Source organism: Patagioenas fasciata, chromosome 1, assembly GCF_037038585.1.
Source record: "Patagioenas fasciata isolate bPatFas1 chromosome 1, bPatFas1.hap1, whole genome shotgun sequence".
Taxonomy (NCBI): Eukaryota; Metazoa; Chordata; class Aves; order Columbiformes; family Columbidae; genus Patagioenas; species Patagioenas fasciata.
Genome location: NC_092520.1, coordinates 128,409,418 through 128,966,298, shown reverse-complemented (window position 1 = coordinate 128,966,298; position 556,881 = coordinate 128,409,418). Strand labels below are relative to the sequence as shown.

The window sequence follows — 556,881 nt, the reverse complement described above, 5'->3', positions numbered from 1 at the left end:
ATAGTGTCAATAGGAGGATCTGTGAATGTGTGGAATAAAGAGAGAACAAACTCCATATATAGCTTTTGATAAAGGGCAAGTCTCTGGGTAACCCAGTGAAAGAGGAGATTGGATGTGGGGCCTGTATGAGGTGTTCTTTGATATAGGAGAAAGGTCTTCTTGTGGCCTCAATAGCTTAGCCTTCTGTACTTTGTGCTTTGGTGGAGAACATTTTTCAGCAGCACATACCATCTTATTGGGCAGAGTTACATTCAGGGGCTGGACTACATACAGCAGAAATGCTAAAGCTGGAAATAAGCAGTGGTGAGGTCCTTTGAGTTCTCCTTTTCACTAGTATACTTTCACACAAAAGGAGGCATACTGTAATAATGTTGCTAACATTCAAACTTAGAAATATTAGCCAGAATGAAAATGTCTAGATGAAGAGCTGGTTAAGTGATCTGCCAGTACAACACACAAACCTGTGACTGATCAGTTCTGAATGGGAAAGTACAAGTGCATTTTATACGACAGCAAAGAAACAGGATAAATGCCTATGTTTTTATATATGTTCTTATAAATGTTTTTATAATGTACATTTTTATAAATGTTATACGTTTTTGTAAAGCAACAGGCTTAGCCTTGTTGACAAGGAACTCAGGAGTGTGGTGTTAGTGCCTTACAGCTAGCAGAAGACAAAAAGAGATCCATCTGCCATATGAATATACAATCTGATGGAGAAGTAAGTTTTTCCCAAATGAGATACCAGTGGTGGTTGTTTACCTGGTGGAAGAGTGCGAAATTCCTGCTCTGGGGAGTAGGGCCCAGGCCCAAGGGGTGTGATGGATCTCACACGAAGCAGGTAGGCTGTGTCTGGCTGCAGGTCTCTCAGAGTGACATTGGGCTCAAGAAGGTGCTTCACTGTGTAACGTGCCTCCTCTCCCTGCAGAAATCAAACAGGGTCAAGTAACAAATACACATTGAACAGAGGACACTTCTACCCCTTTGGCTGAAAGGGGAAAGAACAAATAAGGCAGTCCTCACCTTCTCAAAGAACATGACCTCATACTCCACTGAGGTTCGGCTGCGCTGCCGTGGGGCAAGCCAAGAAACAGAAAGACTACTGTCATCTCTTTGTGTCAGGACAAACTGGGATACTGTCACTGGAGCTTCAGGGCAGAGAACAGAGAACATCAGGAATAAATACAAACATAATGCAAACCAGGCACTCTCTGCATTAGAGGCTTTCCTTCTCTGGTCACACCATGCAACTGGAGCTGACTCTCATTGCCACTGCTGCTCTCTCATAATTCTCTTCTGTGGTAAAAGGGAAATGAGGTCTTTGGTTGTAATTAATTGTTCTCTATGAATGGTATACTTCTATCCCAACAATGGGTAACTTTCTTTGACACTCAAAATAGAATCAGTGTTCCAAGAAATTACATAAAATCCAGCATTGTACAGGAAGTTTTCCAATTTGAAAAGAAAATGTTGGGATTTTACGGTCTTACCACAGCAGTAACACAACTATCCTATGTGATTTATGAATGTAGCTCCATTTCATAAGGGTATAGTGCAATTCAGTGCTCAGAAGCTCTCAGCTGACCAAAAATGCATGCTGTTCATGAAAAAAAAAGGTAATTCTCAACAGCCTGCAAGGACTGAAGCCTCCAGACTAGTTCTCTCCTTGTCCTTCATCATCACCAGGAAGCGATGAGGTGAGCCAAAAGTAGCTCTGCTTTTCTAGCTCAGAATTGTGCTGCTCTCACATAGCATTAGGAAGAAAAGTCATGTTTTGTCACTAAATCAGAACTTGGGGAAAACACCAAGGGCTGTTGAGCACTGTGATGTCACATGCATAACCACGTTTCACAGCACTCTGGAAAGTATTCACAGGACAGCCAAACTAGCCAGCTTGAAACTAAACTACAGGAATGTGTCAGGAACTGCTTTGTTTCTAGCATCCTCATTTATCCACGCTTTCAAAGCTTGCTTTTTTTTTCAGTTACAGCAGGGTTTCTGTTGTGTTGGGTCAGATTTTTGCAACATCTAAGTCATGGGAAACATTTCATGCCACAGTCCCTGTTCTTCCTTGTCACACAGGTAACAATACCTAGGCTTAATTACACTACTGTATGACAGGGAGGGCTTTATCCTCCTCACCTTTGTAAAGTCCTTAATGGATTCATAGCTCTTGGTGGGTAATGGTTACTGCTGCTCTGACTTGCAGGGAATATGACTGATGGACTTTACATGCCAGAGGCAGAAGTACCTTAGAGTCCTTATCATACCATACCAGCAAATGTGGACAGAAGGAGAAGATGGAGAAAGCTTAAACATTCACAGAGATTCCTCTTCCTTTTCCTGATGAGCAGGAAAAACTTCTCTCTGCTTCTGCTAACCTGCATGTCCAACTGCGACCCAGACAGCCGGAGCAGTTCTCTGTGGAGCAGGTCCCATTTCTGAGACACCATTATGGGCTTCCACAGCAAATGTGTAGTTGGTGTAAGCTTCTAAGCCGTCCACGTCCACAGCAGGTTTAGTGAGACCAGAGGCACTGGGGGAGAACACCACACCAGCCTCACACGGCTCACATGACAGGAAATGGCAGCGCTGACAGAAGACTCTGTAAGTCAGATCCTTTCGCCCACCGTGGTCACTGGGTGGCTGCCACCACAGACTCAGCTGCGTGCCAGTAAGGGAGAAGCTGACATTGCGGGGAGCAGAGGGGGGGCCTACAAGAAGCATGAAAGAAAGTGTTAGATCCAGCTGCTAATACTCAAAGTACTGTGGCAGTTTCCCATCTGCTGATGCATTTTGAATGGAACCCTCTGCAACCCCCAGCCTCTACCTCTCTGATCTCTCATCCCCATTTCCTAACATTATTTTTCCCTCCCATCTCCTTGTTCATAGAATCACACAATGGTTTGGGTTGGAAGGATCCTTTAAAGATGATCTAGTCCACCTCCCCTGCCATTGGCAGGAACATCTTTCAATAATTTGGTCAAAGCCCTGCCCAGCCTGACCTTGAACACTTCCAAACACAGGGCATCCAAAGCTTCTCTGAGCAACCTGCTCCAGTATCTCACCACCCCCATTGTAAAAAATTCCTTCCGTATGTCCCATCTGAATCTACCTTCTTTCAGTTTGAAAGAGGACAAACCCTTGTCCTGTCACTATAGGCCCTGGTAAAAAGTCTTCCTCCATCTTTCTTACATTCCCCCTTTAAATATTGAAAGGCTGCAATATGATCTCCCCGAAGCCTGCTCTGGGTTGAGCAACCCCAACTCTTTTAGCCTTTCTTCATTAGGAGAGGTGTTCCAGCCCTCTGATCATTTTTGTGGCCCTCTTCTGGACTCATTTTAACAGGTTCATGTCTCTTTCGTACTGTGGACCCCAGAGCTGAACACAGTACCCCAAGTGAGGTCTCACCAGAGCAGAGTAGAGGGAGAAAATAATCTCCCTTGACCTGCTGGCCACGCTGCTTTTTATGCAGCCCAGGTTACTATTTGCCTTCTGAGCTGCAAGCACACATGGCCAGCTCATGTCTAATTTTTAGCTGACCAGTATCCGTAAGCTGTTCTCTGTAGGGCTGATCTCAGTAAGTTCATCCTTCAGTCTCTATAGATATTGATCTTTCTATCTGCAACTCACGGGTGCAAGCAATGTTCTGGCCCTCCGAAGGTGCTCGGTAGAAACCTGCATTGCAGGAACAAGACGTAGCCCCTGACTCATTGGACAAGCTGTTGGGGGGGCATTTCAGGCAGTGTTTAGTCTCCAGCGAGTGACGGTAGAATCCTCGCTGGCAGGCTGTGAAGAGACAAACAAGTCAACATAAGATCAACAAGAAACCACTTGCCAGTTTTGTTCCTCTTCTTTATCTGCTTGCTTTTCTTCCATTTTCTTAGATCCCAGAAATATTTAGGTTGGAATAGACCCCTGGAGGTCACCTAGACCAATCAATCATTTTCTCAGAGCAGATAGAGATGAGACGCAAACTCAAGGTAAGATCAGTGTTATGATCTGAAGAAAGGGGAACTCATTCGCTGGTCAGTCTCAGAGACTTCTTTCAACATAAACTCAGACTGGTCCCCACCTTGCCCTTCAAGCTTTCCACACCATTAGTAAGAGCTCTAAACAATAGCTCCAAGTCCTTGTAGTCCTCAGACCCCTCTGCTTGCTGACTTCATATGGGATAGCCACTGGGCTTTTCTGATTTCAAGTGTTGTACTAGAGCATCACCTAGCAGGGCCCTGGGGAATATCTAGATAACTATCAGTTTGCCTAGCAGCAATGAGTGTAACTGTCTATGGAGCCAAGACAGATTGCAAGAGAATAGGTACCATGTGCTTTCTATTTCCAGTGCTACAAAAATAAGCAGCCACATCTTTCTCTAAGTATAACATCTGACACTCTGTTTTTGCTGCATTACTTGATCTGCAGAAGCACTGGTCTGTCTAACATCTATCTCAAGGTCAATGCTTCACTGCTATAGGGGTGTAGCAAGGAGAAAATTAGTGAGGGAGGTTGAAGTAACAAGTGAATTCAACGGTTTACTTGCCTGTGCTAAATGAATCTATGAAATGTTCTTAAACTAAATAAACAAACAACCTACCACTAATCAGATGGTTGAGGAATGCATACACTGATTTTCTGCCACAGCTACCACCTTGCATTTAACTTGAGCATCGAGGGAATGGCTCTTTTCATACTGCACTGTAAAAGCAACAATCTCCCCTGTACTCCCTCAAGAGATCCCAAAGGAGAGAGCCATCTGCTCAGGATCCTGAAACAAATGTCTTACTGTGGTAGAGCATAGCATAGGAAATGATCCTTTATCAAGAAGACAAAAAAAAAAATCTAGCCATTCCTACCATGCAACACAGAGGGACAACTGAGGGGACCTAAAAAATTTCCCACTAACAAAGGCCAAGCAAGACTCCTCACCATCAGTCTCAGGAAGAGTCATTATCATAAGTGTACATTGAGATCTCTCTCTAGATTGTCACCACAGAAGTGGTTTCATCTCATTCCTACTGGTCCCCCTTCTTGCCCTGGGATGGCCGGCAGGCTGTTCCATTAATACTGCATAATGGCAACTGGCCCACCAGATGCATAGTAATACCATCACACAACCATTTTGGGACATTGCGACAGTACACGGGCCGAAAGGAGTTGCAGCAGTGAAGCCTAAAGAGCACAGAAAGGAAAAATAATCACAAGAAGTAGGAGCAACCAGCACCTTCTGATTTGGGTAAATAACAGAACTACTCAGGGAAGTCTGTCATTCTGAGCTACAATCACAAAACTATGTGGACAAGGAGAGCAAAGGCTGTTGAAAGAATTAAGGCTCAAGCATTGATTGTCACCAGCCCAAAGAGATTCCATTTATATTAGAGATCAAATCCTCCTTGAGAAATAAGCAAGAAGAAAAGATACTTTGATCTCTAGGCTGCTAACAACTGAGAACACTTCTACATGCTGGAGTGAAGACAAAAGCTTTGGCCTTCTGCCACTTTGCTCCAGAATAACATTTCAAAATTCTTGATGCTGGATCGGTTTTGGTCAGGAGAGTTTTGCCAGCAGCATGAAAAGCAGACAAAGTGCAGGGCCAGAGACTTCTGTAACACAGAGGTTCTGATGTTCCCTAGATGATACTACCTGCCATAAATATGGGGTGACATACACACCCTCTTATTATCAGGCTAAGACAGTCAGCAGGTAAGTTAGGGAAATGTGGGTTTGGTGACCTTTGCAAGAAAAGTTAGCTCTGACCCCAAGAGAGCCTCTGTTAGAATCAAAGAATCATTTAGGTTGGAAAAGACCCTCATGATCATCAAGTACAACAGTTAACCTAACACTGGCACTAAACCGTATCCCTAAGAACCTCACCTATACATCTCTTAAACACCTCTAGGGATGGTGACTCAACCACTTTCCTGGGCAGTCGACAACACTTTCCATGAAGAATTTTTTCCTAATATCCAATCTAAACCTCCCCTGGCACAACTTGAGGCCATTTCCTTGCATCCTTTCACTTGCTACTTGGGAGAAGAGACCAACACCCTCCATGCTACAACCTCCTTTCAGGTAGTTGTAGACAGCGATAAGGTCTCCCCTCAGCCTCCTTTCTCCAGGCTAATCAGCCACAGTTCCCTCAGCCGCTCTTCATAACACTCGTGCTCCAGGTCCCTCACTAGCTTCCTTACCCTGCTGTTGTTAGGCCTGTTCCTCCAGGCCAAAGCTCTGTTGCTGCTCTAGCTGCAGTCTACACCTGCTTTAGCCACCAGCGGTGCTGAGACCCTGCAAGCAGGTGAGCTGCCTCACAGGGCGGCAGCTCACCTGACAGGGAGAGGGAGTGCAGGGAGGGAAATGCATGGGGGACATCAGGGCAAAGGGACAAACCCCAGTAACCAGGCAGGCACGAGCTGGCCAGAGTAGGCCATGTCACCGGCGGTAATGTCTAGATCAGTAAACCAAAAAGGGGCAGGAGGCGCGGGCAGGAGGCGCGGGCAGGAGGCGCGGGCAGGAGGCGCGGGCAGGAGGCGCGGGCAGGAGGCGCGGGCAGGAGGCGCGGGCAGGAGGCGCGGGCAGGAGGCGCGGGCAGGAGGCAGGGGCAGGAGCAGAGGCACTCAGCTGCCCGCGTGACCCAGACAGCAGCACGGCCCGTGTCCCTGGGCTGGGCTCGCTGGAAGGGATGTGGCACAAGGCGGGAGCAGCTGCCGCGGGCAGCGGGCATGAGGCCATCCCGTCTAGGGCCGGCGGGCCGCACAAGCCCAGGCCAGCCCCGACCGGCGCCCTAGGAGCGGCGGGCACAGCACAGCCCCGCAGCCAGGGAGAGCGCCCGAGGCCCGCGAGGGAGCGGCCCCGGCTCCTGACGGGGGAGATCCTGGCCGCAGCCTGACCGCAAGAAGCGTTGCGGTGGCGGCGCCCGGCGCCTTGGACTCCCCGCCGCAGCAACCAGGGCCCACGCAGCCGCCGTGCCGGCAGATGGCTGCACAGCACCGTCGAGGCGCCCCGCAGCTGCGGGGCCCGCCGCGTGGGGAGGTGGCAGCGCCCGCCGCTGCCGCGGTGCAACGGCCCCGGCGCGGAGGCGGACGAAGCCTCCCTCAGAGCGCCCGGCGGCTCTGGGAGCAGGGCCAGCAGACGACTGTGGGCTGAGGCCCGGGCCTGCCGCAGGAGGGGTGAGGAGGGGCTGCCCGGCAGGGAACCTGACTCCCATCGCTGCCTGCCTCCCTTCCCCGGAGGCCTTGGCCTCGCGGGGCAGAAGCAGAGAAGCAGCTGTCCTCGACTCCCCCAGGAGCACAGCCGGCGGGGGAGGTGCACGGCCAGCAGTCTCAGCTCCCACCCAGCCCCTCTGGCCCATGGCACCTGGTTTCCCTGGGCCTTGGGCACTCGGCTCCGGGCGATATGATGGGAAAAACAGGCCTGGGAAAGGGCCAGCTCAGGACTGCTTGCCAGGCACCAAAGGGCAGAGATGATGGCTGGGGCCCTCCCTTCATGACTTTTTCCTGTAAGTGCTCATGGGGAGTCTGCCAGCAAGCAGTGGGTAGCCTGCAGATGCCAGATGTGAGCTGACAGCTCGGCTCACCTGCCACCCTGCAGGGCCCATCAGGGTATCATAGAATCATTTTGGTTACAAGGGATCAAGATCAGATTCCAGCCATTAACCTAAGCCTGGCACTAAACCATGTTCCTAAGAACCTCATCTGCACATCTTTTTAACACTTCCAGGGATGGTGATTCCACCACTTTTCCTGGGGAACTTGTTCCAATGCCTGACAATCCTTCCTGTGAAGAAGTTTTTCTAATACCCAATCTAAACCTCCCCTGGTGCAACTTGAGGCCATTTCCTCTTGTCCTATCACTTGTTACTTGAGAGAAGAGACTGACGCCCTCCATGCTACAACCTCCTTTCAGATAGTTATAGAGAGTGATAAGGTCTCCTCTCAGCCTCCAAAAAGGCTAAACAACTCCAGTTGCCTCAGCCAAACCAGAACACAGAGCAGGGGCACAGCCAGCCTTTGTGTTCACAATAAACTACATGCTTGAGGAAGTTAATCATGGAGTTCTGGGTTTATCAGCAGCAAAGTCTGCAATGCTATGAGAGGCTGTAATGCTTTCAGCAGGCACATTTTTTCTGGGATCATGGGATGGCTGAGCCATTTTTTACCCAGCGAGCTTTATATGGCTGTGAATTCACTGAGAGGTTGAGTGAACTATTTAGGAACCTTGACCTCTGGAATTCTGTTGCCTCCTGTTCTGTAACAGAGGTCTGTTTCTCCTCACTGCTATGAAGAAAGGGTTCCGCTTTCCTTTTTTCGGTTCCTACTTTAGGCAAAGCTCAGAACTAGAAAACACTGACAGGTGGTCTTCCTCCACCCTGTGCCCCTTTGCATGTTTGGAGAAGTCATTCCATCTTCTGAGGACAAAGTAGGAGCTGTGACTTAAGTCTTTATCCTTACCTGGATTGTTCCTAGTCCTTTGCACAATGCCTGGTTTTTTCCATTGAGGGAAAGGACCCCACGGTATCTCCCAGCAGGCAACCTGCATTCACCTTCCTCCTCTGATCCTCCAATAAGACACTGCTCTGGACATGAAGTACCTCTCCCTACCCCTGGTAGTTTCTTCCCCTTCCTCTCCTGGGAGACCTCCCCAGTCCCTACTGATCCTACAAAAGATACTTCTGGCTGCAGCTGTACTTGGGTGGAGTGGGATAAAAGCATAGATGTTGAATGAACCTGTGCTGTGATAGCAGTCAGGACTTGTTGAGACATGACAGCTTCCCTGCCCCTTCCCAGGGGAGTGCTTTCAGGAGGGTGGAGAGAGCTCTGTAGCACCTAAGTGGAAAAACTGGCTGGGCTGTGTAAGGAGAGCAGATTGCTGGAGGAGGACAAGGATCATGTGCTTCAGCCTTCACCAGCTCCCCAAGAAAAATGAGCAGCAAGCAGCGGCGATTCATAGAGGCACCAGATCCTTGTAGTGGAGCAAAGGCAGGGAAAAGCAGAGATAGGCCACCCACTGATCCAGAGAACAGTGCATGGATTCCTTTTTCTATATGCCTTGGTGTGCTGGTTTGACTGAAAATGAGTTTCTTTTCTTCATGCAGTTAGAAAACTTTATTTTCCATAGCTAGCCTGTCGTTGTTTTGATTTAGTCTGAGAACAAGAAGATCACACCTCAGGACAGAATTACTGTTTTTAAGTTGTTCCTGAGAAATAAGGCAGGCACTGACAGTACTGTGCAGTGTGGTTTACATTATTTTCCTTAGCAGAAGAGCCTTCCCAGTCCAAGTAGAAGGGGACACTGCGGAGAACCTTGTACGCCTCCAGCCTCTCAGCTTTCTACTCATGGGACAAATACACTGTTCCACACATCTGACCTGTCTGCCTTGAGAGAACAAGACTGCCATTTATGGGTTGGGAACCAGTTGTTGAGTGAGTCAGTGTCAATCACACAGTTACAGCTCACAGGAGCTAGCTTCAGAGCTGAAGGTTCCTGGGTGAAGCCCAAGAGGGAGTGGAGAGGTGTGTGCAGGTCTTACACTTGACACATGAGGAGAAAAATCACAGTTGAAAAAGCGAAGCTAAGGAGCGGAGCAAAGATACAATACACCTGATGGGCACAGAGGGCAGGCAAGAGAGAGGCAGACCACAATAACTCCCCTGATCCCACCTTATGCTTACGGATGCTTTGATCTCCAGCTCCCTGGAAACTCTCCCATGGCCTACAGCCAGTGTCTGCATACTCACCTACGCAGCTCCCATCGACTTCCTCAAATCCCACAGCACAAAGGCATCGGCCCATCGGTACCAGCCACTCCCCATCAGTGCTGCAGTGCATCCTGGGAGGAGAGCCCACTTCTTCAGCTGCATACTCCACACAGACCCCAGGCACTTCTGTCAGCCCCTCTGAACCTGCTAGCGTCTCTGGAAAATGGGCCAGGCCTCGCACTGCCTCTGGGCAAGTTTTGTAATACACTCGGACAGACACCATTGCTACACAAGCTCCAGAGTTCTGGAAAGCCAAGTAGAATCCCCGGCGGGACAGCTTTCCAATGGGGCACACTTCTGTGTTCAGCTGCATGGCACCTGATTCGATGTCTCTGCTTGTGAAACTTCGATCTGCTGCCACAGTGTTGAGCTAAGTGAAAGAGAAAAAGACAACAGCTTTAACATCTGAGCAGGCAGCATCAGCTGAGATACCCATACCTCTCAAACTTCTTTTACACTAAGGCCTTTTAGAGGCTGTATGGTTAAGTGCTTCTAATGTCAGTGCATTTTCTTTGCACTTGGAAGAGATGTTGAGAATGAGGTCCACATCTTTTCTTGTGTCCATTCTTTCCACCATCTCCTTTCAACTGCTTTTCAGTCATTTACTGGTCTTAGACAGTACCCTATGTTCTGGGTCCCTGATCTCAGAGGTCTTCAGGAACTGCCCCCAAAGGAGCAAATCTCTCTTCTGTGATATTTTTTGTTCTTTGCAAATTGTGTGCAGTTACATCACAACACTGCTTAGTTATGCTTTTAAACTGACCAGTGAATTACAGCCACCTGTTTCTAGGCTGTACTTGATGCAGATCAGATCATCTACTGCAAGGTGCTTTTCATGCAGCGCTCAACATATTTCAGCACTGGAGATACTTGGGTGAAAGGTGCTCCAACGCTCTCATATTCCCACTACCTCAGCAAACAAAGGATGAGAGTAAGTGAGAGATGCTTTTAATGCTTGGGCAAACAAGGAAAGGCCTCCATGATATCATGTGACAGGGAGAGACACCTGGACTGCAGGTGGGGTGGTCTTTCTTCTCAGAGGGATATCCTGATAATTGATCTTCTCCACTGCAGTCCCCTTTTTATTGCATGAAATCACCTGCCGCATGTAGTTGGGTGGCTAATGAAAAGTATCTGCACAGCAGCAGCATCTGGCAGTGGGATCATAACACAGGTTTAGAAGTTGTGGAGGTATCACACATTCATGTGGTAGGCTGCAGGGGAGGCTGAGGAACACTGGGGAGAGAGGGGGAGCAGTTACCAAAGTCCTGCTTTGCCTGTGGTGGCCTTTACTGTTGTTTGTTTTCATTACATGCCATTTAAATTGCAGAGGAAGGGGCAGTAAAATAATTTAGGTCTGTGGCTTTTTTTAAGACAGAACTGGGTTATAGAATTTCCTCTACAAAAATGCTGAGGTTCCCTGTTCTGCAATTCAAATGTTTCCATGGCAAGAGGGCACTACGCTGGGGGAAATGGCAGTTAAAATATAACAGTGATAAATGCTTTCACACAAAGGAGGATTTCATTATAGCAAGCCATCACCTCAGGTTTTAGAAAATAAGAACCTATATCTCATAACAATCAGCATAAATGATCAGGAGCAGAGAGACCTGAACTGGATTGTGTTCTTCACTTGATCTAATCTTGCTCTATTACCTAAGGAAAATAAAATTTCTTTAGTCTCTGCTTTACTGTTCCTAAAAATTAGTGTAACCATCGAGCACTGTTACAACCCTTTAGAATCCTTACCTACGTGATGTCCAATTTAATTAGTGGTTATGCAGAATGAAAGTCCCATCTAATTTAAAAACTCCTGTGCCTCCTGTGGCAGACTACTCTGAGCATCACAGAGGGCACTGGGGGCAAAGTTTATTCTAAGGACAACACTTACTATCCATGCCCCTCCCCAGACGCTGGTTCTCCTGGCCTCCCCCAGCCAGCAAGCCACACCTAATTTAAGCTGAAAGATATGACTAGTTTAAGCTGAAAGATATGACTCACTCTTCACCTCCAGCACTACGGACCTTGGTGAACAGCGGCCGGCGGAACTGGATCCCGACATCTTGTTCAGATTCCATGTAATAGAGATTGAAGGTCTCTTTGCAGGTCACCACTTCACCTTTGAAGCTCTTGCAGTCCCTCACAGTAAACTTCAGCTCCACATAGATGCGAGAGGCTGCCTCACCCCGATAAATCCAGTTGGTGCGAAGCCAGTGATCGGTGTCACCTTCAGAAAGCACACTGCAGTCCTGGTACATATAGACTGGGGTACCATTTATCATCTGCTGCACTTCACTCCACTGCTCCCAGGGTAGAAGTAAACACACATCATTAGACAGACATGAGAAACAAGTTTTGCTTCCCATATAGTGTTCAGGGCTCGAAGCTTGGCTAGCTGGAAGATCTCTTACACTGAGCAAAAGCTGCATCTGGTCTAGACCTCTGTGTCAGCCCAAACTCTTTACATTAGGAGCAAAGAGATACTGTAATTAGGACCTGATGTATGCCAAATTGAATGGAACCACTGTGGATGGACACTTGCATATTCCCTTCATTCTACCTTGGTTCAAATGCATTTCTTTCATACATCGCCTTATCTTAGATTGAGAAAACGATCCATTACTCCCATTTATTGGCCACTTCTCTCTGCCACCGTTTGCATTTAAAGTGTACAGTATGACATACCAGATCAGGACTATTATCTGCCCCTGAAAATAATGCACAACACTTTGGGGTGAGAGAAAAGGTGGTCTGACACAATGGGAAGGTCAATGTCAGAAGGACTGCGTTAGATCAAGCACTCATTAATTTGGAGTTCACGCTTCTTTAAGTGTGATATTTTGCAAATCCTAATTTAACACTAAAACTCGGTTGATTTTCCTGACTTCATACTAGGTTCTGCTTCTTCCCCAGGCAACTAGTGGCTGAGAGAAGCACATAAGTCCAGCTTGTTATATGACCTCAGTGATACTATCTGTATTATTATTTGGTATGTATTTTAGCATATGCTTTTGCTGAATTTTATGTGGTTCTACTTTTGCTTCCCCACCACAGATATAATGCAAAATGCAAAGAATATCCACTTTTGAATAAGTCGCACATGAGGACTGAAAACTTGGAAAGCAAGGTTTTGTTTAATCAAATTAATTAAATTGAAACAAGTGCCCACATAGGTATTGGAACAAGTTTAAGTGTCTTGATTTTAAATCACACCTCAGATTAAGATGCAATTTAAACAAGGCATCAGTCTCTAGGCTTGTCAAGTCTCAGGGGCTGAGCATGAGATTCACACCGTTCTTCAGCACAACCACCTCCTGTACTCTCAGCACAACCCTGCAGCCTATCTCCCAGCTTCTGATCCACAAACCAGGTCATTCTGCTAGTGGAATGCAAGAAATGGACCCACAGTGTGCCAAAGGAGGCTCTGCTTTTATGCCATGACTTAGAGCATACCTTCTATGCAGCCCCACTCTGAAAGCTTCCAGTGCTTTCTCTAAGCTAGTGCGCTCCACTGATGGCACAAGCTTGTATCTGGCTGATTTCAGCCATTTACCTAAGTGCATACTAGCAGTCTCCTCTCAGGAAGTTCTGCAGATGGTATCTATGTGTCCTGTCTTGTTTCCTTTTCTCCATGTAATTAATCTCCAGTGTTACCCCACCCTCTTAATCTGATCTCTCTGGCACGTATCTGCACCACACAGGATTTACACCTATTTCACTTTATGGAGGTCAAAGGATTTAGGCTTGCAAGAGAGAGAAGCACACTGGTCAATCCCAATCAGATGGGGCAATCACTTAACCACCTCTTGCACTGTTTCATTGAAAATCCTCTTGAAAATCCTCCAGAACTGAATTTACAACACATCCTGAAGTATATTGAAATAGAAAAAAATAAGTTAGAAAGGAGAATAAGAGCAAAGTAGCTTTCATAATAAACTGCCAATTTCAGGACTGGCTTTTAGAAGCATTTTTCTGCTGGTGTCTGCCTCCACCAAGCTGATGGGAAAGGCATAATCGCGTTTGAAGGCAAAGAGTTTGACACGTTTCCATTAGCAGTTTCTCTTAGTGCAGTACCACAGACAAGTGTCATCAGAAAGTGATTTTTGCATATCTCACCAAAAGACATGAGCTGTTGTGCTGCATGTCTTGAATGTACCATTTTCAAAACTTAAGTGATACAGGATCAGAGTTTCATTTTCAATAGTGACAACTCTAGCAGAAAAATTTCCTTTAAATTCTACTGCTGGAAAAAATCCAACTGCTAAATCTTGTATTTCTCAGCTCAGCTCAGCCAAGCTTCTTCCAGACAGACCTCTTCAGGGCAAAGATGCTTAGCACTGAGTATTGCATGGTTTCATATGCAGTGAGGTGCAAAGAAATAACAAGGGAGTCAGACTTGTTTTTTCTAAACTCTACTGCTGATGGGTAAAGGAAGTAAAATGAGGATATTATTTATGCTAACAACACAGAACTATTGTTAAATATGCTTGTGACTTCTTTTCATTATTCAGTGAAGCTTTTAAATTCAAAGTAGTAAAGGAAAACTGTTACATACGACACTTAATGAAAGGGTGATGAGTCCAGAAGTTGCTAGGCAACTGTCTCACATCCTCAAAGAATCTGCTGCAAAGTCAAAATGTATGCTTCTGATTTTTAATGTAATGTTCTTAATAAACATGTGGTAAAGTGTGGCTCAATCAATATTCATTACTTGGCTCTCCAGTTTGTCTGCCTATGATATTGAACCAACATCCTTTGATAATATAACTTTCTACCCATTTTGTTCCAGACACTGTTTCCTTACTCCAGTCATCAGTTTGGCCATAGGATGGGAAACATTCTCCTAGAAATGGTGCACAGTATGAGTCAGACTTCCTCATTTTAGCAATGAGTGAACTAGTTTTATGATGCTACAGAAAACTTTCTCATGAGATTCAGAATCATACCAAGCCTTAGGTTGGAAAGGACCCTTGGAAATCATGTAGTCCAATTCCCTGCTCCAAGCAAGTTAAAGAGTTCTCAAACTCTTTATATTCTTTAAAACTCCTTTTAAACCCCTTTACATTTAAATTCTTTTTAAGGTTTAAGTTTAAACTGTCTTTAAACTAGCCTTTAAAGTTATAAAACCTTTTAGAATTATTAAAAAGCTGCTAAGAAAACAAAAATCAATGCATTCAGACAGAGTCATAAATTAGTAGCCTGACTTTCTGAAGAGTCTAAGCATGTAGCCATTGGATTTGAGAACAAAATCATGTTCTGTACTTCTCAGAAACCTATATATTAGCACAGGCAGTTAGCTCCAGAGATCTGGTTTTGAAAGTATTGCTCTGGTGTTATAATACAGAATAAAATAATTCCATCACAGCAATTAGTATTAAGTGAACAGCAACCTTGAAGCAAAAGTGCTATCTCAATAACCTCAGAACATTGGAGGTTTAGGGAAAAGGAAGACAGCTTTCCTCTCATTGCTAAGTTGGATTCGATATAAGGAAAGCAGTGATGGAGATGAGCTGTCTTTATAAATGCAGTTCAGAATAACCTGAATGACAATCTAGAATGGCACCAGTAGATATTTGTAGTAAACAGTATTGGTTTGGTCTACCATGTGAGTAAAAATCCAAAGATAATATAAGGTACATGCCTTTTAATATCTGCCTTGATCAACTCTAGATTGATTACACAGATTGAAGCTCTGAAGCCTGAGGAAGGCTTACTCTGCTTTTTCTGTAAATGGGCCTTCTCTAGTTTAGGTCTGTGTCAAGGAGCCTATCTCTGACAACTTGTGATTTCTCCATCAATGAGCTACTCTTCCTAGGATCTGCCATAAGGTATAAGATGGAAACATACTGAAACAGTTTGGATATCTTCATGGAACTATTGTAAATGGAAGTGACTTTTTTTTCCAAGGCAAAGGGCTTCATATGGTGTAAGATATGGTTTTGTATGGTGTGAGCTATGGTTTTGTATTATGTGTCAAGCATACTTCCAGTATTTAGAGAGAACCTGGGAAATGAGTCTGATGGCAATGGGCAATACTTGCTCTGTTTGTATAGCTTTTTTTAAAAGATGGATCAGGTGGAGTCCCACACAGGGACAGGGTAATTGTGCCTTTTCTTTGAGATGATCAAACCTGCCTGGAGAAAAGAATATCCAGGAGATGACAGCATGAAAGGCACAGTGGCAGGCTCCAGGTCAAGCACATAGAAGCCAGGAACTAGGCCTTCAAAGCAATGGAAGTAACATTCCAAGAAATCAGAAGGAATGAGCATATTTTTCTGCAACTCTGCCTCTGAGATGGTGAGAATCTCCCTTCTAAGCATAGGTCCATCTAACAAGGAGACAACAGGGAACAAAAGGTATAAAGTCTTTCCTTTCTAACCTGGCTGTCTGCAAACTCACCAGTATTTTGTTTGGTATTATAATAAAAGTTGGTTTGTTTCATATTTCAAATAGCCTGTTAGTCTTCTTGAAGGACCATGCTATAGGCGCACTCATCTCAAAGCTCCAACTGACTTGTGGTGCTTTTGTGCTGAAGTGAGGAAGTTCAGTGAACCTTTTCCACTCTCATTCAACAGCTATAAAAGTGTGAATCAGCCCCTGAAGTTGCTAGGCAACAGTGCTGTCATCACTGTGATGCCTGAGCAGCCATGATGATAAATGTCATGGTTGTACAGCACCTTTGCTTTGGCTCAGAACATGGGTCTTTTCTGCCCTTCAGGTCACAACACTGAGTACACTAGCAGAGATTGCTACTTGAGGCTGTGGCAGTGACTTCATGCTAGGCTACCTGGTTGGTGGCTCATGCAAGCTGGTCTACAGTACAGCTATTAATTTACACTTTACTTCCTCTGTCTCACTTTTTTTACTCTCCTTCCTACCCCTCTGGGTAAAATATATCTTGATTATGTATAACATTTTTTTTTTCCTTCTATCCCAAATCCACAAAGTAACTAATTTTCACCTAAGAGAATATCATAAAGTATCTCCACCAGTCTACATATCAACAGCAGCAAGGCATGTCAGGGTATGACCCCAAAGCCAGAGCTGTTCCCATTTCCAGTTAGTTGTTGACTTTACTAAGCATTTGTCCCTCATTTCTATGCAGATCCTGTTCACTTGGAAGATCTAACTGCCTATGACTGATACTTAAGCTGAGAGAAGCTTGAGGTATATACTGCTGCTCTATTCCAGGTTCAGAAGTGATGACATCTGTTTTGAGTTAGATCTTATTAAGGACATGGATTGTCAACAGCTGTGGAAAGAGACGCACATAATAATATTTCTGATGGTTATTTTTCACGCCATCTTCAGATGCTACAAAAAGCTGACTGGCTGTGACTCATCCCAGCTTAAGACTATCTGAGTAAGATATCAACAAGTCTGATTAGGTGAACTGCCCAGGTTTAATGAAATAGGAGTGCTGTGCTGGAATCACTTGCAATTTGAGGGTTGTGTGGCCCACAACACTATTCCTTTAATGACCAAGCCTATCTGTCTGAGCAGAAGTGATGGAAATGGAAACCAGACATCAGCTGTTATTAACATGTAGGACCTCTTAGTCTGGTGGAACAAAACCTCACCTTGCTAGAACCTGAAGGCACGTACACTATACCATGTGGTCAGTGATATAAAAGTTGTTGACAGGTCACAGGTACTTGATCTAGTCTATTACCTAAACAAAATAACTGAGCAGTGTAGAATTTGTCATTTGTCTGGGATTTGATAGGAAGATAACAGCATTAAAAAAAAAAAAATCTGAGCACTGTTTTACTCAAATTGCATTCACAAAGCTTTGGCAGATACTATGTTCATAATCAGACCTCCTGTGAAACATGGGGTGCAGAACTGTGCAAGAATTGTATAGTTTCCAAAGTTTTTCAAGTGTTTTTTGAGCCACAATAGTTGCAGTTCGTGGCTATTTATGAATAACCTCTGGAATACATTAGGTCACTGAAATTAAATGTACATCCTTAGTCCTGTATGAAGGTAGACTTCAGAAAAGCTGAGCAAACCAGGTGCCATGCACCCTGGGAGTCCTGGTAGAAAGTTTGAAACTGATAGCAACACTTTGAAGTATATGTGGAAGCAAGCACAAATATGTAATAGGCAGAAAAAAATAATTATGTCCATGCATAAGAGAATGAGAACAATGGTGGCCTAGAAAGGAGACTAAAAAAATAATCTGGAAGCTTTAATACTACTATGATCCATATGGGAATATAATTGAGGAAAGACAAGCTCCATAAGCCAGCTTACCAGTTCAGAACTGAGCATTGCTGAACCTTTAATTTCTAATAAATACAACACATTTTGGCAATTAGTGGCAGCAGCAGAGCTTATGTCATTTCTGAAATAATAGATATCCAATTTAAAAACAAAACTACTATTAAAAAGCGCTCTTTTACAGGCAAAGACAGATGTAGAACTGGTGAAAGCATGCCTCCCAAGAAAAAATATTGGCTAAAAAATAATAAAGTGTATTTAATTTACAATCTATTCAACTGCATTGAGACAAAAAGTCATTTTGAGAGGCCCAGTATGCAGTATCCTACAACACAAATGGCTAGGAACTTAAGTAGTCATATACAGTCATGAAAGCATGACTGGATTATGTAAATACTATTCACATACACATAAAAAGGAATTTGGAAATAGTGGACCAAAGGAAAATTTCAAGATAAGCCCACAAGCTGGGGATGAAATGATCATAACAATTAAAGACAAACATTGTGTTGCCCAATACGTACAAAAACTGATACAGAAAATCAATAGGAATAGATATTACAGAGTTCAAAACATTAAATAGGGTAAAACTGGAAGGATCTTTTGTGCCTGGGCTGCGAATTCAAGCTCAGAATGCTAGTGAACGAAGAATGCAAAACTATCATGTGAACACAGAAATATTTAAGTGGGAAGGGACCTTTGGGTCTTTACTCCAATCCCCTGCTCACAGTAAAGCTAACTTCAAAGCCCAGTTGGGTTGCTTAGGGCCTTGTCTATTAAAAGTAAAATGCAAGAGGATAACATGACTCCTTATCACCATCTGTTCAAAGATGATGCAATTATACCTAAAAGCAAAATAGAGATAAATAACTTTTTATTATGTTATTTTACAAGCTACCAAGAAGCAATGCTATTATGCCCAGTAACTGAATTTGTTCAAGGTAGGATTTAGGAAGTTCTTTTAGGACAGTTTCAGTGATTTTTGAAATCAGTAGCCAGGCTGTTTGTGCAGCAAGAGGAGCCTTAAAGAAATGTCAAAGCAAGTAAGTTTTGGACTCCTGACACCTTCTAAGTGGTCATCACTAGCTCCCTGATATATTTTAAAAGATGGGAATCTACCACTACTACTGTGATACGCCTTCCCATGCCCAATTGGTATTGCTGTCTCAAAATTTGAAATCTGTTAGATGATGGGTGGGTGGGGGCAGTAAGGTAGATAAGAAAGTGATTATATAATAGGATCTACAGTTTGCCTTTTTAAGGACCTAGTTTCCAATAGCAGCCTTAAAAGAAAGAAACCCTTTCTAAACAGCTACTAAAAGCAAAAGCTAGCACATACCTTGTAGCAAGCAAACTTCTACAGACACTTTACATGAAGTACAGACACTTTCACTTAAAGATGACCTTTAAGCTTATGCAAGATTTCACTGCCAGTTAATGTACTCTAGAAGTACAGAAAAAATTACCCATGCTGTCCAAAACCGACTAGTATCAGTTCGGTGTTCTTAGGCTGAGCATGTCTTAACAGAATCATTGCCTCTACTGGATACAGACCAAGTCTGACCATGGAACAATCACACATGGCAAGCCATTTCATCCAGTGTCACTGGCTAAAAGTAAGGAGAAAACAAAGGTGTAATTCCGCCTCCACAGAATTATCCAACCTCCTCTGGCTATGCCTTGGAGACCTTGTCCATATAAAGCATGAAATTCCTCATAGCAAATTCCTCCTCTGTGTGATAAGCATATTGACACAAATCCAGTTCATAGATGGGAGATCTCTGGCATCTGAGGTTAGGTACAAGAAGCAGTGTTACATGAAATATATCCTTCAACTCTGTATGGAATACTGCTCAGATGTTTCCAGCCTGTTACTAATCAAGCTAGTCAGACTATTCAGTATTAATCTTAGCTCTTGTGTCTCAAAAGGTGTTCTGAATTAATCTCAGTTCTCTTTCAAACATATTTAAGTCTTCATTTTGGAAGAATTGTTTCAGAAACAGTTGTTCAAACTTCTGATTCGAAGAGAATTGCCCATTGTTCCCTTTTTGCTCATGGCAATTTGTCAGCCTTCCACCTAACAGTTATTGGGAAATGACATCATTAGACAAATCCCTGCAAAAGAGTTGCTCATCAGAAGTCAATTAATCTATTTTTCATCCTCTGATATTTGATCAGTCATTAGTATCCTGACCTACTCTCAGGCCATGTTTTCCAGCATTTTCAACAACTCCCAGTTACAACTACATTTTAAATATACATATTTTAAAAGAAGATGTAGCTCAAGCAGAAGGGTATGCCAACATGTAGCACTGCAGTTAACCTACTGTGCAAAAATCAGATGTTCTGTAGCAAAAGTTTTTTGTCTTCTGTCAGATTATTTTTAGAATGCACTTTTCAGGTTTTTTTTCCAATCTCTTTAAGAGGCAGACTTCATCTTGAATATGCCTAGTGCCTAGTATGGAGTTAAAATTACCACACAGAAAACAAAGGGAACAATGAAAAAAAAAACCATGATCTACATATATGTCTCACTAGGGCACCTTTTTTGAGTAGGGAATAATAATAATAACAACAACAACAACAACAAAAACATCTGTACTAATGACACAAAGGCAGTTATGCCAGCACAGGAGAACCTCACTGTCTGGTTCTGGTTCACCAAGAAAGACTATCAGAAGGAGGAGGATGAGACTGGCGTGGATTTAAACCAGCCACACCACATTACAGAGGAAAGTTAAGAAAATTAATTAGGAACAGGCTGAGCCCAGGTCTACTTCATAAGCAGCAAGGGTAAAGCCACTTTCTCCATAGGAAAGCTTGGGGCTTGCTAGAAAGATAAGAGCATGGATGAGGAACTGGAACTATGTATTAACATATGTCCTTTCAACTACTGTAGCATAGTCCCTGAATTCCCTTTTCTTTGTGCCTTCCTTCCACCACTTCCCAGTTTTGCTGTTACAAAGGAAATCATCTTTGTGACACTAGAGGGCCTGCTCAACTGTACTTCATACAAATTGCTCTACTTGTACAAAAATAGCCAAGAGCTCAGCTGTCTTTTTGGGTCCAATTTTGCAGTGGTTTCAGGAGTAGATTTTGAAGTACTTCCATCAACTCAATTTTACAGTCATGAAAGAAAGAAATGCCTCTCTCATTTTCAGCTGTGTGGGCCAAAAACAGCACTAGGGCTGGGTGTAAAGTCTTAGAACCTTACAGCCCACTCAGCAGGCCAGACTGCCACCCCCTGAGTTAACAGTTATTTCTTCAGTTAGCTGCTGAGTTTAAAAATGTGTATCTGAATCATTCAGCTTAGTACTCAAGAGGAAAATAGAACAACCTTAAATAAAGATTCTAAATTCTTGAGAGACTTGGAGACAGAAATACTTCTGTCATGGCTGCTTGTTTGGAAAAGGAGACATAAGATGTGTTTACAACATGTTAGAATGAAAAACTGTGTGAGGATTTGGTTCTTTTCCTCCATTAAGCTTTATTACTTCACGGAAACAATGTATTTCAATGACACAATTAATCACTAAGAGCTACTGTAAGTCTATGGGCATCAGAAGAGCTACTGGATGTCAATGAGGCATCAGTCCTCAAACAGCTGGCTAGGGGGTGAGGCTGCAGAGGTGAAGGAGCTGCAAGGCAGAGCAATTTACAAAGCATACAATGTCCAGCAGAAGGTGGAGCTGCAGAAGCCTGAGTTTGGGAAGCAAGGTGGAATTTCAACTTGGATTATGCTTTCCCATAATTTAGTACTCCCAGTGGCTCCACTTCCTTGAATGTGTGTACTCACCCCTACTTCTGGAGGGTCTGGAAGCCAGCCCAGTTCACCCTGTGCAGTGCTTGTGTCGAGCAGATCCACTGGAAAACAGAAGAAGGGGAAAAAAAAAAAAGTCAGTGACCTAACTCATATGGCCTGTGAAATGACTTCATCCTCATTTTGTCACAGGAGAGAAAGCCTGCACTTCTCCTCTCAACCCTACATCCTTTGTGACCTTTTACTTTAAAAAAACACATCTAGAGGAAGGATGGGAAGATACAAGACAGTGCAGCTAGTCGGGAGTTAAAAGGTTTTCCTGATATATTAAACTCCTCTCCAGTAATACCCATACACATCCAAAACATGCAACCCCGATGAATTTTTCTGCTTCCTAAAATGGGAGGAGGAAGCTGTAGCCTGTTGAAATGGGAACTCAGCATTAGCAGCTGCATGTATCTTTCCTTGGAATAGAAAGACAGCAGACAAAATGGATGAAGAGGTAGGCAATCTAGTAAGTTACCAACACAAAAGATCAATCAGTGTCCCCTAGAGGTACTATTTAGTGCTTGAAGTGCAGTAGGAAAGTACAGAGGCAGCATTGAGTTGTAGAAGGAACTTTCCACTGTGAGAGTACCCAAAAGCCATGAGATGCATCAGTTGATCGAGCTGCTGAGCGGTCTACCTCTGACCCAGGCTGCCCACCATCTGATGGTGGCCTAAAAATCATTTTACTCTCTCCCTCCCATGACTGTTTTAGCCATGGCAGCAAGAGAAGAATTGCAGAATTGCCTTGCATGGCTGTGTCAAGCCTTGGCTCCTAGAATTATGTGACAAAGGAGAAATTCAGTGGTATGTTAATTTTTAGTCCTCAAATAAATTTGAAAATGTGACCAGAGTTTGTCCTCAAGTCTTGATCTGATGAGAAGTTAAAATGTATCACTTTGTAGGCAAATAGGGAGAAGAGAGAGGAGTTGGAGTAAGTGGTATTGCTGGATGTGCAGCTTTGTGCCTGCCTTTGGCTCTGCCAGTGCAGCCAGAACAGGCTACTGATGCATCTATGACAGACCCAGCTTGGAACATAGGGTAAAGGAAAAATTCCTTGGATTGCCTTTTAAATTCCTGTGCATGTATTCAAAGGGGTTGTTTATGGCATCTCAGAAAAGAATTTGGGGGTGAAAGGTAGGAGGGGGGAAATATTTAAACGCCATTTAAATAACCAGATTTCCTCCCCCTCATCTGACTGCTTTACAAATACTGTCTGCCAACTATAAGTAATAGAGTGCAGATCAGCAACAGCCCTGTGGAATGAGGAAGCAGGCTGTGGGCCCAGAATCAGAGATAAGAGGGATTGTACTGCTGTTCTCACCTCTGAAACACCCTTTCAGGATTGGGAGAAGGGAAAAGCAGGAATCCAGGTTTTGCAACTTTGCAGTGTCCACATTGCATGATCATATGGCAAAACCTTCCTAGCCACAGACTCTCTGTCCAGACAAGGTTCCTCACTCCCTTCCCTTCTGCTCTCAGTCACTCTATTTGAGATACTATTCTTGTGTTGTTTGCTCCAAAAACTCACAGGGTGAGGTAGCCTGTCCTTCCAGAATTGTCACCCAGATAATATCTATCCCACACACTTCAGGCCTGAAGCGGTGATGTCAAAGCGAGAGGAGCTGCATGGCAGGTTCTAGCAGAGCAAGGGAAAGGGAAATTAGAAGCAGCTGGGCCAGGAACCTTGCAGAGCCCCTGTGCCATGCTGCAGTACCACCAGCAGCGGCTCATTTAGCTGCCAAGTGCCCACTGGAGGGGGTGAAGTCCATTCTCAAGAAAGTACCTCTCAAAGAGAAACCTGCAACAGGGATTCTCCAAGGAAAGGAAGAATGAGTCAGCACCACTACAAGAGCATAGAGCGTATGAGTACTCGGGGGTACTAGCACTTTCATCCACAGCCTCACTGCTAGGAATCTCATGTGGCTGTCCAGCCACATGGGAAGAGGTCTCCCCCAAAAGAAGAAAGACTTCAGATAAGAAGGGATGCCAGGGAAATGAGCTATTCCCAGACAGACAGGTTAAAGAAGAGTGGATCACAGACATAGCCCAAATGAGATGGTTGAGATAGGGGAGAAGCTGGCAGAGAAGTCCCTGAGTCTTACTGCCAACTACTGGTCACACACTTACGGAAACAGAACCTGCATGCTGCTACCTTATTTTACTTCTCACTTAGGCTAGCCTTCTCCACAATGGTTGCTAGCTGCATCCATGTAGCTTCATACAAACGTGCTGGTCAAGAACCCTTTTAAAAGAGCACTCAGCACTCACAGAGTCTGAGATGAGCCAGTAGCTGAACTGCCAGTTATGACTAAGTCCTCTCAATCAAGAGCATGGGACAGCAAAGAAGAGGGCTTCTCTTGGGATGGAAATGCCACAACACCTCTCACTGTGCAAACCAGAGACTAGAAGTCTCTGGCAGGAATTAACAGCAGGAGGAGGTGGGGAACAGAACAGATATTTACTCTTCCTCGCCTCTCTATTAAAAATTCCCATTCCCCAGATGTTTCATAAGCACCGTGCAATGGCCAAGATGGAAGAAAAAAGATCACTACACGTAATAAAAGGGACTAAGTGGAACAGAGAAGGGAAGCAAGGGAGACTTAAGAGGTGGAAGAGGAAACTGTAAAACCCAGGTCTGCTTTCCAGCACAGTCTCTCTCACCTTCCAAGCCTCTGAAAAAAATCACTGTCCTCTTGCTCACAGGGGTTAACTCCCAAGAGGGCTTCCTGAGGAAAATGCAGGAATGTTGGCGGGGGCAGGGGGAGAAACTTTCTGAGTTTGTGTTTAAATTTGCTATCGGCAACTCTTGTGTTTAAAGCAAAGAGGGGCAGAATTCTCTTCGATTACTGGATATGCTGAGGCATTTGTTCTTCAGCTGGGAGGGGGTGGAGAGACAGGAGAAAAAGATACCTGGGCTCAATTCACTAAGCCACCAAGACTCTGGATGGGATTTGCTCCTGGCCTTCATTCCCCCAGACCCACCTGCGCTCCCCAGACACCCCCGGTCACTCTCCAGCTCCCTGTGGGCAGCCTGTGGTGACCCTGAGGCATATGTGCCAGGCCTTCTTTCCTGCCCCCTAGAGAGGAACCTCTCTGCCTGACTGCCCAAGTCCAACCCTCCAGGCAGAGGGACCAGTGGTCCCACGCTTACCTTCTTTCCCAGGCACCTTGGGAGGAAAGAGAGTCCAGAAGAGAAGGAGCCTGAGGGAGAGCTCAATCCTGCTGCTCCAGGTCCTCAGCTCCATGGTGGTTGGAGAGGGGGGCTGGCTCCCAGCCCCTGCCTGCTTTCCTGGCTCAGGCCTCCGAGCCTTGGCTCCTGCTGGCAGTGCATGAACCTCTCCCGCAGCCTCCTGACTGGAGCGCACACATTGCACAACCTCCCTGCCTGGCCCACAGTTATGATGAAAGATCAAGGCGAGTGGGTGGAGAAGCCTTACTGCCTTTACCTGTTTTAAAGGGGCTGGTCACAGACTTCCCATCTGGCAGGCAAATAAATCCACCTTAAAGGCAGCCACCTTTTTCCTGGGAGCCTCCCTCCACCTTTGCTCCAGTCTCGTAAGAGGCTCCCGATTGCCACCTCCTGGGCAGCCCTCGCCACCGTCCCCGCTCTTGCTCCGGCGTCCCCGGGCGTCTTTCCGGGAGCGCTCAGCTGGATCCCTGGCTAGGGCTGGCCGCTGCCCCTGCCCCCTGCCCATCCCACCGAGGCGCACTTGTAACTCTGAGAGATGAAAACAGCCCAGATACTGAGTTAGAGACTGCTCGATCCACTACTCTCTGTGAGAATGCGGCTAAAACCCCTGAGCCGTCCTCACAGTAGATATTTAGGAAATCCATCTGTATGCAGTAGCAGCAGCCCGTTTTGTTCCCCAGACTGTGATAGCATATCCCCATATTTGAATGACTTCCACCGCCACACCAGTATAAGGTTTCCTTGTCTACATCCCATACCTTGACTTAGCAGTACTGGAATGTATCCATTTCAGTCCTCATTTATACAGTACTGTGCCTTCTTCAGTCATTGATGTAGCAGTGGGGCAGATGGCTAACTTCTCCTTTGTGATGGGACAGTATAGGCAAGGCCTGCATAGACATGAAATGGGAAAGAACCATTTGCAACTGGAGAATAAAGCTCTAGGCCACCTCAGGAGCTCATATCTTTTCTAAGGAAAAAAAAACAACAAACCACAATGTTACAGCTTTACATTCAATTTCTCAGGGCTACTTGAGTTTGCATATGTTCCATCAGAGAAGTACCAAAGCTCTGGGGTGAAGAAGCTGGGGATGCTCTGTCTCTGTTTCATTAGTAGGCAGATACTCAGGACATTTGATCTAAGCTATTTGGAATAGGCGGGAACAGGTCTACTAAGGCTTGTTGGAAGAGAAGGTCTGAAAAATATTTTCTCCCAACTTGTTAGTGTTGGCTGATGTGAGTTAGAAATTTGGGTATTCCAGATGATGGTGGTCAGAAATTGTGTGTAACTCCTTGTTATTTTGTAGATTGGAGTTCACCTACTGTAGCTCCCAGTCAGAATGTGTACAGTGGTAGTCAAACAAAATATGATCTAGTGTTACAGCAAGATCAAGATCTGCAGCAAATCCATAAACAAGTGGAAACATAAAAATGTAGAAGCCCAAATGCCTGGAACTTTTCTAGTATCTGTAAAAGCCCTGTTGCAGTGCTTTGCCATGTGTTCTCTGCACGGAAGTGGAGATCCAAAAGGAGAAATTTACACAGAGGCTGCACCCAGTACAATGGAGTACTACATGTGAATTATTCATACAACTCTGCTGAGTTTTATGAATAGGATTGACAGGATCCTTATGCTTGTGCATCACAAGGCTGGATTTTGTCTTTTTAAACTGTTGGACAAAATTAATTCCCTAGGTGTCTAATGTAAAAAAAAAAAAAAAAAAAAAAACAAACTTAAAAATCTGAAATAACTTGATTTCAAAAAATATTTCTCTTTACAATTATATTCTGTGATTCTATGCTTTACATCTCCATAACCTGTTCACTGTCATGGCTTCCCAGTGAGTGTCCGATCTCTGGCATGCTTTTTGGTGGTAAGAAGGTAACTGCATCTTTTAAACTCACTCTCAACATGTCTTTGGGTTGAATCTCATCCTGTGTTTCTAGTCCCTCTGGGTATTTCTGAATCACAGGGCATGTTTTCCTTCCATTTCCTAGTATTCTGTTTCATGTATCGCTGAGATTAGGCATCTGGCTAGAAAATATCACTACACAACACACCTGGGCTTTCCTCCTACAGATATGTGGGCTTGTGGTGAGGGAGAAGAGGAGGAATGGTATGCACCAGGTCTTGTGTTGATGTACAGTTGGGACAGTCAAAGGACACTCCCAAGACTGAGGTGGGATGTGTTTCTTTTGAACTGCAGTTCAGACAGAACTCTTTCATATGTTTCTTATAAATTGTTTACTGTGTGTGTTCCTCTTCACATTTTAGAAAGAGTGGTGAGTTTCACCATTGTGCTGTTAAATGTCCTTCTAGATGATGAATGAAACTGAACCTAGAAGAAATCTCTAGAGTTCCTCACTTACTTCCCAAACTATTGAAGCATCCTTTGGTATTGATAACTTGCATCTGTGCATCTTCAACTGGCTTTCACTAAGGTGTTATTGTAGCATAGATGTATAGGGCTCCCAGGGGCCCCAGTGACATTCTACAACAAACTCCACTTCCATGACCATGTTTTAATATTCTAGTGTTTTCTTTTTCCTGTTGGAAAGTTTTCTGACTCTACTCGACCAGCAATTATCTTAGAATATTTCAAACAACTGACTCCAGACAGTCTTCCTGCAGAAAATATACTCCTACCATCTAGTGGCTTAGAGTTGTTAAATTAGTTCTGTACACAGACTTTTTTCACTCAGAAACTTAGACTTTAATTTAAACAGATATTTTAAACTCCTACAAAGGAACACAAGTGACTCCTCTTAATCACAAAGTGGTCACCCCTAGCTTAGGGACCTGACTGCACAAGTAGTCAAGCTTTTTATCTTTCTTCCCTGAGAATAATAACAAGGGCAAGGAAACGAATGAAGCTGATAGAGATAGGGTATAGATCTGGGTTTTCATTCCCAGTAGAAGCAGAGGAAACTCCCTCACTCTTCTGCACATATCCAGAGAGTAACGCCCTTGGAGATGGAGAGTTTGCCTGTACAGGGCCCTGAGCAACCTGACACAGCTTTGGTGTTAACCCTGCTGTGAGCAGGTATTTGGGCTAAAGACCTCCAGTAGTCCCTTTCCACCTTAATCTTTTTCTGATCCTGTTAATCACCAGTAGATGAACAATCGTGTCTTCTTGGCACCAGGAATGTAGACAACTCCTTCCTTGGACTCTAGTCAAAATGGGAGCGCAGATTCCCGTATATATTCTCCACTTAACAGAGTTGGAGGGACATAGATATGGACTATAATTCCAGTATACCTGCATAAAATTCCACTTACTTGTTCTTCAGCAATGTACTCTGATATATCTCTACCCTGGCTGGAGACCTAATTAGGGACAAAAGTGTATTTCCACTGTTGGCTGAGCTGCAGGCTTTCTGCCTTTTGTCTCTAGATAAGCTGTCCTGCACGTGGTCTGCCATGCTCTCGTTGGGCTTGCAAAACAGGACTAAATTAAATTATTGTACCATCCTGAAAATGAGGAAGAGGACCTTTATTTTGCCCAGAAATTACCTGAGAAAATTCTCTTGCCTTTCACATCCCAGTTCTGCTCCTCTGGGTGGTCCAGTGGATGTGGAACCCAAGAGGTCCTGGCTGCCTCACGGTGCTGTGGCAGGAGCAGAGAGCGGCCCATCCCACCCATCAGGACCATGCGTAGTTTAAGGGTGATACAATCAGCTTTGTCTGGTGATGGCTAGGCTTTTGTTTCTTTCCAAGTTAGCACTTTTGGTCAACAGTGAATCCATGTGAGACTGAGGGATCTATTGCAAAAACAAATCTAAGCCAAACAGGGTTTCACTTATGTTAAGATGCAACATTCTGGATAGACAAGTGGAAAGCAGTGCAAACCCAGCCATAATATAATCTGATTCATATTCACATTCTTAAAACTGCTCCAAGTTGTACAAGTCTCAATCACAAGAGTTAATTATTTTTTAATAGATATTATAACACATTTTACAGTTACAAATCCAAAAAGTGCAGTTCTACACTTACGCTCCTCTTCAAGAGCGCATTCTTCCTGAGCACATTTAAAAATATTTATTTATATTGATAGCATTAATTTTTCCCTTTTTTATTAATTTTCTTACTGACCTCAGGAAGAAACAAGGGGAAAAATAAAAGGCAAGGTTCAATTTCTCCTTGAACATTACTAACACAAGCAGCGTATGTACAATAAACAGAAAATTTGACCCAGGGAAATTTGATTTCTAGTACAGATGCTCGTGACTTCTTCAACTAGGTTGTAGAAAAATAAGATTATAATAATTTTAGTAATTTAATCTCAGCTCAAAATATAACAATAGTCGTCTCTGTATGACAAATACATAACCGTAATTTGTAATTAGTTCATGATTCCTAGTTGTTCTTTCCGATTTTGGATTCATTATCCTTAAGTGTGAAAACACCTCACCAACATTGAAAAAGATATCTTTAGCATTAATAACATGCAACAAGCATCTGTATCGCTAGTCACTTTGATAGTGTGATTTTACTTTTTTCCTACACTGACAGCTGAATGTGTGAGCTAATCAATCTTTTAATTTGTTGCTTCTTTGTGTGTGTGTGTGTTTGGTTGATTGGTTGTTGGTTTGTTGTTATTTGTTTCAATTAGCAGAAATTTTAGAGCTTTTTTATCTGTTTCAAGTCTGCAGTTACTTTTATGATACTCTTCTTGATGAATTACGGTTGCCTCCACAAAATAAACACAATAAGCTTGTCCTTTTTTCTTACTCTTGTAGCTTAATCTTGGTGTTGTAGTGTTGCTATCCTGTGCCGAAATGAAATAGTTGCTACTGGTCGCTGCATTAACAATCTATGTTCATCCTGAGTGTGTTCAATGTTGACATCAAGACAAGATATTTGAAACAGATGCCTTGCTGTCTTGCAGGTGAAAAGAGGGCACTGATAGTGGTAACATCTTACCAACTTGCTGTCAACTCTATTGTCAGATCAGCTTCCCACTTGATTTTTGAAACTTGATCTATTAAGTAAATCAAAACGTGGAAACTAAAGTGAATGCTGAGAGCAACTGTAGACCAACAACACAATAAAACGCAACACAGACTTTATGAGACCTGATTTTCAACAGCAACTAAGGACCATATTCTACTGAGCCATCTGGTCTTTCCTCATCTTTACACATTCATCTGTAGAACCAGATGGTCTTAGATCTTTACATGCCGATTTGTAAAACCAGACTGTCTCATATGTTTGCACTTAAACAGGTAGAGCCAAGGGTATACACTGGGCGGATATTAAGCTTCCCATTCTCACATTTTCATGGACTTGTCTAGAAGATAACTGAGCATGGCAGGATCTTTAGAGCCAAGAGCTTTAGGTTATGGATACAGTGCTGGTATTATTACTAGCACCTTCAGTCAGCTTTTTGATGTGGAGATGATTGCAGGGCAAAGTGAAACTGCCACTGAAACCAAGCAGCTGACATGGAGCTTCACCTCATTCCTCAGCTCCACTTTGGTCTCCTGTTTATTTCTTGTCCTACCTTCCTGGCTGCTTCCCCAGGCGGGCCATTAAAGGGACTTAAGGCCTGCACAACAATCTTGTTAGAAAATAAAAATCTTTTAGTATCTAGAAATTTTTTTATTGGGAGAGAAGGGCAGAATATTTAAGCATATTTGTTTCCCATTAGCCTGTTTATAGGTGTGTAGTCTTTATTTGTTTTATCATATAGGATCCTATCAGATTTTATATGCTGGATAAGTAGTTTCATATAATGGCACAAAACAATCTCAGGAAGGACTCATCTCTCCTCTTCTGTAAATCTTCTACCTAGAAATATCTGCAAGCAAAACTCCTATAGCAATATAGTTTTTATCACAGTAAAATCAATATGGCTATTGCCATTGGCATGTTGAATGATAAACATAAGGCAAACAGGAGCCTTTTCTCAATAAAGCAAATCACCATCTTTGACAGCTTTTCACCCTCACGATATCGAAGTCTGCTTCCTAAGTTTAATCTTATATTCCCATACTTTTTCATTGACTACAACTCCATTATTGTAAATAGTTGTATTAATTTCATCTTGTTGCTTTCCTGCTGCTTCAGATTAAAGAACAAAAGAAGCTATATGGTTAAACAGAGGATTATCTGCAGGTTTTCTAAGCATTTAAAGAGTCCAAAAGAATGGAGGCTGGTGGATGCACTTGCCATGGAAGCCAAAATGGATTAGGCTGTGATAACATGGCTTTGACAAGGGGAGGTGAATACATTGAAACGTCTTCCATGCTCTTAAAATTGGACTTCCAGAAGAATTTCAACTTGCCTAACCAATAACAGAAACACATCCTCTTAGTAAACTTTGTATTTTGACTACCATAAAAGTACAGAAATATTTTTAATGTGAGTGCATTTAATTATTTTAGGATACTGATTATTTCTAGGAACAATATTTAGGAATTGTCTTACCTTGATTGCTGACAAAACATGGCAGTGTGGGGGAAAAAAAAAAAAACCAAACCAAACCAAACAAACAAACAAACAAACAAAAACAAACAAAAAACCAAACAAACAAAAAAAACATAAAACCAAAAAAACTTTCAGAAGTTTCTCTACACTGAAAAGGAGATTTCACTAGTACCCTACCAGTATCAATGGTACTGGTAGATAGCACTGAGGATATCACTTTGAACTACCTCCTTGAGTGAAGGTACCTCTTTGAATAGCATGTACCATTCAAGATACTGGACCTTGAGTACCCGGAATGTCTCTGCCATCATCTACCAAATTCTCTTCATTTTTGAGCACATGCACAGCACTGATGTGATCTACAGGCCTTACAGGTTGAGCTCTGGTGCTCAACCACTGATGAGATCTGTGTTCTCATCTAGTGCCTTGCTCAGGGCAGCCTTTACAAAATTAATTGCAAGGATGAATATTTTGGATTTTTTATGTCTGTGTAAATCATGAAGGGATTCTTAGAGATGTCTTAGCTGGTTTTGTTGGAAAACTTCAGGACACCTGTGTTTGCCAGATCTCAGGCCTCTGCAAATTTGGGGATGATGGCATTCTTCTCCTAAGGACGGACAGGACCGTTTGTGGAATGTAGGTGCCCAACTGTACTCATACACTGGGGGATATTGAGACCCTACCCAAACCAAACAGTTATGATGCCCAGGGGAAGATCTTTGGTTGAACGTGGAATATGCTCTTGTCTAACTCTGCATTGCCTGACTGGATTCTGCTGATTTAGAAATTACTTTTTTTTTTTTTTTCTCTGTGTTCATGCCCCACATCAGGGATATTGCTGTCTTACTCCACTTGAGCACTCTCCAGCTCTCAGCATACAGCATACTGGGTCAACAAGTCTGAAACAGTCACTTGTAAAGGTGGGTGGGGATGGCTGGAAAAGGGACCTCAGACAGGTCCTGGCAACTGAAAGATAACATTTAAAAAGAAGATGGTTCTGAGGTGTCTTACACATTGTTGCTGCTCTTGTCTCAGAAGCTTCTTTCTTCCTACTCTCATCCCTGAGTTCTCTCTACAGGTCTATACAGCAAAACCCTGCACTCAAAACAGCCGGGCATAGGAGAGGGCCTGAGGATGGAATGGCTGTGGGAATACTGGTGGGAATAGGATGGGGGATAGTCTTGGGCTCTGGGATATCTCCTCACTCCATTCATCTGCAAGGACACTGGGTGGAGACAGTGTCTTTGCAGAAAACCTGCACTGCTCATTGTGCTTCCCACATGTATCTCAGAACTAAAGAGCTGGGAGTCTAGCATGGCTCATAGACTGCTGCTTCAGCCATGTACTGCTTCCCAAAGGCATCATCCATGTACTTACAGTGAAGAGGGGTCTGCCAAGGTACCTCTGATTGTGAGGAACATCTCTAGTTCTGGACACAGCCCTGCTATCTTCTCACAGCAGGTAATAGTTACCTCTCTGCTATCCTATGCCCACGACTGCCAGAAATACGTGAGGGCCTCTGCCAAGGTTTTGATTGGTATTATAAACCTCAGTTTCTTTCTGTCCCTTAGTTTCATTGCCAAGTATTTGAGCATATCAATACCTCCTAGAAGACAGGTTAGAAGCCTCTGCTGTAGAATCCTACTGATCTTAGAAGGGACCTCTGAGGGTCTCTAGTCCAGCCCAGTGCTTGCAGCAGGATGAACTTTGAAACTTGATTTGACTTGACAGGATTTGGAATTGATGCTTCAGCTTTGTCCTAGGCTCATTACAGTTATTTACTGTCTTTAAATCCTTTAATACTATTCGACTCAAAGTACTTCTCTTATGTATTTCTAAAGTACTTCTCTATTAGTAAGTAATGTGCTTTTATTAAGACCTTCCCCTTCTCGTTTTTGGAAGATCTGGCAGGCAATTAAAATATTCACTACAACTTTGATAATTTTAAATAATGCAGCTGAGCCTTTGCTCACAGCAGCAACTAGGTTTTCATTGACATGAGAGCCAATATTCTGTGTTAATATTTTAGTCTGGCTAGCCTGTCAACTTGAAGACAGCTTTTAATGTGAGTTTTAAATTCTACATTTCTTTTTTGTCAGATGGCTCCAACTTAACTTCCTTAGTTACAGTGCCAATTCTTTACAGCAGTCAAATCCACTTACCATAATTTTTAATGATTGTAGCCCAGAGAAAGTAAATGTCATTCTACTCTCTCAATCTGCCAAGGGAGAGCACCGAGAGAGGTTGGAGTGCTGAAATTCCTTTGGATTAGACAGAGAAATAGAAGCCAGCCTTTTAGATTTTTCTCAGCAATTTGATGTGTAAGAAGTGGGTTCTGAATCACAGGGTCTGATTGGGACTTTGAAGAGCTATGACGGAGGGAAGTATTAACTAAAATAATGGAGTTACTCCTTTCCCTACTTTTTCTGTCCAAAACTCATCTTCCCTAATTTGTCTGAATTATCCTGTTCTGCCTACATGTGGGAAACACACAAAATAACACTGCTGTGCACCTTCCAGTCTCATGTCTGCTGCAGTCCAGCATGTGCTGTAACTCTCACTGGTTTTGCTAAAATAACTGTAGCAGTGGTATTATTAATCCTATGATGATAGATTTCAACACTCCTCAGGCATCCTTATTTATATGATACAGTCTTTCCAGATAAAAGTCACATGATAAAGACTAGTATTTTCACCTTTATGTTGCCATAGGAACAATCCAAACCTAAAGCATCTCCCTATGCAAGGAAAGATTACTTCCTGCAAAACAGGAAGGAAAGTCATACTCTTGTCAAATCAGTGGCACCTGCATTTTCATTATCTGCAATAACTCAAAGTAAGACAAGTTTACACTAATGATATAGGAAATCATGTTGCAGTACTGTAGAACCAGCTCATTATGTGGGAAGGAAGGTGATTTCATTTAAAAGCAAAACTGGTCTCACTCAGTCACATTCAGCACACTTTCAGACTTTTATTCTCACAACCACCAAGGTTCTTGTCCCCAGATGATCTGCCATGACATTGATTACAAGGAATATCAGCTGTCGGGTCTTCATCACTTCTTCTGAGTTATTCTTAGGTTGGTGACAATGTGCAGGTTTTGAACATGCATTAGGTACCCTTTAGGAGTTGACACTGATTAGTCACTCCATCCTGTCCTGCTTGTGAGAGTCATCATTGAACTCTCCCTCCTGATGCGAGTGTCCTAGGAAGATGCAGATTGATGTGTTTGGATCTTGATGACCATCAACACATAGGTCTTGCAGACATTCTGCTACTTCTCCTTCTGGTGCTCCTACTCACAGGCAGACCCATTCGTTCTATATTCACACCCATACTGAAGTTCTCTACATCTGTGCCAGAGATGTACAAGGACAATCAGACAGTGAGTTGGAGCTTTTGCTCTACAGTCTGATTCAAGTTAATGGGAATATAAGGTGTTTACTGACTGGCTTCTCCCTTCCCCACAATGAATCTGCCCCAAAGTTCATATAGAAACAGGATTTCAAATGGAAGGAGTCAGTGATTAGACATGAAGATTGTGAAATTAGATCTGACCTTTTGGCTGCTTACAACTTTATGCTTGGCTCAGCCCTGTGGCATCACAGTTAAAGTAAGCTATCATCCAGACTCAAAACCGAAAATGTCTGTTGCAATATACTCTGTATAACATTTTTTAAAGAAAATACATAGCCAATATTTTTCACTTAGAGAGAATGGGATCTTGCTAGTCACAGGAAGAACGGAAAGTTCCTAGGAATGTGGAGTGATGCAAAGCTGTTTAAGTTGTAAAGATATAGAAAAGTTAAGGACATAGAGAGCTGAATAACAATAAATTACATATACTGGTCACAGGTGAAAATTCCTCATTGCATGTGTTCATCATGTAATACAATATTTACTACAAGGAATAATTCCAACTCTTTCTACACTTTAAACCAAGAATAAAAGCAGAGATTCCTTGAAGACTTCTGCTCACATCAAAAACCCAGCAATATTTAAGTATGAAAGAAGTTGGAAAATTACATTACATATTCCAATGACATCAAGAGCAAATAGAAGGAAGTTGATGGGAAAAAAAAAAAGTTACTAGTGGAGATCGGTATTTTTTTCTGGAAAGAAGACTTCTCAAAAAAGGTCCAGAAACAAGTAATTAATAAAGTCGAGGAAGTGAATCTGATAAGCCTACATGTCTTTACCTTTATTTTTGCCACTGCAATCACTGGAACTGCCCAAAGGTTTTATTGTGATCCCGTATCTCAGCAGGATTCAAAACATCTAGGGACTCAGGTGAATAACGAAAACATTCACAATTATATTAACTCAGGTGCAAGACTAGGAATTATATCTCTACTTCAGAGCATAAGTCAGCAGTCTGACTAAGTTAGGAAGAAACTTTACGGTAAGCTCTAAGACAAGAGAAATGGGCAGTCAGTGAAGACCAAGAAGGAACTCTTTAGAGAGTGCAGAGAGAGCAGTGATCCTCCAAAAGCAGGTAACTCAACAAGGACCACGGCTAGAGACAGTTCCCAGTAGTTATAAAGCCATGGCTAACTCCTACACCCACATTTTGCTGCTGCAGGACCTCCCTGACAGCTGGCTATAAACAGCCTGGCTATAAAGCTTCCTCAACAGTGTACACGAGTAGTAGGTCTTAATAGAAAACAGGAGCAATGGGTCAATGCATGATCTCAAGACTGTGGACTCAATCACTAAGGACCAACTGAGACCCACCTCACTTCAAGTACTGAGACTTTAGGAGGATTCTACTAAACACAACAAAGCTAAAGAGTGATGAAGAAACAGGGGTTTCCCTTCCTTTCATTTGGAGCTGATCAGTTCAGTGACAACGCACTGTTTCTGGGTTAGAAGACAAGGAAATAGAGACTTGTTCCTCTTGATAATATGTGCAGTTCAGTCTGGGCTGAGATTCTGTTTCTTGCCCAGTCTGGGGTCCCTCTGGCTGTGAGTGTCCTTAGAGCTAATGTTTTCTTTCAGCATTTTGTAATCATTCTCTTCTCTCCTCTACAGGACCCAGTTCCTTATATACAATATGACACAGACATCTTTCCTCTTTCCTCACTTGCCTCTGCCTTACCTGCATGAACAACAGGTAGTTCCTTTCCTCTTAAGAAAAGGGGGTTTGGAGCTTTTCTGTGAATCAAGCAACAGGATGTAATTGCACCTTCAGAGGAAGGCAGTGTTGTTACACCCTCACTGAAGCAGTTTAAAGGAGCTGATTATTCATTGAGCTGTTTGACAGAATGCATTGCTGCTCTTCTTAAATAAAAATAAATCTGTGTGTCTTAGTTTAAACCAAACTCACACTTACAGGTAAAGCAAAACAGATACAAAAACTTTAAAGACATTTGTAGAACTGTGTGGAGTTTCAACTAGTTCAGATAATCCATTATTTCGTACTGACTCAGATTAAATCACTATTCAGCAGTGGATAGGACTGAGGCCTGATTTATTTTTATTACCATTGTTACAGTCATTCCTGGTCACTTAAAATTAAATCATTAAAGAGATCTGTAGGCTTATGTAAGTCAGAAAGAGAAGCAAAGTCAAGATTTTTGACAGCTAAAATGGAACTGCTTTCCATTGACTCAGCTTGGCAGAAACATACAGGAAGTCTACCTTTCAAAATATTCTTCTATAATAATATTTTATCTATATGGCATAGTCATTTCGGGACAAAACTACTCCATGCATCAGTACAGTCTAGGGACTAATTGTTTTGGGAGCAGCTCTGCAGAAAAGAACCTGGGCTTCCATTGGACAGCAAGATGAACATAAGCCAGGAAGAGGCAATTAAGGCCAACCACATACCGGGCTGCAATAGCAAGATTATGGCCAGCAGGTGAAGGGAAGTGATTATTCCCCATTATCTGTCACATGTGAGGCCACATCTGGAACACTGTGCTCACTGTTGCAGTCCCCCATATGAGAGATGAGATCAAGCTCAAGAGGAGTGCGCAATGTCCAAGGAGAAGCTGAGGGAGTTAGGTTTGTTCAGTCTGGCAAAGAGGATTCCAAAGGAGGATCTAACTGCCGACTTTAGCTAGCTGTTGGGAGGCTAGAGATACACCAGACTCGGAGTCCTCTCAGAGCAGCACAATGAAACAGTCACAACATTTGCACAAAGAAAATACTGGCTGGCCATAGAGAAAAAAACACTTCTTCTCGCAAGGATGGTTCAGCACTGGAACAGGTGTCCTGAGAGGCTGTGAGGTCTTCCTCCTTGGAAATTTCACATGTTGCCTGGATAAGGCCATGAGCATCCTGATCTAGTTCTGGACCTAGCTGTGCTGGGAGCAGTGTGGTGGACTACAGACCTCCATAGGAACCCTCCCATCTATAGCTTTCTTTGAGTCTATGATTCTGTTCAGCCTTGATCAGATGTCCAGTATGGATAGGAGCAGAACTGTGTGTATCTGAGGAGCTTTGCTGTCACAAACTGAAATACTTGTGGAGTTTTGGCTCCTCTGAGGCCACTAACTGGAATTCTGTAGTGTCACAATTCTGAAATTAGGCAGAACTTAAGTGTCAAAGTTGTATTTAAGTGGTTTTACTCTTTTTTTAAACCTGTCATGTAACTTCTAGGACTTATTATAAAGCTATGACAGTGGTCAGTAGTCTCTCAATTTACTTCTTTAACCTTCAATTTTTGAAACTTTTTTTTATTTCAACTTTTTTCCCTACACTTTTTTTGTTTAAGATGCTGCAAACAATTCAGGACACAGATTGTCCTTGAAGCATTTACAAAACTGAATTCTGAATCTGCATGGAATTTCTAGATACTGCTGTATAGTAATGAATAAAACAACCCTGAATTCTCTCTCTGTGGCATGTTGTCTCTGCAGCTGTAACAGGAGTAAAATCAAGGAACTGATTGTTTTATAATTCTACCTAGCAAATTGGGTGGATTGTAAGTGTAAGTAAGTGTAAGTGTGATTGCTCCCTCTAGCAAATTCTGTTATAATTTTAGAACACCAGCTGATTAACTCATGTATAGTTTCTCTTTGTGTTAAAAAATAAAATTCAGGGGCTTAAGTGCCATTTCTTACTTTAGTTTTATTTATCCTCTTCTGTAACCCAAACTGCAGGAGAAAATCTGCTACCTCAGTAACAATGCAAAAACATTTACAAGGAACTAATTTGAGAAGTCTGTTCCAACTTTCTCGTCTTCAGACAGTACTTTTCTCCTGCTGGACTGGAGGTGAACCTAAGTGAGTCAGCATATACCCAGTAACCAATACCACACAGTCAGCAGTAACATGCACTATTTTTTTTTTTAGCAATAAGACCCAGCCTTACACTGAAATAAGTAAGGCAAATTGTTGTTTCAGTTTGTGTATATGTGTAGATAAGATGTCGTTTATTAACATGCAGCTTACCCCTCCCTGCAGCATTTCAACATACGCCCACACATTACCTTCAAAACATGGCTCATCAAACAGGGGAGCGTTAGCTGGAGTGAATTATGCATCCCAGTGCCAGAACACACAGCAACAAGACAAACAACGAGCAGGAGAGGATGAGAATATACATGTCAAAGCAACTCTATACTTCCTCCTCTAGCCCACACCTTTCAGGTTCCCAGCATTTTCAATGCATCAGCTTACAGCCAAATTCATAAAACATTAAAGAAAGCTGCACATTAGCATTACTGTTTGCATGTCTTGAGTCTATAGCATGGAAGAGAGATGTATCCTCTGTTGTAGAGTTCAGCCCTACTCTCCTCCCCTGCATTCTCTGTGATATCTGTTTTCAGTACACACCTGCAAGGTTTTGGTACTGACCTGCCTTAGCCTCTTGTATAAAGAATTTCTTGGAATCCAGCTATGGTTGATGAATCACATCATATCAGTTTCTATCAGCAGTTGCAACATACTTCAGAGGATGTTCCCCTTTGTTGTCAGAAAAACGATCAACGCTGGGCGTGCCTATTCACACCCATGAATGGCTTGCCTGCTCCAAAGTAGGCAAGGGAAACAATGAGGTTTCCTGGGAAGCACTTCTGGGAAGCTCAGCTTAATCAATAGCAATCTGAGAAAAATGGAAACAGGTGAGACACATACCAGGAAGCCTGGAGGAGAGGGATGGCCAGTACCAGCAACAGCCAAGGAAAGGCCAGTCACAGTCCAGACAGCCCTGTGGCTCTGATAGGATGGAGAGAGGCAAAACTTCTCAGCAGGCTGAAAATAGTGCTTGAGCAGCAGCAAGTAACTGGCCAGTGGTAAAAGAGAATAAACAGGATAAGAAAGACTGTAGATCATCTTTGCATGGAAAAATACACTGATATTGATCATCTGCAGGTATCATACTGTTGTAGAAAGCAAAGATTTTGGCTTTAGCAGCTTCATTGATGTTCTGCTGCAGGTATGTTCACAAGCAGAAGCTATTTTGTAGTTCAGAAATGTTATGGTGACTTATCTGGTTAGAGATATTAAGGCAGCTTTAAGGTAGATTGCTTGAATTGGTTTTGGTGGTTGATGAACATAAGATTCAATCTAATGAAACTATAACAGTAGCAATGTGAAAATAAATGTTAATATCATTTGAGAAAGTGTATCTGTCACTCCAGTAAGGCTGATTATAATCAGGATGTATAATAGCTGGGCCAGGGGTTGGAAATCAAAGTGTCTTGACAGAGACTTTTTAACAGGTACTGGATTCCCATTCTGTAGTCAACAGGAGTCAAGAAATTATGTCTCCCATAGGGGCAAGACACTGAAACAATTGTGCATAGCCTTTGGGAGAAGGAGTGTTTCTTTATTCCTGTAATGCTCAGAGCTTTCTGGGAACCAGGAACTGAAACTGGATGAGGTAGCAAGAGCAGGATGACTGACATCAGTTTGCATTGGTGAGAAAAAGCTCTCATTTTCTGCGTTTTGGCTTGATAAACACTGGCTGAGGACTCACCCTGGGAAAGATACTGAACCGTAAACCAACCAAAACAGAGTTTTGTAAAAAATAGATAGGCAGCCCGGCAGCTGATTTCTTGTGATTTGTTGAAGGTGGGGTGTTTCTTTCACCTCATTGCACTTACTCATGCTCTAACCCCACCAAAGGCATTATCTTGCATCTTTGCTAAGAAAATAGTTGCATATACCAGTTAATAATATCATAAACATACAAGATTTTTCCTATTCAGAAAAAAGAAAATGAAGTTACTGAAAGAAAACTGGTGTAGAACTAGAGAGAGAAAGGTCAAATCTAAAAAGGGAAGTCATGAAAGACAGGATGAAAAGATTTAAACTGAAAACAGCAAGTGAAAATGAAAAAGACAGACAAACTGAAAAATAAGCTACAGGCCCTGGGAAATATTAACTTGAACTTCTGTAGTTAAGGCAAGAAGGAAGGTGAAGGTAGTAAGGAAGGCTGACGTTCTGAAGAGAGATTTAGGTTTTCTTACCTGATTGAGACCTTGCTTCATGATTATTCTGGGATCTCAGATGGTTGTTTCTGTGAAGTAATCAGCACAGATGTCTTCAGCACTATCATAGACTTAGGGGTATCACTCTTCATCAATTCTGAAAAGAGGTGCCTGTCAGTTGCCCTTTTCAACTCTTCCTCTCACCATGTGACAGCCAGTCACGTTAGGTCTCATATTGTAACCACTCCACCTTATCTAGAACATCAGTCAAATTCTCAAGAAGGTAATACCATGAGCCTAAAACGGCAGGACTGAATGACACAAAATGACATGGCCTCATTTTACTGGGGGGTAAGAGAAAAAGCATTACATAGTCACATATCAGTAACTAAAAACATACAAGAGTGAAAAAATGCCAGTGCAGTAATAAGAACATTAGAAATATTGGGATGGGGAAGAGGAAGGTGAAGCTAGATCACTGTGACACCAAGGAGTGAGAAAGTCCACACCAGTCATGTGAAAGAGTACATACACGACATCAGATGACATTAATGGAGGCTTGTGCTGGTTTGACTGAGAATGATATCGTTTTCTTCATGCAGTTAGAAACCTATCTTTTCCATAGCTAGCAGAGTCAATATTTGGACTTAGTTTGAGAACAAGAAGATAACACCCCAGCACAGAGATAATGTTTTTAATTGCTCTGATCTGAGAGGCAAGGACATTCTGAGCGCTCTGCCCATAGGTGTGAGGTAGTGAGGAAAGGGGGCAGTTATGGGTTAGGGTTAGTGTTAGAGTTAGGGCTAGGGTTAGGGTTAGGGTTTAGAGTTAGAGTTAGGGTGAGGGTTAGATTTAGGGGCATTAGGGTTAGGGTTAGGGATAGGGTTAGTGTTTAGGGTTAGGGTTACGGTTAGGGTTAGAGTTTAGGGTTAGCGTTAGGGTTAGTGTAAAGACCATTAGGGTTAGGGTGAGGGTTTGGATTAGGGTTAGGGTTTAGGGTTAGGGTTAGGGTTAGGGTTAGGGTTTAGGGTTAGGGTTAGGGTTAGGGATAAGGCTGTTAGGGTTAGGGTCAGGGTTAGGGTGAGGGTTAGGGTTAGGGCCATTATGGTTAGGGTTAGGGCCTTTAGGGTTAGCGTTAGGGTTAGGGTTAGGGTTAGAGTTACGGTTAGGGTTAGGGTTAGGGTTAGGGTTAGGGTTCGGGTTCAGGTTCAGGTTTGGGTTAGGGCCATTAGGGTCAGGGTCAGGGTTAGGGTTAGGGTTAGGATTAGGGTTAGGGTTAGGGTTAGGTTAGAGTTAGGGTTAGGGTTAGGGGTAGGGTTCAGCTTAGGGTTAGGGTTCAGCTTAGGGTTAGGGTTAGGATTAGGTTTAGGGTTTGGGTTATGGTTAGGGACATTACGGTAAGGGGTAGGATTAGGCTTAGAGTCATTAGGGATAGATTAAGGGTTAGGGTGAGGTTTAGGTTTAGGGCCGTTAGGGTTAGGTTAGCATTAGGGCCATTAGGGTTAGGGTTAGGGTTAGGGTTAGGGTTAGGGATGTGAGCGTTAGGGGTAGGGATAGGGTTAGGGTTAGGGTTAGGATTAGGGCCATTAGGGTTAGGGTTAGGGCCATTAGGGTTAGGGTTAGCATTAGGGTTAGGGTTTAGGGTTAGGGTTAGGGGTAGGGGTAGGGGTAGGGTTTAGGGCCATTAGGGTTAGGGTTAGCGTAAGGGTTAGGGTTAGGGTTACGATTAGGGTTAGGGTTACGTAAGGGATAGGGTTAGAGTTAGGGTTAGGATTAGGGTTAGGGTTAGGGTAAGGGTTAGGGTTAGTGCCATTTTTTTAGGGTTAGCCTTAGGATTAGTTTGGGGGCATTAGGATTAGGGGTAGGCGTATGGTTAGGGTAAGGGCTATTAGGGTTAGGGTTAAGGTTAGTGTTAGGGTTAGGGTTAGGGTTATGCTTAGGGACATTAGGGTTAGGCTTAGGGTTAGGGCTATTAGGGTTAAGGTTATTGATAGGGTTATTGATTGGGGTTAGGGTTATGGTTAGACTTAGGGTTTAGCGTTAATGTTAGGGTTAGGGTTAGGGTTTAGGTTAGTGCCATTTTGTTAGGGTTAGCGTTAGGATTACGGTGGGGCATTAGGTTGGGGGTTAGGGTTATAGCCAATAGAGTTAGAGTTAGCGTTAGGGGTGTTAGGGTGTCGGGATGAGGACATTAGGGTTATCTTTAGGGTTACATCCATTACGGTTAGGGTAAGAGTTAGGGTTAGGGTTAGTGTTAAGGGTAGGGTTAGGGTCATTAGGGCCATTAGGGTTAGGGTTAGAGTTAGGGTTATGGCCATTAGGGTTAGGGTTAGGGCCATTAGGGATATGGTTATGGTTAGGGTTAGGCTTTACGGTTAGGGTTAGGGAAGTTAGGGTTAGGATTATGAATAGGGCTATTAGGGTTAGATTTAGGGTTAGGGTTAGGGTTAGGATTAGAGTTAGGGTTAGGGATCGGGCCATTAGGGTTACGGTTAGGGTTAGGTTCAGCGTTTAGGGTTAGGGTTAGGGATATTAGGGTTAGGATTAGAGATAGGAACATCAGGGTTAGGGTTAGGGTTAGGGTTAGGGTTAGGGTTAGGGTTAGGGTTAGGGTTAGGGTTAGGGTTAGGGTTTAGAGTTAGGGTTAGGGTTAGGGTTTAGGGTTAGGGTTTAGAGTTAGGGTTAGGGTTAGGGCCATTAGGGTTAGTGTTAGGGTTACGGTTAGGATTAGGGTTACGTTTAGGACCATTAGGGTTAGGGTTAAGGTTTAGGTTTTAGGGTCAGGGTTAGGGTTAGGGTTAGGGTTAGGGTTAGGGTTAGGGTTAGGGTTAGGGTTAGGGTTAGGGTTAGGGACGTTTGGGTTAGAGTTAAGGTTAGGGTTAGGCTTAGGGCCATTAGGGTTAGGATTAGGGTTAGGGTTAGGGTTAGGGTTAGGGTTAGGGTTAGGGTTAGCGTTAGGGTTAGGGTTTAGAGTTAGGGTTAGGGCCATTAGGGTTAGTGTTAGGGTTAGTGTTAGGGTTAGGGTTAGGGTTAGGGTTAGAGTTGAGGTTAGGGTTAGGGTTAGAGTTGAGGTTAGGGTTAGGGACGTTTGGGTTAGAGTTAAGGTTAGGGTTATGCTTAGGGCCATTAGGGTTAGGATTAGGGTTACGTTTAGGGCCATTAGGGTTAGGATTAGGGTTAGGCTTAGGGTTAGAGTTCAGGTTTTAGGGTTAGGGTTAGGGTCAGGGTTCGGGTTGGGGTTAGGTTTAGGGTTAGGGTTAGGGTTAGGGTTAGGGTTAGCGATAGGGTTAGTGATTACGGTTAGGGTTAGGTTAAGATTAGGGTTTAACATTAGCGTTACCGTTTGGGTTAGGGTTTGAGTTCGGGTTACAGTTAGGGCCACTACAGTTACCAGTAGGGTTAGGGTTAGAGATTAGGTTTAGGGTGTCGGGTTAGGGTTAGTGTTAGGGTTAGGGCCGTTAGGGTTAGGATTAGGGTTGGAGTTATTAGGGTTAGGGTTAGGGTTAGGTTTAGGGCTGTTAGGGTTAGGTTTGGGGTTAGGGTTAGGGTTAGGGCCAGTAGTGTTAGGGTTAGGGTTAGGTTTGGGGTCATTAGGGTTAGGGATAGGGTTAGGGACTTTAGGGTTAGGATGAGGGTTAGGGTTAGGGCAATTAGGGTTAGGTCTAGGGTTAGGGTTAGGACCATTAAGGTTAGGGTTAGGGTTAGGGCCATTAGAGTTAGGGTTAGGTTTAGGGTTAGGGGTGTTAGGGCTCGGGATAAGGACATTAGGGTTATATTTAGTGTTACGGCCATTATGGTTAGGGTAAGTGTTAGGGTTAGGGTTAGTGTTAGGGGTAGGGTTAGGGCCATTAGGGTTAGGGTTAGGGCCATTAGGGTAAGGGTTAGTGCCATTAGGGTTAGGGTTAGGATTAGGGTTAGGGTTAGGGTTAGGATTAGGGTTAGGGTTTAGGGTTAGGGATGTTAGGGTTAGGGTTATGAATTTGGCCATTAGGGTTAGATTTAGGATTAGGGTTAAGGTTAGGGTTAGGGATGTTAGGGTTAGGGTTATGAATAGGACCGTTAGGGTAGATTTAGGGTTAAGGTTGGAGTTAGGGTTAAGGTTAGGGTTAGGGATAAGACCATTAGGATTAGGGCTAGGGCCATTAGGGTTACTGTTAGGGTTAGGAGTAGGGTTAGGGTTAGCGTTTAGGGTTAGGGTTAGGGATGTTAGGGTTACTGTTAGGGTTAGGGTTAGGATTAGGGTTAGGTTTAGGGCCATTAGGGTTAGAGTTAGGGTTAGTGTTAGGTGTTAGGGTTAGGGTTTAGAATTTCAGATTAGTGTAAGGGTTAGGGTTAGGGTTTAGAGTTAGGGTTAGGGCCATTAGGGTTAGTGTTAGGGTTAGGGTTCAGATTAGGGTTACATTTAGGGCCATTAGGGTTAGTGTTAGGGTTAGGGTTCAGATTAGGGTTACATTTAGGGCCATTAGGGTTAGGGTTAGGGTTAGGGTTTAGACTTAGGGTTAGGGTTAGGGACGTTTGGATTAGAGTTAGGGTTAGGGTTAGTCTTAGGGCCATTAGGGTTAGGGTTAGGGTTAGGGTTAGGGTTTAGAGTTAGGGTTAGGGTTAGGGTTAGGGTTTAGAGTTAGGGTTAGGGTTGGGGTTAGGGTTAGGGATGTTTGGATTAGAGTTAGGGTTAGGGTTAGGCTTAGGGCCGTTAGGGTTAGGGTTAGGGTTAGCGATAGAGTTAGTGATTAGGGTTAGGGTTAGGTTAAGATTAAGGTTACCGTTTGGGTTAGGGTTTGAGTTTGGGTTACAGTTAGGGCCATTACAGTTAGCGGTAGGGTTAGGGTTAGGGTTAGGGTTAGGGTTAGGGTTAGGGTTAGGGTTAGGGTTAGGGTTAGGGTTAGGGTTAGGGTTAGGGTTCGTGTTGGGGCCATTAGAGTTAGGGTTAGGGTTAGTGTGAGGGTTGGGTTCATTAGGGTTAGTGCCATTAGGGTTAGGGTTAGGGTTAGGGCTTAGGGTTAGTGTTAGGGTTAGAGTTAGGGTTTAGAGTTAGGGTTTAGAGTTAGGGTTAGGATTGGAGTTATGGTTAGGGACGTTAGGGTTAGGGTTAGTGTTAGGGTTACGGTTAGGGTTGGGATTAGGATTAGGGATGTTAGAGTTAGGGTTAGGGTTAGGGCCATTAGCGTTAGTGTTAGGGTTATGGTTATGGTTTAGGGTTAGGGTTAGGGACATTAGGGTTAGGGTTAGGGATAGGGATGTTAGGGTTAGGGTTAATGTTAGGACCATTAGCGCTGAAGTTAGGATTAGGGTTAGGTCCATTATGGTTAGGGTTAGGGCCATTAGGGTTAGAGTTAGGGTTAAGCTTAGGGTTAGAGTCAGTAGTGTTAGGGTTAGGGTTAGGTTTGGAGTTATTAGGGTTAGGGATAGGGCTCGGGACGTTAGGGTTAGGGTGAGGGTTAGGGTTAGGGCCATTAGGGTTAGGGCTAGGGTTAGGGTTAGGACCATTAAGGTTAGGGTTAGGGCCAGTAGTGTTAGGATTAGGGTTAGGTTTGGGGTTATTAGGTTTAGGGATAGGCTTAGGGACGTTAGAGTTAGGGTGAGGGTTAGGGCCATTAGGGTTAGGATTAGGGTTAGTGTTAGGGTTAGGGTTAGGGTTAGGGTTTAGAGTTAGGGTCAGGTTTAGGGTTTATAATTAGGGTTAGGGTTAGGGTTTAGAGTTAGGGTCAGGTTTAGGGTTTATAATTAGGGTTAGGGTTGGGGTTAGCGTTAGGGACGTTTGGGTTAGAGTTAAGGTTAGGGTTAGGCTTAGGGCCACTAGGGTTAGTGTTAGGGTTAGGGTTAGGGTTAGTGATAGGGTTAGTGATTAGGGTTAGGGTTAGGTTAGGATTAGGGTTCAACGTTAGCGTTACCATTAGGGTTTGAGTTCGGGTTACGGTTAGGGCCACTACAGTTAGCGGTAGGGTTAGGGTTAGAGATTAGGTTTAGGGTTTAGGGTTAGGGTTAGGGTTAGGGTTAGGGTTAGGGTTAGGGTTAGGGTTAGGGTTAATTTTGGGACCATTAGGGTTAGGGTTAGGGCTTGGGGTTAGGGTTAGGGTTAGGGATAGGGTTAGGGTTAGCGATAGGGTTAGGGTTAATGTTGGGGCCATTAGGGTTAGGGTTAGGGCTTAGGTTTAGGGTTAGGGTTCGGGTTAGGGTTAGGGTTGGCGATAGGGTTAGTGATTAGGGCTAGGGTTAGGTTAGGATTAGGGTTTAACGTTAGCATTACCGTTAGGGTTTGAGTTTGGGTTACAGTTAGGGCCACTACAGTTAGCGGTAGGGTTAGGGTTAGAGATTAGGTTTAGGGTTTAGGGTTAGGGTTAGGGTTAGGGTTAATGTTGGGGCCATTAGGGTTATGGTTAGGGCTTAGGGTTAGGGTTAGGGTTAGGGTTATGGTTAGGGTTAGGGTTAGAGTTAGTGTTGGGGCTATTAGAGTTAGGGTTAGGGTTAGAGTGAGGGTTGGGTTAATTAAGGTTAGGGCCATTAGGGTTAAGGTTGGGGCTTAGGGTTAGTGTTAGGGTTAGGGTTACGGTTAGGGTTAGAGTTAGGGTTTAGAGTTACGGTTTAGAGTTAAGGTTAGGGTTGGAGTTATGGTTAGGGACGTTAGGGTTAGGGCTAGTGTTAGGATTACAGTTAGGATTGGGATTAGGGTTAGGGACATTAGGGTTAGTGTTAGGGCCATTAGTATTAAGGTTAGGGTTATGGTTATGGTTTAGAGTTAAGGTTAGGGTTGGAGTTATGGTTAGGGACGTTAGGGTTAGGGCTAGTGTTAGGATTACAGTTAGGATTGGGATTAGGGTTAGGGACATTAGGGTTAGTGTTAGGGCCATTAGTATTAAGGTTAGGGTTATGGTTATGGTTTAGGGTTAGGGTTAGGGATAGGGATGTTAGGGTTAGGGTTAGTGTTAGGTCCATTAGGGTTAATGTTAGGAACATTAGCGCTAAAGTTAAGATTATGGTTAGGTCCATTAGGGTTAGGGTTAGGGTTAGGGTTAGGGTTAGGGTTAGGGTTAGGGTGAGGGTGAGCATTAGGTTTAGGGTTAGGGTTGTGATTATGGTTAGCGTTAGGGTTAGGGTTAGGGTTAGGGTTAGGTTTAGGACCATTAGGGTTTGGGTTACGGTTAGAGTTAGGGTTAGGGCCATTACGTTTAGGGTTTAGGTTAGGGTTAGGGTTAGTGCCATTTTATTAGAATTAGCATTAGGATTAGGGTGGGGACATTAGTGCTAGGGTTAGGGTTAGGGTTAGGGTTAGGGGTGTTAGGGTTCAGGATAAGGACATTAGGGTTATTTTTAGGGTTAGGGCCATTAGGGTTAGGGTAAGAGTTAGGGTTAGGGTTAGTGTTAGGGGTAGGGTTAGGGTTAGGGCTATTAGGGTTACGGTTAGAGTTAGGGTTAGGGCCATTAGGGTTAGGGTTACGGCCATTGGGGCTGTGGTTAGAGTTAGGGCCATTAGGGTTAGATTTACGGTTAGGGTTAGGCTTAGGGCCATTAGGGTTAGGGCTACAGTTAGGGTCAGGGCCATTAAGGTTAGGGTTAGGGCCATTAGAGTTAGGGTTATGGTTAGGGTTAGGGACAGCACAGCGAAAGAAGTCTTTGAGATGGTGAGAGAATATTTCAGATACTTTTGAATGCTGTTTTTGCCATAAAACATAGCAAGGTCAACGGACATGCGTGAGAGATCCAGTTTTTAGGAATAAAATGGCAAGATGGGCATTGTGATCAACAAAATTGCAGCTATATCTCCACCTACTAATAAAAAGGAGACACAGATTTTCTTGCGTGTTGTAGGTTTTTGGAGAATGCATATTCTGGACTACAGTCAAATTGTGAGTCCTGTGTATTGAGTGGCTTGGAAAAATAACCATTTTGATGGGACCCTGAAACCCTTTGAACAAAGTAAGTGTGAGATAACTCATGCGATAGCCCTTGGGCCAGTCTGGACTGGACTAGATGTTAAAAATGTTCTCTACACCACAGCCAGAGAGAATGGTCCTACCTGGAGCTTATGGCAGATCAAGGTCAACCCTTAGGCTTCTGGAGTCGAGTATACACAATACTTTAGTGACAGAAGGATTTATATCAGTTGGGCTCAATTGGTGCAGTCTAGTGACAAAAAGATTTACATAAAAGAGTTTTGCAGCACATGTGGGACTTCAAAACCTTATGTTAGCATCGTGGTTATTAAAAGCAAATCAATAGAAATATAGGGAAGGAAGGAAAAAATAAAGAAAAAAGAAAGATTTAACCACTTTCATGACTTTGCAATGTGTATGATGGGATTTGTAGTCCGGATCCAGCAAAGCACAGCATCCTCTGGTGTCTGGTGTGGCTCCCACAATGAGAGTGGTGGGCAGAGTAGTCCTTGTGATGGTGTGTGCTGCCAGTACTTGTAGAGGTGGGCTTGTTACAGACCTCAGGATTGCCTGCTTGTGTAATCTCTGGTCTTTTGGACAGGCACCACTGGGGAGTGACTGCAAAAGATGGAAGAGTCCCAAAGGGTCTCGGGCAACCTTGAAGGGTCTCAAATGGTCTCGAGCAGTCTGTGGTCTTCTCCCTTAGTGCCATGCCGGGACTATCAGAACACAGAGGTGTGTGTCCTGATTGAAATACTGTGAATTCAAAATCATATCTCGTATCACAATAACAAAGGTTTAAAAAAATCAGACAGGTTTTCCTTTTCCAATCAATCAATTCCAAATTATCAAAGCTTTCTGGTTTATTACATAATTTAGGGCAGTAGAAGACTATATCATTAGTATGATCAATGTCTTGAGATACTATCAGTCTTGTGATAATTAAGTAAAGTCTTCAGGTGAGAGTTTGGACAGGATCACAGCAATACTTGGCATGCTTACTAAGACTTTAAGTCTGGTTGAGTCAAGCCTGAGCCCAATGTTACTGGCAAGGGAGAATGGAAGAAAATAAAATCTCTTAGGAGAGATTCATGAAAAATGTTCACAAGAGACTTTGTGAATTGTTCTCTGAATACACAGAGATATGTCATAAAGAAAAGGCAATATTTATTGATATTAAACCACAAACAATACATAAAATAGACTCATTGTTCCTTTCAATAGCTTCTTTAATGGCAACAACACAAAGTGGAATACAAAAAATGACAGAGGCCATGGTAAAGCAAGAGCATTGTAAAACAAATTACAAAGTAAGTGATGCTGGTTATATACTCCCATTTTGATTATGTACCTAGCAACAGAAGCAACATGCCATGTTTTTACATTACATAGTGCAGGACATCTGATTGTCAGCTGCAGGTTTAATAGGTTACACACTCCTTGCGTCTCTTGTATCTTTGAGTCTCCTTCATTTGACTAAATATGATAGTTCTTGCGTCCATGGGGATTATGGGGATGGAGAACAGTGCAAGGCAGGATTGAGAAATACAGATCTGCAGTGCAGCATGAAAGAGAGCTCTCTCATTCAGTGCTCCTGTGACACAGGGGGAAAAAAGCAATACAAGCACAGAGAGAGATCTAGGTCTCAAATTTCTTGCTGGGGCTGCATTTTCCCTCAGCATTGCAGGATTTGCAGTCTAACAGCGACAGCCAGGGAGAAGGGGACGCAGAAATGAAAGCTTGTCATTGAAACCAATTGCACTGTAATGTGGAAGGTGTTCGTGTTCTCGCGCAATGTAACGAAAGCCACTTCCATCGCTGTGTTCACACAACAGCCAGGCACCTCTCTGGACTTTGTGAGAAGATGTGGTGTCATTGTCATATCCCCTAGCCAGATTGGTTGCTTCTCTTATCACTCTGCTCTTCCCTTGATAGTTGGAATGTTCATAGAGAGTGATCTGGGGATTGTGCAGATTTTCAGTGATCAACTGCAGAGATGTGATTTTATCATTCATCTCTGGACCAACAAAGCTATGTTCACCGTCTTCAAACACAAGTAACCGGCCTGTATAGTTGTGGTGCTCATAAGCCACCCAAGGCTGACCTATTACTTTCACTGAGGAGATACAATCATTCCAATCTACATCTTTTAGATTGGCAATGTCACTGGTGAATTCTTTGGAGTATCCCTGGAAGTTGGCATGCTCATAAATGATGATTTTTCCCATCACAGGAGGACTTCTGTAGTTCGGATTTCTTGCAGTAGGAGCTGGATGACAGCCTACAGAAGAGGAAAAGAGAAAATAAAGAAAATAAGCAATGCCAGTAAGAAGGCTTATTTCACCATACACTAAATACTGGAGAGGAGGGAAAAAAGGGCAAGTAAGATATTTTTAGCAGAGGATAAATATAGAAGCAGCTGGAAAAGAGTGAGGGCGTGACACAGAAACTTGAATTTGGAAGAAAATTGTAAAATGAGATATGTACACCAAAATTGTCCAGTTTTATTCAGTTGTGCGTGTTGGTTTGTGTATATGTGCAAGGGATATCTGAGCATTTAGTTTAACATCTTATTGGTACATCCTAGTAATAATGAAATATAATATATAACTAGTGATAAATCACTTTCTAATTGACACTGCATTCAAGAATTACTTTAGAAACTGGAATTTATTGTTAGGACTAGTTTCCATGATCCACATTATACTACAAGTAAGGAAGTAGAGACATTCAATCAATTTCTAAATGAACGTGCATTTTGTACTGTAAATAGGAAGAAAAAAGCTATTCTGCTAAGGCAGAACTGAACTTTTAGACTCACTGAAATAACTTATTTAATGGCAAATATGTCTGAAGAAAAAAACCAGTTACTCTAGTTCATTCTGGCAAGGGATGGGAGAAGATCAGATCTGCCTAAGTAACATTAAATGTCGGACTAAAATTGACAGATGTAAGCAACACAGTCAAACAAACAAACAAAAACAAACAATATATACAAACAAACACTGCAGACACACACACAAAACAGCAGCACCACAAAAAAACACACCTCACTTAAGTCTCACTTAAAAAAGACATATCTCTACGTGATTGTGCTGGTTAACCCCAGCTAACAACAGCCACTCCCTCTCTGCTTCCCACCTCCTGAGTGGCATAGGGAAGAGAACTGAAAGGAAGGGAAAAACTCATGGGTTGAGATAAGAACAGTTTAATAAGACAACAAAATACTAACATATGCAAAAAAGCAAAGGGCAAAAAAGGTCAAAACCTCAAAGGGTCAAAGGTTGTGACTAACCAAATGTTACTGATTAAGTGCCAGAAAAGTGTCCTTCTGTCTATAGAAAAAGTCATCATAATAATAAACCAGTTGATTTTACTGACTCAACCTTAAGATCCTACATCCATATTTGTAAAATATGCTCACTTTCACCCCTTTTGTAGCAGTGGCTCTCTCCACCCTCTCCCTTTGTAAAGTGTGATTATTCTGCAGTTGTCTTCTCATCACCTCGAAGGTTCATTAAGTTTCTGCAAATGCATCAGATCCTCACATACATTTTATAGCTCTAATCCCAACACTTCAACCTCTTTCTCTTCAACGGCATTTCACAGTAGCTGCCCAAGAAGCCACTGAAAGTTTTCATGTGAAAAGTGTGCATCTCACCTTGATGTCAGCGTCTCAGACGGGGATTGCTGGTGGTGCTTCTCCCGCCCTGTGCTGCTGTTCTGAGATGCAGTTCATGTGCCTGTATTTATACCTTGCACAGAGGTCTTGTGAAACTTCCCCATTCAACAGAACTGAGGAGTGGTTGATATTACACTTGTCTTTATTGTTTAGAAGCCAGTTGAACTACAGTAATGAAAACAGATCAATGTATTTTGTGATGAGTTTCCCAGAATATTTTTTCTTGCTTACGTTTGTAGTTTTTCTTACTTGGGAAGCACATCTGAGACATAATGTTAGTTTTCCAAAAGGTTTCTGTGTGAGATATCCAGGTGGCAGAGGTGGCATAGTTTGTTGGTTTTTGATTCACTTTCCCCCTTCTTACCTCTGCAGCCATTTGAGCAGCCACATTGAGGCTGAGCTGGTAAAGCAGGGCAAGTTGGCTAGCAACCATCAAGCTGGACTAGCCAATGAGTAACAGACATATCTCTCGGTCAGAGAGCCAAGAACCAGGCATGGTATTGGACAGACTGGGAGTTCATAGTAATATCTGAAAGACCTGTGATTGTGCTGGTGGATCTAGAGAGTGAGGATGTGCATTTTTTCACTAGTGGACAGGAGGAAGGGGACTTGGCTGTCTACACTTACATTTTATGAGTCCTGATAGCTCCTGTGGAGCTGTTGAAGGCAGCATCTTGTCTGTGGCAGCCTGTGCAGTCGGCTAAGTCAGTGTCCCCTAATTATACTTACACACTAATCTTGAAAAGTGAGTTCACAAAAGGGAATCTCTGGAACTGGTGTTTTTCCACAGACAAACACCCTTTTTTTCATTACTGCTCATGAACTGCTTACAGGAACTACCATAGGCTTTCTTGGAAGAGCATCTTGCATGTTGAAACCCTACACATCAGCAATTACTATGTGAGTTCCCTTTTTCTTGCAGTTGTTGTAGAATCTTCTACTTCTGCTGTGTCAAAAGCAATAAAACAGCATCCTGAAAAAAAAAGTTTCACCAAAAAAAAAAAAAAAGAGAAATAGCAACAAAAATCCCAAAAGACCAAACTGAGGGGAGACAAATTGCAGGGACAAACTGATTGCTGAGTGCTAGGACAAAGCAAAGAAACTCATTAGACCCACTCAAGTCAATGTCAGTATACATAAATCCAGATAAGGAAAGCAGTAGTCTGACATGGCTGAATAGGAGGGATGGACAAGGGACACGGATCGTCTTTATTTACAGCAAGATTGCTGAGGAATAGTATGGGACAAGAAATATTAGGGTTTGCCACTCTTGGGTCTTAAGTCATGAGGCTGAATGATCCTGCTAGCCAGGAGGACCATGGGTTCACAAGATAATTCAGGTTGGAAATGACTTCTAGATGCCATCAAGTCCAAACCACTGCTCAGAACAGGAACAACTATGAGGTCAGATACGGTTGCTCAGGGCTTTTCCAGTCAGGTCTTGAAAATTCCCCAAGTATGGAGACTACTCAACTTCTCTGTGTAACATGATCTAAACTGTTACTTCTCTCATTAAAAAAAAAAAAAAAAAACACAAAAAACGTTTCTCATTTTATCTGTTGGAAATTCTTGTTTCGGTTTATGCCTGTCACTTTTTCATCCTCCCACCATGTACCACTCACTCCAAAAAGCCTGGGTCCATCTTCTCCATAACCTCCTTGTAGGTGTTGGAAAACTGCTATTAGGTTCCACCAAATCCTTTGCTCCAGGCTGAACAAGACCAGTTCCCCAGCTTCTCCTCACAAGGAAAGTGCTATAGTGCCCTGACTTTGTCCGTGGCCCTCTATTCAACTCACCTCACTTTATCAACATCTTTTTGTATGCAGTGACCCAAAAATAGATGCAGTGCTCTAGACAATGTCTAAGAAGCACTTAGTAGAGGTGAATAATAATTTCCTTCAATCCACTGGCTAGGGCCTTGTTAATACAGCCCAGGATGCTGTTGGCCTTCTTTGCTGCCAGGGCAGGCTTGTTTCATGTTCAGGTTGGTGCCTGCAAAGATCACCAGGTCTTTTTCAACAGAGCTGCTCCCCAAACTGTCAGTCCCCAGCACGTGAGGGTTTCTTCTTTCCCAGATATAGGGCTTTGTATTTGTTCATGTCAAATTTCATAAGGATCCTGTCAGCCCATGCCACCAGCCTGTCCAGATCCCTTTGGATGGCAACCCTGTTTTCAAGTGGTGTCATAGGCAAACCTGTTTAACAAGCACTCCAGGCTATGTTTTTCAGTCATAAATATGTGGTGGCTGCAAGTCTCTATCTGAGGGGCATGAGGAGAATCACAGAATGTCCTAAGTTGGGAGAGGTCCACAAGGATCATCAAGTCCAACCCCTGTCCCTGCATAGGATAACCCCAGAATTCACACCATATGTCTGAGGGTGTTACCCAAAAGCTTCTTGAATATTGTCAGGGTTGGAGCCATGACTACCTCCCTGGGGAGCCTGTTCCAGTGCTCCACCACCCTCTGGGTGAAGAACCCTTTCCTAATGTCCAACCCTGGCACATCTTCCTGCCATTCCCTCGGGTCCTGTCATTGGTCACCAGAGAGAAGAGACCAGTGCCTGCCCCTCCTCCTCCCCTTGTAAGGAAACTGTAGACCACTATGAGGTCTCAGTGTCATCTTCTCCAGGCTGAACAAACCAAGTGACTTTAGCTGCTCTTCATACGGCTTCCTCTCTAAACCCTTCACCAGCTTTGTAGCCCTCTCCTGGACACTCTCCAGTAGCTTGATATCTTTTTTTATCCTGTGGCACCCAGAACTGTACACAGTGCTCCAGGTGAGGCTGCACCAGTGCAGAGCAGAGCGGGACAATCACCTCCCTCACCTGGCTGCCATGCACAGATGTCTTGTGAAACTTTCTCATTCAACAGAACTGAGGAGTAGCTGATATTACCCTCAGAGATAAAGAAATCGTTATTTTATTTAGGTTGTGACCTTCCTACAACCACCTACTTTATTGCTCTATTGTAGTCGTGTTCACAGCTACAGAGCAGATGCACCCCTTGGTTGCTCTAGGCTGTCATGAAATGTGACATCAAGGGGCAGCATTTGACCAGCAGGGCTTCTTTCAAGGTCACAGTTATAACATGCCCCACTGTGGGATGCTTCAGGGACCCCTGCTCTGTCAGGTAGGATGTTACAGGAGAAGATAAGGAGCTGGGAAGGGAAAGAGTACACCCTTGCCAAAACAGGCAGCCTGTACACTAGCTCCAGCCAAATCCTCCTGCTCCATCTCTTTCTTGCAGTGGTCTTTGTTTGAGCCCATGGTGTGTCAGATCACAGAACCAAGCTAGCATAAAAACATGGTTCATTCTTTTGCTGCTCTGCAGAGGCAATTGGAATTTGCATTCTGAAGTCTGAAGGGGAGAAGCAGGACCTCACTTTCTAGCAGCATCTAGATGTGAAATCAGCTTTGCTATACTGCCACATCACACCTTTGTGGCATGGTTTCACGTGCTGCAGTGAGCTCACCCTACACTTTAGTGCTGTTGCAAGGGTCAAGGCCCCATTCCACTCCTGAACCATGGTGTCCACCAACTGGTAAGAGAAAGAAGAATGAACACACCAAAGGGAGGAAAGTTTGGAAGAACAGGGACTTAAACAGCATAAAATAGAATGGATTCATGCTACCATTGAACAACGTTCATTCTTCTTAGATTGCTAGTATGTTTTACTCATGAAATTATTTAGTTGTGTTGAGTCTGAGTGTGTTTCCACTGCGCTACGGAGTGACGGGGGCAACAGCAAACTTCTACATGCCCCGCTCCTCTCCACAGCGCACCAAAGCTCACAGTAAGGCTTTTCATGGCACTAGAGAAAATCAAAAGGTGATAGAGGTGGGATGTGTTGACACAAAAGCTTGGGAAAGGATTTTTGTTTAAACACTCCTAAGTTCACCGAAAGAAGTGAGCTCCTGGTTCTCAAGACCATCTTTTGTGGTATTATCGGAATTGAAAACTAAATTAATTTCAGTTGCAGCGATTAGAAACGATGCACACCAGGACGCAGACAAAGATGCAGGTACAGACAGAGATCCTGTTCAGGAAGGGGCACAGAGCTGGGCAGAGCAAAGAGCTGAGCCAGGCTGTAGCCCTCTTTATTGGTCATTGACTGTTTATAGGATTTACAGATACAGGCCTGGACTAAGATGTTATATAAGATGTTTTTCCAATAATTCTTATTAAAAACACACCACACTCATGTTACGTTTGTTTCACTTGTGTTGCCACTCATTCACAGAACAGGCCAAAGGACATTCACACATCATATATATGGGAGCGCTTTTCTGACCCAAGATATCATCCTCACTGGCCTGGGCTATCACTTCTTACACTCATAAAAAAACATACTTCTGTATAATCTGCCCAAAGTCCTTTCGCTGGAACTGCACATCCTGTTATTCCCACATTCAGTGTCTCACATCTCATTTATATAGTGCTTTAGGAACAAGGAAGCAGGCCACTGAACACAGCACAATACCACAGGGTGAGAGTAGGAGTTTGAGATTGGAAATATTTATGATTTAGGGGTTTTTTCTTAGTTAGTTTTTCTTATGGCATATTACTTTAGCCAAATTTCCCCACACCCCCCTGCTGCAGATATAGCAGCATCTCAAAATTCAGGAAAGGAAATGTGTGACAAAAGCAAAAACAAAAAGAAGAAAACTCAAAAAGGGAAAACCCTTCTTCTTTTGCTCTCAGCAGACAAAAAGCAGAAGAATCAACAAGACAAACAAAGAACACCCGGAATCTTTGAAAATGTGCAGAACTACATTATGGGGAAAAAAAAAAAAATTTTGAACAGATGAAGCTTTTTTGTGATTTGGAGCAAAAATTACAAAGATTTTTTTTCATAGAATTAGGTAGTTTTTGTTTGGTTGGGTTTTTCTTATGAGGCTTAATAGTGAGCTTTTTTTTTTTTGTTCTCCCACAGAAAAAATTCCAAATACATCAAGGCTCTTCTGTATTTATTTACTTTTCTTTCCTCTGTGGTTAGCTTCTTCTTCATGGTACTGCTGGATTCTATTTTCCACTAGATTGCAGGATGTTAAAACAATTTCACTTAAGGCTGTGGATATCATGTATGCATCCACCACACAGTTCTGGAAAAGGTAAAATGGCAGAAAATTCAAATTAACAAACAAACTCCTTCCCTCTCCAGATCCTCTTGTGTTCCCACACTTCACCACAGTGAATACACCAGTTTGTAACTCAATAATCACACGTCTCTTTTGCCTTATTTTAAAATAATGGGGTAAAAAAGTAACAACACACATGAACTGCATCTCTCCAGTTCCCAATTGCTATTTTGTCTGGTAGTTGTGGACTCAAGGGAGCAGTACACTGGTTTGTATTGGAGAGGGTTATGTGGTTGGGGAAGGTGGCTTTTCAAGTCTTATTATCCTGGCAGTTGTTAGGGCTGGTCAAGTAATTCTCCATCACAAAGAGGAAATATCTTTCTCACTTTTGGTTCTGAGACGTCTGTTTCTCAAACAAAACAGCCCCCAAAACTACAACACGGGAACATGCAACTGGACCACAGAACCCCAAACTGCAAACAGCCTACCCACTAATAAATATATTCACTGCCAGACCCTTGAAGGAAAAAAGAGACTTCCTTTTTTGCCTGATATCTCACACAAACTCCCATTTTTTTTGTTTCTCTCTGTTTGCTGCTGTGTTTTACTGCACTCTCCAATTGCCAGTGCTCAGTAAAGTGGACAACGCTGCTTTTTCAGCAAAGACTAAAAGAGGGACAATAGTGCCCAATTGGATGAGTGCTGCACATCCACTCACAGCACTGGGAGTGAGCTCCACAATAGATGTGATGAAAGAGAGGCAGAGCAAACACTGAGTGACAAAAGCCTTTTAAGTCCCACTTGACAAGAAACAGAACCCAGAAATAAAAGAGAAGAGCTTTCCTAACTATTCTTTCCCAAAGTCTCCCCTTCCCAGACAAAGGGAAAGGTAACAAACTCTGAATAATTGTTTTACCTCAAAATGGCAGAAATCCAACTGGGTTGCTTTCCGCCCCTCTGTTTAACAAATGTGCAAATGGATTTCCATGGCATGGTTACTAAGCTGGAATCTGCAAACTCAAAGGTTCAGACTAATTAGATTCTTAGTACCAGGGCCAAAAAAAAAAAAAGCAAAGTTCTAAAAGATGCTGGTTTCAGAGCACCACATTTGGCTGGGAAAGCCCCTCCAGCTCACAAGAGCCACACGTTCAGAAAACGCATCCAGCATTTTATTTCTCTCGTGATTATTTAGGAGGTTGTGCTCCTATACCCTTCAGCGACCTGGTGTTCAACTCAACACTAGATGTCATTTCTGCTTAAGAAATGCAAGAGAAAAACTGAAAAGTTTCAAGAAAACCTACCCATCCGGCATCAGATTTTCAGGGGATATCTGTACCTACAACTCTTCCTAAAGTCATGGACAGTTACAGAGTTTTAAGGTTTTAAATTTCAAATCAAGCAATACCAGAAAATGCTTTGCCATACTAAGCAGAACGGTGAATGGTGAAAGGTTTCCCCTTGCCTTTTGTGGGAGCAAGGAAACACGTGCTGAGGTGAAAAAGAGACCACCTTTTGGAGAGGCAGAGTCTCTGAAGCAGCAAAGTCTTGACAGCAGTCCTGCGTAGCACAAAGCGAAAACAGAGTGAGCGATGCGAGAGCAGCAGCAGCACCCTCTGGCCACACGGCCCCTCCTGCCCTGCCTGAGTGGTTGCCAGCGGCTGCCCAGAGAAGGGGTCCCGCTGGGTACCCGCAGGGCTGGGGACCACGGTCGGGCCAGGAAGGAGCACTGCTCCTGCTGAGGCTGGGAACAGATCACTGTTTGCCTGCTTTTCTCGGGAAAACCTGCAGTTTCAAGGGTTGGGAAAAACAGACCTACCGCAGCACTGGACTGCCTGTTGAAAATAAATGTATTTATTTCAGCAAGCAATGGAAAGTGTGTTATGTGTGATTTGGCTAGTATACCACAGGTACTGTGCAAATTCACGAGATAAGTAACTTTCAGAGTAGAATAACGGTGAACATAACCTTGTACTAGCTGTAGCTGCTTGTTTTTAAAGTTGTCTCTTTCATGATGAGCTACTTCCAGAGCAAAATGAAAATACTATGTGTATAAATAAATGTCCATAGCAACATATGCAATCATACATGCCTATATGTATAGTCATAGATGTAGATGATACTATTGTAGATGATAATCAGAAGCACCAAAATTAAAAACAGAAGGGAAGGTCACAGTGTAGAACCCAGAAATAGGGTGTAAACAGACAACTATTAGTATGGCCTAAAAATGGATTGAAAGTAAAAATTTTCAAGTAGAAACATGGGAAAACAAACATACATCTTTGCTGATATTTTAATTTGTGGTAATCCCCAAGTATTGTAAATGGTGCTTTATACTGTCTGTTTTGAAATTAAATAATTGAATTTGGTTAGAGATGGTGTTTCACACAATAATATTACTGTGCTAAACATTACTCCAAACATTTTCCCCATTCATTCTGAAGTAAATACTTGGTGTAATATTTCTTTTTAACATTTTTCGTGTGTCAACTGTTTCCATTTCTGCTCACAGAACATGAAAGCAGAGATTATTTTTCCCCGGCATATTTTTCTGTCTTTTTAAAGACAGATCCTGTTTCTCCTCATTTCGTCATCCTTCTTTATTTTCTTCTTTACATGGGTATACATTTTCTCCTGCATCAAGTGATTGGTTCTCCCAAATACCAGACTTTGCTCTTAACAAAAAGAGCTGCTAGCAGTGCACTGAAGGATCTTTTTGGAAGATCTCATGATCATAGGATTCAAATTGATACTGACACAGATGTCTTGGAATGAAGTGTTTCTTCTGTGATCACCTAAATGGCAGTACCTTAGGTGTGCTTTTGAGAGCTCAGTCTGTGTGTGATCGCTGTGATCTGTGACTGTGAAACAAGCACACTTCGCTGTGAACACTGCCTTCAATGGTGCTTCTCCAGAAAAGTGCTGGGCATGGGGAACAATGTACAGTTAACACTGAGGGAAAACAGTTTAATGAGGTGTGATGAATGTCATTACTCGATCACACGGTTTGAGTCATACTGGACCTCTTCTTTGCAGAAAATGGCATCCCATAAACTCCTCTGGAGTTTCTTCTGTGATATGGGTGCTCAGAGCTCAGCCCATCCTCTGTTTGATCACCATCTTTCAGGGGGATTTCAGGCTTCACTCATTCTGCTCTTGTGTACCTGACCAAATACCAAGCACTAGAAAGATCGTCTAATGAATAGCTGCATTGAATTTATCATGCACTGCAGAATTATCTATGCAAACATTGGTTTTCCTCATAAATATTATCTGTCTTTTATCTTTTGTTTCTGGGCAACTTTTTTACAGGACCACACAACTAGAAGAAGATGTTCTTTCCTGCTAGTTTTGAAATGAACAAATAGGCATTCTAAACATATAACACGATCATCACTAGAACAATTCCCAGGGTCAGTTTCCAGCCTTTGTTGCTTTATCAGGTGTTTCTGATTTATGTTTTCACCAAATATTTTATGTGATCACATAAAACTTTCTTGAAAATCCGCATTAGTATAAAATGAAATTTCAGCACAAAAGCAACAAGAAATGGTGGTGGTTTTTAGTATTTCTGCTTGCCTGTTTTGTTGAAAAAATGTGAGACACTACTGGTGTCCACTCGGAGGAAACTGTCTGCACTAGGCCACCGCCATCAGACATTTAAGGCAGGGAAAAGTTAGAGAGACCTTTGAGACCTATGTCACTAAGCAGTCATAATGGGTCGAAGACTGTCTTCATCAAACCTTGAATACTGTGTGGGATAGTGAAGTGTGTGGTGCTTTGCCAGGGAAGCCAGGGCTGGCCTTGCATTAAAATCTCTGATATTACAGTGGTGGTGACGTGTGATAGATGATGCTGACTTGTAGCTGATACAGGGCATGGTGTCTGCTAAACCATATTCTAGAGGCGTGAATCCTGCACAGGTCTAAATCTAGTTGAATTATTCTGTTGAACCTTGTTGTCTATTATCCTTCAGTCACCAACTCTACAAGTGTCTCCTTCTCTCCTGCTAAGATCCCTCTTGTTCTTTATGTCTCTAGGCTTGCAGCACTTCTGAATTTTAAAGTATGGCAAGTGTCGAGGGTTAGGATTGCGGGGTGACAATCAAACCCTGGCAGATGTACTGTCAACCTCCTCTCCCCCCGCTCCACTTCCCCCTTTTGCCCCTCCCTCTCCCCCCTTCCCACTCAGGACAGGCGATCGGGAGGGAAAGAAGGACAGAGAGAAGAGAGTTGGAAAAGTTAAAGATGTTTTACTGATGCTACTAATAAGAATAGAGAAAATAATACAAAACATACAAAACCAATCTTGAAAGTCTCAGCAACTGCAGAGCCAGCACCCAGAGTCCTGGATTAGACTCTGTAGCCAACCGGAGCTGGATTCAGTCTCTCACTAGGCCTCAGTTAGCAGGGACAACTAGCAAGGTCCTCTCCTAATGTCGGCCATAAGCAGAAGGGAAAAGGAAAAGCGAATAAAGGGGAACGAGATCCTCGTGATCTCCCACTTTTATATGAAGTATTCACGTGAATGGAATGTTATACACAGTTGGTTAGTTTCTTGGTCACCGGTTTCTCATGGTCCTTCTCGCGAGATGTCCATCCGTGCTTATCAGTAAGTTTGCATTCCATTGCTAGGTTTACCAAAACATGTGCCTGGTTCTCCAGGAAAGTGCAGCTAATATGAAGGCTTTAGCTGACAGGCAAAATTCACTAAAAGAGAAACTTGTATTTTAACAAAACCAGGACATTCCACCCCTTAAAATATGCCATTCACTGAATCCTTAAACCTTATCAATACAATCTATCAATACAATCTAATTAATCACTACTACTATATATATATATATACGTATGTACATATATACACAGGAGTAATTAATCTTAATCAGTGGACCATCCTTTGAACAAGTTCATTAAGTTCATTTTGTCACAACAGTCTCCCAGGGCAGGAAAAATGGTACAAGTGCATCTCATGACCACTGTTGGTGGGTTAAAGACACCAACTTTGAAGAAGTTGTCAGGCGCCGCTTAAAGAAGCTAGCTCTAGTTTCATCACCATTGTCTTGATCTGAAAGACGCTTGTTAAACACTGTTAGTGCAGCAATTCACATAATGCAGTTCAGTATTGAGTATTTTCACCTAAAATATAATCACCTTGAGGTACACACCGAACTTCTCCATCCTTAAGCATCACCCACCAGGTGCTGCCAGGTCCCTGGGCAAGAGCAATCCCACGAATAGGTTTGCCTTTGCCTGAGGCAGGAGTAACCCAGACTGCCTTTCCTAAGATATTTTTCATGTGTACTACAGGGACTTTATCTCCTTCTATAGTCTGTAGAATTTCTGAATGGGCAGGCCCGGCTCGATTGGTTGATCCCCTAGTGTTGACCAACCAAGTGGCTTTCGCTAAATGTGAATCCCAGTTTTTAAAGGTTCCACCACCAAGTGCCTTTAGTGTATTTTTTAACAAACCATTGTACCTTCCAATTTTCTCAGAGGCTGGTGCATGATATGGAATATGATATACCCACTCAATACCATGTTCTTTGGCCCAATTGTCTATAAGACTGTTTTTGAAATGAGTGCCATTGTCTGATTCAATTCTTTCTGGCGTACCGTGTCGCCAAAGGACTTGCTTTTCGAGGTCCAAGATAGTATTTCGGGCTGTACCATGAGGTACGGCATATGTTTCCAACCATCCAGCGGTTGCTTCCACCATTGTAAGTACATAACGCTTACCTTGTCATGTTTGTGGAGGTGTAATATAATAAATCTGCCAAGCTTCTCCATACTTATACTTTAACCATCGCCCCCCATACCGTACAGGTTTTAACCGTTTTACTTGTTTGATTTCGGTGCAAGTTTCACATTCATGAATAACCTGTGAAATAGCGTCCATAGTTTAATCCACCCCTCAATCGCGAGCCCATTTGTATGTTGCATCTCTGCCTTAATGCCCTGAAGCATCATGGGCCCACTGACCTAGGAAAAGTTCACCTTTATGTTGCCGGTCCAAGTCCACCTCAGCTACTTTAATCTTAGTAGCTTGATCTGCTTGTTGGTTGTTTAGATGTTCCTCAGTGGCTCGACTTTCAAGCACGTGAGCATCTACATGACGAACTTTCACAGGCAGGCTCTCTAGCCGAGCAGCAATGTCTTGCCACAGTGTGGCAGCCCAAATGGGTTTACCTCTGCGCTGCCAGTTGGTTTTCTTCCATTGCTGTAGCCACCCCCACAAGGCATTTGCTACCATCCATGAGTCAGTATAGAGATAAAGTATTGGCCACTTTTCTCGTTCAGCAATGTCCAAAGCCAGCTGGATGGCTTTCACTTCTGCAAACTGACTGGATTCACCTTGTCCTTCAGTGGCTTCTGTAACTTGTCGTGTGGGACTCCACACAGCAGCTTTCCACCTTCGATGTTTTCCTACAAGACGACAGGATCCATCTGTGAACAGTGCATACTGCTTATCAGTCTCTGGAAGCGTATTATATGGTGGTGCTTCTTCAGCACGTTTTACTTCCTCCTCATCTGGAGACATCCCAAAATCTTTGCTTTCTGGCCAGTCTGTAATCACTTCTAAGATCCCTGGGCAATTGGGATTTTCAATTCGAGCTCATTGTGTGATCAATGCAATACGTTTACTCCACATAACCTCGGTTGCATGATGTGGAGAGGGAACTGTTCCTTTGAACATCCAGCTCAGCACCGGCAGTCGAGGTGCCAGGAGGAGCTGTGCTTCAGTGCCGATCACTTCTGAAGCAGCTCGAACTCCTTCATATGCTGCTAGTATCTCTTTTTCAGTTGGAGTATAGTTGGCCTCAGATCCTCTGTATCCTCTACTCCAAGCAAGTCATACTTATAAGGGTGTGAGGAATATGAGAGCATCTGCTTCATTAATGTAATAAGAACAAGACAGTTTTGGTTCAAAATGAGTCATAATGGTGTAATTTGCTAACAAACTTGCAGCTGGACTAGCCAGCAAGTAGGAGGCCCAGATTTGAGGCAGGGGTATTAGATGTGCAGAAGACTTGTGCTGATATTCAAGGTATCATGAGTGCGAGGATGCCTGTGAGACAAGCGTGTGGATGTGTAAGATTTCACTAGTGGATTTCAGTCTTAATCATCTGGACAGGAGGAAGGGGACTTGGCTGTCTACACTTACATTTTATGAGTCCTGATACCTCCTGTGGAGCTGTTGAAGGCACCTTGTCTGTGGCAGCCTGTGCAGTTGGCTAAGTCAGTGTCCTTTGTGTGGACGTGCATGTGAGTTACATGTCCAGCCTCACTATTGGCAGAACCAGTAAGATTGCTGAGGAATAGTATAGGACTAGAAATATTAGGGTTTGCCACTCTTGGGTCTTAAGTCATGAGGCTGAATGATCCTGCTAGCCAGGAGGACCATGGGTTCACAAGATAATTCAGGTTGGAAGTGACTTCTGGATGCCATCAAGTCCAAACCGCTGCTCAGAACAGGAACAACTATGAGGTCAGATACGGTTGCTCAGGGCTTTTCCAGTCAGGTCTTGAAAATTCCCCAAGTATGGAGACTACTTAACCTCTCTGTGTAATATGATCTAAACTGTTACTTATCTCATAAGTAAGACTGGCCCAGATGCTCCGTGCATCCTTGGTATAGACTACCTCAGGAGAGGGTATTTTGAGGACCCAAAAGGGTATCAGTGGGCATTTGGCATAGCAGTGGTGGACAGTGAGAATATTGAACAGCTGTTTACTTTGACTGATCTCTCAGAGGACCGTTCTGTAGTAGGATTGCTGATGGTTGACGACAAGCAGGTGCCAAGTGCTACCTTGACGGTGCATTGCTGGCAATATTGCACCAATCGAGACTTGGATTCCTATCCAGAAGTTGATTTGTCAACTGGAGAGCCAGGGTGTGATCAGTAGGACTCACTCACCTTTTAACAGCCCAGTTTGGCCAGTGCATAAGTCTAGTGACAAGTGGAGATTAACAGTAGACTATCGTGGCCTGAATGAAGTTACGCCACCACTGAGTGTTACTGTGTCTGACATGTTAGAACTGCAATTTGAACTGGAGTCATAGGCAGCTCAGTGGTATGCCAGAACTGACATTGTTAACACATTTTTCTCTATGCCTTTAGCAGCAGAGGGCAGACCGCAGTTTGTTTTAACTTGGAAGGGCATCCAGTACACTTAGAATCGCTTGTCCCAGGTGTGGAAACACAGCGCTACAATCTGCCACGGGCTGATCGAAACCACGCTGGAACAAGATAAAGCTCCAGAACACTTGAAATATAATGATGACATCATTGTATGGGACAACACAGCAAAAGAAGTCTTTGAGAAAGGTGAGAGAATAATTCAGATTCTTTTGAATGCCGGTTTTGCCATAAAACAAAGCAAGGTCAAGGGACCTGCGTGAGAGATCCAGTTTTTAGGAATAAAATGGCAAGATGGGCGTTGTCACATACCAATGGATGTGATCAACAAAATTGCAGCTATATGTCCACCTACTAATAAAAAGGAGACACAGAATTTCTTGCGTGTTGTAGGTTTTTGGAGAATGCATATTCCGGACTACAGTCAAATTGTGAGTCCTGTGTATTGAGTGGCTTGGAAAAATAACCATTTTGAATGGGACCCTGATCACTGACAAGCCTTTGAACAAATTAAGTGTGAGATAACTCATGCGGTAGCCCTTGGGCCAGTCTGGACTGGACTAGATGTTAAAAATGTTTTCTACACCACAGCCAGAGAGAATGGTCCTACCTGGAGCTTATGGCAGACCAAGGTCAACCCTTAGGCTTGTAGTCCGGATCCAGCAAAGCACAGCATCCTCTGGTGTCTGGTGTGGCTCCCACAATGAGTGTGGTGGGCAGAGTAGTCCTTGTGATGGTGTGTGCTGCCAGTACTTGTAGAGGTGGGCCTGTTACAGACCTCAGGATTGCCTGCTTGTGTAATCTCTGGTCTTTTGGGCAGGCACCACTGGGGAGTGATTGCAAAAGATGGAAGAGTCCCAAAGGGTCTCGGGTAACCTTGAAGGGTCTCAAATGGTCTCGAGCAGTCTGTGGTCTTCTCCCTTAGTGCCATGCCGGGTCTATCAGAACACGAGGTGTGTGTCCATCGACATGCACCTGCCACACCCCCATAAGTTTGGCCATCAGTAGAACATACCACATGGTGACTCTCGAGACTGTTACAAAGGGAAAACACCATTATGATGTAGAATTACAATGGAGGTAACTTTAGAAGAAGTGGATTTTCCTTTCTGATTGAAACACTGTGAATTCAAAATCATATCTCGTATCACAATAACAAAGGTTTAAAAAAATCAGACAGGTTTTCCTTTTCCAATCAATCAATTCCAAGTTATCAAAGCTTTCTGGTTTATTACATAATTTAGGGCAGTAGAAGACTATATCATTAGTATGATCAATGTCTTGAGATACTATCAGTCTTGTGATAATTAAGTAAAGTCTTCAGGTGAGAGTTTGGACAGGATCACAGCAATACTTGGCATGCTTACTAAGACTTTAAGTCTGGTTGAGTCAAGCCTGAGCCCAATGTTACTGGCAAGGGAGAATGGAAGAAAATAAAATCTCTCAGGAGAGATTCATGAAAAATGTTCACAAGAGACTTTGTGAATTGTTCTCTGAATACACAGAGATATGTCATAAAGAAAAGGCAATATTTATTGATATTAAACCACAAACAATACATAAAATAGACTCATTGTTCCTTTCAATAGCTTCTTTAATGGCAACAACACAAAGTGGAATACAAAAAATGACAGAGGCCATGGTAAAGCAAGAGCATTGTAAAACAAATTACAAAGTAAGTGATGCTGGTTATATACTCCCATTTTGATTATGTACCTAGCAACAGAAGCAACATGCCATGTTTTTACATTACATAGTGCAGGACATCTGATTGTCAGCTGCAGGTTTAATAGGTTACACACTCCTTGCGTCTCTTTTATCTTTGAGTCTCCTTCATTTGACTAAATATGATAGTTCTTGCGTCCATGGGGATTATGGGGATGGAGAACAGTGCAAGGCAGGATTGAGAAATACAGATCTGCAGTGCAGCATGAAAGAGAGCTCTCTCATTCAGTGCTCCTGTGACACAGGGGGAAAAAACCAATACAAGCACAGAGAGAGATCTAAGTCTCAAATTTCTTGCTGGGGCTGCATTTTCCCTCAGCATTGCAGGATTTGCAGTCTAACAGCGACAGCCAGGGAGAAGGGGACGCAGAAATGAAAGCTTGTCATTGAAACCAATTGCACTGTAATGTGGAAGGTGTTCGTGTTCTCGCGCAATGTAACGAAAGCCACTTCCATCGCTGTGTTCACACAACAGCCAGGCACCTCTCTGGACTTTGTGAGAAGATGTGGTGTCATTGTCATATCCCCTAGCCAGATTGGTTGCTTCTCTTATCACTCTGCTCTTCCCTTGATAGTTGGAATGTTCATAGAGAGTGATCTGGGGATTGTGCAGATTTTCAGTGATCAACTGCAGAGATGTGATTTTATCATTCATCTCTGGACCAACAAAGCTATGTTCACCGTCTTCAAACACAAGTAACCGGCCTGTATAGTTGTGGTGCTCATAAGCCACCCAAGGCTGACCTATTACTTTCACTGAGGAGATACAATCATTCCAATCTACATCTTTTAGATTGGCAATGTCACTGGTGAATTCTTTGGAATATCCCTGGAAGTTGGCATGCTCATAAATGATGATTTTTCCCATCACAGGAGGACTTCTGTAGTTCGGATTTCTTGCAGTAGGAGCTGGATGACAGCCTACAGAAGAGGAAAAGAGAAAATAAAGAAAATAAGCAATGCCAGTAAGAAGGCTTATTTCACCATACACTAAATACTGGAGAGGAGGGAAAAAAGGGCAAGTAAGATATTTTTAGCAGAGGATAAATATAGAAGCAGCTGGAAAGGAGTGAGGGCGTGACACGGAAACTTGAATTTGGAAGAAAATTGTAAAATGAGATATGTACACCAAAATTGTCCAGTTTTATTCAGTTGTGCGTGTTGGTTTGTGTATATGTGCAAGGGATATCTGAGCATTTAGTTTAACATCTTATTGGTACATCCTAGTAATAATGAAATATAATATATAACTAGTGATAAATCACTTTCTAATTGACACTGCATTCAAGAATTACTTTAGAAACTGGAATTTATTGTTAGGACTAGTTTCCATGATCCACATTATACTACAAGTAAGGAAGTAGAGACATTCAATCAATTTCTAAATGAAAGTGCATTTTGTACTGTAAATAGGAAGAAAAAAGCTATTCTGCTAAGGCAGAACTGAACTTTTAGACTCACTGAAATAACTTATTTCATGGCAAATATGTCTGAGGAAAAAAACCAGTTACTCTAGTTCATTCTGGCAAGGGATGGGAGAAGATCAGATCTGCCTAAGTAACATTAAATGTCGGACTAAAATTGACAGATGTAAGCAACACAGTCAAACAAACAAACAAAACCAAACAATATATACAAACAAACACTGCAGACACACACACAAAACAGCAGCACCACAAAAAAACACACCTCACTTAAGTCTCACTTAAAAAAGACATATCTCTACGTGATTGTGCTGGTTAACCCCAGCTAACAACAGCCACTCCCTCTCTGCTTCCCACCTCCTGAGTGGCATAGGGAAGAGAACTGAAAGGAAGGGAAAAACTCATGGGTTGAGATAAGAACAGTTTAATAAGACAACAAAATACTAACATATGCAAAAAAGCAAAGGGCAAAAAAGGTCAAAACCTCAAAGGGTCAAAGGTTGTGACTAACCAAATGTTACTGATTAAGTGCCAGAAAAGTGTCCTTCTGTCTATAGAAAAAGTCATCATAATAATAAACCAGTTGATTTTACTGACTCAACCTTAAGATCCTACATCCATATTTGTAAAATATGCTCACTTTCACCCCTTTTGTAGCAGTGGCTCTCTCCACCCTCTCCCTTTGTAAAGTGTGATTATTCTGCAGTTGTCTTCTCATCACCTCGAAGGTTCATTAAGTTTCTGCAAATACATCAGATCCTCACATACATTTTATAGCTCTAATCCCAACACTTCAACCTCTTTCTCTTCAACGGCATTTCATAGTAGCTGCCCAAGAAGCCACTGAAAGTTTTCATGTGAAAAGTGTGCATCTCACCTTGATGTCAGCGTCTCAGACGGGGATTGCTGGTGGTGCTTCTCCCGCCCTGTGCTGCTGTTCTGAGATGCAGTTCATGTGCCTGTATTTATACCTTGCACAGAGGTCTTGTGAAACTTCCCCATTCAACAGAACTGAGGAGTGGTTGATATTACACTTGTCTTTATTGTTTAGAAGCCAGTTGAACTACAGTAATGAAAACAGATCAATGTATTTTGTGATGAGTTTCCCAGAATATTTTTTCTTGCTTACGTTTGTAGTTTTTCTTACTTGGGAAGCACATCTGAGACATAATGTTAGTTTTCCAAAAGGTTTCTGCGTGAGATATCCAGGTGGCAGAGGTGGCATAGTTTGTTGGTTTTTGATTCACTTTCCCCCTTCTTACCTCTGCAGCCATTTGAGCAGCCACATTGAGGCTGAGCTGGTAAAGCAGGGCAAGTTGGCTAGCAACCATCAAGCTGGACTAGCCAATGAGTAACAGACATATCTCTCGGTCAGAGAGCCAAGAACCAGGCATGATATTGGACAGACTGGGAGTTCATAGTGATATCTGAAAGACCTGTGATTGTGCTGGTGGATCTAGAGAGTGAGGATGTGCATTTTTTCACTAGTGGACGGGAGGAAGGGGACTTGGCTGTCTACACTTACATTTTATGAGTCCTGATAGCTCCTGTGGAGCTGTTGAAGGCAGCATCTTGTCTGTGGCAGCCTGTGCAGTTGGCTAAGTCAGTGTCCCCTAATTATACTTACACACTAATCTTGAAAAGTGAGTTCACAAGAGGGAATCTCTGGAACTGGTGTTTTTCCACAGACAAACACCCTTTTTTTCATTACTGCTCATGAACTGCTTACAGGAACTACCATAGGCTTTCTTGGAAGAGCATCTTGCATGTTGAAACCCTACACATCAGCAATTACTATGTGAGTTCCCTTTTTCTTGCAGTTGTTGTAGAATCTTCTACTTCTGCTGTGTCAAAAGCAATAAAACAGCATCCTGAAAAAAAAAGTTTCATCAAAAAAAAAAAAAAGAGAAATAGCAACAAAAATCCCAAAAGACCAAACTGAGGGGAGACAAATTGCAGGGACAAACTGATTGCTGAGTGCTAGGACAAAGCAAAGAAACTCATTAGACCCACTCAAGTCAATGTCAGTATACATAAATCCAGATAAGGAAAGCAGTAGTCTGACATGGCTGAATAGGAGGGATGGACAAGGGACATGGATCATCTTAATTTACAGCAAGATTGCTGGGGAATAGTATGGGACAAGAAATATTAGGGTTTGCCACTCTTGGGTCTTAAGTCATGAGGCTGAATGATCCTGCTAGCCAGGAGGACCATGGGTTCACAAGATAATTCAGGTTGGAAGTGACTTCTGGATGCCATCAAGTCCAAACCGCTGCTCAGAACAGGAACAACTATGAGGTCAGATATGGTTGCTCAGGGCTTTTCCAGTCAGGTCTTGAAAATTCCCCAAGTATGGAGACTACTTAACTTCTCTGTGTAACATGATCTAAACTGTTACTTCTCTCATTAAAAAAAAAAAAAACCACAAAAACGTTTCTCATTTTATTTGTTGGAAATTCTTGTTTCGGTTTATGCCTGTCACTTTTTCATCCTCCCACCATGTACCACTCACTCTAAAAAGCCTGGGTCCATCTTCTCCATAACCTCCTTGTAGGTGTTGGAAAACTGCTATTAGGTCCCACCAAATCCTTTGCTCCAGGCTGAACAAGACCAGTTCCCCAGCTTCTCCTCACAAGGAAAGTGCTATAGTGCCCTGACTTTGTCCGTGGCCCTCTATTCAACTCACCTCACTTTATCAACATCTTTTTGTATGCAGTGACCCAAAAATAGATGCAGTGCTCTAGACAATGTCTAAGAAGCACTTAGTAGAGGTGAATAATAATTTCCTTCAATCCACTGGCTAGGGCCTTGTTAATACAGCCCAGGATGCTGTTGGCCTTCTTTGCTGCCAGGGCAGGCTTGTTTCATGTTCAGGTTGGTGCCTGCAAAGATCACCAGGTCTTTTTCAACAGAGCTGCTCCCCAAACTGTCAGTCCCCAGCACGTGAGGGTTTCTTCTTTCCCAGATATAGGGCTTTGTATTTGTTCATGTCAAATTTCATAAGGATCCTGTCAGCCCATGCCACCAGCCTGTCCAGATCCCTTTGGATGGCAACCCTGTTTTCAAGTGGTGTCATAGGCAAACCTGTTTAACAAGCACTCCAGGCTATGTTTTTCAGTCATAAATATGTGGTGGCTGCAAGTCTCTATCTGAGGGGCATGAGGAGAATCACAGAATGTCCTAAGTTGGGAGAGGTCCACAAGGATCATCAAGTCCAACCCCTGTCCCTGCATAGGATAACCCCAGAATTCACACCATATGTCTGAGGGTGTTACCCAAAAGCTTCTTGAATATTGTCAGGGTTGGAGCCATGACTACCTCCCTGGGGAGCCTGTTCCAGTGCTCCACCACCCTCTGGGTGAAGAACCCTTTCCTAATGTCCAACCCTGGCACATCTTCCTGCCATTCCCTCGGGTCCTGTCATTGGTCACCAGAGAGAAGAGACCAGTGCCTGCCCCTCCTCCTCCCCTTGTAAGGAAACTGTAGACCACTATGAGGTCTCCTCTTAGTGTCATCTTCTCCAGGCTGAACAAACCAAGTGACTTTAGCTGCTCTTCATACGGCTTCCTCTCTAAACCCTTCACCAGCTTTGTAGCCCTCTCCTGGACACTCTCCAGTAGCTTGATATCTTTTTTTATCCTGTGGCACCCAGAACTGCACACAGTGCTCCAGGTGAGGCTGCACCAGTGCAGAGCAGAGCGGGACAATCACCTCCCTCACCTGGCTGCCATGCACAGATGTCTTGTGAAACTTTCTCATTCAACAGAACTGAGGAGTAGCTGATATTACCCTCAGAGATAAAGAAATCGTTATTTTATTTAGGTTGTGACCTTCCTACAACCACCTACTTTATTGCTCTATTGTAGTCGTGTTCACAGCTACAGAGCAGATGCACCCCTTGGTTGCTCTAGGCTGTCATGAAATGTGACATCAAGGGGCAGCATTTGACCAGCAGGGCTTCTTTCAAGGTCACAGTTATAACATGCCCCACTGTGGGATGCTTCAGGGACCCCTGCTCTGTCAGGTAGGATGTTACAGGAGAAGATTAGGAGCTGGGAAGGGAAAGAGTACACCCTTGCCAAAACAGGCAGCCTGTACACTAGCTCCAGCCAAATCCTCCTGCTCCATCTCTTTCTTGCAGTGGTCTTTGTTTGAGCCCATGGTGTGTCAGATCACAGAACCAAGCTAGCACAAAAACATGGTTCATTCTTTTGCTGCTCTGCAGAGGCAATTGGAATTTGCATTCTGAAGTCTGAAGGGGAGAAGCAGGACCTCACTTTCTAGCAGCATCTAGATGTGAAATCAGCTTTGCTATACTGCCACATCACACCTTTGTGGCATGGTTTCACGTGCTGCAGTGAGCTCACCCTACACTTTAGTGCTGTTGCAAGGGTCAAGGCCCCATTCCACTCCTGAACCATGGTGTCCACCAACTGGTAAGAGAAAGAAGAATGAACACACCAAAGGGAGGAAAGTTTGGAAAAACAGGGACTTAAACAGCATAAAATAGAATGGATTCATGCTACCATTGAACAACGTTCATTCTTCTTAGATTGCTAGTATGTTTTACTCATGAAATTATTTAGTTGTGTTGAGTCTGAGTGTGTTTCCACTGCGCTACGGAGTGACGGGGGCAACAGCAAACTTCTACATGCCCCGCTCCTCTCCACAGCGCACCAAAGCTCACAGTAAGGCTTTTCATGGCACTAAAGAAAATCAAAAGGTGATAGAGGTGGGATGTGTTGACACAAAAGCTTGGGAAAGGATTTTTGTTTAAACACTCCTAAGTTCACCGAAAGAAGTGAGCTCCTGGTTCTCAAGACCATCTTTTGTGGTATTATCGGAATTGAAAACTAAATTAATTTCAGTTGCAGCGATTAGAAACGATGCACACCAGGACGCAGACAAAGATGCAGGTACAGACAGAGATCCTGTTCAGGAAGGGGCACAGAGCTGGGCAGAGCAAAGAGCTGAGCCAGGCTGTAGCCCTCTTTATTGGCCATTGACTGTTTATAGGATTTACAGATACAGGCCTGGACTAAGATGTTATATAAGACGTTTTTCCAATAATTCTTATTAAAAACACACCACACTCATGTTATGTTTGTTTCACTTGTGTTGCCACTCATTCACAGAACAGGCCAAAGGACATTCACACATCATATATATGGGAGTGCTTTTCTGACCCAAGATATCATTCTCACTGGCCTGGGCTATCACTTCTTACACTCATAAAAAAACATACTTCTGTATAATCTGCCCAAAGTCCTTTCGCTGGAACTGCACATCCTGTTATTCCCACATTCAGTGTCTCACATCTCATTTATATAGTACTTTAGGAACAAGGAAGCAGGCCACTGAACACAGCAGAATACCACAGGGTGAGAGTAGGAGTTTGAGATTGGAAATATTTATGATTTAGGGGTTTTTTCTTAGTTAGTTTTTCTTATGGCATATTACTTTAGCCAAATTTCCCCACACCCCCCTGCTGCAGATATAGCAGCATCTAGAAATTCAGGCAAGGAAATGTGTGACAAAAGCAAAAACAAAAAGAAGAAAACTCAAAAAGGGAAAACCCTTCTTCTTTTGCTCTCAGCAGACAAAAAGCAGAAGAATCAACAAGACAAACAAAGAACATCCGGAATCTTTGAAAACGTGCAGAACTACACTATGGGGAAAAGAAAAAATAAAACACGTTTGAACAAATGAAACCTTTTTGTGATTTGGAGCAAAAATGACTAAAAGATTTTTTTTTTCATAAAATGAGGTAGGTTTTGTTTGGTTGGGTTTTTCTTATGAGGCTTAATAGTGAACTTTTTTTTTTTGTTCTCCCATAGAAAAAATTCCAAATACATCAAGGCTCTTCTGTATTTATTTACTTTTCTTTCCTCTGTGGTTAGCTTCTTCTTCATGGTACTGCTGGATTCTATTTTCCACTAGATTGCAGGATGTTAAAACAATTTCACTTAAGGCTGTGGATATCATGTATGCATCCACCACACAGTTCTGGAAAAGGTAAAATGGCAGAAAATTCAAATTAACAAACAAACTCCTTCCCTCTCCAGATCCTCTTGTGTTCCCACACTTCACCACAGTGAATACACCAGTTTGTAACTCAATAATCACACGTCTCTTTTGCCTTATTTTAAAATAATGGGGTAAAAAAGTAACAACACACATGAACTGCATCTCTCCAGTTCCCAATTGCTATTTTGTCTGGTAGTTGTGGACTCAAGGGAGCAGTACACTGGTTTGTATTGGAGAGGGTTATGTGGTTGGGGAAGGTGGCTTTTCAAGTCTTATTATCCTGGCAGTTGTTAGGGCTGGTCAAGTAATTCTCCATCACAAAGAGGAAATATCTTTCTCACTTTTGGTTCTGAGACGTCTGTTTCTCAAACAAAACAGCCCCCAAAACTACAACACGGGAACATGCAACTGGACCACAGAACCCCAAACTGCAAACAGCCTACCCACTAATAAATATATTCACTGCCAGACCCTCGAAGGAAAAAAGAGACTTCCTTTTTTGCCTGATATCTCACACAAATTCCCTTTTTTTTTGTTTCTCTCTGTTTGCTGCTGTGTTTTACTGCACTCTCCAATTGCCAGTGCTCAGTAAAGTGGACAACGCTGCTTTTTCAGCAAAGACTAAAAGAGGGACAATAGTGCCCAATTGGATGAGTGCTGCACATCCACTCACAGCACTGGGAGTGAGCTCCACAATAGATGTGATGAAAGAGAGGCAGAGCAAACACTGAGTGACAAAAGCCTTTTAAGTCCCACTTGACAAGAAACAGAAGCCAGAAATAAAAGAGAAGAGCTTTCCTAACTATTCTTTCCCAAAGTCTCCCCTTCCCAGACAAAGGGAAAGGTAACAAACTCTGAATAATTGTTTTACCTCAAAATGGCAGAAATCCAACTGGGTTGCTTTCCGCCCCTCTGTTTAACAAATGTGCAAATGGATTTCCATGGCATGGTTACTAAGCTGGAATCTGCAAACTCAAAGGCTCAGACTAATTAGATTCTTAGTACCAGGGCCAAAAAAAAAAAAGCAAAGTTCTAAAAGATGCTGGTTTCAGAGCACCACATTTGGCTGGGAAAGCCCCTCCAACTCACAAGAGCCACACGTTCAGAAAACGCATCCAGCATTTTATTTCTCTCGTGATTATTTAGGAGGTTGTGCTCCTATACCCTTCAGCGACCTGGTGTTCAACTCAACACTAGATGTCATTTCTGCTTAAGAAATGCAAGAGAAAAACTGAAAAGTTTCAAGAAAACCTACCCATCCGGCATCAGATTTTCAGGGGATCTCTGTACCTACAGCTCTTCCTAAAGTCATGGACAGTTACAGAGTTTTAAGGTTTTAAATTTCAAATCAAGCAATACCAGAAAATGCTTTGCCATACTAAGCAGAACGGTGAATGGTGAAAGGTTTCCCCTTGCCTTTTGTGGGAGCAAGGAAACACGTGCTGAGGTGAAAAAGAGACCACCTTTTGGAGAGGCAGAGTCTCTGAAGCAGCAAAGTCTTGACAGCAGTCCTGCGTAGCACAAAGCGAAAACAGAGTGAGCGATGCGAGAGCAGCAGCAGCACCCTCTGGCCACACGGCCCCTCCTGCCCTGCCTGAGTGGTTGCCAGCGGCTGCCCAGAGAAGGGGTCCCGCTGGGTACCCGCAGGGCTGGGGACCACGGTCGGGCCAGGAAGGAGCACTGCTCCTGCTGAGGCTGGGAACAGATCACTGTTTGCCTGCTTTTCTCGGGAAAACCTGCAGTTTCAAGGGTTGGGAAAAACAGACCTACCGCAGCACTGGACTGCCTGTTGAAAATAAATGTATTTATTTCAGCAAGCAATGGAAAGTGTGTTATGTGTGATTTGGCTAGTATACCACAGGTACTGTGCAAATTCACGAGATAAGTAACTTTCAGAGTAGAATAACGGTGAACATAACCTTGTACTAGCTGTAGTTGCTTGTTTTTAAAGTTGTCTCTTTCATGATGAGCTACTTCCAGAGCAAAATGAAAATACTATGTGTATAAATAAATGTCCATAGCAACATATGCAATCATACATGCCTATATGTATAGTCATAGATGTAGATGATACTATGGTAGATGATAATCAGAAGCACCAAAATTAAAAACAGAAGGGAAGGTCACAGTGTAGAACCCAGAAATAGGGTGTAAACAGACAACTATTAGTATGGCCTAAAAATGGATTGAAAGTAAAAATTTTCAAGTAGAAACATGGGAAAACAAACATACATCTTTGCTGATATTTTAATTTGTGGTAATCCCCAAGTATTGTAAATGGTGCTTTATACTGTCTGTTTTGAAATTAAATAATTGAATTTGGTTAGAGATGGTGTTTCACACAGTAATATTACTGTGCTAAACATTACTCCAAACATTTTCCCCATTCATTCTGAAGTAAATACTTGGTGTAATATTTCTTTTTAACATTTTTCGTGTGTCAACTGTTTCCATTTCTGCTCACAGAACATGAAAGCAGAGATTATTTTTCCCCGGCATATTTTTCTGTCTTTTTAAAGACAGATCCTGTTTCTCCTCATTTCGTCATCCTTCTTTATTTTCTTCTTTACATGGGTATACATTTTCTCCTGCATCAAGTGATTGGTTCTCCCAAATACCAGACTTTGCTCTTAACAAAAAGAGCTGCTAGCAGTGCACTGAAGGATCTTTTTGGAAGATCTCATGATCATAGGATTCAAATTGATACTGACACAGATGTCTTGGAATGAAGTGTTTCTTCTGTGATCACCTAAATGGCAGTACCTTAGGTATGCTTTTGAGAGCTCAGTCTGTGTGTGATCGCTGTGATCTGTGACTGTGAAAGAAGCACACTTCACTGTGAACACTGCCTTCAATGGTGCTTCTCCAGAAAAGTGCTGGACATGGGGAACAATGTACAGTTAACACTGAGGGAAAACAGTTTAATGAGGTGTGATGAATGTCATTACTTGATCACACGGTTTGAGTCATACTGGACCTCTTCTTTGCAGAAAATGGCATCCCATAAACTCCTCTGGAGTTTCTTCTGTGATATGGGTGCTCAGAGCTCAGCCCATCCTCTGTTTGATCACCATCTTTCAGGGGGATTTCAGGCTTCACTCATTCTGCTCTTGTGTACCTGACCAAATACCAAGCACTAGAAAGATCGTCTAATGAATAGCTGCATTGAATTTATCATGCACTGCAGAATTATCTATGCAAACATTGGTTTTCCTCATAAATATTATCTGTCTTTTATCTTTTGTTTCTGGGCAACTTTTTTACAGGACCACACAACTAGAAGAAGATGTTCTTTCCTGCTAGTTTTGAAATGAACAAGTAGGCATTCTAAACATATAACACGATCATCACTAGAACAATTCCCAGGGTCAGTTTCCAGCCTTTGTTGCTTTATCAGGTGTTTCTGATTTATGTTTTCACCAAATATTTTATGTGATCACATAAAACTTTCTTGAAAATCCGCATTAGTATAAAATGAAATTTCAGCACAAAAGCAACAAGAAATGGTGGTGGTTTTTAGTATTTCTGCTTGCCTTTTTTGTTGAAAAATGTGAGACACTACTGGTGTCCACTCGGAGGAAACTGTCTGCACTAGGCCACCGCCATCAGACATTTAAGGCAGGGAAAAGTTAGAGAGACCTTTGAGACCTATGTCACTAAGCAGTCATAATGGGTCGAAGACTGTCTTCATCAAACCTTGAATACTGTGTGGGATAGTGAAGTGTGTGGTGCTTTGCCAGGGAAGCCAGGGCTGGCCTTGCATTAAAATCTCTGATATTACAGTGGTGGTGACGTGTGATAGATGATGCTGACTTGTAGCTGATACAGGGCATGGTGTCTGCTAAACCATATTCTAGAGGCATGAATCCTGCACAGGTCTAAATCTAGTTGAATTATTCTGTTGAACCTTGTTGTCTATTATCCTTCAGTCACCAACTCTACAAGTGTCTCCTTCTCTCCTGCTAAGATCCCTCTTGTTCTTTATGTCTCTAGGCTTGCAGCACTTCTGAATTTTAAAGTATGGCAAGTGTCGAGGGTTAGGATTGTGGGGTGACAATCAAACCCTGGCAGATGTACTGTCAACCTCCTCTCCCCCCGCTCCACTTCCCCCTTTTGCCCCTCCCTCTCCCCCCTTCCCACTCAGGACAGGCGATCGGGAGGGAAAGAAGGACAGAGAGAAGAGAGTTGGAAAAGTTAAAGATGTTTTACTAATGCTACTAATAAGAATAGAGAAAATAATACAAAACATACAAAACCAATCTTGAAAGTCTCAGCAACTGCAGAGCCAGCACCCAAAGTCCTGGATTAGACTCTGTAGCCAACCGGAGCTGGATTCAGTCTCTCACTAGGCCTCAGTTAGCAGGGACAACTAGCAAGGTCCTCTCCTAATGTCGGCCATAAGCAGAAGGGAAAAGGAAAAGCGAATAAAGGGGAACGAGATCCTCGTGATCTCCCACTTTTATATGAAGTATTCACGTGAATGGAATGTTATACACAGTTGGTTAGTTTCTTGGTCACCGGTTTCTCATGGTCCTTCTCACGAGATGTCCATCTGTGCTTATCAGTAAGTTTGCATTCCATTGCTAGGTTTACCAAAACATGTGCCTGGTTCTCCAGGAAAATGCAGCTAATATGAAGGCTTTAGCTGACAGGCAAAATTCACTAAAAGAGAAACATGTATTTTAACAAAACCAGGACATTCCACCCCTTAAAATATACCATTCACTGAATACTTAAACCTTATCAATACAATCTATCAATACAATCTAATTAATCACTACTACTATATATATATATATACACGTATGTACATATATACACAGGAGTAATTAATCTTAATCAGTGGACCATCCTTTGAACAAGTTCATTAAGTTCATTTTGTCACAACAGTCTCCCAGGGCAGGAAAAATGGTACAAGTGCATCTCATGACCACTGTTTGTGGGTTAAAGACACCAACTTTGAAGAAGTTGTCAGGCGCCGCTTAAAGAAGCTAGCTCTAGTTTCATCACCATTGTCTTGATCTGAAAGACACTTGTTAAACACTGTTAGTGCAGCAATTCACATAATGCAGTTCAGTATTGAGTATTTTCACCTAAAATATAATCACCTTGAGGTACACACCGAACTTCTCCATCCTTAAGCATCACCCACCAGGTGCTGCCAGGTCCCTGGGCAAGAGCAATCCCACGAATAGGTTTGCCTTTGCCTGAGGCAGGAGTAACCCAGACTGCCTTTCCTAAGATATTTTTCATGTGTACTACAGGGACTTTATCTCCTTCTATAGTCTGTAGAATTTCTGAATGGGCAGGCCCGGCTCGATTGGTTGATCCCCTAGTGTTGACCAACCAAGTGGCTTTCGCTAAATGTGAATCCCAGTTTTTAAAGGTTCCACCACCAAGTGCCTTTAGTGTATTTTTTAACAAACCATTGTACCTTCCAATTTTCTCAGAGGCTGGTGCATGATATGGAATATGATATACCCACTCAATACCATGTTCTTTGGCCCAATTGTCTATAAGACTGTTTTCGAAATGAGTGCCATTGTCTGATTCAATTCTTTCTGGCGTACCGTGTCGCCAAAGGACTTGCTTTTCGAGGTCCAAGATAGTATTTCGGGCTGTACCATGAGGTACGGCATATATTTCCAACCATCCAGCGGTTGCTTCCACCATTGTAAGTACATAACGCTTACCTTGTCATGTTTGTGGAGGTGTAATATAATAAATCTGCCAAGCTTCTCCATACTTATACTTTAACCATCGCCCCTCATACCATACAGGTTTTAACCGTTTTACTTGTTTGATTTCGGTGCAAGTTTCACATTCATGAATAACCTGTGAAATAGCGTCCATAGTTAAATCCACCCCTCAATCGCGAGCCCATTTGTATGTTGCATCTCTGCCTTGATGCCCTGAAGCATCATGGGCCCACTGACCTAGGAAAAGTTCACCTTTATGTTGCCAGTCCAAGTCCACCTCAGCTACTTTAATCTTAGTAGCTTGATCTGCTTGTTGGTTGTTTAGATGTTCCTCAGTGGCTCGACTTTCAAGCACGTGAGCATCTACATGACGAACTTTCACAGGCAGGCTCTCTAGCCGAGCAGCAATGTCTTGCCACAGTGTGGCAGCCCAAATGGGTTTACCTCTGCGCTGCCAGTTGCTTTTCTTCCATTGCTGTAGCCACCCCCACAAGGCATTTGCTACCATCCATGAGTCAGTATAGAGATAAAGTATTGGCCACTTTTCTCGTTCAGCAATGTCCAAAGCCAGCTGGATGGCTTTCACTTCTGCAAACTGACTGGATTCACCTTGTCCTTCAGTGGCTTCTGTAACTTGTCGTGTGGGACTCCACACAGCAGCTTTCCACCTTCGATGTTTTCCTACAAGACAACAGGATCCATCTGTGAACAGTGCATACTGCTTATCAGTCTCTGGAAGCGTATTATATGGTGGTGCTTCTTCAGCACGTTTTACTTCCTCCTCATCTGGAGACATCCCAAAATCTTTGCTTTCTGGCCAGTCTGTAATCACTTCTAAGATCCCTGGGCAATTGGGATTTTCAATTCGAGCTCATTGCGTGATCAATGCAATACGTTTACTCCACATAACCTCGGTTGCATGATGTGGAGAGGGAACTGTTCCTTTGAACATCCAGCTCAGCACCGGCAGTCGAGGTGCCAGGAGGAGCTGTGCTTCAGTGCCGATCACTTCTGAAGCAGCTCGAACTCCTTCATATGCTGCTAGTATCTCTTTTTCAGTTGGAGTATAGTTGGCCTCAGATCCTCTGTATCCTCTACTCCAAGCAAGTCATACTTATAAGGGTGTGAGGAATATGAGAGCATCTGCTTCATTAATGTAATAAGAACAAGACAGTTTTGGTTCAAAATGAGTCATAATGGTGTAATTTGCTAACAAACTTGCAGCTGGACTAGCCAGCAAGTAGGAGACCCAGATTTGAGGTAGGGGTATTAGATGTGCAGAAGACTTGTGCTGATATTCAAGGTATCATGAGTGCGAGGATGCCTGTGAGACAAGCGTGTGGATGTGTAAGATTTCACTAGTGGATTTCAGTCTTAATCATCTGGACAGGAGGAAGGAGACTTGGCTGTCTACACTTACATTTTATGAGTCCTGATACCTCCTGTGGAGCTGTTGAAGGCACCTTGTCTGTGGCAGCCTGTGCAGTTGGCTAAGTCAGTGTCCTTTGTGTGGACGTGCATGTGAGTTACATGTCCAGCCTCACTATCGGCAGAACCAGTAAGATTGCTGAGGAATAGTATAGGACAAGAAATATTAGGGTTTGCCACTCTTGGGTCTTAAGTCATGAGGCTGAATGATCCTGCTAGCCAGGAGGACCATGGGTTCACAAGATAATTCAGGTTGGAAGTGACTTCTGGATGCCATCAAGTCCAAACCGCTGCTCAGAACAGGAACAACTATGAGGTCAGATACGGTTGCTCAGGGCTTTTCCAGTCAGGTCTTGAAAATTCCCCAAGTATGGAGACTACTTAACTTCTCTGTGTAACATGATCTAAACTGTTACTTATCTCATAAGTAAGACTGGCCCAGATGATCCGTGCATCCTTGGTATAGACTACCTCAGGAGAGGGTATTTTGAGGACCCAAAAGGGTATCAGTGGGCATTTGGCATAGCAGTTGTGGACGCTGAGAATATTGAACAGCTGTTTACTTTGACTGATCTCTCAGAGGACCATTCTGTAGTAGGATTGCTGATGGTTGACGACAAGCAGGTGCCAAGTGCTACCTTGACTGTGCATTGCTGGCAATATTGCACCAATCGAGACTTGGATTCCTATCCAGAAGTTGATTTGTCAACTGGAGAGCCAGGGTGTGATCAGTAGGACTCACTCACCTTTTAACAGCCCAGTTTGGCCAGTGCATAAGTCTAGTGACAAGTGGAGATTAACAGTAGACTATCGTGGCCTGAATGAAGTTATGCCACCACTGAGTGTTACTGTGTCTGACATGTTAGAACTGCAATTTGAACTGGAGTCATAGGCAGCTCAGTGGTATGCCAGAACTGACATTGTTAACACATTTTTCTCTATGCCTTTAGCAGCAGAGGGCAGACCGCAGTTTGTTTTAACTTGGAAGGGCATCCAGTACACTTAGAATCGCTTGTCCCAGGTGTGGAAACACAGCGCTACAATCTGCCACGGGCTGATCGAAACCACGCTGGAACAAGATAAAGCTCCAGAACACTTGAAATATAATGATGACATCATTGTATGGGACAACACAGCAAAAGAAGTCTTTGAGAAAGGTGAGAGAATAATTCAGATTCTTTTGAATGCCGGTTTTGCCATAAAACAAAGCAAGGTCAAGGGACCTGCGTGAGAGATCCAGTTTTTAGGAATAAAATGGCAAGATGGGCGTTGTCACATACCAATGGATGTGATCAACAAAATTGCAGCTATATGTCCACCTACTAATAAAAAGGAGACACAGAATTTCTTGCGTGTTGTAGGTTTTTGGAGAATGCATATTCCGGACTACAGTCAAATTGTGAGTCCTGTGTATTGAGTGGCTTGGAAAAATAACCATTTTGAATGGGACCCTGATCACTGACAAGCCTTTGAACAAATTAAGTGTGAGATAACTCATGCGGTAGCCCTTGGGCCAGTCTGGACTGGACTAGATGTTAAAAATGTTTTCTACACCACAGCCAGAGAGAATGGTCCTACCTGGAGCTTATGGCAGATCAAGGTCAACCCTTAGGCTTGTAGTCCGGATCCAGCAAAGCACAGCATCCTCTGGTGTCTGGTGTGGCTCCCACAATGAGAGTGGTGGGCAGAGTAGTTCTTGTGATGGTGTCTGCTGCCAGTACTTGTAGAGGTGGGCTTGTTACAGACCTCAGGATTGCCTGCTTGTGTAATCTCTGGTCTTTTGGGCAGGCACCACTGGGGAGTGATTGCAAAAGATGGAAGAGTCCCAAAGGGTCTCGGGTAACCTTGAAGGGTCTCAAATGGTCTCGAGCAGTCTGTGGTCTTCTCCCTTAGTGCCATGCCGGGTCTATCAGAACACGGAGGTGTGTGTCCTTCGACATGCGCCTGCCACACCCCCATAAGTTTGGCCATCAGTAGAACATACCACATGGTGACTCTCGAGACTGTTACAAAGGGAAAACACCATTATGATGTAGAATTACAATGGAGGTAACTTTAGAAGAAGTGGATTTTCCTTTCTGATTGAAACACTGTGAATTCAAAATCATATCTCGTATCACAATAACAAAGGTTTAAAAAAATCAGACAGGTTTTCCTTTTCCAATCAATCAATTCCAAGTTATCAAAGCTTTCTGGTTTATTACATAATTTAGGGCAGTAGAAGACTATATCATTAGTATGATCAATGTCTTGAGATACTATCAGTCTTGTGATAATTAAGTAAAGTCTTCAGGCAAGAGTTTGGACAGGATCACAGCAATACTTGGCATGCTTACTAAGACTTTAAGTCTGGTTGAGTCAAGCCTGAGCCCAATGTTACTGGCAAGGGAGAATGGAAGAAAATAAAATCTCTTAGGAGAGATTCATGAAAAATGTTCACAAGTGACTTTGTGAATTGTTCTCTGAATACACAGAGATATGTCATAAAGAAAAGGCAATATTTATTGATATTAAACCACAAACAATACATAAAATAGACTCATTGTTCCTTTCAATAGCTTCTTTAATGGCAACAACACAAAGCGGAATACAAAAAATGACAGAGGCCATGGTAAAGCAAGAGCATTGTAAAACAAATTACAAAGTAAGTGATGCTGGTTATATACTCCCATTTTGATTATGTACCTAGCAACAGAAGCAACATGCCATGTTTTTACATTACATAGTGCAGGACATCTGATTGTCAGCTGCAGGTTTAATAGGTTACACACTCCTTGCGTCTCTTTTATCTTTGAGTCTCCTTCATTTGACTAAATATGATAGTTCTTGCGTCCATGGGGATTATGGGGATGGAGAACAGTGCAAGGCAGGATTGAGAAATACAGATCTGCAGTGCAGCATGAAAGAGAGCTCTCCCATTCAGTGCTCCTGTGACACAGGGGGAAAAAAGCAATACAAGCACAGAGAGAGATCTAGGTCTCAAATTTCTTGCTGGGGCTGCATTTTCCCTCAGCATTGCAGGATTTGCAGTCTAACAGCGACAGCCAGGGAGAAGGGGACGCAGAAATGAAAGCTTGTCATTGAAACCAATTGCACTGTAATGTGGAAGGTGTTCGTGTTCTCGCGCAATGTAACGAAAGCCACTTCCATCGCTGTGTTCACACAACAGCCAGGCACCTCTCTGGACTTTGTGAGAAGATGTGGTGTCATTGTCATATCCCCTAGCCAGATTGGTTGCTTCTCTTATCACTCTGCTCTTCCCTTGATAGTTGGAATGTTCATAGAGAGTGATCTGGGGATTGTGCAGACTTTCAGTGATCAACTGCAGAGATGTGATTTTATCATTCATCTCTGGACCAACAAAGCTATGTTCACCGTCTTCAAATACAAGTAACCGGCCTGTATAGTTGTGGTGCTCATAAGCCACCCAAGGCTGACCTATTACTTTCACTGAGGAGATACAATCATTCCAATCTACATCTTTTAGATTGGCAATGTCACTGGTGAATTCTTTGGAGTATCCCTGGAAGTTGGCATGCTCATAAATGATGATTTTTCCCATCACAGGAGGACTTCTGTAGTTCGGATTTCTTGCAGTAGGAGCTGGATGACAGCCTACAGAAGAGGAAAAGAGAAAATAAAGAAAATAAGCAATGCCAGTAAGAAGGCTTATTTCACCATACACTAAATACTGGAGAGGAGGGAAAAAAGGGCAAGTAAGATATTTTTAGCAGAGGATAAATATAGAAGCAGCTGGAAAAGAGTGGGGGCGTGACACAGAAACTTGAATTTGGAAGAAAATTGTAAAATGAGATATGTACACCAAAATTGTCCAGTTTTATTCAGTTGTGTGTGTTGGTTTGTGTATATGTGCAAGGGATATCTGAGCATTTAGTTTAACATCTTATTGGTACATCCTAGTAATAATGAAATATAATATATAACTAGTGATAAATCACTTTATAATTGACACTGCATTCAAGAATTACTTTAGAAACTGGAATTTATTGTTAGGACTAGTTTCCATGATCCACATTATACTACAAGTAAGGAAGTAGAGACATTCAATCAATTTCTAAATGAACGTGCATTTTGTACTGTAAATAGGAAGAAAAAAGCTATTCTGCTAAGGCAGAACTGAACTTTTAGACTCACTGAAATAACTTATTTAATGGCAAATATGTCTGAGGAAAAAAACCAGTTACTCTAGTTCATTCTGGCAAGGGATGGGAGAAGATCAGATCTGCCTAAGTAACATTAAATGTCAGACTAAAATTGACAGATGTAAGCAACACAGTCAAACAAACAAACAAAAACAAACAATATATACAAACAAACACTGCAGACACACACACAAAACAGCAGCACCACAAAAAAAACACACCTCACTTAAGTCTCACTTAAAAAAGACATATCTCTACGTGATTGTGCTGGTTAACCCCAGCTAACAACAGCCACTCCCTCTCTGCTTCCCACCACCTGAGTGGCATAGGGAAGAGAACTGAAAGGAAGGGAAAAACTCATGGGTTGAGATAAGAACAGTTTAATAAGACAACAAAATACTAATATATGCAAAAAAGCAAAGGGCAAAAAAGGTCAAAACCTCAAAGGGTCAAAGGTTGTGACTAACCAAATGTTACTGATTAAGTGCCAGAAAAGTGTCCTTCTGTCTATAGAAAAAGTCATCACAATAATAAACCAGTTGATTTTACTGACTCAACCTTAAGATCCTACATCCATATTTGTAAAATATGCTCACTTTCACCCCTTTTGTAGCAGTGGCTCTCTCCACCCTCTCCCTTTGTAAAGTGTGATTATTCTGCAGTTGTCTTCTCATCACCTCGAAGGTTCATTAAGTTTCTGCAAATACATCAGATCCTCACATACATTTTATAGCTCTAATCCCAACACTTCAACCTCTTTCTCTTCAACGGCATTTCACAGTAGCTGCCCAAGAAGCCACTGAAAGTTTTCATGTGAAAAGTGTGCATCTCACCTTGATGTCAGCGTCTCAGACGGGGATTGCTGGTGGTGCTTCTCCCGCCCTGTGCTGCTGTTCTGAGATGCAGTTCATGTGCCTGTATTTATACCTTGCACAGATGTCTTGTGAAACTTCCCCATTCAACAGAACTGAGGAGTGGTTGATATTACACTTGTCTTTATTGTTTAGAAGCCAGTTGAATTACAGTAATGAAAACAGATCAATGTATTTTGTGATGAGTTTCCCAGAATATTTTTTCTTGCTTACGTTTGTAGTTTTTCTTACTTGGGAAGCACATCTGAGACATAACGTTAGTTTTCCAAAAGGTTTCTGTGTGAGATATCCAGGTGGCAGAGGTGGCATAGTTTGTTGGTTTTTGATTCACTTTCCCCCTTCTTACCTACGCAGCCATTTGAGCAGCCACATTGAGGCTGAGCTGGTAAAGCAGGGCAAGTTGGCTAGCAACCATCAAGCTGGACTAGCCAATGAGTAACAGACATATCTCTCGGTCAGAGAGCCAAGAACCAGGCATGGTATTGGACAGACTGGGAGTTCATAGTGATATCTGAAAGACCTGTGATTGTGCTGGTGGATCTAGAGAGTGAGGATGTGCATTTTTTCACTAGTGGACAGGAGGAAGAGGACTTGGCTGTCTACACTTACATTTTATGAGTCCTGATAGCTCCTGTGGAGCTGTTGAAGGCAGCATCTTGTCTGTGGCAGCCTGTGCAGTCGGCTAAGTCAGTGTCCCCTAATTATACTTACACACTAATCTTGAAAAGTGAGTTCACAAAAGGGAGTCTCTGGAACTGGTGTTTTTCCACAGACAAACACCCTTTTTTTCATTACTGCTCATGAACTGCTTACAGGAACTACCATAGGCTTTCTTGGAAGAGCATCTTGCATGTTGAAACCCTACACATCAGCAATTACTATGTGAGTTCCCTTTTTCTTGCAGTTGTTGTAGAATCTTCTGCTTCTGCTGTGTCAAAAGCAATAAAACAGCATCCTGAAAAAAAAGTTTCACCAAAAAAAAAAAAAAAAGAGAAATAGCAACAAAAATCCCAAAAGACCAAACTGAGGGGAGACAAATTGCAGGGACAAACTGATTGCTGAGTGCTAGGACAAAGCAAAGAAACTCATTAGACCCACTCAAGTCAATGTCAGTATACATAAATCCAGATAAGGAAAGCAGTAGTCTGACATGGCTGAATAGGAGGGATGGACAAGGGACACGGATCGTCTTTATTTACAGCAAGATTGCTGGGTAATAGTATGGGACAAGAAATATTAGGGTTTGCCACTCTTGGGTCTTAAGTCATGAGGCTGAATGATCCTGCTAGCCAGGAGGACCATGGGTTCACAAGATAATTCAGGTTGGAAGTGACTTCTGGATGCCATCAAGTCCAAACCGCTGCTCAGAACAGGAACAACTATGAGGTCAGATACGGTTGCTCAGGGCTTTTCCAGTCAGGTCTTGAAAATTCCCCAAGTATGGAGACTACTTAACTTCTCTGTGTAACATGATCTAAACTGTTACTTCTCTCATTTAAAAAAAAAAAAAAACCACAAAAAACGTTTCTCATTTTATCTGTTGGAAATTCTTGTTTCGGTTTATGCCTGTCACTTTTTCATCCTCCCACCACGTACCACTCACTCCAAAAAGCCTGGGTCCATCTTCTCCATAACCTCCTTGTAGGTGTTGGAAAACTGCTATTAGGTCCCACCAAATCCTTTGCTCCAGGCTGAACAAGACCAGTTCCCCAGCTTCTCCTCACAAGGAAAGTGCTATAGTGCCCTGACTTTGTCCGTGGCCCTCTATTCAACTCACCTCACTTTATCAACATCTTTTTGTATGCAGTGACCCAAAAATAGATGCAGTGCTCTAGACAATGTCTAAGAAGCACTTAGTAGAGGTGAATAATAATTTCCTTCAATCCACTGGCTAGGGCCTTGTTAATACAGCCTAGGATGCTGTTGGCCTTCTTTGCTGCCAGGGCAGGCTTGTTTCATGTTCAGGTTGGTGCCTGCAAAGATCACCAGGTCTTTTTCAACAGAGCTGCTCCCCAAACTGTCAGTCCCCAGCACGTGAGGGTTTCTTCTTTCCCAGATATAGGGCTTTGTATTTGTTCATGTCAAATTTCATAAGGATCCTGTCAGCCCATTCCACCAGCCTGTCCAGATCCCTTTGGATGGCAACTCTGTTTTCAAGTGGTGTCATAGGCAAACCTGTTTAACAAGCACTCCAGGCTATGTTTTTCAGTCATAAATATGTGGTGGCTGCAAGTCTCTATCTGAGGGGCATGAGGAGAATCACAGAATGTCCTAAGTTGGGAGAGGTCCACAAGGATCATCAAGTCCAACCCCTGTCCCTGCATAGGATAACCCCAGAATTCACACCATATGTCTGAGGGTGTTACCCAAAAGCTTCTTGAATATTGTCAGGGTTGGAGCCATGACTACCTCTCTGGGGAGCCTGTTCCAGTGCTCCACCACCCTCTGGGTGAAGAACCCTTTCCTAATGTCCAACCCTGGCACATCTTCCTGCCATTCCCTCGGGTCCTGTCATTGGTCACCAGAGAGAAGAGACCAGTGCCTGCCCCTCCTCCTCCCCTTGTAAGGAAACTGTAGACCACTATGAGGTCTCCTCTTAGTGTCATCTTCTCCAGGCTGAACAAACCAAGTGACTTTAGCTGCTCTTCATACGGCTTCCTCTCTAAACCCTTCACCAACTTTGTAGCCCTCTCCTGGACACTCTCCAGTAGCTTGATATCTTTTTTTATCCTGTGGCACCCAGAACTGTACACAGTGCTCCAGGTGAGGCTGCACCAGTGCAGAGCAGAGCGGGACAATCACCTCCCTCACCTGGCTGCCATGCACAGATGTCTTGTGAAACTTTCTCATTCAACAGAACTGAGGAGTAGCTGATATTACCCTCAGAGATGAAGAAATCGTTGTTTTATTTAGGTTGTGACCTTCCTACAACCACCTACTTTATTGCTCTATTGTAGTCGTGTTCACAGCTACAGAGCAGATGCACCCCTTGGTTGCTCTAGGCTGTCATGAAATGTGACATCAAGGGGCAGCATTTGACCAGCAGGGCTTCTTTCAAGGTCACAGTTATAACATGCCCCACTGTGGGATGCTTCAGGGACCCCTGCTCTGTCAGGTAGGATGTTACAGGAGAAGATTAGGAGCTGGGAAGGGAAAGAGTACACCCTTGCCAAAACAGGCAGCCTGTACACTAGCTCCAGCCAAATCCTCCTGCTCCATCTCTTTCTTGCAGTGGTCTTTGTTTGAGCCCATGGTGTGTCAGATCACAGAACCAAGCTAGCACAAAAGTACGGTTCATTCTTTTGCTGCTCTGCAGAGGCAATTGGAATTTGCATTCTGAAGTCTGAAGGGGAGAAGCAGGACCTCACTTTCTAGCAGCATCTAGATGTGAAATCAGCTTTGCTATACTGCCACATCACACCTTTGTGGCATGGTTTCACGTGCTGCAGTGAGCTCACCCTACACTTTAGTGCTGTTGCAAGGGTCAAGGCCCCATTCCACTCCTGAACCATGGTGTCCACCAACTGGTAAGAGAAAGAAGAATGAACACACCAAAGGGAGGAAAGTTTGGAAAAACAGGGACTTAAACAGCATAAAATAGAATGGATTCATGCTACCATTGAACAACGTTCATTCTTCTTAGATTGCTAGTATGTTTTACTCATGAAATTATTTAGTTGTGTTTCTGGAAAAAAAAAAAAACAAAAACAAAAACAAAAACTAACATATATAGACGTAATTCAGGACAAACTAAACATTCTCATCTTTCTTGGCACCGGCATACTCAGGAAAGGCCTTTAGACAAATGCACGAGCCATGAAGGCAACACAAAGGGTGAGTCTGAGTGTGTTTCCACTGCGCTACGGAGTGACGGGGGCAACAGCAAACTTCTACATGCCCCGCTCCTCTCCACAGCGCACCAAAGCTCACAGTAAGGCTTTTCATGGCACTAGAGAAAATCAAAAGGTGATAGAGGTGGGATGTGTTGACACAAAAGCTTGGCAAAGGATTTTTGTTTAAACACTCCTAAGTTCACCGAAAGAAGTGAGCTCCTGGTTCTCAAGACCATCTTTTGTGGTATTATCGGAATTGAAAACTAAATTAATTTCAGTTGCAGCGATTAGAAACGATGCACACCAGGACGCAGACAAAGATGCAGGTACAGACAGAGATCCTGTTCAGGAAGGGGCACAGAGCTGGGCAGAGCAAAGAGCTGAGCCAGGCTGTAGCCCTCTTTATTGGCCATTGACTGTTTATAGGATTTACAGATACAGGCCTGGACTAAGATGTTATATAAGATGTTTTTCCAATAATTCTTATTAAAAACACACCACACTCATGTTATGTTTGTTTCACTTGTGTTGCCACTCATTCACAGAACAGGCCAAAGGACATTCACACATCATATATATGGGAGCGCTTTTCTGACCCAAGATATCATTCTCACTGGCCTGGGCTATCACTTCTTACACTCATAAAAAAACATACTTCTGTATAATCTGCCCAAAGTCCTTTCGCTGGAACTGCACATCCTGTTATTCCCACATTCAGTGTCTCACATCTCATTTATATAGTACTTTAGGAACAAGGAAGCAGGCCACTGAACACAGCAGAATACCACAGGGTGAGAGTAGGAGTTTGAGATTGGAAATATTTATGATTTAGGGGTTTTTTCTTAGTTAGTTTTTCTTATGGCATATTACTTTAGCCAAATTTCCCCACACCCCCCTGCTGCAGATATAGCAGCATCTCAAAATTCAGGAAAGGAAATGTGTGACAAAAGCAAAAACAAAAAGAAGAAAACTCAAAAAGGGAAAACCTTTCTTCTTTTGCTCTCAGCAGACAAAAAGCAGAAGAATCAACAAGACAAACAAAGAACACCCGGAATCTTTGAAAATGTGCAGAACTACATTATGGGGAAAAAAAAAAAAAATTTTGAACAGATGAAGCTTTTTTGTGATTTGGAGCAAAAATTACAAAGATTTTTTTTCATAGAATTAGGTAGTTTTTGTTTGGTTGGGTTTTTCTTATGAGGCTTAATAGTGAACTTTTTTTTTTGTTCTCCCACAGAAAAAATTCCAAATACATCAAGGCTCTTCTGTATTTATTTACTTTTCTTTCCTCTGTGGTTAGCTTCTTCTTCATGGTACTGCTGGATTCTATTTTCCACTAGACTGCAGGATGTTAAAACAATTTCACTTAAGGCTGTGGATATCATGTATGCATCCACCACACAGTTCTGGAAAAGGTAAAATGGCAGAAAATTCAAATTAACAAACAAACTCCTTCCCTCTCCAGATCCTCTTGTGTTCCCACACTTCACCACAGTGAATACACCAGTTTGTAACTCAATAATCACACGTCTCTTTTGCCTTATTTTAAAATAATGGGGTAAAAAAGTAACAACACACATGAACTGCATCTCTCCAGTTCCCAATTGCTATTTTGTCTGGTAGTTGTGGACTCAAGGGAGCAGCACACTGGTTTGTATTGGAGAGGGTTATGTGGTTGGGGAAGGTGGCTTTTCAAGTCTTATTATCCTGGTAGTTGTTAGGGCTGGTCAAGTAATTCTCCATCACAAAGAGGAAATATCTTTCTCACTTTTGGTTCTGAGACGTCTGTTTCTCAAACAAAACAGCCCCCAAAACTACAACACGGGAACATGCAACTGGACCACAGAACCCCAAACTGCAAACAGCCTACCCACTAATAAATATATTCACTGCCAGACCCTTGAAGGAAAAAAGAGACTTCCTTTTTTGCCTGGTATCTCACACAAACTCCCATTTTTTTTGTTTCTCTCTGTTTGCTGCTGTGTTTTACTGCACTCTCCAATTGCCAGTGCTCAGTAAAGTGAACAACGCTGCTTTTTCAGCAAAGACTAAAAGAGGGACAATAGTGCCCAATTGGATGAGTGCTGCACATCCACTCACAGCACTGGGAGTGAGCTCCACAATAGATGTGATGAAAGAGAGGCAGAGCAAACATGGAGTGACAAAAGCCTTTTAAGTCCCATTTGACAAGAAACAGAAGCCAGAAATAAAAGAGAAGAGCTTTCCTAACTATTCTTTCCCAAAGTCTCCCCTTCCCAGACAAAGGGACAGGTAACAAACTCTGAATAATTGTTTTACCTCAAAATGGCAGAAATCCAACTGGGCTGCTTTCTGCCCCTTGGTTTAACAAATGTGCAAATGGGTTTCCATGGCATGGTTGCTAAGCTGGAATCTGCAAAGCTCCTCCAGCTCACAAGAGCCACACATTCAGAAAACGCATCCAGCATTTCCTTTCTCTCATGATTATTTAGGAGGTTGTGCTCCTATACCCTTCAGTGACCTGGTCCTCAACTCAACACTAGGTTTCATTTCTGCTTCAGAAATGCAAGAGAAAAACTGAAAAGTTTCAAGAAAACCTACCCATCCGGCATCAGATTTTCAGGGGATCTCTGTACCTACAACTCTTCCTAAAGTCACGGACAGTTACAGAGTTTTAAGGTTTCAAATCAGGCAGTACCCGACAATGCTTTGCCATACTAAGCAGAACAGTGAATGGTGAAAGGTTTCTCCTTGTCTTTTGTGGAAGCAAGGAAGCACGCACTTAGGTGAACAAGAGACCACCATATGGTGAGCCAGAGTTTGCTCTGACAAAGTGGCCTGTCCTTGCTGCTGCTGCTAGTGAGAGATCTGCTGTGCCGTTTTCAGCCCTTCCTCAGGAGCAGAGATTCCTGGCAAAAGGTTTCTGAGCATCAGGGACTGATTCAGAGGAAGAAAGAGGCATGGTGTTTGTGGTCAGGGCCCCAAGGCAGGCTAAGGTACGAGGGAAATATTTGCAGTGCAGTAAAAGTAGAAAAGATACAGGAGAATGTGGTACAGTGGTAGGGAAAGGGGTCCCCCTGGGAAGAAGTGGACTGTACTAAACCATCTTATTTACAAAGGAGACACTGAAGAAGGGAGCACGAGAGATTAATAGAAGTATACGAGGGTGACCTCCAAAATCAATTATTTGCTATGCCTTACAGTACCAGAAGTAGGAGACCACAAAGGAAGAGGTAGCAGGCTTAAAACTAAAGAAAACACTTGGATATCTAAATACAGTTCTCTTGTCAGACATTGTAGACATCAAAAGCACCCACTGGTTTTAAAGTCAACAGGACACAGGCAGAGAATAAACTCAAAGGCCATTAAACAAATATACTGATGCAACCCAGACTCCTGGAGAATCTGGGAAAGCATTTGCTATGTGCTTGCCATGAATAACCACTCTTTCCATGAATACCCACTTCATGTCGCCACCCCCAAGCATTCCTCTGAAGAAGGATTGGTCTGAGTCCCTTCTGAACTGGAAAGACTTCAACACACACAGGCAAAAGAGGTAGGAGCATGGGACCAAAAAAAAAAAAAAAAAAGGAAATCTGGGGATTTTAACTCAAGAAAACCCAGAACCATGAGGCTCAGCAGCTCAAGATAAGGAAACTGCAGCGGTAAAGCAGAGTATACAACCACCTTCTTGACAAGTATGGAAGCTAATGACGAGCACTGCAGCTAGAGGTATAAGGATCTCAAAGCATAAATTTTCATTTGCTGGTATGTCCCAGTTGAGTGTTGGGTAAGTTCAACACCAAAAGAGACAAGAGATTCTGAGACTTCTTGGGGCCTTAAGCAGTAAATAAATAAATCACTGAAAGAAGTAATACAGCAGAAATACAGCAACAAATGTGGGTGGAAGAACATGTACCCTTGCCTTTGACCACATGTCCAGCACCCTATGAAAGATCTAGTTTGTGTCCTGTGATGCCCATGGATTTGGTGAAGAATGAAGAAGGGCTAGGGTCCCTCAAATACTTTCAGTGGTGATAGGCCCTGCCATTGTTTTATACATTGTCGAAAGTACAAGAAGGGAACGTACAAAAACTGCAGAGCACAATCATTTATAAGGCCCTCAGCTATTTGATCCAGCATTCAAGTCAGGCCTGTTCTGACCATGGGGTTGGATTAAGGACCTCCAAACGTTCCTGCCTGCCTTATCTTTCTGCGAATCTAAAATGCCCAGTACCTGCTACCCACCCCTGCTGTCCATCAGGGCTTCACAATAGATGTGGCTGGAAATGCACACTAGACCCTGCTACTTCCCTCACTTCAAGAGGAGGATCAGGATACTTAATGACCTTCAGTGCAAGCCTGATTCAGAGATGACCAGAGATAAAGTGGCAGAGGGCAGGCAAAAGGTATGAACTGGCACTAGAATACAGATATGATGGGCCAGCAGCTGTTCCCTGCAACACCGCTTCATTCCTAAAGACAATCCTTAACAGGACGAAGTTAGATATGGTGTGGACAGAGGCAGCCCAATTTTCACTCAGCTCTGCGAGACTAAATAGGGACTCCTGTCTAGGTCAAGATCTGGCCTTAGCAAAGGTAGCACAGATGCTATGAGATGGAGGGAGGGAAGGAAGCGAGAACAATTTACAGGGAGAGAGGACGAACAATGACCGCCATTCTAGCTACAGGGACAGGAAGGGATGTGTTATAAGGAAGGACAGGAAGCACAAAGTCAGGAGACTAAGTAAATGGCAAGGCAAACGGAGACAACTAGGACACCAAGGAGAGGAAAGGCATTAATGGCACTTGGGGATGACAAAAAGTGAAGGCCAAGCAGTGGTAATAGGAGCAAGAACACAGAGCAATGTGATGCAGCAAAGAGGCAAGGGAAATTGGTGGTGAGAGGGACAGCATAGAACTGGAGAAGGGAAAACATCTGGACCGCAGGTGAGGAACAGCATAGGCACTAACGTTTTCTTCTGTTGAGCAGAGAAGAATCTGACAGAAGGATTGAGATCAGTAAAAAACAAAAGTCACATGTCTGACCGGGGGCAACATGTGTGACCAGGACACAGAAGCAGTGCTTTCCTTCCTTTTAGATAGCAGAAGCAGCTAATTGTTCTGCATGCATTAAAGCAATTGCAGAACAGTGAATGCGGGTTTCAGTGCCACAGTGCTGGATGGGAGACACAGGGGAAGCTAGAGCTCAGAAAACAAACAGCAAGAACTATTCTCTGCACATACTTTCTGCTCTTGATTGTTGCAGTAGTGAGAGATAAACAAGCCTCTGAGATAGAGGTATGAAGAAACAGGTGCCTGGGACAAGAGGATGGATTAAGTGCTCCCTGTCTAAGCCCCTGGTCTTGACTATTGAAACAGTCAGGTTCCTCAAAGAGGTGACAAAATGTAACAGAACAACCGTCACTGCAGGTGGCAAGAAAATGAAAAAGAATGCTTCACTGACACTTAAACCTAAGCAAGGAGGAAAAAAACCAACCCAAAACAAACACACACAAACAGAACCAAAACCACACACACACAAAACAAACAAACAGACACACACAAAACAAAGAGAGCTTTTGGTACAGGGAAGTTCTTCTACTGGTTCACAGAACTGAAGCCTGAGGTTACACCAAAATGAGGTCCTTTAACCTTTATTTGCATATGGGCTACCAACGAAACAAAACCTGGCTCAAAAGGGATGACAAAAACTGAGAGAGACTCTGACCTATCTTTTGAAAACCCCAGAGATGAGCATTACTCAATGCATGCAGCTCCAGAGGCACAGAGGAAGAGGTCATTTTGGCAATTTTAATTCTCCCCTTTTATTATACAAAATACTTTACAATTAAAAAACATTTTCCCCAATAGAATCATATACAGATATTTATAATTAACAAGATCCAGTTGCAGACAAGATGGAAACTTCTGCACAAAGGAAAAACAATAAGAGATTATCAAGCGAAAATTAAGACTTCACCCCTTCCCCACCATATTCCGGGAGGGGAGGTTACACTTTAGACTTTTATTCCTATCACATTCCCTCAGGAATGAATTCTGGGATATCCTCCTATTCTGACAAGCTAAGGGCCTCCACCTGTGTTCCTAGCATAATACTCCACTCTCTGAAGGTTCATTAAGAGACACTGAGAAACTAGCATCTGGCTGTACCGTGAAGTTACTAGTACCCCGAAAAAGGGACTGCTGACCCCAGTTTTCCCTGGCAACCCACATATACACACATGCAAGCACATACATGGGGGAAGCATGCTCAAAACCCAGAATTTTTCACCCTTGCACCAAATGGCAATCCCACCCCACCAAAGCAACCTTCACTCAAGAGGCTTCCAGCAGGTAATCCCTGCAGAATGATCTCATAGCCAAGCTGGGCATTACTGCAAATGCAGCCTGGCAGAAGGGCTGGATGGTGCTGTCTTCCCCACTTTGATCATCTGCCTACCAGCAGAGTGTCTGTCGGTCAGCCATGGAAGTAACATGAACCGCTCAGAGACACTCAGGCCACAACAGACAGGTAGGGGAAGTTGCACACTTAGTGGAGGTCCTTGAAAAAACAGTTTCCAATGATCATCCCTACCACAGCAGAGACATGCGTGAACCCTAGTGAACACTTTCTCCCTAAGGAAGTTCACTGCTGGGCTGAGCCAACTCTGCACTCGCAGGGAAGCCCATCCCAGAATCACTGCTGGAGGCCAAATGCCTGAAGCAGTGTGGGAAGATCATGGGCATCAGCTGCCCCATACAAGTCACTCTGCCCCAGCATAGAGAGGGCCATGCGGAGGGTGCTCCAGATGTTATCGGACATAGCGCCTTGCTGCCCCCGTGGACCTCTGCTCTTCTGCTGCATGTGCAAAGCCTCTAAGAAGTGCTCCACAGCCTCACTGTCAATAAGAGAACAGACACAGGTTTACTGGATAATGTGGTACATCTCATACTCCCTCCCCCATTTGCTTCTGAAGTACTTCCACTCCAAAACAGTTTCCTCCTCTTCACAAGGTCCTGACTTACTCCAGAACCATTAACAATCTCCTTTCTACCCTCTTAACAGGAACTGAAGTCCAGATGGCCTCCACTCCAAGTGCATCTGCTTGATATTTTTTTCTCAGAGCAGAGTCTCCACATTCACTCTGCTCTCCTATGCCAAGGGAAGGCTACGGGCAAAGCACGGCACTGCCCCAGTCACCTATCAGTTTCCCCCATAAACACAGGTACGCTCATGAGTCTCAGCAGATCTGCCCATCCTATGCTCACCGGTGAGCACCTAAGTTGATGCAACTGATGCCCAAGTTGTAGCGAGAGCGGATATATCCTGGCTGGAGCTCCAGTGCCCGTCGATACGCAGCCACAGCTTCCTCACTCCGATTCCCATTGGCCAGGGTGGCACCAAGCTTGTTCCATAGAAGATGGTCCTGGAAGAGCAAGCCGAGAGAAAGGGCTGAAATAAACTGGATCTTTTAAAGCTTCAAGTCAACCCTCCCTTCACCATGTGTCTGTCTTATTCTTCCACTTCAATAAAAGTAGCACCTCCACCCAAACCTTCACATCTCCAGGTATCTCCAGCAACCAGTCTGCCCTTTCTTACATTGGGGCGCACACTGAGCGCAGCACTGAAGCAATCCACAGCCTTCTCGTACTCGCCACTAAGGTTGAAAAGGACACCCAGGCCACACTGAACATCAGGATCCACGGTCGAGGGGTTGCTGCGCACAGCTGCTAAGAAAAGCTCTTTTACCTCCATGAACAGCGAGCTGGAAAAGCACAGAAAAAGGATACCAGTGTACTGTCAAGAGAGCTGGCCTTGGGTTGCTACCTCCGCTCCTGCCTGAACCAGTCACAACCCTCCAAGAAGTCTTTCAGCTGAAGGCCCTGATTTGTCACCCTAACTCACTCAGACAGCAGGGAACCTAGGACACGCTTGGAAGGCCCCAGGTTTGCTCCCGAGACACTCTCCTCCGGTTCCTTCTCCAGCAGGTGGGCATAGTCTGGTTTATGGCGTAACCAGTCTCGCAGGGTCTCACACGCCTGCTTCTGCAAGGACTCATTAGTGAAGCTGACCGCTAAAGCCATAAGTGCTGTCAAGTTCCCAGGCTGCAGTTCCAAGCACCTGAAGGTCAAAGAAAAGTAAACACAGTTCCCAGACACAGGAGGTAACATAATCAAGGTAGAGTACACCGTGCAAGCCATATGATCCTTGTGGCACTATGCACTAAACAAAGAGCCATGCTCAGAAGCTCTTCTGCAACACTCACCGTCTAAGGGCACTGATTGCCAAAAGCTCCTGTTCATTCTCTGCTTGGGTGGTTCCCAAATATTGCCAGGCCTGGAGAAGACAGAGATACAGAAAGACATACTTCTTCATATCCAGAGAAAAAGATCAGCTGATAAACCACAGACACCGATTAAATTCACCATATTATCCCACACATTTTTAGAGCAAGACCAAATATAGGTAAGTATACCCATTAGCCACAGATATAAGTTTCTTTCAGAAGACATATATACACTTTATGGCACATAGGTCCTAAAGGACAATAAAACTGGTGTTGTTACAGTGAAACAAAGTGAATGTCTACATGGAGATCTACCATAAGGCCACTGTTGGCAGTTTTATACTCTTAAGTCACAGAATCTCCACTTCTGTGGTCAAAATGCAAAGGAAGGAGGGAAAAGCAGATCTCATTTCCCTAGAACAAAATGGCAAAGTGGCAGTGCTAATAATGAGACCCCCCCCAAGGCAGGTAGCTGTATATACTTGTGCAGTGGTCCAGTAGCAAGTGATAATCTTGGGGAGTTGACCGACAGATGTGAAAGTACAAGTGCTGTTATTTTACCCAGTTTTCAATCATCCTCACACCAGTATATGAAAACCACTTCCATCTCCAGGCTGCTGACACAGGAAATACTTAAAGCACTAAACCGAAGTACCTGTTCACTTTATGTCAATAACCACGTCCCTTGCTCAAAAACAGGCTAGATAGTTGGCAGGACTGTCAGCATGGAAGACCAGCATTTTGAGCGTAAGTCACAAAATGTAGGATCAACTGCTTCAAGAAAATTGTTTCATTAGCAAAGATCCAGACACACTGCACAAGCCACCATAAGCAAGAGGCAATCCAGTGTCTCAAATCTCTAACGCCTCACCATATAGCTAGCTGCAACTCAAGAAGAGCTGACCCGTGATAACTACCATAGTGTTCTCCAGTTAGAAGTCTGTATTCCCAGAATCCAAGGACCTCTGTTCCAAGAGGTCACTCTCATCTACACCTCAGGAATAACAAATTAGGTATTTCCAATAATATACAATTAGCAGGGCTTGAATCAGACACATTTAGAATTCAGCATGCCCCACCCCTTAAGATTCTTCTTCCCCAGGCTGAACAAACCCAGTTCCCTCAGCCTTCCCTCTTACACCATGTATTCCAGTCCCTGAATACCTCACTTATTTCCACTGGACTTGTTCTGTTCATGGGTACTTAAGGCAAGCACTTCAGAAATGGACGACATGAGTGTATTTGCATTCTCCCTCCTGCAAATATCCACATCCTCTAACTCTGGAGAAAGGCATACAGACTATTCAATTTCACAATCCATCCCACAGAAGCTGAAGTGCTTTATGGAAATAAGTATTCAATGAAGTAGAAGCTGGAAACCTGTCTTCAGTATAAAAATAATTCTCTAACCCACAGCTTCAAACAAAAACTGTGAAGACACCCAAGCCATCTCTCTCAACCACTTGAGTTCCGTATTCTCCTGGCATCTAGACAGAAGACCTAACCAGGACCCTCCATCTAACAAGCTGCTCAGAATTAGTCCTTAATACAGAAACAGAAAGCAGTTATCATCCGCCATAAGCATCTCCAAACTTGCAATGCCAATAGACTTCTACAGAAGCAACTTAAGAGATAAGAATTCCTTGTCTTGGCTTCATGCATAGTCTCGCATGCTCCAAAGATTTTGCACAGCTTTGGTCCAGAGCCTCTACACTTTTTGTAACTGACCTTAGTCATAAACCTTCTTGCTCACAGTCCTCCTGGGGATTTACATACATCAGCTACCTACTCAGAGCCACAGAAAAACTACACGTTTTCATACACTCTGCACAGTTAACACTGAAGTGAGTTTTCTAAACACAGCTTAACATTTCACAAATGAAGGATCCAAGTAGCAAGACACCTAGCCAAGGCCTGTTATCTCTGCTCTTCACTCACCTCCATATGATCTGGCTTCTGTTGCACTGCAGCTTCAAAGAGCAAGACAGCATTGGGGAGGTCACCTTCCTGCAAGCACTTCCGCCCCTCTTCAAATGCATCTGGGTGATCTCTCATGGGATTATCTTCCTCAAACTGGTAACCCTACCAGGGAAGGCAGACAGGGGTTCATGCTAGGAGACAGGCTTAGGGAGAAAAGCACTCTCTACAGTTCAGTACAGTCTAGTCTTGCTCAAACTGCAGACCAGCCAGCACCTTGTCCCTCTGCTAGTTTGTAGCAGATCAGAGAACAAAGGCACTTCTTCCTGCCTGCTCATTGCTGAAAAATTCCCCCAAACTAGACAGGGAATAAGTTGCAACAGAGACTAAACATATGGGGTGGGTCCTCCCAGCTTGGGGTGGGATGAAAACACTTGCACTCATTCCAAGGAATACCAGCATCAACTGGTATTTGGTCTTCCACAAGAACATCTGCAGAGAAGCACAAGTGAAAACATATTTGTTTAACCCCCAGCTGATCTGGGATGAAGATGCAAGTGACAGTAAAAGATCCATGCAAAAAGGAATCCTAGCAGCATTTCAGGCCTGTGGAGCTCACCTGCAAGGCAGATATACTGCCAGTTTCCTCAAGGCAGCCCATCACAGTGCTAGGACTGAAAGATCCTGTTCTCTATTACCTTGTCATATGATGAGGAGCTGAGGTCTTCATAATCAGAGAGCCAAGGGTGAGCCTCTGCATCCCTCTTGGCCATCTCCTCCCATTCTGCCTGGAGTTTGTCCCAGAAATCCACATCTGACTGAAGGGAGAAGAGAATGTGAATAGTGTAACCCAACCATAAACTGAGTCCAATACACACCCCAGAGAACAACCTCTTAAATGTTTCTAGCCCTCCTCACAGCATGCAAAGGAGACAGGTAACCCTCAGCTGGTACCCCAGCCCAATTCCTCCATCAGCTTTACCTCCACAGCAGTCTTTGCCTGCTCAAATTCCGTATCAAGAGTTGACATGTTCCCAGATCGTGCAAACTGATCCACCCAGGCATCGGATGCCCCCTGGGAGTTTGGAAAGAGAAGTACACCTTTCTTTTTAGAATTTGGCAATGTCAGGGCACATTCCAAACCAGCAGGAGGGTCTGTGATGACCCCTCCTCCCCATCAGCAAGAACTGACGGCCTGTAGAGTGGAAGAGAGTTCATTTGGATATTCCTTTTCCCCCAGGTGCTATGGAAGAAACCTTACACCGCATAAATAGCTTCCCAACTTCTGACTAGATTCTGCTAAGAAGAGCCCAGCAGTCCCTCCCTTGCCTCCCCCAGCCTAGTCATTAGTAGAGCACTGCTGAAAGTTGAACTTGCCATTCTCTATCAGTCCCAGACCGCACACTGTTGAAAAAAGCTCTCCTCCTTCAGAGCACATACGGCTGGGGCTCCTACCTGCTGCTGTATAAACTCAGCTGCCCATTGCTCTGCCTGATCTTGGTCTCTGTGGGTCACCTGATTAGCTTCGATCGATACCCTCCCATCTCCGATCTGGCAGACAAACTTTAGGAACTGTGGCAGAGAAATGAAACAAGGGTGGAGCTGGGCAGATGTTTTGCCAACAAGCCCTCCACCCATGCCCCTCTCCTTCGCTAAGAGGACTTCTCTCTGCAAAGTGAGCACAAAAGGCCCAAAAAGGTGGAGGTCAAGACTTCACCAATCATGTGGCAGACATGGATAATATCTAGAGTGAATGGTAGGGGTTCAGCTTCCAATAACCAGGGAAGAAACGGAATGCAGGACAACAAGAGGCTTTATTTCTTTACTGTCTTCCCCCTTCCCAATTCCCCACACCCTTTACTCATGCTAGATATCTGCCAACACCAGTCAGGGAATTTCTCACCTCAGAATTCTTGAGTTTTGGATCATCCACTTTAGAGAGGAAATCACTAACAGTTTTCTTAAGATCATCCTCAGGTTGATATTCCTCATACCTGTGTTCAGAGGCAGTAAAAGGGATTATCTTACAACAGGCAACCATGGATTCTTTCACTTACAACAGTCTACACAATGGGCCAGACAACAGTATGGAGGGATACAACCCTCCCCACACCCTGCAAAGTCTCTGGGGTTCTCTTAAGTGACTCAGTACTTTTATCCATCCATCTACAAAAAATTAAAAGTGCTACTAAGTTAACTGACTGACAAAAACAGTAGCAAAATTAAACAATTACAGTGACAGCACAGTTCTGAAGAACAGTCTGGACTCCTTGGCAAGGATTCTATCAGACACTGCAAGTTTCAGCACTACCAAAACCAAGTTCACATATCTAGGAACAAAGAAAGTAGGTCATGCTCATGGAAGGGGAACAACATCTTGGAAATGTATCAGCTCCACAGAGGATTGAGGGCTTATAGCAAGCACACAACTCAATGTGTTGTCTAGCTTACAGCAGGATAAGAGTAGTCCCAGGTGTTATCACTATACTCAGTCTTGGTGAAGTCTTTGGAACTGGTGGCAATAACATACATATTTGCAGAAAGGTCTCAGAAAAGGCAAGAGCCATGAGGAAGGAAAACACAAATATGCAAAATCTCTTTGAGGGAAAAAAATCTAAGCAGCACAAACTGCTTGCTTCTTTAATTGAAAAGCTTGACTGTAGTCAGCAAGTACCTATACAGAGAAGATCCATAGCAGTAGACTGGTTCCTCAGTCTACAACACAAAAGCACATTAAAATAATGTCTGGAAGGCTGAATCTAGAAATACACACAGGAAAGGCCGAATGTGGTTTGTGGGATAAGGAGAATAAAGTGGTGAAAGTTTACAACTAGTAGAGTCTAGTCCTTAAGATCTCTAACTCTAAAAAAGCATCTGTTGTGGAAAAACGTTCTGCTCCTGAAATAATTTTAAGGAGCTTCACATTAGGCATGAGATTAAGTTAGCCTACATGATCACAATATCTTCCTGGAACTAGAAAATAGAAAAGCTAAGATCTCTTAAAAACTTCAGTCTGCAAGCATTGTTTCCCCCTTTCTCTGAAACCAAAGGCCTGAGAACATCAATCTAGGTTAAATGACTGAAAAGCATTCAGACCATAGCAGATTTTCTATCACACATCCAAACTTCACCCACCCAAGCAGCAATAACTAGCCTTGAGAAGACAGACTCACCATTTATCTGCCAAAGACTGGTCTTCTAAGTCCCCAAGCCACAGTTTCTCCTCTGACTGCTCTAGGTATTCTTCTGCCCACTTGGCAGGAGACACAGACAGCGGATCTGCATAGGACATTAGGAAGAATGGGGAAAACAGTAAAACAGGCAGATCATCATTCAGATTAGCTTCACATTTTGCTCTCTCCACTTTACACAGTTAGCTAACATACAGAGAAGACCTCTTCAAAGAAATATTCTTTACACCTGTTTCTTCTAACTTTCTTTATTCTGATAAAAAAAAAAAAAAATCAAGCCTTAGGTTCAGACTGTGTATTAATACAGATGTCACTATGGCATCCATAACCTTATGACTTTCTCCTTTAATTCCACAATATTTTCATCTGCTCCATGTAGGGTACAATGTAGGTCAAGAAAATCAGCAATGCATTACAAGTCTCTGTCAAAAGCACAGCCAACAAAGCACTAGGTTTTCTCAGAACTTTCACGAAAACCTTTGTAAATGCTGCTTTATATCCCCAGAAGCTTAAAGAGTGAAGGTCAAAGGATGAGACTATCTGGTTCTCTACAGTGGCCACTCCTGGAGAAGGGAATAGCATCTACTTAAATCTTACTCATAACTTCCAGATTGGGTCATGGATGACAACAGGACTCCATTCCAGCCCCAGCTCTATACACAATGCAGGATGGCTTTTCAGAGAAACTACTGGCTTGTTTGAAATGAAGAGCTTAACCTTTGTGCCAGAAACATTGACTTTGCACATTTCCAACATGCAACATCCCTCTACCTCCATGAAATGGACAAAAAGTATTTCACCAAAGCACACTAAGTAATATTCACATTTGTACCAAAGGCAAATATAGCCTTAAGAGAGGGAATTACAGAATATGTACGCAAGAAGCAGTACTAGGCCATCTCCAGAATTTGAATTATTTGAATCAAAATAACTCGTATAAAAACAGTTTGAATAGCCTGCTTCTCCTAAGTTCTCCAAGTAACCTAAGCTAAAAACAAAAGACCCTTACACCTGAATAAAAGCTACCACACCACATTGTTCAAAATTTGGCGAAGCCATCACAAAGCAGCATCACCTACCACCTCCTCGTTAAAGCTGCTACAGTAAATACTGACTACTCAGTCAAAAGCATTACTCCAATTTCACATTCAGTAACATTCCACATTACACAGGCATGTGACTGAGCAACATCTTGACCATAATTCCAAAAGGGACCCTTTACCTGTCACTTCAGCAATGAACTCCTGTGACCAGTCAGCCTCATTGTAATCTGAAGAGACATCACCAGCACTATCTGCTGCAGCCAAGAATTCCTGGGTCCAGTTTTCAGACAGTGCCAGGGCTGCAACACCTGGAGCTACAAGAAGAAAAAACAGAAGTGAGTATTGGAGCACTCAAAGGCATCATTTAAGTGTTCCAGGCCAGTCTTCATCCTGTCTGGTCTTTCTCCTTGTTAGAATAAAAGCACAGAAAGATTCCACTTGGAAGGAATCTCTGGAGGTTGCTACTGTTCTCACAGCAGGTCAACACTAAAGCTAGAGATCAGTTTGCTCAGGGAATTCATTAGGTAACTTCTGAACTTGTCCAAGGCTAGCAATTATCCAGTCTCCCCAGGCACCTGCTCCAGTACTGAACCACCCTCAAAGGGAAGAAATGTTTCCTTACTTCTAGTCAGTTCCCCTTTCTGCAAGTTGTGTCCATTGCACCCCATCCTCTTCCTATGTATCATTGTGAAGATCCTGGCTGTGACTGCTGAAGAAAGCAACACTCCATCCCCCCCACCTTCCCCTTAAGATTCCTCTTCACCAGGCTGAACAAACCCAGTTCCCTCAGCCTTTCCTCTTACACCATGTATTCCTGTCCCTGACAACTTACTGATTTCCACTGGACTTGTTCCAGTATGGCAGTGTACTGGAAGGCCCAAATCTGGTAAACAATACTCCAGATACAATCTCACAAGTGGTGAATAGATTGGAACCACACTGCTAGGAGCTCCATCATAACTCCAAGATATTTTCCAGCTCTCCAGCTCCTCTAGTTTCCCTCACCTCGCTGAGGGGCCTGTCGGAAGCTTGACTGTTCAATCTCTTGCATCTCAGCCAACAGGTCATCCATCTTAAATGTCTGGGGTGCACGCGACAGTAAAGGTGCATTCTGCTCTTGCAGGAACTCTCCAACCAGCTGACATAGAAGGATTACAAACATAGCAAAGAAGATGGAATAGGCAAAGCCACGGAGCATGGGAAAAACAAATGGGCTTGTCAGAAGGAAATATTAATATCAGATAAGGGGAAAAACAGCAAACAGTGTTGATGAGAAAAGTAGTCAGGAGATCCATCAATCTAGTCTTACCTCATCTTCAGTGGCTACTCCCAGTGGTTTGGATACCTACAAGAAATAGTGGGCAATTACCCCAACAGCTTTGATTCCATATCCCTCTCCACACACACCCTGTGACCCGCTCAGTTTACACCTTTCTTTTCCTTGAGTGTAGGCTGTCAGCATTTTCTTGCAGTAGCTGCCTGCTTATGTAGAAACTAAAGGAGCAGTAATAAGTTAAGTGATACTGTCCAACCCCCCATGCCACCACTTTCTGGGTTAGGGTCTGTGACGGTAAAGAATACAGCTTACCACAGCCATCAACATATTCTGAGTGCCCATAAATGCAGCTTCCACAAACAGGCCCTCACCTCACAATGCCGCAGGACAAATCGAGTAACCCTGTGATCCCTTTCCCCATAAAAAAAAGGCAACACTGCACTTATCTGTACCCACAGACCCCTCATACTGCTCACCCCACACCCCCCTTCAGCCAGTGCACCCCTATCCCATGCTGACCTACCCAGACACGGGCAGGCCCCACATCCAGCCCCAGCTCAGTAAGCAGAGCAACCAATGACACTCACGGCTGCAGGTCCGGGAGCCCCAGGGGGCCAGGCCAGTGGGCCCTGAAGTCCTTCCTGCCGCAAGGCTTTGTCCTGGGTGAAGTGGCCGGCCAGTTTCATGAGTGGGTTGGAGCCCCCACATTCTGGTTCCACCAGCTCCCTCATGGCCATGGCGCCAGTCAGGGAGGGAGCCAAAGCCCGCCGGGCTGCACCTGGCCCCGGGGCGGTACATACAGCGGGTGAACGCGACACGGAGTGACCAACTACCGGGAACGCGCGGTGCCGGGCCCCGACTCAACTGTCACCCACCAGCCCCCCCTCCCCTGCGGGCCTGGGAGCCTGCCGCGGGACACCAGACAACTCCAGTCATGCCGCCAGAACGCCAGCTCGCCCGCCGACTCCCAGAGCAGCCGAGCGTAGGCCGGGCAGGCACAATTAGCGTAGCCAGGAAAAGCCTCCGCCTCCCGCCGCCCCGGGGAGCGGGACCCCATGGGCCAGGAGCAGGATCTCCCTGAGCTCGCTCTGCCCTGCCCCAGCCCTCCCGCCGCCGGCCCGGCCCGAGGGATCTCCCTGAGCTCTCTCTGCCCTGCCCCAGCCCTCCCGCCGCCGGCCCGGCCCGGGAGAGGACACCCGTTCTCCAGGACGCAAGGCCGCGGCCTCCCCAATGAGTCCCGCGCCCCCGCTGCCCCTCCCGCCAGCCGCCCGGACAGCAGGACCCCTGCCCTGCCCCGGCACTCCCCACTCCAGGCACGCAGAAGCGGGGGCCGAGAGGGGCTCAACAACAATTCCCCCACACCGTACCTGGCACTACCGGAGCTCACAAGGCTCACGGTGCGGGGGGGCGGGGCCGGCTCTTAAAGGGAGAGCCGCACCAGAGCGCCTTAAAGGGCCAGACTCCCTTAGGCTGCCAGCGTCTGAAGACCTGTCCCTGTCCGGCTTCGGCCCCAGCCCGGCCTCTCGAGTCCCTCCCGCGGCCCGTGGGGCAGAAACACGAGACATATTGATGCAGCTGGAGCTGCGCCCGGGCGGCTTCAGCTCTTCAGGGTGCAGCTATGGGGGCGGTACTGGCGCTTCTCCCTGGCACCGCCCGCCGCCCGGCCCTGTGCTTCTGATCGCTGCAGGGCCGCCGGTCTCTCTCCGCCCTTCTCCCGCAGCTCCTGGGCTGGTTCCTGAGCCGTGTGGTCCCGCGCTGGCCTAGCACCGCTGGCGGAGAGGACAGGCACGGCAGCACTGGAGCAAAGCGGCGTGTATATTGTGTGTGCATATACTGCATCAATATGCATAATGAAAACGAGTTTTGAACTAACAGTAGCTGCAGCCTGCCCTACAGCAGGTTATGGGTTTCTGGCCCGAGGAGACAGTCATTGTAAAGGCACGTGGAGAATGAGAGATTCTTGTAGTAGTTGTGAATGGCCCACATGCACCTGGCTGGTGGACGGCTACTTAAGTATTTGCTTTGGCATCACTAAAATGTTGCAGCTGGTGGTAATGGGTTAAAAGTGCCTGTGTCTAACTGAAAAGTATGTGATAGCTCCAGATAAGCCATAGAAATGTCAACTCCTTTACAGTTTTCATCCTTCTACACGTGTGATTCCAAAGGAAGAGCAAGCCACCTGGAAAATCAGAGTTCATTTCTATATAGCTTGTAAGAGAATGGCAAAAGCAAAAAGAGGGGTTTGCATGAGGTGAACTGCCTCCTGTGACATTAGGGTGCTAGAAATACACTGGTTTTAGAATCAAATCCCATCTTCTCCTTTTCAAAAGGAATATGTTCCTATGCAGGGTCCTTTCCAGACTTACCAGATACAGGTTATCTACCCAAAGGTGATGTCTAGTGCTGTTTAGACACTATTCTTTGGCAGTATGTCTTCTTTACTACTCTCTTTATGGCTTTGAAACGAATATGACATCTACAGCACATTCTGTGCTAGCAAGTAGTATGGCTCAATAGGAGAAAATCATTAGGAGTCACAGAGTCAGGGCTGGAAATCCAGCATACACTCCAAACATGTTTGGGGAACATTACTTTGGATTATGTCTTCCCTGGTCCCATGGACTGCCCACCAATTAGTAGTGGATGTGCATGAGGTATGCTCATCTGTATAGCACACCTACTAGCTCAGTGCCACCTGAAAGATGTCTAGTTTGCACACCAAGACTGTTCTGCAGTAAAAACCAAAGCCCAGCAAGCAGGGATCACTGGAAGATTCACTTTGAAACCTTCAGATATCCATTCAGGTACTGAAGTAGAAGCACCCTACATCTGGCAGGCAGCTGCATTAAGATGGCAACACTGGAAAATACATTTACAGAACCATTCTTACACATGGAGACTAAGGCTACACATGCTTCGTAACACTGGCACAATACATTCCACTCTTCAAGATGTCTGCCTTATGATACTGCTCCCTACTTGCCTGTAAATTGTAGTCATCCTGGGACTAGGAGTGCACTAACCCAACCCTTCCAGAATGAAGCCCCTGGAATGACAAACAAGATTAACCCACTATTACCAGATGCAATCCTGTATATACTCAGTGTGATAAGGGTTAGCAAGAGCACCTGAAGACAGAGAGAAAGGGAAGAAGCTTTTGACAGAATCCTGAATTATGTTCAAGCAGAACAGATGAACAGTGTGTTGTCCCAAAAAACAGGGTTCTTTACTCAGTGTGCATAGAAATGAGCCCAATTTACCACACAGAGATGAGATATTGTATTTATTACAGAGTTGCGCAAGTCTGGATGCTGGAATAAAGACAGCATTCCAGCAAGAAAAGTAAAAGGCATTATATACAAAATCTAATCACTATGTTCACACCCTAAAGAACCAATTGGTTAGACATTTGCATATTGCATTACATAATTCTTTTAGCGTGTAATAAGCAACATTCAGCTGAAGGACACTTTATCCAACAGTCCTGAGATTTGTGTTAAATCAAGATTCAACTAATTGAGCAGGCTTCAAAAGGTCTAAAGCTGTAAGGTCAGTAGTGTCTGTAGTTTGTGATTAGGTTTTGCAAGACACTCTTTGTTATATGAGCACATTGACCTAAAACTGAAAGGATTTCTATATCTTTAGGTTGGCAATTGCAGACAGGATTCATCCTTTTAAGTGATGACAACAAATGCTGCTCCTAGGAAAAACAATAGTCTGCACAGATACATGGAGAAGTGGAGTGTAGGCATTGAGATAAGGCATGGACAGAAATCCAAAAGCCATCAGAGACTGAGCAGTGAAGAGGTCAAGATGAAGCAGTTTTGATGTATAAACATTTGTATCAGGGTCTTGGCTTATGCTCATGACACCAATCTATGATACCAGTCCAGCCAGCCCTACTGGTTCAGGACAGGGACTCTGAAAGCCAGCTGGGTAAGAAAGTCCCCACAGTCTCCCTTCTTCAGTCTGAGCAGCAAGAATAGGCACCATGGGGAACACACCCAGGGTCATCACTGCTGCCTTCAGGGACAAGACACACTAAAGAAAAAAGGCATTATCTCTTCTCTTCCCCTCTTCTCCTGAGAAGACAGATTCTTTTCCCTGGCTCTTGACTGCCTTCAGGCTCACCATGACTCTTGCAAAACAGCAGTCATAACTGAAACAGTTCCAACACTAGGCAATCCTTTGATCTACTGAAAATGTCATAGTATCATTTGCACCAGTCTGAAAGACAGCCTGTACAAAGCTTTCAGAAAGCATCTTCCATGGCTCAGTCACAGTTTGCCATTGCCTAGGAATACCATGGGTACTGTATCACCTGAAGGTACAGAAGGGGACCTCACAGAGTGAGACTTTCTAGGTCTTTGACCCAGAGCAAAGGAGACAGAAGGAAAAGCTGGATGGCCCCCTTTATCCTTTACAGTCCCAAAAGACTCTGATTCAACTAAAGGAATCAGAAGTGGCAGTGGTGGCAGAGCATCCAGGACAGCCACAGCAATAGCTATCAGTAGATAAGTATTCTTCTGAAGTCACAGATATTTCTGTTTGCAGGTAGAAAGCAAAGGGTCTTATCTAAAGTCAGCAGGAAAAGGAGCAAAGTCAATGGACCCTTGCATGCAAAGTGTAAATATTTTGGCAGTAAGAAGTGAAACATAAGGGGGCCTCAATAACTCTTGGAGGGGTAAGAAAAGCAAAATGTAAAAGGCTATTCTAGGCTCTGCATCCACTCTGAGTTTCATGGTAGCCAAGTACTCTGCTGAAGGTCTTGGGCCTGATGGGGATCAGCGACAAAATGGAGGTCTCTGCCAAGCTATTCCCCACCCTAACTTCGTAAAATTCATTATTTCTTTCCAAGTGCAGAAGTGCACGCATGCTTTTATTAAATGGTGTTCTGCCCTTTCAGGCCATTTCTCTCATTGATCAAGACCATTTCAATACTAACTTTGTCTTCCAAACACATTGCAACCCCTCTCAGGTTAGTGTTATCTACAAATTTAATAGGCGCACTTTCTAGTCCACTGTATAAATCACTGAAGAAACTATTAATACCACACTGAGAACAGATCTCTGCAGGTCTCCTTCTTGATGATTTTCTCCAGATAGACAGTGTACCATGGAATACCTATCTTAGAATTTTCTGATCAGCATCAGACTCTGCTCACAGTGATTTCAGTAGATTCAGTTTCCCATGCTTCCTAGGTTGTTTGTAAGACTGTCAGATGAAATAGAATAAAAATCCTTACCAAAGTCAAAATATATAATATCTATTGATACATCCTTATCCACAAGGCCTGTTAGTCTACTGTGAAATATTGGTTTGACTTGTTTTTTTTTTTTTTTTTTTTGGCAAATTAAAAGTTAGAGTTGTCTACTTAATGTTCATTTGTTCCAGTTATCACACGAGGAGGCAATAAAGTAACACTGGCTAGCCAGTAATTCCTGATATAATCTTTTTAAACAGTCAATATATTTGGCCTTTTCTAGCCTTCTGAACCTCTTCATTCTCTAGAGATCTCTAAGATAACAGCTGGTTGGTCTGACATTTCTTCAGCCAGTTCTCCAGCCATCACAGGATTGATTTAGTCAAGCCTAACTGGTCTGAAAGCATTGACTCTGCCTAAGTGCTTAGAAATGTAGAATGACTTTTTGCCCACATGTCATTTGTGCTATTTAAGATATTCACCTAGCCAAAATTACAGTGAAGACAAGTGAAAAATACTTGCAACTTCTTGGTATCTTTGATCTATTTTTCCATTTCACAGACCAGAAGGCCAATCTTTTTACTAGTGTTCCCATCACTGCCCATGTAGTGACATGAACTATTGATAGTTCTTTTCTTCTCCACCATAGATAATTATTAATCTCCTCTTTGAAGTATCTTTCTAGGTGCCTGAAGTCATTTGCCATGTTTCCCTCAATTCCTACACAATGCAATTTTTTCAGTCCCCCTGCTTGGATGACCCAGGTGGGTTGTTCCCTTCTGTGGGTTCACTTTCCCACATTTGCCTATTTTGTAGAAGCATTACAAGTTTTTATTAAACCAGTCTGTTTAAGTCCAGCATAAGGAGGCTTGATGACTGCTCAGTTTTTTTGTTACATGCACTTTTTTATTTGCCAGTTGTTGCAGCTTTGCTCACTGGACACTCAAGTCTTGTGTCACTCAGTTCTGTGAGTACAGAAGTCACAGGAATAGAGTTGATCTGACAGCTTATTTCATCTGACCTACAGACTATCCTTCTACCCATACAAACTGGTACAATGTGTGCCTTTTTGGCAATAGCATGATGTTGATGTATATTCTGCTTTTTTCCAAGGAAGATGATATTCTGTGAACTGCGACACCATCTGAAACTTTTCATTTGCAAAAGCAACAAAGGATCCTTTGGGCCTGAATATTCCCCATCCTTGACATACTGATCCTTCGAACTTCAAAATCATGGGTTTATTTTGTTCAGAGATTTTTGTGGTTTTTGGTTTTTGTTTTTTGTGGTTTTTTTTTGGGGGGTGTGGGTGTGGTGTCTTTTGGTTAGTTGGTTTTGTTGTTTTGTTTTTTGTCTGAAATATTTGGTCTGTTTTAATATAAAACCAAACATCTGAGGAAGCATCTGTGGTCCCAACAGAGCATGGATAAAACTCAGGAATGACTAGGCTCTGCTCTTGGACCCATCAACTTCTCCACAAGCTGATCTCAAAGACACTATTTTGCCATTTCGGCCTTGGTCTCCCCACTTGCAAAACAAAGATAAGGTTTCTTTCGGGTCTTTTTAATGAAAGAGCCTTGAGTGGCTGGGCCAAAAGGAGCTGTATTAGCAGGCTAAAATCTGCAAGGAGAGAAACGAGAGCACAAAAAGCACGGAGCAGGGAGTGCATCTCAGCAGGAGCGAAGCCTGGGTTCAGCCCAGAGAACACACGGCAGGGAGGCACCGTCCATCAGGCGGAACACGCCGGGATGTCAGGAGCTGCGGCCCCGCAGCACGTCCCCAACCCAGCTTACGCAACTGCCGGGCCCGGTCCAGCGGCCTCCCGGGCTCCTCCTCCGGCCGACCGGGAGCCAATGCGCGGGGCGGCCGGATGGCGGCCCAGGGGTGGTGGGGTTCGGGAGGCGGTGCAGAGCGCCGAGATATGCCGCAGCACAGCACGTTGCTCCACTTGCTCGCCGGAGGGTGAGTATTCCCGCGCGGGGCGGCCGGGGTACGCCGGCCTCTGCCCCGGGACACGTAGCCGGGGGAGACCCGAGGCTGCCCTGGGCGCGGGGCCTCGCCGGACCCGCGGGCCGTCTTCCTCTCCCGGGTCGGCGTGGCCCCCACGGCTACAGCGCCTTCTCCCCGGGGAGCTCCGAACCCGTCCTGTGCTCCCGCCTGCTGCCGGGCCGGGGTGTCCCCTCCGGCTGCCGCCCTGGCTTGCGGGCGGCCTGCCCGCCCCTGAGGAGCGAGGCCTACAGCGACGGCTTGCCCCGGTGCTCGCTGCGGCCGGGCCTCAGGTCGCGGCCGCATTTTGTGCCGGGAACTGTGGGGCACACATCCTTTAGCAGCTGCCAGAGAGCTGGCGAAGAGGACACTCTGCCTTGCCCCACGGCCAGACGCTGCCTGTGCCCCATAATCCTCACCCGCGCTGGCTTTGCTGTGCCAGTTGTAAATGCGGGCGCGTTGGCCGCCACGGTGAACCTGTAGCTGTGCAGTTCGGGAAGAAGGGAAGGGGAGCCTCCCTGTGAGACGTGGGAGCCTTCACCTGGTATATTATCCAGGCTGAGTTTACCGGAGATGGCGGGCAAGGGAAGCAAGGTGCCGAACGAGGGAATGAGAGGCACCACAGGGCCTCTTCAGTGGAGGAAATGGTGGAGCATCCTTGTCTTTAGCAGAAGAGCCAGCCTTCCACCATCGCATGGCTGAGATTCCTGCATGTCTTCTCTGGCTTTAAATAGTGTGGCTGACTCTGGTGGGCCGGGTGTTTAGAGCTCCGTCAGGGCAGTGCCTGTGAATTCGCAGTGTGCCCTCGAGCAAGTCCATTCTTGCACTGCGTTTCACCCTTCCTGTCTTTAAGAAACATGTGTAATTTAAGTCTCAAAACAGTGAGTTTTAAGTTTATGATGTCCTAAACCGGAAGATATTGTGATCCTCTGGGCTTTTCTGAGTAACTGCAGAACCCCCTTGTCCAGAGAGCCACCTAATCCCTTTCCAAATTCCACAAGCCTGTTGAAGTCCATCTGATGGTGAGGTCTGCGTTATATCATGTGCAATAAAACACATAATTTAGTTGCCCTTAATTAGCAGATTTCCAGTTTTCTGCAGCTAGTGCAGTTGTTGTGCTATGTTGATCTTTGTATATGTACTTACCCTCTCTGTTGCCACTGTCATTTTATCTGTATTGTTCTCTTTTATTAATTTATTCTTTGAACTATATAGTCACTGCATCTTAGCCTTTTAAAATATATTTATTCATATTTCTTAACTTTTTTCTTAAGCTTTTTGTCACCTTCATTTTCCACTATGGCTCCTGAAAAACAGAGAGTTTGGCTAGTGACAGGAGTGTTGCTAGTGGGAGCTTTGGCAGTCTGTATCGTGTCCTCACCCATTAAGCAGTAATCCTTGAATTACAATTAATTAAAACCTGGGAGATAAGATGAACAAGAGATTAATAAGAAGTTCAAATGATTTCTGCAGTATATAGTTAATATTATTGTTTCACCTAATTAAACAGATCTCATTGATGAAAGAACAGTTGTTTGCTTGATATGTTCTAGTACAAGAACTGAGGATCATCAGATGAAACTTGTGAGAGGTTTGTTCCAAACTAATGCAAGAACATAGCTTTTAATACAGTGTGCAGTTAAACTGTGGAACTCCTGGCCATAGGATATTAAAAAATACAAGTTTTTTTATGAGTCCAGAAAGCATTTTTAAAAGATTAATGAAAAATAAAGTGTTGAAAGCTACTAAATACAATGTAACATTTTTGGCTGACAAAGTTCCTGAGCTGAAATTTGCAGGAAGCTGGGAGAGTGTTGTGGACACTAGTATTTCTCCTGCTTTTCTGTAGGTGATCTTTATTTACCTGTGTCCTAGGCAGAATCCTGGTTTAACTGAAGATTTGTCTGACCTAGCTTTGCTATTCTTAAATGATGATTTTCAAGCCATCTCAATTTTTGGCTAGCCTGAGTAAGGGCTAAAATGTGAATTACCAGAAAATCTTGTCACCTCTGTGCATGTTCTCACACCCTTTTCAGATCATTAAAAAATGTTAATAGTGTTTTTTGTGTTTCTCTCAACTAATCCTCTTTTTCTGCCATCTCAAACTTTCCAGTTTTTCTTTTGAAATATGAAAGTAAGATCTTTTTGCCACTACTTTGCTCTGGGAGTACATGTTGTACTGATTGTCAGCTGTTGTTCTTCATCATATTTTGCAGGAATTGCTTTTGTTCCTGCTTCCGGAGTAATGACTTCAGGGCTTTTGTTTTCTTAAACCAGTCTGCTTAAGCCCAGCATAAGGACCCTTGGTGACTGCTTAGGTCCATGTGTTTTTCATTGTTTGCCAGTCACTGCAGCTTTGCTCAGTACTGTGACAATCTTTGTCACCAATGGAATTTATCAAAAGTAAAATGTTACCTCCTGCCTGTTGGTGGAAAGATGGGAGATTGTTGCATCTAGTCTATAAGTGATTTTCCTAGACTCTTACTGGAGCACTGCTGTTTGATTCTTTACTGACAACTGGTTTCAGGGCAGGGAAAGAGTGGGGGGTTACTTTTTTTTCCCTTCTTTTTGAGATTTTGTGGTCTGATTTTGATCCATTTAGCATCTATACTGTAGACAGAGTGCTAAGGTTCTAAGTGTGTTCTTGTGAGATATCAAGCTCACTTTTTGCAGAACTGAAGTATGTTACAACTTTGTAGAATCCGGCATTTATTTTCATTTTGTTTAAAAAAATATTATATATAGCCCTCCCCTGCATTGATTACTACAAAGTGTTTTTTAAGTTTATAGTGATCTGATTCCATAATTCTATTCTGGCATGAATCTCAGGCCATATAACTTATCAGCATAAATTACTACAAATAGAGTGTTTTTTTAAAATCCTGTTAGATATTAGGACTTTTCCACAGGCCCCTAACATTTCTTAAGCATTTAAATCTGAAGGTATGAAGTCTCTTCAATCAGCTATTTTTAATATCCATGGCCATGGGTTTTTTGTGCCTGCTGATTTTAAAATGTTAGTTCCGACTAGATTTTGTTTAATTTTGCCTTCATTAGTATTGGAATGAAAAACATTTCATGTCTTTGTGATGAGAGTGTGTGATTTTCCATTTCTCCTCATACAGAAGAATTTTTGAGACCTACCTTTCATATATTGTGAGCAGCTATATCATCATGTACTATGTGATAAGACATCATAGTTGAGATTTCTTCTAGTTTTGAACTGGTACACTTTATTTCCTTAGCTTTGTTTAGTCACTGTTCTCTGCTCTCTGAAAAATCTTCCTTAGTCTTGCCATTGAACCATGGTGGCTTAGAGGTCCTCCCTCACCTCAGACTCTCTTACTTTGATTAAATGACCACCACGCTAAGGAGTAACAATTTCTTTAACTCTTACTGTTGCTTTTAAAATTATTTTCTATTATCTATACATATCAGTATCTTGAGAAACTTTAACTCAGGAAATTTGTATATCTACTGGAGGTGTGGGTTCCATTTCATATCCTGGCCATGCTCAGGTGGGGACTTCTTGGAGGAATGAGATATTATGAACACATTACATAAAGTTGTGTCCAGGCAATTGCTTCTCTAAATGTTGTCCTGTTGTAGTTTTTCCTCAGCTTTTAGATAAGAAGTTGACACTGCTCTATTCAGATTTCTTAGACATCTTGATCTGTCACCACTGTACTCAATTTTCTCCTGAACTGGAAACTACACTTCTGGTCAAGAAAACAACAGGCCTGTGAGTATGGAGCCTGTATCAGGCAAATTAGTAGAAACCATGGTCAAGAACAGGAACGTTAGACCCCTGAATTAATGTGTTCTACGTGGGAAGAATCAACATGGCTTTTATAAAAGAAGGTCCTGCTTCATGTGACTCCTGGATTGCTGTGTAGACTGTTTTGGTGTCTGTGTTTGAGGAGCTTGTTCGTGCAGAGAACCTGAGCTGAGACGTTTACTGCTTTGCTTTTTGTTGTCTTCTGAGCCTGAGCTGAGTTCTTTGGTTGTGTTTTACCTAATCCCAGACTCCCACTACTCATCGTATCTCCCGAGGGAAATTGCTGCTAATCAGCTGCTCTGCAAGTCATCACCAATGCATATATCTGCATAGGGCTTGACAAAGCAGCATGAGTGTAATGGAGTAGCATAACTAGTTGCTACTTGCTGGTATCAGTAGCTGCATCACCTTCTAGCTGCCGGATCTTAAGCTCTTGGGCTTCGTTGCAATAGGCATCCAGGCGTCCTTTTATTTTATTTTGTTTTAATCCTAACCAACAGGCAACAGTAAATGAAGCCCTAGGAGCAAAGGCTGTGAGAGCAATATATGTGTGCACTGAGCTATATAGACTTTTTCAAAATAATTCTTCAGAAATCTGGCCTTTTGGTGTCCTATGCTATCATATGTAATTCTGTTGATACACTGGATTGTCCTCTGGTATCTTGTAGTGCTTTGGTTGGCTTTTCTGTCTTTGGAGCAGAGCGAGTTTTTTTTAAGACTCCATCTGTTGTGAAATGAAGTGAGTTTGGCTGTACCAGATATGAGCAACTGTCCATTCATCAAAGCCTCTTGCATGGTTGTTCCATGCAAATTCATCTCAAAACAGTCTTTCAGGTACTGAGCATCCTCTAGAATAACAGACTTGTGAGTCCAAGGATCTGAAGGGCTGAGAACCAAACGTATTGGTTCTGACTTGTCCCTGGGTGGCAGAAAGGGAGAACGGAGATACAGGTCCTTTCAGCATTACTGGGATGTGACTAGGCTGATTGGTTCATGAGTTCCAAAAATAGCTTCTGTCTGCTGAAGGTCAGGGTCTGCTTTTAGTAAGCAATTCAAGCTGGGGGTGAGCCTGACTGTTGGTAGAAAATACAGATCTTGCTTACAGAGCCTTGCAAATGTAGGTTATGGATTGAAGATACAAGCAGGCCGAGGGGTGGGAGAATTTTGTGCTGCCCCTCTCTGAGCCAGTGCTACTGTGGGGAGGTGTGAGGGACAGTGCCTGGTGATCTCAGCAGAAGGCATTGCAGCAAGGTTGGGCAGCAGAAATGTTTGCTCTGGGAAATTCTGAATTCAAAGATCAGCAGCTTTGAGCTGAGGGACTGATGAGTCCCCATGGACTTGGGACTGTTTGTCTCAAATATTGAGTGAGATTTCAGAGTGAGGCTGCCAGAAAAAGTCACAAGCTAAGCCATTATTACATTAATCAGTGTCAGAGCAGGAGGCCATGTGTGACGCAGGCTGGGGGACCTAACCTTCTGTCCTAGAGGGGAGAGGTTGTGGACGAGCAAGATCAGAATTACTGCCCTGTTCCTGCACAGGGCTCATTCTTATATATTCTGTTATGCCCTAGATGTGGTGGCACAGCTGGAGCCATCCTGACATGTCCCCTGGAAGTGGTGAAGACACGTCTGCAGTCATCCCAACTGACACTGCGCCCTCTATGCCTCTCAGAGATACACCTGCCAGGGATGAGTGTGAGGCTGATGAACCCCACTCCACCGTCTCCTGGAATGCTCAAGTTGATGAGGTGAGTAGGATAGGGCAGTGTGCATGTTAGGACCACCGAGGTGAAGGTTTGGACATCAGGTAGAGAGAGAGAGAGGGAAGTAACATTTGAGATGAGGATCTGGAAACCACAAGTGCAGTAGGAAGTTCTATCAGAGCACAGGTACGTCTGCTTCTTGCAGTTGATCTGTGCTTTGAACTCTTAAGTCTGCAAGGCAGCTTTTGGGACTGTGAGAAATTTCTCAGCTAGTGGTTTGATCAGGCCCAGAGTGCTGGTGTCAGCAAGATAAGGAGGAAATGAGTGAAGGACAGAGTAGGGCAGGAAAAGGATAACACGGGAGGTGAGGAGATGATGATACAAGAAGTATTGAAGAACAGCAGAGCCCCCAGCTTAGTTATTCTACTGATTTCTCTGTTTATGTCCTTCTGTAGGGCCATCCTTGAGAAGGAAGGCATACGATCCCTGTTCCGAGGTCTGGGTCCAAACCTTGTTGGGGTTGCACCCTCCCGGTGAGTACTGCTCCCTGAGGATAGCTCATCCTATACACTTTTTAAAGGACCTTCATGGCAGCTATTGCTCCACGTTTTGAAAGCAGTCTGAGCCATGTGCTCATTGTGCCACAGGACTGCCTCACACAGACATTTTCTGGACTTCCTGATCATAGTTGTAAGATAAGGTGATTGCTGTTGGTCTAGTATAGATGGTGTCTGATGTCACATTGGACAAACCTGTGCTGGGAGTAAGAAAAGTTGGGGTGAGACTCCCATGGCAGTGCCATCTCTGATCCTCATAGATGAGTTGTAACCTCTTCTGTATTTCTTTCTAACCAGGGCTATATATTTTGCTGCCTATTCTGGTGTTAAGGAGAGGCTTAATGCTGTCCTTGTACCAGAGTCCAAGAAAGTACACATGCTATCAGCAGCCTGTGCAGGTGAGTCTCTTCTGTCTCAAATCAGAGCCAAGGGGTCTTTCTGTCTGTAAGTGTAAATGGATTTAATTCCTTCCCCATTGCTGCTTCCATCAGTCCTGCTCTCTCTTCTGCAGTTTTCTCCCTCCACACCTGGAACAGTGAGTTCCTTGGATAACCAAACCACTTTCTCACTCTTCATTCTTGTTAGGCTCATCTCTTCAAGTAATGGATCTAGTCTTTAGCCCTTCAGCTGCTATCAGGAAAAGAGTTCCATTCAGCTGTGAAAGGGAGAAGGCAGTGTGTAATTTAGACCATTCACAGAATGATTTCTCTTGATATATCCCAGTTCTCTAACAAAGTCTTCCACTCTTGCAAGTTTAGCCCGTTGTTTCCTGCCTCTTTGTAACACCAGAGCCTGTAGTAGGGTTGGAGGCAGAGGAGCTAATTACCCCCAGACAAAGGCTGGAATCGGGGAGGAGGAGAATTAAATAGTCTGCCTTAAATGTCTCTTCTCCCATGGGACCTCAAGGTCATTCTCAAATTGCAAATGCCTGCTGCTTGCCAAGCAGAAGTGGGAGAGCTGATAGATCAGCACCTCCTCACAAACTGTCAGTGTGATCCTGGTGCTTATGGCTGTCTTCCTGTTCTGTTCTCCAGGCATTACCTCTTCAACACTCACCAACCCTATCTGGTTAGTGAAAACCAGGATGCAGCTGGAAGCCAGGTAAGGCAGGCTAGCAGTGCAGAGCCACTCTATGTCAGATCAGGACTAGTTTGGGCATGGGGTTGGGTAGGGGTGTGTAACTTGCCATCAGAACATAGTCTTCAAGGCATGCTGGGGAAGACTCATACATAGTGTTCACAAAAGCATTTTAGGTCAGTGGAGCAGTATGCCATTTTAACCGTCCTTGCTTTTTCCAGGATGAAGGGGGAGATGACCAGCAATGCACTCCAGTGTGCCATGCATGTGTACCGTACTGAAGGCCTTCGTGGATTTTACCGTGGTATCACTGCCTCCTATGCTGGAGTGTCGGAGACCATCATACACTTCGTCATCTATGAAGCACTCAAACAGCAGCTGAGAAACAGCCATCATTCCCTTTCCCCACCACTCACACTTTCACCAAACAGCCATGATTTCTTCGGACTAATGGGAGCTGCTGCTGTCTCCAAAGCATGTGCTTCATGCATTGCATATCCACATGGTGAGTGGGTCCGCTCTATTTGCTTCTTTTCCCCTCAATGGGAGATGCCATGCCTATAGCATCCATCTGCTAATGTCACTTCCCTTTTTGTCTCTCCAGAGGTCATTCGGACACGGTTGCGAGAAGAAGGGTCACGATACCGTTCCTTTATACAGACTCTACAGCTTGTGGTCCATGAAGAGGGACCCTTGGCTTTATACCGAGGGCTCCTGGCTCACTTGATCCGCCAGATCCCAAACACAGCTATCATGATGGCTACCTATGAACTCATCATACATTTGGCCTCTTCCACCTTGTGAGCATGCTGTAGCACCTGGCTGAGGCTGGTTTAGAGATACAGGGACTTCATGGTCCTGAGACTCAGTTTTTTTCATTGCTCTGAGAGGTGCTGCTTTTCATAGCACATCAGAACTGGGTCAGGCATAGCATGCTTGGGACATAAGACTATTTTGTGCAAAGTTTCTTGCTCCAATGTGCAAAATGTTGCCTTTCTTCTTTCTGGAGACTTGAATTATTCTGGTGTTTCAAGGTGTCAGGGCACTGGTTTGACAGTGCCTGCTCTAAGTTCTTTGTATTAAACAAGGGCATGGAATTTACTGGCAAGGAGACAAAGGAGAAAGCGTAAGAGTATCTTAGACGGTCTTAGCATGTTCACTTCTTTTGCACCCAGTCACAACCGTATGTGGGTACAGTTGGACGTGAAGACAGGCTGGAGCGGAGAGAACTGTAGCAAGCAGAGATCTCATGCTGAGACCTTTAATTCCCTCAGAGGGGCTTTTACACTCTCACCTGCTGTGCTGCCTTCTTGCCTGAAAGGAGAGTTCCTCAGCCTTGGCTACCAGTCAATGTCCTATGGCAGAATCTTCCTTTGGGTCCATAACATGTTGCAGCCTTTGCCCCAAGATGTGTCAGGCAGTTGACAGCCTCTTTTTGTCTTGCAGGGTCTGACTAATCAGACCAAGTACATCAAGGGAAGAAGCACAACCTGCTATGAAGCACTACATGAACAACTACTACTGGGCTCACAGACATGCTTTGCCAATATCTGTTGTTTTTCCATCCCTTCCATTTCCAACAGAAAGAGGAGGACACTGCCTTCCCTCAGAAGTACTGAGGCTGTTCTGCTATTATACAAGCTAGACACCCTAGTGTGAAAGTACTGTTCTATACTGGTAAAGAAGGCAGATCATGTGAAAAGATGGGTGAATCTGAGGATTTGGCCTGTTTCTGTTGATGATACACTAAGTGTATGGAAAGAGCCTTATTTTTTTCTGTAATCAAGAATTCAGTTTGCTGCATTACACTTGCCTGTGACAGGCTGATAGGCCTTCTGTTCCTCTGTGGGTTCGTAGCCCTGTGTTCTGGGGCTACATGGTGTTTACGAAGAGTATTTTGACTCTTAAAAAGGTGGGGGGTAGGGTTATGGGTGTTGTGTTTTTTCTTGTTCCAACACATATACTAAGAAGCCCTTGAGATAAGGCAGTGATTTCAGTAAATACATGCTCTAGACAATCTCCAGTCTCACATTACAGGCTATACTGGCTGTTTCTCTGCTTGTAGTGAAAAACTACAGAAGCCCTGAACATTTTATTTGAAATCCATTTATTTTAAAATCCACTTTGTTTCCTCATTCTTCTTACCTTCATTCATTTAGTTTAGGCGTATCGACAATTTTACAAAGCGACACAAGCTGCAGTGGTTTTTTTTCATGAAACGAGAATAAACCTCAAACAACAACATTGAAAAAATATACAATATATATATATATAGTACCTGGGGAGGGGTTGTGAGAGACCCCACTCTGAGCCCTATGGCTGGCTCCTCCTTCCAAATTTCAGTTCTTTCCAAGTCCCTCCTTCCTCATCGTAGTTTGAACTGTGCCACTGTCATGTGCAATTGCCCTAACACATGTTTCTAGAGAGCCACATGGCGGGGGGGTCAATAATGTGGGGAATGTCCACAATGAGAATGACAGAAGATGAAAGAACATGGGAGGCAGAGATGACAAATAAGGGAGGAGCGCGTGTGTACACAGTTGGGGAAGGAAGAAGTTCAAAGTAAGACAACTCCTCCTTCCACCCATATGTTTTGGGGGGGATCCATTGGACTGGTGTTTTAAAGCTCCTAGCAGGGGTGAGAGCCATCACTTTTGCCAATGATGTGTCAGACATCCACATCGTTGTTGTCCAGGGAGTCGGGTGTCTCTGAGTCGGTGCTGTCATCTTCATCCTCCATGCCCTCACTAGCTCTGCCCTTGGTGCTTTCTGTTGCCCTCTCCTGGCAGCTCTGGTAGGACTGGGGAGGTGAGACATAGGTTAAGAAGGATCTGGCAACCCAGCTGCCCAGCCTCAGCCAATCCTCACCTCCATGGGGTTGACAATGATGGTGAGGGCCGAGTCATCCCAGAACATGTCACCCTCTTTGCCTCCAGTGCTTGTGTGCCCCCCTTCAGCAGCTCTAGGGACCTCTTGCTCCATGCCCCGCTGGTGCAAGGAGTGGATGCGCAGGATGCCAAGGATCACCATAAGCGCCAGGAAGCCCACACACACCACAATGATGACAGTGGCAGCACTGGGAACCACTTTGGAGAAAGAAAATGAGAAGGTGTGGTTAGTATCTGTCACAGAAACATGCATCTCCAACCTGACCTGCAGGAACTGGGGTTTCTGGGCAGAGCTTGGGTTTTTCGTTTAGGCAGGAACTTGTCCTGACTTTTCTGCTCCCTTGGGCACAGGCAGTTCCCACCTTCAGCTGCTGTATCTGCATGGGGCCTGCATGGTTTTCCAGGAAGCCTAGGCCCTGGTGTCCTCTGATGTCAGCCTGGCCTGCACATCTTTATCTACAGAAGTCACCAGAAAATGTTGCACAGCAGCAATTTGTATCCCCCTCTTGGAAAGGAGAAATGTGTGCTGGAGAGAGCCTCTAAGGGCACAAGGATTTTTAGAGGGTGTAATTTCCGTGCAAGCAGTAAAGATAGAAGGAAGCCAAAAGGAGTCTGCTTCGCATGTGGGACAGAGGTGAGGGCTATGATGGCCTTCTAATTAGTGCCATGGTCAAAGCCTGGCTTCTCCGTAGAAGAAAACTTTAAATTCACCTAAGACTCTGAGCCAAACTTCCACTGCTTTGTTCTAGCCCTGCAGGCTGAGCTTTGAGGCCCCAGATAACCCCCTCCTCTGCAAAACCTGGGCTCTCCACGGATTTGTTCTAGGTAGTTCTGTACAGCAGGGACAACGTTTCTGCTGCAGTCGGCAAGAGCTCGGGAAGGGAGTGGCAAAGGCTGGATTTTGGTGCTCTCCCAGAATATACATGGGCTGTCCCTGCAGTGGCTCAGTGCCAGCTGCAGAACTGGACCAGCCTGGGATCAGCTGCTGCAGGAAGCTGCAGCAAAAACAAGCACCAGAGGTACTTTCCATGTTCCCTACATCAGGGGGCCAAAAGCAACACAGGGACCTCTGTAACAGTCCTAGAGCTTTCACAGCTTAGGAGGAGCCAGCTGGACTGTGGTCATGCTTGTAGCACAGTGGCTGCCAGCACAAACCAATAAATCTAGTCTAGCTTTCAGGCTTCTCTCCTGTTTTGGGGGCAAGAAGCATCTTGTCTGCGTGGTGCCATCTCCTGTATTTTTCTGCCTTGTGGACCACCACCTGGTTCCATCATCTTTTGTTTTGTTTTCAGAGCAGTGGCAGTCTTGATACTCATTTCCCTCCTGCTGCTGAAGCTTCTTTCTGAAATTACATTACCCAAGCGCACATAGCACCTTTGCAAGGTGTGCAAATGAAATTGTAACAGCTTACAGTTGTTCTTTTTAGGCCTTCTTAGGTGTAGATTTCAGACTGCTTCTACATCAAGAATACAACACACCAAAAGAGAAAGATTGTTGCACCAAGCTCTAAAACACAACTTGACAGAGACTGCAGTCCATTTGATAATGATAAGTAGGAAAGGACAGTATAATGGGAACTCAATAAAATGGGTATAGGGAGCCTGAAAGGAATCCTCTGCCTGTTCTACCAGGATATCAGAAAAACAGCAAAGGAATAAACCCAAAAGATAGTGTTACATACTTGGGTTGCTGTGGGTGCTTGCCAAACTGTGCCCAGATAGCTCTGGGGGTAAATGATGGCCTCGGTGCACGAACTGCTGGGAATTCAGAATGTGGTTAGGATGAGCAGCATGGTTCATGTTGTGGAGGACATTCATCTGCAGAAAGACCAGAGCGAGAGAGACTCAATCATGTGTTCATGGTACATTCTACATTGTGTGTATTCCCATCTACCATGGAGGCACAAGCACCTATATGTGCAGATATTGATCCTGTACCTCAACAGTGAACTCATTGCTGGAGTAGCGTCCATTCATCTCAGTGCAGGACAGATGAAACTTTCTTTCATAAAGAGCAGCGCCATGGTTGATGTGGTATGAGACCTGGCGTAGTATTTCCTCGTAAACTGCAATGCTCTCCACACCTGAGACAAGAAGAGAGAACTGGTGTGGGGTGAGGAGGCTCCTGCTTCAAAGTCATCTGGAATCGTAACCCTGTAGCAACTAGCAGCTACAGAGGAATCCAAGGCAATGCTGGGTTCATTAGTTTTAGGACATGAGCAGAGATGGAGCTGGCTGCAAAGGACCTGATGAAATCGCTGCTTGCTAAAACAAGTAGAAGGGAAAGAAGGATGAAGAGCAACAGCCCTGTTAAGTTCTGGAGAGTACAATAGTGTTGTACCAGTTGAACCTGTGGAATACGCTGTCCTCCAGTCATGTAATGCAAAATAGTGCTGGCACGTGGGAACATGTGACCCCAAGGAGTAAGTCAAGGAAGAGTGATATAAGCCTGGGTGAGGGCTCAGACACCATGCCCTAGTACTGTGCACCAGAGGAGCCACCTCCCCAAGGAAGTGGCCTGGGGCTTCCAAAAGCCAGGAGTTCAACAAATGGTTACACCTCAGAGTCTCACGGAGTACACCCACACATCTTTAACATTGGGTTAAGTGCTACTCCCAGCAATGCCTAACAGGCAGTGAAAGAAGCGTAATTAGACAGCCAAGGAGAGGACATACCTGTGATAGTCAGGTAGGCAGAGGTGTTAACAAGCTCCAGACCCCGCTGCTGCAGCAGTGCCCCATCCAGGAGCAGATATTCCCTCTCTGGGTCCAAGTCATCTCCTACCAATGAGATCTCGCAGCCATCAAGGTTGTGCACAATCTCATCTGACATTCGTGTGTCTGTCACTGAGGTGCAAGCAGAAAGAAGACAGGGCCAGAAAGTCAGACAGCCATCAATGAAAGCAGGGGTACCAACTTACTTAAAAGTGCTCACATCATATGGAATAACTTCTTTCTCTGGCTAGCACTGTCCTTGAGTAAAATCACTGACAGTGTAATTACTTGTTGAAGGAGTCCCCCTGATTCTAATGACATTACTTATGCACATAATAAAGTCACTTTATTTTGGAACAACATAATATTGTCAGAGTGGATCACGCTAACGCATCTTGGCTGTAAGGACTCTGTTGACAGTGTGCAAATTAGGAACAGCTCTATCACACGTTCCCAGACCCTGAGTGTTTTTGAAAGCTTTGCCCTGTCTCAAGACTGCTGGTTAGAATTGTCGAGATCTTCTTTAAAAGATTCAAGGACTAACTGCTTTCAGCAGGGCTAAGACCAACCTGTTCTGAGTCAAGAAACCCATCATTGTATGAGGAAAGCCAAAATTGCTAAATTAAAAACTATGAGCAAAAAATACCATTAACAGAAGAGATACAAAGAAGTGAAAGTACATGTTGAATGTAGAGTGCAGAGAAATAATCTGAGCCTGATGGAGAGAAATTAAGGGACAAGATATTACAGGGTGTGAGGAAACTGACTGGGGAATTCACAGGAATAAGTGATGCAGGAAGAGATTGGAGGAGCTGAGAAATACGGAAAGCAGGAGAGAAGGAAGCATGAGACTGAGTAAGTGCAGGAGTAGAGAGGGTAACAGGCAGGACATCCGTCCAGTGCTGGATTCAATAAAGGGAAATGTAGGTAAAATGTAAAAGGGATTAGGAATGAGCAGCCTGGGAAAGGAGAAGAGAGTGAAGCAAAGGCACTGTGTGGATAGAAAAAGTACAGGGAGGAGCAGAAAAGGATAAGAACCGATTAGCCTACATATTGACAGACAATGTGCCTTGCTTCTATATTTGTAAATTCTCTCCTATTTTGAGTGTAATGAGGGGCTCTACTTCCTCTGCAGGACAGCAACTCTTGTACGTCTTTCCAGTTTGTCTCTTATACCTCACTCTGTATTCCACTCACCGGTACCATGCCAGTTCTCATCCTTCTTGGCCTCTACCTGGTGAGAAATAGAACAGGAGATCTGGAGGTTGGGGAAGAGGGGGACCCCATCAGGAGCCTCAAAGTCTAATGCAGGATGAACAAAGTGGGCATTGCCACTCAAGAGGATCTGGGGGGCATCAGGCTGTAGCACCACAACATAACCTTCCACATCAGGAATGGAGACACAGGACTCTTCACTGAAACACCTGAAGGAGAGCAGTAGAAAGCATCAGTTGGCCCAAGCTTCCACCAGCAATATCGTAAAAGAACACCTGCTGCCCATTTCTGCCAGTGAAAGGAATATCCTTTTTCTGGTAGTCTTCTTCAAGCTTCCCTACAGTCTGCTGTGCAAGACAGAGAGGTGTGGTAGGAATGACATCACTGGGTTTCAGGTGACTTGGTCATACCCACACACACCACAGAGAAAATGAAAACCAGCCCACATACCTGCTGCCTGCACAGATCCTGGGACCCAGGATTACAGTAACTGTTTGGATACTGGATACTCTAATATTTATTTTCAGGAAGACTTTTACCCATTTGGAGACCATCAATTAGAATTAAAATACATGGTGAAGGAGTGTTATTTTAGTCAAAAGAGAGGTAACCCTCTTGCTGAACTTATCCGGAGGTGCTGCTTTGTCCACTCACTTGACCGTAGTCATGAGTCTGAGTGGCCGGACTCCAGGGGTAGCAAAGCGCAGTGAATTCATGTAAGCCACATGCTGGATTGCATGGTTGAAGGTTTCCACATCATCACCCTCCAAGGTAAGCAGGGACTGAGAGGGGTTCACATGAACCTGCAGGTGGAAGAGAAGAAAATACTCAAGGTTCCTTGGCAAACACAAAGAGTCCACGCTAAGGGAAACACAAAGGAGAAAAGTGGAGAGTTGCTTGAGGTGGGGAAGCAGGCAAAGTCCTGGGATGCAAGGCTGGGGAGGAACGTGGAGGAGACCCATGCAAGCTCGGCAGATGGGCATACCTTCATCCCTTTGCCAAGACTGTCGAAGTCACTGTAATCAAGCCCCTCACGGCAGGCATACAGGCATTCAATAACCTCCCGGCTCTCCAAGCTACCAGGGCGCACAGTGAAGCCAGCCAAGTAACCATGGAAGTAGTGGTGTATCAACAGAGGATCTCCTGAGAGAAACATGGGAGGTGGACGGTGTGAGAGACATGGTGAGGAAGAGGGCAAAAACAACAAAAGCAACAGTGTGAGGGACATACAGATGCTAAGGGAGGTAGAGAGAGACAGAGGGGTGCATGGGGCATGGAAAAGCCAAGGCAACAAAAGCAACACTGAGGCAACAGTGAGGTTAGGAGAGGTAGTGAGAGACAGAGGTGTGCATAGGACATGGAAAAACAAAGACAACAAGAAGATGGGGGATCCTGATGTAAGGAGATGACAATTTTTTGAATTTCAGATGGAGGAAAGTGAGAAAAACAGGCCAACAGAAAGACTAGGGAAGTGAATGGTGGGTAGCGTAGAGAAGTTTCTGCCCAACTGCTGAATGCCAGATGGAAACAATTTCTTGTCCCCTTCTCACTTTGCTTCTTGTGAGGGCTTTTAAAATAAGCTATATGTTACACATGTATTTAGGGATGAGGTGACATCTCCTGATGTCTCTAATGGCTATTGTGTTCTTCAGAGACCAACTTTAATGATCAGGCATGAGGACTCTTTCTCCACATGGAAAGCATACTCTGTCTCTCAAAGCAGGCTGTAGTACTCCTGTCAGCCTTTTCATGCTCCACAGATGCCAAGGTATCAAGGACCAAACTGCCAAATAAGGGTTTTCTTTCCCAAGATGGCAGAAGGTAGCAGGACAGGGTTGGGGGAACTGTATGAGGAAGGCACCATGCAAGAAGTGATAGTCATACATGGTGAAGAGGGGAAGAGAACTATACACTTTCTTTTCCCTACCTTGTACGGTATCAGTGGAGTTCTCATTTCCTTTGACTTTCTCTTTGTTTTTCTCCTCTGCAAAAGAACATTCAGACAAGCAATAAGACATGGGAAGAGGGTAGTTACAGGGTCAGGCAAGGATCTACACAAGTGTTTGTATTGGTCAGTCCAAAAGAACAGCTCTGGAGTCATATGCCAAGCAATGCACCCTTCAACCCTAGAGACAGTACATCACAGATGAAAGAAGGCAGAGCTCCCCTCATGAAGAGATGGTGAGATTGTACTGAGTAACTGATAAAAGGGAGAAAGCATAGGGGATTTTTCATCCTTTTCCAATCACTTGGGAATTAATTCTTATTTATGGAACATGGTCGTAACCATGTTTGCAACAAGCCATGTTCTCAACATCCCTTTGAAACTCAGATGGTTCCAGGAGGGTGTCCCAAGCTGATTAATATTTGTTGCTTGCAAAAAGTTGATAGAGGGACACAGAGCTGTGGGAAGATCCCTGACCTGGGAGAAGCAGTACTAAATATTTGATCTTGCTAGAAACTTCTGCTGGACTGAAGGCAAGCAGCAGGCAAATTCCTTTAGTTCTGTCCTGCTTCAGTCTTGCAGGGGAACTGAGAGACCTGGGAAATGCAGTCTTGCATCTCCATAAAATGGGCTTTGATCTGGTAGTGGCTTAACTATGTTCCTGACCTTATCTTTGCCCTCCAACCCAGTTCCTCTACAGAATGACTTGTGACTTCTTCATAGAGAGCCTCAGGACACAGATATCCCCATCAATACAACCAGCAATACAAATAGTACTGCCTACTCTAGTGAAAACTTTTGATAGAAACACCAATGCCTGAATGAGGTACAGTTTCAACTTTCCTCTTGCCTAAAAGCCTATTATCCATCACATATTCTACTGCTGTTGTTCATGAAGCTGCCAATGACTCTTGCCCCTGAGCTATTATTACTGTGGCCTGCTGGTTTGGGCCATAAGGAGGGAAAAAGCCACATTGGCTTTGGTGCCAAGGAAGCAAGATGGCTGCAACGTGTTTTGCATCATTTCTTATTGGGCAGTGTTTCAACCTCTTCTGGATCTCCCTCCACTCTCTTGTTTCCCATGTGGGTTGAGCTTGGTTCAGGGAGTGGGCACTCACCGGTCCAGCAGGCTCCAATCATGAGAGAGGGTTCCTGCCGTGGGGGGTGAATGAGGCCATTGTCATGGATGAGGGCAGGGTCATAAGAGACACCATCCACGTAGAGTGTGACAGTGGGGAACTCCAGGTTAAGGGCATAATGGTGCCATTCATCATCGCAGACCTACATCAGACAGCAGAGGAAGAGATCAGCAAAAGGCAGAAGGAGAAGGGACATGGGGAAGACGCAAATGCTTCCTCACCTGCTCAAGCTTCCAGAGAAATTTCACAGGCCTTGCACTTTCCAGCAATGGCCAGTAGAGGAAAGCAATCCGGCAGCCATGCACAGCCAGAGAGTAATGTGAGTAGCCATCCTCTGCCAGGGACAAGTACAGTGAGTTATGTATCATGCCTTAGAGCAGTCTCACTAGCCAGAGCCCAGAAGCACACACTAGCCTGCACAACTGGCACTCTACACTGACTGCTCATAGTGGGCTTGGCTGCTCCCAGAAAAAGTGACACCTGAAGAAGCTGTGTTCCCCTGCCCAGATCCCCCTCAGGAACACAAGAGATTTCCCCCTACTGGGATAATCCCTTCTAACAAGTTAGAAGCACTGGGCAGAAGTGTCCCCACCCCAGGAAAAGTGTCTCACCATTCTGCACTGTGCTGCAGATCACTGTCTCCTCTTCCCGCCTGCCTTTGCCAGGGACCACAGCATGCTTCATCCATACAGACAGGGTGAAGTGGTCACTCAGCCCCTCATGGGCATTGAGCCCATTCACCACAGGCACCTGGGCAGCCTGGCTGCCATTGAACCAGTAGATGAGGCTGCTGTCCTGGCTGTAGTGCACCGAGAGCCGCGCGGTCCAGTTCACCGTGGGGCTAGGCACTGGCAGCAGGTCAATCTCTCCTGAAGCAGCACCTACGGAGAAGGGAAGGAGTCAGGGATGTCAGCATGGGAGAATAAGGAGCCTGAGAACTGGGGAACAGATGAGAGGGTGCTAGAGCACAGGCAGAGGAGGAGTTGCCTATAGGCCTTGTCCTGCCTGGAGAAGGCTGGTGACTCTTCCATCTGTGCTGAGGCAAGTCCCACAGGTTTTGCATACTGTGTCAGTGAACAGAAACCTCTGGCTTCCCAGCAAGGAAAGCATGGGGAGACCCTTATAAATATGGGCAGGGTGCTCGTTGCCCCTCAATGCAGCATGCAAGCTACATGTCCTCCCAGCCCCACCAATCACACCAGATGCGAGGAATGTTTTCCCCCAGCATCTCTGCTGTGTGAGGCACAGAGCTACCACTGTGAACCCCTCTAGGAGAAGGGGCAGGGTGCTGTGGCACAGCTGCCCTTGGCCCAGGAAAGAATCAGTTCACCACAGAGTTTGCGTAGTGACTTCTCGGAGTAGTTATCCCGGTCACAGCCCTTGGCCACATGGTTTGTTTGCAGCTCCACAGTGGCTTGGATGTTCCACAGAGGCTCATCGCAGGTCTCCAGGTGAATGCTGGGGAAGAGTGCAAGGCTGCCTGCACCTGGGATGTACTCAATCCTTTTGTTCCAGCCTAATGAAGAAGAGTGAAAGATAGGGGTTAAGTCCAGCCAAGGACCCAAGGCCAGAACATCTGGCACACATACAAGCGGCATCTATTTACTAGCCCAGAACCAGAGATTTTTGGTCCTTTCCATCTTGAAAAAACTTTATGCAGCTGGCATCAGTGCACGGGAAGACTTCCTAGATGCAGAGAGTCCAAATTCTCAACTTCCACAGCTAGTACTCCTTGGATTGTCAGTTTCTCTTATCAGGCAGAACAGATATTTAGCTGTGTTGATTTTCCCTTATTTCTATTGACTAAGGTGAACCCATAGGCATATAGCACCTCTGAAAAGCCAAATATCCCCAAGATAAACAGCTCCAAAAACAATGTACATTGAATACAGTCTCAAGTACATAGCAGTTCACAGTAATCCAAGGAAGGATTTTCCAATGTTAGAATTGTCTTTCAGTGGCTTTGCAACTGACTTATCCCCTTAGATGGGACTGATGGGTTGGTGCCAGAACTGAACCATATATTTGGGCTTACAGATTTATATGTGTATATACAAACGCAATGAGTAGAACTGAGTTCAGCAAAAGCAAAGGGAAGACATAACTGTATTTGGAAGTTTCATACCCTGCCAGCTGGGCTTGCAGGTGGGTTTCACCTGGATCTCCACTTGAGCATCATCAGAAGCCCGCTTCTTTCCACAGTCATAGGCTGTCACTGTGAATTTGTAGAGATGATCTCCACTGTACTGCAGCTTCTCCGTGTTCTCGATGTTACCTGGTTAGCAAAACAAAGAGCTGAAGGGAGAGGAAAGACAGTCTCCTCAAAGATGTTCCTTCTAGAAATCGCTCTTATTTTTGATCAACTACAAAAACAACCAAAAAGGGGTGGAGTTCCACCAGTACTGCCACTCTATAACAAGCTACAGCATCCCACAAAATGGCTGCTGGACCTCTGCACCAGGAGAGAAAGATCAGCAGTGCTAGAAAATTCATATAGCACAGCTCTGCCAGCAAATGGGACTGGCAGAGAGGGAGCAAAGCAGGAAAAGGGGAGTGACGTGCTCATGGCAGGTGCCGATTCTTACCATCATTGTCAATCAGAAAGGGAATATTGGGAGTCAGGATCTCGTAGTAGCAAATTTGGCTGTACTGTGGTGAGCAGTCTCCATCAATAGCCTCCACACGTAAGATGCGGTCATACAGCTTTCCCTCAGTCACTGCCACACGATACAACTTTTCCACAAAGACAGGAGCGAACTCATTCACATCGTTTACTCGGACATGCACTGTGGCCCTGATGCAGAGAGACATCAATAAGAACTGATTGGCTGATTAGGAGCCATGCACCACCTAAATTTCAATGTAAGTCACACCCCTGAAGTGCACCAGTCTGATTTCCAGCCATCAAAAGCAGGCATAAGGAAAGAGACCTTGGTTTCAATGCAGCAATGTTGGCACACAGGAGCTTAGACAATGGTTTCCCACTCCAGAGAAAGAACAAGAGGAATGATCATGTAATCTGGACCTCCTGCCTATATGCAGCAACATAAAACACCACCCTCAGACACAACTGTCAAGCAGCCCTCATTTCTAGTGTATTCAGTCATGTGACTCAGTCTTTAGGTCTTACTGACATGTTGAGTTATAGTATCAAGGCTGGAGAAAAATACTTCTGCCTAAAGGAAGCATTCCCACAGCAATTTTCATTTGCGTTTCTGTGACAGATCATATTTGGTAACATGCAGCAATGACTACATGGACTTACTTGTGTGATTTCTTGGTATTGGCTCCATCAGGTCCCTCTCCACAGTCATAAGCCTGGATGGTGAATGTGTGCTCCTTATGTGCTTCACAATCCACCGGCTCCTTGGCCCGGATCAGCCCCTCACCTGTAGCTTTGTCCAGGATCACAGCTTCAAAAGGTACCCCTGCCCCATGGATCCTGAAGCCACAGATTTCACCTAATACCCACAAAGGCAGAGAGGAAGGGGAAAAGAAAAGCAATGAGGAGAGCGCATTATGCCCCCTTGCTTCCCTTTGTCACATTTTCTTCTTTTCTAATTTACAATCATCTTTCTTCCTCATTATCACCTCTCATTTTGAGCAATTTTTGGTTCCCTAGGAGTTCCTCTTTCTGTGTCTTACAGCCATTAATGGTGCAGCTTGCCCTCTACTGGAGACCACTCCCATGGCAAGGAAACTTGACCAGCATCAAGAAAGATAAGATGTTACAAGGCTCAAGCTAGATTTATTAGAGCTACACAGCCATAGGACTGCGGAAGCACCTTATTTCTCATTGGCATCTCTCAACACCTTATATTGTAGATAGACAGCCAAAGCATGAAGAACCATGATGTCTCATCCACCCATGCATGCAGGATACGCACAGTACCACAGGGCACTGCCAATAGGGTCACCTAAATCCTAAAGTTCAGCTCACAGTGACAACTTTTCCTCTCCCAAAGCTGAGGGAGGATGTGTGAGGAAGCTCCAGGCACTGTGTAAGCAAGCACCAAGAATACAACCCTCATAAAGCCTCTTCTGTAGTTTCAGGGATTTGTGCTTACTGTTAAGGGATGTAGCACTGCCAACCAAGTGTGCCCTTCCAGCTTCCTCCAGTGCTCATAGACACAGAGCTGTGCATGTGATCTTTAGAAATAGCAGAACTGCGTCAAAAAGTAGATTGCTCCACCCTCAGTTTCTCTCCCTAAGGGAAACAGCTCACAGCATCCTAAATCAAGCTGTGCCCAAATTACCTGCAGACTTCACTAGGGATCTCCTCCAGAACAAGGAATCCAGCACAGGGATGAATGTCATCCTGTCTCTGCTTCTTCATAAGACTCCCCCTGCCTCCCACCCTTCCCACAGCTGTTGCCTACCTACCTGCATAGCGCAATGGAGCATCTTTGTCCAGTGCAAATAGCGGTGGGTTGAGCAGGACTGTGTTGTCATTCTCCATTATGATGCCCTGATACTCAGCTTCAATCCAGGGTTTGTGCTTGTTTGCTGAGGTGGGTTTGGGGCAAGAGATGGAGCACAGGTATGTGTTAACAGCCAACAACAGATTCAGTAGGAAAAGAGCAGAATATCATCCCGTGGCAGGTAACAACCATCCCTCCCCACCTTCTTCTCTGGAAATAATGAAGTCTGAAATAGGTTGGGAGAAAGAAGTTATCTTTCTTCAGTGCTACTCTACATGGATCTTGGGAGACCTCATCAGAAACAATGTGTTCCTTCTGGTCTCCTCATTACTTTTGTATTGGAAACGTGAGGAGAGGCATCTGGGTGCCCAGGAAAGCTGAAGCGGTTAAAAAAAAAAAAATGACATCGAGAGGCAGGAGTAGCCTGATTCTGGAGACAGATTCCAAAAGCTAAATCCTTTAGCTCATTGAAGCCATAATTAAAGGATGCAGGACACATTTTCCCTTGGGGTGTCCTCAGGTGACAAGTCTTGCATGTAGCCATTATCACTTATGCCTAGCATCCTCTGGACTAAGGCCCAGCATCTACGCACATGTACCCAGGCACACCTTCAGCCAGTCATCCTACATGTGTAATAACCTACTCTGAGAGTCCTTTGCTCCTTCCTTCCCCACTCCATGGTGAGCACCATATTCCCTTGGCCCCTCCTTGCTAATCCTGATGGCTGGAGCCCAGCCAGGCTTGGCATGGAGGCAGCAGCCAGCAGGAGGCTCTGAAAAATGTCACAGGCCCAGAAATAGCAAATTAATCTTCATCACACAGGCTCCGGGGCAGGGAAAGGGAGAAATAAAGGGGTGGGGGGGAGGGAGAGGGAGGGGAGAGAGAAGAAAAATCATTACAAATTAAAAACCCCTCCCCCATGCCCACTCCCTGCCAAATGGGCCTCAGAGATTATATTACATAGCCTAGTTACAACCACCATTCCCAGATAATCCCCCACTCTCTCACCCCCTCGAGACAAATATTTATTACAACCAAGCAACATTTTGAGCACAGCATGGCTCAGAGCTGGTGGGAAGTAGGATACAAAGCCTTTCCCCTCAAGGGCACTGCTTCCAATATGTGAATTCATCCTCTGCAGCACAGTATCCTCTAAAACCATAACAGTATGGCATGATGTGTTGACTCGAAAGGAACAGTATCCCTTACAACAAAGCACTTCACCAAACTGGGGCCAGGGGATGCTGCTGGAGCCAGGTGGTGGGCCAGCAGACAGGACGACAGGTCAGAGAAGGGATGCACCAGCAGGGCAGAACAGGCAGACCCAGCCAGGTATAGCCACGAAGAGCGTGGGCTGGCATTTCTCCTTCACTGTATTGATTAAGATCATAAAGCATTGCATAGGAAATCCAGAGAAACATCCATCCTGCTCAGTATGCAGGTGGAATCCTTCCTGTGTGCAAGTGCCCATGTTCCACCCCTCCATTGCCCCCACCAGATTCCACTCTGTGACGGCTCTAGCCTGTGCACCACAGCACCAAGGTGGGAATACGTAGCTACAAATGCCAAATGTGCCCTGTTGCTGGGGTAACAAGCTGGTGGTAGAGAGATAAATCCTTTGCTGCATCCACCTGCAACTTGGAAATCAACAATCTGATTTCTCAGGAAATTAGTTCCTGGAGATGCAAAAAACATTTTGGGAATATTTTTAGGATAAAGAGTCTTACCAGCTCCAAGAAAGCTCCTGTAAATATAAAATAATTTGCCAAAGGTGGGTAAATGTTTCAGAGTGTAAATTTGCAAGGGAGAGAGAAAATCCAGAGCATAAGGAACCTTGCCTCACCACTGGGCCCCTTAGCACCAGAGCAGAACAAATAAATGCCCCTGCCAATGTCAGCATACACACAGCACTGCGTTGCACCCACCCTGTAGCCTGACCTCATCCAAAGCACAGAAGGCACCCTTAAGTGTCACATTCCCTGATGACCCCTGAGTCCCTTGCATGTTTGCAGATTCTCCCACACTGTCAGATTATTGACACACTGACTCCCCTCAGATGAATTTCTCATGCCTGTCTCTACAGACACAGACCTAGAAATCCACATCTTTCTCCATTGCTCTACATGTTCAAAGAACATCTGCATTCAGAACGTTACAGCTGTGGCATTAGGGTTGGGGGTTTTTTTTACATATTTAGCACATAAAATGCTGTTTTATACAAGCAACCAGCATAGTTAACATAAAACTGCACAATAATTCCTACTGACAGATTGTAGATGGATGAACTAGAATTGGAAGATGGAGATAGAGGACGTGTTTTGGAGACCACAGGGGTCTCAGTATGCTAAACGAAAGAACCCTAAATCCACATAGCGATAACTGAAACAAAAGCAAGACAAGTGGGTGGAAAGGGGAAAACGCGAGGGGAATGCTAGCAGGAGAGGAAAGAACAAAAAAAGAGCAGTGGCAGGAGACAGATGGAGAAAGTAAAGAGAGGGAATGGGATGAGGGCGCCCGAGGGGGCAAAGAAAGCCGGGGCCGCCGGGGACTGCGGAGACCCCCCGACAAAAACGTGTCAGCCGAAGGCGACGGGCAGCGCGGAGCCGCACCGCCACCGCGGGGGCGGATGGATGAGCCAACGTGCCCCTCATCCCCGTCGCAGGGGGCAGCTGGAGGGTCGCAGAGGGGCGCCCCGTCGCCGCCGCTGCCCGGGACAGTGCCCGCGGCGCTCCGCCGCTCACCTTTGTTGGAGGCGCTGCCGGGCAGCGCGGCGCAGAGGCAGAGGAGAGGGAGGAGGACGGCGGCGCGGGGCCGAGGGTCGCCCATCGCGGCGACGGGTCCCAGCCCGCCCGGGACTACCGGACAGCGGCGGGCGCGGCCCTGCCCGGCCCACGCCCTCCCTCCCGCGGCGGCGGCGGCGCGCAGGGACGCCGCGGTACCTCCGCGAGCCCCGCTCCGCTCCGCTCCACGCCCGGCCCCGCCCCGCCACTGCAGCATGACGTCACGGGCGCGGCGGGGGCCGGGGGTCGGCAGCCAATGGGAGGGGCCGCCGTGCCAGGTGCTACGGAGGGGTGCGGTGCGGCTCGGTGCGGGGGAGTTGCTATTTTCTTTCTCACTGCAAATCTGGGCTGTGCACGGAGAGGGGCGAGGGCTGGGGACACCTGGGTCTGGTGGGCGCTTCAGAACTGGCAGCCGGTGCTTCGCCCCGGGAAGCATCCTCGCACCTGCTGAGGGATGCGGGAGGAGCAGGCTGGGGAGGGGAAGATCGTAAAGCATTGCGTAGGAAATCCAGAGAAACATCCGTCCTGCTCGATCCTGAAGATCGAGAGGGTGCCGAGGCGAGGGTCTGCAGACTGTATCCGGACCCCGCCGCCCATGCGACCCGGGCTCGGCGGGGCGGAGCTGCCAGCCTGCCGTCTCCTCGACGGGTTGGCCGGGGCGGGAGCGGCGTGGGCCGCGGCACTGCTCTGAGGACGCCCGTAGCTACCGGCTTCACGGCGTGAAAAACGGCTGGCGGGAGGGGGGCGGGCTTGCCGCTGATTGGCAGCCGAGAGTTAAGCAGACCCCCGAGGAGGTAACCTGTCGCTCTCACGTCGCCTCCAGCTGAGGCGGAGATGCTGGAGGCGGGGGCAGTCTCAGCCTTTTCCGCGCCCCCCGGCGCGGGGACTCTTACTGCAGCGGGACTCCGGGAGCCGGGCTGCCCCGCAGACCTCGCCGCACCGCGGGAGAGGGACCGGCACGCCCGCTGAACGAGCTCGGTCCCAGCTCCGTGCGTGTTCCGCTGCTTTCTCCTTCTCGCCATCGGCCCGGTTCCTCTGCCCTGGGATGCCTCCCAACCTCACCGGTTATTACCGCTTCGTCTCCCAGGAGAACATGGACAATTACCTGCGTGCTTTAGGTAACTCCACCTTCTTCATTCCGCTCCTTTCTCCCTCTTGCTTCCGTCTGTCTTCAAAAATGTCAGCAGTTTGGGAGGGGAGGAGGGGTTTTGGGAACCCTCTGGTCGTTCTGTCTGCGACCATCACTTTTGTGCTGTGGTGTGAGAGAGGAGAAGACATGGTTGGAGCTTCCTGACTACGAGTGGAGGATCTGTGGGGATGCAGTTAGAGAAGGGGTGCAAGTCATCCACAGATCTCCCCTCTCTCTCATCCTCCAGATATCAATGTGGTCCTGCGAAAACTGGTTTGCCTCTTGAAGCCCGATAAAGAGATCATCCACACAGGAGATCACATGGTCATCCGCACGATCACCTCCCTGCGGGACTATGTTATGGATTTTGACCTGGGAGTCCAGTTTGAGGAAGATCTGGGACCCGTGGATGGACGGAAATGCCAGGTGAGAAGCCCAAACAGTGCAGTTTGACAGTGCACTGGAGGGCACTAGAAGTTCAGGGAATTGCTTCAGCTTTTGTTTCACAAACCAGATGAGAGCCCAACCCAAAGCTGGCTTGTCCCCACAGGTCCAGGAATAAGTGGTTCTCTGAGTAAATCACTCACAGTAAAGGAGAAGAGCACTGTACAGCCAGAAGCTCAGTACTTTGGGATCCAGAGGGTACTATCCTCTAGAGCAAAGCTCTGAAAAGACAGAGTATCAGGCCACTTGGCAGTACTCTGTTGCACTTCGAAGCCAGAGGGTCATTCACCCTCCCATAGAGAGCATCAATCCCAAGGAACCACCAAAGACACATCAGGGACTGCATTTGAACATGTGTCTGACAGGAACAGTCAGTGTCATTGCTGGAAACTTGTATTGCCAGGATCCGCTTGCCTTGGAATCACGTCTTCTCTCCTCCTTTTTTTTCAGACCACTGTCTCCTGGGAGGGTGATCAGCTGGTGTGTGAGCAGCTGGGAGAGAAGAGGAACCGTGGCTGGAGGCACTGGCTGGAAGGGGATCAGCTGCATCTGGTGAGGAGGGGTCCAGGGCAGCTTGCTAAATCCCAATTGCAGTGGGTGGGGGGCGACACACAGTGTGGGTGCTGCAGGTCCTGAGCCAGCTGTGTAGCTTCCAGCTCCTCTCAGACTTCAGCCCCAGCTCCACAGGGGCAGCCACCCTTTCACACAAATATCTGCCTCCAGGGTTTAAAAGTTAACACAGCTCAGTAAAGACGATGTCCCTGCTCTGCCCTGCTGCCTGATCCACTGGGGCTTTGCGGGGGTAGGAAGGGTGTGCAGCAGCATGTGGCCTGCAAGAGCAGCATCAGGAGGGCAAACAGGGCTGTGGTAACGGCAGCTAGCATCCAAGGAGTGGAGGATCCAACCTAAACTCATCTTTCACCCCCCCTTTCCCCAGCGCATGACTGCTGAAGACGAGGTCTGTGTCCAGGTGTTCCAGAAAGTGAAGTGATGCCCGGCTGGATGCCCAGCCGGGACCCTCGCTCCTGAGTGAAAACTGCTCCGGGATTGAAAACGAAACAAGACCCGAGAGAGCCGAGCCTCCTCGTAGCAGCGCGTTTTCTTGTGCTTTGCCTCTCGCCCTGCGGCGGCGGAACGGGCCGGGGCGGGTCGGGACCTCCCGCGGCCGGGGGGTCACGGCGGGGCCGGGCCTGCGGAGAGCGGAAGGCGGGGAGAAGAGGTCGCCAGGGTGGGCCGAGGCGGGGAGGGCGATGGGCCGTCGGCCGCACGGGGGCTTATTTCAGAATAAGAGTCAGTCAGGGAGGAGCGGGCCGGGGGTTACTCCACGGCCGGCCCGCACCGCCACAGCTCCCACGCTCCTCCTGCTGCCTCCGCCGAAGCCAAACCCCGCGCTGCCCCCACTGGGGCGCAGGAGGTGCTGCCTGAATGGGCAAGATTGACTGAGGCTGTGCGTTCTTCCTCAATCACCAACACCTGCCACCTCCTCTTGTGCCCTGCGGATGCTGCGTTCTTCTCAGGATCCCGGAATAACTTGTCCTTCAAAGTCAAGGATTTTCATGTAATCGTGTGAAGTCCAAAGGTTGGGGCAAGAGAACTAACCCCATGTTCACTGCGCTCCTGGAAAGGTCCCAAGGATGAGGAAGGTTCAGGCTTTCCTCCTGGTGTGAGAAAACATGGCCAATGCCTCTAGCCCCTACACTCCCGACATTCCTGACAGTGTCTCCACATGGCCATCATACCTCTGTTGGGTTCACAACTCCTCTCTATAATCAGAGACCAAGGGGCAGAAACAAAGGAGGTGATGTCCCCTGAAAAGTCAGACCAGTGCCAAAGACAGAGACTGCTAAAGACACCCGATGGGAAGTGCACAAACCCACAGCCACAGGGAGTTACTTCTGAAAGAAACTTGCAGTTGCCACCCAACAGAAAGTTGAAGGGGAGTGTGCTCAGAAATGCATAGCTACTGACATCACAGAGAACCATGAGGTGGCGAATTTTGAAAACACAGGCCCTTTCCAAGCAGAGAAAATACCTTCTTTTTTTTTTTTTTTCTTTTTTTGTTTTTTTTTTTTTTTTAATTCTAGCAGCTCATCTAAAACAGTAATATTTTCCAAAGAGCTTCTTTTCAGGGACCAACTCAAAAGGTGAGTACCATAAGAAAAGCATTCTTTCAGAATATGTGATAAGCAAGGGATCAGGGGAGCTGCAGCTGTACCTATAATATCAACCTCTGGCTCTTCGGGGTTGTCTCTGATGACATCCCAGGCTGCAGCACCTTGTCAATAGCCACAGTGCAAAAGTATCACTGGGTGGTACACATTCAAACCCAATGAGGAATCTCATTGATGCCATCTGGCATGTCATTTAACTGCTCCATGCAGACCTCCACAACCCACCATTCCTTCTGCCACAAGGAGCCTCTACATTACTTTTGTTGTATCATGAGGTTGCAAGAGGCTGAGCTTTGACTGATGCCAGCTGAAGTTGGTCCAACTGTTTCCCTCTTCCTACTCCTCCATACAATGAGAGTCCTCTGAGCTGCTTTTGATCCCCAACACCAAGCTCACTTCACCATGTCCAGGCTGATATCTTCCAGTCTGTTTGACCAACAACTAATTAACTAATTTCAGTCCCTGCTCCAAAAGCTCGTACAAATTTTCCTTTTCTGAGCCTACATTCTGGTTTGGTGATAGATAGCTATTGTCTTCAGGTTGTTAGCCAGACTCTTTCAGGAGCATGCCAACCACCTCCATAATTGTCACGTAAGCCTATGATGTGATATACTGAGTGCATTGCATCTGATTGGTTGCCAGCCATCATATATCTATAACAGTCTCTTATATTCAGAAACCAGCCAGTTTTGCCAGCATCATAGGCAGGAATCACCCACCTCATGTGGTCCACAGTCATAATAAACACAAGGCATAGTACTCCAATCTATTCTAGGGTTTCAGTTAGTAACTATCAGCACTATTTCACTGTTTTTTCATTTGTAACCATGCTGCAGGTGCAATGCCTAAGCCAGATGGTGACTTTGCACGACAGTACCGTATCGCTGACACATGAGCCTGTGAGAGATGAGGATGCTAGCGTGAGGCAGGGAATAAGGTGTGATATTGGGAGGACACTGACTTTGTTCTTGCCTCTTGCTGAACGGCTGGTGCTGCAGAACTACCTCCCTTCTGGGGTATTGCACTTGGCTTTGCCCCTTAATTCAGAAGACACAGAAACAGACGGTCAAGATCCTGCTGCTGCTCACTATCTCATACCAGGGGAAAGACCCACGGTTAGAGTCCTGAACCTTCTTTTGGTGTAAGTCATTGTGTGAGTCCAATGCAAGCAGGTCACAAGTACAACCAGAGGCCACGAATGCAATTGCAAAGAGCAAATTTATTTTTGTTACCTCGCTACATGGGGATTTCTGAAACAGCACCCGAGTTCCTGGGCAGAGGTGACAAAAGCAGAGATGCAGGCACTGCAGAATTCAGCCGTGGTCAAAGATGAACAAGCCTGCTCATTTTGGTCTGTATATAGGGATTCACACAGGCTCAATTTACCACACTGCTTTGATCTTTGCCTGCAGGAATCTCAAGGATATATGATAAGCTGCCTTTATGAACCTTTTCACAGCCCTGTTATCTAAACACAGAGGTTCTACTTGTGATTTATGTGTTTTCCTACACCCTAGCTGCAATCGCTTGAGCGTATTTACAGTTCTCCTCGCCATTCTTCCACTATTCCCATCTTCTCTGTATCAGCCAGAGCTGCAGGAGTGGCATGATTTGTTTGAAAGAGTGGTAAGCCACTGGGTAGCACAGGTCTGGCTGTGTGAAGTTCAAGCCTTATGGTGTTCCCAAAAGGCTGCAATGGGTAGTCAAACGGAAGAGTTGAAGGTGGAATGCTCTGGGAAGACAGCTCAGTGTTTACAGGTGAGCCTGGGCTTGTGGCCCTGGTGTACTGTAGGGCAGGTGGTATAGCTGTAGAATGCTCAACAGAGGTATTTCTCTGTCTTCCTTGCTTCAGCTCTGAGGATAAAGCATCCAACTCATCTTCTCCTTCTCCTTCTCAGTGGATGACAGGGTCTGCATGTCAGAGGATGATCTCAGAGGCTTTAGAGCAGGTTTGTTTCCAATGACCTGCTGCAACACACTGTATTCAAAGTAGGAGTCTCTCTCCATGAGAGGATGTTGGCATCTTTGACCATGCTGAAGATGTACAGTTTTTCTACTTTGCTCTGATAGTGTCTGGATTTATTGTACAGTCCTCTTGTAACCCAGTAGGCAGCAAACAGGTGCTAGTTTTGGCATTCTGTGGTCCTACATGTATTTTGCCCTTAAGCAAAGAAAGGCACAGACATCCTTCTGAGGAAAAAATGGCTCCTGCCTAACATAAAGAAAAGATTAGCACAGAACATCTGAAGGGCAATGCTACCAGTTGGAGCACTGGAGGAGGACTGAGGGCATAGCTGTATGGTTCAACTCAGGTGGGTCTATGGGACGTGTTATAGAGATGGGCTGCTCCAGTTAGGCATATCACCAACTAACCACTCTTGCTTTACCAGCTGAAGCACTCTCCTAGTACCCAAGATGGTGTTATCGGGGCAGGGGGAGGAAATGAAGACATGGGAGATTTGCCTTGAAAGTGCCACAGGGAACTCCCAGTAGTGCTCCCTGGGTATAAAATTCCTTGTCAAGAACACACTGAAATTATCATCTTATAAATTATTCTCGGTCACATCTGTCTATCTGTGCCTTGCCAGGGAACACTTCCCACCAATGACTTCTTCGTAACAGATCTCTCAGTGAGTATTAGTTTCCGGTGCTTGCCAGCTACTTTCCAGATGTGGTTTCTGAGTAAAAGCTTCTCTTTTGGGGGGACAGTAAGCCAGCAGAACCTGCTCCGGCATGGCACAGCACAGCAGTGTTACTGCCCAAGTATGTTCGCCACACAGAGGAGATGTTTGGGCAATATGAAGTACTGGGGTAATGTCCCCCACTTAATTTTAATTCCAATGCCTTGGACCATATGGTGTTACTATAGAGGCACTAATTAGATGTTCATGTGATGTTTTGCAGATAAAAATTCAAAGGTGTTTGATGAGCAGGTTATCTAGTCTTCAATGCACTTCCATAAACTTACCAAAGAAGCTTTCTTCACTCATTTTAACACTGTTTTCATCTTTATTCAACATGTTTTTGTAGCTGTGAATTATTTCCTATTATTTAGATGCAAGGAACTTGCCAGTTTCTCTGAAATGACAGATGATTCTAAGAGAAAATGCTAAAATTATGTTTTACCTCTTACACTAAAGTCTTAAAGTCAAGGAATTTTAAACTGTATAAAGTTGGTGGCACACCATACGTGTCTTGAGCACTGTGTTGACAAAGGCCTGAAAAGTGTTTCTGAGTTGCTATCTTTTCTCATTTCCACACTAAATACTGACAGCCTTATGTATCTATCTTGTTTCTCCTAAACATGCTTGCAGAACAGCAAGAAGGGTTCTTGAAAAGGGACTTCTTCGCAGAATGCTTTGATTTCTAATTAATTTTAATTAATTAGTTCATTTTTATTAATATCTATTTAACTCAAATGTCTGAGGTTTCTTGCATTGCCTGAAGAAGCTCCTAGTTCCCGTCTCATAAAACCCGAAGTACTCTTCAGCAAACCAGAACAGACAAAACCTGACTCCTATGACAGTTTGAGGGTTTTTTTTAAGTATAATTAAACTTAATTTAAGCTTAATTTAAATAAATTAATTTAATTTGTTAAGACTAAAATTTATTATCTTCTTCCTACACCAGTAAGCTGCCCAGAAGGAGTCAGGGAGACTTCCTAGGAGGACAATTTTGAGGGGAACAAACTGAGAGCAGCTGCTGGATTGCAGATCAGACCCTAGGAAGTGTCTCAAGCAGTCGTTCATCCTGCCTTCTCGCCCACAAGGAGGAGCTGGGCTCTGCCTGGCCGGGCTGTGACGGCCCCTAAAAGCGCTCCCGGCGGCCCGCGTTCGCATGCTGGGGGGGAACCAGCAGCTCGGCAGCAGCTGGGCAGCAGAGGGCAGCAAGCGCCGAGCCGCGGGAGCCTGGTCCCCTGCCAGGGCCGGGCTTCTCTTCCTTTCCCCCGCCTCTCCCCACCTACCTGATCGGCCCCCGGGCTCGCTCGCTGGCCGCCGCTCCGGAGCTCCGGCCGGGGCAGCGGGGAGGACGGGCCGGGGGGCGAGCGCATGGAAATGTGAGTGGGGGCGGCTGGGGAGGGGATGCGCAGCCACATCTTTGCGGGGAGGGAAAGGGGAGGGTTAAGCGATTCCAACAAAGGAGAAGAGGGCAAAGGGGCTACACTCATGGTTACTGTCCCTCTGTTAAAGCTTTGCTAACATGTAGGGTTGAGGAAGAAGGATCATCCTGGCTGATATTTTCATGAGATGTCCGCAGTGAGCTTCTTTTGGAGGAACACTGACAGTCTCGTTCCCCAGAGGGGAAGAGGGGTGACCTACAGAATGAGAAAAAAAACATGAGGGGCAACTTTTGGAGGAGAGGGATCAAGGCATGACTGGGTAGAGGGCTGCCCAGGAGGCGCTACAGGATTGCTGCTCAGCAAACTGAGCTTGAGATCTCCACAACCTCACCAAAGGAACTGAGCAGAGGTCCTAAACTAGCAATAGACAGAAATGGCCAGCTGGCCCAGAGCCAAGGGGAACCAAACTTCCCGTTTCTAAGGGACTCAGCCCCATGACTGCTGGGAACAAGCAGATGTTGCTCAGGAAAATCACCCATGTGTTTTCCAAATTGCTTTCTGGTTTGATGAATCTCTTTGGCTGGGTCACAATGCCTTGCTGGAACCTGGGTGGTGCTGATGTCTTCATTTCAGCTGTCCTTGTTCCTGAGTGACCCAAGCCAGAAGCTGTACCTGCAACTAGGCCTTCTGTGTTTGGATTCCATTAGACAGTTCACAAGTCACTTGTGAAGTCTCCCCTGATTTTGGATGACCTAATTTTGTTAAATGTCATAGTTTACTTGCCATGTTCACAGGCACGTTCCTTTTCTCCTGTGGGCCTTCCTCTTTTTTGGAGTGATCAGTTCCAGTCCAGTGCCAAGAAAGCTTTTTGGGGAGATCAGATCTCCTGGCTATCCCAAGCCATATCCCAACAATAACATCAGCATCTGGGATATCCATGTTCCAAAAGGCTATGTGGTGAAGCTGACCTTCAGATATTTTGACCTGGAGCCGTCTGAGTCCTGCTTCTATGACTATGTTAAGGTATGTGTATAGATATCTGGGCCAAGGGGTGGCTGGAGGTGGGAATCTAGTGGCCAGCATATGCAAAGTCTCTTCATTCAACAGACCTCCTCTCATGCTTCCCACAAAGGAAAGGGAAGGAGATAAAAAGAGGAATGGGTGGAGCAGGTACTGGCAACTCATGGCTGGGTAATGATACGTGGAGCAGGCTGAATCTTATGAGGCTACAGTGATTTTCCCTTAACCTTGACAGATCAAAGCAGACAAGAAGAACTTGGGCCGGTACTGTGGCCAGCTTGGGTCAATCACAGGCAATCACCCAGGAAGAAAGAAGTTTGTATCTAAGGGGAACAGAATGCACTTGGCGTTTCATTCTGATTTCTCCAATGAAGACAATGGCACAGTGATTCCCTATAGGGGCTTCCTGGCCTATTACCAAGCTGTGGGTGAGTAGGCAATACCCTCACCATGCAGAAAGAAGCCTGTGTGGCTCCAATCAGTTTTCCTCCTTGTCAGACAAATAAAGAGAAGCTGTAAGCAAGGATATGGATCTCTATGTACTTTCAGTGTACAGCAGAGAGGTTTAATGCTTTCCTCCTCTCGTCCCTGTATGTCTTCAGATCTTGATGAATGTGACCCTAACAATGCTGCTGAGGAAGACGAAAGGCCTCGGTGCCAACATGTCTGCCACAACTATGTGGGTGGCTACTTCTGTTCTTGCCGGGCTGGCTACCAGCTTCAGAGTGACCTCCACTCCTGCAAAGGTAAATTTAAATTTTGAAAGATCAGAGGATTCCAGGGAAGGAGCCCTTCAGCCAGATAGGGTGGGAGAAGTGACTTAGAGAGCAGTTGATTGGGCTGCAGAAGTCACAGCTCCACAATGTGACCTCTACGTTCTCCCTCTATAACAGTGGAGTGCAGCAGTGAGTTGTTCACAGAGGCATCTGGGTACCTAAGCAGCCCCGAGTATCCCCAGCCCTATCCTGAAGACCTTCAGTGTAACTATAGCATCCGTCTGCAAAAGGGCCTGTCTATCTCCCTGAAGTTCTTGGAACCCTTTGAGATTGATGATCACCAGCAAGTCCACTGCCCTTATGATCAGCTTAAGGTACTGGAAATTAGTAAACTACTTACAACCCTGCTGCCAGACTTGGACAGGAATTCTGAGTACACCCGTATTTGGATGAGAAATATGTGGTCAGTATAAGGAGAATGCCCCAGTATGAAGGACTGAGATCTTCCCTTGTCCCTCCTTCAGTGCATGCACTCTACCATTGTCCTGAGGTCAGAGGCTCTGGGTCACAAGCCCTTGTGAGTGGAGCCAAAAAAATCATCCTTCTTTCAGTTTTATCTACCTTTGATTTAATCTCAGGATTTAAAGGGATTGATGGCTCTGATTCCCATGATAAAGGAGGTGAGCTTGTGGCATGTCAGCCCTTTGTTCTGATCTGTCAGTGCAGAAATCAGCAAAAATGGGTCAGACAATCAGCCCTGTTCACCATCATAGGCACTGTGGCAAACTTGGTCTGGATTGAAATAGGAATATTGGGGCAGAGACACATGCGTGTTTCTGTCCCTGTGACACCTGTTTTCCCCATCAGATCCAAGCACATGGGAGAGAGATTGGTGAATTCTGTGGCAAGGAGTCACCTGGCAGCATTGAAACCAACAGCAATGAGGTGGACATCCTCTTCTTCACCGATGAGTCAGGGTTCAGCCGTGGCTGGAAGATCCACTACACCTCGGACAGTAAGATATTTCTTATGCAGAGGCTATTACAGCCCATCTACACCATTTGTTAATACCAATTCACTTTGTCCCATTCCATTCTCTAAAAGAAATGCGGTGCCCGCAGCCTGTCCCACGAGATCAGTTTACCATCATCAGAGACCCGCAACCTGTGTATCAATTTCAGGACTATTTCATTGTCAGCTGCAAGACTGGGTATAACCTGATGGAGGTGAGATCCCTTCTCTACTCCCTTCAGTAATATTTAGGCTTCTCTTCAGTTTGTGTAAGTCTCTGATCTTTCAGTAAAACTTTCCTTTGGGGTTTCATGCATGGTAACCTCTTGCAATTCCTGCTTCTTCCTTGCTTTTGTTGGCTTTCTTCCAGTGGTTTATCCTTTCCTAGTTCCCTTCCTCACGCAGTTACCATTTCACGAAGCCCTGGTAGAAGATGAGAGACAAAGATCCCATGAAACACTGGTGAACAAGAATATCTCTTTGGAAGGATATGAATTCAGACTTGAAGCAGCAGATGTTACCTGCCTCCCTTGCCATCTTATTTCCAGGACTGGGTAGCACCCCAGATCTGTCACACTTTCATTGTTGCTGGCTGCTGATACCTTGGCCTGCTATGAAGAATTTGTAGCCTGTGGCAAATGCAGGATAGAGGGAAGGCAGCCAAGGGAGAGGACAGCAACTGGAACAGACTGCAGGGGGGCAACTATTGGACAGAAGTGAAAAGATGGGCAGATAGAATAAGATTTTAATGTGGGGAGGGAATGTAAGGCTCTCTACAACCGACAAAGATGTTTTCTTTCCCATGCAGGGCAACCGAAAGCTGCCATCCTTCACAGCTGTTTGCCAGGCTGATGGCACATGGCATCAATCCATGCCCCGCTGTGAAAGTGAGTGATCTGAGAACAGGGATTATGCCCCCTGCTGTGGCTTTCCCCCTCCAAGAACATAATGAGTTCAGACTCTATAACTCAGTTTGTCTGTGGCCATAGACTCATGGATATACTGGCTGGAAGGACCTGCAGAGGTCCACAGTTGACTTTCGTTACATTTTTCCACTTGCAAAAGCTTTAACGTTTTTCCTCCCTTACGAAAACGCATAAAACATCACCTATAATGTTGTAACATCTAAAAGCAAAAGATCCCGGTCTGGGATCCATTTTAGAACAACCTCTCTCTGCCCACTGTACTAAGTGGTCCTTGACATCATGGCCACAATCCAAGTTGAGCCTAAACCTGCAGGCGGTAAGGTTATCTTGTGATTATTCTGTTTTTTTCTTTCTTGTAGTTGTGAACTGTGGCAACCCTACAGACCTGACCAATGGGGCATTCAGCTATGTTAACAAACCTGCAAACAACAGCTACCAGTCAGTGATCACGTACCAATGCAATGAGCCATATTATCACATTGTCACTGGAACAGGTGGTGGTGAGTCCTAATCGCACACAGGCATTGAAATCTGTGTGTGAAAAGCCTGCTTAGATTTCCAGTTAGAATTGTCTCTGCTCCCCAGGCTTGGGGCTCCCCAATCTTTCCTTGGCTCTGCAGCATAGCTCCTGAGGCTTCTTGTCTCAGCCTATTCCCACCCTGCTTCATTCCCTGAGTCCATCACATCCTTCCTCTACACTCTCCTTAACTTTTGCAGAATATCATCTTCTCTCATCTGTGATGTACTCTTCTGTAGTGGATTTCATTATTTCACTGAAATTTGAGGCATGGTGCCTAGGAATCACCAAAATTACAAAACTTTGCTACACCAGCCTGAGTTGCTATAGATGCAAATAAATAAACTTGTACTCCACTCCACTGTAACACTGTTTACCTCTTTGGAATATTGTTCAGCAGCAGAGACATCTAAGGGATAAATAACATACATACAGAAAAACTGATTTTTATGCAGCAGGTCAGAAAAACTAAGGTAAAGTTCAAAACCATTCACATGCCTTCTTTTTGCACCTATGATTCTACAGAAGTAGTGCCTGAGCTTTACTGATCTCCTTGGAACTGAGGTGCTTGGATGTACATGCTATCCAGAGGGAGACATTCCAGACTGTACCACAGGTGGCTTTTCCTGGGAAAGGGTGCCTTTGGGATGGAAGGGTTGAGTGCAGCATGTGGGACACCGTGGAGAGAGGAACCCCTGGAAAATACTATTCTATTCCATTCCATTCCATTCCATTCCATTCCATTCCATTCCATTCCATTCCATTCCATTCCATTCCATTCCATTCCATTCCATTCTATTCTATTCTATTCTATTCCATTCCATTCCATTCCGTGCTGTGCTGTGCTGTGCTATCCTAATTTTCCCACCTCATGACTGCAGCCCTGGGTCTCATTTACTTCCCTCTCATCCTACAGACAGATTCACCTGCTCTCCTGAGGGAACCTGGGTGGATGGAGATGGCCAGGTGAAAATTCCTGCCTGCTTGCCAGGTCAGTAAAAGACTCTTCGTCTGATGTTTACTGATTCATGCTTAGAGTCAGTACAAAGCCAGGACATCATGCAGGGAGGGGATCATGACTTCCTTGCATTTCTCCACAGTGTGTGGGAAGCCGGTCAGTCCCGTCACTGAAGTCCAGCGGATTTTGGGTGGCAAGTCAGCAAAGACAGGCAGTTTCCCTTGGCAGGCTCTGACTCACATCCATGGACGAGGGGGTGGTGCGCTCCTAGGTGACCGCTGGATCCTGACTGCTGCCCACACCATATTACCCAAAGAGACAGCCAGGAACAACGTAAGCCTGGACCAGCTAGCAGAGGAGGCTGACATTTTCCTCGGTCACACCAAGGTAGAAGAGCTTCACAAGATGGGTAACCACCCTGTACGTAGGATCTTTATCCATCCAGACTACAATCCTAACGATGAGCACAACTTCAATGGGGACATAGCCCTGCTGGAGCTGGAACACCCTGTAACCCTGGGCCCTATGGTACTGCCCATCTGTCTGCCAGATACTAGCAACAATACTTTCTACGCAGATGGGCACATGGGCTATGTGAGCGGCTTTGGTGTGGAAAAAAACTTTATTTCAAATAGTTTGAAGTATGTAAGCCTACCAGCGGTTGCTCGAGAGAAGTGTCAGAGTTGGCTGGACAGTAAGAAGAGAGATATACCTGTGGTTTTCTCCGAGAACATGTTCTGTGCTGGCTTTCTCACAGTCAAACGGGATACCTGCCAGGGGGATAGTGGGAGTGTCTTCACAGTGTTAGACACAGAAAGTGGTCGCTGGGTGGCTACCGGTATTGTTTCTTGGGGTATTGGCTGTGCTGAAGGTTATGGCTTCTACACCAAGATCCTCAACTATGTGGACTGGATCAAAGGGATATTAAGGGAGGATAGCCGCTCAGTGTTGCTGTCCTAGTAGCTGAAGAATCACTGATAGGATATAAATTTCCAGACACAGCAAATCATATCTAAAGCTTTTGATGGTGTCTGAAAGGCTTTCCAAACACACATGCCATGTAACCTTCATCATGAGCACTTCTGAAAGTCACCAGAGTGTTTGATGAGTTCTTGGTGGTAGTATCAAAACTTACCAAAGCTGCTGTACCATTGGCAGTTTGTGGGACATCTTTGTGGATATTCTAGCTCTTCCAAATCTTATTACTGGATGAAGCTTTAATAAGATAAGAAATTCTCGTGACAGCAAACATGTTATTGTTTGAAGTGCTGACAATATCATCAGACTACTGCAGTCAACTTTTGTACTCTATTGTGCAGGGCAGCAGACTTTCTTGAAGGATGTGGTACTTTGTGCTGAGTACAGTGTACATATGCCCATTTGCATTAGTGAGATTCTATTAATATTAAAATAATTGCTGGAGAAAACAGGTGTGTTATGTTTTTCTCTCCTTTTTTTTTTTTTTTTTTAACAACTACTTAATATTCCCCATCACCGAGAGCAACTTCTGGACTTTAAATTGGCATTGCTTTACTTACCACTAAAGTGTCTCCAGTTCTGCAATGGTGGTGGCAGTTGCTCACCTGTAACAAAATTGCCATTAGATTAGGAGTCTGAGACTCCAGGTGGCTCCAAGGAAGGCAAAAATAAGCTGTCTGTGTGATGCCACATTCAAAAGACAGGAAAGATGGCAGCTAATCTCATGGAGAAAAGAGCCCAGACACCTTTACTGACCAGAATTTGAAGACAGGCTTTTTTATGCTACGTGAAGTAAAGCTCCAACTGTAGGACAGCAGCTCTAAAATGATACTGACTCAGAGAGATGACCTCTCTTGTGTTGTGCACTTGTCCACTCTCTGGAGTTGTCTCTTGACTAGTTTTCTTACTGCAGAACAACCTACCTTTTTCTTGTGAGTCACTGAGAGAACTGAAGTTTACAACAGCTTGATAGGGGAACTCTGGGGGTAAGGTCATAGTTGCCTTCTTGCACTGTTTTCTGTATGATCCATCTCCAGATCTTTTCAGGTATCAGTATCTCTTATATACTTCTGAGATTATATACCACATGAAATTGCACTTCTGATATAAATTCATCCATGATCTCCAGGGTTCAGAATTGTGTTGATTTTTCCCATATTTATGTGCAAGAGGGGAGTATAAGAGGCAATGAGAGCATGGAAAACCATGATGTCCAGTTGTACAGAAGCAATGGATAAACACTGGTCTGGGAGGGAGGAGAGAGAATGAGGCATATGCAACTGAGGGGGGTGGTATTCCAGGTGAAGAACAGGGAATTTCTAGAATGCTCAGTGAGTACAGGTGATAAGAACAACAAAATACCCAACTCTTCAGTCCTTGTAAAAATTGAGAAAAATTATTGAGAAGCCATCATAAAGAATCTCCTGCTTTGCAGGACACTAGGAAACCTTGGGAAGCTGAGGCATGGAGAATAGATGATTTGCCCCCAAACCCTATAGGAATCTGTGACCCTCATAGAGATGGTCGTCCCAGCTAAATAGATATCTTTCCTGTCTCCATTCAGCCACATTTCTGTTTCTGTTCTCCTCTCTGCTGTCCTTAATTGATTCCAGCATTTGTCTTCTTGTCCTTTTCCCAAAAGATTGGAATAAATCAGTAAGCTAGTAAGTAATCATGTGACACTGCTTGCCTGAGTGGCTTTGTGGTCATAGAAGCTAAGGAAAATGTGTTACCTTAGTTCGAAGGTCACTTTTTCAGAACTTAAGATAGATTCATTTTCCCCAAATTGTATTTTGTTGAGCCATCACTGTTGCTGAAGTATCCACCACATACCAAAGAAGCAGCTTTCTGATAGGCCGCCATAGCGGTCTGTAAGATTTCCAGTACCTTTTGCTCATGACTACCCCAAATGTTTGAGCACATCTGTATTCTTTATGGAATTCTAATACACACTGTGAAGTTATAAAATATTGCTACAATGACACCACTTTGTCATTATTGTTTCTTTGCCAGTATATAGTCACCTCTTTGCACAAGACGAATGTAGGCTAAGATTGCAGCCTGGACTAGTTACCAGGGATGGACACTACTTTTTTGTGCTCCAAGAGGTGAAAGCTGAGATGAGTCCACTTAGCAACAAGAAGGAATGGCTACAAAACGTCATACTAAAGTTGGCACATACAGATATAAAAGTGAAAAGCATTCAACATCCTGTGGCTCACAGTTGCTCAGGAATGTAGTACCAGATCCTTGTTTACCAGCCCAACAACAAAGCAACCTTTTGCTTGTTACAAAAAATTGAAAGTGCTTGAGCTGAGTGCAGGAATCTATATGAAATCTCTCAAGAGCTGGACATACCCATTTCCCAGACTCTCAGAAAAACTTAGCCTGGAAGAGTGACAGCAGGACTAACTACCAAGCTTCATGGCCTGGCCTGGTCAAGTTATAAAGATGTCCAGGGACAGAGATTCCCCAGTCTTTTACGGCACTTGTTCCAGTGCTGACCGACACCCTGGGAAAAAAGCCCAACTGGAAATTCCCATGTTACGATTTGTGTCTATTGTCTCTTGCTCTGTCACCGTTCACCTTTCTAAAGGGTCTAGCTCTGTGTACTCTCTAGCCCTCATTTAGGTAACTCGATATAGCAGTTATCTTCCCCTCTTAGCTTCCTCCGTTTCAAGCTGACCAAACCCAGCTTCCTTCATCTTTCATCACATGCTATCTGCATCAGTTCCCTGGCCATGTTAGTGGAAGGATACATGTGAGGGATACAGGATTTTCTAGAGCAGAAGACAAGCCTAACATATGCCAGGTAATCTTCTCCCACAACTCTACCTTCCCTAAATCAAGCAAGCTTTATTTCTTGATTAACACAATAAAGTTTGAAAACATAAAGCCATAAGGACAGATGAATGAAAGGATTTTGAAAATGTCTCTTCTGCTCAGCTTTATTCAGAAGTCCAAAGTATCATTGCTGGTAATGGTTGGTCAATGAGACGGGATCATCTCAGAAGAACTTCAAAAAGACTCTTAGGTAGAGAGGTGTGTGGGAATAACAGAAGTTTGTTGTGGAGAAGAATTGTAAATACGCTCAAGTAACTGCAGCTGGGGTGTAGAAAAACATATAAATCACAAGCAGAACCTCTGTGTTTAGATAACAGGCCTGTCAAAAAAAGTCTTAAGGGCACCTTATCAGACATCCTTGAAATTCCTTTAGGCGTGAATCCCTATATAGAGGCCAAAACAAGCAGGCTCGTTGTTCTTAACCAATGGTTGAATTCTGCAGCACCTGCATCTCCACTTATGTGATGTCTGCCCAGAAGCTTAAATGCTTTTTTGAAGATCCCCCAGTCAGCAAGGTAACAAAAATAAATGTGCTCTTTGTGTTGTATCCGTGGCTTGTGGTTGTTCCTGTAACCTGCCTGCGTTGGCTCACACAAGAGATGACAAAAGAAGAACTAGGTTTAGACTGAGAAGAAGAAAGGCAATACACACACAATAGCACATTGCACAAAAAGCACTTTGGACATTCTTTAATGCTGTTAGATACTCTGAACAATACAGAAAATATATAACATAGATCAGAAAGCAGGCTCTGAACCTGCCCTGGGAACCAACAATTATTCTTTCTTGTCTTCATTGAAATCTTCCTGTCAGGTGGGGGGCATGGCTAAGTCTCCTCCAAGTGGGAAAAAATGGGGTAGAAAAAAATGAGAGGAAGCAGAAGGAGCCTCTTTGTCCAGAACAGTATCTTCCTCTGATGCTACTATGAGTGGAAGAAAGAGAATTTCCCTTCTCAGAAAACAATGACAGTGGGAGAGACAGATACACATTTCTGACTCTCCACTGAGCACAGACACAATGAGTAGGCCCATTACATATGCAGAGTAAATAGGATCCTAGCCAGCCTAAACATGTAACCATCACATTTAGAAAGGGTGACTGTGTTGAAAGGAGAAAGAGCTAATCCTGCCATTCTTCTGCATCCTCATGCTTGCTCATGGTCTCTGTAATCCAGTCCAAATAATGCATTACCTTGGTGTAAAGACCAAAGGTGCCACATCTTGGTCCCCAGGAGATCAGCCCAGCCACATAGTACCGTCTGTCATCAAGAGGATCTTGGATAGCATAGGCTCCACCACTATCCCCCTTACAGCTGTCCTTGCCACCACCAGCACAGATCATATTGTCAGTGAATCGGTAAGCACTAGAATCAGCAGAGCCCTCTGGTTTCACAGATCGGCACTTATCCATGTTCACCACGGGAATCTGGGCCTTCCAAAGATAAACAGGCAGTCTTCCTCTCTCTCTCTGGCCCCACCCAGCAATGTAGCCCAAAGTCCCTTCTTGCAGCTCATACTCAGGTGATTTACCAGGAAGACAGAGGGTCGAGATGTTTGGGCCCATCTTCACAGGATCCCTCAGCTTCAATAGTGCAATATCATTATCAAAATCTGTCCTGGTTTCTATGGGCTGCTGCCTCCATCCAGGATGGATGAATGAAATCTCTGGGATAAGCTGCTTGGCTTCACGGTCCAGAGATTGTCTACCAACATTGATTACTCCAGCATACATGTTGGGTTTGTCATATCCCTCCAACACATGAGCTGCAGTCATGACCCATCTTTCAGAGATCAGTACACCAGCTCCTCTTGGATAATCAAAATACACCTGCCAGGGAAAGTTGCCCTTTTCTGCAAGGGTGCCTCCAAAAATCTTTGCTTTCTCTTTGATGGGATTACTAGGCACCCCACAGACTGGAAACAAAAGAAAAAAAAAGGAATCAGATGGGAGAATTAGCAGTTACAAATAGGAGGTTCTTTCTGTGTCCCTTCTTCCTGTGTCCTCTAAAACAGTTTTTACTCCTGGTAACCAATGTTTATCGTATGTCAAAGAGTTTGAAACTAGTATTTACAGAGAAATTCAAGAACATTCAAGAAAAACTATCAACTTTCAATTTAGGCTGAAAATACTAATTCTCAAATTCTTGTTCTGGAAAGCAGATGTCACCCTGCCAGTGTTGGGTATGTCAAAGCTCACAATTTTTTCCTTTGCTGAATTACGTCCTGTAGCTGAAGGGATTGTCTTTGAAAAAATATTTGCTTAAGTTCTTAGAAATATGACACTGCTCTTTTTTTTTTTTTGTCAGCTCTAGATAGTCTCAGGTTAAGTGTTTAGGTTTGTCACCGATGTTTTACCATTTTTCCTCTCCATTCTTTTAGTATGTAAAATCTTAAGCACTGAGTTAATGGAGATCTCATCTGTGGGTCTTATGGGTGCAGAGATGCTCCGTGCTCTTTCAGTAAAATGTTCTGTAATGTTTTGCAGAATGTGAGCACTAAAGCTGTAAATAAGGATGGTCATTCTGACATAGCTAGGAAATTGATTTCTTATTACATTGCCTTGTTTCCATTGAACTCTAAGTCATACAGTCAGAGATTAAGAAACTATAGACAGTAGGTAGCTTCCCATTAAAATGAAGCAGAGTTTGTTAAAGAATTTCACATTATCACAGAAAGATTTAGCCTGGAAAGTACCTCGCAATGTCTCTAGTTCAACCTGTTCCTCCCTAACTGCCCTTCTCCCTGCTCTCCTAACTGCAGAGCCAGGTTGCTCAGGGGCTTTGACAGGTGACTTCTGATCATCCTCAAGGGTGGTGATTAGCCAGCCCCTCTGGACAACACTCCCTGTGCTCTGGGAGAGCATTTTTCCTTAAACATGGTCAGAATTTCCTTTGTTGCAACTTGTGCCCATTGCCTGACATTGTCTTTTATTGCTGTGTCCCGAAGAAGAAGAGTCGGGCTTTATATTCTTCGTAACCATCTCTTGGGTAGTAAATTCCCTGAGCTTTATCTTACAATTTGCCTTTTGCACTGTGCACTTGTATAGTGAAATTTAACAAGGGAAAGTGTAGAGTCCTGCATCTGGGCAGGAACAACCCCAGGTTCCAGTATAGGTTGGGAAATTACATATTAGAGAGCAGTGTAGGGGAAACGGACCTGGGGGTCCTGGTGGACAGCAGGATGACCATGAGCCAGCACTGTGCCCTTGTGGCCAGGAAGGCCAATGGCATCCTCGGGTGTATTACAAGTGGGGTGGTCAGTAGATCGAGAGAGGTCCTCCTTCCCCTCTACTCCACCCTGGTGAGGCCCCATCTGGAATATTGTGTCCAGTTTTGGGCCCCTCAGTTCAAGAAGGACAGGGAACTGCTGGAGAGGATCCAGCGTAGGGCAACAAAGATGATTAAGGGAGTGGAGCACCTCCCTTATGAAGAAAGGCTGAGGGAGCTGGGTCTCTTTAGTTTGGAGGAGACTGAGGGGTGACCTTATTAATGTTTATAAATATATAAAGGGTGAGTGCCATGAGGATGGAGCCAGGCTCTTCTCAGTGGCAAACAATGATAGGACAAGGGGTAATGGGATCAAGCTGGAACACAAGAAGTTCCACTTAAATTTGAGAAGAAACTTCTTCTCAGTGAGGGTGACAGAGCACTGGAACAGGCTGCCCAGGGAGGTTGTGGAGTCTCCTACTCTGGAGACATTCAAAACCCGCCTGGACATGTTCCTGTGCGACCTCACCTAGGTGTTCCTGCCTCAGCAGGGGGATTGGACTAGATGATCTTTTGAGGTCCCTTCCAGTCCCAAACATACTGTGATACTGTGAGTCCAAGTCACTGGCTGAGCTAGCTGTTAAGAGAGTTGAATCATCAGTTGGATCTTGTACTTTGTCAATGAGAATTTGGAGCTTTGAAGTAGTGAACAGGTCCTAGGCCTGCTGCCTCCTCTAAGAGGGTGAGCTGAACAGTGTGTAAAATACATAGGATTTAAAATTCTCTCTATCAGCTGGAAGTTAAGAGCAAACCATAACTACCAGCAGTCAGGAGCAGGAGTAGTATCCATGCACTTTGCTCCTCAGCATCTCCCAAGTACACGAAGACAGGATGAAAAGGTCATTGACAAGGATCTTGCTTGAGCTTTCAGACACAGTAAGTGTAGCTGAATACTGAAGGAGACATTAAACCTTAAGGGTTTAGGCTATGACTTTCAGTAAGAGTAGTGAAAGACCTTTCCCTATAGTGCTGCATCTCTAGTTAGCTGGGCACTAACCCCGGGAGAGGTTTGAAGAGAAGCTACAGCTCTCAGTTTAGCTTGGGAGGGACCAAAGACAGAAAAGTCCAGTATTGTTGGACATCTCTTTTGACCTGACAGTCTTTTTGCTACCTGCAACACAGACAGAGATATAAAGCACTGAACAGCTTGAAAATGTGCATGCTTGAAGGTGGGGAAACTGGTGCAGAAACACACACTGATACTTGAAGAGGTCCTGTTACACCAGATGTCTTATTATGTTGCCCACTTTTGTTTCCACTTTCTTTCTGCTGCCTCATCTGACCTTTCTTTGGGGCCCACAGCTTTCAGAAATGCTCTGTCGAACATGATTCAAACAACATAGAAAGGATCAACTGTACATTCAGGCTTAACAGTTTAAAAACAGAGAGATAAAAGAAGAAGTGGTCTTCATATGCCATGTATACATATACACAGTTTTTGGTAGTACCTGGGACACATTTTGGTAGCTTTGTTCCCATCTCTTCATTGACCCATTCTCCACTGGCTGAGCACCGATACACCCCTTGGAAAATACAAGAAAAAATAGTGCCATAAGTATACAATCAAGATGAAGAGAGTGTAAATAGTATTATTGTATAAGATGATAGATTAACCTTCTCCTTGCTTTCCAAAGCAAGTGCAGCTTGGTAAACATTTCTGAGCTCTCCCTAGAAGTACACCACCCCACCAGGGTGCTTCTGCCCCCATTTTGGAAGGACCTCATCGGATAGATTGAGTCCTTTACTTCTCCACCAGAAATCTGTGCTTGATGTGACAAAAATCTCCACAGTTCACACACCAGGCAAATGGGGAGAAGACTTGGCATTTAAGGTCAACAGCCCAAGTATAAACATTATGAGAATGTAATAAACACAAAGGCAACACAAAACTACTGCTGCAACCCCACACCAATTAGAACATTTTCACAGTCTTGACCTCATGGCATATAATCCCAGCACCATGACAATGCCAGTATCATTTCTTAGGCTTTTGATCAAAGAAATATGTTTGTGTAGTAGAGGCAGTGCTTACCATCCCCTTTAGTTTTTAGGGTATAGTAAGGTGCATCACACTGATACCGGAAAGCAGCTTTGTACAGAGGCTCATGAAGTCTGGAGACATATACAGCTTGGGCATTTTCAATAAGAATGGGATCACCACAGTTCACAGCTGCAGAGAAGAAATAAAACCAATCAAATATAATTAAAGGGGCATCCTCACCCAACAATATGATTATTCTGTATGATGGGGAACCACTCAGCTCCTTGTCCCTGTACAGTCGTCAGTGCTCACTTCCTCTGTCCCTTCAGCATGCTCACATCCTAGTCCTTCAGCGTTCTCCTAATCTGGAGATATAGTGGGTCTGGAGCCTAAAGGTTCCATTCCAGTCTGCTTCCCACAAAAGAGAGATGGGTCACTTACGAACACAGCTGAAATGGGAGTTGCTCCATTCACCATTGTTCTGACAGCTGGAGTGAAAAGTCGTGATGCTGTCTCGTTGCTAGGGAAAAGAACACATGATCCATGTAAGTCACTGGTTGTGAAACATAACTGACTCAGGCACTTCAGTGGAGAGTCCTCAAAATGCTGCAGTGGCTGTAAGAAGTTTTAATTTTCTACAGCTGTGGTGAAAACTTTGAGTTCTCAAAGGTGCTCAGAACACCTGATGGGAAGCTGCTGAGAAGCTGCTGAGAGGGCCAGAGAGAATATAAATTTTTCAATGTAACTTACCCTTACAATTTCGTAGCCTTCAACACATGTTACCTTCACATTGTCCTTGAAGATATACCTGTCCTTTTTTGGGTCAAGAACAGAGTTGAGGATGACACTTGAGGGACAGGTTACAGCTTTGAAGAGACAAGTAGAAAACAGTGATTAACTGGTTCAAGATTTACTCTCCTTCCAGCTCTCAAATTCTTTTTCCCCAGTTATTATTTTCCATAGTAAACATGCATCCTCTGTATACTCAATACCAGCAGCTCTGAACATGTTAACATGCTGTTGTACAATGAATCTGACCTGGGACAAGCTCTCTCCCTAACTCAGCAGCAGACAGAATGCTTTCCCGAGTGTTTACTCACGGTCACCATAGTAGCGTATTTTCCAGCCTTTGTGTTGTACTTTATGGTCTGTCTGGAAGATTATGTCAAGAATGTTGTTCCTAGTTTTGACTTCTGAAGGACCTGGGAATTTGCTGCCACAATAGGGACCAAAATGCTGCTTTCCAGAGACAAGCTGGGAAAATAAAAAACAAAAAGAAATGAGAAATACCAAATGTATTCATAGAAATAGTCCAATATATATTCAATAGATAGATATTCAAATGTATTCCCAAGAACTTCAAAAGACAATATAGTTGAAAACAAAGTTAAGCAGTCACAGGGATATGAATATGAGGAGATTGAGGGGAGATCCAGAGCATCCTGTCTCTCTCCCTAAGCACCAGACCTACTGTTAAGCTGTCGTGGCAATTCCCTTTTGAGTCAGCTGGTTCCACATCGAAGTCTCCGCTGCGTACGGACAATGCCACAAAGTAGCCTGGACTCAGAACCACTCGGTACTCACAACGTGAGTTCTCTGGATACTGGTTGGGATAGTTTGGGCTGGCAATCTCCCCTGATGGCTCAGTGAAGATATTTCCACTGCAGTTCACTAGGATTAAGGAAGGAATACAGATAGGATTCAGAAAGGAAATGGTCCGTGTATGAAGCTGACAAGCTTTCCCTCTACCACTACATCTCTAGTTTCCTCAGTCACCTGCATTAACCATGTCACAACATTGCATCTTTCCAAGAACCTGAAACCAGGACCAGCCTCTATTTAATTAGCCAGGGACTTAGACTTCTAGTGGCATTTCTTTTTACCTTCCACCTGCAGTTTAGGCCCCTTTCTCTTATGCTCGGGTCCTCATATTAAACTCCTTTTATCATGCACCATTTGTGAATTTTCATTTTTTTTTTATTCAAGCCAGGCAGCCCCTTGGCCATTTTTGTGTCTTTATTGAATGGCCGTGTTTTGTCAGAGATTAAAAGGTTCACCGACAGCAGTACACTAAGAAGGGTCTTCATTACAGTCTTTAAAGAACGTCATTTAGCAGTTTCTTAATTCTCTTACACAAAAAAGAATGTTAAGAATATGTTAGTTCAAATTCCACAAATCACAGTCTACTGTCAGTTCAGATTTGCACTGGGATGGTTTTTTTTCCCCCAAGTAGATCTGTCACAACTGGTTGAGAAGGTTGATAGTCTTCCATGCACAATATCTCACTTGGTCTAAATTAACTCTTGCTGTTGACAATAGGTCATGTAGATCTCTTACCTCCACATGTTCTCTTATCCTCATAGAGGAAATAATTTGGTGGACAGGTACAGAAGTAACCTCCAATATAGTTATTACAGTAATGACTGCAAGGTTCCTCCACAAAATCTGTGCATTCATCCAAGTCTGCAAGTATGAAAAGATGAATCAGCCAAGACTGTGAGAGGGCCCTAAGGGCAGGAGGAAGTTGAGAAAGTGAAACACTGGTGGACAACAAGGAAAAGGTATCTCTAATACAGCATTTATACTGGCCAGATTAGAAAGCAGTCTCATCTGGTGCCATCTCTTTTAAACAAAGCGTTCTTGTAAGGAAAACCCTCTGTCAGCTTTCCTCCCCCCCCCCCACCGCCACCCCCCCACCCCCCACAGCCTGGACACTACACAGATCTAGAGGAGGATGTTTCAACCTTACCCACTGCAACATAGTAGGCTGCAAAACCAGTGAAACGCTCCTCATTGGAAAAGTCTGATTGGAAACTCATAGTGAGGGTGTTATAAGGGACATGAAATTCCTCCACAATCAAGGAGCCAGGGGCATGAGGTTTCTTCCGCCCGCAAAGCACGCCTTCAACATGGCCACCAGAAATAATCTGCAGAAGAATGCAAAGAGGTGTTCTCTCATTACTCGAATACGTGTAATTACCAACACTTGAGTCTTTCAGCTTACAGGTAGCTAACCAAAGGCTCCTAATTGCATGCGTTTCTCACAACATTCAGATAGATCTACCAGAGCACAGCTATGTCACATAGCTGGCAGGAGGGACCAAGGCTGCTGTGTCATCCATCAAGCTGGTTGAGGGTGGAAGACAGCCAGCCAAGGCACAGCTGAATGGAGCCCCTAGACAACCAATTTCGTTATGTTTATAAAACACTTGAGGAGTGTTCCCTGCTACTGACTTCCCAGGTGTGAAATGCCTATCATAGAATGTCCTGAGTTAGAAGTGACTCACAAGGATCATCAAGTCCAACTCCTGTCTCTGCATAAGACAACCCCAAAATTCACACCATGTGTCTGAGGGTGTTGTCCAGTCTCTTCTTGAACACTGTCAGGCTTGGGGCTGTGACATCTCCCTGAGGAGCCTGTTCCAGTGCTCCACCACCCTCTGGGTGAAGAACCTTTTCCTAATGTCCAACTTAAACCTCTCCTGGCACATCTTCCTGCCATTCCCTCTGGTTCTGTCATTGGCCACCAGAGAGAAGAGATCGGTGCCTGCCCCTCCTCCTCCCTTTGTGAAGAAGCTGTAGCCACCATGAGGTCTCCCCTCAGTCTCCTCTTCTCTAGGCTGAACAAATCAAGTGACTTCAGCCATTCCTCATACGGCTTCCTCTCCAAAGCCTTCACCAACTTTGTAGCCCTCTTCTGGACACTCTCCAATAGCTTTATATCCTTTTTATCCTGTGGCACCCAGAACTGCACACACTGCTCCAGGTGAGGCTGCACCAGTGCAGAGCAGAGTGGGACAATCACCTCCCTCACCTGGCTGCCAATGCTATGCTTGATGCACCCCAGGACATGGTTGGCCCTCTTGACTGCCAGACCACACTGTTGGCTCATGTTCAACTCGCTGTCAACCAGAACCCCCAGATCCCTCTCCACGGAGCTGCTCTCCAGTAGCTTGTTCCCCAGTCTGTATGTACAGACAGAGTTGCCATGTCCCTGTCTTAAATTCTCGGATACAAATCAATCCAGGAAGTTAACATCCTCTGGCCCACTTGTATAAAAAATCAACACCATGGTTCAAAGTGGCAAAGCAAATCACTGACAGTCTGCAAAACAGTCCAGCAGGTTCATTGGTTTATTGCAAAAGGACACATGTTCTTATAGCTCCCAACAGAGCACATCCATCCTAATGTCCCATTTTGGTCCTTCTGCAAGGTCTCTTTCTGGTGCTACACCCAATCTTACTGCCCCTTTTCACACATAGGTATTGCAGGATAGGATGGTTTTATTTCTGTTTGTGTGGAAATACTTGAACTTTTGTGCCTTGTGGGACAACATGGAGCAGAGCTAGTGGGTCTCTAAGTTTTAAGAAATCTGTGGTGTGTAGATCATAGAAAACTGTGGTGCAATGGACCACAGCACTTTATCTGAGTGCCCACTATGAATAGTGGGCACAGATCTCTTGATGGTTTTTAACCTTCATTATTTCCAATCACTTCCTGATTCCATTAAATCACCTATGTCCACTCATGGATTAATGCTGAATAATTTCATGGAAAGAAAAGCAATGCCCTAAGAAAATGGTGCCTTTATACTTATGGTTCACTGGCTAAGAATATGCCTGACAATAAGGAGGTGTCAGTGATGGCTAGGAAGGCTTTTCCTATGAATATGAAAGAAACACGGGGAGGCAGGCATAGACGGGATAGTTAATTGGCAGACAATGCCCATGTGATTATGATGCAAGCTCAATTCAGTGACTGCTCATGCAAACACACTCAGCCATTTGGGCTTCTTGGAGCTCAGAACAGGAAGACTGTGTCTATGAGTATCTCTTTGTACACAGCTTTGCTGTTCTGTGCTCTAACCCACCTTCTTGTCTTTTTCTCACTTGAGAATGGGGGACAGTACCTTCACAAAGTCATATTCGCAGTTCTGCGATGGTTCAAGATCCATATGGGTGAAATAAAGGCGAATGCCATATCCTGAAGGGACTTGGATTTCCCAGGATTTCTGCACATCATTGGGATACACCTGAGGATAATTGGGTGACAAGATCTCACCATACATGGAGGCTGAATCAGTCCAGACAGGGAGACAGAAGAAGATAAGGTACCTGAGAAAAGAGGAAAGAAGATGACATTGCAGTAGTCTTCTCTGTCCACATACGCACACAGTCCCTAGTGAAAAAGCTAGTCTTTGGCTGCACAGAGCATGCAGCATAGCTCCTGGCTTTGAAGTTTTAATGACCAACACTGTGGCTGTGTGGGGCTTGTCTTTCTCCTGTAGCCTTTCATACAGAAAGAGCACAACATCAGTCATGCTCCCTGCTCCTCTCCAGCTCTATAAGAGCTGGTAATGCTACAGGAGTTGATCACAAGTGTCTTAAGTGCTATTCCCTACTTAACTGCCTTGTTCTGGACGCTACAGATGCATTCAGATTTAAGAATCAGTACAGTACTACAGGAAAAACACATAATTTATAAAATTAAATTATTAACAAACCTGAGTTCCCCTTGGAGATTCAATAACTCACCACATGTGGAAAAAGCAGATCTTCCTTTCTGAGAACTTGCAGGAATTGGACTTTAGAGTTATTATCTGCAACAAAAATCAATGTGATTGATTAATGTTACCTGTGTGTCTGCAAAGCAGGTCAAAGATCCTAAACTCCCAGCTTCTGGAGAGCCCATAAATGTTTTTCCTGAAAAGCACATTTATATCTTTGTTCCTTTCTGCATACAGCAACACCAAGCATCAAGAAGGGGTGCTGAGCTCTGTACTGACAAAACTGAGAGATTATCTCTATCTTGGTATTCACATGGTGTCTCCAAACACCATGCTGGTGCACAGCAAATTAAAACAGAAAGCACATCCACCTCCCCAGGGTACCCAATCCATTCTTCCTAGCACCTCAAAAATCATGCTAAGACCTTGGGATTGGGGAGCAGTTTGTCCTGACTCTTCTAGCTGTCAGACAGTAATGCTCAGGAAGATTTTCCTTTCCCATTTCTAAGGCTTGCAATATTTACCTTCTCTTCCCAGTTCATGTCTGGTTTTCTCTCTTCCCTTCACTTTTCTCTTTCTGTTTTTTCTTCCTGTTAACACACTCCTCCAAGTGCACCCCTAATGAGACCTCTAATTTGCAATATCGCAGCACCCCCTACCTGTGGGATGCAGCTTCCCAACCTCCTCACTGGAGTGCGATGCTGGGCCTGCTGGCTTTTGCCTGGAAAGGGAATTTCCAGAAACTGCACAATCCTGTTGCCTCAGGCTGTGCGGGGGAGCATGCAGATCTGGTCTGTATTAGGCATTTTTGGGAAATCAGATGACTTTTGGGAAAAGGGAGGATAACAGAGTTTTTGGCTGCCTTTCCTCTCCTGCTCTTCCCCCTCCCTTTTAACAGTTAGGAAGAGAGAATCCAAAGGGTGTAAGAAAAGGGAGTCCATGTTGGAACTGGTAAAATGCTTCTGCATGGAAAACACTGTTCAAACATCCTGTCCAGAGACCATTTTGTGTGGTCCACTCTGTTACTGCAGCCTGGTGGCCACAGTGCTGCTGCCACTGCTCCTCATCTGATGCTTCAGAGACCCTTTTTTAAGGGGAAAACAAACCAACCAAACAAACTATATATAGAGAGAATGGTCTATTCAATGTTGTGCCTCTCTGAGGCCACCAGCAGGAGTAAGAGTGCATTGTTCTGCTGTTTTTTGTTACGCGAACACTCCTCTAAGTCAGAACTTGACTAAGGAGTCTTAACTACGTCTTTATTTACCAAATGAACTTAATGTAAGAGCAACTGTTTGTCAGACTTCAGCCTGGAGCAAATTAGATCTAAGACCCTTATGGAAGGGAATTTTAAGACTTATTCCAGGTAAGACCATTAATCCAAGCCAAGACCAAAATGCCACCATACGAACTAAAATACCTGTCACTAATACTCTAGAAAACCTGCCCTCCTTACAGACCAGCTACACTGGGACTGGACTATAAATGAAAATGTAAAACTCCATTAAAACCTCTACCCTTCATAATCAGCACAGCACACTCCAGGGTTTGTTTTAGCAAGGAAAAACATTGTGCAAGTTTCAACAGGCCATAGGCAAAGTGTGTTAGCAAAGACTCAAGGAAGAGAAACACCTACAGATGAGTCATAACTGACTTCATTGTAGCCAGGATAAAGGCTTCACTTAAGAACACGCCTAGTCTGTTTTCTTTGTCAAATTGAAAATGGAGAGAGAAAGAAAACAGCATGTCATCTCACTTCTGATGTCTCTTGGAAGCACAGGTTGATGTTTCTAACTGGAATTTTGAGAACCAGGAAAACAGTGATGAAAGATACACAGCAAATCATGGGGAGATGTTTTCTCCTCCAAACTGGGCACAGTAAAGATCCTGTCAGTAACTCCTCAAGTCACAATCATAATTTAAAATGTGCATGGCAGAAGTAAAATGAATGTGGGCTGATATATTATGCATGTCATTTCATTGCAAGGGAATTGTATATTTTCATATAAACCTGACTCAACTTGTCTGTAGCAGTGGTAAATTAATTTGCGTGTGTGTGTATTAATAATTCTTTAGAAGACATATACCTGTCAATTAAGAAAAATATTTCTGAAGTTAGTTAAATAAAAAGGTAGCTGCATTTTACCTGGGCACATACCTACATAATGCTAACTATTTATGCAGAAGATCAGTGATATTGATGTAAGTATTCACACTGAATGCAGCATTTGATTGCATTTGCCTAGATCTGTATGGTTTTTATGATTCATAAGATGAAACAGCTAGGTAGTATATTTTACAATTCACTGAAACTGTGTCAGAAATTATGTTAAAATAATAATTTAAAAGAGGCAAAATCATGACACTAAGGTTAATAAATGATAACATTAAGTTTGCCAATGCAATATAATTCTGCTCAGAGGCACACACATTCTCCTAAATTCCTAAATTACATGACCACATACTATTTTTCCTGATTTGCATAAGACAAAAATTTTCTGAAGATGACTCAAAGCTGCATGGCTGTAACCTTTCTGCCAGATGATATGAAGAACAATAGTGCTCCTGTTTTCATAAAATTACCATCTAGAATAGGCTTGACTGGCTTTTCTTCCTCCAGGAAGTTGGGAGAAAAAACGTTTTTCCTGAACTCTTAAGAAAAGCCATGTTTTCTCATCTGGAAATACTGAGTCAGTGCATAAAACAAAGGTAGCAAATATCAAAAGAGAAAATATAACCTGACCAACCTGATAACTTTCTATGATGATATGACTGACTGGGTAGACAAGGGGAGAGCAGTAGATGCTGTCCACCTTGTCTTCAGCATGGCTTTGACACTGTCTCCCACAACATCTTCGTAGGCAAGCTCAGGAAATGCAGTTTGGATGAATGCTTGGTGAGATGGATTGAGAACTGGCTGGATGGCAGAGCACAGAGGGTTGTGATCAACGGTGCAGAGTCCAGTTGGAGGCTTGTGGCTAGTGGGGTTCCCCAGGGGTCAGTACTGGGTACAGTCCTGTTCAGCCTGTTCATCAATGACCTGAATGTAGAGACTGAGTGCACCCTCAACAAGACTGCTGATGATACTAAACTGGGAGAAAGGGCTGATACACCAGAAGGCTGTGCTGCCATTCAGTGAGATCTGAAGAGGGCTGAAGGACTGAGCAGAGAAGAACCTGATGAAATTCAGCAAGGGCGAGTGTAGTGTTCTGCACCTGGGAAGGAATGCAACAGTACGGGTTAGGGGCAGACCTGCTGGAAAGCAACTTTGCAGAGAAGGACCTGGGAGTCCTGGTGTTCAACAGGTTGATCATGAGCCAGCAATGTGCCCACAAGGGCCAAGAAGCCCAATGGTGTCCTAGGGTGCATTAAGAAGAGCATGACCAGAAGGTCGAGGGAGGTTATCCTATCCCGCCACTTGTCCTGGTGAGGCTGCATCTGGAGTTCTGCATCCAGTTCTGGGCTCCCTAGTTTAAGAAGGACAAGGAATTACTGGAGACAGTCCAGTGGCAGGCTACGAAGATGATCAGGGGTCTGGAGCATCTTTCTTACAAGGAAAGGCTGAGAGAGCTGGGTCCGCTCAGCCTGGAGAAGGCTGAGAATGTATCATATTTATGCTTATAAATATCTCAAGTGTGGGTGTCAAGAGGATGAGGCCAGACTCTTTTCAGTGGTGCCCAATAACAGAATGAGGAGCAACAGGCAGAGACTGAAGCATAGGAGGTTCCATCTAAACATAAGGAGAAACTTCTTTACTTTGAACCTGCTTTAGCAGGTGGGTTGGACTAGATGATCGCCAGAGGTCCAACACCAACCATTCTGTGGTAACATTAACTAGGTGAAATCCATCAGCAGGGAATCAAGGATATGTAAGCAGCAATTAGAATATCCTTGATCTACCAAGGCATTAGCAGTTATTTGCCTGTTTCCTATTCTGCCAATAAGAGGATTCAGTGGGTTTCTTGCATGCCGCACTTCCCTGCCTTGTTCTTGTGACTCAGGCTGGTTTTGTTGCCAGTGGTTAAATTCAGAGCTTTGGGTAAGCTGCAGGAAAACTTGCCTGTGCTCTGGCTCAGAACTGCTTGGTATAACCCACTGATTTCCACCTCTGCTCCCCGTATCAGGGGGATTTTTACCAGTCTCTCTTCACGTCTTTTACTTCCTCCAGCACTGAGTCTGAATGCAAAGCTCTCACAGCCTCCCAGTTAAAACCTGTGACTTGAGATCATTCTGCTCCATGCACTGTACCACACAGATGCCTGCTGCCTTCTCGACTCACTTCCCCTACATCCCTGGATGTAGCTTCAAGTGGCTGTGACTGCTAAGCACAGATGATGCCTACACAGCTGATGCACTACCTTGCCTACAAAACAGAAGCCCTATAGTCTTGTTTACACCTAAGACCTTTACCCTGTAGGTGAGGGGCTCTGACTCACAGCTGGAGATATCCCACCATGGGACAACTGGCATGGATTCTGCCATGACCTTCCTAGGGATGTCCATCCTCGCTGCACACATGGCCTCACCAGCAGTGAGCCAGTGGCTGAAGAGGAACAGTTTAAAATTTTGTCTATTAGAGTAAAATGTTTCTAAATACTCTGGCTTACTTTAATCCACGAGGTTGTAAACTGCAGTAGCAGAGCCGCTGCTGCAAGAGGAAATGTGACATTCCTGGAGCAGGACCAGTAGCTTCCAGGAGATGGGTGGCACGGGCCAGGAGAAGTGACGAGAAGCTCTTGCTTCCTCAGACGCACCAGCCGCTCCTGCCACACCACGAGTGACGACCACGGCTCTGCGGCTCCATCAGCACCGCAGCTACGGGCAAGGATTTGCTGCCTGCTCCCCCCAACCCGCCGCCGAGGCCCGCCCGCTGCAGCCGGTCCCGCCAGTCCCGGCGGCACCGAGAGGTGGCAGCAGAGACTGGCGGGCCCGGGCAGCCGGCGTGGGCGGGAGGGGCGCAGCCTTGGAGGGCTGACCCGCCCCGCCCACCAGCAACAAAATGGGTGTAGCGGGGTAGCTGCGCTTCCTGACCCCTCGGGCGACACCAGCCAGCGCCTCGAGTTTCGGCCGTGTTGTGTCCGAGCTCACCCCACCTGAAACCACGGGACATGAGCTGCATCTCCCTAATTTCGTGGAGGGGGGCCGAGGAACGGAGCCGGCAATGTCTGAAAAACAGGTTCGGACATCACATTTATTTGTGCAATAATTTCCCCACGGAAAACGTGAATTTTTTTCAAGCATACCATCCCCTCCCCATCTTAAACATCCGCCAAGTCTCAGTTTCTCCAGCTCTCTCTGGGTTGTTATTCACTCATTCATGACTTTTTTCCCTGCTGGCTCAAGGTTTCCTATTCATCCTTTGAATGAAAACTTACTTTCATGTGTTCCCCTGCCTCTTATTCCAAGCAGTCACCCTCCCTTTGTACTCCCTCTCTTGCTAGTGGTTATTTCTCTCCCTGCATGCTTTGTTCTCTTCCCTTGACTCTTGTTTTTCCAGTATCTTCCTCTTCCCCATCAGTGTTCAACCCTAAACTGCAGTCTCACCTGCCCTCCAGATAGTTACTTTGCCCCTAGTAGCAAGCCCCTCTCCTGTGGCCATTTAAATCAGGACAGGCTCCTCCTGTGCCTGCCTGGGAGAAGAGACACCAGCAAGGCAGGGAACAAGGTTCCTGTTTCAGTTAATCAGTGTAGAAGAAATGGTCCTTGAAGGAAAGTCCTGCAAGAGCTCTTGAAGAACTATTTGGGGCTTTGTGCACCTGTGGTCTGTGGGAAAGCTGCATAAACCACTTGAACACAATCAATAAAAATCAATTTGCAGAAGCTTCAGCAGCTACATTCCCATATTGCCACACTGAGGCTCATGTGAACTTCAAGTTTCACACTAATACCAATGTAATGACATGAAATCACGGTATATCTTCGGGACAGTAAATATTCTTTGGCACATCCCTTCCTCCCAAGCATAGCACTGCCCTGATTATTTAAAAACAAAGAAAAAAAAAAAAAACACACAAAGAAAAAAAAAAAGAAGAAAAATAATGGTACTCATCATGACCTGAGTCTCAAAAACAGCTACTACGTTCTAACCTGAAGTGGCTATCTAGTATTTAATCTAAACAGGTCAAATATAGTAATAGTTCAAGCAACTGAAAACAGAATCTCACAATGGAAGTTGTTAGGCAATCTCACGAGCAGATGCTGCTTCTGAAATCCTTCTCTGACAACAGTAAATTACAGAATGAAATAAATCTAAAAGTTCATATGCACTCTGACTCACTATACACGTAGCTAATTGATCACAGGCGTATTTAAATAGTACAATATTTTAGAAAATTATTTTACAAATATTGGACATTTCAAATAAATTACTCTTCACACAAAAGGAGTGTCATGAATCTTTTTCCTGAGCTATTCCAGAGCATAAGGGACATAGACCAGAATTTTGTCCAGCCCAGCATACAGCCTCTAACTCTCCCTTTTTCTGCAAACTCAGGTCAGAGTTGTGGATGGACTGCTGAAGGTCTATGAAAGGATACCACTTGAGAGAGACTGTATTCCAAAGACATTTTTGCTGCTATGAATGTGGCCTCCAAAACCAGATGGAGCACCTTGACTTTTCAAAAGCAGAAGGAGCTTTTGTGCCAGGAGACAGAGGTTTCCTTGGGCAGATGTACTAGTGCATGTGGAAAACTAAGCCCAGCACTGCAAGCCCTCATGGCAAGCCCAATATAGTACCAGTGGCCACAGCAACAGTGGTGTGGTTGGTGCCAGGTTACAGCCTGACCCTCAAAGCAAGGCCATTGCCCACAGAATCCAAGTAATCCTTCAGGCATGATCTAAACTTAAAGTAAATGAGAAGAGAAAGGGAAGGATGAGGGAAGGGGAAGCCAGATGTAGAGGCCTAAGGAAAGAGGCAAGCATATACTGATATTTCCCTGTTATATTCCCCAATTTTTGGCTATCTAAAGCACAGAGACTTACTGAGCCAGTTGTATGTGTATCTTCTTTTTTATATGTCCTCAGTGGACCTTTCTTACATGAATGTTCTCATCATTTCTTAACTTTTTCATGGACTTTTAATAGAATTATAACAATGACCTAGTGGCCATTACTGAAACGTGGTGGAACGGATCCCATGACTAGAGTGTGACTATCGATGGCTACAGGCTGTTCAGAAGGAACAGGCAAGGAAGGAAGGGTGGAGGGGTTGCTCTCTACATCAAGAGATGGATAAAGTGTGAAGAGGTGTCCCTGAGGAATAGCCATGAGCAGGTTGAAAGCTTATGGGTAAGAATCAAAAACCAAGGCAACAAAGGGAACCTTGTTTTTGGTATCTACTACAGGTCACCCAATCAAGGGGATCCTACTGACAAAGCCTGCTTACTCCAGCTACAGGAGTCATTGCACTCACAGGCTCTTGTCTTGCTGGGGGATTTCAACCACCCAACATCTGCTGCAAAAGTCAAACAGAGAGCTGTAGGCAATGCAAGAGACTCCTGGAGTGCACTGAGGATAACTTCCTAAGACAGGTAACAGACAGCCCTACCAGGGGAGATGCGATACCAGACCTGATGGTCACTAACGCAAGTGAGCTAATTGGTGATGTCGAGACTGGAGGCAGCCTGGGCTGCAGCGATCATGTGCACATGGAGATCACAGTCCTGAGAGATGTGGAATGGGCAAAGACTGAAGTCAGGACGCTGGATTTTAGGAAAGCCAACTTCCAGCTCTTTGAGGAGCTGGTCAGCAAGACCCCCCAGGAAACTGCTCTCAGGGACAAGGGAGCAGAACAGAGCTGACAGATCTTTAAGGACACTTTCCATAGAAAACAAGAGATCTCTTGATCCTCAGGTGTAAGAAATTGGGTAAGGAAGGCAAGAGGTGGCTGAGTTGAGACCTGCTGGTCAAACTAAAGGGCAAGAAGGAAATGCACAGGCGGTGGAAGCAGGGACAGGTATCCCAGGAAGAGTATAGGGACACTGCCTGCTTGTGCAGAGACAGGGTCAGGAAGGCCAAGGCACAGCTGGAGCTGAACTTGGCAAGAGACACAAAGAATAACAAGAAGGGCTTCTGCACATCAACCAGAAAAGGAAGGTCAAAGAAAGTGTGTCCCCCCTGACAAGCAAGACTGGCAAACTGGCAACAATGAACAAGGAGAAGGCTGAGGTACTCAACAACTTCTTTGCCTCATTCTTCATTGGCAAGCTCTCTTCCACACTTCCCGAGCAGATGAACTGCAAGAAGGGTACTGGGGAACAAAGTCCCTCCCACTGTAAGAGAAGATCAGGTTTGTGACCAGTTGCGGGACCTGAACATACATAAATCTATGGGACCTGATGAGATGCATCCCAGAGTCCTGAGGGAATTGGCTGATGTAGTTGCCAAGCCACTCTCCATGATATTTGAGAAGTCATGGCAGTCAGGCGAAGTCCCTGGTGGCTGGAAAAACAGAAACATTGCACCCATTTTTAAAAAGGGTAGAAAGGAGGACCCCCGGAACTAACAACCTGTCAGCATCACCTCTGTGCCCGGGAAGATGATGGAACAGATCCTCCTGGAAGCTGTACTAAGGCACATGGAGGATAGGGAGGTGATTTGAGACAGCCAGCATGGCTTCACCAAGGGCAAGTCCCACCTGACCAACCTAGTGGCCTTCTATGATGGAGTAAATACATCAGTGGACAAAGGAACAGCTACAGATGTCATCTATCTGGACTTCTGTAAAGCCTTTGGCATGGTCCCTCACAACATTCTTCTCTCTAAATTGGAGAGGTATGGTTTTGATGGGTGGACTGTTTGGCGGAAGAGGAATTGGCTGGATGGTCACATCTGTAGTGGTCAGACACAGCATAGTCAAGCAGGATATAGTCTTTAAGAGCTTATAACCCCAGACTTGTTAAATCTGTGAGACAATCTGATTGTATCAAAAGTGGGAGGAAGCTTGATTATGGAGTGGATTCCTTCAGCGGTGATGCTAAATCTCCAATTGCTTTTTTTATGTTCTCTCTCCAATTTGGCTTTCCATTTTCATGAAAGTTCTACAGACAAAGAAGTTCAAGATGCCCATTCCTTATCAAATACGATCAGGGGAGGGACAGAGGGTCAGCATGCTCACATAGGGCTCATTTACTTAGGAAACTGGCCTAAACACTATAAGCACCCAATTAAACACAGAAATGAGAAATTGATATTCAGTCATTCTTTGGACTTGGCAAAATGTTTGGCAAACAGTGACCAGCTAGGGTGAACAAACACAGTAACCAATTTGTTAATTCTAACCTGATGAAGTCAGCTATCCGAGGATGGGGGTTGAACTCTTACTAACCATCTTGATTTGCCACTTGGCACCTTACACTGCCTTCAGGGGACTTCTGGTGGTCAAGACTAAGATCTCCCCTTCTTCATGCACTTCCTTGCTGCAGTGATTACTCTTCATTTCAATTTTTCTCACTTTCTGTGAGCCTTGGGACCTTATCCAGGCATCTTATGAACATTTCCAAGGCTGAAGATTTCCTAACCTAAGGGCCTGTTCCCATTGTGAAGCACCCTTTGGTCCAACTGAAATTTCCTTTGTGACAGCCTGAGACCATTGCTTCTTGATGATTCACTGTAGACCTCTGGCTCTGTTCTTCCTTAGCCCCATGTTAAGCCACGTTATGTCAGGTGCATTTGTTTTTCTGAACTTTGCCAGGTTTCTGTCAAATAATTTCTTCATTAGCTCCTTATCTATTCTACTCTCTGCACTCTCTCCATCTTCTGCTGCAAAGCTAAACTGCTCTTTCAAGACTCTTTCCTCTTCCTTCTCTGATCTGTGCCTTTGCCACAATGGGACAGGGGAAGGAAGATAAGAGAAAAATCACCTCATTTAAAGTGTCTATTGAAGTGCCCATGCCCACTAAGGCCTGTTCCCAGCAGATGAGCCCACCCCACAGCCACACTGTAACCTCATGGTCAGAGTGGCCTCTAAGGCAGAATAATACTATGCACCAGCAGAGGCTGGGAGACAATGGGCTAAGGAGCAGCTCAGCAGAAAAGATCCTGGCACATAAGCCCATGATGCACCCTTGTAGCAGCTAATGCTAATGGCACACTGGGTGGCACAAAGAACAGCATAAGTCTATGGGTGGAGTGATAATTTCCTTCTATATAGCACAGATGAAGTTGTATTTGGCACACTGTGTTCATTATGGGCTCTGCAGCACAAGAGAGGTGTGAACAAAACCAGTGGAAGATCACTGAACAGGAGACTGGAACATTGATGCTGAGGAATTTGGATTTTTTTAGCCTGGAAAAGAGAACAGCAAAGGAAGGCAAGGTTTTTAGCCTGGTCCCCTAAGTAAATGAAGCCTATGTGGGCATGTTGCCGGTCAGCCCCTTTCCCCAAGGAATGGTATCTAATAGATGCTACTGCCCAAAAGGGTGGTTATAAAGAAGTAGGAGCAGAGCCTTCCCAGGACAAGACACAATGGGCATAACTTGCAACAGAGGCAATTCAGAGTATAATCTGGACAAAAACACTTCCTCCAAAACATGATTCATCACTGGCCCAGGTGCCCCAGGAGGCTGGGGGCTCTCCAACCATGAAAATTTACAGCAGTTGCCATGGCAGTGTCCTGAGTAACCTGATCGACCTTTGGAGTCCTGCTTGTGAGCAGGGGTTGCGACCAAGGATCTTCAGAGGTCCGTTTTCATACAAACCTTTGTTTTTGCCCCTCCAGCTAAGTTTGGGAAATATGGCCCACCTGAATGACACAGCAGGAAAATGGTAACATAAACAAAGGGAAGAGCACCACATCCACGGCACCTGAAGCTTTTGCTGAGGAGAACTTGGGGTGCAGTCATGGATGTCTGTATGAAGGGACACACGCAGAAGAAAGTCCTCCAATATGGAGGTTGTGTAAGCAAAGACAACTGGTGACTACAGAGTTGGGTGCCACAGGGACGGGGCCAAGGGCAGGTGCTGCCATAATGCCTGTTGTGTGAAGCGGGTGCCTCTGGGCCACAGGAACCAAGCACTGAGAGTCTGTCCTCCAGCCACCAGAGTAGCAGAACCCAGCAGCACTGGGGGGATCACTAGCATGCCCTGTCCTCGGCCAGCGAAGCAGCGCCCCAGGCCCAGCCGTTGCCCCGCTGGCACGACCGCCAGCGCCGCGCACAACCCCTGGCCGCCTGCCACCATCCCCACGCGCCTCGTGTCCGCGAATAACCCCTACCCCGCCCCGTCCGCTACCCCTCCCTTCCCGGCTCTCTCGTGTCCCTCCACAGCCAATGGGAAGGCGGGCTCCGCCTCGCCTGCCTGTCCCCGCCCTCCACCTCGCGGGCCGAGCCCCGCCCTCGGAAGCGCTTTCTCCAATCATTGGCCAGCGGGGACAGCCCTCTGCGGCACCGCCCACTCGCGGGGTAACCTTTGCCTTAGTGAGCGCAGGGCCCTGCCCCGCTGCCACCGACCATCCAATCGGAGGCGCCTCGGGGGCGTGGCCGGATCGACGCAGCCAATGGGCGCGGAGGGGGCCGCGAGCGGTGCGGGGGCCGTGGTGGCTGGTGCCGCTACCGGGTTCGAGGAGCTACCGGCCGGCGGGGCGGCCGGTGGAGAAGATGGCGGTGGCAGGGTCCGGCTGGGGCCTGGCCCAGGTAGCCGAGGCCCTGGGCTCGTCGGAGCAGGCGCTGCGCCTCATCGTGTCCATCCTGATGGGTGAGGGAGAGCAGAGGGCGCGGCAGTTGGGGGTGACGGGTCTGGCATCCCAGGAAGGGAGCCCCGCCCGCCATGGGGCCGAGCGACCCCGCCGCTCCGCCGCCGTGCCACGCTGCGCGGAGGCCGGGACCGGGCAGCGCCGCGAAACGCCTTCCAGGCGCGAAGCCGCACCTGTGTCAGCGCGGCTGTGCCAGGCCACGTGTGCCCACGGAGCCGGCGGGCGAGTCCCCCGCCGCCACCGGCCCGCCCCGCCACGGCCCGGCCCGACCCAACCCGGCCGGTGGAGGGTGGTGTGTGTGCGGCTGGTGCCGCGGCGCGGCGGGGAGTTCGGAACGTGCCTCGCAGTAGCTATGGGCGTGGGAGCCCGGGGAGACCCTCCGGCTCTCCCGAGGGAGAGGGGGAATCTACTTTGAACCGGGCGGGCGAACCGGTGGGTCTCCCCGCAGGGAGGTGGGAGGGTGGTCCTGGCAGGCTGCCTGTGAAAGGGATGCGCGGGGGAGAGCCTGGGTTTTGAGACCTGCAGAGCCAGTCACCGTGCTGGTACGGCGCGATGTTGGCATTCAGATTGCTGCGAAACAAGTCCGGTTTGGGTCTGTGTCCTGGGCACTGTTTGGGACATAAGAACTTTGTTTGCAATTGTTCTGCTGTCTTTGTGCAAGTGGCAGGTGCTGCATATGCATCAAATTCCCCATGAGCATGTGACTGGAGGGTTGTACACTCAGGAATCTCCACAACCCCTCTGAGATGTTGCCCTGTCAGACTGCAGGGATCTTGCTGCCAAGAGACATTATTAATGTCGGCAGCAGTCATGGAACTATGCAGGAGTGGCGTGTCATCACAGGGAATACCAGGTAGGGTGAGCAAAGCCTGCAAGCTAAGTGGCCAGAAGAACTGGGATGTTGTCCTGTGCTCCACTTGCAATGCGAAACCTGTTGCAAAACACATACTGCTTATGCTTATCTAAGCATAAGATAGTTAAGGCAGAGCTGTTGTTACGATGTGGGCTAGCAACTGAGTAGCACATTATAGCTCCCAGAACATTAACTCAGGTGTATGTCTACGTGTTGTCTACATAGGTCTCTACAGATGTCCAAAGAAACTTCAGGTTTTGAAAGCTTTTGATGGTGTACTCACCTAGCAGAAAGGAAAGACAAGCTTTTCTCTGTATCTAAAAGTATATTTGAAGGGATACAGCTGCTATTGTGTGATCTGTCAAAGTTCCTTTGGCTAACTAAAAGTATAATTTTTTAAAAGGGTTGCAAGAAAAGTTGTGTCACTTCATAAATGTGGTCTGGAGCAGAATTATTTCTGATTATTTAATCTACAATATGTGAGATCAAACTGAACCAAACATTTTTTCACATCAAGTGTAGATATAGGAGATTGAACTGACTATCATTTTGAACTTAATTTAGGAGTCAGTTAAACCAAATTTCTTCTATAAAGAAAAAAGTAATAGGAAACATACAGGACATGCACATAAGTTAGCGTGAATTAGTCTTGCAGCTCTTCACAGCTGAACACGAAAAGTCCTGCTTTCCTTTCTCCCACATCTGTCTCTGGTACTTTAATTACAATCTGACTGAAGTTACTTGCCTGGTAGAAACCTAAACCAGAAAAAGCAGATGGTTTACTGCCAGGTTAGTCAACTGAATGAACCAACAGACTAGTCTAACAAGTACTGACGCAGAAAAGATATTAGAAAGTGTGTGTGGAGCCAGATACATACAGTAGACTGATGCCTTTGCAGAATGCACTTTGGACATACTGTCAGAGTTCCTTCTCACTAGCAATAAGCTAGAACATGACACTGGAAGGCTGTTTCCTGCTTGGTGTCCTTATGAGTAAGCAAAACCACTTATTGCTTTGAAATTAACTGCAAATAATTATCATTTTAATAAGAAGAGAGACCCACTGCAGTCAATAGATCCATAAACATTCCACGTGCAGTGTTGACACCAAGCCACTGAGATGGCACAGTGTCTTTTCCTAATGTAGGCCTCTGTCTGTTTTGCATAAAGTCTTAATGGATCTTTATAATTTGTATTAAAAGTCTGTGTGTCAGGTACCAGGAACCCACTCCCAACTCTTTCCCTCACATAGAAGTGTAGTATACCAAACCAGGAGACTAGAGTTGCATATTCCCTTGTCTTTTCTTCCTAGCTCAGTATCTCTTAGTTATGTGCAACTGAAGGCGTAACTTCAGATGGAAGGCTTAAAGGCATGCACAACAGCCTTGCCTGTAGTTTGGTTCTCTTGCAGGTCAAGTAGATGGAACCATTAAGGCATAGGGGCTTGACTTCAGCTTTCCTGTTTAATGGATGGGTAGTAAAGCATTATACCATTACATTAAAAGGGTGCCAAGCACCACTCCAGAGCAACATGAGAGCAGAGTGAGAAGAGTTCCTTAACCCAGCACTAACATGAAAAGAAATGTTAATGTAGTTGCAGCTTAGTTTACAATAGTTTTAATGTGATCGAAAGCCTTAAGCCTGTTGTTAATGCAGCTAGCGCTGATGACCGCTTCATATGATGGCATGGGCTACAAATGAAAGGCCTTTTTAAAAGCTGGAAATGGCATTAGGACAGGCAAGGTATTGCTTTTCCTTCACTTCCTCCAGTTGAGGTGTTTGCATAGAATCGGGGAAAAATTGTTTTGTTGGCTGCAGCTAATACTGCTGAATTATTTGAGAACAAGACTGTGAAGATGAAGCACAGTACTCTCTTCCAAAGATGGATTAAAAAGTTGTTGCTTATTTCTCCCTCCATAATGCAGTTTGCCATCTACACAGTGCTGTTCTACTGCGACAACTGTTTCTAGGGTTTCACTGTTCAGCAGATCACCACAAAATGGTATAAATAGCCTTCTGCAAAAGAGGAGGAATTGCAAAGGACTTTGCAACTTCTTACATTAATTTTCACAGGAAGCTGAATTGTTGTTGAAAAAATTAGTCTGAATGGACTCTTGATTCAGAATGAGTGTTTTCAGTCATGATCTGAAATAACCAAAAGACGTAATTTAAAACTAGTAACATTCCGCTACTACTGAAAAAAAAAAGTAAATACAGGAGAGAATGAGAGAAGGAGAAAGTAGGAAAGAAGAGCAACCAATAACAAAAATTAGATAAGTCCTAAAGGGCACCATGCTTTCTCAGTGAACAAATGAAGTTTGTAACAGCACACTGCTGAGTACATTATGGGGACTTTAGTCAGAGCTTTGTATTTAAATCAGAGACATCCTGCAATTTTGAAGCAAAGAATACAAATAGAATAGAGTCCGTTACTTAGATTGTACAAGATTAAAACCTTACTTCATGCTTCCCACATGTGAAAATTTGCATAAAAGATCTTTGAAGAAATTGGGCTGCAATTTGGCAATGGTATCAACAGCAGTGATACTCAAAGTGTGGTTCTGGACCCCAACATTTAAAAAATGGTGGTATGTCTAATACACTAATATCTGTCAGTCATATCCAGATGTCTTTTCAGAGAGGTATTCTAACTTAGATTCTTCAGTAGGTCCAGGTCCCAGTGTTCCCCCAGGAGAAACTCTGTCTGTAGGTCAGCATGGAAGACACTAGTGGTCTTAGCTCCATGCCTACAGAGTTACTTCCAGGTTGCTGGAGTAAGTGGTCTGAACCAATGGCTGTTCTGTTCTCTCAGCAGAGAAAGGGAGAGAGCCCCTCTGGTGGTGTGAAGGAGAGAAGAGGGTTTCTGTGCTGCTGTGCTTGTCCTCCTGTGAGAGGAGACAGCTTTCTTCCTGCTGTCACTGCTCAAAGTGTTAAGTTAGGATACAGGAGGCCTTGTGGCACTGTGTGTTTAAGCCTTTAGGCTGGTGTTATTTCTTCCATGGCTGTATGATCCCAAAGAATTAAAGATCTTTATCTGGCCATACTGTTACACAGCAAGCTACCTGGGATGTTTTACTGCATAATATGGAGGGGGGGCCAACATAGTGTTTACAGCCCTGAGCCAGAACTGACCCTGCTAATCTACGCAGACCTGCCAGGAAAAGCCCTGGGGCCCTCATGTACAGACATAGCAGTGAGCTGCAGAAAATAACACATTCCTGCTGAGTAGGTGCCAGAAACCAGCTGCTTTGCTTGCAGGTGATCTTACCTCTTCCTACCTCTCACTATTTTATTTTTTTTTTTCACATCCTCTGCTTATTCCTACTCTAAGCATCCTGAAGATTTTTAGGCTCAGTGAAATTTTCCCTATGGTCACCCATAGCTGATGACTTACCCAAATGTAGTGCCCAGCTGGTCAGGCAAACAAGAACCTTACTTAAGGGGAGGCAAGCAACTGGTTCTAATGGGTAAGACATGTGAGAAGTTTTAAGAGGCAGCACCATCCTGTCAGAGGTGCTAAAACCAGCCCTGTCACAGAGCGCTCATGCTACCTTGTTTAAACTCTTCATTTCAAATACGTGTTCTTATTTAAATTTTAAAAAAAAGAAAGTGTGTAATGCTGTACACTGACTGTGTCTACATTAACAAGTAAAATGGTACAGTAGAAGCAAATCTGTAGAGCAGAATTGTTTGTATCAGTACCTGATGGGTTTGGGCATTTACTTCAGTCCAGTCACATGGACTGAGCACCCACTGGAGTGCATTTTCAGTTCAGTTTCACCTGAAAAGAGTCCAGTTCACATGCTTTGAGACAGTACTGCTATGCAAACTAAAGCACCGTTAAGTGGACTTTAGAAGTATACTCCTGAGCTGAATTAAAATACTCATGTATATGTACCCAATACTAAACACGGTGTGGGACTTTTGCAGTACTGTAGACAGAAATACCGTTGAAGTAAAAATATTAGGTAACATGTCTTTTTCCTGTTGTCCCCTTCCTTTTAGTTTTAGCATTCTTACGAAAAAACTGAGACAATTGATCTGCTAGATGCTAACATAGGTGGAGTTAACTAAGTAGCAAAAGGGAGAAGAGAGTCTGATCTGCTCTCTTGAAGATGAAACAGAGCTAACTCATGTAAACGGGGAAATAAAGGGAGCAGAGATGAAAAGAATTTTTCTGGTGTTCTTATTTGCAGCTTTATCTCTGGAAAAAGACAGACATCTTAATCACCCGTTCCAGAAGATGGCAAACTTGACAGTGCTATTTTTGCTTGGAATCAGTAGAACTTTGCTCCTGCCTAATTCAGCCTCTTGATCATTTGCTTCTTTTGCTCAGTTAGATTCTTGTGTCTGTGGACAACCTGGATGTTGTGCAGTGGTCCATTACTCCCAAGTGGCTGTGGCGAAGAAGCTGACCTTGTCCTTTCTTTCCAGTGCTGGGGTTCTCTTAACCAGAGATCATCTTCTTGTTCCTGGGAACTTAAAATAAATTTAAAAAAAAAAAAAGGAGGAATTTTTCATCAGCAGCATGTGTTGGCTAATTTGACCCTTTTATGTCAATTGATAATTCCCTTCTATAGAAAATCTATATCTAGAGGCAAAATTCAACTCTGCATGCAGACTGCTTTTCAACTGTGGGGTGCACAGAGGAAGAGAAGTACTTCAGATTAAGGGGTCACCTGCTTTCTCCAGGAGTATTACAGCTGTTTTCCTGCCTGGGTCTGCTCTGCCTGAAGGAGCTATGAAAGAGGAGCTGAGCAGACTGGGAGCTGCTGGGCAGGGTCCCTCAGCAAGAGATGGGCAGGAACTCCACTCCTGTTGTTTCTGAATGGCAAAAGCAAAGCAATGTGACATCCTGATGCTAACATATCCAAATGTGACAGAAAGGTGGCTGGGATGCAACAATAACTTCAAAAACTGCTCTTCTGCTTTTGCTATGCTAATTCAGGCTGCTTTGAGAACAACATAGTGGGGTGGGAGTACTGCTCTTGTTATCAGTAGGAGTAGCTCATTATTTAATACATCGTGAGTGTTCAGAAGTACACAGGCCACAGCAGAATGCCTATTGATATTCAGTATCCACTGCCATTTGAGGCTAAAATTTATATCTACAGTGTGGAACTGGACAGGTTGTAAAACTGAGAAAATTATCTCCTGTGCAGCAAAAATGTAACTAATTGTCGTCCAGAGTATTCGCAAATTGCTCCAGATATCAGAAGACTTTAGGTGGACGTTGTGACTTTTGAACGGGAACAGCATCCATGCAGTGTAAGTCCAGGATTTAAATTTGTGGCTTTCTAAAAAAATATATGCTGTCCGTATTAGGAGCTCCGTGTTTGCAAGGGGTCATAATTCTTTTTCCTTCAGAGCAGCACTACCCAAACTGCAATATGATCTGTGTAGAGCTAAAAAGGAGTACATTTGACAAGTGAGACAGGCCTTTGAAGGAATAGAAACACTAGTGGGAGAAAATAGATAAAATCTCTGGCTTTTAGAAATGCAAGGTACATTATAGTATCCAGTCATAATTTAATTCTATCTACAGGAATGGCTAAAGCCAAAAAAACAGATTTTTTTTTTTCCCAATGAAAATTAAATGTTTTGCAAGATTGTACCGTTTTTTTGAGAAAGCAGGAAGCCCTTGAAAATGTAGTTTTAAAACTATATGAACTATGTGTTGAGGAACAGGAATAAATTGTGTTTTACCTGTATTTCTGATCTAATTTCTCTCCCTCTTGTTTGAAAGGGGGAAACATTTTTCCGTAGTAAACCTCAGCATTTTAACTTTCAATCTAAAATAATGGTAACACTTTATAATTTTTTTGTTGCTTTCCCTTTGCAAAGCCAGTTGTTAATATGTTTATTAAACTTCAGCAGGAAAATTGGCACATGAAAACAAGAATCCCTGTCTGTATGTTTCTGAGTAGAAGGCTGGAAGACAATACTACTTTAAAAAAAAAAATCATATTAATTGCTCTAATTCTTTTAGTTACTCCTGTATCATCAGAGAGCCCATGTGATGAACTCTCTTTGCTGATTCGCTTTCCCCCCTCAGCTGGCATTCACGGAAGCAATGGGGGAGATAGGACGGAAGTGCATGCCAGCCAAGGAAAAGCAGGCTGTGTAGCAGGCATGGGGAGTGAGAGCAGAAGGGGAGGGTTATGGTAAAGTGTTTGGTAAGGGAACTTGGAATTTACAGGAGGGAAGGACAAGCTGGATGGGCAGGAGCAAGGTTGCTAGGCTCTGCAGGCAAAGGGCCGTGGTATGTGGGTCTGGCTGGCCGCTTAAACCAAGACAGCAGCCTGTGGTGTGGAAACCAGCACAGGATACAGAAGGAGGAAGGAACATGGAAGCAGGGAAAACCAAAAGAAGGGCGGCAAGAGCCAGAGGCAGTGGGGAACATCAGCTGCGTTTTCAGAAGCAGCAGGTACGCATCTGGGCACAGCAGAGCGTGCTGCCATGTGAGATCTGGGAGGTAACACTGAAGTCCCAGCTCTAGGACTCCCTCCCAAAGGGCTTGAGGAGATGGAGAGGACCTGAAAATGGTTCCAGTCACACCTCAGCCTGTTAGCACTGATAGACTGCAAGAAGTGTATTTTACATAACATAACAGAGTTTCTCATTTCCTTGCATAGTGGTGACTAGATTTGCCCTTGGTTATTGGAAACCTTCCATCCATCAGACACTTCTTGGCAAAATGTGCATTTCATCACCTTTTATTTATTTTCCATATAAAACATGGCTACCTACTGCTACTGTTACTCCATTAGTGCAAGTAGCAGAGGTCTACCCACTGCTGCAGATTTCAGCTAGGCTAATAAGCAGTGTGGATGCCAGTATTGTGGTATGTGATTAATTCACTTTTTTGGGTTTTTTGGTGGGGTTTTTTTGGTTGTTGTTTTTGTTGTTTGTTTGGTTGTTTTTTTAGTCAGTATAAAAGAACACAAGCTTGCAAAGTAAAGCAGTAAGTTACTAAATGGCAGAATTAAAGTTGCTTCTACTATCCCAGTTCAGCTCATTGTGCACATGCCTTTAGAAACACTTCATTGTGTGAACAGACTTCACATATGTATGAGATGGACAACACTCCCCGTGTCAATATGTATTAAAACATAATATATTTAGTGTCTAATATGTGGCAATGTTTATTGCATGCTACCTGAACCTCACCTGGACGACAGAATTTAGTTTACTTGTGGATTTCTGTATGGCACTTCTCAGTGTACTACAAGAGTGCTTCACAAATGTTTGCTTCTCACTAGAGCCACAGATGAATAATCTGGAGACATTCCTAAATTAGACTAGGAGCTAAGACACAGAAAATGCAAGGAAAAAAACTACTTCCACTTGTTTCAGCTGCTCCATATGAAATGCTTCTGACTTTGATTTTTAAAAAAATACTGCATGTGTAGACTCAGTGTATTCTAGTTACAGCTTTGTGTGCTCATTAGTTCACAAATTGGATGCAAATATGAAGTTAGAGAGTTATAATATAAAGAGTATACTACTAGAGGTCACTCAGGGAGCTCTTGGATTAAAGCTGGTCAGAAGAACTCACTGAGATGAGAGCAGGGATTGAATTTTTTAGGACAATGTAATGATATTGACAATAAAATTCCCCTCCTCTTTTTTTTATTAATCTAGTTTCTTACTACATTCACTGCATTTATCACAGAATTTGGAAATTAATCAGAGACTGAAGTCTGAGTCATGTATTTCATCATTATTCATCTGATGAGGCCAGAAACTGCAGTCCTGGAATTTCTTGCACTTCAATGTCAACTTTTAAATAATTATGTTCCTGTTAAAGTATTCTGTATAGTATACAGAATAATTCACCTGGCATCTATCTCCCAAGATGGAAATACAATATCAGGAATGTACACTGTGACCTGTGTTGATATATCTATGTAAAGTACATGTTCCTAACAACATGTTCAAGAAAGCTATAACCTGGAGCATTACAAATTCTTATCTACACTAATTTGCAACTCTTTCATCTGTTTTTTTGTTTTGTTGTTTTCTTTTTTTTTCTCCTCTACTCAGGATATCCTTTTGCCTTGTTCCAGCGCTATTTCCTCTTCCAAAAGGAGGCCTACCTCATTCATCTCTACAATATGTTCACAGGACTCTCAATTGCTTACTTCAATTTTGGTAAGATGAGTTTGGGAAGAGAAAGCTGCCTGGCCTAGGGCGTGCTCTGGTTTGAGAGGATGTGTAGCAGGAAAAATGTCATTTCTACTTCATCTCTCTCTTTTTCCTGTCACACAGGGATGCAGTTCTGTCATTCACTGCTATGTGTCCTAATCCAGTTCCTCATACTGAGATTAATGGGTCGCACAATCACTGCTGTCTTCACCACGTTCTTCTTTCAGATGGTAAAACTCCCTTTCTTATTGCATCAGTTTGTTCAGTTTTGCACTTCCCAGTAGCAACTCTGGGTGGAAAAGTGGAGACAGATCAAAAACAGCCAGAGGAATTAGTTTGAATAACCCAAACAATGGTTTATTTCAGACGTACCTTATGGCTGGATATTACTTCACAGCCACAGAGCATTATGACATCAAGTGGACAATGCCACATTGTGTCTTGACACTCAAGTTGATTGGTGAGTGACACCTCCCTCCTATCTATTGCACTCTGCAAGCTGTGCCTCAGGGAAGAGAGGACTGCTTGTTCAACCAAACCAGCCCATCCGGGGACTTCAAATAATTGTTTCACACCTCTAGGTCTGGCCATCAATTACTATGATGGAGGAAAAGATCCGGTGAGTAAGACACCATTTCTCCTTCATTCCTCCTTCCCTCTTCCATGCCATTCCAGTAAGCTAGAAGTCAGAAAATCAAGTTCAAAGGATGTGAGTTAGCAAGTTGCATTCACTGTTTGGTAAAAGCCATAGCTGAGAGGAGAGCCTCAGTGTTTCTCAAGGCACTGAATTCTGGAATGGAAATAAATAATTTTGAATAGAGATTAGAGATGGACGAAAAATTATTTGGAACAGTGGTTAGAGGTGGACAAACATTTCAATTGTGTCAGAATATTATTCTGCCCCCTTCCAAATTCCCCACTGTCTCCTTCCCCCAAATCTTGCTGATCCTCAATGCTCTGTGTCTTGTGGGTAGTGTATCTTTAAGTTGGAAACCATCAGTACTAGATCTCAGTTCCCATCTTCCTTTCCATTGTTTAGACTTACCATATGCCTGTGAATGGTTGCCATTTACCATTTGTTAGGGCCCTGTTTTTAGAGCAGATGAAACAGTGACAGAAGTTGCACAGCACATCCTACTTCAAGTATTTCCATTCCCTGGCTTCTGTTTGGGGCCTGACCAAGTCTTGAGCATCCATGGAATCACTGCTGACTGCAAGAAAACCAGGTTGAGCTGAAATTTCCTAAGCTGAAGTTTCAAGTATTTAAAGACAATGAATTCTTGCATCAAGCAGTAGGAAATGTAGGATGCAGTTGTTGTCAGGGACTGGAATAGGTCAGATACAGTGCTTTTATTATGCCTACTATGCTGGCAAGGATGCACGTCAATAGATCCCTTCCATGTTTTGAGCTTATTTGGGAATAGAGATCTGCACAACTGGTATCAACCATTGGATCTTGTTGCTGTTTAGAGGGGATGGGGATAGAGAGGGCTGAGGAGAGGAACGTACAAAGTGGAAAGTTCCATACACATAGAGAGCAAGAACTGAGACCATTAAGGAGGTAGGCAGAGAACATAGTATCCAGAGCTATTACGAGATCCCCTAGGATGATGTTAATGCCACTCCCTTTGGTGCAGGAGACCCTGACACCTGAGCAGCGGCGATTTGCTGTCCGGGGAGTTCCTACATTGTTGGAGGTCTCAGGATTCTCCTATTTCTATGGTGCCTTCATGGTGGGGCCTCAGTTCTCCATGACAGACTATCAGAAACTGGCAAGGAGTGAGATGACTGACGTTCAAGGCCAGAGACCCAATAGGTAATAAGAAGCCACTTAGCTCCTTGCCTTCCTAAGATCCCAGAATGCTGAATCCTCTGTGTGTTCCCTGCAGCAGAGTGCCCTCTTGCCTGGACACTGAAGCACTGTGACTAAAAGTGTTTTATAGGTCACGGCAGCTTATAACTCTCTGCTTAATGTCCTAGCATTGTTCTAGGGCTTGAATGTCAACAACTGTTTGACATCTTTCATACAGACTTGGTCCCAACATGATAATGTTAGCATCCCAGCTTCCAAATGAAGGCATCTGCTGCAGTGGAACATGGTGACTCCCTTTTGCTATCTCCCCTACCTCCTCCTCTCCACTTCTGTTTTTAAAATTATGAGTTTGATGGTCTTTTTCCAAGGCTTTTCTCTGACCTTTGTATTTTTTTTTCTCAGTTTTGTGCCTGCTCTCAAGCGCCTGGGTTTGGGTCTCTTATTTCTAGTAACCTATACCTTGTCAAGCCTGTACATCTCTGATGAATACCTCATCTCAGATGATTATATGGTATGTATTCATTTGGCAGTTCTGGGTTGTGGAAGAATTCCACTTCTCTGGTGGGCACTGGATCTACAAGAATGTTTTGGGGTTTGTTTGGTTGGTTGGTTGGTTTGTTGTTTTTTGTGTGTTTGTTTTTTGCTGTTGTTTTTGTTTGTTTGTTTGTTTTCTTAGTTTTTCCTCAGTTTAATTCAGCAGCTAGCGATAAGCCTTTGCACAAATGATTTGGCTTTACTACCTGTCGTATGCATTCCACTTAATGCAGAATGGGAATGTATTAAGCTGAACTGAATCAAATGAAAACTTTCACAAATAGAGAATTAATCTTAGATGCTACTGTTGTTTATAGAAACCTAACGTATTTTGTGACCTTTTAATGTCCTTCCATTTAGCTGTTACATGCGAAGAACTTCACTAGAGTAACATGAAAGGCTTACCAGAGTCTTTGAGGTTCTTAGAAAACTCTTAGCAAGTAATTCCTACTTGCAGATTATTGGTGTTTCTGTGTCAGTATGAATAAATGAGAGTGTAAATTCTGCAATAATTATGCTAATCCCAGTCCTCCCAAAGTACATATTTCAATAAAGCCAAGCATTACCAAAAGAAGGAGAATGATGTGTAAATTTGCATAAGCCAATAGCCTGGCAGTCCAGTCTATATAGCAGTTTCAACAAATACATCAGATTGAAATGGGAGACAGTGATGAGATCTCATCTTCCTTGTCTCACTATTGCGACTCAACTCCATTTTTAATTTTTATTCTGTTTCACTCCTATCTCTGCAGGAGAAGCCTTTCTGGTTCCGCTGTGGTTACATACTGATCTGGGGCAAAATTATACTCTACAAATACGTTACTTGCTGGCTTGTTACGGTGAGTCTAGCTGTCATTCCAGAAACAAAAGACAAGTGAGTAAACGTTGCACCTTTACAGCTACTTAAAATGCTCTCGGATTTAATGCAAAATGGAAGTAATTCAAATATCTGGACATCAGTGCAGGTCAGTTTAGCTTGCTTTAAGTAAGCAAAGGCTAGCTAACTAAAAAGCAGGCAGTTTTCAATCCATTTGTTCTGTCTGCAGTGGTGCTCTCCACTGAACACAGCGCGAGTCAGAGTTTCCCCAGTTCTGCCTTTCCACAAAAAAAAGGGGAGAGGCAATGTTTTCCTCTCATCTTTTTTGTGAATCTTTTCCATAGGAAGGTGTCTGCATCCTTGTTGGTCTGGGGTACAATGGGAAGGACCAGAGTGGAAAGCCTTTGTGGAATGCCTGCGCGAACATGAAAGTCTGGTTATATGAGACAACACCTTTGTTCACAGGGACCATTGCATCTTTCAACATCAACACCAATGCTTGGGTGGCCCGGTGAGCAGGACAAAATTCCCCTTCTGTAATGTGTGGGTGATGTCTGTGTCAACAGAAACAAGATCCTAGGCTGATAGGGAGCATTAAAGGAAGAATCTGCCAGTTTTCTGTTTTTATGCTCTTCTACATTTTGCTGCTCTGCCATTTGAAACAGTTTACTGGGTTAGGCAGATCTTTTCATGGAATCTAAAACAGCAGTTCACTGATGCAGACAAGCAGCTGATGGCAGCAGGAGGGCAGGGGCTAGAACTGGACTATGGCAAGCCCTTTGGCCTGTGTGGTCAGCCACAGAACTGTTCTGCCAGCTCGTGCCTACATCATGCCTCTGGATGCTCCCTATGCAATGACCCAAATGGGTTTTGGTTCGGCACTTGCTGGGAGACTCAACTGAATTGTAAAATGTAGTTTCTGTGTGCATTGTTGGATGAACCACTTCTGCCTGTTAGCTGGGGTTTCTTTAAAAACAAGGACTGAGGTACATTTTGCCCTGGTAAGGGGAGCTATCTTGCTGTTCCTGTCACCATAGGGCATGCAAAGTCCCCTGGGCCCTGCAACTCTGACATGGAGAGGGGAGGACAGACAATAAACTAGGAGCACTTTGAGTTTGTTTATTTTCTGCTCTAGCTACATCTTCAAGCGTCTGAAGTTCCTGGGTAACAAACTGCTGTCACAGGCGCTGGCCCTGTTCTTCCTGGCCATTTGGCACGGGCTGCACTCTGGCTACCTGGTGTGCTTTCAGATGGAGTTGCTGATAGTCATCGTTGAAAGACAGGTGCGCTTTGTCTGACTTACCAGAATAGGGTGGCCTGCATTCGCCTTTTCCCTTGGGTCTGGAAACTGCCACACTGAAGGATTTACTTGGATTAAATATGAAAAGTGGCTGCTTACATTGGAATTGGTTTTCAAACATGATACAATTCTGTTCTCAAGACCTCAGTACATTGCTGGCTTCTGCACAGGCAAGCCATACATTTATTGCAGAAGCTGACAGGAAGAAAAGTGGAGAACTTGGCATATGAATAGAGGGCAACTGAAGTGCTTGGCAGCTGGAAAGGTTGGAGGGACAAGCACATGAGCTCAATGGCTCTGCTAAGTCTCCCAGTACTGACAGAACCGTATTCTATATTTAAACTGTTCTTTCTTTTAGTTAAAATTTTGAGGATGGGGTCCTTAGCTTCTTTTTTAGACTAACTGCTTACTAAAACTCTTTTTACACAGCTGGATAGATGACTTTGGCCCCAGAGCCGGCATATGTAGCCATAGGACATTCAACTGATCAGAATTCTTGTTTTTTTCTTTAAATTAGGTCATAAACCTTGTTCGGGACAGTCCTTCCCTGAGTGCTTTGGCCTCTATCACTGCCTTGCAGCCCATCTTCTATGTGCTGCAGCAGGCTAACCACTGGATGTTTATGGGTTACTCTCTGGTGCCATTTTGCCTTTTCACCTGGGACAAATGGATGAAGGTAGTAGCCACAGCCAGCCCATGCAAGCAACTCTCTTCCCTCCATCCCATCTCTTATGTGCTTGGCTCAAAGCTGCTTGCTGATCCTTAACCCTGCCTTTCTCTTTACAGGTGTACAGGTCTATTTATTTCCTCGGCCACGTGTTGTTCTTCTCCTTATTATTGGTGCTGCCTTACATTCGCAGATTAATTGTGCCACAAAAAGAAAAGCTAAAAAAAGCAGAATAACAGCCAAAAGGTAAGGCTGTATGAGGTAGAGAGAATCCCATACAACTGAAGTGGGCAGCAATGTTACATCCCAAGGTAAAAGGCAAACATAAAATCAACCAAAACAAATCTAGCACTTTTCTCTTTTTCAGATTGTACCACCTGTGCACTTGTAGGAGTCAATTCAACACTCCGGAAGCAAAGCATCACCTGCCAAGTTTGCTGTGTTGAAGTACGAGTTTTTTTTCAAAGTGAGGAGGGGGAAAGAGAAAGCACAGGGTCAGAAACCCAAAAGGAGGGGAATGGAGTAAGCCTCCTTCCAGATCCTCCACCTTCTGTATGTTGCCTTATCTCTCTGCCACCCTCCAGTGGACACTCATCTCTCTCTGCTGGTACCCGATGATTGTAAAACACTCAAGGCAGGCACTGTAATGGATTGGAGTCACCTTCTGACTTTTCTACGTTTGTCATCCAAGATAAAAAAATGCTTGTTTTTTTTCCATATTGGCTTCAGTTCCTTTCCTCTTGGGTGCCTTGGTGCAAGTGCACCTGTTGCACACCACTGAGCAAGGTGACACAACAGGATTGAGTCACTTCAGCTGCCAGGTGAGCAGGACACTGCTGAGAATTTCAGTTCCATGACAATTTTGGGCTGAGTCCCTGCTATAAAGGGATCAAGCCTGACCACATATTAAATACGAGATAGTAAGATACACAAGCACTCTTATCAAAAGTGACCTTTAATAGAGGAGAAAAAGGCTGGTGGGGCATCCATTTAAAGTCTCATTGCTCCAGAAACTACATGGACAAAATTGAAGCTGTTCACTTCCCAGGAGCCCAAAGTGGCACCAGGTCCACACCTCAGTAAAAGAGCCTCTCCAGAACATGGAGTCATCATATAAGAGTCCACCATGACAGCAGTAGCAGCAGGGGCTCATACTACTCCCCACACTTCTTCAAAGGCAGTAGTAATTTTAGCACATGTCAGGGCAGCAGAGAGGGGATAGTTGCTGATGGAGATCATCTTTTCTGTATAGTCAACATTCACCTAGAGAAAGAAAGAAAGAAAGAAAAGCAATCAAGCTGCAGGTCTTCACTTAGTCCCATTTATCTCCGTTGGTTGGAGAGGCACAGTATTTCTCCAAGGTTAAACACAGCAGGATAGCATTGGGCTTGCTTTTTTTTTTCTTTTTTTTTTTTTAAAAAACAAGCCTAGCTGGGGGGAAAGAATGGGGGAAAGGGACAGGGGGAACCAAACAAAAAAAAGAGCAGAAGAAAAAAAAAAAAAACACACCAACATGGTCAGTACAAGATGGAAATCTACACTGATAAAGATTTTTATAACTCCAAGTAACAGATAAATGCACTTACCGAACCATGGGCAAAAGCTCCCACGACAATGGCAACAGGCTCCGCTGTAGGAACCAGTTCACGCAGATCTGACACCTTTGGAACTGCAAAAGAGGTGCCTATCTTCATACAGCCCACAGGGAGATGATCACTGACTGGATTTTTTATTATCTACACAAAGCAGAAAGTTAATAGGTGCACAGAGATTGAAGACCCTGGCACATAGCCAAACCCGTAGTTTGGAAAAAAAACCAAACAAAAACACCCACCACCCTACATCACTAGCTGCAAAGAAGGAAAGTTGTGACATTACTTGTGAATAGTCAAAGAATGTTTACCTTCAACAATTTCTGAGGTCCATCAGCTGCTCGAACACTGAGCTTATGCAGCAACTGAACTGAGAGAGAAAAAAGATAGTTGTCTATTCTTTTGCTAGAGGAATCCTACCCTCAACCTAGTGATCAAAGATAAAGTATACAAAAGTCTGTCTTTAGAGTTCCCAGCATCTTCTAAAGTAGTCCTAAGAAATACTGATCAGTGAGTTATTTTACTGCTAGCACAGTCTCACAGAGGCACTCCCCACTGTGCTAACAATGTAGCTGGACTATGCATCCTGGAATTCACAAAAAGCCACTTCTATTTCTCTTTTCCCACTTTCACATTTTTAAAGTTGGTGCAACTTTTTGACTCAAAATTCTTCCACTCCTAACCACCCTTCTGCATTATTTTGTGGCTAGTAAAATGTTTGAATCACTTACCCATAAGACCACAAAATCGATCAAAAGTTCTTGGGATTCTGGTTTGGGGATTTACTTCAATGAGAACATTCTTCTTGGTATGGATATATACTTGCAAAAGACCAGCCCGATTCAGGGGGCTGTCCATGAGCATCAGGAGACTCTGAAATAGAAAAACAGTAGTGGAAGTAGAAAAGGTGCGAGAGGGAAGACTCTTGGAAAACTTGAGGATTAAGCCCTGTGAATACCCAAAGGACCAACGCTGAGGCAGAATAGTTCATCTGGCCATGTCAGCTCTACTGTAACAGTAAGCAAAATCCTACATCCAAATAAAGAAAATTATTACTCTTACGAACCACGAGCATAGCGGGCAATGCCAAACTGACCTCCGTTCCAGAGGCACAAGCGAAGCTCCGGAGTGCGGGACAACCTCCTTCAGGCCGCCCCCAGCCGCCCCCAGCAGCCCAAGCAGCCACAGCCACAAACAGCCGGTACCTGGTGAGTGATGTCGGGCCGCGCCTCCCCGGGGTCCCGGCCGTTCCGCAGCAGCAGCCCCTTGTGCTTGTCGCAGTTGAGGAGCTCGAAAGTCTTGCCCACCTACGGCCAAAGGAGGGAGAAGTGGGCACGGGCACCCGCGGCCGCCTCCGGGCCGGCCGGACACCCCTCCGCCCACACCTTCACGGTTTCCAGACTCGCCCCTTCCAGCACCACCAAGAGCCGGCGCTGACCGCGGGGTCTCTTGGCCTCCAGTGGAGCGTCTTCAGCCGCCGCCTCCTCGCCGTCGCCGTCCTCACGAGGCCGCCTGGGCGCCGCCATCTTGCTGCTGCCGCCGCGCGGCACCGGGTACACGTTACTGGGAGCCCCGCCCACCGGCCGCCGCCACCACCCCAGATGGCGTCCAGGACGCTCTCGATATCTCGCTCCGGCGGGACCGACTTCCGGATGGTAGTGTGACGGTGCCGGAAGGCGGCTGGGGAGCGGGGAGGGGCAGCGGCGCTTCCTGTGCCGCGGTTTCCCGCCGGAGCGCCTTGGTGGCGGCAGCTTCCGGTGTCCTTCCCGGCGGGGCGCGCGGCGCGGCGCGGCCATGGCGCAGAACCTGAAGGACCTGGCGGGGCGGCTGCCGGCCGGACCGCGGGGCGTTGGCACCGCCCTCAAGCTGCTGCTGGGCGCCGGCGCCCTGGCCTACGGCGTCCGCGAGTCCGTCTTCATCGGTGAGTTCCCCCTTCCCCCGCGCCTCGGTTCCTGCGCCGTCCGCGCTGACTATACTGCTTCTCCCCGCAGTGGAAGGCGGGCAGCGGGCCATCTTCTTCAACCGCATCGGCGGCGTCCAACAGGACACCATCCTCGCCGAGGGGCTGCACTTCAGGTAGGGCCCAGATCCCCCGCCCCAGCGCGGGCCGGCCTAGCCGCTGCCCCTGCATAACGCGCTTCCCGCCCCTTGCAGGATCCCCTGGTTCCAGTACCCCATCATCTACGACATTCGAGCCCGGCCGCGGAAAATCTCTTCCCCCACCGGCTCCAAAGGTGAGAGCGGCCCCGCAGGCCGAGGCACGGGGTCCAGGCAGCACCCGCGGGACGGAGGGGGCGGGGCGGGATTCGGGCTACGGGCCTGACCCTGCTCACATCTCTCTGCTCTTCAGACTTGCAGATGGTCAACATTTCACTGCGTGTTCTTACACGCCCCAACGCTGCGGAGCTGCCCAGCATGTACCAGCGCCTGGGCCTGGACTATGAGGAGCGAGTTTTGCCTTCCATCGTTAATGAAGTGCTCAAGAGTGTGGTAGCCAAGTTTAATGCTTCACAACTCATCACTCAGAGAGCCCAGGTAACCTTTTCTGAAGGACACTTTCACTCAGACTGCAAGGCAATAATGAAACTGTGGAGATGGGGAATGTTTTAACAGATGAAGGGTAGATATATTAGGTCAGTAGATGGTGAATCCGAACGGGGGGGCACGGGACTGTGTCCCGCTTTCAGTTTCATTCCGATATAGATACAAACACTAAAGATGTACTGTTAGCATCTGAGTAGAGAACTGGATTCATTGGCATACAGAGCATGAAACTGTACCATAACGTTGTGATAGGGTAGAGAGACCTGATTTACATCCTTGTCCGCAGGCAACAGTAGAACTGGCTTTAAAAAAATTATTAGCTGCCCCTTCATGTGTCTTAGGAGAACTGTGAGAGCAAATTAAACAGTTTTAAAGGATCTGAAAAGTGAGGTGGATGAGTGATTATGAGTACAAACCGGAACACAGGAGATTCCACTTAAATATGAGAAGAAACTTCTTCTTGGCAAGGGTGATGGAGCACTGGAACAGGCTGCCCAGGGAGGTTGTGGAGTCTCCTTCTCTGGAGACATTCAAAACCCGCCTGGACACATTCCTGTGTGACCTCATCTAGGTGTTCTTGCTCCAGCGGGGGGATTGGACTGGATGATATTTCGAGGTCCCTTCCATTCCTTAACATTCTGTGATTCTGTCGTTATCAAAGCAGTAAACTTTCAGTAATGGGTGCTACAGAAGGGCAGCAGCTGTTTCTGTTTAGAAAAATATTAGAAAGTAATTTGGTCAGATGGCAAAATAATATAAATATTTAACTTATAAAAGCCTGTACCTGAAAGTTTCTGTTCCAATGATTGAGAGGGATTCTGAGAATATCTGTTACCTGTCACAGCTGAGGGAGAGAGAAGTTGCTGGTCTTTTAAAAAAATCCAGAAGAGATCTTTCATGAGACTGTTAAGAGTATCTCTTAACAAGTTGCAGATCCATGACAAAAAAGGAAATAGTAGAACTAAGTGTCCAGGTCTTGTGAGAACTGGTCTACAGCAGGGGCTTCAGGGTTTTGTGCCAGGCCATGTGCTGTGCACTGAAGGGATTTATTAATGACCTCGTATAAAGGGAGTGGACATGGAGGATGTGACAGCAAAGAAACAAATACCTGCAAGGAATTTAGATTTAATGGAAGTAAAAACGACTTGGATATCTCTGAAATTTCTGAACAAACTGACTTGAATTTGCCTTCTTGTGATATATTCATCTACTGTTCGTTACTGTGAAGTGGTGCATATTGAAGTGGTTGATAATCGGAAGATAATGAGGTGACTTTAGTTACATGCTTGCAGTTCACTTGGTAAAGGATTCTGGCATCATTTTAGAATTCTGCTCAGAAACGGCTGCAATAAAAGCAGAAGCAAATGCTAGACTGGTCAAGGATGCGATACTGTGGTAATGATTTCTGTTTAAGTAAATATTTGGTGCAGGACTTGTCAGCCTGTCTGAAAAAGGTTAAAGGTGAGTCAGAAATGAGTGGAGTAAATCAAAAGATCTACCAACAACGCTTGTGCAAAAAGACAAAAGAGATGGAGTAACCACACTAGATGAGTAGCTACAGTAATTAAGAGATGTGATATTTCTACAGTGTATAGCAGCAGAGAGTGGTAATTTTTATTTTCTTAATCTGAATACAAATATGAGGAGACAGTCAAACTGCAAACAGTGACAGATTCAAAATGGAGGAGGAAACAGTTTTTACAAAAATGTGTAGGAATCATGGAACTAGATGTGATAGGATATGAAAGCAAAAAACTTCAAGACCATTTTATTTTTGCACTACTGGTTGTAGAGTTAAGTAGTAACTATAAGCTGTAGTGTAGTTTTGGAAATGTGGTACGTAGCTGTGGATATGCAGTTTATTTAGAGGTGGCAGATTCAGAGATGGTGGGTATTCGTGTCCATGGTTCAGGGTTTGTTTTAGGTGATGTCTCTCTTGGGCCTTAAGTGAATGAACTGTAAAGAGCAGTTGTACTTCACTTCTGGAGTACACAGGAAGTGAGAAACAGCCTGTATTTTGTTCTCTTTTTGCTATATTTGCGTTTCAGGTGTCTCTGCTCATTAGGCGAGAACTGACAGAGCGAGCCAAGGATTTCAGCCTCATCCTGGATGATGTGGCTATCACAGAGCTGAGCTTCAGTCGTGAATACACAGCAGCTGTGGAGGCCAAGCAAGTGGGTGAGTACAATTTGTGCCTGGAAAGGGTGAATTGCCTTTGCATTTTCATTGAATAATTAAATGACGAAGCAGAATTTGGGCCAGTGTCATTGCTTTTGCACTGATACAGCTGTAGAGTTAGAAATCTCGGCTGAGTTAGAAATTGAGCTAAACAGGTTATTTCACAAAGTATTATCAGAAAACTCTGTGTCATAGCTACAGGGATAGATCATCGGAGGGACTGAGTTCCCAGAACTGTGGGGTTCCTTGTCACACTGGGACTCTTATCACTTTGTGTGGGGTCTGGATGCTGTTGGTTTTATTTAAGAAAAAGTAAAGTACACTTAGATACATTTCTTAATTGTGAATTTTGCCTCAGAATGCTATCAGTTCTTTTGGAAGCGAACCTCCAGGCCTGTAGGGTTCTGGTGGAGGGCTCGGAAAATGGGATCTGTTTTCAGTGCTGTTGACCACTCTTTCCACAGCCCAGCAGGAGGCACAGCGCGCGCAATTTCTAGTGGAGAAAGCCAAACAGGAGCAGAAGCAGAAGATTGTTCAGGCTGAAGGAGAAGCTACAGCTGCCAAGATGATATCCTGCTTTGGGAGATTTTGTGGGATGTGGCTTGTGAGCTTGACAGTCCTGAGAACCTGTCACATTGGCCTCATACTTAGGAGACTGTTAAGAGATGGTAGGTTCAGGGAGGCCACCATCATTTTTTGTTTCCTCTACAGTTGGCTGGAGTGAGGTTACAGGTCGGAGCAGAGAAGGCCATGAGCCTTCACTCCCTGTTGTAAGCTTTAACTTTTATTGGCTGTGTGTGACCGTCATCCATAATTTTGTTATTGATTTGAGGAAGTTAAAATATGCCTGCCCAAATGCCCAGGTTATTGGGATGGAGTTTGTTAAGATATTTGATGATATGGCTTAGGTAGAATTCCATGAGAGTAGGTAGCTTCTGTTAGCAAGTTCTTCCTTAACTTTTGCTCCCCTATACCTCGGTGAAGCTCTCAGCAGGAATCCAGGCTACATCAAGCTACGTAAGATCCGAGCTGCTCAAAACATCTCAAAAACGGTGAGCAATGAGGCACAGCATTTCCTTTGTCCTTCTGCAGTCTTTGTGCTGCCCTCCCAGCCTAGTGGCCATATGATGAATTTAAGGCGAATGTGACTTGCCCTGTCCTGATCTTTGTTCCCACTCAGCCCTTTGTGGCTCAAATAGCGCTTAAGATTTAGTTCACAATGATTGGCAATTAGATGTGAGGCTAGGAGTTCATGCTCTACGTAAGACAAGGCCAGATCGACATCAGATTCCATCACCCACACTCAGCTGCAGCCACCAAAAGCTTCTGGTTCCCTGCAGGCTGAGAAGAGGGAACAGAAAAGTGTGAGATCAAAGGTCTGTCTGACAGGGGACAGATTGAGCACTTCTTTTAGGAAGTCTGATGGCACTGGGATGGGAAGTCAGGAACTTAGAGTTGTTTTGGGAAATTGCATTGATTTAACTGAGATCCTAAGTGAATAAAACGAGAGTGTTGTATCTGGAGGGAGAGAGAGGTTCTTTTTCAGTGCTGTTCCTCTGTGTGCATTTATAGTCCTTTATGGCATTTTTGTAATGGATTTGTTTTTCAGATTGCTGGCTCACAAAACCGTGTGTATCTCACAGCAGATAACTTGGTACTGAACCTGCAGGATGAGGGCTTCACCAGGTAAAGGGGCCAGATGGCTGGATTTATCTGCTCCCTACCTGTGAAGCTGGTCCCCCCTTTCTGGAGCTCTCTCAGGATCTTTTATCTGGAGAGGAGCATGATGCCAGAGGACACAGCCAAGTAGGGAGCAGTCTTACTTACTGTGGAAATTGAGATTGTTGTTAAATGTAATCAATTTACTCTTGTGTTTTGTTTTATTTTTTTCCTTTTCCTCCTCCTTACTGCATCTCCTGACACGCAGAGGAAGGTAAGGCACTGTTTATTTTAATCCATTTTTTCAGTACTTGGAACAAGGGTGTTGATGTTTGGTGCCTGGGATGTTTCTGGCTTGGGCATTTCTGGCTGCAGGAAGTTTGTTCCATCTCTTTCTCAGTTTCCATTCATGATGTGAAGCTTGAAGCCTTCCTTGTAGAGGCCACACAAACATCTACAGAAAGTAGGAGATACTGAGTAATTAGAGATCTGTTTGTGTCCCATAAGGAGCCCTGTATGGGGAAGGCAGGGGTAACTGAGGAGCACCCTCTGATCTGTCCTGCCTATATAGGGACAGATTAGAGGACATACAAATGCAGGATTGCATTTACAGCAAAGAGGGCATTTGGGTGATGGTAGGAATTTGTGTTCCTTTGGGGTAATGAGCTCTAGGAAAGATGCTCTTGTTACTCCAAAAGCTGTCCAGCCCATGCTAGAAAACTCTATTCCCTGCTTTCAGAGCTGGCAGGAGTTTGTTTACTGGACAAGGCAGTGCCCGCTGAGATAATAGCATGCAGCTAAAAGCTTATATTCCTTAAAATCAAGAAAGGAGGCCAGAGCTGGTTTATTTTCTGTGGGATCTGTGACTGTAAGACCGTACTTCCTTACCTCTGACCAGATCCTGTCTTATTCATCCCAGAAGACTTACGGGGTTTTGAAAAAACTACCTAGTAGGAAGGACTTGAAGTCCAGATCCTTTGGATATAACACCCCACACCCACAAGTCTGTAGTGAGGGTCTGGTTCAGCTTTGTTTGTGCTTTCTGGACTAATGAGTCACTTCTGTCTTGCTTTCAGTGACAGTCTCCTGCTCAAACAAGGGAAGAAATGAAAGAAACTAAAGCATCTTCGAACCACTGGCGCTGACCAGCAGAAGATAGGAGTGAGGAGCTTTGAAGTCCCTCCGCTAGTATTGTTTGCCCTCACTTTAAAGTTGTTAATCCAGGAGCCAGATATGGATCCCATGCCCCTGCTCCATCTGTGGTGATCTAGTTATGGGATTGGGCTCTGCCACTAGGCAGCTGTAATCCCTTTCTCACCCCACCAGTTAAATCTGGGGAGGGTGGAAGGGTGCTTCCTGGTATTAAACCATATGGATATAGTAACTCACCTCTAATCTTCATTAATTTTTAGATTTTGGTAGATTTCGGTTGGGTTTTTTTTTGGCCAAGTGAGGGAATTCTGCTGCCATCAGTACCAGATGTTTTTTCTAGTAAATTTTGTCTCTCTTTCACTCTTGATCCCAAGAGAACCTGGGACTAAGTTCAGGACAATGTCATTCATTGGGTGCCTGTCACTGCTGGAATATCTGTGTCACTCTCTGCTCAGTGATTCTTTCAAACATTTATAAAAATTAAAACCCCTGAAATTTATACTGTGTGTAAGTGTGCTTAGTACCAGAAATAGAGGTTATTTTGCATAGCGGGAGGTGGAACAGAGCTTTTATGTGATTGAAGGCAGAATCAGGATGTTGTTGGGAAAGAAAGGAAATGCCCTCCTGTTCACACAGAGGTCATTGGGGGGGAAGAGAAAGAGCAGGTGTGGATGCTCACACAGTTGCAGGGCTGATCAGAGCTGGTTTCTTAGCTGCCTATAGATGATAGAGGTGAGCATAGGTTTACCTGCTTTTCCGTGTCACAGCAGCATGTAGGTATTGTGTCCTGGCATCCATTGTTACATCTTGTTTTATTTTTCTTCCTGCTTTCCTGGCCAAAAGTATAGGAGAAATCTTCCTCCACTGACTAAACTGTCTTCTGTACTTGGGCTTTTAAGGCAACTTTTTTTCTGTTTCAGGGGGTCATTTTTTCCCTGTCTCACTGGGCTGCCCTATACCAGATTTAAGACTTGAAGATTTCACAGAATTGTAGAATCATAACATTCTGAGTTGGAAGGGACCCACAAGGACCATTGAGTCCAACTCATCACTGCTCCCAGGGCAACCCAAAAATTAAACTGTGGATAAGAGTGTTGTCTAAAAGCATCTTGAACACAGACAGGCTTGGGGCCATGACCCTGGGAAGCTTGACAACCCTCTCAGTGAATCTGTGATGCAGCTTTAAGCCATTCCCTTGTTTTCTGGTGCTGGACACCAAAGAGATCAGCACCTACTTCTCTGTTTCACCTCATGAGGAAGCTGTAGACAGCAGTGAGGTCAGCCCTTGGTCTCCTCTAAGCTGAACAAACTTGTATCCTCAGGTGCTCCTTGTAAGTCATGCCCTCTTTCACCATCTTTGTTGCCCTCCTTTGGGCACATATTTTTATATCTTTCCTACATAGTGAAGCCCAAAACTGCACGCAGTACTCAGGGTGAGGCTCAACCAATGCTGAGTATAGGGGGACCACTGCTGCTTTTGGCCAGTTGACTATACTGTGTTAGTGCACCCCAGGATTATGTTGGCCCTTTTGCCTGCCAGGACAGGTTGACTCATTAATCTTGCCATCAACCAAAATGCCCACATCCCTTTCTGCAGAGCTACACTCCCACCTATTGTCCCCCAGTATACTCAGCTCTTGTGTCTAGGTCATGGATAAGAGCTTTGAAGAGAACTGGCCCTAAAAATGAGCTCTAGGGAACACCGCTAGTGACTGGCCACCAGCTGAATGTTATCCCATTTACTGCAAGTCTTTGAGCCTGACCCATCAGCCAATTGTTCAGCCATTGTATTGTGTGCATGTCTAGCTGTGTGCTTGACATTGTCCAGAAGGGTACTATGAGAGACAGTATCAAGAGCTTTGCTAAAATCAAAAAAACCCACATCTGCTGCCTTCCCTTTGTATACTAGGCATGTGACCTTGTCATGAAAGATTAGGTTAGTAAGGCAGGACTTTACCTTCATGAACCTATGTTGGCTTTGACCAATGACTGCATTGTTTTTCAATACAGCTCCTAGAATAATCTCCATAATTTTACCAGGCACCAGAGTGAGACTGACAGGCCTGTAATTACCAGATCTGTCTTGCCCTTCTTGAAAATTTGGGTGACATTTTCCAGCTTCCAGTCAACTGGGACCTCTCTAGGTTCCTGAGGCTGTTGATAAATAACTGAGAAAGGTCTTGCAAGACCACTGGCAAACTCTTCAGTACCCTGGGATGAATCCCCTCAGATCCCATGGACTTTCTGTGCCTTCAGTTGCAGCAGCAAATTCTGTGTAAGTTCAAAGTCAACTGGGAGCTTATCCCTCCCCGTTTTGTGATCCTCCAACCCAGGGCTCTGAGCATCAGTGTTAAAGACAGATGTGAAAAAAGCATTGAATGTCTCTGGTTTATCTTTGTCCCTATTTGGGGATGGGGTGACCAACCTCATCAAGTAATGGACAGGTGTTTTCTTTAGTCTTCCTTTTGCTGTTAACATACTTTAAAAAGCCTTTTTTCTTACCCACCATACTACTGGCCAGTTTCAACTCCAACCAAGCTTGGGCCATAAAAATTTTCTCCCTATAGTGGCAAATAGCATGTCTGCAGTCCTGTGTAGCTTGTCCTTGCTTCCTAAGTCAATACACTCTCATTTTCCATCTAGTTCGTTGAAGGAGATCCCTATTCAGCCAAGCCAGCCTTCTGCCTCGCTTGTCTTCAGGCACATTGAAATTGTCTGCTCCTGTGCTCTTGAAAGAAGGCTCTTAAAAAGTGACCAGTGTTTATGGACCCTAATATCCTCAAAAGCAAATACCCAGAGGACCTTACGAAGTTCCTCAAGCAGCCTCAATTCTGCTCCCCTAAAATCCAGGGTAGTAGCTGGCAGTTTTTCTCATACCACCAAAGATCTTAACTATTTCATTATCATGATGGCCAAGACAGACACCCATGAGACTATCTACAACCAATCATCTCTGTTTGCAAACAGCTCCAACTTAGGCACTCCAATGAAGAGGGGAGACCTTTAGGGACCTCTTACATAGGTGAAGCAGAGCACAAGATATTTAAAGGAACATAGAATCTATGAATTCCTGGTTTTACAACTCACTGTTTCTGGAAATCAGAGCCATAATTAATACCTGTCTCTTGACTTGCAACATCAAGGAAGCACCAATTTTTTGAAGCAGCTTTGAAAACGCATTCCCAAATAGCCACCTATGACAAAAATTATCTGTATGTCTAAGTGCCTAAGCATAAAGCAGAGCAGACTACAGTGCCACATTTATTGACATACAATCATGACAGTTTTTGTTCGATCTGCAGACAGTGGATATTAATGGCCACATAAAGCTCTGGAGTCTAAAACAAAAGCAGGTGTTTCCCGAGAGTAGGTCTTCAGATCCGTGGCTTATAAGAGGGTGTCAGGCAGCATTCAGGTGTGAAACACAAATAGACCTCCACTCATCTTTAAGCTTTACTTCTCTGTCCAGTGTTTCCCTCCATGATCTCTTTCCTGCCTTTTCTTCTCTTGGCAACAGAGCTGCAAAGCCAGCTAGTAAATGCCCGTGTGTTGTCTCACAGGCTGAGGGAAGCTGAAGTCCAGCACATGGGGAAGAGGGTCTGCCCATGAGGTATCATCTGTCTGTTTTCTGAACACTTCCAACCAAATTTCTTGCCATGTCAAATGACACAAAGCAGTGTCCTTCCTCCCAATATCTCTGGTATGTCTTTATTCCCAGGCAGCTTCCATGTGCTCCAGAACCAGCTGCTGAACTCAAAAAGATGGGATTGTTGCTGTGGCATTGTTTCTGCCTTTGCTTGCTTGAGGCAGAGTTTGCAGCTCAGGAGCAGAAACCCCTTAGTATGCACAAGATGGCATGTGGCACTCATCCTTGGTGCTGTGATTTTTCCCTTATAAGCTTGCCTGTTGCCTAGACATAGAGTGAAAGCTGGTTTTTTTTTTTTTCTAACAGGATGAGGTTTTTTTTCATCCTGGAAGTATATTATTGCTGTACCTGTGCCATGCATCATTGACTTGGGGAAACACTGTTCTCTGTGTTAACATGGCTGAAATTACTATAGCATTCGTAGAGCTTGTCCACTCCTTCGTACGCTGTCCAGCCTTGCCTTGGCTATGTCTATGCATTTGGCACCAGACCAAAGCAGGGAATGTAGCTGAAGTTACCTAAATCACCCTACCCATCATCCTGCCACGGCCTCGCTGATGGGGTTCCTGCTCCCTCGTGCAAAATGCATGAGTGTGAGCACATCCACTGGCAGGTGGCAGGGTTATATGGATGCAGTGTTTGCTTCTAGTTGGTTTCTACAAGCTGATAGCTGCTTTACCTTGCTGGCTCTCAGGCAGGTATGTTGCCTTGCAGGCACATTGTTCCATGTAGCTTGTGATACAGCAGCAATAGCCAGAGTTCAAGGTACATCACGTTCCTTCTCCTTTCTGCCCCTTCTCCCATCTGGCTGGGTTTGTGCTCTAGACTGAGAGCAGAGGGCCTTAGGGTCCCCACACCAAAGCAAGAGACAATTAGAGATGGACTTTTGAAGTGCTCAGTATGGTCCCATGTCAGACAGCTGATAGTGATTGATTGTACAGGGCCCTCTAATGCCATTATCTGCCCACACAAGGCCTAGATGTGTCTCAGACCAGATAAACCTTCCAGATTTCCAAGCATTCTTGTTCTGGGTTCTAGGTCACTTTGTGACCTAGTTCAGGCTTTTCCCTAAGTGGCATGGAGCTCTTCCTGCCATCAACTCTAACCAGGTCCTAGTCCAGGACACCTAAGCCATCTTTTTCTTTGAGTATTAAATGCCTGCAGCCTCAGCAGTACTTGTACCGGTAAATTAAGGATCCCCCAGCATGTTCTCCGTGATCTAGGCGAACTGCCACAGAAAGATTCAGGTCTGCACTCCTTAGCTGTGGCTCTTCCAGACTCTCAGCATTCTCCCAAATGGGTTCCTGGGTACAGTTCACAGGCTGAGGCTTAGCTTTAACTGGCAAGACTTTAAAACATGCTGAGTCCCATTCTGACACCACCAAGGATATAAATAGTGATGGGAAAAGACTTCTGGCAGTCTTTAGTCCAGGCTGCTGCTGTGTCACTATTATTATACAATACCAGATCAGATCAGCTGTGGCTTTATCCATTCCATTGTTAAAAGCCTGCATCTGTTTGAATGCTGTCTGATAAAAGCAGTCTTAGTGGTCAACCTGAACCTCCCAAGCTGCAATCTGGGACCATTGCCTCTGGTTTTAGTATCTGCCACTACTATCATCTTCATACCACTCCTCTGTGTAGCTGTAGATGAGAGTAGCTTAACCTTCAGCCTCCTCTTAATAAGCCTAAACAATCCAGCTCACTTAGCCCCTCCTTGTAGGTGACTGACTAGTATCAGTGAAGCCACAATGTGGCCATGCTCTGAAGCAGCCCTTATGACTTACGCTCCATCTCAGGTTGGACACCACCAAAGACAGATGAAACAATGACTAACAAATTATTTGGAAGCATGAAGATGACTTTTCCAAATGCCAAAATTTCAGTGCAAAAGCCTGTGTCTGCGTTTGACACAGCTAACTTTCTGTTCTCACTCACCTGACAACTACCAGCATTCAAGTCTCACAGCAAGGAGCCACTGTAGTTGGTCATAACTTCTGCTCAGGAGCTGTCATGGTTTAACCCCAGCTGGCAACTAAGCACTGCCCAGCTGCTTGGTCACTCTTTCCCGGTGGGATGGGGGAGAGCATCGGAAGGGTAGAAGTGAGACATCTTGTGGACTGAGCTGAAAGAAAGTTTAATAGGGAAAGCAAAAGCTGCACACAGAAGCAAAGCAAGGAATTCATCCATTACTTCCCACTGGCAGGCGTTCGGCCATCTCCAGGAAAGCTGGGCTCCATCACACATAACAGTGACTTCAGAAGACAAACACTATGACCACAAACACCCCTCTTCCTTCTTCTTCCCTCAGCTTATATACTGAGCATGATGTCATATGGTATGGGATATTCCTCTGGGGAGCTGGGGTCAGCTGTCCCAGCTGAGCCCCGCCCCCCAGCTTCTTGTGCACCACCTACCTTCTCCTTGATGGGCCAGTGTGAGAAGCTGAAAAGTCCGTGACTGCTCAGCAACAACTAAAACATCAATGTGTTATGAATGTTATTCTAAATCTAAACCACAGCACTATATCAGCTACTAGGAAGAAAATCAACTCTATTCCAGCCAAAACCAGGACGAAGAGGCTATAGGAAGTGATGAAAACTAAATTAGAGCCATTTCTGTAAGCCACAATTGAAGCCACAAGTACAGCTATACTCAAAAAATAAATTATAGAAAAAAACTTTTGGGAGTCAGCATTCAAACAAATACACATTTATTTACAAACAAGGGAGAAAACATAGCCATAACATCAAATTCTTATATATTTACAGCATCCAATTGAAGAATTAATTAGAAAAGAGTTTGTAGGGCGCAGAGTTGGTATTAAGGTAACAGGAAGTTTCCTAATTAATTGCAGAGGAGCTGAACTGAAACAGGTCAAAAACTCCAGACTTTAAAAGATGAGGCTTCAGGGAACACTAGCAGGCTAAACTCTAACCCACAGCAGTAGGCAGAGATGTAGCTCCTGTAAAGAGCTTCCTTAGCTCTTCTTCAAGAAGTCAGCTACAGCTGACACAGCAGAGGTGAGTTTGGCCTCCATGCTCAGAGAAGAAGGGGAAGAAGAGCTCTTTTGGTTTGGTTTGTTGGGTTTGTTTGTTGTTGTGAGGTTGGTTTGTTTGTTTGTTTCCCTGTTAATGAATGGCAAAGGGGCAGCAGGAGACTTCACTGGCCTGCAGAGGCAAGGCACAATGGAGTTGGTCACCTAAGCTGGAAAGCAGTCTGGTTCAGGGCACGGGAAGGTGGCATAGGAGAGAAGGGCTAAAGCCTGGTTCCAGTCCGAAAGTGGGGAATGGGAAATAAGCCAGCCTGGACGTGAGCTCCAGTTCTGCACCACAGGTTCAAAACCCCCATGGAGCTATCTGCAAAGCATGCTTATTTTTTCTTTAGTGAACCTTTCATCTTCTTCTCTGAGGAGCGCTGTTTCCGCACCTTTTCCTCTTTTTTCCCCAAGTTCTCATAAACAGTTGACTCATCTTTCTGCCTGTAAGACAAGGGAAAAACAAAGGAAAAAGTGAGCATGGGGAAGAAGCCAGCCAAGCCAGCAGCGAGACTATTGCCAGAGGCAGGCATAGCTGCGCCTCAAGTTTAGGTGAGCTCTTACTTGGAGGATTTTCGTGAAGCCTTGACGTGCACATTCCTCACTGCAGGGGGGTAGGCAATGTTCCCATATTCAGACTCTTTTGGCTTGCCTTTCTGAGACTACAGAAGAGAAAAATCAAGGTGAGAAGAATGTGGTGTGGAGGAAGCGTGTGAGTTATCATGAAGAGTTCTGGCTTTTTAACCACGCTTCATGCTACGATCTCAGTGGATCTTGGTGGATTGCTGAAGCCCTCAGGCTCAGTGCACCCTCCCTACTGCTCTCGCAGAGGTGAGCAGCAGGGATGCAAAAGTATCCTTACACATGGGTGAACAGCAGAGCAGCACATTTCTGGAGGCACTGGAATGCCTGGGAGTCTCATGTCAGCTAAAGAATATTAAACAGATAGCAGCACCTAGTGGGTGCTGCCAGAGGCTATGAGGAGAGAGAAATAATGCCACTTCTCAGCTAGTAGGCAAAAATCCTTTCCACAAGAGCTTAGGTGGTACCTGCAGAACCAGCACGGGAGAGACAAAGAGGAAAGGAGAGGTCAGAGTCTTTGCCTGTCTTAGATTCAGCCTGTAACAAAGCACACTTAGTGGAGATGTGATATAGAATGTAGCTGAAATAACTGCATTACAACTTACTGCTGCTTAGCAGGTCAGAAGGGGCTGGTACTTGAGCTGCTAATGCTGTCCCCTGAATTTCAAAGGGACAGGGACTGAAATCTTGGTGCACCATCGTAGTCTGCGTAGGTCCCAGTGCTAGCTTAAAGCTTGGGAAGCAGAGCCCCTGGGCTCAGAGCCAGCACCACGCAAGGCACATACTCAGAGGACAGCAAAGTAGAGTTCCCCCTTCTCACCTGAATAACTTCCAGCTTTTTCTTGGTCGTCTCTATGAACTGGCAGATGGCCATATAGATGAACTTGTACTGGGCCTCTGTCTGCACCATCCCTGAGCGCTGGGCCCTCACCATCTGGATAGTCTTCTGGATGTCAATGTCACAGTCCAGCCCTAGCAACAGGCATCAGAAAAGCTTATGGGTGTGTTCACTGACCCTTCCCTCAATTCTCCACCAAAAGCAGTCACAGTGGAGGTCAGTCAAGAAGTTTAAACTCCCGCTCCACACTTTTTATTCCTCCTTTCCCTCCTTCCTGCTCAACATCTTCCAAGCCTGACCCTTGAGGAAGAGCCCACGCTCAGGAAAGGTCGGAGCCACAGTAAGTGTATATTGTGCAGAGATCTAGTAACTGCCATGTGGCGGGGACAGCAGAACCAGGGCTGTAGCAGGATCTCTCCCACTGATACCTGAGAGTTTTCACCCCTTTGCAGCTGGACTTAAGGGTACAGCCCTAGTGGGTAGGCCAATTCACTTCAACACATTGTGGGGTCCTCTTACCCTTGGTAGAGATTGTTTCCACTATCATATCAATGACGATGATAGTCCCAGTGCGGCCAATCCCAGCACTGTAAGGAGAGGACAAGCAGAGGTCAGAGCAATACAGCTCCTGAAACAAAATGCAATTGCTTCTGGGGAAGGATGCAGCACCTGTAGCATCTGTTTAGCAAATGCCACAAAAGAGTCAAGGACTCAACAGGCAGCAGAGTTTGGTTTGGGGGCATCAAAGAGGAAAAAGCAAGGCTGGCATAAGCTTCACTCACAAGTCCCAGGGAAGAGCTGGTGCAGCAGGACAGACTTTCTACACCTCACCCTACATAAAGGCTGGAAAATGTTTCAAACCCCAGCCTCTGTACCAACCTGCAATGCACCAGAATAGGCCCTGCATCTGGGATGCTCTCCTGCCTCTGGTTTATTTGGTCAAGGAAGCTGAGCACTCCTCCTGGCTCGCTGGGTACACCATGGTCAGGCCAGCTCAGGTACTGGTAGTGCCAGATCTCACGTACAGCCTTACCCTAATAATGACAAAACACCACACTGGTAAAACTGGAAAGCAGACCTATCCTTGTCCTCTGTCCCAGGGAGAGGTGGGTCTGAAGGTAGAGGGAGTCTCTGTCTCCTGCACACTTATTGTTGACTCCAGCCCAAACCACGTGGGAACATCAATCCCAAGAACGATACAACAGCAACATCACCACAGCACCCAGCAGTTCCCAGCCTTAGACATACAGTGACCATTAGACCCACAGGCTCCATGACAGCCCTCGACCAGGCATACTCACATGATCCTTCAGACACACACAGAGGTGCCGGAGCTTGTACTCCAATGCATCATGTTCCCCAGCGTTCTCCACAAGGTAGGGACCGTATTCCTTCATGCTGCCTACCTCTGGCCAGTAAGGCACGCATTTGTTCTGTGTGGGCAGAGAGGGCAGGGTGAGGATGGGCAGAAGACGGGAAAGAGGGAAAGAGCAGAGCAGTTGTTGAAGGGGAAAAGAGGGCAGCTCTGAGACACCCACAAACTGCTACTTACTCGCCCTCTTTCTACCTCCCGTGTGGTCATCACAATAATGCGCGTGTTCTCCTGCCACACCATCTGCCAGAAGTCATTGACTGTGGCATCCAGGCAGCCCTGGCTAGCGATGTAGGTCTTGGTGCACTCATCTGGGCTGATCAGTTTGTTCTGTGTGTGGACAGGGGAAGATCAGGAGGGCTGCAGGAGCAGGCAGGGCCTCCCCCATTTTGGGCATATAGCCATCTTCCAAGAGTCTCACCTTGACATAGTTGGCATTGATATAGTCAGATCCAGGGATATTTGGGTCCCTTCCTTGGAGGATAACTCTGGAGTGATCAACTGGGGATGCAGTGAAAGAACAAACAGAACGATGAGATACTCTGTGCTCAGCCACACAAAGCTCCTTCGCTGCCCCATGCCACCTAGTTCAAGTTGCCCAGAGCATGTAGCATGCCCCATATTTTCACCTCTCCCTCTTTGTGGTCAGACCAATTTCACTTTATCCTCCCATCTCTCTACCCCTGACCGACCATCAGAAGCTAATGAGTCTGATGCAACCCTCCCTGCTTCCTTCAAGGACATGAAAAGCCTGCGAGCTCTCTCATCAGCTCTTAAATTCTTAACGTCTCACACCTTGTAATCCACTCTGGAGGACAGAGCAGGCTGAAGCAAGGCCGGGGACAACCTGAACAGCTCTTCATTGCCTGTCTATTTGGGGATATTTTTATAGTGGTGAAGCAGGACTCACAGGGCAAGATGTTCTTGTATCGGTTCTTGCTCTTGTTTTCAGGTCTCTGACCCTCATGACGGTCAAACAGATGCTTGGCTTCCTGTTTTTGCAGACTCTGAGAGCAGAAGAGAGAACAGTCACAGCAAGGCCAAATGTATGACAGAGAAGGTGGGCACTCAGGAACAGTGGTGACACTGGGAACACATGGACGTGCTTGTGGGAAAGCAGAGAAGTGAAAAGCAAACCTAGACTTGAAATGTCCAAGGTTCATGCCATTACTGTCTTGGTGACTTGTTCTCCCAACCATGAAAAAGCACATTTCTGTCTCACTGGGATCACTTAAAGATGACACTTTTTCCCCAGAGGAACACATTCCAAACAGATACTTATTTCAAAGATAAATTGACAAGAATTTACAAGACACCTGAGAAGCTTGTGCCCAGGAAGAAATCAGGGATGGAGAATGAGTGGTGCACAAGAACTTCCCAAAAAAGCCAGAGTAACGGCCCCCAGCAGTTTCTTACGTCAAACTCCTCCCAGAATCCAGCTTTTGATGTCTCCTCAGATAGGCTCTTCTTGTTCAGTTCCTGCACTCTATTCTCAATGTCAGCAGCGTTCACCCTCGTAGCGTAGTAGGGCTGGGGATGGAAAAACACAATGGATTGGCACGAGAAAGAGACACTGCTGGAGAGCAAAGTCTCCTCTGTGTGCTATGGAGAAAAGAAGGAGAGGAACACAAAGTAGAAATAAGAAGGGGGTCTCTCCAAAGGAATGTCTAAGAAACAGAACAAATGGGATTTACCTGCTTCAGGTACACAAAGGAGCCAGACACCTCCTCAATTCCAGTCTTCTTGAAGTGCTCCACCAGATCTGCCAAGCTGTCAAACATTTCAGCACCTCCAACTGTGTAGCGTCCATTCTAAAAGGAGGAAGAATGTGTAATGCCCCACTCATGACATTCCTATAGACAAAGCTGATAATGCTCAGGGAAAAGGTAACAGGGGTGCAAAGCCATAGGCACCAACCACCCTGTGCCATCTAGAAAAGCACTTCTGGCAGAGAGATGGAATGATAGTTTGCCCTAAGAACACCAAGTTCATAGCATGGTGAACTGACTCCAGTTCTCAGCGGATGGAAGCCTAGAGAATGTATGTTGCTCTCAGGCTTCACTTCAGGTCAGTTACTTTCTGTCCTTGAAATCTCCCTCCTCCTCTCTTTGCATCATCCCACATGAAATAAATAGGAGAACTTCTGACAGACAAGTTGGTAACATCCTTCAGACTACGTGTGGAGGCCTTGCAGATGCCCCCCACCCCCCCCCCCAAACTTTTAACACTTTTGGTGAACTCATAATTAGATTGTGAATCCTCCTCTCTCCCTTTTACCACAAACTCTCCATACTGGAGTTCTTGGTCACATTGAGCCCTGCTTCCTCCCATGTCTGAGCACCCAGTACTGCCCATGGTCACCCAGGTTGGGGTGAGGACATAAGGAACCTGCAAGGTGACAGCACTTTGATCCAAAACACTGCTAATGGTAATCAAGCTGACAAGGCCCATGCTTTTGAGGACATGATCAACAGAGATCATCAGAGATTTCTTTCACTCCCTTTCCTTTTGCTTTCCCAACTGCTCACCTCACACATGATCTTAACGTGCGTGACTTTGAGTCGGGCCCCAGAGGCACTGGTTGCACCAGCTGGTGGAGCATCAGACCCAGGCTTAAGCTGGTCAGTGAGGACAGACAAGACAAAATCCCCAGGTTTGCTGAGGCTCTCCCGCACCAAGAAGGTCCAAGGGGTGGCTTTGGCCTGGAGAAGTGACTCAGCTGCAGGGCCTGACAGGTGCCCATGGTACCACCTAAGAAAACATAAGAGAGGATCAGAAGAGAGGTGAAGATGGAGGAAAGTGGATGCCCTTGACCTGATGAGTGAAGGACAGCAATACCAGGGAAGTGTGAGGGAAGAAGAAGGGAAGGTGAAGACAGAGGAGGGGAGAAGAGAGGGAAGGGAACCAAGGGAGGAGCAGGATGAGACAGATGGCAAGAAAAGGAAATGGCAAGGGATGAGGCAGAGGTAGAAGGTGCCCAGGAAGCAGAATGCTGGTACCAGAGAACACAGTGGGAAAGCACCAAGTGTGATCCAGTTGTGTGATGCACACAAGTTCAGGTAAGCAATGATTGCTGGCTTGAAAACCAGTCAGGGAAGGGTAGTCTGTGGGTTTCAGCATTTCCCAGCATCATTCCAGCCTTACTGTTGCAGGGTGGTTCAGAAACTCAGAGGCCAGAGAAATAAAAATAAACCCCTGGTGAGTCAGACTCTCCCATTGGATTTAGCAGCACCCAGATGGCTGTGTAGAGATCAGATCCAGGAAAGAACTATCCCAGTGACCCCTCTTTCTGAAACTCAGTCAGAGGATGATTCCTATTCTCTGGGCACATCACACTGCAGTGATCAGTCCAGCCATGGGAGTTAACAGTAGGAGCCACCTGGAACACATATTCTGCTCCTCTCCTGGTACTTGTCACTGCTGTAGATCTGTGTGTGTGTTCCTATCCTCAGCACAAACACCCAGTCAGCAGCTCTGTTTCTCCTCTTAGCATGAAGTAAGAAGCATCCCCATTTAACTGAGGTGCTCTCTACCTTGCTGCAGGACTGGCCCCAGGGTGCAGAGGGACACAAGTGTGGTGCAGAGGGCACAGCTGCTGCCAAGACCCTTCCCACCTGCAAAGGTCTCGAGGCAGGGGGAGGGTGTGCCTGCCTGGTGGATCTCACTGCACTGTACAGTGTCAGTACAAGTGATGGACACCAGAAGCAGGCTGGGAGATGGGACAACCCTGGCCTATCCTCCTACTGCAGGGTTCTTGGCCCTGCAGAAAATCCAGATGTGACCCAGGTTGTCTCTGTGCAGATCCTCTAGTTCCTCATGCTTGTCCCAAGCTTCACAGTCTCTTTGGACCGCACCAGAAGGTCCAGGGGGCACTGCTGAGCTGCTAAGTAGAGATGCAAAAGGCCGTGTTCACTGCAGCTGTCCTGCTTCTACAAAACTCACTTGGCAGCTGGAGCTACAGATCCAAATCATAGAAAGTTAAGAGCTGTGAGATGCTCTGGGCGCTGGGAAACACTCTGGATCATCCCGCTGCTCCTGGTACCCATTTCTGGTGAAGCCTCTGCTGGGTCTGGACCCATCTCAGTCCAATGGCCACAACACCCCTGGTGCTCCTGCCCCAGCCCCTTCTCTCCTTCCCAGCTCGCTGTCAGGAAGGGGAATGGGGCCCTTCTCTTCCAGCAGGGATGGGCCTACAGTTCTGGGATATCCCCATCTCCAGCTGGAGCCATGTGCTGGGCTCTACCTTCAGGGGCCTTTGCCGCACAGCTGCTGTGCCAGCTGAAGGCCATGTTGACTGCAGCTCTGTCCCGTTTCCACAGAGCTGTCTCAACAGCTGGAGGCACGTCTGCTTTAGGCCATCTCCCCTGGTGAGCAGCATTTCAAAGCAGGTAGCTGTTGCATCAGACTGACTTGCAATGCCCCTCCCTGGTCCCGCTCATCAAAGGTACCACAACGAATGGCAGCCACACTCTATAGGTCACCGCAGGCACTGCCATCAAGGCCAGGCTGATGCTCAGTGGACAAGCCAGTGTGGTTATAGCTGTTGGAACAGGTTTGCTGGCCACGGGGCAGCTAACAGTGGAGACCTGAGGTGGTACTAATGTCTATGGTGAACTTAACATGGCCATGGTTATGTTCCCAAGAACTGTAGCCAAGGTCCTCACTTACCCATGCATCTGGCCAGACCAACACATTCCTCTACACAAGATCTAGAAGCCATTTTGACAGTAAGAAGGCAGCAGGCAGTTGTTGTACCTTGGAAAGTAACTTCTGTTGATCATCACCGCAAGAAATAGCTGGTGCCTTCCATTACACAGCAGTCATTAATTTCTGATGCCCCTCCCAAAGAAGGGTTCAGCCACCACGTGCCAGTGCTCAGATGCCCCCTGGAGAATGGTTGACCCCCTCCTGCTCATGAAAGAGGTCTCCAGACCTCCTCACCACAAGTAGGAAGGGGTTAATGGATCCTATTCACCTCTCCCTTCCCCCAGTAGAGCCCAGCTCTTTAAAGCCACGTGATGGAAAATCACTTGGGGAGAGAGTGAGAGATTTCATAAGAGCCTGATGGGGGGAGAAGTTTCCAACCGCAGGGAGGAAGAGAGGAAACTGCAGGGCCACAACCCAACAGCCTTGAGAGGGGAGGACAGCCAGCACATGCAGACCCTGGCCCCTCTGCAGCCTGACCCTGGAGTAAGCAGGGGTGTACCTAGATGCTTCGCTCAGGGCATGTTTGCTCCCTTTGTCTCCAGGTGTGCAAGAAGGACCTGTCTGCCCCAGAGCACAGTGCAACTGCTCCCGGAGCTGCATCAAAGAGCCTGCAAGCACAAGGGCAAAACCACCTGATTTGATTTAGGAACTTGGTGTCAGAAACATATGCAAAGTGGGGACAGGAAGGAGACTAAGCAGGCTAGGAACAGCAGGGAAACATGGTTCTGTTCTCTGCTATGTGAGTCACCCAGGCCTGGACTAACCGAGGAGGCTGAGGGCAAGGCTCAGGGCATCCACAATAACATGTCACTCTACAGACCACTGCATACCCGTAACTAACGCCACAAGCTTTGCTTTTAGGAAACAGCATATAAATAGCAAAAGCAACAGGAAACCAGAAGTAATAATGGAACCCCACTAGGTCTGCTGTGATGAGTCAAGGTACGTCCAGCTATTCCTGGAGATGGTGCTCATGTGGAAGCACAGAAGGGTATAAGAGGCAAGAGACACTTTCTGCAGGGTTTGGCATGAGAATGCAGGCAGGGCAGAAAGAAGGCCATGAAACATAGAGGAGGTCTCAACAGAGTCACACCAGCTGCTCTGCTTTCTCCATACCTCTCTGTAGTGGGGTCAGAACAGTTGAGAGGATATCGCAAGTCGATGATCGTTCCATCTTTGTCCTGCAGTGAGCCCTGTTGCTGTGTGTAGTACTCCACCAGTTCTGACAAGGTGGCAAACTTCTCCCCTCCATAGAGGTCATAGAAATCCCCAGTATTCTGGATGCGGATGTGAGTTACCTGGTCACCTACCCTGTGGGATGATGCACAGAGCAGTCTAGTGAGGTGGTTGGAAAAGAGGCAGAAAATGTTCTGCATTATCTCCAGCCATGGAACCAGAGCAAACCATCCCAGTGAAAGGAGATGACAAGAAACAGAAGCTCCTGGGGCAATTTGAGGGATGCTAAGAAGCTTATCTTGGAAAGAATTCAAAGGAATAAGGACAGGATGAAGAAGATGCCACAGGACATGTGAGCATCTAAGCATTCTGCAAATGTAACCCTGGAAAGACAGAAGTGGGGTCCAAGTTACTTACCTAACCGAAAGAGAAAAATCCCCTTGATTCTTCCGACTGGGTCTGGCCAGAAAGCTCCCATGGACACCTCGTCCCTTCAGTAAGGCTTCAGCTTCCAGCCCACTTAGGTCACGGTGAAACCACCTAGCAGAGGACATAAAAACAGAATCAAGTGAACAGAAAAGGCCAGGCACCATTGTGTAGACTTGTTCAGTGAAGAATGTCACCATCCCCAGAAGCACCCACACAGGTAAGAGCCAGCAGCAGCAGCCCTTTCTACCCAATACCTCCCCAAGCCTATGAAAGGTTTCCACGAAGATACAGCTTTCAGAATGATTCCCCGCTCTGATCTGTCCTACTTTCCTGGTCCCTCTCCCTGCCCCTTCCCCCCAACACACACACTACTCAGCCCCTCTTACCTCACCATCGTGGAGGCTGAAAGAAGAGGGAGCCAAGTGGCTACCACCAAAACAACTCAAGAAACAGAGGATAAATCAGCTTGCACCGGCGAGAAAAGGGAAGTTGGAGGTCTGTGTTGGAGTACCCAACACCAAGCTTTTTCTGCTCCTCTGGGGAGCTGGCCATGTATCTCTCCTGGCATCTACCGTCAGTCCATATCCTCTCCACTGCTTCTGGATAGGTGCCTCGCTCTCTGTCCCTCTGCACAATGCTGCTGGGCACAGCCTGTGCAAGCTGGGCAGGCGCAGCACCAGGAACAGGAAGAGCTCTGAGCCATCAGCTCGCCAGCCCCAAGCTGCTTTGCACACACTTCTGCTTCTCCTTTTGCGTCTTCTCCACCTCGCCTTCCCCCACCCCGCCCCCCATTATTCTTGGGTCCCTCTCTTATTTTCACACCAAGGTTGACTCTATGTGTGCATCTTGGGTCCTGGCCACACTCACAAAATTCATTTCTGCACATCCTCTGTGCTCCTTCTTTCTCAAAAGGCCAGGGGGAGCCATGAGTGCTTCACACGCCCAAGCCCTTGCTGTGGTGCCAAGGGGACCACAGCTACCTGGGGTCAGCCAGACAACTGCAAGGCTGAAGCAAGCAGCACATGCTAGCATACATGGAGCAATGAAGCGCCCTACTGCAGGTCATGACCACCCAGACACCCAGCTTGGCTCTCCTGAACTGCCCTCAGCTGCCCAGCTGCAACCTCCACACTGCAGCTCCCTGATGAACCTTCTCGGCACCTAAATATCCTACACGCTCTGTACAGCCACAGGGAGAACATATGCAAACCCAGAGGTGCAGACTTGGAGGTCCAGCCCAGCACTCTCATCACAGTGTTGCCTTCCCAAAAACAGCCTGCTGGTGGGTGCGACTGACATGAGCGGTGGTGGCTCAAAAGGGCCAGGGTGGAAGGTGTGGTGAAGTTGCCCAGTAAAACAGGCAGAGAGCAGGGCAGAGGGCCCACACAGAACCAAGAGAGCTGAACGAAATAAAACGAACCATTTCCAGTCACCTGGTCATCTCCAACTACAGCCCATGACTGCCCTTTTCCATAGCACTGGTTACAAGGTCTGCAGGTCTCATGAAAGAATGGGAGCTGAGCAGTGGCGAAAGAGGGCAATCCAGCTGTCAAAGGAGCCTGATTCTTCCTTGGTGCCACCTCAACCATCAACCATCCTCTGTGGGTGTGGGCAGCAGGAACAGCAACAGACTTGCTCATTTCAAGTATCAACAGCTGCATAACTTCCCTACACACCACCAGACTGGGAAATCCTGCAGAAGGCTGAACAGGCTACTAGGAACGACCAAGGCAAAACTCATGGCCAAGACAGAAACTAACCACAAAGGGAAGTGCAGGAGAGATGAGTGGGAAGCTAAACTTCATTGCTAGAAAGGCAGTGCAGGCACTTACAACAGCTTCTTTTGAAATGCTTCTAGTTTTCACACACATGATGAGCTGGGATGTGGTAAGCTGTAGGAATCCAGTTGTACTGACTAAAAACTGATACTACGGAAAAAAAAACCACAAACAAAACAAAAGAAAATCCACCTTCAATGCACAGAGACCTGTGTCTCAAGGGAACAACTTCTACACAAAGTTGTAGAAGTTGCACCTAAAAAACTGTACGTAAATCTGAGCCAGTCTAGCACTGGCACAGGAAACAAATATTGTTTAGTTGTAGGACAGAAACAAAAGGAACTTCTGGGCAGAAGTCCCAAAGAAGAATTCCTGATATCAAAAGAATATTAGATTATGTAGGGTTGATATGATGCTATGGCAGACAAAAATCAGACCTAGGCATCTCTACACCTTATGAACTGTCTGAAGCAGAATATCCGTCCAAAGAAGAGAACTTTAGTGGAACACAGGGGAACAAGGAAAGAGCAAGGTAGCAAAGAGCCCAAATCAGAAGAGAAAGAGTCAATTAGCACTAAACTAATGTAATTCAGTATGCTTCAGAAGGACAAACCACAGGGTGCAGCATAACCCACATGTCAGTATTTGTGTGGATACAAATCCCAAATCACATAATTTATACTTCTGGTTGCTTTCAGCTCAGAAAAGGTCTGGATGCACACAGCTGACTTGCTGTCTTTAACCTGGGCCATCTAATTAAAAACTACCAGTGAGGAGTTCCTTCTGGTAAGGGAGGGAAATACCACAGTAAAGAAGCAACTGGTTGGTATCTTTGAGATTGCTCTCACAAATGGCTGCAGCATGCAATGACCGACTATAACTGAGCTGCTAAAATACTCCCTTAATATAATTAACGGGTCGAGAGATTTCAGCAAAAAGACTACTCTTATGCTGTTGTTCAGCTTTCAGTACAACACAGATGGTGGAACCTCATCCTGTAAATCCTTTGTGGAGCCAAGCCACAGCTAGCACAGGAAAAAATTCAGAGGAGAAGACAAATTAAATAGCTAATTAAAAAACACTCACATCTGGACCACTGTAAAACAAACAAAAACTGGAAAAAAAACCAAACAAACAACACAAAAAACCCAACCAACACACACACACACACAAAATAAACAAACACACCAAACACCACCACTGGGAAACTGGACAGAATCCAGCACAAGGCCACTAAGTGGAGAACATTGACTTCTTCAGCTTGGAGAAAATATACTTAAGGAGGGATTTAACAGCTGTCTGAGACTACCTAGAGGAGGACTGGGGGTTTTGGAGCCAGATTCTTCTTTGTGGGATACAGCAAAAGAACAAGAAGCAACTGGCATAACTTGCAGCAAGGGAAATACTGATTGGGTATGGAGCAAAAATTGTACATACACTCCCCCACAAGGGCAGTTCAGCAATTGCCACAGGTCCCCAGAGAGGTTGGGAAATCTCCACTCTTTGAGATCACAGAATCATAGAAAGTCCTGAGTTGGAAGGGGTCCACAAGGATCGTTGAGTTCAACTTATGTCCCTGCATAGGACAACCCCAAAATTCACACCATGTGTCTGAGGGCATTGCCCAAATGCTTCTTCAATACTGTCAAGCTTGGGGCTGTGACACCTCCCTGAGGACCCTGTTCCAGTGCTCCACCACCCTTTGGGTAAAGAACCTTTTCCTAATGTCCAACCTATATCTCCCCTGGCACATCTTCCTGCCATTTGCTTGGGTTCAGGACCCACCTGAACAAGGCCCTGAGCAACCTGATCTAGCTTTGGGGTTAGCTCTGCCATATGCAAGGGGGGTGGACTACATGATCCAGAGATCAAAATGGTAGTTGAAGGAAGGATAGAAGAAGAGGTTATGCATGGAGCTTCTTTTCCCCCTGTACTCCCTAAGCTTCTATTTGCAGCTACTTGTAGAGTCAAATGTCAAATCCATCACAAATTTATGATCCTTTCACAAGCAGTTCCACTGCTTAGCTAGAGAAACATCCCCTCCTTTGGCTTGTCTATAATCTACTCTCTGCCCACTTTTATTAACATCTGGCTGTTGTAAAGAAAGAAAAAACAGCAACTGATTTCTATTCACCCCCTCCAAGCTGCTCATGACACGGACCCATAACATCCATATCCTCCCTCAGCTCTTTGCCAGGCTGAAGACTCCAACCCTGTTTAGGTGTTCTTCATACAGAGCTTTTCTACAGCTCTGATCACCTTTGCTGTCCCTCTCTGAGATGTTTGCAACTCTGTTGGATTGATTTGGAAATAAGGGTGAAGGGTGGCACAGAACTGCAGTGTTCAGCATAGTGGTGAGTTATTTACATATGTATATATATACATAGCAACAGTGATGATTTCTGCTAGTTTTTCACCACAGCCAAGCATTAAGCTAACAATTGCATGGACTTATACATGATCACAGTCTTACTCTAGAGAGGTCACAATTACTTCACAGTTAATTGTTTTATATGTAAATTTTGAATTATTTTTCTCCATGAACATATGTCTATATTTATATTTCATCTTCTGTTCTATTGTCCACTCCTTCACTATCATAAGGTCCTTCTGCAATTATTCACAGGCAGCTCCCACTCTCTTATCCTGAATAACTTTCTAACATCAGCCAATTTTCTCACCTCACCATGCAAGTTCTATTTCCAGAACCTCTCTCTGTACAAAAACATGCAGAGATGCTGCAGGTGCAGGCCTGGCAGAGAAACTGTGGGACTGGGCATCATAAACCCTGCTTGCTCTTTATTATAGTGAGAAGGAGCAATAACACCAGCAGCAGCAATCTAAAACACCATGAACTCCAGTCCTCCAGCTATCCTGTAGCTCTTATTAGGTGTTTTTTTCCCCCTTCTGTACCAAATTCCTACTGCCAGTATTTTTATTTTTCTCACCAACCACTCTTGTTTTCTTCCCCTAACTAGCATTGACAGCACTCACCCACAGGATGGCATCGGGATCTTGACTCCCAGACCCCCACTAACGGGGCACTAACAGCAACAGGTGGAGGAAACACCACAGCCCTTATCCAGGGGATCCTACTAGAAAAATATAAAGCAATATTTGAATTATTAATACAGTATCTTGAGATAGATTTAAGAAAGAGATCAAAGACTTTGACAGAGGAGAAGTGGACTCGCACCGCCCGACAGGGCTGGACGCTCATGGTGGTGAGTGCCTTGTCTCTGGAGGGGCAGCTGGCAGCACTTGGGGACTGGCTGCGGCACCTCCCATGACTCACCTGTGTCTGATCTGCACAGGCACAGCCCCCAACTCCCCCTGTGCTTGGGTGGAATGAGAAGAAAAGGTAGCTCCAGGTCAGGCAAACCGCAGGCCTCAAGCTGAGGGGTTAATTTTCACCATTTGCAAAGCACTTCCTGGGCTGCAGTTAATGAATAATTAGAGGGGTGGAGGGAAGGCCAAGGCCAAGCTGGGAGAGGCAGATGGAGACGGAAGGGACTGACTGCTCTTCCTGCCTCTGATCGACTCAGCTCACGCCCTCGCTGGCTACATTCCTGCCCGGTTCATAACTGAAGAGTGCGGAAGACAAAACCAGACACAGCTCTCTCATGCCTGGTTTGCAGCTCCCTGCTCTTCCTGGCCTGGCTCCTCCACCTCCAGCCCTGCCACCCATCGCCCTCCCCAAAGACCCCAATGCTTCCAAGGGCAACAGGCTGGGGGCTACAAGCAGCCACATCTGATGTCCCTTTGTTTGAACCAAGCTAGAATCAGAAAAATCTCACACTGGAGTGAGGCTGCCCTGCCAGGTTTGTCTCTCTTTAGTCCCAAAAGACACAAGATATTGTTCCACACTGTTTCTGTTGTTCTAATCCAGGCTGCGGCCAAATGGGGCAAGCTCAGCCCTCTCACACGGTGCTGCTCCCTGCTGCTCCTCTGCTGCCTTTTTCTTTAGGGATGATGTGTTCAGCTGGAAAACAATGCAGCCACAGGCACTGGTGGCAAGAATAAGTTATGTGCCCTGACCCTGCTGGGGATAGGGGTCTCAGCTGCAAAACAGCAGGAGGTTGTGTTTAGGCACATGTTACCTAGTATGTTTCAAACACCACATTTGTAAATGCTTGCTCTTAGACAGGGCTTAGCACCTCTGAAATGTTAAAAAAAAAAAATATACATATATATACACTTCCATCTCAAGCCCTGGGGCTTTCACACCAAGGCTTGTAAAATCAATTACCTTTTTGCAGAACTTGGTATACACTGAGCCCCTTGAAACACTAGCACAGTTTTCATAAAAAATAAGGTGGGCACTGCTGTAACTGCCGCTGCACCAGGGAGAAGCGGCTGTGCCTGAAGGCATTTTCAAGATATTCTTTATTCACAAGCATACACATAAGCATACACAAAGCATCCCACACCCTTCAGGTCAGTGTCTCCCTTGTTCAAGTGCTGACAGGACCCATGCCTTGGGAGGACAGCCCTGGCAGGGCAGGAGAGGTCCACAGTCTCAGGAGGCTGCCACTCCACCGGTCCCAGCCCCATGCGGTGGCAGCGTCATGGGCGGCAGGAACATGGCCTTAAGCTTGCCCGACATGCTGGCGATCTCTGGGTCCTGGGACTCGTAGGACTTGATCAGCCGGGCGAACTTCAGGACCCCTGCAAGAAAGAGGGTAAGAAGGAAGCACACAACCACCGTCGCCTCTTCGGCAAGCCCAGAGCTCCCCACCCGGCGGGGATCAACCCACCTTCACCATCGTTGCTGAAGCCGTAGGCTTTAATCACGTCCTGCTGGATCTGGGTGGCCACGGGCAGGAGGAACTGCAGCATCTTGCCCATATCGTTGCAGGCGTTGTCCCGAGCCTCCTCCATCCGCTGCGCGTTTTCGGGCGCCCCGAAGGCCTTGATCACCTCCGCCAGCACCACTGCGGGAAACGGGCACACAGCTACCAGCCGGCCCGGGCGCCAGCGCTGCCCCCTCTACCCCCACTCACCCTTCGCCTGCTCCGCGCTCATGGGCGCCAGTGGGGCCTGGGCGGACGCCGCCATGGGGCGCACCGTGACCGCTGCCCCCCCGCCTCCTCAGACTCCGCAGCACCACCTCCCAATACCAAGCAGTTAGGACACACCCCTGCCCCTACAACACATGCGCGCCCCGCCTATTTTTATACGTTCGGGTGAGGCTTCCCGCGCGGCGGGAAACCTACTGGACAAATACTAAAAGAGCTGAAATCACTGAAGACACGCCCGGCCCGCGCCAGGCCCCACCCAGGCCTCCCCACCTCAATATGAGGGCGAGGGCTGCAGAGGCCGCTTCTGCTTCGGGCCACCTCCCGCATGTGCCCCAACGGCTCCGCGCCCCCGGCCCGGCCCGGCCCCGCTGCTCCGCCCGTGCTGGCAGCGGCTGTTGCCGTCCACGCAAAGCGGAGTCCCGCGGCGCCGTTCGGCCGGTATGCAGATAAGCCGCTTCCCATTGGTAGCGCGGCGCGTACGCCCCGCCCCGCGGGGGGGCGGGCTCGCCGCTGCCACCGCCGCCAGGGCGCGGTGCTGCCGGGAGCGGCTGGCGGGAACAGCGGCCTCTCCGCCGCTGGCGCGTTCTATGCCGGCCCCGCCACCGCGCCTGGACAGTGCCCACCGGCGGCGCCCTACCTGGGCTCCTCCCACGCCGGGCTTGTCGTATGAGTCTGCTCACCGGCTACCCCGCGGCGTTTCCTGAGGCGGTGCCCCCTCCCGGCGGCCCCACGGCAGACACCGGCTCCCCAGCCCTTCTTAGCAGCGCCGGTGTTCCTTCCTGAAGAGTGCATGTTTCTGCCCACTCCCAAGGAAGCTCCTCCTCACAGGCCTACATGGCCAGGCTAGCTCCTGGCCCCGGTAAAAAGAAATGAACACAACGGAGCCTCCTCCTGGAAGGGTTTTTTGTGTGTGTTTTTTTTGTGTTTTTTTTTGTTTTGTTTTTTTCTTAAGAGCTTCATATATATATATATTTATATATATAAATTATTAGAATGTGTGTTGGGTCTTGAGAGTGCGTAGGGAACTTCATTTGGGTGTTTTTCCAGAGCTGGGTTGTTGGTTTTCTTTTCCTTTTAATGGTTAAGTAAATATATATATATGGGGACCAATCAAGAAATACAACTGTGAAATCAGACACGCACGTGGGAGGTGGGGGGGAAGGGACTCACAAGTTGCTACATAAAACTGCCACGTCTAATAGGATGTGCATGAGTTAAAGTACATCAATTCGAAAGGGTGAGGGGAAAGGGCAGCCGCCATCTCAAAGACAAATCTCAGGATACCGTACACTTGGCCATGTCAGCTCTCCCCGCCGGGCTCAAAGGGGTCGTGGTGGCGACGGCAGCTTTGAAAACAGTCTCCTGGTGCTTTGCACCTCGTGGCCATGCCCGTTCCTGTCAGCAGTGGGGAAGCACAACCACCACCTTGCAAAAAGTCTTGCGGTGCTTAGCACCCCGATGGCTGGGACCGGTCCCTCTGCAGGCAGGAGCGGCCGCTTTAGAAGGGGTCCTGTAATGCTTTGTTTGCATCTGAAGGGATGCTGGAGAGTGGGAAGCCGCTCTAGCTAAACTGAAATAAGTTCCACATTGCTCTTCCGTATCGCTAAAGCAGTAACTTACACCTAAAGCTGGGTGGGATGTTTAGAGACATCTTGAAAAAAAGGCTCTGTTGGGTTTTGAGTTACTTCTTGGCTGCACCTCCTCCTTGCAGAAGCAGAAAAGGCAGCAGCACCATGTATGTGAAGTCCTGTCATGGTCTGCACTTTTTATTTAATGCAACTGTCCCCCCAAACAAAAGGATGGAGCTTCTGCCATTCTGAATTCACATCAGTCTTTGTCTTTTCGAGCTCTGTGCAATGCTGATTGTTTTCTTCAGAGCTCTGCTGAAATCACGTACCGATCATTTCATGTTCATTAGTGGTGTGTCAGTCCTCCCTCACTTTCTGTTCTCGTGATGCCATCCTGTACTTTTTGTCCTGTTGTCTCTCACACTCTACTGCATGGTGGGATCAGGATATGTCACTGCAGCTTCCCCTCCTCCAGGATTTGGTTGATTGATTGCTCCTCTTGAGAGAAAGACACGATGATGTCACATTGACACTACAAGTCAATTTAAAGGGGTTTGTCACTTTCTTTCTTCAGGTGGCTAGGATACAGAAGAGAAACAAGGTGACTGGGAGAGAGAAAAAGGCAATTTAGTATCCCCCACTGCCTTTTGTTAGTGTAGACCCACATGACACTGTGGGCTTGGAAACCTTTCCAAATCCTTCAAGTAGGAGATGCTATCGAAAAGGGACAACACTGCACCTCTCTCTTTCCCAACATGCTTCCCTGTGCATTTGTGAAAGTCTTGTCTTGGCAAAAGCATCCAACCCTTGCAAATGTTTGGTATTTTGGCAGGGTTACCAGTTAGTCATAACATGTGTGAAACATGCACGTTTACCCTCCCACCAGGAGAAGAGGGGCTGAGACCCCACATAAGATTAGACACTGAACAGTCACTTGCCATGAATGACCATCCTAGTGACCACCCCAGCAGCTGTGCGCCAGTGACAAGGCATCCCTGGTCCCAGGTGTGGGCTCAGGCTGAATCACCCACTTGAGGGCCAATGTGTTCCTGTCCCCTCTGCCACCCCCAGGCACCCCCTGCTCGCCCTGTGCTGTGGAGGGCACAGGCCCATGTACCTGTAGTAATCCTCCTGCGTGGGGAGCGGCACACCATGCAGAGGGTGATGGGCGTGAAGCCATTGCTGCTGTTCCAGAGCCAGGCGCTGCAGCTCAGCTGACTGTGCATGCATGGCCTGTAGCTGATGTGCTGCTGACATGGGTGCAGAGAGAGAGCCTGGCAGGTCCCTGTAGGGTGCAGCTGCAGCCAAAGATGAAACAGAGAAGAGATAAGGCAATATTAATAGCTCCATCCTCACCTGTGGCCCCATACCTCAGACAAAACTCCTGCACTTCCCTTCCCAGCCCTACCCATGTGCAGGAGTTGTTCATCCAGGGTTCTGTTTAATAGACCTCAGTTTGGGTTTGTGACCCCTCATGTCCACCCTGCCCTGGGAGGTCTGCTGATGCCCTTCAGAGGAGACCAGCAGACTCCCTGTGAGCATCCTTACCAAAAAGCTGGTGGCGCAGCACTTCATTCTCGTGCAGAGGGTGAGGCAGGAGGGGGTTAGGAATGGTTCCAGCTGGGTATGGTATCCGGGTGAGGTGTGATCCCGAGGCAAGTGGGTCGATAAGAGGGTGAACAGAGGCTGAGGCTGGAAAGAAAAGATACCACGAGATAATTCTCCTGTGCTTTGTAACACGGAGGTAGGCACAAGGCACAACAAAAAAGAAGCAGAGAGGGCTGGTGTGTGTTTGAGATGGAATGATTTCAAGGCTAGACAACACAGCACCACATTCTTCTGTTACTCTTTTGCCTGCATGGAATTTCACATGAGCCAGCCTGGCATAGCTCTGTCCCTATGCTCCTCAGGGAGAAGTACTGTTCCTTAAAATCTATTCTGCAAGGACCTGCTCTGCAATCACATCTGTATCGAGTATCGTGCCTATCTACCACCCTGGCTGTCATTCCTGTACATACTCATATCGGGTTCTTCCATTTCCAGGTCTCATCCAGCACAGATGCTCAGTGCCAGGCACTGAAGTTTGCAAGTACCAACCAAGGCTGAAATGCAAGGTACTGTTCATACAAAAACTGTTCTTTCCAGTGTTCTGGACTCTCTGACAGAGTGCTGGCTGGAGGTGGCCAGCTACAGAGCATGGGGGAATGGACATTAATTTGTACCTGATGCCATCTCTGACTAGTTGTGGCCGCTTAGACTGGGTGTCTGTCTGTCACCAGATTCCACTGAGTGCTCACAAGACCTGAGCAGGCACAGCACTTTTTCCTACCGTAGTCTGGGCTTTCCTTCCCCCAGATTTTCAGTCCTACGCTTCTTTTTACTTTGCTTTCCTATAGGATGTAAAAATGGAAGGACCACCACTCAATTCTGAAGGAGAGCAGCCTCCAGTTCCTTGCAATTAGTCCATCTTCTATCCCATCCCACCATCTGCAGCAAGAGCCCTATTTGCAAACCAGAGAACCAACATTTCATTAGTCCTAAGGATACTGTAAAATTCATCAGCGGGGCTCCCACTCCCTCTGCAGACCACAGCACCACCACCTTGGTAGCCAGTGGGATGCCAGCACTCACATTCTGTCCCCAGAAATCTAGAACTAAAAGACACAGTACAAACTACTCTGCTTGCCACTAAGCAGTAAACTCACAGACAGCCCAATACTTGCAACAGAAGTCAGTGTCTTTCGCTGGATGCGAGCAAGGGCAAGGCTGGATGACTGTGATATTGACCTCTTCTGGCTGAAGAGGTGGATCTGGGGCCTCAAAATCTACTCTCAGCAGCTTTTGGAATTCCCCAGGACCAGAGTGAGGACGCACAAAGAGGCCATAGTAGGAGGGAGAGCAGGGCTTTGTGCAGGACACCACTCCCATGGGGTCCTTACCTGCATGTATGGCATCCTGCTGGTGGAGATGGAGGTGGGAGTGGATGTGGGAATGCTGATGATGATGAGGTGTCACATTGAGCATCTGCAGCCGGGCCAGAGGGTCATTGCTGAGAGCAGCCACCCGCTCAGCATGCTGGCGCTCAGCTGCCAAGCGCTCAGCATAGGACATGTCAGGACGAAGGGTCGGGCCAGCTGCCAGCGCCAGCCTCTCCCGCTCCAAGTGGCCCAGCCCCGGGTGGAAGGGAAAAGCGGGATGAAGGCCGGGGGCTGTCTGCAAACTCAGCCCGCCATGGCGTGGGAATGGATCCATAGCAGCAGCTGGCACAGCGTGGAGCTGCTCCAACTCGGCAGGCTTGACTTCAAAGCCAGGCTTGAGACGTTCACGCAGGTCCCGGTCCCTCAGGTCTCGTTCGCGGGCCTCCCGCTCTCTCAGCTCTCGCTCCCGTGTCGCTGGATCACTGCTGTAGATGGCTGGCATGTTGTACCCCAGCAAACCTGGGTCGACCGCACCCAGTGGCACATAGAAAGGGTGGTTGCGGTTGCTGGGGGACATAACGTGGGGCCGTGCATATTCGCTGAGGGTGCGCAGAGCCGGGGTGTCAGGGCCCAGGTACGGGGGAACAGTTGCTACAGCACTGCCCTGCTCGAAGGAGGGGCGGTGGGGAACTGGCCCGAGGGATGAGCACTCAACCGACCGGCCCTCCTGGGCCATCTTCTGCAAGAGAGCAGAGAGACCAGGTTTAGGGTCCCAGCAGGAAGTGGCCAAGGGAGCTCTCAAGCATCTACCCTGGCTGTGCTGCGGCAGTGGGATCCCCAAACCTACCACACTCCTCTCCAGCTCCCTCTCCTTCTCCCGCTCCTTCTCCCGCTCTCGTTCCCGTTCCCGCTCCTTCTCTTCCCGTGCCTTCTGCTCAGCCTCTCGCCGCACTTTCTCCACCAAGTCCGCCCTTTTCTTAGCCAGCTTGGAGCCATCAAGGGGTACGAAGTAGAGGTCCGTGCGGGAGCAGGAGTTGAAGCCACGGTCTAGATGTTTGTTGAATCTGGGGATGAGAGGTGTAGCCTATCAGCACAGAGGGGGCTGGAGGGCAGGGATGAGCATGGAAATGGGGACAGGGGCAGGCAAAGCCAAGTCCAGCACTGTGGGAAAAGGAAGAGCATAACGGAAAAGGTACTTAACGGGGCCTATAAGAAGGCTGGGGACAGTCTTCTTAGCAAGGCCTGCTGCAACAGGACAAGGAGTAATGGTTTTAAACTAAAGGAGGGGAGATTCAGGCTACACGTGAGGAAGAAATTTTTTACGATGAGGGTGGTGGCACAGGTTGCCCAGAGAGGTGTCAGATGCCCCATCCCTGGAGACATCCAAGGCCAGGCTGGATGGGGCTCTGAGCAACCTGATCTAGTTGAAAATGTCCCTGCTCATTGCAGGGGAGTTGGACTAGATGACCTTTGAAGGTCCTTTCCAACCCAAACTATTATATGAAAAGTCAAAAGGGTGCAGCTTCACCCCACACTGAGAGTGACCTCCCCGTCCCTGCCCCATACATCCCTCTCCAGCCTACAGACACCCTCTGTGTGCCCCCCTAGTCTCCCCTCACCTGGCTGACTGGCTGGCGTGGCTTGGTACATCCACCACCTTGGGGGGTGGTGAGGGGCTGCGAGCAGGTGGCACGGGGCTCTCGGGGGGCTCGTACTCCTCTGATGGCTCCTGCTTGATCTGCGCAGCACTGAGGGGAAGTGGGGGCGGTGGGGGGGCTGGGGCGGCCATGCTCCCTGGCAGGGGTGGTGGGGCAGAAGGGGCGGGCGAGGGGGCTTTGTAGCCCCCTGCCACAGGGGAGGAGGCCACCCGGTAGCCAGGAGGCGTGGTTGCCCGGAAAGGGGCAGCTGAAGAAGCAGGGGGTGAGCCTGGCTTATAAGGGGCCGGGGGCTGGAAGGTGGGGATGGGGGAGGCTGGCCGCTTCCCATAGGGGGCCACAGCTGAGGGGGGTACTGGGGGTGAGACCGTCTTGTAGGGGGCTGCAGATGGGGAGGCCATGGTGGCGATGACGGTAGAGAGGGTGGTGGCAGCTGAGGTGACCGGAGGGCCAGCCCCATGGGCAGGGGATGGTGGTGGTGGTGGGGGGAAGGTGTAGGTGGCAGGACTCTGCCCTGGGGGATGAGCGCACATGCTGGGGTAATTTCCCTGGGAAGAAGCAGCAGAGGAGGATGAGGAGGACGAGGAAGAAGAAGATGAAGAAGAGGAAGAGGAGGAAGAGGAAGAGGTGGTGGAGGAGGAGGAGGAGGAGGGAGCTGCAGCAGCAGATGAGGGAGCCTGGCTGTAAGCGGCCTGGCTGTGGGGAGGGTAGAGGCGTAGCCCATAGCTGGCATGGGAAGGGTGATGGCTGTTTGACTCCAGGCCGTGAGGGTAACCCCCACTGGGCTGCGATGGAGCTGCAGCTGCTGGGGAGACCCCACCACCACTCCCGTGGCTGTGGTGGTGCTGTTGGGGTGGCTGCGGGTGATGGGGCGGCTGGCTGGCAAAAGGAGCAGCGGGGTGGGAACCAGCGTTACCCAGGGGGCGGCTGTATGGGGGTGGCCCCTGGCTCCAGACAGGCTGGGAGGGCAGGGATGGCTGGGTGTACTTAGGGGGCTGGCTGGACACAGAGAGGCCGCTGGGTGGGGGGAAGGAGTGGCCATAGGAGGCAGTGTAACTGGGCAGGGGCTGGGATGGGGAAGGCTGGGGGTACTGGGCCGAGGAGCTGGAAGCAGGCAGAGGTGGTGGGGCATAGGGGTAGCGGGAGGGGGCCAGGGCTGATGCCTTGTCCTGCCCCATCCCGTGGGGTGAGGGAAGGTGGCCGCTCAGGGCCTGCCCCACCATCCCTGGGGAGCTGGAGGCAGCCACCGTATTGTTGAGTGGGCGCAGGGCTGGCGGGGGAGGCAAATTGGCAGAGACATGGGGAAAGGAAGGGGCTGAAGCTGGAGGGGCGGCTGGAGGGTTGGCTGGGGGTGTCTTTTGAGGTGGGGGGCCCCCGACCACTGATGCCAGTGAGATGGGGGTGGTGGGTGGCGGATTGTGCTTGGCGCTGAGGGTCTGCTCACGACCCACTGCTGCTGGGAGCCCCCCAAGCCCACTGGAAATTTTGGCCCCAACTTGGACCACATTGGCTGGAGGGTAAAGAGGAGCATGGGTGGAAGAGGAGGAGGAAGACGAGGAGGAAGAGGAGGAGGAAGAAGGGACAGCAGAAGGGGCAGCAACAGCAGAGGAGGAGGAGGCAGGTGTCTGTGGGGTTTGAGCCTGGAAAATTCGGGAGGCCTGGCCCTCCAGCTGTGAGTGGTAGCTCCCAGCAGGGGGTCCCTGGGGGTGCACCTCACCCGGGAGCCCAAAGCCAGGCTCAGGTGGACGGGCCAGGCTGTCGGGAGGGGGAGCTACCGGTGGGCTCTGGGGGAAGAGTGGAGGATGGTGGTAGGAGTGAGATGGCCCCTGAGACAGCACAGAAGAGGAGTCAGAGTCATTTTCCACGCTGCCAGGGCTGTACACGCTAGGTGAGGTGCTCCTGTTATCTTGGTCAATGTCCCGTGGGTCACTGCTCATCTCATCATTGAAGCTGTGGCCATCAAGGCTGTCAACATCAGATGGGGATGGAGGGCAAGGCAACTCCTGAAATAAGGAGAGAGACGTTATGTGGCCTCCCAGACCATGCACAATGCTTTTCAAATTCCCTGAGAACTTTCTGACCATTTTCTGCCATCACTAGAAAACCCCACAGAGGGGAGGAGACATTGTTTGGCAAGGTATAAATAACACCAGTCCTCTGTCTCCCCTTGGACCAACTTCAGTGCTCTCAGGTCCTTCATGAGCATTACACACTCAGCAAGGAGGTACCGATGGGCACTGTGTGTACAGAGGCAGAAAGGGAGGGCAGGGAGCTGTTACCGATCAGGTTGAGAGTGAATACATACAAAAGGTCCTCACACCACCAGCAATGGGCAACTGGCCAGGGTATGATCAGTGGTAGTACCAGCAGATGGCATGGAGCACCATGCATCACAGTGTGCCCAGCACAGCCCCCAGACCCTGAATTTCTCTTCCTGTCCCTGCAGGACTGCTCCACCTCCCTGCCCCAAGTGTTTTGTCCTCTGGCCATCCAGCTCCTTATGTCCCCCTGCACTTCCCAATCCCTGCTCCTCCCTATCACCTCTCACAGCATGGACAAGTGCCACTCCTGAGCCTGGGGGCTTACAGGAGAGGTTAAACTGAAGTCTGTGTAGGGAAATTACATAGGTATGACCACAGGGGTTTAACTAAAGTGATCTCAAAACATGAGCAAATATCCTTGTGTTCGCAGGCCTTTAAGGCCAGTTCTCTGAACAGGTTAACAGGAAACTGAGAAGCACAAGAGCAAAGTCTTTCTCCAACCATCCGACCACTGATCCAGGCTGGTGCCATCGGCATTTTGGAAAAGCCCTGTGACAATGACACAGAGTGCATGCATGAGCAGATTTGGAACAACCATCACTCGGACCTGACCACAACTTAAGCACCTCTGTTTCACACTGCTCTGGTGGAGCAAAAGAGTCCAAGTCGAACCTGACCAGGCACACAGAGCCAGGCTCTCACCCCTGAGCTGGGAAAGGCACGTGCCCAGCTCTGAGAGTATGGCAGTCATAGAATCATAGAATGTCCTGAGTTGGAAGGGACCCACAGGGATCATCGAGTCCAGCTCCTGTCCCTGCATATGACAACCCCACAGTTCACACCATGTGTCTGAGGGTGTAGTCCAGCCTCTTCTTGAACACTGTCAGGCTTGGGGCCGTGACTACGTCCTTGGGGAGCCTGTTCCAGTGCTCAACCACCCTCTGTGGGAAGAACCTTTTCCTAACGTCCAACCTAAACCTCCCCTGGCACATCTTCCTACTATTCCCTCGAGTTCTCTCATCAATCACCAAAGAGAAGAGATCAGCGCCTGCTCCTCTTCCTCCCCTTAAGAGGAAGCTGTAGCTGCCATGAGATCTCCCCTTGGTCTCCTTTTCTCCAGGTTGAAAAACCAAGTGACTTTAGCTGCTTCTTACATGGCTTCCCCTCCAAACCCTTCACCAACTTCATAGCCCTCTTCTGGACACTCTCCAGTAGCTTTATATCCTTTTTATCCTGTGGCACCCAGAATTGCACACACTGCTCCAGGTGAGGCTGCACCAGTGCAGAGCAGAGCGGGACAATCACCTCCCTCGCTGTGCTTGATGCATCCCAGGACATGGTTGGGCCTCTTGGCTGCCAGGGCACACTGTTGGCTCATTTTCAACTTGCCGTCGACCAGAACCCCCAAATCCCTCTCTGTGGAGCTGCTTTCCAGTATCTTGTTGCCCAGTCTGTTCCCCAGGGTTACCACAACCCAGGTGCAAAATCTGGCACTTGACCTTCATGCATTTGGTGACTGTCCAGTTCTCTCTGCAGGGCCTCTCTGCCCTCAGGTGTGTCAACATCTCCTCCCAATTCTGTGTCATGGGCAAACTTCCTTAGTATTCCCTCAAGTCCTGTGTCCAAGTCATTTATGAAGACAGACAAAGCAAAGGAGACAGAGAGCCTCGGTCTGCTTGGTCATCCCTCCTGGTGGCATTTTTGTAGCCTGGCAGATGCCATTTAGGTTGGAAGAGCTGTAGCATGAAACCCAAGGCAGCAGGGCTCCCAAGCAGTGGGAACCTACAGCTGGGCAGGTGTGAGCAACACAGGTAGGCAATAGGAAACTCAGGACACGCCAGCAACCACAGCATGGAAAACTCACCTCAGTTTTGGGTTTTTTGGGAGTGTTGGCGTCCTCCCCTTCACTCTCCGAGATCTCTTCTGTTCGACCCTGTTTGCTGCCCTTGGGCGTGCAGGATTCCTCCACCCGCCCTTTCTGCAAGGGAGAGGGGAACAGGGAGGTGGAAGGGTCATGGGGTAACTTCCCACCTTGCCAAACCTTCACAGACTGCACAGAGCACAGATACACCCACCACAGCACGTGTGTTGAAGAGCTTAGCAGTGCAACACTGAGCCAGAATATGGCAAAAATTGGCACTATAAAGGGCTGGTGAGACTGAAGACAAGTTCTTGGGGGATGATGGGAAGTTCAAGGCACTGGGGATGAGAGCAAAGAAGGATCCCACCCATTCCAGAGAACTAACCCAGTATGGGTTTGTTGGTGGATCCCTGAACAGATTCAACATAGTCTGGGCAGACCTCAAGCACCCCGTGCTCACATACTAGCCTATACTACCTTTGTTGTTTGTCGGGACTTCTCAGCCTTGCCATCACTGCTGGAGGTGCTGACGCCCCCGGGGGAAGCTCGACCCCGTGACCTGAGCTCCTCTCGAGGCCCTGGAGTCTCTTTCTTCCGTCCACTCCGCATTGACATCTAAGAGAGCGATCATTGGATCAGTCCTGTTGTGCATCTCACTCCACTCCTGCCCTGTCCTCAGTCTCCCAAAGCCCTCGAATTATAGAATAATTTGGGCAGGAAGGGACCTTCAAAGCTCATCTAGTCCAACCTCCTGCAATGAGCAGGGACATTTTCAACTAGATCAGGTTGCTCAGAGCCCCATCCGGCCTGGTCTCAAATGTCTCCAGGGATGGGGCATCTGATACCTCTCTGAGCAACCTGTGCCAGTGTTTCATCACCCTCATTGTAAAAAATTTCTTGCCCATGTCCAGCCTGAATTTCCCCTCCTTTAGTTTAAAACCATTACCCCTTGTCCTGTCTCAACAGGCCCTGCTAAAAAGTCTGTCCCTATCTTTTTTATACACACTTTTTAAGTAACGAAATGCCACAACAAGGTCTCCCTGGAACCTTTTCCAGGCTGAACAACCCCAACGCTCTCAGCCTGTCCTCACAGCAGAGGTGTTCCACCCTCTGATCATTTTTGTGGCCTCCTCTGGCCCCTCTCCAACAGGTCCAAGTCTTTCCTGTGCTGAGGGCTCCAGAGTTGGACACAGGACTCCAGGTGGGGTCTCACCAGAGCAGAACAGAGGGGCAGAATCACCTCCCTTGACTTGCTGGCCATGCTGTTCTTGATGTAGCCCAAGATACAACTGGCCTTGTGGGCTTCAAAACCCCTGGACTCTCAGGCACTCCACTCCACCAAACTCATGTCCACGAGCTTTGCCCTGAGCTTCAGTCCCCACCCACAGCTTCAGCTTGGCTCCAGAGCCCCACCCCTCATCTCCCACCTCACGTACTGAGTCTTTGTTCTGTCGTGTCTTCATTCTTTTGGGTGTAGGACCCCCATTCTCCTTGGCCCGGTTTGATGAAAACATAAATTTTTATCACTTCACACCCCTCTTTGGCTGTTCCCGGGAGGCGGGTATGGGCAAGAGCAGTTCTTCTGGAAGGGGGGGCGTACACCAGCAATGCAACAAGATCCCAGTGAACCTGAAAAGCAAACAAGGAGGTGGTCTATTACAGAAATATGACAAAATTAATACTGTTTCCTTAATTATTATTTACAGATAAAGGATGTTCACAGAAAATGCAATAAACTTCCCCATCAGAAGGGGGATTTGGCTACTGTCATAAATTATTTCCAGCTTCTAGGAGTGATATCCACACGATATGAGGCAGCCAGTCCTCCAGTTTTTTGGAGGAAGCAGGTAGGAATGATTATCAGTATGTTGACTGTCCTCCTTAGTATTTCCATTTCCTTGTTTATTTGATCTCCAGAGAGAGAGGGAGAAAAAATAATGGGAAAGTGCTTTAAAGTGTTCCTCATGACAAATTTTCTGACTTCATTAGTTCCTCTCTGCACTTGTTGTCAGTGCAGTAAGCTGCATGATCCTTAACTGTCCATGTGCCATCATTAGCAAGCTGAAGCCCTGCCCCCTCCAGAGCATATGCACACCTGCTCCAGCACATATGCAGAAAACGTGAGAAGTCTTGCTTAGGCTGTTTGGTGTCCAATGCACACAAATAGGTGTGAAAAAACACATTTAGCTTTGATTTTGCATGATGTAAACAGAATCAACTGTTGAGCTTGGAGTGCCTAGGCCTCCTTTGCCATACATTGGGCTGCTTCTTAGTGTACCACATAAGAGTCATGACCAGAGATGCACAGTAAATCCTTACACTTTGCAGCAGTGGCAAGATTTCTGAGCTCCCTCTGAATAAATTTACAGCTTTGTGCTACGCCCGAAAGCCCCAGAGATATTTAACACCCTGTTATGCCACACAATTCCTAGTTCAGAGTATGAAACTATGATTGTATTATCCGGGGAACTGTTCTGAAGTGATTCAGGTATGCTGAAGCTCATCTGCTGGGCTCCACCCAGCTCAAGATCTTTTGCGCTGCACTGCGCAGGGATAACCAGAAAGAGACGGTTCTTCCACAGCCTGTCATTTGAGCTCCTGTACTCAGACTCTGCAATGAATAATCTGCAAGATGGGGAAATGTGTTCTGTGGACAAGGCATAAGGAGAAAAGATGCACATCTCATGGGTTATATTCTTTGATCGGGAAGTATAGCATAGTTTTGTGAGTAAGAAGACTTGAGATTTGGTACTCCTAAAGGCCACCCCAGACCTGGAAAGATTAGCTTCGAGTCAGCGCAGGAGCAGTTTGGATGCACTTTCATTTCTCTGAGAAGGGAGCTGAAACTACGGACAGAACCATAGAATCATTTTCATTGGAAAATATCTTTAAGATCATTGAGTCCAACCATTAAGTTGGATCAGGACAAAGGCACCAGACAGGAGAACTCTTGCAGCCCTCCCACTGGACTGTGTGGCCTTGGAGTCACTGCTTTCCACTGCCTCCATCTCCCTACCTGAGAAAAGGGAGCAGTGACACCAGCCTGTCTCCTGTGGGGCTCCACATCTTCCCTGACCAACGCTTAGAGAAATCCAGCTGGAAGGTAGTTGGGAAGAGCAGGGGATTGTTTGTTTTAATGTCATTAATATTTTATCTGACCCTCATCATGAAAGCCACAGGGGACTCATCCAGCATTAACTCCCACACACAACAATTCATTAACTGAGACCTCTTCTCTAATAGAAAAATAGCTCATGATGGCTTATAACTGACCTAATGGAGGCAGAGCACTCTCCTAATCCCCATCAGCTGATGTGTTTTACAGCCTTGCATTTCTGTCATACTTTGGCCTCTGGTTGCTAATTCAGCCAGTTACACTGGTGCCATTCCAGATAAATATCTAGAATTAACACTTCTTACATGAAACAAACATTGTAAGAAAGGCGATCCTAATTTAACTCTACTTCAACACACACCATGTTGGCAACCTTTAAGTATTAGCTCAGCTCTGAACACAGAGAAGCAGCAGCAGCACGTTACCAGTATGTCACTGCTCTTTACATCCAACAGGGATGCCACCCACACCTCCCACACTAAAGAGCTGAACATCATAATGCAACACACAGGTCTCACTTCAACTTTCCAATAGCTCTGTAATGACAATTATGGTCTTCTTTCTAGAGAAATAAATCAGAGAAATAATATGCATCCAACCACATACCAAAACTTCCCTTTTTAAAAGAAACACCAGCTTGGTACTTATGTCAACCGCTGAATATGCAGTACCTAACAAACCCAGGAACAAATCTGTATGTTTCAGCGGACATAAATAATCACTGCGGCAGAAGTTTCTATTACTTAGAAGGTGAAGGCTTTTTTAAAATACATAACGGATTTGATGCATACATTAGGCTGAGTACAGCAACCATTATGTCAGAGGCCAGATGAGAGTATGACAACACCACCTTCTAATTTTAACATCTATGAAATAAAAGCTTGCAATGTGAGCCTTGACAATTAACAAAGTTACACCTAACCCTTCCTGCCTCTGAAGATCCCTGTAAATGCCTCTGAAGAGTTCTTAGGACTCTGTGGTTTTGGAAAGGAAATGAGACATTTGGCAGGGCTGCTGTCAAATGGATAACCTTTTCCTGGCCCTGTGAAGCCCTTTACAGGTTTGATTGAGTTATGAGGCATTGCGAATTGCTGTTTTCTGTTTGTGTTTCATATAACCCAGCTTGGTTTGGCTCACTGCCCAAACCCCTCCATATTCTCAGCTAAGCCCCGATGCAGTCTCCTGCAAGCAACACACACTCAACAGGCATTTCCACGTGGGATCCAAAATGGATCCCACTCCTCTTCCTCTCCAGCTTCAAGTAATTCTCCTTGCCAAAGATGGACTGTCCTGCACAGGCAGCCAGGGGATCACAGGCTCTGGTTCCTCTTCTATTGAAGGAAGCAGATAACCTATCTCCTTCCCAGGCTGTAGCGTGGAGCAGCTCTTCCTGGGTAACAAAACTGGAATCAATTCCTTCTCAAATGAGATGCACTCAAGTTTTACCTATTTATGCATATACCCTTAGCCTCTCTTAGGAAGTTGGGTGAATTATTGTCCTTGGCTCCAGGTAGGATTTACACATTAGACTTAACGTCCGAGAAAATAAACTTTCCTATATGGCAACCAAAGCAGAGGAAATGGGAACAGGACCAAGTTACTTGGGATGATGTTTTGGGGGCTTGGCTGGGAACTGTAAATGACAAATGAGCCACACACCTCAAACACTTGTACATGTCATGGCTACACACATAGGTATAACCAGTACACGTCCCAGTAGCAGCAAAGCAATTTCCAAAGAAACACAGAAGTCTGGGAGGTGCCTCCAAATCCACGGAAAGCTGAAGGGTTTTCTCACTTCAGCTGGTGCTCAAAAGCAGAGCAAGCTCCAGGATGGGCAACCCAAGCCTGGGGCTCCAGTCTGCTTGAGAAGATTCAAGGCCAGTTTAGCTCCAGCTAGTCCTCCTTGGGGCCAGTGACAGAAGAAGGGAGAGCTGAAAGCTCCCAATATCCATGCCACTTAAGAAAAACAGCTGCTACCACCACCATTACTTCACCAGTGTTTCTCCAGCTAGCAGACATTTAAGACCTGATTCAGTCCTCACCGAGATTAGCTGCTGGTCCTCAGTTGTCAACAGTTACCACTGTCTCCTCATTCTTTTGTATCCCTGCTCTCTTGGGAGGAAAAACAAACAAACAATCTACTTGGTTTTATTACCTACTGCTCCTAATCTTCTCTGACTGTAACATCCCAGTGATCTCAGGCAGATTCAGACCTGGTCCGAGCAGGAGAGGAGGTACAGAAGGCAGAATGTGACTATGGTACATGTCACAGGAGTCCCTCCTGAGCTAGTGCTAGTCAGTGATGATTTGGGGGTGGAAGGGGTGGGAGCACTGATGTAGCCTCCCCTTTCCACTGAGGTTCTGCCTAGGCATTGCCTGGTACATCATATACCATCACATATCACTGAGTGCAAACACGTCAAGGTGCACAGCTGGATCATTCAGTCTGAAGGAAGAAATGAATTAAAAATACTGCCACCCATCAGGACCACACACGCTGCAAAAAAGGGCAACTGACAGCATCTGTACTTTTAAATGAAATGGGACAGTGCTTGTTCTCTGGTCCTGGGGGTGACTAGCATTACACAGCTTGCACCCAGATGGCAAAATTCTCCTACTCTCCTAAAGGGGACGGACACATCTAACCTGGCCACTGGCAATCAGCATGGTCCTGCACTAACTCCTAAACCACACTGAGGTATCATCTGGGAGAGCACTTGCTGGCACAGAACAAGGACCATACAAAGAAACAGGAATGCCACAGCAATGGACAGCCAGTACTGTGCACCAGTGTTGTTACTACAGACATAGCCAGCATTACCTTCCACTAGATGCCAGTCCATGGAAAGTGTCTGGAGTGAGGAGTCAGTTCCTCCTTTAGACTAAGTACAGATGTGCTAAAGTTCAAACTTCTTGTTTTCTTCAGTTGAGAACTGTTGGAAGTACACAGTGACTATTCCTTAAGTAATTTTTTTGAAATGTAGAACTACATCCAAAATCCTACATGAAGTCAAATACATTTGCCTTGCAAAGGCAGGGATTTAGAAGTCAGAAGATGTGAGAATTAAACTGAGTCTGTTTCTCTGCAATTAATTAGCTCTGTGTTCCGATCCTGGTTTTCCTGTTCTCCCTTCTGCTAAAGGATGCATTAGCACTGGAGGGAGAAACCAGGGTGGCAAAATGATCACAGCTGCTTTCTAACACATTGCAGATGTTGAAAAGTGTCCTGAAAGTAAGATGGGATGAAAGCAAATGGATCCCTCTTGACAGGTAAAGATCGCTCAGAATGGAGTGCCCACTGGAATAGTATGGCCAGGGGACACACACCGTGGGTGCGAAGTCAGAAGCTGGCATATTTATTTATACTGTCCTGTGAATGACAGTCCCAGCCAATACATTTTGAATTCCTGTCTCCATTTACCTCATTTATAAAACAAAAGGAAAATTCCAAGAAATTTGAGGTTAACAGCTGTGTAGTATCTTGAAAACACAAAGTTTCGTCCAAAATACTGCCATCAGACAACCCAAAGTACAACATTTCCCAATGGCTAAGTACCTGACTTATGTTTGAACCCTGGTGTCTTTCTATAGGGCACAGTGGAGACAGGGTGGGAAGGGTGCTGTGTTTAGTGCTAGCAATAAATGTATAGGTCAGGGTTCAGGTTGCATGTTACAGCTTTATTGTCAGTCTTTTGATTGAGCGCAACATTACTGTAACAGGGAAAATTATTGTGTGAGCAAATTGATTAGGATGCCAAAATAGTTGAATGCCAAGACGGAGGTGGGCAGACGCAGCTAATAGTATCTTGGCCACAACTATTCCCATGACTTGCAAAATTTTTTTTTTACTTGGTAAATTTTGTTAAGAATAAATATACCTATGCAACACCAAATGAAAGGTACTTTTGAAACACAGGCATTTTTCTGTTTCCTACAAAATTACTACAACAGTTGGTGGATGCAGGGGCTGTGAACTCAGGCTGGAAGGTAGATTCATCAAGGACTAAGACTGTAAAACTGGTCAAATAATCATACTCCAGCTAAAACTCTTGCCTACCCAGTGCATGAAGTTTAACTACATCCTTGCCCAATACTAACATGAAGCTCGGGGATCCCAGGGGACTGAAATACTCATGAGCTCAGGCCAAAGGCAGGGAAAGTGAGCTAAAGCCCACACATACACGCCATGATTGGAGAACACATCTCCCTGTCCTCTGCAGCCTCCCAACACTGACAGTGGGACAGGACCATCCAACCACCAGCAGCTGTTGGATGCAGCTGGGAAGGGCTGAGACCTGCCCCACCACACAGGCTTGGCAGCACAGTGTTACACGGCAAACAGACAAAAAAACCACAAAACAACCATCCGTAACTGAAGTAAAAACTGCTGTTACTGCTCAGAAATCAAAATATAAGAGTTTAGTATAAAACCAGTGAGAGTTGTGGTTTTTTTGTAATTTCTATGAGTAAATTGACTTTATATTGGCAGTGTACTAGAATATCACTGGACTCTTCCATCTTCAAAATGACTAACTAGGAAATGTTTAAGTATGTTTTAAGAAACTTATTTCTGTACTGAAGGGCAAATTACACACACTTTAATCAACAAGCTGAATGAACCCTCTTGATTTACATGTACCCATGCATGTAAGAGAAGATGACATTTGAGACCACCTGAGGAAACTGAACATACACAAGTCCACAGGACCTGATGAGACACACCCCAGGGTCCTGAGGGAATTGGCTGATATAGTTGCCAAGCCACTCTCCATGATATTTGAAAAGTCACGGCAGTCAGAAGAAATCCCCAGTGACTGGAGAAAAAGAGAATACTGCACCCATTTTTAAAAAGGGTAATAAAGAGGACTGTAGGAACCACCAACCAGTCAGCCTCACTCAGAGAAGCTGTGGAAGCCCCATCCCTGGAAGTATTCAACGTCAGGATTGGTTGAAAATGTCCCTGCCCATGGCACAGGAGTTGGGACTAGATGATCTTTAAAGGTCCCTTCCAGCCCAAACCATTCTATGATTCTATGCCTAAAATAATACCTCCCAGACCCAATCTGAGCCAACAGCTTTAATCCTTGTCAACAGCACTTGCTGACAATTTCACTTGTCATTCTATCTGCATCTTCCCTCCCCCTAGTAAAATAATAAATAAAAATTAAAATGTTCACATTTCAGGAAAGGGTGCCAAATAGGAATACTAAAAATAACTTGCAGAGTGCTGGCAGTCATAGGAAATACAGCTAGTCTACATTTTATTAAGTCTGTATTAATCGTTTGTTTTCTTAATTCTGCACAACCATGAGGAGTAAGAATGTTATTTTCAGTATGAAAGCTGTAATTCTGGAATCTCCATTCAATGTAAAACTTATTTGAGAAAAAGATTTCTGATGAACAGAGTGAAATAAAACCACTTAGAGCTAACGTGAGGTAATAAATACTAAAAACATTCATGCATTTAACAATAGCTCAATTTACAGCACAGAAGAAGATACTAATTTCTGCAGAAGCAACTGAAAATAAAGTTTGATTCACTAAATGGAGGTTACATGAACTAAAGAAGGTTACGTTAATCGTTAAACAATTCCTGAGGGCACACTAAAGTGACTGTAAGTATGTAACAGATTTACTTAAAATGTCTCAGAAGAATCATTCAGTCTCCCCAGAGGAAGGCCTCTGGATCTCTTGGAGACACAGGCTGGCAGAGCCCAGTGGATCACAAAATGCATCACATTGGGTTCTTCCCTCTGCAAGCAGGATGGAGGACTAGGGGTGTGTGATGCAGAGGAGGGGAACATCACACTCTTCGTAGTCACTATGTTAAGAAGTGCAATGTCTTTCATATTTGCAATGCCTGAGCACACATTACCTGTAGGGCTGTTAGGGGCCAAGGGTCTAATTGTCATACGTTATCTCCCCCTTTTTAAACGTCTATGTACCTTTCCTAAGAAATGCAAAGTAAATTACTCAAAGACATCACAGGCTACTCAAAAATATGTATGTCAGCTGGAAGGGACCTCTGCAGGTACAAACTCCTGCTCACAACAGGGCTGACCTCAAATCTAGAAGGGATTGCTCAGGGCCTCAATGAGGCAACTCCAAAACATCTTAAGGTGCAAAACTTCCCCAGCTGACCTGAGACACCCAATCCAGTGCTGAAACACTCATTATCAGTCGTAATTTCCTTGTTGCAACTTGTGACCATGAGTCCATGTACCACAGCTCCTCACTCTTGGTACCTGGAAGTTATCCATCCATCAAACCATCATGGTTCCAAACTTCTGCTGCAAGTCCTTACCAGGGTATATTTTTGGTAACTTTACAGCAGCAGGACCAGCAGCTGAATCCAAAGTCAGAATAGCCACACCACACATCCTTCAGTAATAGACCAGTGTAAAGCATGGCCACCACTTTCTGCCAAGACCTGTATCATTCTGAAGCTGGCAGAGGGAGGTCCAGGCAAAAACATGACCTGCTTAGAGCCCTCAGTCCCAGGGAAACTAGTCAGAGTGAATAGAAGTATCAGACAGAAGCTAAAAGGATGAAGTGCTGTAGATTGATTTGAATGAATCAAGTCCTGAAAGTATCAGGCTAGGTGGAAGAAAGCCTGCTAGATCTTTAAAAGGATCAGTGTCCTACCTCTCAATGGCATTAAGTTAGGAGGCACTGTCAGTATTGCAGATGATCACAATTTGAGAGAGAACTTAAGAGAATAAAACATTGAAGAAGCAAAACTAGGATGGATACAGAAAAAGGGCAAAGGGAAGCCAATGTGGCTGATGAGAGTAAGTTAATAAGGGTAATAATGAGGATGAGAACTGAGGAGAACTGTAGAAGGACCTTCCAAGAAGAGTGATTGGGCAATGAAATGGCATCAACCTTGATAAACATAAAGCAACGGACACAGAAAAAACCAACTCCATCTCCACATACAATCAGTGCCACTCAAGAGTGATACCCTTAGGATGTAAGAGGTAGATCCATGAAAATGTCACCTTGGCATTCAGCAGCCATAAAGAAAGCAAAACATATGCTAGAAATTCCTGAGAAAAGAACTGAAAACAAAACAGAGAACGTCACTATGCCCTTGCACAAACCCATGATTTTCCTACATCTTGAAAAGTGTTGCAGTTCTGCTCCTTCCACAGGAGCTAGAAAGGGCAATGAAGAGGCATGACTGAGTGGGTTAGACATCTCTGTCCACAGAACAGGTTAAGTGAGGATGTGATTGAGGACTGTAAAACCATATATGAAAAGCAGGAGATGGGTAGGAAATAATTTTTCACTGTCTCTTCCAATATAAGAATTGAGGACCATCAAGAAGTTCAAAACAAACAAAGAGACAGTTCTTCTTGAAATCAGTGGCTGCAGAACTTCCAAACAAAGGACACCATAGGTGCTACAAGTTTGCATGGACTTGAAGGGAGACTGGAGAGTTTAATGCAAGAGAGTGACTGTTACTTACTGAATGGCAAGAAACCACGACCAGCCATGGCAGCCCCTCCGCTGAAAACAGCTGGAAGCTGTAGGAGTATCAGAGGACAACAGCAGGTAAAGTTGCCTTAACTTGCCCTCATTCCTAGGGATCTGGTAGTGACCACTGCTGGAGCAGAAGATTCTGGACTAGATGGGCCTAGTAGGGTCACTGGTATGTTTTTGACAAGTTCAATAGTACTAAGTGCTCAGTGATACCCCAAAGAGAAGTGACAGGCACACCTGCTCTAAGAACTTCTGCTTATCAGTAGGGACTGTTGAGGAGGAAAGGGATTTATTAATCACAGGACAGTGACAGGCAACACTGTTATTTTGAAAGCATCAGACAAGGTATTATCAAGCAACAAGAAAAAGCATTAATGCCACTGGACATTGTATTTGTCAGACAACCTCTGCTAGACCACGTAATGCTTCTGTTACCCAACATCAGGAAAGAAGAAAGTGCATTGGAGAAGGTGCAAAAAGCAGTTTCCAGAATGCTGAGGGACACAAAGAGCTGGAGGTGATGTCATTACTGTCCCTAACACCAGAAACTAAACATAAAGGAGGTAGAAGGGACATTTAAGTTAACAGAGAAGGTTGGTATAAGACCAAATGAGTATAAAAAGGCCAACAACACTTTAAAGATGGAAATGAGAAGACTCCTGGCCATATGGTGAGGCTTCGTCCCTGGAGCACAACAAGAGCAAAAGACAAACATTATTATCAAGACAGAATTCACTAAGTTTGCAAAACAAAGTAGGTGGCAGGGTGCTCAAAGGGACTTTGCAGCCAGTGACTCAAGGACACTCTTTTGATTCTCCTTTTCTAGGGATTCAAGACTGACGGCGAAGCCAACGTGAGCCATTTGTGCAAAAAGAAAGCATCTGAAGAGGACAGAAGATGCACAGACAGATCCAGAAGTAAAAGAAGTGAACTGGGGCCAGGAAGATGGTCACAGGTACAATCACACAGCAGACCTGAGACACAGATAAGCTTTGAGTGACTCCCTTGGCTTCGGATCCTACATATTTTCCTTGATTGACAGAACTGGCAGAGTGGTGTGACCCTGTCCTCATCTGTGGGGTGGAGCAAAGTGAAACACAATGCTGTGTCACAGGAAGGTTTACGTGGGAAGATATTGCTGGAGGTCTGCACTCAAAACCCATTTGTCATAAACTGCAAAGCTAGATGAGGTTGTAATGAATACCTCAGAGAACAGAGTCTCCCCAGCTTCCCAGGGAATCTGTGGCAGCACTGAACCATACTTGGGAGGAGAGAGAGGTTTTGCTCACATACTTCACCAAGTTCACAGTGAGGTTTGATTTTAGTTCTTATAATTTTATGAAGTCAGAAAACATGACAGTTATGCCTAAATCAAGGTCTTCCTGGTCAATGAAGGATTGGAAGTCACAAGTATCTAAAATTCTCCCCAATCCCAAGAGAATTCGAGGCAAACAATTAATACTGAAGTGCTAGCACCTACAGATATATAACCTGCCTTTTCGATCACAGACATAGGCCTCCACCTCTCACATGGACACCTGAGCCAAGAGACTGAGGCCAAATTAAACTCAAACTGGACTGTCAGGACTAAAGGCATGATGGCAAGTGAAACCACTGTCCAAGATATTTTTAATGCCTTGGGTAATCTCTGTAAAGCAACACACAACAAACAGTGGGCTGAAGCTTGGTACACAGCTATGGCACTGGCAAAAAAAAAAAAAAAAAAAAAAAAAAAAATATATATATATATCTCATGCATAGATTCATTGTCAAAAAGTAAGTTCCCCAAATCTCACTATTGAGAGGTAATTGTGGCCCATCATCAAATATTGTTCATCGTTGGTGAAGGCACCTGATGAAGAAAGTTTGCAGAAACACGGGTGAAATTTGCAGATGGTGCTGAGACAGATGAGATGGTAAATGATGAAATGCAAACAGACCAGTTGGCATTACTGTTGTAATGGGGTCACACAGAAAGACAAGTTTTTAAATTAGGGAAGATTTTTACATCAAGAACGGAAGAATGTAGAAGGCTTTCAAGGATTAAGATCCAAGGATACATGGAAGCTCTGGAAGGCCTTACAGCTGATAGCAAACCAAAGATGAGTTCCCAGCACAAGACTTCTAAATGGGATATTCCTGAATGACTGAAAACCATCAATATATAAAGAGAGGAACATTCTTCAGGAGCAGGAACAGAGAGATGATTTTTACCTGAATATATACTGGATTGGTTGGACCATTATGGGAGTAGCACATGCAGTTTTAACCTGTGTACTCCAAAAAGGATGCTGACAAGCTGAAAACTTCCAAAAAAGAAGTCTGGTAACTCCTCCCCCTTACAGCAAGAACCTTAAGAAGCTAAATATATTTAACTTATCAGAGAGAAGGTTAAAAGGCGACTTGAAGATGGCTTACCAGTACTACAAAAGGAAAATATTTCTGACAGCAGAGGGCTCTCTAACCTGTTAGACAAAGACCCCAGATAAAACGGATAGGAGCTGAAGCTAGACAAATTCCACGTAGAAATAGTGCAAAATCTGAAAAATGGGATAAATCAATAAACTGAAAAACTTGCATAGATATCTGGTGTATCACTGGAAATCTTCTGGGTTTTCTTTTTAAAATTAAATCTAAAATAACTACTCTTCATATTTTCTGCAAAGGCTGCCAGATGATATTCCCTGCCATGTGCTGTGCAGGGGAGAGAACCAGCCAGTTGATCAGAACAGGTTTTTCAACGCTAAAGGTATCAGCAGTCATACATTTTGGCCAAGAGGTGATGGGGTCTAGCTCTGGGTGAAAATGTACTTTGAAGGCAATGGTCTAGCAAGGTATGAGGAAAGTCTGATGGATAATCATGACTGGATAAACCACTCTTCACAGAGGGTGGACCCTCTTCATGTATGTGGAAAACTCTGAATAATTCTGATGAAAATCACTTCATCTATTGCACTGCCTGAAAGAAAAGTGGTAGTTTATTCAAAATACTATACTACAAATACACTTTATATTCAATGCACTATGCTAGATATATCAATACAAAACTTAATACAAGACATAACATTATGTATAAGATATATTCTATTATGGTGTACAGACTATTATATTCATATCGTGATGTACATGCACACATTAAAATATATATATTATATATATATACACACACACAGAGTATAGCAAATCCACTGTCCAAAGAGATGGTTGCTCAAATGCAATCTTCACTTAAATGATCTATGACACAGAGAGACCTTGTGATAGAAACAAGGTATCACCAAGTGCCTTGTAAGGCAGGGAGGTACAAGACTAAAATTTTCCAGCTAAATTGATCTACAATGAACAATGTCACCAGGGCAAGGGACATGAAGGAAGATTGAAAGCAACCAGCTACCCTTCTTCAGCAAAAAAATTGCTCAGAGAAGATATTGCAGTTAATGTTTGGTTTGTAGGTAAAAATACTGCCACAACAATCAATAAATCATTGATATTTTTACAAGAGACAATAACAAATCAGTGTTTGCTGCCACAACAAACAGCCAGAGACTTCTTCAGGAACATTATCAGAACTGGAAGCATGGCAATGCTCCTGAAGGGATCATTTCCTTACTAAGTTGACTTGTGTTAAACTTTTCACATATGTCAAATCTTCACCCTTAAGCACTCAAAGCCCAAATCAGCCAACCAGGCTAATGCAGAGGTGAAGCTCAAATCACTTCAGCTGGAAACATCCCCTTCTGTCTCATCATTCTCTGCACAAGTCTCACTGAGGACATGGGTTGTGGGACCACGACTGCACACCACACAACTGGAAGAACAGAAAGATTCTCCAGCATTCGGCTCAGCGTGACACAGAGTGATGGGACACATACCTGGGCAACCTAGCAGCAGACATGTGTCTTGGGCACTGCTGCAGCTTCAGTAACTCAGGCAAGGCACCGAGATGGAGCACCTCATGTTCGTGTTAAACCATCTATTGTGCCTAGACTCAGGCAGTGATCACGCGAATTAATTCTACAGAGAATACATACCCTAGGTGAAGCTCGCCTGGTTAATGCATAACTTCGTCAGAGATGCCTCCACTTCTAAACACATTCAGAACTTGTGTTGTCTTTAAGAAATTTGTAAAGCATTACTATTCTGTACTTCACTACCAACAGTCCTCAAGAAGTACAGATGGAAGGGATGAAGTGATAAATGCAGAAAATATCGTTCGTGCTTCCATAGCATCTCCTAATGGGGGAAGAGAGAGACCAGAAAATCCACTGGAGGCAAGAAAGTAGTTTATTTATCCAAAAGAGAAGAGCAGAAAGAAAAAACAGAACTGGGAAACAGAAATCCTCACACAGGAGGAAATCAGGTTCTCAGAAGTAAAGGCAGACACCCGAAGAGGAAAAATATAAGACCGAGTAAACATTCACGTAGACATTTAAGGAGGGGCAGAGCTGAAAAAATGCTCAGACCAATTCAAGAACCTGCATTTGCAAAGGTAAATAAATAATCCTTCCCTACACAGCTCTGGATTTCACAGTGACTGCTCCCCTCAATTCCACCTCCACCCCAGAAAATTGCTGATGAATATGAGGGAGCTCCAAGAGGGATCAGGAAGGTATATAAAGAGTGACAGAGGCTGAACCTTGGGAAGAAGTTTCAAATGAAAGTGAAATGGAACATTTCAGTTGGAAGTGTCCCACAATGATTATCTACTCCAACTGAAGTAGATGCTCCCTCTCTTGAAGAAAAATACAGATCAGGCTGCTTTTAGTATAGTGATGTCACTATGTATATAGTTCCTTGCATGCCTATTATTATTTTGAAATACAAGTATGCCCATAAGAGCCTTATTCTAATTCATTGTGCAGGCAAGCCTAAAGGTGAGAATGAAAGAAACTTCCAGAGGTATCCAAGGGTACAAAATCTAGGGGAGAAGGTAAATGCATACGAAGAGAGGTAAAGGCAGGCCACTGCAGCAGGTTAAACCTGTTAATCTTCTTCATTAGGAGTCACTACATATTTAATTTTTCCAATGTTTGGAGGGGTTTTATCGTTTCCAGCAAGAAATATAGTACTGTATGTTCATTCCTTGGCCATACTTGAAAAGCTCCATCATGAATCACAATCGAAAAGTCTAGTTTGAAAGACCAGATAATTCCCGAGAAGCTGGGGAAATACACAATTGGTTGTGCACTCACTAATAACAAATGTAAAAATAACAACTTGGCCAAGAGAAGAGGGAAAAAAAATATGAATATGGGAAAAAAAGGATGAAAAACATTCCAACTAACCATTTGACCATTTGCTTTTATAAATGTTCCATGCATGGGTAAACAATCTAAGAGCTTCAGCCCCTCAGGGGTACAGCACAGCAGTGATGCACAACAGTCTCAGGCTTAGAAGAAATGAGGGTCCAGCTTTCAACTCAAACAACAATGGGATGTGGGTTACAAAACTGAGATAAACAGGCAGGGATTTGGCTTGATGCATTGACACCGACACACTGAGTCTGGTGGGAAGTCAGGGCTGGACTGTGAAGCTCTAGGCATATGCAAACCTGAAGGGTGTATAACCATGCTCCACTGTTCAGGTAGACACAAAATGAATGTCGTATGTAATTTCTTATCCTCAGCTCTCCTGCAACACACCATAGGATAATAGCACACTAGCTTCTCTTCACTTTTTTAATGCCAGAAAGCACAGCCCTTCCCATGCAATCCGCCCAATATGATCAGAGATATAGAAAACAAATTTAGTGGCTACCTCCCTAAAAATATGCTGCTCCTCAAGAACCACAGCGCTGTAAAACAAACCCTGTAGACAAAAAGCCATAGTAATTCTTGCAGTAGCCATTCTGGCAACTAAGTAACTGGCCGCAGAAGTCAAGGCAGCCACAGCTCTGAGACAAATGGAAAGAAAGATAGTGCCCATCTCAAAAGCAACTTCAGGAACATACGATAGCTATCAAGGCAGGACTCAATGGCAAGCAATGGCAGCATGTAAAGTAACGCCATGGTGACCAAATGGCTGCCACTTCCACAGCACAGCGGTCACTCGGCAAAATACAACCAGCAATTTGCTGGGCAACAACAGCAGGGGCAGCCACAGGCCAGCAGCCTGCAGAAGCCAGTGGGGCACAACTGTCACCGGCTTGATGGCACAGCCAGAAGGACAGTGTGGACAAGACAGATGCCACTTCTCAAAAAAGACTTGAACAGCAAACAGACGAGCAGCCTGACACACGGAGGGATGTCGGCTGGTTCAAAGGGAGCGAAAACGCCATCCTGATGCAGCCCATCCATACAGGTCTTGTTCACTCCCTGGTCCCCAAGTACCAACCTGGTGTTTCAGAGAGGGAGGCGGGTGCCCAGGCTGAGGGTGGCATTGGGAGGGGCTGAATCACACCCGAGCCTGCCACAGGAACGGTGGGGAAGCAAACGCACTTCCCAGCGGTCAGATCCCGATGGAAACACTATTTTCAAATATTCCAGCCCGCTCCCCAGACGCACCTGGGAAAGCAGGGACAATACGAGGCTGGGCGGAAAGGGGGGCGTTCAGAGGTGGCTTTGGGGGCCGGCAGCGCGGGAGCTAGCCCGGCAGGCAGCGTGTGGCAGATCCCCGTCCAGCATTATTGTGCGTTCCTCCCCGCACCGCGCCGGGCCGCCAACTCGGAACTCCCGCCTCACCCCAGCCCCCCCGGCCCCCAGCCGCCGGGCACTCACCCCCCTGCCCCCCGCCGAACTTTCTGCTGCACGGAACGGGGGCTCCGCGGGCGGTGACGTCACGCCGGGTGCGCAGTGGGGGGTGTCCCCGCCCCGGGACCCCCGCGGCGGGCGCGGAGCCCCCCTGCCCGCCCCCCGCCCCTCTTCGGAGAAAAGGAGCTCCGCCACCGCCGGGCAAAGCAAAGAAGCCCCGGGCCGGGCAGGCTGGAACGGGCAGCGCATCCCGCTGATTTACAAGTGCTCCCAGCCGCGGCCGGGACCCGCCGCCTCAGGGATCGGGATGGGGCCCCCGCCCCGCCGAACCGAGCCTCCGTGACCCGCGGCGCCCCGACACACTCCCGGCCCCTCGCCGCATCCACGCCGGCGCAGGCACCGCCGGGGGCCCTTCCCCAGGGCCGCAGGGGTTAACCGCCATACCACCCTCGCCCCCCCCAACTTTTCTGCTGCGCCCCCCCCCTCCCCTCGCCGCCTCGCCCCCCTCCCGGCAGACGGACCGGAGGGAAAAAAACACCCTCGGAAGAATACAGCGAGTGGGCGAAAAATGACAAGCGGAGCGGGAACGGCTGTGAGCGGGCGAGGGACTCACCAGCGGCTCCGGAGGGGAGGTCGAATGAAGGGAGGAATGGAGGCGGTGAGAAGCGGGGGGAAGGGATTTAAACGCTCCCCCCCCCCTTTTTTTTTTTTCCTCTTTCCTCCCTCCTCCTTTTCCGCCCTCCCTCGTTTCCTCTCGCGTCTCCGGAATAACCGGTGGTCGGTGGCAGGGGCAGTGGCCCTGGAGGGGTGCGGCGGGGAGAGGGCCCCCCCCTGCGGTGGCTCTGTCGCCCCCTCTCCCGCCGCGCACCCCACGTTCAGGCGCCGCCGCCTCTGCCCCGCCGCCCTCCCATCGCTCAGACCGCTGCCCGCCTTAGCCACCTCCCATTTCCGAAGAGCCCAGAACAAGCCCCCCTCCCCCGCCCCTCCGCTCTGTCACCCCCCAGCCGCTCTCGCCACCGCCCATCCCCGCCTCCCGGCCCCGCGCCGGCCGCAGGGGCCCCGCAAAACACCCCCCCCCAGCCCACCCGCGGGGGGCGTGGGACGGGGGAGGAGACCCGGGGGAAGGGCGAGGAGACAGCCCGGACCCCGCCCCGGCCGCGCCTCGCGTCGCCGGGCCCCGCTCCCCCGGCTCTCGCCTCCCCTCCCCGGCACAAAGGCCCGAGATGGGGAAAGCCCAGAGGAGCCTTTTCGGCAGAACAGGGCCCAGGGAGACCTAGCCGCCGGGAGGGAAAGACGGGGTGGACCGCCGGCCGGCATCGGCCTCCCCGCAGCTACGGGCGGGGCGGGGCGCGGGGCCGGTGCCTGCGGCGGGGCCTCCCGGGGGGCGGGGGTGGTGGCGGCCGCCTGCCGTTCATCAGCAGGCAGCGCGGGGCGGGCGGGCGCGCGCGCTCCCCGCCCGGCCGGCAACGTCCCATCCCCCGCCCGGTTACCAGGCAACGGCACAAAGGGAGAGCCTCGTGCGGGGCCCAGCGGGGAGGGTCTCCTCTCCCGCAGGAGGCGCCGGGGCCGCTCCAGGAGCCGCGGGAGCCCCAGTTTCCTCCGCGCAGCGCGGCCACGGCAGCGGCGGGGCTGCGGGGAGACGGTGGGCGCGGGCCTCGCCCGGGCGGGCTTGGAGCGGCGCCACATCGCACCCCGCCTTTGCCAGAAACGCGGCCGTGCGGTGCGGGGGAGCAGCGGCCGGTGCGGGGAGCCGCGGTTCACCCCGATTTTAAAAATGAGAAGCATCACGTCGAAGATGTGAAAGATATTTCCCCACAATGTGTTTGGAAAACTGCGCTGGCGGCAGCCGCCTCCCCTTGCTAGCAAAGTTCAGCCCCACCGCGGGCATATGTGGCCGTTCTGGAAAAGTTGCCGTGGCAGGAGGACTTTTGGGAAGTGGGAAGGGAGGACCCTGTTGGTTTTGTTACCTGAGAAGTCAGTGCAGGGCCTAATCCAAATACAGCCGCTGCCACTGACTTCTGGGGGGCATGGCCAGCTGGAGCTGGGGAGGGTGGGCTGGGGAGAAGGGCTCAAATGCTGCCCTTACTCAACCATTTTAGATGCAGAAACTGGGGCTGGTTGTATAGGCAAAATCCAGGCTGCACCCTACAGATGCAGGCATGTGCTTGCATGTTTAAATAAGAGCAACTTTGTGTATGGACAAGTCCTTGCATTGCACTCTGGTAGCCTTTAAGTATAATCACTGTTTCCTCGGCAGGACCTTTCAGTGAGCAGGCTGCATGGTGCCCTCTCAACGGGTTTGTATTCAGTCATACTTATTGTCCGCTACATGGCTCCAAGCACTATTTACTGTAGAACATGCAAACTTGGCACTGAATACAGATGTATTCATCTCCTTGTGGGTTTTTCTGTAATCACCCAAACACTTTAAAAACATTAATGTCTCTGCAACACCCTTGTAAGTTGATGAGTCCCAATGCGTTTGTTCCACACCCTCTTCCCAGGGGTACTCTACCATTTTGGGGCCTCCCTATTCTCCTGGGTGCAGCATTGCTCTTGGTGCCTCATTCCAGAGCCAACCCTGTTGGCATGCAGCACCCCCTTGCACAACATCAGCATGCCTCATGTCTCCAGCATTCATTCATTCTTTCATCCCCAACCTACCTCTTTGTCTTGATCCTTGCCAAGAGCAGCAGTAATCCTGGGGTGCTATTGTTCTCTAGGACTTTCTAGTTTCCACACATGGAGTGGGGGATTGAAAAAGCTCTGCCTAACATTTGCCAAACTGCCCACTGATTGTGGGTGGCCAGTCTGAAACATTTCAGAATATTATTTTGCAGAGGTGGTATGCTGAAGAAAATACCCTGTTGATCCAAAGCAGAGAGATAAGTATTATCTGCTTCACAAAGTGTCTCACCAAGCTGAGCCCCAACAAACAAGAATATTATTATTGTTGTTGAGGTAGTAGTGTTTGCAGTTGTCATGGCTGCTTCAAATGGTTACCTTAGCAGTTGACAGCCTTGCACCTCAAGCTCATAATGATTGTGACCCTTAGAGGCCAAGGTGATGATTCAAGGAAGGAGGATGATCTCGGCAAAATCTCTGTTTTCTGGGTGCTGAACAAAATATCCAGATCCCTAAGGTAACCCTCTGTGATTTGGGGAAAACCCTCTATGAAAGCTACAGAGATTATTGCTTCAGTCCCAGAGTCATCTTTATCAATAACATGCGACAAATTTATTTAACCACAAAGTCAACCCCCAAATGGTTTTCAGGTCATCTCCTGTAACCAGGTCAGCTTCTTGAGTTCAAAAATTTGATTTAAACACATCTTAAATTTATTATCAAGATTTTAGTGTCATTTATTATTGACATAAGAGAATTGGCAGATATCACAATGTGTTAGGAAAATCTTACTAGGTTTAGCATTACTTCAAGAAAACAGACAAAGGTGGCCTGTCTCCTGTAAAGCCTGCAGTCTTAGTTTATGAAAGGACATCAGAAGTGATTCACAAGAGAAGCAGGACCAGAGGGGCAGGGTAACAATTTCCGCTTGTATAATCCTGACTTCTGAGGTCTTACTTCTGGACAACAAGCAGCATCTGCACTAATGGCTAAGGTTTTTGGCCAGAGTTATGAAAAATGACAAATGGTTGAAGACAAGCAGAGATGTTCAGGATCCTTTCTGGGTTTATAGCTGGCTGAGGACAGGCTATGGAGGATGTGACCAGGAGCAGGCTTCCAGGGCGTGCTGACAGCCTTCCCAAATGTGACAAACCGTTTCCCTTTCCCTGCTCAGAAATCCTCATAGTGAAATTGCTGCTAGGTAAAACCACACTTTACTCTGATCTGTGGCAGTTAACATAAGTGGAAAATAGGCAAGAGAAACACAAGCAGTCATGTGTGCTCATGTGGAGAGATCAAGGTGGTCTGGCTGCAGAATATGGGAAATAAAATCATCTCACCTTTGAAATAGATTGAAGACCTTGGCCAAACCAAGAGCATTATTAGCTATGACTCAGGGAGTCTGTGAGCCAGCTAGGAGGCTCAGCAAGCAGATACCAAGTTTGCTGGGGTGCAGCTAGACCTCTCTTAGAGCAAGAAGATGGGACACACCGCCTTGTGAGGTCTCTTCAGCCATATTGTCCCACTGCTTTCCAGTGGTACCAGGGGACACACCTGCCAAACGGCAGGCCTTGGCTGTGATGTAGCCTTCCTACAGAAACAAGAAAGCACAAGAGAGATGTTGATAAACCAGAGTCCTGCGGGGGGAGGGTGGGGTAAAATGAGATAGTTAAGGTGCTGGAGCCTGTTGCATCCAAGGGGAAAGCTGAAGGAGCCGATTCTTGCATCCTGGAGTAGAAAAACTTTAGGTGGGAACTAATTACTCCCTTCAGCTACTTTTTTTTTGAGGGAGAGGGGGAAGATGTTATGGAGAAGTCAGAGCCAAACTCTTCTGGCAGAAGCACAGTGAAACAGTAACAACATTTTCAAAAAGGGAAATTCTGACTAGATAAAGGGAAAATCTCCTCACTGAGGGTGGTTCTGCACTGGCACAGGTGCCCAGAGGGCATAGGGAATCTGCCCTTTGGAGATGTTCGGGAGCTGCCTAGCCAAGGCCCTTAGCAACCTGATCTAGCTCTGGGGCTAGCCCTGCTGTGAGTGGAGTGGAGACCCCCAGACATCCCTTCCTATCTCAACCTTCCTTTGAAACTCTGATTGTAAAATTACACAGAGCCCCACTTCCTTTTTTGACACATAGCACATAGTACTTTCCTTGGTGACAAGAGTAAGCAAGCAAGCCCTCTAGTCAGCACTAGGCTTGGGGAAAGTCTCCCAGCCAGGGCCACCCAGGATGACTTCTCCTGGCTTTCTCAAACTCACACAAATAATACTTATGAACTGGTGATAACTAGTAAATGGAGCACGGAGAAGGTTATAAACCTCCTTGCCCAGTCTCACCAGCCTCCGAGCAATGGCTGTCCCCATGGCCAAGGTAGCTCAGTGACTGGTAATGGAGCAATGAGCTGCCTCAGTTTACCATTTAATCAAGCTAATTGGGCCTGGGCTGCAGCTCAGGGAGGCGTTAACTGAGATGGCTCATTCATGTGCCACTGGCATCCTCTAGAAGCGAGGAGTGAGGGTAGTAACATTACCTATCGCCCCAGTTCAGTTGTCCACTAGATGTGCCAGTATATCATAGAATGACAGAATCATAGAATTCTTTGGGTTGGAAGGGACCTTAAAGACCATCTAGGTCCAAGCCCCCAGCCATGGGCAGGGATATCTTCCACTAGACCAGGTTGCTCAAAGCTTCATCCAACCTGGCTTTCAGCACTTCCAGGGATGGGGCATCCACAGCTTCTCTGGGCAGCCTGTTCCAGTGCCTCATCACCCTCATGTCATACCTGTGCAGCTGATTTCTAAGGCGCAGCAGGATGTTCGGTGTGCCAGCAGAGACCCCTAAGATACACACAGTTATCCAAAACTGTGGCACTTGTGTTATCTACGGAGGTGTTTCATCTCTGCCATATGTGGTGTAGCACACAGTTATAGCTGCTTCCACACTGAGACATGCAATGGTCTAGTAAGCTGATCTTTGCTCAGAGACCGAGCTTCCTAATATCCTCCTGACAATGTGTCCAACCTGCCTGAATTCAGACTTCCAGCAACAGAAACTAATTTGAATAAGCCCCTTATAGGAATTACCAAACACCCCAAATTTTTTACCTCTTGTCAGACATTCAGCAAAAGACTGTCTTTGACAGTCTCTTGTGTTAAGGATGTTGGTCTCGCAAGGTTACATACCACCCCATTGTTTTTGAGAGGCAAAAAGACACCAGAGAAATTCAGTACCTCTTCATCATTAAGGCTTTCCCAGGCACCCTGCAATGAGCCTAATTTAGTGACATTTCCCCTTTCAGCTCCTTCATGGGCACATGCACCTGTTCAGAAAAGAAAGAGCAATACTGCAGGCTTGGGAAGAGGGGGGTGGTAGTGGTGTTAAATTAATGGCTTGACATTGCTCTGAAAACATCATCTAAACAGAATATGATTTGAGAATTAAAACCAATCCAACAAACATTTCTCTTCACAGATGCTATCCCATCTCCACCCCATCTCTGTGTTGTTCCTCATGCTCTGATAGAATGCACAGCAGTCTGATGGAGACATCAGCTTATACAACAGGAGCCCTCGGGTGTGGAAATAGGGAAGTGTTTGGACATTTCTATCACGAAGAAACTAGAACCAAATCTGCCACTGAGCCAAACAGAAAGCAGCATATATCTTAAGATGCGTTGGCTAAGGATAAATATTTGCAGTGACCCAAGTAAACGTACCAGGGTCATATATTCATTACATACATTGTGCCATCAATGACAACTCTCTTGATTTAGAAAAGGCACCAAGGTGAGGCACAGCTACGGCGCAATGCATTCTCATCACCTCAGTGCTCTCACGCATCTTTTCTGACACAGGGACGTGGCAATGCCTCACTGGCAATTACTCTTCACTAACAAATTCTTCCCACAAAGCACAGATGTATATATGGGTTCCCTGCTGTTAAAGCCTTGCTGCATTTGAACAGGTAACACAGCCTGCCTTGGGTACCTGATTTCCTTCCTTGCACAAAAAAGACAAAGGCGGTGGGTGAGATGTTCTTGGGAATATGAAAGCTAAGAAACCTTATTTTTTTAAAAATGCCCTGCTTGCTGAGTAATAGCACACCGCTTGCAAAATCACAGCATCTGAAACAAAGGCAAACAGCCGTCAGGTGCACAACCGAAACAAATCGTCGGCTCCCCATATCTAACACAGGCATACAAAATACACCTTTCTTCACTAAAACAGAGCTATCACGCACAAACGCTTTTGCAGGAGACGTGGCAGCGGAGGATGCCGCAGAAGACAAGACACCACGCACCCTCCCGCATCCACCGCGGCCGGGCGCGTTGCGGCGGCTGCCGCCGACGGGACCGCGGTCGTGCTGCGCCGCTGCCGCCCGCTCCCTACCGGGGGCCGCGTCCTGCGTTGGCGGCGGGTTCCGGCACGGGAAAATGGAGCGTCCTCCGAGGGGCGCCCGGACTACAGCTCCCAGAAGTCACCTGCGGCCCTGCCGCCGTGCGGGGCTGGCAGCCTCCCTCGGGCTCCGCCGGCCCTCAGTCAGCACCCCGTCCCCGGGCTGCTCGACCGTGGTGCCGGCGCCGTTCCCCCACTGCCTCCCCGCGGGGTGTGCGTCCGGCTGCCAGCCTCGCCGCCCGGCCGCGGGAGCGTCCTCCTTTGTTGCTGGTCCTCGGCATGGCCAACAGCGGCCTCCAGCTGCCTCCCGGCATCTCTGCGGTTTACGTGGGTTTGTTCACCCGTGGGCATGGGGTGTGGAGCTGGTACGCTGGCTTTTAGGTGCAGGCTTTGAGTTTGGGGCGAGTTTTACTCCGCAGCTACGCTGCTACTCAGAGAGGCTGAAGGGGAGACTTCTCTGAGACCACGGGCAAGAGATGGCCTGCTGTTAGGACATGAGCTATTCATTACCACTGGGGTTTGTTCTGTGCTCACTAGTGATCCTCTAGAAACCAATCCCGTCTCTACCTTTACATTCTTCTTTCCACCCTGTTTTCTATTCTGGGCATATGTGCCATAGCTTTTGTCTTCTGTTCTTGAACTTAATCCCTTTTCTGTGCTCTTTAGTAAAGAATCAGCAGTGAATTGTCAATGTTTTAAAGTGGTGTCTTTCAATTTTAAAGTCTGCCTCAGGACACAATCAAGAAGACAGGGAGGGGAACAGAATGAAGCCCAAATAATCCAAGGGGAAATGGTTAGCAACCTACTACACCACTTGGACACCCACAAGTCTATGGGGCCAGATGGGATACACCCAATGGTACTGAGGGAGCTGGCGGAGGTGATCACCAACCCACTTTCCATTATCTATCAGCAATGCTGGCTAACTGGGGAGGTCCCAGTTGACTGGAAGTTGACTAATGTGGTGTGTCCTGAGGGCTTGGGACTTGGTGTGCAATTTCAGTCTTTACCCTTGTCCTTGCTCATCACAAAAGACAAGGCAGTGTGGCTTAAGCGAGGGTCTGGAAACCTTCCGTAATGAACACAGGAGGTTTGCAGGACTTGAGTGTGCCTGAGTACATAGAAGGGCTACTGACATTAGCTGATAATGATGGGCAGGGTGTTTTTATGGTTTATTCTCTGTCACAGGTTGGGTTGCATTTCTTAGAGTAGCTCCCCCCAGCCTCCCACCTTGAATAATGCTATTGAGCAGGTGCTGGGGTTTGCTGGTGCTCAGCTTGCTAGAGCACCAGATGGAGCTGGAATACATTCCCCAAGTACTGCTGTATTGCCCCTGGAAAACAAGGTGGTGCTGAGAGAGTCTGACATCCCACATACCCCTTCATTCACTGCTCTGCAAGTCCCTTTTTTGGGGATGAAGATCAGCTTTTTCTCTCCCAAATATTTGCATTTCCAGTGTATCATCACTTGATGAGGGCTAAGGAGAATCTCGATCCCCTGATGGATATGGGGGGGAATCATAATGACAGAAGATGAGGGAAAGGCTGAGGTACTAAATACCTTCCTTGCCACAATCCTTAATAGTCAGAACAGTTGTGCTACAGGTACCCAGCCTGCTGAGCCAGAAGACAGGGAGGGGAACAGAATGAAGCCCAAATAATCCAAGGGGAAATGGTTAGCAACCTGCTATGCCATTTGGACACCCACAAGTCTATGGGGCCAGGTGGGATACACCCAATGGTACTGAGGGAGCTGGCGGAGGTGATCACTAACCCACTTTCCATTATCTATCAGCAATGCTGGCTAACTGGGGAGGTCCCAGTTGACTGGAAGTTGACTAACATGATGGCCTTCTACAAGAAGGGCCAGAAGAAGGATCCAGGGAATTACAGACCTGTCAGTCTGACCTTGGTGCCAGGGAAGGTCATGGAGCAGATCATCCTGAGTGACATCACATGGCACATACAAGAAAACCAAGTGATCACGCCCAGTCAGCATGGCTTTATGAAAGGCAGGTCCTGTTTGACCAACCTGATCTCCTTCTATGACAAGGTGACCAACCTAGTAGATGAGAGAAAGGCTGTGGATGCTATGTACTTAGACTTCAGTAAAGCCTTTGACACCATATCCCGCAGCATTCTCCTGGAGAAGCTGGCAGCTCATGGCCTAGATGGGTGTACTCTTCAATGGATAAAGAACAGGCTAGATAGCCTGGCCCAAAGAGTTGTGGTGAACAGAGCCAAATCCAGCTGGCAGCCAGTCACAAGTGGTGTTCCCCAGGGCTCAATATTTGGTCCAGTTCTGTTTAATCACTTTATCAATAATCTGGATGTAGGGATTGAGTGCACCCTTAGTAAATTTGCAGATGACACCAAGCTGGGTGGGAGTGTTGATCTGCTGGTTGGTAGGAAGGCCATAGAAAGGTATCTGGTCCAGCTGGATCAATGGGCTGAAGCCAGTTGTATAAGTTTTAACAAGACCAAGTGCCAGGTCCCGCACTTGGGTCACAACAACCCCAGGCAGCGCTACAGGCTTGGGGAAGAGTGGCTGGAAAGCTGTCTGGCAGCAAAGGATCTGTGGGTGTTGATCAACAGCCAGCTGAACACAAGCCAGTTGTGTGCCCAGGTGGCCAAAAAGGCCAACAGCATCCTGGCTTGTATCAGGAATAGTGTGGCCAGCAGGACTAGCAAAGTGATTGTGCCACTGTATTCGACACTGGTGAGGCCCCACCTTGAACACTGTGTTCAGTTTTGGGACCCTCATCATAAGAAAGACATTGAGGTGCTGGAGAGAGTTCAGAGAAGGGCAATGAAACTGGTGAGGGATTTGAAGCACAAGTCTGATGAGGAACAGCTGAGGGAACTGGGGCTGTTTAGTCTGGAGAAAAGGAGGCTGAGGGGAGACCTTATGAATCTCTACAACTACCTGAAAGGAGGTTGTAGCATGGAGGGTGTTGGTCTCTTCTTCCAAGTAGCAGGTGATAGAATGCAAGAGGAGATGGCCTCAAGTTGTACCAGGAGAGGTTTAGATTGGATATTAGGAAAAAATTATTCACGGGAAGGATTGTCAGACATTGAAACAGGCTACCCAGGGAAGTGATGGAGTCACCATCCCTGGACATGTTTAAAAGGCATATAGACAAAGTTCTTAAGGACATGGTTCAGTGCCAGAGTTAGATTATGGTTGGACTTGATGATCCTGAGGGTCTCTTCCAGCCGAAATTATTCTATGATGTCAAATGGGCAGGTGGCCTGTAGCCAGTTCTGAGGTCTTTACATCAGTGGAGGGCATGATTGAAATCCCTGTACAGCAGATATTCATGTTACATGGTTTGGTGGAGATGGCAGGAGCAATTCCCACCCTTCCACCTGCCTTCCCCTTAGCATTTTCCAGCTGGGTGGCCAACAAAGCAGTCTGGCTGTGGGACAAGGCTGTGGAAGGAGGTGGGTGTTACTTGGGCCTTTCCTTCTCTTGCCGGTCTCCTCTGCTTGTTTTGGTTACCTTTATGCATGAGCATCTCTGCTGTGATGGCAAAATGTGCACACTTCCCAAACACTGGCATGTAGAGAGAAACATCAGGCCAAGCCAGGCAACTCAGGTGTGAAATACATTTTAATTGAGTTTAAGGATCTGTAGTTTGTTTGTTGCTCAGCTGAGCATGGGATGTCCAGAAGGTGAAGGAGACATTATGGGTGGAGGAGAGGGTGAAGGAGTGCACGAGGGAAGAAAACAAAGAGAGAAAGGTCACAAGAAGCAAAGGAGAATGTGTATTTGTTTACGGATGTGATTTAATATATCGCCCCACAGTACTATGTGCTGACCCAAAGACTTGACAGCATACACACACACACACCCAGTGAGGAAAACAGCAGTGCACTTCAATGCAAAGCTGCTGGCAAGCACAGCCCAACACAGCACAGCACAGCACTCGGGGTGGAGAGAAGGGACGCTCGGGTCCCACCAGCGCTCAGTGTAAACACATGCCTGGGGCACGAGGACGCCGTAGGCCAGTACACATACACCTACACACATGCACAAGGAGAGCGAGCCACTGGTGACATCCAAACACAGCTACATGTGCGACACTTGTCCAAACACACCAGCTGATACACGTATGTTCACCGCACATGCTTTGGCATACAAGGGAAACACACCAGGCAGCGTGCTCCCTTGGTCTAACACATGAACAGAGTGGCTCAGACGTGGCCCTGCACAAAAACCAAAAGACACACAATGCCTAGATCCAGAAATGCATATGAACTCAAAGCAAGGGACAGGATGTAGGCCTCTCTCTCATCCTTCACCTGGCTACACCTTGTCAGAGACACCTGAACTCAAGGAGGTTTGAGGTGAAAGGGAACCAGGTGGCAGAGGGGGGAGAAAGAGCAAAAAAGGAAGCAGTGGAGGGAAGAGGGCTTCAGAGTCTGTGAGGTGGGAAAGAGCAGCAGGGTGGATGTGCCCTGGGGACAGTGTTCAAAGAACACTTGGGTTGCGGAAGTTGTGTCCAGCAAAGCGTGCTTCATCACCAAGCTCTTCCTCAATCCTGCAGGAGAGAGAGAGAGACAGCAAATGTCAGGCCCTTGCCATGAGAAAGCATCAGAGGCAGCAGGGCACTGGAGAGGCAGTGCATTGGCCAGGAACCTGACACAGACCAGAGGAGCTCTGCTCCTGCCAGCTGCCCTGCCTGTGGGGCTGCATCTTCACACCAAGGAAGAGGGAAGGATTCTGCTCCAGAGATCTCCCTGGGATCCTACTCTCATCTCTGTACTTTGCATTTATGTTTCCCCCACAAGGCTCATCCACCTTTGGGCTTTCAGCTTTTCCCATCCCGATTAGTCACTCCCCTGTTCTCTCTTCAGCATTCTCATCCCTGGAGACCCTTACCTCATGAGCTGGTTGTATTTAGCCAGGCGTTCAGACCTGCAGGGAGCACCCGTCTTTATCTGTAAAGCATTCCCCAAAACAAACAGTATAAGACACTGTTATGACTTGCACCAGTTTCCCATGGTGGGACAGGGGATTCAGTCTTCACACCCCTTTGCTTTCCTCCAGGCCTGTGCATGGCCTGGGTCTCACCTACCTGCCCAGTGCACAGTCCTACAACCAGATCAGCAATGAACGTGTCTTCAGTCTCCCCAGATCGGTGGCTCACCATCACACCCCAGCCATTCTCTTGGGCCAACTTGCAGCTGCAAGGAGCAAGAAATGCCATCAGTAGCTCCCCCTCCTATAACCACCACCTCAACAGGGGAAGATCCAGGCACCCTCTCCTCCCACCCTCAGCATCCTACACTCCAATAGGGACAAAAGTCTGTTCATCCAATGGATAGTGTAGCACTGCAGTGTAGTGCTGCAGTTCATCACCAACCCTTCTGCAAGACAACTCAACTCACGCTTGGATGGCCTCCGTGACGGATCCAATCTGGTTGACTTTGAGCAGGAGGCAGTTGCAGGCCTTCTCTTCGACAGCTCGCTCGATGCGTTTGGGGTTTGTCACTGTCAGGTCATCTCCCACTATCTGAATCCCCACATTGGCCGTAAACTTGGACCAGGCCTCCCAGTCATCTTGGTCAAAGGGATCCTCGATGGACACCACTGAAGGGACCATAGAAAAGACATGAGTCAAATCTGCCTCCCTCTCCACCCCAAAAGCACAGAAGGGATGTGCTTGTTAAGTGTGTAACACCAGTACTGATTCCCTACTGCAAGCACAAAAGCTCACCTGGATAATCACGTACAAAGCTTTGGTAGAGGTCGCCCAACTCATCTGCAGAAATGTAGCGGCTTGGGTCATCTGGGGACTTGAAGTCCAGGTCATATTTGCCATCACGGTGGAACTCGGAGGCTGCCACATCCATACCAATGACAATCTTGTCTGTGTAGCCTGCCTTGTCGATAGCTTCCTTGAGGAGCTCCAGAGCTGGGAGGAAGAAAGTTGCAGACAGAAGAGTCAGCTTTGGCACAGAACTCCGACTTTCAGTGGGAACCTCCCCCAGGAAGGTCCTGAGAGCCACTGGGAGTCTGATGGTGTGATTGGAGAGGTAGAAGGGAACCCAGAGCACAACAGAAGCATCCCAAGGAGCTGTGAAGGCTATATCCAAAGGACAAGGAGAAATTTGAATACAATTCACACATCAGTGACAAGTTGGGGGAAGGCCTTGGAAAAGTCCGCACACACATGAGAGGTTTGTATGGAGAGGCTGTGAACAGATCAAGGTCACCCCAAGGAGGAAGGACTTAGAAACCATCCCCTAACACAGGAGGTCAATGACACTGAGGCATGATATTTTGAATTTTGAATTTGAATGAGCTGAGTGTAGAAGGGCCCCAGTCACAGCAGTGCAGGCAGGGGTACCCCATCTCTTCAGGGCTCTCACCTTCACTATTTTCCAGGATGTTGGGGGCAAAGCCTCCCTCATCACCCACATTGGTAGCATCTTTGCCATACTTCTCCTTGATGACACTCTTGAGGTTGTGATAAACTTCAGCCCCAATGCGCATGGCATCACGGAAGCTTTCAGCTCCCACAGGCAGGATCATGAACTCCTGCATGGCCAATTTGTTGCCTGCGTGGGAACCTCCATTGATCACGTTGAAAGCCTGGAAGAGTCCATAAGAGAATCTGAGCTGAAGGAACCAGTCTTGGCACCACCTAGAGAAGGCTCCCAGATGAGTCACCATGCCCATTCATACCACATCCCACAGGGTAATGAGTCAGACCAAAGGCACCTACAGCCTGGTGTCTCCCTTCCAACTGTGGCTCTAAGCAAATAGCTGGAGAGGACTTTCCCGCCTCTTTCCCTCTGAGAGGTCTCCTGAGCTGTATGTGTTTATCTGTGCTGTGTTTATCAGCAATGCTATGTCAATCTCCTAGGACCTTTCTCCTTTACCCCAAGAAAATCTGAGCATCCACAACACACTTTGTGAAGGAATTTCACAGGGCAACTACCCCGGTGTGAAGACCCACACATTCCCCTGTTTTGAACTGTGCCCCAGAAGGTTCACATGGTGCCCTCTGGTCAAATCCCCCACCACAACCTCTGCTGTATCCTCCTTAGGCTCTTCTCTTCCATATTGAAACCTGACAAATCTCAGGCCTTGGTTTGCTTCCTTGACCAGTGCAGTGCACTCAGTCCTCCATCCCTTCCTTCTCTACCTCCTAGCACACCCTTTGAAGTTTATTTTGGAGTTTCTGAAGGTGGATGTCAAGGACGGGGGAGTCTTACTGGCACAGGAAGGATAAGATCAGAGTTCCCAGCTAGGTCAGCAATGTGCCGATACAGGGGGACATCCTTCTCTGCAGCTCCTGCCTTGCACACGGCCAGTGAAACTCCCAGGATAGCGTTGGCACCAAACTTGGCTGTGGGCAAAACCAAGGAGGAGTTAGCCTTTGTGGGCAGCAACCTTCTGCCCACTGGGTGCCCTCTCCAGCCCAGCCTTGGGCTCACCACAGCTGACAGTGCCCCCCACTCCAGCCCTGCAGCCTCCCATGCTCTTTACTTCCCAGGCCAAAAAAAGAGGAAGGAATTACATTTGTTCTCTGTGCCATCCATCTCAAGCATCAGGTTGTCTATCTTCTCTTGATCCACAACAGAGAAGCCCTGCGAGAAAGAAAGAGTTCCTGAGAAGGGGAAGCTGAGAAGAGCTGTTGGCTCTGGTGTTCAAGAAAGGAGGCGTTGATGGAGCAGCTGGGGGTACAGGGGCCTTTTTAGCTTGTGGTGGAACAAAAGAAAAAAACAAAAACAAAAAAAACAAAACAAAACAAAACACACAAAGCTCTGGAAATTAGTGCTTCAGTATGTAGTCAAGTTAAGTAACCATAACGATGTGGCTGCAGTGCAGTGTAGGTGTACTCAGGCTGGAGAGGGGATCAGCAGCAGCCCAGGCAAGGCCACACATTGCTGGGGACACAGGACTCTCTTGGGGATTTACTCAGCCTTTTGGCAGCTTCCAGGGAGTTTTGTGGTGCAGTGGCCACACAGAAGCTAAGCAGAACAACAATACATGCTCAACCCCAAACAAGCAAATGTCGACTGGATTGAGCCATCTCTGGGAGTGAGGTGGAGAGCAGGATTAGACCAAACACAGGCAGCCCTCCACCAGGCCAGGTATATTTTTCAGCAGTGGAGAGAGCTGGGTTCTCAGCCCCCCCAGGCTACACAGGGTGTAAGATGTGGCTTCAGCTCAGCTCTCCTCAGAGCAAGATCCAGGTCTTCAGGTGTAAACAGATTGCAGCTGTGACACCGCTGCTCTGCAAAAGGCTGTCCTGGGAGTGGCTGCTGAACCTTGCAGGGATACAGTCATTGATCATCACACCATAAATGCTGGGTGAGACAAGCAGGTCTGAGGCCACAGACATTTGGATGACGTTCAGTGCTAGTGGAGGAGTACATCTGAAAGAGGGAGAGCACTCTACAGGCAGCATTGAGGGGACTAGTTAGGTGGTACAGATGCGGCACTGGACCAGGTAGTGTTAAATCCTTTCCGCCCAGAAAAAAGATCACTGCGGACACATACAGGCATGGAGGGCAGGAGGGGTGTGCCCAGGTTCACAGAGAGCATCACTATGTCTGTTAACCCAGTGAGATGAAGAGAGGCAGAAACAGAGATTGGGGGACAGAAATGGACCAGAGTAAGCATTGGACAAGGGAGAACAAAGAGAAATCCTTACAGAGCCCACGAGAGCTGGGGCGACAGTGCTGTTGATATGATCCACGGCCTGCAGGACCCCTAAAGAAGTGAAGAGACAGAGAAAGAGAGAGAGAGAGAGAGGGTGAGGCAAAGAGGAGAGTGGAAAAAGGGAGGGAGAGGACTGATAGACAGAGAGAGGGAGACAGTGAGGGAAGATCAAGGCCTGATCTTTCACTATATGCTAGGTCTGTGCCTCTGTGGTCTCCCTGAGGGCAGTAAGACACATTCATGTCATGCCAGTGGATGAGCGGTACCCTCTGGCGGAGCCCCATGCTCAGGCAATGCCAGGGACGGGGTGCGGAGCAGGCATTTCCCCACCTTTTCCAAGGAAACGTGACTTGTCGTTGTCTCGCAGCTCCAGTGCTTCATAGATACCAGTGGATGCACCGCTGGGAACTGCTGCTCGAAACATGCCTGGGAAACAGCAAAACACCAGTGTGAGACAAAGCAGAGTGCAAAAAGGAGGGAAAGCCTTTGTGCACCTGCTTCTGTCCCACTTTTGAGGCAAAGGGTGTAGCAACCATTTGTGCAAATGGATGGTCCTGCTGGATGGCTGCTCTTGGCTGGTCTTCTCAGAGATGGAGCAGATGGCAGAAATAAACACACCCGGGGCTTCCACATTGGGACACCTGGATCTCAGGCACCCAGAGGTCCACACTGTTCCCAGAACTATGGATTATGGGTGGAAGTCTGGCTTCTCACCCCTCTTCCTGGTTCCAGAGGCAGCCTGACCAACACACAACCAGTGGCTTTCCCCTCCTCAGACTGGGACAGCATTTCTGCCTCAGTGAAGAAAGAAGAGACTGGTCAGATGCCTATTCTGGCCCCTCACTGCTCCTCACCCTTCAGCCCACCTAGCTTCGGGCCCAGCACAGATGCACCTCTTCCATTTGAGACACGTGTGTGTACATGCCTGCATAGAGATCTTGGGGACAAGCCTTCCCCTGCCTCATGAGCATGGCCATGGATGTGTTTCCAAACTTGTATTGTGTCCCAGGAGTAAAATCATGGCTGCAGGAGGGTATCACAGGCACGGGACAAGAAGATAAATATATTTGTGTTAGCTACATTTTCCATCCTTGCCACTAGCAGGCACACTGCTCAAGTCAGATACACAGCAGCCAGCTACCTTACTGCGATTTGCTTGGCACGTCTGCTGAGTTGCTGGGCACACGCACAAGCAGAACCACAAGGAGAATTTTGGTCTCTGCCCCTTCCCCTGGCTTGCTATCTGCCAGGGTTTCACTGGAGAAGACTCTCTGTACTCTCGGCAATGCGTGCCAGGCTGCCATGCAGTGCCAGCTTAGCAAGGGTGGGCAGGGACCCCCCCATCTCTTGTCCTCACCTACATACCTTTGTGTGTGTACAAGTCCACCTCAACGGTGGGGTTCCCACGAGAGTCCAGGATCTCACGGGCATGGATCCTCTCGACTGCCATGGTGAATCTGGGGAGAGGAAAGGAGAAGGCAGGACCAGCACATGCTCGTTTCTGAGAGACCTCAGGATGTGGTGCTCACCTATCTAATGTTGAGACAAGGCACTGACAAAAGGGAGCTCAAGGAAGAGCAACCTTAGGAGCTGGAGCTAAAACTACTGTCTCAAAGAAATTTAGCTATTAAGACACAGATTGTGGGAATCTACTCACATTTTGTGCAAGAGCTGGTTATCTATTTGAATTTATTCCATGCCTTTGCTGCAGATAACAAACTCGGAGCTCCCTCCTCCCCTGTGCCATGGCTGAGTGCTGCCCCTTCTCATGGCTCCTGATATGAGTCCAGGTGGCAGAGACATGGAGCTTGCCCCAGCACCCACCGGCAGTGGAGAGGGAAGGATCAGCTGGCACAGCCAGGAGGTGCCCCTGGCCCCAGCGCCAAGGACCAGCTGCCAGCTCCTAGCGTCTCCCTTCCCCTTGCTGAGGGAGAGGCTTGTCGGTCCCTGCTGGGGCCAGGCAGCCAGTGGCCACTGTGTCCATGCGTGGTGGACAGGGTGCCAGCCGAGCGAGCGGTGTCTGCCTGGGGCAGAGCTGGGCAGGGTTGGGGGGGCGACCGGCCCATGGGGACCCTGAGCCCCTCTCTGCCTGCAGCATGGGGAGCTGCCCTAGCCTGGCTCCCACAGAACCCCAGCTGCATCCCCCCAGCCTTCCCATCACCCCTGTGAGCCACTAGGTCAGGCTGTGCTGAGACGGTGGGAGCATAGAGGAGGCCAGCAGCCTCAGGAGCCATCTTGCTGAAGGCTGTGGTGCCTCAAAGGTGGAAGAAAGGGCTCTGGAGGGCAGGGGGACTCAGCCTTGCCTGAACACTGGGGCTGGGCCCACCTCCCGACCCTTTGCTCTGCTCCTGACATGGGGAAGTGAATGAGAGCAGGAGGCGTCTCTTGAATGAGGAGAGTGAAGAAACCTCGCGTTTTGGGTATGTCTAGTTAAAAACAGGGTTGGGGGTGAGGACAGCCCTTTGAAAGAGCTTGTTTTGCTGAAGTTTGCTCTCTTAGGGTGTCCAAATTAACTCAGCCACTTTATCCCCACCTTTTTATTCCCCTAGCTGCAGGGCTGTGTGATGCCAGGGAGTCACCTCCCCCCCGAAGAGTGAGTAGCAGCAACAAGGGCCATGTCACCCCACACCCCTACTCCTGCCAGGTTTTCCTCCTGCAGCTCCCACAGATGATTCACTAAACCCTGAGCAGGGCTGGACCCCGATAAAACTTGGTGCAGAGGCCAGGCCCAGGGTGACCACAAGGGCCCAGGCAGAATGATGCCATAGTATCATAGAATGTCCTGAGTTGGAAGGGACCCACATGGATCATCAAGTGCAGCTCCTGTCCCTGCACAGGACAACCCCACAGTTCACACCATGTGTCTGAGGGCATTGTCCAGTCTCTTCTTGAACACTGTCGGGCTTGGGGCCGTGACACCTCCCTGGGGAGCCTGTTCCAGTGCTCCACCACCCTCCAGGGTAAGAACCTTTTCCTCATGTCCAACCTAACCTCTCCTTGCACATCTTCCTGCTGTTCCCTCTGGTTCTGCCACTGGTCACCAGAGAGAAGAGATCAGTGTCTGCTCCTTCTCCTCCCGTTGTGAGGAAGCTGTAGCCCCATGAGGTCTCCCCTCAGCCTCCTCCAGGCTTAACAAACCAAGTGACTTTAGCTGCTACTCATACGGCTTCAGCTCCAAACCCTTCACCAGCTTTGTGTGTGAACCATGTGAACCATGGTGTGTGTGAGCATCTGGAAGGGGTACAGCCAGCACAGGTGCTCAGCACGCGGTGGGCAGGTGTGCATTGGGGGTGCTGCAAACATTACAGCACTGAGAGGAGCTGAGAAGCAGGCTGGGAGAAGAGCAGAGTTAAGTCTCAACCCCATTGCCTGGGTTGGGTGGAAATCACACGAGTGTGAGGAAATCATGCTGCTCTGAATTTCTAGCAAGAGCTTCCCATACTGGGGAATTTCAGTTAGTGACATGAGGGCTCTCTGGAGCCTGTGCAGGTCCCTCCATCCTGTCCATCTGGGTTGGGATCCCCCATCAGCTGCTTTGGCAGCACTCCTCACACCATCTGGCACACGCCACGGGAACTTCCTCCAGAGCCATGCCGGCATAGCTGCGAGCTTCCTTTGCAGCAGTGCCTTGGCGATGCCCCACTAGCCTCCACAGAGGAGAGAGGAACAGGACTCCCTTAAAGTGATCTTTGACAGCAAGACCTGTGCCAGATGCAATGCCTCTCTGCTTACGTGGTCGTGTTACCTGTGGTCACGTTCTTCTGCCCTCCCTGTTGGGGCCAGCTCTGAGGAAGCCAAATTAGAAGCCCAAACCCAGCCTTGCCTGCCCTGTGCCATTGCTCACTTAATCTCTTCTCCCTACACCTTTCTGCACTTCTGTTGCTCCCTCTGGTCCCCCTGCATTTGCTATCCTTTGAACAGTACAAAGAACCACCCTGAAATCCCTGGCATCATCTGCACTGTCCTGAAAGGAGGTCAGAGACGGATAAGCTGGGATAAGAGATTGGGACAGAGCCATAGCCGCGAGCCCACAGATCAGAGTGAAGAGAAGAGAGAAGCCGAGCTGGAGGCTGGGCAGGGCACCCCAGGAGATGGGCAGTGCTGCAGTGCCTTCCTGTGGGCACCGCTCTGTGGCACTGCATGTCGCCAGGGCACCATCTTGGTGGAGTTGGTGCTGCAGAAATTCCCCCTCCCTGCTCCACAGGCCAGCATGGCGAAGACCTTTCCCCCAAGCCACCACCACCAGCCCCGTGTGCTGCTGCGATTCCTCCGGGCTGGGCACTGCTCCCAGGAAGCCCGCACTGCTGCAGTGTCGTGGCTGATGCAGCTATTGCTCGCTTGACTGTCACCTCCTCTCCCTGCTGCCCCCCCGCCGTGTGGTGTGGGGCTGTGCAGATAAGCAAACATCACCCTCCCCCTCCGCTCCCTGGGACACGGCTGAGCGCTTGTGTTGATGTCAACACTTCGGGAGGCTCGGGGGAGGGGGGCTGGTCTGCTCTGAGGCTGGGTCCTTTCCCCAGCAGTGCCCAAACTGAGCCTTGCCTCCTCCCCACTGCCACCCTCCTCCCGCAGGTAAAGCTCCATCCCGCAGCACCTCCTGGCAATGCCCTTGGGAGCAGCACCACCTATCTTTGTAGGTTGCCCACCTCCTGTAGTTCCCTAGGTTCACATCTGAAATTATGCTTGCCGGGGGGGTAGGGAAGGAGGGAGTACCTGAAATTAAAATATGAAAGAAAAGTAAGAAGGGTGGGGGTGAAGAGAAGGAGGTGGGAGGAGCAGAAGGAGGAAGTGAGGGGAGTTTAGTCGTTAATGCCGCTCACCGTGGACCTTCTCCGCAGGGACCCCAAAGTGCGTGTGAGGTTTGGAGGGCACAGGCTGGGGAGCAGAAACACGCATGCAGTGAGGAGGTGCTGGCCGTGGGGAGACACTTACCTTCCTAGGGCAGGGGTGAACGTGAGATTGAGAAAGTGCTGGTAGAAAGGAGAACGAAGCTGAGGAGGGATGCAGGACCTCAAGGGGAGATGATGTGTCCTCTAAGCCGACAGCGGCGGCAGCAGGAGGATGGAGACGCCCCTGATAGGGCCGGGACAGCAGCATGTGACCCAGAGCTGCGATGAGTCAGGATTTAGCAAAGCTTTGCAAACAGCACGTAGAGGATGGAGAGAGAAATAGAGAGAGAGAGAGGGAGGGAGATGGAGAGGGAGAGAGAGAGAGAGGGAAATGGAGAGGGAGAGAGAGAGAGACAGAGACAGAGCCAAGCAGGGGACAGACATAGACATAGACAGACGAGGGTGAGAGACAGAGAATAGGAGTGGGTGTGCAGGATAAACAATTCCAGTCACTCTAGGCTCATTAATTATTTTTATTCAAATCAGAAAATCTTGTAGGATTTTTGAGAGCCATAAATCAAACCACAGAACCTGTAACTCTCCCCTTTCCCCTTTTCCCTCTTTGGACTACTGAGAATAGAGCACATGAGTGCAGAGACTGCAGAAACACTGCAGTACCCCATGGCAGCTTACATGATCAGGGTGGGTATCGCTCCTTGTTTTTTCATGGGCAAAAGGAGGTGAAGGTAGCTCTGGTACATACAGATCTCACTTTCCCAGCTGCACGTGTCGGGGAGGACATCTTCAAATCTTGAATGGCTCTGGAAACAGGTGTTAAAGACAGGGGTCACCCTGCCACATTACTCTGAAGAGATCATTCAGTTTCCTGAAGAAGGAAAGAAGAAGATAAATGACTCCATGCTCAACTTCTTTTTCACTTTCACTGCTCACTTCTGCTAGTGGGGTTGGGAATGGCCATGGGGCTGCGATGCTGGCCATCATCATAAGGTTGTGAAGCCCAGCCTCTGTTTTAGGGTCCTCTGCCCTTGGGACTGACCTCCCTCAGCCTTCTTTTCATGTAATATAGTGGAGGAGAGGCTTGATTAGCATATTTGATCCTCTCTGCCTTCACTTGCTTGTCCTCCCTGCGCCATGCTGTTCTCACCTTTTCTTCTTCCTGCCTTTGCTGACGGATTTCGTTCGCATCTGCCCGCTCATCTTCCTCAACTAATTCCTTGTCAAGGCGTTGTAGGTGTGGGAGCAGGACCAGGACCTCCAGCCGGTAACTAGACTCATCAGAACATGGATTATCCAACAGCACCAGTGCCTGCAGCATGGGGAGGACCTGAAGTTTTTCCACCTCCTGAGGGTTACTGATCCCATTGTTTCTGAAGAAGAGGAAACAGAAAGCAGGGCAAAGAAATGCATGCAAGTAATGAGATCCCTTTGGAACAGTAAGCTGACAAGACAGACAAAGCAAAACTTGGCAGCATGATAGACTATAGACAAGTCTTTATCACAAGTCTGTACTCTAAGGTCCAGATCCATCTGCAGCTCCCCAGACCAAGGGTCAAAAAGGACATTTCCTCTGGATTTCTCTGTGCTCAAATAGTCCATTGAATCATGTGGTATCTCCATCACTTTGTATGGCAAATGCTGAGAAGAGCCCTTTTGGTTGTGTCCAGGACACAGAGAACACACTTAAGTGATCCAAAGGAGCTAAGTCAAGGAATAAAATGTATGAGATGGGGTTTGAGAGTGACTGGAGAGACAGATCTCTGAGAAGCCCAGGAAAGGCCCTGGCTGTTACACTTCTGGACAGCTGAGTGCTGAACACCAGTTAAGGACGATAAAGATCAACCTATCCCCATCAGATCTTCAACTTCCAAAGAAACCAGAAAATCCTAAAGATCTAAACAGGAGCACAGCCTGGTGAATGGGTCTCTGGTCCCAACACAGAGCAAGGAGGACCCACCTTAGATTGAGGTAGTGCAGACACTTCATACTACTACAGAATCCATCCAGGGTCTCAAGCTTGTTGTCACGCAGGTGCAGAGTTGTCAGCTGTTCCAGCCCCTCAAGGCCTTCAAGTTTCTGAATGGTGTTCTGGGCCTGAGCACCAGGGAGGCAGGGAGATGGAAAAAGGGGACACACAGGAGAGAGAACAGCAGTTATTTCTGGCCTCTAAAGCTCTTTCTACCCTTCAGATTCCCTACCACTTATAACACGGTCCTCTCAGTCACATAGTCCATGTGGTCCAGGGATCTTCCAGTGTCAGCTGGTAATCTTGCAGGCGAAATTTACTACCAAAAGTCTCCTCTTCTACTCCTCTAGAAGCAGCCTGCATGTTCCTGAGAGAGGTTGCGGGGGCGGGGGTTGTTGGTTAGTTTAATTTTAAGCTTTTCCAGGTATAATAGTTGTTATCCATCCATATGGTGCACCTTCTTGCAACAAATCTGTCAGTCTTAGAGTAGGAAGTTTGAAATTCCCCATCACTGAATTTCATTCACTTCACTGTGATATCAATTACAAAATGGGGAAATATGAAGTTCTGAATTTCAGCAACAGTTTCACAGGAGGATTTTGGCTGGAAAAGACCACTAGAGGTATTCTTTCCAATGCTGGGCTCACTGCAGTGCCAGCACCACCTGTAGATCAGGCTGCTCACCGCCTTGTGCAGCCAAGTTTGGAACGTCCCTGGTAACTACAACCTCCCTGCCACATTTTCTAGCTTGGAGCTGCGCAGCGCTTGTGATTGTGGCTCAGGGCTGCAGTCTCTAAGGATGCAGCAATCTGCATGGGAAAGGGGGAGAAAAATGCTGTTGTGCTCCCTCTTCTTGTCGGTACCTAGGCAGTGGTGTGGCCAGTGCCTCAGACCAATAAAAGGGGCACAGGCTGAATCTGGTGGGATAGGAGAAGAGTTTAGGACAGAGACACTCAGGAAAAGGATACTTTGTAGAAAAGGAGGACTCTAATGGAAACTGGACAAGGAAAAGTCTGGACCAGCTGGCTCCAGTAAAGAGAGCAACACAAGGGCAAATAGAGGAAAGCTGGAGATTTAGTGAAGGTCGTGTGAACAGATTTAACAACCAGGAAAGATTATTAAATTGTACTTCAGAGGAAATCAGGAGCTGGTGTGGGAAATAGGGTGGGGATCTCACAGACCTTCACTTTACAGTCTGTAAAGTGAAGAGGAATCTACCCATAGCTCAAGCAATTCCAAAATCCTTATACAGAAAGCAAAGCAGTACTGAAAAAGATTGCCCTCCAAAATTATTTACTGAGCAGGTGAACATGAGAGACAAACTCAAGCCCCATTCTTGAGATACGAAACAATTGTTCTAGTCTTAATAAACATGTCTTGCAACTTGCTTACTTCATATGAGGGGCTCAGAAATTCCAAAATCATGCCAGGAATCTTTTTTAGATACAGGTGAACTGTTTGCTTCTCTCCAATCATTCAGTAAAGTAATTAGTTTTACTTTGAAATTCTGTATTATATTTAGTGACTTCATCCTTTCTTCCAGCACCTCTAGCCCTAAAATCTTAGTTTTCTACCAGAAAATTGCAGGCAATTTCAGCAAGAAATCTCCTCAGTGTTTGCTGCCAGGGAGTCTTGATGAAAAGAAACCATATAGCTTTTTGAAGCCTTTATCATCTTTAATTACTTTTTAAGAGTTTGTGACTCAGCACACCTATCCAGACTTCACAAGCTGTAGCGCTGTGTGATGCATGGGACTAAGCCATACATACTTTCTTTACTTGCATCTCTAGGAGTAAATGTTTCCTGAAGCAATTGTTTATGTTATTGGGAAATTGCTTCTCCTATCTTAGTTTCACTGTGATGTTCAATAGGTTTCTTTTTTTGGTAGCTGAAGGTGTGAATCGTATAATTGTGCCGTTTTTAAACCAGTATGTGTTTAGGTCCATCAGAGAGGGGAAAGAGGCATCACCTCCCTCTTTCACCGAGAGCAAACCTGTTGCTTTCCCCACTGACCTTCGGAGTTCCCAGGACACACAGAATATAGGCTTGCCTGACACCACCAGGAGAGTGTCCCACAGGAGAGGAAGAACCTGGTGCACTGAACACTGCCAACTCCCCCGCTCTCTGCAGAGCAGTTGCTGGTCAGTGGCTACTGCATGTGCACTATCTGGGCAGACAGTGTAGAAGGAGCTACCCCAAATAAGTGATTTTGTCTCTTTAGCTATCTGAAATCTGCCCCTCTCTAGGACTAAGAAGGTTGAGCTGAATGGGCTAGAATAAAAATTATGCTGCTTTGATGGAGACAGCATCTCCTTTCCACCCATGACTGAAGGTGCCAGGCTCTGCAGCAGCTCTGTCCAACTCCCCAAACTGGCTGATCCCTTACCAGGTAGAGGCTCTTGAGTTTGGGAAGATTGAACCCTGCTGTGCTCTCTAGCTTGTTTCCTCGCAGCTCCAGGATTTGCAGGTTGAACAACTGGCCGTGACCCAGGCCCAGCGCTGTCTGGATTTTATTTCCTGAGTGCCAGAGTAGGAAGAAACAACAAGAGAGTTAATCCCACCCAAAGAGAGTGTCCTATGTTCACAAGAATGAAGAGAGGTGGTCTGTATCACCTTTCAGGCTGAGGTTTACTAAGCGGGGGTGAGTAATGCCCTCTATAGCCTTGATGTGGTTGTGAGCAAAGCTGATGACCTGGAGGTAGGGCAGCTCCTGCATGCAGGCACTGGTAAGCAGATTCCCATCCACCTTCAGCCAAAGCAGGTGGGTTAGGCTGTTCAATGGAGACAAATCTTGCAGCTTGTTGTCTGACAAATCCACATACCGCAGATGAATGAAGCATTTGAGGAGGCTGATGTCTGTCAAATCCCTGTGGGAGGGAGGATGTGAATAAAACATCTCTCTTATTTCCCCCTGCTACTGGCTTTCAGTTTGCTCCTCATCACTGCTTGAGGGAGGGCATCCTCCTCTCCCACTTTGCTACTGTCCTAGGGAGCCTTGCTGGAGAAAAGGAGGGAAAAGACAGACAATAGGGACAGGCCAAAGTGTGTGTAAACAAGGACAAATGTTAAGATTGGACCTGCTTTCCTGGCACAGGAAGTACTTCCCAGTGAATTCTAGCTGTCAGGGGAGGGTAAAACCAGAGCGGAAAAGAGGGTTAGTTTGGAGCACGGGTCTGCTAGACAGTAGTGCCAACACCAAGGACTGTGTGAAAGGACTTTCCTAGTGGGAAAAAACTGGTTAAGATACCTCTGAGGCTACTGAAAGACATGGTCTTACTGAGGCCTCTTAATCTAGGGTTATGTGGGTGGACTGATGTGGTTGAGGCTCCAAACTGCCGCTAGACCATTGTGGTACTGTATTTACAAGTGCATACCTTAAAGGTTAGCAGTTAGCAGGAGAGATGCTTAATGGCTATTTCTGAAAGTGATTGTGGGGTGGTCACCATGTTCAGGTCCCCCTAGGAGGCCACAATCCAGAGGGATGGACAATCTAGGGGGGCAACTGATGTTGTCACTGGTGTGTCTGGCTATGGTGAAGGCAGTCCCTAGCTCAGGGCTGAGCATGGACAAGCTATGCTGAGGCACAGACTGGAAGCCAGACAGCCAGAGAACATGGCCTGGAAATGCTCCTGTCCCACATAGTTGGTCACTGGTGGCCTTACAGCACAGTTGCCCCATGGCAACATAGATGCCCAGGAAGGAGGATGCCTTCTCCTGGGGCAGCTGTTGTAACACTCACTTGCTTTTGGCTTCAAATTTCACATAGGCATGGGCCAGGCCATTGCCAGTCTTGGAGAGGAGGGACAGGCCCTCCTTCAGGACCTCTTCTGTTAGGGGACACGGGTCCGGGGTCGGCACCTGGGAGAGAAGGAGAGAGCAGAATGCCAGTGCTGGCCTGACCACAGCCAGAGGGTGCTGAGGCCCCTTCCTCACCTGTTCTTCCTTCTCCTGCTTCGGCAGCGCCTCCGCCTCCTCCTCCTCATCCTCTTCCTGAGGGGTGTACTCCTTCCCCTCTTCCTGAGGGGTGTACTCCTCCTCCTCCAGCTCCTCGTCCTCCATCCTCACAGGCCCCGCTGCGGGAGATCCCTCAGGCCCGCCGGCGGCCGCTACCCGGGCCCGCGGCGCCCCGCTGCCATGGAAACCCAGGGCAGGCGGGGCCCGGCGCTGCTGCCATAGCAACCGTGCTGAGCGACAGCGGTGGGGCGGGGTGGGGACTTGCGGCTTCTCGGCCCTGCTCGGCGCTGCAGGCACCTTCTGCCTCAGGCCTCGTCTTCTGTGCTTTCCCAAAGACACCCCATTTCTCGCCGGGGTTATCCTTGCCCTCCTCGCCTATGGACCTTCCTGCTGCCTCAAGTGGGGCAAATGTGAAACCCCAGGTCTCGTCAGCTCCGGGTAAACCCCCCCCCACAATGAGACTTCTTGTATTCCACGTGCACTGTTGCGCTTAGAGCATCCCGCAGCTAGCGCTCGATTTCCTGCAGCAATGTGGGCGCTGCTGATTTGCTGTTCACCGGCCATCCAAGCTCCCTGCGGTTTCTTTTTTCATCATCCTGCTGGCAATACTCCTCCCATCTGACTGCTCGTGCTATCTTGCTGCTCTGACTGCCATGGCGTGTCATTTGTCATAAATTCCACATGGAAATCTCAAAGCATATCTCTCCTTCGTCAGAAGGACTGTGTGATTTACTCTACCCTCCCAAGCGCTCCCAGCCCTTCTTAGCTGAGTAACATCTGCAATTATTAGGACCATATCCAGAGAACTAAAGAATAATTTTGGTGGGAAGGGACCACTGGAGGTCATCCTGTCCACCCCTCAGGCTCAAAACAGACCCAGCTTTGAAGTGCTGGGCTGCTCACGGTGGTGGTCACCCAGGTGGTGAGTAGCTCTGAGGAAAGACATTCCACTGGTAAATATTTAATTAACATGTCGAGCCGAATTAGGCTGGGTCTTGGTGTGAAACCTCCCATGATATGATCTCCCGGATGCCAGGAAGCAGCTTTTGGTGTACGGTGTTCTGTCCTGACTCACTGCAGATTACGCTGCTTCAGCCCTCTCCTCCAGCTTGGGGAGCAAGGGTGGCTGAGGCTGACAGTGCCCAGCAGCTGCCACCCGTGCCTGCCCAGCTTTCGCACCTGTGGGTGGGTGGGTGGCTCTGCCCCCATCCGCTGCCAAGCAGAGACAAGTGTTTACCAGCCAGGAGTGCTGCTTGGAGCTGATGGCCAACAGTGTTTTGTGGTTAGTGCCAAAGTCCAAGGCCCTGCTTCCTTCCCCTCCAGTGCACTTTGCTCCTTTGCAGCCCCCATGCAATGTCAGTGTTAGATAAACCGATCCAAGCTGAGTTGGACACACAACCGTCAGACATTAGTCTCTTGTTCTCAGAGCATGTGTGCCAGCTGTCACCCACTTCTGCAAAGCACTCCTCTGTGCTCAGGGCTACACAGCAATATGCTGTCATGTCAACTGCCTTGACTCCCCCAGTGCTGGTCTCTTCTCATGTGCTGGTCTCTTCTCATGTGCTGCACTTGCCCCATCTAACTTCACTCCCTGGTAACTAACCTGGATACTACGTGTTTTTCAACTACATTCCCTGAAACAAACAAACAAACAAAACCAAAAAACCCAAACCAAAACACCTCTATCCAGAAAGCAGTCCAGCTCCTCTTGCTGCTGCTTTCCAAGGCTCTAAGGAGCCCTTCAGTAAATCAATGCTGGATGAAAAGTGACAGCCTGCTTTTCTTCCCATCACTCGTCCCTTTATTTGAAGAATGGACTGGTAGAAGTCATATGTGCCTCTATGCATATGGTTTATGTGGTCTTACAACAGAAACATATATCTCAATTAGCTTGTTTCTAGATGACCAAAGAACTTACAAGAAACAAGAAACAAGAGAAATTATACAAAGAAACACAAATCTTTAAAAGAGAGAAATTTCATTTAAGTTACACATATAAAACCAAGACTCCAAACCTAACTATATTGGTCATTAAGGAGGTTGTGTGACAAAGGCTTGTTTGCACACCCACAAAGGAAAACAAAACAGGGGACAACGGCAGGAGGGGGAGCCCCATCAGCACCCTGCCGGGCTGCTCCCAGGACCATCCCAGGAGCCATCAGCCCACCAAAGGCCTGTCTCCACATGCCCAGAGGAGCACAGGGGCACAAAGGCAGGCAGGAACCCAAATTAAGGACTCAAAGGAAGGGACACTCTGTCTGGGCACCTCCCAGAAGACTCTCAGTCCTGGAGCACTTTTAGGGCTGGTCCTTGCACTCAGGGCTGCCGAACACAGGGGATGAAGGGGAAGTCTGGGGATTGCAGAGGACTCACTAGGGGTTTTTCAAGGACAAACCAAAGGCGGGAAAGGGAGCAATCATGGTGATTTGTGGAGGAAGGAGCATGTGAAAACAAAGGAGGATATGGGAATAAAAGGAGCCAGTCACATGTAAATGGTTTGTGGTGGTTTGTCTGGCCATGCTCTGTGCCTGATCAGAGCAGCCTATCCCCTCCCCTAATGAAACTCACTTTGCCCTGGGTGAGGGACTCTCATTAGTACATGCAGGGATGTGGGGTGTCTGGGTGCCATCAGCTGGAACTCATGCCCACAGGGCAGCACTTGGCGTGGGCACGGGCTAGTGTGTGAGCAGCAGCAAGGGGGAAGCTGGACCAGCTGATAAGAGGGCCTGGGAGGAAGCTGTAAGGTAGGAGACGGCTGCTGGGGGAGTCCTGGCAGCTGCTGAAGAGGCTGAGGGGCCTGGGGCTCCCTGGGCGGGCAGAGCACCACAAGGCAGTTGGCTACTGGGAGGCCAGGGGAACTGGAGAGACTGGGATTGAGGGGCAGATACTGGGCAAACTGACTGGACCCAGTTGCCAGAGGGAGCCACATTGTACATATGAGTATGTATATATATATATATATATAAAAAAATACACACACACATATATATATATACACACATATATGCATGTTCACTAGCACATCTCCATCTTGCTCAACCAGAGGGAGGGGGTGAGATGAGGCTACTGGTATTGTGTTCAGGGAAATGCTCTGTGTGGCAGGCCACATCTATGTATATGTGTGTATGTGCCAGCCCGGCTGCTGGTTGGGGCTGAGTACATGGAGCTGCAGCAGCCTCTCTTGGGCTGTCACATCTGGCACAGTGCATTTTTCCCAACAGCAATCTGTTTAAGATTCCAACCACTACAATTTACAGTATCTGGCAGTATTTCCACTCCAGCGAGCTCTGGTCCTGCCAGAAAGCAGACAAAAGGAAGAAAAACAAGGTCTGGCATTCCTGCTGATGCAGAAATTATTTTCCATGAGTTTATTTCTCATTAAAAAGAACCCTTTCATGCCTCTGCATTCTCCTCAAAGCAGCAAGATCAATGCCCAGCTCCCATCTGTTTTTTCCTATGTAGGTCACTCTCCTGGGCGATTGCCTAGCTCTGTGGGCAGGGCTGGGCAGGAACCGGAACAGTGGAGCCGCAGCATGTGGCTGATTCCTGGGAGCAGTCCTGGCTACCTGCTACCAGCAGCCTCAGGCACAGGCCGTGTCCCTACCAAGTCACTGCTGCTCTGGCCCTGCTGATGCTGGTGCCCTGAGGCACCAAACTACAGTCATGACGCAGCAGCCTCAGAAACACAACTCGTGGTTTCTACAGCCAGAGTGTTTCAGGTTTGTGTGTGTGTTTTATTTTGTTTTTTTCCTTTGAAGCTTTCTCCTCTCCACATCACTCTGCCCACACGGAGAGCCAGTAGCTGTCATTGCTGTGCTTCTGTCCAGCTCTTCCTTCTCAGGCCATGTCACATCCTTGGTCACCGTTCAATGTACTTGTTTCTATCATGAGGTTCACAGCAGTCGTGCCCCTATGCCCGGGGCCCAACCACCCTGTGCTTCCTAACAGTGATTGCCCCACCATGACCCACAGGTGTGGGACTCACAGTTGGCATCACCACCAGGGCTCCGGCAGGGGAGGGCTCCATACTGCCCAGCCTTGGTCCTCTGCCAAATGCTCCTGCCGAGGAAGGAGGTAAGGCTCTTCTCTCCCCTTCCCTGCCAGCTGGGAGGCTGGAATGCCATTAACAGCACTCGAGCAGGCTGGGAGGACCCACCTCATTAGCAAGTTTCCTATGATTTTCTTCTCTTGGGTCCCTAACCTCCTGGCTTTCACCCCTCAGGCAATGCTGGCTGGGCAATACATTGACAGCTGGAGCGTCAGAGGAGGAACACACCACAACTGCAAAAACTATGGGCCAAAAAGCACAAAGTGGGAGAGAATCTCTCAGCTGTGCGTTTTAACAGACTGAACACGCCTTCATGTGTCTGCTCTATATCAGAGCACTACCCACACGCTCCCACAGACATAGTGCCTCACAGCTAAGCTCCTCCTTCAGAGGCACTTCCTTTTTCATCACCCTTAGTACCACCTACAAATCTCCTAGCTGGTACAGCAGCTGCCAAATAACATGTAGCCTTTATTTCTCACCCATCAGCACACAGCTGGCAGTGAGCACAGCCTCAGCACACAGCCTAAAAACCTTCCCTGCATAAAGAGGGAGCTGCTCTGCTCCACACTTAATGAGCAGCAAAGTCAATTACCAGTCCTCGCAGGCAAAGGGAGGAGGGATGAGCACATTACTGAGCCTGCCTGGAAAGGTCAGTTCACTAGTGGGACAGCCAGATGCTCCAGCAGCTACTGGAACAGAGATGCACATCACTTACCATGGGCCCAAAGAGGATTTGGAGCAGGAGAGAAGCAAGACCCTTAGGGCATGGTGCAGGTGACACCTATGATAGCAAGATACAGGTTGAACCTGTGCAGTGCCTACTGGGGGAATGGTGGGCCCTCAAAAAAAAAATCAAAAAACAACAAACCAAACAAAAACAACACCACAACATAAAAGCCACACTACCCTCTCTGCAACCAGCTGCCTCCAGAAGCAGTAAATTCTGTAACACCACTTGTCTCCAGCTGCTTCTAAATAAGATCCAGGACACACCTTTGCTTTTTGTTTTCATTTATTGTTCAGTACAGGACACAGGTGAGGTAAGACATCTCACAAGGGTCTAAGCTGACAGGCTCCTTGCTGATGGAGCTGAAGGATGCAAGAGACTGTAGTTCCTTTTTCCTTCCCCCAGCACCAGTGGCCCTCTCTCCCCACAACACTGCAGAGAAAGGGGAGGGCACTGGCCAGGTTGACTGTGGGCTCTTACAGGTCAACAGGCAACTGAGGATTTTGCTAATTCAGAGAGGAGGCTGTCAAGACTCTGCTGAGACAGGCTCCCACTAACAGGACTCCAACACGGTGGTGGGGGTTAGCAGCACAGCTAGAATAATGACTGTGGAGGAGGAAAGCCTCAGGAGGACTCTGTACTGAGACATGTGCAATGAAAGGTCCCTTCTTGCTTCCATTTCTTGCTCTGAACCACAAGGGACTGCTCCTCACAGGCTGTTTCAGTGTTTGGCATTGATAATATCCACAAACTCTGGCTTGAGAGAAGCTCCACCAACAAGGAAGCCATCCACATCATGTTGAGAGGCCAGCTCCTTACAGTTGCTGCCAGTGACTGAACCTAGGGAGTGCACAGTATTTTAAGGTCAGATGTGGCCAGGTCCAGAAAAATGGGGCTTGGTCACAAAGGCAAGATTAGCTACATCTTACTCTGCAGACAGTAAAACTGTCTCCCATTTACTGAAACAAGCTAGTATGTAGTTCTTCATGCTTTGACAACCGCAAGTTTCTTCATCAGCAGAGCATGTTGTACAGCTGTAGCAAGAGAAACCAAGTACTCCCTGCACTGGAAGGTGGATTCAGAATTATTTACCTCCATAGATGATCCTAGTTGACTGAGCAACAGCATCAGACACATGGCTCTTCAGCCACCCCCTCAGCTTCTCATGGACTTCCTGAGCCTGCAAAAGAACAGAAGGAGTCCCACTGAGGGCTGAGCAACACATGTATACAATTTCCTTTCAGATCTTTAGTCTTTAGAGATAATTTACAAGAAGGTCTCTTGAGTGGGAAGGGTCAGTAGGTCATTTAATCAGCCACCACTCCCCCACTCATACCTGTTGGGGAGTTGCAGTTTTACCAGTTCCAATAGCCCAAACTGGCTCATAGGCAAGAACCACTTTACTCCAGTCCTTCACGTTATCTGCGGAGGAGGGAAAAGAAATAGATAAGCACAGTATCCCATGCTAGGAACAGTAGAGATGCAAAGCTTTCTAGAATATGCAGGCCTTTCAGTAACATTATCATTTAAATATTATGAGCAAACATTTGCAGCAACCTTCCAGGAAGGCCAGGATGGCTATTAGTGGTGATTTCTTCCTGAATGTCCAAAGCTGGAAAAAAATGCCTGTTTTCTTCCCTTACCAGCAATGGCCTTGGTCTGTTCAAAAACCACCTTCTCAGTTATACCAGCTTCTCTCTCATCCAGCTTCTCTCCAATGCAGGCAATGACTCCAAGGCCCTCAGCTAGAGCATGAGCCACCTTCTGCCCGATCAACTGGGAATTGAAAAGAAACAAGGCAACCAATAAGTCAGATCTACTCCCGTAGTCATATTTTTACTTCTCCCTACAGCCTTTGCAGACACAGCTGAGCTGGACCATCTGTCCATCCTGGGGTCACTCACCTCATCAGACTCTCCAAAAACATGCCTTCGCTCAGAGTGGCCCAGAATCACCCACGTGGCTCCAATATCTTTGATCATTGCTGGGCTGTGAAGAAAGGAGATGACTCAGACCTCTGGAGGAAATTCATATCCCATAGGCACCCAGGCTTTACTCTGTGAGCTCACCTGATCTCTCCTGTGAAAGCACCCTTCGGTACCTTGTAACAGTTCTGTGCTGCAACTCCGATCTTTGCATCAAGCTTCTGACGGGCAAAGTCAAGGTAGATGGAGGGGGCTCCACAAACAACCTCTGGAAGGCAGAGAAAGTGGTTACCAATGAGACAAGTAAAGGGCAGAAACTGTACCCAGCCACTGACCCCAGATCCCAGCTCCAAGAGATCATCCCTCTCTCCCAGCCCCCACTCCTAGGAAGGCTCAACCTGCCCATCATCGCTGACATTTCAGGGACCCTCTGCAGCAGGAACATCCCTGCTATCCGATAACTCGACAGCAGGGATGAAGCCCTTTCGAGTGGGCAGGCAGGTGATATCAGGCCAACAGACAGGCCCCTAAGCCAGTTCACACGGGTCCCTTGGAAAGGGCCCAGCTGAGAAACAGGGAGAGAATCCCATCCTAGTGCTCGGGTCTGGCTGAACTGGGGGGAGAGGGCAGCATCGGGTTACGCCCGAGGTTGTAACCGGGTACGGCAGCGGGGCAGGGGCATAGTCTCGCCGCCCGCCCCAGCAGTGCAGCCCCAAGCGACCTCGGCTGAAAGACGGAGACCGCGGCCGTGAGACGGGACCAGGAGCACGCGGGGTGGTGGCGGCGAGGCCCAGGGAGAGGCCCAGTGCCGCCTCCACCTCCACCTCCTCCTCCCGGGGCCCCGCCGCCCGGGGGTGCAGCCGGAGGCGCCCCAGGGGGAGCCGCACGTGTCTGCCGAGCCCGCAGCCCCGGATCTGGTTTCGCAGATATATTAAGCCCCACCACTGGGTTATATTTAGACCCCCGCCGCCCTCTGACATTTGCCGCTCCCCCGCCCGGGCCCGGGCGCTCGGCCCCACCAGGCCGCCGCCGGGCCCCGAGCCGCCGAGCGGGACGTGCGCTACGTGCGGCCGCGCCCTCACCGGTGTCGGCGGAGAGCTTGGCGCCGTTCAGCGTGTGGATGAGCTCGCCCAGACTCTTCTTGTCACCGTTCATCTTCCAGTTGCCCCCCACGAAGAACTTCCTGGGCGCCATGGCGAGAGCAGGCAGCAGCCTGTACCGGAGGAGACACGAAGGTCAGCAGCAGCAACGCGGATGCCGGCGCCCGGTTTTATCATCCGCTGGCGCCCAGACCCCGCCCTTTCCCATAACCACGCCCCCTCTGCTGGCCCCGCCCCGCGCCCGCTGCCCAGCTTCGCGCCACCCGGCCGGGACCCGCACCGGCTCCTGGGGGCTCCTGGGTATGCGCCGCCGAGACCACAGGGAGCCCGGGGCGGGGAAGGGGCCTCTGCCCCACCATCAGTGCCGACACCCTACACCCACGCGTGTTTCAGCGCCGGGAGGGGCCCCAGCAATACAGAGAGCAGACAAAAAACAGGGGGGTATTTCGACTTTTATTTTGTCCCTCGTGTATTTTGGCATGTAAAGGGCACACAAGGGGCAGGGGGGCACTGCTCGTGGCCCACCTTGCTGCCTGCCCAGCACCCTCCCCAGCAGGGTAGGCAGGAGGAACCCCCCCGTATACAAGCCACACATACACACAAGCCCCCTCCTCCCAGACAGCAAGGAGGTGGCATCATCCCACCAAGCAGCAAAGCACTAGGGCTGTGTGTCACAAGGATGGGGACAGTGAGGACATTTCCTATGGAAAGATATTCCCACCCCCACCCCCTCCCAGACCCCCTTCACTCATGTCCATGGGGCTCCAGCCCCCAGTTTATTACTCAGGGAACTCTTGTCTCCTCGTGTGTCTCCATAGACAGGCCATGAAGAGATGAGTAGGGGAGAGAAGGACCCGGCTCCCATCCTCACTGCCCCCACACGCCTTCAGTCCACTCCCCCCCACCACACACAGCAAGAAGATGTTGTTCTAGCTGGGAATCCGCTGGTAGAAGTAGATGTAGCCCAGGTCCTTGGGGGGCTTCTCAGAAGCACAGACTTTCTGGTCATTGTAGATCACCCACCTGCAACAGGCAGAAGGGGAGCTCAGGGACACCATCCTGTAGCTAACGCACAACTTGATTCCCCTCCCCTGCTCTCATCCCTGACTCCCCCCCTAGGACTTCTCAAGAAACAAGGGAGGACAGTGATTTAAAGCTGTACCTCAGAGTCCCCTTATTCTGTGAAAATCCCTCTTACCTGCCATCTTTCTTGATGTGACAAACATAGTGTCCACACATAGTCGAAGTGCCCATGTGGCTGATGAAGGCAAACAGCTGATATTCTTGAGAATAGGAGAGAAGAGAGGAGTGGTCAGAGAGGAAAGGTATCTTATCCTGAAACAAGCACCCTGTGCAAGGCCCTCTCTAGAAAAGGATCCCCAAAGGAAGCTCTGCTGGGTAATAATTTAGAATCGGGTTCCTGTCAGGCATGACTGTGAGGATTTGGTCTCAAGGCCAAATGTGCAGGGAAAGAGGAGATGGTAACTGCCATTTAGCCTTCTCTCTTCCAACTGCTCACTTGGCCCATGGGTGCCGGGTGGGTAAGGGTAGGGATTCCCCGCACCCAGGAACATTTGCACTGATTCTACACACAGACTGGAACCTGTTTTTTCAATGGGAGCCTGAAGAACACAAAACCCTCCTAGAACTGAGAGAAAGAGGCACAGCACCTTCCTGTCCTTCACTTCACAGCACTTCCTCTGCCTCTCTCTTACTGGTTTCCAGATAGTCCCCAGCCTGAAGGGTCTCAGGCCCCACATTGCCATCCCTCTCCTTTTGCTCCCTGCTTCCAGCTTAACAATCAGATCAGCAGTTGCTGCTGCTAAAACCTCTGGTACTGCATAGATTAGGGAGGATAAAGCCATGTTGAGTTTGCACCCCAAAATCCATATTCCTGCTGCTTGGAACTCACTTCCAGGCCCATCACGCACTTTAGGACCCACGGGAACAGATTCAGAGATGGACTCAGCTGCCGACCGCCCCTCTGAAATATCCATAGCAGCTTCTGCATCAAGGTCATCAATGTGACTAAAGATCCAATCCACAGCACGCTCCAGGCTGTTGTTCTGGAAGGAAGAAGACTGTGAACTTGGGAATGCCTGTTCCCGAGAATATCCTTTCACTCTGATGTCACCTATGCCTCTCACCGTGGCTCTAAGCGCTTTCATAGCTTGGTCCCGGGAGAAGCCCATGGAGACAATGGTGGCCACACTGTCTTCTGAAGGAGGGTCTGGGCAGGCAATAGTAGACCCTGGCCCACTGGATCCAGGGAGAACTAACGGGTTAGCAAAGTCTGCAGCAGGAAACAGAACACAGCTCAGAGCAGTTAGATCTCTCCAAGAGGGACACAGTCTCAGGTCAAACTACTTCAGTTTTCTGCTGTGGTAGTGGGACAGGAAGTACAATGGCCCAGAAGCAACAAGCTCCACCATGGCCATGTGGCCTCATACCTGGATCATCCATATGTGACATGACCCAGTTCATGGCAGCCTCAACCCCACTGTTCCCTGTGTAATACACGGCTTTGCGGCAGGCATCCATGGGAAAGCCCATCTCCACTAGCTGGATAATCACTGACTCATCCAACATGGGTGCTGTGGGAAGACAGAGATTAGAGCCACCCACTTCCACCCAGCCCTGCCTGCTCCGTTTTGTGCAGTGTCACACAGCCCCCCAGGCCATCATTTCCTGGCTTCATTTCACACAAATTCTGTCTCTCTGCTCTTCTCATCCTTCCTCAGAAGCACAGTCTCACACACAGACACCCCAAAGAAGAAAAGGATTCAACTCATTAACTCAGAAACAGTGGCTCTTTTCGAGCCTCCAAACCCTACCTCCCATCTGCAACTGTGAAAATAAAATACTTCTACCAGTTAAATCTTGTATAAACCCCAGCTCTTCCCCCTCTAAACGCAGGAGACATGCCATCTCCCCATCTTCTACGGAACAGGAATCAACAAACTCCCTTGCATAACTCCCTTGCATAACAGGCATGCAAGGGAGGCAGCGACATTGGTGGACAGAGGGACTGGGAAAGTCTGAGCAAGTGGGAAACCACTAGCATGGGAGACAAGACAAGGAGAGCAAGGAAATGAGTCAGGCATCAGGAAGAGAGCAGGAGAATCACTAACATGTTGGAGAGGAGAAGTGAGGGGAGCAGAAGGAGTCGTCGTCCTCGTTGCCATAGAACCCCAGGCTACCTTTGGGCTCGTCTGGTGTCACCAGTGGGGGTGCGATGTCTGGCATTTCTTCTTCTCCATCTTGCAGCCCTGTTCCCTGCAGTGCAGAGATATCCAGCTCCTCTGGCATTTCAATGGAGACATCTGCAAGAAACAGTTTTGCTCAGCCTCCCCACAGGGGCAGAACCAAAGGACTTGGTTGGGAGATCTAAAAGAAAGATTAAGTCCCTGGGGATGCAATAAGCTACACTCTGTAGCACCTTTTGGGGTAGTTATTTTCCTCTTTGCAGTAATGACTGCAATACCCATATGTGACACCCAATACCCATATGGTCTCTACTTCTCAACCCTCTTACCAAGCTTTTTGGGCACCCAGTCCAGACCGAAAGTGAATTTCTTGATCTGGATCACTAGATAATCCGGGAAAGAGGCGAACCGTGTTGTTCTGAAAGATAAAATACTTTTAAATACTTTGTCAGCAATGATTGAAGGCACCACATTGATTCAAGAAATCGGTGAGTAGGGTGGAGGCATCTCCTATGGGGGAATACACATATCTGTGTAGCTCTCCTATGCTGAGCTTGAAACTCTTCACAGAACCACTTGTAAAGCAGATGCTCTGACCAAATGAGATGGGATGCAGTATTTACAAAATCTTGGGGGATGAGGAAAAATAGTGCATGTTCTCTACCTTCCAATCCTGTATTTTACAAGCCTCCTCAGATTTTAGTATTTAATTCAAAGTCTAACTCTTAAGGAGTGTAGAAGAAATAACATTCTATTGGACTGAGAGATGCAGTTGCAAGAACTCACAAGCTTTCAAGCACAAGAGCACTTATTTGGATACAAAGCAGAAGCAGGGAATTTTAAGCTAACTGAATTTGATCAAACATTACTTAGTTATACAATTTGAGAGAGAGGGTGTCTGGAATCTATGAAACAGAGAGGAATGTTTGTGAAGGGAGAAGCAGTAATAAGACAGACAGATACTTATTATTGGGGGCTAATTGCAACATGCCTTGAAATTAACTTAAGTAACAGTATATATTCAATGCTCATTCTCCCAAACTGCTTGAACACAACAATACCTAAAAGCAAAATGAAATGTTACTTTTCATTGTGATCATGTTACTGACTGTTTATAGTAGCTATCGATTAATAATAGAATATTTGTTAGAAAAACATTTCCAATTCTCTGAGGACTACCCTTTCATTGCAGAAGAACAGTCAGTAGCATCGCAGCAGAAAGACACTTAAGTTTGTAATCTTCTCACTACACCTTTGCACTGCCGCATGTGCTGCAGGCAGCAAGACAAATTAAAGCTGTTTTTTAGACCTTGCTACTAGCATTGTTAGCATTCTTTAAAATAACTCATGAGACTGTTGGACTCAGTGTTTTGCTCAAACTTTAGTAGCCAAGAACTTGATTTAAGAAATTCTAGAGGCCATGCAAGACCAGTGTTGCCATACTCTCAGTACTGTTTTTAAAGCTACATTTTGAATTTAGAATAGAAGCTGCTGGTTTTCTGGAACGTCACTGTATTTTCACAGCCCCTCAGCAACTGAAATCTGATGGTAAGGACTTCACTAGCACTGCTGTTCTGCCCATTGGGGGCAAACACTCCTGCACTGACAGACTGGTCCCCGCTCTGCTTCAATGTTATATGGCTCCAGGATGTGGAGAACTAAAAAGCTTTGGGAATACTTCTTCCCCAAGCAACTACAAGAAGTCACCAAAGCTATTGCCAGTTTGTCATAGCCTAGCTGGTAAGTCACACACACTCACTTGAGAGCCACAGACTTGGCCTGCAAGGCTGTGCTCCAGAAATCATCCACCTGCTCTGGAGCTCCATAGGCCTCTAGGCAGGAGCTGAAAGGCACCTTGGCTCGCACCAGCTCTGGCAGTGGCTGCTTCTCCTCCTCTGCCTGCCGCTTCTTCTCCTCATACTCCAGTAGTTCATCTACAAAATAAAGCAGAGGAGTCACAGACCACATCTAGGTACCTACAAAGCAACTGGTGCCAGCTACACCCAGAGGCAGAACTGGCCTATAGATACACATCATCAAGAATAGAGCACAAAGCAGACAATGTCTTCCAGAGCACTGTTCGTCTACTGCAGTCCTGTCTTGCTGTTTGAATCACAGCCCAGCTTCTGGTGTCAGAGGAACATCACCATGTCACACCATCTCAAAAGAAATCAGCCCGATCCCCCAAAAGAGGGTGAAGGATCGAACTGGCTTCAGAAGTGACAAAGTCAGTCCTTTAGGAAGTTCATTTCTCACTAAGGGAGTTCTGTAATAAAAGTACGGTATCTAAACATAATGTTTGCTACTGCTCTGGCCTTGGCACTACTGACCTTTGTTCAGTGCAGCATCCATGGGCACAGGCAGCTGCATAATATAGTCCACACGCTGGGTATATTTCACCTTTTCTGTGGCCAGGCACTTCAGCTTCTCCTCCACCAAAAAACGGAAGACCTCATTAGGGTTCTCTGAGCTGCGGCAGTTCCTCTGAAGAAGGAGAGATTAGAAGGACAGATGTAACATCAGAATGGCAGAAATAAATATCTGCAGTAGTGGTGGATTCACATAGGACATGGCTAAAGAGTATTCACTTCTGCATGCAGTCCCCTGGAAAAGACAGCAAAGAGGAATAGTGCTAACTTCTGTACCCCAGGAACCCAGGACATTCCTGCTCCTAAAGATAATTTATGTGTCCAGTTGTGCCATTCCCAAAGGAAATTCCTCCAAAGAATCGGCCCTGAAAACATGGCCAAGCACCTCTCCTTCTCTGCTCCCACAGGTGGTAGCTGGCCCATTTCCCTGTGTTCTCTCTCTCCTTCTGTTTCAATGGCCAGCTTCTCATCTCCACTACTCACTCCCTGCTGTGGAGAGAAAACAAAGCTGGGTTTTTCCACAATTTGACAGATAGACTCAACGATTACCTCCACCATGTTGATGAAATGCAGAAAGAATTCCTGGGCGTCCTGCTGTCGGTTAGTGGAAAATTCTGGGTGCCCCTTTCCAATGAGGGACTTAAACATGCGTGGAGCAATGCCATTCTGCATACCCTGCAAATAACAGAAGACAAAGGTGGTCATAATTTGCCAAGCGTGTGTCCTGGCATGTAGCACTCTACTCTTAGCCATGCTTTCCTTCAGGTGACAGGCCCCCGGAACGAGTCCCAGGACATGTCTTCAGAAAGGGTTCTCTCTCCATCCCCCATACACAATGCCTCACGAAACACATACATCATGAGGACGCTGTACCCAAGACTCACCTTCTGATCGGGCTGTTGTTCCCCATCTGCAGAAGCTGGCTTTGAATACTCCCCAGAAAGCAGTCCATGGCCCAGTTTGGCTCTGGAATGATGAAGAAGTCACTGTTAGCATCAAAACGGTCTCTGCAATCCCACATACTCCAGGAAGTACATCAACCCATCCAGCTTTAATACTACCATGGACTGTCAATCCCACAGAGATCAGCCTTCTCTGCTGTACCAGCCAAGATCACCCTATCTTGATTTGCTCTCTGGGCCAATGAGACACATCAACTTGAAAGTTACTAGAACTTCTGGGCACCAATCTCAACTATTGCTTGCACAGTGGGGAGCAAACAAAGGAAAAGCTTCCTTTTCCCCACAGAAGGGTAGCTGATGCTGAACCACACTGCAGCTGCCTAACACTCAAACTGAGCAACAGCCTGATATGGGCAAAATAGCGGTACATCTGACTGACTGTGCAGGAGACAACAGGGTAGAGTGAATCTGTCTGAACCAGAAATAGCATTGCTGTGAGCAGATTGATCACGTTTTCCCAGGGGAAAGATCAAGAATGTGAGGCACTTAATGGACAACAGTCACTTTCAGCTATTTCCTGCTATGCTCAGACTCTCCTACTATTCCACTTCATTCCAGTCCCTCTCCATCACTGTTGTCATTTGTCTGGAACCAAACCCTACCAGTTCCTCCCTTTGCCCAGGCAAAAATCTTTCCAGCTGTCTCAACTTAATCCTCTCCTCAGTGAACATCTCACCCCAGGTTGTCCATATTTACAATGCTCCCTTATCACTGAACTCCTTTCCACAAATGCCACCTTCCATTCCTGCACTGAAAACCTCCATATCCTGCTTTGCTGTTTTAAAACAGATGCAGCAGAGAACTCATGTATTTAAAATGCAAGACCCTCCTGAAACTTGTGTTCCTTCTTCTATATATTCTCCTGCTATTGCTCGCAAATACCTCTTTCAGGATGCCTCTTTAAGGATATATAAATTATCCACTGAGAACAGAGTTGCCCAAGTCTGTGTATTTCTTTGCTCTTAGTCATCTTCCTCCATTGCAGAGAGCAAGCACCTTTTTGCTCTTGCAGACAGAATATGCCTACCAAAAATCCCCTCGTGGTAACAGATGGTACTGCATTCCCCACATAATACATTCAAGAGCCTCTCATGAAGCCTGAGATGTGCTCTGTTCTCTCCATCTGGGGTATTCAGCTGAACTTTCTTGGCTTAGATCACTGAGGACCAGTGTCTCTGGTGATGGGCATGGAAACAGAGAAGTGAGGCTTGAGGGAGAAACCTGCAGCAAAGCACACTGTAGCAGCGCAGAGGGGACGCACCCAGGCAGCCTCAGCCTTCCTTCTCTCACCAAAACTCTACGTACACTTGTGTGCTGAAGTCCTGTGTGGGGTCTGAAGGTGCACTTTGGAATATCTTCTCCAGCTTGTCCACATACCTGCAAAGCAAAACGGAGCCATCTAAGGGACATATGAGTTCATCTAGTAAAGACACAGTTCTGAGCGTGATTACTGCAACAGATGCTCCCAGCTCTAGATGATGTTTGTACTGATCCCAGGGGATCCCAAGCCAATGAAAAGGAGCAACTAAGCTCACTTACTTTCTCTGGAAGTCTGGGATACTGAACAGCACCTGCATCACAGAATTGAGGTAGCAACTGTTGCCCAGGTTACGGATCCCAGTGTATCCAGGCCCATAGAGGGGCTTGAGCTGCACGCCAGACTCCTGGATGAGCTCCCACTCCCCAATGCGCTGGTTCATGTCTATTTCCAGTTCTGTCATTGTCTTGTCTGTCTAAGGAGGAAAAGAACAGGAAAACATTTCAAAGAAGACTCAAGTGAACATCAGAGGTATCAAAAGGGCAATGCTGTAGAGAAACACAGACTCAAATCCATTCTGGTTTATTAAATTAGAAGATGTGGAAGATACAAAAATTGTTTTCAAATATCTGAATACCTGGGTTAGAAAGAAGAATGATAAGAAACATGGGAGACATCTGAACCATCCCTTGTAAAGGGCGATGGAATTCACACACAAACACTGAATCTAAGGAGCAAAGCTCAGAGTCTGGGAACCTCCCTGTGGATGGTATTGACACAGAACTGCAAGGAAATAAACCCAAGGGATGGGAAAGAAAGGTAAAAAGGGCAACTAAAGAAGAGAGACAGATGAGACAACTCTCTGCTTGACAAAAAACAGGGTTTGTTGACCAGGACTGGTTCTGCATAATCACAAAAAGCTGTGATCCAGCTAAGAAACCTCAGACTTGTTTCTCTCTTCCTCTGGACGCCACCCTCCTCACCTTCTGCATCTTGAGCATGTCAATCCCAAAGTGAGCAAGGTGTTCTGCCAGGTTGGGATCCAACACCATGTCATCCTCATCGTAGGAGTAGACGTCTATGCAGGAACAGAGGAAAAGGAGAGACTTATAATGGCTCGTGATCTAAAATTCACTGCTGGATGAATAGAACACAGTGCTCAGAACTGGGAGTTTTGACAAACAGAGCAGTTGAGGTTTCTCTCATTTCTCAGGGGAGTAGCACAACAGACAGAATATTGAAGTTCCTCTGAATCATGCGACAAGACAAACAACTTTGTCACGGATAAAGGTACAGAGGTATGTGTATGCCTGGAGTGACATGAGTGGGGTACTGTGCCATATACTCTCTGCTCAGGCTTTGGACACAAAATTCTTTGATAAACATTCTCCCACAGAAAATAAGATGGCAACCTGGATAAGTATTCTAAAATCCTCAAATTAAAAGGGAGGGGAAGTGGAAGGCAAGGTTTTATCAGCTGGTTCTTTCCCTGCCACAACAAGTAGGTCAGAGTGGGAAAGTTCATCATAGGATGACACTGCATGTTCCAGGTCAAAAGATGGGCAACACCAGCCTGATACCTGGAAATTCTCTCTGACTTTCCTTGTCAGAGGTCCCAGTCAGCCTGAGTGGTGCCTGGCACCCCTAACCCTCAGAGGATCCCCCCTTCTCACCAGCCCCATCAGGAGTAATTGTTCCCAGTTTTACAGCCAGTGGGTAGCCAGTTTCCCGGTAGTGCTCGACTGCGTGATTGTTGCCACCACTGCCATCAAAATAACGCCGACCACAGAGGATGGCTCCATCAGTCATGTTCAACCACAAGTTCTCCCTCATGTCACACTTGCTGCACTTCCAGCCACTATTGACAAGGAATAAAGAAAAAAGAGATTAAGGTGAAAACCTTTGGGTTGTATAATACCTCCTAAGCTCTCTCCATTACTACCCACTGACCACAGTATAAACAATCTAATTCCTCTTACTTCAAAACACTAAGCAGCTTGAAGTATCTTAGTTTGTCATTTCCCTTGAATTTACTACGACAAGGCACACTCAAGAGACTCACAAAGGAAGTCTCATCTGCTGCTGCAGTCCAGAACAGGACAGGAGAAGGTGGTGATGGGGGTGGGCCCAGCATACAGAGCGATACAGCTAGTTTCAGTACTATGCTCACCACGGTGGGATACGGACATCATTCTGAAGTTGTTGCAGGGAAAAAGCGTGTTTGGATACACGTCGAACCTCCCCATCCCATGCCTGCACCTCCTGCTTCCGTGAAGCTGAATCTGCTGTCAGGATGGCCTCGACTGCACTGGCAATCTGGAATTAGAACAGCAGGAAAAAAAAAAAAAAAAATCAGGGCACAAGGAGAGACGCTTACAGTGGCCCAAGCCTCCACATTTAGGTTCAGATCAGCAAATCAGTTGTGTTATGGCAGCACTCAGGAGCCTCAGCCACAAGCCAGGGCTCTGTAATATAAAGCACTATAGAAATGGAGAACAACCCTGCTTACTCCAAGCTGAGATGTCACAGCAGCTCTGCAGGATCCCTTTTACAGGACAGAAATTCTTCCTCTGTAATGGTGTTTCCTTCTTACCAACAGAAAACACAGCCCTCCAACCCAAACATACCCTGTCTCTGACCATGTCTGGTAGTCCCTCCAGCCCATCGCGAGGAATATCCAAATGCTCTGGGAAAATTACTATTTTCACATCTTCATCATACTCAAACTTTTCCTCCGTGATATCAAATCCACCTTCTACACCTACAGGAAGAAAAAAACATTGCAGTAACAGGTGAAATTAAATAGCTTCTGATGCCTGTTTGCTCATAGCTTACATGAAATAAGGCACCACAACTAAGGCAAAGCTCTAGATTAGTGACCCACAATCTTTCTTCTATTCCTGGATCCCAAAGGTTCTGATGGAGATGTGGACTTCACAGCTCTTTGTATAGATGCTTAGAAGGAATCTACGGACTCTGACTACAACCAGAAAAACAGAAGACCCGCAATAGAGAGGCAGTGGCCAGAACAGGGCCCGTTACGAAGTACTACTGCTCATCCTTCACGGTGTATCCAAGACGACGAATCGCAATGGGCATGAAGAGATCATACACTACCCTGTGCAAAGGTTTAGTCTACCAGGATCTTTAAGGAGCCTGGCTCTGCTTCTTGCCTCTTCCAGGAAGGACAGTTCAGACTCCTGAACTTAAGTGGGGAGAACCAGGAGTTCCTGTGAAACCAGAATATCCAGAAGTACAGAAAAAGTCTTAGGAAAGGTATAGCACTAGTAGTTTCTCATACCCGTCTAGCCATGCTTTCCAGAGGTTAAAACAGAAATGGGACTTCCATACAGAACAGGTTATTTGCCAGTTGTCAAGAGTCACAGTCTTGACAAGATGAACTGTCATCAAAAAGTAGCATTTGCAGTGGAGAGAACAGTTTCTGATTTATGTAGGTACTCAGGAAAAAAACCTTGGCCTTTCCTGTTCTCCAAGCATTCACACCTTACACCACAGAAGGAAACATGCAGAAGACACATGGCTTACTAGCAGCCCTGACCCCCTGTGTTTTTCTTTTTAAACTGATTTTCCTTTACTTCTTTAAAAATGGCATGCTATGACTGCAACAGATCTCTGAAGATATGTGGCTGCAACATCTCTGAAGGCAATATGAGTTTTTGCTGTTTACTGCCTTTGCCTCAAGAATCCCACGTATGACACAGTTCAGAATTTGGTTAAAATATTGACAAAAATTCCTTGTTCCTACAGTATCTCCTGCAACTCTTTCCTCAGATGCCTATGATTTTTAGACTATGCACCAACTGGCATGAGTGAATGCAGATGCTGCAAGCCTGAGAGATTTTAGAAATACCTGAAAACAGACACCAGCGTCATGCAACAATGTACCCAGACAATCCTCTTCTGTGCATCTTCAGCACATCCCAGAGATATCTCCTGTCACCACTTCATAGACTAAAGCAATACAGAATCCCTCAGGGTATTGCACAAATCCCAAACTCTAAACAAACTAAAACAGGCTGGTGAGGTCCCCTTGGGTGATTACGGGAACCTCCTGAGGACGAAGAGGGTCTTCAGCCAGCAGACTGTCTCCTAGCCCTTCTTCCCCCATATATAGCCAACAGCTTGCCATGAGGTACACTGCCTCCCTCTCCATGGCTGTACCTAAGTACCACTAACTCCAAAAGCCATCCAACAAACATGCAGGCATGGCAGGCAAACACTGTAGATTTCTTTTTTCCCATGGAGAGCAAAGCTAAGACACAGAGAGATCAAAGGCTACATTTTGCAGCCAATGACATCTTGCCCCTAAATTTTTCTAGTACTTTAAAAAAAATCTCCCATGTCAGGATTAGCTGAATCACCACAGTTTATCTAAAAAAGAGGGAGAAAAAAAAAATCTCTCCTGGATTTGAGATCACTGCCTCAAACACTATCTTCTATTCCCTTCTGCCCCATTCACACCACTAAGCTTTTATCACAGGCACCTATTTGCTGACCAAATGACAACAGTTGTCTCAAGACCTTTGTAGAACTGAGGATGCAGAAATAACTTATAATGCGAATTGGGCCTCATCTCACCAAAGGCAGCACAATCATACACATAAAAGCATTGTCTTTCTGAACAAATATAAATTCTAGGCTCAGTTTTGCTGGAAGTGACCTTGGGGACTCCACCTCCTCATAAAAAGAGGGAACAGCTGAAAATCTTGATTTTGGTTTGTGCTGTGGCAGAGTGGAGTCACCAGGCGTCTGCTACACAACAGCACAGCTAGGAAAAAAGTGAGCAAAAAGCAAGACGTGTACAGTTCAGGTTCTGGATTTCCCTCTAGTGGTCAGCTTCCAGCAAGCCAAGAACCTGTTACTACTAAAAAATGTTCCTTTACGGATCTCCATAATGGTTCAGAAATTACTAGCCGAGACTGCCCCAAATAAGCAGCATCTTCATTCTGGCCATGACAGCCTTTGCAGTTGGTGCAAGAGAGTAATGGAACAGTAGTGCTGTTCTTCCAAAAAGGGGCTTGTTTTTAATATTGTAGTGTTCACATGTATTTCTTCCAGTATCAGCTTTGCATTTCAAAGAACTACCAATCAAAAATGTCAATATAGCATTTACCAGTAATTTCTTCCTCATCTGTATAAATAACACTAGTTCAATTTCTCATAAGTTTAAAAAATAGTTTTTCTATCAGCAACTTCAAACTTACTTTTCTCAGACCTACATGTTTGCTCAAACTTACATCAGGCCCACACTGGACACATCTGCATTAAGCAATAGCCCACACCAAGCTGAGTCAGATATACAGAGTTAAGAGAGGATGCAAAACATATTTACCTGCAGAAAACATGATGCGGCTTTGAACACAGAACAAAACTACCACTACAACTGTTTTGTGGTAACTGCCCATCTAAGACACGCTAGAAAAGATAAGTTCGAATTCAGTTGGGGATACTAGTTTCAACTAGCCCAGAAGAGGAAAGGCAAAAGAGATTGTGCCACGAAGCCAGGCAGCTCCAAAAGACTGGTCCAAAACAACAAGGACGATATAATACACAAGTGCTTTCTTACCAATAGCCAAGCGAGTTGGTTTCTTCCTTGGGGGATCCCCAGCAGTGGAGTTTGTATCTTCTTCCTTCTATTTTGTTAAGAAGAAATAGAGAAATAGAGTTAGGGGGACAGGCAAGCTGTGGCAAACCTTAAGGATTAAAATTAAGCTACTGTGAAAACAGAAAGATGCCAGGCAGAAACAGCATAAACCACCCATATAACAATTGAACATAAGCAGAGCTAAAGAACTGGTGCACCTCAATTCACCAAGAAACACATTTGTCATATTCAGGAGACAAAATTCTGTATCTGATTGAATACAGAGACATAGCCCAGCTCTCAATTTCAGAATAAGTTTAATTGCATGTTTGGTTTGTTTTGTTGTTTGTTTTTTTTTTTTTTACCAGTTTACGTGTTCTTTTGAGGTGAAGGTAGACCCGTTGGCCTGTTTTCTGATAGTGCTTTTCCACATATTGCTTCCCAAAGCCCAGGAACGTGTTCATGCAGATATATAAGCCGCCATCTGACTCCTGAACAGAAGGAGAGGTAAAAACTGGAGGAAAATGGTAAAGAATGCCATTCCAACTGCTATGATAGGCCCAGACTTACCTCTAGGAACACCACTCATTATTCATTAAGTCACAGCTACACCTCATTCCTACATACCAGCCACTCAGCAGTTAGTTAGAAACAAGACGTTGACCTCCAGCCTGGCTGTCCCAGAATAACAGGTACTTCTGTCAAGCTTATGTATTTGAAAACCTGTTTGCCTGTTCATTTACGACAGGATGCTACTGAATCAGGAAAGCCTGAGCAAGATTCCTCAGAAGCTTACCTTGTGAAACATCCTCAGCATGTACAGTTCACATGTTCAGAGCACAGTACAATCATTACCAATATGACCATCCCATCTGAAAACACCATTCCCAGTGCCACAGGGAACTTTGCCAAACTACAGTGTGAGGAAGATTAACAGACCACTATTTATTTTTGCTGCTGCATTCTAAAGCTTGTGAGTAGCTCAGAAACAGAAAAAGAATGAATCCTGGAGCAAGCACCCCAACCATCCCACAAGGACCTGGAAAACACCAATCATTCAGCAGAGATACCCTTTTTAAATTGAAGTGAGGGACCCAAATACAGAGGTTTGTAAAACAGGGATGCCACTAAGAAGCCCTCAGCCTGCTTCCCAACACCAAGCAGCTGGGACAGAGTCAGGGCAGAGGGTGAACTGCCAGCCATCACTGTGGGGCCTGGAGAGGGAAAGAGGGCCAAGCTGCCGTGTGCTGCTTCCTCAAAGGATCCGTACCTTCCAGCCGCAGCCCACTGCCGGATGGGTGCCTGCAGAGGAGGCCAAGGGTGTGACCTCGCCCTCCGGCTGCCTGGGCCTCCCTAGGTCCGTCTAGGCCAGGCAGGGGTAGGGAGGGAGGAGCAGGAATGACGGCGGGGTGGAGACGGCTGGGGAAGGGACCACTGCCATCTTAATGACACAGCACCGACTCGCCCCCCGCCTACCGGGCCATGCCACGCGGTGAGGCCCGGGGGCTGCTCAGACCCGCAGGACGGGACCCCCCGGCCCGCCCGCCGGCCCGCCTCCCCCCTCCAAGCGCCAGGTCTGGGGCGCGCCCCTCCCCACCGAGGGCTATAAGTGCCAGCAAAGCCCCCACAGCAGAGGGAGGTCGGGGGGCACCAGCTCTCCAGGCACTCGGGGCTGGACTGGGCCACCGCCGAACGGGGCGAGCGACCTGCCCACGCCCGCCCCAGCTCCAAAACTACAGCCCCCAGCGCGCCGCGGCAGGGAGGGGCGCGGCGCGGGGCACGCCGGGCGATGTAGTTCCCCAGAGCCCCACACTCCGCCCGGCCGCGGGCCGCTCCAGCCGCCGGGGAACCACAAGTCCCATGGCGCCCCGCGCGGGCGGTGCCCCGACAGGCGGGTGGGCTGGGAGTGGGCTGGGAGCGGGCCGGAACGGGGGGCAGCCCGGCGAGGCGGGCGAGCCGGCCGCGGGGCGCGCTTACCGGCGTGTCAAAGGAAAAGGCGCACTCGTCCTTCTGGACCCGGTCGCCGGCCTTGGGCACCCGGATGGACGGCAACACCGAGAGCAGCGCCTCACTCAGCTCCGCCATGACAGCGGCTCACTGCAGCACCGCCCACAGCCCCACCCTAACCAATCAGAGCCCAGCGTGGGCATGCGAGCTCCGGCCAATCCGAGGCCGCACGGGCGCGCCCGTAGCGAGGCTGAGGGACGGGCCCGCGGAACCGCCCGGCCGGTTCGCCCAATCGCAGCCACGCTTCTGCCGTCACGGGAGGCCGTGCCAGACACCTCGGTCAATGGCGACATAGAGCTCGGCGGAGGCGGTGCCGGTCTCCCCGAAGATTGACAGCGAGCCAGGGGCTGGCGAGGCGGGACGTGCGGGGCGGAGGCTGCGGAGCCGCCGGGCGGCCTCCCGGGAGATGGGCGGCCGGGGGCGGTCCCGGGGGCGGGGCGGGCCGGGCCTCCCTTCGTGCCGGGGCCAATGGGGCGGTGCCGCCGGGCGCGCGGGAGATTTGAATCGCGGCGGTGGGCGGGGTGCGAGTGCAGCTCAGCATCTGCTGCTATGGGGGCTTCTGGCAGCGCCCCGGCCACCCCCGCCGCGCCCCGCAACAAGCACCTGGCGCACGTCAGCGACCCCCGCTCCCCCAGCGCCGGCATCCTGCGCACTCCCATCGAGGTAGGCGTCTTTCTGCGGGTTCTCCGCCCGTGTCGGCGGCCCCGGCTCGCCACCCCCACGCCTGCCCTTTCCTCAGGTGGTGAGCTCCCCGGCGGGCAGCCCTCAGCCCGGCCCCGCCGAGCCGGCGGCGGGCACCACCCAGGAGCGGGACCCGCGCTCGCCCACGCCCGGTATCTACCGCACGCCCATGAGATCCGTGTCGAGTGGTGAGTGCAGCCTCCCCGGGGCGGCGGGTGGGTGGTGGGCCGGCGGGCTGCGCGTCCCGGCGGCTCATCCCGTTCTTTGCCTCTTCCTCCCCGGCAGACAGTGTGGACCGTCTGGTGAAGCAGCTCAGCGAGGCCTTCGGGACTGAGGCCGCGGCCCCGGAGCCGGCGCCGCCGGGAGCGGCCTGCCCTGCCGAGGAACCGGCAGCGGAGGAGCCGCCCCGACCGAGCTCCCTGGAGCCGGCCGCCGCTTCGGAAGAAGGGGTGGAGAGGCCGCCCTCCCCCAATGCCGTACCGGCTTGGGCAGCCCGCGCTGCCGGGCCCGGCTTCTCAGGTGAGTGCTCGATGTGGTGAGTCCTGCACCTGAGGTCCCGTGTGCCTGGAGAGCTGCACGGTCTGTGGTATGAGCAGGTCAACACCCTCTGGTGCCTGTGCCTTCTCCAGGCTTGGTTTCCTCCAGAGACCCTGTCAGTTCCCCCTGGTTCAGCTGTCTCTTGTCACCTCAGATAGCTTGGCTTTGGGGCTCTGCAGCTGGGAAGCCCCTGTGGGAACTGGTATTCTATCAAACTGATTTCTCTCAGGAGCCAGAAAACTATGTTTCCAATATGTAGTCAAAATCAAGAGGTATAAATGTGCCTCTGTAAGAAGTAAATATGAGATCTTCCCTAATCTGAGACAAGATTATAATTGTGGAGGCCTGTTCAGTGGGTTCTTGCAGTTTTTCCTTGAGAAGAGCTGGGGAGTGATGGTGAGGCTAATGCTGAGGGTCTTTAATATAAAACATGTTTCAGAAAACTCTGTGCTGAGCATATCTCCTATAAGGAGAGGCTGAAATCGCTTGGACTGCTCAGCATGGAGAATAGAAAGTTCAGGGAGGATCATATTAATAAGTATATATACCTGAAGGGAGGTTATAAGGAAGGAAGAGCCAGGCTCTCTTCAGTGGTACCCAGTGACAGGACAAGAGGCAATGGGCACAGACTTGTATCTGGACATCAGGAAACCCTTTATTCACTGTGAGAATGACAGAGTACTGGAGTAGGTTGCCCAGAGAGATTACAGAGTCTCTGTTCTTGGAGCCATGTGTATGTGATTTTAGGAAACTATTCTAGGTGGCCTTGCTGGAGCAAGGGCATTAGACTAGGTGACATCCAGAGGTCCCTTCCAAGTCCTTGGGTAACAGTCTTTGCTGTGCAAGAAAGCAAGCTAGATTACAGAGGCCAGGAGGTATTTAAAATCCAGGAGCCTCTGGCCTTGTTGTGGTACACTGATGTGCTTCCTTCTGTCACTAGGGAGCAAGCCTGTAAGACGCAAGACCAACAACAAAATCATGGCGACCTCCGCTGGAACTGGCCGCTCTCCCCTCAGCATCCTGCAAGATGATAATTCCCCCAGTGCTCTTGCCCCTCGCCAGGTAAATCTTAGTGAGTCTTATTGTGGGAGGGAGAATGGTCTGGGGGAGAAAAAAAAAAAAAACCAAAAAACCAAAACCCAAGTACTTACATTTTTATATTTTGTAGTGCCCCAGTTTCGAACTGTGAAATACTTTGTGTTTTTCTGTGGGTCAGTCTTGTCCCTAGATGCTTCCAAGTCTTGTTCAATGTCTGTATCTTTGGTCTTACTGTTATACTGCCCTTTTTAGTGCATCCTTTCTTTTAGATATCACAAGAGAGGCGAAGCTGAATTGCCTGAAAATGAGCTGTGTGTTCCACGGAGAACTAACTAACCCTCAATTAACTTGTGTTTAACACCATATGTTTGGTTTTCTGTTTCTCTAGGGTAAAAGGTATGTGTTGGGAGAGAACCTTGGAGAGAAGAAGGAAGTGACAGTGGATCTGAACAGGAGCCTCAAATCTGGGAACTGTGCTTGGAGTGACTTGAACAAAGAGAACCAACAGTGTCCTTTTGTGGAGAACTAGAGATTTTCTTTTCCAGGTTCTTGCTGTAATTTGCTTTGAGAGTCTTCTAGGGGTAAGAAATCCTGCAATAGACTGGAACTCCAGACTTGTGGTCATTCTCACCTATCCTGTTGTGGAAAGGGGAAAGAACATACTCTCTCTCTCCTAACTTTGCATATCTTATGTACAGTACAGATGTCGGTTATTTTATTACATATCAACTGTATGTATTTAATGTATAGCTCTTACATGTAGCAAATAAATCTGTGTTAAGCCTTTACTGACTATATCTGTGTCCTGATGGGACAGTAGGAGTCCCCTGCTTCCCAAGTGCAATGTGTTCTTTGGGGACAAGGATTCAGGAACAAAGAGTTCAACCTTCCATAAACCCTAAAACTTGTCTCTGTCCCCCTGCCTGTAACATGCCACCATAGGCCTGTGCTGAGAAGGGTCTATGTACTATAGAGTGAGTGGGGAAGCTGCAGCTTTGTCCAGGAGACTGCTGTATCTAGTGTCACTTCTAAAGTCCTGCTGCACCTATGCTGGCCTGAAACTAGTGTGTACAAAGAACTGTAGCCTATTGCAAGGGTCTGGCATGGGTGTGAGGTCCAAAATAGGACGAGATAGTATTGTGCATTACTATCTTGATCTATAGATAAGTCACCACACCTTGCTGGTTTTAAACATTCCCTACCACAGCCTTGGGACCTCAGGATGTTCTCAAGTTTTTAGGGGCTGAATTGGGGAATAGGGGCTGGATATAATGGTTGTGTCTTGTAATTGAGGTCCAATCTCCAAGGTTTGCAAGGCTGTGTTTTCAGCCCTCTTCCCAACTCCAGGACAGCAAGCCTTGGGGCTAACAGCCTCTTCTCAAAACACACATGAGGAATACCCTCCCTTGGGGACTTTGAGGTACAGCAAGGCTTGTGGATGAGATGTTCTCTGAAAGGCATCAGTAGGCAGTGCTCATAGAGACGTTATGCTTGAGGTAGCTCATTGTAATGCTGGAAAGAACACAGCCTGCAGTGTTTGTGTGAGCTTTTTTTATTAGTCTGGGCTATGATGATCTATAACAGACTTCAGAACAGCCTACTGGTTAGACAGGGTCACCACACAACGCAGGAGTGAGGCAAAAAGAGAAGGAACAGCAGGAAGCAAACAATAAGAATAAATATAATATTCCTTGGTGTTCTGGCAGGTCTGAGGGCTACTTTCTCCCATTTACACATAGATAAGACTTGAGCTAAGTCTTTCCCAATGGAAAATGAGCCAAATTTACACTGCCTTTTTGCCTGATGTTGCATAATAGGAATCTCAAACCCAGTACATCTCTGAGGCTGTCTGCAGTGATAAAGGACAGCTGCACAGAGAAGCTAGGTAGAGTTTAATCAGGGATGGAGCTTAGCCTGGGACAAAGGTGCTGCATGAGAGGTCCTCTGAACAATGAGTGTCAATGTAGGTAGAGGTGTTTGAAGATGCAAGGTGTCTGAACTGCACTGTAATGTCCTGAGACATAAAGAACAGTATTTTGCAGGTCTTAAGGCCTGCATGAAGCTGGAAACTGCCGGAGGAGGGCCAGTGTGTGTGCTGCTCCCCAGCTCTCCATGTTCCACTTCCCCAGCCTCTCCTTTCCCTTTTGCTCTGGGAGACCCCTACTAGCAACCTGTGTCTAGAGACAAGCGGGAGTGGTAGGTAGGCATTTCTGTTGTTTGCATGGGCTCGAGCTGTGTGCCATGCTTCCCCTGCTCTTTCCCTCTCTGCTGCCATCCTCAGTTCCAAATCTTGAGGAAGCTGTCCCAGGAGCCAGTGGCAACAGCCATGCCATCTGCCGTCACCCCCAGGCAGCTCACTCTGTTGTCATGGCCAGAAAGGATTCCTGTGGAGGGAAAGAAGAGAGATCAGGAAAAGTAGTGGGGCTGGGAGAGATGAAGGGGTTGACTGTTCTGAGGACACACTGTATGCTGTGTACCTACACCTGTGTGCATTGTGCTGTCTGTTCCTGCACAACTCATTACAATCAGTACATGGCTAGTAAGAACAAACATGCAGAAGAACATTTGTGGCATACAACCACCACCCATGGGACTGGCCAAAGAACGATGATGTTCTTGGGAAGGTCTGGCTAGCTGAATGTTCATATAACCACTTTCACCCTGGAGAAATGGTAGGACTAAGAAACTATGTCATTCTTGATAAGGCTGATAAATAGCAATGCTGTTGATGGGCTGCATTATAAATTCTCAGATTTTCATCTGAAAGAAAAAAGGCACTTGGGTGTATCCTGCATATGAGCATCACAGAGTATCCACAGATGCTCAGCTTGGTACCTGGCCACCAAGTGGTACTGTGAATAGCTGGCACTGGCAAACAGCAGAGTCTAGGAGAAAGTAGGAAATACTACTGGTGCTTGTGAGCAGTTTTAGCTAATAGGAACCTTAATGCTCTGTTCTCCCTTGAAACAATGTTGTTTAAAGGCTAGACTTCCTTAATATCAAAGCCAATCGTTCTTCTACCAAAAATATAATTGTACTACTTATGATGTGCTTCTTAAGGGTGAGGGAGCTTTATTTGGTTTCAGTCAGTATGAGATGTGTCCTTTTTAGAAAAAATAAAGGCCTTTTCCTTGTCTTGGTAGGGTCAGAAGACCTTACAGGGAACGAAAGAGGGGCATCCACGAGGCACTCACCCACACGCTCTGCTTTCAGGGAGTCCCAGATGTTGCAGTTGAAGTCATCATACCCAGCAAACACGAGGCGCCCACTGCGGGAGAAGGCGACTGATGTGATTCCACAGATGATGCTCTCGTGAGAGTACACTATGAGCTCCTGATCTGCCCGGAGGTCAAAGAGACGGCAGGTGGCATCATCTGAGCCGGTACAGATGGCTTCACCATTAGGGAAGAACTGAGGAGGGCACACATCAGATTTTAATCAGGCTGTGCCTTCCAGTTTTTCTCAATTCTTCACCTCCTCGCTAACCACCAGGACATCACAGGGGTAGGAAAACTTAGTGGGACAAGGCACCGGATCATAAAAGTTGAGTCTGCTGAAGGGGGGAGACTGATGTTTCTCCTAAGACCTAGTAAACCCTTCCACCTCAAGAAAGCAAATGACCTAAGGGCTGGAGCTATTGCAAGATGTCCCAGTGCTTGAGGGAGGATTATTTTCTTTGTAACTCCAGCTGTTAGTTTCGGGCTTGACAAGTGTCCACCCATTATCCCCAGATGGGGTCTGGCACAAATCAGAGCTATGACAGCTTTCCTCTTTTCGATCCTCCTACATCAGCCTTCTCATACACGCTCTTTTTCTGCATCCTTGCTCTGAGGAGCAAAAAAGAGCTCCTCAGAAGCAGGTATGGCAGAAAATGATATGGCTGGCAGGATAGCCATGGGACAGGTGAGCAAAGCTGTACTAATTGCAGTCAGTGGAGGGCGGTTCAAGCAGTAGACATTGCAGGAAAATCGCAGACTCATTTAGTTAGCTGAGCAGGATTAAACTGACATGCTTCATGTCCTGCCACCTCTAGGGCTCTGGTTTGAATCCTTGTCTCTGAGGGCAATACTTGCCCCCACATATCTGTGCTGCCTCCTGTGAAGATTTCACCTTCAGAAGATCTCCCTATGATCCCAGGTTCCCATTTCTGCTGTCTGGAGCTAAGACCCTCAGATGAGTTAAATATTTCTGCTGCCTCACATTTTTCTTGCTCCAGGGCTCCTGGAGCATGCCTGAATCATGGTTCTCAACAGCTGCTATGAGCAAAGCTGCAGCAGCACCCATATTAGGGTACTGAGCTCCACAGATCACAGTCTGCTGGCTGGGTTCAAGCAGTGCTTTGAGTCAGTCCTATGTGCCTTTGTCCCCTGATGCTCAGGAAGACCCAGCCTCCAAACTTGAGTGAACTCAGGCCCTCCCTGCTTCAGGCTGGATCATGGGTCTGAGCTCTCCTGAGACCCTTGTTCCCAACACAACCATGACAGTTTATTTCAAGCTTGTCCCAAGACCCTGTTTCAGAGCTAATCCACCATCCATTTTCCTCGCCTCCCCACCACTGTGCAGACAGCATACATACGCAGATGGCGTTGATATCAGACTCATGCCCCAAGAAGGTCTGACGGCAGGTGCCCTCCCGCACATCCCACAGTTTGGCAGTAGCGTCACAAGCCCCAGAAATGAAGAGTTTGAAGTCTGGGGAGACGGCCAAGCTCATACAGTCTCCAGTGTGACCCAGGAACACTGTCTTCTGCTGCCCTGTCTCAATGTCCCAGAGTGCGCTGTGGGAGAGATAAGAACTTCTCAGAGCCAACCCAGGCAGAGCAGATCTACAGCTGGGCTGAAGAGCTGTCTGACTTGCAAACACAAGAGGGGAAGCCATGAGTCTGACTACAGCATGGGAAAATGGGTGAGAGTATCGCTGGAGTCAGCTGTATGCAACAGGAGATATCTTCCTGCCTTTACTAAAGTAGAGAGAGACTAAGGCTGAGGGTGTGTGGGGTTTGACTGTATTCCCATAACTGCAACAGCTGAAGGAAATACTGAGAGGAGGTAAGATGGACTCACAGCTGAGAAATGTCTGTCATATCCATGCTCATAGGATGTACAAGCCATGTTCACTGGGATCCCACACTACAATCAGGCAAACAAGCCCCATGTAACCTTGATCTCTGATGGAAATGCCACATCCCGACTCACCCTTGGTCAAGAGGTTCTTCCAAAGCAAGTGTTGGAACAAGGTGGGGGTGAATAAAGACTCAGCACTGTTCAGAGTCACAGCACAGCGAGACCTGAGAGCCAGGAGTCAAAGGATCACTGGCTTTGCAGGTGTCCCTTGCACAGTGGCTAAGACTTCAGAAGTGGAGTGTGTGTCTGGGCTTCACATAAATTTATGATGTTTTGTGTCCTGGCATAAATGACACAATGCATTGTAAGAGCTGTTGACATGGTCCATACTACTTCAACAATAGATCTGCATCTTCATGTGTTCTCAACCAGGAAAAGGAGAACCCGTTCTGCCAAGGGAGGAAGAATGGATCTGGCTTCCTAAGGTGCTCTGCATGGCTTCCCTGTGCAGAAGCAACTGGTCCTTAGAGAGCGAAGAGCTGCTAAACAAAAGCATTGCACTTGCTGATGTCAGCTATGCCTCCAAGAGCCAGAGGTCATGTCGCTAGGACGCAGAAGATAACACTCACCATGTGGTATCTCCAGAGCTAGTCACAATACTGTTGTCATCAAGAAATCGGCAGCAGGAGAGGTAACCTGGGAAGGGGGATAAAGGAAATGTGAGAAACGGAGCAGGTTTGGAAGCGGAGGGCACCCAGGTTGCAGGCAGGCAGCACACACACCTGTGTGGGCTGAGAGCTCCCTGCTCACTTTGACATTGCCTTCACGAGTCTTGAGATTGTAGATGGAGCACATGTTGTCAAGGCCCCCACAGGCCACAAAATTGCCTGAGGGTGCATAGGCACAGGTCATGACCCAGGAAGAACGCAAAGGGATGGCATGTACCTGGGAGGACAAGAAACCATGTCAGGACTGTGGCAGCAGAGAGGGAGCAGGACGAGGGCACTAGCTCCAAAGGTCTAGCATCACGATTTGCTGCAGCTGTCTGACTCCTACCTTGTTCGTTGTGTATGTGTCCCACACAATCAGTTTCCCATCTTGTGAGGCACTGACCAGAAGTCTGTGAGAGAGGAACAAGATTATGTTAGTAGCTCTCTTCCCATCAGAGCCTTCCTGCCCTTCATACCCATGCGCTGCCCTGCACCCAGCAAATCGGCATCATCTCTCTCACTTGGAGTCTGTGGACCAGTGCATGGCATAGATCTTGGCCAGGTGTCCACGCAGGGTCCTTCGGGTCCGCATCTGAATGCGGCCAACAACCTCTACTCCAGACACAATCTGAGGAAAGATGAGGAGGAGAGGAAGAATTAATCTTGGTCTGACAGCAGCTTTACTGCTCCCCACGTCTTTGCCTTCTAACTCTGCTTCCCAGCTGTAGATGGTCCCCCTTGGTCTGGAGCTAGCTGTCCTCCCCACACACTCACCTGCCCAGCCAGACCTGTCCCTTACCTGAGCAAGCGTTGTGTCTGCACAGGCTTTCCGGGCATCCTAGAGAAGAGACAAGAGCAAATGAGACAGAAAAAAAGAAAAGCCATATGATGAAGGCAATGGCACATGAAATTCAGGGGCATAACCAAGAGCCTGGTGGCTGCTAGAGGTAGGAACTGTGGCTTTGCTGTATTTGGATTGTAGCCAGCACAAGGGGATTCTGATCTGTGACCAGGGCACCTCAGCACCTGTCAAACATCAGGAAGGTGAGCCAAAAGTTCTGCAGCATCCAGTTCCTCATATTGTACCTTTTGCAAGGATATTCCTGCTTGGCAGAACACAGGCTGTCTTGCAGACTGAGGAGGTCCCAGGGACACACCACACTCTCTGCAGACAAAACATCCATGGCCACTTCCTTCTTACTGTTGTAGAGTCGCCTTGTCTCTCCCTTCCTCTCCCCCTCCTCCCACTACCACGCTATGAAGATCTGCATTAGCACTTAAAGGGAGGTGCAGAACTGCAGAGGACTCCAAGGATGAAAGCTCAACTCCAAGTTGTGGCTGAGGAGGAGAACTTGGACACAAGGGCACTTCCTCAGCAGTTTAATGACAGTTGCCAACATTACCGCAATCTGCTTCTTCAGCTGCTCAGCCTCCTGCTTCATCTGTTCCATTTCCCCCATCTTTCTGACCTAGGGGTGGCTCCTCCACGTGGGGCAGCCTTGATTCTGGGGAGACAAATCAAAGGAGAAAGGTGTGAGATAGAAAGGGCACTTATATAGGACTGATCAAGTATGCAAATGCAAGCATCTCTGATAAGGACTTAGCAACCATTTCATGGCTGAGATTGGTAATGTCATGCTGTACCTGGTCAAAGCCCTTAACATTTGAAAAGTTTGTACTGGGTCTGATTAAAGGTCCATTTGGTCTTGTATGCTGCTTATACTTACACTGGGAAGCTGAAGATCTCCAGAATCTCTTGCTGAGGTTCTGGCTGGACCTGTCCCCTCATCTCCTTATTTATAACCTTCCAATTCCAGGCTCTACCAAGTCCTGGGTTCTCTTTGTCAGCTTCTCCCTGTTCACAGCCAAGCTGTCCATTTCAGCTCCAGGAGTAGAAAGCTTGATGAGGGGAGACCAGTGGCTATTTCCTATAATTTGTCCTAGGAAAAGCAGTTCTTACCACCTCTTTTACCACCAACAAAATCTAGGGGCTGTTGAGGTGCTCTGGCAGGGTTGCCTTCTAGTTTCACAAGAAGAAGAAGAAGAAGTGGGTACCAAGAGAATGATCTAAGAATAACACAAGCAGATAGTAGTACTGTATTTCTCCTACTTTCCTAGCCCCAGCTTTTCATCGACTTTCAAAGCTAAAGGGAGCACTACTGTATGCAAATTTTTTATGAACTTTTCTTCTGTGCTTTTGTCCACACAGTTTTTGCACCCGTGCTGAAATTTAGCATCCTCCATGGTGAAGACTTCAACAGCTTAGTGGCATGCTCTGTGAAGAAGTTTGGCTACTCCTGGATGGCACTAATTCCACTTGGTGGTACCTAGCTTTTGAGTTGGAAGAATCAGCAAATAACTGGTCTCTACTCACCAGCATCACCTGTTTTTTTGATAGATCTTTGTCATATCTGTCTGCATTCACCTCTCTTCCAGACTGCAGAGAACACTTAGTAATTCCTCACATGTAAGCTGTTATGACGTTCTCTAAGGCCTTTTCAGTTGTTTACAAAGTATAGGTGATGCGTTTTTGCAGAGAGGGAAATGAACCAGAACTGTAATCCATATTCAAGACACAGGTGCACCGTACGATTATACAGCATCTCTGTTTTGTTCTCTCTTGTTACATGCACTTAAATTTCACCAGTGACTTTAGCATTTCCCAGTCTCGTGGACAAATCTTGCCTTTGTTGCTTCAGTCTTTCTCCTGGGTAGGTATGAGTGTCTAGATGTGCTCCAGTCATTCTTCATCATTAGGAACAGCACTTTGCCTCAAGGCCAAAAAATGCTCTATCAGCATCTACAGAAATTCTCCTAGTCCCTGTGAGTCACATCACCTCCGCCCTCTCTGGACTGTTGACTGAAGGCCTTGTTTTTTCCAGCCAACAGGGCTTTAGATCCTCCCGTGTCAGGCTGCTCTCTTGCTGTGGACAAGCACATGCAGGTATCTCCCAAGTCCCACTGCTCACTGCTTTGTAGAGGTCATTGAGTTTCCTTCCAGAATCCCTTATCCTCAACATCTCGGTGGCTTTCCTTTCATTCCCTAGGCAGTGTGAGTTTCTGTTTGACCAGTAACTCCTGAGGCATGGCTTAAGCGTAGGAAAGACAAGAAGATGAACGTTTCCCAGCTTCCATGAGGCATGAGCTTATCCCAGAGTGATAAGCTATGCTTTGCAGAGGAAGACTTGTACCTGCTGCCTGCAAACCTGAACATGCAGTACTGCTGCCTCTTCCCTGCTCCCTGCCCAGGAACTGGATGTGACTACTGGCCCCAGCACATGGTGAAAGATCAAGAGACGAGCCCTGGGCTGCACCATCAGGGCCTGGAGGCCCAGGCCACAACAGTGGCCTGGGGCTACCAACCTCAGCTATGCTGAAGGATGGGGACAGACCAGCAACTGAGCTGGGCCCTTTCCACTAGGTTTGTGTGTTTTTTTTTTTCTTCTCTCATTTTGACAGAACAGTGATGAGGAGGTTCCTTCCAGCAAGGATACATATCTGCACCTAGATGAGTGATGTTGGACATGAAAACCCACCTGCATGTACTTCTACTCCTTTGGGAAGAGTTGGATACCCCACACTATCTCTCAGCTAACTGACAGACTGGGGAGATGCTGGAGAAGGCATTGTTGCTGTCAGTAGGAGGTTGCACATCCTCCTTATCTTGTGGTGTTTGTCCCTCAGCTTCAGCACACAGAAAAGATGCGAAGACTGTGTCCAGCTCTAGTCACTGCCTCTTAACACACCATGTGGCAGCTCTGAACTTCCAGCCACTCTGCGGAGACCAGGCCTGCCATTACAGAATCATGGAATAATTTTGTTTGTAAAAGACCTTTAAGATCATCGAGGCCAACCATTAACCTAACACTGGCATTAAAACATGTCCCTAAGAACCTCATCTATGCATCTTTTAAACACTGCTGGGGATGGTGACTTAACCACTTCCCCGGGCAGCCTGTTCCAGTGCCTGACACCACTCTCAATGAAGAAGTTTTTCCTAATATCCAACCTAAACTTCCTCTGGCACAACTTGAGGCCATTTCTTCTCTTCCTATCACTTGCTACTTGGAAGAAGAGACCAACACCCTCCATGCTACAATCTCCTTTCAGGTAGTTGTAGAGATTGATAAGGTCTCCCCTCAGCCTCCTTTTCTCCAGGCTAATCAGCCCCAGTTTCCTCAGCTGCTCCTCATCTGACTTGTGCTTCAGGCCCCTCACCAGCCTCTTTGCCCTTCTCTGAACTCGCTTCAGCACCTCAGTGTCTTTCCTGTAGTGAGGTGCCCCAAACTGAGTGCAGTATTTGAGCTGCAGCCTCACCAGTGCTGAGTACAGTGGGATGATCACTTTGCTAGTCCTGCTGGCCACACTATTCCTGATACAAGCCAGGATGCTGTTGGCCTTTTTGGCTACCTGGGTACACTGCTGGCTCATATGCAACTGGCTGTCAATCAACACCCCCAGATCCCTCTCTGCCAGGCAGCTTTCCAGCCACTCTTCCCCAAGCCTGTGGCGCTGCCTGGGGTTGTTGTGACCCAAGGGCAGGAAATAACTTTATTATTGTCCACACCCTCCCCTTTCTCCATTTTCCCTAGGACTGATCCCACCTGCTCTCCATCAGCCCTAAGCATTGGATCACCTTTTCTTGGTGGGCCACCTCTTCCCTCTGATTCTTTTCTTCCAGTCTCCTCTGCATGGTCCCCAAAGCCTGGTCTCTACACAGCAAACCCTTCCTGAAGCTTTCTCTCAGCTGGAACAGGACTGGCTCTCCACTCTCCAGGCTGCCATTTCATAGAGCATTGGATGAGATAATTGTCCAGTCACCTGCCTTAAACTGTCATCATAGAATTCTTCTTTTTTGTCTGCCCAGAGCTGCATGGAAACAGGAGCCTTTTTCACTCCTCCTTCCATTCACATGCAATTTCTGCCCCAGGTAAAGCTGGCTGCACATGTCCTCCCCACCACCCACCAGATACCCAGTCTTCCTTGCATCTCTCCTAGTTTTTACCATCCTCTTCCCTTCCCTGGGTGCTTCTTTCTCATTGCTGGCACTAACATGGGAGTGCCAGTTCACAGTACCTGCTCTGTGAAATTGCACAACCAGATGAGGGGCTTTCGGAGCCGGTAGGCAGATCAAAGCGCAGGGGCACAATGTCGAGGACGGATAAAACGGGCTAAATATAGAGAAGGTGCCACTCAGGTTCAGGACTTTGTCCAAACCCTTAAATCCCTTTGAGGGAACACTCTAAATGAAGGTGGGAATTGCTCTCAGTCTCAGAAGGACAAGAAGCCACAGATGAGTGATAATAATAGCTCCAGTTTTGCCTGTCATGTCCCAGTGCAATTTGTGGAGAGCGAGTTACCTAGTCCCCATTGGAGCACAGCTGCCTCCCAGGAGGATCATGACAGGTGTGCAAAAGAGCACCTTGTCATGGTCATGTAAATTTAGGACAGGAAATGGGGGAATCACATGGGGGAAAACAGACGAAAGGGGAATGGAACTTGGAGTCTGTCCAAGGCATGTTCTGCTGTGACCAGTAGGACCTTAGGGATGCACATTTCTTGTGGATCCACAGATCAGCTCACAGTTGCTCATGGTAGTTGCCCAGCCTTGTTTTAAGAGGAAAGGCTTCTAAAATGTGCATGCTCAGTGCTTTCTGGAAGTATGGGCTCTTTCAAACGGACGCTAAGTAGTAGAGGAAACGAAGTCTTAGGCACCTTAAAAAAGCAATTCACTGCCAGCTCCCCAGCATTGCAAAGAGCTGCCGTCAGGAGGACCTTGGCACCAGCACTGGTCTACAAAGCTGTGCTTCCTACAAGCATCACTGAGGTGTGTGGCACAGCTAAACAGAGCCTGGGCTTAGTCAGTTCATGCCAGCCCTCTTCTGAGCTCTGCCTTGGCTGTGCTCATCCAGTTCACAGTTCTTGTCTTTTCAAACCGCATTTCACTTCTGCTCTCCAACATGACAGTTCTCCCCCATCCTGCCTTTTCCAACAAACTTGCTGCAGCACTCCTGTCTGTGAGCAACCAGACCCATTCTGACCTCTCGGACATCTGCTCATTGCAGACCCAATGCCTCTACCATGGCATGAGGAGGAGGAGAGTCTGGAATCACCCCCCTTTTGCTGCCATGCCATGGCTTTTCAGGGCAGTGGTTGTGTCTTTTTCATCATACTAGGGCAGGGGCCCTGTCTGCACCCTGTGAGACTGTGCTGCCAAGCCACCTGAATCACTCCCTAGTGGGGACAGGGGTGCGACAGGTGGGAAGAAAGTGGAGGTGAACCCCCTTATTCCCTATCCTCTGTGTAGCTTCCCCCTCCTTGGGAAGGGAGTGGTCCTTCTGTGGGACGCTGGGAGAGCTGTAAATAGAAAAGGGAAAGGTGCAGGAGGAAGGACTGAGTATTAATAGGCAGTGTCCCTGGGTCTCTGTGTAATCCCAGGCTGGCCTCACACACTTGCCCTGGTGACCCTGGGCTCCTTCCAGAGCCGGATACAGAGATGATCCCCTTCTCCTGTGATGGAGATCAAAGGCCAGGGTAAAATTACCCTGCTCTGATCCTTGCTTTCTGAGGGGTCCTTCTCCAGCCAGAGAAGCAGCCAACTGCAAAGAGGTGTGGGCACGGGTGCATCGGGAGTGCAGGACTGCGTACGGGTAGTGAGTGCCAGGTCTGCCTGGCGAGGTGTTACCCTTCTGCTCCAGTCTGGAAACTGGTGAGATTTACCTGCCAAGGGGAGCACAAGCAATCCCATCCCAGCACAAAGCCCCTTATCACTGTAAAGACTTCTCAGTGCTAACCCTAACTTCTTCGCTCCCACATTCTCAGGTGCCTGCATAGGAAATCAGACCTCATACAAATACTGGCCATAGCATCACATCAAGAAACCCTGTGCCCCAAGCTCACCAAGGTGACCTCAGGCATCGCAACGAGGTAGCATCCTTACCGGGATCTGTAGGGCGAGGTGGGTTGCCGTCCCTCTTGTATGGGACCCTCACGGCCTGCTTCACCCGCTGAGAACGGCTCCCTGCCAGCCAGAAGCCCCTTGTCCCTGTCCAGCCTTCAATCAGTTCTGCCCGTCCACTCAGCGAGTCCCTTGCTGCCTCTCTGCTCCTCAGCCTCTCCCAGGACTGATCTCCCCATGGGGAGCTGGAAGGCTCTGGACGGGAGGGGCTAGGGGAGGGCTGATTCCAGGAGCAGCGTCAGGCAAATTAAATCAGACACCAGAGACTTGGGGAAATCGGATTGGGACATAATGCAAAGCAGGTGGATGGGGAGGGGTAAAAAGAGAGAGTAGCATACTGCTCCTGAAGGGAAAGAAACCATCACCGGCAGATTTGACTCCCTCTTTTTATATCAGACACAAACTAATAAAGTGAAGATTAGACAGAACAGGCTAGGATTATCAGCCACTGGGGCAGGGCTTGCTGCACCTCACAGTACACAGGAATCCCTGTTTTCCCAGGGACGACATGCCACTCACGTCCTGGGCAGGGCAGGAAAAGCGATGGAGCCATCTAAGGTGGTCCTGTCAAAAGAAAACTCATGGCAGAGCCAGGTTCACACCCTCTCTGGGCAGCAAACTGGGCTCTGCATGGGGAAAACAGAACTGGGCACAGGGGCCAAGGGTGGCAAAAGATTTGGTGGCATGCCTTTTGGCAGCCACTTTAGTGGGATGCTGTGAGGGGATTATCTTGGCCTCAATCTCTTTTAATCTCTCCCGCGGCTTTGGCCCAAGCCTGAGATAAATACCTTTTAACGGATCTCATCTGACGTCAGGAGGCCATCAGTCTAATCACCCAAGCCACCTTTGGGCAAAACAAGCCAGAGATGTGGACACTGGCCCATCACCTTCCAACACATCCCCATCAACTAGGAACCATCCAACAACCCCACATGAATCATCGGGACGGATGCGTGAGTGCTAAAGGATGTGATGGACCTCCCACCAGGGAGATGGAAGTTGAAATGCACACATGGAACTGTCTTTTTCTTGTGACCCTGGGAAAGACAGAAAGCAAAATAGGTTGCCCATGCAGGTTTACCAAGCGTGTGTGTTAAGTAAGTGCTTGGGTTCAAATTGAGGAGATTTACCTTTTGATGGAGCAGAAGCCCTGTGCCAACAGCAACAAGGGGATCACTCCCACACCTCTCACAATATTAGCCCTGGCCCTATCGATTTCTTCCATCTGAACCGTAGTTTGTGTCTCCAATGCACAACTCCCATCAAGGCCTGTGTATGTCATGACCACAGGTTGATCTCTGGCTCTAATGCTTCCCAGGAAAAGGGTCACTGCGCTTTTCCATACTCCATATCCACCCCATTCAATTCCTGTGTGGCTACCATGTAATCTCATCTCAGGACACTAATCCCCTGCACAGTGACAGCAGATTGTCTTTGCATCAGGGTGGAAAATCATAAACAAAATATCTCTTCTGCTTTCAGGGGCAATTTGGTGCATGGACAGGGCAGGGAAAAAAAAAAAAAAAAAAAGAAGAGATGCTTTGCTGCAGGAAACCATGAGCATACAGTGCTTTTTCTTAAAGTGACTTCCCATGTTTTCCAGGGGTTAGTCATGGCAGACCTGACTTTCGCTTGTGCTCTCCCTTACTGGAAGCAGCTGGCATCTAGGCAATTACTTTGTTTTCTTTCACTTAGGGCTCAGACTCCTTCCACAACTTGTTAATTAAATTTCCATCAGCAACAAGTGACAATGTCTCCCTCCTGGTGCACAGACTCAAGCTCCACCAACATCTGTGTCCAGCATTTTGCTTTTATTCCATATATTCACAGTCCCTCACCCTTGCAGACCAGTTGGGAGGTTATGGAGTTTGCAGGTGCCTAGGAAATTCAGAGGCTGCTGTTTCAGGTTCCTGAATGTGACAGCCCTTATTGAAAGACCTCAGGCTCTTCCTCCCCCTCTTGGATCTGGCCCTGGATGATCAGGGACCTGGCACTGAGAGGAATGGGATGAGGAGACCCTACCTCCTTACTTCTGAGTGACATAAACACATTGGTGAAGCAGTGAAGTTCCTGTTGTTGACTTTAATACTCTGTCCCTGCTACCATTTTTGGCTGCTGGGATGTCACAGAGAAGAAAGGTTCATCCCACCCCATCACTACGCTCTAGCATGCTAATACATTGCTCCAGGCCTCTGTGGTCCCGGTTCTACCAAGACTGGCCAGGCCATGGTGTGTGTCAGTTCTGCCCCCAGGCCCGACATTCTCAGAACTCATCTCTGGCACGTAGCTCCTTGGGGCGCTGTGTCCTGTCTGAGCCAGGTTTGTGTCTCCAGCTCATGCCCCTGGCTCCACTGCTGGAAACAGGAAGCTCTGAGGAGGATCTGCCGCTGTGATCAGCTCCCTGACGTTCTCTTCCATTAGGCCGGTCCTGCTCCACAGCTCTTTGCTGCATCACCTCCTCTGCTTTCACCCGCTCCTGCAGCCATGGAGACAGAGATGATGTGAATCCCTCTCTGCTAGGGTCTTCATCCTGTTCACAGGGGCTGACAAGACACATCTCATCTTTGCCACATCCATCCAATCCCTGCCAGAGTCCACTGTCTCTTGTGGGACCCATCATAGGCTGGACCCTCGATCAGGTACCTTGTCAGAGGACAAGCCCCAGCTGCTGCACTAGGCTCTGCCACATGGGAAAGCACAGAATCTATTCCTCAGGGGCATTTGTTCTGGCTTGGAGGTACTTGTATTCAGTTCTCCAACATGGTCCTTTACCTGTTCAGCATGCTCTTGGGAGTGTGTGTACCAGAGAGCCATGGCGCAGCGCCTGCCACGGCGCACTGCCCACACGCCGTGGGGGTTCTCCTTGCCAGAGCTGAAGGCTACCAGCCTCCCACACTTAGGACGCACCTCAGCCTGCCAGGAAGAGGAGAGACAATGAAGCCAGCATCACCCTGCTCTGGGGTACATGGTCACTGTATGTGGAAGAGTGGAGAGCCACTAAGCACCCGCTGCCAGTCTATCAGCAAGGCAGGTCTTGCAGAGGGACAGAGAAAATCTAAGACACAACCCAGGTTACAAACACACACACACTGGAAGAGGTTGGAACATCTCAGCTAGGAAAGAGTTAACCTCTCTTGTGTCTGAAATTTGCATCAATTTGCCTTTAGGTGCCCCTATTTGAATCTGCCACAGCACCAGCACTGGGTTGTTTTTGGAGTGGTGGGATCCAATAACCAACTAGTTTCCTCCTGCTCAGATTAAGCCTACCACTCAGTCCTCTCCCCTTCTTTTGGCCAGTCCCAGACTTACTGTGACAGTCACAGTGTCCATTTCAGTGAAGAAAAGGCCCCCACCTTGGAAGTCATCATTGAGGTAGAGAATGCCACTGTGGATAAAAAGAAAGAGGACATATGGAGGGTGAAGCTCATTCTTCCCAGGTACTCCCCACACTCCTTGTTGCAGGAGGCTGTGGGACCTGAATGATATCACAGGTTCAAAGTGACCAGATCACTTTACACAGGAATCCGTTTTGAGGGGTGTTAAATACAGCAGTGCCTGACTCAGGGGAGTCCCTGAGCTGCAAGCCACAAGAGGCTAGGAGAGCATGCCAGGGAGTTAGCTCTACGCAGTTGTTCTGTTTTGTTTTTAATCCTCTTGTAGCACGTATCTGTGGCACTGCTGTGACAACACCATGGGCTAGGTGAACCCACATGATGCTTTTAAGATTGGGAATAATCCAAAAACTGGAAGAGAAGACTGATGAGCAAAGAAAGCCATGTCTTAAGAGTCAATGGATTTCAGGGTGACATAAGAATGGTCAAAAAGACTGCATGCATAAAACAATAACTTCTTTTACTAATGCTAGACAGAAAGAGAAGTAGCGAGGCCATTGTGCAGTGTAGGTGAGGCCACTGTCAATCGGGTCAAAGAATGGGCCACAAACTATTACACTTGCATTCCTCTTGGTATTCAATTAAGCTGATAGAAAATGTCAGAGAACAAGAGAGGCTTATTAATGGGACTGCGAGAAAGAAACAGAAATCAACACTGTGGCTGCTGAAGCAAAACATTACAGACATAAGGTCGGTGAGAAGATTACCAGCCCTGAAAGCCAGGAAGTTATAGCTCTTCTGCCCTTGGGTTTCAATAAGACTTTGAAGTCAGGGTGGTAACACAACTGAAGAAAAGCAAGGACAGATCTCAGACACACAAAAGGGTAGGAGGGTAGGAAATAACAGGTCCATTAGCCTGACCTCAATAGCTTGCAGGGCTTCAGACTCCATTTCTGAGAAGGGTAATTGAAGTACAAAAGGTAAATAGAAAATGGTCTTAAAATGTAACACGGGGGTACTAAAAGCAGATGGGGTTAGTCACACAATCTTTGACAAAACAGTTGATTTCATAGACATAGAAAATGTGCTTGATCTCAGCAGTTTGGACTCTGATAAAAGTCAGAATAGTGCCTCTGGAGAAATTAGTAATTAACACAGAGAAGACGAAGAGGAACGTATGAACAGCTCACACTGACTAGTGCAGCCCTGGCACTCAAAGGAGTACTCTTTGCATGGAGGAGAATCACTGGAACACTGGGACCCCTGGGCTCAATACTGTTCAATAGTTTCATTAATGACCACTACACAAATACACAGAAGAGATCCAAGAAGTCTGGAGCACAAAATTCATGGAGTTTGTCCTCATCCAAAACAACACTGGAAGTGCTCAGCCCTTGTGAGCTGGTTGGTCAATCACAATTCTCTCTGCAAGAGGACAGGAATACTCCTGGAAATAGCTTGGTGGCACAGATCCCAGTAAGATATTTTAATATACATTCAAGCAGAAGTCAGAGAAGCCCACTGGCAGGCAGGAGTGAGGTGACAGGACTGCTTTCCCACGGGAAATACAGAGATCTAACCAGTTACACTGCAGAGCTTGGTAACTTTACAATCTGACTGTACCACATCAACATCTATGTGAGAAAGGAAATGGACTCAATGATACCTCAACTCCCTCTAAGTCCCACATCCTTATCACAGGCTGCTCAGAAAAGATTTCTGCTCTGAGTACAGCTACCACTCAAAGAAAAGGCAAATAAGATTTCTGGATGCCAATATAGGGGATGGTAGATAGGTGGAATCAGCTATAGAAAACTGACCTAATTTGTCTGTAGTGGGGAACAATTGTCATCATCTTTAAAATATTTCAGGTTCTTTCACAGAAGAATATAAAATTCTGACACAGGCTGGAAAAAAACAAAACCTTTCACATAGAATGGAAAACCCAACACAAAGTATCGGCAGTGGATCTTGAGAGAGATGAATGGGAAAATATTCACCAAAGTACACTGGCTGCTCAAACAAAGGAAATCCAAGAAGCCTAGTTCTCCCTTTCCTGTAACTCATGGACAATGCAGCAGTAAGATTGTGAAAGATGGAACATGTTTACAAGGAACAGCTGGCAGTGGGCTGTAGTACTGTGGTAGAGCCCTAAGAAGACAATTTTATATCATGGTTCTAGTTCAAGCAACCTCAGCGCCTCATTCTGCTCCCTGTTAATGCTTGGGAAGGGAGAAAGGAGGAAGACAAGATATTTTTCTCAGGCTAGAAAAGGTGTTTCACACCTCATTCTGAAGCCACTGATGCAGCCTTTTGCCTGATGCTACAGACCTGGTTGTCTTTGAGCCAACAATGCATCACCTATTTTTGATAAGCTGAGCTTATCCTCTGATGGGGCTGTGGAGGCATTCTGATGTCCACATGACCTAATGCAGGTCCCCTTCTTCTCTTACCTGTAGTCCCTGTACACGTAGGCAGGTGGTTCTCTCCAGCACTCTTGCCCCTCAGGATCCAAGAGACAATTATCGGCATGGACAGGATGACTAAGATCCATACGACCTCTCTGCTCCTCTGAAAATTGAAGTTTTGAAAAAGAATATGGGCATTTTCAGTTTCAATAAATAAGGCAGAGAGAAAGGGGCACAGTGAGAGTAAAGGAAAGAGACTCTCCTGAGAGCACATGGCTGGGACTGAGGAGACTGCCCAGGAGATAGGGACTAACAGGGTGAAAGATTCTTTACCATCTACAGCTGTGCGGCACACAAGGTGTGTGAATGAGAAATGGAGTTTCTTTCCAGGAGTAAAGTAGGACTCTACGATTTTCCGTGATTTCTCACTGGCCTGCAGAAACAACTTGGCATCTCTCCAGTCCACGTCCCCATTCTGGGCCAGCTACAAGTGAAAAACAAGCCTGTTAGAATACTTACATACAAAGATATTCTAAGAAATTATACACAGTACAGAAGAAGAGACCTGTGTAAAATTCTGTGGTCACACATGTAAGAAAAGAACATGTTTTCTCTTGTAAATATAAGTCAGGAATACATGTGTACAGCACAGAAATTCTTTCCTTCTACTCAGCACATGAAGCCACATCTGGAATGCAGTACCCTTTTGGGTCCAACATTAACAAGGGACACTAGCAAACTGGAATGAATCTTCAGTGAAAGGTCTTAAGATCGCAGGGGTGTTGGAGCACATGATTTCAAAAAAGAGGCTGAAAGAGCTGGGTTTCTTCAGCCTAGAGAAGGCCAAAGGAGGATCTAACTACAGTTTCCTGTCACCTGAAAGGGGGTTATAGAGAAGATAGAGACAATTTCTTCTTAGACAAAGACACTGAAAAGACAAGAAGCAATGGGCAAAAGCTGCACCAAGGGAAATTCTGTCTAGATATTAAGAAAGATTTCATCCTCCTGGGAATGATACAGCACTGAAACAGGTGCCCAGAGAGTGTGGGGAATTTCTACCCTTGGAGATGTTCAGGACTCACCAGTGCAAAGCCCTGAGGAATCTCACCTAGCTTTGGAGTTAGCCATGCTGAAAGCAGGGGGTTGGATTACAGATCTCCAGAAGCTCCTACCATCTTTATTTTATTCTCTAATTCTAAGCTAAGCATGTCCCCTCACAGGGACAAGTAGCAATCCCAAAACACTGTCTCATAGGAGAGAAAGCACTTGTCAAGCCCTCCATGTACAACATGCCTAAACATGACTGCAGATGAAGAGGGTCAGGGGAGACTGCATGTGTGCTTGTGAGGAAGATAACACAACCATGACCCCAACCAGACTGCACTTCACAGAGGAAAATGCTGGTGTGGCAAACACTTTTTTCTGGACAATCAAGGAGGTGGCAGACTCACAGAGCCACTTACCTGCATGGCTTTCAGAACTGTTAACCCTTCAAATCTCTCATGTGGGGTGTGAGGTGATCGTCTTGCCCGGTAGCCATCTCCTGCTTCTCCTGCTGCCTGGAACAGGATACAGATGACACACACTATGCTGCCATCTCTCCCCCTTAGGAACACTACAACTCTGTCTGCTGCGGAGGAAAGTACACACACAGGAGCTCCTGCAAGACTCAGGCCTCACCTTTGTCAGCCGGAGGAGGTCCTTACACTCAGACTCGGTCAGCACTCTGTCAAACACAACCCTCTGGGTTCCATTCATCTGGTGGGAATCCATCGTAACAACAATACCTTCAAAAGGCAATGGACCTATCAAAAAGCAAGTACAGACAGACATGAGTGAGCTTTGGACTAGAAGCCCTCACACACCAACCCCCAGCCTGGATAAAGAAGTGGAGAGGTGCTACACATTCTCTGAGAAGACAGGACAGTTCCCCAGAAGTGCACATTCCTCACAGACCTTGGGCCACTTGCACCCCTCACATGCTTCAGGGGAACCAGAGCATCAGCTGGGGAAGCTGGCCTACAGCGTGTGTTTCAGGAGCCAGCAGAAACGTGGGACTTGCTGGGAGAGCAGCAGGGAGCTGGGGAAAGTTGAGTGCACTGTGGATCGCAGCAGCAGAACAGGTCCAGCCTGCTGGGGTGAGGCTCTGGAGAAAAGAAGCAGGTAAACACCTCAATCAACCCTTCTTTCAATAACATATCTTAAGCCAGAATTATCTCCAGTGAATTTTTCTACTTTCTTCAGCCCTAAAGAGAAGCAATAGGTATTAGTTGGTGATTTGATCTTTTGATCTTTGGCCATTTTTCTACCCCAACTTCTGATCTCTAGATGGTCAGGAATGCCAAGGTACTTAGACCCTCACAATGATCTGCTCTCCCATGTCTCACAGTACAGAACCACTTGGTGTCACTTAAGCAAAGATTCCAGGACAGAGCCCCACAAGATGCTGTGTGTCCATACATAAGAATAAAGCACCAGCAAGAGCACAGGACTCTGCACTGCAGTCTATAGCATTCAGTCACAACCATTTGGACTTGTGTTTTTCAGGGAAAGACTTGCCCAAGCCAAATAGTCTGTTACCAGTTTCCATTTGCCACCTCTCTACTCGTCCCCTTCAGAAAAAAGTTTTCGAATTTGGGCTGGTGGAGTTGAACCAGCTTTGGTGTACACACTCCTGCCATACTGAACGGGGATCTGCCAGTCCACAGGCATGTCACATATTCAGATACCACTACACTCAGCTTCTCCAGCCACAATGCTCTTCGAGTTCCCATCCCAGAGATGTACACAGTGAGATTTTCAAGATGACACATGCATCATAGAGGGAGAAAAGAAAAACAGTGAGAAGACTTGTTGAGCCATTCGAGTCAGTCTGCATCTATGCTAGCATTCAAATGTCTGAGGATGGAAGAAAAGACAGCACTTAGCCTCGCTAAGCCTGGCTGACTGCATCCAAGTCATTCTTTAAGCTCTTTTACTCACCCCTCTTCTTCATCTCTTTCACATCCAGAGTTTCCTGCTTTTGCTTCTCCTGATCCTCTCTCAGGAGCAAGGGAAAAAACAGACACCATGGCTGTCAGTACACAGAGCTATGCCTAACCCTCCTCTGTGGTAGCATTTTGTACCCTTCCTGTTCCTGTTTTGCCCATTCCTCAGTAGGTATTACTATTCCTTGTACCACCTCTGCCAGTCCAACCCCATCCACTACTTCCAATAGCTACATTTTGGTTCTAGTCGACTTGGCCAACCTTACCTGTGTTTCCCCTTTAGGTTTTCAGGAATCAGCTCATCTGGAGTCCAAAGATCCTACAGGAACAAATGCAGATCGTTTAGTACACAACCAACTTCTCCCACATCCAATGATGTCAAACAGCCAGCTCCTTTTCCCCCTTCTCTAGTGAATATCAGACCAATGATTCTGGCCTGCCTCTGATGACGGTCAGATTTGGGTAATGCATCTGGTCACTGCAGCAATTTCCAACTAACTTTAGTCCTGGAGCAGCAGAAACTCATAAGGACTTGGGGGTCCTTCTCATCAGTGTCTGATCCCTTCTGAAGTGAATTCTGACAACTGTCTTTGTGAAATCGGGGCAGGAAGATTAACATGATACCATTACTTACAGGGTCGTCAAAACTTTCTCCTAGATGCTCCACGGCATAATATATCAACTTCTTCTCCATCAAAGATCTCTGCACATAATGTTGAATAATCTAAGAAAGCAAAGAGGCTGTCAAACAACCACCCCACAAAAGACAACCCCATCCCTACCCAGGGCAGAAACCTGCCCCAACACACTGCTGTGCACTATGAAAGCCCTGTTCTGTCCTGCAGGGACCCTGCCTGGTATAGACTATAAGTAAACTCAGGCTTCAGTTTCTTCAGTCCTGGGCTTGGCACACATCTGCCATGAAACATCCCCATGGTCTACTGGACCATGATTCTGTTGTATGGGACAGGGGAGGGCCAAAAACGTACAGACCTGGGGTTGTAACTACCTCTCTGGCTGTGACAGCTGTGTCCTCTCCCAGTTCTGTGTGATACTGTTTCATTTTCTCCAACATTGGCTCATCCATAGGATAGAAGAGCAAGTAGGAAGCAGCACATTCAGCAGCCAGCACCTGGTTCCCAACTTGGGCAGGGACAGAACAGAACAAACAAATATGTCTCTGGAAGACCTGATGTTAGCAGCAAATGTGCACAGGCCAGCAGCACCCAAGGTTCTGGTCAGGGTCCAGCAGCAGGAGGCCTTACACCAAGTACACATCAATCCCTACCTAGTTGGGCTTCTACCCAATGGTGGGCAGACAATACATGGAATGAGCTCGGTTAAGAATGGGTCAATTTTCAAAATTTATTGGGAGCTCATTCAGAGGAAACAGAGAAAAAAAAAAAAAAAGTGTATTTGGAAGAAAGATGATCCCACCTCCCCCACATGATAAGGGATCTGGAGGATTCTTTGAGATACAAGTTTTACCAATGACTTGAGACAGGAGATGAGAGACGGTTGGGTCAGTGTGGGAAGGAGTAGAGGTATCTAAGAGGAGAGCTGAGGGATGTGTGAAAGTGACAGGGTGGCAACGTGACCAATGTTGTGACAGGCGATCAGTTCAGCAAGGGCAGGCAAGGCTGACTCAGAAAGAACAGCACTGTCAAGATGAGATGCAAGTGCATGCTCTAGATGGGAAATGTGGGCCTATTCTGGAGTCACATATTAAAAGGGAGGGTAAAAAATACACAGTAGATAGTTGGAGCAAGGACTTGAAACGGAGTGTGCTGGAGAAAAGAAGTGGGAAAAAACAACATTACAGAAGCTGCACAAGGAGACTGAAGTGGACCACAAGGAACCTCTCCTTCAGTGGCCACAATCTTGAGCAAGAGAAGAGAGGTTCTGGGAAGAGTCAGAGGGCAGAAGTGGGAAACAAGAGGCAGAGCTAAGGTCAGTGTGCCACTTCTCCCCATGACTCCAGGTCCAGAGGAAAAGGGCAAGTTTAGAGGTGCCACAGCATAACCCACTGGCTTGTGACTGCTCACCTTGATTGTAGGCAAACTGCAGTAAATCAAGATGAGAGGGTATGAAATCTTCTGTGGCAGAAATCCGACCCGGCTTTGTGGCGATTTCAAGGACGCACTGCTGTCTGCACTTCAAAACCTGAATATAATGGGCTGCAAGAGAGACAAGTAAGAAAGGCAGTAGCTCCCACTTTGGCCAGACAGGAGAGCTGAAAAACGAGGCATGTCCAGTGTGGGGAGCATGGCCTTCCTACCCAACCTGCTGTGCCTCTAATGCTACCTGCAATGGCTTCGTACAGGCCAGGCTGCATCTCCTCCTCCTCCTCCTCTTCATCCTCCCGAGGCCCTTCACACAGGGCACGACACTCTTCCAGTGCTGACAGAGCCTCTGTGAGTGACTCCTCCAGCCTGGCCACGGCCTGCAGGTACTCATCCGCATTGTAGTGCTGCACCCCAGCCTCATATGCTTCCTGCAAAGGACAGATCCAGACTCCTCATCAGAGAGGGTGACACCAAAGGATGCCCTGAGACTTTGTGTCGCTCACAAGGTAGTGCTGACATCTAGGGGCCTGCCTGATCATGCACAGCCCACTACGCGGCGACAGCAAATCTTCTGGACTTAACCCCAATATACTTCTGCAAGGCCCTGCAGCCTGCCAAAACTGTCAGCAGAAAGTCTCTGTGTCGCACTTGCAGTAGTTTGTCTTCACCCTGAAGAGAAGGCTTCAGGGAGACTTTCTTGCAGCCTTTCAAATATAAAGGGGGCTTATAAGAAAGAGTGAGTGACCAAGGCCTGTAGTGACAGGAAAAGGGGCAGTGGTTTTAAACTGAGAGACAGTAAATTTAGATTAGAGATAAGGAAGACACTTGTTATGATGAGGGTGGTGAGATACTGGAACAGGTTGCCCAGAGAAGAAGCTGGGGATGCCCCATCATTACAGGTGTTCAAGGTCAGGTTGGACTGGGCTCTGAGCAACCTGAAGTATTCAAAGATGTCCATGCCCGTGGCAAGGGCTTGGACTAGGTGATCCTTAAAGGTCCCTTCCAGTCCAAACCATTCTGTGATTCTGTGTATGGGGACCCTGTCTCAAGCCACGGCGCTTGTGCAGGAACACATCAGGGTTTCAGACTGGTCCCTAGGATGGGATAAGAGCTGGTGATGCCCAGCGCTTCACCGAATCCTCACCCAGTGCGGTGTGGCCTCCAGGTCACGGAAGTTGTCAGACTTCACCCCTGACATACGCCGGTACTTCTCTATGTCCTCCCGCATTTGGAGGTGCTGGGGATTAGCAACGAAGAAGGTGTGAGCAGCAGACACAGCTTGATCCAGCTTCTTCAGCTGTGGAGAAAAAGCAGCAGTGCCTGTCACATTCTGGCAGGCCTCTTCACACCCATCCTTGGCCCCAGCTGCCCCCTGGATTCACTCACAAGGCATCTCTGCCCTGTACTGTCCCGACATCCCCTGTCCCGGGCTAGCGAGCTCTTGCCCACCAAGGAGAGCCGTGCAGAACCAGCACGCTGCCTCTGCTGCACCTGCCCAGGGCTGGCGACCCCCAGCCCCGTGGGGAGAGCCCACCCCGGGGGGCCCCTGGCCGCCCCCAGGGCCGGTCCCCACCTGGAAGAAGGCCACTTGGAGGTAGTTGTAGGGCTCCCTCCGCTCAAAGTCGCGGCGGATGGCGAGGCTGGCGCGGTGGGCGGAGGGCGCGGCGCCCAGCCGGCTCCCCAGGCAGTGCTGCAGGCAGTCGGCGCGCTGCAGCACCGGCCCGAAGAGTGCGGCCTCCCAGGGCCCAGCCCGCGGCGGCCCGCCGAGGAAGGCCGCCTCCCGGCGGCAGGCAGCGCGGCAGGCGCGGCGGGCCGCCCGCAGCCCCGCGTAGCTGTGCAGGGCGCGCTGCAGCAGCTCGGCCGCTCGTCCCCAGTCCCGGGCGAAGTACGCCCGCACCCCGTCCGCGTACAGCAGGTCGTAGGGGACCAGGCGGCCCGGCGACGTGGCGGCGGTGGCGAGGAGGAGGCAGAGGCAGAGACACAGCAGCGACGCCATGGCCGAGCGGCCGGGGAAGAGGAGAAGCGGTCTAGGGCGGGTAGGCGGCTTGGCTGGCCCCGGGCGGGGCCCACCCAGAGGGCCGGGCCGGGGGGCGGTGCGGGCCAGGGCCGCGGTGGGGGAGCTGGGGGCAGAGCGGCTGCCGGCCCGCCCGGGCGGTAGGTGGGCACGGCGGGGGACAAGGGCCAGCTCCGCCCCCGTGCCCACGTCTCTTCGCGGGAGCAGGTCTCACCGCGCCGGGCGGGAACGGTCGCATCTTCGTGGGCGCCTGGACGAGGCCAGTGCTGGCCCGGCGTGGGACAGCAGAACCCCGGCAGCTCGTTGTCTGATGTGATACTTCGTCCAGGTGTCCGCCAAACATCTACCAGCGCTAACCCTCCCTGTGGTACAGCTCACCCAGACTCGTCCAGCGAGACACCTTGTAAGATGGTACAGTTAATCTGTCAGCATCCATGCTGTGGACAAGGCACACTTTGGCAGTTCATGTACCACTTCTCACATGGAGAAGTGCTTCAGAGGTGAAGGGCTATATCTAGAATAATGGAACCATTTCAGTTGGAAAAGACCTTTAAGATCAAGTCCAACTCCTAACCTAACACTGGCACAAAACCATGTCCCTAAGAACCTCATCTATGCATCTGTTAAACACCTATGGGGATGGTGACTCAACCACTTCCCCGAGCAGCCTGTTCCAGTGCCTGACAACACTCTCAATGAAGAAATTTTTCCTAATATCTGATCTAAACCTCCCCTGGGACAACTTGAGGCCATTTCTTCTCTTCCTATCACTTGCTACTTAGGAGAAGAGACCAACACCCTCCATGCTACCTCCTTTCAGGTAGTTGTAGAGATTGATAAGGTCTCCCCTCAGCCTCCTTTTCTCCAGGCTAAACAGCCCCAGTTCCCTCAGCCACTTCTCATCAGACTTGTGCTCCAGACCCCTCACCAGAATGGGCTCCAGTCCCACAGCCCCTCTGATGCAGCCCCCTACCTTGCCCATGGCTGGAAGTAGAGCCAGCAGGAGACAGGATGAGGCCCATGTCCCACATAACTATCCCTCTCTTCTGCCTGCCCTGGACCTCATGGCTCCCAGCTTCGACATTGTAAGCAGACAGGGACCTTGCTCGGGGAAGGCTCTGTCAGCCTGCCTGGGTGAGAAGTTTGGGCCATCATGTTTTATGCAAAGTTTGCACTGGAATCAAAAGTTTGCACCGGTGAAATGAGATGTTATGGGTCAGGGTCTTTTTTGAAGATAATGTAATTGTTTTCAAGCCTGAGGTTGCCTCAAAGCAATATTAGAAACCACAGAGGCTGCTCCTACTTAGCTGCAGGCCGCCTAAGTCTCCCCTGAAATGGACGGGAAAGCTTTTCACTCAGTCTCCCATGACGACTCCTCGACACAGGCTTCATTCCCTTCCCTGGGCTGCTAAGCATCTGCTGCCTTCCAGATGCATTGACATGAAAGGGATGGAGAGGGAGGAAAGGAGCCTCACACTTTTTGCATTTCCTTCCCAGAAGCCTGTGAAGCTTCATTAAACATTAGGCCAGTCATTTTGTTTCTATGGAAACAAAATTATTACTAATATATTATTTTAAAAACAGACACACGATTGACACTCCAAATATAGAATTTTAATACCATTCTGTGCCTGCCCTGTCTTTTAGGGCAGAGCGGATGGGAGGGTGGAGTTCACAAAGGGATGGGACTGACGAGGGTGCCAAGTGGCGGTGGCAGCGGTGGGTGTATTTGTAACCTGAGGGCAGGCACAGGCTGTCCATGTCCGTCTGTCATGCTCCCTTCTGTGGGTCTGTCCCACTTCTTTTTCCCCCACCAGTGTGGGATGCCATGTTTCCTGCCTGCTGGCGAGAAAGATGAGAATGCAAATTAGTGATCAGGTCCCAGGACAAAGGGAACACTTGAAATTTTATTTAAAAATCATGATGGCACTGAATGTTTTTGATGTTGTCTCTCATAGTTTGGGATCCTGGAAGGTCTGTGCCTCGCAGGCCTCAAGGGTCCTTTCGTGTGGCGCCTGCTCGCCATCCTGCAGATGCCAGGCTTCATTCCCAGCCAGGGAGCAGCGCCGTGGCCGGTCGATGTTCTCCTCCTCTCTGCTGCCAAGGGAGAGGCGGCGATCACGGCGTGATGCGAGCAGGAGACGAGAGTGCCGTGGGCTGCAGGCTGGGGTGGGTTGTGGTGTCTCGTCAATGAACGTGGTGATCTCATCTCGGAAGAAGCAGGCGCTGGAGCTGGAGACCCGGGGCATCAGCCCTGCCTCCAAAAACTGCCGTAGGGTCGTCAGCTCGTCTTCAGGTGGCCGCCGGCGATGCTGGTAGTCATGCAGCTGAGGAGGCAAGAAGCCAGGGCCTCCAGGCTTGCGGGGAGTGGGAATGCGGATGTCGTCAGATGAAGACCATTTGTGTAGGAAGGACGGAGCAGAGCGGTGGGCAGAGAAGATGTTAGTCTCATCATGTGACATTCTTCGGGAGATAGGGACCTGGCAAACAGAGAAGGAGGGTGGTGATGGAAGACTTGAAGAGACAGAATAGGAGGGGAGTAGCTGTGGCCCCAGAGAATCAAGAAGACACGGAAGTGTGGGAGACTGACAGAGAAGGAAGGGGGTTCTGGGGCTGCCTCTGCTAGCTCTCAGCTCACCTGCAGGTAGTGCACCTTGTCCTGTGGTAACAACATGTGGTGCATGGGCAGCAGCTTGATGTCCCGGGAGTCCCTCTTCACAGCTGCAGCACCATTTGCATCAAATCTCACTTTGCAGATCCTGCCATCACCGTAATCATCACACACACCATCTGTTGGCAAAGAGGGGCACAGCAGTCAACACAGAAGAGAAGCATTATCAGGGCACCTGGATGCCATCCTAATGCTTGTCTAACTTCTGCCACCCTACTTGCAGCCCCCAGGGCTCACCTCTGAACAAGGACTTCGTCTTACTGCTTCCAGCAGCACTAAAAGACCGAGAGACTGCCCTGTTTCTTCTGTCTCACCTTTGAATCACCCACTGCCAGAACTTGGACCAGCAAGTTGGGCTGAGGCCCAGCATGTCACTTTGGTTGTGGTTTGGCAGCTGTACAAACTGTCTCTACTGTTGCTTCTACTGTGAAGGACGCTGCACTCATTTTTCCTGGATGCTAGCGAGTCCTAAGGCAGCAAGTGAGCAGCAGAGCCTTCTCCAGAATAGATTTTCTCATAGTTGCTGATTTAAGATACAACATGAATCCCACCTAGCCACCCACAGCACCACTCCCAGTGCCATCAGGTCCTTTTCCCAAGGAAGACCCCTCTGTCCTCAGTAGTCTCTTGGGAAATGGATTAATGAAGATGACTGTGGGGTCGCAAGGGGCTTACCATCATCTCCGTCTTCCTCAGACATAATAGCCACACACTGCTCCCATACGGTGCGAAGATCCGCTCGGTAGCGCTCGCAGGACCAGATGAAGGAGGGGAGCAGCAAGGTCTGCACCATGGAGCACCAGAGCACTGCCAGGACCATCCAGGTGGGGGCCGTATCGTAGCGCAGGCTAAAAAAGCTCACGACCTTCAAGGTAAGAGAGAGAAATAATGCTGAGAAAGAAGATGGAAGTGGGAATTAAGGAAGAAAGATATCGGGAGTCAATTATGTCATAGAACATAATCTGTCTGTAAAAGATTCATCAAGTAATTGCCCCATGCCCCTTTGAAAAACTGTTCTGGGGTGTTGTCCAGGATTGCTGGACCATATTCTGACCTGTCATATCTCTAACATGAGACATGGTATTATGATCCCTTCTTACCTGTGCTCATGATGAGCTGGAGCTAAATAAGTGGTAACACAGAACACAGCCACTGGGAAAAAAAAAAAAAGCAAAAAAAAAAGCAGTGACTAAGCCCTAAGCCTCTATTCTCTTAATGGTTCCCTTTGAGAACTTCCCCAGCTCTCCAGCTTTGCAGACAATCAACCAGCCAGCCAAAACCTGGATGCTGACTATGACCATACAAACAGAAGGAAAAAGAAAACTATCTGCGACAGCTTTTAAAGCTGGTGTATCAGTCCTCCAGAAGCAAACTGGAGAAATAGAAATCTCATTGTTTTTAGAGGTAGATCCTCCTGTAAGTTTGCAGAATATTTTCCTCTCAGCCACTTAAAACTTTTACACTGGTTTTAGTGGTGTGGAGTGTAGTCCCCAGGCTTAAGCTTGTCTTAAGAAAATGCTGCTGCAGAAGGATGAGAGAATTGCTGCAATCTTTTTAAAACTGGCCCTCAGAATAACAGATTCAGATGCGGCAGCTCTGTGGCTGGTGGACAGAAGACAGGATTTCTTCCCTAAAGCACGAGAGAAACGGAAATCTAGTTTAATGTCAGACCCTGAAGGGAAAGGGAGAACTGGCTGCTTACCAAGATGGGCACCCCAGTGAGTGTGTCGTACAGGAAGACAATAGCACTGATGAGGTTGGTCATCTGCAAGGAGGTCTTGGCTGACTCAGAGCCATCCAGTGAAGACCTCCTTTTGCCTCGCACATCCTCTACCACAATGGCCGGCACATTGAAAGTGGTGTGTGCTGATGAAGAGCAGGATGATGCTTCCTCTGCCCTCTGATGGCGACACCGCCGGCGTCTTCTGTGTGCCCACAGGGTCTGGTAGAAAGTGATACCCACGCACACCAAGCCCATGACGATTCCTCCAAGCAGAAGGAGGCTAAAGCAGACACCGAAGCCCAGCCCTATCTTGCTGACAATGAACTGGCAGCCACGGGCATAGTAGCGCTCGCCATTGTTGTGCCAGCCGATGGAGGGCAGGGTGGAGAGGATGAATGATACCATCCAGATACCCATGACTGCATGCAGAGCCTGCTTTTTGGCATTGCTCAGCCGGTAGTTGACTGGCCACCTCACCATCCACATGCGGTGGTAGGAAAGGGAGGCCACTGTGAAGCAGGTGGCCAGTGCCAGGGTGTAGTATGTGGAGACAAAGACCTTGCAGATGCTTTCGTTCCAGTCGTAGTCAGAGGACTCACGCCGCAGCTGCACCACGGCATAGGTGGTGAGGGGTACTGCTGCCATAAGGATGTGTGTCCCAGCGAGGAAGCACAGCAGCAGCTCCAGAGGCTTGTGTTTCTGTTGTTTGGCCGTGATGCTGAGGATAATCCATGAGTTGGCCAACAGAGCTAACATCCCACATGCCAGCCACCACAGTGAGTTGTTGTGCAAGGTGGACTCTGATTCAGAGTCCCCCATACTGCCACCCCTGCTAGGCTGCACCCTGTCCCTGCTGCTGGGATTTTGTAAGAGGGCGAGTGGAACTCCGCACTGGGGAAGCCCCGTCCCTCTTCATCTGCTGCTGCTGCTGCTGCGATGCAAGGTGTCTGCACGCTGAAGAGGTTCCTCAAGGCATTGCCACCAGGTGCTAGGTGGAACAGCTGTCAACTCTGTCTCACTTTTGGTTCTCCCTTTTCCTTCTTATATTTCTTTCCCTTGTTCTAGCCTTTCCATCTGTTTTTTCCCTTGTTTTCTTTCTTTTTCTTTCTTCCACCTTCTTGCTCTCTCTTTCTTATGAACACTTGCCAGTGCTTCTTCCCTCACTCGCTTGGGCTCACTTTTTTTTTTCCTCCCCATCTATTTCATCCCCCTCCTCCACTCTTCCCCCAAAGAAAAAGCTCTCCTTACTTCATGGGCCCACCAGGCACCTTCTGTCTCAGGGACCACCTTCTGCTGGAACTGGTGGAAGCCACACTGCTGAGAGACTCCAAACAGTTTAGCAGTAGCAGGTGCCTGCTGCCCAGTGTCCTAGTGAAAAAGGACCTAAGCAAGAGTTTCAGAGATGACAGGAGGCAGGACAAAGGTCCCACAGAAATGGTGAGGGTGACGTGTCTACCATGTGTAATCCCCCTCTCACCAAATGCCACGCTTGTGGCCAGATAGAGGTTCCTGCCAAGGCTGTCAGAGACCTATTAGCAGAGAGTGAAGGGTGAGGAACAAGATTCAGAAGGTTCCCTATCCAAGACCTCACAGCACCCTCACTACATTGTCCTTTTTGCTGTCCTGCAGGGCTCAGCCTGCTCTTTCAAGCTTCCCTGTACAGTGCAGGGCAGAGCTGGCAAACAATAAGGAGATGGCAGGGAGGGGAAGATCCTTTTCAAAGGTTCCCTTGGAGATTCAGGGCACGAGGTTCGCTATAGAAAAGAGAAAAGAGAAAAAGTAATTTAAGATCATTCTGTCTCCCCAGATCTCTCTCTCTTTCTCTCTCTCTCTCTCTCTCCTTGCCCACACAAACACCTTGTCATGATTTAGGCTATGTAGAACACTCCCTGTGTCTTTGAGGGAACAGAAGAGCCAGATTTGCACCAGTTTCTGCATACCTCACGCTGGACTCTGGCCCCCAGCAACTCCTTCCAGTGCTGCCAAGACACCCTGTGCTCCTCGGCCTTCCAGTCTGAGGCTCCCCACCCAAGGCATTACTAATGCCATTTCTGTAATGGAAGGCCTGTTTCACATTGCTCCCCTGCTATTCTGGTCCTGCTCTCCCCATGCACCCGTTCTGACACCCCTCGCTCCTGCTGTACAGCTCCCACAGCTCCACCAGTCTTTGGACCTCAGCTTTTCTCCATTAGTGTTCTGGAAGTTAACCTGCCGCTCCTGTCCTGCCCTGCTGACGGGTGTTTGCCACCACTCCAGCAATACCACGCCATCCCACAGATCTGAAGCACAAGTCTTTCGGCCACATGCTTTGCCTGCCTAGCACATTTCTGCTAAAGCAGCTCTGGTCTCCAGACACCCTGCGGTTACAAACCAAGCAAACCAGACTGGTAACCTCATGCTGAGGCTACTCACCTTTGCCCTCTGGTCCTGCCAGCTCAGACCCCCTCTCCTGTATTCATCTATAGGGTACACCCAAGCAGTATATTCCAGGAAGGTATAGGCCTGCTCTGCACCTTGAGATGTAAACTAAATAATTCCATGGATGGATCTGTGTCTCCCCAGTCTGAGCTAGTGGCTCTGTTCCCACCCCTCCCCTTCCTTCTGCTTCACTCATTTTCTCACCCTCTCTGTAACCACCTGAGGCTTTGCCTCCTTTCCCCCCTGCTTGGAGCAATTTGTCATTACTGGATTGGCGATGCACCCGCGCTACCCTGGTTCAGCTCTTCTCCCCCAGTGCCACCACTCTTGCAGTTGGGCCTGTGGCGTCTGGAGACAGTTACGAAGCTAGCCAGCCCTGATAATCCCAGGGGAATGAATTTCCTTGCAGCATCTCTTTCTGCCGCCCTTCCCACCCGGCTTGTTCTGATGGCCCACGCTGTTCCCTTGATGAGGCAGGAACCCTCCCGCCTCTGCTGGCCTTGGGGCCCGATTCTGCTCCGAGACGGGGTCATGCCACTCTTGGAGATGGGAGACCGCTGGTGCTGATGCTGGATGGCCAGGTCGGGAAAGATGCTGGATGGCCATGTTGGGAAAACCCATCCATGCCTGACCCTGTTCCTTGGCCTGAGCCCCCCACCTCTTCCCACCGCCCATCTCACCAGCGCGGAGAGAGAGACTCCTGGGGCTGGTGACTCAGGGGAAGGCAAAGGCGGGAGGTCTGAGAGGAAGATGACCCAGAATAATTGCAAGGAAGAGCAGAGAACACCGGGGTGCCAGGGGATGCAGGCGGCCGGCGGGCTCGGGGCCGGGGTGCAGTGCTGCCCCCCACCACTCCCTCCCTTCGCCCCCCTCCCGGCAGCGCGGGCACGGCCGCGACCCCCGTGGTGGCTGGAGGGGCAGCGGGGGTCCCCGGGCCGGGTCGCCCCGGGCCTCACCGGGCAGCGGCGGAGCGGCGCGGCCGGCCGGGGCTGGGCTGGGCGGGGGCCGGGGCCGCGGAGCCCACGGGGCGCCCCGGAGCGCGGCCGTGCCCGGCGGCGGCGGCGCCGCCCTGTGCGCGGCGGAGCGGAGCGGGGGCCGAAGGCGACGGCGGGGGCCGATGGCGGCGGGGGCCGGAGGGACCCATCTTACCTCTCGCCGGAGCAAGCGCTGCCATGGCGACGGGCGCCCCGCGCGGCTGTGCGCGCCTCTGCCCGGCTGTGCCGGCCCCCGGCCCCGGCCGCCGCAGCGGACGCTGCAGGCAGCCGCCCCGGCCCCGCACTCCGGCCATCCGCCAGGCGGGGCGACGGCGAGGGGCGAGGGGCGGGGAGCGCCGGCGGGAGACGGCGGCGGGAGCACCGCCGGGCCGAGCAGCCAGGGGGCGGGCCGGCCGGACGGGCGCGGGAGCCGCCGCCCCGGCCCCGGTCCCGGCCCCTCCCGGCGCCCGGACCCCCGCAGCGGCGGTCCCGGCGGGCGCGGGGTGACCGGTCGGCTGCGCCCGGCTGTGCCGGGGAACGCGCGACTTCTCGAACTGGTCCTGGCCGGGGCTCAGCCACAAGGGCTGCTGCTGCTGCCGGGCTCCAGCGGGCTCCACCTCGTATGAATCCCTCTTGCCCCGCGGGGTCCGTCCCCTGGAATACGAGTTGCGGGAGAAGCAAGCGCCGGGCTCCCGTTCCCAAAGACAGAGGGTTGTGAGGAGGCAACCTAAGAGATGTCTGGTGTGAGGGGAAAGGCAAGGAGCTAGCAGAGGGGCCTGCAAAAGGATACTTGGAGCATGGGGTGCCCAGGGCACCTGGTCCCCAGGGTCAGCCATGGTAGCAGAGCTGAGTTCACCAGCCAGCAGCGTTGTCCCACAAACAGGGAAAGGGAAAGAAAGAAACAGAACAGAATTAGTGCTCAGAGGAATGGGTTGGTCATGTCGGAAGACTAAACCTCCCCCTACAGCTGTGTCACCTCAGGGAGGGCAATCCTGGCTTCACAAGACAATGGACATCTCAGTTTACTCAGCTGATGTCTCGTGACTGAAGTGAAGGCACCAACACCTTCCTTGTCCTTGATCATTTTAGGAGCTAATGTCTTCCAAAATCTCTGCATCTCTTTCCTGCATTAGAACTGGGGTGGGATGGGACACCAAGTTTCTGGACAGTTAACACCTCAGTTTGGATCATGAACAATTTAGGTTTAAGGAATCTGCAAGATGTGCAACAGATATGGTCTGAGGACTGTGAGAATTCAGCTTTACTTTGGACTAGAAATAGTCTGAAGTAAGTGCCCAGACATTTACAGCATGGCCACTAATTCCTCAACATCAGCTGTTTTCCTCTACAGATCTCCTCCTACTGCATCACCCTGTTTGCTAAAGCGGACCCTGACCCTGCAGATCCAGCATCTGCTCAGCTTTAGCACCCTCTCTGACACGGCAAGTTTCATATATCATTCTAAATATTGGCTGAGGTGATCCCAAGTGCCTTGGATATCAAGGAATTTCATCTGAGGTTTGCATGGTCAGCAGAAAGAATCCTGAGTAAGGATGCTGGAGGTACTGGGGGTTCTGAGGCCCAGGGACAGCAGTGAAGGCAGTTCCAGATATATATATGTGTATATACATGTATGTATATATCTGAGACAAGACCTGTCTGCATTGCACTGGTTGTTGTCACTGGGGCCTGTTTTAGAGACAGTGAGCAGAATCAGTAACCGCTGTAATAGATCTGACTTCGTGTCAAGTAGACATGAAGAGATATTTTTGATGAAGTGGTGACAATGCTGCTGTGCTCTGGCTATTCTTTGTCATGCAGGAGCTGCCATGATGGAATAGCCCCAAGGTGGTCCATCTCAGTGGTTAGCCCAGCAACAGCAGGAGCCAGAGATGTGAGGACAATCATGGCCCCCCTCAGTCATATCTTTTCAACTCATATAATTTGTGTGAGGTTTATGTCTTGAAGTGAGAAGGTCTGTATCCACAGATGTAAACATTTGTGCAGCTCTAGTTGTGTCATTTGTATGAATTACTTAATGTGATAACTTCCACATTACCATCCTCTTCTGATTCAGAAGTTGAGCCTCCTTAGTGTGAGTTGTTAGCCTGCCTGCGTGGGTGAATAAATCCTCTTATTATCTCAGGGAAACAGCAAACCAAGTTTCTGGCACTTTCTGCGCTGCCTGTGTCAGCTTCACTCAGGTAGGGACATCCTGCAACCCAGCATCTCTTCAGGGGTTGGGATACACCTGACAGAGATCAGTGAGCAGAGCTGGATAGGGATGAGTCCTGTCTTGAGGAGGCTTCTTGTATTTGCAGTGTGTCTGGGTTCTTAGTTTGAATAAAAGCATAAAACTGAAGATTTACTGTAAGCAGAATGAACTCTGTGGGAAGGAGAAGAGCATTTACCCTGGGGCTGTCATACTCCCAAGCAGATACTAGTCCATCCATCTCATCTAAAGGGATTTCAAAGACTCTGTTTATTTGCTTAGCATTCCCAGACACCTGGTTTCACTGGTTTTGATAAGTGGTGGGTCACAACTGTATATGTGCTGCATATCGACAATGCAGATGCAAAGGAACACAAATGCTCAGATCTGGAGAACCTGGAGCCCCATGGTGCAGATCTCCCTGTGTATCTAGGAAGTCCAGGCTAGAAGTGAGATTCCTCCGGACTCATCTCCTAGAAGGATGCACACAGCTGGGAGTGATTTTTAATTCCTATAGAGTCAGGCAGGTCTCTGGTGATCTGCTGTCTAAAGGTTCAACAGCTCACTAGAATATCCTGAGACATCCAGACCCAAAGAAACACCAGTGTTACAATGTAAGGATATGAAATGCCTTCTGTAAAAGTTCGTTGTCTAAAGATCAGTTATTTCTGGACAGCAGCTCTGCAGGTCCAGGGAAATGTGCTTCCCAGAGGTGCCCTGGATTCTTAAAGGAACAGAGCTCATTAACCGAGCAACAAACACCAGCATTGTAAAACCAAAAGCACTAGCAGAGCAGCCAAATTCACTTCACAGGGCTTTGATGCTTTTACTTAGGACTTTGATAGTGACCATGGGAGGTTTCACACATGTTTCTCACAGGTCATGAATGTAACTAAATCCATCCTCAGAGCCCCAACATGGCTTGCACAGCCTTTTGTGAGGCAATGCTGCGGTGCTTGCAAGCAGGTTTCCTGGCATCCTTCCTGGTTCTCTGAGCAGGGTGTGGTTAATGGCTAACAAGAATCCAGCCAAGTAGATATGTTAGCATATTGCTTCAGAAAAGACAGTGACTGCAATGTAGGTTTGTCATATCTAAATCTTAGATTCTATTTCTAGCACCATATGGAAAGATTTAGTGAGACTTCTTGGATAATTCATCTGCAAAATGGGCAAGTAATAATAGCTCACATCAGGGGACAGACGACTAATGCTGGTCATGAGCTACACAGAAATATTAAGGGCTTGCAATGTAAAAACTGGAATTTGAACTTGTGGATGCTTGTTTACAGTTGAATGTATTTCCTTACACAACTGGGCATCTTCTAAAATATATTTTTTTTTCCCTCTGTCACATACATAAATATTTGTATATGATATTTTCCTGCTACATCCCTTCTGCCTTTGTGGCATCACTGATATCTCAGTGCAGTGATATCTCAGTTACAGTTCCAGCCTGTAAAGGATGTAAAAACATCATTTCAGAATTTAATTGTGCCACTTTCCAAAATTACAGGACACTTACTTGTTTGTTCTCCTACACAGAAACGATAATTAGGAGCTCTTGAATAATTAATCTGGGAACTTATGACATCTGAAAGGAGCTGACGTCATTTTCAATTTGGATTTGTAGCACAAAATTACAACTTTCTTTTTACTATCTGTTTCCCTAACTTGCCTAGGTATGTCTGAGGTTTCTTAAGACCAGAGCAGTACTTTCTTAATTCAAAAATGTGCTGAGATTTCAGGAGCACTGCTGACATGCTGCATGCAGCTGGCCCGCGTCAGGAAGCTCTCTGGCTCCCCTTGTCATTCCAGCTGGTGTGGTGGCCTCTCCGGGAGCCACGGCCCTCACAGAGCCAGCATCACTGTTACTGCTGTTCATCTCCAGGACCTTCTTTCCGCATAGCACACAGACAAGCTCCAAGGAGGGACTTTCCAGCACCAGAGCCTAAAACAGGCACTTTGACATCAGCCAGCTGGTACCAAAACATTGAGGAGAATGAGTTTCTCCTCTCTTCCTTTCCTTTTGATTCCTTGCCAATGAGTCAGTCTCTGCCATCACCTCTTACTCTGCTGTTCTCTAATTCTACAAATCTGGAGAGCCTTGAAGGCTCAGCCAAGCTGGTTAGAAAATGAACAAAAAGAGAGCCAAAGACTTCTTCAGGGTGATGCTGGGGAAGGACACTGACACGCATGAGGCAAAGGCAGCCTGCTATGGCTTGGAAGTGTTGCTCAGATGTGTGTGCACTAAACTGTACTGGGAGTACACTCAGAAAGCAATCAGTCCAGAGCTGAGCATCTGCAAGGGTCTGTTATTCCTACTCTACCCTCACCTCTGAGGAGGGTGCATGGAAGCTACTCTCTCTGCAGCTGCATTAGCCTGATGAGCCACTCAAATGGACGCTGAAAGCTGTTCTTTCCGCTCCCCCCGCCCCGCCCCTCCCCGAGATAAAAAGAAACTAGAACATGCTGAAGTGCACAGCTTCCTCCCTTTTAGACCTTGGGAACATGTAAAGATACACACAGGGTCATTTGGCTCTGAAAGCTGAGGGATGCGAGCGCTTCGCTGCAAAGCCCGCGGGGAGCATGAGTCACATGGGCTGCCTCGGCAGGTCCGGGCTGACAGCATCCACCGGATCACCGCCTCGCCTTTCACTCAAAGGGCAGAAATAAACTAGGAAGCAGGAGGGGCTTGATGAGGTAGGGCTATGGGCCGGGGTTATTTCAGCCTCTGTGCTTCTGGTTCAGCAGAACTGGACAGGGTAGTACAGCCTCATCTGCGTCCAAGCCCTTTTCTCCATGGAAGCAAGCAGGTCTGTGGGTCCTACTGGGGGCCCATGCATTGGAGGTGGGTCCAAAGGACTGAAGCATGTGCTTTTTTCCTTCTGCAGCCCAGAAATGCGGGGAACAGTAGTATCAGAAAGACCAACATGTTAGGGGAAACAAACACATCTCAGTTTATTCTAAATTCTTGCTTTCCATGATGTTTCCACATCGTTGCACTCTGGTTGCTGTTGTTTTGTAAGCATGGGCCTGTATGCTGTTCTGAGTCCTGCTGTCTTCTCAGGGCTACTCTGATGATCTGTCACCACATGAAAAAAAAAGTCTGTCATTGTGTTTGTTGCTTTGTAGAGTTGTACATCACTGTGGTTTGTGTTGTGCAGAGGCATTATGCTATTGCATAGTGTAGATACACCCTCATTGCACCTAGCAAAGGGAGAAGTCCTCCTGAGAAGGAGGACCAGGATACATTCAACACAGCATTTAAAGCCCTAGTGTGACACAAGGAAGGAACCACACAAAGTGATCTGATAGGAACACCTGGCTTCTTGTTTCTGTCTTCAATGTGTGGAGGAGCACTGTTGCCACCGTGTCACCTCCCGCACAGGCTGTGAAGACAGCGTGTTGTGTCAGAAAGGGAACACGCTGTTGTATTCTGTTGTATTCCCTCAGCTCAGGCATGGGCAAGATGTGACCCCAGTCCACTCCAGCTGGGGACTCATCAGGTACATCTACATTGACACATGTTTCATGCAAGCTTGTTCTTACCTGGTCTGAACCTCCACCACTGTGCTGCCCTAAAACCCGCACTGAAGCTTTTATTATTGCATTCAGAAAGCAAAGCCCATCTAGGACTTGCTCTGTGAAAGACTTTTCTCTCAGTTAGGGCAGTCTGCGCATCTAGGGAACAAAGAAGTTCATCATGTGAAAAGATACAGACTGTGAAAAAAATAGAGATTAATGAGATCGGAGCCTACAGTGGTTTGTGCTTGCAGGTGAGTTTCACATAGAGTAGGGCAGGGTCATGACTGCTGAAATGGGGACACCTACTGAGGAAATGTGCAGTGTTGAGGAAGGCTTATAATTCTTGTTATGCCCATCCAGAGGTGAGAAGTGGAAGCTGTGCATCTGTAGACACGACTGTGTACTTACAGGTATTCCAGTGTCACCATCACATCTGCTGTAACATCAGCCAGGCCACCTGGAAATGGGTGGAAGGACCTTCTGTATCGATGGTGGCAGTGTGAGCCTGATTGTGCTTTGCAGGTCGGTCCCAGCTGTAAGTGGGGACACAGCCTTTGGTTGCTTGTGGGGACACAGTGTGCCTCTTTCAGCCCCTGGAAGACAGCAGAACCGGGGTTGCCAAGCTGAGGGTCATGTGTCTACATGGTGCCACTCCTCGCCTCATGAGAGGACCAGCCTGGCTTGGAGACTGCACCACCACCTGCCAGCATGAGATCAGGGCTGTGGTGAGGCAGGTGTTCTGCCTCCTGGACTCCCACAGCTGCGGGCAGCACTGTCAGGCAGCACATGAACCTCACTGTTCCCCGAGCCACAAGTGGGCACATTTTCTGCTGCCCGAGCATTTAATCCTTGACAAGCTAGGCTTGATGGACCCAGTGCCAGAGGCCCTATCAGCTTAGTCTCTCATTGTCAGACTGATCATCTCACTGAAAAAGTCAAGGCTTGTATTTTTAGGTACAGAGGTAGTTGATGCAGCTGCCAGAGTCTCAGCTGAGCACCTGAACTGCTGGAGTTGGCTGCAGTGCCAGGGGAGCTTGTGACGGACCCTCACCCAAGATGCTGCTTTGTCCCAGCAAGGGATCAGGTGATACAGGATAATCCCTGTGCTCCAGACACCCATGTGAGCATGAAGAGGAGCAGAACTTGGTACTCGAACAGTTATTTTAAAAAGAGAGTCTGGACTGCAGGAGCAAGTTTTGGTTTTGGTTGAAAGAACTATGTCAAGCACTTTGTCATGATCGTTGTATTGACCACCACTGACCCTGGACTCAAATTCCCTCATACATCTTCCAAAACTGACCTCTCCTTAAATCTTGATGGTGCCTTGTTTAGCAGACTGATCAGCCTCAACTGGCTTTCAATTCACACTGGCAGTTTAGGGCTAGCTGAAAACGCACTAGCTGAAAATGTCTTTCCCACAGGAAAGACATGGACCTGTTGGAGAGGGTTCAAAGGAGGCCACAAAATAATCAGAGGCATGAAACACCTCTGCTGTGAGGACAGGCTGAGAGAATTGGGGTTGTTCAGCCTGGAGAAGAGAAGGCTCCAGGGAAATCTTATTGCAGCCACTCAGTCCTTAAAAGGGGCCGATAAGAAAGATGGGAACAGACTTCTTAGCAGGGCCTCTTGTGATAGGACAAGGGGTAATGGTTTTAAACTAAAGGAGGGAAGATTCAGGCTACACTTGAGGAAGAAAATTTCTATGATGAGGGTGGTGAAACACTGGCCCAGGTTGCCCAGAGAGGTGTCAGATGGCCCATCCCTGGAGACATTCAGTGCCAGGTTGGATGGGGCTCTGAGCAACTGATCTAGTTGAAGATGTCCTTGCTCATGGCAGGGAGGCTGGACTAGATGAGCTTTGAAGGTCCCTTCCAACCCAAACTATTCTATGAGTCTATAACTGAGGGACAGGACAGGAGCAGGAGGAGCAACTGTGTGCACCAGTATATGGACCAAGGCTTTTCCAAAAGTAATGTAGTTTTGTGTGCATAAGCACAAGCTATGGGGAAGGCAAATGACATTGTCACGAGCCTTTGTCAGGTGGTGGAGGAGCAGTCATGATTTTCGTGATGGCCCACACCTGCTGCCACAGCTGCCTGGGGCTGCTTCCCCACTTCTGGAGTGAGATGGGGCTAGGGCGGGGGGAAGATTTCCCCTAGCTCACAGGTGTCGTTTCTGCCGTTGTTACCATCTGTCTTTTTACTGTCAGTAACAGTATGATGCTCATGTGGCTGCTACAAGGAAACCCCCTCCTCCAGTACTGAGCATCCTGGAGGAGGGGTCTACCTCATGGGGAGCACTTCCCACAGCCCAGTGCCCCTCTCTGCCTCTCCTCAGCAAACCCAGCACAAACAAGCAAAACTGGACTGCAGCCAGCGACAGCTGTAGGACCTCAAAGCCTTTCTGACCCATTGCTAGCAGACAGTAGAATAGCTTATACAAACACAAGGCTTCTGTGTACATATTTTAACAGTATGTTTCTTTCAGGACATTTTGGCATCTCTGCAAGACACTTTTATTTCCATCCTAAACTTCCTGGACTTTTTATTCCCTCTTCCCATCTCCTTGAGCCAACAAGGAGCCATTTATGGTGGCTTTCTCAGAAGGATCTCTTCTCTGCACTTTGTGGGCTTGCACAGTCCAAGGCTGGTTTGTTTCCCTAGGAAATGACTTGGTCAACCCCTTCCCAAACTCGCCTTCTATATTGACACTCACAACTTCTTCAGGCTCTGATTTCCAGAAGCCATTGGTATCCCAGACTACATTCCTGGCAAAATTAGTCCTGATTTATCCCGCTGCTCATGTTTTTTTCACTTGTGCATTGCTTTGTTGTGGGACACGTGAAAGTACAGACTGAGGGATGGGGCTGGGGGGCACTGTAGGGCTCAGACTGCCCAGGAAAGGAAAATGAGGATGGACAGGTTTCATGGAGAGCAGAGGGCTGGTGTGTTAAGGAAGGCTCATGGCTGCCAGGGTGGAGAGAGATAGTGAGAATCAGGATTCCACATCCTAGCAGGAAAGGAAGATATATGAATTTGAACCAGATGAGAATGCCTCAGGAAAAAATTTAGCCCAGCTTGCAAAAAAAAAAAACAAAACAAAACCAACAACAACAACCCAACCCTGAAGTAATTTATTGTAGCTCAGGCAGATAAAAGAAGTGCACAAAATCAGTTCCATAAGAAGGTCAAATTAAGTGCAAGAACAAAATACAAGCATATAGGTATGTATACATATATATGCATCTTCTGTTCAGTGTCTCTGATTATAGAACTGGGTATCAAACCTAATCCTTAAGGGTTTCCTGTGCTGTCCATCAGCTCCTATCCAGACAACATCCCTCCAGGACATTAGACTGGGTGAATGATGAAGAAATGAGGAATTAGATCAAAACAGGAGACAGTGAGATGAATTCACAGAGCACTATGTGATGGCAGGTGTTTAGGTACTAGCAGAGACTTCATCAATCCTTCTGACTCCAGTGCTGCAATACTACTTATTCAGCCGACTGCAAGAGAAAAGTGTGATGTGAGTACCAGTATTGCAGAGGTGAAAGGCTTCACTTGGGTATTTCAAAGCCAGCCAACCCCACACTTTTATTGCTTATTGTAGAGAACGACTGCCCAATTCTGTAGCTGGGGATGCAAACGGTTACTTGTGCATCCACATGGCTGTGGTTTAGGTTTCAGTTACACTGAGCTGCTGACTTGGCAAAGAGAGTTAAAAAACAACAGTATCAGCACTTGTATCGCACGGATTTATCTGGTCTCTGATGTAGTTGTATGGGCTTTGTCCTCTTCTTATGGAGGTTATTTTTTAACCTTGATTAAAAGTAGGTGAAAACAAAGTGAATTCTTTGACACGTTATGCTAACCAACTCTTCACAGATTATACCTCCCAGCTATGAATGCAAATAAACATTTTCACTGAATTTGCAGTGACCGTGGAAAAAAAAAAAAAAGTGAAGTTATCACAGTTTGCCACTGTCACCAGTGAAAATTAAGCAGAAATACAGTTCTGTACATATACATCCATTGAACTGGTTAATGCAATCATTTATACTGCCCATAGCCCTCCACTTCCAGTGACAGAATAGCTGCCAGTGTTTTCTCACAACTGCTTATGATGCCTGATATCACATAAGCTTAAATACCTGGAAAATGGCAGCTTCTCTGCTGGGAAATCCTTGCTTTGATGACAAGGGACAGGACATGATGGTGTATCTCCTATCACCTAAGGCCTTTGGGAGAGGGCATGGTTCACAGTGTGCTGGGGTTTTCTCCTCTTTTTATTTGCTCCAACAAGTTTATTGGCAATTTTCACAATTGCAGTCCAGCACTATTCTAGCAGAGCTGGAATCACATCATGGACATCACAGCTTTTTAAAAGGTGTGTTTCATCCTTGAGCTTGTTCATGTGTCTTCCACCTCCACAACCTTGATATCCAGGTCCCAGATCCACTATCCAACCCGTCAAAGGACTTTGGAGCTCCTATTTGGGTTTGGCCAACATCTCTCAACATCAGGGTAATTCAAGTGAAACCTTTTTACTCAAAAGTTTTCTGGCACAGTGCTACTACCATGGGTTTGGGGCATAACAGGAAGTTCATTAAACCTATCTATTTCATTGAACCCTTAAACATGACTTAACATGAGTAAAAGCTGAAAATGCTGAAACACAGCTGTACTGTAGCACCAAGCAGGCTCAAGCTTCGTTTTCCCCCACTTGACCATCAGGCTCCCCTGTCTTGAAACCGGAGTCTTTGCCCATTCCAGATGCCCTCATTGCCACTTACTGTTGACACTGACATGTCTTGTTTTCCAGCAAGTATTGTCGTGCTTGTACCATCCTTTTTGCCCGTTGCTGCCAGGAAAGAGGGGATAAATAACAACAGGATTTTTTTAATGCTTCACCTCTGAAGTGGTGGTAAAGTACTGTCTGATGTCTGCAGACTGCCCATCTCTAACACTTTGCTTTGGGTCTAAGGATTGACTATTTGTTCTGCCCCACACCCAGACAGAAAATCAGACTCCTCCTATGGTTTGGGGAGACTGTCATCTCTTCACCTTTCACAGGGACTGAGGCACTCACCCTTCTCCGCTGCCAGTTTATACCACTGATGGTGCACAGGCATGCCAGGACAAACACCAACACACTGCCTCCAATACTTGCTCCAATTACCACATAGCTAATCCAAACAGGAGCTTCCTCTGTGGAAGAAAATAAGTATTCAGAGACAGATACAAAGAGAATTTTAAAGCTTTTGGGTGAAGGCAGGGATGTGATGCTAATTTCCATACCCACAGTGTAACTGAGGCTGATCATCAAGTCATTGTCTTCTATGAGGTGACAGATCCACAGCCCTGCAGTGCTGACATTCACCTCCACCTTTACTTCATGCTGCTTTGACTTCTTGACATCCATCTGAGTCCCATTCACACGTTCCCAGCGCAAATGTGTGTTGGGTGGGAGTGGGCTAGAGACCTGGCAGGTCAGGGTGATCTCGGCCCCTCTGGGGAGTGGCCCAGCAGGGTTCGCTGAGACTGTGAAGGTAAGAAAAGGACATGGGAGAGAGAGGATGGGAAGAGGGGTCTTGTGGATTCTAGTTTTCTGCAGCTTCATCTCTTGAGCCACTTTCTCTCACCTTTCATCACCACTAACTCTATCTTGCTCTGCACGTATCTGCTGTTGTATGCCAGCTGGCACTGGTAATGCCCAGAGTAGTTGAAATTTACTTTGTGGAGTTTCACTTCTATGGTGCTTCCAGATTTGCCTTCAGGTATTTCAAACAAAAAGGGGTTGCTTTTTCTGGTCTTATGCTGCTCTCCCCATGCTGTGATGTTGAAATCAAGTAGTTCATGAGCAGGTACACTTTCCTGTTGTCTCCAATTCAGCTGTCCTGTGAAACCTTCTTTCCATGTTATCTTCTGGAAGTTCAGATGCCATGACAAGATGACAGTGCTACCGACAGTTGCATACTTTCTTTCCAAGTCTGAATTCTGAAAACCTGAATTCAGAAGACACAAGGAATACAGAAGCAGGGAAAGCCATGGCCACACTTCCCTGTGTCCACCCTTGATTTGGAGAGATGTGTGCTGTGCTCAGTTGAAAGATGACTTGAAGAAAAGCCAAGAGATATCCCAGGAAGGATAAATAGTCAGTGTCTGAGAACAGGTTTAAAGACCCAAAGCTCTCAAGCTTACCAGAGCTGAAAAGAATAGACCCCAAGGAGAGTGGAGTATTTTAGGGCAAGCCTGGAGAGGAAAACGGGAGCAAGTGTGGGACAGAGCTCAGGCAGCAGAGAAATCCCCAGGCTGCAGTGGGCAAATCAACCCTGGAGCACCATTGCTTGGGATACTGGAAAGTAACAGCTCAGCTCATGAGCTGGATCCTGAACCTGCGTGTGAGTTGCATTTTTGTTGTCACATACCTAATACCTTTACATCAAAGGAGATGTTCTGACTAATCAATGGAGAGTCTGAATGGACACGACACGCCCAAGTCCCGCTGTCCGTAGCCTCCAGTTGCTTTAACTTCACTGTGTATTTTTGATGGGTCTTGTCTCCCAATACTATGGGTGTTACAATGTTGTTGTTACTGTTAAACAATGTGATGCTGAGATTGGGTAGAGGATGGGATGAATTTTGCATTAAAGTCATCTCAAGGTCTTCATTTGGCAGGAAGTGCCCATCTAAAGAGACCATCACTATAAAAAGAAAAAGCACAACCAGTAAGTCAACTACTCCTCCTGTGAGAGAGGGACAAGCATTACAGCAAAGAGAATATGGGGACCTTCCGCCTTGCCCAGGACCGAAGATACAGCATCTGGATAAAGAATCCCAGCAGAGAGGTCTCTCTGAGCTCTAAAATCTCCCCTCCCCTCACTTCTTCAGGGACAAAAGCCCTTTAATCACTCACATTTGAAGACATGGAGTGAGACACTGACTGCGTGAGACTCATATTCACAGGTGTAGATGCCAGCATCAGAGAGCCTTAAGTCCATCACCTTCAGGTGTTTATTGCTGGGGATGATTTCCGATCGATCACTCATGGTAGCTTTGCCTTTTTAAACAAGTAAGCTTGGTTAGGAGGGAAGAAGTTTCTCAGCCATATACTGGGGAGAAAGGGTGATGAATTGGAAGCCTTGCCTTTCAAAGGGGTAATAGATGACTTTTTAATAACAAGCTTGTAGTGCTTCCAGGTCACAGCTGCATGAGGAGGTATGCCTCTGCAATTCAAGATGACCGCCTGTCCTGCGACCCCAATCTGTACTTCATTTTGCTGTGCCGTAATGGAGATCAGACCTGAAAGTCAATACCGACCAAAATCAGCAAGTGAATACATCCTGTCCCTCCAGAAAGATGCAGATATTTCTCCTCCCTTTCCCAGATACTGGGAAGATTGACCTAAATTTCTGATTTTTTCATGTCTTTGTCTCATCAACCAATTCCTTTTCTTTTCAGCTCCATAGCTTCCCTCTGCTCCGCTTTTGGCTTTTGACTCTCTAAAGGTTATTCTGTTTCACATACATTCTGAAAGAGGAAAAATGCCAGTGGTTGTGGTAGATTCACAGAATCATAGAATAGTTTGGGCTGGAAGGAACCTTCAAAGGTCATCTAGTCTAACCCTCCTCCAGTGAACATGGACATCTTCAACTAGATCAGATTGCTCAGAGCCCCATCCAGCCTGGGCTGGAATGTCTCCAGGGATGGGGCATCTATCACCTCTCTGAGTAATCTGTGCCAGTGTTTCACCACCCTCATCATAAAAGTTTTCTTCCTCATGTGTAGCCTGGATCTCCCCTCCTTTAGTTTAAAACCATTATTCCTTGTCCTATCACAAGATCTGTCCCCATCTTTCTTGTTGGCCCCTTTTAAGTACTGAAAGGCCACAGTAAGATCTCCCTGGAGCCTTCTCCAGGCTGAACAACCCCAGCTCTCTCAGCCTGTCCTCCTAGGAGACTCGACATCATTCACAGTTTTGAGATGTCAACAGCTTTACTGAAACAGTCTTTTCCCACTGGATGAGATTTTGTTGTCCTACTGGTAACAAAGGCAGGACAGCATATGCCATCCCTCCTTTACTCCCCAGTCAAGACTTGAGGCAGCACTGGCAAATTTGCTCACCCCTTCTTCCGGTTGTTGCATGGAGCAAGACTGAAAACCCAGGAAAATGAAAGGACAAAGTGAAAACCAAAGAAATAAGGCTGGCCCAATGCCAGGTCTGTGTTCTTGAGATGAGGACTATGTGACAGTTTAAGAAGTAGGATGTATAAGGCTGAAGAAACATTAGAAGCACATTATTGGAAGAACCACCTTCTTTCCTTCACTGTAAAGAGGATATCTGCAGGAGACTATAAGAAGGAAATGGATCTCTCAGGGTTGTCTGCAGATCCTTCAGGTGACCCTGGTATTGGAGACCCACAAAAATGCAAAGTAAAAAGTTTACCTTAGTCTAAAGGAGGGTTTTTCGCAAGTTACATATTCCTCTGAGAACATAGATAATCTGCCAATACATGTTTTCAATAATTACACATTGGATCACAGAAAATTATGAACTTGCTTAAACTGTGGAATTATAAATGCTATTAATAAGAGTTGGTAACTTTTGCTTTGCTTTTGGTGCTAGTGTGCACAGAAGAGCTTAAATCTTTCCTCTAAATCTTCCCTCTGCAACCAGAGGAATCACAGCTGAGTATCCAAGAAATGCAGGCTTGGCCTTACTCAGGCACCTTCCTTTCTTGGAAAACGAGCACTAAAAAGTCCTCTAAATCTTATAACGTTAGCAGTCAAACTGAGCAAGGTGGTAGCATCGTCTTTATAAAAGCAAATCTGTATTAAGAAACACAAGTTTTTTTTCCCAAGCAGCTGGAGGCAGAGTGGAGAGCTGTATTTTCCACTCTGTGCTCAGTGTGCTCTCACAGGAACCCCACTCCTGCACCTCTACAGGGCAGCTCCCCAAACTTGGTGAGGCTCCAGGCACCCTGGTTTTGGCTGGCAGTCTGAGCAGGAGTCAGGCTGGGAACAGCCTGAGTCCCAAAACTTGAGCTGTTGCTGCCTCTGAAGTCATAGGACACAGACGGAGGGAGCCCCCCAGCTCCCTGAACCTCTGCCCTCATCTTCACTGCATGGCCCCACAGAAAGCTGCTGGGCAGGGCAGGAGTGGGCCAGACAAGGTAAGGAGGCAGCTGTCACAGCTTCATCACTGGAATGAGCCTCCTTTAAGCCTTGTGAGGGATGTTATGAAAAATATAAAATATATATAACAAATGGCAAATCAAAAGGTACTTAAAACCACTCCAAATGGGGTGAGACCTGTGGAAAGGCTGTTAAGAACTGGGAGGGTTCACTGAGCCAAGGACTCACCCAGATGCAGAACCAAGATGACGCAAAGTGTGCTGCTCACCACCATGCTGCATGGCTCCATCTCTGTGGGAATGTTCCTCCTTGCTGTGGACCGCAGGGCTGGAAATGCTGCTGGTGCCAAGGGGTGCTATCCTGGAAGACTCAAATGCTGTGTTAAAAATATTCCGTGTTTTAGACCTTGGTAGATGGGACCAATGTTCCCAGTGAGTACCCACCATTCTTGAGTGCAGCAAAATGGAAACTCATTGCTAAAGTCACCTGAGCGCCGTGTTTCAGCAAAGAATCCAGCTGCAGAGTTCCCCCTAGAGCGTGGTATTAAACATTTTATTTTAATCATCCCTAGGTTTCTGGCATTCCTCGGGCTACAGGTGTTCATGTTGTCAAGAGTTCTGCACTTTTTTACTTCTCTATGGTGGGTTATCATCGCTCTTGCAGCGATTGAGGTTAAACACATACAAGGTTGCATTAGCCAGACCACAGCCAGCAGGCTGAGGGAAGTAGTTATTTCCCTCTATTTGGCACACCTGAGGTTTCATCTAGAATATAGGATCCAATTTTTGGACCCCGGTACAAGACAGATGTCAACAAATTGGATGTAGTCCGATTAAGGGCCACTGGGATGGTGAGGAGGCTGGAGCACATGACATACAAGTAGAGACTGAGAATTGGGTTTGGTAGGGAGAGCCAAGGTGGGGTCTAATTTCAGTCTCCCATTATCTGAAGGATATCACCTAGAAGAAGGGGCCACATTCTTCTCAGTGGTGTACAGGAGAGGAACAGGAGGCAGCACCCATAGGTTGCAGTAGGGAACTGTTGACTAGATAGAAGGAGCCCAGCTGTGAGCAGGAGGTTGGACTGGAGACCTTCAGGGGACCCTTGCCATCTAAATATTTCTATGCAATTTTGTGATTCTATGATTAAGGACATATTTAGGCTTTTACTGGTTTTCTTGAGTTTGCTTTTTTGCCTTCTTATTTCTTCTCTTAAAAATATCAATAACCACCAACTCTGATGTTGTTGGAAAGACTTGCTTGAATTCTTAGGACTATTCAACATGAAGTCTAGGGAGAAGGGAGGAATGAGGTCAGAAAGAGCAAGATGCCACTTTAAGTGGCAACTGATAGTAAACGATCGTGTTAAAGGCGAGTTATCAAATTAGATGAAGGATCTGACTGTAGCACAGACCAAGTGCTGGGACCACCTGCAGCTGGCTGGGCTTAAAAGGTGAAGGGGACCATGGCTGCTGGTGCAAGCACGCTACTGAGCTCTCCATCGCTAAACCAAGGCATCACAAAAAGGAAGCCAAGCTGGTTAACTAGTCTGGGAAATGAGCAAAAACAGTTAGGCAACCACACCTCCCCCAAAGCAGACACTCCCCATGCCAAGAGGCCCTTGGGGTGGACCTTCCCTGCTGCTTGTATAAGGCGTCAGCCCTATGAGGACTTGTACCTGGCAGGCATCCACTAAACCTCAGACAGATACCACCAGGGGGTCTCTTGTGGCCAAGGTGGCTGAGCCAAGAGGGGCCAGGGAGCCAGCTGATATAGGGCAGATCAGAAGCATCCTACCTCCAAGCTCAGTACTGGTCAGGATGAGGCAAAGGTTGGAGGATGCCACGCTTGTGAAGGCAGCTGGAGGGTGCTGTGTGAACACTGACAGCATAGCAACAGGTCACAAAAGGTCTTCCTGGCATACTTAGCTTGTAAGGCAGAAAGACCAAAGCTGGAAATTCTTCTAGAAACATGCATAAGATGAGGCAGAGTGCTAGGGCTGCAAAGTGTGACAGCGGGAGCAGTGTGAAGAGAAAGGAGTATGGAGTCATCAGGAACAAGGGAACTGAGCTGTACAGAAAACGTGGGCTTCATCTTAAGCAAGAGAGGCTTTATTTAAACCAAAACAGCACACAGCTGCTGACACAAAGTAAGAACTTTTTTATACGAAGACTGGGGAAAATCCAACCAGTACAGATAAGCACATAATGTGGGTTGAAGCATCCGGAACATAAAAACTCCATGTCCTCAGATGAAGGTTCAGGCAGAAGCTGATGAAGCTCAAGGGACAAGCAGTGGGAAGCAAGCTGAAAAAAACAAATCCTGTTTTAATGGACTATGGAAAAATTCTATGGATACTATCAATGGAGAAAATCAGATATCAGAAGTAGAACTAATAATTAGTGGGGACATGGATGAGAGATCCAAGCCCAAGGAGATCTGGATCCCTAACAAAAAAAATCACACTGGTTTTCAGAGAAATCAGTAGGATAGCTGGTGGGATGGTCGCTCAGCTCTAGCTGATAATAGAAACCTTCTGTTACAGGTAGTGTGATAGATAGAAGGCTGGAGTCATGATGGGATTGAACTAAAAAAAAAGCTAGAATATTTTTACACAATATTTATATGTATTATTGTACGATATTAAATATAACATATTCTATTAGAGGATAATTTAAAGTTGAAATTTAAATTATCAGAGCACATGCAACTATCAAAGAGTAGATGAAAACATCAGCACAACATTTGCATGAAGATCAGGTAAGCACGACAGACAATTTGACAGCTTGACAGATGTACACACATATACATCTGAAAAATGCCGGTGCAAGAGCAAAGCAACAGCCATATACACCATAAGAAGATGCACAGATGGCAAAGACACAGTCAGAGAAAATTTGTGGTGTGCCTCGCGCAATGCAAAAATACCACCCCAACACCAGGGAGTATGTGCATGAGCTATTTTGTGCAAAAAAAGCAAAATGAAGGAATCAGCATGTGTGATTAGAGATCACTTCTAATAAGACGCAGTAGCAGTGATCAAGCAGTTTGTTGGGCTACTCTACAGAATAAAGAAAGTGCCATCAACAAGGCATCTATATGCATCTCAATCTAAAGAAACATCCATAACTGAGAACTGGCATAGGGCCCCGGGTAAGATCAGTTCCTGAAACGACAGAAGAAACCTCATCCCCGCTGTGAACACTTACATCACCTGTCCTAGATGGACCAGCAGGAAAAGTCAATCCCCACTTTAAAGTGATATCTACAAATTAACAGGGCCAGTGCTGGGTTTCAAATATTTTAAGTCCTTAAACTTTATATAAAACCTGAAGGCAATGGAACAGGTAAAAATTAAACAAATTGCTGAGTCAAACCCCATCATTTTGTTCTAGCTGGGAATCTATTTTCCTGTCATCTTATGGCTTCATTTTGTTCTTTGCCTTCTTGCTATCTGGTTATTGAGTGAAACCCCACAATCAGAGCACCGTGGGACTGGTGAACTGCTGAACTGGTGCAGCTTTGTAGATTCAGAGTGATCTACCTTTGTTTTTCTGTTTCTTCTCATGGTTTCACATGTTCTTCATTCCTACTTCATTCACACTAATCTTCGTATTTCTGTGGCAAATCTCTACAATTTGATGTTTACCCACCTACATGTTGCAAGTCAATGGGGAAAATGGGTTGCCTTCAACTGGCATTTCTTTCATACATTTTGTCTACTGATTATCTCTACTTCTCATGCGTGCCACTTCCTATTTTCCTGCTGTCTTTCTCTCTCTTTCTGTATCTTTCCAGGTCAGATCACAGGCATCGCTACTCTGGAGTTCACAGATCTCAGTGGGTAAGGCTCTGCTATGTTAATTTTCATTAGCAGATGCCTCCAGCAGACCCGCAACCTCCTTACAGGCAGCCCAGCTGTATCTTATGGTGGTACTCATAAATTAAGTGGTGTCAGGGGATGTCCCCAGGCACTGGAACACACTCATCAGCCCTGTTAAATTGCTAGAACATTTCCTGACAGATTTTTGGTCCAAGACAACTCTCGCACTCCCAAGCAACTCCCGAGATGCATTTAGGTGTTAGCAGGGCCAGGGACCACTCCCATTAGGCGGCTGGCACGTCGCCAGTTCATTTTGGAGGTTAAGTGAGTTTAATAGCCCAGACCATCTCATGCCGGTTGGCCTCTTTGCCAGAAACAGTCCAGGCACACTTGATTTATTAGCACGTCTAGCAAAGGAAGAGCAGGGCTCCCTCCCAAGTGAACATTGATTTCCATTTCATTTTAACTTCCCCCTCTTATTAAAAGGGTTTAATTTCCTTCTTGACTTATTTTAATAATGCCTGCCTCTCTGAGGGATAGGAAAACATGAGCTGGGGTAGCGAACCGTCTGGGGGATGATGCCTGCAGGACCGGTCTGGCCTGGAGAACATCTGCTTGGGAGAGGGGCTCGCAGCCCCTCGCTGGCTCCAGCACCCAGCACCAGTGAGCAAGGGCTGCAGAGAGCTCTTCCCCAGGCTGGTGCTGGCACAACACAGGAGGAAACTGAAATTAAAAAAACTCAAAAAACAACAAAACACCAAAAACTCAGAAACCGCTCTTGAGTAGGCCATCTCCCTCTCTCTCTGTGTTCCTGTGCCTCTTTCATGCAGTGTGGTTTTCTTGTTGTTTTTTTTTTTTTCCTCTCGCTCTTGCTTGTGGCTGTGCTTTTGATCTGGCAGCAGCTTGCTGGGTTGGGGCGAGGGGGCCTCCCCACCATCCATCCGCTCCAGGGCTCCCACACCTCTGCTCTGCTGCTGCACGGCATTTCCCCTTGCCACGGCTGCCGAGCCAGAGGGACACAGCTGCCCCTTGTCCCCGCACATCAGGTTGTATTGGCTTTGGGGACCTGGCTTGCAGAGGGTCACCTCTCTTTCTCACAATTTAAACATCTAAATCAAAGCCGGTCTTTGAAATTACTGTTTAACGTTAAAGCAAACACATGCGAGCAGCAGGCAGGGTAAGAGACCAAATGCAACAAAAAATAGCCAACAGAGATCAAAGAGATGATAGCAGTGAAGGTCATTTCATGGGCCCCACTGTCACTCCCAGACTGGCCAACCCTGCCTCCATGTCCCCTCGAGTGCCTGGGGCCGTTCAGCGGAGAGCAGCTGCCACCCTTGGGAGCTGCTGCAGGAGGAGTCCCTGGGATCAGGCAGGTGAAATCTGCCGACCCCCTCCAGTGACAGATCCCACCATCAGAAGGAGGCAGGGTGGTGAGGCCACCGTGTCAGTTTCAGTTGGGCTTCCTACAGCCCTAAAGTTCTTGTGGTCTTGCCGTGTGCCTGGAACCATGTGGAGGACATGTGAAGCAGCTCTATCTTCACAGCCCAGGCTGCTCCCTGCAGCCGCTAACCCCTCCAGCAGCCTACGGGGAAGCCAAGATCTGCCTTTGCCTCACAAGCATTGCAGCACTTCCTTTCCGAACTTTTGCCCCTACACTTAGCCCCCTTCTTTCCTCCTAACTCTCTTCATTTTAGCTCCACAGCCTTTCATCCTGCAGTTTGCAAATGCAGCCTAGGGATGACTTTCTAAAGCCACTGGAGGCTGTGACTAGCAAAGGCACTGAGATGCCCTCTGAAGTCATGCCCTCCATCACCCTCCCAAGCTACGTTCATGCATGGTTTGATGTTCAGGTATCATTCACACAGCTGCCAAAATGGGAACAGTGAGATCCTACCATGCAGCATACTTGATGTGCAGCCCAGACTGGAGAAGGGTCTGTATACATATTGATAAAGTCAGCACAGAAAAATGACATATACCTGCGTATTCAGAGAAAAAATACATCCATTACATCTGGGGAGCCCAGGAGACACCCCTCCTTAATTTTTCTCTGGTGAATACAGGGGGTGGCAGCAGATTGTGTAGACAGAGTCCCTGGCCAGCTGAGAACCACAAGTGGGAATGGGACAGACGCTCAATTGAGATGAGGCAAGCCCTGCTGTATTGCAGGCGGATTTGGCAGCCATGTTTATGAAACACTGGGGAAAAAAGCAAAAGGCTGCGAACTGATTTGAGGGTAATGCGCACCAGGGTCTCAAGAGAATTGCTTAGTTTATAGTAGAGAACATTGAGTAGCAACCTGGGCTCAACCTTAATGCACCATGTAGTGGAATATTTGAGTTGGGTGATGAAGGTTGAGTAGGATATGCTGCCTGAAAGTTTAAAAATTCAACCAGAAATGAAACTCCCATTTAGAACAGTGCAGCAGCCTATGAAAGAGTAAGGCAAGTCTCTTTTCTGGTGTCCTTATATAGAAAGGATTACTCTTTCTTCAAGAAACACTGCTTGCTCAGCCCTGAGCAAGTGGATCAGGCTGCATCGGCAGCCAGTGTCAGGCAGTGAGCCAGTCAGCCTGGATTAGCAGAACAAACCCCTCTGGTCTCAGCTCGTACAGATGTCAGCAGATGCCCCTAGTTAGCTAGAGACCGACATCTTGTTATTTTTTCAGGCTTTTTTTAGAATAATGTTCTCCTTCCTGGAGGGCACATGGAGAAGGTGATAGCAAGTGGCAGCTGGTGGAGGGCTACTCCCCAGTGCATTTCCAACCCTGGGGGATATACAGTCACCAGAGACAGGCCCTCATATCTGACGGTTTTCCTTATACATGGATTTAAAAGATCTGTGAGATCTCTGGCCTCTGAGGCTGCTTGAGCTTCTTGTAGCTCCCTTTCTTTTGCCCCTTTCAGGGAAAAGTCCAGGGAGACAATCATTTATTAGTTAAAAGTAAAAGGCCTTGGAGGATTGCACAGCCAAAAGTACTATCAAGTCAAAAGTTCAAGATGGTTTTACATCAGACCTTTAAGTGGGGCAAAACCAATCCGTCCGTGCCGAAACAGCAACTCGTGCGGAATAGTAAAATTTGTAACATTAAAAAAAACGAAAACAGATTGGCCCCTTTTCTCAGAGAAAGAAATAAAGTTTCCTTACCTCTTTTCCTTCCTCTCTGCCTCTGTGTTTCTGTCTCCTTGTGTTTGTCGCCTGCCGTAATTGATCTCACCCAGCTACAGCTGAAACAAAAGAAGAACGAAGTTGATGCTCAGAAAGTAGCTCAACAGATGTTGGCCTTGAAGTCTCCTCCTCTCCTGCCGGAGCGTCAGCAAGGTCTTGCTGCCAGTCCAGGTTCTGCTGGCACCTGGCACCTAGGTTCTCTAGGTTGATGATGATTTTCCCAAATGCATGTGATCTCGGCTCTGGGTGTGAACAGAAATGGAGACCATAACGGAAGGTGATGTATTGCAGCGCCTGGGAAGAATGAGTGTGTAAAACAGAGAGAGCCTATTGGCCATATGGCAGCTGATGGGAGGCCGTGACGGGGCTGAAACTTAAAAGCGAATCGCTGGAAACTGGTTCTGCTCTGCCGACAAAGAAAGCTCGCAAATGAACATATTAGTTGAGCGGATCCGGACCTAGCCTGGGCCTCTGATAGTCTGTAAGAGCCACCCGACCTCCATTGCCCAGCCTGTGTCACTGCTAAGAGGAGGCACCTCTGAGGAGTGGGTCATGGACCTGGCCCCAGGGGTGGCACAGGAATAGTAACAGAGGAAGAGAGGACTCTGGTGGTACGCTAGGGGTACCTGCCTGTGGAGCATGGCGGAGATTTAGGGTGAGATGAGAGAATATTTTCTTTGTAGTGGTGGTGGGTTGACCTTGGCTGGCCACCAGCTGCCCACCCAGCCGCTGTCTCACTCTCCCTCCTCAGCAGAGCAGGGGGAGAAGGTAAGATGAAAAAAAACCTCATGGATCAAGATAAAGACAGGGAGATTGTTCACCAGTTACCATCATGGACAAAACAGACTTGACCTGGCAAAAGATTAATCTAATTTATGGCAAATTAAAAACAGAGCAGGATAGTGAGAAATAAAAACAAAACTAAAACCACCTTCCCTCACCCCCCTTTTCTTCTCAGGCTCATCTTCACACGTGATTCTTCTGTCCCTCCTTCCCCGAGTGTCACAAGGAGACGGGTAGTGGGGGTTGTGGTCAGTTCACAGCACTTTGTCTCTGCTGCTCCTTCCTGCTCATGCTGTTCCCCTGCTCCACCGTGAGGTCCTTCATGAAGTCCTCCTATGCAGGTCCTTCCTATGGCCTGCAGTTCTTCATGCTCACCTCAACATAAGAAAGACATTTTTTACAGTGAGAACAATCATTCACTGCAACAACTTCCCCAGGGATATGGTAAAGTCGCCATTGCTAGAGGCTTTCAAGATGCAATTGGACAGGATGCGAGATAATCTCACCTAGGGCCCCTTTCCCATGAAAGCCTGGACCAGATCATCTTCCTGTCCAACCCTGACTGTTCTATGATTTGATGATTCTAACTAATCCAGCATGGATCCTCTACACGGGGTACTCTCCTTCAGGAACAAACAGTGCCAGTGTGGGTCCTGCATGGGCCACAGCTCCTTCCAGAAAACCTGCTCCAGTGTGGGTTACTCTCCATGAGCCCCAGGTGTTGCCAGGTGTCTGCTCCAGCGCAGACTCTCTAGGGGCTGCAGTGTGGACCTCCATGGGCTGCAAGGAGACAGCCTGTCTCACCATAGTCTTTTCCAGGGGCTGCAGGGGAATCTGCTCTGGTGCCCAGAGCACCTTCTCCCCTCCTTCTTCACTGACCTTGGTGTCTGCAGGGCTGTTTCTCTCACGTTTTCTCACTCCTCTCCATCTTACAGCTACTGTGCAGCATTTTTACCCTTTCTTAAATATGTTATCACAGAGACACCATCAGCATTGCTCATTGCCTCAGCTTTGGCTTATGGTGGGTCCATTTTGGCGCTGGCTGGCCATAGCTCTGACAGATATGAGGCCACCTCCTGCTAACACCTCTCAGAATCTACCCATGCAGCTCTTCTGCTACCAAAATCTTGCCATGCAAACACAATACAAGGTTACTTTGAGGTAACCTGTACCACTAGTGAATCTCAGCTGTTTCCCTTCTCTGTGGGGTGGAGGAGGGGGCTTTTGTGGTTTCCCACCCACACTCGATGTCTCTCTGAATCCCAGCCTCAGCCAAGACAGCGGAAACCCACTGAGCCCCAGACATGGCTGAGATTTCATCTCTGTGCCACCCACTCTTCTCTCCTGGTAGTCACTTGCCCCTTTGCCTGGAAGATGGGGTTGCAAGGCACAACCAGGCTTTGGAGGAGCAGGGACAGACAGACAGACAGACACAGCACCAAGGTTCATAATGTGCCACCAGGTGTGAAAGGAACAGCATCGACCAGGCCTCATTGGCTGTGTCTTTGGAGAAAGATGAAGCCCTCTCATCACAGGGAAAGAGTCATCTGTGTTAGACAAGAACTTCCTAGTGTAGAATGCAGGCAATGGGATGGGATGGGATGGGATGGGATGGGACAAGATGGAACAGGATGGGATGGGATGCACGCCCACTTTGCCAGTGTCCTGAACCTGAGAAAGCCCCATTCTGAGGCAAGGTTTCCTACAAGAGCCTGCAGCATCACATTTAGTATCCCCAGAACTCTCCTACATGCCTGTAAATAAACATGTCCCTTCTGGACACTAGCTGCCAGAGAGAGGCTGTCCTGGGAAAAACAGAGCTTCAAAAAGTCAGGCTGGGATAGTGAGACCCTGGCATCTCAGGGCTTGAGGCTCTGGGACATTAAGCTGATGCTTCAGTTCACATGGATTCAGGCTTGAATTTTTGCTCCCCAGCATGCTGTAATGCAGAAATCCAAGCTTGTTTTTAAACAGTTGGTTAATGTCACTGCAAATATCTACCAGAAATAGCTTTCCCCGAAGGGGTAAAGCTTTCAAAACACGCTGAAACTTGCTGCAGAGTTACAAGGAGAACCAGGGCTGTGCATCTGAGGTGACAAAGCTGCAGGGTTGTCCTTTACATGGACCCATTCTCACCCCCAGAGGAGGGATTCAGGAGGGAGCCTCATCTCACAGAGTTGCTACAGCTGTGTGGTGAACAGGTGCCTCTGGGACCAAGGGTCACAATGTGCGGTGACATGTTTGCATCACTTTCATCCAAACATCTCAAAGCACTTTTTGGAAGCATTAATTAAATATCAGAATCCAGGATGGATGAATAATATTAGCCAGCCAGTCTCTCTTCTGAATGTAATATTTCTCATAAATATTTAATTGATTTTTAAATTCCATGTGACTGTGGCTCTCACCTCGCTGGGACATTTGCTGTGCTGCACCCATGGGGAAAGTTGGGCTTATCCAGCATCATACACTGACCCTGCGGCAGAGAGCACTACGCATCACTCCCCCTCAGCCAAATTTGAGGCTGCCCTCTTTCCATTTTCTCTCCTGCAGAGACACTCCCAACCCATCCCATGGTGGCTGTCTTTGCTCTAATCCCATCACCAGAAATATTTTTCAAACTGCTATTGGCGAGTAACAGATTCTCGTGGAGAGAGAAGGTTCCCAGGCTATGCTGGGTGGAAGTCACAGTCTGCAGAGACACCAAGTCTCTTCAAGGAAGTGAGTAAAAGGGAGGAAAGGGTCTCGGAAATCAGATTTTGAGAAGGACCTTTTACTGACTCCAGCAGAAAACCAAGAAACCTCTGCAGATGGTCTCCTTAAAATTGAGTTCCCTGCATGTCAGTGCGGGATAGGAGTGTACCAATGAACTCTGATGGGTAAAGGATACGCAGATGTGCTGGAAAATTAGTGAATGCTCAGTAGTGTAGGAGAGAAGGAAAAATATTGAACACAGCATGAAAACCGTATCTTCGGGCATCTGAATGTCAGCAGCTTCAAAGGACAGGAGCTTTCTCTTTGCAACAGAATTGCTGAGGACACCTGTTGAGCTCATTGAGGGGCATTTCTGATGCTAGACGTGGAGAGCTAGGAATAACTATCCATCTGGTGAGGAGGCCTAGTGATTAGCCGCAGCTACATACCTCGAAAAGGAGGAAGGGTCTTGGGTTATGCTGAAGGGAGATATCTGTCTGCAAGCGTTTGGAGTCTCTCTGCAGAAGATTAGACTAGAAAGATACAACTCTCTAAGCAGAAATCATGAAGGTTCATTTCCTGATCACAGTGGAAAATTAGGAAAATCTCCGGAGATGTACTTCATGAACAACGGATCCCCTGTATTTTAGGAGGAGGTGTGAAGTCTGATGCGGGAAGACTAGCCAGATGTGCTGGGAAGTCAGGGACTGCTTGGGAGCTCTGTAGAGAGGGATGGTCCAAGAATCACGAACTGCAAAATTGTGTCATGAAACGTGACAGGGGCTAAAGTGAGCCTAAACAAAATGAGGCCGATGTTGAAGATGTGTCAGAAATGCAACAGGCAGGAGAGAGGTAGCTGGAGGAGTTTTTAAGGACCTGTGTGTGACAGATGCTGCTTAGTATTTTACTAGTAATGACCTTGGCAAAAGGAAGGGAGAGAAGTTGGTGACAATATTTGGTATGATGCACAACCGAAGGGGTTTCATGAGGACAGAGAGGGTCTGGAATTTCACACTGGAAGCACCTGAAGTTTGGATCATTGAAGTGGAATGCAATCCAATAGCACACGCCATAAGGTTTTCCTTCTCAGTAGTAATTATAAAATTTTTGCTTTAACTTCCTTAGCTGAAAGCAAAGAGAGAGAAGGACCTGGGCATGTTACCCGATCACTGGAGGGCCGGTCACGGGTGTTCACAGCACGAAAGGAACCAACGATGGATGTACTTGATGATGCAGGCAGGGGTGGACGGGAAATATCGGTCCTGCGTGGACACTAGATGGCGGCACAAGCCCGGGCCAAGGAGCGGAGCCGCGCTGTGCTGGGACGGGAGCGGGGGCGGCTGATCCACCTGTGTGCCCCCAACCTCTCAGCCCAAAGTGTCCCCGCACAGCGCTGCTGCTCCCCGGGACAGCCCTCGGTTGGTGATGGAGGTACAAGGCTCCTCCAGCGGGTAACCCAGGCTTTGGGCCGCGGGATGCGTGGGGTTGAGCCGTGGGGCTGAGCCGTGGGGCAGGCGGGGAGACCCTTCAAGGGGACCCTGGGCATCTGTGCTCACCCAGGCGTGAGGTTTCAAAGGGCTGGGGAGTACCTGAGCAGAGGTTCCAGCTGAGGCCCTGCCAGCCCCCAGAGTTTGGTAGGGATTCTGCTGATGCCTCCTCCTCTGTCCATAAACCTGTGCCGTTTTCCATGAAAAAACGAGGGATGTTGATCTGGTGACAGGAGGGGAAGATACATGAGAATTAACAAGCCCTTCCAAAAGCTGCCCTTGTGCATCACCTCCTGCCGTTTTCGCTATGCACAGAGCGCATCCTGTGTCCTCTCACTTGTGAGACCCTTTGAAACCCCTCCCTTCAGGTGGGAGCGACAGCCAGTTCAGAGGTGCACAGTATGACAGCTTCTGAGAGCTGGAGCGAGTTGCATCAAACCGACAGGCCAGCAGGATGGAAACCGAGGAGCAGAAACTCTTGAGTATGATAGAGTCAAGGACGATGTAACAGCTGTCCCAGATGCCTTGGATCTCAGTGGGTGGCACAAGATGCAGTCCTCATAACAACAGCATTCCGGTAAGTGGCTTGGTTTGAGAGAACCTTTGGAAGACAAAATGAAGGACTCCAGATTGTTTTTATTTTATTCACTGCAACATCGAAGTGTTGAAGAAATACAAGCAGAGTAGTGAATAATGTTTTTTTTTTCTTTTTATTTTATTCCCCTTCCCCCCACCCCCAATTGATACTGATATTGTTCCCACTGATTTGCCAGGCAGCTATAAAACTCAGTGTGGCTTAGGGTCCTAGATTGTTCGAGATCGTGTTCTAATTTTTTGTCATTTTTAAAGGGCTGTGCAGCACGTACCAAGACCCCAATAGATGTGTTGATGTGTTGTTTCTAGTTGTTTCTTTGTCAGATTACACTATTCGCTAACACTTCTTCGGCCTCTCACTTGAAATCCCTCAGAAGTCGTGGATGCAGGACATCTGGACCTAGAAATTATTTTTTTTGTCTTCTTATAGTGCTGGTATTTCTTACAAAAAAAAAAACATACTAATTTGGGATTAAAATCCTCTTCCCATCCTTTTGGAGGAGTCAGATGCAAAGGATTTTGTATGCATAGTACTTTCTGTGCCTTCCTTTACCGCTCCCCTCTGCCAAAAGGGAATCTACTGGATTTCCTGTGTTTTTCTCAGGCTTTCTGCTACTGGTACATTGGAAATATTTATCTGATTTTTGCACCTGTAGCTGTATCTTTGTGGCAAAACATCAGGTCTCTTTCCTTGGTATGACATTTGCTTTATTTGCTCCTCCTGCTTATTGACTCCACCTGGGACAGATATCCAGATTTGTTTGCTTTGTTGTACAGACTCTTGGTCCTTTTACTTCACTTGTACTGATTTGCCTGGAACCATCTCAATTCCCTCAGTGTTCAGAGATTTTCCTACTTCCTAGTATTCCAGTGATACACCCTTTATCCTGCAGCATTTGGGCTGTAAAGCTTTCTGTGGCCATAGACAGTTATTTCTGCATAGGTGGCAGCTGGCTTTTGAGCATTTTTCCTTGAGGTTTGTCAAACATAACAGCTCCATGGCCACGCTTGTCATTTTTGTTGATGCCTGTATTTTGTCAGTAATGCTCATCATCACCATGTGTGAAGTGTTCTGCTGGTTACAAAAGCAAGATTGCAACCTCTGTGAAGCTTCAGGCACCATTCTCAGTGCCCCAGAGCTGGTGGAATTTGTATTTATATACCACATGTGAGGCCTTGTAACCTTTGTAGTTGGTGTCACCCTAACCTATGCAGATTATGCACCTCAGCCACCATCGTCCTCTATATTACATAGGAAGTAGTTTCAGAACCTGGTAGAGATATTACAACGATTGTGGAGGTGCCCACTGCATACTCAGGTCTTGCAGTGTAACCATATATATTTGCATGAGCGCCTCTGGTCAAGCTGACTCTTGGTACCATCAGTTCTTGGTCAAGAGTCATGAAGCAAGAGTACCTGTGTCACAGTAAGTAATCCACTCCTCAGCTTGTGTTTTGCAGCTCCAAACAGCTCGCACCTTCTCCTTGCCCCCTTGGAGCTGCAGGGCTAAGCAGGGCAATGGATTGGTCCTTCCCAGGGGTGAGTGGGACAGCTCTTCTGGACACCTGAAACTGATCCCCGAGGTCGGACAGGAGGAGGAGGATTAAACTGCAAGTTGTCATCAGAGACAGCAGTGAGGCCCACAAGTATCTGAATTAAGAAGGCCAAGTATGTAGATGACATGAAGCTGTTTAAATTTGTCAGGAGACAAGAGAATGACAAGAACTTTGGGGACACGTAAGAAAGCTGTGCTCATTGGGAAATGAAATTCAGCACCACTGTTCCCAAAGCCATGCAGCTGCAGGGAAAATGTAAACTGCATAAATCCTTCTAGGCTTTGGCTTTCTACCTGTATCAGGCCAAGTGAGAGCCCCTGGCATCATGGCAGGCATTTCACCGAGGACACAGTGGACATCTTGGTACAAGCTCAGTGTTGTTCAGTGGGGAACTACAGCCAGGAGAGCAGGCAAGACGTTGGGAGCCATGAAGGGTAGGACGAAAGTAATGTGGAGAAAGGCACCCCGACTCCTTGTAAGCCAGCACTGCTCCCCCACTAGGCTGTCACCCCCTCTTGCAGCATGAAGGATCGAAGGAGAGTTCACCATGCATAGAGATGGTCCTGAGCAAAGTGTCAGAGAGAAAGTCCCCAGAATCTGGGATTAGTACCTGGAGGGAAATGAGTCAGGAGGGGATGGGGAAATAAGAAAAAAGAGATGTGATAAAAGACTGTGGAATAATGACCAGCCAAGAGGTGATAGGACTCCCTCTTCTTCCAGCCTTTCTGACAGGAAAAAAGAAAGCAGATAATGAAAGCAGAAAGCTTCGAGTTCAAAACTGACAAAGAGGAACCATTTTCACACAGTGAATAAGCAGACCCGAGGACTGATTGCCAGAGGAAGTCAGAGAGTACAAGAAAACAGTGAGGTTTAAAGACAGATCGGGCACACATCTGAGCAATGAGAACATCCTGGCTGGTAACAGACAATCCTAGAAATGTTACCTACAGGAGGAGAGAGCACCCCATTGTGCATGAGAAGAGAGAGAAAACCACTGTCAAGCACTGAGGGAATGTGATGTGGTCCTGCTGAATATTGGACTGCCCCTTAACCCCACTGGGCCTTCCCCACCTTTTTTTCTATCTCCAAAGCATCTGGCAGAGAGAAGAGACTGAGCTAGACAGATAACGCCAACTTGAAAAAAATGCAGCAGCATCATTTGTGAGGAAGATGTCAGGTATTAGGCTGGACGGTCCTTCCTTATAGGGTTTCTCTTTCAGTGTCTGCGTGAGACAGCTGAAGCACACAAGTCTACCTTGCACCTCTGCTTGAGTTTCTCTATGACTTGGTGGATAAAAGGGTATCACTTCCAGTAAAATGCATGGCTAGTTGAGCAGTTAAAGAGCTGTGGAGTCAAGCTGTGCTCCCCAGAGTGGGTTAGTTGGGACTTCTTGGGTGCTGCTCCACTACTTGAAGTCTGCCAGAAGCCATTCATTACTGGTGTGCCTGAAGTTCTTGGGGGGAAGGTGAGGGCCACACTAGTAAGAACACCTCTTTGCGTGCCTGCTGAAATAATGAAAAGCTGGCCTGGTAGTGAAGCTCTCAAATGAAAAGGATCTCCTTTCCTAAACACTGAGAGCTTCACTTTTGTACCACCACCTCCGTGAGCAGCCACAGCCCAGTGACCTGTATGGAAGTTACACATGTGACTTTCTTTATTAGCAAGGCTTCCTTCTGGGGTGGCAGGCAAGGGCTGTTCAAGAGTGATACCCCGATTTTCCCTGTCTGTTCAGAGAGGTGGTAAAGAGAATTCTCTAAGTTAAATCTACACCCATTGAGGGTTGTGGGAGATGGGACCTGTGGACTCACGTAAGTACATCCTTAGCTGGAGGAGAGTGACAGCCCTAACATCAATCTATCAGGAAAATGTGAGGACTAAAGGAATAAATTAATTAATGAATGCAAAAGCCAGACAGGAGGAAACAAAACAAAGCAAAACAAAACAAAACAGACTCTGAAGCACAGCAAAAAGGAGAGACTGAACCTGTGATCCTTTCTTTTCTAATGGCATATTATTTCCCCTTCCCCACCATCAAAATGTCAGAAATTAACAGGCGACTACACTAAAAGAGAACTGAAAGAGAAAGAGAACGCAGCAAAGTTCTTAGAAGTTGCTTCGCAAAGGCAGAGTTACAGCCGACACTGTCAATAGGTGTGATCCTCCACAAGCATACACAGGAGCCAGGGTTTGGTGGTGTTTTGTTTTTGTTTTGTTTTGTTTTGTTTTTTTCTGTCAGAGAATTTTATTTTAGGTTATAAAATGCATTTATAATAAAATAAAACGCTAAAAATGTGCAACATGTGCAGTTCTCTGAGGGGTCCCCTCTGCCACTGAATGAGCACAAGAGCAGGGCAGTGTGGGGAGAGGGAGAAGAAAGTGGGCAGAGAGGAGAAAACACCATCGGGCTGCAGGGGATCTGGATTCCAGCCATCTCCCACGTTCACGTGTCCCACCAGTGAAAGGCTGTGAGACAGGCTGTGAAGGGGGCCAAAGGGTGGGAGAGAGAAGTGGTGTGGCAATAGCTACTGGCTCAAATGCTTCCAATAGCTCCGAAGCGTCTGTGCTGCCTGCCATCTTACTGCAGCAGTGAGTCTTGTCTTGCCCTGGTATGGAGCTTCCAGCCCCTCTGCAGGTACAGAGCTTCCATGTCCTTCTCATATGTTCATGCCATCCCTAGACCCTCCTGAGAGATCTGCATGGTGCCCATCTCTCTGCAGCATGGCATGCAGAGTTTCATCCTCCCATGCAGACTGGGCCTGGTGTCCCTGCTCCCATCAGCACTCAGTTTGCTGCATGTTCTCTTTCTGCTTCTCCTCCATCTTCTTCCATGGCACAGTGACTGCAAACATCCCTTCCAGTGCTGGGAAGGCAGGAGACCATGCCTGAAGGGGAAGAAAAAGGCAATATTAGGCACGGGAGGGAGACTGAATAGCACAAGTCTGAGCTTCTTCCGGACATGGAAGACGTGGTCCTACTGCTTGCAATCATGAGGCTCCCATTCCCTCCCAGAGCCAGGGAAGAGCTGCAGTCCCACTCTTTGAGACAAATAGTTCATTCTGGGGAAGACTGGCTCCACACTATTCCCTGTGATGTCCTGAGCATAAGGAATAACAAAGACAGGACATGCTTAGTAGAGAGCAAAGAATGATCTGGGAAATGGTCAGGCCATCACCAGGTTCAATGTCATGGCAGATTTTACACCACCTTTTCAGAGTGAATAATTAAAGGCATGAAGGTTCATGCAAAATGTGATAAGAACAAATTAAAGACAGAACCACTTCCAGATCTTGCTGTAACAAGTGACTTCCTAGACAATTGAAAAGAGATAGATCTCAGGGCTACTGATAATGGTAAAGTATATGGTGACACACAGGTAATCAATACAACTGGAAAGATGAGATTAGTAAAAGAACAGCATGGGAGGTGTGACCTCAGCTAAGAAAGGTACTGGGATTTTGCTGGCAGGTTTCTGCCAGGCTGTAGAGAAATGATAAGCATAAGTATTCAAAGATCATTTGTGGGACCAATCATTAATGGCACAGAGAGTGTAAAAGTGCTAAAGAGTTATGTAGCTGATAAAGCTGAGGAGCCTCATTTGGAAGAAAGGGGATGAAAATGTCATTGGAAATCCAGACATTTTAGGAGAACAGAGCATTAAACTGAATGATAAGGTGAATGAAATGCAACAGTACCAACAGCATGTTGATAGGCTCAGGAGGCTGGAACACGAATTTCTAATGTGTGAGCAATAGCCCATCAAGGGATACCAGTGAGCAGCCAGTGTTCGACCAACGCAGGAAGAGCAAATGTAATATCAGAAAATGCCAGCAGAGAGAGGGAGAGAACAAGAGAAGCACTTTTATCTTTGCTCAAGGCACCTCAATTGCACTCTCGCAAGGGTTGAGCCCACCAGGGAAGGTGGGCAGGAAGACCATCTGTGGATGGTGGACCTGTGCTGCAACAGAGGAGATTTGCTACTTGGCAAAGCAAGGCTGTGAGGGCATATACAAATGCTTTGAGGCAGTAAATATCCTGGTGGGATTAGAGCTGTGTAAGCTAACAGAGCTGGACACCCAGATATCCTATTTACTGCTAGCTGAGGATTTACAGCTACACTGTAAAGGGTTATTTGTCCAAGCTTTTAGGTCAGGAAGGGTGGTTCTGATCACCTTGGACTGGACTTGCACAGTCTAGAGAGTCATCTGGAAACTGTAGATTTCTGCCTCAGATTATCCTTTACCATCAGTGCTGATTAAGGACGGATGACAAAGAACCGGTCACGAGTATCTCTAGCACTACTTGCAGTGTTTTTGTGGTTTTTTGGCTTTTGTTTTTTTCTAAATGCCTGTTTTGCTTCTGTTCGAATGCAGCCTGTCTTCAGCCTCCAGCCACTGAGACTTGCTAAGAATTTGCATCAGTGCTGTCACATTCCTCGTCTACAGCTCAAGGCAGGTTCAAGGCATCCAGCTCTTTCACCAGGGCAAGTTCTCCCAACCTGGAATCACCCTGAGGCCCAGGAACCTTCTATACTAGAAGGGGATTTTCACTTTCCAAGAAGCTAAGTTGAAGACAACTACATCACAGCTACTCATGAAAGGTGTCCCTCGTCTATGAGGGAAGAATTTGTCATGTAATACATCTGCAGAGAAACAGCATGAAAGCTACAGAGAAACAGTGTGACTTGTTAGGACATTTTTCTCCAGTAGCATGCTGGGGAGGGATCAGTCCTGGCCTAGTCTTTGGGATTATATGGGCAAGGCAGAGTTTTGAGAAGATGAGATACTGGAACAAGCTGAGCAAACAAAGGGCAGTAAGTTGCTGGATGCAGACAGCCGAGGTGTGAGGGGTGAGCTGACAACAACAGACCTTCATCGAGACCAGCGTCTGGGGATCGGCAGACATTTATACGGAAGAAGAGACTCTGTTGCATCAAAGCATCCAGATAAAGAATGAGAGGACACCTACAAAAGCCTCAAAATTAACCCTCCTCTGTTACACTGTGGCTTGATCTCTGGAAGAATAAACAAGAAGCTTTTCAAAGCTGGGCTGTGATTGCCTATTGGCACCAGATGAATGGCATGATTAGCCAGACCTGCTGATGCCCAGGGTACAGCTTTCACCACACATCCATGGCACTCACAGCAGGCTGCCCAAGCCCCGCTCTTCTTCTGGCTTCTGTATCCTTGCAATATTTCACTGCTGTCTCTAGGGTACCCAGAGGAAGGTCAAATAAGGGCTGAGGTACAGGAAAACTGATAGAAATGGAGTGGTGGACACTTACCTTTTTTTGCATGGCCAGAGCCAGAACACACACTGTAAGCAGGAGGAAGAGGGTGAGTGTGAGTCCAAAAGTAACCTGCCCACTGAAGATGGTGGGAGGGCTGGAGACCTGCGCACCTGTGAGGAGGAACCACAATTAGGAAGCAGAAGAAGGCTTATTTTGCACGGAGGCAAGGCAGGGACTGCACAAAGAGAGACAAACTGGAAAAGGGGGCATGAAACTGGAAGCAACAGGAGGAACTGGTGAGAGCTAAGACAGGATGACAACAAGAGGGGAACCCAAGTGTTCAAACAGGAGAAGGACAGAATGAGGCTGAGAGAGGAAAGGGCACCAGAAAACTGAACAGGGCAAGAAGGAATCGGTCACACATACATGGAGGACAGTACCTGTGATCTGCAGCCCATACTGAACTGCTCCCAGTCTGCCTTCTGGGCCATATACGCTGCATTCCCAAGTGCCTGTATCATTCTGTGACACTTGGAGTATTTCCAAGGTAGGGCCCGTCTGGGACCTGTGGCCCTCCAGGTTACGGGAGGTGGCCACAGCCACCTTGCTGTTAGTGGGGGCTGAGTCAAGGTGCTTCCACTGGAAACGTTCGTGTCCCTGGGGATGTGTGAGGCTGCAGATGAGCAGCAAGCGAGACCCCTCAGAAACCAGTCCTTGGATGCTTGGGGTGACTGCAGCAAAGGAAAAAAATATCCTCAGGAAAGACTACAGGCAAGTCCACATCTCTTTCCCATCCCTCCTTCTTCTAATACACCCCTTCTTTATTACTTCCTCTAATTCATTTTCTTTGTCTTCTTCAGTCTCAAGAAGAAAAATCAAGTTAGCCAGGAAAACCCCTGCTTTCAGCAGAGTCCAGTGAAGTGCAAGGTCCTGAAGAGAGACTTAGTTTCCCGCCCTGGGGTGAGAACCTATGAGTGAGACCAACCACTGACAAGTAACAAGGTTTATCTGCAAGTGATGGGGGACCCCAGCGGAGTGATGCACCTCCCCGTCTCTCCCCTCACCTGTAATCACTGCCAAGGTCACGTCCCTGGTGATTTTCTTGCTGCCAATAGAGACAGCACAGTGGTACTGCCCTGCATCACCTGGCCACACCACAGGGAGATGAAGGGGGAAGCTTCTGCTGCTCAAATTCTGGGAGATGTCCCAGTCTTGCAAGTTTCTTCCTGCAAGGCGGCTCCAGTGGGCTGTCACCACATTGATCCCAAAGGCACTGGGAAGGTAGCTCAGGGTGCATGGTAGATCAGCTGCAGAGCCAGCTGCAGCATAGACCACAGGGTTGGTTGGGCCATCAAAACCTGAGCCAGAGAAATAGGACAATGTGGGGTGGTGGCTGCAAAGAGCTCCACAGAGAGGTGACTGTCCTGGGAAGTGAGGACAAGGTGGGAACTGGGAAGTTTGAGCCACTGGGGTTGGTCAGTCACATCAAAGGGAGAAACTTGGGGCTGCTGGAGTATCAACACAGAGGCTGAGCTCACCTAGAATTTGCAGGTCGTATGTGGTAGAAATAATCTCGTTATCGGAGTATCTGAGCTGGCAGCGCCAGAGGCCTGCATCACTCATGGTTGGCCGGAAGATGGAGATAGCCCCAGGCAAGGAGCAGAAGGTCCTGGAGGTGGGGACCAGGCATCCATTGTGGAACCAGCATGTCTCCACAAGGCTCGCCCGGTGGCTAGAGTTGCAGCTCAACAAGAGCGGCTCATTTTCTATCACAGGGCTGGGTGGACTGAGGGTTACTGCAAGAAAAAGAAAGGGGGGAGGTGGGGGAATCTAAGATCGCAGGGGGACTACCAAACCGTCTCTTTGTGCCCTTCCTGTCCTAGCTTTGTCCCTTGGGCAGCTCTCTCTCCAGAGCTGAGAGCAGACAGCAGGAAGCTGCTGCCTGTACTCTAACCTGTCCTGGCAAACATGTCATCCCCACCCCGTCCCGCTCATACAACCTCCACGGACCTAAAATCAAGGTTATCCAGGGTTTCAATCTTCACCTACCTGTAATTACCCCCAGCTCCACCTGGCAGCTCTGGACCTCTGTATTGTATGCCACCCGTGCCTCATACAGCCCGGCGTCCTCACTCCGGACGGGGTCAATTCGCAGGGAGAAGTTGCCATTGCGTAAGGCAGAGTCCTGGACTGACACCCGGGACCTCATGTGCAGTGCCGTCTTCCGGAGACCTGAGGGCTCCACTTCCAGCACCATGTGTGGCTCCTGGTGGGCACTGGGAGGGGGACAAGTGAGCGGCTCATGCCAGAGGCAAAGGCAAGACCAAGGATGCGAGGCAGGAAGGAGGGAATGCAGGGAAGGAGAAAGGGGGTTTGAAATGTCTCCCACCCTCCTCAGTCCCCACAAGGACACAGATCTGTCTTGGCCCTGGCATACCTTCCCCCATGCCGCTTCCACAGCACGGATGTCATGTCGGGCAGATGCTTCAAGCTCTTTGACATCCTTCTGGGGCTCAGGTGGCAAGGCAGCACGGCTGAACTCCCTGCTCTGGCCCATACTTTCTGCTCTCTGCTTTCCTCTGCTACTCCTGGTGGGATGTGGCCAGCTGTAACAACATGGAGAGCTGAGCAAAGGGTGGGATTCACAGAACAGAGGGCAATATCTGGCCATCTTCAGAAGGGCACAAATTCTCCCTTCCAGACCTGTCAGGTTCCAAGTAACACCCAGACTCAGCTTATCGAGCTACTCTGCCCTCCCTGGATATGTTCAGACCCTCTTACCATTGAAAGCCAGCAGAGCGAAGGTGAGGAACAGCACCGGGGATACTGGCCTCATGGTGGCAGCCAGGAGAGGTGAAGGGCTTCGTCTTCCCACTCAAGTCCGTGCTTGATCAGGTCAGAAGCTTTGAGAGCTCAGCAAAAATGAGGTATGGGCAAAAAAGATGTTAGGGTGAGTGGATGAACCAAGGGGGGATGTCAGCTGGATATGCTTGCTTCTCGTGCTGTCTCTCTCTGATCAAAGTATTTCACTAGATGCCCTTATATTGCAGGTGGGCAGCTAATTTCCTTGTATCACTAAGAAGATGCGTCACAGCCAAGAAACCAGTGTAAGTCTGAGGCACGTGAAGACAGAGATGAAGCCAGTGAGAGAGAGGAGGGAGGGACCAGAGACACTGCTCTAAGCATCTTTTAGTGGAAATTCTTTGGGTCGCTGTTGTTTTTCTTACAAGTTTCGCTTCTACATAGACAGTGGAAAAAGTGTAGAAGACACTTCCCAGCAAGTGCCCTTCATGTTTTTCTTTCATCTCTTACCTTTTTTGGTTTAATCTTTCCGCCTCTTACAGTTTCTCTCTAATTGTTTCAGGGCTTTTCAGAACATGTTGATCTTTTTTTTTCTGATGTTCTTTTGTTGTTTTTGTTGGTTTGGTTTTTTTTGTGTGGTGTTGTTTTTGTCTGTTTTTTTTTTCTTCTTTTATTCTTTAATACTTCAAACGTGCTGATTTTTTGGCCTTTTCTCGTTGGTCAGTTCACAGGCAGGAAAGGGTTTATGGTGAGCTCCAACCAGGGCACATGCAACCTATCAATTCAGAGCCCAAGGGGCAATCTAGAACAAAGCTGAGGTGGTTTGGGGAGACAGAGAGAAGCATCCAGGAGGAGCAACGAGCACTGAGAAGAGGGACTACATGCTGTGGCACTGCAAGGGATGTGAGGAAGGGACCTTCCTCCTTCAGCGGCACTGGGGAAACCCACCTGAGTCTATGCACTAAGGGGGCTTGTCCTACCTCCCATGTAGCTGCTGAGCTTTGCATAGGTTAATACGTTTCCATCTCTGTGCCTCACCCTGGGGGCTCTTTTTGCCTCAGAGAACCCCCACTGTTGTGGCTCACACTTTCCAGCAACCCACTGGCTCTGACTCTTTCGGACTTAATCAGCCCTTCATGATGGGTGTCAGACACCTGAGCCCCTCAGTGGCTTGTCCCCAGAAAGGCTGGGCTGCCCCCGAGGGCTGGGCTGGGGCTTTTCCTGGGGGTGAGGGAAGGGAGGTGACTCAGAGTGGCCGTATCTTCGCTGTGGAAGGATCCTTGCTCGCTCTCTAGTTGCCCTCAGCTGTGTGGTAAAGGTAGAAGATAAAAGAGAGCAAGCGGTACACTTCGCTTCAGCAGTGCCCTGTTGTGGTGATGGCTCTTGTCTCTTTTATCACACGTGGCTCTTCAGCCTTCTGAGTAGTGGGATAGGTGTACGGGAATCTGTTGCAACCTTGCACGCCTCGATGTCCCTGGAGGACTGCTTTGTAGTTACACAGCCGATGGGATTGCATGAGAGAGGAAGAGAGGAGAGAAGATGGGGGAGAACTTGCAACCGTTGGCGGGAAGTGTTTTTTTGTCCTATTCAAGAAAAACAGTTTGTGGTGCCCAGTCCCAGCAGAAAGCATCAACCTCTCTTTCCCCTGAATCAGCAGTGCGATAATGGTGTGAGTGTGTGGGTGAAGATGAGAGAGAGAGAGAAGGGAGATGGAACCATGGTGGGAAGACATGGCTCCACAGCCTGGTGCCATCTGCTCCCCTTCCCCTGGCTTTGCCCAGAGGACACACCGAACTTGCTGCTCTCCACCTCCATCTTGACCTCATTCTTAACCTCAGCGCCCTGATACCATTCCCGTCTAGTCCCCAAAACCACCCTTCACTGAATCCATGCTCTAGGAAATGCTTCTTCCTTGTCAGAACTGGCGTATTCTTGTCCTGCTCCCACTTCCTGAGCAGTGATCAAGGGGGAGTGATGGAGAGCCCGGGACAGTGACAAGAGTTGTCTGGCACAGGGGGGTGTCTGGGGCCAAGAGGCCATTATGCTGAATGAGCATGTTGTGAAACGAAGGTTTTCGAGGCACCGTTTTACTCAGCACCAGGCTATCTTTAGCAAAGACACTTGTGACGTTTCTCTCCTACAACCCATTTTAAATGCTGACTCCCTTGAACGGCATTTTCGTCATCTCCCAGAACAGGACCCCACCGCAGAAATAACAGTGACCAGAGCAAGATCAGCACAGGGGCATCTTCTCAAAACATCCTGTGTGGGTCGTCTGGGCAGAGGGGCTGACAGGGACACGTGGGGCTCTGGCAGAGCCATGGGTAACGAGGGCCAGGCTGTGACAGGAGAAACCCAGGATGGGGTATGGAAGCCCAGCTCACCAAACACTCCCTTGTCCATGTCAGGGATTAACTAGCTTCAACCAGGTTCCAGACTTACTTACCCGCAGCAATCATCTTGTGTGCAACCTTAACACATTGCTTTTTTGCCTCTCTTGGCATGTCTTACAGGTGCAAACTACACGTACCAAGAAAAATATGAATAGAAAACACTATTCTGCAGTATCGAGTTAGTCTCGCTGAAGGAATTTTCCATTGCATTTCCAGATTTCTGTGATACCATGTTTTTTCTCTGAGTGATTCCGCTTTCATGTTTTGGTCCTTGCAGCATTAATTCTGAAGTTAGTCTTAATCTTCTGCTTTGTGTTGACTTTTTGAGGTGCTCTATAATTTATTTGCAGACTCCAACTGACCCAAGAAATTGTGCTGTGACTTGAAGACTGGGTTATCAGCTGTGCAACTTGAGATCAGCTGGTCTGGGTGTTCCTGAGATAGGGCACTCACCTGAAGGACCTAATTTAAAATGTCCTGATTGCCATTTGCCCAGAGCTAAAGCAAACATAACAAGCAAAAAGAAGTTACTTACTAATAAAAGATAACTAATAACTTCGTGGTGAGAGACTGTAAACAGAAAGCAGCCACACCTGGGGAGACGGAAGGGAAGGTCTGGCAGGGGATGTAATTTGAGCAAAGGCTGCCAGGCGGGTTGGTACTTGACAGACACTTGGACAGGCAGTGGGGTTTCCAGAGGTCAGACTGGGATTAACTGTGGCACTGACCAGGAAGCTCAGGGAGCTAAAAGAGATCTAAGCTCAGCTCCAGGGGCAAAGTAATGGAGCTGCCCTTCCCTGGGTGCCCAGGACGGAAGCAGTGGTTCCTGAGTCAACATCTGGTGCCTGTGGAGGGGTGAAGCAGCAGAACACTGAACCAGAAAGAGCTGGTGCCCATGGCTTAGCAGGCTTTGCATGTGATGCACAATGTGGAAATAGATTGAAATAGGCACCCATGAGGTAGAGGGATGCAAACCAGTCTTCACCCACAAAGGATCATGATGATTTCTACCAAGGCACCGTCCCTGAGATCCATGTTAAATCGTTCAGCTTCTTCAAGATCAGGGTGGGTACCAAGCATGCTTTCTTTCTTGTGGGAGGAAGCAGTTGCTCTGGATTTCTGGCCCTCCGTGACGCCTGGAAGCAGCATGTTATCTTCCCAGGGCCAGGCTACTCCACACGTCAGTGAGTGGTCTTGGAGGAGGGACCCATTTATCCAAGGTGGAAGATCCCAAAAAGGGCTGAGGCGAAGAGAACTAGAAAAGGGAAAATTCACGTCTTGCAGTAGACCTGAGAGAAAACAAAATGTGCCTCTGCAGAAGTGCTAGGAGAAGGAAGAGTGGCTGGCTGCCTGACATTTATTGAGAGGCTCTTTGCTTTTGAAAAGGTCCTTTTTAAAGGATTTCTGAATGGACACCACCTGAATCCCCATAGGTGTCTGATGTGGAAATGAGGAGAGTTTAGTGGTGATCTGCTTCCCAGAATCCCACGGGAACACCTTTAGGAAGGCATAGCTTTCCGGAGTCTTTGGACAAATCTGCAACCCCTTTCTTTATAATGCTAAAAGACAAGTGACCTTTATATAACATATATATATTATATATATTTTTTATATATATATATATATATGTATATATATATAATCCTCAGCAGATAGCTGAACATCCCAGAGAAACCTGAATTAGAAAGTCAGGAACAACTTTTAGGGGTTCTGACTGGGGCTGTGGGCTGCATTTCTGCTAAAAACCCCTCAAACAGTGACTTAATCACTGAAGAGAATCTGCAGCATTCATGGGCATATTTGTCAGCTAGCATCTTGTATCTGTCCAGCATTACCTGCAGACAAGCATGTAACCGTTCTCTTTCACAAGACCTCCAGATGCTTCCTGGGAAAAAAGATGGGATGCTGAAGGATCCTCTTTGGACATCCACAGCTACCTGTGGAGATGGTGATGGATATTGGTACCTTGGCCAATATCTAGTTAACTGACGTCTTTGATGATGCACAATGTCTTTGATGACACACAATGTCTTTGATGCCACAGCCTCTGTGTTTTGCAACAGAGAAAGTGAGGTGGATCCACTACAAAAACCTAAGCAGCAAGCCAGGTTACATTTTGACTCATTTCTTATGGCAGCATTCATGTCATGCTTTTAATTCAATTGAAAAATATGTGATAGCCTCCCAAACATCCCAGGGCTGCAGTGAGTTTTCTCAAGGAGCCCAATACATGCAAGGGGTGGGAGAAGCATGCCAGCTGTGAGGGGAAAGCTCTCACAGTGACCTGACATTGAGATGAAGGAGTCAGGTGCTGACCCAGTGTGCCACGTGTCGCTGAGGGACTGGAGCAGCAGCAGCACAGTTCTAAAAGATTCCTTTGACACAGGTATGGGCTGAAAGGAACTGAGGAGTGCTCTGATTAATAGAAGCTGATAGTCTGAGAGTGGGATTCTCCAGATGTGATCTGTTCTCCCATGGGCAGCTGGAGAGAGAAGGTTCAACTGTCTGCAGGGTCCCTGGGCCCCAGAGAGTTGGAAGATCCAATGCCAAGAGTGGAGCCGGGTGACAGAAAACATCAGGGGTAGTCCAGAAAGTGGGTGAGCACTGGCATAAATGGCCAGCAAACAAGACCTCTGAAAGAGCCATCAGTACCAAGACTGGTGGCGAGAGTGGTGTCAGGACTGACTGGGAGGATGATGCAGGACACTTAGTGAAACCAAGACACCCAGATTCCCCCAATGGATTACACACAAGCCCCTACTTAGGTGTGTCGTCTTTGGTTTGTTGGTCTCTTGCCAATTTTGCAGGGAGACTGTATGACTGCCTTTCCTGAGAGCTGTTTTGGCGTGGGGGTTCTCCAGAACAGATGTGAGTTGTGTCTGCAGGTATGAGCCCTTCCAGCAGCTGATCTGGGGGAACATCAATGATCTCCTGGGTGCCAAGAGAGACAGTCTGAACCAGATATGGCAGGCTCAGGTCCCCATTGCTGCTGTTAATCTCCACTGACAATACAGCAAGTATCCCCTCAAAGAAAGACTGCCACAGAAGGATGTGCCTTCTGTTTGCAGAGCTTGAATTCTCTTGATGTCTTACTTTTGGCACCAGCATGGGTCTCGCTGACACAAAAGCGGCACCTTGGACGTGTTTCAGACGTTAGGGGACGATCATTGCACAGGGCACAGAGGGGTCTGTTTCTCAGTTTAGTTGCATGTATCCTGAGGAACTGTGAAAAAGTATATCTGATCCATGAGCTGTGTCTTCACTGTGCTTCATGGCAGGGGAACATGAACTCGTAGTTTATGGTATACTAGAGCTCTGGAGGCTACAGGCAAATACTTACTAATAAAGAATATGTTATTCCCTTCTTAGTGTGAAACCTAGATATTAAAAAATCGAGTGTAACTAAAGGAGCATGTGTTGCTATGAAAAATCATATACAGAAGAATAAAATCCATGAGAAGGATCATGTGGATGATGGCACAGCAAAGTTGGAGACAGCAATGCTCCAGAATACACCTGAAGAGAATAGAGTCTCTGATTTGGTGATTCCCAATGACTTTGCTTTGAACAAAAAATGCAGGGGAGGGAGATGGTGCATTTTTTAAGTGAAAGGGCTAATTGTGAATCAAAAGGGATTTATTTATTTGTTTGTTTGTTTATTGTTTCGTTTTCAGATGGATCAGTTCTCTGGTGCTCATCAGTGTTGACGAAAGAGAGGCAGCAAGAGATGAAAGGGAATATGGGATTGCCCTTTTCTGCAACACTATGAATTTACGCTGGGTTGACATGATTGTATGATAGACTGAAATTCAGAGTGTGGTGGCAGCTAAGCCATTTCTTTCAAATTCTTCTCCATTTGGCACCTCATGGCAGGTGGCAGCCTGCATCATTTTGTAATATAGCTTCTACTGCCTCACTAAATAAAGATATAGAATCAAATAAACCCCCTTGTTAGTGACATCACAAGAAGATTCATGTGGGAAGAGACCTCTAGCGTTTCTACTCCATCCCTCTGCTCCCACCAGCATGAATCTCAGACTAGACTGGGTTTCTCAGGGTCCAGCCCAGGCAAATCCTGAACAACTCAAATCATGGACATGCTCCAGCCTCTCTGAAAACCTGTTCTACACCCTCACAGGAGGGGTATTTCCTTCTGTCCCATAGAAAGTTCATATGTTGCAACCAGTGCTCCTTGTCTTGTGCCTTTTCTCTGTGCTTCTGTGAGAGGATCTGGCTGTATCTTCTCTCTAACCCCCTTAGCAGTTACCTCCCTCCTCTTCTTCAGGCTGAACAAACATCCCTTGTCATGCTTCACATCCTCCACCCCACAGCCATCTTATGGTCTTTTGCTGGGCTTGCTTGTGGGGGATTATGGTAGGTCCTTGGATTCCCTGACGAGAGGCATGGCAACAGAAATTACCCTTGAAGATATGAAGGTCTACCTGTGAGAAAGATGGGAGTAAAGAGTATCTGGAGATGTTAAGGATGTACCCGTGAGAGAGAAGGGAGTAAAAGAGTAACATTGATGATAGCAAAAATAGCCAATGAGATGTTACTGCTCTAACTTGTAACCAATAGTGAAGAGACACATGAATTGGTAAAACTGTATAAAAATGCACTTGTGGGAATAAATCTCATCTACTACTTTCATCCTGGAAGAACTTGGTCTATGTCGTTTGTCCGTCTCAACCACGACGTGCTCCAGTGTGACAATGTCCCACAGTGTTGCAGATGTGCCACGAATTGTAGAATCATGGGATAGTTTGGGTTAGAAGGGTCCTTCAAAGGTCACCTAGTCCAACCCCCCTGCAATGAGCAGGGACATCTTCAGCTAGGTCAGGTTGCTCAGAGCCCCATCCAGCCTGGCCTGGAATGTCTCCAGAGATGGGGCATCTACCACCCCTCTGGGCAAACTGTGCCAGTGTTTCGCCACCCTCATTGTAAAAAGTTTCTTCCTCATGTCTAGCCTGAATCTCCCCTCCTTTAATCACTGCTTGCTATGTTCTTGCTAATGAAGCTGAGCATTCAGCTAGTCTTCAGCGCTGCAGAGACACCCTGCTGGCTCTGGAGGTACCCCCATTCTGACCACACTGGAAGGTGACTGGCTACCACTATGCTATGTACAACAGGCTTTTTTGATGTAAGGACTCACCCTTCTTTATTCTCAAAGGAGGATGGGACCAAAGAGATGGAACTATTCTTCTGTGTAAAGGGGCTTTACAATTCCCAAGAAAAGGTGGCACCTCCCATGTCATTATGAGGGCTGGGAGAGATCTGGGTTCCCAACAAACTAAATATTAGGAAGTTCTGTCAGGAGTCAGTCACTGGGATACAGTTAAGGCCGTGTGGGGAAAACGAGTTCAAACTCATTTTATTTTGTTTGGTGCCATTTATAATTTTTCCTGGTTCTAAGACATTCCAGTTTGCAGATGTCAGGCCCCATTCTCCAGGAGGTGAACAGGTCATGCTGAGCAGCGTTCTCTCTACTACAACAGGCCTCTCTGTCAGGTCTTTTCTCAGAAAGCCACAAAAAACCAAAGGAGCCTCTGTAGCTGTACAGCATGCGTGAGAGCAGAAGATAAAGCAGCTAATGCTTTTGTGTCCTGTGTAAATGCTTCAGACCCTTTGCTGATGAGATTAAAGTGTCCTAGAAATTCGGGCTTTGTGAGCTTCCAGTGCTAGGCTGCCACATGATTCGTTCAACATCCAACTGCCTTCTGATGTCCATGGCTGTCTTACGCTGCCAAATGTGGTCAGGAGGGCTTCACAGCTCTGCAGGTGTGACTGTCTCTCCTGGCATGGTGCACACTTCATATTTGGCAAGGTTGACGGGAAACAACTGCCTCCTAGGACCCCTGGTAAAATCACACTTAAAAGTAAAACATAAGGTTGAGGAACAGAGCGTGTGGATCACTCTTCCAGAACAGAATACAGTATCCTGGGAAGAAAAGACTCCAGGGAGGGAGATACATGATATCATGCTGTATAAAATGGGATCTCAAGGAGTGAACAGATTGTGTTACCTCTGTTTACAGCACAAGTTACTGGAATGTGTCCATGATTCAAAAGAGGATGTGGCAAAATGGAAGAGTGCTACAGAAAAACTGACTTGAGCCCTGGAGATCTTGCTTTTGAGTGTACAGAACTTGAGGTATTTGATCTGTTTTACCGAATCCAAAGGAAACAGTGGTGAGCTCAGGCAGCAATTTTACTACAAACAAAAGGAAATTAATTTTACCTATCACAAAAATGGTATAATTATCATTAGAGGATGTTGTTAAGACCAGGATTATAAAGTAGGTAATTTGTGGATGATCAGTTCCTCATTGGTTTTTGAATACGATGACCTGACTATGCCGGTCAGCTCAGGATGTCCTTGGTTCTCATTTACAGGAAGATTCTATATGATGCCCTGTCCCTCAGCACCTTTCCTTAGGGATCTTGTGTCAGAGCACTAGGCTAGAGAAACCACTGGCACAATCACTTTTATGCTCCTACATTCGCAATCGATCTTTGATATTTTCTCCTCATGAGGAGAAGATGTGAAATAGAGGCAGGTTCTCTGCTCCAGCAGAGGAGCATAATGATGACCCATGGCTAGAAATGAAAACCAAAATCTGACTGGAAATGAGGTACATGTTTTTCAGAACAAGGCTCTGATGTGGGAAGAACTCTTGTGGTGGCCTCTTCACCACCTGCAGGCTGTTGATGTGAAAAATGCTCAATGGCATCCTCTTGCTTTGCCCTAGGGTACAGGGCTCTCTGCAGGAATGACGGAGCCATGCCAGCTGATCACCATCATAAGACTAAAACACTATCTATCCATTTTTCCCCAGGCTCTTCCCTTACTCGCAGACCTGGCTGCAGAGCTTCCCTAAGAGTACATGTGGGGCACTTTTAAGACTCAGGAAAAAAAGCCAGCTGGTCTTGCTCTGCGAGGAAACTCCAGCACAGGGCTAGGAAACAGCAGAAGAGTGTGACTGCTGAGCTGAGGCACACAAACCACAGAGAAAAAGAAGGAAAAGGCTCCTGGACTCAAACGAACTGAGGTGGTGGTGGCATGTGGGTGTGGGGACTTTCCCCTGAGTTTATCACAAACCTGCTGTTTTTTCCCTAGCTACAGGTGGTCAGAGGGCTCACTTGTTCCAGACTTGAAAGAGATACAGGGGTTTCTCTTTTTTTTTTTTTTTTTTTTTAACTATAATTTTCTTCTGTGTGTTGCTTATCTAGTAAAAATAAAAGTCACTGTGAAAGACTGGTAACCTCAAGGGTTCTGTGTCCCCCCACCTGAACTGTAAGAGCACATCAGCTTGTGCAGAGGAGGAAATAAGGATGAAATGGTCCAGTCACGAGCCAAGGTGAAGTTCAGAAGCCTTAATAATGGAAAACGAGGCTACAGTCAAAATACTGGCCCAAGAGTAGTTATTCAAAAGACAAAAAAAAAAATAAAAAGAGGAGGGAAGGAGAAGGGAAATGGAAGGGGAAGGGGTGAAGAAGGGGTGAAGAAGGGGAAGGGGAAGGGAAAGGGGAAGGGGAGTGGGAAGGGAAGTTTAACAGCATTTTCTGCCCTGGTCTGTGAAAAACAAACATTTGAGCTGGACATAAAAAATGACAACTCCTCAAAGTGAAGGGGCATGCTCATGGAAGGGTCAGAAGATGACCTGGAAACCTTCCCAGGCAGGTGTCTGAGGGTGGGATTCCACCTTACAGATTCTGTCATGAGGAAACTGATCCAAGAGACTCTTGCAAATTTGCCTTCCTGTGTCAGTGCCACTGGGAATGCTGCTTCTGGCTATGTAGTCACCCCCCTCTGTGCAGAGTTTATGATAATATGGGCCTTCATGGGTCTGTAAGACAGACCAGTGTAAACACTGGGTTTAAAAGGAGGAGGAGAAGAAAAGGTGAATGTGTAATTAGAGTATGGAATAACTAAAATTACTTCCACAGCAGGTTCCTAGCACACCTGAGTGGTTGAGAAACCATGCTGTGGAGTGCAAAGGCCAGAAAACTTTTAAAATGCCGTTGCTGTCAAATAAAAGCACACTCTGAATGGCTGCCTGATATCTGTAAAGGGCTCTGGGACAAGTAGACTATCCAAGCAGTGTCCTAAACCCAGCAGACAGTGCAGCACTGACAGATTGGAAGATACTTGGGGCAGTTGCTGTGGCTGCTTGGGGACTTGTGGGCCTGCCAGCTAAACCCAGAAGTTTGTTTCCCCAAGAAAATTCTGCAACTGACAACCCTAAAACAGGTTCTTCAGAAAGCTGCAGTGATACCAGGTTCTATCTCTGCTCTTGGACATCCAATATAAGTTCTTGATAATCAGCTGGAGTTGTAGACAATGAGAAAAACAGGCCACTAACTTCCTAAGGGGGGGATAGTCGAACTCTAAGGCTCTACCTAGGGGATCCAATAAGGGGGGGAACAGTAGTGGGAAAGGGTCCAAAATCAGCTACAGCTGAGAAGACTGCGAGTGGCGTGAACGTATATGTGCCTTTCTAGTGGAGGGGCTTTGGAATCTGCATGGGTGGAGCCAGTCCTGGCCACAGAAGAAGAGTTGTGAGTTCCGGGATTACTACAGCCTTTCCACAAGTCCTTTAAGGCTCCTGAAGTTGTGCAAGAGGCTCACAGGAGCTGTTGTGTTTAACCTTAGCTTCCAGTTAACCTTCCTCTGACAGCATATGAGAAAAGAAGACGAGAGGTGGGCATGGTCACACTGCCTGGTGCACCTGATAGTATGGTGCAACCCCAGAAAGGCTGGTTTCTGAGGAAGGACACATTGGAGGAAATATCCCTTTTCTGATCCAGAATTGTTCTTGTTCCAGACAAAAAGCACAGTAAGAGCTGTACCGGGCCAGGAGAGATTTGTGGAGCAGGTATTAGGAAAGTAATACAGCGTCCCATTTAATGGAAGTGGATTCAAGGGAGGAGAAATCTCCTTCCAGGTTCTGCCTTGCACTATTGAGGCAAAGGACCATTTCTCCTGGAAGCCAGAGAGCAATCTCTGTGTGTTGAAATCACCCTGTGGACACCCAGACAAAACAAATCTGATGCTGATTGATCACACAGGTACTTCTTGTTTCTCCATGTTTGAATTAGGCCTCTCATAAGACTGGTGGTGTGACCACAGCCATTCTTGATTCCTCCACTCCAAGAGACAGCTCACAGCAAGCTCTCTGACAGGCATTTTGGGTATGGAGTAACTCAGATGAGGACTGATCACAATGTTTCAGTTATGGATCTACAGACATATTAAGTTTGGTGCCACCAGGGGGCCCTTTAGGCAGGAAAGCTGTAGATCTATGTTTAAAGGACCAGGGATTCTTCTTTCACTAGTAAATCCATTCAAGAGGAACAAGAAAAACAAGATAAAGTGCACCCTCCAAGCTGAAAGAGCTGTCAGTTTGAGCTACATTTAGTTCTGCTGCCTGTTCTCCCAGGGTGGTGCTCTTTTTCAGCACAAGCAAAGGTCTTGAAAGAAGAGACTGGGGCTTTGCCTTTGTGTCCCAGAGAAGGACTGCGTCCTACTAAAGGACCCCTTGGAGTCTTCAGTGATGAGAGCATGTACAGTGCTGAGATGTTCTACCACATAGCGATTGGGATACTGCAGGTGTCACCACTGTACATCAATACCATGACAGCATTTTTCCTTCTTGTCTGCAGTCTGGGATCCCATCAGCTATCTGTAGGGCTTTCACCTCTGGAAATAAGAGCAAAAGAAGCAGTAGTGAATGCTGGGAACACCTATAGGAATCGTGCCAAAGATGGGAGACTGTAAAGCAGGATTTGATCTGAAAACCCTGTAAAGCATGGAAAGACTGAGGTTGAACAGGATCATCTCCCAACGAGAAACTACAGCCAACACAGCACACTGTTAGCAGTGCTCTACAAGAATGCTGATTTCTATAGCTATGAAAATGGATTCACTGACCCTGAAGCAGTCTGTATTTTCTTTAGTTATAAGCAAAACCTCATGACTAATTTAAACTACCAGGCTGGCTTTCCCAAACTTCTCTACTGAACCTTCTGTGAAATTTACCTTGTGGAGAGCAGACAAATTTCCGTCTACCATGCTGCCATCCTGGAAGCTCAGGGAGTTTGTTGGAGTCATATCCGACAACCTCAGCTGTTTTCAAGACTGGATCTGACATAGCAAAAAAATCAGAAGTACCATTTAAGAAACTGTCCTTCACATAAGAAAACAGCAACTAGCTCTAAGTTTTCAGATGGGATTTCTGGTGTGTTTATGGACAAGTCTAACAGAGTGCTACCTGAGTCCATGATGTGGAGTGTTGTCCAGTGAATATGTTTTTGTGAAGTCATTCGGATGCGCAACGACAGAAAAACTGGTGAAGGATGCTTCAGGTAAGGGTTGTTGAAAATTTTCACTACAAATTATGCAGCCTAATAAATGCATCCTAAAATGATGGATGAATTGCTGTAAGATGTGGGAAAGTCTAAGACATCACGCTACCTGAGCTACCAGAGAGATATTGGCAGACATATATAATCACAGACCTCTGGAAGATAACTATTTTTGCTCTATCTTATGGCATTTACTGGTTTTAGGATCTTCCATCTTGGATGTATGAAGCTCCAGGAACGTTTCAGACTTAGGGACAAGATTCTAAAACTGTAAGAGCTCACCTCAAAACCCTAAACTCAGCCAGTGGTAATACCGGCGCTCCAGTCTTGTCCATCTGCAATATGTCCCCAGTCTGAGCCCACACATGTAAACACAGACTTCTCTGAGAAAACACACAGGCTGGATCAGCTATGAGCATGTCTGTCTTTGACTCTGCTCTTGAAATAAAGGAGAGAGGTGGGAGGGAAAAGTACATGGGCTTCTTAAGGATCTGGGAAGCCAAGTTGCTTCGGTTTCCCATATGGTGTATGGGAAGTGGCTGAGCAATGCATCTCCTAACCAGAGGGCCTAACGAAACCCCTGATCCCAGATGAAGGGATGGAGAAGTAATTCATCTTCACTATTTTTTTAAGCTAGTACAACTGGGTTATTATGGACTTTCCTGAAGCAAGAAAGGTTTTCCTCCCAGACCAGCAGCAGCTGGAGGACTCACTTCTTCCAGCTCTGAAGGAGGTTCCACAATTCTGCCCCTGCAATGGTTTTGATTATGCTGGTCTTATTTCATTTATTGGCTTAAAACTGGTGTGAAAGATCAAAGAGGCTAAGGGGGAAATGAGGAGGTGACAGCTATAAGATGAAAACGGCATTTGTCTCTGGGCACAGCAGTTCAAAACATCTTCAGACACTGCTCAGATTTTCCATGGCCCGTCTCTATTTCTCCACATATCACAGAAAAAAATGTAGGTGGGAAGGGACCTCTAGAGATCTATAGCTCAACCCCCTTGGCTACAGCAGAGCTGACTCCAAAGCTAGGTCAGGTTGCTCTGCTTAACCAGAAGCATTAACTGGTTTTATTCAATCAACATGGAGCACAGCTGACTCCTCTCATGCTTGCTGTCTGCTGCTCACCACCGCAGCCAGAGCTGTCCTATTCAGGAAGCTGTGCCTGCGTGGTCACCCAACAAGGAGAAGCTCACATCTCACCAGTACTATCCTGGCAGGCTTGGCACCCTCTTCCACAGCCTTCAGGAGGTGAGCTTGCCTCCCTGGTGGGTCCAGGTCCCAATTGTCCAGTGATTCCTGCCAGGGAGCAAGGGCTCACTCACTCGTCTGAGGTTGGACAGGGACCCAGCTAAGACCTGGTAGGCAACTCTACCTGCTCTCTGCACCGGCATCTGCATTTGCTTTTCTAAACCACACAAAAGGACTGTTGGAAGAAGAAATTGTCAGTCTAGAGGGAAGTCTAGTAGAGCCCACATGAGCATGACTGCACTACCTCCACACCTCTCTCAAAGCAAGCTCTCTCATCTCTCATCATCTTGGAAATCTCTGGCGATGCTTTTGGCAGGACCAGAGCTGCTAGTAGCTTGGAGAAGCTGCCACCCATAGCAAGGAAGGGACCATGAGCACCAGACATGTCCTTGACAGCTCTAACAATGCTGTGATTGGAGCAACTAAGTTGCTTAGCAAAGGCCTTCTGACACCAAAACCTCTCTCAGGTGAAACCACTAAGGACTTTGTTGTGGGCTTATTGAAAACTAAGGTCTGGTCTACAATCATACTTGACCCAGCCATAAGACCTGATCAAAAGACAACTAGGTTCAGATGGTACACACTTCTGTGCAGCCTCTTTCAGTTTAATCTCAGCATGCACTGACTTGTAGAGTGTAACTTTTGGTAAAACTGATAGCATTGAGGGGGTTCTACCCTCAGCTGATGAGGTTAACAGGTGATCACAGGAGTTAAATTAGATGAGCGGAGAAGTAACACAGGGCCCAGGAAGGTAAATAAGGCCCCTGAACAGTATCATTATTTCTGAGGAATCACTGATGAAGATGGGCTTTGTTCTTACCTTGATGGCACAAGCATGACACATGCTGTGGAAGAAGAATTAGACTGAATGATAAAAAGCATCTTCAAGTTTGGATGTAAATCAAGCACACAGGTAGGCTTGAGAGGAAATGCAGTGCAGAAGCCTGTATTCTCAACTTTTTCTGGAAATCTATGCGACTTCTTGCTGTGGTTGTCTTTGTCAGCTAAATTACCACCAGATACAACATGGATCTTTGCAGGTCTAAGGAAAGGGAAGAAACTGCAGTTTTTCCATCATGCTATCTGCAGCCCTCACTTCAAGACAGCAATGATGTCCCACAGGTCACCAAGATGAAAAATTACCAAAGCAGATATTCTTCTATTTGTAGAACTATAGCTGTAACTATCCATAGATGATGGCAAAAGTATTCAATAAAACTGAATAAGATGGAAGAACTAGTAGAAGCTGTGGAGCCAAGGGGTCCATAGAGACATGGGAAACCTGGCTGGCAGCCCTTTCTCACTTCCTTTTGTCCTGCAGTGTTTCCCTCAGAGGAAATGAGGGATGGCTGTTCACATTGTTAGTGCTGGGCTAACAACCAGGTGCTGGCTCGCTTCCTTCTGGATGACCAGCTCACTAGAGCCAGAGGTACTGGTGTTGCATCCACACAGAAAGCAGAGATGGAGTTATCTCTCCATACCTTCTCAGTGGCAAGTACATTCTTCACTGCTCATAGTCAGGCACTGCTGCAGTGATGGGGACGAAGTGTGAAAACTCTAATCAGCCCCTGCAAAAATCATATCATCCACTAATAATTTATCCTCAGTACCAAACAGTAAAAGGTGACTGGCCAGCAGAAAGTTTGAGGGAGTCCTGACGACTTGCTCCAATGTCAAAGTATCTTAAACAGATACTAGAAGCCATCATTTTTTATAATGGAGAAAGAGTTGGAAAACAAAATTGCAAAAGTGTAGTTAAAAGATAAATGTAAGCATTCATCAAAGTGCCCAAGGCTGGCAGGAGTAGGGAGGGGAGTTGCAAGTCATAGAATCATAGAATAGTTAGGGTTGGAAGGGACCTTCAGAGGTCATCTAGTCCAACTCCCTGCCATGAGCAGGGACATCTTCAACTAGATCAGGTTGCTCAGAGCCCCATCCAGCCTGGCCTGGAATGTCTCCAGGGATGGGGCATCTACCACCTCTCTGGGCAACCTGGGCCAGTGTTTCACCACCCCCATTGTAAAAAAATTCTTCTTTGTGTCTACCCTGAATCTTTCCTCCTGTAGTTTAAAATCATTACCCCTTCTCCTATCAAAACAGGCCCTGCTAAAGTCTGCCCCCATCTTTCTTATTGGCCCCTTTTAAGTACTGAAAGGCTGCAATAAGGTCTCCCTGGAGCCTTCTCTTCTCCAGGCTGAACAACGCCAACTTTCTCAGGCTATCCTCACAGCAGAGGTATCCCATCCCCTTGATCATTCCTGTGGCCTCCTCTGGACCATCTCCAGCAGGTCCATGTCTTTCTGGTACTGAGGGCTCCAGACTTGGAGCCCTCAATCTGAGGCATCAGCTCCCTGCTTTTACAATACTATTCACGGGGGGAAGGCACTCTAGCTGGCTGTGGCTCCAGCTGCCCAGGGACCTCTGTGGAGCGGGACAGGGTTGCAGGTAACATGACTGAAACCAACCCAGGGCAGCAGAGAAAGAACATGACTGCAACAACTGTGCTGCAAAGGCCCCTGAAGGTAGAGCCCAGTACATGGCTCCAGCTGGAGATGGGGATATCCCAGAACTGTAGGCCCATCCCTGATGGAGGAGAAGGGCTCAATTTCTCTTCCTGACACTGAGCTGGGAAGGAGAGAAGGGGCTGGGGCAGGAGCACCATGGATGTGGTGGCCATTGGGCTGAGATGGGTCGAGACCCAGCAGAGGCTTCACCAGAAATGGGTACCAGAAGCAGCGGGATGATCCAGAGTGTTTCCCAGCGCCCAGAGCATCTCACAGCTCTCAACTCTCTATGATTTGGATCTGTAGCTCCAGCTGCCAAGTGAGTTTTGTGGAAGCAGGACAGCTGTAGTGAACACAGCCTTTTGCATCTCTACTTAGCAGCTCAGCAGTGCCCCCTGGACTCCTTGGTGTGGTCCAAAGAGACTGTGAAGCTTGGGACAAGCGTGAGGAACTAGAGGATCTGCACAGAGACAACCTGGGTCACATCTGGATTTTCTGCAGGGCTCTTGGAGGATAGGCCAGGGCTGTCCCATCTCCCAGCCTGCTTCTGGTGTCCATCACTTGCACTGACATTGCACAGTGCAGTGAGATCCACCAGGCAGGCACACCCTCCCCCTGCCCTGGGACCTTTGCAGGTGGGAAAGGTCTTGGCAGCAGCTGTGCCCTCTGCACCACACTTATGTCCCTCTGCACCCTGGGGCCAGTCCTGCAGCCAAACACAGACATTTGGAGAAAATTATGTTTGATGCTTTGCTGCTCTGGAGAAAAGCAACTGTTTGCGCTTCCAGTATCTAATCTATTGCTGCAGTTGGACAAGCACAAAGCCATTGATGCTCAGACAAAAATCAGTATTATTTACAGCTCCCAGTCTCAGTGCCTCATTGCATGATTGCCAAAATATGAGTTTAAAAATGAAAAGAAAGCTAACAGCAACTTTAAAGGTCTACAAAGATAAAAAGACAAATGCTTGACACATCTCTCCCAGGTGGCTAGTGGGACAAAGAACTGAAGCTCTTGCCTCTTGAAACACATCCCTGTGGCTGTGACTGGTGCTGCGTGGGTCAGGTCTGGAGCCAGGCAGGGAGGCCATGGGGCAGCAGAGGGTGAATGCAGCGCATGCCCGTGCCCCAAAGCTGCGGCTCAGGTTCCCTTTCAGAACCTCTGTTGCCCGGTGTCAGGACCCAATGGTGGTTTCCAGAGCTTCATGACAGCCCCGGAGCTTCATCTGATGTTTGTGCTGCCCTCACTGTAACCACCTGGCAGAAGGTGGGGAGCAGGACCCAGGCATGCTGATCTGCAGTGCAGGAGTCATCTGAAAAATTAACACAGGTCTTCTAACAACAAATTCAGGGTTCCCCTCACTACCTGCTGCTGGTCAAGCCATCCTATCTTTCTGCAAACCACCTTGTCTGGAAATCTGATCAGAACATAACCCAAGATGTACAGACACAACTGTTCACACAAGCTGTTTGAAACTTTTTAAACACTTTTATTTACAGTGCTAGTTGAAAACAATATATATATTTATATCTATCATCCTCGTGATGTCTGTGCCATAGAAAATGCTGTGGCTATATTGCCTTTAATTTACAAAAAATGGTCACAAGAAAATCTGAAAGGGAAAAAAAATGGAAATCAAAGTTTGGTCCCCAATTATTTCTTTCTTGGTTTGTCTTATAAAAGCCTCCTAATTAAAAAAAAAAAAAAATTACACAGTTCAGATGGAATTTATATATAAAAACAACCCTTATCTTCTGAAAAATTCACGAGGGCTAACTTGCTGTCATGTAAACTTGGAAAAAAAAAAAAAGCTTAAAATAAATTCTGTCTCTGTGTGTAGTTTAACAGAACCATTATTTGCTTGTAATATTCTTTCTCTTTGTCTCTCAGGGTTCAACACGAAAGCAGATGAGACCTAGGACAGGAAAATGCACCATGATATCTGTGCCTGCAGCCTCCTGGCCTCAGGGAGGATACCCAACAGCAAGTCTGGGAAGCAGAAGCTGTCAAGAATCTCAGTCACACTAGTGACAAAAAAAAGGAGGGCAAGTGGCAATGGAAGGAGAGATGCTCACCAGGTGAAGAGCCTGGCAAGTTCAGGTACTGGGTCCCAGGAAACAACAAGAGAAGAGGATCATTTGTAAACGGGGCACAGCTGAAGGGATGTGGGGTCTGGAATAATTTCAGAGCTGGGGAATGCCACAGATGGGCTAGATCTTCGGGTGAGAAGGAAACAGCTGTCTTCCCTGTTTGAGACCATTTCTAATCTTCCCTCATCTGAGATTGTGTGAAGCCAGAGGCTAATTGACAGTGCAAGCACAGGCTGGAATGAAGGAGGAGAGATGGACGGAACAGAGGAGATGGGAGGGGAGGACTCAGGCTGAAGACCCATTTTCTGTCTTCTGTCTCTTTGGATCCACTTCATCCTACATAGGACGCAGGGAGGAAAAAAAGGAGTTACCACCAGTCACCACACCAAGGCACATAATTTCTCCATAAAATTCTTACTGCTGGTCTTTCCTCCATATAGGAATGTGTTGGGCCCACCCTAAATCCCCTCCTCTTTAAAGGATTTTTGAATACCCAACACAACTGTTCTGTTGATGGTCACAATTAAGGTGTGGACGGCTCTATTTGGAGGCATATCTGTGCTGTTACTTTTGGGAGGTAATAAGCCCAGGCTCACAGCACTTCAGACACTGAAACCTACCCTGACAAGTCCACCTTCTGGCCTGAAGTCCAAAAGTCACAGCTGTTTGAGGGGTCATCGCCCAGTGCCATCTCAAGCACCTTGATTCTCAAACTCTCAGCACTGTGACTGCTAGTGAAAGGACCTGCATCCTCCAAATAGTCTACAGGGGTTTATTATCCCCTTGCCACATTGCATTTGTTTACCCATCTGCTGCTGAAGCAGCAATGAGACCCAAGGCCAATTTGACATGCTCAGCAAGGGCATCCACAGGGATTTGATCAGCACATAGCAGGTAACCTAGTTCCTTCTCACTGCCATTACTCTCACACTATCACTCACCTCTTCTTCCTCTGCAGATCGTTTTTCTGCATGACCATCCTGCTCTTGCCCATTCTCATCTCCTTCTAAAGCACGAGCAAGAAAGGAAATAACAGGTTAATTGAAGCAGCATTTAAAGGAATGTAATCTCAGTCAGAGGGGTCCAGAGGAGGACTTTCCCTTCATGATCTTCTATTCCTTCACAACTTGATAATTCCCAATTATTCCTACCTTCATCCTCATCACCACCTTCTTCTTCTTCATCCACATCATCAGGATTCTCTTCTTCATCCTCTTCAGCTCCATTCTCCTCATCCTAAGTGAATCAAATTGGTCAGAGCAGAAATTGGCATCAGGATGACATTCCCACGTGCTCTTTGCTGCAAGTGCAAGAACCACCTCCATAGCTCCACCCACTTCAGACTCCAGTCTCAGATGTGCATCACCTGAGTGATCTCTGCACTGCTACTCAGACACCATCATTCCCACCATTCCAGCTGAAACCTTCCTCCCAACCAGCCTTTTTTCCAAAACAAATCTTTCCAGTCCCTCCTCAGCAATATGAACTGCCTTGGCTTTCACAAGCTTACATCCCAACCAGATGCTGCCATCCAATTAGAACATCTCTCTGGTTACAGGCTAATTACTCAACCTACGGTCATGGTATATCTGCTCCCAGATCTCTTCTCACCTTCAGCAATCTGTGCATTTCCTCACTGTTCCTTCCCCAACCTTCTTCATCTTATACTCCTTATGCACCTCAGGATACTTCAATAGGTGCAGGACCACATCTCTGTTCCACCTAACTCCTACTTGCTCTTGCCTCCATTCCCTTCTTTGACCTTTTTTCTTCTCACTAGACCATGCTGACTATGCTAAGTCTTTCAAGGCTCATTCTCCACAATTATCCACTTGCCTCTCTCCCTTATGAGCTCTCTTAGCCTTTTTCTTAATCTCCCATAGTCTTTTTATATTCATTACCTGCAGCAAGGCCAGCTAACCACCCCTTATAAACTGCCCCCCCCAACATCTAAATATATCCCTCAGAAGGACCACACCTCTACAATCTCCTTCTTCTTTTCTTTGTGGGCTGTTTTCTCCTCAAGTTTTTCCTTCTTTTCTTTCATCTCCTATACGTGAGATGAGAAAAAACATTTTGGTGGTCAGTGGCAAGAAAATAAAAGCCTGCGATGCTTAAACAAAGAGGGTTTAAAGGAGATGCAGAATAACGGTGAGGAGAGAAAACATACTAGGTGTTAAATCTGTCCTCCCTGACAAAGAGCGAGCAGCGATAACGCGTCAGAGCTACTTTTAGACAACACACATGTGGAAACCAGAAGTACGGAAGAGTTTTGATGTAAAAGAACCTTGTCCGTAGGACCGAGGCGTTTCCGGCCCTCCCCCCGCCACCCGCGCTTTGTGTCCACACAACTTTCTACCCGCCCGGGGGCCCCGCCGTCGTTAAACCGTTCCCTAACGGCCCCGCCACCTCCCGCCGCGCCAAGGGACGCGCAGGCGCGATTCCCCCACGCACACCCCCGCCCCGAGCCGGACCCGGCGCGCGCATCGCCCGGCCAATGGGGGGCGGGGGCGGGGCGGGGGGCGCGAGAGTCCTCTCGCGCCCCCCGCCCCGCCCCCGCCCCCCATTGGCCGGGTGGCGGGCGGGCCCGCGCGCGCCCCCCGCCGGCCGGGCAGCTCAGACGCCGCCAGCCGGCCCCGCGGTGGGGCGAGCGGGGTTGAGCAGCTTCCACCGCCCCAGTGGGAGCGGGTCGGCTGGCGAAGCGGGAGGGTGGGTCTCACCTTAGCGCTCAGCTCCGCCGGCGCCTCCTCGACGCGTTTTTCCGACATTCTGGGCCGGGTAGCGAAGGGAAGAGGCCGGTGGCAACCGTCCGAGGGAGCCCCGCGGGGAAGAGAGCGAGGGTCGGATGTGGGGGGTGGTCAGCGGCGAGAGCGCAAAGTCCCGGCGATTCGGAGGCGGCGGGTTCCCGCCCCGGGGGCCAAAGTATCAGGGTCTCCCGCGGTGGGGGGATACGCCGGGGAAGGGGATTTATACACCGCCCGGTGACGAGGGAAGGAGGGACCTGCGGAGGGAGGGGAGAGGGACGGGAGGCGGAGGAGGGAGGAGAGAGGGACGGGCCGCGCCACGGGGAGCGCGGCCGGCAGAACAATGTGCTCTGAGCGCTACACGGGAGCCGAAGGCCGCCTGGCAGCGGGGGCGCGGCGCAGCCCCCGCCAAAGCGCCGCCTCCCCCTCCGGCGCCGCCCGGCCTGTCAAAGCCAGGTGGGGGCGCGAAGCGCGAAAGCCCCGTTGCGCTCTTCCCGGCGAGCCGTGGGACTGCTGCACCAGGCACTGTCCGGGAGCACCCGAGCCCTCTACCCGCCGCCCCTGCGGCACAGCCGGGGGAGGCCATCTGTGCAGCCCAGCCGCCCCGCTCAGGGGACCCCGGGGCGGGCGAGGAGCGGTACTGCGGGGCCGTGTAGGAGGGCAACGCTCGCAACAGCGAGACTCACGCGGCCTCTTGCCTGGAATTTTCCACTCCAGCTGCCCGCTTTCCCGCCCGCTGGAAGCTGTCCCGGCGGCGGGGCTCCCCCGCCCACCCCGCGGCCCGGTCCGGCCCTCCTTTCCCCTCCCCCCACCCGGCCCTGGGGCCCTGCGAGAACCCACTGGGTGGGGGCAGGGCGGGAGCGAGGCTGCTTTTCCCGCGCTCTGTCCGTGGCGGCGGGAGAGGGCGGGGCTCGGCGCTCGCGCAAGCCGGCGAGGTAGTTGGCGGTGGGGGGAGAGCTAGCGAGCGCGTCCCGGTTCCCCATATAAGGAGGGACGAAAGGGAAGGTGCCTGATTGGGCTATTCAAATGAGCTATCTGCCTGGCAACAGTCTTCCTATTGGCTGTCGGGGGTCGGCTTGCTGGCGAGGTGGGGGGGCGGTTGCTGCAGTGAGGAGGGAGGTGCCGCTGGCACGTGGGGCGGTGGGGAAGGTGCGCGAAGGATCGAGGGTGTGGGGCAGAGGCGGCGGGCCAGACACGCTATGGGGCACTGCTGGGTTCGGGTCCTGCCCGGGGCTGGCCTATCGCACGGTGCAGCTGCCTTCTTTGGGTGGGGGGGCCTGTCTTGGGTGGCGTTTGGGGCGGCTTATGAGGGGAACGTTTGGAAGCAGCCGGACGGCGTGGGGCGCGGGCGTTGTGCACGTCCGGCGCCTAAAGCCGGGGAGGAGTCGGTGTCGTCAGCCCCACGTGCAACGCCACTGTAGCACAGCAGATGTTGGCGATGGGCTTCCCCCACCCCAGCCCTTAGTTCTGCGGGGAGCGCCCGGCAGCCCGAGACGGCGGCGGTGACGCTCTCGGCTGAGGCAGCTGCGGCCGCCCGCTGCCAGCCCGGCCTCCCGCTCCGGCGGCGAGGCGAGTCGGGCGGAGCAGCGGCCGGGCAGCATACGGCGTGCAACGCTGCACCCTGCTGGCTGCCGCAGCGCCCTGCCCGCCGACCGGGGAAACCGCGCTCCTCCCGCCTGCAGCCCCCGCCGGCCCGGAGCGAGTGGCGGTGCCGCCGGGCAGGGGACGGCCCGCTGAGAAGGGTCACCGCCCAGCTCAGTCTCGTTGTAAGCAAAACTCTCTCCTGCAGGCTGGCAGGTTGTGTCTTGCAGCTGCAGAGATTTGTTGCTAACTAAGCAGATGTTCCTATGGCTGCACTACTGTTTGTCAGTTTGAGCAGACTGGGCTAAGTTCTGCTTACCATTCCCAGAAGATTTATATTGTCCCACTCCTAGTCACAAGCACATATGAAAAAAATCTGCATGCACTTGCAAGCCTATGTACAAAACTAAGCGTGCGTACATATGGGTGTACACATGTACACAGACATTCTTACAGGTACGCTGGAAGGTTATTAATCCATCTGTTTGGAAAATGCATTTAGGCACACAAACCCTTCTTGGCCTTCTGATAGAAGCTCAGTAAGCCCCAGTACAAAGTCGGGATTTGGAACTGGTACTCCAAGTTTAATAAAATGTGCATCACTTTGAAAATTTAATAGAGAAAGCTATGCTTGCGGGACAGGAAGAGTAATGAGCTCCTGTCTCCTGAAGGAAAGTATGAAAGAGATTGGATAAAGCATCATCTGTGTGACAGGGAGGTAGCAGGTCCCCACCTTGCCATCTTGTCTCCTTTGCAGCTACAGCTGCTCCTCTCGGATGATCTGACTAATCTGTGTTCTTTCTAGCTATACACACTGCATAGTGTCTGCCCCAAATAAATTGTCATGTAATCCAGACACACAGATCTAGACTAGGACCAAAATAACAGATCATTAAAATAAATGCATTAATTTTTTTTTTTCCTTCTGTTCCATACAGCCCCTCTGGCCAACTTGTCAGGTCTACCTGCTATCAGCATTCAAGCCCTGGTTTGGTTCAATTACCCTTCTTTCATCCCTCTCTTCTGCAAGAAAAAAACCTTAATTTCTGGAGCTACACCCAAAAACAGGAGCTGAAAAAAAATCTATAAATCAGACAGATTATGTTCGTCTCTGCTGCTTGTCAGGAAAAATGCGGCACATGACTCTGCTGTTCTCTTCACCAGTCCGGGTTTTCATCCTTTCCTTTACACAATCAGTTACTGAAAATGCAAAACTACATCAACACTCATCCCTTGGCAGAGACATTTTCATATTAATGCATGAACAGGCCTTGACACAACATCCTAGAGGAGAGAAAACAAGGATTATATTCAGTGATGTTGCTGTGCCCAAAGCACCCTGTAGACACAAACAGTGCAGATGCAAACAAACAAACACCTGTTTGTGTACAGGAAGCCCATTTCCAACAACCTGTAGGATGGGGCTGTTTGGTCAGCTCTATAATCTGGTGTGCCACCTGTGACCTCTCCCTCCAGCACTTACAGCGCGCAGCCTCATGTTTTCCTTTACACGCTCCCCACTGTATATATATCCTCTTTGCAATTTTTACCTTGTCTGTTGCTTCTCAACTTTTGCCTTGTACCTGTATTATTGGCAGCATTCCTCCCGTGGCCCTCTCCCTGGCTTCCCTTTGCACATTCTTTATCTCATGTACAAAATTAATGTTGCGTCCTCCCCTTCGTTTTCCCCATGTCCCATTTTGCCCTGCATCAAGTATTTTTTCCCCTTAAATCCAATGTAGGACTCTGTGTGTGTTGTGACATGCCCGCTTCTGCATCCCAACTCTTCTTACCCTTCAGATCCTGACAGTGACATTCCCTTGGCTTCTCGCGTGCAGCTGCCTTCACTCAAGCCCTGAGGGAACGCCTTAACCGTCTCACCTAACTCTTCCCTGTGTCTTCTGCTTCTCCACCAGATTTGTCCATCTGCGTTTCATCTGCTGGACTGATTTGCAGATTTTCTCTGCTCCCCTCTCTCATCTGTATTTTCCCCTTAATTGCAAAAGCGAGTATGCTCATTGTGTGGTCTGCAGATGTGAGTCCCTTTTCAGCATGTGCTGTAATCCTTGCCTCAAGTTTCTTTACCAACTCAGCAGAATATATTCCATCCTTTTTGGAGCCTTATGTTCTTAGACAAAATGAGAGAGGTGCAGAAGTTACATGATATATCATTGTTTGGGAACATTGGTAATATGCATTTCCAGCTGCAGCCCAGAGAGCAATATGAATGTAATTTTCTCTGGACAATAAGTTACAAGTTTTGTGCTGTATGCTGTTTGTATTTTGTGTTTATGCAGGTGTGTGCATGTGCTTAGATGTGATACATACCCATTTGTGTATAGTGCTGATATTTTCTCTCTGTTACATGCATTTACTATTGTGAGTATAGAAAGTACGGTACTTTTATAGTGAGGCATGTGTTAAGCCTACGTGTGTGTCTTCATACATGAGCACGTGCTTGCATATGTGTCTGGGCTTTCCTGCATGGTATGTATTTTTCTGCTTCTAGCATATGCAAGGTGCATGCACCTACCAGGAAGTATTTATGCATTTTGTTTTGATACCTTGCTAGTCTTGTCACTGTTGTTGGGAGGGCAGGAACTTTCTTGTTTGTGTTGAAGGCTGAACTAACTCAGAGCCATTTTCTGAGCAAGAGCAAAACAAAATACTGGGCATTTCAATAATTTTATTTTTTAAGCTAACTCATAAGTGGTTCCAAAACTCTTCCAAATTGTTTGCTGAACAACAAAAGAGCAGAAGGTTGTGTATTTGCATTAGCTTATCTTAGATTTACGTAAATTCAGACACAAAGTAGCTGTAGTTTCACTTAAAAGTGAAACTATCAGAGGGAATGTGTTTGAATACATTTACATATTTAATCCACACCATTCATCTTTCTGTTCTGTTCTGTTCTGTGTCCATTAAAAATCCAGGCAAATAATCACTTTTCTTCTTTCATGGTTTCCTGAAGTCAAGAGGAAATACCAAAGAATTCAGCCACCAGCCAACTTTGCGTTGGCACATGGTAACATATTTAAATAAGCACTGCGGAGGGCTGGTAAGCAGGGTAGTTAGCACGATGAGAGAAAGCAAAAGGAATAGAAGGGAGTGACAAGGGGTGACAACGCCTGTCAGAAGATTGAAAAGGGGAGGGAGGTTTTCAGTTGTGATTTTTGTGAACCTCTCTTTGCTAACACAGCACAGATGGAGGTCGTGGTTCTCACCCACAGTGTGACAGACACATTCTTAACACGAGAAAAATATTCTGAAAGTAATCGCAGCCATGCAACACAAGCTGCAGCCACCACAAGCTGGCTCTAGCATCCCAAATATGAATTGTCACGTTTGAGGATCAAATCAGAGCTGTCCTTCACTCAGGGCGTCCTTCATCTGAGGTCATTTAGTTGTTGGGTGAGGATTACGTAAGAGGCACAGACGAAGGGAACCAATGAGAAAATGGCTGTGGGTCTGGCTTCTGATAACAACGATTTCTTTGCCTTACAGGCGTCCACAGGGGCCCTGGAACATTTGGACACATTAAGAAGCTGTTTGTGTGTTCCTGGCCAAAATGATTGGTCCCTAGAAGCAGCAGGTACCAAGGTATGATTTTTCAGTGTCCTGTTTATTTAGCTTCACCACGTGATACTCAGTTTGCTTTTAAAATGCTTCCACAGTGGCTGCCCCCGTGGCTGACCTGCCGCTGAGGGTGATGGGGCTGGCAGGGGAGGCTGCGGGGCAGTAGCCGGCGGTAGGCGGGAGAAGGTGGAGCTGAGAGCAGCGTTGCCATTCACCCCTCTTCCATTTTGCCCTTCACTCAGCTCCTCCTGGCTGCTAGCTGAGCTCATTCTTCCTCCTCTTTCCCCCATCCTCCACCACCTACAGCAAAAGCTGGGTAGCTTAAAAAAAAATTAAAAAAGGAAATGGAGAGATGTAGTTAATGGCTCTGATTCATGAGGAAAACAGAAGCAGCATAAATAGCGAATGTGGCAGAAACAAGATGGGAGTCTTGCTTCTCATTCACACCCCCACGTGCTTTGTTATTCTAATCCTGTGAATGGCCATTCCCTTGGTGCAAGTTAGGCATAATGTGGTGACTACTACACAGAAATCTCTCCTACTAAGAGTGCCATAACACAGCTTCTGCATTCCTCAGAACTGTGGGCTTGCCCATGTTCCAGAACAAGGCTGCACTTCCAATTCTTCCTTCCAGGGTTTCACCCAGCATTTGCCACCAGCATGACTCTTTGCAAGCCAGATTGCCCCAAGATATGCTGAACTGGCAATACCACTGGTAACGTAGAGTCCTTGGTAAAAAAGGTTCATCAAGTGTAGGGGCTGCCTGTAAGGCTACAGGAACATCCAGTAATAGTCACAGCCTCAGCCCCCAGTCTTGTAAGTGGCCCTTTGGGTTGCGGGCCACTTGGAGAGGAGCATCATTAGGACAAGAAAAAGGATCTGCAAAGCAATATTTCTTCCAAACTCTGTTCTGTTCCTCTCCATTTGGAAGGTAGCAATATCTGACTTAGAATTTGGAAAAAAACATCTTCAGGACATTGCGGGAGTGGGAGACTCACTGGTCTGGGGGACAGCAAGTCATTTTATCCCAGATCTGAGGAGAAAAAAAAATAAAATACTTCTGTTCTTGCCCAAAACACTCTTTACCTGCCTTTGGATCCTGCCACTCAAGGTCAACTCCACACATTCTAGGCAAGCACCAGGACAGCCTCAGAACAAAATGAAAACACGCTAAACAGGAAAGGCTTTCCAGGCTGGAGGTTTCTGAAGGATGATTCAGGGTTGCAAAAGAAGCAGCAGAGGCTGAGGCAGCATTAGCAGAGGCACTATATGAACTCCAGTGCTCACAGTTCAGCTCTGGGCTGACAAGAAGAGAGTGTTTCAGCAGCTCAGCTATGAGCAGCCTCCCCAAGGACCACTGCGCCAGAGGTTAATTGCTGCTTAGCCCATGTCCTGCCCATAGGATCTGTCTCAATCTCACCATCCTGCACCACTGTGCTGAAAACAGCTTGAATGTTGTGGACATTAGTTGCAGCCTCTGAAGATCACACTTACTAGATACAATGGGGAACATGTGAAGAGTCTTCTACATATGCACAGGCCTCCAGTGAGAGGTCTTCTTTCTGGATACCAAGCAGTTTTGAGATCTGCTGTTGCAAGACATATTGCGAAGTCCCTATGCATCCCACCACATAAAGCATGCTACTGGGTCATTTTCCACTGTCAGACTCCGAAATCCAAGGACTCGGCTCCTGCCACAACACAAAGAGTTCAACTTCTGAACCACAATTTGCAACCTTCTATTTCCAGTCTTCTGGCACAGATTTAGTCTGGCTCCTGCACATAGTAGGCAGGATGCAACAGTCAATAAAAACACCACTAAGGAAGCATGCCCCAGTATTGAGCTGGAATGAGTCAGTCTGCTCTCTTCCTTCTAATCCTGTGGAGTTGGTGGTAGCTGAAGGCAACCAGCATTCCCCAGGGATGGTGACAGTGATTGTCACCCCACCCATTTGTGGAGGTTCTCCATCACTGCTGTCTGTAGGTGCGCAAACCAAGTACCTCTGTTTTGTCTGTGGTTCCTGGTGGCAGCCCAAGGGCTGTGATGACCCACAACTGTCCTAGAATTGCACAATCATAGAATAGTTTGGATTGGAAGGGACCTTCAAAGCTCATCTAGTCCAATCCCCCTGCAGTGAGCAGGGACACCTTCAACTAGATCAGATTGCTCAGAGCCCCATCCAGCCTGGCCTTGGATGTCTCCAGGGATGGGGCATCTATCACGTCTCTGGGCAACCTGTGCCAGTGTTTCACCACCCTCATTGTAAAACATTTCTTCCTCATGTCTGGTCTGAATCTCCCCTCCTTTAGTTTAAAATCATTACCACTTGTCCTATCACAACAGACCCTGCTAAAAAGTCTGTCTCCATCTTTCTTATAGGCCCCTTTAGGTACTCAAAGGCTGCAATAAGGTCTCCCTGGAGCCTTCTCCAGGCTGATCAACCCCAGCTCTGTCAGCCTGTCCTCACAGCAGAGGTGTTCCAGCCCTCTGATCATCTTGGTGGCCTCCTTTGGCCTCCCTCTAACAGGTCCATATCTTTCCTGTACTGAGGGCTCCAGAGGTGGACACAGGACTCCAGGTGGGGTCTCACCAGAGCAGAGTATCACCAGGGCAGAATCACCTCCCTTGGCCTGCTAGGTCAGAAATATCCTTCCTGTTTCCACCTGGCAGAGCACTGGGGGGGTGTGTGTGTGTGCTCATGCTCTCAGCGCAGGCAGGCAGATGTTTCAGTTGCCCTTGCGTGCCCATGCTGTGCAGGACACCTGGGCCAAGTGCTGTCCCTGCATCTGCCTGGATGTGGCTGCAGACTCTGGCAATGAAACAACTGGTAACTAGCCACTGGCGTTATTGTGAACTGCCAGGTGGCAACTTCCATCTCCTCTGTGGTATCCCCAGCCAATGAGCATGGCAGAGGCACCTGTGACCGTGCTCCCTCTTGTTCTGACCCTTCGAGCACTTGCCTTGCCCGTCAGCTGCCCCTCTGCCAAGGCAGGACGTTGGCAACACCCCTGATGCCTGCCCACCACCACCTCTGCCCGAGAACAATGGCCCCTTGTGCCTGGGCATGTTTTTACTTGCTGCCAGCTGCAGCTGGCTCCCGGACCCACCAGGCACTGCCGTGCACTAAGCTGGGTGGTGTTAGCAGCACCCGGTGCCCGCCGCTGCTGCACTCAGACTCTACGGATGTTAAGGCAGCCACACTGGCATTGGGCCTACGACGCCTCACGCCTGGGGCATCCTCCTCTGGCTGGGCCTGCAGACCCGGACCCGGGGCGTCCGTCTGGCAGTGGTGCGAGGTTGCGGGGCTGACCCCGCAGCGCATAGGCCGCCCTGGCGTTGCGTGCTCCGAGCTGGCGGCCCGCGGCCCCCAGCCCGGCCTGACCGCCGGGGGCGCCAGGGGGCGCTCTGCCGAGCAGCCCTGCTGGCCTGCCCGAGCTCCGGGGCGCGCGCACGGCAAGGCCGGCGCGAGGAGAGGGGCGGGGTCTCCTTTCCGCCCTCGCCTTCCCCCGGTGAGCGCGGCGCCGCCCGGGTTGGGGCGGGCGCGCATGCGCGAGGGGAGCCGGCTGGCGCGGGCGGGGGCGAGCGCGGTCCCAGGCCGCGATGGGAGCGGAGGCGTGAGCGGCCCCGAAGGCGTCCGGTTGTTGCGGAGGCGGAAGGACTGCGCCCGCCGCTCGGCACCCACCGGCGCGCCGGCAGGCAGGGGAACGGAAAGGGGCCGGGGCTGGGGCCTGGTCCTGGGCCCGGTGCGGGGAGGACCGCGGCGGGGGGTCGCGGCCTAGGGCGCCGCGGGGGAGCGCTGCCAGCAGCTGCCCGGGTGGGTGCGAGGCAGGAGGCGAGGGGGCGGGGAGACCGGTGCCGCTGCGGCCGGTGCCGCTGCTCGTCCCCTTCGCACCCTCGGCTGCGCTCAGCCTCCATCTCCCCTTCGCAGAGGCCGCCCCCGACCGAGGAGAGCATGTTCCGGCTGATGAGGGATGGCGAGCCGGAGGACCCCATGTTTGCCATGTGAGTCACACCGGGCATCCCCTTCAAGGAGGCTGGGGCGGCACAGGTCATACCCGGGGCCTGGGGGGCGAGGTGTGCCCTGCCCTAGTTCCGAACAGGCGGGCAGAGGGGCCTCCTGGGCCGCGGGCAGCACCGCAGCGCAGCAGCTGCCGGGGGAAAAGTACAGACGTGCTGTGAAGGGGCAGCGCAGGGAATAACCTGGTTCCCATTGGTCTGGTTTCTGTAATAGTAGAGCACAGTCTTGGAGAAAAGCGTAATTAAGTAAAGTAGGCCAAAAAGCATTGCAAATGTCTGAGGAAGAGAGAACTGGAATACCTTATGTTTTTCTTTTTTCATATGAAAAGTAGGATTTTGGTTCAGACGGATAAGTTCTACTGTTTGTCCAGTGTTTGTTGCACAGGAAATCATTAATGGAGCTGGAGAGGACTAATAATGCAGTTGTCAAGTTGTAAGGAACTAAGTAAAGAGAGGATAACAGGTACTTTTGAAACATCAGTCTTGAAATGTAACAAAGATCCGAAGAACTCTTCCTAGGATTCCTTTTGCTGAATGTTTTTGTTTCTGTCCGTAGTCCAGAAAGTGGATGCTATTGATAAATTTTGGCAGTGAAACTAAGTGGGCAGTCTTTGCCAAAGCAGATAAGGAATAGACTGTACTACAGTAAGAATGTGATTGTGTTAAGCATAGCACTACTAGAAGTTGGGTGGCCTTAATTTATACAGAAGAGTAAATTCTGGGCTTTGTTTTTAAAATTGGTAATAAGCAACAATATTATCAACTGTAAACAAAGTAGCAGGAGAGGAGACCTTGATGTCCTAGTTAGTCACAGAATGACTGTCTTTGCATTGATGTGGCAGGTATGAGTCTAGCTTTTATTATGGGAAGCAGTTCCAGTAGAGACAGAAAAGTATTGGTTTGTACTAGGTGCTTTTGTCATCTCAGGAATGTTTTATGCTGTTGGGGTTATTCATGCTTAAGATGTGCGGAGAAATGCTATGATATTTCCTAGACTTACTTTACTGTGGCCGTTTGTCCTTCTTTTTCTCTCCTGGTTCCTCCAGCATGTGTGAATGCATACAGCCCTCAAAGTGGAGGCTGCAAAAGAAGGAAAAGAAGGAAAACCAGTTAGGAACCCCATTATTTTTCCCTCTCAAATCTGCAAAAGCTGTATGTGGTCTCAACCTCTTGACAGGTGTACATATAACATAGTAGGGAAGAAGCAAATGAAGATCGTGTGGGGCAGAAGGCTGTCATAGGGTGTCAGGCCATACAGTCCATTCTGGAGGGTTCAGTTTCGTGTTTGAGTGTGCTTGTGCGTGTGTGTGTGCAGGGATCAGAGGACAATATCTAGGATCATATGCTCTTTGGTCCCATTAAGTATACTCCTCTCTTTGCAGCCAGGAGAATCTTTGTGCACCTCCCTGCAAAATGAAGAACTGCCCTTCTAGAAGGGTTTGTTTGTTTTACAGAGCTGTTAACGTACAGGGTTTTGAAATGAGCATGAAATGATGGTGGTACATGGACTGCAGATCTGAGAAGTGGCTTTCATCTGTTAAAGCAGTGAGGTTCTGGAATGGCCTTGGCTGTGCTTGGCCCTAAAGCGTTAGTGGGAGCAGAACACCAAACTACTTGTGAACAGGCATCAGTGCCTGAGAGGGATTCTGTGGTGTAATACCTTCTATTGCAAGAAATAAGATGGGATCCAGAGGTCCCTTCCAGCCCCAAGGATCACCATAAGCAACACTGCGTTATTTGGGTTCTGGATTTTCAGCTTGGAAAGGAATGTACAATTACATAAGAGAAACTCGAAGTCAGAATGGTTGGATTATATAGGACTTTGTTTTCTGTCATCTCTTCCTCACCACTGTTCTCTCAACCTTTCCAAAAGGGACCCTTTTGCCATCCACCGACAGCACATGAACCGTATGCTTTCTGGAAGTTTTGGATTTGGCCCGCTCCTAGGCATCACTGATGGGACCACAGCTGGAGCTCGCCAGGCTGGCCGTAGGATGCAGGTAAAAGAGGGGCTGAGTACTAGATAAAATTTCTTAAACTGCCTTGTTACCTCCTGTCTTCTGCCATTATTGGTTTGGCCATGCCCCTTGCCTTCACATGGATGTTGGGAGCAGGATTAATCTCAGTGGTGGTCACTCCACGTGCATTGAGTGCAACTGCATTTGAGGTTGAATGGGAGGAAATGAAGAAATAAATGTTACTTCTCAAGGGCATAAGTCAATGTAACTGAATAAAATTTAGGAGCATCACCTTCTGTGTGGTTTGTTAGGGGTGATATGGTGTGAACCTGTTCGTTAGGCCTGAGTGTTCCCAGTTCTGTTTCTGAGAAGGATGAAGGTGTTCTGATGAGGATCTAGTGTTCAGCTGTTGCAAGGTCATTCTTTGTTCTGTTTTTCTGTTGTCCTGGCAGGCAGGAGCTGTTTCACCCTTTGGGATGCTCGGCATGGTAAGTTCTCTGTTTTTCTGGGTCAAATTGACAGGCTTTCCAAGTAGTGGCTCCCTACTGAGATTCATCAGTGCTGAGTGCAACTGGTGCTAAAATGTCACCATCTGTGAGCAAGATCATCTATCCTGAAGAGTAGTGAGGGTAGGAAGGTGTGAAGAGACCAGAATGAGCTCTAGATTTATAGTAACTGGAATATGGAAAAGGATATTGAACTGAAAGTGGAGGCAGCTGCTTTCTCTTGGACCTGTCTCATTGAGTTACTATATGGCTTCAGGCCTTCCCCTTATTTTCCCTCTAATGTATTAATCTAGTCTGTGAGCTGTTTTAGAGGAGGGATTCTAACTCAGTTTATATGAGGAGGTTGTATTTGCACCTTGACCAGAAAAGAGCCCTAAAGCTGTTATAGCACAATATTTCATAGGAACTGGGACAGTTAATATCCAGGAAGAGCAGATAGTCTCTTAATAACCTCATAAGTCTGAAAAGAAACTGCGGATCTGTTTGGAGGTAATGGAGGAACTGTGATGAGGTGAGGAAAAGACTGGCCCAACAGTAGGCAGAGGTGATTATTGAACCTCCTTTGCCAGTGATAGTAGATGGAAAAGCCAACAGAATAGTTCAGGTGAACAGGACTGGCATGAGAATGGCTGTGTGTATGTGAGAACACTCTGGTGGGAGCATACTGATCTCCCTCTACTAAAATACAGTAGAAATAGGTTATTCCAGATCCAGCAACTTTAGCTGCCTTGCTCTGCAGGATTGCCTCAGTGAAAGAGACTAAGCATCCTGGAATTGTTGTAGCTCAGAAAAGGTTTAATCAGAATACAAACAGATAGACTTCAAAGGACAATAACATTGCATGCGAATACTGCTCTGCTGGAAATGAGAACAAGAGGCTACTCGAGGAAACAAAAAAATCAGCAAGTTTAAACTGACATAGTAATTTTGTTTACATATTGCACAATTAAGCTGTGAGACCTGCTAGCCCAGTATATTACTGTAGCCCTTAGGTTTACAAGATTAAAAAGTCAGGTGTTTGTAGGGAAAATAAGAAAACGTGTTATTATGTTAGAAAGAATATGATCAATGGAAACTTCCTTGTGGCTTAAATTCAGAGTTGACAGTGATGTGGTGAAAACATCATCAAGGATGACTTATGGGTAAGATCACTGTTGGTGCACATCCTGAGATTTCTTCTCCTAGCTTTGCTGAGTGTCCGGGCCCAAAAACCCCAGTGGATTGGGAGTCACACCCAAAGTAAAAGAACAAACTTTACTGTATCTAGAGTTCTGGAGAGTCAGAACACTTGGGCAATGCAACCTGAGAGAATGGAGAGAACAACCACCCCAAATCCTGTTGTGTGTATTTTTTGTTTTGAGGGGTGAGGAGGGTTGGTGGTTTTTTTGTGGTTTGGTTTGTTGGTTTGGTTTTGGTTTTGTTTGTTTGTTTTGTTGTTGTCTGGGGTTTGGTTTGTTTTCTTTTTCCCCTGCACTACTGAAAGAAAGGGAAGAGAACAAGGTTTTTCTTCTTGGCAGCTGTTTTTTGTCCCTTGCAGATAGTTTGTTGTTCTTTCCTCCTGTATCTTTCCAAACTGACTATTCTTGTGTTATCTTTTCCTTTTTATCAGGCAGGTGGCTTTATAGATATGTTTGGGATGATGAACGACATGATTGGAAACATGGTAAGAGCCCTCCATAAGCCAGTCTGTAGGGAGGGGGAATGACTAGTGCCTCCCGTCTTATTGTGCTGCTTTAGTACACGCTGTGAGCCTTGCTTCATGACCAGGAGACAGAGAGCTGTTCTTGAGTGCAGGGAGGAGAGATGGGTGAGGAAGAAGTGTGGGGGTAGACTTGTTTAGTAAGACACAAGAATTAATTTAACAGGAAGATGTATTCTCCAGAAAGATGGACCCATGGGGGTTATATTCTTTTCGTTGTAATCTCTTCCTACTTAGTTGTATAGAGAGATAATTAACTGCTGTCTCTTCTTCCCTCCCGTTCCTTCTTTATACCGTTCTCCATTTCCTCTTGCAGGAGCATATGACAAGTGGTGCTAACTGCCAGACGTTTACCTCCTCAACTGTCATCTCCTATTCCAACCTGGGTGATGGGCCCAAAGTCTATCAGGAGACCTCAGAAATGCGTTCAGCACCTGGTGGGGTAAGGAGGAGGCTGCAGTGCACCTTCCCAGCACGAGGCTGTTGGTTTTGCTGTGGGCGGATAGACTTCATTTGGTGGCTCAGCGCTGGCCATCCACAGCACTTCTGCTTGTCAGTCAGCTACAGTTTGAGGAGCCCGTTGTGACTCACTGAACCATGCTGAGGGCCACTGGGAGGGCATGGGAAGTGCTGGCGGGGGGAATCCATTTTCCCCTCTTCGTTATGTTGTGTCTGGCATCCTGGGAGTGGTGGCAGTGCAGCGTGACTGAAATACTGCAGGCAAGAATCAGAATGCCTTGTAGGGCTGAGGGAATCCATTACAATGTTGATCCTACATGAGAATCTGCCCTCAGATCCGTGAGACTAGGCGGACCGTAAGGGACTCAGACAGTGGCTTGGAACAGATGTCAATTGGACACCACATCAGGGAGCGGGCCCACATCATGCAGAGGTCCCGGAACCATCGCACGGGTGACCAGGAGGAGAGGCAGGACTACATCAACATGGATGAAAGTGAGTACTGCCCTTGTCCTCCACACAGCAAGCCCAGGTGCTGCTTTCCCACCTCCACCCTGTCTGACCTTGTTCTTCCCTCACGCAGGTGATGCAGCCGCCTTTGATGATGAGTGGAGGCGAGAGACATCCCGTTTTCGACCGCAGCGGGGGCTGGATTACCGACGTCATGAAGGCAGCAGTGGCCGCCGGGCTGAAGGGACTCGTCTTGCAATCCAGGGCCCTGAGGATTCTCCCTCCAGACAGTCCCGTCGATACGACTGGTGAACCCAGAGCAGACATTGTGGGGGGTGCAGCGTGGTCACCCCCAAATCTACCTACACGCTCTTGTAAGTCTTAACAAGTTTTTTCCTTGTCTTCCACTCTGCAGTTGCCTCTTAGCCATATGATTTTTCTTTTTTCATTGCCCCCCCAATCTTATATTATTTTGAAGTGTTGGTTGGAAATGGGTTTTCCCACTTGAGAGCAGGGGAAGATGTGAATTTTGAGAAAACACTGTTCTGAATGGGAAGGTGGAAGCTGTTTAAGTTAGCTTTGTCATCAGCAAATAAGTGTGGTGTCAGCCTTAACTGATGGTTGAAATGGTATAAAGTTATGTAGGATCACAATCTGTAGAGTGCTTATACTGTCATTGCATAGAACTTAGTGACCATTTGCTGGCAATCCAGTTTGAAATATAAGTATGTGGTGGTGTCTGCTCTCCTGTGTTTTCAATAGGGTTCACTAGGGTGTGATGTAGTGCTTGAGAAGGGACTTTTTGCCTTTTTTGTTAAATGTCCAGACATCAGGTTTAAACATGTCCTTATCTGTATTCTGTGCTGTTTTCTAGTCATCACTTACTCTTTTTATGTTTTCTGTTTCCCTCCTCCCAGGTACATACTGAAACTCTGAAGCCCCATCAAAGCACCACTTGGATCCTCCTCAAATTTAGTATTAACCTCCCTCCCACTTAAGAATTGAAACAAAGCAACTAATCTTCTGCATTTCTCTTTTTTGCCCCATTTGGGTGGTGCAGTGGGGCATGGGGAATCTCACTGATGTGCAAGAAATGCATTAATTACCCATTCCCTTTCTGCTCTCCCTTGGTTCTGTTCTTTCTGCCAGTAGTGGTGGGCATGAGGAGCTGCCACCTCACCTTTTCCATCATTTCCACTCTCTCTGTGCTGGGTTGCGCTGGTTCTGAAGTTTGTGTTTAGTCCCCTGTGAAAGAAATATGAGGGAATTCTGCTAGAACCCCGTGTCAGTCCCCTCACTGGGACAGAGGCTTCGATTCCCCTCCCGCTCCTCGGTGCAGCTGTGGAGAAGCAGAAGGATGTGCGTGTGAGAGAAGGGAGGAGTAGAACAAAAGCTGGATCAGCCTGTGGGCCCCCCTGACCCCTCTTCAATCAGCTCCCACACTTTTTTAATTTGTGAAACTTGTAACTAGATGTTTACTGAATAAAGGAAAAAAAACTGTAAAGAATTGTTGGACCAGTCTTTACCTTCATCTGACCTAATTGTGCCTGTTGTGGAGTTAAATAACCTCTTTCATGTCCTTGGGAAATTGCTGAGGAGAAACTTGGTGTTTAAGGCTTTATTTTCTGATAGAAAATAGCCTGATAGCCTTCTCATATAGTTACAAAGTGAAATGATGCTCCACGTGGAAATTATGAAAGACGACCCAAGAACCCACTGTTGGCAAAAATACCCTTTAATTGCTGTAGTTGTGCTGTGCACTCAAGGGAGGTTGGTTGGTCTTTCTTGCTGCCCGGTCATCTGTGCAGACCAGAACTGGGCCTGTGGGATGCCTGCATGGCCAGGGAATATTTCCATTATTTTCTTATTATTTCTCTGCAATTGAGCCTGGCACTGCTATGGATGACCTTTTCTTCTTCAGTATCAGGCGAAACTTGAGAGGTATTGGGAATACGGGACTAGGGAAGATCTCCTGGGCTCTTGCGCCAGTTTTCTGCTCCAGCACGCACCCTTAGTAAACCTCATCAACTCTTTTGGAACAGACGGCAGGAAGTTGATGCATGACTTACCCTTGGAAGTCGTGTGCTGGGATCTCACCGTGTATCCCCATGTTGCACATCTGGGCACTAACAGAGGGACAGACACCTCGCCCAGAAAAGAAGATGCAGGATGGAATCCCTGAAAGCTTAGGGCAGAGACTGCGCATGCTCCACCCTTCAAGGGGAGCAGAGATCTCAAACCAAAAGGTAAGTACAGGAAGTGTATTGGGAAGGTCTCCCCTTTGCTAGTCCTGAGGCTGACACAGTACGTTAACCTCTGACTTCAGATAGCAGGAAGGTTGGTTTTTTTCCCCAAAGATGGGGGATGGTAAACCTTCCTTGACTCCTCTGGTTCTGGGGGGTGGTTCTTCACCTGCTGCTCAGGGTTCTGTTGGAGAAGCCACCTCAGCTGCTCCAGGCTGGCATCAGTCTGGACACAGTGGCGCCTTTTTGGCAGCGGCTTGAAAGAATGTGAAGGCAAGGAGAAAAAAGGCAGATCTGCACCCCAGCGGGGGCCTTTTGGGGCTCTCCCTTTTGTCGATACCCTGGTTTGATGAAAATTCCCTTACTGATCACTGATGTAGGTTATTAATCCAAAGGAAGAGCACATGGAGAATTGCACAGAGGCAACAAGAAGGTGTGTGTGTGCAACCTATGATGTACTCCTTTTCCACCTTCTTTAGACAAGCTGTGGGAGGCTCCACATTGTTGTAAGCAGGTGCCTGGAACTGCCTGAAAACAAGAGCACCCACGCCATCCGAAAGCCCACCTCTGTTATACAACCCCGACTTCAGCATTTAGACCACACATATATCGGGATTTTTTTTTTTCCATTAGTTACTGTTTCAAGTGAAAATTGTTTCCTATGGGAAATAGTCCACCTGCTGTATCAGGGCAAAGGGAAGGTCTGGGATGAGTCTCTTAGATTTCTGAGATGTCTATGATGGAGAAAAAGAGGACTGGATGTTCACAATGTGAAAGTCAAACAGTGTCTTTTTTAAGATGTGCAGGGTTTGGCTCCAAGTCATCCTTATCCATTTGATGGAGACAAACTCTGTCACACAGCTGTCACCTTCAGACGGGACTAGCTGAAGCACCAAAGCAATGTGGCTCAGTGGTACTCCTGGGTCCTGCAAGTCCGGCTCTTAGAGCAAGTAGGGTACCTGGAGGGTCCCTGCTTAAAAGGGAGAGGGGTGACTAAAGAGGGTGGGGTGTGGAATGAGGTGGAGAGAGGCTGGAAAACCTGATGGATGACCTAAGCTGGTACGAGAATGCGTGAGCTGCACACAAACAGAATAGAAACTTACAGGGGTTGGTTTGTTGTACATTCAGTTTTCCATATTTGAAAATTTATCATGAAAATAAGAGCCATTAAAGCTAGCGGGAACTTTGTCTTTAAATGTTTTTGTCAGTAGCCCTGAAGCCCTGTGTACCTTTCACTGCACTTTTTAAAGCATTGTATAACACTAAGGAAATAGCCTTGTGCCAATATTTGTAAACTAAATGAGATATCCACAGTTGTAAAACAGTTGAACTGGCATTGACATCAAAAATGCAATAAATTTTAAAATAGAAATGGATGTATTTGCTTTTATAATTTTTTCAGTCTCACTTTTTCAAAATTGTTCCTGTCCAACAGCTGTAATATTTTCTGATTAAATAATGAACTGGGTTAACAAAGGCACTATGGCAACTTAAAAGTTACATCAGCACAAGGTATCTTACTTAGCCACAAAAGACTATTCCCTGATTAAAATAAATATTAAAAAAAAGGGTCAATATTATAAATTTTAGTTCACTGATAGATTTCAAGTAATGAGGGGAAAAAGAGACCCCAGGATATGAAATTATTTTGAGTAGGATGCTGTTCTGAAACTAATGCTCATTAGTAATGTAATTAATGATCAGAAAGAAGATATTAAACCGGTGTTGATGAAGCTTTTGGAGGACCCAGAGGACAATAAAGGTGATAAATGATGGAGAAAGATGAGATGTACAGAGCAGTCCATAACTGTTGGTGTGGTGTTTATTTATAAACAGTAAGTATTTCTGGCTGCAGTGAAAGCAGAAAGATATTCATCTGGGGACATAAATGTAGTCTGAGCTCTCTCGAGATGGAAAACTGTTTTCTAAAAACTCTGGAGTGACTCCAAAAAAGAATTAGGGGATTGGGCGATAACAAAGTAAATGAATAACTCCTCAGCTGTGGTGATGGGTTACACATGGAGGCACCAGCTTGCGTCCACCAAGAAGGGAGGTAAAGTTTCTCCTCTATATCACAATAGTGAAACCATTGTGAAATCTGAGTTAAGGACACTAAAAAAGGCACTAAAGAATAAAAGAATTTGAGAAGGGAGCAACAAGGATGACATGAAGTCTGGAAGCACTGACTGGCACTACAAGATAAACATGAAGTCAAGACTTGCGTTTGAGGTCATTCCACTTGCATGGGCTGGCGTTACCTTTACGGGAATGAGGCTTCTGACAGCAGAGGGCTCTTCAACCCAGCAGAAAACCTGCAACTACCTAATGATGGAACTGGAACTGAGATGCCAGCCTTCAGGGGAGAGCATGAACATGAGATGATACCTGGGTTTTCCAGCTTGTGTTACTCCAAACCTGGATGAGGTGTCTCCAAGAGAGGTTGGAGAGCAGGTACAGGAACAGGGTGAGGTGGTTCTTGGCCACTCAAGAAGCCGAACGACGTGATTAGGCCTGTCCCTTCAGGCTTCAAGAATCTATGAATCAGAGAGGGAAGCAGGGTGGCACAGTGCTAAGCTACCGGGGAGGGTGGGAAGGGAAAGAAGAGACCTGGTGACTTGACAGGGACTTGAAAGCACATGAGACCACAGAGGGAGCTGCAGGAAACAAAGTTTGTTTGGGAAACAAATGTGTGCTTCCATGGGGTAGGAGTGTAAAATCCCACAGGCAAATGTCACTCGCATGGCAGCCACTCTAGTACTGGAACAACAGGATTTAAAACAGACCTCACTGCAGGGTCTAGGTTAAAATTGCTTGTTTGAGTTTGCAACATTTTTCTACGTTCCAAAACACTCTCAAAAAATGACTTCATTTTATTTCTCAGCTCCCTCTTAAATGTAACTTTATTTTTCTCCTAGAATTTTAGTTTTTAAAGATAGCCCTTCAAAAAATGGTCCCATGAGGAAACTCCGCTTGGGTTATTATTATTATTTCTGCTGTCTCCTCACATCTGGCTGTTTTGGCTGGCTGGGTTTATAATCCTAAAGGCACTTAATGCAAACTTAGAAGGGAAAAAAACACAGCGATACAAAGGAAGTGGAATAGAATAGAGACCATCCATCTCCAACTGCTGGTGCCATAATGATCAGGTGGAAGTAGAGATGCTAGCCTCATGATATCCAACCCTTACTAATAAGAGAAAAGGAAAACAAAGACTGCAAAAAATAAATGCATGAGTAAATAAATAAAACCCAGACACTTTGCCAAATTGGATGACAGTATCACACAGGAGCACATAGGTGGCCTTGAAGGTATCTGCTGATGCCTTAGCAAAGACACTGAAGTTAGTACCACAAAGTAAAAAGGGAAAGGCACATAGGACCTAAAATCAAGACTTTCTTAGCTGTAAACTGGAGCCTTGTTGATTATGAGCAGCAGAAAAGAAGAAAGACTCAGGATCACCAGTGATTCATATAATAATTGTAAGCACCTACCAAGGCATCGAGAAGACAGACATACAGAATCCGAGAGGCATTTCTAGTAGCTATAGGTACATGTTACTATTGCTATGCAAGATGGCTGATCAGACTTCACCTGTGGAAGAGAACTGTGCTCATTTTTAGCCAACAAAGCTTATTTTGAAGTGCAAGAGCAAGCTTGTTGGATAGCTCATGAGCCTTGGAGAGCTCACAATGCAGAAGGGGGCTGGTTTGGTTAGTTAAACAAAATGAAGTCTGTACTTAAGGGGAATAAACGCCAGGGAGGAAGAATAACATCAGCTGAAGTCACACTGGCACAGGAGCAAGAGAATATAGACTAGCTATGAATCCATTTAAGCTGTAAATAAAAAAAACCCACACTTTCTAACCACTACAGCAGTCAGGTTCCGAGGCAGCCTGCCAGGGGGACTAGTGGGGACAATAAAATTAACCAGTTTTAGTTGGCACTTGAGAAGCTTTCACAAGGGATTATGAGACAGCACCATGAAGTGATCACACTTGGTTACCAGGAGCCTCCTTCTCACTCCTGCTCCCACACACCAGATCATCTGTCTTCCCACATCACAAAGCCAGTGCTAAATGCTTCACAGGCAGATGCAGGGAAACCTGCAGGAGACAGGGCAAAACTTCCCCAGAAACATTTCTTCCTGATCCGAAGGGGTTGGGGGTTCACTTGTGTCTCCACGCAGGAGGGCTTAGAGTTGCTTTTAATGCATGCACAAGTGCTACAGAAATTCTGGATGTTCTTGTTACCTGTATAGGGGTCACAGCTCTCAAACGCAGCTGACATTTCAGTGACTATTGAATTAATCATGATACAAATACAATTGCACATCACACAAAGGATTTTATTGCAAATGAATTCCTTTCCCCAGCAGTGGCAGAGCCTGCCACCTGTAGAGGAGACAGATAAAAATCCAGCCCCGTTCCATGCTGCACTGTCAGGAATGTGTGCCGAAAACTGGAGCAGCCCTGAAGAGAAACACCCAAGAGATGGGTGGTTGAGGAACCAGTAGAGAAAGCAGTTGTTTTCTTCTGAGTATTGCAGCTAAGCAGCGGCTACTACTAGGAAAAGGGGTGAGGAAAGAAGAGCCTTGCAGGTGGGAACATGGACAGACATTCATGGAGAGGATGGCAGAGGGACCGGGGTCACAGAAGGAAAATGAGTAACTATTCCAGGGCGTAAAAAGGAGACAAGAAGGATGTCAGTGAGCTGAGAGCTGCATTTGCGGCTACTGGCATGGACCATGGGACTCCTCTGACTACTCCAGCTTGCACTGCACCGTAGTCCTGCAGAGCCAGGGCCTCGTCCCAGGGGTCCTGGTCCAGCCATGGCAAGAGGCAGGTGCAACCGTCGGTGGCTGCTGTCAGCACAGACCCTTTGCGAGAAAGTGTCCAGAGGAGGCCATGAAGTTGGCGAAGGGTCTGGAGGGGAAGCTGCATGAGGACTGGCTGAAGTCACTTGGTTTGTTCAGCCTAGAGAAGAGGAGTCTGAGAGGAGACATCATGATGGCTACAGCTTCCTCACAAGGGGAGGAGAAGGGGTAAGCACCCATCTTCTCTTTCTGGTGACCAATGACAGAACCCAAGGGAATGGCAGGAAGATGTGTCAGGGGAGGTTTAGGTTGGACATTAGGAAAAGGTTCTTCACCCAGAGGGTCGTGGAGCACTGGAACAGGCTCCCCAGGGAGGTGTCACGGCCCCAAGCCTGACAGTGTTCAAGAAGAGACGGACAATGCCCTCAGACACACGGTGTGAACTGTGGGGTTGTCCTGTGCAGGGACCGGAGTTGGACTCAATGATTCTTGCTGGTCCCTCGCAACCCAAGGACATTCTATGAAGGTACAGCCCTGCAGGAAGCAGACCTGAACAGCCATCTCTCCATCCATGTCTGTTCACCCAACAGACCAGACTGTCAGGTACCCACCTTCCATAAAAAGCCTTTGGAGGTGCACAAATGCCCCTTTGGTGAATGCACAAATGCTTTCATATACAACAGCCCTCCTGTTTGTCAAAAAATAAACAAACAAACAAAAAACAACTCCCTAAATTTCTAATTTAGGGGACAGAGGCAAGGGCAGCCTGAGCAACCCACGTAAACAAAATGCTGACTCCCTTTGAGGGGAGCCCTGCCGTCAGCTGTTAAGCACAAAGACCACCTCTGCCTTCACAAGTCCTCCAGCACAAACCACTGGAGGATGGGGAGAACCTTGGACAAGTCTTGCAGGATGCTTGCAGTGGCGCTTCTCCCCACTCACCAGGTACAGATGGGCACCATGGTGGACGCTGGGCTCCTGGCACCGTTGTGTCTGACAAGCCCACCGTCTTCAAGAAGGGGAGCAGCAAGCTCCCCAGAAGAAATTGAGCCTCTAGTAATGCAATAAGAATTACCATCACTAACCCAAATTCCTGACAAGAATCCATGGTTACCTCTTGGCACAGGCTGACTGGCAAAATCAGACACCAGTGATAGAGCCATTCAGGTCCTGTCGTACCTCCTCCCTTTTCTGCATCCAGATGTGAAAGTCCCATATATAATACCCAAAGAGAGGTTGTGAGGAATCATGCACAAGAATTGTTACACTTTCTGTGCTCAGGCTGGCAGATCTCCTGCTCCTCAAGGAGTGACGAACACTTCTCCATACCCTCTCTTTTACAACCCCCTAAACTTCATTCCTTTGCCAGAAGTTAGAGTGGCGTGTGTCCAAGTATTTCTGTTCTGCTCTACTCAGGGTCTGTTTTCTGAGTCTTTTCTTTAGGAAAAAACAGGGTTAAAACACATTTAAAATTAAAATGAAAACTTGTAATAATAATGATCAGTACTTATCTCACTCTTGCCATCTTCCAAGTGATTTACAAATGTTAACTAATTAATTAATCCTCACATCCTCTCTGACTGAAATTCAGTCACAGCTGAAGTGAACAGGAAAATAAAAAGGGTGGTTTTCAGGTGAAGGGCAAAGGGAAACCCATTTTCCTGCCCACTGTTTGCCACCTGGCAAGACAATTTGCAGCAATATTTTCATTCCGCACTGTGCATCTCTCATTCATTTTTTCAGTCACACCAAAGGTCTGAAGTAATTTTATCTGCTACCTCTGCTTCCTTTTTCTTAACGGAGGTCTTAAAAGCTGTGCCCTTTCCAAAGCAAACAGAATGGAAGACTTTCAGAGCAGTGCAGATGCCCCTTGATCAAATACATTTAAACCCAAACTCTTCTGAAATCCACAAAACAACCAGCCTCAAGAGAGGCAAATGAGAAAATTGGCACCTTGCAAATGCCGCTACCAGGGAGCTGAGCCTCAGAGAGAGGGGCAAGCTGGATGCCAGAACACAAACTCATGGCAGAAGCACTCAGACAGACTTACACTGGCTGTGATTTAGCCGTGAGGATACGAGCCTGGGGTTGGTGTGGCAAGCCCCCGCAGAACCCTGTGTTGGTCCGTGCACTGGTTGCTGTCAGCTGCACACGCGTTTTTATGTTCACAAGATCGATGCCAGTGTGTGTACGGAGTGCAGGTGCTGCTCTGCCTGACCATGTATCCCATGCAACTGGTGTGGAGCTCTCCATGCTGGCTAGGGACTGTGTTTACACTGGAGATTATGGGTGTTTAAAAAGATCCTTTGTACCTAGTACCAGAGAGTGGTAAAGAGAGCAAAGGACAACAATTAAACAAGGGGTAGTGGTTTTAAACTAAAAGGGGGGATTCAGGCTAGACATGAGGAAGAAATTTTTTACAATGAGGGTGGTGAAACACTGGCACAGGTTGCCCAGAGGGGTGGTAGATGACCCATCCCTGGACACATTCAAGACTAGGTTGAACGGGACTCTGAGCAACCTGATCTAGTTGAAGATGTCCCTGCTCATTGCAGGGGGGTTTGACTAGATGAGCTTTGAAGGTCCCTACCAACCCAAACTATTCTATGAGTCTATGAAAGCCCAAAAGGTCAGAGAGAAGCCAAGACACTCAGGACAAAGATCTGTTACAGCTGTTCTTCCTTAGGCATTGGGACTCCTGTGGGGCACAAATACCCTCAGCCTTTATTGGTAACTTCAGATCTTCCTGGAGGTGCCACCACTCCAGCCCAGCTTCCACTGGACCTCAGGAGGCTGTTAGGATGTGCACTTTGGCTGCTCAGCTCTATCCCAAGCCCTTCTCCTCTCTCCTTCATATCACATCCCAACAGCTTTGCCAGCAGCTCCTCTATAAGGGGCATGAAGGCCCAAACATTTGGCAGGTGCTCCCGACTTGCCAGGTATCACCTCCCCTGCCAGCAACTCGGTCCCAGTCCCAATCCAAGGGAGACTGTGGTGTGCATGGACATTTTTGCTGCTTGCAGACAGTTGCAAATGCAGCAAGCACAGTGACTTTACTCACAGAGACAGATGAAGGTGATGCAATGCAGAGGGAGGAAGGCTCAACGTAATTTAAGCAAAAGCTGAAAGTGTTGTCACAAGCCCTTCCTGCAATTTATGGAAAACAGGACTTGTCAAGTAGACTCCCTATTGCTGCAAATTAGGCAGACCACTCTAGGTGGGTTGGGACAACCTGTTTTGCTGCCCCCTTATGTGCTCCTGCAGCCAGACGGGCAGCTCTTGTCTGGGTGTCAGGGCTCTTCTGCTTGGCATCTCCATGCCTATGACTGCAGTTGAAGGGCTGGATGCCTCGAGGCACGAAACAGGAAAAGGTGTGGGGCTGCCCTAGCTCTTGGCGACCTCGGCCAGTAACTGCAGTCACCCCAGGACAGCCGGGCACAATCCTGTCCCTGGCACAGCCAGCTGCTGCTCTCTGACCTTACACACGTAAGAGTTTTGTGAGTTAGTGGGTTCAGGTGACAGCAGTTTCCCACTGAAAGCTGGTGCTGCATTACAGCATCCAAAACTCGTAAAATAGCAATACTGCACAAACCAGCAATTTTGTTGTGTTTTGAGTATTGAGATGATCTCACACCTTGCTGCCACAGAACACGTGGTTGCACCCCTCTCCCCACTCCCCTAACCAAGGCTTCCTCCCACCTCCGCTGCCTCAGCTCCAGGTCCTGCTTGTCTGCACAGGACCCAGAAGAAAATTCACCCTGGCCAGTGAACTGAAAAAGTCTCCATACAGACAACGATCATGAGTTTCCCTTGTTGGATTAATTTTCCGGTGGTTTGCTCACACAGAGATACCAAGGCTCAGGGAATCAAATTTTAGCATTGGCACAAGGAAAGAGGCAGAACCGAGCGGGGGGTGGGAGTCACGGTGTCAATTTACATTTACATCAGCGTACACCATGGTGGAACCGCAGCGCAACACTCGCATCTGACTGACTCGGCTTCGAGCCAGACTCAAGCACGCACCCTCTGAAGAATCTGATGTTTTTTTTCCAGGCATCTCACAGGATTCAATTTTTTTTTTTTCTACCAGACTCCAACATGACCCAAGAATGGCTTAAGCAGCATCTATTCCACGAAAGCTCACCCCAGTGGGCACTGGCTCTGTAACCTTCAACTCTCTGTCAGACAAGTTACTACATCCCTTTCCATTTTGCCCAAGATCACTGGGGACATAGTATTGAGACAAATATGAATTTTTTCCTCAGTCTTTGCACCTTTCTCTGAGACTACCTGGAAAGTACCTTTTTGAACATTCCGGATGCAAATCAATCATACAATAAACAATTTAAATAAGATTTATGACTCATTCCTGCTTTAGAGATTCTCATCCCAGCTCTATTGAGCTACTGTGGCACTGCCCTTTGGAAGAGTATTTTGAGAATATATTCCACCCAGAAATGGGACAGAGGCTCTCAGTATCACAGCTTATTTTAGAACATCCAGAATCAGTGTATGAGACAAAGAGACACCACCACAGGAGCACAACATTGTACAGATATGTCCATATTCCATAGACCTATACTTTTATTGTTTTATATATATTTATAACATATTTATATTCTTTTTTAAAAGAATCCCTTCAAAAACTACCCTCCCACCTAGTAAAACAAAGGTTAAACAATCAGAGATGGCAGCTGCATCCTGGAGCAAAGTATCCCAGGGGTCTCATAGAGCCAAAATGATTGCTGAGCGCCAGTGCACCCTTTCCAAGCTTCTGTGAAGCCCTGCAGCTGCAAAGGTGACTGACACAGTTTCATGGCTCTTTAAATTGACCTGTCAAAAGACAGGGAGAAAGAGAGAAACACATGGCAGTGGTGATGGGGACTTAAGGGGTAGGGAAAACAGCAATGCATACAACTGGAAGCTTAGAGTGTGAAATGCTGTGACGAAGAGGAGGGAGGTGTTGCCTGGCAAGTCAGTAAAAAAGGTAGGAAAGAGAACAAACATGCAGGAGAGCTAGTTGGCAAGATGGATCTTGGAAAAGAGCTTAGAAGCATCACACCTGGGACCCTTGTGGACCCCTCCATTCCCCAAATCTCTTCCTCTCACCCTCCCAGTTGTGAAGGGAGATCCAACTAGTTTGATTTAGACCAAATCTTCGCACTGCCTCGGAGCCTGTGGGGAGAGGAAAAAAAATTCAGAGTGGACACTAAGGCTCATTCCTGATTTCCTTTTCTAAATGCACACAGAGAAGAGCAGCTGATGTTCTTCGCAAGAGGAGAACACAAGGAAGACTTACAAACTCTGCGTCAGACCAAGAGCTGCCGAGATTCCCCCTCAAGTTAGCAGGAGAAAAGCTCAGCTGGGACTACATCTCTAACCACTCCCTGTCCAGGGAGCAGGACCCTGCAGTCAGCAACCTCACTGCTCCGAAACAGGGCTCCCCTCAGTTCATCTCCTAAGAACACAGAGGGGCTCTGCTTGTTTACCCCCACTCCTTACCCTTTGGCTTTGGAAGTTTTCTTGCTCGCCTGGCGCTGGTTGGTGCCAGGGGCCGGCTCCCTGAGCTCTGTTAGGTGCTGTTCTGGGTCTTGCGATGTGGCTGCTGCAGCAGCTGCTGTTGTCACTTTAATCGTCTTCTTCAGGTTTGCCACCTGCAACAGCAGAAAAGCAAGAACCAAGGAATTTCCCAAGGTTTTTAGTTTGGTTTAGTGTTTTTTTGTCATTGTTGAGGTTCTTTTTTGTTTGGTTGTTTTTTGTTTTTTGTTTTTTTTTTTAATAAAGCACGGCCTGGAGTTAAGAGCTGCAAGCTCAGGTCAAACAAAAGAGCTAACAGCTGTCCAGACCCTTGCACTGCAAAGGCAGAGGAATGTTAAGCTCATTTAGGATTCTTCTTCAGGCACAACTCCCTGGGGAGTCAGGCCTAGGGAAATGCTAACGCCTTACTCGAGCAAAGACAGTAACAACCACAGGGTATTGGTTCTTGTTATTTCAAAGTGAGGGGCTTGGGCTGCTCCCTCCTCGGCCCACTCACCTCACTCTCTATCTGCTGCTTAAGTGCCAGCTGTTGCTCTTTATGCTGGTTGGCCCGGCTAACCTGCTCTTCGATGCCTGACAAGACGACCTCGCAGCCCTGGCACCTGGAGATAAGATGTAAAAATGAAGAGGCCAGCATAGAAAGAAATGTGAAAGTGACACATTTCAACTCTAGAGACCAAAAAGACTGGAAAGTGACAGCTACACCAGGCAGGGAAGACAAAGGACTAGAGTCCAATGTAATAATGTAGTGACGTTATTACTTAGGAGGGGGACAAATAACAAGGTGGCACTAGGTTAGGGGCTACATGTTTATACTCAGAAAGCCTGCTGCCAGCAGCCAGGACTGTGCAAAGGTTGCTGCGGTCTCATCATCCCTCCAGCAACAAGCAGGGGGATTTGGAAAACTATTTTTGGAAAATTCCTTTTCAAAGTAGAAAGAAAGGGGATTCAGCATGCCACCTCACAACGCTATCCTCCAGTGACACACAAGGAATCCGGGAAAGCCATCGGCCACTCCTGCAACCTTTTTTGGGTGTTAGTATTGGGGGCTTCCTCCTCACCACTCCTGCAACGTGCGGCTGATGGTGCTCAGCTCCTCCCTCCGGATATCCCTCCCAATGCTGTAATCCACCTCCAGGCGCTGGTTCCGCTGATCCAAGCTCCCTCGCAGCACATCTGCATACACAGCCTCAATCACAAGGTCCTCCAGTTGTCGGACGTTCTTCAGTTGTAACTGCTCCAGCAGCACTGAGTAAGGGATGCACTGTGGAAACATGACAGTAACTAGCATGAGGCAATCTCAGTGGAGGGAAAAATCGGGGAGAAATAGGACCACTACCTTGATCTTGGCAGCCAGAGTGACGACTGACAGGTGCCTCAGTTTGTTCTTCTGAGCCTCTGTCAAGGGAGGGAGGTTCGCTGCTTCAGCTATTGTCAGAGGAAAGAACAGGGTATAAGAATTTATGCCTCATTTTCCATTTCCCAGCCCTGCACAGAAGCATCTACACTATACCCAAAGTATCTGCACATCAGTCTCCCAAGCAATCCTACATCTTGCCAAGCCATCCACGTTAATTCTCAGCTCAAAAGACCTCTTCTGAGCAGACTTTCCTCCCCCTCAGCCTCAAGTCATGCTCTGTAGCTGCCCCATGCCTTATTTATGCAGGTCTGCACGTCCCAGTGAATACCCAAGTCTTTCCCTTTGCCCCTCAGAAATGCCTTTGTCAAGATGTTCTTGGAAATTTCTCACGTAGCTGGCAAACGGGAGCATTAATTATTGCCAGGTACCCCAGTGGTCTTGGCCCGAAACAATAACCTGCGGGGCCACAGTGACAGAGGCACGGGGGGCAGTTCGGGTGAGGGGCCCCAGCGCCTCGGGGCTCTGGCACGTTTTCCGCACCGAGGGACCAGCATCACCGTGAAGGGAAAGGGCCCATGAGCCCCCTTACGCCCTGCCACCCGGCCTCACCCAGATAGTCCGCGTAGGTGCCGTAGGCGAAGATTGTCAGGAGACGGAACACGGGGGAGAACTCGCTGTCGGCCAGCTGCGGGGACACGGGGTCAGGCTCCGCCGCCCCCCGGCCCGGGCCGCGGGCAGGGCCCGGCAGGCCTGCCGCGCAGGGGTGGGCCGCGGGGGCCGGGCCGGTCTCACCTCCCGGACGGCGGGCATGTCCAGCAGCTCCCCGAAGACGTAGATGCCCGGGGCCTCCAGCACCTGGTGGATGAGGCTGGCGAGGGCGGCGCCGCGGGCCGCCTTGGCCAGCAGCAGGAACTGCTCCTGGCTCTGCCCCGTCACCTTCCCCTCAGCCGCCATGGTGCTGCTGCCGCCACCCCGCGGGGCTCGGGCCCCGCCTCGATCGCTCTCACACCGGCCCCGGCCCCGGCCCCGGCCCCGGCCCCGCCGGCGGGCGCCACCCGCCACACGGCTCAGGCCCCGGCCCCGGCCCGCCCCGCCAGGACTTGTCTATGGCACCGCCGCTGCAGAGCGCCCACTTCCGGGTGCTGACACTGACCTACCCCGCCGCCGGGCGCCGGCCTCTGACTGGGAGAGGCAGCGGCACGGCCCGCCTCCGCTGCTTCCCTATTGGTCGGCCACACGGCCGACCAGCGAAGCGGGCCTACCGCGAAGGCGCCCTCTGCTGGCTGGAAGGGCGGGCGCGTCGCCTCCCCGACAGTTGGGCGCCGCGCCGGCGCGCCGGCGGAGTTGGCGCCGGGGCTCCGGCGGCTCGGGCCGTTCCGCGGGGCCTGGCGTGAGGCCGGGGCGGGCAGACCCTGTGGCACGGCCGGGCTCGCATTCCTGGACCTCGAGGGGCGGCGATGCTTGCCAGGCTGGGGCTCGTCTGCCTCCTCCCGGGCTGACAGGGGCCACTGGCCAGGCCCTGGCCTCGCCGTGCTGGTTACAGCAGCCCTCCGGCCGTCATCTCTGTTCCCCACCACTTTTTTCATGGCCTGCCCTCCTTGCTGCTAGCTCCTGCTCACTGTTCTGCTCTTTGCCACCCTTCTTGTGTCGAAAATCTCCTGTGAACTGCCCTGTCATCCAACAGGCTGGAGTGGGCTTAGGTGTCACATATGCAGCATGAATATCAGTGTGTTTGTGGGTTTTTGAATACGTTTTGGTGAATATCTACCCCTTATCTGTACAATATTTATGTTTAAAATCATAGAATCACAGAATAGTTTGGGTTGGAAGGGACCTTCAAAAGTCATCTAGTCCAACCCCGTGCAATGAGCAGGGACGTCTTCAACTAGATCAGGTTGCTCAGAGCCCCGTCCAGCCTGGCCTGGAATCTCTCCATGGATGGGGCATCGACCACCTCTCTGGGCAACCTGGGTCAGTGTTTCACCAGCCTCATTGTAAAACATTTCTTCCTCATGTCTCCTTTACTTTTAAACCATTACGCTTTGTCCAATCACAACAGGCCCTGCTAAAAAGTCTGTCCCCATCTTTCTCATAGACCGTATAAATATATGCATTTTAAATATATGCATATGATATATATATATACACATATAATAACTGATGAGAAAACAGATACACTACTGTATGGCACAGTATTTTTCATATTTCAATGATACATTCTGTAAGTACCACACCAGAATTAAAAGAGATGCATAGAATACCTTATATGTGCCTGCACATCGCTCTGCTTCCACACCATTAAGATCTCACTATTTTGGGCAGTGTTTTGGGGATATGTAAATGTAAAAAATCTTATGTTGCAAGGCACTGTCCTTATGTATTTAAACTGTGCGTTTCTTAAATCCCTGCATACCTCCCCTCCTCTACTGCATTCATTTTTATAAAAAAAATTGCTTTACTATCTGCTGAATCATTAACCATCGCACTTATAAAGAAATGCATCCCCGCTGCAGGCAGAGTAGGGCCATAAAAAGATAGTTTAAACACTCCACAAGGATAGAAATGTTTATGGTATGTTTTAAGTATCTCTTTGTGGGCAAACCAGTAAGCCTAATGCGATCAGGAGGCATCACTGAGGGCACGTTTCCCTTTGCTAGGTGAAAGAGCTGTTTTTACAACGGTGGGACTAAAAAGGGAGGGTCATTTTGGAAAAAAACTTCATAGTTCTTCTTGTCTTGTATAAATCATGTGGTAGGTGGAGGTGAGTTGTGAGGAGTGCAGGCAGCAAACATGCATTTCAATAAGCAGCATTGAGCTGTTTGGCCAAGAGTTTCCAGCCCGACACTGGCTTCCTCATGGCTGGCTCCTTTGGAAATCAACGATGATTTTTAATGAAAGCAAAAGAGGCAACAAATTGATGTGAGCCCAATATAGTCTGTGCAGGCAACATGGTTTTAGCGTGTTAAAATCTTAGTGCTGTCAGGGCAAGTTTCCACTCTAGCATATGGTTGCCAGCCAGAGAATCAGTCTTCAGCTTGATCAGTTTAGCATGTATTAAATGCAGTTGACTTGTGCTTTGCCAGACTTCTGCAAGCGTAACATCTTGAAACAGGCATAACATCTTGAAATCTTAGTCTGGGTAAAGTCTAAGTTTGTTAAGGTTTCACTTGCCAGTATCAACAACTCTCTTCTCATCATTCGCTTTGACTCTAGTTCTTCTCATGCAGCTGCTGTGGCTGAGTAGTGGAAAAGGCTCCTTTGGGGTTCTGTACTGTCCAAACACAATTTTAGAGCTAGAAAATGCCACCCATGTCTGCCTTGGGGAGTTAGATCATTATGTCTCCCAGCAAGAGGCTGTTACAAGCCCATTTGAACAGCCATACATATTGTCCCTACCCCTTCTCAGGGTCCCTTCTGTCCCTGAGGCTCCTTCAGTGCTCGGTCTCCACACTGAGGCTACTGACAGAAGAAGGGAGCATTGTGGACAACCATGGTCAGTGTGGAAAACCAGACTTCTAACATTAGTGAATATGCCACTAGAATTAGGTGAAAGTCACTCAAAACTAATTCCAGGCAGAAGGAGCAAAATGGCTCTGAATGCCTGGGCCAGGGACGCAAAGAGGTGCCCAACAGGGGAACGTACTCAGACCCTCAGTTTGTTCTGGCAGAGCACATTTTCATTTACACACTCTGACTCCTCCTTAGCTTTGGGCTGTCTCAGTCTCATTTGCCTCAAAAATCTGTCACTGAACAAAGAGGCTTCTCTGGTCAGCTTTGGTTGGTACGTGTGTGTGGGCACAGTCACTCATCTTTTCTAGAAAAGTTGTCAGAAGTTGTCCTGCCCCATGTTCTCCATGAATTAGGCGGTAAGGAGCATTTCCTGCACTCTGTTGAGTAAAATATGACCAAGACACATTTTACCCAACAGACACATCTCCAGGACAGGCTGAAGACCATGGTGGCCCAGGGCAATGGGGACAGGCCATCCATCCGTATCGTCAGAGCTAGTGAGGTCTGGGCTGCTCCATACAGCAAGATTAAAGAAGTAGCAGGAGGACTATCTCCTTCCTACTTTGCACTCTCCCTTTCTGTATGTAGGTTTGATTCACCATAACCTTACACCTGCTGTATTCGTTTACACCAGCACAGAGTGCGTTCAAATCAGCTTAAAATGTAACCTGGCTGATTCGTAGTGTTTTATTACTCTCTTCCCCACCCCCTCACCAGCTCCTTCCATCTCAGTTTTATCTCTCTATTGATCTGTTTCTCTCACACTCTCTGACACGCTTGCTGCCTTTCATTATTAGTCAGATAAAGCCAGGCAGCCTGAGCATCCGAGGTACATGATGCTCTCTCCGTCCTCCTTCTCCACTCCAACCCCTAGGTCCTGTGTCCTGTGTGACCCACATTTTCGTCTGCTCCTTCTTTGTCCTGTGTAGAGCTAAAGCAAGGACAAAGACCAGGAAGTCCTTTGAATGAATCAGGTCCTGAGCTCTCCAAAGGAGAAGGCCTTCATCTACCTAAAATATGCAAGCTCTTGTGAGAGTGCACGGTGACATCCTCATAATTTAGCAAAGTCTTTGCCTCCTCCCTGTATCAGAGTGCCGGTTGTTGAGATTAAATTCCAGACTCCTGGAGTCGTTAACTCCCATGATTTCACTTTGTTCACAAGGCAAGTGCCTATCTTTATGGTCACAGGGAAACTGTGAAATGTGATTTTCATGTAACCTAAGGAGTTGAAAATAGGAGGCGAAGAGTGCAGATGAAAGCAAGTCTTTACAACATTACATAATTTTAAGATAAATCTTGTGACACGGGGAGGTTCAGTGTTGTTATTTCTGAATGTTTGGGATTTCTAATCCTCACTGTAACCACCCCTAGCATCATCCCTCTCTTCTGATCTCGCTCTGATCTTTCCAGAAAGAAACCACTATTCTCTTCTTGCTGTAGATCCACCTTCTTTCTTATATGCTCACTGTCCCACTTTAAAGCCCATAGAGCTGTCCTGTCTCATTCTAGGTTGTTTCTCTCTTGGCCACCGCAGAATCAAAATAACTTGTCAAAAGGCTAAGGATATGTTTTTTTTCCTAGTCCTTCTCCAAACATAGCTAGGGTCACATTTTCTGAGACGATGTTTCACAGCTGTGTGTAATACCGGCCTCTGAGACAAAAACACCGTAAGGACAAAGGAGGCTGGGGTGAATCGCTTGGATACCAACATGATCCAGAAGGCACAGGGTCCTAAAACCTGTACCTAGTTACACCTAAAGGCAGCCCAATATCAGCTGCTTACTAAAAAGAGGGTAACTGCATGGTAACTCTTCATCTGATCAGCTCTCACAGCCCTCAGGATTTTGCAGATCAGGAACTGTCTTCCAGAGAGGCCTCAGGTCGTGATTCAAAGGCTTCAGAAGAGAGAGGATCTTGTACTTCACTTGGTAGTTCGTTTCTGTGATTAATCACTCTCCAGTGACTGGCTCTTGTTATTCTCTGCCAGAATACCTGGTAGACTTTTCCCCAGGAAAGAAGTGGTACTGCAAGCAAGTCACGTCTTATTCTGCTTTTTGATACGTTAAACAGGTTGACCTCTTTAAATAGCTGAGATCTCCAGCCTTCAGATCACCTTTAATTCCAAGTTATTTTAAAACTATGGACCATGAAGCAGTGTACAGTTTTCCAGCGTGGGACTCACCCAGACACAGAGAAAGGTTTAATCATCTCCTCACTTCTCTTCCTTCCTTCTGTCTTTGCATGGCCAGGGATCAGTTCAGATCCATTGCTGCAGCCCAGCCTGCTGGGCTTGTGTTGGATTTTCTGGCTGTTATGATGCCTAAATACTTTTCAGATCACCGCTTTTCAGGATTGGAAGTTGTTCTCACTAAATATGGATATTTTTTGCTGTTCGTGGCCACACAATTTGCTCTCAATTATCTTATAAGAAGTTTTATGAGAATGGCCACCCTACCGAGAGCAGTAGGTCATTCTATGCTGGTCCCATCCTCATTATTTTTAACATTCTAACAATATTTGTGTCCTCAGTAAATTGTGTCAGAATGACCTATATCTGCTCACCAAGCAGTGAATAAAATGGTGAGTCATACCTGACCCTGGTCTTGTTCCTGGGCATCCACATAAGAAACACTGCCACTCAATGGCAGACTTCCAGGGATGACCCCCTTTGCATTTGCAAGTAGGTAAATGGAATTAACCAGTTCACTTAACCTCCTGCTCTGTTAGCATTGCATAATGCTATTTTTTCTCATCAGCATGCTTTGGGATATTAATGCTTCCAGAAGCCTGGATAGATCTAAGGCATCACCTTTTCTGAACAAACCTGTAGTCACATCAAAGACTGACAAGAACAAAACAAGTTTATGCAGCAAGATTAGTTTCCTCCGAATCATGCTGATTGGCATTAACTGGAGAATCTCATATCAGCTCTTTGTTGCTTTGCCTAGAAACTTTCAGGTCTTCTGTTTGCTCTTTACAAATACTGGCACAGCATGGCTCTCTTCCAGTCTTCTGGGATGTCTCTGGTATTCCAGAGCTTATTAACCAGTTGTTCAGTGAGCAAAAGGACCAAGGAAATCGGGTTCTCTACAGATTTCTTTCCTATGTGTTCTATGCTTCCCACTACCATGCCTTTAACCAGGGTATCTTGATGACACCCTTTCCACAGGCTGCCACGTCTGCAAGTCCTTTCCCCTTGCCCATCCTCTTTGTTGCTGGGCTCCTGCTCCACTACTGTCTGACACACACAGCTTTCCCAGTATTTTCTGCTTAATTCTTTTGGCCTGCTGTCTGGACTGCTCTGACCAGTGGGGTTTTGCCCAGCAGCATGGCTATGGGCTCTCTTCCAGCATGGTACCGATAGCATCTCTCTTCTCTGTCAGGCTACTGGTTTTCGTACAACTTATTGGAGCTTATTTACCTTTTAGACTCTGGTTCTTTTGTGAAACCCATGGCAACTAACAGACAGACGGACAGACAAACTTCTGCAGATAGCAGGGTGACTACATGGGTCCTTCTGCCCTTAGGAAACAATGCTAAAAACAACAGCAATGAGCTGCTTGGCCTCAGGACTCTTGGTTGTAAATGATCTCTACGTGATCACTGAGAAGTATTTTTGCCAGACAGAAATAACAACCTCACATCCTTCCCAGGTATGTCTGGGCAGGGAGGTACTTAACTGTCCTCACACAACGGACACTCGTCCTGGTCCAAATCCTGGCCAAATACACAGCAGAGATAATACTTACATTTCCCTCTTCTTTCCATCGCTACATCACCCTCACTTTAACACCTTCAGAGTAATGCTTTATACTTAGCACCACTCTTGTATCCCCTTTCCACAGCCCAAATGCTCCTCCATCAGCCCGCCTGATTCCATTGCCCCCCCTCAAATTTTCCTGTAATTTCCTGTTAGATTTCCCTTGAGACCACTCTGTACCTCCAATTGACACACTGCTCATCTAAGCCTCTTCTCCAAGCCAAACAAGCCATTCCCTTCATATCACATTAGAGTGATGCAAGAGTGACATCAGCCATTGCACCCACTGTTCCCATCATCTCAATGGCTTTCCTGACTCCCCCCCGCATCTCCCAGGGTTCCCTTGGTCCCTAAAACATCCTTCTCCTCATTCTCTCTCATATCTCTGGCTCATTTTGCTTCCTTCTGTACTTTAGCTCTTCAGGGGGATTTTCAGTGTTTGCGTCATTTGGATTTTCGCCCTTTAACTGACCTTTCCCCGGTTGAAATTTCTCGTCTGTTTTGTGCTTCCCAATTATACTAAACACATTCGTCAGGATTTGAAAAGGTCAGAAAGAGCCCGCGTGGCTGATGTAGCCCCTTCCAGAGCTTTCTACTGTCCGCTACTCCCAGGTGAGAAGGCAGGAGGAAAAGCACAGAGGGCAAGAAAAGCTGGATGCTGGCTCATGCTACACCACTGTGTCCCTTGCCACATTGTACAGCTGGTCGCTTGGGCTGAGTGTGCAAGGGCTCGCTGAGCGAGCTTTGCACAGATTGGGAGGGCTAGAGAAGAAAAGAGTGGAGAATGTGACAGAAGCCTGGATAATCTCTAACAGAAAGCCATGTGTATGTGAGAGGGACAAAAGCCAAGGGGCTCAGCCGTGTTCATGCCTGTTGACACACAATGGTGCCATGTCTCATACAAACCCAGACCGTGACATCTTCCCTGGCAGTGCCGTCCTCTCACACCATGACCTCCTAGTGATCATAAGCCTTTACACAACCACATCCCTGTGCCGATACAGCCAAACACACACCGGCATTACTCCTAAACATGTAAAAAACCTGTTGACTCTCCCAAACACACTTACAAAAACATGTCCAGGGCTCAAATGTCCCGACACAGGAAAGCTCAGATCAGCCTGGTTCGTTAGTGTGGGAGCTCACAGGAGGCCTGACAAAGGCCGATGGACTCAGCCCCCTCAAGGTGTCTGTCCAAAGGTGGCATCACCTGTTCCGGGCATCCTACCATGCTTGGGTTTGGTACTGTGTGTCCATTTGTCATCTGTGTCCATTCCTGATGCAGCTGCAGGTTGCTTTACAGCACAGTGCTGTCTCTACTATTTCTTTCTGCATTGTTTTTTTGGTGTTTATTTTATTTTTCCCCCCAGGGTCAGCCACAGTCTTCCCTCATTGCTTTATGATGAAAAGTTTTATTGTTTCTGAAGATCTGAGGAAATTCAGACCCCAGAGTGGAAACTGTCTTTCTATCGTTGACTTTCTTCTGTTGCCCATTTGTTGTTCAGCTGCTTTCTTCTAATTTGGACTGTGCTTTCTGTTTGGTACTTGATGGTGGAGGGAGATCTTTCCTGCAAAACACCCAGCCCCGCAAAGGCACATCAGCTTCTTTCTTTAATTTTGCTGTCACATCCCTACCATTTCGAGATGCATCCCATTGATCCCTGGCAGAAACGAACTTGAGGACACGTTCAGACGACCAGAGTGATCCTTCAACCGGGAAACCCACCTTGGACGGACCCTCTATCGCTCCCACAGCACCGGTCTGTGTCACCCGGCCCACGCGTGGGCGTCTCGGCTCTGCCCCTGAGGCTCGACCGGACCTCGCCGCCTGCCCGAGCTGCGTCCTGACTGTCGCCCCCCGGTACCGTGGCACGCAGGGGAGCCCGGGGGCCCGAAGCCCGGGGATGATGGATGCGGAGATGAAGGGACGGGGGGCGGGACCGTCGCGGCAGCGAGGAGCGGCCGGGGGATGGCATCTCCCCGAGGGGACTGCTGCGGGGCGGAGAGGAGGGGGGCGGCGGCGGCGGAGGTGAGCCCGGGGGGGCGGCCCGGGGGAAGGGGATCCCGGGGGGCCTCCACCCCCAAGGACGGACCCGTCTGGGGGTGGCATTCGCCGGAGCGAGCTGGAGCGACGGGTCCCTTGGAGACACCTCTCTCCATGGCAACCTAATCGCTTCCTGTGAAGATCCCGAAATAACCGACGAGACGGGGGAGCGGAGCGGAGCGGAGCCGAGCGGAGCCGAGCGGGCAGCGGCGGCGGGGAGGCGGCGGGCGGCGGGGGGCAGGTCCGGCGGGCGGCGGGCGCGGGGCTGCGGGAGCGCAGCGCGGGCGGGCCGGGAGCGGGAGGAGCCTTCGCACCCGGCCGCCGGGGCAGGGGGTTCCCGGAGCGGGGGGACGCGGTGCCCCCGCCCGGCCGCTGCCCCCGCCCGGCTCTCCCGGCGCGGCCCTCGGGCTGCAGCGGGGGCGACGGTGCCGGACGCGCCCGTGCCAGCAGCCATGGGGTTAACGGGAGGCAGCGAGCGAGAGAGACAGAGACTGAGGGAGAGAAAGAGGGGCTGGACCAGTCCCCGGCAGCTGTTTATTTCAAGGCATCTCTCGCTCCCTCTCCTTCAGCCAGGGCTCAGCCTCATCAAACCTTCCTCCTCCTCCTCCTCTCCTTCCTTCGTCCTGGCCATGAGAGGCACCGGCAGCAGCAGCTGTGCTCCCTCAGCCTCCTGCTCCGCCGCCCCGGCTGCGCCCCACTCGTCTCCCCGCAAGGTAAGTTCATCCTCTCACCCCGGGCTTGGGGGACGGGGTGGGGATGGAGCTGCAGGGACGAGGTGCAGGGAGGGATGCCTGCCCGTCTCCAAGTGATCTCTCCCCCTCTCCTTCCCTGTGTCCTTTCTACCCCTTTTTCCTTCCCCTCTCCCCATCTAGGTGCTCTGTCTCCTTCTAGCCGTCTCCTTCCCACCTCCTTCTTCTCTTTCAGTCTGGGGCAGGGGGTGCCCGAGGGGCTGGGAGGGAGGGGGCACAGCCGAGGCATCGCTGTCTCTTGCCCTCCGGCTCTGGGCTCCATCACAGACCTGTTGTGCTGGAGCACTGGAGCCTGCACTGAGCAAGGCGACTTCAGCCAAATTGGCGCAGCTGGAGAAAGAAAACGGAGGGGTCAGTCCCTCCTCCTGCCTGGCCAAGGGTGCAGCATGCAAGAGAGAACAATTCAGATGTAGAGACTCAGCACCTGGAGCACTTGGATGCCCGGGAACAGTAGGAAACTGGGAGCCAGAAGATTGGCAGACTCATGACATGTATTGCAGGCAGGCACTAGATGGCAGGGGACCGGCATCCTAGAGCGCTGCTTGGAATGGGGCCATGCTCACAGTTCCCAAATGCAGGGAGACTGCTTAGAGGATCATTGATGGGCTTCACACACCCATTCCCTAGCTAGCTGTATGTCCAAATGCACCATCACCCTTCCAGCCCTGGATCCTGCCCCAGCCTAGGATTTCCATACCCAGCTCATAAGTGCTGGCCCTGGAACCCTGGCACAGGAATTCCCACCGGCAGTCGCTGAACGCTGCAGGACCCGCACTGACACAGGGCAAGCAGCGTCAGCCCCTCCACAGTCCTGCTGGATCCTTCTGGGCACTGCCACCAACCCTCTTAGCCTCAGACACCAAGTAGAGCAGCTTGATATGAGCTACTGCATTCAGACTGCCAGCCCCCAAATTCAGCCTGGTCTGCGAGCTGTTGCCCCTGGCCCCACACACAGTGGGAACTCCTTCCCCAGATGGGCTTGGCATCTCCTACCCCAGGGTACCCACATTTGGATTAACACTCGCAGCTGCTGAAACTCCTCTGAGTGCAGCAGAATTGCCACCCTGGAGCAGCTACTCTGGGATTCCTCCCTTTCCCCATCCCCACCCAGCTGAATACAGCAGCATGTAAATATAACCCCTTTTCACCAGCATCAGGGTTCATTCTTCCTGCTACCAAACTGATAATGACTGCATCTCTACCTCTTGGACCATGAACTCTGGGATGTGCATGACCACCGAGAAAAATATTGGCATGGGGTGCCTGGGGCACCAGGCAGTGTGTTGTGAGGGTCTCACTACCAGTGCCTAAACTCGCTCTACTCAATGCTTGGAGATAGCTGCTAGGTTCCACAGTCCCACATCATAGTCTCAATATATTGGAAGCTGTCACCATAGCCTTTAATGTTAGCTGGGAGCTGAAAAATGTCAGCCAACCTAGCATTCGTTCTCTGTGAGGAGGGCTGGGTCCTCTTCAGGCTTGTTTTGATTTTTTATCACTATTTTGAGTGCGATCGTTGCCGTGGGGGAGCTGGGTGAAGAAAGGATTTGCATGAAGCCCTCAGTGCTGCGGGGTTGCTAATGGTCGGCGTTATTTCAGCTGGCAATAAGTTTCATAATCTTGGCCCAGCTCCTGTGAATGCTCTCTTCATCAGGGTCATGGGCCTCTTTCCCCTTCTTCCATCCCTTCCCCCTCTCCCCAAACTGGTTGGCAATTTCATTGTTCCAGCAGAATATATCCGTCACGTGAGGTCATCGCTGCATAAGGAGTGGTGATTGATTGCTTAGGTCACTGGGGCCTGTCCCATGCTGGGCTTTGAATGCTGGCTTGGAGACCTTGAACTGGACTCTGTGCACAAAGGCGAGGTGATCCGGGGTGCGGAGGGGCATGGTGATGCATTCCCGTCATCTTGAGTTGCCGAGCAAACAGACTGCTGCATTCTGAACTAGCTGGAGAGCTCTGAGAGCAGACGGCTTCATTCCTAGAGGCACAGTATCACAGCAGTCAAGCTCGAGATGTTACAAAAATACAGATAGATCATCATCTGCCAGGCAGGCCAGACAGAATCGGGTGCAACTCTTTTCCCATCCCCGGATGGAAGGAGGCTCTACCCACTTCTCACTGGCATGGCTTGTGTGTGCTCAGCTTCATCCAATTGCTTTTCAATCGGAGCTGATCTTGGGTAGGCATTGAGAAAGCTGTGACATCCTCAGATTTTAAGGCCAGAGGGACCATTTTGATCATTAAGTCTGACCTACAGCAGAGCACAGGCCAGAGAATTTCACCAATTTCATTTCCTGCTTCAAGCCCATAACTTATGATTGAACTGTAGCGTCTCTTTTAGAAATACAGCCATGTGAAGGCTCCAGGCAGTAGGGAGTACACCACCTGCCTCAGTGAATTGTGCTAGTGTTTGACCCTCTTTATTAATAGTATTGTTCCTCATTTGAATTTGTCAAACTTCAGCATTTTGTAACAGAAGGTTACAGATTGCACTTGATGTGAGGGAGCTACAGCGCAGGTAATGCCTGCCCACGGCTGGCACCTCGGCTCTTTTATTCCTGTCACAGCTGTTATATTTGGATAGGATTTATCTTTGGGACCATGGCATACAAGAGTACCAAACACAGAGAAGGAGTTATTGGCAGTGAATCCTAGGGCTTCCCTGGAGCACGGTAGCATCTGAACTCTGGAGCTTAGGGTGTCACATTCAGGGTTTAATCTGTACTCCCTGCTCAGAGCAGGAGTGCAGCAGTCTTTGCTCCTAGCCATTAGTTCGGATGTAAATTCCCAGCTCCCTTGGTGAACTGGGATACGTGCTTTGGGGCATGGCTACTGAGATCTGCTCTCTCACGTCCCAGCAGGGTCCGTGACTTACAAAGAGGGAGGAAGTGCAGCTGGGTCCCTGACACGGAGGAACAGCAGTGGGATTTGTGCATCCATCCTGCAAATGCAATGAGAGTAGCTCCTAATAGATTAGCCCTGGGGCATCTCTGGTCTGGACCAGTAGTGTGGTCCATATGCAGTAGCAAAGAGCAGTGTAATTCTTACTCACAGCTTTCAAGCACCAGGATTCACGAAAACTGAGCTCAATGAAGTGCCCTGGGGAAATAGCTTTGTCATTCACACTTTGTCATCTGTGCATCACAGGACTAGAACACTGCTATGAAGGCTCTGTACCTAGAGTGAAAAGACACGGGTCCATCTTTGGACCCTGGGAGTAGCCCTTTCTGGTTTTATCACAATTAGACCTGGGAAACATATCTGAAAGCAAGAGCCGTGACATATTATACTGGTACAGAAATCCAAAGTCTTTGCTCTGGCACACAGAGGCCTCTTGAATGGTGTAAGGTGTGTGCATACTGAGATTTACACATCCAGGTAGTAAGAGCATTGCCATCACCTTCTCTTCTTTGAAAAATCTACCAGTTTCTTCAGCATATGCATCGGGAGCTGCATACAGAACTGAATGAAGGGCATTTGTTACACTTGCCCTCCAACGCAGCAGGGTCTGTGCCCAGGTCACAATCCCCACTGCTGGTGACTAACTGCAGAGTGCCCCAGACACGCTTTGTCTGCTGCTTTGTCAATAAGCCACGGGGACATCCGTGCTCTGTTTTGAACATGAGCGCTCCATGGACAGTGGAGTCCAGCCCTCAGTGCCTGGAATTTATACCTGAAACCTTCCTTTGTTCTCACAGCACTCATGCTATGGGAGACACCTCTGTGCTTCTCCCAGCTTCTCCACAACCATGCCTGGGTATGCTAGTGCAGGACACACTCTGTCTCATCCATTACATGATTAGCAAATCAAAATGTGTTGACTGTGATGGACTGACATTGCCTCATTTCTGCACTCACCTAGAGTCGCCTTTGGAATAGGAGCACCAGGAGCCACCTGCTCTTCACTATTAGCAGCAGGACCTGTGCACAGCAGCATCTCATGTCTGAAGCTTGCACCTGACATCTGGGCTGTCACTTCCACAGCACTGTGTGTACATGAGGAAGCCAGTGCTGGCGCTCACTCCTTCCCCTCAGCTATAGCCATTACCTGCTCCATAGGGCTGAAATTCAGACTACTGGATGTGAAGCCAGGGTTTGGCTCTGTAGGGTTTCTTATTCCCAGGCTGTAGATCCTGGGAATCCATGGTCTGTGCTGCTGTTGTTGGAGCTCACAGTCTCAGCTGGGAAGTGCACTGAGGTCTCCATTACAAGGCATCCCAACAAGTGTGAGGACCACAGTGAGCTGTGTGACTGAACACACTGTTCATCTGCATCCAGACACATTTCTGCCTGTAGAACCACCTATGCTGGAAGGAATGCTAGTGGTTACACATGCACCCCAAAAGTACCATGCTCCCCCACGAGACCAATACCTGAAGATCTATACTCCAAGGGTGGCACTGTCCAGATCCACATCTGCTGCTGCCTGATGTAAAACAGCCCCTGAAGGCCAGAGCTGTAACTGAGAACGCTGTGCTATAAACAAAGCAGGCTCTTCACCCTAGGGAACTACTGTCCTGTGGTGAGTCGCAGACATGGCCCCAGGCCCTCCAGGCCACCTCAAAACCACTCAGAAGGTTTGTGTGCCCTCTAGCCCAGGGACTCACACAAGGAGGTCCTCAATGCTAGGAATTCCCTCCCTTTCTAAAGTCCAAAAGAAATTCTGTCACGGATTTGTGTTGCCAGACGTGCTTTTCCATGGCATCGTGATCATAATCCAGATGGCCAAGATCTTGCCAGCCTCTGGCTTCGGAAGAAACTTGCTCCCTTCTGCTGCCTCTCTGCAGAGCTGCATTTTAATACTGAGTCCCCTCCAAGGCTTAGAGGTTCACGAGCAAAGTACAAAGAAATGCTGAGAATAGTTGCTCTTTCCTCCACTTCTTCATCTCAGGATCCCTCCAGAGACTGATCTTGCCCCAGAGGGAAGGGCAAGGCACATTAGCCGACAATTCATTTTTTTTTTTCTGTGAACTTTGTTTAAATATTTAACAGAAGGAAACTAAAAATATCCCCAGTTAATGCAGCAGGAGCTAGACAGCTACTCACTCTTGGGTGCCCTTCTTCCCAGCCCCTCTCCTCAGGTGTACGTTGGGGGGTGTGAGTCCCCTTACCACAGCAAGCAATGGGTTCTTTCCTCAGCAAGAGGAGGCCTCCCATTCAAGAGGGGCTGCACTTTTCCTTCAGAGCATGGGCTGAGCAGGAGGAGATGACAGTAACCCATTAGGAGCCGGGAGGTGCAAGACAGCTGGCTCGGGGCTGGAGGTGTGTGGTTGACCTCTCCATCGACTCCCTTGGCCAAGCATCCCTGTTTCTCCATCCCGACAGCCACAGAAGGGCGTAACCGTGGGTTGTTGGCATTCGTGCTTTCCTCTTCAGGGTGGAGGAATGAGCTCAATATCTTGAATGATTTTTGTGTGTGTATGTGTGTGTGCATGCATGCGGTCTCTGCTGCAGAGTGGATCCTGGCTCAGGCACAGAACAGCTGCCAGGGAAGGGCCGGCACTGCGCTGTGCCCAGCCAAGGGAAGGGGCAGGCAGCATGAAGGGCAGCTGTGCTACCACCTGAAGAATTGGTGCTGGAGAGTGTTGTGCGGCCAGTGCAGAAATCCTGATGGGGGACCAGCCCTTTCTGTGTTACTGCTGCTGCCTAGTGCTGCTCAGCCAAAGGAGGTGGGAGAACAGGGGAGAAAGGGAGGGATGGGACAACACGGAGGACACTTGGACAAGGAGTGCTGGAAGGTAATTCCGTGTTAGCTAAGGGGAAAGTAAATACTAAATATTTCATAAGCATATTTTTGCTCTTAAATTCTTTAGTAAGGCTGGACTTTTCTCGCTGATTCACTCTCTCTTTCTCAGTCTTCTTAGTTTATCACTCTTGTGCTTCCTCTCTCGTTCCTTCATTCTAGCACACAATGAAGAGGCCCTTTTTTAATAAATGGATTACACACTCTACTACTATAAATAAACATAGGAATTAAGATTCAAACTTGTTCCAACGATAAGCAAATAAAGATGCTGAATCCCCCTCTTGGCCCTCAGACAGAAGAATCCCCAGGGAAGCTGCACATGTACTTCTGCACCTGTGTTCCAGAGATTACCCCTTTGCTTTTGTGTGCAAATGCTAACGCATGTGTTTCTGTGCAGCAGTCTGGTCTGGGGGATGATGCACTTCTGTGCAGGAGGGCATGCAGGCATGGGGGAACACAAGAGCCGGAGTGGGTGCATGTGTGGGTGCACCGGTGCCCCATTGCCCTGCCTCTGATGAGAAAGCGGTCGCTTCTGGGTGAGGGGACACTGACACCTCTCCCTTTTGGTTCCCAGTGAAGAAGATGAGACAGGATCCTCGCTAAGCAAAGATACTGTTGCATCTGAGATGGAGCGCAGTGCCTGGTAGGTTCACAGCTTCCCACATTTGGCGGGAAGAGGCCGGGAGCATGGGTGACAGGCTGCTCCCAGCTGATCTGGGCTTCGCATTTTGACAGGGCAGACATTTCAGATAAGGCTCTTTTCTTCCTCCACCCCACCCCACAGCAGGATGCCTCCACTCCTCTCCTGCATCCACTCCCTGCAGCTTTGGCATCTCCTCCTCCTGGTTTCATCCATCCCTCCTCCTGGCGTCTGGTCTCTTCGCCCTCGGGGTCCGGTGGCCCCTCGGCCTCTTTGTTCCCGTCGGAGCCCCTCAGCCCCACGACCCATTTGCATCTGGGACAGGACCTCGCTGCCAGAGAGGGATTCTCGCTTTGCCCTGCCGCGCCAGCGCTCCCTGCCTGCCCGGGGAGGAGAGCTGCGTCATGTTGTGCGGCTGAGGCGCCAGGCGGCAGGGGCTCGCCCCGCCACCCCCTCTGGATTTGAGGACGGCATGCCCTCCTCCCAGTACCCTTGGGCCATCGTCTGGGGCCCCACGGTGTCGGATGAGGATGGAGGGGACACCAACTCAGCCAACCCAGGCTTTCCACCGCTGGGATACACCTTTGTCTCACCACACGGGATGGCGACAGCGCAGCCCAACTCTCACTCGCTCCTGCACAATGCGGGGCTCAACCTGCGTGAGACCCCAGCCACCCTGCGGCCCTTCTTGTTTGGGCCCCGGGGAGAAGGTAAATCTGCTCTTTGCTTCTTTCACCCCCCCTCTGCCTCCCCCTGGCCCCCCTATGCCCGCAGGAGCAGCTCCTTCTGCAGACTTCATGAGAGCCTCAGCAGGAACCTCCCCTTGCACTGCTGCCCTCCAAGTGCTGGTGGGGGTGGCCATCACACCCCCCTGTTGCCCTCTGTCTCACAGGTGTGGACCCCCAGCTATATGTCACCATCACTATCTCCATCATTATTGTCCTGGTTGCCACTGGGATCATATTCAAGTTCTGGTGAGTGGGGTTTTGGCCAATGGAGGCTGTCACCATGCCAGTATCTTCAGGTGGGTGTGCAGGAGGACTATGGGCTTGGGACCCATTTGTCCCAAGAGTGCAGACCTGGTGCTGCAAGCTCCTGTGAGCTTTGGCACATGGACAGGCTGGACTCCAACGCTGAGCATAGCGGGGTCCCATGAACTTCTCTGTCACAGAGGGCTGGGGCTTGTCTGAGGGGTCACTCTTTACCTCACCCCTTGTCTCTCTCCAAAGCTGGGACCGAAATCAGAAGCGCCGGCGTCACTCGGGGCAGCAGAGTGGTGGGAGGCAGCAGGAGAGCCAGCAGCACCTCACAGACCTCTCCCCTGCCACTGTCAGCATCCTGGGACCCTACAGTGACTCCCTGGCCCCCACACCCGAGACGGAGGAGTCCAGGCAGGGCCAGGAGGGTGTGGATAAACTGGGTGGCCATGGGAAGAGCACGGCATTCCAGCTCAACCGGTGAGTGGCCAGTGAGCTGGGATGGACGGAAGGTGGTGGGGACAGGGGGCCAGGTAGGGCAAAGGTGCCGCTGGGGGCAGTGGGGCAGCATAAATGCCTGTTGCTAATTAATTTCCAATTCCCTTTTCCCCCCAGAATCCCACTGGTGAACCTGTGACGCTCACTGGGAGAAGCAGAGCTGGCTCCCCCCACCCTCCTGTCACAGCTGGCGAGTGCAGACTCCCGCCACCTCTGCTACCCCAGGAAAAAAACAACCTCCTTGTGCCACGGCCCGCCACCACCATTATTAACCAACTCCACCAGGACATGCCTGGGCAAATGGACAATCTGGGCCTTCTTAGCCTCCTGCTGGGGGAAGGTTGGGGACCACCCCTGGCCCATGCAGGACGGGGTGATGAGAGAGCAGGTTGGTGGGAGGGAAGACAGCTGGTGGTGGTGTGAAATCTTGGTGTTCCCAGCCCCTCTCCTAGCACACACGCAGAGACACACACACACTCAGATCTCCGTGACTCTCTCACTAGTGCATGCCTGACATTGGGGGTAGGCAAGGTGAAGAGGCATACCCCTGTCCTCATGGGCCTAACCCCTCTGTGTGTCCCTTCCCATGTCGTGTGCTTTGAAGTGAACATCTGGAGTTCAGTTGCTGCAGGATTGCCCGCCAGGGCTCGGTCTCCCCTGAGCCAGGACTTAGATGATGGCAGGTTCTTCTATTCCCGAGGCCTTGGCCCTCCCAAGGGTTTCAAGAGTGCGTGAAGCTTGGGAAGAAGAGGCTTACACAACACCTGGGTCCCCTCAGCAACCCATTTCCTTGAAGGAAACATTACATTCCCCCTGAATGGAGGATATTCACATTTTTCCACTTTGTTTCTGCCTAGAACTACTCTGTTTTTTCTATTCAGCTTGTGTCTTTCTTCATCTCTCTGTCCTCATTTTTTTCCTCTCAGTTCCTCCCCCCACCACTTTTTATGCCAGTTAAAGCTGGAAAAGGTTCCTCTAGCTTTCCAAATATTTTTATCTCTTGGAAGCCTCTTTGCTGTCACCCTCAACCCCCTCAGTCTCCTTCAGTAAGATTTTTCTGAATAACATCAGTCTGTGGTGTTGTTCTTCAGAAAATCTGAGGCAAAACCCTCTGCCCATCATGTTATTTAGCAAGTGTCCTGTACACTGGAGCACAGCTGAAGCAGCTGAAACATGGCATGCAGATATAGCTGGGCACGAAGAGCTTAAGTTTTGCCAGGCTGAGACAGAGAATTGCTTTCAGAAACTCACACCACAGGCAACAAGCAGCAGATGTGATTCTCTGTGCCTGGGATGACAAAGAGCAATCTAGAGTTTACCTTCAGAACATTTGGAAGGTTGTAATTTACTGCTGGTAGGTCTCTTTTAGGTTCTGTGGACACCTTCAAAGTAATTCACAGACACCACATTGATAGCAACTGAGCTGAAATGATGCAGATTTAGGTAAGGTTGCCTGTATACTGTACAAACACCTTCAGCTGCTGGACTGTTGTGTCCAGAGACAGGAAACTCACCCACAATTAGAAGCCCCTAAAGCACCATACAAGGTCTCTGATAAAAGTCATCTTGGAGAAAAGGAAATATCCCTTTCATCCCTTATCTCTGCAGTAAAAGCCTATTCTTTATAGGACAAAGCACAGTGAGTTGCATAAGAGGCCTGGTTCTGCCCATTTACCCAGCTGAACTATTAGGTGATCTCAGGTCCCATCTGGCTCACCGTGAAGGACATTTAAATGCAAGTGTAAATTGCAATAAGCTTCACAAAAAACAGTAGAGATTTGGAGAAAATGACAGGTCAAATAAAATTACTGGCTTATTAAAAGCACAGAAAGGCTGAAAGATGTAGGTGGAAAAGGACTCTGGAGGTCTCTAGCCTAAGCACAGGCTGAGTCTCCACTTATAGCAGGAGTTATTATGGCTTTACCACAGATGGATCTATTACCGAGCCTTTTCCTTATTCAGGCTCTGTTCAAGGCCTTGGTGGACACTGAAGCTGCGGCTGGATGGGACAGAGAAGGGGGCCGATGGCTGCTCCTGCCTGCTGCCCCGCTCACCACTGTTCCCTGAGGGCGCGTGGCAGTGTTTCCCCTCTGGCTGGCACATCAGCTGTGGGGAGGGAAGGACATCCGTGCCCAGGCTGCAAGGGGCTGCACTGCTCATTGCTGGCGGATTATAATTTAATGCCTTGAACTGGTATAAGTAATCTTCCAGAGCAGATTAATTAGATTGCACTTTGATCAATAGTGCTTGTTGAAACAAGGCCAGAGTTTGGACTCTACCACTTCCAAGGGCTGTCCTTGGACTTTCCCTTTACACAGTCTGTGTGGAGATATCTGTAAGCAAGCGGCAGGGCACTGCAGGACCCGTGCTGAAAACGTGTTCCAACACTTGATGCGGGGAAGCCCTGTGCTCTGTTGGCCAGGTTTTTGTAAACTCTGCAAACAAACCAGATTTTGGTGGTTTTGTTTGTTTGTTTATTTTTTCCTCCCTTTAACATGTCTCTGTTTCTGTTAAAAGCATCTCCAGGGAGTGAAACCTTCCGTGGATGCTGTGGTAAGGGGGAAGCTGAGGAATGCAGTTAGGAAAACTCGAGCACTGACAGAAGTTTAGATATGCTGAATATCTTTTCCAAGACCAATTTTTCTAGTCAAATATGTTTTTATGACAGTCATTCACTCTTTCACACAAAACAGGTTAGATATAGGAAACAACTTCATTGGCCCGCCCAAACTTTCATTGCTACATTTTGTCCCTGGAACAAAACATTCAAAACATGTGTGGACATACAAGGTTCTTCCAGTCAATAAATAATCTCACTGGACCTGTTTTCTCCATGGCTGGAGCCTTATAAACCATCTTCCCCTATGCAGGCTGGAGCCAGAACAGGCCTGCAGTCTCTCCCCCGGCCCAAGCTGATATTCAGTGGGATGCTCATATGGACAGATTGACAGCACCAAGTACCAAGTCAGGGCAGAGGCCAGTCCCTTCTCAGGCACAGCATATCAGGTTTCCCTGTCTTCTAGCTGGCTGGAGGAGAAAGATCTGGATTAATTTTTTTCCAGTGGAAATTTTACAGAGAGAAATGTGTGAGGGGAAACTGACCTAAAATGTTCGTAGCCTAGGGCTGAGCCTGCCCAACATTTCTGTGCAATTAAAAGGGAACGTCCAGGTGGGTTGGGTGAGTTGAAGGAATCGCGTCTCTGCTGAGCTCCTGGAGGGACCTGGCCTTTGTTAACACAAGGGTGATCTCTTTGTGAGCACAGTGGGGAGGAGGGAAGGTCTGGGGAAGAATCCTTCGTCTCTGCCCTGTATCGTTTTGGAGCAGGAACTGGAACTCCCTCTGTTAACCCAGCAAAGTAGCATGACCATAAGCCCAAATCCTGCTTGGGCTTTCCCGTCTGGTCAGTTGCGACTGGCATGCAGGGGAGCAGACCTCCAGTGTGTGCTTCCACACCATTCCTCCGGTCCAGTTTCCAGGGACTCACATCCAGCCAAGCACCCCACAGCTTCAGAGAGGGCTATCTACCTCTTCCTCAATGGCACCTAAGTGCCCTTGCAAATCTGGTCCCTTTCCCGTTAAAGAAAAATGCTTGGAAAGGAGCAGTTTGTTCATTCCCCGCAAGTTCTCAAACACTATCACCTTCTGACTGTTCTGAATTAAACTGTGGGCTTGTTTTTTTCACTCTGACAAACCATGTCTATGACACAGCCTCAGAGCCAAGTCCTGCAGCACAAAAGCCTTGGGCCAAACTCTAGGTCCATGCTTGCCCCCCTGCTGATGTCTCACTGTAGTCCTGGCCATGCCTTGGCAAGACCATAGAGGAGGCCCCATCCTTTACCAACTGCTGGCTCTCTACTCCTTTTTTTCCCGTTTTCCCTCTCCCACTGTTTTCCCACTTCCCACTCCTGTCCTGTACCATGGTCTCCCTCCTGATTATCTCTTCCCTCCTGCTGTTTCACTTTCCCCGCTTGTCTCTTGTTCTCCCCTTGCCATTCGGTCTCGTTCTGCAGTGGCTCCCATCCTCCCCTCCGTATTCCCTCTTGCTTCCACACTGAGTCTCGCTCTTCCCCCTCCCCTGCCCTTGTGCGCTGTGATATATATTTTTGTAGGATTTCTCTTCTCCTTGTGGTGAAATATTCAATTCTTGTGGGATGTTAGTTTCAACATTTTTAAATAAACCTTTGCAAAATACTGAAAGCAGAGCTCTTGCTGCTGTGGAAGCGGACATAATGGAGATGTCAGGGTGGGATGACAGGGACTCCGTCCTGGGCAGACCCCCATTGGATGGGGACTCAGACATCAGCCATCCCACAGCCTCCTCTGGAAGGGGTAGAAGGGCTTTGCATCCATCTCACCTTGGTCTCCTCACTGGTTAAAGTGGTCCTCACACATTTCCATGGGAGGTGGCCCCTGATGGAGGAGGCTGCTGTGGCCTCACACACCCACTTCTCCACCTAGAGCAGCTATTTTGCCTCCAGAGCTGCTGCTTCCCAGACATGCTTGCAGGCTGCTTGTCACACGCTGGTTTGTGCTGGGAGCCCGGATGGCCGGGAGAGGTGAAAGAAGCTGAAGGGAAAGAAGGTAGATGGAGCGATGCAGGCGCAGAAGCCTCCCTCACTCTGTTCCCTGCAGCTGCCTCCGCAATTTCTATTTACAGCCCTGCTGCCTCCCCTCCTGGCCACAGTGCTGCTGCTGCTGCTGGTTTCCAGGGCTGCTCTGTAATTAAGCATCCTTGTCTCCTGCAACTCCCTCACTTCACAAGCCCTGGTGGTGATTGGTGCTGGGGTGGGCACGAAGTGGGTGCTAGAGACCAGCACCAGACACAGTGGACACAACAAAGGGCTGCTCCTCAGCAATGCTGGGTGCTGGGGACAGGCCCCAGCCCCTGATTCCTCTGCCCACTCGCTGTCCCAGTCCTTCAGGCACTGGAGGCATCCCCAATCTGCTGCTTTACTCTCAGAGGAAGGAGCAGGCTCCCCAGACCAGACCTGACATTGGACTCTGTCCAATGCTCACTGGAAGGACCCAGGACTATCTCCTGCTGCAGAGCCAGACCCCTCCACATGGCACCCTGTGCTCTGGGCAGGATCTCTGTTGGCTGGAGGTGGCTCCAGTCCCATCGGAGAGCAGACACATGCCTGCGGTGGCTGTCCCAGGACATGCACGTGTGAGAGGCTGAACAAGACCTCTTCTGCCCCTGTGCCAAGTTTGGGAGGAGGGAGTCCCTCACCCCTGTTGCTTTAGGTGACTGGTCACCTGTTCCCCCCGACTGATCCTCTCCAGTCAACCACATATAGTGGATCTGGGGCTGGGCAGGCTGGAGAGACTTGACCAAGGAGGTGATAGATTGTCGCTGTGCTGAAATTACAGATTTACGTACTCAGTGAAGTGTCTTCCACAAACCTCACCTCCTTCCAGCCAGAGCTTCAGCCCTTTCTGTTGACTTCTCCGTCATCAGATGCTTTTCCTCTGGTGCCCTCTGAGCACAGGCTGAGGCTAGTCCCTTCCCATCACCACTCCCCACTATATCACTCTTGTCCACCTGCTCATGTTGGCTTCTCACTGTTCCAGTCTGGTATCAGCCCTGCCTCCTTCCCCAGCATCTCCCTTCCATCCCAGTCTCCAGCCTCTCCTGCTTCCCTAGCATCTCACCAGCATTCTGTTCTCTGTCAGGGAGCTAGAATGGGGAGATGCATGCTAAACGAGGACAGCAGAGATGGGAGGAATGGATTAGATCATTTAAATCAAAGAAGAACACCTAAAAACCACATGACCATTTCAAGACACATGAAAATCACCCCAACAAGTGGTCAAAAACAAGCATGAGATATTGCTGACCACTGTGATTTCCTGGGTAACAGAGTACTTCAGAAAAAAACATTATGAAAACATCTTCCAAAGCTGGGATTCCCTCCAGCTGAGTGCCTTCTATAACCTGCAATAAATTATCCCATTATGGAAAAAAAAAAATCAAGCAACTGTCAGCTGGAAATGCCAGTCAATGCAGGGATTTGGCAACAAGCTTGCCTCCTCTGCTCCAAGGATCATCTCCAGAATTGAGGCTGGAAGTCGGGACTCCATTTGCTCTGGCTCTACCCTCCTCCCTGGGCCTGTCCTGTTGGTTATTGCCACTTCTGTGTGCCTTTGCAGCATGGCCCCACACCATAGGCAGGAAGGTAATGGTGGGAAAGCATCTGTGGAGCTGTGGGCATCCCTGTGCTCCTTGGGGCTGTGGTGTGGACCAGACACGGCAGCATGGACAAGCTGTGCTAACTCAGGTGTAAGTCTCGGTGTAGAGGGGAAGACAGCTTCAGTTAGAGATATCTCCTCACCCTGCTAAAGGGATGTGCCTGTGTAAATGGCCATTTAATTAGGAGCAACACATAACTTGAAAGTGCCGTGAAGAATTGCCCTGAAACAAGCAACCACTGATTGCAGTGTCACGTAAAGGAGCTGAGTAGTTCCCTTGGTTCATTCCCACTTTGATCCTCAGAGGCAGAATTGAATCTTTACTGAGGGCTGCTGTGTCTCTGAGTGCACATTGCACTCACTGAATAATAGACCATTCAGTGACACATTCCACATCGATCCAAAGCCCAGCTTTCTCTGGGAGTGACCAGAATACAAGCAAAACCATCTTCAACTTCAGATCAATCCCCACAAGGGATCTGGCAGGGAAACAAATGCCAGTGTCTGCTCCGGGGACTTGTCCTGCATCTCTGTGCCTCCTAGTTAGAGCTCCAGTGGCAGAAGAGCAGATGCTCTAGGGCAGTCAGTCTAGTTTGAAGCCCAGACTTCATCGATGGCTGAACATATCACGAGGGTTCAACAAACAAGCAAGCAAACAAGCCTGGGGTGACTCATTTTCTGAATGCCAGAGGAACATAGTGTGATGTCTACAGTATGCACTGGTCAAATCTGCTATACAGACTGGTCTGGCTGAAGAGATGGTTGGTTTCCCAGTTAGTTTTCCTGAGGAAGGATACTCGGACAGGAATTGTGATTCTGTCAGGTACTATCCAAGCCTTGGTAAAGTGACCCAGAAAGTAGGAGCTTTTTGAACCCTTCTGAAACCAAGGGGCAGTCAGTGGTAAGTGTCCTCAGCCAGTGTCAGGGGAATCAGTCTATCCAGAGTAGTGCACTGTGGGCACACACAGCTTTGGTTGAATGTGTTCCTTAACCAAAACATGAATGCAATGGTTAAACACACCTACAGTGGAGGCTTGTGTCAGTCTCATTACACTGATTCAGACCCATTTGGTGACACCAGTTATTTAAGACTGAAATGGTTTCTCTTGGATGTATTTTTTTTTTGCTTTGCCATTTCCTTTCTTGTCTGACATATTGCATGTGAGTGAATGTCATGCAGAAGAGGTCCAAGGCTCTGCTTAGCGCTACCCTGCATTGGCTGGATACACAGCAGGAGCTGCAAGATGTGCCAGAGATTTCCCTTATTCCAAGCATCAGGGCCTCCATGGCAAAACTGAAGATCAAAAAAGTCCTGGCTAAATTGGCATTTCTTGTAGCTGCTCATGTTGGTCAGCTTACTGACATAGTGCAGTAATTCCAAGTGCAGCAAATGAGGAAAGTACAGGTTTTCCACCTGTACCTGTGAATTAGAGGAGACCTGGGACAAAACGGTGACTAAGCATCACACTGCCTCTTCCAGGGTTTTGGTGACAGTTCTTTGCTGATGCTCAGGCAGTCCTGTGGAGAGAAACAAATTGCCTAATGAAAATACAAGGAGCTGAAGCATTTGAGCACATGCCTTAAAGAAAAGAGTTAAGAGGGAGGACAGGAAAAAGCAGCATGAGGAGAGAGTGGGCAGAGCCAGAAACCGTGGCTAGGATTAAAAGATGGGGCAGGAAGGAGAAGCAGAGTCAGAGGAAGGGATCAGGATGGAAATTTAGAGCTGGGGGCTTTAAAAGAGCTGAGTAAATGAAGACGAGATGGGTGAAGCAGGAGTCTGGGAGCTCACGGGTATCAGGGTGTTGCTGATGCTGAATCCTTTGTTTAGCCTGATCTCTATGTCCCAGCTCCCCTGATCTTTCCAGCTGCCTCAGGAGCAGCAACTGGGTCCTCCCCTGCATGCCTCCTGGGGAAGGAAGGGGAAGCAGACGCAGTGGTACACGCTCATGGCTCAGTCTTCAGAGTTCAGCCTCCCTGCTGCAGTGCGGAGTCAGCCTATGTGCCAGAGATGCGGGAGTGTCATAAAATGTAGGTCAGGGAGGTGAAAGTCCCTTTTACAGGGTTAAAGGTCTCAGCTTTCCTGATGTTCCTTCTGAAGGATGATGCATTCCCACTCAAGGGTTGTTGCTGCCTTTTCTTGCCAGCTTACTCTTCTAATGATAATTCTTCGGTCATCGTTTTCCAGGAGCTGAGATGGAGTCCACATAATCTGATCTATTGGGGAACTAAGAGCTAAGACATAGGGATTTCACTCTGAACATGCACAGCACTGAGACCACCAAAAACGAGGCCGTCAGGGTCTGCTCTTGGGCTCCTATAGCCAGCATTTTGGCTTCTGGCCTTTACCACTAAAGGGCAAGAACAGTACTGCTTGGAGTGGTGCATGATGACAGGGGAGTCCCTCAGACTTGGAGATAAATGCACTAGAAAGCTCAGAAAGAATGACACATGAGGAAAGTGTTTTGCAAAGATGAAGCCAAGGATGCAAATGTGAAAGAGTGAGTAGTGAGGTGACACAACAAGCACCATCCTCTTCACCAGAAGGGTCTGGTGGAAAAGTAGCACATGCTCATATAATGATAATGTGAATCCAAGCATCTATCAGGATGGTGGATGAAGGAAGTGGCTGGTGTTTCTCAACTTCTGAGCTGACTCTGCAGCCTGGGTAGTTGCTGTCATTTGTTTTCTTCTTCTGTGATAATTGTACGTCGTTTCTCTGCACGGTTTGCTGCACAAATGATTTCACGTCCCCGCCTGAGCTGTGCTTTATTGTGTTTTGTTTAAATATGCGAAATTGTATGCAACTCCATGTGACGTCTTATGCAAATTGCTTCTTGTGTTACTGTGCATTTTTTAAATTAATTTGAGTATGATCACAACTCTAACTCTGAAGCCATTGTTTAGACTGAGCAGCTCACCCAGCTCCCCTGATCCTTCCAGTTATCTCAGGAGCAGCAGCCTGAGCCTCCCCCGCCTGCATCAGCCTTGATCCTGAGGCAACGTGCACTGGAGGTGACGCAGCTGAGATGAAGGTCACGTTCCTGGCCTCTGCTGAGTTTGCTGGTTAGCACAGTCAGGGAGGGAGTATTTAACAGGGAAGTGGAACACCAAACTCGTGTCCCAGAAGAGTCTGCAGACAAGCTCTCATCAGGGAGCAATTTTTAAGCCCTTCAGAGGTAGGCTAGACTCTGGATGGTGACATGCCATCCAGCGGTTCAATTGCTCACTAAAATGTCCAAAGGCATCCAGGCTTAGAAAAAAGCACTGGTGTTACCAAGTCAGGAAGTGAAGTTGCTTTCTGGAGGAGTTTGGTTTTTAAAGTTCTGCCCTTTATGGCAGTGGATCTGCAAATATAGGCAAATGCCCTACATATACATGCCCCACGTTCTTAAAAAGATCAGATTTGGCTATAAACATCTACTAAACACACTAGCCATAACACGGGCAGCAATACAGTATCTACACTAATCTCCAAACACATACAAGCCATTTCAGCAACATTATTCATGCTAATTTTTCCTTTTCTGTTCTGCCTGATTATGAGTCAGCAACTAGGCTTGAAACCCCTAACCTTTATCATTGAAGATGATGTAGACGTCACTACGGCAATGCCTTAATCTTCTATTAAAAAACAGAAAAGAGACAGTCAACCACCAAGCTTTCTATAACTCTCATTTTATCTCCAGTTTGTATAATCCACTGTGACCTGGCACTGAAGTATTTCATGCCAGGATTTCTGCTTTGGGCAGCTGAGTACAGATGTGTGCCAGGAGGCAGGGGTGGCTGGGGGCTTTGCACCGTGTCCTGGGGCTCTGGTGTCCAGGGCTGCTGGTGTCCAGGGCTGGCGGCGGGAGGGAGCGAGGCAGGAGGTGCTCCAAGGCAGATGCCACTGGTTCACTGTACCACCCAGCCTCTGGCTGCTCTGGGAGAGCTGCTGTCATCTTTCTTCTTGACAGCTGCTCCTGGGGCATGCCCTTCTCTCATCTCTTTTTGCTGTTCTGTGCCAAGCTGGTCTCATCCAACTGACTAGCCTCTCTGGGAAAGGGGTGAGCAATGGGTCCTGGCCCAGGCTGGGTACTAAGCCTCGGTTAATGACAATGAGTGAAAAAGACAGTAGAGGATCTGGCCTGAAAGCTCCTAAGTGCCCAGCTCACAAGGGTGCACACTCCCCTGGGCTGCAGTGTGGAAGATGCCTCTTCTGCTCATCAGAAATCCCCTCAGATCTGCAAGACACCCAGCCATCACCCGAGGCAATCAGTCCTGGATCTGCCTGTCACACGCTGTCCCCTCCAATTTCTGTGCTATCTCTCTAGGCACTGGAGGTGTCCAGGATGCGCATCCTGTGTTCCCTGGGTAATTACAGCCCGACAGCAGCACTGTCTGCAGCATCCCCAGGACACCATGCCGCAGCCCCAAACAGCCGGCATCGTTTCCAGGTGAGCCTCGGGCTCTCTTGGCTTGTGCTGCATTAAGAGCAAAGTTGTTATGAAAATGTCCTGCAATTGCATAAGGAGAGAGGACTGGCAGAGAGCTCCCAGCCTGTCACAGGCAGTCCCATTGCATACACCTGCTCAGGGACTTCCAGTCCCAAAACAAGTTCAGTCTCTGGCCTCACTGCTGCTGCTGCTGAAAGGCTGTTCCAGATCCTTGCACTGGCAAGTAGGAAGCTCCTTCTAATTTCCAACCTCAGTGTACCCATGGCCCAGCTTGTGATAATTCATTCTTGTGCCAGCATTGTCCTCAGGCTTGAATTCAATGTCAAAACTCTTTGTTAACACAGAGTTAATGTTGCTTGGTGATAGCTCATTTCTTCCCAGAACATTATGTTCATCAAAACGCAAACTTGTGGAAAAACAGGACATTTAGAGTTAAAGTACATGCCCAGGCAACCTCACTCTTGCTCCTTCTGAGCTGGCAGCTGCCAGGGGGACTATCTGCTCTTCTGCATTCACTGCACGAAGTATAAAGCATTCTGCGACCAGGGGGAGCATTACCTGGGACATGTTTCAGGGCTGTGAGCACTGGAGGGGGTGAGCAAGGAGGGGAGAGCCAATCCTTTGGGGGCAGGCAGGGTGGCATGCATGACTCCCATCTCTGTGACAAAAGGCAAAGTGTTTGTGTCCATGGTGCAACACTTCCAAGGACAGAAGGAGATTATATGTAATTAGGAGGACATCCTGGGGTAATAATTTTACGAGGAACTCTCAACTCTGCAACACCACTTAAAAGGAAAAGCTTTCTGGCAGGGATGAGCTGAGGGGTAAGCCATGTGGCATCAGTTTTCTGGGGAGAAAAAGACCAGAGTTCACAGAGAGCATGCCCTGACCCACTGCGCTGCAAAGTCACCAGGGTAGGTGAGGGCCATCTCCAGCAGCATGTTTAGCTAGCCCAGCAGATTTGGCTTAACTGCAGCTGGGGAGAACTCACACGGTTCCTGACAGCAGTGAGCTGCTTGTTGTTTCCTGCAGTTGCAGTCGTGCTGTTTTTACCACAGAGGCTGCTCTGTCAAGGGTGGAGGTGAAGGATGCCAGGAGGTTGCCATAGGCTTCAGTCCTGTCCTAGGCTCTCCATACTAAGAGCAGGGAATTCAGGCCAGGATTGCCAGCAGGGCCACAGAGATACACAATGCACAAAGGTCCAGGGCCAAAAATGTTGGCAGTTTTGATTACATGGTGGTTGCAGAAGCTTCAAGCACAGAAGCAAAGACTGGCCAGAAGCACTCCCTCTCTACATCCCTCCCCAGTTACCCATGCTGTTGCCATTTCCAGCTCACCTTCCTCGCTGCATGAAACCACTAGTGCCTTAGAAAGTCCGAATGTCTAAAAAAGTTTCTTACAGTCTTTGCTGCTGGGTACATATCTCCTAAGCAGTGCCTTACAGTAGGTTCAGCACAAAATGCAGCCACAAATCAGGTCCTGCCCTAGACAAGCTGCTCAGTGCTCTTCTGACAAGCCAGGCTTTGCACTGTACTCCTGGCCTCCAGCAGTGTTGGTGTGTCAAGCCGCATTTCTTAAATTCATTGCCTACTTTCTGTAGTTTTTTACATGTGGATTGTGTGCAGGACCTGTCCTCTGCCTAGAATGGTCCCCTTGCTGAACCAGAAGGGCAGCTGGCTGCCATGGCAAAGACATACAGATGATGGGAGCTGATCTGGGGATGCTTGGGCTGTCAGCTGGCAGGCCTGAAGGGCTCCACACCAGAAAAGGGAGAGAAGGAATGAGCACTGAACAATTTCTCAGGTGGCAGCTGCTCCCCAGACAGCAAAAGGCTTCTGTGACAGATGCTCACTCTGCCTGTGAGGCTGGAGGAAATGAAGCCCCAGGTGACATGGTGCTGAGGGAGTCCCTGGAAAACACAAGCAATCTTGCTAAAATGAGGCCCAGCAGTGATGCAAAAGGTTTTCTAGGAACTCTTGAGCAGCTAGTTGAGCCTGAGAACTGCCCTGAGGATGCAGAGATCATCATGCCAGCCCATCTGGGAGGAGGAGCTCAGCCAGCTGAGTGGGAAGGAGATAGTTGAACCTGCAGAGCATGACTGGCTGCAGCTCTGGACTCACCTGCCCTGACCCAGGGACTTGCTGCTTCCCATGAGGGGCTAGGCAGGAAAACTAAGCCATATTTAAAGCTAGAGTTGCTCCCACCTGGAGGCATCTGGGAGCTCAGCTATTAGGTCCACCAAGAGGTGCCAGGAGCAAGTTTGCAGCTATCATGTGCTCAGCTTAAATAGTGGAAAACTACCCAGAAACATGACCGCACTGTGAAGCGTGAGGAACATAAAGATGGAGCGCACAAAATTAGAAAAAGAGAGTGCTCTGTCAAATAGACAGATCACACTCATAGACACAGGCAGCTGGACCTGCTTGCCTCTGAAACAGAAGAACCACATCAAATCCTGATGGGATGCACCACAATTGCTAAGGGAGCTGGCAAATGTCATCACAAGGCCACTCTTCATAATCATTGATTGATCATAGTGACTGGGAGAACTACCTGAAGACTGGAGGAAAGTAAATGTCATTCCTGTCTTCAAGAAGGGCAAGAAGGAAGACCCAGGGAACTACAGGTTGGTCAGCCTCTCCTCGTTCCCTGGGAAGATGATGGAGCAGCTAAACCTGGAAACCATTTGCAGGCACATATGAGACAAGAAAATAATTCAAGAGTAGTCAGCATGGATTCACCAAGGGGAAGTCATGCTTAACAACTTGATAACCTTCTACAGTGAAATGACTGGCCTGGTAGACAAGGGGAGATCTGTGGATATTGCTTACCTTGACTTCAACAGGGCCTTTGACACTGTCTCCCATAAGATCCTGACAGACAAGCTGTTGATGTATGGGCTGGGTAAGCAGACAGTGAGATGGGTTCAAAACTGTCTGAAAGGCTGGGGCCAGAGGGTAATGATCAGCCATGCAAAGTCTAGGTGGAGGCCAGTACTTCGTATTGACCCCTGTAACCCAGGGGCCAATACTGGGTCTAGTCCTATTCAGCAGCTTCATTAATTATGTTGATGATGGGGCTGAGTGTATCCTCAACAGGTTTGCTGATGACACCAAACTGGGAAGAGTAGCAGGTATGCCAGAGGGTTGTGCTGCCATCCAGAGAGACCTCAACAGGCTGGAGAAATCGGCTGACAGGAACCTCATGAAGTTCAACAAGAAGTGTAGAGTCCTGCACCTGAGGAAGAAGAACCCCATGCATCAATATATGTGCCATTCAGCTGGGAAGCAGCTTTGCAGAAAAGGACCTGGGGGTCCTGGTAGACACCAAGTTGAACAGGAGCTAGCAATGTGACCTTGATAAAAAGAAGGCAAATGGTATCATGGGATGAATTAGACAAAGCATTGCCAGCGGGTCGAGGGAAATGATCTTTCCCCTCTATTCAGCTCTGGTATGGCCACATTTGGAGTTTTGTGTCCAGTTCTGGGCACTCCAGTACAAGAGAGACATGGACATACTGAAAAGAATCCAATGAAAGTTGCTAAGATGATTAAGGTACTGGAGCATCTCTCCTATGAGGAAAGGCTGAGAGAGCTGGGACTGCTCAGCCTTGAGCAAAGAGAGTTCAGGAAGATCTTATCAATGTGAATAAATACCTGAAGGGAGGATGCAAAGAGGAAGGAGGCAGGGTCTTTTAAGTGGTGCAATGGGCACAAACTGAAACACAGAATGTTCCCTCTGAGCACCAGGAAACACTTTTTCACTGTGAGGGTGATTGAGCATTGGAAGAGGTTGCTAGAGAGGTTGTGCAGTCTCCCTTCTTGGAGATATTCAAAAGCCACCTGGACACAGTCCTGGGAAATTGACTCTAGGTGGCTCTGGCTGAGCAGGGGGAAGATGGACCAGGTGACCTCCAGAGCTCCCTTCCAACCTCAGCCTCTCTGTGAAACCACTGACTGGGAATAGTCCCTGAAGGCTGCCACCACCAGCCATGCCTGGGCTTTGTCTCAGGCAGTAGCAGTAGTAGCTGGATAGGCCTAAAACTGCAACAGCAGTGTGACAGAATGCATGGCTGCAGGTCCCCCCTCAGCCCTGCATTCTGGGACTGTGTATTCTGTAGCACAGATACAGTCGTGGCTTGTGAGAGACTCATCTCAGGAGATGGCAAGCTGAGGCTGTCCACAGTTGTGTCTTCTTGCAACAAAGGCAGGGTGACTTCCCCATCCCAGGTAGAGGTGGAATGAGGGAAGGATGGAGCTTGTTTAGGGAAGAAGGACATGATGGCAGAGAAACTGTCTGTAACTTGCTTTGCTTCTTATCAGGAACTATCCCTTCGCGTTATATGGCTACATGCCTTGCCTGCTGGGGAAAAAGTAGTGTCCAGGTATGTGATATGGATTGAGAAACAGTGGAAAGCTTGCAAGATGTGCTGTGACTAGGTAACACCTACTGCTGCTGAGCTTAGCTCTTTGGGAACTACAACATGAGGAGGATGATGAAGTAATCCAGGGAGATAAGCTGTCTGCAGTACAGCGAGAGGAAGCAAGGCAGCTGGTAAGTTTTCCCGATGATGCTGTAAACACATCTGAAAAATTATTTCCCTGAACATTGTGTTTACCTGAAATGTGGTAGCTCTGTCGAAAGAGTTCTGCTCCAGACACTGGGAAAGCTCTGGGATACAATAAAGAGGCAAGAGCTGCTAAAACCCAAAAACCCGCCCAGAGTGATGCAGCCCCATCCTGTTACTCTGAAAACCTCTCAGTGTGTCTGAGTCTAATGAATTCCAGAGGGGATCACGGTGCACAGGCTTGATGCATCCCTGATGTTACAGACTGTTAAAACACTTGTAGTAGACCGTCCTTCCAGGCTTTTGGTGCTTACCTAAGGGGCTCCTGGCAGACTCTGTTATCCCCAGAACTGCAGACTACTTGTCCAGCACTTCATTTTATCCTGGCTGGTTTTGCCCCTTCAGCTTGCCACAGCCCCAAGTTGCTCTCCACCCATCCCTTTCTCATCCTTGTCAGGCAGCAGCTGTATGTCTGAACTAGCTTCCCCTCCAGTGTGTGCTTCAAACCTGAAAAAAAACCTCCAACATCAGTTCATCAGGAAGATCACGTCAAGCCCATCTAATCTCACTCTCTGACAGGGTAACTGGCCTAGCAGACTCGAGGGGATGTAGTAGATGTGATATGTCTCGACTTCAAGGCTTTTGATACAGCAAAAGGCATGAAGGTCTCACAAACAAACTACGGAAAAAAAAAACCACTACAGTAGGAATGGCCAAAAGGTGCAGGCAATTGCCAAAAAGTGCATGCAGCTGTTTCGGGAACATTGCACTGTTGGAGCGGAAAGGCACTTTCCAATGGGGCCATGGAAATCGACAAATTCATTTTCATCAGTGAAAGCGTAAGATGTGTGGTAGGAAAAGCTTTTTAAGTATTAAGCAATAAAATGCTGGACTAGATTGGCCAAGGGACCCCTGTCACTAGAGGCTGTTGAATACAGGTTCAACAAATATCTGTCAGGGATGAGTTGTGCTTACTTAATCTTGTCGCTGGGTCAGAAGGATGAATTAGATGATTGCCCAAGGTCTTGTCCCAATTTCATTTCCCCCAATTAAATTAAATAAACCTCAGAAATCATTGGCAGAAGCAAGCCACAGCAGGCTGTACTTACTGTGTCCCCCCGAGTCAGACGTTAGACCAGCACTAACCCTGTCCAGATGTAAACCAGGTTCCACACCCATCACTTATCCCTCTGATGTTGAAAACCAGCACGACTAAACCCTTTTGGCTCTGGGTTTTAAATTTCCTTCCTCAGAGAGCTTATGGGAGCAGGTTGTTATGTGGAAGAAACACAAGCAGTCACCTGTATAGAGAACACAAGGCTTTGGACTGATCTCTTATACTTTGAGGAAAAACTCTTTGGGGGATGGAGCAAGAAAATGTGGGCTTGTGGGCCTGTGTTCAGCATCTCTTTTCTTGTAGTGCTATGCTTGTTGTGCTAACCTGCTCTGCCTGCCAAAGAAGCACAGCAAATTGCAGAGAGAGGTAAATCTGTGCAGCCTCAAAAAGAGCCAAACTCCGAAGAGAAAAGGACTGCCGGACTCAATCATGGCCAAACTCCTTCCCTTCTATAATGGCTCATTTTGCTTGGCATATCCCTGTATGTAAAATAGATTTCTAGAGAGAAGTTCACCCATCTCAGCCTTTTGCTAAGCTAAAGAAGCCAACTCTCTCTACGTCTGCTCACAGGGAGAGCAGGAGGAGGCACAGAGACAGACTCTGTTATTCTGTCTCCCCCACACTGCTGCCAGCCCCAAGCCCACTCCTGAATATGGGTGACAAATTGTACGTAGCATCCTAAATAAGATTAACGTAATGATCTCTTTAAGGCTGTTGTCTTTGTGATCCCGTCACATCGGAGCTTCATAATAATCTTGTGAATGATGAATGCACCCAGATCTGTCTTTTCTTCTGTCATTTCTAACCAGTGAATCTCTGTGTGTAAAAGACTGTTAGCAGAAGCAAAGAGCAGGACCTCACACTTCTACCCTCCAGATTGCGAATCATTCTTCTAAATGCATTTACTCAGCAAACTTCCTTCTCATGCTGCTTTTTTGCTGAGCTAGACCCATTACTGCAAGCAGAATGATTCCCAAGGCCAGTAACATTCCTCCATTGTGGCAGTTCCCTTTTGACTCCACATGTCATCTGCCTTTCCCCAGCACTTTACCCATCTAAAATTCTCCTACTAATTCCTTTCACTTCAGCCTATCTAGCTGCCTTCCAGCCTTTACTGTATCAAATGCCCTACTGAAATACAGCTAGATTAGATTTACAGATTTATTTTTTACTCATCCAGGTAAGGGAAAGGAGGTAAAGAAAAGGATCAAGTTAAGGGCATATAGTGCTTTTGCTGATAAACCCATTCTGTATTTGATTCCATTTTCCACTTACTGCTGTAGCTTTAATTTTGTTTTCCTTCTGTAATTTGTTCTTAACCTTATGCTCTATTGAGACTAGACTAATGGGTTTGCAGCTGCCCAGAGTACTTTGTTTTCTCTCTTCCTGAAATATAGCTCCCTTTTTCCAGCCCTGGCATGCTTACCCTGAATTTGATGGATATGCTGCAAATCCATGCTCCCAAACCTGCAGTTTCCTCAGCCAGTTTTGAAAAAAACTCAAATACAGAGTTGAGCTGGTGAGCTCCAGTCTTGCTATGGTAGAGCTTCTTGGGTTTTGCCTCCACCTTAATGCAATAATTTACTCTTCTCCACCCTTTCTTCTATCCTCTTTTCCAACCTTTTTCAGCATCATCCTTCTTATTGAGAAACGATGTGAGGCAGCTGTAAAGACCCAGAGGTGCTTTAGCAACACTGTGGTGAGCACTGAATGTGGCACAAGGAGTGCATCAACCAAGCACCCACCACTGTGCTCTCCTGGGGGATCAAATGCTGCAGTTCAGGCTAGCAGACAGGTGCATTTTTCAAAAAGGGAGAACTTGAGAAGTGGCTGTGTAACTTCTGAATGAGAACAGAGATCCCCTGAAACTCACTACTGATTATCTGACTGTATAGAAACATGCAGACACCTAAGCCAAGAATGCAAAGGAGATATTAAAGTTTCTCTGCTTCTGAAGAGGCAAAGGTAGTGGTGGGGGAAAAAATTCCTAGATCTTGCAATATAGTTTTCAATGATATTTTGGTGGCTGCTGCTGTTCAGAATATGGATGTCACAGCTTAGGGAGTTACCCCCAAACCAAACAGGTCCTACTGTTAGGAGATTCATCTGCACTTGGAACAGAAGTAGGATGGGTTGAGTAAGAATACAGAGGGTGGCAAGCTAGCTGAAGAGATGTTCACATGAAAGGGCTTTACAGATGATAATGCTGCTGTCAACATAGATGCATTTCCACAGGGCCAAGCAAGCGCACTACCATTCTGGCTTACAACATTATAAAGACACTGAACATTGAGTCATGACAGATCAGCAGCCCAAAATCACAGATCCACAGAAAAAAAATCAGGTGGGAAGGGACCTCCAGAAGTCTCTAGTCCAATCTCCTGCTCACAGCAGGGTAACTCCAAAGCTGGACCAGGTTGTTCAGGGCCTTGCTCACACAACTTTTGAATATCTCCAAGTGTGGATATTCCACAGACTTTCTAGGCACATTTTCCACTGCTGAACAACCCCCAAGGAGAAGCACTTTTCAGAATTCTGAATATACTTTGTTGCAATTCATGTCTATTGTTTCTTGTCCTTTATCTGTGCCCCTTCTTAGAATCTGGCTCCATCTTCTCTACAACTTTCCTTCAGGTAGGAGTAGACAGTGATTAGATGCCCCCCTAGCACTCTGTCTTGAATAAATCCAGCTCCCACAGCCTTTGTCTTGTGTATTGTGTGCTCTAGGTTTCCATCATGGGATCCTTTTGCTGGCCATGCTGCTGTTTGTCAATATTTATCTCGTTCTGAGAAGTCAGCCCTGGGCATAATCTTCCAGGTGGGGCTTCACAACTCTCAAGTGGATGGGAATAATAATTTCCCTTGATCTGCTGGCTACACTTTTGCTAATGCAGCCTAAGCTGCAGGGTTCCTCAATTGCTTAAAGGGCTCACTGCTGAATCATGTTCAAAATGCTTCTCGAGACTTTTTGTGGTGATCTAATAAAATCGATTTTTGTTTAAGCCTGTTCAGGCTATCACCACGGAGAAGCTATCATCCCACTGGAACAGGTTTTACCTGCATGTGTCTTGTGTACTTTGGCTGTGACCATGCCAGAGAGATCCCCCTTAGGCACTTCTGACATGACTGTGACTTTTGCCCTCTGCTGAAGCTCCTCAGGCACAGCTCTCTGGTTGCCTTGACACATCCAGTGACACTTTTTTCTCCTTCCAAATTATGGGATTTTTATTGGTCAGAAGGTTTGGTTACTAACCGCCCTTATTAAAACAGCCAAACGAACTCAGTTTGTAGCTAAGGTTGATCAATTCCCGGTTACCACATTCCTACCCAACAGGGACCCCTGTGCCCTCAGTTCCAGAGCAACCTAATTCTTTCAGTGAAAAAGCAGCAGATCATTGTTGTATATGCTTCTAATTCAAAAGTGTATCCCAAGTGTGTGGTTTCTGCTCCTTGCTTGTAAGAGAGTAGATGCCAAGAAAATACTATGATTGAGACAAGCAAGCATGCGCAGGATAACACACACTATAACTCTCCATTACTGTGTATTTCTAAAACCTTAAACAACACTAACCAGAGAAGTTACTGAGCAGGAGAAGATGCAATTTACTTCCATGCAGCTGAAAAAAAAAAAGCCAGGAATGACGTGCTGAAATGCTCTCTGCTGTGTGCTGCCAGGGGATTTAATCAGCCGATTGCCAGAAAGATGTCAGTTCCCTGAAAGAGTGAGGACAACACGCCTTGCTGAGAAATGTACTCACAAGATTAAAATACCACCTTCAGGATAAACCTAATATTGCCCCACAAGCAGATGAAGATTTCAGCCAGAATGAACAGGCTCCATCATTAAAATGTGTGTCACTACAACATCACACCTTCCAAGCCCATCTGTCCATCTCTGCTTACTGCTCACGTACCCCCAACTAATTCAGGTACCACTGGAGGCAATTTACTGAACACGTCAGGACAGGTCTACCAGCCCTAGAAGACAGCCAAGCAGGATCCCGTGACACAAAATACCACCTGTAATAACAGGATGGCCTGTGTGAATAGGGCAGTTTACACACAGACAGTAGACAAAAGGCATAGAGCATACAGTGGCAACATGAGCGGATGGTCTATAGTCATCATTGAAGGCCCAGGGGTGGGTGCCTTATGTTAGGGTGGCGAGGAAGGAGGGAGATATAGAAATCAGATGAGCTGAAAAATGGGAAGAGCTGAGGTGGGGACGTGATAGTCAGATGTGGCTGTGGAGGAGGTAATAAGGATGGGAGATGGAGCAGGCAGCCAGTGTGGAGGTGCGTGTTTGCCACCCTCTTGGGTCAAAGCTCTGTAGAAGAGTTTGTTACAAAGGCTGTGAGAGAGCAACTGCTGTGGTAACTTTGGGCTCAGCTGCCTTTCTCCATACCTTTTCTTTCTGAGATTGGCAGGAGGTGGTGCCCTCAGCAGGCAATGGGCACCCGGCTGTGCTGCTTGCATCCTTCTGCTCCCACGAGGGAGACCCCACTAACCTCCACCTACCACCCCTTCCAGGGCTCATTTACCTCCTGCAGTCACTTTTATGTTGCTGCTGGCTTATTTTCTTGCCACACAATCATAAACCTCTCTCAGCCACCCCCTTTCCAGCTATGAGCCCAGGCTAGCGGTGCTGCTGGGCAAATCCCATGGCTGGTGCAGCACGGCAGCCCCTGCTTCCACAGCTCTGAGCCCTGAGATGAACGATGAGTAGTTGTCTAGATGGAGACTGCACCAAAGCTTAGTTTTGTAAAGAAATGAGCCAGCAGCCACTGGGCCTGGGGGTCTTCGTCACATGCATGTTGCCACTTGTCCAGAGGCTGGCTCTTGGCCAAGCTCACCCCCATGCCAGAGCAGCGGGGAAGGATGGCACCTCTTCACACCCCTGCTGCCCAAACTGCTCCTCCCACAGCATCAGAGACTGTATGTGGGCTTTTACCCACCACAGTCCTCAGCTGAGCGCAGCTGGTAGATGTTAGGAAATGCCAGAAGCCCAAAGCACAGACACGTAGGGTACAGGCACACCTCACCCGGGAGAAACCTGCGGTGAGAGACAAGATGCCCTGCCTTGGTGCAGAGAAGGAGTAAGGGCAGGCAGGACAAGTGAAAAGGGGTCAACAGAGAGCTGGGAAAGAGGGTGAAGAGATCAGCTGTACTCTCCAGAGACGCACACCTGTATTTCTCTGATTTTTGCCTCCTCCTAAGGAAAGGAGATAAGAGAAATCAAGTGTCTGTGACAGATGTTAGTCACGCTGCCTCACGTGCTACTGAAGGGTGCTCGGCAGCACGGGGTGGGAGGGGGAGCAGAAAGCTCTCAGCAGGGTAAGAAAAAATTAACCACTTTGTCCCACTTCTCAGCTTGCAATTAGGGCTTTTCCTTGTCCGGTATAGGGCATCTTGACAAACTCTCCCAGTTATCAAGCCTAGGCCAGCCCTCTTCTCAGAGGAGACTGTCAGTCTTATTTTTTTCTAGGCAGCATGCAGAGAATGGAGGAAAGCTGAGAGGCTACAGGGGACTCTGGAGCAAAGAAGAGGTGAAAGAGGAATCAGCATCAGGCCAGTGTTCCACTTCCAAGGCATAAGATAGAATGCATTTGCTGCGTTGTAGAATGAGGAGAGAAATGTCACCTTCAAAGGTGATCTGACAATCACAAAAATAAATTACATAGAGAAAAAAAAAAAGAGATGAGCATTTGTGAATATTCATGAGCAAGTGAAAACCCCCAAACTAATAAGGAAATTAATTTCCAAACTGATTAGGCTGCCAACTCCTTTTATTTAAATAAATCAACAATTGCCTTCATGTGACTCCTGCTGAAGAACACAGAGCTAATCCTTGCTCCTCCCAGGAGGAAGTTTTGCACTACTGGGGATGACCAATGCCCCAGCACCTTCTGGGGACTGGCGAGTGCTGTGGCTCCAGCCGCCAGCCTCTCAGCCGCCAGGAGATTCCCCTTTGCCCACTGCTCCGGATGTTGTGGTTTCATGATCGCCCAAGCCAATCTAACCGCTGGCTGCTACAGTCATGCTCTCCCTGGTCCCACCCTCTTACTCATGCTGGCTCTGAAAAAGCTGTTCCAGCATGCCAAGCTGGCAGAAAACTCACATAACAATTAAAAAAAAAAATAATCCTAAGTCAGAGTACTGAAACAGCTCGGCCAAGTGCCCGGTGAGCAATACCACAGGTGAGGAAGGTATCCTGGCCTGACCTGGGAGGTGAGTCCAGTGCCAAAGCTAGCCCTGCTATAAGCAGTGGAATAAAGTAGATGATATCAAAAGAGTCTCTTTCCACCAAAATTTTAAGACAGAGCAAAGCTGCAACAGCCACGTTGGTTTGGTGATCTTGTGGGGTGTCTCAAATTTGGTGCAAGGATGATCAGTGAGCCTGGCTTAGTGATCTTGTGGAGCGACTCTGTGTCATCTTCTCCAGGACCAGCCTCACACCTTCTCCTGGACCATCACCGAGGCTCAATGGATTGACTGCTGCTTCAAGCACAGTAACTCACGCTGCACAGCAACACCTGGTAGGGCCAGCACATGGGAGACAGAGGGGAAACAGCCAACCAAAACTTAAGCGTGTTAAACCTGCGAAACTGAATTCTCAGCAAGTGAGAATGATGGTGAGTTGCAGCCTTTTCTGGGGTCAACTTGTGAATGGTTACAAATAATTTAAAAAAAAAAAATAATAAATTGGGTATGGTTACATGAGTTGTCTTGCAACTATGGAAAGAGAGTTAACCCACACCCCTCCATGCCTGGGCTTGCTCCCTTGTTCCCTATAGCCCTAATGGAACTGAGATCACAGAATGTTTGGGACTGGAAGGGACCTCCAAAGATCACCTAGTCCAATCCCCCTGCTGGAGCAGGAACACCTAGATGAGGCTACACAGGAAGGTATCCAGGTGGGTTTTGAATGTCTCCAGAGAAGGAGACTCCACAACCCCCCCAGGCAGCCTGTTCCAGTGTCTGTCACCCTCACTGAGAAGTTTCTTCTCAAATTTAAATGCTCTTCTGTTCCAGTTTGAACCCATTACCCCTCATCTTACTACTGGTTGTCACCGAGAAGAGCCTGGCTCCATCCTCGTGACACTCACCCTTTACATATTTATAAACATTAATGACATCACCCCTCAGTCTCCTCCAAGCTAGAGAGACCCAACTCCCTCAGCCTTCCCTATTACGGGAGATGCTCCACTCCCTTATATCATCTTTGTTGCCCTGCACTGGACTCTCTCCAGCAGTTCCCTGTCCTTCTTGGACTGAGCTAGCTCACCTGGCAGAAAACCAATTTGCCAAAAGCCTTTTCTGTCGGCTCAACACGACGAAGGCGCCCAGCGCTCAGCCCGGGAAGCGCTGGAGGGGCGCACACGGCGGGGCAAGCAGGGACTACCCCAGGTGCTGCCCGAGAGCCTTTGGGTTACCTTATCTGTAACAACCAAGCTGTCTCACCCCGCCGGGCTGACCCAGCGACTCTCCTCGGCCAGGAGCCGGTAGCAGGGCCGCTGGCAGCTGCCCACGGGTGCGGGAGAGCAGCTCTGTGGGGCGGCGGGGCCGCGTTATTAATGACCGCGCATGAATATTCATGAGGCGGCTGTCCCGCACCGCGCACGTCACGCCGGGAACGCCGCCTGGGCCGGAAGTGGGTCTCGCGGCCGGGCTCAGGGACGCCGCTCACCCGCCCGACCCCGCCGGCACAGCCACTTCCGCCCTTCCTCCAGCCTGGCCTCCCCGCGCGCCGGCACCCCGTACTTCCGGTAAGCGCCCGCGCCTGTCTCTCCCCTTTGCCGCCCGGTCCCCGCTTCCAGTCCGACCGCTCGCGACGACGCCGCTGAGGGGAAACTGAGCCCTGGCCGGTGGCCGCCGCCGCTCCGCCTCTTTTTCAAGCGAAGCCGCCAATGACGCCGTTCCGCTCCGGTCCGCGACCCGGAAGAGCTGAGACGCGCTCCGCCCCCTAATCCGGAAGCGATTCACAGCTCCTCTTTCCGGTGAGGAGGCCGCTGCCGCCGCTGGAGTCGGGGTCGGGGTCGCCGCTGGGGGGTGGTGCCCGGTAATCTGCCGGGTGGCGGGTGTGGGGGTGGGGAGGGCCGGGAGAGTGGGACTTCCGGGGCCGAAGCGATCCGGAAGCGGAAACGGAGGAGGGCTGTCTGTCTGTCTGTCCGCTCGCCCGCCCGCCCGCTCGTCCCTCTGTCCCGGTGTCGGCTGCAGAGCACGCCCGGGGGCTCCGCCACGGGGGAGCCGCGGTCCGCGCCGGCCTCGCCTCGCCCACCCCGCGCTGCGGGGAGCGACCGTGCGGCGCAGCCCACCCTTGGCCGCTGCCGCCGTGTGCGCCCGGGGCCCCGCGGGGGGAGGTGGGTCCGGCCCCCCCGCCCCATCCCGGCCGGTTCCCGTGGGGAGCGCCCTCCCCCCCCGCTCATGGCCGCTCCCGAGCGGCTCCGGGGGCCCCGCGTTGTGTCGCCCGCTGTCATGCAGGGCCCCGGGCGCCCCCGTAACCCTGGCGGTTTGTTTGCAGAGGCGGCCCTGGAAGGAGGAGAAATGCAAGAAGAGGGAGAGTGAGAGGGGTAAGGAGCTCCCGGAGCTGCGTGAGTGACCCCCGCCCCTCGCCCTGGGGGCTCCCGACGGCCGCACTGGGGGAGATGGGTTTGGATGGGCCGCAAGTTGGGGGCTTGGAGTCACCTGTGCTCCAGGGTGCAGGAGGGGGGAGTGACTACCTGGAAGGAGCTGAGGCACAGGGTATATCCCTTGCCAGGCACCTGTTCTGACAGAGTCTCACTCGGTTGGGGTGGAGGCTACGCATGTGTCAGGGAACGATACCAAAGTTGTTCCAGCTCTGGTGTGTGGGTTTGGGATTCAGGACTTTGTCCAGCATGTTTTGGATATTCCTGATGCACATTCATATGTTCTAAAGGTGTAACAGCGCTTGAACTTTTTGGTGCTTATGAGCTTTGTGGAGATGCTTTTGCATTTGATCGAACAGCCTGCTTGGCCTTCAGCATCCCGAGTATTTTGCAGCAATTGAGCATAAAAATTCATTGTTATTGGACAAAGATCTTGGACAGGCATAAAACATTGTAAATCATTCCTGAGTGTTGCATTTGGGGCCTTTTGTCAACTGAAAACTTTACACTCAGTAGAAAATAAAAGCTAGGTATCTGGAGGAAAAAAAAAAAAAAACCAAACAACAAACCACAAAAAAACCCCACAAACAAAAAACACCCTACAAAAATTAAAAGTCAACCTCTAAATACCTGCATATCCAACCTTGATTATCCCTTCCAGAAACACAGCCTCTACCTCACCGTATACTTGCATGTGCTTTTATCTGTTTGTTTATTATTAAAGTGATGACCTGCAAAGAAGTATAAGTCCAGCACGTTAAGTACATGATTCTGTGAAGTACTGTCAGATCTAAACTCCAGATTCCTTGTCCCTTGTGAGTTCTCTGGTTCACTTGGTTGTTTATTTGGTGCATGTACATTTGTGGTCTGTACATAGAAGGTGTTTTTGGTTTATATCAGGAGGGTACGTTGACATCTGTCTGATACTAGACTGGTGAATAGGAAGAAGGTCCCATCTCTGGCCTGTTTGTGGAAGCTGGGATGATGAAGGCACTGCAGTGGGAACGTGCTGTGGTACAGGGTTGAAGCTCCAGCCCATGTCTGGTAGTTATAGAGCAATTGGAAGGGTTACGTGCAGAGTTCTGGTAAAGTAAGTGTGAGCAGCATTAAAGTGGGGGCTGTGAATAGGGGTGCATGTTTTCAAAATATCGTTTAGCCTAAAAGTGGGGCAGGGGAGGGACAGCCTTGGGTATTAGGGCAGTAGTTTGGTGGAGGAATCTTATCTTTGTTTTCTCCCTTTGGAAGACTGGCTTGCTAGTGAAATTGCATGAAAGCTTCAACTCTTACACCATTTCTCCTTTTCTCCCACATTCTTATAACTTCATCACACTTCAGCCTTTCAAGTAAAAAATGTCAAGGTCTGATATCCTCTCAAGCATGAAGATTTCAGGATGATGAGGTAGATTCTAAGAGAGATTAACATTATCTTTTGAGAATCAATCAGAGCTTTACTTTGACTTGCACACTTTGTAAACTGAGCAAACATAAGTTAGGTGCTCTGTGAAGTTATGACAGGGGATGAGGTGGAGACAACCAGCCCCTCTGAGTGCTAGCCTGGATTTTAGAATCTGGAAGTGGAGTTGCCTTTCATAACTTCTACTCTTTAAATAAGAAAGCTGTTGTGAGATTTTTGTTTAAATTGGCATCTTTCTGTTTAACTCCTGAAGTTTGCATTTGAATCCAAGAGAGTCTTGGACACTTACAAAGTTTATTTGGAGAATGCATCTGATAATTATGTGAGACTTTTACATTTTTACACATTTTGATGTGGAGGCCAAGCTAATAAAGGTTTATTTTAAAAACAAAAACAAACAAAACCCCCAAAACCTAAATTTGACATTCCAGACAAACCCCTCCTCTTGATTCAAGTGGTGTTTAATTGCCAAGAATGCATTCATGAGTGCTCGCCCTATGAAAGAAAATGTTATGTAATTAAGCATTACACACATAGGGTCTTGCTGTGGGCAGTGTACTTAATAATTAATTTGGCTCAGAAAAAAAGCAGAGGAACGGAAGAGTCTTGCTGCATCAGATTCTGATTGAATCACAGCAATGTAAATCCAGAGTAATTCAGTCAGGCAGCTGGCAGTCTGACTGCGTGCCACCAACGCAAGGTAAATAATTCATCCTTAAATGTGTTTATTGGTTGATTTGTAGTGAGTGAGTGAGGCAGGAATACTTGGCTTTGCTGTTGCATGAGCAATTCATAAAAACAAAATTATCAGGTAATTTGCTTCATTTAAATACTGCTTCTCTACATAGAGGAAAATTATCTTTGCGTTTTGGCTCACACGCAGCAATTCCGCCTGTATTTATTCTGCCCTAATATACTTCTGGAAAGTGTTTCATGCTACTCGGGGCATGCTCCTCAGCTTATCTGATGATTGAGATAGGCCCTTCAGAAACAATATTTACTCATTAATTTGACTACTGCCACATCATAACAGAAATAGGAGTGGGACAATTTGCAGGTAGCTGCATGAGAAACTTACAGTGGTTGTTTTCTCTCAAGAGCTTGCTCTGCAAGTTGTTCTCTGAGCGTAGTTTTTATCACATGTATTTTACCTAACAATTTTGCCATATTTGTTTAGGAATAGGTGCATCTTCTGCTTCAGGAAATAATCTTTTGTTAATTTATTTAGGTTTTGGATAGCATTTTAATGACTGTAACAAACTTTGTCTGCTAATGGTATTACACAGAGGAATGTAAGGATTAGAGTGGAAAAGGCTTCTTCATCCAGGTGTTCCTAAAGAGATTACCGCTCTGTCTTCAGAGAGCTATCTTTTGGTATCTGTCTGGTCTCTCCTGGCTGCTGGAAAATTAAGATGGAGCAACAGGCACTTGACTGGGGACAGAATCCTGCAGAATCTTGCCCCAAAGATCAGAATGAAATAGGTAATAGAGATCTGTGACATGATCTCACTGGAAATAGGGTATCTCAGGGGCAGAGCAGTCAGGTTATTTTCCTACTGCCAGGTCTTATTGGATGAGAGCAGAAGATCTTGTCTGTCAGGAATATTGTCTGATATTTCTGGGTTTTTTCTGAGAGTGGGCTGGGCTGCTCAGAGCAGTAGGAAGTTAGGAGCCCTAAGTTTGACTTCTTGGTCTGCTGTGGCTGTCTGTTATCTTGGGCAAGTCTGTTTCCCTCTCCCTGCCTTTCTTTCTTCCTGTGTAACACAATGCTAACGTCCCCTTGCTCCATCTGGGTCCTTAGTGTTGAGCTGGGGTGGAGGGACAGGCAATGTCCAAAATTTTCACTGATTGTGGGGTCAGACTGTCTGTGACAGTAAAAATGTGTCACAACTGTATTTGCCTGGCTGCAGATGCACAGACTTCAACATTTATGCCACATACTTGGGTGGATGATAATCGGGAAATTTTGAGGTGTTTTGTGGGTTTGTAGTCAATCCTTTTTTTGCATGGAGGACTGTTGGGCAAGAGGCATTTGAGATGGACCCAGATCTGTGGGAATAGCAGACAACTTTTTCCCCTGAAAATAATTTTTGGATTTGGGCAGATAGCTCAGAAGTGGGGAGAAGTTGCTCGAGTAAGAAAGAGGAGATTAAGGAACTGTCACAGCATTAGACTGAGTCAGTTCCATGTTGGAATCTCTTCAGGTTTAATGTGTTATTTGTATGTGTGTCTGTCTGTTTTCCTTCTCCTCCATTTCTCTTCCCTTTCCCCTTCCTCTTCCCTGCTGTGCCCAGCTAGGATGGAAGAATCTCATTTCAACTCCTCCCCGTACTTCTGGCCAGCAGTGCCCACCGTCTCGGGACAGGTAAGATCCTTGTCTTCCAACCTATTATGCTGGTCTTGCTTCCTGTTAGAAGTTCATGCACAACAAGTGTTTCTGTTGCATTTCTTGCTCAGTCAACTGCTGGGAGAAGCTGTGCCAGGGTATTCTAAAAGCTGTCCTTCCCACCTGTTTAGATTGAGAACACCATGTTTATCAACAAGATGAAGGAGCAGCTATTGCCCACAGAGAAGGGCTGCAGCCTAGCTCCCCCCCACTACCCTGCCTTGCTGACAGTACCCACCTCTGTGGCCCTGCCCACTGGTATCTCTATGGACTCAGACACCAAGCCAGAGCAGCTGACACCACACAGCCAAGCCCCTGTGACTCAGAACATCACCGTGGTACCAGTGCAGTCTGCTGGCCTCATGACAGCAGGTAGGCTTTGGCAACATATGAAGGAGACTTGGGAATGAGGGAGTGGAGGGTCTTGGAGAATCCTTTTCAGGCTGTAGATTATTCTAGCCTTACCGATGGTGTGGATTATCTTGGTGTAGTTTCATTGTGAATCTCTAGACACTCCATACATCCACCCTCTTTATGGAAGTTTGGCTTGCAGCAGTGGCGACTGGGAATGTGTAGGCTACTCTTCTGTTTGAGCTGTAGTGTGTGAGCTAGGTGTATAAAGCTCGCTTCTGTGGCATGAGGAGGTTGGATGTAATTGGAAATGTAATAACTGACTTCCTCCCTCTTTCTTTCTTTGCAGGTCCTGGTCTGGTGATAACTTCCCCATCAGGTTCCCTGGTGACCACAGCCTCCTCTGCCCAAACCTTTCCCATCTCAGCTCCTATGATTGTCTCTGCGCTACCACCTGGCTCCCAGGCAGCCCTCCAGGTGGTTCCTGACCTGTCCAAGAAAGGGACAACCACCCTTTCCGAAGGTGGTGGGGGTGGTGGTGGCGGGGGTGGGGGAGTTGCCCCCAAACCACCCCGGGGCCGGAAGAAGAAACGATTGCAAGAGTCGGGGCTGCCAGAGATGAGCGACCCCTTTGTGCTGTCAAACGAGGATGATGAGGACCAGCACAAGGATGGCAAGACATACAGGTGGGGAGTGAGGTTAAACCTTGACTGTAACATTGCATGGTGATGGGGGTGTATTTAACCCTTTAGAGGGTTACGTGGGGAAGAGGATATCTCTGCCTTTTCCCTCTTGAGTCCCTGAGTAGAGAATCTTTCAGGTGCAGAAAGAGTTGGGTTTTGTCTCTAATCAGGAATGTTTGCAAGCTGGTTGGTTGACCCAAAACTAAGAATCTACTTAGTGGACAACCTTGATTTCCTGAATATGCCAATGTTAACGTTACTAGGCTAGTTAATGACCAGGAGGTTATGGAAGCTGAACCATATCCTTGATGCCGCAGCCAGGTAGCGTGGCTGGTGTACTGCAGAACGCAGTACTGTCTGGTGCAGCTGGAACACTTCTGGTGTAGTTGAGAGCCCTGGTATACCCAGGTGCCCCGAATTAGGACTCCAGTCTGTCCAATGTAAAGGCTACAAACTGGAGGCACACAGAGCAGGAAGTGAACTGTGGTGATAGTGTCTCTTCCTGTGTGCATTGCCCCTTGTGATCTCCTACTTCAGCATTCCCAACAAAACAGGAAAAAAAAAGTATTTCTGAACTAGGTGCAAGGGTGTTTCTGAGCCTGAAGGGTATCAGGTGAGAGGGGAGAGAGTTCTGAGCCCTGAGGTTGGGTTTCTGAGCTTGGAGGGATGTGGCTTGAGTTTACAAGTAAGTGGTGGGAAAGGGAGGGATTAACTACGAGGGAATACTTAAACCGGAGGATAAGGAATGTGGGTGTGTTAGAAAAGGTGAGAACTGGACAGAGCAGGCAAGTGCTAAGGAAGGGAATGGGATAGTCTGTCTTAATTAGGAAGCAGGAGGACGTACGGGTGGTTTAGTGATAGGTGCTTCTGAGGGATGATTAAGATCAGTAAGAGGCAAAGTAGTAACCAGATGGAAACAGCTGTAAGAGAAGGTCCCTTACTCTGCTCACTAGCCTACTATGTGCCCATGATCCTGGCTCAATTTCCCTTTAACGATCCTAGACCCTCTTTTTTTTTTTTTTTTGTCCAGATTTAGTTATGTTTCTGGAATTAAGTCATAACAGGATGAAGGCATCTACACAGAGTCAGCGCATCCACCCCAGGCACTATATAATTTTTAACTCTAGCAATTAAAAAATGTTTACATTTTTAAAGCAATACAGTTAAAGGGGCACAAAACCAGAGCTTGGATCAGCCTTTTTGTTATCTTACCCAATGTCTCAGTTCTTCCAATTTGAAAATATAATCAGCGTATGGTGAAGAGGGGTGGGAGTGTTAGGTAGCTTGCCATTTGTAATCCCACCATTTATTTTGGGCCATAGCCACAATTCCACACTACTCAAGCTGCTTACAGTCTGGGTTGCTAATTAGGCTGTTAAATATGTATTTACAGGGGACACAATTGGCAGTGAACGCTAGAATTAAAGCTGAATCAAGGCTTTAATTATAGCTCCTTGTTTACTTGTAAGTTTGGAAAAAAATGCCCAAGACCAGGTGGAGTGACTCAGCAGAAACTTTATGAACACACATAGTTCATCTAACAGCTCGTGAAAAACCAAAATATGTAGGGACATGTAATCAGGAAGATCTCCTGTCTTCATGTTTAATCTGAGTATGATATCTCTGCCTTTTCCTCCAGCCTCCATCCCAATCAGGCCTTCCTCTGAGCAGAGCTAAGGTGCAAGATAGCTAAATTGAGATTTATTGAAAACCACCAAGAAGTACTTCTGCCCTTTTTGGGATCTTCTCTTTGGCTGATGCTTTCAATATGCAAGTTTGGAACTAAAAATAATTGTTGAAAAAATAAAGAAAAACGCTGTCTTCTCTTGGAGCTGTGGGAGAGAACACCTTTGTGAAATACAGTACATATGAATAGACTTGCAAGCTAAAAATTTGAGGACTTCTGGGTTCCTTCTGCATTCTAGAGGATGATTTGGGTGGCTCCCGTTACTACAGTATGCAGTCATATCCTAGCTAAATTAAGGCTGTGGGTGAGGTTCATTCAACTCCTGCTCCCTTCTGGGGCTGAAGGAGGAGTCACTTGTGGTAGTCATACATCTGTGTATGATTTCACTGAATCTTATGATGATACACTGAAAACAAGCTAGCCTGAAAGAAGTTGTACTGTATTGATCAATACGACTTCTTTTTTTTTTTTAATGCCTAATTCCTAAAGCCTGTGATTATTTTGTTAAATGTAATTATTTTTTGGTTTAAGTTTCTTTTTTGAGCTCTCTGAGCTCTCTTGTCTGAGTGCCTGGGCAGGTGGCTGATTTCCCGGTTTCCTGGGTCCTAGTGTATCGGTGAAGACAGAGTAAGGCCTTGAATGGGCAGCACAGCAAGGCAGACTTGGAAGGAATTGGAGGGCAAAGGTGATGCTCATATTGCAGCTCATCCCACTCTCTACTGAATGTAGAGATTCCTGCTCCAGGAAACGGCAGCTGTTTTGCTGCTGTATCATGTCCAGAAATTACTTAGCAGTCTTCTGTGAAAGTGGTGCAAGAATTTTTGTGACTAGGCTTTTCTTTGCAAGAAAAGGTGTGAGGGTTTTGCTAATGATTGTGTTCCTTGCAGATCTTGGACATCTAGCCTGAGGATTAGTCTGGCAGAGTCCTGGGTGCTTTGCTTTGTGCTATTAGAAGAGCGAATGCTTGCACCTGCAGGGGACAGACAGCATCTAACACAGCCCTGTGAAGCATTTTCCTTCATGAGTAATGTCACTTCAGTATTGTCTGGATTCATTGTCAGCTCTTTGTTAATCTTCCCTGACATTTTTGTAGAATTTACTTTTTCTGTGGAAAATGAGATCAGCAACAGGAGTCTTTCTAGTAAGATACTGGTAGTGCGAAGCACATGACAACTTCTCAGTACTTTATGAGGTGCTGAGGAAGAGAGAGTGACCATGTAGTATCGTTTCTTAGTGCTGTTTTGGTGCCTGTACCTGTGCACTTTTAGAAGTTTGTGATGTGATCAGTGAACATGACTGATGAATTAGTTCAACCTGTCTGGGCTAGGTCATCAGTTCTCTCTGACGAACAGTTCTCTAAGTAGTTTCTTCTTTGTAAAAGGAAGAGAGCTCTTTATAGGCATTGCTTGTTTCCAGTATTAAGCTTGTAAATGCTAGGACAAATACCAGTTTATAGTATGGAATGGTTTTCCAAGCTGTGCTTTGGAACCAAGCACACAAACAGAAGAGTTGTGGGCTTGAGAGGGGCCTTGCCATCATGCTCTGACCAACAAGCTGTCTCTTCCCCACCAGTAGTTCTGAGTTTCCCTGTTTTCACTAGGTTGTGGGAACAGCAGGGGGTCTGGGAGACGATAAGCAGCTGAGAGATGCAGGAAGTTTCTGAGAGTCCAGAGTAGAAAAGCGCACAGAAGCCATAGGAGGCTTAGCAAGAAGCAGAGTTGAACTGTAGAATGTGAAGAAGCTGGATGGGGGTCCCCTTTAGTGAGGAAATTAGTGACACAAGGGGAGCCAGTGGTTTGAATACAGCAGGTAGGTATGTTCTCAGATGTGCCTCATTTTAAGGTGGGTTATTTTTTTTCTGCCCTGCACTGGATTTAGCATTGCTGTTTGGTGAACTTCCCGTGGTTTTGAGTAGATTTGAAATCTGGTGACTATGGCTTTTGTAAGGAAAATATATCTCTGAAAATAAGGTCAAATTTGGCCAAGTTGTAAAGTTGGAAAAAATCTCTCAAGCACACTGTGAGATGCTTTACAGTTTAGTAATTGAAATATGCAAAGATTATATCCTCCTTGAGGTTTTTTGAGGCTTGCATGACTCCAGGTATTGACCAGGGTGTCTCCACAGAAGAGGTAAATACGCTCTTAACTTCACTCATTTTCTATATGAGGCTGGACTACATGTGTATTCTCTCTGCAGCAATAAGCATCTTCTAGTCTAGTACTGAAGGGCCAGGTGTGCTTTTCCTTCAAGTCACAGTTGCTCCTTCTGCTTCAGAAGGGAGTAGTTTGTGCCCAGTGTCGACAGCAGCCTACCCACTCTGGGCACAAAGGCAAGGTGTGAGAAGACACTGCTTGGTTCAAATGTAGCTGGGACAAGAATGAGCAGGGCCTGGAGCTGATTTTGTCTGGGAAGACTGGAAAGTTGGTAGAGCAGAGATGGGAATTAAAGGAGGAGAGAGAAAAGGCCCACAAACCAGGCAATGCAGCAGAGGATGTGATGCAGAGTCTATTTGTATGGGAGAGGTGGCACAGAGACAAGCTATAAGGGACCAAGACTGAAGGGAGGAAGAAGGAGGCAGATCTGCTGCGGGCTGGAAAATGAGTTGATACCTAGAATTAGCAGAACAAATGTGGGCAAGAGCTTAGGATGTGGACACACAAATAGAAGCATGAGGGAGAGGAGACAGATGTTAAGTGACTGGGAACATGGAAAAAGAAAGAGCCATTGCTGGGGCCTGGGTCTTGGTGCAGGAGAGAGGGGATTGCAACAGGCTAGAAGGCTAAGGGCAAAAGGGGAGTTAAGTTTGAAGCATCAGGCAGAAGGTTTGACCACATTCCCTCCAAAGCCTAGAAATATTCAACCCAATATTTCTAAATCTTGCTGTGTATCTCATGTCAGCACAAGAATGTGACCTCCTCTGGCAAAGAACCTCATCCCCCTCTTAAGGCTAGAAAAAGGTGACAGACTCCCATTGCTATCATTTATCATCCTAGCTGCAGTGGCAGAGGTCTGTGCAGTGGATCTTAAGATTGCTGATGACCAGTGTGGGTGTCAGTATGATGCCACATGTTGGAATTTCTGTTTGCTTTTTTTAACAAGTAGTTCCGTGAACAGCGGAACTAATGAAGCCTGGTTTCCAGCGGCTCTCTCCTGTGTGGATTCTCTGATGTCTAATCAAGGGTGAGCTTACTAGCCTTTCCCTCAGCCAGGGGCTCCAGGAGGGTCTCACTTCTTTCCCCAGCTGCATATTTTTACGAGAATTGTGGTGACTTTAGGATCCTTACCCCTTTTCCAGATTTGGCCAAAATTGGCTCATGATCTCAAAACTCTAAGGAGGACAGGTGCACATGCACATCCATATAAACACACACCGTTTGTACACATAAGCTTTGCTTTGTTTATGAATGCTGTGCCTGGAGGTTAGAAAATGTCAGAATTAAGATTGACCACATGCCTCAGGATATAATAAGGTAAAAACTTGTGTTATGGTAAGTTGTGTGTGTGTGTGTGTGTGTGTGTGTGTGTGTGTGTGTGTGTGTGTGTGTGTGCTCGCAGTTCATCACAGTGCCAAACAGAAGGAATTAACAGTAAAAGTTCTGCAGTCATGAATTTTAATTCTAGCACACTACTTGTATGTCAATGGAATGAGTGTGTGCAAGGGAATGAGGGGTGCAGTTACAGTTTCAACTGGGGAGAGAGAACTTCCAAACTATTCTGTCACACATCTTATCTGATCTCACCTTAATTTGGCCCTATTGAGTCAATGCACTTTGGTACTATCCTTTATTATGTGATTATAGTAATTGTGTACATGATGTTCTGTCAGAGTCCTGCATATGTTCTTAGAGAACCTGAAAGGAGTGTTTGACAAAAAACATATATATTGACATGGGCTTGCAGAATAGAGAAGGATGATTTGGGGGAGTAATTTGATTTGTTTGAAGAACTGTAGATTACACTTGCCTCTGACACAGATTTGCTATAGTATCCTATAGCCATGTGGTTCAGGCCTTCAAATGATCTTGCCTTGAAGCAAATGCAAATATGATTTAGGTCTAGTCTTCAGTGGATTTGCATTTGCCACGGGCTTAAAGTGACTGCAGACAGTTATCCTGAAATAATTAACATTTAGTGTTGACAAAACCGTAATCTCTTCTCCAGTATCACTGAATGGTCCTGTTACATGTCAGGCCCTGTTTTGCTTTGCAGAAGCATTGCATCTCATGGCTGTAGCCTAGAAATCTATAGAAGCAGTGATTTGAATGTACATAGTGTCAGTTTTCCTTCAAAGGAAAAAAAGGGGTCACAGGTATGGATGTCTTACTGTGTTTCACTCCCTTCCCTTAGAAAAAATAAAACAAGAACGTTATGAGTGCTTATGGAGCACTGATAATTCTGTCGTGGATACAGCAGATGAGTGATGCTGCTTCATGAGGTTGGAATTGCATGTGGTTGATGAGGCTTGAGGCTGTACACACAGTGGTGATGAAAAAACTGAACACTTGCTTGTGAAGTATTTGTCTGTGTAATGTAATACGGATGCAGTTTTGTGGAAACAGTCAATAAGGCTGTATATCAGAACACACCTGCATTGTGGAGCCAAATTACGATGACATAGATGACCTTAGTTTTGGCATTTCTAAATCTGCTAGTCCTTTCTCATGGGCCTTTTTGTATTTTAATTTTAGCTTTTGCAAGTTATCACTATAATAGGAAACCCCTTGTTACGTTTTATTGTTTTGTTGGGTTTTTTTGCTAATGGTGGCTGATTTCAAAAATTGGTAGATGAGGTTTTAGGCCTGATGGTGTTCAATGATTTAGAGGTTGTGCCTGATAATTTACAGATAGAAGCAATGCTGGTGGATAGCTAAAAAAATAGAGAAGCTTTATGTGATTTTTAAATGAGAACAATTCAAGTGAAATGTATTTTAATACAGCCCAATGGAAGACTGAGCCTTTTGAGTAATACTTAGTGACTTCTCTATTAGTCAGGGATTGAGGCCTAGGTGTTTGGGCACAGTGGGAATCAGCATCAGACAAAAGTGCCCCATTGGATACTATTGAATGTCTTTGATCTAAAGATAAGGGTTATGGGGAAACAGTATCCTGAAAAGCAGTGACTCTGAAAAAGACTTAAGTGACATCGTGTGAGCTCCCAGTGTGAGGCTGTGACAGAAGAGGGTGAATGCAATTGTTGAGAGCAAAAATGCTGGAGTTGTTACAAGAGGACAGGCAACTTGTGAAGCGTGCTGAAATACCACAAAATTCTGGGTCTGGTAATTTTAAAATATTATTTGGAAAAATGGACAATACTCAGGAATGCCCTCAAATCTGTGATTCTGTGAAATCTGAGAACTGGAGAAGTGCCAGCATTTAAAAACACTTGGTGCTTTGCCCTGAGAGTATGATTTTCTGCAGCCTTATCAAGCCACCAAGTGACTGAAGGACGGTGGAAATAAGTTGACTGAGATCTCTTGAGCGTAGCTGATAGATTTGATAGTATACCTGCCAGTAGTGTAAATTGGTAAATGGAAGTGTAGTGTTGACTTTTCAACAGGAGTTGATGCTGGGTGTAGGAGTGTGGCAGCAGGGATATAATTGTGCTTTCATTTGGCATCTACATGCTTGCTGGCTTTATATAGGTCTTATCCAAGTTTTGTAACTGTATCATGGGTGTTAGTTCTGTCTCCTTTCCCGTGCCTCTTACAATATATTAGCAAGAAAGTGTTTAACTTCACCTTTAAAAAAAATCAGGGAATGCTAGGATGAAATTAGCATTTATCATGAACTGCATCCACGATTGTGCTATGCTTGCATTAGTTATTTAATTAACTCTGCATTGCAAAGGCAATACATTTCTTTTTTTTGCTAAATTAACTGCTGACTGACAGCCTAAACTTACTTTTATCATCTGGTTTAACTTCAGACCTTCTGGATTTGATTTTTTTTTTTTTTAACTTGTGGTCTAACTTGTAGTTGTAGCTTAACAGAAGGAGCAAGGGCTCAATTAACTTCTAAGACTAATCTCAGTAGATACTAGGAATTTGAACTCTCATGTAAAACCATGTAAAAGCTTTTCACAAATGTGATACTGATTAATTAGGCACTTGATTGAAAAATGCTGTTAAACCATGTTAGGCAAATTTTACAATGAGCTGGTATTTCAGATGGTATTTTTATCTCATAACAGCATCTGATGAATGAGGCAGAACATTCCATGAAAAGTGGAAAAAAATATGGCACTGTGTGCCACACGAGTTGTAGTCTAGTTGCTATAAGCATCATTTTGTTTATGACTCATCATGATGACTTTCATATGGCAGCAGAATTATACATCCACCTTTTACTGGCATTTCGTGATTTTTGAGGGTGTTTCTGTCTAACACGAACAATCTCTGAATGTCTCACTTTATTGCCTTACAGATTCCCTATAAAAAGAAAGTATTATAAACAATGAAAGAGGTTACTTTGGATCTCTGGCATATGTCTGGGTACTAAGTTAACTATTTATATGGAGAGATTCACCTCTGTGTTGTTAAGAATATGTTCTCCTAGACCGTCTGAATTTGCAGAGCCCTAACAAGCAGCTGTAGCGATGTTGTGCCACACTGTCAGTGAGAATGCTGCAGTCATTTCTGTTACTTGCTCTCGGAAAGAATACGGTGGTAGTTTAGAAGCACAGTGGCGAAAAAAAGATTAAACATTGATATTAAACAGAGGAGAAAAAAAAATCAGTTCTTTCATACAGCACTTCATTCATGCTTAGCAAGGAGCGCTCACAGCTTTTCTTCTCCCCAGCAAGGAGAATTTCACTGAAGTAGAATGCTGCAACACTGCTAGTGTCAGATACAATGTTCTCGTTATCCATATAGGTGTAACATCTTTTTTACTCCCTATTTGCCCACTAGAGGGCTGTTTGCATCGTCACCTTTTATATTGGGTGTTGTCTGAGGCAGAAAGCAAAGCCATTAATTAAATGGATCATTTGTTCCCTTGAAAATGCCTGATACCACACAATACAAAACTCTCTGAAATGCAGCTTTCTTCTGTTTTCTAAGGCTTTTTTTAACTTGCAGAGCTCATGAGTGTGTTAACGCTACATAACATTCTTGCCCTCTCAGAGCTGATGATAATTAGATGATCAGAAAATCACTCCTTGCAAGGACTTTTGAAACGTTGTTTGAAAAACAATACTGGAATGTTTGTAGCTGCTAAACTAAGACAAGAAGGGTTTGATTTTGGGGTGGGGGGATGCTAACAGTCAGATATATCTTCCATTCTTATGCAAGTGCTGGAGAGGTTTTGAAATACCTTCTTTATAATTTTATTTTGGAAGGGAAAAGGACGTTCAGTCTGTTTCTCTTCATTAAAGTTTATTCTAGGGAATTTCTGACCTGAAGGCAGATACCTGACAAAGCAAACAAGCAAAGGAAAGTTATTGGGGGGGGGGAAGTTATGGAAAATAAAGTACATGGCTTTTTGGCGGTACGTATTTAATGCATGGGACCACTTAGACTTGATGACATAGTAAAGTTCATGAATTTTTCAAAACAGAATAAACTGCTTAAAATATAGTCATGTGTATGGCACAGAAGAAATTGGTGCCCACCATTGTATTTAAAGAAGAGCAAAGCTTTTAGAAAGGTATTACTTTCAGAAAGGTAGCTGGATTTTCAAAATACTGATTGTAAGGGCCAAGTGATTGAGACCATATTATGGCCTCCAAGCATTGTTTGTAAGATGCATTAAGATCTTTCCAATTATGAGAATATTTCCTCTTATATTTTTTTTACATTTCTACTGTCAATTATTATTTTTCATTACACCTCTCTTTGCTCGTAAAACAAGCCCCTAGTAATTGATATTTTTCTCCCTACATAGATTTATATGGGTATTGACCAAGCTGTCTTTTAAGGTCTTCTCCAAACCTAAATAGAGTGGACTCAGCAAATCTTTACTGTGAAGCCAGTTTTCCATATGCTGTCATTCTTTAAGCTCGCTGAACTTGACTGCGTTTTTCAATGATTGTTGATTACGTGGACTTCAGAATTAGACACGCTGTTGCAAGAATAGTCACACCATTCCTGTTTACAAAAAAATGATACCTGCTATTCCCTTTTTTTTTTGTTAGCCATATTAGCACAGCATCACACCAGGAGCTTGTTCTCAATTGAATGGTTCCTTATGAGAGGACTCATACTGTGGAACAGTTTAACTGAGAGTAATGAACGTAAGCATTTGCTGAGAAGAAGCTTGATAAGTGTCATGCATGGCATTGTGCCATAATCGCTTGTATTAGCAGGGCACTGGACTTAGCAACTCAGAGATATTTTTCAGTTCAGTATTCACCTCAAAGTTCTTTCTAGTGTTGCTGCTTTAATGGACATAATCCTCGTCCTGTAAGTGTGACTTGATAACTGCAAAATGCATATTGTGTATTCAAGTCTAGCTTTAAACATGTCAGAAAATCTGGAACAAATTGCACAAGTGTTTGGAGATAATTTGGTTTATAAACCAAGAGCTACTTTTAAAAAAATATAACTCTGATGTTCCCATTTACTCCTCATCTCTAATAGACCTAGGGATAAAGGACCATAGCTTCTGTTAGTTGGTACCAGAAGAGACTTGTGTGTGTGAGGGGGGATTTATGTAAGGATGTGTTTAGCTTACGTGTTCTGTTCGGGCTTGCAATTAAAGTAGATTAAGAGAAAGATGAAGGTAGGAAACGAGGGAACAACTGTTAGAGATAATAATGAATGTAAAAGAACAGTGATAGAGAAGAAAAAAATGTTATGGCAGGTGTGTGGTGGAGTGCTTTCTGGGGAGGCATTGCTGCCAGTTAAATGGCTTAAAATCAAGCTGTGGCTTGGAAGAGCTTGTGGAAGTTAAGGTAGGTGCTGGATAAATATTGCCGAAATTACGTACGCTAATCAGCCTGCACACTTCATAAAGCTTCTGGCTCCATTGTCAAGAGTCACAGTAGTGGATGTAATGAAGTATCCTCCTGGGAGGACATGGATATGGGGAAGAGCAGGATCAGCTCTCTGTGGCACTGCAGAGACTTATGTCACTGGGCAGTTCTGTAAACACTTCTAAAACTTAAGGAAATTCCCAGACAAAAACGTAAGTCTACCTAGTATGAAATTTGAATTCATGTTGGCCAGACTTCTTCTGGGTGGCATTTTTTCTCTCAGTGCAAAATCTGTTTTATTTAATTGAAAAGTCTGCAAATGGAAAAAACTAAGTCAGAGAAACCTTAACTCTGCCTCTTGGTTGGCACACATTTAAAAAAAAAAAAAAAGTCAAGTAACTTGGATGCAGCCCCTCTCTGTCAAATTTTCAACCACAAAAGCTTTTACCATCTTGAATTGTATAACAGTGCAAGCTTCTTTTAACAGCCTGGTGTCACGATGAAGGAACAGTTTTTAACAACAGCAACTGTAGCAGATAGATGCCAACTGCTTCTTCCTGTTTGAAGAGTCTGTCTGTTACCAAGTATGTTTCTGAACAGTATGGGAACAGATAGGGCCAAACTCATAGATAAAACATTTTGCATCATATATGTAAGGTGGAAAAGATGGAAGCCCATTAGACCAGTGAAATACCACATTTGATATCCAGAATATCTTGGTGAGGCCCACTAGGAAAGCAGCACTGCTGTTATTTTCAGCATTTTGTATTCGAAGTGCTCAAGTGCTTTCTGCAAAAATGGGAGTAGAGTTAAATAGGTTTGGTCATAACTGCTTTTGCAGACTTTGCAGCACATGGATTTAACTTTTATTATGAAGATGAACCTTAACCTGGGACTTCCAGGTTTTCCAGCCTTTTTTTTGACTGAAATAAATCATAGATGAACAAAGTGGTTTTTGTCTGGGAATTATTAGAATTATTCCTGTCTCCTTCAGATTGCTGTTGGAAAATTTCCAAAGTGCTGCCCTGTCTCCCCTGTAAGCCTAATGAATTAACATCTTTCATTCTTCTAAGACCTTTACTTGTCTGGCTGCAAGGTCTCCTTTGGTCTCTTCTGCCAGTGCCTAGCTTAAGTTTGTCCCCCTGGGACTGGAGTACTCGCAGCCAAGCACAATGTCCCAGATAAAACCTCCCTAGAACCACATAGTGAGAAAACATCCCTTCTTCACTCACTGTGGAAGACCCTGTCCAGATAGAGATGATACCTCTTGGGGCTTGTCCCCCCCGTGTGACACTGTCTCTTCCCCTCACCCCGGTCCCAGGTGCCGGATGTGTTCGCTGACCTTCTACTCCAAGTCGGAGATGCAGATCCACTCCAAGTCCCACACGGAGACAAAGCCACACAAGTGTCCTCACTGCTCCAAGAGCTTCGCCAACAGCTCCTACCTGGCCCAGCACATTCGCATCCACTCAGGGGCCAAGCCCTACACGTGCAGCTACTGCCAGAAGGCCTTCCGCCAGCTCTCCCACCTGCAGCAGCACACACGGTAAGGGCCAGCGGAGGCTGGGGGCCCTCCGCGCTGCATGTTGCTGTCATCCCAGCATGCTGTCAGCACCCTTGGTGAGCGACTGCCTGGGGAGACCTTGCTGTTTTCCGCAGGCTGGTCAGGTCTCGTAGATGACAAGCTGGCAGTGGTGGTATCCAACACGTTGAGACTTCTCGCTTTGCTGTGAAGGGGCTGGGTGTGCACAGGGGTTAGTGTCGCTCACCGTAAGGGTGTCTGCGATGGAGTGATGCTTTCTGACAGAAGGTAGGGCTGGTTGTGTCAGAGTGAGAGTAGAGTGGGCGTAGGAAGACTGTTCCCTGTCACCCCAGCGTAGTTCTGCCAAACGTCTCAGTCCAGGCTTGCAGCCCCCCCTGCTATTTCAGCCATGGGCTTCCCACACACAGCTCTGCCAATGCCCCTCAGTCCAAACTCTATAGTTCCTCTCTCTGGATCCTCCCCCGGTGCGGACAGACCATGGTCTCTTGAATCCAAGGGGAGCACGGTTTGAGACTTGAGCAAGCTCATGCCCTGTTTGGAGTTACCTCCGTGTAGCAGATAGCGTGGTGCTGTCCCACCCCCTTTGTGCCCTCATTCCATCAGCACTAGCCAGATGGCGGTCGTGTCCAACTGCTGCTGCTCCTCCTCCTCTTCGGCAGGATCCACTCCAAGCTCCACACGGCGATTGTCAAGCCGCACAAGTGTCCTCACTGCTCCAAGAGCTTCGCCAACACATCCTACCTGGCCCAGCACCTCCGCATCCACTCGGGGGCCAAGCCCTACACCTGCCGCTACTGCCAGAAGGCCTTCCGCCAGCTCTCCCACCTGCAGCAGCACACACGGTAAGGGCCAGAGGAGGCTGGGGGCCTGGCCCTGGCCCCCCCGCGCTGCCGGCATGCACCCTGTGGAGCACGCGCGCCAAGCATGCGGGGGGCGGGCGGGGGATGCGGCCGGCTGCACCCACAGAAGGAGGTGGCCCACCAGAGTGGACGGAGTGGAGGCTGCGCAGGAGACACTGACCGCGTCAGGGCTGAGGTGGGCACGTGCTGTCCCCCGGGATCCTTTGGTCTTGCACCGTGGGGGGCACAGAGAGAGAGAGCGATAGAGAGAGAGGCATTGGCCATAGGGGATCCCAGCCTGGCACCACGGGGGTTGGACTGAGTGTGTGGAAGCTTCTGCTGGCATTGCAGGGGGACAGGGACAGATGCGTGCTGTAGGTGATCTCAGCCTGACAAGGTAAAAGGAAAAGTGTTTGAGTGCCTATCCTGAGAAGGAACAGAGCTGTTTTCTTGGTGCTGTGGAAGCAGGAGAACAGATTTCTCGTGGTCATATGGGACTCCTGAGCTTGGAGAAGGGAGCCTGGACCTCCAGACCCCTTCCCAACCCATTTTCAGGTGGCCCACATGCTGAGCTGGCCAGGCATTCATAGGCTCTTGCTCCTCAGTCCTAGTCACTCTCTGAAAGCTGCCTGATCACCTGTATTCTCTAACTTCTAGCTGGACACAGGAGCTGGGCAGAGCTCTCTTTGTCCACGTAGAACAGCATTTGGAGGCAACATCCCCTTCCCTGCTCTCCAAAGTGGCTGTAAGATTTGATTGCAGCATCAGGCCCTGGCAGTCTGCTCTGCCTGCCTGCTCACTGCCTCCCGTTTGTGCTCTTCCTCCTTAACAGTATCCACACTGGGGACCGACCCTACAAATGCGCTCACCCTGGGTGTGAAAAGGCTTTCACCCAGCTTTCCAACCTGCAGGTAAGGGGCTGGGCTTGTCCTGCTCTCCAGTGGCATTGGCAAACATGGCTATCAAGTGGGAGGAGAGACTACTTGTGAAGGAACATAGGAAGGCTGTTGAAGCCCTGGGCAGGAGGTGATTCCTGGCTTTTTGTGGCACTAGTGACCCAAAGAAGTCACGTAAATAATTGCATCCTATAAAATTGTAAACTTGATTTGAAGGGAGTAAGATTTTGCTAAAGTTCCTTCCATCTGTTCTGCAGACTTTTCTAACTTCGCTGGGGCAAGACATTTGCTAAATGTCATGCAGAATAAAATCTGGGTATCTGATTTTGTTTCTTTTACAATGAAGTGGAGGGTATAAGAGCAGTGATTTAGGAAAGCAGAGGTGATGTGACCTGTTGGAGTATCCTGGAGGGGGGGAATTGTCGGGCCCCGAAGGGGAAAGAGCTGTAAATGCCTGCAAACACTTGAAGCAGATCCTGCCCTGAAGGGGTGACAGATGCAGGGAGGAAATGTATAGTGAGGCAGAAGAGGAGAGAAGAAGAAAAAGCTAAGACAGTAATCTGAGAGACTAAGAAGATGGGGGTTGTGGAGAGTTAGGAGACTCTGCTCTTCAGAAGCCTAAGAAAAAAGGGCTTCTGTGGGGAAGATGGGATGGGCTGGAGGGAGAAGCTCTGCCCCTGTGCTAGGAACCAAGCATACCTCCTTCAGCAGATGGGGGCCTGGGGAGCTTGGGGCCTGGCTGAAAGGGGTGTCAGAGGGAAAGTCTTCTCCAGTATTAATACTTGCTTCCTTCCCTGTGCTTGCTTTCCCTTCCCTCCACCCCGCTGCCACCTCCCAGTCCCACAGACGGCAGCACAACAAAGACAAACCTTTCAAGTGCCACAACTGCCACCGTGCATACACAGATGCTGCCTCATTGGAGGTACACCTGGCTACGCACACAGTGAAACACGCCAAGGTCTACACCTGCTCCATCTGCAGCCGGGCCTACACCTCGGTGAGTGTTTGCTGTTCTTGGGGGGGAGCAGAAGTGGACACAGTTCTTAGAGAGTAGCTCCTTCAGGTCCCATGGGAGCAGCCCCCTGAGCTGTCATGTTCCTCCCCATTGGCTTTGGCATTTGCAAACATTGTCCCCTCCTCTCATGCCATTCTTCCTGTTGCAGGAGACGTACCTGATGAAGCACATGCGGAAACACAACATCCCTGACCCACAGCAGCAAGTGGTTCAGGCGCAAGCCCAGGCCTCCCAGCAGCAGCAGCACTTCCAGCCGCAGGGTGGGGGGGCAGCAGGAGGCCCTTCTGGAGACACTAACCAACCCAACCCTCCCCCGCAGTGCTCCTTTGACCTGACTCCTTACAAGACTTCAGAGCATCACAAGGACATCTGCCTCACTGTCAGCACCAGCGCCATCCAAGTGGAGCACCTCTCCAGCTCCTAGAGAGACCTCAACCCAGGGAGCAGAAAGCCTCTTGTGCATAGCCTGCGCCCGGGGGCACCGCTTGTGCAGCGGCCCCTCCTTGTGCAACAGTCTCCGGCCTCTCCTCCTGCAACAGTCTCTTCTGGCCATGTAACCCTGTTCATGGCAGCCCTTTGAACAACAGCCTGTCTCAAGGGGATGTTCCTTCTGTGCAACAGCCTGCCTGGTAGGAGGATGCTTCCTTGTGCAAGAGCCCCTTTCCTGTGCTGGGATCACTTCCTCATGCAAGAGCCCCTCCTTTCAAACCCAAAGAAAAGCCCCCATTTTGCCTCCTCTCTCACTGTAGAATGCGTATGAAAGGGGGGTGCGTGTTGAGACATGCATGGTGGATGGGATGGAGAGACGGTCCTTGTATGTACAGGGGCTCGGACACATGTTTTCAGCAGGCCACAGAAGGATGTGGCAGGGTTCACAGCTGGATGGGGTTCTTTGAGGATTTCCTTGAGTGTCTAAGAGAGAAGTACCCATTCCTGTCCCTCCTGCTCATGAGAGGGAGGAGGGGTCGCTCGTCCTGCCCCAAGGACTGGATGGGAGAAACCTCCTTCTCCCCAGTGGAAGGTGAGACTGGTGCTGGGGAGGGAGAGGTGAGGCATATTCCCTGGGCCGGACAGGTGCCTGCACTGCCCGAGGGTGGTGGAGTATTGCACTCTTTCTCCTCCCCTGGTGGAGAGCAATAGAGAGGAGTCTGTCTGAACTGGCTGCTGCCTCTCCCAGCTGTCTGAGCAGCACAATGGCCAAGGCCCTGTAGGAATGTGGGTTCCTGCTCATTGCTCTTCCTGCCCGTTACGGATGATGTCCTAGCAGCTTGTACTCCTCCTCCTCTCCCTCCTGCTTCCCCCCACCTCCTCAGAAAAGCCTGCAGGCATCAACAACAAACCAAAAAGCAACTGGAGGGAGGGTAAGAGACTGCCAAAATAATCATCGCCCTTCTCTCTACTCCCTTTCCTGAAAGGCGGAACAACAGCAGTTTTGACTATCGCACGCCTGTCCTGCCCCCGTTTTCCCAAAGGGAAGGAGGAGGAGGAGGAATAGACCGGTTTTTTCAAGGAGCCAGCAGGAGGCAGGAAAAGGCTAGCTTCTCCTGCTTGCCTCCCCCCCGGAGCGCTCTCCTGGCTCCCTCTTGCCAAGGCAGGCTGGACTCACATGGCAGTGGTGGCCTCTTCTGGACCCTGGTCATGGGAGAGAATCCCTAAAAGGTGGACAGCGAAGAGAAGGGGATGCCAGTCCCCACAGAGAGACCAATCTAATGAGAAGGGGGAGCCAACAAGAATAAACTGAAGGCCCCTTGAATTTATATATATATATATATATATATAAATATCTATTCCCCACCCCTGGCCCGCTCTGTCCTTGCTGTAACTGTTTCTATCTCTGTGTTTATAAAACGCATTATCCTGGCGAATTTTTATTTTCAATCTTTGTTTGTTCTTCCCTTTCTCTTCGTCTTCAATTCTCCTTCCCTATTTTTTTTAAAATGGTCCACATGACTACTAGTCTTGTGTGTCACTTGTTAGTTTCTTTGGCTAATGGAGGCTGACTCGGAAGAGAATGAGAAGGCAAGGGAAAAAGCATGTGTTGTTGGGATTTAAAATCATTCACCCACCCAAAGCCTATAGCAATCCCAGACTTCTGTATGAACAAACAATAGGGGCTTCTTTTTTTTTTTTTTTTTTTTAAAAACCACCTTGTATAGAAATAAATTGGTGTAAAAGGCTCCCTGAAGGTGCTGCTGCGAGCACCCTGCCCATGCCGTGTGTTCCTTCCCCCTGCACCAGACCACTGCACGAGCATCTTGCTGCCCTGAGTCCCAGGCGGCTGTGCGGGTGGACGTGAGGGTGGCACGTTCCTGCCTTCGGGCAGCCTTGTGGTGGGCACAAGGAGAGTGAGGAACTCTGCCTGCTGCCCTCTGCACCTGTAGAGCCACTGGCAGAATCCTCTTCCTCTGTGTTTAGTCACCAGGGTTGGCTGCAAACAGTTGGAGTGGTTTGTACATCCATAGGTTAGGCTGGAAGAGCTGTCTGATTTGACTCCTGCATTTCACAGGTGACATTTCAACCCATTTATTCTGTGTTGAGCCCCAAGAAGTAATGTGTATTTGAAGTATGTGTTGACAAAATGCATTGGCTCGATTTTGAGGCACTGGGACAGAGAATTCCTTCCATTGGTAGCCTGCTGCCAGGGCTTTGTGTTCTCACTGTTTAAATATTTAAGCCTGATTTCTTCTTTGGATCTGTTTGGCTTTGGCTTCCAGTTACTAGTTCTGGATATGTCCATCCTGCTAATTCAGAGAGCCTTAGAGCACCATGGGACTTTTTCCCCTGGACTGGTATTTAAACACTCTAATACCACTTCTCAATCCACTTTTTTGACAAGTTAATAGATGGGACTCCTTAAATCTTCCACTGTAAGGGATTTCTTCCAGCCCGTGAATTATTCTTGTCTCTTCTTTCTACATCTCGTGAAATTTTTCGGTATCTTGTAAAAGCGTTCATTTTGGAATTGAGTGTTCAAGCCCCAGTGCCATGGACAATGTCCCCTGCCCTTTGCCTTAAGCCTGCAGAGGATTGCATTTGCCCTTTTCTCTCAGCGTTACACGGGAGCTCACATGAGCTGCTTATCTGGTGTGACCCCGAGACCATCCGAAGTCTCAGCTTTCCGTGATAGTGTTCCCCCCTTTCTGCAGGTGTGGTCCGAGTCCTTATTTCCTTGATACGTAACGTGAGGCTGTATTGAAATCCAGTTGGTGTGAATGGACCTGGCTTACTAGTGGACCAGGTTACTCGCCACTTTCTCAGTTTTGTCACTCACAAACTGTATCAGTTGTTATTTTTTACTTTTGGATCCAGGTTGCAAATGCTATATTGCATCTGACCTACACTAACTTGAAAAGCATCATTCAGTGCAGCTTTTTATTAGCTTTGAGACTTGCAGGCTAGGCATGTCTTAATCCTCTTAGTATGTGATTATGTACAGTAAACCTTTTTGACTTATGGTGCTAGGTCAATGCCTTACAAAAATTCAAGTATGTTGCACCTATGCAGTCCCCTTTGTTAAACCAAATCTATAATTATGTCATCTAAAAATGAAATTAAGGTTTGTTTTTTCTTTTCTTTTTTCTACAAAATCTATATTTCAGAAAATCTTGGGATTATTTGTTTTATTTTTCATTCATTGATTCTTCATCTCAGCAGCTTTTCAATAATTTTGATACTGAGTCATTTCACTTGCCTTTTGGGAATACTGTCATGAATGTCTTAAGGCATTTCTCTAATATCCCAAGTTTAATTAAAATCTGAATGAATGGGCTAGAGAGCTTGTTAGTGAACTCTTTTAGGACTCCTCTTTCTTTGCTGACTTAAAAATACACATCCCTACTAGATGTTGTCTAATCTCCTACTTTGACACTAAGGTACTGGTAGAAGTTGCTATTTTCGTACGACTAGCACATCCTGTTTCTTTCTGAATATGAAATTGGAAGTGTTTCACTGACTTCCCCTGTTCTGTGTCACTACCATTTTCACCATTTTTATCTAGCATGGATCAGTACTATTAGTAAGTTTACTTTTTTTATTTTTTATTTAAAGGAATGAAAGATCCCTTTCCTGTAGTTTTGCTAGCCACAAAGCTTTCCTTACCAGTTTGTTACATAATGTCTAATTTATACTGTCTGGCTTTCCCCTTTTCTGTGTGTTATATTTCAGGGTTTTTTCAATTGTTTCTTCTTGCCCACAGACTTTCTCACTGACCCCAGGATGAGCTTTTACCAAAAGTTTTCCTCTTTTCTTGGTTGTGGAATGAGGGCTTTTATTGGCCACATAGTATTTTTTTCTTACAGCAGAGTTTCATTCACATTTTTCTACCGTATTTATTTTTTCCCATGGAGAGCTGGGTTTATTGTTTTGCTCACCTTGGAAATTAGCAGAGACTCAGCACAGGTTTATTATTGTTTGTGGTTCTCCTTCGCATGTCCATATTCCATGTGAAGAGGGCAAAATTGCCAGTTTCAGTCAAGTTATTGTCTTGTATGCAACACCTTGAAGTCTGAAAAATTGACTTCTTTTGGGTGCAGCCTCTTGTATTAAGAAAGCTACAGTTTTAGGAGTTGGAAAGATGTTCTGCCAGCTCGTTGAATTCCCTGGGAAATGTCTCCCAAGTTGCAATTTCTTGCAGTGGTTTTTCATTTTATATGTTCAAGGTGCTTGAAATGGCCTTTCCTGGTCACTGGTTTGATGTGTTGTTTCCTAATGTCTGCTACTGTTCCCTTTCTTGAAATCTGTTACCTAGCATGGGGATCCATGTAGATTTAAGGCTGTACAATTCCTGTGTTACCAGTTATTTCAAAGGTATTCTTGCTTGTATTTGTGCAGTTTGCTGCTGCTCCTGTAGCTTTTACTGTCACTGAGGAAGAAGCTTATGATTTTAACTAAGGAACTTCCCCATTGAGCTTCAGAAATGCCACTTTATCCCAGGTCTCTTTTGTTTCCTCACCAATGAGAATTTATTATTTCTCTGTTTACCCAGAGACCTGTTGCTGGTGAAGAAATAATTGAAGATACCTTACTTTCATTATATTTGTCACTTATTTGAGTTTGGATTAGGTCTTCCTCTTTGTAGTCCTGAGGCTGTTTAACATACTCAGGGTGCTTCATGTGTTTTAAAAACTATAGTTGATACCTGTGAGATGCAAAATGTAACATCTATAGAAAATTCTTCCCTGTTGAGATGAAGCCTCAGGTTCCTCAGTCTGCAGCTTTTTCAGCCTTGTGCACTCAAGCCAACAACGGTTCAATTATCTAACTCCCATTCACAAGAGTGGAAGATTCTCTAACAAGATCCCATGGTCCTTCCTCTTCCACTCCTGAATTCTTTGACCCTGCATTTTTTTTGTGATGCCAATCCATTTGTTTCTGTACATCTGTACCCAAGAAGACTTGACAATGACTCTGGAGTTCTGTATTAGGTTGCATCTTGTATCTTTGCTGGAAGGTGGTCGCACTTTTTGTCCTTTACTGAATCGGTTGTGTTCCTAACTGGATTTTGCAAATTGTTGCTTTAAAAGGAAACGTCATGTAGGCTGGAAACCATTTAGAAGTCACCCACAAACAGTAACTGAATCTTGGCCATGACTAATGATAGTATTGCTGAAATCTTCAAGAAAGATTGAAGACTTTCATAATTTAAAGCCTTATGGTTGACCAACCATGTCTCTATTAGAGTTTCTTATTTGTTATCACTGCCATTAAAACTGCCATTCTATTTTAATACCTTTTTTTTTTTTTTTAATCTGTAGGGTCTTGTTATGCCTTTGTTCATTACATTAAAGTCTTCTGCTATAAGAAGTCATTTTTCTTTGTAATGAATTACAGGCCATGATCGAATCACTGGACTTATCTTTCCAAACAGCTAAATTAAATAGAGCTGGTTTAGGTATCTCACACTAAGGCTTGGCTCCATCATGTAGTACGCACTTATTGCCTTTCTTCTTCCTTTATGAATGACCAGGCTGTATTGCGTTCAGTTTTAAGTCTTGCTACTTCAGGCGTAGATGGTTATCTTGAGCCAACCAACTTACATTGCCATAAAAGGATATGTAGTTCTTCAAGTTAAAACAAATAGCATTGTTTCTTCTCTTAGCTGAGTGCAACCCATATCAATTACACTATAATTTTGCCAAATCAGTGTTAGGTTAACTGGCTTACAGCAACCTGGATGATCCCAATTATTTTTCAGAGACTTTCGATGTATTTGCTTGTCTTCTGGAACACATTCAGAACTCCAAAGTTGTTTGGAAAAGAAAGCCCATTACTTCCATCTGCTTGCCAGATAATTCTTTTAAGATTATCGATTGTGAGTTTCTAGCTATGCAACTTCTAGGATGTTTTATTTAATGGTTAGTATTAAACATCTTCTTAAATCCCATTGGCAATAGCTAATATTTCATTACTTCACAGATTTGTCTACATCATCCAACCTTCTTCCTAATGTAGAATATAATTATGAGATTCTGCCTGTCTTCTATATTTTTACTGATTATTTTATCATCTTTATATCAACTAAAGGATATATATCATGTTTAGGATTTTTTTCTAATATTTAGCAGGTAACGTACCCGAAAGCTGCCCAAGTTCACTAGTGCAGTTTCAGAACATAGAATGAAATTGCTCTGTACATTTCCCTAACTACAAGATAGGTACCTGTTCAATCGTCATTTCAGGTACAACAGATTAAATTTGTGTGCATGGTTTCTTGTTTCTGTATAGTAGAACACCAAAGTACTAGAGAGATGTAGTAACTTGGTCCAACAAACATTTCGATTTCATGTAGTGTCTATGTAATGAATGGAAAAAAAAAAACTGCAAGAAAAGAAATCATGACACCAAAGAACTAGAGTCTATGCCTAGTTTTGCTGTTGAATTAGGATATGTTTTTGTAATGTGGACACAGTCATAATCTGGGCCCTTCGGCATCCTCTTTCATTTTTGAAGCTGATTAACCACCTTGGGGGCATGTGCTGCAGATCAGTGGTTTGATGTTTGTGAACATGAAGTGTGAGTACATCTAGTCTTCTCCTGAAGAGAAGGAAATATAGAGCAGGGACCTCTGAACCGGGGATGTTGAATGTGGTACCTCTACAGCAAAAAGGGAATCAGACAAGACCCTGAAGCTGCAGGCTGCCTGCTGGGATATGCATAAGGATTCCTCTCATGCACTGGCCTTCACCCTGTGGTCCTTGGACAACATCTGAGAGGTCTGTAAGGTAACTGAAAAGCTGGAGGCTTAAATTTGGCATGCAGGTGTTCACATTTCCAAGGGGAAATACACAGACATCTGTAGATGAATAAAGTTGAGAACCACTGCTCTAGACTACTCCAGCAGGCTGTTTAGCTTCGCTTTGTGTAGGCCTGGGCAGTACACTTGTTCATCACTTGGGTCCTTCATCTAACCAGGAGGTATTTACTGGTTTACCAGGATGTCATTGAAGTAGGAAGCTCTGGGGTGGGGGGTGGTGTGTGATAACCACTGGGTTTGGCATACAATAGTTACCTGCTTGTCAATTTAGGAGGCTGCGTGGGGGGTAGACGTAAATAATCATGTTCTAGTTGGGGAAGCATCTTCCTGTACAGTCATCAGTGTCCATGCTAGAACTTTCACTTGCAGAAGTGTTTACTCTAAAAAATATCATGCCTCTCACCAAATAACTATTGTGATAACACTCCATCTGCAGGTGAGGGTGCTTCTGGAATCCTAAACAATGCACTTCTCCATGAACCTCAGTGCCTCAGCTTTCTAAAGAAAGCAAAATTAGACAGCAAACTTTTCTAGATTCAGAGCTTGGAAACTAGCTTCTGCTGGATTGGAAGAGTTTCTACTGCCATGAGACCACACAGGCAGGCAAAACTGCCCCTCTCTTTTGTTTTCCAGCTTCATGGTGGCAGTTAATGAAGTTAAAGATACATTTGTACACTTTACTGAGGTTTACCATTTAGATTTTAGGCAAGTGTCTATTTCCTTGTCTTTTGTATCAACAGTGGCAAAAAGGCCAGAGGGAGCTTGTATTAATATTTCCATTTTAGTGGTCTAGTATTTTCACATCTCTCCAGCCTTGGCTTGGATGACAAGATGGGATTCCCAGGTGGTCTCTTAACCAAACTGGTGATGTCTAAGAACACCTGCTTCTTAACATTAGCTCCATTCAGCCTGGTATCTCCAAGCAGGATGCATTTGGGGGATTCTGGTTTAGCACTGTGATAGGGTATAGGGAGATTTTTTTTTTAATAGCCACTTCCTTCTTAATGAGGAGTGTGGGGCAATTTATACAAGAATTTTGAAGTACTTTAAAACCAAAGTGAGGCTTAGCAATAACATTCAGCTAACTGAAGCCAGCTGCTTCACATGGGAACTGAAAAGAATAGGAAATGTTTTGAATAATTAAAAATGTCATGAATAACTTAAGTGACTATAGGACTAGAAAACACTGCATCTTCAGAACACAGTGGATCTCTAACAATAGTGTAACAGTAAGATGGTTGATAGTTCAAACAGCTGCAATTCATTTTATAACAGCCTCTCAGTCTTGCTTTGTAGGCTTCTGGAAGACTTAATCCCATTATATCCATATAAATAAAGGCATGGTGCTTTGGAAGATCTTTGGGAGGAAAGAAAAGCAACAAGTTTGGTCATTTTTCATAGCCAGAAGCTAGCAACAGGCAGTCCTGAGCAATGACTGAGTCAGGAAAAAAGTGGGCAGGAGAAAGGCAGATGAAACAGAACATCTGCCAAACAAACCCAGTGCCTCCTAAACAGTGGAGGATGCTAAATTAACGCTCACCTCTTGAAACAACAATCCTGAGCATTGGAGACTCTTAGGGACCACAAGAAATAAGATTATCTAAGTTCCTTTGTAATCGCATATGTGACCTTGCCCTCTTGACCTAGCACAGTACCACAGCACCTCATGTGCAATGGCGAGCGAAGGACAGGCCAGAACAAGGTTCCTGAGCTCCGCAGCCAGATCTCTCGCCTAGAAACGACTTGTGGTGCGTGGTCATGAAAGTGGGTCTGGTGAGATGGAGAAAGAAAAGCGTGGTCCCAATTTTAACTTAATGTCATTGGTTTCTTGGTGTGTTAGGTATGTTAAGTCTGTACTACAATGATTTTGCAGAAGAGACAGTCTCTGTCTGTAATAGGGCAGCAGCCATTCATCACAGGCGAGTTACACACTGACTGGAAAGCCACAGCACTGTGACAACCTCACAACACTTCCTCACTCCGGTTATCCAGCAGGAGTGCCCAGCCAGGCTCTTCAATCTTATCTGAAGCCAGGAGATACCTATGTAGCCCCCAAAGGCACCAGCCCATTTCTTTTGGCGCAGAGATAGGGCAGCAGCTATTTACCCTAGAGGAGACGGATCAAGGCAGCCTCGGGCTCCAGCGCCGCCGCTCCCTGAGCCTCCTTCTCTCCACAACCAGCAGCGAAGCCCCGTCCCTCCGGCACGCCCGGCGGAGCCTCGTCTGCCGCCTTTTAGCGCCTACGGGAACGGGGCAGCCCTGCAGAGCCCAAAATGGCGACGACAGCGGAAGGCGGGCGGAAGCGGCTTCCGCCGCCGGGCAGCGTTGTTTCCGGTGTAGCGGGTGGGCGCCGGCTCCCGGCGGAAGCGCCCGTGAGTGCGGGGCCCAAGATGGCGGCGGGGATGTACCTGGAGCATTACCTAGATAGTAAGCGCTGCCGGGGGCGGGGCCGAGGGCCGCGGCTGGGGCCGTCCTGGCACGGAGGGACCGCGGGGCGGGGCCGGGCCCCACGGGGGCCGAGCTCTGCCCAAGGGCTGACCGGTCCCCGGGGCGCCCGCGGCCTGCCCCCAGCCTCCTGGGCGGCAGCATCGCCCGGCTGTCCCCGGCCCGGCAGTGAGGGCCCTGGGGCGGGGCGGGGAGCGCTTCGGACACGTAGAGGCATCTTGAGACCGCTTAGGAACGGTACGGGCTGCCCCTCCGCTGTGAGGCAGGGCCCGGCTGAGCTGACCGCGGGGTCTCGGCCCCGCCGCGACCGTCTAAGCCTGCCGCGCCGAGCCCGCAGCAAGGAGCCCGGTGCCGCTTCAGGCACCTTTCGGGAGCGGCGGCTTGGCTGTCAGTGGCTTTTCTGGGGGAAACACCAAGCCAAAGATAACTTTTGTACCTGTAGGGATGTGGTTTCGAAAGCTTCCTTTGCTGTCACTTTAAAAGTGTAGTTTTGCTTTGCCTGTCAAAGAGGAGCTCTGTAAATACTAATGGAGCTGGTAACGTGAGCTGTCCTGTGATATCATGCTGCTTTAAGGTGCTTATAACTTTGTCAAACTCAGACATTTGGGGATAAGACTTTATGTTTGGGTTTTTTTCTCCCCCATGTTCCTAAAATAGTCAGTAGACTAATCAAAGGAGTTGTTTTTGAAGGAATGTACTAATGGTTAAGATTTGGTAACCTGCTCTTTGATGAACGCTGTTGTCACGTTTTCCTTCTGATCTGGTGTCAGTACTAGAAAGGGGGACTGTGTTGATGAGGTGGTGTGTGTAAAGCATGGTAAAACTGAAAGTGTATCTTTTACTTTGCTGTACCTGGCCAAGGTGAATCTCCTGACATCTGTTTGCATATGCTTGGAAACACTGGAGCTTGGTTCTTCAGAAGTTTGCTACTCTAAGTTTCCTTTAGCACAGAGTTAATTGTCAATATAGAGACAAAAGGTCTCATTCCTTGTGTCCGCAGTGCTCCTTTTGTCATTAGGAAATGCCTTTTTAATTAAATTAAGAAAGTCCAAGAACGATAGTGATGCTTTGCTGTGAAAGGTTGAAGAGAAGCTGGAAGTGAACAGACAAGTATATTGATCTAGGAGCTGTGAGGAAGGAGGATGCAAAAGCCAGGAGGAAGAGTTGGATGAGGAGGCAGATTGTTAATGAGGAGCAAGGATTGCTGAGCAAAGATGTTCTTTTGCTCTTCTCACTCAAGTGTGGAGGGTTGCAGTTGACTGAGGCTCTGCAGCAAAGGTGGCCAGGAGTTGGGAGGACATGGGCCAGAGAAGAAGAGAAAGAAGCAGACAGACAAGGAATAAGTATGTGGGAAGGATGCAGGGTTCTCCTACTGGGAAAGCACGAGCGTATTTAAGTAAGAGCTGCAGTATGAAGATAAAGGAGTGAAAGACTGGCATTTGTAGGTGGCAGGCAGAGATGAGAAAGATGCAGCACTGAGCATGGAGAGGTATGGCAGATACCATGTTGGAGAGAAAGGAAGTGGTGGAAAGGCACGGTGGTTTGAAAGTGCTCCCAACAAATCTAAATGCTTGTAGATTTCATTATAACTTTCAGCTAAAATCAAGGAACTCCCTGGAGATTCCTCTGTTCCTCTCTAGTACAAGATTGCAGAGAAAATTATAAATTCTTATTTTCTCTGTCAGCTGAGATGCGTGGTCCTGCAACTGGAGTAGAGAATCTTGTCTTGTTGAAAGCTAATATTAATATGGGGGTGTAGACTGTCATTTTTGAGATGTTTTGTTTTTAAAAAAATAGTAATGTGCACAACTGAAAAGTACTTTAAAAAAATCTGTCTACCAAGATGTTAGGGAGAGCAAAGCAATCTTGAGTGCAATAGTTCAGTCTTTTTTGCATATTCTTAGTGCTTGTAAGGCCTTTTTCAATTTTGTCTGGTGTCCTGTGTAGGATATGCAACATTGCTCCCCTTTGCTAACTAACTGTAAGAGAGTTGTTGTGCTTAATCTAGAGTTTCTTTCAGAAATGCACATCATGTGAATTTTAATGCTTCCAGTCAGAGAGCATCCATCTCAGTCTTCAGTTAGTTAGCTTGCTGGTAGGTTTTCCTATCATAGTTTTGTGATATTTGTCAGTAGTTAATTTTCACAGTTCCTGTATTTAGTCATTGCACCTCTAGTGCCATTTGCCTGTCATGTTGAAGTGTCCTCTTATTAAAAGTTTCTTGCTAGTGTAGATTGTAATTGATTAAACCTTAACCTTCTTTCTGGTAACTTAACAACAACAAAAAAAATTGCCTGCGATAACATATTTTTCAGTTTTCTAATTAGCTGTATTGTTCTTCTCTAAGCCTATTCTAGTCTTTTAAGACCCTTCTTGAACTTCTGATTCTTTGAAAATGCACGGAGTCCTTTAGTACCCACTCTTCTTCATGGTACTAACTAAAGGCAGGTTATCGTTCTGTTGGGTATGCCATTGTGTTTCAGCTTGGAGCTCACGTTCAGGTAACTACCTACCATGTTATTGGTATGACACAGTGTTTCTGTTTCTTAGAAATGTGGTCCAGTATCCTTTATCTGTCACTTACATTTTTCATTCCTAAATGTGTTACTCTGCATAAGACTTAATGGAAAGTATCTGTTTGCAGTTGGGCTGTCTCTTGCTATCCCAGCTCCTTCCATTCCTGTTCCTCCTGTCTGTATCTGGCTTTCCAGTGACTAACTTTCCTTTTGTCGGATCAAAAGCTGCTTCCTATGTGATTTGCATGAGTGGTGCAGCTACTGCTGATAGTTGTTTGTAATGCATTCTAAATTCTTACGTAGCCATTTAAAGTACTTTTTGCATATCTCGGGTTGTTGTTGTTTTTTCATATTCTAGCTTGTTATGCAAGATGATTTCTGATGCTACGTCGAGTATTTAATGCAAGTTATATTTTAATAACTTCGAAAATTATTTTCACTAATGAAATGTGTATTCTTACCAAAAAAGGCCCAGTCAGGCAAGTCTGGTTTAACACTTAATCTATATTTTCATCCTTGTTTAATTCTTTGAGATTATTTCAGATCAGCTGTTCCATTTCTTTTCATACCTACCTGACAGCATTCAGCTTTCCCCTCATTCCTTGCCCATTTTCTTCTTTACATTATTTCAGTATTTTAAAAACAGTTCAATTTTAAATTAGTTCACTACTGCTCCAGAACTTTCTGAAAATCGATACAAGACATAATCTTTGCTCAGCTCTTTTTAAAATGTCTAATATTTACATTTATTTTTTGAAACTGAGTTTTTTTAGTATTATAGTGCTAATGTAGACATGGGTTTCAGGTGATTTTTTTTCCTCCCAAAGAGTTTCTCTTTCCCATGGTTTACTGGCTGGTTCTGCTCAGGGAATGAATGAGGAGTGTGTGATGAAAGAGGGTAGTCGTTTGTAGGACCTCTTTAAATCTTTGAAGAAAGGAAGGTATATAATGAATTCAGTGAAGATTGTAGGAAGAGAAAAGGCAGCCTCATGTTTGAGGCAGTTAAATACCACTCTGACAAAGCAAGTTTGAGGTTTGTGTTTATTTTGGGGGCCATGCTTTTTACAGGTTCTCCTTGCATAGATTGTGCCTCCCTCAAATTGTGAGTGAAAATTTGTAGTCAGAGGAGCAGATGTGCAGAATGCTCATAGCTGCAAATGAAGTCTGCTTTGAACAGATAATTCTGAGAAGTGTGGCTATGTAGTATTTTTAGACGTTTTAAGAGGTGTGTTTGTAATTAGCTGGCCTTCTTGGCTTTAATCTCTTTGCCTCAGTAAATCTCTTGACTTCCATTTTATTGTTAAGGGAAGTGGGCTACTCTGCAGCAATGTTGTGAAAAAGCATTCTATTGTCACAATAATGAATGCCTTGAAAAGCTGATTACTGAGGCAATTTTCAGATTGAGATTTGGGTCATGTATGTGTGACTCTGTATTGAGCAAAGATAATAAACCAAAACTTTGAATCACTGCTACTCACATGGCTACTCGATATTCATTCAGTTGTTTTGGAGGCCACCAGGAGCAGACACTAGGACACGTCTGCCTCAGTGAAGAGGATGATGGAAACAGCAGTCTTAGATGAGTAGGGCTCGGCTGCTAAGTTAACATGGTACTGTGTAGTCTTATTTTTTTGTTTTTTCCCCTTTTTTATACTGGTAAGGGAGGCATTGAGTTTCTTTTGCTCCTTCTGTTCGCATGTGCCAATAGGCACATAGTGTTGGACCAGTTCAGGGCTTGTCAATGCTAGAAAAATTATGCCAGCATAAGCACAGAGCAACAGAAGCAGCACACACCCTTTTGGAAGTCGTCGTCTTTCTCCTACAGCTGGCATGGGAATGTCCTTTCATTCCTTGATAACATTAGCTGACCCAGTAAAATAGGTTTATTCTATGAGAATAGCTACATCTGTCTGAATTCCTCTGAATAGCTTCATCAAATGAAGGTATGAGTACTGTTATCTGAATACTCTTAGATGGCATGGGTGTGATGTCAGCATTTGCTGTAGGCTAGCCTTTGATTCCTTTCCAGTCCTGTTACTCCCTGTCTGCTTTCCAAATTCCCCAGCAGTTCTTTTATATCTCGCTTTACCTACCATCATTACTCTTATCCCCTCCCGAATGTAGCATGTAGGCATACCTTCCTCTTCTTACCTCTAAAGTTTCTCATATCATACTTCAGATATGCAAATCCCTCAATAAATTATTTCTATATTCAACACAGTTTTGGTGTAGTGAAAGATGCCTTTCACCTTACTGAGACATTGGATTAGTTGCATCTGTGATGCAGCACATGTGATCTGTGGAAAATTACAAAAGATCTCATGCAGGGGAGAGGATTTGGTGATTCATAGGCATCATTTGTTTCTGTGTGAAAGCTACTGGCACAGCCTACATTAAGCTAATACTTTTATTATTGTTAATGACCAGTTTATTTAGAATTTGTTGTTGACTGTTATTTAAGAGCTGATACAAGATGGCTTTACAAGATAAAGCATACTGCATTTCCTATGCATTTCTGCACTTACCTAACAGTAAATCTGATGTGACTATTTTGACAAACAGCCCTGTAGATACTTTGGTGGTAGTCCCTGCCTTTGGAGATCTGGAATAGGCTGAAATGCCTGGGCTGTTGCGAGTCTCATTTGACATGTCAACCTTCCAAGTCCTCCAAGCTTCTGAAGTCAAGGTTGATCTTTAACACAGCAATGAAGATCCCTTCTCTGAGACTTAAAAACATTGCTTACTGTCTTGGCTATGAGTGCTGTAGCATTGAACCAATGTAATAAAAAAATGGCAAAAAGAGCCCCTCCCTCCTGGAGAAAGGGTCCACTCTTTGGGTGACTATGAGGTTTCTGTTGCTGTTGCATTGATTGCTGTTGCTGACTGATACCTGTTTCTTTGGATAGTACTTGATGTAGATGCACCTTGGTGGACTCGTGTGCAGTGCACTGGCCTGGAGTTTGGGGTATATGTCTTGATCATAGAATTCCTGGGTGCCTGTGGCTAAGTCAATCTACCATACACCTGAGTACCCCGTTTGTAAAAATATAAGTAGAATTATCCCTTACAGAGCCATTGTGAGGATAATGTTACAGGTTAGGATGCATATATTGCAGTAAGGCTGAGCCATCTATGAATAGAGAGAAAGGTATATATTATGCTCATGCACCGATTTCAGTAAACTGCATAGGAAGGTAAATAATTAACTGAGAACACAGGACAGAGTAGAAGCAGCAGTTTAAAAGAGTTATACCCTCTATAAGGAGGGATGGAGGGATATAAAAGGCATTCTTCCCCCTATTGGAGAAACAAGGAAGCTCCTGAAGATTGCTGTAAGCTATTTTTTTTTGCAGTATACTTAATGGTACAGAATCTTGAGAATTGCGGAGTACTGAAAAGTCCTACGTGTTTCCTTTGCAAGATCCCAGCCAATTTCCTGTCTTGGGGGGCAAAGAACTTACTCTCTCATTGTGGGAGTCCCTGGCACAAGCAGGACTTTTTAAATTACCTTCAGCAATGTGGTGTTGAAAGTGTTTGCTGAAATCTGTACTTTTCAATAAAGCAACTGTGGTTATGTTTCAAAATGTATTTTCACATTTTTTAATAAATTTAAACATGCATCTGAATGTAGTGGGTGAATGGATGTCTCGGGAAAGGCACCATGTATTTGTGTAGTGCTTGGTGCGATGGATTTCTTTTTAGGAATTTGGACATTGTCACAGTACAAACCCATTGTTCGGCACAGTTAAAAGACATGCTGTGGGATAATGAAGCATAGTGACAGTTATCAGGTTGTGTAGGTTTGCTTTCTGTGTGTTTATGTCACAGTTAAGATCTGAGTTGAGTAGCTGAAGTTTAAATATCAGTTGCCTACACTTGACACCCCACATGTGTTTCTAAAAATAAATAAAATAATAATAATAACTGGAGGGGAAGGAGGGTGGTGATGGATTCTGACTTTTGGAGAGTGAGAGTGAGTGGTTCTTCAGGGACAAGACGGCGTGGTTATGGCAGGCTGCAGAATGAATGGGGGTAGGAGTGACAAGGAAAGAGGAGAATAAAAGAGATGAAAGAACCATGGGGTAGTGAAGGGATAAGAATTGAGGAAAGACTAAGGTAGGTGGAGAGACTTTTAACTTCTGATAAGAAATGAAAACAAGGTAAGAAGAGGAAGGGGTGGGAAAAACTCGATGAGAGACCTGTGCCAGTGCTGTACGGGGTGATCACACAGTGACAGTAGTAAGTGGGGTGCGGTGGGGCTGCACCTGGCTCGGTGTGGGTCTGTGCACGTGAACTTGGTTGCATTAGTGCCAGCCCAGGCTTTGGGCCAAGTTACTGGCCTTGCTAGCACTTTCTTCACTGTACGTCTTCACCATCCTCCTCTTCCTTTCATTGCTCTGCCATTTATGCTGAAAGAGACCCTCACTTTTCTATTTTACTGTCAGATTGTTGCCTGTCTGGGACAGAGTGCCTGCCCTTCACTGTCCTCTAGTGATCAAGGATGTCTGTGGGGCGTTTTTTCTTTATTATGATCCATTTCAAAATCTAAGAATTATTTGGGCGTTTTACAATATGTAGTATTAATATGTAGTCATGAAAAGTTTAGGTGCATCTCACCATGTGAAGAAGGAATAGTAAAAGAAAAAGGAGAAATTCAGGAGGAAATGAAATTACAGAATTCAGGAGGAAATGAAATTACATAAATAACATGAACGTTTTTAGAAAGGCTGAGGGAAAGTTGTGGTGTGTTAGTAGGAATGAGGAAATGGAAACTTAAATCTTACTTTTTTTTAAGAGTAGATGAGAGTTTTTGAGTTAAACTACAGATAGTAGAAAACTTCCACATAGTTAGATTAAACTATATACCATGCAAATAGTTTGTTGCTCAGTTAAAACTTTCCTGACTGCAGCTTTACCTTGTTATGCTCTTTGCTTTTGCCAAGCTATCCATCATTTTTGCCAAGTCTTGGGAAACGGGAGAGGTGCCCGAGGATTGGAGGAAAGCAAATATCACTCCAGTCTTTAAAAAGGGCAAGAAGGAGGACCCGGGTAATTATAGACCGGTCAGCCTCACCTCTGTCCCTGGGAAAGTAATGGAACAGCTTATCCTTGGTGTCATCTCAAGGCACATCAGGGATAAGAGGGTCATTAGGGGCAGTCAGCATGGTTTTACCAAGGGTAAGTCATGCTTGACCAACCTCATAGCCTTTTATGAGAATGTAACAAGGTGGATGGATGATGGCAGAGCGGTGGATGTGGTCTACCTTGACTTCAGTAAAGCCTTTGACACAGTCCCTCACAGCATCCTCACAGCTAAATTGAGGAGGTGTGGTCTAGACAATAGAGTAGTGAGGTGGGTTGCAAACTGGCTTAAAGAGAGAAGACAGAGAGTGGTGGTCAATGGTGCGGAGTCCAGTTGGAGGCCAGTATCTAGTGGAGTGCCTCAGGGGTCAGTACTGGGGCCAATATTATTCAATATATTCATTAATGATTTAGACGAGGGAATTGAGTGTACTATCGGCAAGTTTGCTGATGACACTAAGCTGGGAGGAGTGGCTGACACGCCAGAAGGCTGTGCTGCCATCCAGCGGGACCTGGACAGGCTGGAGAGTTGGGCGGGGGATATCCTGATGGAATTTAACAAGGGAAAGTGTAGAGTCCTGCATCTGGGCAGGAACAATCCCAAGTTCCAGTATAGGTTGGGGCATGACCTATTAGAGAGCAGTGTAGGGGAAAGGGACCTGGGGCTCCTGGTGGACAGAAGGATGACCATGAGCCAGCACTGTGCCCTTGTGGCCAGGAAGGCTAATGGCATCCTTGGGTGTATTACAAGTGGGGTGGTCAGTAGATCGAGAGAGGTCCTCCTTCCCCTCTACTCCGCCCTGGTGAGACCCCATCTGGAATATTGTGTCCAGTTCTGGGCCCCTCAGTTCAAGAAGGACAGGGAACTGCTGGAGAGGGTCCAGCGTAGGGCAACAAAGATGATTAAGGGAGTGGAGCATCTCCCTTATGAAGAAAGGCTGAGGGAGCTGGGGCTCTTTAGTTTGGAGAAGAGGAGACTGAGGGGTGACCTTATTAATGTTTATAAATATATAAAGGGTGAGTGCCATGAGGATGGAGTCAGGCTCTTCTCAGTGGCAAACAATGATAGGACAAGGGGCAATGGGATCAAGCTGGAACACAAGAGGTTCCACTTAAATTTGAGAAAGAACTTCTTCTCAGTGAGGGTAACAGAGCACTGGAACAGGCTGCCCAGGGAGGTTGTGGAGTCTCCTTCCCTGGAGACATTCAAAGCCCGCCTGGACACCTTCCTGTGCGACCTCACCTAGGCGTTCCTGCTCCAGCAGGGGGATTGGACTAGATGATCTTTTGAGGTCCCTTCCAATCCCAAACATACTGTGATACTGTGATAATAATTTGTAATGGTGTACTCAGCTTCTTTCCACTTTTAGTCAAATAAATAGAGCATCTTAAAAACAGTTCTGATTATAAAGTCACTGTATACTGTCACTTGTTTAGTTTTCTCTCAGTTTATTGATGAACCAATTACAGAATATTGGTCCAACAATAGATCAGCAGAGTGAAACATTTTGCTGGGGTCTTAGGGAATCGTTTTCCTGGTTTTAGCAGGGAAGGAGTTCAAGTGACAGGGGTTTGTCTCATCAGTCCCCGTGGAAACCTGCCCAGCTAATGAGCCCCTGGAAGACCATTGCTCCTGCTTGGCTGGTAAAATGCCCTGCTGATTCTGTCTGTGCTGGGTGTCTGCCCAGCCAGAGCCAGGGCTCGACAAAGTCTCTCTCGCTCTGCCTGGGCAGGCAGCCCTGCGGAGGTGGCAGGGACACAGGGGAGCCCCCAGCCTGGCTGTGGGGGCTGGCAACAAGAAGGGGCCATGAGAAGAGAGAGTTCTAGGGGGACAGATGTCCCAGGCTGAAAAGATGAGACCAGACACACAGAGGCAGAGGCATTCCAGAGGAGGGTATGTGCTGGTGTTAGTGATGGGGGGATGACAGATTTTTACAGTAATGGCTGTAAAAACTAGAGCACAGTCACTTCCAGGTTCTATGGCAGAAGCAAACCAAGTTTCTCCTGCTGCTAGAACACCACTGTGAAAAGCAGTCATAACCTTGTGTGGGGTCCTTCTGCCCAGAGAATTGCATCCTGCTGGTTTTTGTGCTAGCTCAGGTGCTTGTACTATCTAAAACATTTCTAGACCTGCTGAGGGAAAACTGGCTGTACCTGGTGGAATTTGTGCTTTTACTGACTTTCCATTTTAGAAGATAAAAAGAAATTGTATTTATCTTTTTTTAAAACTACAAAGTCAAGAATTTAGAAGTTGCGATCTTCCAGGATTGATAAACTCAGTATAAATTCAACATATTGTGTGCAGTGCAAGAACAAATACTCTTTTCCTCTAGAGGATGCCTGTCTTGTCTTCTGCAGGGGGTGCTTCGAAGAGGAATGAAAAGTAGTGTGCTGCAGTATGGCCATGTTTCATTTGCTGTACAAATTGAAAGGTTTGGAATTGAAAAGGCTGGGGATGGCAGGAAGGAAAAATATATGAATTTGAGATTCCTAAGCTGGATTTCATTCCTGCCATAAACTCCCATTGTAGGCAGTGATAATTTTCAACATTGTGTCCCCGTTGTCTTATGAGATGCTTTTTTGAGCCATAGGGGTGTAATTTGGTAGTGGGCTGTTTGAACCTTGTATGAAGTCTCTCATGCTGGACAAACATGGAAGTATTGAGTTTAGGACTGTGCAGACGGCCTTAATTTTGCTGCTTAGTAATGTTTTGAGAATTTGATTTTTACGCTCTTAGCTGTTCTTGCATGCAGGGGGGCAATGTGAATGTGCTGTGTGATTATGTATCTGGATACTTAAGGACACCTACCATCTGAGCATTTCTCAGATATTTAAATTACAAGTGGCAAGAGAAATCGAAGCAATAGCTTGGTTACTTACAGGGATTCTGTAAGTAACTTACTATATTCTGTTTGTGTGAAAAAATAAGTTAAAGGAACAGCGTCTGAGCACAATGAGGCCCACAGTTTTTTTCACCTCTTATAGGAATTAATTTTATGGCACATGTGTAATACTTGTTAAAACCTGCCTCTTACATACAGACCTTCCCTGACGGCTGATCGCTTTTCAGGGAAATGTCTCTACTCTAGAAACATGTGAGACAGCTGTTGGCACTGATGTATTAGACAGTTTTGGTAATGGGTGGACGCACCTTCATTTATACTCTCCACGGGTTGGAGAGTGGTTTCAGGAAGCAGACATGCTTGTGTTGTGTCTCTGAAGAGCTTTTTTCCCATACCTTTTTAAAAAAAAATTGGAAAAAAAAAAAAATATATATAAGATATAAAGGTGACAACGATCAAGCTTGGACTTCAGGTAAATGTCATAACACTAGATCTCAATTTGATTAGACAAGCATGGAAAAATGAGAATTCTTTTTGTCAGCTTTGTCAGTAGAGCATCTGGTGATGCCTGAGGGGTGAGTAGCACAGTGCATTGAAAATTAATTGACTATCAACTTCACATTGCTCATCAGAGCCCTACAAACATTTATTATTCACAATGTGTAGCATCCTTCCAGATGTTGGACAGACCACACTGAGATTACAGTTCAAAAGGCACAACAAGGAACATCTGAGAAGGGTTAGGACTGCCGTTCCCTGTCCCCTATATATAAAATGGATGCATTAAAATGGACTAGTTTTTCAGCAAATTAGCATTTTGTCAACTTTAATTTTGACATCCTTGCATAGAAATAACTAAATGGCATTATTTACCAGCTGTTGTACTAGTTTTTTTCATTACTGAATGGAGTTCTTGGATGGATGCGTTGTATTATAATGACTGACTTCACTAAAATTTTCATTTTTTGCTTTCTTAATGTAGGCCTTTCTGCATGGCAGCAGTTTTCTGTGAACTAGTACGCATTATAGAACTGTGCTTCTGGATTAAGTACATAACATTTTTATAGTCTGTCTCCTTTGGAGTTGACAACAAATAGAAGCACACCAATGTGCACCAGGAAAGTGGTTTAGACTGGTGTGTGTGTTGTTATCAGTCGAGTTAGCTTTGTTCCTTTGTTGGCATCACAGGAACCTGACTTCTCCATGTATCTTCCTTTCCCTGCAGGTATTGAGAACCTGCCATTTGAATTACAGAGAAACTTCCAGCTCATGCGAGATCTGGATCAGAGGACAGAAGGTAAGGTTAGGATAGGACAAGAGGAAATGGCCTCACATTGTGCCTGGGGAGGTTTAGATTGGATATTAGGAAAAATTTCTTCACTGGAAGGGTTGTCAGGCATTGGAACAGGCTGCCCAGGGAAGTGGTTGAGTCACCATCCCTGGAGGTGTTTAGAAGACACGTAGATGAGGTTCTCAGGGACATGGTTTAATGACAGTGTTAGGTTATCGTTGGACTTTATGATTTTAAAGGTCTCTTCCAAACAAAATGGCTCTGATTAGAGATGCTTTCATTGACAAGACAGCTTGTCTCATACGCAGCTTGACCAGCCTTTCCTTTGCCTTTATCGTGGAGATCTCAGGGCAGGGGAGGGAGTGTACAGCTGCTCTGATCCTTCAGCCTCTTGATGGAGGGCCCTGTAGTGTGTGACTATGTATGTGTATTTATGTATTTAATGCTGAACTTGTTTCAGACCTCAAGTCAGAGATTGATAAGTTGGCCACGGAGTATATCAGCAATGCACGGACTTTGTCTTCGGAGGAAAAACTGGGGCTTCTCAAGCAAATTCAGGAGGCCTATGGGAAATGCAAGGAGTTTGGGGACGACAAGGTTCAGCTGGCTATGCAGACCTACGAGATGGTATGAAGGGAAATTTCTGGTGCTTATCATATGAAAAACTGTACTAAAGCCACCAAGCCTGGAAGGCCCTGATGTCCCTTTTTAGACCCTACCCAGACTTGATTCTCAGCTCTTAGTACAAGCCCCGTGTCCTCTCCTCTTTGGCCTTTTGGGCTCTGTTTTGTGGTAACTCCTGATTGCTATCGTCTTTGCAGGTTGATAAGCACATCCGGCGGCTGGACACAGACCTTGCTCGCTTCGAAGCAGACCTGAAGGAGAAGCAGATAGAGTCGAGTGACTATGACAGTTCTTCCAGCAAGGGCAAGAAGAGTGAGTACCACCACTGGGCTGCAGATTGATACAGGAAGCAGCCAAGTGACTATGGAAGTGGTGGGGATGAAGGCAGGCACTGGAGTGGTACAGACTGTTACGCTGGAATCTGAAGGACAGGTAAAAAGATGGTGGTGACCTGGGCCCCTCTTGTGTGAGCATGTTCAAGGCTGCTAGATAAAGTTTAGATGGGGTGTATGGCCCAAAGCCAATATACACTCCAGAGTATTTTAGTGCTGGAGGGGTTGTTACTGTCAGGTGTCTATTTAGATGGGGTGGCAGATGCAACACCTTTTTCTCTTCTTACCAGAGGGCCGAGCCCAAAAAGAGAAGAAAGCTGCCCGTGCTCGGTCTAAAGGGAAGAACTCTGATGAGGAGGCACCAAAAACTGCCCAAAAGAAACTGAAGCTTGTCCGCACGTAAGTGTTTATGAGATTTGTGGGAAGTCAGACCAAGGAATGCCTAGCCAGACTTCCCTGGGAAGGATCTGATCCCCACCCAGACCGGACAGTGTGTCCCGTGGCCCTTCTTGGGAAGCAAGGGGAAGGAGACCTTTTAATTCTTTCAGGGGTGGGAAGGGGAAAGCGGGTCACTTCAGTGGACTTGGGTGTATGTGCTTAAAAAAAGGGAAGTGGCTGCCTCTAGCAAACAAAGGCGCTGTCTCGGGAGACATGAAGGGACTCAAAGCCAGTTATTTGCTGACCCACTTTATTCCTGTCCTGCAGTAGCACCGAGTATGGGATGCCTTCAGTCACCTTTGGAAATGTGCACCCTTCAGATGTATTGGACATGCCTGTGGATCCCAATGAGCCTACTTACTGCCTCTGCCACCAGGTCTCCTATGGGGAGATGATTGGCTGTGACAACCCAGATGTAAGAACCTGCACTTGATTGAAGTGAGAGAGAAGGGAATGGGGAGAGTCTTGCGTGGAGGGTCTTGTCCTGCTGGGTGGGGCCTGGTACAGCAAGCAGGGATGAGAAGAGGGCTTACTTCCCATAGTTTGGAAGCGAAGAAGGGTGGCTTGCCTAGGGCCTGATAAAGTGCATCTTTCTTCAGGGTTTTCCTTAAAACAACATGTTGTTTTCTTGCCCCCACACTTAGCAAGGGAGGAGGGGCGTTCTCCTTGTGAACAATGTATAGGCTGGGTGTGAATCTTCATTCCTTGATCACTGCTATGGATTTAGGAGTTTGTGATCAAATGTTGGGAAGCAGTGGTTTCAAAGAAAACTGCCCTTTTAACCAGCTGCTCTCCATCCCAACAGTGTTCCATTGAATGGTTTCATTTTGCCTGTGTGGGTCTGACAACAAAACCAAGAGGAAAATGGTGAGTGAACAAGCAACCTGGATGGGCCATTGGTCTTTAGAAAGGGGAGGTTCTGGGTGGCAGAGGGACACAGTTAGAATACCTCTTTATAAGGAAAACTTGAATTAAAGCTTTGTCCAGGACCCTGGAATACATCTTTTGGGACTGTATGTTCAAGGTTCATATCATGCTGTAAATGCTGGCTTTTTGCTTCCCTTTCTACCAGGTTCTGCCCTCGCTGTTCCCAGGAGAGGAAGAAGAAGTAAAATCCCGTGAGCCCTCAGTACTGCTGCAGGAGCTCTCTTCCCCCTGCCAGGGCCTCGTCCCAGCTCCCCCAGCCCTTGGGGCCTTGGCTGGGGGGAGTCTTGCCCTGTTTGTGGTTTGGGCCATCCCTGGAATGGTGTGTACCCTCACAGCGGTTCCTGTGTGTTCTGTATCCCTGGTTGCTTCCGAATCCCTAAGGGAGGTCCTCTCTGTGTACTATTCCAAACAGGTCTCTGAACCTCAAAGGGAGTGAATGAGGGCACCAGGGTAGCCACCAGATTCCCAGGGATTCAGGTAGCGCCTGATTTTCCTTGGCTTTCCTTCAGCCTCCTCAGAGTTCATTGCCTACTCTCTGCTGAGAGGATAAGGCTATGGGATGGGGGAAGGAAAGGAGGTAAGTCGTTGGCATTTTAGGTCTTTGATTTTTCTGGATCTTTTTCAGGAGAGAGGGAGTAACCAGGCCACTTCTTAATCTAGTGGGTTGGTTGAGAGACTGAAAACCTAATATACTCCCTATCTTTAACCATTCCACTACTGGTATTGAGCAGCCTCTTTTGTTGGGGAGAGGAGGAAGAGAAGGAGAGAGGAGTGTTTAGAGCTAGCTTTGTCTCTCTTATTCCTGGGATAATCCTGCTGGTCTGGGAAGCACATTGTGTGAAGGAGGAAGAATTTCTGACCACACGGGAGAAATGGCTAGATCTAGCCTGTCTTCTGGCTCCAAAAATTCTCCCTTCCTTTTGTGCGGTGGAGCTTCTCCATTATGTCTATGATGGGAAGTTTGGGGATTCAGATCCCACTTGTATAATACAAAATGAAATAAAGTTCATTGAAACAAATATTTCATTCACCTCTCTGTCACCTCCAAAGTAAACTGTGGCAATTGGTCTCTTTAGTCAGTCTTTCTCTGCTCTGCTTTTATTCTAAATGATTAATGTGATACAGCTTTTCATGCAACAGTCCTGAACAGCATTAATAAGTGACATTTTGCCCAAGTCAGGCCTGAAAATATACCTAATATACTTGCAAACAGTTACTAAGCTTTCTAGTGGCTGTGAAAAATACCTGCCCCTTCAGTTGTACACCACAAGAGGGTGGACATTCATTTATCTTTTTGTTGGATCATTTCCTTCATCAGTTGTCTTCTCTCAAATGAGCAGAGGTGGAGGTTATAGAAGGCCAGCCCTCACCGTGGCTGTTTGGCAGCACAGCTGAGAAAATAAGCTGTCAGGACAAACCAAGACTGTGGATAGGTGTTCCAGGTATCGTGAGAAATTGCTCCGCAGTGGCTCACTTTCACCTCTGATCACCTAGTTTACAGAAACGCCAGCTGCTGTTACTAAGATAATGTGTTAGGCTCCAAAACAATTGTTGTCTGTCTTTGTAGTGTCTGCAGGTAACTGAGGAGATGATCTGTACTGAAGCTCCCCTTTATCTGTTCCATTGGCATAGCCTAGAGATTGATGAGCTTGAGACTCTTCTTCCTGCTTGTCTCTGCTATTTTGGAGGGTTTAAGCTTTTCACCTGAAGCGTGTGAATGTTTTCCTTGCGTACGTAACTTCTGTGAGGATCAGTGGAGTGTTTTTGTTCTTGTACTCATGAAGCCGAAGCTTTTTACAGGGTTCATTATTAAAATGATTCAGAGGACTGTGTAGGTGGCAAGCGGTGCTACTCCCACCTTTTAATTGTACAGGGACCCTGTCAAAGCCATCAGCTCAGAAACTGGTGTTTAGGCTTCTGTTCAAGGGAGTTAGCATTGATTCAGTCTTCGCTTTTGCTTCCAGAAGGGATGCTCAAGTTCCCATTTTGCACAGAAAAAAAAAAAAATAGAGGCAAGTTCTTACCCAGACTGTGGTTCATATGGTTTGTGGTACCACTGCCACAGTTTGGATCTCAGTCCCCAGATTGTCTTAAACCATTTTCCTGGGGCTTCCTTTGTTAAACATAAGGAAGTAAATCCTGGAAGATGTCAGTTTTGTGTGTGGTACAGTCTTCGTAACAGGAGATGCTGTGGCGTAGAGTCATAGAGTTTGGGTTGGTAGGGACCTTCAGAGGTCATCTAGTCCAGCCCCCTGCAATGAGCAGGGACATCTTCAACTAGATCAGGTTGCTCAGAGCCCCGTTCAATGTGGTCTTGGATGTCTCCAGGGATGGGGCATCTACCACCTCTCTGGGCAACTTGTGCCAGTGGTTCGCCACCCTCATTGTAAAAAATTTCTTCTCATGTCTAGCCTGTATCTCCCCTCTATTAGTTTAAAACCATTACCCCTTGTCCTATTACAACAGGCCCTGCTAAAGTCTGTCCACATCTTTCTTATCAGCCCCTTTTAAGTACTGAAAGGCCACAGTAAGTTCTCTCTGCGGCCTTCTTTTCTCCAGGCTGAACAACCCCAGCTCTCTCAGCCTGTCCTCATAGCAGAGGTGCTCCATCACTCTGATTTTTGTGGTCTCCTCCTGCCCCTCTCCAACAGGTCCATGTCTTTTCTGTACCTGGGGCTCCAGAGCTGGATGCAGGACGCCAGGTGGGGTCTCACCAGAGCAGAGGGGCAGAATCACCTCCCTCGACCTGCTGGCCATGCTGCTTTTGATGCAGCCCAGGATACAATTGGCCTTCTGGGCTGCAGGTGCACATTGCTGGTTCGTGTCAAATCTTTCATCCACCAGTACCCTCACGTCCTTCTCTGCAGGGCTGCTCTCAATCCCTTCATCCCGCAGCCTGTATTGATACCAGGGGTTGCCCCAACCCAGGTGCAGGACCTTGCACTTGGCCTTGTTGAACCTCATGGGGTTTGCTTGGGCCCACCTCTTGAGCTTGTCCAAGTTCAGTGCGTAGGAAAGCTGTGGCAGAAGAAAAAAAAGTTTCTTCAGCTGGGGTTTGTCTAGCTATCAGTTTGGTGTTCAACTAACAGAACAAAGGGAGGGTGTGGTCTGAACTTGAAAATGGACTTTGGGCAAAGTGCAAGGGTGACAAAGGACACAAACACTCCTGTAGGTGATTTGGTTTTGATGGGATGAGACACTGGATTGTAACGGCAGCAAACTGTCTACGAACTGTTGGCTGGAGAGGTGTTTGCAGTGGTGGCTCTGTAACAAAGCTTGGGAAACACACATCTCCAGTCTTCTGAAGTCAGCGCAGGACGATGAGAGGGTTAAGGTAGACCAGAACACTCCTGGTTTTGGACTATAGCTTGGGTGCAGGGTTACCACTGTGCATTTTGGGACACCAACAATTGGAGCATTCTGATGACATTTAATGCAAAACACATGAGAAAAGCCTAGGCCGGGTTCTGATTCGGTGCGGGAAAATGTCATGGAGTGCTAGGCGGGAAGCTCCACTTGCCTACTACCCTGCCATGGCATCCTGCGTCGATCCAGCAAAGGGCTGCTTCAGCCAATGGTGTGGAGCGTTCAGGGGACATTTGCTGTAGCTGGGGGAATCCTCTGACTTACAGGAAGGTGGAATTTAGACCAAAATATGGATCAAATTGGGAATTTTTAAATGACTTACAAGTATAAATGCACTGAAAGGAAACTAAAAACTGACCTTGGAAGAGAGGGAATAAGGGCAGTAACTGTGTGATATTTAATCACCAAATGGGGGAAATAAAAGAATCAGTACAAGCTAGAAATTACAAAGTACAAAAATGAAGCCAGTGGGAACAAAGCCTGTAAGTGCCAAGGCTAGAAACATAAGCAGCTTTTTTTAGAATGCCTTTTGTTTTTGATATAATTGAACGTGGCACGTGTCCATTACCAACTGCAGACAGCAGAATTGTTTGTAATGAGAGGAGGGGGAAGTGTTCTGTAAATATTTATTCTGTGTTGGTGCTGGTGTCATATGTGGATGATGTATTTCCTAGGCAAACAGTAAGGAGGATTTTAAATAGCATCTATTGGGGTGAATGCTTTTTTGATCAGCAGTCTTCAGTAAATGGTGTTTGTCATCCTGTGAAAGCCACCTGAAGTCATCTGTGATTTACTCTCTGTCAGTCACTGGACTGCTAGAGAAAGCCTAAAAGGCTGAAAAAGAGCCAGGTCTAATGATGTCAAGAAGGCTGCCATAGTGGTCCAGATGTGAAATACTGAAATAGCAGATAGGTAAATTGCTTCTCTTTAAAACAAGCAATAAATCCAGGTCAAAAAGTAAACACAGTTTGACTGGAAGTGGCAAAAAAGGTCAGTCAAAAAAAAAAAAAAAAAAAAAAAAAATCAAGCCATTTTTAAGATCACTGTTAATAGTTACCTATATTGCCGTAGTGGTAATGGCATCTGAAAAGTTTGTTTCACCTAAAAGTGAAGTGCTTTTAGAGCAGATACACTAAGCTAAAGCAATCATGAACACCTTTAAAGAACTGACCAGCTTGCAGAATTCCTCTAACTGCTGTCAGTGCAACATAAACACTTACTAAAATGGAGCTGGCGAAATTGCACCTTGTCCAGGTGTGATTGTCCCAGCTGTGGACATCACTCCTAGGTAGCTGGGCAAGTGTGGTTGCTGAGGCTGGTCAGCAAAGTGTTCCACTTCCCAGTGAGCAGATGCACTCAGGAAGCTCCCATCCCTCGGGATCTGCAAGCGATTAGACGAGCCCCGCAGCTCAGCAACGTTCAGCCTTTAATTAAGTCCTCCTAAGGTATTATTTTCCTAACTATACACTCAGAGCTGTGTGCTGGGTAGTACGTTCCTGTCTGCTGAAGGATTTATGTAAGACTTCTGTGCTTAAGGAGGCTATTTGAGGCTTGATCGTGGAGTGTGTTTTGGTGGTATTCACTTAGATTGTCAGGGATGATTCTTATGAGACAGTTACTGCATGTACATATGTATATCTCTTAGAACTGGAAACATTGATTGGAAGGTACCGCTGGGACTCATGTAGTCCAGTTTCCCCTTCAAAGCAGGGATGCTGTTGGTCCTGAATCCTAAACCTACCTAGTATGTGCTGACTAGCAAGACGCTCTGTAGCGGAGCAAGCTAGAATAAGAAGTAGCAATTGTGTGGCAACAGGTGACAGGTGATGTTGCTGACCATCTTAAGGCTTGAATCAAATGCTGGCCAAATCACTCCAGAAATATCAAGTTGGCAGGGGAGAAGAAAAACATTCCCAAGAGGTAATTTGCTTATACTGGCTGAAAAAAAAAAAAAAAAAAAAAAGATGACCAGGTCTTCCTAGGTTGTTTCTCATTGTGGATATGCAGATAGATATGTCTGGGAAGTGGTAGTTACAGATGACAGCAGGATTGCTCCCCTCTGACATCTACAGAGAAATGGCACTTCCTCCAAGTGCCAGAAAGAAGGGAGACAAAGGGTGCCTTGTAATTCACATGGCTAAGTGAATCATGGAATAGAATCATAGAATCATGGAATAGAATCATAGAATCATGTTGGTTGGAAAAACCCTCAAGATCATCAAGTCCAATCATTAATCTAACACTGGCACTAAACCATGTCACCAAGAACCTCATCTACACCTCTGGGGATTGTGACTCAACCGCTTCCCTGGGCAGCCTGTTCCAATGCCTGACAACCCTCTCAATGGAGAAATTCTTCCTAATATCCAATCTAAACCTCTCCTGGTGCAACTTGAGGCCACTACCTCTCATCCTATTGCTTGTTACTTGGGTGAAGAGACCAACACCCTCCATGCTACAGCCTCCTTTCAGGTAGTTGTAGAGATTGATAAGGTCTCCCCTCAGCCTCCTTTTCTCCAGGCTAAACAACCCCAGTTCCCTCAGCCGCTCCTCATCAGACTTGTGCTCCAGGCACCTCACCAGCTTCCTCACCCTCCTCTGCACTCTCCCCAGCACCTCAGTGTCTTTCCTGCAGTGAGGGGCCCAAAACTGAACACAGGATTCAAGGTGCAACCTCACCAGCACCAAGTACAGTGGGACAATCACCTCCCTAGTCCTGCTGGCCACACTATTCCTGGTACAAGCCAGGATGCTGTTGGTGTTTTTGGCCACCTGGGCACACGGCTGGCTCATGTTCAGCTGGCTGTTGATCAACACCCCCAGATCCTTTGCTGCCAACCAGCTTTCCAGCCACTCTTCCCCAAGCCTGTAGCGCTGCCTGCAGTTGTTGTCACCCAAGTGCAGGACCTGGCACTTGGCCTTGTTAAACCTCATACAATTGTTTCAGCCAAGGCACAGCAGGACATTGAGGCGACTGAGCCCAAACCACAATGCAGCTACAGTGAACAGTCTTGTGTGAACTGATGCCAGGAGTGCTGAGGTTTCATTTCTCTTGGTGCAGGGCAAGGCACAGCAGTCGTGTACCAGTGGTCATCAGTAGATCATTTCACATACCGTGATTATTCAAATTTCTGAGCGAGCTTAGACCAAGGGCCCTGCACAAAGTAGACCTGTCTGGTTTGACAGTTTCTGAGCCATTGTCCTTTGTATAATCAACCATGGCTCTACTTTTTCCCCACTAACTGAACCAGGAGAACAAACTGTGGAGACACTGACAAGCTGAGTGGCAACGTCTGGGGAGCGTGCAATCCGTTGCTGCTCTAAAGCAGCGGCAGTAAGCAAAGGAAGGCTGCAGCATTTAAAGAGTTAAAGACCAACAGAAGGGAACAACATGTTCTGTCTTTCTTCACAAAGACAACTGAAGGAAGCTTCTCCAACTCCCTTGCTGAGTAGTTACAGTGTCAGAAGAAACATAACTGGTTTTATCAAATAAAATGCTTTTCATTTATAAAAATAGTCAGACATCCTGATTCATTTATGCTAATTTATGTTTATTCTTCTGAATACAGAAAAGAAATTTAAGTCTTCGTTTAGAAAAGACATTTTTGCTGAAGTCTTAAGAACAGGCAAACCTAAGCTCCTAAAGCCCGGTGTGAAAAAATACTCAGCAAGTTGCCCACTTCAGTCTGGTTTTGCATGTGTACAATTTAATTTCAGTGGTTTGGGTCACTGCCATTGAAGGAATAATTCGTTCAAAACTGAAAACCAGGCTTGGAGGAGAAAAGACCAGCATTATTTTTTTACACATCAACAACAAGCAAGAAAAAAGTGTCAGATCATGAGATTTCCTTGTTTCAAAAGCCTGAATGATCTGATCGTTGGAAGAACTCATTTAGTTACCACAGAAAGATGCAGGTGGGAAGAGACCTCTCTGGAGCTCTGTAGTTCAAGCTCCTGCTTGCATTAGGGCTACCTTTGTGGTCAGTTCAGGTTGTTCTTGTGCTAAACCAGCCTGCTAAAATGACAAGAGCAGTTCATTCAAACATGCTTTTATGAATTCACTCCATTTTAGGTTGTATTATTAATTCAATGATCCATTTTTAAATGCTGTTTTTGCAATCAATTAAGTATTCCATTTTCTAAATGACAAGTAAAAAAGTGCTTCATTGACTATTTCCTAACAAAATGTAAATTAAGTATGTGAACTAATGCATCTTATAACTGCACAGTGCTTATATAAATGTGAATAGATTATCATATCCACCAAGTTTAAATGAGTGCCAATTTCAATGTAAAGTCTATATTTATCAGCATATTCGCATAGCTCTCAGCCAGTGACAGTAAACCTACCAAAATAAAGCACAACAGCAGAATGAAGATTATTTAACCTACGATTAAAGTCAGCAATTCATATCATTTTGGTTTAAATCAGCACACTCTCTAATGCTTTTTTCTGTGGAAATGGAGATTTCATCCCTCCTGTGGGTGGGCTGGTACCCACAGGGCTTTTCCCAGAGAGCCATAGCTACCAGGATGAAGGTGTTCAATGTTGAGCTCTGGAAGTAGCTTTCGCTTCATGGAAGATCTAGAGCTGACCTGGAAGAGAACTTTTACTTGACTGCTGTACAATGGCTCTGATGGCTTCTTGGCTGGGCTGTCCACTCCTCCCACAGTGCCAGGCAGCTCAGCCATGCTGCTGAGATGCAGCTCTGCATCCCCCAGATGCAGCACTGAGGGACATCTAAATCCATGTCCCATAGGCACTGGAGTAGCAGCTTTCAAACTAACACTGGTCCCATCTTCTCCCTCTCCTTGAGATTCCCCCACCAGGATGTTTGATTTGTGGGCAGGCGGCTGAACTCTGGCTCTGAACATAAAGTCACAAGCAGAACTCTGTTTGTGACTTTATGGTCACTGGTAGGGCCTGTGCTGTGCACACAAACAGGGCCAGCACAGGGCTGTAGGGAGGGGAGATCAGATGTGCAATGAGCAGAGGGTTGTAGGTGCCTGTCACAGAGGCATCCCAAAAGTCAATTTAGGCAGGCAACAAGCTCCAGACTTAATTCTAGCCAGAACAGTTTAGCTAAGAAACCAACTAGAAACGGGGTTTATCCAAATTCTTTAGCACTCCGACAACATTATAAAATACAGGTTCAGATAGCATTTGAAGATATCATTATCGTTATTATTATCATCATTATTATAATTACTATTATTGTATGACCACATAAGAATAATAATGATCTACAGCGTGCACACATGCACTCACAAAAAAAACCCAGAACTAGAGGCCTCTTTCACTCAAGGGTACCCAGCAGAAAATAATTGCTTACCCAGGTGGGCAAGGGCTCACTCAAGGATATAGCCAAGAAGGTGAGGACTCTCAATCCCAGGAATTCTCTTTAAATGGTGCCCCAGTCTAAGGGCAAGGCTCCAGTTCACAGACCTGCTGCTCCCAGAAGACCACTTAAAGCGGGCCTTCCATGGGGGCCCTTTTTTATAGCCTGGTTGGATCTGGCTCTGGTCATTACAAGCATGATCCAGAAACTTCCCAGCTTCTTTGGGCACCTCCTTTGTTGAGGACCCTGTCTACTGACCGAGAGTCTCACCCCTCCTGGCCCTGAGGTGGTGGGAGGTGAACGTGAGGAGACACGATGTCCCAGAGAGGAGAAGATGTGACTGTCAGCAGTCTTGGCGTGTGTGTAGGGACAGGCACAGTGGGGCACAAAAGGTGCTACAGAGCCATCAAACTGCCCTGTTGGAGGTTCTGTATCTCACCTGCGGATGTGCAACTGCCACACAGTGCCAGTGTGGCTTCAGTGGGGAGGCTGCTCTGTGCTGTCCCGCTCCTGAGGTGACCAGAGCAAGCCTGCTCTTGCTCGAAGCTGCCGCACACTCAAGTAAGACCCAGCGGCATCACCAATAGAGCTGTAGCCACCACAGTGCGAGGGCACCTGGGCAAGCCTGGGTTCCTGGGAGCTGCCAAATGAATGCTGGTTGCTGAGACCAGAGAAAAACAAAATGCCCTGGGAACTGGGATCCAGCAAGAAAGTGAGCCTGGCTGGAGAAAGGAGAGGAACCCAAGGAGACCTGGACCCATTGCTGTTGAATTTTGTCATCCATGGAGGAGAAGAGGTAGGATGCTGCTGGGGAACTGTGACTGGCTTTGCATACCCTTCTCTACCCATTCACAGTGCCACTGTTCTCTTGGGTGTGTGTTTTAATAAATGCAGGTATCACAGTTTTCCCTTTTCTTTAATGCTGTGGAAGGAACACGAGCTGGTGTCTCTCAGGGGCTCTGCTGGCCCCTTCCGTAGTTCATCCTAACAGCTACACAAGCAGAATTGCTCACAGCTTCCTCCATAAGCAAAGAGCCTAGCATTTCTTTTTAACAACATATTGATACACAAACATGTTGCAGTTAACAGTACCATTATGAATGTACCAGTACTCTGATGTTTTTTCACTCCAGCTAACATGAGAAAACAGATTCAGGTATTTTGACCAGAATTTCCTAAAATCACATTTTTTCCACAACAGGTGGATTTGGAAGCATTTTCTTATTATCTCTGCTTACAACTCAGATTATTTAAGACACATGCTTTCTAGGGATGTTGCTTGACAAGTTACCGAGTCTGGAATTCACACCTAATCTTTGTAGCGTCTGTCTTCATGTGTTTCTTGAACTGATCAGACATCTTTCCCCCCCTGCTGCCTGCAATCTAATTCACGTATCTGACACAGTCTAACAAACATTAGACATCTTCAGCTAAGTGCTCTGTGTGCCTCAGTGTGCTTTTTTTCTTGGTGAGTTAGGCTAGTGTGCATGTTGAAAAAACCATGCTACACACCTCCATGACCTGGCTCTGCAGTCACCCTCTCCCCGTTGGTCCATTGTTTGATAGGATAGGATAAGACAAGGGCAAAGGGCCTCAAGTTGCATCAAGGGAGGCAATCGGAGGCATTGGATACTAGGAAAAATTTATTCGCTGAACAAGTTATCAGGCATTGCAACAGGCTGCCCAGGGAAGTGGTTGAATCACCATCCCTGGAGGTGTTTAAAAGCCATCTACATGAGGTTTTTAGGGACATGGTTTAGTGACAGTGTTAGGTTAATGGCTGGACTCGATGATTTTAGAAGTGTCTTCCAACCAAAATGGTTCTGTGATTCTATTCCTGGCTTGGCATTGTGCTGCTGAGGTGAGATCAGCCACTTCTAGCTGTATTTACTATCTCTATTCATGGCCTCCGGTTGTCCTGGTCTGAGGGGCTGTGCACCATGCACCTGCACAAGGTAGAGGGGAAACAAAGGGTTGGGGCATTGCATTAGCATGTCCTGTCCAAGACAATGCTACTTTCGGGCACTCACCTTGATCCTGTCATGTTTTCTATCAGCCTGATGAAGGAAGAGGCAATATAACCCTTGCAGCAAGAAGAAGGGTCTGTGAGCCACAGTTCTGGGGTTTTCAACAGATTTTCAGAGATTGCTGCTTGGTGGTGGTGTTTGTAGAGGAACATGCAGGACAGAAAATACTGAGAAATAATTCAGGTATTGAAGACAACAACAAGACTGGCTTGTAAGAGGAACTTGTCTGCTGAAGGGTAATCCCTCACAAACCAGACAGGCTCTTCCGAAGCTCAGAGTTGACACAGCAACTGGATAGAGACATAGAAAATGCAGCTCCTTTCCTTGTAACAGCAGCGAGTTGTTATCCTGCTGTCGCACATCCCCACTGCTGGCATCAGGCAGGCTATGGGCCTGGGGGTGACAGCTGCGCACATCAGCTCTTCCAGCTCAGGCTGGCGCATGAACACCATCTGCAGGAAACTCCATTTTGTGGTGGCTCTGAAAACAAGTCTGCAAATCTGCTTCAGTGTATGAATTACACAGCTTGTAATGCCTCATTGGTGGTATAGCCATATAGGTGCCAAGTTAACCCTCAGATATCAGAAAATACTGGAACTAATATCACCCTTGTGCTGTGCATTACTGATGACTTTCATTGCTTGATGCCGCACTGGGGAACAGACTCCCCTCCAGCTTGCCGTGCTTTTGTGTCCTGTCCAAACTATTATTCCTCCTGTTTTCATCCCTCCCCCAAAGATGACGGACTTTTTTTTGCAGAAACTTAAAATACAAGTGCCCCATGACCAGCTGATTCAAACTTAGCTAATCAGCACAGCAGTGTCTCCTGCACTGGTGGTCTCCTGATCCGTCTGGGTGCACGTCGCAGGCTAGCTGGCTTCTCAATGCACTTGTAGACCTTAAGAGTCCCCTGAAGGATTCTGACAACCTGAACCAAATCCAGGGTATGTCACAGTGCATGAGAAGTGCTAAGTAGCCAACCCACACTCACATCACTAACTGCCTTCTTTTGAAATATACTGTAGGCCCGCACAGGCATTGCTACTAAACCATCAACCAAGGATGACTTCTTTGACAGCTCCTTCATCTTCTGCCTTATGTTTGAGCTCTCAGTGTATGTCTGAGGACTCTGGTCCCTTCATTCTTGTTTCCTATTTTCATACACCATAAATCTCTTGCTGACACATGCAGACGCAGGCTGTGTAGCCAGCACCTGCCAGACATTAATAATACCGCATGACACGCCACATTGGTGTGCTGTCCTAGGTCATGCATTTCCATCAGCCACTCAGGTCAGCATTGAGTTCCCTTGGGAAGCTGCTCAAATCAGGACAACACTATTGTCACTGGGGAACAGAGGCAATTAACAGAGTCAGGGAGCTGAAGGCCCTGGAGTTACCTAAAATCAGCCAATAAGCAGTATGTCTCAGGCTAAGGACTGGAAGAACAAGAATTGGCTAAAATTTCCAAGTCAGAGCAGTGTTGCCTGTTTCATGGGAGCTAGCTGGAAAATGTCACCTGCTCACTGTGTTTCTAAGAAGCTGCAAATACATCCTAAAATTCAGTGCTGTTGTTAAATGTTTGGGCTTCAAGCTTGTCAGAGGCATTGCTTTCCAACAAGACATCTTAAAGCAAACTACAGCTTGTCTCCTGCAAGGACCTGCAGAGCTACGTGCTGTTGCCAGACACCTTTCTAATGGACTTCATGACTGGAGTGATTTGAGCTTTCACCTTGACAGCCTAGATGGTTGCTTAGGGCACTGGCAGGTGATGCGTCAGCCTTGCAACCACAGCCCGCACATCCACAGCAGCACTCTGTGCAGCCCTTGCATACAGCAGAGCTGCTCAAATCTCCTGGGATTTGTGACAGAAGCTACTTCTGCAGCAGCATCCTGCTACACCATCAAAAACTTTGCCCACTTTTCCAGCAGCTCCTTTTCAGTTCTGAAAGGGTGTTGTTTTGCAGCCAAGCTGAGGCTGGGTGGTGATGCGGTGGGTACACAAAGCTGCTCTGCCACCCTGCATTTTGCTTACGGATGCAGTTCTTGGAGCTGCTGTGCCAAGCATTTTCTTTCCAGCCACCCTGACAGCTGCGTGCCCGTGATGGTTACGGTCGTGTCTTTCCCTCTCATGTCAGAAAAGTGCCCAGTCACAGGGACTGCTGTGTTGGTTGAGATTCATGGGCTGCACACATGGGTTGCTGCATCTGTGACCTGCGCTTCGCTCTCTGCAGTAAAGGCATGGGTATTGGGGTGTGAGTGCCCCTCAAAATCAGCCCCTGGGCACCTCAATGCTGGTGGTCCCAAAGCCTCTTTTACATGTGCTGTTCCCCGTTTTGCCTGGGAAAACTTCAATGTGCAGACAGTGGGGATCGGGGCACCCACTCCCGAGGCAGAAGAAAACAGACTGGCACTCCCAGGACTCGCTGAGTGTTCAGAAAGCGAGATGACTGCCCAGGAGAGACCAAGCCCATTTCTCACTGTGTCCTGAAACACGACAGTGCTGGGATGCTCCCTGGGGAGGCACAGGATGCGTCTTGATCCCTGCACGTGGAACAGGAATAGATTTTGTCCCCTCTCTCCTGCAGAAGAGCATGAAATGCTTTGGGGTGCAAGGTACCCTGAAGGTACTGCTTTTGGGGTGCCCTCAGTCCAGGGGTAGCCTGGCCAGGTCTCCAGTGCTGCTGCAGGTTGTTGCCAGTCACCACCAGTGTCCCTGAGTGGGGGCAGAAGCTCTCAGGTTGACTCCTGCTTGTCTTGTCCCCGGTTTCTTCCTTCTTATTGGGGTGTCCATCTCACACCCCACAGACAGGAGCCTGGGCCTTGTCTCCCCAGCTGTTATGCCATCCCCTTCTCATTCCACCGTTGCCAGGACCACCAAGTGGGACAGGGGTGCTGAATCCTTGGGCAGACATGTTGAGGTTGCCCTGCCTGGTGGGTGAGTGACTCCCAACTCGGCCCCCAGCCACCCTCCTGGGGCCACCTCAGAGCTGGGGGATGAGGCTAGAGGGAGGCCTGAAGCCCCTGCAGCTGCTGCCACCCACTGCTCCCGCCCCACATCTCTGCCAAGACCACCCTGCTGGCCCCACTGACCATGACAGCCCTTGGCTCTGCTTGCCCAGGAGGGAGGGGACATGGGAGCAAAGCCAGGTCTGTCAAGATGCTGGGGCAGGCGAGATGGGGCCCCAGCTGGAGGGAAGAGAGAGATGATGGAGGGATGTCTCCTGGGAGGGGCACAAGCCCCACATAGGGTAGGAGGCAGCTCACAGGGTTGGGCACTGGAGGCTGTGCCATGGGGGGGCCTCCAGAGGCCCAGACAAGTGAGCCTGGGGCTTATGTGGGGAAAAAAAATAAAAACAAACAAACAAATCAGAACACCTCCTCCAACCCAAACCAAACCAAACTCACAAAATAATCCAATATTTTTAAAATTAGTCTTCTTATTTTATTTTTTCTCTTTTTTCTTCATTTTTTATTCTTTTTTCATTTATTTTCTCTTTTATATTTATTTCTTCTTTTTTATTTCCTACTCTTTTTTCTCCTTTCTTTTTTCCTTTTTCTTTTTTCTTTTTTTTCTCTTTACTTCTTTTTTTTTTTTTTTTTCCTTTTTTATTCTTTTTTCCCCTTTTTCCCCAGACTACTTGTTCCCCTAGGGCCCTGCAAGCAGGGGTGATGGAGGCAGACCTCAGGCCAGCCCATCCCAGCAACCCCATTCAGCACCAGCGGACAGGATCAGGCCCACCCTCCAGCCACTCTTGTTTCCCCCCACTGCTTGTCCCCATTAGGAAGAGCTAAGCCCATCCTGCCTCCTTCCCCAGGGCTGCTGACCTTGCTGATGTCCTCTGTGGCTCCGATGCGGCCTCCCGCGCCAGGCAGCCCCATGTCAGACAGCGAGTACCAGCGCTTCTTTGCCATCCTGTGGCCTCCCTGGAAGGCGATCTCGTTCTGCCGGCTGCGCCAGGCACGTGGCTGCCGCAGCCCTGCCATCCTGCGGCTGGACCAGCGGGAGAACCATGGCCTTGTCCCCAAAGGTAGGTGCCTCACCTCACCCCCATGGGCATCGCCCCAGCTGGAGCAGCACCAGATATTTCTCTCCCCTGAAGTGCCACAAAATTGTTGGAGAGGTGTTGGGATGGGTCATTTTGAGGTCTCCAGCCCAAAGTCCAGCTGGGAGCAGGACACTCCCAGCATTAGAGCACCCTGGCTTTGTTCAAGGGAGTTTGGTTTTGTGGCCTCTCTGGGCATCCATTCCAGCACTGCACTGCTTTCCTGGAAAGAGCTTTTTTCTAATGGCGAGTCCTGACCTCCCAAGCAGGAGTTTGTAGTTTTTTCCTTTTTGTGTTGTCTGGCACCACCAAGAAGAGTTTGACTTTGTCACCCTGTATCTTTTCTTCAGGTCCTTGAGGGCTGCCACTAACTCACCTCCCCATCTCCTTTTCGCCCAGCTGAACAAGCACAGCTGCCCCAGCTTCTCTTCGCAGGTCAGGTTCTGAAAGGCACAGACACTTTGGTGGCCCTTTGCTGAGCATTTCAGTCTCTCCACATGTCTGTCGGTGGAGTGTCAGGGAAAAAAAACTGGCCATAGTTTTCTGGAGCTCACTGAAGTTCATTATCTCTTCCCAGCAGTTCATCTTACAACCTGACCAGCTTCTTCCAGCTTGATCTGAGGTTTAACAGAGAAGCTTGGCTCATGGGCTCTCATGGGCCTTTAAGAAAGCTTGAGCTGATAAGCTGCTTTCTTAAGTGTTTAACATTTCAGGAGCCAAGAAACATCCCAGTTCAGAAAGCACCATAGCAACAGCACCCCTTAAATCTTTGCAGTCATACTTTCCCTGCACCCCTGCATCAGAGAATTTAAGTGGCATAATTATATCTGTGCAGCTGAAAAACTTGGGACTACTTCTGTTGTATTTTTCTTCAGAGAAAAAAAATAGGAACAATTTTCTCATAAAAAATATGTCTTTATATTTAGCTATGAACGTCAATGAACTGAATGATCAGCCAACTGTGCTTATTTGGACTGCAGCTTGAGGGCAACTATTTCTTTCTTGTTTCTGCAGCTGTGTCGGGGGACGGGTCCCACCCCACATCACCAGACCCAGGAACAGATCCTGGGCTTCTCCCTCCCCAGAAACTACAGACTCACAAAATTGTGGAGAAGATTATTCTGGGAGTTATTGAAAAACACCTGAATGACAATGCAGTCATTGGTGCCAGTCATCACGGGTTCATGAGGGGAAAGTCTTGCCTGACCAACTTAATTTTGTTCTACGACAAGGTTACCCACCTAGCTGACCAAGGGAAGCCTGTCAATGCAATCTTTTTGGATTTCAGTAAAGCCTTTGATACTGTCTATCACGGTATCCTCCTAGACAAGATGTCCAGCATACAGCTGTGTAAACACATAATGCAGTGGGTGAGTAATTGGCTGATGGGCCGGGCTCAGAGGGTTCTAGTAAGCGGGGTTATGTCGGGGTGGTGACCAGTCACTAGTGGGGTTCCTCAGGGATCCATCTTAAGGCTGGCACTCTTCAATGTCTTCATAAATGACTTGGACACAGGACTTGAGGGAATACTAAGTAAGTTAGCCAATGACACTAAACTGAGAGGAGCTGTTGACACTCTCAGATGCAGAGAGGCCCTGCAGAGTGATCTGAGCAAATTGGAGAAATGGGCAATCACCGACTGTATGAAATTCAACCAGGGCAGGTGCTGGATTTTGCACCTGGGACATGGCAGCCCTGGCTGTACATACAGACTGGGGAACAAGATGCTGGAAAGCAGTTCCATGGAGAAGGATCTGCAGGTTCTGATCAATGGCAAGTTGAATATGAGCCAGCTGTGTCTCCTGGCAGACAAGAGGGCCAACCATATCCTGTGTGCATCAAGCACAGCATTGCCAGCCAGGCCAGGGAGGTGATTGTCCTGCTCTGCTCTGCACTGGTGCAGCCTCACCTGGAGCAGTGTGTGCAGTTCTGGGTGCCACAGGATAAAAAGGATATAAAGCTACTGGAGAGTGTCCAGAAGAGGGCTACAAAGTTGGTGAGGTGTTTGGAGAGGAAGCCGCATGAGGAGCAGCTAAAGTCACTGGTTTTGTTCAGCCTGGAGAAGAGGAGACTGAGGGGAGATCTCATGGGGCTACAGCTTCCCTCACAAGGGGAGGAGGAGGAGCAGGAGCTGATCTCTTCTCTCGGGTGACCAGTGACAGAACCCAAGGGAATGGCAGGAGGATTTGGAGAAAATTTGGAGGATTAGGAAAAGGTTCTTCACCCAGAGGGTGGTGGAGCACTGGAACAGGCTCCCCAGGGAGGTGTCACAGCCCCAAGCTGAATATTTCCATAGGGAAGATAAGCTGAGAGAAAAGAGAAGATGGGGTTCAGTGCCAAAGGAGGGAAGCTGCTTGTTAGGCCAATGCCATCAGTGTTCAACAGGCTGTGGGGGAGCTGAGCCAGAGTGAAAAGCAAGAGACCAGCAAAGACAGACAATGGGAAACTTTATCTGGGTCTTCACTTCCCAGATGCTGGAATTAAATTGTACTTTTTCTACTCTCTCGACCCCAAAATGGAAAGTTTCTGTGTCATTACAGGAATGGTTTGTGACAGGACCCTTCAAGCTGTAATACTTCAAATCTGGCTTGGTATGTGCTGCTGGGGATGCAATCCTAGCCCTCAAGAGTCAGGCGAATGCTGCCGTTAGCAAATGGTTGCACTTCCTCCCCTGCTCAACAGCAGCAATGCTCCTTTGCAAGTAGTGGCTGTGCGGTGGAGCAAAACGCTGCAGCTCCCAGCTCAAGATCAGTGCATCCTGACACGTAGGAAGTCAAGGAACGGAGCCAAGAGACCTGCCTGGTTCAACAGGGAACTGTTGGGCAAACACAAGTGGAAGAGGAGAGTTTACAGATCATGGAAGGAGGGGCTGGCCTCACTCTCAAACTATTTGGCCCTGAAGAGGCTGTCTCCTCTGGTGTTCCCAGGCCTGATCTGACCATCTTTTTAACTCATCACATCACTACTTGCCTTTTTTTTTTTTCCTAACCCTTCAAGGACTAATAATAGAGTCCTTATCAGATCCCAGAAACAGGAGGTTTGGGTCTCTGTAAAAGGGAAGATAACCATGTGAAGAATGGTAGAACAAACTGAAACCCTAGGTGGTCTGGAGGGAAAGTGCACATGGCACCTGGGATCAGGAGCTATAACAGCACAAGGCTGTGATCTCCACTCAGGGGCAAGCAGTTTTAACTTTCCCTTCAACCATGAGCCACTCTGAAAATAGGCATCCAAGAGGTCCCCATCTCTTGTTGCTCTCAGGCCAAGGGTGTAGATGCCAAAACCTGCAGCCTGCCCTCATCCTGCATCTCTCATTCACCCCTCTCCAGGGCCAGTCTGCACTGACTTCCCAGAGGCACCGTGGTTTCAGACCTTCTGCCACTTCACCCAGTACCGCTGCTTTAAACACCAGTTCTATATTAAGGTGGGAAGTGGGATTTGGGATGGGGCGTGGGGGAATACCTCTTGGGAGATGGAAGGGGTGAGGAGGAAGGTAAGATAACACAGCAGGACTTGTATTTCTCCCTCTTTTTTCCACTCAGCGCATCCCATGTCCGAGTTTGGCTCTTCCAAAAGACCCTTTCCTCTCGACGGAGCAACCCCACACGGTGGGGTCCTGGTCAATGGGTGAAAGCTCCCCTGCAGAAGAAGGTACAGCTGCACCAAGCTGCACTGGGTGCCCCTGGCCTCCTGCTGATCTCCTGTAGCTACTCTTCCCCCCCAGCAGCTTTCTGGCTGACCACAGAAAGGTGCTCTCAGCCCCTCATCCTACTCTCTCCCCAGCTCTGGGGCAGGCTTCTCTCTTGTCCGCTGATGCCCTGCTGAACGCCAACGTGGATGCTCTCCTCAAGTACTCCTATGCACTGTCAAGACAGAACCCATTGTCGAGGAAGCCCCGCATGGCCATGCCAGGAATGCCAAGACCCCCGCGGGACAGGAGGCTGCCTATGCCCCCACCAGCCCTGCCAGTCCTGCCTGCCCCTGCCCCTGTGCCTCCCAGGCTGGGATCCCCTCCCCTGACACAGCAAATCTGGGAGCAACACCTGCAACACAGCACCTGGCAGCTGATCCACCTGGCCCTCTCCTTGGAGACGTCCCTGGGCACTGAAGGCTCTTCTTCAGACTCTGCCATCAAGTCAGATCCAGGGAACACATCAGGCTACACCAAAGAAGGGATGCGGGAAACGGCCCCCCATGGCAGGTGAGGGGAAGACCCATCTTCCCACCTGGTGGGGTCCCACAAGCAAGATGGCTGGTAGTCCCACAGCATTCGTGTCCCTGCTCTGAGCAGCTAGCAAGCACACACAGGCTTTCTGGAGCAAGCTGTCCCAAACAGAGCAGATATGTACCTGGGCAGACCCTCACACACTCACTGCTCCAGCACAGAGTGAGCAGGGAGAGGGTGACCCAGCACTGCTTAGCACTTGACAATCACCAAATCATAGAACCACTGCTGTAGGTGCACACACCAAGTACCTCTGTTTTGTCTGTGGTTCCCGGTGGCAGCCCAAGGGCAGTGATGACTCACAACTGTCTTAGAATCGCACAATCATAGAACAGTTTGGGTTGGAAGGGACCTTCAAAGCTATCCAGTCCAACCCCCATGCAATGAGCAGGGACATCTTCAACTAGATCAGGTTGTTCAGAGCCCCATCCAGCCTGGTCTGGAATGTCTCCAGGGATGGGGCGTCTACCACCTCCCTGAGCAACCTGGGCCAGTGTATTACCACCCTTATTGTAAAAAAAATCTTCGTTGTGTCTAACCTGAGTCTCCTCTCCTTTAGTTTAAAACCATTACCCTTTGTCCTATCATAACAGACCCTGTTACTGTCCGTGGGTCCTGAGCAAAGTGCATTTAGGCTGGGCCTTATCCACAGGCAGGGCTTTATCCCATGCACATGTATCCCCACACTGTGGCGATCTGCAGTGTGCAATCACATTCGCACTCATCCTCCTTCCAGCTCACACCTCCCAGGGGTTTGGATGTCCTGCAGAAATAGTTTCCTTGTGAACACAGGTCCTTCAGAGGCTGAAGTAAACATGTGTCTCACGGTGCACCTCACCTCTCTGCACACGATGTGAAGCAGATGTTTCTCAAAACAGTCTGACATGAGGAGCACCCTGAGAAGTGCTCTGTCCTCATCCAGGTAGAGCAAAAGCAGCCCTGGGCTGGGAAACAGAGCCAGGAGCACAGATCTTGGCTCCTGGCTGTGCAGGACCACTGTAGCTCCTAGAGCACATGCACCTCTCTGTGCCCTGGATCTGTGCATCGCTTTCCCCACGGGGTTTCTGTTTCCTTGTTCTAGCTTTGGAAGCAGATGCATTCCAGTTCAGCACAGGGTTCTGCAACAGCTTGTTGCAATCCTTCAATGCACCCTTCTTAGTTCCTCTGGCCTAGTGATGCTTCAGGAGCTTGTCGAGCATCTTGAGCTCTTCTCAGCTGATCTGTCAGGATCCATTCACCTTGTCCTCAGGCAGCTTGGGCTGGTGAGACCAAACAGAAAAGACCTGCAAAAGGATAATGTGCTTTCACTCAAATTTACTTTTGGATCTTTTAGTACTTTGTGGCTGAAGACCACTTGCTTTGACTGAGATGCAAAGGTTATTTTGCTTGTCAAGAGGAAAGAAAAAATGTTGTCTAGATGTGGTTTTCACAGAGAAGTCATTTTGGTTTCACTCTGTTGCTGGCTAGTGATGTTTCTGTAAGTACACAGGTTTCGTGCATGATTGCACATCTGTGGTTTCTATTAAAAGCATTGCATACTACTACAGTTGAGCCAGAGATCCCACTTCTGCATGGAAAAATGGATTGCATCATGTTGTTGAAACTATAGCTGTTCTCTTGCAAGTCTGTAACTTATGTCATCCTCCTTCCTAATACTTGTTGGAGGTTTTTACTGCCTGGCAATTTTTCCCTGGTGTATGTACTCTAAGACAAAATGATGTTTCACTGAGGATATGTTCGTTTTCCTTGCCTCTGAAATTGAGCCTTGCTCTGATTTAGTTATATTTGGATTATTGAGAGACTGCTGTGATTGCAGATGACACCCGCTATTCTGCTGCAGAGATTCTCAAAGACACTAATGCTGACTGTGTGTCTGTAACCTGGCAGTGGAGCCCCGTCAATCATGCTAAGCAAAGCTTAAACACAAGTGAGGATAAAAAGGCAAGATAGAGTGCGCCTGTCAGCTTTGCTGCTCGCCACATCCTGACTCCTCTCAAAGGGACTTCAAAGTGTGACCTAAAAAAGGGGCAAAATGCTTGGAGGCATGCCAGCAAGAGGAACGATGCTGGGTGGGGTTGGTTGGTGCACACGGCTGCCATTCAACTCCTGGTTGAACACAGGGTGAGAAGGTTGTGAGGGGCACTGAACCCAGGGTTGCCTGTTTTCCCTAGGGTCTTAAGTCCATCCATCCCTTCTCACTCACCCCTGTTTCTGGCAGCTGCTCTGGTAGCTCTTTGAGCTTTCATACTACCCGATGAAGCTAACTGTGACCTTTAGAGGGAGACAGGGCAAAGATAGCAGTATAACAAGGTGAAGAATTTGCAGCAGGCTTTTGTGGTCCTTCTGCTAGCAGTGAATCTTTTGGGAGGAGGGGAGAAAGAATGTCTCTTATTGCACTTATTTTCAGTTTTCAGTCTTTATTGTGCTTTCTGCCCCAAGATTAAAGAGCTACTTATTTCTCTGTATTTCTTCTCCTTGAAGTTACCTATATACCATGATTCAGTCTTGCAATAAGCTAAAAAGAGCTCTGTAGCTCTTAGATTGTAACACCTATGCAGCCCTCATTTTCTGTGGCAATTTTCAGTCTCCCTTTAAACCATTCACATGCTCCAGCTCTGCATGTACCCTTCAGTGCAGGGTTTCTGCAGCTAGGTATGTAGAAGTTCAACCTCCCTTCCCTTAGCCGCTCTTCTGTTTGCATACAAGAATTGCATTTCCCTTTTTTCCCAGGGCTTCCCGCTGTTGTGTTGTCTGCCTGCTATGACCCCTCCGGCCCTGTCAGCATCACGGCTGTCCCGGATACAGACCTCATCCTGTTGGTATTTGTGTGTGGACACTCCTGGTTCACATGAGCCCAACTTCCCCAGCAAGGCCAAGCCAATGCTTCCTGGCAGCTGCACCTTCCTCCTCTTGCTTTACTCCTCCAAGCAGCCCTGTGATGCTCATGTGCTTCATCCCCAGAGGCTTTAATTTTAAGACCAGACCCTTCACTAAAAAATACCATCCCCAGAAAAAAACCTCTCTTTTTGAACTACCATCACCCCCTCGCAATTACTTTTTTTTACCCTGGGTCTGGTGATGAGGGATGGGACCCTGACATTTCTCAGCTGCTTTCATGAACCAGCTGTCACTTCTGGATGATGCTAAAGTATCTTTTGGACATTTAGAGAGGCCTCAGCAAATTTTAGTGCCTCCATATTGCTACTGTGCATGGCTAGCTGTGAAAAGGAAGTCATGACAAGGCACTACTGGGGAGGTTCAGCAGCTGAAAGTTAATGGCACAAATCCTTGTCATTATGTTGAGGGAGAGGTGATGTCATTAACCGGCATGCTTCAGAGATACCGCTGAAGCAGGCTCTATGCATGTCACTCCATATCTTGAGATTCCAAAGCAAGATGGGCTTCTATCTGAAGTCTTCTCCTTTTGCCTTTGAGCAATTACTGATCTTGGCACATAGATTCTTTTTAATTATATTTTTTACACATTCTCTTTGAAACATTGCCTCCCAGTGCCTGTTGGGCCCTTTCCAGGGCAGCGGTTAGGACAGTAATGTGCAGAGGTACTAAGCTGGGGAGCGATTTGCATTAGGAAATCGCTTTAGACAGACCTGTCACTTTCCCTGATGCATGGTGAAACTTCTGTACATCCACAAACACCTCAGCAGCATGTCAGCGAGTGTAGAGAACCAGCAGCAGAGATGTTATACTCCACCAGGTCTGCACCATTAGCCTGTAACGCCTCTGTGATGGGACACAGAGCCCCAGTGCAGCAGTGGGAAAGCGGCTGGATGCACCAAAGAGCAATGCTGGGGCACTGGGCATCACCAGAAGAGGAACCAGGGATAGACCCTGGGTGCACCTAGTGCCATGGCATTGTGGATTCCCCCTGTACTCAATGCTGGTGAGGCTGCACTTCTAACCCTGTGTTCAGTTTTGGGCCCCTCGCTACAGGAAAGACATTGAGGTGCTGGAGAGAGTTCAGAGAAGGGCAACAAAGCTGGTGAGGGGTCTGGAGCACAAGTCTGATGAGGAGCGGCTGAGCGAACTGGGTCTTCTGTTTAGTCTGGAGAAAAGGAGGCTGAGGAGACCTTATCAATCTCTACAACTACCTGAAAGGAGATTGCAGCATGGAGGGTGTTGGTCTCTTCTTCCAAATAGCAACTGGAAAAAGGAAATAGCCTCAAGTTGTGTCAGAGGAGGTTTAGATGGGATATTAGGAAAAATTTCTTCATGGAAAGGTTTGTCAGGCATTGGAACAGGCTGCCCAGGGAAGTGGTGGAGTCACCTTCCCTGAAGGTGTTTAAGAGATGTGTAGATGAGGTTCTTAGGGTCATGGTTTAGTGCCAGTGTTAGGTTAACAGTTGGACTCAATGATCTCGAGGGCCTCTTCCAACCAAAATGATTCTATGATTGCAGGTACCTGCAAGTGAGCAAGAAGCCCAGGACCCATCCCTGGGTCTGGTGGTGTGGAGTGAGACCCATTCCCCTGACACTTACAAGCTGTTTTCAGGAGCCAGGTGTCATTTGTGGATGATGTAGGTGCATCTCACTCACCCCAGAGCGGTAAACCAACTCATACATTTGCAACTCTGAGGTCAGAAAGCCTCACAGAAGAGATGGAGAACAGAGATAGGGGAGGAAATGGATGTGACAGAGAGAACAACAGGATTTCTTGGTAACCTCAGGCTAAACGCATGTCTCATTTTCCTGGGTGGGTGAGCTTATGTTACAGACACACTTCATGTGCATTTGCACACATGGCCAACAGCAAAGTGTCAGTAGGTGGTACACAGGAATGCAGGACTTTCTGATCTACTTGAGCTAATGATATCAAACATGGTCTATAAATCTACAGTTTGCCATGCAGCAGAGGCTCCCACATCTGACTTTGTGTCTGTTCTGAACAAGTAGGTCATCAACACTCAGCAGATGTTTTATCGCTACTTATGAGCTACTTATGGAAGCACTGTTTTCAGAAAAAGTTCCCTTTTACTGCCTCTTTTGCCTGTAATCCTCTATTTGCATCTTGTTCAGGCTGCACTTATGGGACCACTATATGTGTTGCAGAAAGCAAAGGCTGTTAAACCCATTTATTAGCAGTTGCTTTCTAAGCCTCAGGTTGTTATTTATTTGCTATTTTTAAAAAAAAGTACAGCAAGCTGGACAGTTTTCTTCTTTTTTCTACCTCAGTGATGAAAACATCAGAGCTATTCATATCATTTTTAATCACTGTTAATGTGCCTCTCACTTTACTGGCTTGATCATCCTGGTGTGATGAAGAAGCAATCAAATCACAATGTGCCACCAGAATAATAAGCAAGTAGTGGAACAATAGCCAATAATGACATAATTGTGGATAAATCCTTTCAGATAAATTTGGAGAATACTATCAAGGTCATTAACTAAAATTTGTGAGTCACATCAAGATGACCCAGACAGTTTACCAAATCTTGAAGGCAAAAATCCTACTGTGCTGAAGCAGTCAAGCATCTGAGTGGTTGCAGGGACTCCCTTAGGCTGTCACAGATTTACCAGCAAAGCGGACTGAACACTTGTTCTCTTGGGCTACAACTGCTTAAGAGAGAAATTTTCAGTGTTAGGTAATCCCCACAGAAAGAACAATCCTTTGGGAAAGAGAAATGCCAGGTGTGCCTCGGGAGGTGTCACTCATTCTTCCTTGGGGCCTGTCACTGGTTCTTCTCTCAGTGATGTCCAGGTCCCAGTAACAGAAAAATGCTGAGAGTGTTGAATGAACAACCTTATACAAGATTTTCAAGTGGGATAAGAACACACATTTTGCTCTGAATTTAAAATTTCCTGTTCTTCTTGGTATCCTAAATGGTCTGAATGTTTACAGAGGAAACAAACAAAAAGAAAAACAAAACAGAAAAAAGGGATCATGTGGAACCATGGGATGGAGGAGTGGACAAAAAGGATCTTACAAGTTATGGAAGTGCTCTCTGTAGGTTGGGTGGGCTTTGTTTCTCTCTTTCACTGGCACATTCTAATTCTTTCCAGCTTTGCCTGGAAGTGTTGGTATCTGTCACTGCTGTCCTCGGTTTGCATTCTTTTATCCTCTCTGAATTCAGACTGTCCTTCCCCAAACCTCCGACCAGGTTGGTCACACTGTGGTGCATTGCAGCAAGAGATGCACAGGGTTGCAATATGTAGATTTCCGTGTTTTCAGCTGTCCTCAGTTTATCAGTGGATGTGGTTAATGTGCTGTGGATTGGCACTACAGAGATTTGTTCACATGCTTGTACCCACAGAATGACATTTGCAGTGTGTCCACAGCACATCAGAGGACAGTGTGTTAAAGGAACATCTTCACTTGCTTCGATGCAAGCTAAAACAACTTCAGCTGCATTGTGATAAAAAATGTTCGACTGCAAGGTCTCTTAAAAAATCTAGCACTCGTATTTCCTGTGATTAAGATCTTCCAGGTTCTCTTGTGGTATCTTGGTCAAAAAGATCAACAGCATCCTGGCTTGTATCAGCAGTAGTGTGGCCAGCGGGACTAGAGGAGTGATCATCCCCCTGTACTCAACACTGGTGAGGCTGCAATTCTAATCCTGTGTTCAGTTTTGGGCCCCTCACTACAAGAAAGACATTGAGGTGCTAGAGAGATTCAGAGAAGGGCAATGAAACTGATGCGGGGCCTGGAGCACAAGTCTGGTGAGGAGCAGCTGTTGAGCCTGGAGAAAAAGAGGCTGAGGGGAGACCTTGTCACTCTCTACAACTACCTGAAAGGAGGCTGTAGCATGGAGGGTGTTGATCTCTTCTCCCAGGTAATGAGTGATCAGACAAAAGGAGGCCCCTTCCAGTCCCTAACATTCTGTGATTCTGTGTGATTCTGTGAAATGACCTCAAGTTACACCAGGGGAGGTTTAGATTGGATATGAGGAAAAAATTATTCACAGAAAGGTCTGTCAGGCATTGGAACAGGCTGCCCAGGGAAGTGGTGGAGTCACCACCCCTGGAGGTATTTAAGAGACATGTAGATGAGGCTCTTAGGGACATGGTTTAGTGCCAGCGTTAGATTAACAGTTGGAGTCAATGATCTTGGGGGTCTCTTCCAACCATAATGATTCTATGATTCTATAATTCTATTTAAGTGAGAGAGGTGCCTTCAGATATCCTGACACACTCATTTGCTACAGGTTAGTGTGAACTGTTTGGGTACAGGACCACTTGTTTTTGACATGCTGCAAGTGCAGATTACTTGTTGTGAGCTCCTTCATCCATGGTCTGTGGCAGGGCCCAGGGATCTATTAAGGAGGTTCCACAGAACTTCTTCCTATTAGTAGCCCTGACGCTCATCCACATTCTTTTACATGAGCACACACCAAAACCCCGTGCAAATGCCAGGCATCCGCGTGTTCCTGTGCATACAGTGCATGCCTCTTGCATGTCCATTGACCTGTGAACACCAGTCGTTCCTTACAACTCAATTTCTTTACACACCACGTAATCACAAGAGCTTAACAACGGGGAGGTTGATCTCTTTTAGCCTTTAGGCCTGGCAATTGCTCTGATCACTTGCCTTGGCCTTCCTGCTCAGCACAGGATGTGGAGCCATGCCTGGTGAGCCCTGGAGGAAAAACAGTATCATGTGGCTGAGCTACAAACCCTTCTCCTAAGACAAATTTGGGATATCTTTCTGAAGTCTCCAAGCTGCAGAGAAACCACCCCATCAGCTGCTCCCATGCTAAAGACTCTTCATGTCAGGAGCATGCAGCTAATTTCTGGTTTGAATGGCTCTCACCCCAAATTCCAGTCACCAAAAGTCATTTGTCCTCCATCTGCTGATGAAGAGAGCCTTCCAGCTGATCCCCACCTTGGTAAAAGTACTGACTGACTGAGTGGCCACCCATGAGTGTCTTTGCTCAGCTAAATAAAGCTTTCCTAGCTTCTTGCTTTGGGATAAAGTTTTCCAGGCCTTAGGAAATCTCATTTTCATGACCTTCATCCAGGTTCTGCATCTCTTTTTAATTTTTTACATGCTAATTTGAAGGTCTCCAAGAAGTTTCAGCTACTCTTAGGAAAACCTCTCAAATAGGTTAGCCCATGCATAGATTTTAAGAGCAATTCCTGCCCTCATCTTCTTGCTTTTGGCCAGATCAAAGTTTGTTTATTTATCACTGGGTTTGTTTCCAGACGTGAAAGACAAATATTTAATGAGCATTTTTACCTCTTTTGCATCATGGCTGATAATTTACACTGCTCCTCTCTCATAGCAGTCCTGTACCACGTCTATGATTTCTACTGCTCCTAAGAGTTGCAAAATAATTCTTACTGTCCTTATCCCACTGTCTTTGAATTTTCTACCTTTAGCTTCCTATAACAGTTTGGATTAACATTGTATTTATTGTTACCAATTTTTCTCCTTTTTGTCAAATACATTGTCTCAACCAGGAGGGAGGCTCAGTAAGTTACATACTGCAGACTCAAATGGGGCTGCTCCATGGCCAACACTCAGCAGACTTCTAACAACCATCTCCTTGCTGTGCACTTGGATGAACAAAACTAAACAGCAGCTGCTGAGGGCCCCTGGGAAAGTTCCTTGAGCTGTGCTCCTCGTCTAGTCCGTCCCATGTGCACCCAAATGCAAACACCCCCTGTAGCCTCTGTGTTACACAGGCATGTACGGACTCTGCAGATACCCCATTCCTCCATGCAGTTTGGCCAAGAGTCCAAGGTTTCTTTGGGAAGAGTTTTTTGCTATGCTTTAGGGTTTTTTCCCACCCTTTCAGTTTTTAACTAAAGGTCTATCTCTTCAGCTTGTGACAAGAGACAAGACTTGACTTCCTCCATCCCTTTCTCTGTCAGCCTTTTAGCCCTGAAGAAGAATGAGGCAGTGACAATCCTGTGCTATGCGATGCTGGAGGGAAACTGTATCTCATCGGTGGTCACCCAGGCCTGGAAGGAAGTGGAAGAAAGAATCCTTGGGTTCGGAGATTCGGTAAAGATGCTGAGGTCCACCTTTGACCCCCACTGTGTGCAGGGCTCCCTGCAGTGCTGACCACAATGCTCTGGCAGCCATAGCTCGCCAGCACTGTCCTTTCAGGTGCCACCTCCTGGGAGAAGCTGACCTGGGTGACCAGGTAGATGAAGTCCAAGCCAGGGATAAGGGAGCTCCTCGCTCTCCTCCTTCCCTCCTGACCTCCCCACTGCATCCACCTTAGGTGTGTGACAGCCTCGGACGGCATCACGTGGACCTCTGCCCTGCCTGCGCTTTCTGCTCGCTGAAGAGGGAGCAGTGTCAGAACATCAAAATTCTGAACCGTGTTCACTGCAAGACAGGTGGCTTCATCCCCTACATCAACCCTCAGATCTCAGCCCAGTACCAGGCTGCAGACAAGGTACCAAGCGTGCTGCGTGTCCCGCTGACCTCTGAGGAGAAGCCTGCACTGGGTGGTGGGAAAGGGGAGGAAGAAGCACAGCTTTCTTTATCCCACCTCATTGCAGACCAGCTCTCCAGAGACCTCAGACTACTATGGCATGGAGGTTTTCAGAGGGCTGAGGATGGAGTACTGGTGCAGCCGGATAGCCACCCACAGCTGTGAGGACCCTCGTGTGACCCTGTGGTTGAAGGCAGAGTACACTGCCTTCCAAGACGGAGATACCCCGAGCCAGGTCAGTGGCCGGTAGATGCTCCCATCCCTTCTCTCCTCTTTATTCCCTGGCTTTCATTCTCATCTTCCCAGATCTGTGACTCGGACGGAATTCAGCACCCCAGCTACTGCGTGTTCAAGAGCCACCAGTGCCTCCAGCTGAGTCTCTACAACCAGAGGGTGAGAAGCAGCCAGCACTGCCCTTTACACAGCCGTCTCCTCCATATCTGGTCCCTCCACAGCCAGCACCAAGTCCCTGCAGAACTCACTGGCCCACTGCTTTTCGCTTCCAGTAGAACAGAATTGAGTGTGGCTGAGGGGAGGGGGGTGACAAATAGTGACCCAAGTGCAGTTGGCATGTAGTTGAGGTGGTGGGATTTGTACAGACACTGTAAGAGATGGCAGGGGAGACAGCCACTAATGTTGAGACAGAGGAGCTGTGGGGAGCCTCCCACCTGTCAGAGTAACCCTGTATATCCCTGCAGGGGAGGGTCTCCCCCACCTACTAGGTGCTTCCTAGATGGTAACAAAAGCCAAAAAACACCGGAGCAGGACAGAGGACTAGCTGTATCTTAGGAAGCACACAGTGCAGCTATCATCCTCTCCCTCCCACTTCCTAGCTGGTTCTCCCCTCCTCCCTCTGGTACCCCCATCATCCCAGACTTCAGATGCCATCCATCATGAGGGTCCTTTTTCCCTGGGGGAAATCCTGTATGAACTCAGGCTCTCCTTGCAGGTGTCTCGCCGCAGCTGCCACAAAAACAAGATGTACCGGGTGCTGAGTGAGAAGGAGGGAGAGGAGGAGGTGCGGCTGTGGCGCCAGAGATACCTCAGCCTCACCAAGGGGTGACGCACAGTAGTGGGGAGATGCTCAGGAAGCTCAGGTCTCCGGAGCAGGTTCCTTGGGGCTGTGGTGGGGCAGAGAGCCTGGATAGACTTGGACAGCTCTTCCCAAACCCTTGCTGGCCAGCCAGCTCATCATGGCCACATCTCACCTTTTGAGTACCTGTGTTGTGCGTGCGGCAGTGGCACACCATGAGGGGAGCCTCACTCCACAGCATTTCACTGTAGCACCTGCTAGAACTACTCCTGAAAACATCTTCTCCAGCCAAAGAAGCGCTGAGCATCAGAGAAGACATCAGCCCTGGGAACCTGGATTTAGAGCCTGTGACCCAAGCATCCTTGTCTGAAATCCCCAGCCAACTCTTGCCTCCCTGCCCCTGCAGGCCTATACCACCCGACAGATCTCCCAAGGATGAGTCTTACTATATAAAGAACCCATTTATCCCACAAACCTAATTTGCTGCCTTCTCTCTGATGCTGCTGCTCTATTACACTTCTCAGTGACCCCTCTCATGTCCGAGGTGGGTCCCCACTCCCCCCTGCTCCTCTCACTGGTGTTTCTCAGCCGCTGCAGCCCAGGGCTGCTGAGCAGGAGCACTTCAGTGTGGCTTCATCTCCTCCCAGCCCACAGGAGGGAGCAGAGCCAGGCACCCTCCAGGTCAGAAATGCAGCGCATGAAGTAGGAGTTGACATACACAATTTGCTTTCCATCGCAGCTGGTTTATTTCTAAAGTTTAAGAGTTCGTTGGGCTTGTGTCCTCCAACTCTCCTTCCAGAAAAATAATTCAAACCACAAAAAAGCCGAAAGAGGCTGTCAAGAGCATGCTGTGTGGGGAACACCCGGGAGCTGATGGCTCCCCAAGCACCAGGGACTGCTCTCCGTCAGGGCAGCAAAACCTCACATCTCCTCTGCTCCCTCTCAGGCTGTGTGTCTCCCCCATGCCCCCCTGCTTCCCTATGTCTTTCCCTGGGCTTTTCCTCTCCTTACAGCCACCCTCAGCCTCCCACCGCCCAGGTGCGCTCCCCTCAGCGGCAGCTGTGCACCTCTACCAGGTGCCGGCACTGCTTGCACTTGATGGAGCAGCACCAGCGAAACTTGCAGCTGCATCGCTCCACCACCTCCGCCTGGGCCGTCTGGAAGCCCCTGCCACAGCACAGGAGCTCACAGCCATCCATAGCCAGGGATGTCCGGTTGCACTGGCGGCCAGAAGTACCGAAGACACCGCGCTGTGGGTCCCAGTCACAGAAGTCTGGGCTGGCCAACAGGTAGACCAGGTCATGAGCTGTGTAGGGCTTGAAGCAAGAGCTCTTGGGCACCAGGAGGTTGCAGGAACCGACCCGCTTGGGGTGAACCTCTGTCCCCCCCTCAGATTTTTCCTTGAGGATGTTGCCCACTTTGCGGAAAGGAGGCATGACCTTCCAGCACGTGCGTACCTTGCAGGAACCAGACATGCCATGGCACTTGCACTCCACCTTCGTGTAGGCCAGGAGAGCCTGGGGAGCAGAAGGCAGCTGCCAGTCAGACCTGGGACACCTTGCTCTACACCTCCCATGCCTGCGGGCACCCCAGCAGGCACTGCTCCTTCACAGACCTCCCGTGGGACTGGAGGGCAGGATGAGCCCAAGGGAAGGGAAGGAAAGGAAGGCTCATTAAAAGTCTTTTTAAGCCAAGCCAATATGACACAGAAGGTAATCCACTCTGTTGGAGACAGGCTGACTTGAGTCTGTAAGAGAAATCCCTGAGGCAGCAGAAGAGACAGGGACCTGCTGTGACCCTCAGGAATGGGGACTGACTGTGGGGAAGAGGAACAGATCTGTGCAGAGCCAGAGGATGCTCAAGGGACCAGATCTTAGAGCAGCCCTTACAGAGTCTTTGCTCAGGAGGGACAGGAGGGACAGTGAGACTGATCTCCTTTGCAGAAAATTCCAAGGGAGGTAAATCACAAATGGACTCTGTGGGGAAAATGACTCTGCACAGAGGCAGATAAGGGGAGGCTGGGACCCTCCTCTGTACAGGTGAGGAGCCAGCTTGGTGTGAGCAGCACAGTGCTGGGCTGAGGAGAGGCAGCAGGACACAGACCTGCTCTAGGAACCTGTGGCTGCCCCAAACTGCTTCTTGGGGTAACAGCCTGGACCAAGCTCCATCTAGCCAGGCAGAAGCCCCTGAAGTCAGGCTTGTTTCCCAGCCCTTTTTCCTGCCCTTACCTTCCTCCCAGCCTTGTTGTTGTGCAGGTTCATGAGTGCTCGGCTGGAGGACACACCACGGTTCCTTTCAGGGTTGTCTACAAAGGCTTGAGAAAAGGCAATGCCATAAGACAGGTTATCAGAGCAGCCTGACCACTGGAAACCTGCAGAGCGAAAGCAACCATGAGGCGAAGAGGGACAACCCCTGTGAGGAACTCCTAAAGGGCTGAGGTGCCCTCACCCCATGGTGAGTGTCTCCCCCATGGATTTTCTCCTCTGCCACCCCCTTCCTGCCACCAGCCTCCTCTTTCACCTTCTGGGCTGACTCCTCGAATCTTGCTGTCACAGCCACACTTCTCCAGCTCCCCACGGCTGCAGGCACGAGTCACAGCAAAGGCAATGCTGGCGGCAGAGATGGCGTGGATGAAAGCAGACTCCCGCGTGCCTGCAGTGGGGCAAGAAGTGGCACCAGTCTGTGGAGGGGGAAGGCATCAATAGGACATGGCGGGTTGGAAAGAGGCTGTGACTGCATGCAGGAAGGGTGTATTCAGATAAGGACTGCTTGGGAAAAATCGCTGTCAGGATGCTGCAGTTCCCAAGGCCTGGAGCTAGCAAGGGGGACAGTTCTGTGGGGTTCTTCTGGCTCAGTGCCCTCACGTTGGGCACCCTCAATTCCTGAACTGGGTGTCCCATTGAGGGAGAGAAGTCAGCGGTCCCCAAGAGAAGTGAAAGGGGAGCCATGGTGTGGCACATCAGGGGCTGAGATTCCCATGCAGAGTGCTTTGTCAGGGAGGATCCTGCCACCTTGTCAATGGGAGCCAGAGAGACCCTGCTCATAGCTCCTTCTGTACAAACACATGCAAAATCTGTTCCATGCTGTTTTGGGGATACAGGCAGATCCTTTTTCCTGGCCTGCATTAAAAAGGGACTGCAGCTTCAGAGAAAAATATTTGATTTGAGCTGCTACTCCAAAGGACTGGGCTGGTGGCAAGGTAGAGGAGAAGATCCATCAGTCTGCAGAGCTGGTACCCAGAATCATCCAGATGGGACCAAAAAGCCAAGCCTGGTCAAATGAGAAAGAAGTTTATCCAGAATATTAATATTTGTAACAGTATGTGCATTTGATTCAGTTTGCTCTGTGTTGACAGCTTTGTTAGCCTGTAGAGGAAGGCAATGGCCACTCTTGGGCTAGTTCCAGTGTGGCACTTGAACACTAGCCCAGGAAAAGCTAATGTGTCAAGCATACCCCATGGACACACTGAAGGGACCCCATGCCAACTCTGCCTGCACCATCTCCTCCTCGCTGACCTTGGATGGCAACCTTGCCAAAGACCTGCAGCCCCTGCAGGGTGGAGCAGTTCCACCGGTGAGTGTGAAACTGATGCCGGCACTCCTCAACAGCCAGCTCTGCGCCTCGCTTCACTGCATCCATGGCTTCCACCTGCCGCTGGCAAACACGGACCTACTCTTCCACCAGCCCCATCAGACCCTCACAGGCACTGGGATCCTGGAGGACCATCCACAGAGAAGGCTCCTTGGCCAGGTACCTGTGGGGCAGGGGAGAGAGTCAGTGGCAAGAGAGGCTAGAGCCAAGGCCAGGTCTGTGCAGGACTATCCCTCTATAGCCTTATGTTAGAGCAGAACCAGGGCAGGGAAGGGGATGTACTGCCTCTTGTCTATGCCAAATTGGACATTCCTGCTCCCCACCCTGGTCTTCTTCAGCTTCATCATCCCTCTCTCTTCATGCTCCTAGAGATGGCCCTCCTAATGTGCTGCCTTTGGGTTGCCCAGGTTCTTTCTTCCACCCTTTTCTCTCAAATCTGTTTTCCTGGGAGACAGCCCCTCCCCAGGTGACTTTCCAATCCAAATAATACAAGCGCAAAGCATACTTACAGCCAGGTCACAGCAAGAATGTGCTGCACAGGGACCAGCACCAAGTAGAGCCACACCATCTTCATCCTGTCCCTGGCAAAACTCCACCTTCAGCCACGGTGCAGCAGCCACCTGAATGCCCTCCTGTGACCTCCCACTGCTTGTGCTCAACAGTCGCTCTCGCAGCAGCTCTCGCAAAGCACGGGTAACCCCTGCCCTGGGCAATGACCATGGGCTGTCTTGGTGTGCCTGGCAGCATCGCACACACAGCAGCCAGCAGAAACACTGCAGGTTATCCCCTGCAGGGCCATCCACACCAGTGCTGTTCCCTACCTACAGCTCAGACAGCATTGTGGGAGAGATTTGAACTAGGGCTCTGGAGCGCGCATCCATCAGAGGGAGCTCACATGGCATCAGTGTCAGACCCCCGATCTCTGCTGTCCTGTCAGCAGATGATCTGGTTGTCTTCCTCCACAGTCAAGTCACTTCATCAGCAGGAAGCACCCCAAGACCCAGTCGGCAGCAGACAGACCCTTCCACACAAGAAAAACCTGGCAGCACCAAGCAGCTGTCGCTAGATCTGCCAGCTTGTCATCAGTTTGTCACCAAGCCCTTTAGGAAGCTGGAGAGTTTCCCTGCAGTGACAGCTCATGGGAACAGAGAGGGGAAGACCCACTGCCTCCTTCATCCCCAGCCGCTGTCCTTGAGGACCCTCCCTCATCTGCCTCATCCAGGCTAGAGATTCTTCTTTTCTACCCTGCAGCCCACATAGTTACGGCAAACAGACACAGCCCGGCTGCTCCCTGAGTCTCTTAACTCTTTCCCTGGCAGCTCTTCCTTCGCCCACCTCATTTTCTTCCCCATGGCAAAAGGAACAGCCTTGCCCTTCTCCTAAGAAGGCACAATGGGGTGCCTGCCCCTCTTCTCAGTGGGTAGCTGTTTCCTAAGAGCCCCTGGGAGTCCAGGAAAATGTGAGATATGTGACCAAGCAGCTGAAACATCCTGGGAGAAAAACCTGCTTCCTCCAGCAGGCCTGGGAAGTGCCGGCTGGCCCCATCCCCCTGGAAGGTGAAGCTCCTCATGCAGCTTGAAGGTTTCTGCTTTTCCTGTCTGAATCATTCAGAAAGTGAAACATGGCTGCTCTGGCCCTGCTTATGGTTTTTCCACCATGGTCCTGCATGTGGGTTAACCCCTTTGCTGTGCCCTTCCACTTCTCCCTGCACAAAGAGGTCTGAAGAGCACTGGGGATTATCAGTCATCCTTTTGAACCTGAGCAGCCCCTCTGTAGTAGCATGCTTTCCACTTCCTTGCCTTCCCAGCTTCCCGCATCCCTCATTCTGTTGGGTCCTTGCTCCTGCTTTCTGGAGTCAGCACCCTAGGGCAACAGGCATGTTGGGATCTGCAGCATCAGGGTGTAGCCTCTGACACACACCCCAGTAATCTGGTCCTACCTGCTGTCGACTCAGACAGTGGTGAGGAAATGCCAGGGGCTGCACTGCTCTTCCCCACTAGCTGATCCTCCAGGAGACAGCGAGGGGCAAAAGTGTGAGCCCACCTGGGTGGGGAGAGACTGAGTTTGCAAGCTGATGCACTGAGACCTGGTGAGGTGAGTGAACCTGGCTGGGTGAGGGATGGTGTGGGGCAGCGTGGGCTCACAGGCGAGGCTAAGTGCCACTGTGTCCTTCTTCTTTTGACACAGACCGTAAAGCCAGATGTGTGCACATGTGTGCAGGGCGTGGGGGTTGCCCGGGAGGAGACAGTTCACAACAGAGGGTGTCAGAGAATCCTTTTGCAAAGGGAGAAGAAGATCCCCCTGGTATATGTGCAAGCCTTCATCAGTCCCAGAGCCTTGATGGGAACTGAATAGACACAAAAAGGTATGAGAACAAAGATCCCAGCAACTAGGAAGTGAGAAAGGGGGTCTGGTTTTAAAAAAAGAGGCACTAAAAAGAAGCAGGGTGAGATCAGTGATTCGGGTGCTATTGTACCCTCCAAGGATTTATGAGCAGCAGGAACATTTATCCCCTGGTGTGTCACTCCCTAAATGAGGAGACAGTTATGGCAGAACAAGGGAGGCAGGGAGTGAGAAAGTCAAACACAAGCAGCAGCAGCCAGCAGGCAGAGGAGCCTGCAAGGGCTGCAGAGAAAGATGGAGCCCACAGGCTCCTTCTCGGGGCAGCAGCTCCTGGGCAAGGACAACAGTAGGATTAGGGGTGTCCCCATGACATGTGTCTTCTTCCAGGTGTGCTGGGACTGGCGAAGCAGAAATAGGACTTGGAGGAACAGAGTGCCAGATGGGCTCTGCAGGGGGCCAGATCCCTTCCCAGCTGCACTTGGCGGTGCCAGGTCACAGATGTCCTGCTAAATCAGCCCTTGCACTTTCCTAGTGCTGTGCCTCCTGCAAGACTTTATTGACAGGGACTGATGTCTGTGGCAAGCACGCCTTTGCCTGCTGTGGGCACCTCTTCAGAGACTGGTTCTTTTTCAATCAGAGCCACACATCAGCGATGTCCAGGTTGGTGCCACCCCAGGCAGGGACTTGGCCCCAAAGTGCCCAAGCCCATGGGAGTGACAGGATCTGAGCCTTTGCACTTGCCAGAGATTAAATCAACTGTGTTTTCACTTCCTATATTTCACTTCAACCTCGTGTTTTGCAATATTTTGGGGAGGGGGATGTTTTAATTTTCCCCTGTCAGCCCTGGGGCGGGGGGGTCAGAGTTAGCATGGGGGCAAAGACAAGCAAGTATTTGGCACTATGACCCAAGGCATGCTCTCCTCAGTTGCAAGGGCACTTGGGTGTTCCTTCTTTCATTATTATGTTTGCTTTCATAATATGTGTTTTAGCCTATCAGCTTTGGATAGCAAAGTTCATGCTTTGTGGCCAGACAAAACTGCATCAGGAAGTGAGAAAGGAGGGCAGATGAACTGCAGCATGACAGGCATAGAACCAGCCATGGCACAGTAGGGGACAGCTGTGATTTGGATGAGCAAGCAGCCAAAGACCTTGTCTGGCTCAGTTTTGATTCAAGCTGCTTGCAGTTTGGGTATCTGGATCAAGACCTCTGCAGTGACAGCGATCGCTACCCAGCAAGCCTGCCTGCGCCCTTGGGTCTACACCAGCAGAGAGGTGAGATGGAAACATTTGGAGAGCTGGATGATCTGGGCACGCTGGGCACTGGTCCTTGTGACCTGCTGCCCATGTGCTGCCAGACCTGACCGCAGGGCACGGGGGAACCCTCAATGCCACTTCAGTTGCCGGGTGAACCGAGAGGTGCACATCACAGTATTTATTCAAATGAAGGCTTTCTTTGGGATCCTGTGATGCTATAAATGCACGGGCAGCCAGTAGAGCTTACTTGCCAAGGTGCCCATAATGGAAGTCCTCTTCCATGGGAAGAAGGAGGTTAAGCTTCTGAGGTCTAGGCAGTAGCAGTGTGATCAGACCTTGTGAGTTAAATACAGGGGTCTCAGCTTTGATGCTGTGTACCTCTCATTAAAAACAAGCCATACTAAGTCTTTAATGTCTTCACAGTTCTAATCACTATAATAATCAAATTTCTTAGTTAGAAAAAAGGTGAAAAATGAGACTTATGTATCACCTACAGCAACTAAAAAGCATCCACGTTTGTGAAAAAACATACTTTCAATTTGTAAAAAAAAGTTGAGTGGGTTTTTTTGAGGTTTCGTGCACTCTATTATTTCCTCTAGGTTTCAGATTTACTATGTGAGCTTGTGCAGTTTGTATTTTCAGCTGCACTGCTCTGCACTCCAATGTCACATTCTCTGTCTGCATCCCCAGGGCAAGCCCCAAAGTCTTCCAGGGTTTAAATGACAAGTCATTCTCAGAAACACTGACCCTGCGGCATGCTCAGCAAGATTTGCTAGTTGTCTTTTTCCACCACATTTCTCAACCCCGTGCGTAACCCTGTGTCCCACCATACCGTGCTCTTCCATCATTTTTGCAGTGGCTATTGGTGAGGCAGAGTCAGGAGAGGAGATGGATGGATGGGTCAGGAGGAGAGGATGGGACCAGATTCCTTTCAGTGGTGCCCAGCAATAGGATGAGGGGCAACAGGCACAGACTGAAGCACAGGAGGTTCCATCTGAATATGAGGAGAAACTACTCTGAGGGTGACAGATCCCTGGAACAGGCTGCCCAGAGAAGTTGTGCAGTCTCCTTCTCTGGACACATTCAAAACCCCCCTGGACACATTCCTGTGTGATCTGCTCTGGGTGAACCTGCTTTAGCAGGTGGGTTGGACTCGATGATCTCCAGAGGTCCCTGCCAACCCCAACCAGTCTGTGATTCTGTGACATGCCTAGGACCAGGCAGCAAGATGCCACCTTGGTATGAGCCTCTAGCTCATCTCAGTCCAGCACCCCATGCCAGCCAGGGCCCTGGGCAGCCTCTTGAGCCCTTGGGGGAGGCACATGGCTGTCGTCTGAGTGGGGTGGTCACAGGAGGCAGTGTGGGGGAGGTCACGGTGGTGCGTTGTTTTCAACAGGCTTTTAGGGATTGTCTGCCCATCCTTCAGCATCATGTTCTCCTCTCACCTTTCACAGCAACAGCAGTCAGTGTTGCCCTCAACTCACACCTATACCAGCACCTCTTCCTCCCTCACTGGTGCTTTTCCTTCCTTCTGGTTTCTGCAGCTCCTTCTGCCCTGCAGCAGTTGATTACGGAAAGAGTGATCAGGCATTGGAATGGCCTGCCTAGGGAGGTGGTGGACTCACCGTCCCTGGAGGTTTTTAAACTGAGATTGGACATGGCTCTTAGTGCCATGATCTAGTAAATGGGCTGAAGTTGGACCAAGGGTTGGACTTGATGATCTCTGAGGTCTTTTCCAACCTAGCCAATTCTGTGATTCTGTGATTCTGTGATTACAGTGTATGTGTGTGTGTGTACACACGTACAGATGCACATATGTTGCGTCTTTGTAACTTCTTCTGTGCCCCTCCCAGGGCAAGAATACTAGTTACAAATTCATTTTCCACATGAAAACAGAAAGAAGTATCTGCCTAGGTAACATCTGTAGTGTGAATTGCTCTTTTCTGTTCCTGCTGGGGAAAAGGCCATGGTCTCAACAGATGGCTTTCAGGGCTCATGTTGATCTTCACTGAGAAATAAAAAGATGCTTCCTCCACCTCCCTGGCCACAGAAGGTCAGTCACCAAACAGAAAGTTCCTTCAGGATCCCAAGGCAGCATCTCTTCATGAAGAGGAGGATGATTCAGCTGTAGTACCATTGCCTGCTTACACAGCTGATGACTTGAGACTTCTCAGCAGCTTTCATGTAGAGCAGGGGTGTAAGACTCATTTTCACCGGGGGCCACGTCAGCCTCACGGTTGCCTTCAAAGGGCCGAATGTAATTTTAGGACTGTATAAATGTAACTACTCCCTTTGAAGGCAACCGCGAGGCTGACATGGCCCCAGGTGAAAATTAGTTTGACGCCCCTGCTATAGAGCAACAAGTACTTGAGGTTCTTATAGAGGCAGCCAAAAGGAACATGGCCTGTGGCTCTCTGACATTAACCAATAAGGATAATCCAACCAGTTTAAACTCTTCTTTCTCCCTGCTAGCAGCCTGCTTTACCCATAGCTTTCCTCTTCAGTGAGGGACAGTAAAAACAGTACCTCCAGAGCTCTGTGAAGAAATGCTCCATCCCCACAGCTTCATCTTCTCAAAGACCATGCATGTATGCATCTCGTTTCAGGTCTCTCAGATCTTGATCTGTATCTGTCATGTCAGATTTGAGACTATCAGCTGAGCTTCAATAACACCACCACTAGTGAATTCTTGGTTCTGTGTTTCCATCCACCCACCAAAAAAAACCACAAAATCCCCTCAAAAAGCCCCAATCTATTTTCTACTCTTAGTGGTCTTTGCTGTCAGCTTAGAACTCTCTTGTTTGGTATCTAGAAGGCTGAAGGGCTAGTATGTAAGGAAAGACCACTCAGGAAAAAAAAAGGTGATGGTCAGCAAGGAACTAAACAGATTTCTTGCACTAGTGTCGACAGCAGGAAAGCCTGGAAGATTTTCACAGCATAAACTCTCTTTGCAGGGAAATTCATCAAAGGACTGTCTCTGATCAACATGGTGGTAGGAATGGTTGTGGAACAGCAAGATGCCGTGTCTGACACCACATGGCTTCTACCCCAGAGGTCCAAAAACAACTGAAGGGTGGAATACCTGACTAAATGTGGTGTAGAAACATTTGCTTAAAACTGCTTTTAAAGGCTCACTAGCATACACAATTTGAAAAAACACTCCTTGGGAATTTCAGACCAGGGAGCTTGATGTCTGTGCTGAGCAAATTAGTAAAAGCTATAATAAAGGAAAAAATCAATTGGCATGCAGTCACATCTAATTACTGGGGCAGAGTCTTGATGGCTTTTATAAAGGGATGCTGTGCCTCACAGTCTTTCTTTCAATGAGTCAATGAGCACATGAACAGTGACCCATGTGGATTTCAAAAGGGCTTTCACCAATGGTGCTTAAGGAAATTTAGAGAAAATATTCTTACCTGGATAAAAAGACAGGACAGAGCATGAGGGTAGATGTTCAGTTTTCCCAATAGAGTTCTAAGACACCAGTGCTGAGGCCTGACCTGTTTAACTTATTCATGAGGGATGAATAATGAAATAACAAATCTGTTGGAGACATAAAATTATTCAAGTTAGAGAAGATGAGGGTTGGCTGCAAAGAACTGTAGAGATTGAGAGAAGTGTGAGTGACTGGCCTTAAAATAACAACTGAAATTTCATCTAGCTATGTGATGAGAAAAAACAATCTGAACTGACCATTACCCTCTGCAAACAAGATCTATGCCTACTCAGCTCAGTGCATCCACATCATCAACATTGTGTATGTTTTGAGCACCCCACCACAGGTCTCACAAAGGCTGCAGCAGAACTGGAAAGATTCTGAGAAGGGCAACAAGGACAGAAAGGATCCTCTGCGAGGAACAACCTTGAAGACAATGACCCTTTAGCCTCAAAAAATAAAAAAGGTTATGGGGGGGGGGAATATGATAGACATTTATAAAATCGGCAGTGATAAGGTGAAGGAGAATAGGGATTTTTCTTTTTCCACTCTGTCTTCCAGCACTAAAACTAGGAACTGAATCTAGCAGGTAATACTTCAAAAATGAGTACAAGGAAGCAGTTCTTCACCTGAGATGTGATTAAGCTGTGGAAGTCATTGGCAATCCTAACACTGGATGTTGTAGATGGTAAATTTTACACACACCCAAAAGTAACTGGAAAAAAGCAATGAAAGAAATGTTGCCAGAGGACTACTGATTACAAATAGGTCACCTCTGGCTCAGGAAATCCCTGAGCTACAATATTCTGGAAGCAGAAAGAGAACTTGAGGGAGCATAACTACATGGTTGCACTGTTCTTATGCCATCATCTCTTCACCATCCACAATCTGAGTTAGAATACTAGCTGTAGATAGACCAGTGACCTCAAATAGTATGGACCGTGCTTACACATTATATTCACTAGAGGTGGTTATTGAATACCTCTTGATAAAAACACCTTGTTTGTGAAGACAAATCACCTTCACCTGATACTTTGTTGGTCTGGGCACACATGTTAGAGCAGGCCATGTTCTCTCACAGACTCTCAGTCTCAGTCAAGACAAAGGTACTCACCAGTCTGTTTAGTCTGCAGTCATTGCAGGGGGGAAGGAGCTAGGGTGGAGTCAAGTCTAATTGTAGTACAACTCTTCTTATCTGCAATGGATATACAAAGTCCTGTTTCTCTGATATAAAAGAATATTACGCTACTTTTTTAAAGTTCCTTCCAGTCAGCATTTTTCCCTCAAAACACTTTCTTCCTTTCTTTCTTTCTTTCTTTCTCTTTCTCTCTTTCTCTCTTTCTCTCTTTCTCTCTTTCTCTCTCTCTTTCTTTCTTTCTTTCTCTCTCTCTTTCTTTCTCTCTTTCTCTCTTTCTCTCTTTTCTCTCTTTCTTTTCTCTCTTTCTTTCTTTTCTCTTTCTTTCTCTTTCTCTCTTTTTTCTTTCTTTTCTCTTTCTTTCTCTTTCTCTCTTTCTTTCTTTCTCTCTTCCTTTCTTTCTCTCTTCCTTTCTCTCTTTCTCTCTTTCTCTCTTTCTCTCTTTCTCTCTTTCTCTCTCTCTTTCTCTGTTTATCTCTCTTTCTCTCTCTTTCGCTCTTCTTTCTTTTTCTTTCTTTCTCTCTCTCTCTTCCTCTCTCTCTTTCTCTCTCTCTCTCTCCCTTTTATTGCTTTTTTTTCCTGCTTGCTTGCTTTCTTCCTCTTTTCCCGGAGCTGCCTTGACTACTCTCCCCGTGTGCTCTTGTGCTGCCCTTTTCTTGTATATATGTGCTCTCAGCAATGACCCAAGCAACATGTATTTTCTGGGGCTGAGCAATAAATGGTTCTGTACAACAATTACTTTCTCTGTGCTCTGGCTCCTTCTGCCACGTAATTACTTTTTTACATTTTTCTTAGTCTTTTGGTTTCTTTGTGAGTTCTTACAGCAGAAGCCATCATGGTGAGATTTTGACTTTTTAAGAGATTTTCTCCTCTAACTTAAACTCTCCTGTCTTGGTCCTCCACTCTGACCAGGAACTGTACTGACATTCAACAACTGGCAATGAGGCTTCATCGTATCAGCATCCTCATAACCACTGGAAACAACTGCTGAACTAGAGGCAGAAGCTGACTCTAGCTGACCACATTACCATTCATGCTAGATGACCACTGACCAGCAATCCAAAGCAGCACCAGTCAAGAGAGAGATGTGCCTATCTACCTCCCAGCTGCAGATGAGGAGAATGACCAGCCCTTATCTTCTTAGAGGGGAATGACTTCTCTCAGTGCTTTTCTTTGTGCCTCCTTAGCCCGCAAGCAGGCTCAGCCATCTCAGCAAGACCCTCCCCTGATCCTCGCCGGGCATGTCATCTTCCAATGCGTCTCAGACATGCAAGGATTACAGTTTCAACCACCACCTCCTCCTGCCTGGATACATCCTGATATTCATTACAGGTCTGACGCTGAATGTGATGGCCCTATGGATATTCATCCGCTACCTGCGCCTGAAGTCTGTGGTGATGATCTACATGTTCAACCTGGCCATAAGTGACCTCACCTTCACGCTCCCTCTGCCACTGCGACTCTACTACTATTCCAACCACCACTGGCCCTTTGGTAGTACTCTGTGCCAGGTCTCTGGCTCTGTCTTCCAGATCAACATGTATGGTAGCTGCCTCTTCCTCCTGTGCATCAACCTGGATCGCTATGTTGCCATTGTCCACCCGCTTCGCTGGCGGCATCTGCGGCGCCCCAAGATGGCCAAGCTCCTCTGCCTGATTGTCTGGGTTGTGATCTTCATGGGCTCCATCCCCACAGCCATAGTCCACAAGCAAAACCACTGTGAGGTACAGAACCAGACCATTTATCTGTGCTTTGAAAGCTTTAGTGACAACATGTGGCAGAATAACCTCTTCCCCCTAGTTGTCCTTGCTGAAATCTTGGGGTTTCTCCTGCCTCTCGGCTGTGTGACATACTGCTCAATTCGGATCTTTCAGGAGCTCTGCAAAGACAGCCAGACAAAGACCCTGCGACAGCAGAAGACCATCCGTCTGCTTTTGTTCAATCTGGTCATCTTCATCATCTGCTTTGTGCCCTACAACACTACTCTGGCAGTTTATGGGCTGATAAAGGCCCATGTGATTAAGGTTGAGCAAGAAACACAGACCTCTGTGCGCCAGGTGTTAATTACGACGATGCTGTTGGCCAGCATGAACTGCACGCTGGACCCCTTGATCTACTACTTCAGTACTGAGGGTTTCCGTAACACCTTTAAGAAAATGCGGTGGGGAGAATTCTGGGACTTGGATACAGGGACTCTTAAGAATCAGGTTGTGGAGAAAAAGTCAAGCCGAGACCATGCTGCCTCAAAAGTAAAACAGGTGCCAGCCAAAAATTTTATCCGTCCTGATGAACCTTCGCCATCACTTTCTACTGCAGTATTTTTGAATGGGCCTATTGAGGACTCGGAAATATAACCATAGAAAGGTTATGCCATTGCTGAGTCACTCCTTCAACAATCACAGCAAGACTGTGTGAAACAGCCTGGGGTGACTTAGCAAACTGCTTGAGGGACCACAGCAGAATGTATGTGGGTGAACACAGTGATACAAAGCTGAAGGATGAAAGGTTGTTTTGAATAAACAGAGATGTTGGTGACATGGTCCCACCTGACTCTTTTGATACAGGAAACATACTGGGAAACAAGGACTTGAAACAAACCTAATATGTCTAGGTCTGGTCAGCACAGATTCCTATAAGAAGTCCATTCTGCCTGAGCACATCCTGGCTGCACAGGAACGTGAAGCAGTTCTGGAGATAATCAGAGCACAGATATAGTACTCGCTGCTGACAGAAGGAACTTAGTAATAATGACTGAGGGAGACTTTATTGTTTTTGGTTTTTTTTAACTAGGTACTTCAATTTGAGTCTTAAGTCCAGCTTGTCTCACTTTTCTGAAAGAGTTGAAGCATTTATCAGTCCTTGTTGGGGTTGAGGAGAATAGCTGAAAATTCCTAATTCTACAGAAATCACAGATATTAGTAAAACAATCTTTAGTAGGTATTTCAAATGTGCTTGTGCAACTGTATACACACACTTGCAGCACAGTGGCTATACATTTACCTAAAGCAAAATGGCTTGGGAAACACTGGCATACCTATAAATGCACCCAGCATTTATAATGGCCCCAGAAAAAAAGAGAATAATACTAATACTGTCATAGTTTCTGAAGCTCACATTGATGTTAGTGCTTTGCATTTTCTTGTCACTCAGCCATAGGGTGATTGATTTCAGGTCTGAGTGACTTTCAGTGTTTGTAACAAATGATGTCACAGAATGAGGCTGTGGTGATACGTATTTGCTTGCGCTATTTGTACATGCTTTTTCAGCCAGCACTGTATGCGAAAGCCCTATAAATCTCCCCGGAAGCAAGAGATCCAGCTGTACACAGGCAGTTCCAGAAACCACAGTTATTTTCACTCCTGCTAGTGACCAAGAGTTGCCTTTCCACCCGTGCAGCAAGACAGCCTCACTGTGGCTTCCAGAAGGACTCAGGCTATTCCAGAGTGGGTCCATTATGGCATATCTTTGGGGTTTTTGGAAAATGTTAAAGGAATAGTAAGAAGAAATGCTGTTCAGAGTGATGCCCTGGTTCTTAGGCTTCTGAATTAGCAATTAATCTTATTTCATGTCCCTACCTCATGACTGCTGCAGGAATAAATGTATTGCAATGCATCATGGGTTTGTGTTGCAATACAATTTAAGAGACACAGGGTTTAAAATTCATCTTTCCAGTCTCCCTCGAAGACCACCTCTTTTACTACAGGTGGCTGTAGAAGCAGGTCCTCAAGAAGATCTGTGGAAGATGATGAGCCTCTCCACAGAGAGATCCTTGTGCCACAGGCTGCCTTGGGAGACAGATGCCCTAGGCAGGCCAGCTCTGTCCCATTTCTCAGCCCATGTATCACCAGCAGACCAGCCTTGAAGTATGACTGGAAATGAAGGACATCTAATACTGTGTGAGAAATGCAGTGAGAGAGGAGGAGGAGAGCGTGTGGGGCAGCAGGTATTTCTGTTTTGAAAATTCAGGACTGCCTTGTGAATGTGAATCATTTGTGGCATGGTGCAGCTGGAGAGGAAACAGAGCTGTGTGCATGCCTTCTGCTAGCATCTTATGTTATCTTTTTTTTTCTGAGATATATGAGGTAGTGGAGTGACACTGCAGAAACTGCACTGCTGTGTTTTGCCACAGCTTCCTCCCCTTTCCTCTTTCCTAGACCCCTTTCCTTGTCCCTGCTCCTCTGGTGCTTTCTCCTTCACCAGACCAAACATTTCATGCACCTGAGCATCAACCTAATGTCTTCACTGCTGTGTTTTCTTCCCTGTCCAGAGAAGTTGTTTTTTGTCTTTTCTTTTAACTTGGCTAGAGCACTGTTACAGATTCACAGAAGGATTTGGGTGGGAGGGGACCTCTGGAGGTCTCTACCCCAACTCCCTGCTCACAGCAGGTTGTTGGGGCAGCAAGGGCTGGCCATTCCCTAAAAGAAGGGCAGCTGAGAGCCAGGCATGGTACCAAGGCAGGAGGAGAAAGGACCTTCCCCAACAAGGGCCCCATCCCACATCCCCTGAGCAAGGCAAGCAAGGCAGGTGTGGGGACGGCAGCCGTGTTCAGCTGAGAATCCAGATAGTCAGACAAGTCTGTGGTGATGAGGCAGGTGCAAGGTCAATCTAAGAAGTCAGCATCAGCAACAGGTCCAGCAATTGCCAGACAAGTCCATCATGACAAGACAGGTCTCGGGTCAAGCCAGGAAGTCTACCAATGCATCTGGATTAATGCAATGCATGGTCAGGCACAGGCAAGAGTGCTCAGGCAGGAGCCAAGGGCAAGAGCACCAACTTAAAAGCAGCTCCTGGGGGAGGGGGTCAGCCCTGGCTTCAGCTCCAGCAGAGCTTTCTGGAAATTCTCCACAAAATCATCAGAAGGAAGAGGCAGCCCTCAGCTGCACAGTCTCTGACCTGGCCCCAAGCTGAACAGGGAGGATGCACTCAGGACCCTGAGCTAGTTCAGGTTCCTCAGGACCTTGTCCAGGTGTCTTCTGAGCACCTCCAAGGATGGAGATGCCTCCAGCTTCTCGGAGCACCCACGCCAGTGCTGAAACATGCCCTGGGGAGAGGATTTTCCTAACGCTGCCTTGTCGCAAGTCATGGCTGTTGCCTCTTGTGCTTTCTCATGGCCACTACAAGCAGAGTCTGGCTCCATCTTTTCTTGGCAAGCTTGCCAAATATGAATGAAAAGTCAGGTGGCAGATGCCACTACTTTGGAAAAGGCCGTTCCTCTGCCAAGGTTATCGTATCCCACCCCCAAACACAACACAGAACTTCTCGAAAAGAAAAAAAAAAAAAAATCTTCTCTTATAGTTTCATTCCTGAAAATAGCAGAACTATTTTTACCTGGAACATTTTATAAATATTCCACCTCCAGCAGAGGAAATTTTAGCTCAAATATTTTGACAAAACTATAAATAACTGAAAAGCTGATCTCTTAATGAATCTCATCAACAGTTTAACAATAAAGGGGGCTGCTGGTCATGCTACACACAGCAGAAAAGTTCCTGACTTTGGGTTTCTGAAGGCTTTGCTTAGTTGTTAGAAACGCAATAGTGTGCCTGGCGTGGGCCGTTGCGTTTTTCCTCTGGATTTTCAATATTTTTCAGCTTGCATTGTTTCATTTTTGAAGATCCTAGTCTAGCTTACTTGCTTTGGATTCTGGAAGGGATTTGGGGTGTTCTCCCTGTCTACCAGAGAGAATCAATGTTAGATAGGTCTTTTGCATTTTTGCCTTTGTTAGGCTGAGGTTTTTTTATTCCATCATGCGGTGATAAAGACGTGAACACGCACATACTGACTCCCAGTGAAATGAGTCATTTACCCTATCTTGCTTTATAGCTTCTGTTTAATGAGTATGTATAAAACAAACAACAACAACAACAAAAAACCAACCAAATCTAGAAGTCCTAGGGTATGATGGTGTCAAACAATAACGATTGCTACAAAATGGAACCGCTTTAAAACCTGTGTTTAAAACAACAGGAAAAAGCTACCTGAAGCAATGGTATTCAAGAAAGTTAAATGGGAATGTAAGCTCAGCAAAGCCTTTTCAACCTGTGTAATTGACCCTCTACTTCCTACTGCAATAATTCTTGCGTTAGTATTCTTGCTAAGTATGTCAGGGGTAAAGGACACCATTCGCTGCTTCCCTGCACTCGGTGTCATCTGCAGATGTGAACATTAAACAAATGTCTTCTTTTCAAGTAAAACTAAACAAGTGAAAGGTCAGAGACATGGCAAAAGAGCACAGAATACTTATTATATTAATATATGAATCAGACAGGGTATCTGCAAAAATCTATAAATATATTAGGATTTCAAGTCTTTTGACTTCCAGAACAGATATGCCAGTCACTTCTGAAAATGGTTCCTTATTTGGATAATGTAGAAACATATTCTTATGACTGTTAATTGTGATCTTAAATGTATTTTATATTTTCTAGAAACATACTGATGCTCTGGGTTCTTTAAGTCAATTTGAAAAGATGTTTCAGAAGTCCCAGAACAAGCCAGACTTAATCTTCAAATTGTTTTTATTACTGCTTATATTCCTTCCACCACTTGATGTATGTATGCGGTATGTCTCCCACTGCTTGATGTATCCCTCCAAGGAAGCATGTATTTTGTATTACAAATGCTCTGAGCAACTTAAGCTGTGCCTGCTCTGGGCTTCAGAGGTTACCCCCCACACTGGAAACAGATGTCCTCCAGAGGTTCTTCCAACCTAAATAATTGTATGATTCTCTGACCTGATGGTTTAGATGCTGATCTGATATCCCAAGCATTTTCCCAGCTTCTTCATTATCATTCCCTTTTGGAGCTGTTCTCGCTTGGATCACACTTTGCACACCCTCCCTGCCTTCCAGCTGCACCAGAGGCCTTGATCCCATGGCTGAGAGCAGTCAGGCTAAGCTTTGCTTTTCATTAGTTCTTTTTGAAGCCTTTCTTTCAAACTCTTGTACTCTGCAATGCTAACAGAATCTCAGCAGAGGCCAGGCTGATGCTGCACTGATACCACTGTACACCCTGCTGACCAAAATAATCTCAGGGTTTCCTTGCTGTTTCCCACATTTTCATGTCATCTGCTGTCGCT

General features: G+C 47.2%; 34 protein-coding genes, 1 long non-coding RNA gene, 1 other non-coding gene and 1 pseudogene across 74 annotated transcripts in view; 13 read left to right on the top strand and 24 right to left on the bottom strand.

Annotated features, from left to right (window-relative positions):
* The window catches only part of EPHA1 (EPH receptor A1), a 33,891-nt gene extending 8,556 nt beyond the window's left edge, over window positions 1-25,335 (bottom strand). Inside the window, exons 1-8 of one of the 2 annotated variants that reach the window (XM_065849786.2) lie at window positions 24,935-25,335; window positions 21,772-21,839; window positions 11,777-12,052; window positions 9,732-10,122; window positions 3,634-3,789; window positions 2,382-2,714; window positions 1,024-1,148; window positions 763-922 (exon numbers count right to left, since the gene is read on the bottom strand). In XM_065849786.2, coding sequence (XP_065705858.2) covers window positions 763-922; window positions 1,024-1,148; window positions 2,382-2,714; window positions 3,634-3,789; window positions 9,732-10,122; window positions 11,777-12,052; window positions 21,772-21,839; window positions 24,935-25,028 — 1,603 coding nt within the window. In that variant the 5' untranslated portion in view covers window positions 25,029-25,335. Of the gene's footprint in view, window positions 1-762; window positions 923-1,023; window positions 1,149-2,381; window positions 2,715-3,633; window positions 3,790-9,731; window positions 10,123-11,760; window positions 12,053-21,771; window positions 21,840-24,934 lie in introns of those variants that run through there. The other variant, XM_071814740.1, reaches the window with a different exon arrangement.
* Window positions 25,336-49,870: 24,535 nt separating this feature from the next.
* On the bottom strand, window positions 49,871-52,385 carry LOC139829117 (epidermal differentiation-specific protein-like). Its single transcript, XM_071814841.1, has 2 exons — window positions 52,324-52,385; window positions 49,871-50,943 (listed from the first exon to the last, which is right to left on the bottom strand). The coding sequence occupies exon 2, from the start codon at window positions 50,888-50,890 to the stop codon at window positions 50,360-50,362; it is 531 nt and encodes a 176-aa protein (XP_071670942.1). The 5' UTR covers window positions 50,891-50,943; window positions 52,324-52,385; the 3' UTR covers window positions 49,871-50,359.
* A 14,750-nt stretch (window positions 52,386-67,135) lies between these two features.
* LOC139829118 (epidermal differentiation-specific protein-like) lies at window positions 67,136-69,650 on the bottom strand. Its single transcript, XM_071814850.1, has 2 exons — window positions 69,589-69,650; window positions 67,136-68,208 (listed from the first exon to the last, which is right to left on the bottom strand). The coding sequence occupies exon 2, from the start codon at window positions 68,153-68,155 to the stop codon at window positions 67,625-67,627; it is 531 nt and encodes a 176-aa protein (XP_071670951.1). The 5' UTR covers window positions 68,156-68,208; window positions 69,589-69,650; the 3' UTR covers window positions 67,136-67,624.
* Window positions 69,651-84,452: 14,802 nt separating this feature from the next.
* LOC139827035 (epidermal differentiation-specific protein-like) lies at window positions 84,453-86,926 on the bottom strand. The gene is made up of 2 exons (XM_071803660.1): window positions 86,865-86,926; window positions 84,453-85,483 (listed from the first exon to the last, which is right to left on the bottom strand). Exon 2 carries the CDS (start codon window positions 85,428-85,430, stop codon window positions 84,900-84,902), a length of 531 nt encoding a protein of 176 aa, XP_071659761.1. The 5' UTR covers window positions 85,431-85,483; window positions 86,865-86,926; the 3' UTR covers window positions 84,453-84,899.
* Window positions 86,927-96,518: 9,592 nt separating this feature from the next.
* On the bottom strand, window positions 96,519-108,029 carry PEX5 (peroxisomal biogenesis factor 5). 3 transcript variants are annotated; one of them, XM_065849852.2, is made up of 16 exons: window positions 107,801-108,028; window positions 107,021-107,211; window positions 106,467-106,502; window positions 106,163-106,295; window positions 105,337-105,471; window positions 104,097-104,202; window positions 102,827-102,917; window positions 102,379-102,495; window positions 101,906-101,998; window positions 101,622-101,741; window positions 100,945-101,088; window positions 98,986-99,056; window positions 98,625-98,840; window positions 98,319-98,484; window positions 97,988-98,145; window positions 96,519-97,617 (listed from the first exon to the last, which is right to left on the bottom strand). In XM_065849852.2, exons 2-16 carry the CDS (start codon window positions 107,168-107,170, stop codon window positions 97,416-97,418), a joined length of 1,938 nt encoding a protein of 645 aa, XP_065705924.1. In that variant the 5' UTR covers window positions 107,171-107,211; window positions 107,801-108,028; the 3' UTR covers window positions 96,519-97,415. The 3 variants fall into 3 exon arrangements, with proteins under 3 accessions (XP_065705924.1, XP_065705941.1, XP_065705933.1); XM_065849869.2 differs by lacking the exon at window positions 102,379-102,495 and having other exon boundaries at window positions 107,801-108,029; XM_065849861.2 differs by lacking the exon at window positions 107,801-108,028 and having other exon boundaries at window positions 107,021-107,495.
* A 5,341-nt stretch (window positions 108,030-113,370) lies between these two features.
* On the top strand, window positions 113,371-122,859 carry LOC136108250 (solute carrier family 25 member 36-like). Of its 2 annotated transcripts, XM_065849894.2 has the most exons (8): window positions 113,371-113,599; window positions 117,233-117,365; window positions 118,972-119,148; window positions 119,559-119,636; window positions 119,958-120,058; window positions 120,695-120,761; window positions 120,959-121,242; window positions 121,342-122,859. In XM_065849894.2, the coding sequence occupies exons 1-8, from the start codon at window positions 113,386-113,388 to the stop codon at window positions 121,539-121,541; spliced, it is 1,254 nt and encodes a 417-aa protein (XP_065705966.2). In that variant the 5' UTR covers window positions 113,371-113,385; the 3' UTR covers window positions 121,542-122,859. The 2 variants fall into 2 exon arrangements, with proteins under 2 accessions (XP_065705966.2, XP_065705974.1); XM_065849902.2 differs by lacking the exon at window positions 117,233-117,365 and having other exon boundaries at window positions 113,442-113,599.
* CLSTN3 (calsyntenin 3) lies at window positions 122,828-138,290 on the bottom strand. Its single transcript, XM_065849881.2, has 18 exons — window positions 137,801-138,290; window positions 135,021-135,143; window positions 133,903-134,098; window positions 133,223-133,431; window positions 132,763-132,912; window positions 131,968-132,153; window positions 131,249-131,518; window positions 130,859-130,971; window positions 130,617-130,779; window positions 129,481-129,537; window positions 128,539-128,696; window positions 128,208-128,356; window positions 127,536-127,762; window positions 126,300-126,470; window positions 125,563-125,708; window positions 125,307-125,442; window positions 123,606-123,823; window positions 122,828-123,537 (listed from the first exon to the last, which is right to left on the bottom strand). Exons 1-18 carry the CDS (start codon window positions 138,273-138,275, stop codon window positions 123,406-123,408), a joined length of 3,279 nt encoding a protein of 1,092 aa, XP_065705953.2. The 5' UTR covers window positions 138,276-138,290; the 3' UTR covers window positions 122,828-123,405.
* Window positions 138,291-138,720: 430 nt separating this feature from the next.
* On the top strand, window positions 138,721-140,490 carry RBP5 (retinol binding protein 5). Its single transcript, XM_065849913.2, has 4 exons — window positions 138,721-138,957; window positions 139,216-139,394; window positions 139,863-139,964; window positions 140,350-140,490. Exons 1-4 carry the CDS (start codon window positions 138,885-138,887, stop codon window positions 140,401-140,403), a joined length of 408 nt encoding a protein of 135 aa, XP_065705985.1. The 5' UTR covers window positions 138,721-138,884; the 3' UTR covers window positions 140,404-140,490.
* A 4,836-nt stretch (window positions 140,491-145,326) lies between these two features.
* Window positions 145,327-152,218, top strand: C1R (complement C1r). The gene is made up of 11 exons (XM_065841917.2): window positions 145,327-145,640; window positions 146,438-146,666; window positions 146,899-147,091; window positions 147,266-147,409; window positions 147,557-147,753; window positions 148,247-148,394; window positions 148,484-148,605; window positions 149,199-149,277; window positions 149,676-149,816; window positions 150,750-150,824; window positions 150,934-152,218. Exons 1-11 carry the CDS (start codon window positions 145,633-145,635, stop codon window positions 151,749-151,751), a joined length of 2,154 nt encoding a protein of 717 aa, XP_065697989.1. The 5' UTR covers window positions 145,327-145,632; the 3' UTR covers window positions 151,752-152,218.
* A 3,053-nt stretch (window positions 152,219-155,271) lies between these two features.
* C1S (complement C1s) lies at window positions 155,272-170,205 on the bottom strand. Of its 4 annotated transcripts, none has more exons than XM_065843384.2 (12): window positions 169,973-170,205; window positions 165,394-165,458; window positions 164,769-164,973; window positions 162,609-162,786; window positions 162,197-162,322; window positions 161,331-161,530; window positions 160,960-161,113; window positions 160,610-160,725; window positions 160,301-160,379; window positions 159,911-160,048; window positions 159,327-159,401; window positions 155,272-156,526 (listed from the first exon to the last, which is right to left on the bottom strand). In XM_065843384.2, the coding sequence occupies exons 2-12, from the start codon at window positions 165,396-165,398 to the stop codon at window positions 155,733-155,735; spliced, it is 2,070 nt and encodes a 689-aa protein (XP_065699456.1). In that variant the 5' UTR covers window positions 165,399-165,458; window positions 169,973-170,205; the 3' UTR covers window positions 155,272-155,732. The 4 variants fall into 4 exon arrangements, with proteins under 4 accessions (XP_065699456.1, XP_071670810.1, XP_065699448.1 ...); XM_071814709.1 differs by lacking the exon at window positions 169,973-170,205 and adding an exon at window positions 166,025-166,080; XM_065843376.2 differs by lacking the exon at window positions 169,973-170,205 and adding an exon at window positions 165,890-165,994.
* A 6,655-nt stretch (window positions 170,206-176,860) lies between these two features.
* On the top strand, window positions 176,861-191,904 carry LPCAT3 (lysophosphatidylcholine acyltransferase 3). Its single transcript, XM_065850197.2, is given in 14 exon segments — window positions 176,861-176,902; window positions 176,904-177,057; window positions 185,955-186,062; window positions 186,180-186,286; window positions 186,423-186,516; window positions 186,638-186,675; window positions 187,694-187,872; window positions 188,272-188,380; window positions 189,156-189,242; window positions 189,565-189,731; window positions 190,356-190,503; window positions 191,038-191,196; window positions 191,307-191,433; window positions 191,555-191,904. Coding segments are annotated over 13 exon segments (1,509 nt in total). The 3' UTR covers window positions 191,424-191,433; window positions 191,555-191,904.
* Window positions 191,905-192,124: 220 nt separating this feature from the next.
* Window positions 192,125-194,575, bottom strand: EMG1 (EMG1 N1-specific pseudouridine methyltransferase). Of its 2 annotated transcripts, none has more exons than XM_065850220.2 (6): window positions 194,165-194,575; window positions 193,985-194,086; window positions 193,511-193,652; window positions 193,091-193,149; window positions 192,774-192,923; window positions 192,125-192,450 (listed from the first exon to the last, which is right to left on the bottom strand). In XM_065850220.2, the coding sequence occupies exons 1-6, from the start codon at window positions 194,573-194,575 to the stop codon at window positions 192,337-192,339; spliced, it is 978 nt and encodes a 325-aa protein (XP_065706292.2). In that variant the 3' UTR covers window positions 192,125-192,336. The 2 variants fall into 2 exon arrangements, with proteins under 2 accessions (XP_065706292.2, XP_071670788.1); XM_071814687.1 differs by having other exon boundaries at window positions 192,774-192,856.
* Window positions 194,566-303,168, top strand: PHB2 (prohibitin 2). Of its 2 annotated transcripts, none has more exons than XM_071814692.1 (9): window positions 194,566-194,700; window positions 194,771-194,855; window positions 194,934-195,013; window positions 195,130-195,314; window positions 197,372-197,501; window positions 197,966-198,069; window positions 198,476-198,553; window positions 199,111-199,187; window positions 302,811-303,168. In XM_071814692.1, exons 1-9 carry the CDS (start codon window positions 194,574-194,576, stop codon window positions 302,866-302,868), a joined length of 924 nt encoding a protein of 307 aa, XP_071670793.1. In that variant the 5' UTR covers window positions 194,566-194,573; the 3' UTR covers window positions 302,869-303,168. The 2 variants fall into 2 exon arrangements, with proteins under 2 accessions (XP_071670793.1, XP_071670797.1); XM_071814696.1 differs by lacking the exon at window positions 302,811-303,168 and adding an exon at window positions 199,429-200,811.
* On the bottom strand, window positions 206,649-222,149 carry PTPN6 (protein tyrosine phosphatase non-receptor type 6). 4 transcript variants are annotated; one of them, XM_065840697.2, is made up of 16 exons: window positions 221,173-222,149; window positions 220,872-220,972; window positions 216,088-216,210; window positions 215,611-215,805; window positions 212,316-212,538; window positions 211,482-211,598; window positions 211,204-211,317; window positions 210,698-210,794; window positions 210,209-210,288; window positions 209,968-210,117; window positions 209,717-209,848; window positions 209,295-209,449; window positions 208,935-209,002; window positions 208,398-208,549; window positions 207,560-207,657; window positions 206,649-207,439 (listed from the first exon to the last, which is right to left on the bottom strand). In XM_065840697.2, the coding sequence occupies exons 2-16, from the start codon at window positions 220,883-220,885 to the stop codon at window positions 207,331-207,333; spliced, it is 1,827 nt and encodes a 608-aa protein (XP_065696769.1). In that variant the 5' UTR covers window positions 220,886-220,972; window positions 221,173-222,149; the 3' UTR covers window positions 206,649-207,330. The 4 variants fall into 4 exon arrangements, with proteins under 4 accessions (XP_065696769.1, XP_065696779.1, XP_071670721.1 ...); XM_065840707.2 differs by having other exon boundaries at window positions 220,872-220,969; XM_071814620.1 differs by lacking the exon at window positions 221,173-222,149 and having other exon boundaries at window positions 220,872-221,144.
* Window positions 222,246-223,305, bottom strand: C1H12orf57 (chromosome 1 C12orf57 homolog). 2 transcript variants are annotated; one of them, XM_065849152.2, is made up of 3 exons: window positions 223,169-223,305; window positions 222,635-222,811; window positions 222,246-222,545 (listed from the first exon to the last, which is right to left on the bottom strand). In XM_065849152.2, exons 2-3 carry the CDS (start codon window positions 222,756-222,758, stop codon window positions 222,397-222,399), a joined length of 273 nt encoding a protein of 90 aa, XP_065705224.1. In that variant the 5' UTR covers window positions 222,759-222,811; window positions 223,169-223,305; the 3' UTR covers window positions 222,246-222,396. The 2 variants fall into 2 exon arrangements, with proteins under 2 accessions (XP_065705224.1, XP_065705216.1); XM_065849144.2 differs by lacking the exon at window positions 223,169-223,305 and adding an exon at window positions 222,881-223,093.
* On the bottom strand, window positions 223,065-223,124 carry LOC136097394 (U7 small nuclear RNA). Its single transcript, XR_010650783.1, has one exon. It is a non-coding gene; the product is annotated as a U7 small nuclear RNA (small nuclear RNA).
* Window positions 223,953-251,402, bottom strand: ATN1 (atrophin 1). Of its 4 annotated transcripts, XM_071814639.1 has the most exons (11): window positions 251,064-251,402; window positions 250,095-250,264; window positions 234,589-234,790; window positions 233,639-233,776; window positions 233,165-233,278; window positions 229,004-231,042; window positions 228,232-228,448; window positions 227,406-228,123; window positions 226,015-226,158; window positions 225,584-225,764; window positions 223,953-225,044 (listed from the first exon to the last, which is right to left on the bottom strand). In XM_071814639.1, the coding sequence occupies exons 3-11, from the start codon at window positions 234,673-234,675 to the stop codon at window positions 225,011-225,013; spliced, it is 3,672 nt and encodes a 1,223-aa protein (XP_071670740.1). In that variant the 5' UTR covers window positions 234,676-234,790; window positions 250,095-250,264; window positions 251,064-251,402; the 3' UTR covers window positions 223,953-225,010. The 4 variants fall into 4 exon arrangements, with proteins under 4 accessions (XP_071670740.1, XP_065706196.2, XP_065706213.2 ...); XM_065850124.2 differs by lacking the exon at window positions 250,095-250,264; XM_065850141.2 differs by lacking the exon at window positions 250,095-250,264 and having other exon boundaries at window positions 234,598-234,790.
* LOC139829106 (uncharacterized) lies at window positions 250,661-258,161 on the top strand. The gene is made up of 2 exons (XM_071814705.1): window positions 250,661-251,108; window positions 257,330-258,161. Exons 1-2 carry the CDS (start codon window positions 251,019-251,021, stop codon window positions 257,849-257,851), a joined length of 612 nt encoding a protein of 203 aa, XP_071670806.1. The 5' UTR covers window positions 250,661-251,018; the 3' UTR covers window positions 257,852-258,161.
* ENO2 (enolase 2) lies at window positions 261,065-271,272 on the bottom strand. 2 transcript variants are annotated; one of them, XM_065843165.2, is made up of 12 exons: window positions 271,082-271,272; window positions 267,515-267,606; window positions 266,480-266,575; window positions 266,142-266,200; window positions 265,002-265,071; window positions 264,697-264,830; window positions 263,848-264,070; window positions 263,193-263,390; window positions 262,864-263,065; window positions 262,551-262,659; window positions 262,355-262,413; window positions 261,065-262,013 (listed from the first exon to the last, which is right to left on the bottom strand). In XM_065843165.2, exons 2-12 carry the CDS (start codon window positions 267,597-267,599, stop codon window positions 261,944-261,946), a joined length of 1,305 nt encoding a protein of 434 aa, XP_065699237.1. In that variant the 5' UTR covers window positions 267,600-267,606; window positions 271,082-271,272; the 3' UTR covers window positions 261,065-261,943. The 2 variants fall into 2 exon arrangements, with proteins under 2 accessions (XP_065699237.1, XP_071670713.1); XM_071814612.1 differs by lacking the exon at window positions 266,142-266,200.
* Window positions 271,494-277,384, bottom strand: LRRC23 (leucine rich repeat containing 23). Its single transcript, XM_065854228.2, has 7 exons — window positions 276,896-277,384; window positions 276,702-276,820; window positions 275,576-275,829; window positions 275,349-275,479; window positions 272,954-273,090; window positions 272,144-272,366; window positions 271,494-271,864 (listed from the first exon to the last, which is right to left on the bottom strand). The coding sequence occupies exons 1-7, from the start codon at window positions 277,019-277,021 to the stop codon at window positions 271,853-271,855; spliced, it is 1,002 nt and encodes a 333-aa protein (XP_065710300.1). The 5' UTR covers window positions 277,022-277,384; the 3' UTR covers window positions 271,494-271,852.
* Window positions 281,962-284,904, bottom strand: TPI1 (triosephosphate isomerase 1). Its single transcript, XM_065829225.2, has 7 exons — window positions 284,702-284,904; window positions 283,764-283,887; window positions 283,599-283,683; window positions 283,338-283,470; window positions 283,031-283,116; window positions 282,787-282,874; window positions 281,962-282,534 (listed from the first exon to the last, which is right to left on the bottom strand). The coding sequence occupies exons 1-7, from the start codon at window positions 284,811-284,813 to the stop codon at window positions 282,416-282,418; spliced, it is 747 nt and encodes a 248-aa protein (XP_065685297.1). The 5' UTR covers window positions 284,814-284,904; the 3' UTR covers window positions 281,962-282,415.
* USP5 (ubiquitin specific peptidase 5) lies at window positions 285,160-300,253 on the bottom strand. 4 transcript variants are annotated; one of them, XM_065850174.2, is made up of 20 exons: window positions 300,097-300,253; window positions 298,485-298,610; window positions 298,102-298,168; window positions 295,142-295,275; window positions 294,685-294,830; window positions 294,188-294,372; window positions 293,498-293,592; window positions 292,796-292,989; window positions 292,562-292,633; window positions 291,179-291,260; window positions 290,844-290,969; window positions 290,256-290,409; window positions 289,685-289,859; window positions 288,255-288,343; window positions 287,851-288,042; window positions 287,170-287,313; window positions 286,867-287,012; window positions 286,632-286,785; window positions 285,918-286,002; window positions 285,160-285,742 (listed from the first exon to the last, which is right to left on the bottom strand). In XM_065850174.2, the coding sequence occupies exons 1-20, from the start codon at window positions 300,202-300,204 to the stop codon at window positions 285,649-285,651; spliced, it is 2,568 nt and encodes an 855-aa protein (XP_065706246.1). In that variant the 5' UTR covers window positions 300,205-300,253; the 3' UTR covers window positions 285,160-285,648. The 4 variants fall into 4 exon arrangements, with proteins under 4 accessions (XP_065706246.1, XP_065706256.1, XP_071670764.1 ...); XM_065850184.2 differs by having other exon boundaries at window positions 287,920-288,042; XM_071814663.1 differs by lacking the exon at window positions 298,485-298,610 and having other exon boundaries at window positions 300,097-300,244.
* A 1,369-nt stretch (window positions 303,169-304,537) lies between the features above and the next one.
* GNB3 (G protein subunit beta 3) lies at window positions 304,538-316,796 on the bottom strand. Its single transcript, XM_065850207.2, has 10 exons — window positions 315,097-316,796; window positions 309,560-309,661; window positions 308,956-308,994; window positions 308,678-308,784; window positions 308,503-308,566; window positions 308,229-308,391; window positions 308,076-308,142; window positions 306,959-307,160; window positions 305,577-305,793; window positions 304,538-304,766 (listed from the first exon to the last, which is right to left on the bottom strand). The coding sequence occupies exons 2-10, from the start codon at window positions 309,614-309,616 to the stop codon at window positions 304,660-304,662; spliced, it is 1,023 nt and encodes a 340-aa protein (XP_065706279.1). The 5' UTR covers window positions 309,617-309,661; window positions 315,097-316,796; the 3' UTR covers window positions 304,538-304,659.
* Window positions 316,797-316,906: 110 nt separating this feature from the next.
* On the bottom strand, window positions 316,907-327,995 carry P3H3 (prolyl 3-hydroxylase 3). Its single transcript, XM_065854096.2, has 15 exons — window positions 327,481-327,995; window positions 327,052-327,204; window positions 326,146-326,335; window positions 325,887-326,018; window positions 324,851-324,984; window positions 324,476-324,565; window positions 324,108-324,160; window positions 323,837-323,895; window positions 322,535-322,659; window positions 322,318-322,413; window positions 321,188-321,338; window positions 320,900-321,017; window positions 318,424-318,499; window positions 317,887-318,027; window positions 316,907-317,590 (listed from the first exon to the last, which is right to left on the bottom strand). The coding sequence occupies exons 1-15, from the start codon at window positions 327,901-327,903 to the stop codon at window positions 317,378-317,380; spliced, it is 2,154 nt and encodes a 717-aa protein (XP_065710168.1). The 5' UTR covers window positions 327,904-327,995; the 3' UTR covers window positions 316,907-317,377.
* Window positions 327,996-329,513: 1,518 nt separating this feature from the next.
* On the bottom strand, window positions 329,514-336,043 carry GPR162 (G protein-coupled receptor 162). The gene is made up of 5 exons (XM_065855450.2): window positions 335,883-336,043; window positions 332,295-334,069; window positions 331,268-331,457; window positions 330,560-330,711; window positions 329,514-330,401 (listed from the first exon to the last, which is right to left on the bottom strand). Exons 2-5 carry the CDS (start codon window positions 333,132-333,134, stop codon window positions 329,874-329,876), a joined length of 1,710 nt encoding a protein of 569 aa, XP_065711522.1. The 5' UTR covers window positions 333,135-334,069; window positions 335,883-336,043; the 3' UTR covers window positions 329,514-329,873.
* Window positions 336,044-344,788: 8,745 nt separating this feature from the next.
* Window positions 344,789-350,943, bottom strand: CD4 (CD4 molecule). Its single transcript, XM_071803658.1, has 9 exons — window positions 350,810-350,943; window positions 348,593-348,748; window positions 348,363-348,506; window positions 347,875-348,150; window positions 347,089-347,451; window positions 346,745-346,987; window positions 346,536-346,654; window positions 346,240-346,307; window positions 344,789-344,952 (listed from the first exon to the last, which is right to left on the bottom strand). The coding sequence occupies exons 1-9, from the start codon at window positions 350,868-350,870 to the stop codon at window positions 344,937-344,939; spliced, it is 1,446 nt and encodes a 481-aa protein (XP_071659759.1). The 5' UTR covers window positions 350,871-350,943; the 3' UTR covers window positions 344,789-344,936.
* Window positions 350,944-367,464: 16,521 nt separating this feature from the next.
* Window positions 367,465-372,753, bottom strand: LAG3 (lymphocyte activating 3). Its single transcript, XM_065848965.2, has 8 exons — window positions 372,699-372,753; window positions 372,355-372,523; window positions 371,967-372,193; window positions 371,456-371,713; window positions 370,982-371,275; window positions 370,358-370,648; window positions 369,972-370,087; window positions 367,465-367,572 (listed from the first exon to the last, which is right to left on the bottom strand). The coding sequence occupies exons 1-8, from the start codon at window positions 372,751-372,753 to the stop codon at window positions 367,465-367,467; spliced, it is 1,518 nt and encodes a 505-aa protein (XP_065705037.2).
* A 17,948-nt stretch (window positions 372,754-390,701) lies between these two features.
* On the bottom strand, window positions 390,702-394,342 carry PTMS (parathymosin). 2 transcript variants are annotated; one of them, XM_065859786.2, is made up of 5 exons: window positions 394,044-394,342; window positions 393,302-393,373; window positions 392,475-392,559; window positions 392,265-392,329; window positions 391,472-391,659 (listed from the first exon to the last, which is right to left on the bottom strand). In XM_065859786.2, the coding sequence occupies exons 1-5, from the start codon at window positions 394,089-394,091 to the stop codon at window positions 391,609-391,611; spliced, it is 321 nt and encodes a 106-aa protein (XP_065715858.1). In that variant the 5' UTR covers window positions 394,092-394,342; the 3' UTR covers window positions 391,472-391,608. The 2 variants fall into 2 exon arrangements, with proteins under 2 accessions (XP_065715865.2, XP_065715858.1); XM_065859793.2 differs by lacking the exons at window positions 393,302-393,373; window positions 394,044-394,342 and having other exon boundaries at window positions 390,702-391,659; window positions 392,475-392,550.
* On the top strand, window positions 394,318-401,052 carry LOC139829098 (uncharacterized). The gene is made up of 3 exons (XR_011741344.1): window positions 394,318-394,523; window positions 399,153-399,248; window positions 400,336-401,052. It is a non-coding gene; the product is annotated as an uncharacterized lncRNA (long non-coding RNA).
* Window positions 401,053-402,761: 1,709 nt separating this feature from the next.
* Window positions 402,762-409,821, top strand: MLF2 (myeloid leukemia factor 2). 2 transcript variants are annotated; one of them, XM_065853303.2, is made up of 9 exons: window positions 402,762-402,921; window positions 403,154-403,227; window positions 405,116-405,242; window positions 405,653-405,688; window positions 407,316-407,369; window positions 407,722-407,847; window positions 408,200-408,359; window positions 408,448-408,688; window positions 409,232-409,821. In XM_065853303.2, the coding sequence occupies exons 2-8, from the start codon at window positions 403,178-403,180 to the stop codon at window positions 408,624-408,626; spliced, it is 732 nt and encodes a 243-aa protein (XP_065709375.1). In that variant the 5' UTR covers window positions 402,762-402,921; window positions 403,154-403,177; the 3' UTR covers window positions 408,627-408,688; window positions 409,232-409,821. The 2 variants fall into 2 exon arrangements, with proteins under 2 accessions (XP_065709375.1, XP_071670696.1); XM_071814595.1 differs by lacking the exon at window positions 402,762-402,921 and adding an exon at window positions 403,021-403,039.
* Window positions 409,822-419,917: 10,096 nt separating this feature from the next.
* On the bottom strand, window positions 419,918-423,316 carry COPS7A (COP9 signalosome subunit 7A). 2 transcript variants are annotated; one of them, XM_065850344.2, is made up of 8 exons: window positions 423,061-423,302; window positions 422,878-422,953; window positions 422,248-422,336; window positions 421,970-422,172; window positions 421,405-421,510; window positions 420,873-421,024; window positions 420,480-420,545; window positions 419,918-420,203 (listed from the first exon to the last, which is right to left on the bottom strand). In XM_065850344.2, exons 1-7 carry the CDS (start codon window positions 423,220-423,222, stop codon window positions 420,506-420,508), a joined length of 828 nt encoding a protein of 275 aa, XP_065706416.1. In that variant the 5' UTR covers window positions 423,223-423,302; the 3' UTR covers window positions 419,918-420,203; window positions 420,480-420,505. The 2 variants fall into 2 exon arrangements, with proteins under 2 accessions (XP_065706416.1, XP_065706407.1); XM_065850335.2 differs by having other exon boundaries at window positions 419,918-420,545; window positions 423,061-423,316.
* A 7,840-nt stretch (window positions 423,317-431,156) lies between these two features.
* Window positions 431,157-444,393, top strand: PIANP (PILR alpha associated neural protein). 4 transcript variants are annotated; one of them, XM_065861632.2, is made up of 7 exons: window positions 431,157-431,399; window positions 432,152-432,295; window positions 438,655-438,723; window positions 438,865-439,430; window positions 439,613-439,694; window positions 439,950-440,177; window positions 440,313-444,393. In XM_065861632.2, the coding sequence occupies exons 3-7, from the start codon at window positions 438,707-438,709 to the stop codon at window positions 440,332-440,334; spliced, it is 915 nt and encodes a 304-aa protein (XP_065717704.2). In that variant the 5' UTR covers window positions 431,157-431,399; window positions 432,152-432,295; window positions 438,655-438,706; the 3' UTR covers window positions 440,335-444,393. The 4 variants fall into 4 exon arrangements, with proteins under 4 accessions (XP_065717704.2, XP_065717695.2, XP_065717712.2 ...); XM_065861623.2 differs by lacking the exon at window positions 431,157-431,399 and adding an exon at window positions 431,492-431,567; XM_065861640.2 differs by lacking the exon at window positions 431,157-431,399 and adding an exon at window positions 431,620-431,823.
* A 19,762-nt stretch (window positions 444,394-464,155) lies between these two features.
* ZNF384 (zinc finger protein 384) lies at window positions 464,156-486,723 on the top strand. 12 transcript variants are annotated; one of them, XM_071814517.1, is made up of 12 exons: window positions 464,483-464,564; window positions 465,027-465,075; window positions 465,857-465,947; window positions 466,033-466,222; window positions 468,845-468,911; window positions 469,064-469,304; window positions 469,633-469,969; window positions 481,887-482,111; window positions 482,768-482,950; window positions 483,780-483,858; window positions 484,682-484,840; window positions 485,007-486,723. In XM_071814517.1, exons 4-12 carry the CDS (start codon window positions 466,170-466,172, stop codon window positions 485,280-485,282), a joined length of 1,620 nt encoding a protein of 539 aa, XP_071670618.1. In that variant the 5' UTR covers window positions 464,483-464,564; window positions 465,027-465,075; window positions 465,857-465,947; window positions 466,033-466,169; the 3' UTR covers window positions 485,283-486,723. The 12 variants fall into 12 exon arrangements, with proteins under 12 accessions (XP_065706429.1, XP_071670631.1, XP_065706506.1 ...); XM_065850357.2 differs by lacking the exon at window positions 465,857-465,947 and having other exon boundaries at window positions 464,156-464,502; XM_071814530.1 differs by lacking the exon at window positions 465,857-465,947 and having other exon boundaries at window positions 464,156-464,502; window positions 465,027-465,096.
* Window positions 486,724-494,368: 7,645 nt separating this feature from the next.
* Window positions 494,369-509,627, top strand: ING4 (inhibitor of growth family member 4). 2 transcript variants are annotated; one of them, XM_065858399.2, is made up of 8 exons: window positions 494,369-494,537; window positions 506,222-506,293; window positions 506,748-506,914; window positions 507,109-507,223; window positions 507,534-507,642; window positions 507,949-508,096; window positions 508,487-508,548; window positions 508,754-509,627. In XM_065858399.2, exons 1-8 carry the CDS (start codon window positions 494,384-494,386, stop codon window positions 508,791-508,793), a joined length of 867 nt encoding a protein of 288 aa, XP_065714471.2. In that variant the 5' UTR covers window positions 494,369-494,383; the 3' UTR covers window positions 508,794-509,627. The 2 variants fall into 2 exon arrangements, with proteins under 2 accessions (XP_065714471.2, XP_065714479.1); XM_065858407.2 differs by lacking the exon at window positions 494,369-494,537 and adding an exon at window positions 494,774-494,792.
* ACRBP (acrosin binding protein) lies at window positions 508,867-540,151 on the top strand. Its single transcript, XM_071814559.1, has 10 exons — window positions 508,867-508,927; window positions 523,158-523,370; window positions 526,715-526,809; window positions 526,928-527,036; window positions 527,169-527,586; window positions 536,440-536,572; window positions 536,796-536,972; window positions 537,079-537,246; window positions 537,318-537,404; window positions 537,961-540,151. The coding sequence occupies exons 2-10, from the start codon at window positions 523,175-523,177 to the stop codon at window positions 538,072-538,074; spliced, it is 1,497 nt and encodes a 498-aa protein (XP_071670660.1). The 5' UTR covers window positions 508,867-508,927; window positions 523,158-523,174; the 3' UTR covers window positions 538,075-540,151.
* LOC136105587 (protein Wnt-4a-like) lies at window positions 539,094-542,287 on the bottom strand (annotated as a pseudogene).
* Window positions 542,288-544,860: 2,573 nt separating this feature from the next.
* LPAR5 (lysophosphatidic acid receptor 5) lies at window positions 544,861-554,872 on the top strand. The gene is made up of 2 exons (XM_065854587.2): window positions 544,861-545,250; window positions 550,716-554,872. Exon 2 carries the CDS (start codon window positions 551,045-551,047, stop codon window positions 552,155-552,157), a length of 1,113 nt encoding a protein of 370 aa, XP_065710659.1. The 5' UTR covers window positions 544,861-545,250; window positions 550,716-551,044; the 3' UTR covers window positions 552,158-554,872.
* The last annotated feature ends 2,009 nt before the right edge of the window (window positions 554,873-556,881 follow it).

Coding starts and splice junctions, on each gene's coding strand:
- ACRBP (XM_071814559.1), top strand. CDS start 523,175: ATGTCCTCTGTGGCTCCGATGCGGCCTCCCGCGCCAGGCAGCCCCATG. Junction 527,037..527,168: donor AAGCTCCCCTGCAGAAGAAG/GTACAGCTGCAC, acceptor CTCTCTCCCCAG/CTCTGGGGCAGGCTTCTCTC. Junction 536,573..536,795: donor TCCTTGGGTTCGGAGATTCG/GTAAAGATGCTG, acceptor CATCCACCTTAG/GTGTGTGACAGCCTCGGACG.
- LRRC23 (XM_065854228.2), bottom strand. CDS start 277,021: ATGGAGGACGAGGAGCTGGAGGAGGAGGAGTACACCCCTCAGGAAGAG. Junction 276,821..276,895: donor AGCAGGAGAAGGAAGAACAG/GTGAGGAAGGGG, acceptor CTTCTCTCCCAG/GTGCCGACCCCGGACCCGTG. Junction 275,480..275,575: donor AGTAAACCTCAGCCTGAAAG/GTGATACAGACC, acceptor TCTGGCACTCAG/GAAATAAAATCCAGACAGCG.
- LPAR5 (XM_065854587.2), top strand. CDS start 551,045: ATGTCATCTTCCAATGCGTCTCAGACATGCAAGGATTACAGTTTCAAC.
- C1S (XM_065843376.2), bottom strand. Junction 161,114..161,330: donor ATTGCCACGACAGCTTAACA/GTAGGTCTGGTG, acceptor TTATTTTCCCAG/CTTGTCTCTGGAAAGCAGCA. Junction 160,380..160,609: donor AAGGCTACGAAATTGTAAGG/GTAAGTTACATT, acceptor TCTTTTCCCTAG/CAACGAGACAGCATCACGAC.
- PHB2 (XM_071814692.1), top strand. CDS start 194,574: ATGGCGCAGAACCTGAAGGACCTGGCGGGGCGGCTGCCGGCCGGACCG. Junction 194,701..194,770: donor CCGCGAGTCCGTCTTCATCG/GTGAGTTCCCCC, acceptor TTCTCCCCGCAG/TGGAAGGCGGGCAGCGGGCC. Junction 197,502..197,965: donor TGTGGAGGCCAAGCAAGTGG/GTGAGTACAATT, acceptor CTCTTTCCACAG/CCCAGCAGGAGGCACAGCGC.
- MLF2 (XM_065853303.2), top strand. CDS start 403,178: ATGTTCCGGCTGATGAGGGATGGCGAGCCGGAGGACCCCATGTTTGCC. Junction 405,689..407,315: donor CCTTTGGGATGCTCGGCATG/GTAAGTTCTCTG, acceptor CCTTTTTATCAG/GCAGGTGGCTTTATAGATAT. Junction 407,848..408,199: donor TGCGTTCAGCACCTGGTGGG/GTAAGGAGGAGG, acceptor ATCTGCCCTCAG/ATCCGTGAGACTAGGCGGAC.
- GPR162 (XM_065855450.2), bottom strand. CDS start 333,134: ATGGGGGACTCTGAATCAGAGTCCACCTTGCACAACAACTCACTGTGG. Junction 330,712..331,267: donor TGAGGAAGACGGAGATGATG/GTAAGCCCCTTG, acceptor CTTTGCCAACAG/ATGGTGTGTGTGATGATTAC. Junction 330,402..330,559: donor ACAAGGTGCACTACCTGCAG/GTGAGCTGAGAG, acceptor TCTGTTTGCCAG/GTCCCTATCTCCCGAAGAAT.
- ZNF384 (XM_065850357.2), top strand. CDS start 466,170: ATGTCTGGTAGTTATAGAGCAATTGGAAGGGTTACGTGCAGAGTTCTG. Junction 469,305..469,632: donor TGCTGGCCTCATGACAGCAG/GTAGGCTTTGGC, acceptor CTTTCTTTGCAG/GTCCTGGTCTGGTGATAACT. Junction 469,970..481,886: donor AAGGATGGCAAGACATACAG/GTGGGGAGTGAG, acceptor CCCCGGTCCCAG/GTGCCGGATGTGTTCGCTGA.
- LOC139829118 (XM_071814850.1), bottom strand. CDS start 68,155: ATGGGAAAAATCATCATTTATGAGCATGCCAACTTCCAGGGATATTCC.
- PTPN6 (XM_065840697.2), bottom strand. Junction 211,599..212,315: donor ACGTTAAGATCATGTGTGAG/GTGAGCAGTTGG, acceptor TCCTCCTTTTAG/AATGGACGCTACACAGTTGG. Junction 209,849..209,967: donor GGGAGGTAGAAAGAGGGCGA/GTAAGTAGCAGT, acceptor CTGCCCACACAG/AACAAATGCGTGCCTTACTG.
- EMG1 (XM_065850220.2), bottom strand. CDS start 194,575: ATGGCCGCGCCGCGCCGCGCGCCCCGCCGGGAAGGACACCGGAAGCTG. Junction 193,653..193,984: donor GGCCCGACATCACTCACCAG/GTACCGGCTGTT, acceptor TTTCTATTTCAG/AGTCTCCTGATGCTCATGGA. Junction 192,451..192,773: donor GAGCTTTTGCCCATGGTTCG/GTAAGTGCATTT, acceptor TTCTTTCTCTAG/GTGAATGTTGACTATACAGA.
- USP5 (XM_065850174.2), bottom strand. CDS start 300,204: ATGGCGGAGCTGAGTGAGGCGCTGCTCTCGGTGTTGCCGTCCATCCGG. Junction 290,410..290,843: donor ATTTCATCAACATGGTGGAG/GTAATCGTTGAG, acceptor CTCCTTCTTCAG/AGGAACTGCCGCAGCTCAGA. Junction 289,860..290,255: donor GGATGCTGCACTGAACAAAG/GTCAGTAGTGCC, acceptor TTTATTTTGTAG/ATGAACTACTGGAGTATGAG.
- PEX5 (XM_065849852.2), bottom strand. CDS start 107,170: ATGGCCATGAGGGAGCTGGTGGAACCAGAATGTGGGGGCTCCAACCCA. Junction 106,296..106,466: donor GAGTAGCCACTGAAGATGAG/GTAAGACTAGAT, acceptor CTTCTATGTCAG/CTGGTTGGAGAGTTCCTGCA. Junction 101,089..101,621: donor GCTCCTCATCATATGACAAG/GTAATAGAGAAC, acceptor CTTCCCTGGTAG/GGTTACCAGTTTGAGGAAGA.
- P3H3 (XM_065854096.2), bottom strand. CDS start 327,903: ATGGCGTCGCTGCTGTGTCTCTGCCTCTGCCTCCTCCTCGCCACCGCC. Junction 324,161..324,475: donor GAGAAAGTTTTGACGACCCT/GTAAGTAATGGT, acceptor TTGTTCCTGTAG/GATCTTTGGACTCCAGATGA. Junction 323,896..324,107: donor AACCTAAAGGGGAAACACAG/GTAAGGTTGGCC, acceptor CTTGCTCCTGAG/AGAGGATCAGGAGAAGCAAA.
- LAG3 (XM_065848965.2), bottom strand. CDS start 372,753: ATGAGGCCAGTATCCCCGGTGCTGTTCCTCACCTTCGCTCTGCTGGCT. Junction 371,714..371,966: donor GGAGCTGGGGGTAATTACAG/GTAGGTGAAGAT, acceptor TTTTTCTTGCAG/TAACCCTCAGTCCACCCAGC. Junction 370,088..370,357: donor GTATGGGCTGCAGATCACAG/GTACTGTCCTCC, acceptor TCCTCCTCACAG/GTGCGCAGGTCTCCAGCCCT.
- ENO2 (XM_065843165.2), bottom strand. CDS start 267,599: ATGGCAGTCGAGAGGATCCATGCCCGTGAGATCCTGGACTCTCGTGGG. Junction 266,576..267,514: donor GGACTTGTACACACACAAAG/GTATGTAGGTGA, acceptor GCTGTTTCCCAG/GCATGTTTCGAGCAGCAGTT. Junction 264,071..264,696: donor ATCTTATCCTTCCTGTGCCA/GTAAGACTCCCC, acceptor GGACTCTTCCAG/GCTTTCAACGTGATCAATGG.
- LOC136108250 (XM_065849894.2), top strand. CDS start 113,386: ATGTCAGGAGCTGCGGCCCCGCAGCACGTCCCCAACCCAGCTTACGCA. Junction 117,366..118,971: donor GTCAAGAAAACAACAGGCCT/GTGAGTATGGAG, acceptor GTTATGCCCTAG/ATGTGGTGGCACAGCTGGAG. Junction 120,762..120,958: donor AGGATGCAGCTGGAAGCCAG/GTAAGGCAGGCT, acceptor TGCTTTTTCCAG/GATGAAGGGGGAGATGACCA.
- PIANP (XM_065861632.2), top strand. Junction 439,431..439,612: donor GTTTGGGCCCCGGGGAGAAG/GTAAATCTGCTC, acceptor TCTGTCTCACAG/GTGTGGACCCCCAGCTATAT. Junction 440,178..440,312: donor ACGGCATTCCAGCTCAACCG/GTGAGTGGCCAG, acceptor TTTTCCCCCCAG/AATCCCACTGGTGAACCTGT.
- RBP5 (XM_065849913.2), top strand. CDS start 138,885: ATGCCTCCCAACCTCACCGGTTATTACCGCTTCGTCTCCCAGGAGAAC. Junction 139,395..139,862: donor TGGATGGACGGAAATGCCAG/GTGAGAAGCCCA, acceptor CTTTTTTTTCAG/ACCACTGTCTCCTGGGAGGG. Junction 139,965..140,349: donor AAGGGGATCAGCTGCATCTG/GTGAGGAGGGGT, acceptor CCCTTTCCCCAG/CGCATGACTGCTGAAGACGA.
- LOC139827035 (XM_071803660.1), bottom strand. CDS start 85,430: ATGGGAAAAATCATCATTTATGAGCATGCCAACTTCCAGGGATACTCC.
- C1H12orf57 (XM_065849144.2), bottom strand. CDS start 222,935: ATGGCGGCGTCCGCCCAGGCCCCACTGGCGCCCATGAGCGCGGAGCAG. Junction 222,812..222,880: donor GAGCGCGGAGCAGGCGAAGG/GTGAGTGGGGGT, acceptor CGTTTCCCGCAG/TGGTGCTGGCGGAGGTGATC. Junction 222,546..222,634: donor CTTCAGCAACGATGGTGAAG/GTGGGTTGATCC, acceptor TCTTTCTTGCAG/GGGTCCTGAAGTTCGCCCGG.
- CLSTN3 (XM_065849881.2), bottom strand. CDS start 138,275: ATGCTTCCCGGGGCGAAGCACCGGCTGCCAGTTCTGAAGCGCCCACCA. Junction 132,913..133,222: donor CTTTCTGATTGACAATGATG/GTAAGAATCGGC, acceptor TTTGCTAACCAG/GTAACATCGAGAACACGGAG. Junction 128,697..129,480: donor CTCCACTGATACCGTACAAG/GTAGGGAAAAGA, acceptor TGTTTCTCTCAG/GAGATCCTCTGTTGATACAC.
- TPI1 (XM_065829225.2), bottom strand. CDS start 284,813: ATGGCGCCCAGGAAGTTCTTCGTGGGGGGCAACTGGAAGATGAACGGT. Junction 283,888..284,701: donor CAAGCTCTCCGCCGACACCG/GTGAGGGCGCGG, acceptor TCTGCCTTCCAG/AGGTTGTTTGTGGAGCCCCC. Junction 283,471..283,598: donor TTTTTGGAGAGTCTGATGAG/GTGAGTGACCCC, acceptor TTCAATTCCCAG/TTGATCGGGCAGAAGGTGGC.
- LOC139829106 (XM_071814705.1), top strand. CDS start 251,019: ATGACAAGCGGAGCGGGAACGGCTGTGAGCGGGCGAGGGACTCACCAG. Junction 251,109..257,329: donor TGAAGGGAGGAATGGAGGCG/GTGAGAAGCGGG, acceptor ACGCTTTTGCAG/GAGACGTGGCAGCGGAGGAT.
- ATN1 (XM_071814639.1), bottom strand. CDS start 234,675: ATGTTTTCATCAAACCGGGCCAAGGAGAATGGGGGTCCTACACCCAAA. Junction 233,777..234,588: donor ACAAAGACTCAGTACGTGAG/GTGGGAGATGAG, acceptor TCGCTCTCTTAG/ATGTCAATGCGGAGTGGACG. Junction 226,159..227,405: donor GCAGGATGCCATACATGCAG/GTAAGGACCCCA, acceptor TTTTCTTTCCAG/CCTCAGCCTCTGTTCACCCT.
- CD4 (XM_071803658.1), bottom strand. CDS start 350,870: ATGGAGCCATGCAGCATGGTGGTGAGCAGCACACTTTGCGTCATCTTG. Junction 348,151..348,362: donor CTCACTCCATGTCTTCAAAT/GTGAGTGATTAA, acceptor TTCTTTTTATAG/TGATGGTCTCTTTAGATGGG. Junction 346,308..346,535: donor TAAACTGGCAGCGGAGAAGG/GTGAGTGCCTCA, acceptor CTTTCCTGGCAG/CAACGGGCAAAAAGGATGGT.
- ING4 (XM_065858399.2), top strand. CDS start 494,384: ATGGCGACGACAGCGGAAGGCGGGCGGAAGCGGCTTCCGCCGCCGGGC. Junction 506,294..506,747: donor TCTGGATCAGAGGACAGAAG/GTAAGGTTAGGA, acceptor AACTTGTTTCAG/ACCTCAAGTCAGAGATTGAT. Junction 508,097..508,486: donor TTGGCTGTGACAACCCAGAT/GTAAGAACCTGC, acceptor CCATCCCAACAG/TGTTCCATTGAATGGTTTCA.
- GNB3 (XM_065850207.2), bottom strand. CDS start 309,616: ATGGGGGAAATGGAACAGATGAAGCAGGAGGCTGAGCAGCTGAAGAAG. Junction 308,143..308,228: donor GGAGCTCTCAGCCCACACAG/GTGTGTGTGCTG, acceptor CCCCCTTCCCAG/GTTACCTCTCCTGCTGCCGA. Junction 307,161..308,075: donor AGCTCTGGAGATACCACATG/GTGAGTGTTATC, acceptor TCTCTCCCACAG/CGCACTCTGGGACATTGAGA.
- COPS7A (XM_065850335.2), bottom strand. CDS start 423,222: ATGGCGGCTGAGGGGAAGGTGACGGGGCAGAGCCAGGAGCAGTTCCTG. Junction 422,954..423,060: donor ACATGCCCGCCGTCCGGGAG/GTGAGACCGGCC, acceptor GTGTCCCCGCAG/CTGGCCGACAGCGAGTTCTC. Junction 421,025..421,404: donor AGCAGCAGATAGAGAGTGAG/GTGAGTGGGCCG, acceptor CTGCTGTTGCAG/GTGGCAAACCTGAAGAAGAC.
- C1R (XM_065841917.2), top strand. Junction 147,754..148,246: donor GCCCTTATGATCAGCTTAAG/GTACTGGAAATT, acceptor TTTCCCCATCAG/ATCCAAGCACATGGGAGAGA. Junction 148,606..149,198: donor CTGGGTATAACCTGATGGAG/GTGAGATCCCTT, acceptor TTTCCCATGCAG/GGCAACCGAAAGCTGCCATC.
- PTMS (XM_065859793.2), bottom strand. CDS start 392,549: ATGGAGCTGAAGAGGATGAAGAAGAGAATCCTGATGATGTGGATGAAG. Junction 392,330..392,474: donor AGGTGGTGATGAGGATGAAG/GTAGGAATAATT, acceptor CTCGTGCTTTAG/AAGGAGATGAGAATGGGCAA. Junction 391,660..392,264: donor GATCTGCAGAGGAAGAAGAG/GTGAGTGATAGT, acceptor CGTCCTATGTAG/GATGAAGTGGATCCAAAGAG.
- LOC139829117 (XM_071814841.1), bottom strand. CDS start 50,890: ATGGGAAAAATCATCATTTATGAGCATGCCAACTTCCAGGGATACTCC.